The sequence below is a fragment of the Neofelis nebulosa genome, chromosome 15 (assembly GCF_028018385.1).
Source record: "Neofelis nebulosa isolate mNeoNeb1 chromosome 15, mNeoNeb1.pri, whole genome shotgun sequence".
Taxonomy (NCBI): Eukaryota; Metazoa; Chordata; class Mammalia; order Carnivora; family Felidae; genus Neofelis; species Neofelis nebulosa.
The window spans coordinates 43,003,186-43,579,901 of record NC_080796.1 but is presented as its reverse complement, the minus strand read 5'-3'; the positions used below and the strand labels follow the sequence as shown (position 1 = coordinate 43,579,901).

Sequence of the window (576,716 nt, the reverse complement as noted above, 5' to 3'; positions counted from 1 at the left end):
AGAGATGGAGGAAATAGGATGTGTAGCACACGGACTAACATACTCACAAACTCAAGCAAACAAGGAAACTGCTCTTCACTGGGTGCCATGGTGGCTGGGGAAGAGGTTTTAGAAAGGACAGGTGGCCAAGAGTTTTTAAAATATCTTTTGTTGGGGCACCTGGGTGGCTCAGTTGATGAAGTGTCCAATGCTTGATTTTGGCTCAGGTCATGATCTCACAGTTCTGTGAGTTCAAGCCCCTCATCGGGGTTTGTGCTGACAGCATGGAGCCTGCTTGGGATTCTCTCTCCCTCTCTCTCTGCCCCTCCTCTCTCTCTCTCTCTCTCTCTCTCTCTCTCTCTCTCTCTCTCTCTCAAAATAAGTAAAAATAAACTTAAAAAATAAAATATCTTTTGTTAAATTTCTGTCTCATATGTTATGTGCAAGGTTCCCAAATGTTCTCAGCTTAATGTGTCCTTAGCAACTCAGTAATTTTTTCATGGCAGTCATAGGACAAATGAAATACTTAACAGTTCTGTTTATTAAGTAATTGGTCCAAACCATTTAAGTAATCATGTCCTAAAAACTTAACTCTTTGAAAATAAAATACATGTAAATTGAACAAAAAGTAAGCTTTTATATTATTCTTTAATAATCTAACAGATTGCACACCACCACCCTTATTTCCTATCCCACTCTTTTTTTTTTCTTAAGTTTACTTATTTTGAGAGGAGGGGGCAGAGAGAGAGGGAGAGAGAGAATCTCAAGCAGATGTGGGGCTTGAACTCTCAAACTGTGAGATCATGACCTGAGCCGAGATCAAGAGCTGGATGCTTAACCAACTGAGCCACCCAGGCCACCCTGGATATTATCTATATCATGAGGAGCCACCAAAGAGATTTTAACAGGAGGTAACATAGTCTTAGAAATATCAGTGTGGGGAAGAGATGGGAGGAGAGTGAGAACAGAGGCAAGGAGACAAGAGCTGCTGACCACAGTTCAGGAAATAAACTAAAAGCTAAAGCAAAGTACTGGTGGTGACTATGGAGAGAAGAAGGGTGGTGGTGTGCAAGGGAAGAGCTATGGTGGTTTCATAACTTGGCCCCTCAACCCTTTGACAATCTGCCCTTCAGAAATTGTTGTGACCCCTCTACTTGAATCTGGGTCCTGTGATTTGAATAACAGAATATGGTAGAAGCGACAGTGTGCCAGCTTCTGGGCTCAGGTCTTAAGCTACTAACAGGTTCCACTTCTTGTTTGTGGGGTGCTTGTTTTCGGAACCCACCTCTTGTCTCCTGGGGGTTCATTCCTTATACTGTGAGGAAAACTAATGGGCAGAGAGGCACACATGGAGAAGAACCTAGGTGCTGGGCCAGAGCCCCAGGTGAGCTCAGCCACAGCCAGCACCAACTTGCCAACCATTTGAGTGAGCCATCTTGAAGACCTTCCAGTCTGACTCCAGCCACCTCAGCAGATGCTGCACAGGGCAGTGGTGAGCTGTCCTCTCCAAGCGCTAACTAATTTACAGCTTCATGAGCAAGTACATTCATGAGTTGGTTGTTTTAAGCTATGAAATTATGGGGTAGCTTGTTAAATACATCAGTAGATAACTGATACAAAAGCTAATATTTACTTAAGGCATTATATGCACCAGACACTGTTCACAGTACCTTACGTGAATGTTGCATTTAGTCTTCTAAACAAATATTACTGTTATCTCTGTTTTAGTTATGAGAACACTGAAGTCTAGAGCATTTCCCCAAGGTCATGCAGCTAGTTGGGGATGAATGAGGGGTAGGAAAGAGGAGGACCGAAGGTGGAAGGGCCAAGGATGGTGACCAACCTGTAAGTTCAAGATGTTGTTGCTGGACATGATGAATATACAAACATAAGCAAATACAGGAAACATAAGAAAAGGGTAAATCAGGTTGGAGGGGGGATATGGTACTTGTGATTTGGGACATTTAGGTAAGGATGCATCCTTGACAGCATTTGGGGGTCTGAATCTAGACTTCAAAAGAGGACTTATTACACCTAGAGAGAGAAACTTGGAAACTACTAGATATAATGATCATTAAAACCTTGACGGTTGGCGAAATCATCCAGGGAAGGAATGCAGATTTCGAGAATAAGAAGAGCCTGATACTCTGATTGTGATAAGATGTACGACTTGAGGAAAGGAGAAAAGAAAATGCAGAGGCACAGGAGGAAAACCAATCAAAAGTGAAATGAAGAAATTCAAGGCATAAGGTCACTTAAACCAAGGAGAGAATGGCCAATATTTTCAAATCCTACAGAAAGGATGAGCTACATAACACCTGGCCAAGAAGAGATTAACTTGGTGACAGAACTTTTAGTGGTGTGGTGAAACTAGAAAACAGTACAGTGGGCTGAAAAATGAACAAGGGCTGCCTGGGTGACTCAGTCGGTTAAGCCTCCCAGTCTTGATTTCCACCCAGGTCATGATCTCGTGAGTTTGAGCCCCACATCACTCTCTGTGCTGACAGTGTAAAGCCCGCTTGGGATTCTCTGTCTCCCTCCCTCTCTCTCTGCCCCTCTCCCGCTTGCGTTCTTTCCCTAAGTAAATAAACTTAAAAAATATGAACGAGAAACTGGAAACAGTGAGGAGCATCACATAAGACTCTTTTTTTGCTTGAAAATGTCAAGGAAAACACAAACGAAACGACTTATGCAAAAAAGCTATCTATTGGCTCATAGAACCAAAATATCCAAGACTGTTTTTGGCTTTAGTCACTGCGGGACTCAGCAGCACCGATGACGTCACCAGAATCCAGTTTCTCTCCTTTTCTCAGCTAGTCTTCCACGTTTGCTCCATTCTAGGCTGGGCTCTCTCCTCGCGTGGGCAGACAGTCTGTTGCAGCTCCAGCACTGTGTATTTCCGGGTGCTGAGCCCTCCGTAAAGAAGACGTACTTTCTCCAGGACTTGAACAAAATTACTGAAGTTGAGTCTAATTGGCCTGACTTGGGTCACACGTCCATCTCCGACTCAATCAGTGTTGCTCATGCCAATCAAGACATTGTTTCGGTCAGGTTCCCATCCCCAGGGGGCAGGAGGGACGGGTTCCTCTGAGGGAAATCAGATGAAGGAAGAAGGGATGCCAGCAACAAAAATAAGTCGTCGTAGTGATTATGTTCTTTCATTTTAGGGAGTTTGGCTGCAGAGGCAAGAAGAAAGGGAGAAGTATAGATACAGTGGGGGTGAAGGAGAATTGTAAGAGTAACAGCTGAAACAGAGGCTTGCGGTGTCAGGAGAGGGACTTGGATGAAACCACGGAGGAGGGTAGGGGTTGATTGCATCAACAGAACAGCTGGCCAAATTAACTTTGAGCTTGGAGGAGGGTTACCACTTCCTCTGAGACCAGACAGAAGGTGGAGGAACACCACGTTGAGGCACTTATGCCTCATGACCTCCATTTGATCTGTGATTTAGCAAGAAAGGACATGGGCGGAAATTGGGAAGGGAGAGTTAGCTGGGGAAGGAACACGATGGTCTCTGTGGCAAACGGGAGAGTTTGGACATGCAGACAGGTTGCTGGGGCATAACATTAAGTTTTAAAGGAACATTATCCCCAATTTAATTTGTTTGACATTAATGCCATTAGGAATCTCAGTGAATTAAACAGAACATAGACATCAGCTCATACAGTGGAAACCTGAGATAAAATTATGCTAAACTATGAAGATACTTTTACTCACTTATTGGCTAGCATGGGGATATTTTAGTGAGAAATCTTTGTTGGGAAATTAATACAGTCACTTGGGGATTCTGAGACCTCTGGTGTCTTCCATGAGGGTGGAGCTGATCTACTGAAGACAAGGACAGCAGTATTTTCTCTGTTTCTTAAGGAGAGGAAGAAAATGAGAGAGGGAAAAAAGAGCACGCAGAAGACAGCACACTAAGACTGTGTTGTCTGTTCTGTGATCTTCAGATCCTTAGTGAAATTTTTGAACTTTTCAAATGGTTGCTAAAAGTAACTTTTTGTTTTGTCTTACTGTATATTAGTGGAGCTGTGTTTCTAACCTGGTCGAGGCAAGCACAATCAAGGCAATGCTGTGGACGCGAAAACATGGAAGCTGGTGATATCTGGGACTGGCATCTCCAGGAGTGATACAGGTCTCTGGAATTGCTCTTCGGGTCATTTAAGTTTTCTTGGAGGGCATATTCACCAGTGACCATACACATTTTTCTGGTCATCCTCATACATTTATTAAAATGATAACAGAAATGAGAAGGCATATGGGTAAAATTAAATGTAAAACAGATTTTATGTACCATGACATATCACCACTCAATTCATATAAATTATTATTGGGACTCTATTGGCAAATGTCTTTATAATGTTCAGATTTTTGTTTTCTTCATTCAAATCTACTTGGCTTTTTCTTTCAGGGATTGGACGTATTCTACGCAACACGAGAATAATGGCTGCAATTATTACTGTATCGGGCACCCCTTCAGACGTACATTGCTTTTGTACATTGCTTTACAAACTACAAAGTAGTAAATTCTTTGGTGTGAGATAGATTACAATGATTCCGTAAGCAATTTGGTGCATTTGAGAAAAAAATAATGTATTCCACACATTCCAGCTTTGGATTTTGGAAGGTATCAGGTATTACCATCCAGATTTACTACCGTGTTACTTCACCCTCACAATAAACTGTGGGGAAGCAGGGAAGGGTGTTAGCCTTATTCTGATAGCTCCTGTGATCTGATCAAGGCCACATATCCAATAATCCATTCAGGGCTTCAACCCAGGTGTTCTGTAGTTAGGAGCATGATGAGATATACTGATCCCCACAGCCTTCAAGCAACAGGAAATGCTCACTAGACTGCCACCCCCCACTACACACACACACACACACACACACACACACACACACACACATACACACAGAGCAGTTTCCACTTTGTACCACAATTACCGTTTTGAACTGTGCTGTGACATAAAATTGTGATAGAAGAGCTGTGAGTCTGACTCCGAAGGTGGAATCAGTTCTACTTAACCCCACTGCGTCTTGAGGAACACCGTGGAATTATTTTCTTGGAAATTCATTTATCATGAAACGAGTAAGGTTTTACTCATATGTGTTTTCCTAATTCAATGCATTCAATATCTATTTAGCTCTACAATGGGCCAGCCACTTCCTAGGCCAGGTTGATACTTCATCAAATCTAGACAGTCACAAAGAATCAGTGGGTACTGGTAGAAAATACCAATGGATCTGTTTCTCAGTCTGTTATCATCTGTCTCGTCAAAAAAGATGTCCACTCATCATGCCTGATCTGAGTACCAAATCTTACAACTCACCTGTGGTAGATCGTTGCTGCACACTAAATGTTTATGTTCCCTCCAAAATTCATATGTTGCAAACCTAATGCCGAACGTGGTGGTAGGAGGTGGGGCCTTGGGAGATGATTAGGCTGTGAGAGCAGCACCGTCCTGAATGGGATCAGTGTCCTTATAAGAGAGGTCTGAGGAAGGTCCCTTTCTGCTTCCTCTAGATGAGGTTACAGCAAAAAGATGGCTGCCTAGGAAGCAGGTCCTCAACATACACCAGATCTGCCAGTGCCTTGATCTTGGGCTTCCCAGACTCCAGAGCTGTGAAAGATACATTTCCCTTCCTAAGCTCCCCACGCTGGTATTTTGTTATAGCACCATGAATTAGTGAGCACAAATTCCCCTCATCCCAGTATTCACACTCCACTGCCATGTGACTTTGTCACTTCTCTTATCCAGAGGTGGAATCTCTTTCTCCACCCCCTTGGATCCAGGCTCTATTCGTGACTTGCTATGACCAAGAGAACGTGGCAAAAGGGATGCTGCCAGATTCTGGAGCCTAGACCTCTGAAAGGCTTTACAGTTTCCACCTTGAGCCTCTTGGAGTGCTCCCCTAGGCTGCCATGGCATAGAGAGTTCCAGGATGTGAGACTACTTGGAAAAAGAGGCCTGGGCACCTGGGTGGCTCAGTCGGGTTAAGCCTCTGACTTCAGCTCAGGTCATGATCTCATGGTTCATGAGTTCGAGCTCCGTGTGGGGCTCTGTGCTGACAGCTCGGAGCCTGGAGCCTGCATCAGATTCTGTGTCTCCCTCGTCTCTGGCCCTCCCCCGCTCACGCTCTGTGTCTATCTGTCTCTCAAAAATAAGTAAACGTTAAAAAAACTAAAAAACAAAAGAAAGAAAGAAAAAGAAGACCAACTGTCCCACTTTAGAACAGAAAATGGACGGAGTAGAATGAGTGAACCCAGGAAAAATCAGCTAACCCACAGAATTGTGAGAAACCATTGTTACTCTTTTAAATCACTGTATTTGGAAGTGTTTATGTAGCACTAGATAACTGATAAAGAACTCTGGGGAGATGTCAGGATATCTGTAGAGCTTCCAATCATTTTGTATGTCTAACGGAATATTTCAGATACTTGATAGACCATAAATAAGCAATGACATTTTTAGATTCTTTCTACATATCACTGGGTCCATAGATTTATTGGCCTTTCTGAAAGCCATTTTCAAAGGTGCAATCAAATATTTTTGCATTTGGAAACATTTCAATTATGTACTTTTTTTTTCCAAATGGAAAAAATGTGTATGACTTAGGATTGTGCTTTTTGGCAATGAAAAGGCTTTTGGGAAATGCACATAATTTCTGAAGGGCCAAGGAATGAATTCAGCCAATCACTACGTATTCCATTTTTGTGTTACCTTCTTCCTCCTTCCAGAGGAAAGGATGCAAATCATCATAGATTCATTTCCTTTTACATAAATTTGAGCTCACTTAAGAATCATTTTACTTTATCTTTAATGCAGAACAATATTTAGAGAATCATTTTCAAGAATAGAATAAGAGAAAGGCAGTTTTTAGGGAAATCTTTTTTTCTAATAGTGCAGCAGAAGGCAGCCTTGCTCCTGGGCTTTGTTAAGTTACATAGATTTAATTGCCTGGAGCAGGTCTTCTAAAGTCAAGTTTACTAAAATGTGGGCCTTTGGGACCATACTTTCTGGAAACAAATGCTTTTCAAACATCTCATTTTATAATATAGTTATATCCGGACTCTGCAGAATGTGAATATTTTAAGAATTAGGCTGTTGATTTGAAAAGAAATCAATATCAAATATACAATTCCTGAAAGTCACTCAAATTAAGGTAATTTTTTGCACACATAAATGTTACTACCATTCCTAACTCACCCCACCCCCACCTCCTGAGCCTTTTAGCTCTTAAAACTGTCTGGAAACCAAACCGTACTTTAAAAATTATTTTTATGGAGGAAAAATGAAAACACATTTCACTTTTCTTTATGTGCGATGGTGCACCTTCCCATGACTCCTGTGTTTTGCCAGGGACCAGGATTGGACTTCATGACTTCTTACATACAGAAAGAGACAACAGTCAGAAAGCCTTCATTTGCTAATCCCAGGGCTTTTCTTCAAGATTATCAAAATGCCTGCTCTAATGGCAACTCCAACATAACTTTGCTTTAGTCAATGGCCCCTGCTGCTCCTTTTTTTTTTTTTTTAACCCCACATGAGCTTAAGTATCTTTATTTAACTCTTTCACAGCATGGCTAGACCTGTTTCTCTCATCAAGAATGGGGTGGGAGCAGGGGTGGCGGGTACTTGTCAGAATAAATTACAATTTTTGGCAAGCATCTGTGTCTCTTACCCACTTAGGAACTAGAATATTGCCTTGTAAAACAGTGCAGCCCTTCTATTATTACTTAATTATAAGGCCAAAATAAGGACACTGTTTTATAGGCTCTTTTAAGGTCTATACATAGGATTTTCATCTTGGAACATATCAAAAGAGATTAGATTTTTCCTAGTCACCAGTGGTCTGGTTGTGAGGACACCAGCTTCTTAGATTGGTCAAGAACGCCAACCTCATGGCCCAAGGGGAAGTTACGCTACACATTGTCTTTGTCTACTTTCTCCTTCCCATAAATGAAAGGTTAACCACCTCAAACCTCAAACCACCTCAAACTGTTCCCATTCTTAACAACAAAAGTTCCTCTGAGTCCCAAGAGAGGGGTTCACAACGATTACTCCATGATGTTGGAGGAACAAGTCTCCCCAGTTCCATGAGGCACTTCAGGTTGACGGCAAAGTGCTCGTCTCTCCTCCAAACCTTACTCAACATGACACACACGGGGAGCTCTGTCTCAGCTGGCACCAGTGTCATCTGGAATCCCTAACCTCTACCCTGCCTTCTTAACCAAACTGTGCAATATTATGCTGCAAGAAGGAGCAGATTTATAATGAAGAAGTATCATTTAGGAAAGAGCATGAGATGGTTTGATACATTTCTGTAGGTCAAGATTTGATTCTCTACTCCGCTCCATCTCCAATCTTTTCCCTTTTTTTTAACGTTTATTTATTTATTTTGAGAAAGAAAGAGAAAGCATGCATACACATGTGAGCTGGGGAGGAGCAGAGAGAGAGGGAGAAAGAGAATCACAAGCAGGCTCTGCACCGCCAGCTCAGAACCCTACCCAGGGCTTGATCCCACAAACTGTGAGATCACAACTTCAGCTGAAATCAAGAGACGGATGTTTAACTGACTGAGCCACACAGGTACCCCCATCTTCAATCTTTATAATTAATTTTCTTCAAGGATCATGAAACCCCTGGGAGAACTGGCTTTTACCACCAAAACTTAGGGTGAGACATGTAAATTGGAAAATATATTTGATATCTAAAAATAATAAATATTAATCGGCATGCTAATAGGTGTTGAGTACATTATTTTTTTACTTAAGGGTATTTATTGAGAAGACACACATTTCAGTGGCTTGGTATGAAAGTGGGGTTCCTATACCAGGGATGAATCCATGGAATAAACCTGCCCAGGTTTTTGTCTAAGCTGCCTTAACCAGTTTTAGGATTATACCAAGAACTAATTTATTTAATATACTAAGTATGAAAAGATGTACATATACTACAGATGCCAATTTTTTTTTCACTTATATTTGCACTGGATCTCAAGCTTTTTGAATTTTATGGGGTATTTCATGGTCTATATGCTGGAGTAACATAGTTAGTGGTTCTTGAATGTAAAGGGAACCATATGCCTGATTTTCCATGCCCAGATTTTCCATCCAGGTCTTTAGTTAAATTAGTGTATCCGTTGTATCAGTTGAGAGATAATGAACCAGATATTGATGAGAATATTAACAAATAATATTTATGTAAATGTTACTTTGTGCCAGGGACAGTGCTGAGCACTTTTCTGGCATTATCTTTCAACCATCATAAGTATCCTATCCAATGAAGTTCTACTGTCCATTTTACAGATGAAAGAACAGGGGCTCCAAGAGGAACAGTCATTTGTGCAAGGTCACAGATAGAGGGGGCTGGTCTTTGCAGGTGGATGGGTATCTATACATGTAGTCTGGCTGACTAAGATCCTCAGGGTTTGAATCATAGGTTCTATTTGGTGGGCTTTTGAGGATCAACTTTTGTGACATGGGCATGGAAAGAACAACTGTAACACAGCAGAAGAGATTTACTGTGACCTAGACTCACCAAGAGACACAGTCATTTCAATAATGCTAGCAAAAGATTCAGTGATGTGGCTGGTTCACTGGGGGGTTAAACATAAATGGCAGAAATGAAAGGACATGCAGGATGTATTAGTTTTCTTAATACCATAATTGTGGAGGCTGAAACCAATATACATTTATCTTATAGTTCTGGAGATCAACAATCAGAAAAGGATCTCACTGAACTAAAACAAGAAGTGTGCATTCCTTCTGGAAAGAATTTGTTTCCTAGCCTTCTCCAACTTCTAGAGGCTGCCCACATTTCTTAGCTCATGACCACTTTCCTCCCTCTTCAAAACCAACAATAGCCAATCCAGTCTTTCTCATTCTGCATTACTCTGACGCTAACATTTCTGCTTTCTTCTTCCACATTTAAGGGTTCTTGTGATTATACAGTTAACATGAACAACATAGCAGTTAAGGGCATTGACACTCACACACACACACACACTCACACACACACACACATACACACACACACACACACACAGCGGAAAATTTGAGTATAACTGTTGACTCCCCAAAACTTAACTACCGACAGTCTTCCTTTGACTGGAAGCCTTACCAATAATGTAAACAGTCAATCAACACTTATTTTGTGTGTTATATGTATTATATAGTGTATTCTTACAATAAAGTAAACTAGAGAAAATTGTTAAGACAATCATTAGGAAGAGAAAATTCATTTACAGAACTGAAATGTATTTATAGAAAAAAATCCACATACAAGTGGACTTGTGCAGTTCAAACACTCATAATGTCCAAGGAGCAACTGTATTGGGCTCATGTAAATAATCCAGAATAATCTTCCTAATTTAAGGTCAGTGATTGGCAACTTTAATTCCATCTGCAACCTTAATTTTACTTTGTCATGTAACTTAACATCACCGAGGGATCATTGTTCTACACAGGAATACTATAGCAACAAGTGGTCCAATGGTAGAGAACAAAAAGGTATTTTTCAAGAGGAAAAAGGGCTTCAGACTCCACTGGAATTTTATGGGCAGAGAATGAAAAACTGACAAACAGAAAGCAGGGCTTCAGGTTTAGAGACAAGCTTTGAAGAAAGGGTCTTAGGTTCCAAAGCATTTGACCCTGGAGCCACACCAACAGCAAGGCTGATGATGCTGAACTACCTAAGTGTTCAATACGAATGATGTAAAAATCTTCTAAAGACATTTTTGTTCCAGGACCTGAAGTAAAACTGAACTCACAAGTGCAGATCAAGTATTGGGTGTTTTGTTTACTCATTTGGGAATCATCAGCTATATGACAGAGGCACCATAACAGGAAGTAGAAGGTTTCAGAAGCTGACAGAAATAATTGGACGGTGGGTAAATTTCTTTATATATATATATATATATATATATATATATATATATATATATATATAACCTTGGTCTCTCTCTCCTTTCTTAATTTCTTCCTATGGCATTCAAATTGTATTTTGTATTGTCAGTTTGTTTTAAAATTGTAATGGGCTCCAAGGATTTAAAAAAAAAAGAAGCGTGGCTTGTTGAAACTAAAAACAGAGGAGTATTCTAATGGAAATGAACACCAAGCCTGTTTCAGATGGACTTGTGGGAAGCAGGTTGATTGCTGCTGGGGTCTTTTGTGCTTGTGTGTGTCACAGTCGCAGACTTGGAATGCCAAGCCAACCGGGTGACTGAACAAAAAGAGCTCTCAGAAGCCTCCACCCAATCACAGCCAATGATGATGATGGTCCCAGAATATCCAAGGAGAGACAAAGTCAAAAGAGCTACAATCTAAAAATAATTCCACTGCATTCCCATCTCTAATATCATCTCTATCTTTGAAAAGGAAGGACAGGAGAAAAGACAAAGGAGCTGAGAGTTCGAGGAGAGAAGAGAGGCAAAAAAATGCTGTGAGAAATGGGCACTTGGTGCATTATTTTCTTAGATTTATTTTCACTTGTTTTGATATTTTACAAAGAGGTAAAAAAAATCATAGTAAAGACTGTTTACTTACATAATAAACATGACTTTTGATACTATATAGACCAGCTGGTAGCTTTCCAAGTCATTAGTGGGACAGCTGTTTAAAATGAATTCATATCCTACATGGGCCTCTATCCTCACCCAAAGATAATAACACAAATAACAAACATTTGTGTGGTATTACACAGCCTACAGAGATCTATGCCCTTTCTTTTTTTTTTTTAATTTTTTTTCAACGTTTTTTATTTATTTTTGGGACAGAGAGAGACAGAGCATGAACGGGGGAGGGGCAGAGAGAGAGGGAGACACAGAATCGGAAACAGGCTCCAGGCTCCGAGCCATCAGCCCAGAGCCTGACGCGGGGCTCGAACTCACGGACCGCGAGATCGTGACCTGGCTGAAGTCGGAGCTTAACCGACTGCGCCACCCAGGTGCCCCTATGTCTCTCTCTGTCCCAAAAATAAATAAAAAACGTTGAAAAAAAAAATCTTTCTACACTGAGATAAAACCACAATTTAATGGTTTAGTTTCTGATTTGGTGATCTTTCTTTTTTTCATATTTCTCAACCATAAAATGGGAAGAATTCTAACACTGTATCTTTACATATTTGAAGACTACCATAAAAATATGTTGCCATGCTCTCTTTTGAGATTGCAAAATAAAATACTTTTTTTTTACATATCAAATGTAAAATGATATTTTCAATCTTTTCAAGGTTGTTTGTCTTTAATATTTCTACCTCTAAAGTTTTGGCTTTTTTCTTCTCATTATACAAAATGATAATAATTCCCCTGATCTTAATGAATAATTTTCAAATTCTAACAGAAGAACAAAAGAGTTATCATCACTATTATCCTTCAAACTTCTAAAGTCCAATTCATTTGCACACAATAATAAGAATATGAAATATCTTATAGTAGTTTTCATTGGAAGTACCCAATATTCCAGACAATGCAGTATGCTAGAGTAGAAGGCAGTATGATAGAGTGGAAAGAGACTTGATTTTGGAAATCAAACAGAAATGGTTTGAATTCGGCATTTTACTGCTGTGTTTTAATTTCTGCATCAGCACAATAGATAAAATGATTCTTAACTCCAAGAATTTGGGGGAAACTTAAGTAAGTTTATATATTTTTTGAATACCTGGAAAATTAATCGTTCTGTAAGTGTTAGATCTCCTGCTACTGTCCCTTTAAGTAGGCTCCACTGCTTGGGGTTGTCATAAGTGGGGATGTTTCCATAAGAATTTTACAGGATAAGATAGAGCACAATAATCAAAGTCTCTTGGAACCTCATGGCCAGAAACAAAGGCCAGATTATGTTAAAGAGCCCTGCCTATTCCTGATTTGAAACTCACTCAGAATGCATGAGACACTGGTTTTTTATGGTAGTTTAGCAAGATCGTATTTGATCCTCTACACCTTAACACCAGGCTTGAACTGTCACTGATTAGGAGGTGCCCACTGTTAGGTTCCTCAGTATCATGGCATCTGACTTAATTTGTCCAGGCTGCTTGAGTGGTAGCCTTGCGAGAAATGGCAGAGGCAAGACTCCAATGTAGGTCCTCTAACTTTAAGCTCTACGTTGCCTCTTCCATAGTTGCGTTTTTGTTAGAGTTTTTTTTTATATTTGCCCAGCATTTAAACCGTTCTTAGAAAACCAAGGTTAAGATTGCCTTCTGTCTTCTGAAAAATGTAATCCCAATTGTCCCAGTAATTTTCCATATTCACCTCTCATTATTTACAGACTTATGGTACTTTGGCAATAAATGGCATACCTAGAGGCTGTGCCTCCATATAGTTGATATAGCATAAGAATTAAAAAATGGCTCCAGGCTATAGCTAGAAAAGCAAGATTGTATCTAGTTTTGCTTCTGTCACCATCTCTCTGATTCTGGGCTGGCTGTTTGGATCTCTGTTTTGTAATCCTTGCACCGTGCAGGTGACTATCATCCAAAGATACAACTTACAGCTTACAAACCAACGCCAAACAAAGACTTTTGTTCGACAACTGTCATTGCATCAAAATACATAAACCAAAAACTCTTTGACTCTAGGGAAAATGGACAAAAAATGTAATTTTAATAGAAAAGCCACCCCTCATTGAGTGGGAGATGTCCAACGGAGGGGGTTGGCTTTAGGAGATCTCCAAGGTTCCTCTCCACCGAGGAGCCTTTATTCTAGTTATGAGGTCAGCGTTGATACAGTCGCCTTGCTGTGTCACCACATTGCAACCTCAGCCTCACTCTGCATGTCCAGTGGCACAGAATGTGTAAGGCAGAACTTCCAGGTCCAGTTTTGTTCAAGCTCTCCTTGTAGACAAAGCTACATCTTCAACTGAAGATTTTGGAACTATCTCACGGATTTGATTGCTGATGAGCAGAACTCACGGTTATGAAGCACTGAACCTATTTTTTTTATCTTTCCAGGGGAAATGTTTGTGTGTTTGATTTAGGTGAAATGCAGCATAGGCATTTTTTTTTGTTATCTTTCTTTTAATATCTATTTCTTTGCTACATTTAATGTTTTCAACTGCCCTCCTACTTCCTGGCTTAGGAGGAGATTCAAAGGTAGAGGAAAGTTAAAGAGTTTGAAAGTGTGGTTAAGAGTGTGCTGTGACTGCTTTCAGCTGAAGTGTTAAAATTGCCAGTAAATCAGAAAGAAAAGAGAAGACAGAGCATTTGCCCAAAGCCCAAAGCAGAATTTCACCAACATCAATAATTTTCAGGGCTTAGGAGGCTATTAAACATTTTCTCTACACATAGTTTTAAGCTCCTTTGAGATCTCTCACTGCATTCACAGATGTTTATAATATCTTGATGAGTCAAGCAATGTTCAACCTTGGAATCAAATTGTAAGTCCCCTCCAGCTCAAAAAATCTTTAATTTTATTATCTTTACTAACAAGTCTGGCATGCAGCTTTAAGACCATAATATGAAACTGGATCAGATGGTTGGTTGAACTAGTGGCTTATGACTTAAGTCTCAAAAATTTAGGAAAGTGCTACATCTAATTACACAAATAATACATTCACAACTTTTCATTTACGTTTTATTTCAACAAACAAAAACTGAGTCACTGTTCTCCACCAGTGCCTGAGCTAGGAGAGATTACAAATATGTCATCCCTGTACTCATGGGAGATCTTAAATAGGCCACATGTATACACTATTAGTTTACTTTATAGTTTTCATATCATAAAATTCCTTATTTCATCTTGCATGGCATCGTGCCAACTGTTCTTAAACTCTACAATCTTAGGTACAACCACCATACAATTCCTTTGGTATTACTTCAACGTAGTAACAAAACCCAAGGCTTTTCTGTGGTTCTTCCAAAGATGAATGAGGACCAATCTCTCCCCAAACACATCCAGGTGTACAAAGACCCCTAGATCCCTTTGTAATGCTGGGGGAACCACTAAATTTGAATGAGTCTAACATATTTGAAAAAGAAAAGAGAAGATTGTCACTTGCCTTGTGAAATTCTAGCCACGTGGGTAATTATCTCAGGAAAGATGCCATAAGAGGATCCCTGGGTGGCTCAGTCGGTTGAGTGTCTGACTCTTGATCTCAGCTTGGGACTTGATCTCAGGGTCTTGGTTCAAGCCCTGTATTGGCCTCCACACTGAGCAGGAAGCCTACTTTAAAAAAGAAAACAAAACAAAACAAAACAAAAAAACACAAAGTTTCTGTCAGTGTTTTACCACCAGAAAAGATATGATATAGAAAATAGAGACATGTCTTATAGTAACAAAATATCCTTGGTTACACTGACATGAGCTAGAATTAGTAAGTAAAGTGATTTCCAAATGGGTACTTTCAGGACCCTTTGGCTTCTTGAAGTTTTGCAGGGACCATTGGAGCAGTAGTTATACCTAGAACTCATTTGATTATTTTTTTAAACTATGTTTTGTTTTACTTTGTGTAAGCTCTTGCAGAGCTTAAAAAAAGAAGTGGGGCAGGAGAGTATGAAAAAATAATGTAACAGGAAGCTGGCAAGTGGTCTTGAAATGATGGCATTATATATTTATTTGAACTATGCTTAAGTTCTTTGGTATTCATGGATGAACAGATTGGGAAAATACGGTGCAAATAACCTTGGCTGGAAGGTGATCTGAAGTTCAATCAAATGCTGTGAGAAACCGAAAAAAAAAAAAAAAGCTTCTTATCAGATTCTGAACCCATTTCAACAGCCCTGGCTACATTTCTGAGATTACTCTTCATGCTATAGATATAGAGAAAATATGCCAGAATCTTCTAGCGTAATTACAACCAAATCTCCAGCCTCCATTGGTCCCTACCAGACTGCCACAGGGTTAAAGCTAAACACTTCCTGTCATAAAGAGTCACTGTCAATTTTGTAGTCAGAAAACAGAGAAAGATATGAAAACACTACAATCCATTCCTTCCTTTAACATTTTATGAACTAAATACAGGTCCATATAGCTTGTGCCCAAAATAATCAGGGCAGAAATAGTCAATGAGTCCAATTAGAATGGCTCTGCAGAATTAATATACAGTTTAAACATATTCTACATGTGTTTCCATTTTATTTTCCTAGTTCTATTAATTTTTTCAAATAAATCAGTGAAAAAAATCCTTGAGTATTTGTTTTTCTGAAGGGAGAAAACAGGTAAATTTGGGGAAGACATACAAATGCACTGAATTTCTGTGGAGAAAAATGCAGAATTTATGACATGAATAAAAAGGAGGTTCACTTACTATTGCATGTCAAATTTATTTGACCCACTAATAAACACGCTACTCAGCATATCTAAATTATCTACGTAATAGAAAATATCAAAGCTACTTTTTACCTTAAATGTTTGAAATGGAAATACTACCAATATACACTAACCTGGACTAAACCAGCTGTCTTTATTTCTGTTCCCAATTCTAAGCGGCTGGGAGTTACTGGATCTATTCCCATGATCTAGATGATCATGTCTCCATAATGGATAATCTTACTAAAGTGCACAGGACACTTTGATGAACCCTCAGTCTGTCTCCTCTATAAATCGCCAGGCCAACTATTTCAAACAATTTCCCTTGTTAAGCCCACAGGCTCACTCTTATAAGATACTACTTTGTAAACTAATTCATTAATGAAATGATAAACTTCTTTCCTCGAATTTCCCCTTTTCCTGTGGTCTTGGAGGATGAAATGTCCCTCTTGTCAAGGCAAAGTTTCCACCTGTGCTTTTGAACCAATTTATTATAATCCCATCAGGGGATTGAGCAATACCTATCTACAAATTTGTGCTTAGGTCTTAAATCTTAGGTACAGTTTTAGCCACATCTCTCTCATCTAAAGATACCCTCCATCTCTTTAAACTATTCTGACCAGGTATTTATACCTCCCACTCATTACCACTGACCGGTACAATGATAAACTCAAGAGTTTGTTTTCAGCACGCATCATACTTGACCTGTCAGCAGTATTTCACACAATCACCCTGTCTTAGTATGTTCAGGATGCTGTAACAAAATACTATAGACTGAATGGCTTAGAAACAACAGAAATGTATTCTTCATGGTTCTGGAAGATGAGAACTCCAAGATCAAGTCACCAACATGGTTGGATTTGGTGAGAACATACTTCTTGGTTCACAGATGGTCCTTGTTGCTGTGTCATCAAATGACAGAGAAAAGGAAGACGGGAGAAAGCTCTCCGGGGTCTCTTTCATAAGGACACTAATCTCATTCATGTGGGCCCCACTCCTATGATTTAATCATTTGCCAGTAGTCCCACTTCCAAATACTATCACAGTAAGGATCCGATTTCAACATATGAATTTCATGGAGACACACAACATTTAGTTTACAGCCATACTCCTTCTTCAATCATTTTCTCACTTAGATTTCAGACCACATTCTTCTGGCTTTCTTCCTTCCTTACTGAACACTCTTTCTCTGGGTTCAGTTCCACTTCTTGATCTTATGTGGTGCATGACCCAGAATTTGGTCCTAGAAGCCCTTCATTACCTCTCCCCTACTCCTCATGGGACCTCATCCAATCATTTGCTTTTAAGAACAACGTATATATTGAGGACCTAAAACATATGAGTGTGTGTGTGTGTGTGTGTGTGTGTGTGTGTATTTCTAAACTCTCTTCAAGCTTTAGATTTATTATATCTAACTGCTATTTAACATCTCCACTTAAGTGTATCATAGATATTTGAAGCAATATGTCTAAAATTGAATTATTGATTTCCTACCTAAAACCTAGTCCTCCACAAAAGCTACTTATCACTGATTCTTTCCCTTTTGCCCAGTAGCTCTTCCACCTCCTCACATGTCATGTCCTATTCATGCACTGTCTTTTGGCACCAAAATTGAAACTGTGTCCAGTCAGAACCCAAACTCACTCATTACTTCTATCATTATTACTCAGGTCTATGCCACTATTAATTCCTGCCAGGACTACAAAAGCCTTCTAACTGGTCCCATTGCTTTTTCTTTTTTTTGACACTTATTCATTTTTGAGAGACAGAGAGAGACAGTGTGAGTGGGAGAAGGTCAGAGAGTGAGGGAGACACAGAATCTGAAGCAGCATCCAGGCTCTGACTGTCAGCACAGAGCCCAACATGGGGCTCAAATTCACAAGCCGTGTGATCATGACCTGAGCTGAAGTCAGATGCTTAACCAACTGAGCCATCTAGGTGCTCCCACATTGTTTTTATCTTACCCCCTAGGGTCCAGTCTTCACAAAGGAGCCCAAGGTCCAATTACAACAATATATATACATAATAATAAATATTTTAAGTTAATATGTAGGATAAAATCCACAGTGTTCTCTATGGCCAAGACCCTACATGATCTGGTGCCCAGCCTACCTCTCCAAACATCTCCTACCATTTTCCCATTTGCTCACTGAATTCCAGACCCACAGACTTTCTTCCTTCTCCTCAAATACTCTAAACTTGTTTCTAGCTTGTCTCTTTCCCATCACATTTACTTTGTTGAAATATTCCTCTTGTAGATCATCAATGACCCAAGAGTCCAAATTCAATTAACCTATTGCCAGATCTCAAACTATTGACTTTTCCATTGTGTTTGAAACCATTAATGAATCTGTTCATTACTGAAATTCTATCCTCCTCTGGATTTCTTGATATTGAATTCTCTTGATTTATCCATTAATTCTCCAAATATTTTATTTGCATTCTCTTGGTGGAATCCCTTTCCTCTGTCCAAACTTCAAATGTAGACTTCCAAACAAATAAACAAAAAACTATATGTAGAAAAACAGCTTGAAATAAATCACCAAAATGTTTCCTCAGGGTGGTGAGAGAGTTATCTGTTTTCATTTTACTACTGTATATGTTCTATTTTTCTTTAATGAGAATAATTAACTTTTGTTTGTCAAATAGTGCATTCACATGCTTAACATTAGATAGAAATATTTATAATGAAAAGTGGTGTTTATCTTCTATCCAACCACCACCCCACACTCAATTCTACTTTTCAGAAAACAACTTGTAATCATTTCTTCTTTCTTCCTTTCTTTCCTTCTTTCTTTCTGTCTTTTATTTTTAAAGAGAGAAAAAGAGAGAGAGAGAGAGAGAGAGAGAGAGACTGAGGGAGTGGGGCAGAGAGAAAGAGAGAATTTTAAGCATGTTCCACGCTCAGAACCAAAATCAAGAACCAGATGTTCAACCAACTGAGCCACCCAGGCGTGCCTAACTTTTATCATTTCTATCTTGAGTCTTACATGCCTTTATGTCCCTAAACATTTATTTGCAGGAGTAGGATAGAGGCTGTTCTAATGTGGAACTGAAAAATACAGTGATATAAACTCTGGCCTCCTGGTGGAGGATGTGACTCTTTTCCACAGACTTCATTGACTTTCTGCTTTAGCTGCACTCTAGCCCAGGGAAGGTGAAGAGAAAGAAGAAGGCAAGGCATGCTTTATTTTAAGGACATGATCTAAAGATTGCACAATACTGCATCTCAGCCTACTGTTGGCTATACCTAGCTGCAAGGAAAATGCCATTTTTGGCTGGGTGGCCATGTACTCCGATTTATTTTTATTGTATAGAAAGGGAGGATGAACATTAAAGGATCAATTAGAGGCCACGTGTATACACCTCTTTTTGAATAACCAGCTTTGGATGTTATCTGTTGACTTCTGCAATGTGACATGAAGATCTAGTTCATCCATACCCCCCTTCCCTTCTTCCCCCCCCCTTTCTCAGTAGAGCTCTATCACTAATATCGGTCCCACTATTGGTTATCTTTATTCCCTGTTTGTAAATGGCCATGCGGCCACCTGCATCCTTCCCTCCATTTCTCCATGTGGCAACTAAATTTCACTTTTGTGTTGTCAAGGTTGATACCATTTACATTCTTTTATGGGCCCAAAAAAGTCTTTGGTGTTTGCCTGTAGGTTGATTCTATAAGCTGGAAAACCAGATACAACACTTGGTGGCATAAACATTGATCACTCTTGTGCCCAGTGGTGTGCTTCAACACATTCTCTTCTCCAAAGAGAAGAGTTCATGAACACTCTCAAAAGAGGATCTTCCCGGAATCAAGTTTAAGTTGAAGATTTCTTATATCTTCGCCATTTATTCAAAATCATGTGACATTTTAGTTTTCTCTACTTTCGAATGGTGAATTTACTACAGTGAGTTTATTACAAATGAGACCTACTGAGTAGAACCCTTAAGCCTCAACCTTTCAATTCAAATAATATAATTCCCATGGTCAGTAAAGAATCATTCATCTATTAATTCAAATACAAAAATGAGTTAGCATATTACCTACTCTTCTAATTATGCATTCTTCCAGAACTACCAGTAATTTTGATTTACTGACAGAGAGCATATGTTTTGTTTTCATGACATTTAGTAGGAACATGCCATTAATCAGCCTTTTATTTTTCCTAAATCTGAAAATTCATTCCAAAAGAGTTTCATAGAAACTCTTAATTACTGAAAGTCATAGTTCTGCTACTAAATAATGTTCTGAATAATAAATACTATACTTATGGGGATTCATTATTAAATCCAGCTAGGAAACATAGCTAGGAATCACCTTTCCTAAGGCAAATAATAATAATAATTGCATATAATAATGTCTAACTTCTATGATGGGTACTGAAAATGAGAGTGCATTAATGCTAATTCTGTATATCATAGTAAAATAATTCTAAGAACTTCTCCAAAAGTAACTATTGGTCAAGCTGATAAGCATGAAATATCTACTACCAGAAATCTGTATGTCCTTCCTGATTGATCTTTTAGGACACTGTGTCTCTTCCAATACTACCCACAGTGGGTGGATAAGGCCAGAACAGGACAAGGTAATATAGATAATAATATTGACTTTGTGCTAAGATGATGTTGACATTAAATTCTGGCTCCAAGTTCAACCACTCACTAGCTTTGTGATCTTGGGCCAGTTATTTACTCTCTGTGGACATTAGGAAGGCAATTAGAAGCCTCCCAGGAGGTAATCTTTTTTTCAGAGTCCTGAGTGATATAAAGGATTGACATTTCTAAGAAGTACACAAAACCTCAAACTCATAAAGGAAAAAAATTTATATTTTTTTCATACAATCTGAAAAACCCAATTTGCAAGGAAAACAAGAGACCTAGAGATGGTTACCACAACTAATAAAGAGCTCACATAAATCAATAAGAGAACAACCACATAAATTTAAAATGTGTCATAGGGCACCTGGGTGGCTCAGTCAGTTAGGCATCCAACTTCTGCTCAGGTCATGATCTCACAGTTGGTGAGTTCAAGCCCTGCATTGGGCTGACAGCTCAGAGGCTGGAGCCTGCTTTGGATTTTGTGTCCCCCTCTCTCTGTGCCCTTCCCCCACTCATGTTTTGTCTCTCTCTCTCTCTCAAAAATAAATAAACATTAAAATAATTAAAATCAAATGTGGTAAAAAAAAAGAATTTTAGAAAAAAAATACCTACAGTCATTGAGTATACGAAAAAATGTCTAACTTCTTTCATAATATCGAATATTATTGATCTAAAAACTAGGAGATAGGATTTTTCATGTAGCAGAAATTTTAAAAACTAACAAAAAACTGATGCCACCCAATTTTTGAGAAGATGTAGAGGAAAGGGCACTCTCGTTCAGGTTGTTACAACCTCATCAACACTAAAAACGACCGATTGTTTGATCCAGTAATTCCGTTTCTGGCAATTTGGCCTGTGGATTTACTGTCACCATTTTTCCAACATGTGCAAGGATATTTATCGCAAAAATGATTGGTGGTAGCAAAAAAAGGAACAAAGAAAGCAAAAATCAAAGGTATTATCAATAGGAATCTGAGGAAAGTGTCGTAGGGCACAGATGGTTTGACTTAAAAAACTTGTTTTAACATTACGGGGGTGCGAAAGTATTCTACTGTATTCAGCAGAATCTGTATGCTGAATTTTGAATGTTGATCTTTTCCTGGGCTAGTGATATGTGTGTGATACGCTCTCATGATGCTGGGCAGTGACAGTGACCCACAGCGCCCTGTCAGCCTCCTGATCACGTGCGTGAACCACCGGCACACTTACAGCCATTCTGTATTTATACAACGCTTCGTTTTTCACTTACGGCAGAGTATTCAATAATTACATGAAATATTCGACACTTTCTTATAAAACAGATTTTGTGTTAGATGATTTTGCCTAACTGCAGGCTAATGTAAGCGGTCTAAGCACATCTAAGGCATGCGAGGCTAAGCTGTGATAGTGGGCAAGTTAGGTGTACTAAATGCATTTTTAAACTTAGAAGGTTTTCAGTTTACGATGGATTTATTGGGCTGTAACCCCACTGCAAGTCAAGGAAGATCGACATATACATATGATATCATAATATACAGGAATTAAAAAGAATAATATAGATATTCTTTAAGTCATGTAAATACTTAAAATGGAGACTCCCTTGAATACATAATTTATTTAGGGGAATCTGATATTTTTACAAAATAGAATCTTCCTATTCAAAGCAAGGTGCTATTCTCTATTCACTTGAAATTTCTTTTATGTCCTTCTCTACTGTCGTGCATATTTTTTTTAATGTTTGTTTATTTTTGAGACAGAGAGAGATTATGAGGGGCGGAGGGGGAGGGGCGCAGAGAGAGAGGGAGACACAGAATCGAGAATAGGCCCCAGGCTCCAAGCCATCAGCACAGAGTCCAACCCAGGGCTTGAACTCGTGAACTGCAAGCCAAATCTGGACGCTTAACTGACTGAGCCACCCAGGGGCCCCTCAATGACTTTTCTTCATATATAGTAGAGGTCAGCAGGCTACCAACATGAGCTGAATCTGGTCTACTGCCTCTTTTTTGAATAAAATTTTATTGAAACGCAGCCATGCTCTTGTGTTTTCACCTTGTCCGTAGCTTCTTTTACACTGCAACAGCGGTGTTGAGTGATTGTGATAGAGTATATGACCACACGCCTAAAATATTTACTCTGTCCCTTTACAGAAAAAATATGCCAGGAAAGCTACTAAATTTTATGTATTAATTTATAAGCAACTTCCCTACTGAATTTTCTTACTGTCTGAATCATTTTTATTTCTCTTGGGTTTTCTAGATTTAAAAAATCATATCATGTGCAAGTAATGATGATACTGCTTCTTCTTGGGGTGCCTGGGTGGCTTAGTTGGTTGAGCGTCCGACTTCAGCTCAGGTCATGATCTCACACTCCGTGGATTCGAGCCCGGTGTCGGGCTCCATGCTGACACCTCGGAGCCTGGAACCTGCTTCCGATTCTGTGTCTCCCCCTCTCTCTGCTCGTGCTCTGTCTCCCTCTGTCTCAAAAATAAATAAAAACATTAAAAAAAATTTTTTTAAATACTGCTTCTTCTTCCCTTTTTTGAAAACGTTGACTCTGTCCTTGGTCTTACTGCATTGATGGAACTTCCAGAGAACTAGCGCATAATTCTGGCTTCCTACTTTTAACAGAAATTGTTCCTAATATTTAATTGTAAATTGTGACACTGGATTTTAGCTTGAAATGTGTGTTTTTATCATGCTAAGAAAACATCAATCAATTCTAATTTTACTAGAGTTTTATATTAATCAGACTGGACCTTCTAACCTTTACCAAAGAAATGTTCACTATTTATGATCGGTTTTTAAACAATATGAACCCAATACTATAGTGCATTGATAAATTTCCCAACATGGTATACCCAGAGATGCACCATCCGTACCTCCCTTACAGGCAGGATTTGCTTTCCAGTTGTAGGAAGTGTGGGGATAACATAGGTGCCCACTGTCAGGGTCCTCCAGGGTCTGCCTCAGCTGCAAAGAGTATTCTCCCCCATAGTCACACCCTTTATGGGCCATCATGCAGATCTGGTGACTGAACAGTGACAAGGCAGAAGCTCCTTGCTGGACTGAGATTTAGTAAGTTCTGCTTTGCAGTTCTCCCTCTGCCTCAATCCTTTCTCCTTCTTCCTTTCAGAGATGTTGATCCCTAATAAATATCTAATACCCCCAAACTCCATCTCAATACACACTGCCAGGGAACCCAACGTGCTGTGCCTAGGGAGTTACCAAAGGGCTGAATCTGAAGTCCTTGCTGTGGGAAACATCTAAAACCTATATTCAATTCTTGTGATAAAAAATTTTCTAATATCCTAAGACATTTTCATATGTCACAGTAATTCTTATACTTTTGGTAGTTCTACTATTTGTGGTTTATAACTTTTATTTTAAAATGTAATTATCTAATTGTAGCTAAAGATAGCTTTTGCTATCAATGCAAAAGATCCTTATTAAATACAGTGAAATATGGTTAAAATTTTATGAAGAGATACATTAGTTCCAGGATTATTTATTGACATAACTAAATATCGAACAAGAAGGAATTTGTAGAGTAAGTTGGGATATGTCCATGTGATGAAATATCTTGTAACCTTTAAAATTATATTTACAAAGACTTTTAATGATAAGAGAAAGGGATGCATAACTATGGAGTTTAAAAAATTTTGTGCTTAAAAGGAGAGTATGAAATGTGCTCCATTTGTAGAAAGCAATGAGTATGGAAACACCAAAGCATGTTCTCTGGGGGAAAGATATGATCAGAATGTAAAATTGTACATACAGAACGATTTCAACTTTTTAAAAAACGTTTTCATGGAAGAAGGGCTAGAAGAAAATAATTCCACATGTCTACAGTGGTTAATTACCACTTGGTGAAGAAATTACAGATGATTTAAAATTTCTTCATCATGTTCATTTTTATAATCAGAAAAAATACTCAAAGTATTTCCATTAGTTTTCTGGAAACATCCAATTCAGCCACACATAGTATAATATGACTCTTTTGAACTTTATATTAATGGAATTCACAAGGACTTAAGAAAGGATGCTTAGTAAGGCAATAGCCAAGTTGTTAAATATAAGTTGGCACTTGGGTAAGAAGTTTAGAATTTGATATTTGTAAACTGTACAGTTAGAAGCATTTATTGTCTACAGTATACTTGAAGTTATTTTTTAAAACAGCTTCATGACCAATGATATTTTATGCTTATATTAATTCTTAATTCTCTTAAATAAAAGTCTACTGTTTTATTCCAAGTGTCCTCTATAAAATAAAAAATATATATTACTAGATTAGGACTAAGAAGCTAAATAGGTTTGCATTAACTACATTCTAAGCTTAAAATTTTGTTTGATAAGAAGTAAAATAAGGCCACCTGGGTGGCTCAGTCATGATCCCAGCATTGTGGGATTGAGCCCCACATCAGGTTCCACACTGAGAATGAAGCCTGCTTGGGATTCTCTCTCTCTCTGTGTCTCTCTCTCTGTCTCTCTCTCTCTTTCTCTCTCTCTCTCTCTTTCTCTGTCTGTCTTTCTTTCTCTCTCCCTCTGCCCCCCTCCCCCACTCATGCATGTTCTCTCTAAAATTAAAAAAAAGGAAGTATAATTAAATATAATTCTAATCTCTATGGTTAGTTCCTCAGGTAATTAATTAGTTTATGGAATATTATCTTTGAGAAGCATTTCTCTCCCTAGCACTCCTTGGTTCTCTCCTTCTCTAGAATGGTCAAGATAGGCCACCCTCACTTCTTCAGAAGTGCTTATGATTCAAGATTACATAGGAAAATGTAATTAATGGAAAAATACATAATAGAAAAAAGTATATATAGAGAGAGAGAGACTGTCTATGGTCACTGAAAATTCCAGTGAGAAAACTCGGTGTTCATTAAATGTCCCTACTCTCTCAGATGGCTGCCATGAGAAGACACTCAATTCCCCTTTGGCTTGCCCCCTCTGAAGTCTCGGCCCCTTGTGATGCTTCCAGGACTTGATATAACACTGCCAGAAACTCAAACAAGGGAACTGAGTTCAAACCATTTGTTTAGTCACCTAGGCTGGCTTGGTGTCTGTATCACCTAAGGTTTATTCTTCATCCCATAGAACACACTTAGTCAAAAGCCACTAAAAGAAAAGAAAGAAAGAAAACTGCTCCAGTCCTGTTGAGACTACCAAGTTTTCTCAATGCCTTTTCCTACATTGTCATTTCTCCTGAGATGCCAAGGAAAGAACAAAATTTTTGTCTGTGAAAATTGGGGCAAGTTTCAAAACCTGGCTAGGTCTCCCCCTAGTGACAAAGTCAATTCATTTCTTCTAAGATACATTAGTTTTGCTTTTGTATTTATTTCACAAAATGTAAAAGGTACACTTTTTCCGAATATAAAACCTAGATGAAATTCTATTCACTTATTTATTTATTTATTTATTTATTTATTTATTTATTTATTATTTAAACAATTTAAATCCAAGTGAATTAACATATAATGTAATAATAATTTCAGGAATACAATTTAGTGATTCATCAGTTACACATAATACCCAGTGCCCATCCCAACAAGTGCCCATCCCAACAAATGTCCCTCACCCCTCCAGCATTTCCCCCCCACCCAACACTCCACCAGCAACCCTCAGTTTGTTCTCAGTATTTAAGAGTCTCTTACGGTTTGATTCCCTTTCTGTTTTTATATTATTTTTGCTTCCCTTCCCTTATGTTCATCTGTTTTGTATCTTAAATTCCCCATGAGTGAAATCATATGATATTTGTCTTTCTCTGACTGACTTATTTTGCTTAGCATGATACACTCTAGTTGCAAATGGCGAGATTTCATTCTTTTTGGTCACCAAGTAATATTCCATTGTGTGTATATGTAGCTTCTTTATCCATTCATCAGTTGGTTGACATTTAGGCTCTTTCCATACTTTGGCTATTGTTGATAGTGCTTCTATAAACATTGGGGTGTATGTGCGCTTTCGAATCAGCACTCCTGTATCCTTTGGATAAATACCTAGTAGTATGACGGCTGGGTCTCGGGGTAGGTCTAGTTTTAATTTTTTGAGTAACCTCAATACTGGTTTCCAGAGTGGCTGCACAAGTTTGCATTATAAAAATGCTATGGAATGCATATGAACAGTATTAATGTATTAATGAGAGTCCTGATTACATGGTAAATAAACATCGCAATTTGAACATTCAGGCATGATTCATAATAAACTCCAAAAACAACTCAAAGGCACTCTGAATTGTTACCGGTTAGCTAGTTATTGTGGATGAAGTCATAAATTCAATAATAGCAGAATTCCAAGATTAGTTTTCCCAATGCTAGGTAGATGTTAGTATCCATTACCTATTTTACTATGTAGTATTTATTCATGATTGTTAAAGAAACTGAGGCTCAAATAAGGTTGATGTATTGAAGATAATGTAGCTAGTAAAAGTTGAACCTGTGGTTTCAAGTTTTCCTGTCTGCTTTCCCAGTCTTTGAGCTCTGTCCTGCACTGTGCTAACACCCTGTGCCTCCCTATCATATGGCCTCACATTGTAACTGTACTGAGTCCGACTTGAAAATTTAGTACAACTTCATGCTTTTGTGCATTGCTCTGTTCTAACAATTCCTGTTTATCCTTTAAGCTCATCTCAGTCTTTGCTTCTTTGGGGCAGCTTCCTTTAGCCCCTAGGCTCCCATTTATACAGCATCATGTACTGTCCAGTACCTATCATAATTCTAATCAAATAAAAATGTTGTCTGCCTCCACCCCCACCTCCTATACCCCTCAATTTGAGTCCCATAAAGGGATGGGCCTTGCACAGTCTTATAGATGTTTGCTGAATGAATGAGTGAGGGAGTGAGGGAGTAAATAAATGAATGAGCAAACCTCACTCAAAAAATCTATGTGTCCAATGTCATTTTTTCTGGCACCTCTGTGTAGTTAAAATTCTGATTACCGTGTTTCTGACACTGATCTGATTATTTCATTGTGATTTCAATTTCTGGCTACATCCTTGCTCCAGGGTTCACACTTTTTGACTGGGTTGAATCTCAAGTATCATACATGTAGCTTTTTCACCTTAACTGGAAGAAAATAAGCCCTTTCCCATGTTATGGTCAGTGTCGTTAAACTAATGGGGGAAAAAAAAAGGAACAGAGGATGCCCTCTAGATACAACTCTCCTCAAAGAAAGTATAAGAAAATATATTTACTTTATAACCCACCACTTTTTGAGAAATTCATCTGTTCTGCTGATTAAGAGAAATGCAGTGAGAAGGAAGATACTTCACTTAAAATCTTCAAAGTGTAGCTCTCTTAATAGGTTAATATCTAGTAGGTTCATTGACCTTAGTGACAGACACAAAACCAGGTGTCTAAATTTTCTATTTAGAGTCAATATGCTACCAACTTCTCTGTGTGGAGAAAAAGGGCACATGGTGAATCCCATCTTCTCACCAATTTATTTTAAAACTATTTTATAAATATGTAAAAGCTATAAAAACAATATTATTTATTAAACACAATACAGAATGGTTACTTTTGATCCTGTTAGCACATGCATTATTTTAAAACAAAAGATTTTCAGTATTTGCACCTGACCGAAAATACCTTGCAGATCTGTGCTTACCTTATGCATTTTACTACCTTGTAACTATAGGGTGTGATTTGCAACAATCCTTAGAATAAGCTGTTTTATTAGTTCAGTGACCCAGTAAGAGTATATATGTACAAAGCATATACATCAGAGTATTTGTGATGCTGATTAATTACAGAGCACGGCACCTTAGAAGCATGTAAATGAAAAAGTGAATAACATATTCCATTATTAACATTCCTTTGTGAAGTGAGATGTACAGAGAAAATGGAACAATGGCGTGCAGAGAAGTTGGGTCAGACAAGTGATAAATCAGTTGTGGAGAAATAGGGAAGGAATTATCATAAGCGTTAAGCTATCATTCCTACACAACGAATGCAGCATGATAATAGTAATATGGTAGTATTTGTAATTATAATTATGTTCCTTATAAATTATAGATCAGTTCAGAAAATAGCACTTTGATATTTTTAAGTAAACGTAGACAATATATCCACAACAATAATGAAAGGGTGCTTAGTAAGCCGCCATGATATATTAAATCTGAAAATACAGTTCTCTATATTAACTCAAGGTAGGAATTATTAATTATTCCTATCTCCTCCATAAGACAAAGAGTTATTGCATTCAGTGTCCTCAATCTGCATTAAATATTTCACTTGCTCTTCATCTCTGAATGAATGCCAGCTAGGAAGCCCTTCCAATGACACCACACACAGATTAAAACAACCAAGACTTAGGAGAAGCACCATCAGTTTCTTGTGAATGGAACAGGTAGTGTGATGATTTTTCCCATAGACTTACCATTTTCAGGTTATCCTTTATCTCCCCTACCAAATTCTAACCTCCTTAAAAGCTGGATCTTGAATGAGATTTTGCCGTTTTGCAACATGGACAGACCTAGAGGGTATTATGCTAAATGAAGTAAGTCAGAGAAAGACAAATACCATAGGATTTTACTCATAAGTGGAATTTAAGAAACAAAACAAAGAACAAAATAAAAAAGAGACAAACCAAGAAACAGACTCGTCACTATAGAGAACAAACTGATGGTTACCGGGGGGGGGGGGGGGGGGGGGGGGTGAGGGGGTGGGTAAAATAGGTGAAGGCGATCAAGAGTACACTTACCATGATGAGCACTGAGTAACATATGGAACTGTTTAAGCACTATATTGTATACACCTGAAACATCCAAATACAGTAGTGTATGTTAACTATACTGGAACTAAAAATTTTAACAATTTTTAATTAAAAAAAATAATAAGAAATTACAAAAACCCCAACAAATAAACCAGAAACAGACCATCAATACAAAGAACACACTGGCGGTTGCCAGAATATTGGGTGACAGGATGGTGAGTAAAATGGGCAAAGGGGAGTGGACAGGGTTCCAGTCATGAAATGAATAAGTCGCAAGGATAAAAATACAGCATAGGGAACGTAATCGATGGCATTATACCAGCATTGTGTGGTGCCAAGATGGTAGCTACACTTGTGAACATAGCAAAATGTACAGAGTTGTCAAATCATTATGTTGTACACCTGAAACTAATGTAACAAAGCACGCGAACTGTATTTCAATTAAAAAAACATTGGATCTTATTTGCATTTCCAATAATGCTGTTGATGATGCCGCGTACATGGTAGATATCTGGTCATTTTTTTTTTTAAATGACCACTTTTAGAGACAAGCCTGTTCTGTAATCTAGAACAAAGGAGAGTGGGAAGAAATCAGAGTGGAAAAAGGAAAGGAAAATCCAGTAGCATGGATGGATATCAGAATACTTCTATAGTTTTAAAAATATACAGATTCCTGGACACAACATCAGACCTACTGATCTCACATCTTTGGAGTAAGGCCTAGGAATCCTTACCTTTAATGTGGACCCAAGGCGATTTCCATGTTTAGCTGAGAACAAGAACCACTGGTTAGGTACCTAACCTTTCTTTTCCTAGCTGGTGTGCTATAAATTAGTGAAAAAAAAATAACACCTTCTAGCTTTACATTTCTCAAAGTGCATACATATTATTTATATGTATATGAACACATATATTCACATATACATATTTTTTATGTGTCATCTAATTTGAGCAATGTTTATTCAACAAATGATTACGTTGGTAGAAAAGTGACCTGGGCAGATTCCTGCACAGTTAATCAGTTTGCGCCTAAGTGGGTCCCTCCCCCAACACGGGTCCTCTTGTGTATCGTTTTGTGAGCTCACACAAGTGAAAGACATCTAATAGTCACATGCATAGGGGCCAGTGTTTGAACTTTGGTCTCTGTGACACAATGAAGCAAAGAGCAGACTTTTCCTCTACTCAAACTCTCTCTAATCTGTTCACAAAAGGAAAACAAGAAAGAGCGTCCCTCAACACAGACAAAAAATTTCAAACTTTTTCAGGCTGGGATGATTAACATAAAACTGACCAGGTTATAGATTGTATATTCCCTAGTATTGCATAGACACAACTTCTAGTGCATAATACTGGCAAGAACTATATCTTTTCAGTCATACAAAAACATGCTACAATGAAGAGAGGATTGACAGATCAAAGGAGAGGTGAATTTCACTTCTGCTTCCATGTCAACTAAAACTTATTTAAAAACAATGTAAAACAAAACAAAATTTAAAAACTAAAAATTTCATTAAACGAAATGTATTTTCTGCCAACCCAGTTCCATAGACATAAAATTTGAACATTATTTAATACTAACATTTTGTTGACAATTATCTACCTCAAGTAAGAAATTTTAACTTTAAAAACTACATTACAAGTAGGAAGTTTGGGGGAACCTATTACACACAAAAACCATCCAAGTGGTCACAAGTAATCCCATATCCTACTTGACCATCTGTCTAAAAAGGTTTTGCATTTCATTTGTTAAAAAAACACTTTGGGGTTACAAAAAATGATAATTTGAAGAATAAGAAGGGTGAGATGGTGGGTGGGCAACATTTATTAAAGATTTTAGTAAATATAAAGAAATGGAAAGGCATATCCATACCAATAGTGCTAAGTATTCAAAAGTGGTATCTGATTTGAAAAATGTTATTAATAATGCTGCAGAAAGAGACAATGTAAAGTGAGGGAAAGTATATATTGTCATTGAACTCACACACAATTCCATTTTTGGCGAGATAATCATGGTGTTCACAGAATCATCCAAGAGATTTTATGAACCTAGTAATGGGAATTTTTTTTTCATTTGGCAGAAACCACAGCAATGACTAGTAATAATATAGCATAATAATTTATATATCATATTTATCATATATAATATACATGCTATTTAGGGAATGAAATACAAAACCAAATTGTTAAGATTATAACAGATGCAATGAATAAAATTATTTTGGATGATACAAAGCAATGTTAAATATTTCTCAATTATTATAGATCAAATTTTCATGTAAGCCATGCAGCATTTTTTAAAAAGTTATTATTGGGGGCACCTGGGTGGCTCAGTTGGTTGAGGGTCAGAGTCTTGATTTGGGCTCAGGTCATGATCCCGGAGTCCTGGAACTGAGCCTCGCATCAGGCTCTGCACTGAGTGTGGAGCCTGCTTGGGATTCTCTCTCTCTCCTGCCCCTCTTCCTGACTCATGCTCTCTCTCTTTCTCTCAAATGAAAATAAATAAACAAGTAAAGTTATTATCAGATTTTTCAGATTTCCAAAATGCAAATATTTAGTCCAATAGCACAAATGGCTCCAAAAGAATTACATACATGTTAGTGAACTGTTTAAACCACATCTAGATAAAGCTAATTTGAGAGACTAAGCATACAACAGTATCACAAGCGTGTATGGACTTCCAGCACCTAATGCTTGCAAGAATGTGGAGAAACTGGATCACTTATTTACTGCTGTAAAACAATTTGGCCATTTCTAATAAAACTAAACATGTAACTAGCATTTGCATTCAGCAATCACACTCTGGGTCATCTATTCTAGGGAAATCAAAACTGATGTTCCTACACAAACGTGTACACAAATGTTCATAGTAGCCTTAGTCATAATAGCCCCCAAATGGCAATAACCTAGACATTTGCTCTTCCATAGGTGAACAGCTAAACTGTGATACACTGACAACTATGAATACTACTTAGCAATAAAAAGAACGAACTAATCAATGTATACAACTTGGATGAATCTTGAGGGAATTGTACTGATTGAAAAAAGCCAATACCAAAATGTTGTTCACTGTATTATTCCATTTATGTAACATTCCAGAAATGAAAAAATTATAGAAGTGGCAAATGTTATTGGTTTGGGGATTAGGGATTGGGGAGAGGTGAAGCAAGCACGTTATGAAAAGGCATCGTTAGGCACTGTTGGAAGGGAAGAACACAGAAGAATAAAGTATAAATATAATGGTTTATAGGGTAATTTAAGGGGGGGAATATTACTTAAATAAAGGGATAATCTTTTAAGTTGGAAGAGGAAAAACCAACAAGTATGTATGGAAAACAGAATCGATTGCAAAAAAAATCCTCGGAAAAAGATTTAGGCATTGTATATTACGCATAGTGTACATTATGTAAATCTGATCATGAAAAATTCAGGTAAGTTCTTTCTTGATACCACTATATTTTAAATTATCCAAGATCAATACAACTATTTTTCAGTTACAATGAAATTTTGGAGTGTAGACACAACTTGAGATTTTTATTGACTAAGCTATGAAAAGTTTTTGCTACACTGATAAAGTCCTAAGAAACTTCTCACTCTTTTAAGGAGATACACCTGAATTTAGTAGATCCCACCAGCAATCACAGATGGATTATGGTGTGTGGACAGGGAATTGATGTCCTTACAGAACAGTTCCTAAATGTCTAATTTTTTCTGGGTGTGTCTTATTCCTCAGTGAAAGCCATTTAATATTCCATTGTTGTTTGGTCCCCTGGTTCCTTGTTCAGTAGCTCTGTAGAAGTTGTAACCTTGAACATGCACTATTGAATCTAGATTTTCAATTGTGCGAAAGGTACAAAATTGAGTAGGAAAGGGAAGTGATTCAAGTGTCCAGATCCAGTTTTGCCATCAATTTATGATATCTTATTTATGTCTCTTCCTTCCCTGTGCCTTTGGGTTTTGCTCATATTTAAAAAAGAATAATAATATGACTTAGCAAATATGTGTTAAGTGCTTCCTGTGTGCCCCATATAAAATGCGCAGCATACAAAACGTGCTTTCTCTGCTAGTCACTGGTGCTACAACCTCAGGTACATCATTTTCCTTCTTTGGGTCTCAGTGTGACCATATAGTATGGATTTAGGGTAGACAATCTCTAGGATTCTCTGATCATACCACAGTGTGTTATTGTAGGAGTCAAAAGAAACAGACAAGGGTTGTGAAGTTGTTTGAAAAGCATAAAGTCTTTCATAGCCCTGCTTCAGTGATGATACCAGAGGACTAGAGCAAAAGCAGAGGGCTGGCTTTTTCTTTTAAAAAGCATATTTTATTAAAAGCCCACTGATATCTAGACTTCATGGGCACTCTCTATTTGGAATTGAAACAAAGATGGAGTCACTTATAGTGGTCATGCTGAAATTGGATGTTCTAGGCAGGGATTGTGCCTCCCCCACCCTCACCTTTGAACTGCCTTATTACCATTTTCAAATTTGGTTCTTTAAAGAGTGGGTCTTCCATACGTCTGCTCTCTTTTTTTGTCTGTAAATCAATCTGAATTAGTTCAAACTAGCGGTTTATAATCAGGCCAATTTTTTTTCTCCTTTTCAAATTTAGAAGTTGGTTTGAAAACACTTTGAAAGGAAGAAAAAGGGTTATGGACACTGAAAATAAGATAACATAAAAAATAATTTTTACACATGTATGCATCCACAGAACCATGAAGGGAAATTATCATTCATTGAAAGCATCTTCTTGCTGACAGGTAATAATGATGGCTAATGAGACTGACATTTACACTGTTCAACAAAAAAAAAATATTTTTCTAAACATGATGTATAATTAACACAACTTGCACACAAATCATACACACGAAAAGCATCAAATTATCAAGACTTATGGGTGAATAATGTCCTCCAAAGGATTCCATTCAATCTTTTTGTGTTTTATGAGTAATTTTAAGACTGCTTTAGAAGTTCTTCTTCTCCCATTCTTTGAAGGGAAGGTAAACCAGTTTACACTGATGAAAACTATCAATACTTTCATCTTGGAAGGAAGAACAAAAGGAATGCAGGGAAAGGAAAAAAGGAAGAGGGAAAAAAGAAAGGGTAACACTAGATTTTGAAGAAATGCCACTAAAAAAATGTATGTTACCTTCTATAGAGTATACATAATGTCTCATTATGTTTGGATCCTTTTTGTTTTTCTTCATAAGTTGGATTTTCTGACATTAGAAATAGTGTTCCCTCTCGGGGTGCCTGGGTGACTCAGTCGGTAGAGTCTGACTTCGGCGCAGGTCAGGATCTCCTGGTTTGTGAGTTGGAGCCCCGCATCGGGCTCTGTGCTGACAGCTCAGAGCCTGAAGCCTGCTTTGGATTCTGTGTCTCCCTCTCTCTCTGCCCCTGCCCTGCTAATGCTCTGTCTCTGTCTCTTCTCTCTCTCTCAAAAACAAATAAACATTTAAAAAAGTTAAAAAAAGAAAAGAAAAAGAAATAGTGTTCCCTTTATTTCTATTAACAATTATTTATTTTTCAAATATGATATGCTTGGATCCTTTTTACATTAGCAGCTGAGAGAAATAATGCTAGAGTAATCACAGACTTTTATATATGATGAAGGATAAGCCTCTTACCAGTCTACGTGGAATTATAAACACCAAGTGTGACTATATAGGTAAATATAGTAAAACTGTTAAGTTAGGGGGTTTATTTTGAGAATATTGAACTTGATTATAACTTTAGAAAAGACTTTCAAACTGACGGATGCAGGGGAATAATAACATGCTGAGAAAATAAATACGAATCACGCTTTACATCAGTGAACAGGGCCAGGGAAGCTTCTAGTCATAACTGTGGCAGAGTTCTGTACGCTTTAATTCCGCCTCATGAATTTCCCAGAAGTCTCCACTGCTTAGGTTCTCACCCGAGTCAGGAGTCAACTTTTCCATCAGCACTGCCTTTCCTGCAGCTTATCAACCCCAGTTCATCAAAGTCTTTCTGCCGCTCATTTCCTCAGAACTCTACATTCCGATAAACAAACAGCATTTCAACTTAGCATACATCTGTTAGAATATAGCTTACAATGGGCATTAACACTTCTTTTTCTCCAAAATTTCTCCCTGTAGGTCTTTCTTGAACCTGACCAAATTTCAAACTAAAAATATCCCCTAAAAATTTCCTATAAGTGCTATTTCTGTTCAAAAACCTACACTCATTCAGATCAAGGGCTTCGTCAAGTGATTTTTTTTCTTTCTCAGGTCAGTGTCTCTTGGATAGTGATCTGTTGAATTCTGTCTAGTCAGGTCAGGCTTTTCAACTGTTCCTCACGTATGCTGTTCATGGCCACACTTGTGTTTATGTAATTCTTCTGTCCTGAAATGTCTTCCTCCCCAGTCACATCAATCTTTGTTTAACATGTAGTCAGCTACAGGGCACCTGGGTGGCTCAGCCCTGTTGGGCATCTGACTTCCGCTCAGGTCATGATCTCACAGCTCGTGAGTTCAAGCCCCACGTCAGGCTTTGTGCTGACAGCTCAGAGCCTGGAGCCTGCTTTGGATGCTGTGTCTCTCTCTTTCTCTGCCCTTCTGCTCATGCTCCGACTCTCTCTCTCAAAAATAAATAAACATTAAAAAAATTAAAGAAAATATAGTCAGCTAAACATCTGCATATAACTGCATGTATTTGCTAGAATATAACTCGATTTCCATCTCCCTAGTGAAGTCTCATTTCCATAGTGATCTAATTCTTATGTAATCTGCTTCACTGACTTGCAATGGTACCTGTTCTTTTTATTTTTTAATCATACCTTGGTATTATTAAAACATTTCACATGAACTTGCAACTGTTTGTTCCCTTAGCAACTTAGAAATCTTAAAACAATCTGACCCTTAGGGGTGCCTGGGTGGCTCAGTCAGTTAAGTATCTGACTCTCGGTTTTGGCTCAGCTCATGATCTCCCAGTTTCACGAGTTCAAGCCCCATGATGGGCTCTGTGCTAACAGTGTGGACCCTGCTTAGGATTCTCTCTCTCCCTCTCTGTCTGTCCCTCCCCACTTGCACTGTCTCTGTTTCTCCCAAAATAAATAAATAAACTTTAAAAAGTAAAATAAAATAAAATAAATAAAATAAAATAAAATAAAAATAAAAATAAAACAATCTCATCTTGATTGAGAAGCCTATAAGGAAGCATTCAAAATTTTTGAACTATGACAGGAGCTGCAATTTTTGAAGACTCCATCTTCTCTGTATAGCATGGATAAGAATTGGAATACTGTACCATTCCCAATGTTTAAAATCCTTTGGTAGTGTCCTATAACTTTCAGTTAAATAATGATCTAGCACTGACCTGCCTTTAGAATTTTTTCTACTACAAATTTGTGCTGCCCTTTCCCTTTGCTCTATGCCTTTCACTTCTGCCACATAGAACTGTGTCTAAATTTATGAACTCATCATGCTTCCAGGATAAAGGATAGATGAGCAGCAGAGAAGGAGAAGCCCAGAGTAGACAATTACTTCAGAACAAGACAAAATGCTTAGTCATAATCTGTATGTAAGTCATTTGCTCTAAAAGATGAGAAATAATTGTTCATGAACCTGAAAGCTATCAATAAGTCGTTGATGGAATGAACAATAAAAAGGACTTAGATGCATTTAATAGTTTAAGGAAGCAGGACTGGGTTAGATGAGAAAATCATGAAGAAATGTCCAGCTAATCGGATCAACTAAACATTTGGAAAATCTCCCACATGTATCAGCAACTGTATGTAGAGCATCATGATGTTTGCAAGTTTGTATTTCAGACGAAACTTAAAATACTGTTGTATTACTGCTCATCATATTCCTTTATTTAAATCTTTGTACATCTCTAAACTTCTCACATTTTTATCCTGGAAAGCTGAAACTTCTATCACTTCTGAGCTACCTGAAAGACACACTTGGACTCATTCTGGTGACAGTGACCAGTGTACAGACAACACATTATAAAAAAACAAAATGGCCTCCTTAGGAAACCGTCTGATATCTCCTGTGTAAGTGTGATCCGTGACTAAAGGGAAAAAATGGCCTGTGACACTTGCAACTATGCCTAATCCCCATCTCAATAAAACCAGAAGATTGAAGAACATCTAAAATGATCCTTTACTCCCTGGCAAAAGACCCCCAAAATGGCCAAGAGGTAGCTGAGAGAGGCCCCTCTCCACTTGCAGCCAGTCTAATCTTTTCTGAAGATAAATCTTGTATCTTTCTTTTGTGAAACATTTCCATGGCTTCCTACTGCTCTCAGGATAGGAACAAATTTGTGACATGAACCAGAAGACCCTGTATCATCTAGACATGAGATGTCCGATACAGTTACCACTAGTCATATGTGGGTATTATTTATAAATAGATTAAAATTAAATACAATTTTAAACTGTGTTCGTCAATTGTATTAGCCACATTTTAAGTGATCAATAGCCACGCATGTTTGGGATCCTGGCAGGATTCTGTTTCTTGATCTAATCACATAAATGTGTTCACTTCATACAAATTCACTGAGCTGAACATTTATATTTTTACACTGTCATATTTATATGCCCTACTTAAATTATTATAAAAACTTAAAAATGAATTTGCTTCTTTATCTTATTTAAATGTTCGCTTCTAAAATATTGGTAAGGGCTTTCATCTAGCTCAAGATGGCAGACTGAATATGTGCACTTACCTCTATCCTTTATGGAGGTCTTACTGAAAAGACACAAAGAGTATTTTTAAAGGAATGGAACCATAAGAGGGCAGGTAAACTGGAAGGAGGACTACCAAAGGACCAGAAAATTTCTGATTGATGGAAAAAACAAGTCAGGAAAATTTTATCCCAAAATACCAGAAGGAAGAATTGCCCTTTCCAAAAAAATGCTCAGTCAGTCACCACAAAGAGAAAGAATGAACTGTGAGGACAATTAAATAGATAGTTGCCTTGGGTACAACTGAATCTTTAGGAAGTTTTCCTCCTTTCCAGCCTCTTCATATACAAAGTATATAAAGCAGAGATTTTATCCCTCAAGAATAAGACTCAAATTTGTTCCCCTATATGGGAAAGAAGTCAATATATTGTTGGAACTTCCAAGAGAAGCAGAGCAAAACCATTAATGCTGAACCATCACATTGGTCACTAAGGAAATTAATAGAAAGAGAAGGCAGCTCCATCCAGTGGTGAAACATACTAAAACACTGCACCTTGGAGTAAAGCTCTCTTTACTTTATTAATGATAAAGGTTCCTACAGGCCTCAGAATTTGGAGAGTCTAAAAGTAACCTTCCCATTTAAGAATGTGGCATGTCAGAAAAACAAACCATACAACTATACAACTTCAGAAGAAACACACACCAAATTCCTACAATAATCAACTAAATATTTATTCAAAAATATGAACAAAAAACAAGGATTCCAGTCACATAAGTAAAACTAATAACAAAGAGGAAAAAAATGCCATCAGAGAAAACAGAGACAATTTAAGAAAAAAATAATAAATTTTAAAATACATACATAATTAGAATTTCTATTGGCAAATTGGTAGGCAGTGCAAATAAGGAGGTAAAATAACTAACAATGGTATAAATAAAAGAAGAACAAAAGAAATTAATACAAATTTGAACGTGGAGGCAAATTCCTAAGAAACAAAAACAAGACAATAAACAAAATGCTGTGGATCTAGGGGATTATCACATAAAGAAGTAAATTCAAACAACAAGGCACTTGGATTCTAATATCCATGCTGGAATAGAAGAAGAGATCTTTGGTGTATAAATGTGTAGTAATTGAAATTCAGAGGTTTATATAAAACCAGTCTGAAGAGAGACTAGAAAAATACTGTTCAACAGTTTATGTATGTGACAAGGAAATTTATCCTTGCCCAAAGCTTAGGATTAGCAAGAAAAAAAACCAGTATCAGAACCATATGGGAATTCAGAGTCAGAATTTAATCTATTTGAGGAAAGTATCTCCATGCCAAAAAATAATGTAAAATTGTCCCCAGTTTGGGGCGCCTGGGTGGCTCAGTCGGTTGGGCGGCCAACTACAGCTCAGGTCATGATGTCGCGGTCTGTGAATTCGAGCCCCGCATCAGACTCTGTGCTGACAGCTCAGAGCCTGGAGTCTGCTTATGATTCTGTGTCTCCCTCTCTCTCTGCCCCTTCCCTGCTTGTTCTCTGTCTCTCTCTCAAAAATAATAAACATTAAAAAAAAAATTGTCCCCAGTCTGGTTTCACTACATCTGATATCTGGCAGAAGCAAATCTAAAACTCTTATGTGTCAACCCTCCCACAAACAGGACCCAACAACTGTCACAGAGAAACCGTAATCCATTGAAGATAAACTCATGATTAAAAATTACAGAACACATGCAAAAATGATTGAGCATGAGTAAGAGTCAGAAAATACAACAAACAAAATGATTTGCATGTCAAGCACTTAAGAAAGTATGATGCTCATAAATAGATCACGAAATAATTATGTTTAAAATAATTTAAATGACAAAAGGAAGCAGAAACTACAACAGCTATAGAAAACACTACAAAAGGAATAAACATATTTGAAAATGAACTAGATATAGCAGGTAGAAATGGAAAATATAGTCACTAAATTATAAAACTAAATGGATGGACTAAACAACACACTAGATACTGTTGAAGAGATAATTAGCAAACTGGAAGATAGATTTGAGGAAAATATCCAATTATAGCACAAAGATATAAAGGGATTGAGAAGAGTAAAGAGAAGTTATAAGACATGGAAGGTAAAATATGAAGATCTAGTGCAAATCTAAGAGGAGTTTCAAGAAGAGAATTCAAATAAAAAGAGGAGAGGCAGTGTTCAAAGAGATCATGGCTAAGGATTTTTCAAAATTGATTAAGACATGAATCCTAAAATCAGAGAAAGTCTTCAAGAAAAATAGATAAAGGTAAACTCTCATCTTGTCCTATTGTTGATAAACTCAGAACATTAAAGGCAAAGAAAATCTTAAAATCAACCAAAAAGAAAAGACAAATTACCTCCAAAAATAGATGAACAGTAAGGAGAGACATTAATTGATTTCTTCAAAATGCTAAACTATTTTTCAAGAGAAAGAGAAAAATACACATTTTTAGAACTTCAAAGACTGAATTTAGCCAAATATTCTCAGTGAAAGAACTTCTCAACAACATAGTTTGAGAAGAAGGAAATTGGACTCAAAAGATACAAGTGTTTGTAAGAAGCAACAGGAAGCAAAGAAATTAGTAAGCATGTGAGTAATTAAAAAATTAATGGAAATAAAGTCAGATGAAAATAGGATTTAAGTTTAAAGTGGTTATTCAGAGTTTAATTGTTCTAAGGTTCTGATTCTCTTTGAACAAAAGATATAGTCACTGATTAACTTTAGGCTTTTATGTCAAATATGGATGTTAAAATTCCATGTTAATAATTAAGAGACTTGATATGGAATCTGTCACTTCACACCAATAGTGGGAAAAGAGGGGAATAAGATAACTCGATCTAATAAAAGTCAGGAAAAGAAAAAAAGAAGCAGTGTAATATATTTTGAAATTATTACAATTAGTAATTTTAAGGTAAATTATAGTCATCTAAACCAGAAATCACAATAAATTTAAACTAATTAAATATATCTATGCATATGTATGTGATCCACAGAGATTAAAGATCTCATAATGTTAAAAAAAAAGGAAGGTGCTACAAAAAAATAGCAATCTGAGAAACACTTGGGAATTTAAAAAGGTGATTGTTGAAATAAAAATTCAATGAATAATGTGATTAGAAAGAAAAGCTCTCAAGTCCAAACTAGTAACTATAACATGAAATCAAAAAATTTCCCATAATGCAGAATTATTTGTAAACCTACTATAGTTCACAGAATACATATTTAACTCCTACTATAAGGCACTATTCTAAGGACTTGACATTACCAAATAGTCTAATATGATATTATCACCCTCATTTTGTGGATGGGAAAACTGAAGCACAGAAAAATTAAATAATTTTCCAAAAAGACAAAGAAAATAGCAAAGTCCAGAAACACAGAGGATAGATCCCAAAGTTCAAATATATAGGAATAAGAGTTCCAGAAGCAAAAATCAGACAACAGAAGGTAGAAAATAAATAATAGACATTATTATTTTAACCAAAAAATTTCTGAGTTAAAAAAAATAGTTGCGTATTTTAATTAAAAGAGCCTACCACATACAAGCATATTAAATGGATAAAATGTCTATGCCTATAAATGGTCTAGATTTTGAAAACAAAAAGAGAAATCAAAAAAGTTTCCAGAGTGGAAAACCTGGTATCTTACAACAAAATGAAAATCACATTTCTCTTTAGCCTCAGTGAGTGCTAGAACACTGTGAAATAATTTCCTCTCACATTTTTGAAGAATATTAATAGAAACTATCAGTTATAAAGGAAGACATAAAGAGACAAAGATATAAAGATAGTTTGGGATATACAAAGCAAACGAAAAGAAAATTACCATCCATGCACTCATGTGAAAAAGTGTAAGTAGATTCCTTTCATGTTTTAAGTTTAAAGTGGTTATTCAGAGTTTAATTGTTGTAAGGTTCTGATTCTCTTTGGACAAGAAACATAAAAGGAATACCCACAAAGGATAACCGGGATACAAGAAAGAATGGTGGCAAGAAAAAGCGATCCAAAAAAAAAAAAAAAAAGAATTCCATTGGACTGTGAGATTAAATTACTCATCTTAAATATTAGAGGATTGGTTATATAAAATTGCTTTCTTTTTTTATGTGTCCATTTACATCAATTATTTCTCCAGTGTATAATATTTATATCATAATTTAATGCACTTCAAGTACATTTACAGTACTGGGGGAAAAAATCCACATCTAAGTGGACCTGTGTATATCAAACTCATGTTCAAGGATCAACCATACATATGAGAATATAACCACAGACAATATTCCTCATTAGCATAGATGCACAATGTCTAAACAGAATTTTACAAATCTTATTCAACAATTTATAAAGTGGATATAATACATCATGACCAGGTCTGATTTACCTCAGGAACACAATATCTATATTTCAGAAGAAGAAATAAATTTGCAAATAAATGGCAAAGTGAAATGAGCAGTGCTTTTAAAGGTTTTACATTTTCCTTTTTAAAAAATAAAAAAGTTTATGCACATAGTTGGAATTGAGTTCTTTGCACAATCCTGCAAATCCCTGAGCACTTTTGAAATAGAGGGAGAGAAATATCATAAGCATTAAAAGGTGTCACTGTGGCTAATGTAACATGAGTCTTGGCTCTGGAAGAGTTCACCTTGGGTTATTCTAGCTGAGCCAGTTAAGCACCTGGCAGTACGTACTGAGGGGACCAGGGCTCTCAACAAGCCACCCTGATGCTTGAGACACCTCCCATGCCACCGTGAGTTCTGCATGCTGGGGACCAGAGGAAGGAATATACACCATGATTAGAAAAAACAAAGATGAGGCAGGTATTAATTGGAAAGTTGAAAAGAGCTTTAACAGAAGTGCCAAAAATAATGTTTTTAATGCTTAATTTACTTTTATTTTCATAATTGTCCCTAGAACTGTAAATCATTCTCCTTTATATTTCATACAAAAGATTTCTTTTTTTTTTTTTTAACATTTATTTATTTTTGAGACAGAGAGAGAGCATGAACGGGGGAGGGTCACAGAGAGAAGGAGACACAGAATCTGAAACAGGCTCCAGGCTCTGAGCTGTCAGCACAGAGCCCGATGTGGGGCTCGAACCCACGGACCGTGAGATCATGACCTGAGCCGAAGTCGGACGCTTAACCGACTGAGCTACCCAGGCTCCCCACAAAAGATTTCTTAAAACTATCTTTGTGACACTCCTAGGTTAATGGACCCCCCATTTTACCTTGTATTGTGTTATATATTAAAGAAAATGTCATCTATTTTTACAGTTAATGAATATTAATTAATTCTAATTCTAGAATAAAATCATAAATGGTAAGTTAGTGTCTAAAGTAAAATCATACATTGCTTTTAAAATTTATTTCCACAAACAGCTTAAAATTCAAACTAAAATTATATTATACCTTTTGGTGAAAACTAGATGGTAGGATTAATTTTTATACAACTAAAAATTCAAATAATCCATATAATCAAAAATCACTCTTTTTTCTTTTAAAAAAATCTTTTAAAACTCAATTTCATAATCACCTTGAGCCTACTGCTCTCTCTGAAGGTCTTGCATAGCCTATAGGCAAATGCAAGAAAATTTTGAAGGGTGGAACAAAAGGAACCTTTCCTGCCAAAATCTAGAGGAAAAGAACAGTGGGTCCAAGCAACCCACTTTCCAGACAAATGTTATTGGTCTTTATATTGTAGTTCCTTTCTGCGAGCTTTTCAATTAGTTGCTTAGAGCACAGTATTAATAACGATGAAGTCATAGTGTGAGCCCTTATTGAGCAGGACAGAGGTGTAAAGAGAAAAGATCCATGACTATAAATTGCATCCAAACCCTATTCGGCTATCTTACAAACCAATATTGCTGATTATAAAGAGAACCACGCAGGAAGATACAAATGGCTCAGGGCAAACTATCATCATGATCAGAAAAAGAACTCAGAGAACCAATCCTACTGACTGCAAGCTTGCAGCATTGCTACGTTAGAAAGAATAGTCCCCTTATGATAAGCGGTATTATCCCCTTAATAGCTCATAATACCCTGTTGTACGCATTCCCCTTATGTTTTAATGCCAACATATCATCATAACAATTATTATTTTATTTTAAAAATATACCTGAAAAAAATCTATCTGCACTCTCTCTCTACTCTTTGGTCTCAGGGGAGAAAAAATGTTTTTCAAATACTCGTTGGCCTTGTTAATTTTTGGTCCTTCAAAAATATTATTTTATTTTAATTCCCTCTGCTGATCCTGACATTCAGTGTGCACTTGTAATGAGAAGCACAAGATATCTAATCGGTAGGTAACATTTGGTGTACTTTTCCATCATGTTGAGACCACAGGCAAGACTTAGGATCATGCACTTTATATGTTCAAATATAGACTTAACACTAAGGCTAGAATTTTATTTATTCTATTTATTTTAGTAAAAAGAAATTATATTTGGTTATACTTTGGTTATGGTTAATTCAGATTTTTCTACATTAATGTCCTAGGCTGGATCCTCTGAGAAGCAAGATAAAGACGAGATTAACAGTGTAAGAGTTCTTTTTTTTTTTTTTAATTTTTTTTTCAACGTTTTTTATTTATTTTTGGGACAGAGAGAGACAGAGCATGAACGGGGGAGGGGCAGAGAGAGAGGGAGACACAGAATCGGAAACAGGCTCCAGGCTCTGAGCCATCAGCCCAGAGCCTGACGCGGGGCTCGAACTCACAGACCGTGAGATCGTGACCTGGCTGAAGTCGGACGCTTAACCGACTGCGCCACCCAGGCGCCCCAACAGTGTAAGAGTTCTATCAGATAGAATGTCTGGTGAGAGAAAATGGAAGGAGCTAAAAGAACTGTCAGACCATGATGCAAATCGGACCCCAGGGGAGAAAATGCAGGAGAAAAGAAGGAGGAAAAGGTTGAATGAACAGAAACATTCCAGAATACCATGCAATCTAATAAAAGTTCAGTAATAAAGTTTGCAAGTCTTGAGCCAAAGGAGGCCATCAGAGGCGACCCCATGTTTTCAGTAACAGGCCTGTCTTAATATCCCTGTCACATTCAGTCACTGGCTGGAAGAGTGATGGTGATGGATCTCAGAGGGCAGCACCTGGGACCCTTGGCCTATCACAATCCCCGTAGTTGGAGATCAACAAAGCTCATTCTCAAGGCTGTCACAACTGTCTGCCATCAAACTTTTGGAAAGTATTTTTCCAAAGTTATGAGATAACTTAATCCAGACAAAATAGTACTACAACAGCCTTTCAAAGTGACATTTTTTGGTTAGGAAAAAAACATGTGGTTCCAGGTTTTTAAAAATCTCACAAAGATTCTAATAGAGACCATTGTTGTTAATCTATAAGTGTTACAGGAATCAATTATGATATCAAATACTACAATAACAACATATTTTACTTCAAATATTTTTCATGGTGATTTTAAAGAAAACTCTTGATTTAAAACAAAATGGTGGCGATATATGAATTTAAAATAGTTTTGAAGATGGTTTTATAAAAGTAGATAAAAAGATAAATGATACAATGGGATCAAAGTTATATATCCTTGTCTTTAAAATATAGTATTTTAGGGATACCTGGGTGGCTCAGTTGGTTGAGTGCTGGACTCTTGATTTCGGCTCAGGTCATGATCCCAGGGTCATGGAATCAAGCCCCTGTCAGGCTCTATGCTAAGGGTGGAGTCTGCTTAAGATTCTCTGTCTCTCTCTCCCCTGCTCTCTCTAAAATTAAAAAAATAAATAAATGAAATAAAACAATCCTCATTAAAAAAATAAAGTAAAATACAGCATTTTAATCAGTTGCCTTTCTTATTTCACTTGCTTTTCCAGAAAGCCCATGAATCTTGGTGTATCTAAAAGCAAGATATGAAAACTATAGAAAGCTTATGAAAGAAACTGAAGAAGACACCAAAAAAAAAAAAAAAAATGGAAAAATGTTCCATGCTCCTGGATAGGAAAAACAAATATTGTTAAATGTCAATACTACCCAAAGAATCTACATATTCAATGCAATCTCTATCAAAATAACACCAGCATTATTCACAGAGCTAGAACAAAAAATCCTAACATTTGTATAGAACCAGAAAAGACTCCAAATAGCCAAAACAATCTTGAAAAAGAAAACCAAAGCAGGAGACATCACAATCCCAGACTTTAAGCTGTATTACAAAGTTGTAATTATCAAGATAGCATGGAACTGGCACAAAAACAGACACATAGATTGATGGAGCAGAATAGAGAACCCAGAAATGGACCCACAAATGTATGGCCAACTAATTTTTGACAAAACAGGAAAGAATATCCAATGGAATAAGACAGTCTCTTCAGCAAGTGGTGCTGGGAAAACTGCACAGCGACATGCAGAAAAATGAACCTGGACCACTTTCTTATACCATACAAAAAAATAAACTCAAAATGGATGAAAGACCTAAACGTAAGACAGGAAGCCATCAAAATCCTCAAGGAGAAAGCAGGCAAAAACCTCTTTAATCTTGGCTACAGCAACTTCATACTCAACATGTCTCCAGAGGCAAGGGAAACAAAAACAAAAATGAACTATTGGGACCTCATTAAAATAAAAAGCTTCTGCACAGTGAAGGAAACAATCAGCAACACTAAAAGGCAACTGGCGGAATGGAAGAAGATATTTGCAAATGACATATTAGATAAAGGGTTAGTATCCAAAATCTATAAAGAACTTATCAAATTCAACACCCAGAACCAAATAATCCAGTGAAGAAATGGGCAAAAGACATGAATAGACACTTCTCCAAAGAAGACATCCAGATGGCCAACTGACACATGAAAAAATGCTCCACATCACTCATCATTAGGGAAATACAAATCAAAACCACAATGAGATGCCACCTCGCACCTGTCAGAATGGCTAACGTTAACAACTCAGGCAACAACAGGTATTGGTGAGGATGCAAAGAAAGAGGATCTCTTTTATACTGCTGGTGGGAATGCAAACTGGTGCAGCTACTCTGGAAAACAGTATGGAGGTTCCTCAAAAAATTAAAAATAGAGCTACCCTGTGACCCAGCAATCACACTAGTAGGTATTTATCCAAGGATACCAGTGTGTTGTTTCAAAGGGGCACATGCACCCCAATGTTTATAGCAGCACTATCAACAATAGTCACAGTATGGAAAGAGCCTAAATGTCAATCAACTGATGAATGGATAAAGAAGATATATATACACACAATGGAATATTACTTGGCGACCAAAAAGAATGAAATCTTGCCATTTGCAACAACATGGATGCAACTAGAGTGTATTATGCTAAGCAAAATAAGTCAGAGAAAGACAAATATCATAAGACTTCACTCAAATGAGGACCTTAAGACACGGAACAGATGAACACAAGGGAAGGGAAGCAAAAATCATATAAAAACAGGGAGGGGGACAAAACATAAGAGACTTAAATATGGAGAACAAACAGAAGGTTACTGGAGGGGTTGTGGGGGGGGTGGGGAATGGGCTAACTGTGTAAGGAGCATTAAGGAATCTACTCCTGAAATCATTGTTGCCCTATATGCTAACTTGGATGTAAATTAAAAAATTAAATTAAATATATATATATATATATATAAACATAAATGAATAAAAAATAAAAGCAAGACAAACTTCCTTAAATGACACAGAAATTTGTGACATCTCTAGAAAATTTCATTAAGAGGAAGGAAGTAACAGTATTAAAACATCTCACACAATGTCTTAAATGACTAATCTATGTTGAGAGTTTCCCAGTTTTAAGCAGCTAGAGAATAATAAAAAGACTTCCACATGTCTTCTATGTGTAACTAAAGTATGTGCCATACTTTCCCCGTGCATTTAATAATACACACGTATCGGGGCGCCTGGGTGGCGCAGTCGGTTAAGCGTCCGACTTCAGCCAGGTCACGATCTCGCGGTCCGTGAGTTCGAGCCCCGCGTCGGGCTCTGGGCTGATGGCTCGGAGCCTGGAGCCTGTTTCCGATTCTGTGTCTCCCTCTCTCTCTGCCCCTCCCCCGTTCATGCTCTGTCTCTCTCTGTCCCAAAAAAAAAAAAAAAAAAAAAACGTTGAAAAAAAATAATAATACACACGTATCGATTTATGTTCACCAATTTATTGTAACCATTATTGTTTTAGGTATTTTGCCTCTAAATATGTCCTTGGATTTATCAAAATTATAAATATCAAGAGATTTGTTGTATTCTTTAAAAACATATTGAACCAGAAGAGTGAAGGGAGAAGGCCAGGCCAGAAAGGGGAGCTCCAGCGCCTTCCAGAGTGTGAGACCCAGCACCCCTCTCCCTCCCCGGGAAGGAGTTGGTCCCCTCTACCACGGAGCTAATCCAGAAGAAGCTACAGGGAGACGTGGAGAAAGAGCTTGAGCTACAGCAGGATTTGAGTAAATCCATGTTAGGGAGGCAGAAGCTTGAGGCGCAACTAACAGAAAATGATATCGTGGCCCTGCTGGATGGGCCCAATGTGGTCTTTACACTTCTGGTTTCCTGCTGGTCAGGCAGGAGCTGGGAGAGGCTCCAGCCACAGTGGGGAAGAGGGTGGACTACATCACTGCGGATACTGAGCGCGGCGAAATCAGAAGGCAGTCGAGCAACAGAGGGACAGGCTGGCTCACGAGCAACAGAGGGACAGGCTGGCTCACGTGCAGCAGCCCCGGGCAGCCCTGGGCAGGGGCTTCTGGGAAGGTCTGGCTCCTAGTGGGGGGAAGGGCAGGGGAGGAAATGGGGCAGCTCTGGGGTCTCTACTGTAGCTAATAAAATGTGAAAACACCTGCCTGTGTTCTGAACAGCCAAAACAAAACAAAGTAGGGAGCCAAAGTTATTCAGTACACATACACAGGATATTTTAGGAGTCTGTTAACATTTTTTCTCAATTTGCTGTTGTAAAATATTTAATAGCACTTTAATTCTTACATATTTTAATGCATTTGCCCCAGATTTAACAATTCAAATGTCACTCAAAGGACTCTCATGTGCTATTTTTGTTTTAAAATATTTTATGAAAACACTTAAAACATACAAAAATTCACAAATTTTGTGCTTTAGTCCTACTTCTAGGTGTGCAATCCTAAGGAAATAATCCGAAATGTTAGAAAATAATGAGCTCTCAGATGTTCTTCACAGAACGTGTACAATATTGATATATTAAGGGAAATTACAATATTAGGGGAAATGTACAATTATATCTACTCAATAGAATATGAGGCAAACATTTAAAATTTTGTTTAAAAATTATAAAGAAATGTGGGGGTACCTGGGTGGGTCAGTCTGTTAAGTGTCTGACACTTGATTTTGGCTCAGGTCATGATATCACAGCTCTTGAGATCAAGCCCTGCCTCCGGCTCTGTGCTGTCACAATCTCTCTCTCTTTCTCTCTCTCTTTCTGGGATTCTCAATCTCTCTCTCTCTTTCAAAATGAATAAATAAACTTTCAAAAAAAATTATAAGGAAATGTGAATTCGGATTATGACATCGTATATTTAAAAGTATGTTATATGTTACACATAAGTAGTTCTGTTTTTTTAAAATCTTAAAAATACCATCTGAAACAAACAACATTAGGATTGTATTTATATTGTTGTGTTTTGCTTACTTAAAATCTACTTTCCCATACTTTGTAACATTACATTGCTTTTCAGAATTGAAAAATAATTTATATCTTCCAGAAAATGAAGGATGCAATACTTTCCAACTCATTCTATGAGGCCATCATTATTGTGATACCAAAACTTAACAAAGACATCACAAGAGAAAATTACTACAGACCAATATCCCTCATGAACATAGACATAAAATGTTTAAAAAGAATCTTACAAGTATAGTTCAACAATTTATAACATGAACAATACATCATGACCAAATGTGATTTATCCCAGGGATGCAAGGTTGGTCTAATATTAAATATCAACCAATGTAATTCAGTATAATAACAAGCTCTTAAAAAATGGAATGTGACTATCTTGGTAGACATAGCAAAAACACTTGAAAAAAAACCCACATCCATTCTTTATAAAAACTCTTACCAATCTAGGATTAGGAAAGAATTTCCTAAATCTGATACTAGGCCTCTACAAAACACCTACAACTAATATCATATTTAATGGTGAAAGGCTGAATGCTTTGGCCCCCAGAGTGAGGAAAAACAAAACAAAACAAAAGGGATGCCCACATAAGAGATCAGCTTCTTGAATTCTTCTCTTCCCATGCTCTTGCATTCCACTCTACCCTAGTCACTAAAGCCCACGGTCATACCTTAGGCCTAGTAACTACCAATGACTGCAACCCCTCCATCAGCTCGATTTCCAAGGATATACTTTCTAATGCCTACCATATATCTTCCTAACCCTTCCTTTTAATCAGTTAGCTACTGTTTTATAACAAACAATGCAACCTCAGAATTTGGTGGCTTGAGATAACAGCTTTTTTTCAAGTTTATTTATTTTGAGAGAGAGATAGCGGGGGCGGGGGGGGGGGGTGGGAGAGGGGCAGAGAGAGTGGAGAAGAGAGAATTCCAAGCAGGTTCCATGCTGTCAGCACAGAGCCTGAGGTGGGGCTCACACTCATGAACTGTGAGATCATGACCTGAGCTAAAATCAAGAGTCAGATGCTTACCCGACTGAGCCGCTCAGTCGGCGCTCTGAGATAACAGGCTTTTGTTATTATGAGTCTATGTGTTGATTGGACGGTTCTGCTGGCCCGGGCTGGGCTGATCTCAGGGAGTCTTGCTCGTTTGTGGTCAGCTGGCCGGTAGGCTGTGTGCTAGCTAGATTCGCTTCATTTGGGGTGACTCAACTCTGCTTCACGTGATCTCCCATGTCCCAGGCTGATTCTCATGACAGAGGCAGAGATCTAAGAAAATGAGCAGATATGCTTAAGGCCTTACACCCTAAGATGACATTGGGTCGCTTGAACCACATCCTATTAAGTGAAGGAAAGTCACAAAGCCAGCCTACATTCAAGAGGAGAGGCCTGGATGCATAGGGGATTGCATATCAGGGCCATTTTCTGCAATTAGTCTATCACATCCCCCCACAGCTCTGACTTGACATCTTTCCACAGAACTACCTACAATCCATCAAAATCACCCTTCTGGTGTCACCTCATCCACTTGTGTCCTCACTTCCCTCCTATCTGGTTTAAACTCAATCGCTGATCATTGTCATCATTTCCTCGCATTCACTTCAACTCCACGGCATTCTCTGAAGTGAGATACAGGCTGGGTGAAATCACGGCTCTTGTCAGTGCACCTTTCCGTCAGCTTCAGTCCCGCATTCCTGTTGCCCCAGCTGGCTGCAGAATAAATGCACAACGCTGACTTGTCTGACTTTAAATTCAAGACCATGAACTTCATGAACGTCTGTAATACTGCTGCCACTTCCCCGGTGCTTTCACTGTGCATCTCCCAGGGAATCGTTTCATACCTCCTCTCTCCTCCAACCTCCAACACTAGCTTCTTCTACGCTCACTGTCGGCTGGAAATGTGACACAGTGGGTGTCTCTGGACTTTTCATACTTCATCTGCCACCGATCAGCATCTCTGTTTCCTTGTACTACTGGAGATGTAGAGATGTTCTACGAAAGATACATACTCCCACCTGCCTGGGGAAGCCAACCCATCTATATTAGATTCCATTCCCACTTTTTCCTTTCCGCCATCATCCATTTTTCCCTCCTATAGTAGGTCACTCCTACCGTCAATAAAGATCTTTAGGGAAAAAAATTAAAAACATCAAAGAATCCTACTTCCCTCTCCAGAGACCTCACAGTCTCCTCTTCTCTTTATAGCAAATTCTCACAAGTTTTATCTGGTCTTTCCACGTCTCCAATTCTGCCCTGCCATTCTCTTTTACAATCACTCTCTTCGGGTTCCCATCTTACTTCACCTTCAAGAAACATTTGGCACAGTCATTACTTCTTTCTTGAAAGCTTCTGTTCACTTGTCTGTCTGTATACTGCTCTCTTTTTTAAAAAATACACTCATCTCCAGACCTTTGTGCTTGTTGTTCCCTCTGCCTAAAATTCCCTTCCATCAAATATCAGTATTTCTAGCCCTCCCCCCACCACCTCCTTCAAATCTTTGCTCAAATATAATCTCAGGGAGTCATTTCCTAACCTTATTTAAAACCCATATCACATACTCACACACATTCTGGGGCTCACCATTTTCTCTTAACTAAATCATATCATTATTTCCATTCACTCTATGTATTTATTTTCTTCTGTCTATCTCTATAAGATGTCAGGCCTCTGAGAACAGGGATATTTTTCCATTGTATTCACTCTGGGTAACCAGCACATAGAAGAGTGCCTGATACAGAGTAAGTGCTCAGCAAATATTCATTGAACGAACTTGACGAATTTCAATTATTTCACAACTGAGGACAAGAACAAGTGTTTCATGGTGGTTATCATCATGTTCTTAATTTGAAACCTCAATTGTCATCATTCTGACAACACATGCAAATCTTAAGTCACAAATATCTTGGTTTAAAAATACCATAAAGAAGTTCAGATAAAAATATAAGACCTAGTCAACATGGTACAGTCCAGAGAGTGGTTCCCACACTAGAACCCCGGGCTTCTCTTTACACTTGCTCGATCACAACCTTCAGGGGCGGTGCCAGAGAGTCAGAATTTTTATAGAAGAGTCCTAAGAAATGTTGATGACTAGCTGAATTTGGGAACTACTACCGTTTTTTTTTCTTTGCCCATATATTTTAAAACTTGGGGAAACACGTTATTATATTTTTACAATCAAATGAAAATATTTTCATCATTGTTTATGATACATTAATTATTTTTCCATTACCTAACACAATCACAGCTGTTGTTTTGCCATACATGTCGCTGAATAAGATCACTTTTTGTGCTGTCAGACCCTATGCTATCTGTCGAAATGTGTTGACATTTGACATCACCAAAGGAGAAGGTTGTATCTTACTGCATAGAAAACATGATACATGGGTGTATTATATTTAGGGCAAGCTCTATTTTCTTTGGTGAGGGTAATTTGCTCTAAATAGCGGTTGAGTTTTGTGATGTGTTTTCAACATTTTTAGAAGAGGAAAATAAACTCAAAATGAGCTAGGCTGTGTAAACTAATTGCCGGCACAACTCTTTTGCTTTAACCTCACCCTTCTAATCGATGGGGAGAGTTTAGCTCTGGGTCTTTCTTACGGTTTCCAAGTAGAGAATGGATGAAACCAACCCTGGGTGGAATGAAGAAAACTGGCTTTAGACTTGGGAAGGTGTGTTCACCTTGCCATGTGACCATGATGAACAGTCAGGCATCCAATCCCAGGGCCGAGATACAGACATATGCACACACATGTTCTTTAGATCTCAAAAGTAGAGCTGCATTCTCTTTAGAATTCAGCACTTATTAAAGGCAGAATCACCAACAAATTGACACACAGTGACTTTACCTTCATCTCCTTCCTTTTGGAACCTTTCTATCAGTGAAGCTTCTAGGAAATAATGGTCTCAGGGACAAAATCGATTTTAAAATACAATATAGAAATAACAAAAACAACTGGTGTTTATTGAGAGCTTACTATGTACTAAGCACAATAGTTAATGCTTTAAATACATTATCTCATTGAATCCTATAAGGTAGGTGCTATTTCATTATTGTCGGTGTCTCCATTTTCCTGTGCCAGATTAAATCGCTTGCCTGAGCTCATACAACCCATAAGTGACTGATCCAAGACTCTGCTTCAGACCTGTTTGGCTGCAAGGCTATCAATCACTTGGCTAAATTTCTTTGCTGTGATGTAAATTTAATCAAAGACTTTGTAGGTTTCAAAATATTTCTCTTAAAGAGATATTATCCTGAAAATTGAGAAGATGAGTAATTCTTCTTAACTCAGTTTGGGTCCACTTCAAGAGAAATGCCAAGTGTCTGGGACCACAGAGAGGAAAGGGGGCTTTAAAGAAAAAACAGACCACGGCTATAAAGAGTCAGATGGCCAACATCTGGACAGCTTGTGGTCGAGTTGAATTTGCTGCTGTGTGAATTACAAAGGTATGACAAATCTTATACTCTGTTCTAATTTGGCTCAGCCTGCTTGCCTTCAGTTTTTTTGGCACAGCTTCCCACATTTGAACTAAAATGCCCTTTCATGGAGCAGTGTATTGCTGAGGATTATCATGCAGACTTTCTGTTTTGTTTTCCACCTCACTTTGTTTATGTGCTGCAGGGGAGGGATCTCATAATGTTTGATGGCTCTTTCCATCATATTCTCTACACTGTGCATAGAATGCCTCTTTGCATAAACCTTTGCAGTTATATGGGGATTTGTTCTTTGACTCTGGTTCTCTGGGACACCTACAGGAGTCCCCTTTTGCTTACCTCTTTGGATATCATGGACTGAGGGGCTCTCTGTGAGATTTTTTATACATATTGCTTCTTCAGCAGTAGCACCCCTTACATTCAAATGAATTGGGACAGATTTCTGTTGGCAACTTGGGGTTTCAAAGCAGATTTTAAATCTTGATCAAGGCTTTCTATTATTATTATTACTATTATTATTGATTTTAATTCCTACACAGGAAATAACTCATATTGTGATGTGGCAGAAACATAGCTGCTAAAACAATAATATTGAATCGCATTGGAAGGGCCAGACAATGAAGTGAGCATTTTATATGGATTACAACATGCTGTTCGCACAACTATGAGTCAGTCCTAGAGATAAGGTAGCTCTTACCCTCTGTATCTTCCTGACATGGAAAGTGAGGTATAGAGAGCCAAATTAGTTCAGGGCACATAACTCTGGAGTGGCACAGACACAATTAAAACTCAAGTATGTCGGGGTGCCTGGGTGGCGCAGTTGGTTAAGCGTCTGACTTTAGCTCAGGTCACAATTTCGCAGTCCATGAGTTCGAGCCCCACGTCGGGCTCTGGGCTGATGGCTCAGAGCCTGGAGCCTGCTTCCGATTCTGTGTCTCCCTTTCTCTCTGCCCCTCCCCCATTCATGCCCTGTCTCTCTCTGTCTCAAAAATAAATAAACATTAAAAACAAATTAAAAAAAAAAACTCAAGTATGTCTTATTTTAAAGTCATTATTTTTAGCTATTTATATTACATAGTCACTAGAAGAGATCAATTTGCCCTATGCTGGATCAGCGCTGGGTTAACCCTTTGGGAATTTGAAGATATGTAATAAGGAAACACAGGGAATGAAGTCATAAATGGCCCATTTCTTCCTCTATGTATGAAAAATAACACTGAAGAAAGCAACATGCTTACAGGTTCTAACCCCAACACTATCGGACAAAGCTTCAACGCATGTGAATCAGGGAAATTGTTTCACTTCTCACAGGCCTGGGTCTCCTCAATCAATGGGTTTTAGTTATCCTCTCAATCTAAGATTATAATTGACTATTTAATTACTGTGATAGTATTCTGTTTATAGACATGTGACCCAAAATTCTTTTTATCCAAATGTTAAACGCTTCTCCAATATCCTCTTAAGATTCCTAACTTCCTAAAGTTATTTATAACATCATTTCCATGTTTGTACTGGAACTCTGTTCTGAATGGCACACTCTGAGTCACCATCACTGTTCCATTTTATGCTGGAAATTTTGTCTTATATGTACTTTGCTTTCAGAGCTAGTTTGCAACTTCTTTCCCAAGAGGATACTGCTTTTCCTCTCAGTGAAAGAAACTTTGGAGGAGAAAGAAAGGGCATATATGGTTTGGTCGTCTCTCACCATCTAAGTACCTTCTGCAACCGCATGTGATTATTCACCGATCGCCAGCCCTGAGTCAACCCGCTCAGGTTTGTAATGACCAGCCTGGGTTGCAGAGGTGGGCGGGTGAGCGTTTGGCAGCAGTCTTAACCTTGCTGTGGAATTCTAGAAGCCTCTCCAGGGACCTCCAAAATCCTCCTATTCCTAAATTATTTTTCAGCAAAGTACAAGAGCATTGGGGAAGCCAGCAGGGGGAGAGAGAATGAAAAAGCAAGCTGGAGGCTGATCAAGAAATCCTCAGAAAGGACAGCGATTTCCCCACGCTGAGAAGAAGTAAAAGATAAACCGCTTGAGGTGTTCAACTATTGAGGTATGGAGTTATGATAAAAGCAATGAAATCCTTCCTTACAGATAATAAAAAAAAGTTTAAAGAAGGTGAAGAATCAAGTAGAGGAACAATAAAATTACAGGCCGTTCTCATTTCCAAAGCCTTTTTAACATCCTGGCACAAAAATGGATGTGATTGCGCAAGCAATGTGGGGGGAAAAGCCCATCTCCGATATTTCAGGAGACTTTAATAAAAAAAAAAAAAAAACTGCAGTGAGAAAAATGTGTAAGTAAAATCAACTTATGAGGATTTTTATTAAAAACAACAAATGACCCTAAGTCTCTAATGCCCATTAAATCTTTCTAAAATCTAAATTTTGAATCTTTCTTGAATCTTTTTGAATCTTTCTTGAATCTTATGTTCTTAATGCAAACGTTCATCTTCATTTTGCCTGCACTAAAAAACTTCAAGTGCTCAGTAAATATCATTGTTTGTAATTATTTATGTCACAAAATGGACATCTGAACTTTGGTTAAAAATTTAATTCCCTATAATAACACAAAAAATTCAGGTCTGACCTCCATTATTTAGATTTAGATGCCAGTATCTAAAACCATGGTCCATTGTAACTCAAAAAAAGTGTCTATCAATAATTCCAAATAAAGGGGTGCCTGCCTGGCTGAGTCGGAAGAGTGTACAACTCTTGATCTTGGGGTTGTGAGTTCGAGCCCCACGTCAGGTATAGAGAGTATTAAACAACCACAACAAAAAACAAGAATAATAATAATAATTCAAGATGCATATGTATCAACTTTTAAAGTTGAAAATATTTTTAATATATGCATAAGTACACAAAAAATATTGTACAAGTATATTTCTATCATTCCATCTATATATACATCAAGCTATTGTAGGTTTTGTTCCTTTACGATGGTGGAATTCTTAGAAATTTATTTTCAGGGTGCTTGGATGGCTCAGTCGGTTAAGCGTCCGACTTCAGCTCAGGTCATGATCTCACGGCTCAGTGAGTTCGGCCGTGTCAGGCTCTGTGCTGACAGCTCGCAGCCTGGAGCCTGCTTCAGATTCTGTGTCTCCCTTTCTCTCTGACCTTCCCGCATTCATACTCTGTCTCTCTCGGTCTCAAAAATAAATAAACGTTAAAAAAATTTTTTAAATTTATTTTCTTCTCTCTGCTTTTGTACATTACACTAACTTTCCAAAATAGACAAATATTATTTTTGTAATGAGAAAATGGTTATTTTTGAAATATTTTAAAATTATGTTTCATTTTTCATCTTACTAAGCTCTCTTGATATTTGTTACCTAAATTATATTTTACTTATTGAAATACTATGTAAACTGGTGAAGGTGAATACATTTGCTGTCAGAATATCTAAATATCAGATACAGTTACTAAACAGAGAAAATAAAGATTAATAATATGAAACAATGCAAAGGAAGTGACATTTTTGTCATAGCTCTCTCTTGTTTTTTTAAGTTTATTTAGAGAGAGAGAGAGAGCGAGCAGAGGAGAGACAGAGAGAGAAAGGGGAGAGAGAATCCCAAGTAGGCTCCACGCTCCATACTGAGCCTGACCTGGGGCTCCAACTCATTACCATCTCACTACCGTGAGATCATGATCTAAGCCCAAATTAAGAGTGAGAGGCTTAGGGGCGCCTGGGTGGCGCAGTTGGTTAAGCGTCCGACTTCAGCCAGGTCACGATCTCGCGGTCCGTGAGTTCGAGCCCCGCGTCAGGCTCTGGGCTGATGGCTCGGAGCCTGGAGCCTGTTTCCGATTCTGTGTCTCCCTCTCTCTCTGCCCCTCCCCCGTTCATGCTCTGTCTCTCTCTGTCCCAAAAAATAAATAAAAAATGTTGAAAAAAAAAAAAATTAAAAAAAAAAAAAAAAAAGAGTGAGAGGCTTAGCTGACTGAGCCACCCAGGCACCCTTGTCCTAGCTCTCTTGATGGGGATTTACTATTAATAGCTAGGCTGACAAAGATATCTGTAAACAGTGAGGCTTAAGATAATAAATGGCAAAAAAAAGGTGTGCTAGAATTTTAAAATTATTCTTCCTGTAAAAATAGGGCTCAGATGACCTTTAAAGTCTTTTTCAACTTTAGTATTCTCAGTTTATGTGACCCTTGAACAATGTAGGTTTCAACTGCACGGGTCCACTTATAAGTGGATTTTTTCCAATAGATACAGTATAATACTGTAAATGTATTTTCTCTTCCCCATGATTTTCTTAATAACATATTCTTTTCTCTTTTCTACTTTATTTTAAGAACACAATGGATAATACATATAACAAACAAAATATATTCATCAACTATTTCTGTTATCAGAAGGCCTCGGGTTATCAGCAGTCTATTAGTAGTTACATTTTGGGAAAATCAAAAGTTATATGCAGATTCTCGACTATATTGGTGGGGAGGGTTGGTTTTTCTAAGCCTGCACATAGTCTAAGGGTCAACTGTACACGATTTTAGTTTCAAATCCAGTTTATTTTGTGGGCTGAATAGCCTAATAAGGAAGCAAGTTCTGAAAATATGCAATTGAATGCCATTAATTCATGTTTGCTGTTTACACTTCAACTTGTAAAATAAATGCAATTAGTGTTTTTAGTACTTAAGAAATCATCTGTCAAATAAAGATTTGTTAAAATGCATTTTGGGGGCAAAATAATTTTCTCTCTAGTTTTCTACATTTTTTAAAAGTTTATTTATTTTGAGAGAGAGAGAGAGAGAGCATGAGAGTGCGAGTGGAGAAGGGACAGAGAGAGGGAGAAAGAGAATCCCAAGCTAGCTCAGCACTGTCAGCCAGAGCGCAACATGGGGCTCAATCGCATGAACCGTGAGATCATGACCTGAGCCAAAATCCAGAGTTGGATGCCTAACCAACTGAGCCATCCAGGTGTCCCTCTACTCGTCTAGGTTCCTGGCTGAGACACCCTTGTAATAAAAAAGCAGATTCACAGGAAAACAAACAAACAAACAGGTTTAAAACAGGTATACCTCCTGTACAGACCCAGGAAAAATTCATTAATGCTCTGAAACAGCCAAGACCATTACCTTAAATACCACCCTCAGCTAAAGACAAAATAAAAGTGTTAGGGAGACCACTTATGGGAGGTTACCAGGAAAGAATGGTGAACAAGGGTGTACAGATATGTCAATGCCTTCTCCATTGGCAAATTTCTAGAGATTTGGTCATTCCCCTCTTCCTGGTACACAGAGGGAGACACCCTTACAAATGCAGATTTCCCTTATAAATGCAAGTGTCTCTTAACAAAAGACTAACTTCTGCTCAGTGTTCAGAATTTCACCTGCGTCTGTTGCTTCTTAAAAATAATTAGCCTAAAATAATCCTTTTGCCAGAGGCACATTTTGGGGTATAAATTCTGTTCTCCTTTATACTGAGAAGCCAAAATGAAGATATCACATTCTATAACTTCATTAAAAAAAAAAAAAAAAAGCATTGTGAGGGGCGCCCTGCTGGCTCAGTCAGAGGAGCATGTGACTCAATCTCAGGCCATAAGTTTGAGCCCCATGTTGGATGTAGACAGTACTAAAAAATAAATAAATAAACTTAAAAAAAAATCATTATGGCAATAGTCCAGGAAAGTAACTAAAATGACCCAGTGGAGTCAGTGGCTTCCTGTGAAGATTGGTTAAAAAGGCTGTGGTCCCTCATGCTGAGATAATTAACGCTGAAGCTCAAGACTGAATAAAGAAAAATAACAAATACTTGAAATTTGAACAATATATCAAGAAACGTAAAATAAGAGAAAATTCTATTTATCTGACAGAATAAAAATGCAGTTTGTTATTCAACAGACTGTATAAGTTGAAAATTTAAATATAGTTATGCCATGTTTATAAAAGCAATGTACATGAAAAAAAAATATTATAAATTAAATTTTGGTGAATGGCATCATGTTAAAAGTAGTACAGGGAGCTCACTATTTAAAGTTAAATTTGCCTTACTTTTTCAAAGACTCACTCTTTTTCAAAATTTCTAATTTTTCAACTGTTAAGTTTCTGTATATTAGTGTCTCACAGTGAGGCATTATTATAGATTTAGATTTCATGTCACAATTGGTCCTTAATAGGTTATAAAGAATAGTTACGGATAATTTTTTTAACTTTTGAATTTAGCTTTCTTAAGAGACTTTTGTGCTCTCCCAGAATATCCCCTGAGTTCTACATTATAAAAGAAACCACTGTCCTACACCAGGATGGCATTTACAATTCTTACCATCTAGTTTAATTCTCAGCTCTATTATTTCCATGAAAATGAAGAAGAAGAAGAAGAAAAAAAAAACAGCCAATGGAGATGCTTACAATAAGCAGATTATCTTCTCCTCAGTTGATTTTGTAACGTAGGATGTTTTCGCATCACCACAAATATAGAAATGAAAGAACAGGTGCTCGACCCCTTATCCCTTACCGTGCCAGTCCACCTGAAAGAGATTCGGCCAATTCACATCACTTCAAATGGAGGATTATTTTAGATACATACATTTATTACCTTTTCTAAAATGGCAGAACTGTAAATATCTCCAGAGATACCCTGTTCCAGACACCATGCAGTTTTTGCCGCTTCAAACTTCCTAAAAGCCCCCAGGAGATGAGTCGGTATTCCTTTCCCGGGATAGAAAACCAAGACTTAGGTCCACACTGCTGAAACATGACTGAAGCGGCTTTATCGGTCTTCCGAAGTCATGCTATTTTTTTAAAATGTCGTCTTTAAACCTTCTGGATAAAAACCTCCTGATTCGCCTTAAATATTTAAAATGCAGATTCCTGCTCTCCCCTCCCTTGCCCCTACACCCTAAATTCTTAGTCTGCCTGTCTTGAGGCTCAGGAATCTACAGTTTTATACTGCACTTTCTCCTTTGATCTCTTCATAAACTCATGTATTTGGATCACCCCTCTTTTCTTGCATCCTCTCCCCATTCTGCTCACATTGGCTTGTGTAAGTATATCTCCCTGCCTCCCAAACAGGCAGTGCAGGTGGGGGCACTCCTGTTTTTGAGCAGACATGAACATTGCTCCAGAGAAAAGTATGGCCACCCATCATCCTAGTATAAGCACCACCCTGGAATAGGTGACATTGACCCGGTTCCGGTATCTCAGTGAGAAAAAAATGAATTCATGTTTTGTAAGAATATGGAAAAGAAACTGCTTTTAATCCTTCTTTTGTTTTCCCATGGGCATCAAGCTTCCCTGCATTTGGCAGATTGCAGTGAGCATGACTCACACAAAGGTGAAAATCTCTTCAGCTGCTCTGTTGATCTCAGAGTGCTAAGACTGATTTTTCTTGCTTTTGTTTTTACCTCCTGGCTCTTGGTGCACTTAAAAGACTTTCTTATCCGGGAGTAGAAAATAGATAGAAGTGACACAACAACAACCAAATGTGAACCGATAATGTAGCAAATTGTCACTCTGATGCTGAGGAAGGCAAAGTAAGAAAAATCTTGGAGGCAGTAAGGTGAGCCTTGGATTGATGAATATGGCAGGCTTCTGCAGGTGGAAAGATGGCAGGGCCGTCTGAACAGGGGAAACCAGCATAAGCAAAGCCATGGGGTGGAAAGGGAGGCATGTGGTGTAGAGAGTGGATGTAAGGAAGTGAACTTGGCTGTAGAATAGCGATGTATGAGGTCAGATACATCAGCACACTTATGGAAGCGTCCATCTAGATAGCTGCTCGGAACAAGCTGTAGCTTGACCTCTTACGTGGAAAAGCTATTTGTCAAATCCTTCGGCATCTGAGATCACTGTAGGAATCCATCAAAAAGATGCTGGAAGAGTGTGGTGGAAGAGGCTACCATTCCAGAAACATTCTTTTCTCAGGCATGATTCCTCATAAATCAAAGGACCGGAGCCTGGGGAATGTGGATCCAATTGTTTTAAGGGCCTTTCAGTTGACCATGAATCATGATTTACTGGTTGATGACCACTCACCGAATGCTTATTCCTTAACAGTGTTACAGAGTGTGTCCTGATCTAAAAAAACGAATGCCTTTCTTGTACTGTCAATTTCCGGTACTATTGAAATGTCTAGTAGAAGCTCGTTAGTCAGTTTTTTCATCTATGCTTAATGAAACTTTGAAAGGTCTCTCTACCGTAAAATCCATATGATTCCCTTTGTATCTTTTCTCAGAGATGTTATCACCAACAAAGAATTTGATGCATCCGTGGTAAAATAGGGTAAACTTAACTTTTTAAAACCTATTTCCAGCCTTTATAAAAAATAAAAAAGTTACATCCAACTAGTAACATACTATTTTTTTTAAGTTTATTTATTTATTTTGAGAGAGCGAGAAAGAGCACAAGCAGGGGGAAGGGCAGGGACCCTGTCAGCACAGAGCCCAACGTGGGGCTCGAACTTATAAATGGTGCGATCAGGATCTGAGCTGAAATCAAGAATCAGACGCTTAAACCAACTGAGCCACGTTACGTCCTATTCTTTCTATGGAAATCCAATATTATTATTAGTCAATGGTTAGCTATATTGCTCAGCTAACGATGACCTTCTGCAGAACCCATTTAATTCAAGCCAATGTAGCATGGTCCCAAATCACTCATCATTCTTTTTACAGAGATGATAAATTCTTACCTCCCAGTTGTCCCAAGATTTAATTAGTACCGTGCTGATTATTGATGGTATAATTTATATACCCTTTGCTCGGGTCACAACCTTTGTCTTTCAGTGAAATAACTTATTCAGTACACAAATTTGGAAGTATCCTTTTCTCAATGCTAGTGAAAGTGCCTATGGATATGTTGGAAGCCATGGAACAGGGTCCTGGGAAGGACTGCAAGGTGAGAAGGGGTTTGGGCATTGAAGTACATGACCATGTATCATGGGATACATTAAAACAAGAATTAGCAAGCTTCCAAAACTGATTCTGTCTTATGCAAGCCAATTCTGTTGATTCTTGAAATCGTGGTGATACTGTCCTATTAGATAGAGTAGGATGAGCAGGTGAGGGTATGTATGATGGACTAGAGTGCTGGTGACCGTTTCCCCTGGGTTTCTTACATTTCTGCATGTCTTGCAAGCACAGGAACCAACTGCTTTTGTTTGAGACTACCATTTCAAGGATGTTTCATAGCAAACATCTTTGGAAGTTCTTTGGAAGGTAGAGATAATGCTTCCCTCCAGAGCAAGGGAAGACATATTTACTCCTCGGTATAAAAGATATAGTTTCCATAAGCTTAGGGCTCCTACTCCAACCCAATGAATGTGCAGGTGTCATCTGACCCTTTTCACATCTCCCTGTGGGAATGAGTGTTCGGGAGGTTCAGGGAAGGTGGAGCCAGAAAACGCTGATACTCTGGCTACTTCTAATGCTATGAGGAATAAAGTCCTTTGTCTCTGACCTACAAGTCTCATGTTTTCTACCAGCATCCATGTAAGTGGCAGGCTAACTTATTACCATGCAAGTAGGATAAAATCTTGGGGCCTTCCCAATTCTTAACGTAAAGTAGTCCTTTAACTCTCATAAGCAAAAGAAGCCCTTTGATGTGATTGTCATTTGCAAGAAAGAAAGGAGGTGTTTTGGTAGGTCGCTCAAGTGAAGACTAAATTCTGATATTTAGCAAGGGCTTTCTGTGTTTAATACCTACATGAGACTTAAAATTCAAGACCAATTCTATCTTTGATAAATAAGCCTCAGGGTGCCAAGTCTGTAACAAGAAGATCAGTTTTCATTCTAAGGCAGAATCTGGTTTCTGGCTGTTGTAGCAAGATATTGCAAACCCTTCTACTTTGCCACCTTCTCAATGGAGGATGAATACTAATTTCCTTGCTTTTCTCAAAACCAGGAGAAGTTCTGGCCAATAAGATAAAACTGTAAGTCTGCTGGAGACTTTAGAAAGTCATTTGCTTTTTTTATTCTTATTAACAGAAGCAAATATAACAATGGCTGCACTCTTTTCCTCCCTTGAACATAGACATCATGTCGGAAGCTGCTGGGGAAGCCATCTCTCGACATGGAGGAAAATCCGTGAGAATCTAAGAGATCATCAACTGACCCCTCAGCCAATAAGTCAACAGCAACATTGTAAGAACAACAGATTCTCATTTATTTAGGTCATCATAAGTTGGTTTTCTGGTACTTGCAGATGAGGGATTTCTAACTATTATTCTCGTCTCGTTCTTCTCGCCTGTAAAAGAGATAAAGGGCCTGCTTGCCATGCTCTTTGAGGTTTATGCTTTGTTTGGAAATCCAAAAGCTGATTCAGCAGGCATGTGCTGCAAATGAATTTCATTTGTTCCGACATTTGTTAATAAAAGCCAGAAAAAGACCAACGAGATAAAATTTATATTTCACTGCCACTAAAATATCCCATATGATGGATAAATATTCTTAATACTTAGAAGTAGAAAGAGTTGGTAAGAGATTTAAGAAAACAAAACAAATTTGAAAAAGGACCCGCAAATATTTACAATAAGAATTCTAAGTAAAGAGGAGGGAAATCAACAAAAGCAGGAAAAGAGATAGAAAGAGAGCAAATCTCAGTAGCTTTGAGAAGTATGGTAGGCCAAAAAATACCACCTCCACTCCCCAAAGATATTCATATTAAATCCCTGGAATCTATGAAAATTACCTTCTATTATAAATGCTAGTAGGTTAAGGATCATGAGGAATGTCCTTATAAAATAGAGGCAGGAGATTGGACACAGACCCACAGAGGAGAAGTGATGTGAAGACAGAGGCAGAGATTGGAGTGATTGTGGCCACAAGCCAAGGAGCACGAGGAGTGTTGGACAGCCACTAGAAGCTACAAGAGGCAAGGGATAGACTCCTTCTAGAACCTGCAAGAGAGCGCAGCCCTGCCAATACCTCAGTCACAGACTTTTGGCCTCCAGAACTGGGAGAGAATGAATGTTTGTTGTTTCAAGCTACCAAGTTTGTGGTAATGTATCATGGCAGCTCTGAGAACTAATACAACGAGTTAACTGAAGCGCCAGTGTATGATAAAGGAATCTCCTGACAACACATAGAATAAATACATGATTCCATTTGTTTTAGCAAATGTTTATTGAGAAATGACTATGTGATGCCCCAGGTTAGAGGTTTTAAGGTGAATAAAAAATTCTTGCCTTTGGGAGATCTCAATATAGTGAAAGAAGACAACATTTACATAGAGAATCGTAATATGAGGCAGATATGATAAATCCTTTATTAGTAGTACAAATGAAGTCTTCTAGGGATGTGAAACAGTTTCTGTCTTTTGGCGATCCAGGAAGACTTAGTGACCATATTAGAAGATGCTAGGGTTTGGAATGGACTTTGAAGAATACACACTGAAGAAGGACCCAAGGGCAAAAGACATATCTTGAGTGAGAAAAGAAAGAAAGAAAGAAAGAAAGAAAGAAAGAAAGAAAGAAAGAAAGAAAGAAAGAAAGAAAGAAAGAAAGAAAGAAAGAAAGAAAGAAAGAAAGAAAGAAAGAAAAAAAGAAAGAAAGAAGCCTGAAGAGAAGAGCTATACAACTCCTCTGGCTAGAACATAAAATTGTGGGGATCTCTGAACATCATGCAAGGAATTCAGACTTTCCTCTGTGTGCAGTAGGGAATCACGGCAAGTTTTTGAGCAGGAGCACAGTATGACCACTCAGTCCTCTGTTTACAGTGACAATCCTGGTGGCAGTGTATGGGACAGACTGGGCAGAGGATATGGAGAAATAGTAGGTAGGACAGTTGAGAACAGGGAGATCAGTTAAGAGACTATTGTAATTCTCTGGAAAAAGGGCCAAAATTCCTGAACAAAACAGTGACACTGGTAATAGAAAGGAGAAGATAAATTCAAGGAGCATAGTAGAAGTAGAGTTCTCGGAATAATTCTGAGTGAACATGGATGGGAAGAAAGGGGAGAGTGAAACAATTTCAACCTTGAGCATCTGGTATTCTATTGTCTGTTACTACATGACAAACCATCCCAAACCTCAATGGCTTAAAGCAAGAACCAACTAATTATGCTGTTTTGGAAAGACATTGCTACATAACAAGACACCCCAAATTCAATGTCACAAAACAATAACTATTATATTGTACTGATAGATTATGCGTACTACTAGATTATGTACTACTAGATAACTTTTCTTCATTTTTGCTCAGGGCTGTATTGAACCAAGGCCTGAACGGATAACTCATTAGAGCCTCCAAGCACAGCCCTCCACACATCCTGAGATTGGGAATCCAGGCGTGGCTCTGTCCTTGGCTTTGCTGTTTCCGTGACATTTTGTCTTGAAAATTTCCAAGCCTTACAGTGTAAAGGTTTTGTCTGTACAGACAGACACACATATATTCCTGCCATAGGCTGTCATGCTCACTGAAATGCTTCCACTCAGCAGTTTGTGTGTGCAGGGCATTAGGCATCCACGGCTATCCATCCATCTATCATCCATCCATTTGTCCATCTATCCATCCACAACAAGATGGCAGGATTTTAGACAGGGCACAGCGGGGATGGCTTGTCTCTGTTCTATAATGTCTGTAATGTAATGGGAAGTATCTAATGTCTAGGGGTGACTTGGACATCTAGACCCAGAGCTATTTGGAGGCTTATTTATTTATATGTCTGCCACCTGGGCTAGGATGACTCAAAGCTGGACTTAGCTGGAATGGTTGTCCATAGCACCTACATGTAGCCTCTCCATGTGGCCTGAGCTCCTCTAGCATGATGGCTGGACATTGAGAGGAAGAATCCCTGAAAGGAGCATCCAGAGAGCACAAGACCAAGGCAGAAGCCACATGGTGTTTTATAACCTAGTTTCAGAAGTCACAGAGCAGCATTTCTTCTGTACCCAGTTGATAAAGCACTTGAAAGCCTGTGCAGATTCAAGGGTAGGGGACTTATATCCCACCACTTTATAGGGGGAATGCCAGTGCAATAGAGCATCTAGAATGGGAAGTTTTGTTATAGTCATGTTTGGAAGACACAATCTGCAATACTCATGACCTGTGGGTCAAGAATTCAAATAGGGTATGGCAGGGATTACCTATCCTTACTCCACAATGTCTGGAGCTTCAGCCAAAAAGTGTTAAATGACGGGGATTGACTTGAAGCCTGGGAGCTAGAATTGTCTGGAAGTTTCTTTACTCTCAGGTCTGGCACCTAGTCTAGTGTGACTAATGGCTTGAGCTTATGGTGCCTCTCTCTGTCTCTGGCTTTCCTTGGAGACTATCCATGTGGCCTCTCCATGGTTGTCTCAGGAAAGTCAGACTTCTTACATTGCGCCTCAGGGCTCTAAGAGCAAGGGTTTCAATATAATAAGGAAGAAGTTCATGGCCTGCTATGAGCCTTGGAAGTCACACTCTGTCACTTTCACTGTACTCTATTGGTCAATGGAGATTAAGGCTACGCACGTTTACAGTGTAGGCACATAAACCCACCCCTCAATGGGAGGAGCATCACAGAATTTGAGTGTCTATTTTAAAATGGCCACACTGGAAAAATGGTGCTATCAAAGTCAAAGATATATAAGCTTAAGAGTTTAGATGATGAGATTTATTAATATAAATGTGTGATATCTAGTAGAATCTTGGCAATATGAATCTGAAGTTCAAGAGTCACTCCCAGAGAAATAATAAACTCATGAGTTAATTAAAACAATGAGAAAATTAACAGTGAGTAAATTCAAAATAAGTAAATTAAAATTCAGTGAGAAGGGGCCAAAGAACCCAGGTATAGTGGATTCTGTTGGTTATTCATCCAGTGTTCATCCCCCACTCTTTTCTTCTGACAGAATCTCCAATTTGCTCATGGGCCCCACCCTGGATCTAGGGTTATAGCCTAGCTTGTCTAAGCCAGCCCTGGGAGTCCTGTTCTCATTGTCATTGATTGGGTTTGTGACATCATTCTTGTCAGGAGACATGACATAAAGTTTGTTGGGGGTTTCTAGGAAGGACTTCCTCATCCTCTATAAAGAAGCAGGGAGGGGCGCCTGGGTGGTGCAGTCGGTTAAGCGTCCGACTTCAGCCAGGTCACGATCTCGCGGTCCGTGAGTTCGAGCCCCGCGTCAGGCTCTGGGCTGATGGCTCGGAGCCTGGAGCCTGTTTCCGATTCTGTGTCTCCCTCTCTCTCTGCCCCTCCCCCGTTCATGCTCTGTCTCTCTCTGTCCCAAAAATAAATTAAAAATGTTGAAAAAAAAAAATTTAAAAAAAAAGAAGCAGGGAGAGACTGTCCTTTTTTTTTTTTTTTCCCTTTGCATCTAATTATGTCTGAGGATCTGAGAGTAGGCAAAGAAAAAGCATGGCCAAGAAGATTCTGAATGATCATTTCAAAACTCCAGACTGCATGTTTTGTGATCTTGTTATTTAAGTCAGATTGAGTTGAGGTTTTCTGATACTTTGAACTAAAATAATCCAACCTAAATATGATCCCTGCTAATATCCCCAAACTACAAAATTTCCAGGATACACCTCAACTTTGTCTCTAAAATTGAGGAATTAATGGGTCACCTGGTGGCTCAATTGACTAAGCATCCGACTGCAGCTCAGGTCATAATCTCACGGTCTGTGGGTTCGAGCCCCACATCCAGCTCTGTGCTGATAGCTTAGAGCCTGGAGCCTGCTTCGGATTCTGTGTCTCCCACTCTCTCTATACCTCCCTCACTCTCATTCTGTCTCTCTCTCAAAAATAAATAAACATTTAAAAAAATGACAATAAAATAAAATAAAATTGAGGAGTCAAGATAATCCAATTAAAAAGAATTTTGAAAACATTTAGCATTATTTACTTAGTATTTTTTAATTAGAGATATTATACCAATACCCTCTATTATATAGTATTTGACACACATTTTAACACATAATTATGTCATTTGCTCCTTACATCTTTTGGAAATGGGCAATGTGGGCATCATTTCTTTCATTTCCAAATGAGGTAAATGAACATTCTGCCTAAATCTCTGTGAAAATTAGAAATGATTTAAATAATAAATCTTATTCTACTTGTCACATTTCACTTTGCTTTGTAGATAGTACCTGTTCACTGCATATTTGCATATCTTAAATTTATAGCAGCTGCTAAGATAATTTTGAAGGCAAAAATAATGATTATCTTTAAACACTGGCCAATATAAAATACTCTGGCAAGGTTTTACCCATAGACAGGCAAAGAATTGCAAGGTTTGTTTATATTAAATGCTCAGTCAGCTTGAAAAATGGTGGCAGATTTGTTTGGTGCTTAGTAACCCTTATGCTTTATGGGAAGAGGTCAAAGAAAGAGGAGGAAGTTCAAGACATTATTCTTTGAGTCTAGCATAGTACCAGGAGCACCGGTGAGCCTATCTTATTATTTCACTGACGATAAATTTAAGTGCTGGGCTATGTCCCATGAAATGAGCATTGAGGAGCATGCTATCCATTTTAAATCATCTGTTTATGATGGCTCTTTCCTTCGCTGTTACAGATATTAATTGTAAAGGTAAACATTAGTTTTAATGGCTAGCTCTTCCTTTACCATTTTTCTTAGTCAAACTCCATCAAATTTGACAAGCAAACTTTGACAAAAACATATTGTTTTATCACGTCTGCTAAATTAGCTTGTTGCTGTGTATTAACTTAAAAGATTACTTTAACTGTTACGCCAACAGTCAGAAACAGATGGGATTGCTGCAAGACGGTGCAGAGAGAGAAGCTCTTGGGACGTAGACTGGTTTTGTTGTCTTAATGAGACCTATTTGGGAATAGTTCTGTTTTCACATCCTCGCCACAAAGGAGAACGATTTTTTTCCTGTTTACAAAAAAAGTGGAAATTCTTAAACCAAAACAATATTCTCTGGTGGAAAGGTGTTATACAAAACCTTAAAAAAAATTAATTATTTAAAGTGCGTGTTCATACTACCAGAAGTCTATATGGATCTTGAAAGGAAAGTTGTTCTCCTTAAGCAATCCTTTTGCAAGCATTTGCAAATATTTTTTGTGTGGAAAAAAAAAAAGGAATAAGAAGTTTGAGAAGCAGTAAAGATTGCAAATGAGAGAAAAAACTGGAAAGAACAGGATACAAAAAGTATCAAGTTTCCTCCCAATGCTCGATGACTTTGGGTGTTCTGTGTCTTCATACTTTTAATAACTCGGTGTTAAGGCAATGCAGAGTTTGAGACTAGGCTCCTGACTCTGGAAATCATTTATTCATTCCTCAAATATTTATGAAGCACCAACTATATGCCAGGCATTGTAGTAGGTGAGCGTAAATGAACACTGCCCCAATCTCATTGAGCTCATATTCAAGAAACTAAACACGCAAAATGGCATGAGTCTACTGCGTCACATTTTGCTATAAAATTCCATGAAACTTTGGTTTTGGTTTTGGTTTTTCCTCTTTGAGCTATAATATCTACCATCTGGATTGTTTTTATAGATGTCCATTCTTTTCATTTTCCCCATTGCCCCTCATTTCTTATTTTCTACCCATAGTCAAATCTCGTAAATATATTGTTAGTATTTGTCTCATCAGGATATTCATTTTCTGCCTAGGTATCCATCTGAGAGTTTTTCCTCACTTGATCTTCCAACCAGTAGGCATTAGGGTAAAGATCATTCCCAAATAAAGCAGCTGAAAAACACCAGGGAATATTTCAACTTGGGATTCTGTGCCTTCCTGTTTTACAACTTTATCCCGCCCTTCATTTTATTTCAAATGTTTGAGAATAAAGGAGCAGCTATGGGTACCATCTGCTTAAATCCCTCTACCTTGTCCAGATCATTAATGAAGACAATAAAAACTAGTTCTCATGAGAAAATAAACCATTATTAAGAGGAAATCAGGATATATACACCATTTTCTACTTCCCATGAGCAACATATTTTGGATGTAATAAATATCTTATTTTCACTTAAAAATTGATATTTCATGCACACTAGACATTAAAGACTATATGTGGTGTTTCATAATAGATTCTGCTTTCAAGGACCATGGCTTTTAGTGTGGAAGTTAAGACATACACAAAACTATAACAACATGATGGAAAATGATGTGTGCATGGAGGGAAAGAGTTTTATATATTCATTTATGTGGTGCTTGTTGTGTGCCAGGCACTCTGCTAGGCACTTGGTATACAAAAGTGGATCAGACATGGTCTGTCAGAGGTCTGGGATGGCTGAAGTCTATGGGAGTTGAGTCACCTAAAGCTTATAGATGGCATTTGTCAATGCAACTCTAAACTTTTTTCTTTAATTATTTTAAATGGATCTTATTGTTATTTTGTTTAAGCATCAAGTATTTTTTTAATTTTTTTAAAATTTATTTTGAGAGAGAGAGAGAGTGAGTGACAAGCAGGGGAAGGGCTTAGGAGGGGGAGACGGAGAATCCCAAGCAGGCTCCATGCCACCAGTGCAGGGCCCAACAAGCGGCTCGATCGCATGAATCGTGAGATCATGACCTGAGCTGAAATCAAGAGTCAGACACTGAAACCAACTGAGCCACTGAGGTGCCCCTAAGCATGAAGCATTTTAAGTAGGAGATCCCATGTAATTTCCTGTGTGGTGTGTTCAAGCCTAGGAGGCTTTACTGGATGGTACCTATACCTCTCACTTATACCTCATTCAGAGGCAAACTTGTGGGGACAGGAGGAGGGCAGACATATTACAGATTGGGGGGGGGGGATTCTATTTTAATTCATTGTTTAAAAAGGTTTACTTTAATGTTGATAGGAAATGTTAATTGCAATATGATAGCACAAGCCCCTAGTATTTTCTCAATTTTAACAACTAGAAGTGCTTAACAAGTACCTGAACTCTAGCACATTCCACATCAAAAAGCCAGCTTTTCTGTTCACTTGCTAACCAGATGAAAGATGACAACTCTACAAACCTAACTAGCACTTCACACAAAACTGATGTTTTGTTAATGGGGGAGCTAATTACTATGCCACTTTCTTGGCTTCAATGTCTTGAATTCTTCTACTTGCTTATGCCTGGGGCACAAAGAATAACAAAACCCAACACAAGGTTTTCTGTGAGTTACATTAATGAAATAACCCAGCCATGTTTTAATGGAATAGTTTGTCATGAAATATACATGAAGGACCCGGTGCCCTACCTGACTAGACATGACAATTGAACTTGGTGTTTCCCATTGTGGCAACATGACCATAAACATATTAACAAGTCCCATAGTGTGATCAACAACAGATGTAGAATTAAAAGTGTTGACAAGTTTCATCAGGTATTTGGGCTTTATGTATTTTCCACCACGTTGAAATCCCATCGCTCCTAAAAACTGCCCAAGCAACTGTTCTCTCTGAAAAGCTGTTTGCCGTGAAAACATTCCCTTTTGTTTCATGCTTCGACTGGATAAGCAGGCATAGATTCCCTTGAACCGGCTCTGGCGGGGGGGGGGGGGGGTGGAATCTACTTTACAATGCCAGCTTCTTATCACAGAATGGATTCTAAACAATTCTCCAAAATTTGAAATAGGCACCCCTCAACGCATTTTTTTTTTTTACCATACACAGTTACTGAAATACTTTTTAAAACAAGCCTAATGAAATAAAATCAGCGATTTGATGAATATCTATCAAAGCAAAAAAAAAAAATCGTTTAAATAATATCAAGGGTGGGTTTTGAGCAAACATCTGATGCTTTGTGTCTTCTGACATCTTTCCCTTTTGGGAATTTTCCACCAACCACTAGTGGGGTTATCTGTACTCTGGCCTCAGGGCCTCAGAAACAAGGTTGAGCACATCCCCCCCGGTGGTTAATCAGAACCCTTCCCTCTCCAGGCCCAGAGATCCCATCCCATCAATGAGCTATAGTTCCAAGGCAGAGCCATCAGAATTTTCCTCTGGGCTTTTGCCAAAGTTCTTGGGAAATATATGCTGTCAGGGTTCACTTAACCATAAGAACAATATAAGTCTAGAGCTGCTAGTGGTATATTTGCTACCACTTGGGAAGAGCATTCCTGCCAACAAAACTAACCTAGAAAAAAAGCAGAGCTGAGGGATGGCAGGAAAGGAAAAGCGTGTAAGGGCAAGATTGAGAATAAGAATGACACAGAGAGAAAAATCTTGGGGACCTCGTTAGAGGTCCCTAGTCCTAGCCAGGCCTGAAAACATCCACCTCTGCAATTTTCGGTGATGTTAGCCATTTACTCCCCCAACCCCACCTTTTTTTTTTTTTTCTTAAGCTAATTTAGATGGTCTAGTACTGGGGTTGGCAAACTTTTTCTCAAAAGGGAGTAAATAGGTTTTACTTAAGTTCTGGATACCATATGATCTCTATTGCAACTACTCTGGCTGTGGCATGAAGGCAGCTGTAGACAACATATAAACAAATGAACATAAGTGGGTTCCAATGAAACTTTTATTGTGGACACCAAAATTTAAATTTTGTACAACTTTCTTGTGTCACAAAATGTAATTTTTTAAATTTTGTAAAAACCATTCAAAAACATAAAAACCAGGGTGCCTGGGTGACTCAGTCGGTTAAGCGTTCGACTTTGACTTCAGTTTAGGCCACAATCTCACGGTTCATGATTTCCAGACCCACATGGGCTCTGCTTGGGATTCTCTCTCTCCCTCTCTCTGTCTCTCCTGCCTCTCCCAACTCGTGCTTTTGTGTGCACTCTCTCTGTCTCAAAATAAATAAATAAATTTTTTAAAAATCTTAAAAAAAAAAAAAAAGACCCGTAAAAACCATTCTTAGCCCCCAAGGTATACTAAATAGTCAGTAGGTGACCTTTGGCCCACAGGCTATAGTCTGCCCTGTCTTGGTCTACTGTGGATTCTTCCCCCCTACCCCCGCCCCTGCCCTTTCCACCAAGACACTTAGATTTTTCTTTAGAGATATAACTCTTTCCCCATTCTATGCTATTCAGTTAGAGTAGGATTAACGATACGTTTAGCTCTAGGAATGGGTTTGATTGGTATAAGCCAATAAGAGAACACCATCTCCCTGGCCATAGGGTTAATTCAGGAGTGGATCAAGATGGAATTTAATCCAATGAGACCTGAGGAAACAGTTGCTAGGGCTCTGAAAAATAAGTTTCCTCTCTTCTCCCCCTACCCTCTCCATATTCCAAGCCATCTCTCAGAGATGTGCTTTCTTTTTTTAGTTGGTAATGCAAGGAAAGAGTATTTGAGAATCAAATTGCTACAGCCATTAAAAAACAAACAAATGGGGGCACCTGGGTGGCTCAATCAGTTGCATGTCCAACTTTGGCTCAGGTCATGATCACACGGTTCATGAGTTCGAGCCCCACATCGGGCTTGCTGCTGTCAGTGTGGAGCCTGCTTTGGATCCTCTGTCTCCCTCTCTCTTTGCCCCTCCCCTGCTTCTGCCCTTCCTCTCAAAAGTAGATAAACATTAAACAAACAAACAAAAAAACAAACAAAAACAAGCTGGGTTCTAGGAAGCAACCCCATGAAGCCTGGGGGTAGAGCTGACGCAGAGCTGAGAGATCACGTGAGTTGGTCTGAGCTAGATCATTTCTGAAGCCAAGCTACCCATGGGCTCTTCCTTTATAGAAGTTGATAAATCTCTTTCTTTGCTTAGCCTTGAGGGGAAAAAATTGGCACAAATATTCTGATAGGTTTCTATGTCTTAAGATAAAAATAATCCTGATGAATCCAAAGAAAAAATCGAAAAGCAACAACCTGCCTGATCCATGAAGGGGTCACCTGGCTGAGTTTAGGATCAGGCCTTCAGACTCAAGCACTTTATTTGTGTGTGTGTATCAAAAGTTGTCTGGACTCTGTAGGAATTAATTCACGTCAGACAAATACACAAAAGGCAGTATACCTATTTATAAACAGAAATTCCTGCCCACTGCACACTTAGGAAAAACTCCAAGCTCCTTACCTCTGCTACAAGGCCCTGAAAGGCTTCCCTCCTCTGCCTCCTCTCTAACCTCACCTCCTACCACTGTCCTCCCTGCTCACTCCACCCCCACCAGAATGGCATCCTTACCCTTTCTCAAACATGGTAAGTGAGAAGGATATTATAATTGCTTTTCCCTTCACCTGAAGTCCTGCTGATTCAAATCTTAATATGGCTCACACTCATTTTATTTCGATGTCTGATGGAAAATCACTCCCACAGAGGCCTTTTCCTGATGACTTTGTCTAAACTAACATGGTCTTCCTCCCCTACTTACACACCTCCAGCCCTTCTATGCCCTGATTCTACTTTAGTGTATTCATAGAAATTTCACCCAACTGAAATTATATTCCCATTGTTTTTAATAATCTGTTTTCCCCACTAAGATACAAGTTCCATAAGGACAAGAACCTTGTCAACCCTTGTTGACCCTTGTCAACAGTGTCAACACCACTGTATTCCCAGTGTAATGTCCCAAATACTCATAAATGGTTGCTGAATGAAACAAGATAGAAAGAGAGAGAGAGAGATGGGTTGGGGGGTGGGGGGTGGAGAGGGAAAGAGAGAGGGAGAGCAAGAGGGAGAGAGAAGGGAGGGAAGGAAGAAGGCAGGAAGGCAGGAAAGGAGGGAGGAAGGAAGGAAATCAGTCCATGCAGTCTTATTCCTCTAAGAAAATCCACAGAAGCAAACAACTGACTTGCAGAAAATATCTGGAAAATATAAGTCATACTGAAATTTTCTCACCTAAAGATCACAGATGGATAATTTCAAAACAGACCATTATCATGAATGTAAGTGTAAACCATCTCTAGGGTAAGATACTTGCCAAATAACATAATTTAACTGATTTACATGTATATAAGAATTTATAGCTTGCAAAGCATTTTCACCTAGATTTGCATTTAACTCTTATAAGACCTTCCTCAAGAAGATGTTGTTATATCTCTTGTATCAATGAAACTGAAGCCCAAAATTTAAATAAGGAATAGCTTATAATTAGCAGATAATAAATGGAAAAACAAAAACAGAACTTGAACTCTAAATCCTCCGGCTTTGTTCTACTCTAATATGCTACCTCCTTTTAGCAATGACAAATCCTACCTATAATGTGTTGATTTACTTGCTTCAATTTCCAAGGGTGACCTAAACTCGTCTCCATTTTCTCAGGATCTGTCCACAAAAACTCTAGTGGAATAGACCCCAGGAGGGCCTGAGAGTCTGTGTTAAGTTCCTTAGCTCTCTCCAAGATCTATTGTGCTCTAGTGTTTCTCAGACTCGACTGTGCATATAAGTCACCCTGGGAGTCTTGTTAAAATGCAGATTCTGATTCAGCTGTTCTTGAGTATGGCCTGAGTTACCCAATTTCTAACAAGCTTCCAAGCTATCCATCCACAGGATTATACTTAAAGGAGCATGTCTAGAGGATATTTATATGGATTTTCAAATTGCAATGTAAGTATCACAAACTGCGTATTTGTGTCCCTCCAAAATCCATATGTTGAAATCTCAGCCCCTGTGTGATAGTATTTGGAAATGGGGCCTTTACAGGTAATTAGTACCTTTATAAAAAGAGGCCAGGGAGCTAGCGCACTCTCTTTCTACCATGTAAGGATACAAGAAGTTAGCTGTCTGCAACCTGGAAGAGGGTCTTCACCAGAATCCTGCCTTGCTGGCCCCCTGATTGCAGACTTCTAGCCTCCAGAACAGAGAAATAAACATGTTGCATATGCCACCCAGTATATAGTAATTTGTTATAGCAGCCTGAATTAAGACAAGTAATTAGCATTGCAAATAAGATCAAATATTTATTTTAATGTAATGGATGTTTGCCATAACTTTCTCCCCTCCAACTACCACCACATCTCAGTTTCCCTGATTTTTTTGGTCCTATTCTCTTTGGGCAAGATACCTGGATGAGTCGAACTCATCATTTGTCACTCTGCCTCTACTGTTCCTGGTCTTCTACTTGTTCTAAGGCAAAATGTATGGGCCAAAGTAGAGCCTAAGTGATGCCAGGAACTATATTGAAAGTTACCATGTGCCATTTACCAAGATCATGAGTTGCTACCCAGCTTACAGGTGGCAGCTAGCAGGCTACTGTGTACAAATTCAAAACCAGTCATTGAAGGCCACCCAGTGACCTGTTGTAGCCAAAATATACCTATTTGATTGCCAAATAGTGTTGCAATATGTTGTTACCAAGAATATTTTTCTGCCATGTAGTGAAATCCTCAGTGTAGCAATCATTAGGTGGCTCAAAAGTAGAGTGTATCTTACTCATGAGATAACCTCCAAATGTTTACCATCTGTCCTCTAGCTCTCTTTCACATTCGATTTCTGTAAAGGTGTAATTACAGAAGCTGGTTTCCCCAGAAGGTTGCTGAGTATTTTTCAGTGGAGATAAGAACCTCCTTTTTCTAGGTGCAACATAAGAGGGAGTTTGGGGTTTCTGGTTATTTAACCTGTGTGGTAGTTTCCATCTAAAGAGTCATCCAGTGGTTGAATTCATTTACCCAGGACGCCGACTGATTACTGCAAGGAACTAGAGCCAAGGGAAACTAGGTGGCCTCCTATACTAGGTAGAACAGTGCCTCCCCCCACAAATTCTAGCCCATCGGGAACGTGTATGCATGAATTTATTTTGTAATAAGGCCTTTGAGGATGTAATCAAGTTAAGATGAAGTTATACTACACTAGAGTGGCCCCTAATCCAATGACTGGTGTCCTTACAAGGAGAAGGAGATTTGGACATGGGAAAATGCCATGTGGTGATAAAAGCAGTAATTGTTGGGATACAGCCTTGAGCCCATGGTCGCCACTAGGACAGAGAGAGAGGCAAGGGAAAAATTCTCCCTCACAGTCTTCAGAAGGAGCAGGCCAGCTGACACCTTGATATTGGACTTAGAGCCTCCAGAACTATGATACCAAAAAAAAAATGCTGTTGTTTTAAGCCGCCTGGTCTGTGGTCATGTGTTATGGCAGCCCTTGGAAACTAACACACCCCTAAATAAAAATGTGCACAAACCCAGCTGTCAGTTCACTAATGAAGCATGATACTGGGCTCTTATCAATGAGTGATTGAGGATGCAAGAAGCAGCATTAAGAATAGTGGCTTTATTCTTAATAAATCTTTATCTAATTCTTAGATAAAGGTAGCCCTAAACCAGCAAAAGAGGAAAACGGGTAGCTGGTTTACACCTAATTTACACCCACATTTATCCCAGTACCTATTTTCTGAGAAGCTGGATACAAGCATTCTATGATAGCCTCTTTCAACTTTTCCAGAGATTTAGTTAGGCTCTTAGGGAAGTCTATCTGCCTGGCTTCATGATCAATCAAGGCATTTCATTTTATTTTTTTTAGTCTCCAGGCTAGCTATAAGCACCTACTTTTGTAATAGCACGTATTTTTTGTTCAAGCACTTACTTTTGTAATAGATGTCTTAGGAAGTTTTATAAGGCTCTAAAGTTCTTTAGGTTGCTGAGCATTTTTAATTGGGATTCTTAATAAGATCAGGATCCCTTTTTGTTCCAAAGCATTCCAAAACCATGTACCACCCCCAAAAGGATATCTTATCTGTATATTTATTAATCTCTAGCTAATAACACACTCTGATGTGCACAATGAGCACTGCCATCTGGTCAGGTTTTACCACTGGCAAGAAGTCATATTCTAGAAGATCTGTTACAGCATATTCTACCTGATATTTTTCTGTTTCAGACGAAAGATATGACCCACGATAGAGAAGATTAAGTTTGTTTTCTCCTCAAGTATTTCTAACAAATATATTTTGACTATATCTAGCTCATAACTAAAAGTTTGGTGTTCGTGAATCTCCTCCTCTTTAAGTTATAGAAGAAGAATATAAGAATTCAAACTATTACAATGATAAGTGGAAATATGTGCACAGGAAAATAATAGGATTTCATAGGTCGTCAGGCTACTTGTTAGTAAATGTGTGTGTTTCAGCAACAAAGGCTCTGCATCACAAAAGACCATCAAATTTAAAGGAAAGTCTCAGATTAAATTGGTAGAAGCCTCCACTAGTTTAGCTGCTTAGACAAGGTGAGTAGACTTTGCCACTGCATGATCAAGAAAGAGATCATTGATCTCTGATAGTTACTATGAAATTGAATCAGAAGTCCAAAGGCTTATCCATATCTCTCATATACGAACAGAAGGTCTAATGATAGTCAAGGTCAAACCAGAGCAGGTGGTGATAGAAGGGCTAATTTTAAATCTGTTCATGTTTAGAATTCCAGAAATTACCAAGGATTTAGTTAAATCATTTGGGGGCATAACAATTTCAGAAAAGTTGCAGAATCATTGCCTAGAGTAGACAATGAGACTCAAGACATCCAGTTGATTGTTTCTTAGTTACTAGCTAGGAAGAGTGTGAACAAGCCAAGGGTCTGTCGGAAATAAGGGATTCACCACCCTGGGATACCACTCTTTGGGAACCTTATGTCCTTTCTGAGCTAAAACAATAAATACCTAGAGGGACCCAGAGTTGACCTTATCTTGAGAACACAACAAACGGTCATTCACATATTAGATAAAATAAATCACAATGAAATGTATGTCCTTGAAGTCTAGATTAGTATGTAAAGTAGAATGGTGCCTCAGCAAATTCTTAGAGCAAACAGCCCAAGTATATTGTTGACTTTCCCAGGAGAAGGGAAAAAAAACTATTGACTGTTTTGATTTAAGCTTCAGAATCTAAAGGAACATTAAAGAAATTTTCACAGAACAATAATCTACAACTGTAAAATATGTCACCTCAAGAGGCACCAGAGATGAAAAAATGTTTGGGTTTAGCCCAATAGGGAGGTAGAGAATTATTATTCTAATAATGTCCTGAGGTTGCATAGAAAGCTTTTAACCTCACCTATTGGGAATTTTAATGGGGACGATCAGAGTGTTACAAGGGCTGTGGAAGGTATGATGAATCCTTTAATTATTATTCTTTCAGCTATTAGTTTTGGTCTTTCTTTAGCTTTTAGTTTAAGAAGGTATGGTGCAAGTTGGGGTAGAGGTTAAAATGAATCAATCTGAACCTTGATATGTGCAGCCCCAATAATCCTGCCTATATCTGTGGGACTTTGTGTCCCCCTAAAAGGCTGCATCTCCTTGAGATCTTTAGTCTGGGCTTGATTTAGACATAAAGGTGTTGATAAATCAATATCCAAATTAGATCTGATTGCATTATGAATAGGGTGGTCTTCAGGGGCATTGAGGAAAACATCATCAGAAGTATATTTAATCTGGCAATAATATTTGAACAGTAAATTCTTCCCTGTCAAGTTAGCCGGTATGGTATCACAGAGGAGGAAAGAATATTTCTCAGTAAAGGTTCAAGGGTAACAGTTAATGGCTGGGACATGGAAAATGTCTGAAGATTCTTAGATATATCCATGATCTGAGAAGCTCGTTGACTTCAAGGGTGATGTGTAACAGTGGTAGGATTAAGATTGATAAATCTATCAGTATCAATAAAAAAATTTGCAAGTTTGTTTATATTTAGACAAAATTTTTTTCTCTTTGTGAATTCAAGGGCAAAATGAGAAATTAAGTGCTTGATTCTCCTTCCTTCAGAGCAGGGTCCAAGGTGCCTCAGATCAGTGTGCTGATTCTCAGGTGAGGGTCCTAGACTGCAGAGGTTAGTCTCTGATGGATCCCAGGGGCCCTACGATACTGTTGAATGCCTAATGTCCAAATATCACCAAACTTCGCACCCTCAGAATTCTGCTTGTTCCACTCCCTAAAACTGTTGGAGTTCTCTCCTCAGGATGATGCTTACCGTGAGTTGTTTTTCCATGTAAAATAACATCACAGCAATATCTTTAGACAGTGACTGATGGAAACATAATCTGGTTTTAGAGGGAGAGGGCCAGGATCTGAGTAACCTGATAATCACTTTCCAAATGAGTGAACGTCAATGGGCAATGTCATATCTCTGATTTTTTTTTCTCACCTGTGAAATGAAAATGCTAAAGTATAAGCTTACAGCATAGCAGAAGAAACTAAACAAAGTCGCACCAAACAAATTTGTTAACTATAGATTAATAAGAAAAATAATTAATGCAAAATTATTAAAAATGATAACTAGTGAAGTTAGTGGTAGAAATTTTAGCTTCTCTAAAACTGTAATGAGAAATAGTATTTTTGTCAATAGACTGCACCACTATCTAACACTTTATATTAATTTTTTATTAGCAGTACACAGATATTTTCAATTTCCAGTGAAGGCATAGGACCCGCCTGGTTCTAAAGTTGTCATTGGCTAATATTTTTGCATTCTTTGTACCATTTCCAGGGTTGTCATTGTTGCTTTCTCCTCTGATATGTGACGCCTTGGAAATTTAGCTATATTAGTCACCATCTTCATTAAAATGAAACTTTATAAATTATAATACTAGTCATTAATAGATATGAGATATTGACAAATTCAGAGGAAGTATAGAAAAGAATTAAGTATTTCCTTTTAAAACGGAATAATCTCAAAATAGCTACCTAGTATCATTGGGTAGTTTTTCCTTTCCCTTACCTAAAATCCTCTGTCCCTGCCTCCTGGGTCCATCCTTCCCTCTCTTGGCCTGTAAGGCATTAGAGACTGCTTTGAAGGCAACCTCTTGGGAAGCCATGGCCCTGATTTTCCTCCGGCGAATTAAGTATTCAGGTTACCTGAGTGCCCAGTTCCTGCTCATAGTTGCTGCTGCTTTCATTTTCACCTCTGCTCTGCACTTGAAGGCTCCTAAGTGCCTTCTAACAAGCATCTTCATTCACATCCTCACTTGCTACGTGACAGTCTATTTTCCACATCGCAGCCAGCTTATCTTTAAAACACAAATCTGACCGTATCCCTCCTTGCTTAAAGCTCTTCAGTGACTTCCTGATGCAATAAGGCAGTAAAGCCAAGTATCTCTTCCCAGATTACTAATTCTGACATGATCTGGATCCTGCCTGCTTCAGATCTCAACTCCCTATTACCTGTCTCCCTGCTCAGTCTGCTCCATCACGCCCCCTTTTGCTGACTCAAACACAGCAGGTGCAGTCCAATCTGTTTTACGTTTGCTTGCCTTCTCCTGAAATGTTCCCCCAGACAAGGGGGTCTTTATTAGAATTCAAATCTCTGTTCAAGCATCACCTCTTTAAAGGAGACTCCCTGCTACCTAATTGCTATCACACTAACTACCCTGTTTGCTGCCATCTTATTACTTCCCACTCTGGCTTTTTTAAGTTTACTGATTGGTTCATATGTTTACTTTCTATCTCCTCACAAGAATATAATCCCACCTGTCTGCTTCACCATTAAATCCTCAGCACCTAGAACAGTGCCTGGAACAGAGTAAGTGCTTGATAAGTATTTATTAAGAGAATAAATACAACCCATATAGATAAAAGTCTCAAATATTCTTGAGAGTCATAAATGCAAACTTGACTCTCTAGAGAGAGATACCATGTTTCCTCTCTAGAGGGCTTGATATTATAAAGATGTTGATTCTCCCCAAATTTAGCTATTAAATTAACACACTCATAGTTCCAATTCTAATCAATGAAAAGATTCTAAATTTTATCGGAAAATAATTGTTAGTGAAAAATAAATTTGCTAAGTAGTCAAAATATTTTTTAAAGCAAAGCAAAATATAAAACAAAGAAACACCAGGAAGGGGGACTTGCCCACCAGATAATAAAATATATAGATGCTTATCCTGAAAAAGAAAAACAAAACTGGAGGCATCATGAGTCCAGCTTTCAAGCTATATTACAAAGCTGTGGTTGTCAAAACAGTATGGTACTGACACAAAAACAGACAAATAGATCAATGGAACAGAGCAGAAAACCCAGAAATGGACCCACAACTATATGGTCAGCTCATCTTGGATGAAGCAGGAAAGAATATCCAATGGAAAAAAAGACAGTCTTTTCAACAATGGTGTTTGGAATACAGAAAAATGTAACTGGGCCACTTTTTTACACCATACACAAAAATAAATCCAAAATGGATGAAAGATCTAAATGTTAGATAGGAGAGTGATGAACCACTGAATTCTACTTCTGAAACCAATATTGCACTATATATTAATTAACTAAAATTTAAATTAAAAAAAAAATAAAATAAAAGCCAAAACAAAACAAAACAAAACCCAAAAGTATATATATAGATGCTTAAAGTACTAGGGATAGAAAAAACCAGAAATTCCAGACAGAGGCGTAAGAAATAACTATTGCCTCTATCCTGTTGAAAAAAAATCAGTAAAATTTCCCTCTTGTAGCTAATAACTTTTATATAACAACAACAACAACCCATAGAGTCAAAGTATGAAGTAGGATAACATTCACAAAATGCATTATACTTAAAAGATCACCTCCTTAATATGTCAAAAGCTTTTCAAATTATTAAGAAAAAAGATGAATGCTTTAGCAGAAAACAAGTCTAAAAATTCAAAGCAGCAACTCACTGGAGGAAAAATATAAATGTCGAAAAAATTATTCTCTCTAGCGATTTAACAAATGCACATAAGAACAAGATGAAATTTTTATTATCAGATTGACAAAGATTAAAAACAAACTACCTAGAGTTAGCGAGCATGTAGGGAAATCAGAATCCCTCATCCACAAGAAAGCATAGAAGAATGTTTTGGTATAGCTCTTAATGGAAGCCATTTTTTCCACTGTGATTCATAAACCTTTAAAATTGGCAACTTTGGACAATTCTCCTTTTAGCAACTTATCGAAAAATTTACCTGGACAAATCATAGATATGAGAACGTTTCTTGTTTAGTTGTTTAGAAGATCAAAAAATAAAAGACACTATAGGGACCCCTGGCTGGCCCAGTTGGTAGAATGTGCAGTTCTTGATTTCGGGATTATGAATTTGAGCCCCAGGTTGAGATTACTTAAAACTAAAATGTTTAAGAAAATTAGAGACGGTGTAAATGTGTATATCACGTGAGTCTAACTGTGGACTATTATATAGCAATAAAGAATGATTGAATTGCAGTGTGTTAATGTGAAAAGATATTCATAACATATTAAGCAAAAAAGCACATTTACAGTTTATAGAGTTTGCATTGTAAAATGAATATATTTATGTTATAAATTATACTATATTATTAGAAAAAAGTCTAAGCACTTACAGAAGGTTAACTATTGTTATCTCTAGTGATTTTTTTTCTTTGTGCCTACCTGTATTTTCTAATTGTTATGTAATGAATGTTATTTACATAGTAGAGAAAGCTTGGGAGCTTTTGTGGAGAAGGAGTTAATAACTGATATCTACTTGGCTGCAGATATTGTTTCCAAGCCTATATTTCATGAGCAAAATCTAGATTAAAAATCCAAGTATCTTTTGAGTTAGAAAAAAAAAAGTATGCGGCGACTGGGTGGCTCAGTCGGTTGAGCATCTGACTTCAGGTCAGGTCAAGATCGTCATGATCTGGCAGTTCGTGAGTTCAAGCCTCACACTGGGCTTGCTGTTCTCAGAGCATAGCCTGCTTCAGATCTTCTGTCCTCTCTCTCTCTGTCCCTCCCCTGCTTGTGTGCTCTCTCTCTCTCTCAAAAATAAATAAAACATTAAAACATTTTTAAAAAGAAAAAAAAAGGTATTACCCAACACATTATTTCAGTACTCCACCCACATAAGAAACTAGGTTTACAATTATAGCAACCCCTTTGTGTTTTCCATTACTACCAAGTAATGTAGCCAATAAAGAAGCTTTGAAAAGCAAAAATTAAGCAATAAAGTGTGACAGATAATGCGATTATTGTATGGTAATGAACTCCAGAGGCATCAAAAGTTTGATATATTGCTGAGTACAACTATTTCCCTCGGGTATAATTAAAATCTGAAAAGCTTGCACCAGAATCACTGATATAAATAGTCCTTCTTGTAGATAAATATGTTTCCAACTGTTGTATGGGTGCTTTAGTTGTATTCAATTATGCTGCACGATAAAAACATAACTAAAACTGATTCTGAACTAAGGTTTGGGAACAATCAAAGCAGCCCAAATGATTAAACCTAATTCTAATAGCATAACTACACCAGATCAGTAAAAACACCACCACAACAATTACTAACACAGCATAGCTCGGAGATACTTCAGGTTTGGGTCCAGACCACCACCATAAAGAGAATATCACAATAAAGTCAAATGAAATTTTCGGTTTTCTAGTGCACATAAAAGTTATATTTATGCTACGCTGTAGTTTGTTGAATGTGACATAACGTGGAGTCTAAAAAAAAAAAGTACATGCCTTAATTTAGAAATACTTTATTGTTAAAAATTGCTAACCATCATGTGAGCTTTCAGTGAGTCATAACCTCCGTGCTGGGATAGGGTCTTCCTTCCATGCTGATGGCTACTGATGATCAAGGTGACTGTGGCAATTTCTTAAACTAAGACAACAGTGACGTTTGCTCATTGAGCGACTCTTCCTTTCATAAACGATTTCTGTGTACCACGCGATGCTGTTTGATAACATTTTACCTGCAATAGAACTTCTTTCAAAATCAGAGTCGTCCCTCTAAATCCCTACTGCTGCTTTATCAACAAAATTTATTCTAAATATTCTATATCTTTGGCTATCATTTCAGCCACCTTCACAGCATCTTTTTTTTTTTTTAAATACTTTATGTACTAAAAGTGTTTATTTTTGAGAGAGAGCAAGCAAGCAAGGGAGAGGCAGAGAGAGAGAGGGAGACAGAGTATCTGAAGCAGGCTCTGCGCTGACAGCAGCAAGCCTGGTGCGGGGCTCCAACTCACGAACGATGAGATCATGACCTGAGCCAAAGCTGGACGCTTAGCCAAGGGGAGCCACCAGGCACCCCTTCACAGCATCTCCACCAGGAGGAGATGCCAAAAAACCGCTTTCTTTGCTCATCCATAAGAGGCAACTGCTCATCTATTAAAGTTTTATTATGAAATTGTAGCAAGTCAGCCCCATCTTTATCAGGCTCCTCCTCTAATTCTAGTTCTCTTACTATTTCCACCACATGTGCAGTTACTTCCTCCCCTGAAGTCCTGTACCCTTCAAAGTCATCCATGAAGATTGCAATCGACTTCTTCCAAACTCCAGTTCATGTTATTTGACCTCTTCTCATGAATCACGAATGTTCTTAATGGCATCTGGAATGGCGAATTCTTTCCGAGGTTTTCACTTTACTACTTTGCCCAGATCTTTCAGAGGAACCACTATCTATGACGGCTATAGCCTTACAAAATGTATTTCGTAAATAATAAGACTTTGAAGTCTCACGGGCTGCAGAATGGATGTTGTATTAGCGGGCATGAAAACAACATTAATCTGATCGTACATCCCCATCAGAGCTCTTGGGTGACTAGGCTCATTGTCAGTGAGCAGTAATATTTTGAAAGGCATCTTTTTTTCTGAGCAGTAGGTCTCAACACTCGGCTTAAAATATACAGTAAACCATGTTGTAAACAGATGTGCTATCATCCAGGCTTTGTTGTTTCATTGAGAGAGCACAGGCAGAGCAGGTTTAGTGAAATTCTTAAGGGCCCAAGGTTTTCAGAATGGCAAATGAGCATTGGCTTCAACTTGAAGTCACCAGCTGCGTTAGCCCTGAACAGGAGAGTCAGCCTATTCTTGGAAGCTTTAAAACAGGCACTGCCTTCTCTCTAGCTGGGAAAGTCCTAGATGGCATCTTCTTCCAATAGAAGGCTGCTTTTGTCTGCATGGAAAATGTGTTGTTTAATTATCTTAGGTGGTCGGGGTGCCTGGGTGGCCCAGTCGGTTAAGCATCCGACTTCAGCTCAGGTCATGATCTCTCAGTTCATGAGTTCGAGCCCCGTGTCGGGCTCCGTGCTGACAGCTCAGAGCCTGGAGCCTGTTTCCGATTCTGTGTCTCCCTCTCTCTCTGCCCCTCCCCTGTTCATGCTCTGTCTCTCTCTGTATCAAAAATAAATAAACGTTAAAAAAAATTAAAAAAACATTATCTTACGTAGACCTTCTGGATCGCTTGCTGCAACTTCTACATCAGCACTGGCTGCTTCACCTTACCCTTTTATGCTATGGAGACGGCTTCTTTCCTTAAACTTCAGAATTCAACCTCTGCTGGCTTCTGACTTTTCTTGTACAGCTTCCTCACCTCTCTCAGCCTGCATAGAATTGAAGAGAGGTAGTGCTTTGCTCCGGATTAGACTTTGGCTTAAGGGAATCTGTGGCTGGTTTGATCTTCTCTTCAGACCACTCAAACGTTCTCCATATCAGCAATAAATCTGTTTTACTTTCTTAGCATTTATGTATTCACAACTGGGCTGTTTCCTACAAAAGGCCTAGCTCTCAGCCTATCTTGGGTTTTGACATACCTTCCTCACTAAGGTTAATCGTTTCCAGCTTTTGATGTAACACGAGAGATGTGTGTCTCTTCCTTTTTCTTGAACACCTGGCGGCCACTGTAGGGTTATTCATTGGCCTAATTTCAATATTGTTATGTCTCAGGGAGTAGGGAGGCCCAAGGAGAGGGAGAGAGATGGGGGAGTGGCTGGTCAGTAACGCAGTCAGAAGACGCACAACATTTATCAACTAAGTTTGCCATCTGACATCGTTTGTAGTGCCCCCAAACAATCACACTACTGACATCAAAGATCACAGCTCACCATAACAAACATAATAATAATGAAAAAGTTTGAACTATTGTGAGAATTATCAAAATGTGACACAGAGACATGCACTGAGTAAATACTGTTGGAAAAATGGTGCTAGTAGACAGACTTGATCGACACAGAGTTGCCACAAACCTTCAATTTATAAACAACATAATTTCTAAGAAGCACAATAAGATGAGGTATGTCTATACAATTACAAATATCACAGTATCGATAACAGCAAAAGACTTCTAAATATCTGTCGGGACAGATAATCGCCTATGTCCTATAGACCTAGAAAATAAGCCCATTAGATATTGAACATTTTATTATTTCAAACAGAATGGATTCACCAAGCAGAAATTAAATCTGAAATTTCGAGCCTATTCAACCTTATGTGGATCCTAATTAGAATGCTCTGTTAAGAAACATCAAGACAGAATCAAGGAAAAGTAAAAACCAGGCATTTGATATTAGCTGATTTTTAACTTTTAAAGTTGGTAAGGGAACCATGGTTGCACTTTTTCGAGTCCTTATCCTTAAGAGATATATTTTAGGGGCACCTGGGTGGCTCAGTCGGTTGAGCGTCTGACTTCAGCTCAGGTCATGATCTCACAGTTCGTGAGTTCGAGCCCCGAGTAGGGCTCTGTGCTGACAGCTCGGAGCCTGGAACCTGCTTCGGATTCTGTGTCTCCTCCCTCTCTGTCCCTCCCCCTACTCATGCTCTGACTCTCTCTCTCTCTCAAAATTAAATAAACATTAAAAAAATTAAAACAAAAACATGTTTAAGAGATACATTCTGAAACATTCAGGATAAATGATATGTCGTCTGGGATTTGCTTCAAAATAATCCAGTCGGGGTGGGAGGTGACAGATGCAACAAGACTGTTGAAGCAGGTGTCAAACTTAAAAATAAAATAGTCAGTTATTTTACTTGGAAATAACAGAAATTGCAATTCGAGACAAGCAAACTATGACAAACCATAGGCAAGTCCGAAGAGACAAAAGGAAGGTCAGCTTTTTTTAGGTTAAGAAGAAATTAGGGAGGGTTGTTTTCAACAAAAGCTCATTGGAGAAGAACTACGGCTTGAGGCTGTGGCAGGTTCTCATTGGCTGCAAGGGGCAGCTGGTACATTATTGCCAGGCAGGGAGGGACCTTCCTTCTTTTTCTTAAGAGCAGAAAATAAATTCCTATATGAAAAATGGAGGTCCTTGGGTGGCTCAGTCAGTTAAGTATCCGACTCTTGATCTTGGCTCGGGGCATGATCTCACAGTTCGTGGGTTCAAGCCCCACATCTGTGCTGTTAGCACAGAGCCTGCTTGGGATTCTGTCTCTCCCTCTCTCTGCCCTTCCTCCACAGTCTCTCTCTGTCTCTCTCTCTCTCAAAATCAATAAACTTTTTTTTAAAACTCCTATATGAAAACTGTCCTCTCTTATTAAGATAATTTGTAGCTTCCTCCTTCCTCCTGATTATCCAGGATGCAGTGAGTGGTATATGGGTGAGAGGTCCCCCTTCAGGGCATCCCAACTCCAGGTTAAATGAGTTTTTTAAATTTATTTTCACAAGTGTGATGATCACATGTGGGTTCATTATACTATTCTTTTCATCTTTTGAATGTCTGAAATTTTTCATCAGAATTGTTTTTAAAAACATATTTGCTTCAAAAAAGAGTTCCTATACACTAACCATTCTGCTTTACTGTATATTGTGTACCATTTGATGAAAGAAGTCACTAGAAGGTAAAGTCATTTTTAAAAAATTAGCTTAGTTGGTGATGCATAAAATTTCATTTGGTTCAATAAGAGTTGTACATTTTTGAAAAGGGGGCAATAATGATCATCAAAATATAAAATCAAATGAGTGTAAACCATTGAGATGAAAGAAAATTAAAGTATAGTACTTTGAGTGTGAGTCAGATTTTAATATTCTGGAGTTGCGATCATCACCAAAATGGTGGATGGACAGTTGGGAAAAGCATCCTATTTGAACTGAATTGAGATAATTGCTGAAAGTAGTGATTTGTAAAAAATCAAATTTCTTGGGAAGGGCAAGTATTATGAAATAAAAGGAGTCTTAGCAGCTGTTTATCAATGAAGTGGAAATAATTCTATTGACCATATAAAATAAATAAAAGGGAAAGATGGAGAAATAAACAAATCAATTTGCTTTCAGATACAATTTGAAAGATTGCCAAACATCACACTTTCTCTCTTTAACTGGTAATTAGATTTTCTCAACATTCTGTTTCTCTTCTGATTTTCAGATGTCTTCTTAAGACCCCTAAATGAGTACAAACAAAATCAGTTTGTTCAATTGTCCACAGTAGGTCTATGTGTAGAGAAGGCCAAATGGAGTGTCACCTGATGACTGTTCAGCTCCAGATATTCACACCTTCATCTATGTATTCTTGCCTTTATTCTCTTAACTATTTATTGCTTTTCCTCTATGTGTATGAGCCTGTGCAAGTCACTAGGAATCTAATTGGGCAGAAAATACTAACATTTGGCGATAATATCGGAGGTCATGAGCCTCAGGTTCCACATAAAGTCACCAAAAGCCAGTTGACTAAAGTAATCACGCATGACCTTATTCATCAAATCTGGCAATTCACTGGTTTACTACACTTTAAAATATATATATTGTAAAGTTCACGGAAATTCACATTGGATGGCTTGGCACCCTCTTCCCTGCGCTAAAATCTCCTCTTCTCTCTAATTGTTCTTTATTCTCCACTGTCTTCTCTCTTTCACCTCCCTCTTTCTCTAAACATCTCCTCCTCTCTCTGACCTTCAGTCTCCTCTTCTCTCAGACACCCAGTTTCCCTGAATCTGCTCCTCAGTTCCTCTAGTTCCCAAGCAGGCAGCTCAGAGAGTTGTTTCTCAGCTCTTTGTCCACATTCTCCAACCTAAAGTCCCCACTGTGTCCCCAATCCTCCACATGGAGCAGAAGCTGAGCAAGAGACAGATCAAATATTTAAATGTAGTTATGAAAACCTATCAACTAGAACAGTTTTTAAGTTTATTTATTTATTTTGAGAGAGAGAGAGAGAGAGAGAGAGAGCACAAGCAGGGGAGGGTCAGAGAGGGAGAGACAGAATCCCAAGCAGGCTCAGCACCATCAGCTCAGAGAGTCCCATGCGGGGCTCAAATTCACAAACTGCGAGATTGTGACCTAAGTCGACATCAAGAGTTGGTCACCTAAGTAACTGTGCCACCCAGGTGGCCCTATCAACTAGAACATTTTAAAAAATTCTCAAAAGAAACTATCTGAAAGCAATTTTATTCTACAGAAATATCTCTAAAGTTTATGAATATGTTTCTTAAAGTACAAGAAACAAGTGTTTTGAAATCAGTAAATTTAGAAAATTGGTCCTAGGGTAAAATGATTCTTTGATGAATTGGCATTTGCAAATTTGGCTTTTGTTCAAATGTCATCAGGCAAATCACATTGCCTCCAAGTTTGAGAGAGACACTCAAGAGAGCCATGCAGGTGACATAAAATACATGTCCAGAACGAGAGTCACTTGGCTTTCCCCAAGGGCTCCAGGCCCACCTTAGGCTCTAGGACAAGGGTAAAATGAACCTGCTCATTCAGAGCTAAACTGACTGGCAAACCCTCTGTGTGGATATAATAACCAGGTTCCTGTATGGAACCTTCTTCCTTTTCTTTTTATTGAGGTAAAGTTGACATATAACATCACATTAATTTCAGGTATATAACATAACAATTCGGTATTTGTATTTATTGAGAAATAATCACCACAATAAGTCTAGTTAACACCTATCACCATACATAGCTACGCATTTTTTATGTGTATGTTGAGAATTTTTAAGATTTATTCTCTCACCAACTTTCAAATACTGCAATATGGTATTATTAACTACAGTCTGTACATTACACACCCATGATTTACTTATTTTATAACTAGAAGTTTGTACGAATTTGTTTATAGTAAAAGCAAGGCTCGTCTCTGGAGACTGAAAAGCTTTAATCAATCAATATAGAGCAACATTTCTCAAAACATGTTCTGCTAAATATTGTCTCTATTAGATGTTCTGCCAAAAAATCAGTTTAATCTTAAATAAGTTGGGGGGAATGTCAAACACAGTGTCCTTTATTGATGATGCATAATGCACATTAGTATATTAAATTCTTACAATACACTATGAAAAAAAATGAAATCCTGTCTTATTGTGATTTTTGTTGTTGTAGTGGTTATTTGATTCCTCTCTCTTTGATTTATTTAAATAACTCATTACTATTTAGAGGTCATTTAGGACATGCCCTGCCATTTTGACACTGTGGGGGTTAGTTTCATGCTGTTTTTTATTCTGAAGTTTCTTCAAGGAGGGCCTTTGCTTGGCAGGGTATGGGGAAGGGAGGCATGGAGGGAATTAGCCACACAAAGCTGTGGTGAATGAGTATATCATCGAAAATAATCAGAGCTGTACTACAAACTAACAAGCGAAATCCCCCAAGTGATGTGATCAAAAATGCTGAAATTAACAAATTATAATTGATGCTGTGATAGCTGTAGGCAGCTCAGGGTAAACCATCAGCATAATAAGGTGCTAATCCCGTATGAGGCCTGAAAACCCCGATATTGAGACTTGCATTGAATAAGTTAAGCAGAATTAAGGCCAAAAAGTCATAATAAAAAAATAATGTAAGTGAGATTGTCACTTTCTCCAGGGGCCGATGAAGACCCGGAGTAAAAGTAAGTTAGGTTTGATCTCCTTGCCCTGCTGTTTATACAACTCAACCCAGACAGAAATCCTGCTGACAGATTCAGGGCACACCTTCCAGCATTTATAAGTGGCAAGTACTCCACTAGCATTGTTCCCCGATTCATTCCAAATACTTATGACTTCCATGACCTCTCTCTGTCTACACCTTCCCAAAGAATTCCAAGACACCTATAGCAGAAAGGCAGTCCCAATCGCAGTTATTACTTCCCACTGCCTCCTGTATCTAATCAAAAGTATTCTGGATTTTCACCAAGTTTCCTTTATTACTTCCTGATTTTTTTTTTTTCTACCTCTACCCACTTTTTTCTGCCCTTCGGTTCTGAGAGATTTAATTCCTATGTTGTAGTAGGTTTTACCCAAATGACTCAGAGCGATGAATAAGTAAATATATAAACACAAATAAATAAAGGAATAACTAAATAACTAAATAACATTAAACATAATGTTTAACTCTTGGCACTTCTACTGAGTATACGTTTGTCACTTTTGACTTAGTAGTCCGATTTCTCGATCCCCTATTGTGTCCATTGTTTTCAACCGTAAAACCTGAAATGAGGAAATAAAAAAGAAGCAAATGCCTTACTCTCACCACAATTATTTCTATTGCTTTCTTAAATTCAGGCTCAAATCATATCAACATAGAGTATATCAACATTGAGCTCCACAGCATTTTATTCCCATATTCTTTATGTTTGGGGGTTCCCAATAACCTCATATAATACATAATCACCTTATTGTTTTGCATCATGAAAATGTTTTTTACGGGTATGAAATCCTCTTATTTATGAACCCAAAAAGGAAACCTAGAAGCTATAGATGTTCAACTGTGAGAGATGCAGTCCGAGTATGCCGAAATACCTAAAGAAATCTTTAAGTGGCTCATAAATAATTGAATAAACCAACCAGCTAGCTCAATTATACCAAAAAATGATTGCTTAGTACCCTATGTTATATCATTTGTGGTAAGAAGCATTTGAAGTTAAATATAAATTTAAACTCCCTTACCACTGCTTATGGTTTCCAAAAAGGCCTGTCTGGTAAGGTGAAACTTTCCATGCTTGGTCTCAGCCCAAAGGGGAAACACTGATGGGGAGTTGAAGAAAATGCTCGACAAAGACTAATGATTTATGAAAGGTAAAAAATGTTTTTTTTTTAATTTTACCACAAAGAAATTATTTTGAGAATACATAGTTAATCTAAAATATGTGTGTTAAAACCTCTACACGAATTTGTTACCTGGTAAGGAAAGTTATCAAATAATTTGAGGAAATTTATTTCACTCTAAGATAAAAAATTTACATTGGTGTATACTCAGAATAAGGATATCAACTACATTTAGAAATGTATACATTTACACACCTGACAAATTCTCAAAAGCTTATACATACACAAAACTTTGCTATCAAACAGTAAAATGTATTTTTGGTTTTGCCTAAATTTGCTTGGGTTTTATTTACCAATCTCCACCTTAAGTAGGTAGTAAGAAAGCACAACTACTTTGAGAGTGACTCTTGACATCTTATTTGTGACCCAGAGTTTGTTGTGACAATGTACCTTCAGATCTTCTAATTCCTAAGTGTATCTCACCTCCTTCATGAAGTCTTCCCAGATTAACTTCACCTGAGAGTGCATGCCATTCATCCTTAAATATTCTTTCATGAAGTAACCCTTAGCAATATGTTGTGTCCCTCCTTTCAGCTTTAGAACTCAAAAGCCCGGGATTTAGATCTATTATTAATTTTGTCTTCCCCAGACTCCTAGTCCAGGAGAGTGATCTTGACAGATACATGCTAAGTACATCCACTCCACCTTTCTCCTCACCGAGTTTAGAAAAAACTGCCATCCGACCACAGACAACAACCCCACATTATACCAGCAATACTATAACTGAACTAGGAAAATGAAACAGAAAGGGAAACAAGATTTAATGATTCTATTTAGAGTGTGATAGTAGTTATCTTCAAATACATGAAATCTACTTACAAAAAGATTCAAAATTATTTAGCGTGCTCCAAAAAGTTGCATTATTTCCACTTTAAAGAAGAATTTCTGAATGACTTGAGAAGTCAAGAAAAATGGAATGAGTTGCATTAAGAAAGAGTAAATTCTCTCGATACTGGAAGACTTCAAACTGAAACTGGATTCCCAATCAAGATATTGTGGAAGGAACCCAAGCCTTAGATAGAGAGTTGGACCACGTGTGTCACCTCTAAGGCAACTTCAGACACTGAGGTTCTCGGCAGGTTCACTAATTTTCTAGACATCTTTGCTAATTTATTTCAGGCTTCTGGTACTGAGGCAATTGCCAACACCTAAAATTCTTTTGAAGACAAAGCTAAATCGTCAACAGACCATTCTTATCTCTTCCTTAAAATGCTCTTTAAAAATGTTTTAAAAACCTTCATTGTAACGAGCCACTGAAAACCTTTTGGTGAAGAGCTTTTACTGGAAAGATAAGTACTCAGAAAGAAGATAATTGCACCAGGAAATCAGAATTTTTCCTCAGTAAGGTAACATTTTTTTAAAAATCAATCTAACATGGCCAATTAATGTGTCAGAGAATAATATGCCTTCAGAGAGATAAATACTTGAGCCTCCTTCCCCTTGAAATAAATGACATCCTAATGCTCACAGAAGATCCTTGGGAAATTTTTCTCTGACACTAAAACAAATATATGCAATTCATCATCAGAGAATTAGGAATGAGCACTCAGCTACTTGGTTTACTTCCACTGTGATGCAGCAGATTTTGGTACACCGCCCCCCCCCCCCCCCCCCCGCCCGTGGCAAGATTCTAAAACATGGAGGCTGTTCCTCTCCAGAGCCACACCCTCTATATACTCGGTTGGGAAAAGGGGAAAAGGTTCTTTCCTCTGCTCTCAGCCCCACCATCTTTTCTTCCCATCTCTCTCTTCTTTGGCTTTCTCAACTCAAAATAAATTAGTAGAATCAGCGAAGAGAATGTGATGGTACAAGAGGGGTATTTAGAAAAGGAATACCAGTTTGAAACAAGCCATTCAGCCATCATGTTTCACCTGCATTCTCGAGATCTTCAATGCAGTAAAATGTGTGCTCCTTTTAGACCACAGCTCATGACATTTTTTTTTTACCCAAAAACTATCCCTGATAAAGGTCACTTAATCTCCAACCTGCTAGCACTATTTTTAATACCTTTCCTTATTACTCCTCAGTGCATTCAAATAATCACATAAACATTCCATTTATCTGTGCCAGAGCTGGCTCACTTAACAGTTACAGACTAGATCTGCCAAATCTGATGCTGGTCTGGGGGCAGTGCTTTGTTAAGATATTTTTTGTGTTATTATTATTTCAATGTCTTCATTTTCACCAAACGTCCCACCAATCCCAGATGCCTTACATATGCTAACCTTCGCACCTTTAGATTACCTGTCTGGCCCCTGTAGGCATTTGAATTTGCATCTCTGAATTTTATGCAAAAGTACTTCCCTAATGACCTTTAGGTTTGTATGTCTATCATACGGCAAATTGAAGGTAGGATGTGTCTCATATCTACTGTACCTTTCCTAACATCTAAAACAGTGTAGGCATTGAGTATTGTACAGATTTGGCAAACACCTAATATTTGAGAAAAAAATGATTATCAGAAAGTCTGTTTCTTAGAATTTCTTATGCGTGTGTGCAGGACGGAGTCAAAATATGACTTTATTCTGCCTCCATACTAAATAAAACTCCTGTTCCTTATTATGGCCTAATAGGTGGAAACATTTTTTTATAAACAGGTTTAAAATTTTTATTTTATTTTTTACAGAGGGCAAGGATTGGTGGAAGAAAGAATATGACTTTGTTAAGCCTAAAAAAAGCCTTTTTTTTTTTTTTTCTCATCTAACTGGGTCCTGGGCTTGATTATAAACTCCCCGGAGGAGAATGCTGTGGCCATTTGACATTCTGGGCACACACAGGAAGAGATATTTTAATGAGGAGAGCTACTTTTTTTCTTTTCTCAGTGTCCAGAGAAATCTCATGGAAATAGAGTGTCTATTTAAATAAATATGATTTCAAATCTGTCATATGAATTTGGATATGCTACTCCCTGAGCAAGATCTAGCTTGAATTGAACCGTTTTTAAGTAAAATTTTGAAAATGGAAGGCTGAAGATTTAGAATAGGCCCAAGAGTCAAAACAGGGACAACATGGAAACACAAACAGGTCTGCCAAGTATATGAGGGTGGATTTCAGACAACAAAAAAAATATAATTGGAAATTTTCTTCACAAGTATAATTCCCTATTTTTGGCACATTTCCCCACTTCCTTTTTCTTCCTTTCCAGGTTTCCTGTCCCTGTTCTTTTCTATAGGCTCCTCCAACACCTCCTCACCATCCTATTGTGTCTGTGGCTCGCCTGGATGCTCCATTTTTCTAAATGACTCCACCATTCACGTCCCCGTTCTCACAAACACCCACACTGCTACCCTGCTGTCATGACTGCTTCCAGTTACAATGCACACATATCAGATACCAGTCCACAGAAACGATTTCAGGTACAGCATTCAGCCAGCACATTAAAAAAACAACAGAAACAAGCACATGGTTGGGAACTTTTACTGAAGGGTAAAACATTTGTGCAACTACGTCCCATAGAAATGAGTGGGGTTTAGAAGGCCATTTCTTCTCTCACAGAAACTCAGATGTTCTTAATTCTTTTCCTCTCAGCACATTGGATAGCATGCCTCTTTCATTTATGTACTCAACTCCCAGGCAAGAGGCTAAATCAGACTTTCAGGGCCAGGCTGTCTCCAAACTTGCTTTTCTTTTCTTTAGTCTTATCTTCCATTGGCACATGGGCATTTTTTTTAGTGTTTCTGGTAACACTGCTTTTATTTAGTTGCCGTGTATTTTGTAAGGTTACACACAATTCCTCTTGATAACTTCTGCAGTTTTCATTGTGCAAACTTAGCATCCACAGTCAATGACTAACTTTTTAGAGAAATGTATGGCCCATCTGTCATCACACAAAAGTGGAGTTGACCACATGTCCTTTGAGAGTTTTCAAACAACTCCCAGAGCAAGTGCCATGACCCTTTCTCTGCCTGATTGAATTCTATCAATAGCCTTTCTTGCGGCCAAGGAATGATATGGAACCTGATTAGAAATTATGAAAACAGTGTGTTTAACAATTCTTAAAACACCTTCAAAAGAGAAGCACTGTTTAATCCATTGTGTAGATAGCTGGAGACACAAAAAATCGAGTTACTCAAGTGACTGTCTTTCTTGACTTATGCTTTCCTACCATCTCATCAGTCAAATGTCTGAAGAGAGCTGATGTCATATTTTTAAGTGGCCTGAAATACCAAAATGATCATTTTTCAAAGGGCTGTTTCTTCATTTAGATACAATGTCCAGGAGTCTTTTCACGAAGGGCTCTCTCATTACTACTAGAGAGCACTCCTTTCCAAACCACTGTTAAGGAAAAGATTATTCATGAGAAACTTCTCATACTTTATTTAAAGTTTTCATGGGATTATGAATAACTTTATTTTTCTTTTTTAAAAATAGTCCCAGTATCTCTTATCATACTGCAGATTGAAGGTAGGAGGGACAGAGAAAGAGAATCCCAAGCAGGCTCCATGCTCCTTGCAGAGCCTGACACGTAGTGGAACTCACGAACCGTAAGATCATGACCTGAGCTGAAATCAAGGGTCGGTCACTTAACCAACTGAGCCACCCAGGCGCCCTGAGTTATGAATAACTTTAAAACAAGAATGCTTCAAAAGAACACATTCCTGTTTAACTCTAATGAACTAGGAAGAAACTGTACTGAAATATTTCTTGCTATTTCATCCATTTTGATGCGATGAAATTTGCTGACAAGTTTATGGGTTTAGGAGTTCAAACTCAGAATCCAGCTATCTACCATGCAATCTGGGACAATTTACTTAACTTCTACAGCCTGCTTTTCTTTGTCTGTAGGCTGGAGATAATAAAACCAACTTTATAGATTGGCTAAGAAGATTAAATAAGATAATACATGCAAAGCAGCAATCACAGTGCCTGATAGAGCATGCATTAACAGGTGGAATTAACATGACCGATTTAAATCAAAACATTGCTTAGTTATAATGATTTAGGTTGGACTTCCAAAACTGTGAGATACTTATGAGAGAATAATTTTAAGGACTCTAGATTAGGTCTATCAGTTTATTCATAGACTTCTTTATATCAATTTATTCATAGACTTCTATATATCACCATTATTATGACGTTCATGTAAAAAATGTGTAAAATAAAAACAAAACTACTTATGTAAACCTTAAATCAAATAGTTTGGTATTAGAAGGGACCATGCAGAAAAAATATATATTCAGTTATTCGAGTTAAATGTCATTGTCAAGCAGGTGCACCAGCAGCAGTCCCTGCCCTGAGACGAAGAATATGCGAGGGATTTATTAGGGAAGCACTCTCAGAAGGAACCAGTAACAGACAGGGGAGGCTGGATAGGAAGGAAAAGAAGTGAAGCAAGGAACCACCTCAGGCCAAATCCCAGTCTTCCTGAATCTTAGGGGAGTTCTCGAGTACAACTTGTGTACAGGGTTGGGTTTATCCTTGCTCAAGGCAAGAGAGCTGGGCTTGGCACCCTTTAGTCTTTGGCAATGGGCTGCAGACTGTGGGTTGGAAGAGTGGAGAATCTAAACTCCAAACACTTCAGACTCTGGGGCAAGTAGACCAAGCAGCTCCCGTAGGCCAAGGGCAGTGCTCCAGAGAGAGTGATAGGTGGGCTGTAAAAACCCCAACCACACAGAAGTGAGAGGGGCGTGGGGGGCTGGGGAAGGTAGGAGGAGGGAGCACACAGGAACAGTACAAGGGATAAGGGGATCTAAGAGAATCCGAGCGGAGCACTGACAGTGTCCCCTACTGTTACACATCTTACAATGCGCGAATAAACCCAACTTCGTAAGAGAACCTATTTGCAAATTCATGTGATTGTTTAGAAATCAAATAACAAAATAAACTAGCGTATGTTTCCTAGCTGCCTGCTTAGCAGTCTTTCAGGAGTGTCCTCACATAAAGAAAAGCCTGAGGGGCACCCGGGTGGCTCCGTTGGTTAAGCATCCAGCTCTTGATTTCAGCTCTCATCCTGATCTCAAGATTCCTGAGTTAGAGTCCCGTATCAGGCTCTATGCTGACAGTGCAGAGCCTGTTTGGGATTCTCTCTCTCTCCCTCTCTCTGCCCCTCCCCCATTTTCTCTCTCTCTCAAAATAAATAAAACTTAAAAAAAACAAAAAACAAAAAAAAGGCTGATCCGTTCCTCTGGATTCCACGTTCTCACTATCTTATTCCTTTATCCCCTTCTTCCCAGCCACAGTGATATTTGTTAGAGCAGCAAAATGCAACTCTGATCATTTCGTTTCTACACTTAAAATGTTAGAATTTTCAGTCACTCCCATCGTCTAATGTCCAGACACACACTGTTCTGTAAGGCCCTCATGGTTGAGCTTCTGTCTACACCTCCAGCTTCATCAGCACGGCTCCCTGTGTCCCATTTCCAGCTGTATACTACAGAAATTCCCCAAACATACCTCTTCTCACACTGCTCCTTCTTCTGATCATACTCTCTGCCTCCCCTCATTGACCTGAATTTTTGATTTTATGACTTACTTTAAGGTAATATCCTTAATGTATTTCTGTTATAAAGTGAATAGCAACTTTACACTTATTTCGTTTACATATCTGTGTCCTCTTTCCTCTCATCTCTCTAGTCTGTACTTTCTTCCAAGTTGGGGAATTAGTCATTTATTTTTGCATTCCACATGTCTAGCACAGTGTTGACATTTCATAGATGCTCAATAAATTTTTATTGAATTAATGAATTAGAACCAACTTAGAATGCTATATCTGTTACACAAACCATTTGATCAACATGAGACAGATGTTACCTCCATAGACCTAGCAACCTCTAGATTCCATCCTCTTAGTTTAGAAATATCCCTGTCCTTGCCAACAGACACATTAAAAGATGCTCAATATCATGCATCATCAGGGAAATGCAAATCAAAACTATAATGAGGTATCACTTCACACTTGTCAGAATGGCTACAATTAAAAACACAAGAAACAACAAGTGTCGGTGAGGATGTGGAGAAAAAGGAACCCTGTTGCGCTGTTGGGTGGGAATGCAAAGTGGTGCAGCCAGAGTGGAAAACAATATGGATGTTCTTTAAAAATTGAAAATAGAACTACTCTTATGATCCAGTAATCACACTACTGGGAATTTACAAATAAAACCTACGAAAACACTAATTCAAAGGGATACATGCACTCATATGTTTATCGCAGTGTTGTTTACAACAGCCAGACTATGGAAGCAGCCCAAGTGTCCATCCATAGATGAATGGATAAAGATAAGGTGGTGTATGTACAATGGAATATTATTCAGGCATAGAAAACAATGAAATCTTACCATTTGTAGCAACATGGATGGAGCTGGAAAGTATAATGCTAAGTGAAATAAGTCAGAAAAACACAAATACCATAGGATCTCTCTCACTCATATGTGGAATCTAAGAAACTAAATGAACAAAAGAGAAAAAGGAAAAAGAGACAAACCAAGAAACAGACTCTTAACTATAGAGAACAATCTAGTGATTACCAGAGGGGAGTTGGGTGGGGGATGGGGAAATAGGGAATGGGGATTAAAGAGTACATTTATGGATGATGACAAAATTAATCAATTAAATGATAAAAAAACAAATAGCCCTTTTTTTTTTTTTTTTTTGAGACGGAAAGAGAGGAATGCACACAGGGAAGGGGCAGAAAGAGGGGGAGAGAGAGAGATAATCCTCAAACTCAAGAACCTCACGAACCACGAGCTCATGTCCTGAGCTGAGGTTGGATGATTAACCAACTGAGCCACCCAGGCACCCCAATATCTCTGTCCTTTTAAGGGAGCATTTCCACGCAGAGTACTATGCTAAACATTTAATATAAATTTAGCTTTCATCTCTCAATGAATGAATTCTTTCTCCAAAAGTTTCCTCAGGGGTTTTAGATGACAATTCCTGATGAGAGAACTAAGCGATTTTTGATAAACATTTCTATAGCGTGAGGTAAACAACTCTACATAATCAATCCTTTTTTTAAAATTTTTTTTAAATTATTTATTTTTGAGAGAGAGAGAGAGAGCGTGCGCGTGAGCTGGGAAGGGGCAAAGAGAGAGGGGGACAGAGGATCCGAAATGGGTTCTGTGCTAACAATGGCAAGCCCGATGTGGGGCTCAAACCCACAAGCCATGAAATAATGACCCAAGCTGAAGTTGGATGCTCAACTCACTGAGCCACCCAGGAGCCCCTCTCATAATTAATTCTAAGCCACAGTTTCTTCTCAGCAAACAACAAATGCTAGAAATGCCACTTTAAAAAGAATGACATGGTTCTACATTCTTTTTCTGTTATGGACATTAGTAGCCTGATTCCTCAGACACTAAATACTTATTGTGATAAAATTTATGAAAGTAGATTTCTTTTTAAAAAATCCATATAATCCATCCACCTAGTTAAACACTAAGATGTGTCTACATGTGACTTAAAGTAACTCTCATTAAAGAGTTGGGTTCCCAGATGGTTAGATCTCTGTCTTGGCCATGTGTATCCCTGGTGCCCGGCACTGGGCTTTGACCCCAAATGCCCATTGGTTGAGTGGACAGATAAATTAATGAGAGCCATAAGAGAAAAGTCAAAAATACCAATCATAACATGTTTCTTCAATAATTTTCTTTGTTGAGAAATTAGAACAGATAGTATCTCTGTAATTCCTTTTAGTTAAGTGGTCCTAATTTTGCTGAAAATACTTGCATATTAGCAGCAGTACTCTAATGTAGTTGGGATAGAGTGGGGGGAATGAGAATCAATCTCACTCACATTATGATCCAGATCCAGGCCTGGTAATATGCTCATTTTCAAGGAAAGGAATTACTTTGTTTTAACTAAGTTTCCATTAGACCTTAACTCTTTTTTATTTCCCTCATGTTTTATTTTGAAAAGTTTCAAACCTACAAAGATGTTGAAATAGTATAATGAACACTCATATATGGTCCACCTAGAGTTACCAATTTTCAGCATATTGGTAGTTTTGCTTTATTTCTCTCTCAAATATCTGTGCAACATATATATATATACACACACACACACATACATATCTTATATATTTCAATTTTTTCTCAACCATTTGAAAACAAGTTACAAACATGATAATCTACCTTAAATACCTCAGTAATTTCCTCTCCTAAGAGCAAGGATATTCTCCTTCACAACCACAGTATGATTATCACACTAAATAAATGCAAGACTACACAATAATTTTTTTTAACATTTTTATTTATTTTTAAGAGAGAGAGACAGCATGAGTGGGGGAGGGGCAGGGAGAGAGAGGAAGACACAGAATCTGAAGCCGACTCCAGTCTCTGGGGCTGTCAGCACAGAGCCAGACGTGGGGCTCGAACTCATGAACCGTGGCATCATGACCTGAGCTGAAGTCAGACAACCAACTGAGCCACCCAGGCACCCCCACAATAATTCTAAAATACAAGTCCACATTCAAATTTCCCCAATTGTCATCAAAATCTTTATAGCTGTGCTGTGTGTATGTATGTACAGGCGTGTGTCAGTGGTATCCACAATCCAACCAAGGAATACACCTTACTTTTGGCTGCCAGGTCTCTTTATAGAGACTTCTTTAACCTAGGATACACCCCCCCCCCCCCGCCCCGTCTAGTATGGTCTTTCATGACATTGATATTTTTGAAGAATTCAACTGTCTTGCAGATGCTAAGCATTTTACAATCTGGATTTTTCTGATTCTTACCTCATGATTGTATTCAAGTCGCACATTTCTTGAAAAAGTACTACATGGGTGATGGTATCTACTTTCCATGGCATCACAGGAGACACATAAAGTGAGTTTGTCCCATCATTGGTGACTGTACATTTGATCTCTTCTTTAACATGATATCTGCCAGATTTATCCATGGTAAAGGTAACTTTTTCCTGTTTATATTTAATACATAATCTGTAGGTAATAACTCAAGACTACGTAACTACCTTGTTTGCTCACAAATGCTTACCTAACAAGTTTCATATCCATTGATAATCCTCGCCCGAGTTGGTTATACAGGGGGCTGTAGTCATTTCTTTTCAATTCTATTATTCCTTTTGCATTTATAAACCACTGCTGTTCTGTACAGAACTTTAAAAAATATCCTTATGTATTCACACATTCGTTGTTGTTGTTGTTGTTGTTTTTTAATATTTATTTATTTTTGAGACCTAGAGAGACTAAGCGCGAGTGGGGGAAAGGCAGTGAGAGAGGGAGACACAGAATCCGAAAGCAGGCTCCAGGCTCCAATCTGTCAGCACAGAGCCCAATACAGGGCTTGAACTCCTGAACCTTGAGATCATGACCCAAGCCAAAGTCAGATGCCCAACCAACTGAGCCGCTCAGGCACCCCTCACACATGGTTTTTTTCATTTAGGTTTATCGTACATTTCTCCCTTTTTTTTTTTTTGGAGGAGATTGCCCAGTTTGGTTTGTAGGATGTTTCTATGCAGCTCTTGTGTCCCTTTGACATACACCCATTATTCTTTGTGTATACTCTTGCTTTCTGAAACAACAGAATGTTTCAGGCTTACATTGTACTTTTCCTTGCCCCAGGCATGGAATCAGCATGGAATCTCAATGGAGCCTAATTCCTTTAAGGGTAGAATGGAATTTGGAAACCACCAAAGATTTGTTGGTGTGCTTTACTGCTACAATTTAAACTTCTTAAAAAAAAAAAGGTTTCTGGTTTATCTTGTGTCACCAGTGCCTAAGCTCACGATCCCACTCAGTGTCGGTGCTCAATAAACACGTGTCAAATGTTGACATTCTATGAAATGCATACACTTATAAAAATTATTATGTGTTTTTTAAGGGTAATAGAATTTGGAATATCTTTCATCCGCAGGGTCTCCAATCGCATTTTATTATGTCACATTGGCAATCACAGACTTGGACTTGGAGTGGAATCTTAAATGAACTTACTCTTTCCCTTTACGAACGTTGGTCGAGTCATAAGTGTGTTCTCATTTTTTAGAGTCCTTTTGATAATGATAACTATGTGTCTGGATATATATATATGTATATATATATGTATGCATATATATATATGTACGCATATATATATACATATATATGCGTACATATATATGTATATACACATATATATATATGTATATATATATATGTATATCCATATCCATACAGAGGACCAGATACGTATGCAGCAAAAATCACATAAAAGAAATTTGGGATTCAGTGTTAAAGATTTTTTCCCAAAATTTACAAATTGTACCATTTTGAGTATCCCCATTCCTTAGTTGTTTGCTGATTTTCAGTGTATCCAGATTCAAGTGGAAGAACGGTATCCATATTCCGTCACTCTAAGAGGAGCTGAGTTCTTTAAAATTATTCTATTTAAATGGCTACTGTGGATGCTGTGACTTCGACTCTATTTCTACCAAATGTTGAAAGAGTTTTGAACTAGGAATTAGGCATCTTTTTTGCTCACCCTACTTATTTTTTCCTTAACTTACATTAGTTCCAAGGGGGTGAATTAAATGGCTTACTGGGTTTTTTTTTCTTCTTTCAAAAGCTACAATTTTCCGAAATGGCAGGCTGCCATTGAAAGCAGAGTGGTAAGGCGCCTCTCTTGTGGATTTAAGCTGTGGCTGCTGGCTAAAAGCTGAAAGGGCCATTTTTCAAGCAGCACTTAGGTTTTAGGAGCCAAGAGAGTCCTAAAATCTAAAGTGTCTCTGCTTTTACTGGGGGAAAAAAAGTTAATTTTTTTTTGAAACCAGGAGAGAGTCGGTGTTTTCACTAGTTTTTCTCCTTCACAGTCATCATAATTAAGAAAACCGTTTACCCAAGAGCCTTGACTAGCATATAATTGGCATACAATATATTTTCCTGAAAGTGTCACTAGTCGAGAAGCCACCTTCAAGATTCCTATCTTAAACCTGGATAGGGATACTTCAAACGTGCATCTTTTATGATCTTGTTTATGTAAATAATATTTTATATCAATCTTCAATAAATAAATATAATGCATATTTAGTTATATGCTTAGAAGGGCCTTCATTTGTAAACCAACAAAATAGACATTGTTCATGTTATAAAAGCATTTTGCTTACATAAGGAAAGGGGCGGCACATTATGCTAAAGCAACATATTTTAAATAATGTTTTTGCTATAATTTATCACCCAAAAGACTGAAGGTGACACCTTAGGACTTCAGCACCTAATGAAAGGAGAAAAGGAGCTTCAACTTTTTCTAAAGAAAACACAGAGAGGACTATAATTCTAGGTCAAATACCCTGATGCCATGCTATATTGGCTGAATGATTTGAAGGAATCCTTGAACAAATATGTGATTTATAAATAACAAACTTCAATAAGTCTTTCTTGACAACTTAGCTCTTCCTGGCTCTGATTCCAGGCATTGCCTTGTCGGAGATGGTTCTTGGTTAGAAATCCCTCATTCTTTTAGTTGAGGAACTTCTCTCTGGGTTCAGCTTTCTGTTATCAGAAATGGCCCCTTCTAATAGAATAATAGGACTGCTTTTTCTTGACCTCCACTCTTCACATATGCTTAAAATAATTCAACAGCTAGTAGTCAGTACGAATTTATCGATTGCCATCAGGGTGCATATGCCCACACCAGGACACCAGGTTGCTTGTTACCTTGATGTCTTTTTTTTTTTTTTTTTTACTGCTGCCAGTGAAACTGGCCTCTGTCTTTGCTTCAGCCAAAGGCACTTTGCAACTGCTAGAGGTCACCCACCACTCACTCATTCGCCTAAGGAAAGTTTAGTTTGTGACTTCATTATAATCTACAGCAGCATTTGACTAAAGGTGGACTTTTTCATCATGATTTGCTAAAAGTGAGATAATGTTTATTAATTATATTCAGTCCGTTTAGACCCCTAAAAACAATCTAACACATGGCATGTTTAGATGATTTAAAGAAAATTATTTAATAAAAACATGGGTGGCTTATTTTCTATGAGGCATAGAAATGATAAGAAACAAATATTCTAGGGACTAAACAGGAACATCTAGGGATCACACCAATTGAACTGCTATCATTAATGCCCAAAGATATTTGATCAGTTATTCATTTGACATTCTTTGTGAGAAAAGAGAATTGTTAATAATTAATATGTCCATCCATTGATGGTCAGTTGCTAATTGATAAATCTATTGATAAGAGATTGATTAATAGTAATGCACTACTGCGCAGCCATGTAAAAGTTGCCCTCTATAAACTGACTCAAGAGATATTCTCAAGTGAAAAATGCAATTTGTTGAATAGTATGTATCACATGATCTCACTTCTGTTATTATCTATATGCATATACATATTTTAAATATGAAATCTAATCTACCATCAGCACACATATGTATGCATACTTCACGTACATAACACATATATGCACATATAATAAGTACGTATCATTTTTACATTCAGAGGGGAAAAAAAGCAATTAGGATTTTTTTTTTTTTTTGTAATTTTAGAGAGAGGGAGAGCATCAGCCAGGGAGGGAGGCAGAGGGAGGGAGAGAGGGAGAGGAAGAGAAAGGAAGAGGGAGAGGGAGAGGAAGAGAGAGAGAATGAATCTTAAGGGAGAGTGAATGCTCAGTGCTCCAAGCCCAATGTGGGGCTCAATCCTACGACCCTGGGATCGTGACCTGAGCCAAAATCAAGAGTCAAACGTTCAACCGACTAAGCCACCCAGGCTCTCCCAGCAATTAAGATTTCTTAAATAAAGAGGATTTGTTAATGATATGATAAAATACTGACAATATACACAACTTAGAGGAAAAAAGTCATAAAGCAGCTGTATGGTGTGATGCCAATATTTTAAAGAAGTGTGTGTGCAGACACATGCATTCAAGTAACCACATGCAGCTGCATAGGAAAAAAAAACTGAAATAGTCACAAAAATGTGCAAAGTGCCTATTTCTTGAAGGTAGACTTTGATTGTTTTCTTTTTCCTTGCTTGTCATTTTCCTCATTATCCTTTTCTTAATATTCCATGCTCTAGTAAACATCAACTATTTTGCAAACAGCTTTTAAAGAAAAAGACTGTACATAAGAGAATTTATTGAAGCATTGTTTATAATAGTCAAAATATAGAAAGATATACATCCGATAATTAACATTGCTCACCCTGAAAATGGGTGGGGATGGGGACGGAAAGATAGGAATGGAGAAAGGTGGAGAGATTATATAATGTGTGTGTATGTAGTGTGTATTTATGTATGTGTGTGTATATAATGCATACCTATACTATATATATGTACACACACATACACACACACACACACACACAGATACATACATATACATAACACACGATTCAGCCAACAGTCAGATATGGTAGGATGAACATGCTTCATCCCTTTTGCCCTGCAGCCCTGACTCTTCCCCTTCCCCAGCTCAGGAGGGGGATCACGCGAGGTGAACCGTCTCAGTCTGATTCTGGACCATCAGTCCATGAAAAGTTTTTCTGATTTTATTCACGGTGTCAACATCTCCAAGAAGCTTCCTTAACAACTCACTCCAGCCCATGTGCTATTTTTATTTCCATTTTCAGTGCTCCCATAATAACCTTTATCACTGCACTGGGAAAACTATATTTTAGGTACCAGTCTGTATTACCTTATTCTTCTTTGTACTTTGTACCTCTACTATCTACACAGTGCAGCACCTAGTAGGTGCTCATTGAAGATAGGTGTGTATTTGTTGTGAATGATCAGATTCATTCATGGAGATGTCTGCCAAAAGGTTGGACCCTGCCAGCCACTCAGGAGCTGCCCTATGGCAAATTCAAGTGCCAAAGTCAATCTCTGATATATTTCTAAGTCAAGACACCAATTCAGATGTTATACATGAAGACCTGAAATACTGTGTCCCCAAATGGGGAAATAATATCCCATGGGGACAAAAATCTATTCTTGGGTGTGTGTGAGAAAAATATCTAGATATTACAGTGGTTTCCAGTCTCCTAAAACTTAATTGCACCAGATAAAATCTTATTCCATAATATTTAATTTCTCCCAATAGAAAGAAATTAAATTTATTTATGTTTAACTTCTTTAAGTAAATTTAATTAATTAATTTAAAATAGATTCCCATTAAGAATCACTGATTTCAAACCACTGGCACTCTGCCTGGATGAGGACCAAAACTCTACGGTAAGAGATAAAAAGTAAATTGCCTAATTAATGAGCTCCCATGTATCTTATTTTAATTAGAGGAAATCCAAGGTATATATTTGGGTCTATAAAATACTCTTGTACTTTTTGCTAATGTCCTTATCACACCTGACATAATACATTAGCAGGATAAAGACACTGACATGGAAGAGAGAGGAGACTTGATAATGTGGAATCAGGACAAGAACACTGGCATGAGTCCATGAGAAAAGGAATAGAGCATGGGAAGAAGGAGGGTTGAGCTGTGTCTTTCCATTGAGAGATTTGTGAGCTGACAAAGTAACAGAAGACAGGTATGGCCTGCAGCCAGCCCCAGGCATTGTCTTAGATTATGCTCCAAAATATAATATTAGGAACCATGTTGTTGCCATTCTCTTGCTTCAAGGATCAACTCTGCCAGTTGTATTTCTATACCAATTACCTAGCTTGATCATTTCTCTTGGCCTTAATTCCTGCTGGTCTGGCCTCTTCCTTTTCTTCCTCTTCCTGTCACTGAGGTCTCAACAGTTCAAATCTTGGCACCAAGGGCCTTTCCAATATTGTTTATTAAGTGACAGTTTCATACCACATGGACTCTACCATCTTATAAATTATTGTGCGTTACCTATCCCACATATTTTTTAAACAAATAAGGATTACGTTAGTCTCTAATTCATCATTTTCCAAACTGTGTTCTACAGAATGCTAGTGTACTGAGATGTGAAAGGTGTTTCTTTAATATGAATGATGAATATGTCTACTATTTACTTAGCAGATAGTTGATATTTCTTCTCACACAGGAATGGAGGAAAGACACCTGTTCTGGGATCCAACCCTAGCTTTATTATAATTTTCCAGATGGTCATTGGCAGGTCCTTCTCTCTCCTCGGCCTCAGATTGTTCACTACAAAATAACAAGAGCCTCTCTGAGGTCACATCTAACTAGGAATCCACAAACATTCAAGTAATGCCCAGGATGAGAGTCTTTAAGTTATTTTCAGATGAAGAAGCTTTTTCAAAAAGCTAGTTCTCACAAAGATACCGCAAAGTGCACTAACCATCAAATAAGAACATCTGATATTTAAAGTTCTGGCAGCTAAGTAACCAAAAGAAATCTGAAAAAGGAGTAATCAAGGCAAAATTTTGTTTTCCTTGAGATATTTAAATTATTCTATGAACTTAGACATAATACATAATAGCTGCTTGATCAAACTCTTGAATTTTCTGAGAATTATGAAGTTTTAAGATAATATTTCTTTCTTAAGCTCACATATTAATACTATCTCCAATTCTGTATCCTAAAGACCAATTTAAAAACATCTATCCAGGGGCACCTGGGTGGCTCAGTTAATTAAGCATCCCACTTTGGCTCAGGTCATGATCTCACGATCTCATGGTTGCCGAGTTTGAGCCCCACATTGGGCTCTGTGCTGATGGGGCAGAGCCTGCTTGGATCCTCTGTCTCCCTCTCTCCCTGCCCCTCCCCTACTCTCTCTCTCTCTCTCTCTCTCTCTCTCTCTCTCTCAAAAATAAATAAATATTTTTAAAAAAAGATCTATCCAGATCTATTCACTCATTAATTTGTTTGTGATTTAGAAATGTGAAGGCATCAGAACTGAGTCTGAATGACAAGTTCTTATACTTGGGAAACCCCATTAAATCCTTTCCACTTTAATTTCTTTATTAGAAGGGCAACAATGTCAATATCTGGCACAAAGTAGCTGAGCAGTAATTGGCACTTAAAAAAAAAAAAGATGTTTCTTTAAAGAAATATGAAGAGATTCAAGGTGTACATAATTATGTAAAAGTCCCTATGAACTCTCAGAGGGCAGAATTTGTTGACCCAGCGATTTTCAAACTTATTAGTAATTACTTTTCTTTAGTGCACCACTTATTAATATCTTAAGGGACACAAATATTTATTGGATAGTCTAAATATTCCTTGAAATAAAACACCGTTATAATTTTATCACATAACTCTAATTTAATCCCTTTCAATGAGATTTTAGTCTCTTATTTTTTTTAGAGCCAATGTAGTACTGAGAATATATTAGATATTCAACAAATGCTTGTTAAATTAATCTTCAAAGAACTTGTAAGGAACATGGGCAGAGTAAGGTCTTAGCAGACATGGTTCTCAATGTGCTGGTGGCTAAACTGGCCTAAGAATATTTCCAAAGAACCGAGAAAACGTTTCTGGGGCTGCCCAAAGCTGCCAAGGGACCCAAATTGATTGAAACTTCCTGTGTTTGCTTTTTGGTCACTAGGACATGCTGCAGGACATGGTGACTTTCCACTCAGCAGGACCAACTACCTAATTTGTGGGGCCCGGAGCAAAATGAAAATGCAGACCCTTTGCTCAAAAATTAAGAATTTCAAGACAGTAACAGCAAGGCCCTTCTTAGCATGAAGTGCAGTGTGTCTGTACAGATTACATGCCCCTGAATGCTCAAATCTGAGAGGGAAGTCAAAAGCAACAGTGGAAACTGGAAAACCGTTAAGTGAGGAAATGATAGTGTATTCATTAGGAAGAATTTGGAGAGTCCTCTGTGTAGGAACATTTTCCTTCTGAATCCTTCCTTTGGACTATGAGGCAGAAATACATGAAGACCTCATGGAAAAGGGGGAAGAGAAGCTTGGTTCCATGATTGAATGTAGCATCCTACACTCTCCACTGACTCAAAGTGTTGCCGGATCTTTTACCTCAGTACCCGGGGTTTGTTGTCTTGCGGCTTCGAAGAAGGAAGAGGTGGGCACAAAATAAAATGAGCAGCAGGCAAAAGTTTATCAGAGAAGAAGATTAGAAAGTAAGAATACTAGGAAAGCTCTCCTTACAGAGAGGGGGCATTCAAAAGTGATTCGAAAGTGAATGCCTGAGGACTATAGGCAGGGTTTTTGTTTTCTAAAGTTCTGGTCAGCCCCCACTTCCCTTTCCCCTTATTCCTTCTCAGGTCCTACCCTTATGGGCTGGGTAACTCTAGGTTGTCCATTCCTGATTGTCCTACCCTTATCGGCTGGGTTGTCCATTCCTGATTGGCTCGTTTCCAACGTATGAGGGGTGGTCTATGGCCAAATCTTTCCTTGTGGGTCATAGGTTTTATGGTCTACTTATTTTTAGTCAGGTCTTTTGTAAAAATTCCTGAGGGAAACTTGAGGGGGAGTAGGTAGTGTCTATTACATTCTTAAGAGGGACCTTATGCCTGAAGGGGTTTGTAGTCAGACATTCCCAGCATTGTTACAAAATATGTGTCTTTCACTCATATGTGAATCTTGAGAAACAGAAGACCATGGGGGATGGGAAGGGGAAAAAAATAGTTACAGAGAGGGAGGGAGGCAAATCCCAAGAGACTCTTAAATACAGAGACAAACTGAAGGTGGATGGGAGGGTGGGGGAGAGGGGGAAATGGGTGATGGGAATCGAGGAGGGCACTTGTTGGGATGAGCACTGGGTGTTGTATGTAAGCTAATTTGATAATAAATTATATTCATAAAAATGAATAAATAAATATGTGTCTTCTCCCCCCCTCCCCCTGCCCCGCTGCCCCCAAGACTTCAGGTCCTAATCCTTTCCTTCTCTGCCTATTTTATCCTATTTTTCCCTATCATAAAAGTAGCACAGGAAGGCTAATTGACCTCATGGGTGACTGCTGCTAGCATAGGGAAGGGTAGTCAGTATAAAGAGGAAGGGAAGTGGTTTGAGATTCAAAAGGAAATTTTATATGTAGTAGCAACATACTGTGCTGTTATAGTGAAGCAGTTTCTTTTTATTATATATGGGAGCTTATAAACATATAAATGAAAGAAAAATGTTATTTTTTAAACAACACTATTATTGGAGAGGTAAGCTAACAAATGAAGATACAGTATTGTTTCTAAATAACCCAAAGGAATTGTGTTTTCACTTATTCTACAATAATGACAACTGTCTAGAAATGAGTTCCACTTTTAGCATGACAATCTCAGGACTTCCAAGGACCCACTCCCAGTAAAACTAGTGAAAATTACTTAAAAAAATTTTTTTTAAACCTTTATTTATTTTTGAGAGAGAGAGACAGAGTGCGAGTGGAGGAGGAACAGAGAGAGGGAGACACAGAATCCAAAGCAGGCTTCAGGCTCCGAGCTGTCAGCACAGAGCCCGATTCAGGGCTCGAACTCACAAACCATGAGATCATAACGTGAGCTGAAGTCAGGCGTTAACCAACTGAGGCACTCAGTGCCCCGAAAATTATTTTTTAAAAAACCAAATATTTAAAGTCCCTAGAAATAGTCTTAAGGGCATACAGCAAATGAAGAAATATTTATACAAGAAAACCTACAAAAGCTCAGTAAGAAAAATGAGAAGTGAGTGGTATTTGACCAAGACTTACTTCTTTCTTCCAGCTCAGTGACTGAAACTTTACTCCAGATTGATGCAGCCAAGAACAGAGTTTGCTCTCTCCTCAGTTCCTAGTCAAAGGCCTATCCTCTTAGGAAGGGGATGGGGCAGGGGAGAAGCAGGATATCAACATTTCTCATCCTGCCCCCAGCTACCAGTTGTTGAATCTAATATCCTGACAAGTACAACCAAAAGATAGAGGCTCCCTTCTTCCACCTGTACCCCACTCATAAGGTGGAAACTCTGTCTTGGGTTTGGCACCACTAAGAATTCTGGAGCATTAATTGCTCTTGCCCAGGATTGTAAAATGGAGGTTCTGCAAAGAGCACTCAGTTCCTAAAGTGAAGATGTAATTAAAAGAAAAGCATGCCATTGTCCCAACCCCCAGCTTCAGGGTCTTGGCTCAGAGATTGGGCGGGGCTATGGAAGGGAGGGAAAGCAAGTTGTAAGACAGAGAACTCCATATCTCTTTCCATAATAGGGAAGAGACTGGTAGATTCTTTGGAGATAGAGGCTACCCCGTAAAGTTTCTAGTTTCCTGAAGACATCTGGGGAATAAGACTGCGGGGTGGAGCCCTCCTGAGGTGAGAACAACTCTCAAACTCTGCTGGCAAGGATTATTCTGTCAAAGGAGCCTGCCTTTGATTGGATCCATCTGTGGAACAATTCGTGCCTGGAGGCATTGTTGAAAACAATGGAGAAGCAGCCTGCGGTGGAGTTCAACAGCTGGTGTGGTCAGGAAAAGAGTCAGAAAGAAGCTTGCCAAAACCACCATCATCCAAAGGTGACCGTGGGCATACCTAAGGCTGTACCCCTGAGGAGAAACCTCAGAAGCTTCACAATGTGGATGGAAACAGACTTCACTAAAATAATTCAGCCAGTCACTACAAATAAAAAAGTCAGTAACAAGCCCCTAGGTGAGGGGAAACCAGTACCCAGAGTTGCTATAATATATTAGCTAAAATCTCTAGTTTCCAACAAAAAAAAGATTTATTAGATGTACAAAGAATCAGGAAAGTATGGCCAATACATGGCGGGGGCGGGGGGGGGGGGGGGGAAGGTGGGCAGGAAGCAGGCAACAGATACTTATCAGAGTGATCAGATATCAGATTTAACAGATCAAGATCTCAAAGTAATCATTATAAATATGTTCAGTGAGGTAAATGAAACCACAATTAAAGAATTGAAGGAAAATGTAATGATACTATCAAACCAAATAGAAAATATCAGTAAAGAGAAATTACACAAAAGAACCAAACGGAAATTCTGGAGTTGTGTCTATGGCAACGGATTTTCTCCAAAGGTGCCAAGACCATTCAATAGAGAAATAATCATTTTTTCTCAAAAATGGTGCTGGAACAACTGGATAGGCACATGAAGAATGGGCACTTTGTACAAAAATGAACTCAAAATGGATGAGAGACCTATAAATAAGAGCTAAAGCTATAAAACTCTGAGAAGAATACCACGAGTAAATCTTCAAGATCTTGGATTTGGCAATTGATTCCTCGATAGGACACCCAATGTATGATCCACCAAAAAAAAAAAAGATATGTTGGAATGCATCCAAATTAAAAACCTGTTGTGCTTCAAATGACATTATTAAAGAAGTGAAAAGATAATTCAGGAAAGGGAGAAAATACCTGCAAATCACATATTTGATAAGGAACTGGTATAGATCTTTACAACTCAATAATAAAAAGACATATATAACCCAACTTAAAAATAGGCAAGGACAGGGGTGCCTGGGGTGGCTCAGTCGGTTGGGCATCTGACTTCGGCTCAGGTCATGATCTCGTGGTCCATGAGTTCGAGCCTCGTGTCGGGCTCTGTGCTGACAGCTCAGAGCCTGGAACCTGTTTCCGATTCTGTGTCTCCCTCTCTCTGACCTTCCCCCGCTCACACTCTGTCTCACTCTCTCTCTCACAAATAAATAAACATTAAAAAAAAATTTTTTTTAATTAAAATAGGCAAGGACATTTCTTCAAATGGATATATCAAATTGGATATACCAATATCCAATAAGTACATGAAACAATGCTTGATATCATTAGTCAACAGAAGAATGCAAACCAAAAACACAATAAAATAGCACTTCAAACCCACTAGATATTCAAAAAGTCAGATAAAAACAAGTGTTGGTGGGGCGCCTGGGTGGCGCAGTCAGTTGAGCGTCCGACTTCAGCCAGGTCACGATCTCGCGGTCCGTGAGTTCGAGCCCCGCGTCAGGCTCTGGGCTGATGGCTCGGAGCCTGGAGCCTGTTTCCGATTCTGTGTCTCCCTCTCTCTCTGCCCCTCCCCCGTTCATGCTCTGTCTCTCTCTGTCCCAGAAATAAATAAAAAACGTTGAAAAAAAAATTTTAAAAAAAACAAAAAAAAACAAGTGTTGGTGATGATGTGGGCATACTCCTATTTATAAGGATTCATCAAAGTAAGGATCCCCAAGTTCCTGGGAAGAGGAAAGTGGGTTGGCCATACAGCCTTCCCCTGGCCTGTCTCTGATCTTGCCAGGCTACCTGAATTTATGGCATATGTTAGCAGCCACCCAGCACAAGTCAAAAGCCTCTGTTCTAGCTTTCTGCTATTCATGGAATATGAAAGGACCCTTTCTAATATGTAAGCAATAGTCATCCAAATATAGTCTTTCCACCCTCAAATCCTGTGCCTGGGATCACAGGAAAGCACTATGATATCTTTTCAACAAGATGTCTTTATTCACTAAATGCTGCTTTGTTTGACTTCTGAATCAATACAGTCTGGTACAACTTTTGGGGAAAAAAAAATTACCTTAGATCGGTGTATCTGGAAATAGTTCAAAAGTCAGAAAAGAGAAGAATAAAGGAAATGCCTTTTTCTCATTGCTACAGAATTTTCCCTCTAGGTTCCCAAAGTCCACTTTTTGCTATAGGTTGATCCTAGTTTGAAGAACCAGGATTAACCAAATGACCATGTGAAAAATAAATTTCTGTAGGCAAATTCTTATGTAAGATTGAAAAGAAAACCCTCTGGATAAGAAAATGATTAGTCTGAAAAAGGAGGAATTAGTCATCTTCAAGTAGTTGGCAGGTTGTTATGATAGATGTCAGAGTCGTGTAGTCCAAAGAACATAGGAGGGACTTTGTACTTCAGGGAGTGGGATTTGAGTAGGTACTGGAGTATTCCTTCATGAACACAAGCTGACCAGAGAACCACTGAGGCTCCTGAACTGTGAACTCAGGAGCTCTACTGGGCAGCACGAAGGAGCTTCTCCTCCTTCTGCTTCCCTGTCCTCTCTTTGAATTCTTCTAGCTCTCAGCGCTGGTCCCCCTTCTCAGGTGGCCACAGCTCCCTCTTGTGCTGTATGACCTAGTCATCAAACCACACGGCCTGCCTTTGTATCACCTTGAGATCCAACAGCTGTTGTAGGTCAAGTATCCACCATGTATCTTGCACACAGTACATACTCAATAAAAATCTGATTAATGAATTACCTATCATCTTCTAGAAATATGAGCAAAACTGAAAGATTATGTTGGAGGAAAAAAATACCCAAAAACTAAGTCCATACAAACTAAAATTTATGCTAACAACTTAGGAATTTTCAAGAGACAATTGATGATGAAAATGATTATGTCAGGGGCGCCTGGGTGGCGCAGTCGGTTAAGCGTCCGACTTCAGCCAGGTCACGATCTCGCGGTCCGTGAGTTCGAGCCCCGCGTCAGGCTCTGGGCTGATGGCTCGGAGCCTGGAGCCTGTTTCCGATTCTGTTTCCCTCTCTCTCTGCCCCTCCCCCGTTCATGCTCTGTCTCTCTCTGTCCCAAAATAAATAAAAAACGTTGAAAAAAAATTTTTTTAAAAGAAAATGATTATGTCAAAAACAAAGTAACGACAAAAACACCATTGCCAAAATGCTTCTCATCTTAAGTGGTCAATATTGGTTACGAAAATCACCATTCATTTTCTTGTCCAGGCTGGAAATCCCAACGCTATCCTCAGCTCCTTGGCTCCATCTAACCAACCACCTGTTCCAGTAGATTCTACTTTAGTGATCTCCATGTCCATCATTGCTTTTCTAGGCTTGACACTCATCCTTTATTCTTCCAAATTATTGTAAAGCTGCTCTTATAAACCATAATATTTCTTCCACTCCACCTCCCATTTTCCACACACATCTAATCATGTCACACAATGCTTAACCCCCACCCCCAACCCCCTCCATGATATCCCAACTCCATGCATAAAAGGCTCTTCAAAATCTGGTCCCATTCTGACTTCCAGTCTTGTTTCCCTGTCACCCGCCAGAAGCACCCTCTTCTGGCTTGCTCCAGCAGCTTACTTCCATTTACTCTTCTATAACAAGCCCTGTGTTTTCCTGCCTCCAGGCCTCTTCCGCTGCCTAATATGGTATTTCTCTTTCTCAGTCCTTCTCCCCTGCCTGAGTCCTACTTCAACTTTAGGACTCACCTGACTCATCACTTCTCATTTCCTACCTACAGTGCCCTCTCATCCCCCTCCCTCAGGCTGAATTAATTTCCTCCTCATCTATATTCTCATGGCCTCATATACTTCCTTACTTATCACCTTGTATTATGGTTATGTCACTTACGTGTCAATAAAATTTTTAAAGGAAAGGACTTAGTGTTATATTTTGGCACCAGGCCTGGTATAGAGTAGATACAGTGTCTGTTGAATGAAACTTCCAGTAAAAACAATTCAGGCATTATGATCTTTGGACCTGAAGTTCTAAAATTTCTATTGACCAAAGAGGCAGGGCAGTAATAGGTAAGAGGTCAAACCTGCTTAGACAGCGTAGATTCAAGTCATGACTTGGGTCACCCTGAGGACTTATTTAACTTCTCTGTGACCCAGTCTCCTCAACTACACATTGTTGATGATAGTACTATCAACTTCAAAGAACTGTCCCTTGGAATAAATAAAATTACCCATGTCAAGCAGGTTCAATAATATCTAGTACGTATTAACTGCTAAATGAATGTTAGCTATATAAAACTTCTGTCATATTGATGAGAAGACTCTGCATTATATATTTTATTTTCAAAATATAAAACTTCTACTATAATCAGGACTTAAGGGCATTTAAAGTTAAGATTAGGGTTATTACAAAACTTAGATATTAGTTAACGCTTGATAGTAAAAGTAGGAAGAATCAATGTTAGAGGGAATAAGTTTTGAGTCAGCCAGAACTGCTTTCACATCCCAGCTCAGGCAAAGTCAAGCTATGCAACCCTCAGCAAGTCAATTAACCTGTTCTGGCTTCAGTCTCTTGACCTCTAAAATGGATGTTATAATACATAGCCTGTAACCCACAAGAGATAACATGAGCCTGGTGGTATGTAATAGGCTCAAAAAAATAATAAAATAAAAAAGACAGTGATTATTACCATGAGATCAGCCATCTGTGAAAGAAGTCCACCTTGAAATATGGTCTAAAATTAGATTGTTGAAGGAGTATCTGAGTGGCTCAGTCCACTGAGTGCCCAACTTCAGCTTAGGTCACGATCTCACATTTCATGGATCCGAGCCCCACATCAGGCTCACTGCTGTCAGCAGAAACCCCGCTTCAGATCCTCTGTCCCCCATTCTCTCTGCCCCTCCCCCACTCGTGCTTACTTGCTCTCTCTCAAAACATAGGACATAAAAAAATAAACAAATAAAATTAGACTGTTGAGAAACATTCAGAACCCGCAGGTCAGTCAACCTTACTGGGCACTTAGCTACAGGAAAATATGATTAACTGGGGAAAAAAAAAAAAAAAAACAGGAATGACTTATTAAAAGAATGTGTTAACAGAAGGGCTGCAATCTGCATAGAATGTAAATGCATGGAAACACAAGAGCCAAGATTTTGACAGTGTTTATCCAACTCTGAGTCAGAAAAGAGAAAAAGAGACACTGAGCATAGAAGATGAGTCACAACAGAAGTATATGCTGTGGAGCAGAGAACATTCACTAAAATTTACCATGGCATCATTAAAATATCATTCAAAGTAATTCAACTCGTGGGATGCCTGGGTGGCTCGGTCAGGGGACCAGGTCTTAATTTTGGCTCAGGTCATGATCTCACGGTTCATGGGATCAAGCCCCTCATCAGGCTCTGAGCTGACAGTGTGCCAGAACCTACTTAGGATTCTCTCTCTCTCTCTCTCTCTCTCTCTCTCTCTCTCCCCGCTCTGCCCCTCCCATGCTCGCTCTTTCTCTCTTAAAATAAATTAATAAGCTTAAAATTTAAAAAAGTTATCAAACTCCTTTTGCTTTGATTCCACAGATACCAAGTGATATTCCATCTATTTATATGGCCTGCCTTGTGACTTAATTCTAGGAACTGCCATTCCTGAGGGGCAGAAACAAACACCTGGATATTAGAAGGATATATTTTCTGGAAGTTAATAAATTTTTGCTTTTAATAAAATTAAATGTTCATTGCTGTTTTTGTTCAGATGGTTAACATGAGCCAGACTGGAAGAGGCTGGTGAAGTCTGAAGACACAGCGAAAATTTAGGATGCTTTGCTTTCAAACCAGAGGAAAAGTTCCCTGGGTCAGAAAACCCCACCACATGACTGTTTCCCTGAGAAAACCTGTCTAGCTGGCCAGCTCACTTACCTCCACGACGTCCCGACTCTGACAGTATGTCTTTAACACCAACCACTGATGTGTAGTATGAATTACTCAGTTTGATGATTTTCAGCCCTGAAAAGAACATCCATTAGATACTCTTGTCTTTCTCACACATAGAACAAGAAGAATCTTGAAATTATATTAGGTATCTTGCTAAAGTCCATACATCATGTGTTAACAGAGCAGGGATAAAAATCCTTAGTCCCATCCTAGACTCTGATATTATCTCAAACCTACTTTCATACTGATGGTCATTTTCTCTTACAAAATATTATTTACTGTTGCTAACAGGCCAAGAGTAGGAAAGATTATATTAATAATGCCTATAAAGGTATATTAATCTTGGTATACTACAATAATCTTCATACGTCATAAGGTAATTTACATACTCATCAAACTTGGTTTCCAGTCTGGTCCTCACTAAGATGTTTGTAACAACTCACCCACAAAAGATGTTTTAAGGTTTAAATGAAAATGGAATCTAGCATTCTATTTTCAAAATATAGTCATATCAACACCACCAAACACAAGCTAAATGTTTTCCAAGTATGTTAAATCTAAGGATTACAGAGCATTTCACAGTTTACTTCTTGGTTTAGGGTGGCATCTCAAAATATGGACCATTGGTTTTTAAAAGCTGCTCAGCAAGACATATATGTGAATCAAAAGGCGTGCAAAACTGGGAAAAGAAAAATGAGCCCTAATTTTTATTTCCAAAATCTATTACATGAAAGCATATATCCTCTTAAGAAAAGAGAGAGACACTCCCCTCCCCATTTTACTCTTAAAACGAAGGATGTGTGAAGTATTACAGCCCCCAGAGAGGAGTATTTGACTCACAACAGACTACGTGGTTTCACACCTTTGTTACTATACTAATCCAAACAGATGTAGAAATACACAGCCACTCATTCCATAAAGAGTTTCTAGGTTACTTATAAAATTTAGAAATCTTCCTTAAAGATGCAAATTTTCCTTCTGTTTATCATGTTCCTACCATGGGAATATGCTACTAAATGGGCCTGTGGTCAAATTTATTGAAAATCCTTTGAGCTGCATTTTCATCAAATATTTTTAAATGTAACAAAATAGATATATTTAATATTTACTAAATCGGTGTTAATGTGTTCAGAGATAAAAGAAAAAATGAGCTTCACCTTAGTGCCATCCATGGGTTCCAAGTCATTGCACTAAAGAGAGAGAAGGATCCAAAAGGCACCTAAACCCTTATTTAGTGGTGAATTCTACACATTGATACCATGTCACCTAAAAGGCTTGTGAATATGGCAGAACAGTGATGCACTGGAAAGGAGAGCCAGACTGAGCCATAGCAATTAACTATGATATATGGTATTCCCCAAATCTACTCCAGTCTCAGGGGAGAAATTGCTCAACCTGTCAACAGGAACACAGTTGTACAAAAACCCGAACCACTATGCAAACTATGTACCTATGCAAAGTCCCATTTAAATCAACCTAGTGATATACAGTCTTTTATATTCATCACTCCTGAGGTGTTGCCCCAGCCCACAGCCTTGTCAGAGAACTTCCATGGCCCACCCACGTCCAGGGAAAAATTTGGCCTTCTAGTTTGTACCATATGACCCCACCTCTCTGGCATGGCCCTGACTACATGGGACCTATCAGAATCTCTCTCCAGGAGTTTAGAATTATGAGAGGGGAAAATCGGTAGCCACTCTGATCTTTGATCTCAACATGTGCACACAGGAGCTGTGGTGCAGCCATGTTTGATCCCATGTTGAGTAGCAGAGCGGCAAATGCCCAACCAGAGAGAGGGGAGGAGGAGGAGAAAGAGAAGGCAGAGGAGGAAGAAGAGAAGGAGGAAGAGGAGGAAGAGGAGGAGGAGGAGGAGGATGGGGCCGACGCGTGTCTGAGTCAGTTGAGTGTGGACTCTTGATTTCAGCTCAGGTCATGATCTGACGGTTCATGGGTTCACACCCTGGGAGGGGCTCTGTGCCAACAGCTCGGAGACTACTTGGGATTCTCTGTCTTCCTCTCTCTCTATGCCCCTCCCCTGCTCACGTTCGTTCTCTCTCTCTCTCTCTCTCTCTCTCTCTCTCTCCCTCAAAATCAATAAACTTAAAAAAAGGAGGAGGATGGGTGCCTGGGTGGCTCAGTCAGTTAAAAGTTCAACTTCAGCTCAGGTCATGATCTCACGGTTCATGGGTTTGAGCCCCGCATCGGGCTCTGTGCTGACAGCTGAGAGCCTGGAGCCTGCGTCAGATTCTGTGTCTCCCTCTCTCTCTGCCCCTCCCCCACTCACGTTCTGTCTCCCTTTCTCTCAAAAATAAATAAACATCAAAAAATTTTTTGTAAAAAGAGGAGAAGGTGATAGAGGAGGAGGAGCAAAAACAGTAGAGAAAGCAGAGACAAAAAACCATGTGGAGATGTGGGGCGGAAGAGGGGAGGGTAGGGAAAAAGAGATACGACCTGATTCCCAGTATCATTCCACCTCCTATTTCCAGTCCCTCAGATTTGGCTGCGTTTATTTCCTCCAGTTCAATTTTCCCGGAGGCTGGATGGAGTGAGTTCTGCAACTTAGTCTATTATGGCTCTTCTTACCTTCCTCTTTGAGATGTCTAATCATGTCCCACCTTGAAACAGCATATTTCTTCTTCCCAACTGCTTCCTTCTCGTAATTTTCAGGCAGAATTCTCTGAAAAATATTTCTCTAGGCGTCTATTGCTGCAGCCAACGAGGCAAGTTTGAAATAATCGATCCTTGTTCTCACGTCTCTCTTGAATTTGGGACTTTTAGGCCCCTTTTTCTTAACGAGTATTCCCTTTTAAAAGCTACTTACGTTTAATCAGAACCAGAAACATACAAGCAACGGCCACCGCAACAATGCCTTTAAGAAGCAGCTGTTTTGCCTTCACTTTGATTTCCGGTTAGTCTGTCTGCCGGGCTTGTTTCCAGGCTTTACAAAGAAAGAAAAAAAGGAAGAGAAGACCTTCTATCTGGCTTTCCATATTTTTTAATGATTTAGCACACTGACCTGCCAAAAAGCCCAAGGCTCAGAAACCCTAATAAGGCCTTATAATAATAGAGTTTCTCCTCAGAGCAAACTTCTCCTCAAGAGCAACTGAGTCAGCTGGTTCACTGTGTAACAAGTCCCCTAACGAGCTGTGTGTCTACAGATCCCCGCAGAACCAGATAGGAGGACTGAGTTCCCGGGCAGCCAAGCGGGGGGATTCGGAGTCGGATTCCGGCCGATGCAAAGCCTCGGCGAAGACACGGCTCCAACCTCTGACACAATGTGGATTCTGGTCTTAAAATTGTGGGGCTCACGGTTTTTCTGGATGAGATGTCACGCTATTCTTGAGAGTTCAGATGCCGGTCGAGAAGGTCTTGTTTTGTTTTAACATGGGGGGGCGTGGGACAGTTTCATGTCAGGGCACTGTCATGAATTTGCTTACGGGCCTTTCGCCACCTCTGCTTCCCTGCCGGGTGAAAACCTTCTGCCTGGTGACACTGGGTAAACACCAAAGTCTAAGTGGAAGTTGCCTGCCTGTGTTTTAAGGGTTAATAAGCAGATGATCTGCACCTGTTCCTCCCCCCCCCCCCCCCCCCCCCCCCGCCCTGCGCTAAAGGGGAAAGAAGTTGAAGTCCACAGGCTTTCAATTCAGGACAAGCATGTCACAAAACTGTGCCCTGACAAAGAGTTCTAGGGCAGATAGATGACTGACTGATTCAGTCAGCGGTGGCCATTCTCCAACGTGTGTCGAACCTGTGGGAGAAGGTGAGGTAACCTGAGCTAGGGCCTCTTGAAGTTGCTCCCAGCCATACGGTTTTATTCTTCATAACTCCCAGGAATACACTGACGCTTTTATTTGCCTGCCCCCTGTTTGTGGAAATAGTCACAAATCGAAGTCATGGCCGCGGGGCACGCGCCACCTTTATTTAACACTCACATTAATTAATGAATTTTACCTGTTAGTCAAAGGCCTTTCTGTAAATTGAATTTTGAGGACTCGGGCTCTAAGACGCAATCCCCATTTCCAGGCTCTCCTGTCTCCTGACGTCTGGCCGCCTCCTCCTGTCAGGCCCGCTCATTTCCTCCGGTACCGTGACTCCAACAATGCTTGGCGGGTCCAGGGAACCTCAGTCTGTTGATCCTGCCACCTTTGCAAGGTCCTCGGCCCCCCTCATGTCATCGCTCGTCTCCTGGAGCGGCTCCTTTCCTTGTCCATCATGATAATTGCTCCCTCCGTTAGGCCTTCACTCCCAAGACCCTCTCTCACTTTGTCTTCCTTCCTTGGCAAAGCTCCAGGTCCTGCCTAATCCGCGCCTGCACCTGCTCAGCCGATTGGGGCTGCAGACAGGCTGGGCTCTGTTTAAATTCACCACCAGAACCTTAAAGGGGCCCTTCCGGCTGGCAGGCCACTCGGCCATCCGTTCCCAGTCCATTGTTTCGCATCCACTTTTCAGCAAACCTCCAGCGCCTCCTCACCTATTTTCTCGCTCAGCTGGTCACCTCGCTTCCTCTTCCACTGAGAAAATGGAAGTAATCAGTAAGGAACTCTAACCACCGCCCCCCCCGCCCCACCCTGTTTTCACCATCACATTTACCCACTCCTTGTATCTGTGCTACGAACTCTTTTTTCTCCTTATTTCAAATAAACTGCCTTGCCCCTTGGGGGCACTCAATCCCTCATTCACCTCCTCCAGAAAATTCACCCTGCAGACCTCCGCCTCTATCGACACTATCAGTTTCCTATCTCGGCCACATCTTTCCCGCCAGAAAACACACATCACGTCATTTATCCCATTTTAGCCAAATAATGTCAGTTAATTCCACAGTAACTGCTTACGGAGCATCTCCACTTGACTATCTAATTAGTACCTCAAACTTAACTTTTCTAAATCCAACCTCCTGATGTCCCCACCCCAGGCCTTTCCCCCTATAGCTTTCCCACCTCAGCCAATGGCATCTCCATTCTTCTGGTTGTTGAGTTGGAAGTTTTTTGAGTAGTTCTTAATTCCTTCTTTTCATGGCCCATATCCAAGCTGTCATTTTAATCTTTAAAATATATCCAAATCTGGGGGGCCTGGTGGTGCAGTTGGTTGAGCGACAGACTTTTGATTTCTGCTCAGGTCACCATCTCATGGTTGTGAGATAGAGCGCCCCCTTGGGGCTCCTCGTGGGTGTGGAGCCTGCTTAAGATTCTCTCTCTCCCCCTCCCTCCTCTACCCTGCTCCCAAGTGCATGTGCACTCTTTGTTTCTAAAAAAAAAAAAAAGAAACAAAGAAAGAAAGAAAAAAAATGGGTCATATGGATGGCTCAGTCGGTTAAGCGGCTAAGTATCCGACTTCAGCTCAGGTCACGGTCTCACAGTTCGTGAGTTCGAGCCCTGTGTTGGGTTCTGTGCTGATAGCTCAGAGCCTGGAGCCTGCTTCAGATTCTGTGCCTCCCTCTGTCTCTGCCCCTCCCCTGCTCATACTCTCTCTCTCTCTCTCTCTCTCTCTCAAAACAAATAGACATTAAAAAAGAAAAAAAGTCCAAATCTGATTGTTTCTTGCCACCCCCATTTCCTTATCCTGCTTAAACCCACCGTTTCTCAAAAGGTCTATCACAGTGGTCTCCTAACAAGCCTCTTAGCTCCCTTCAGGTTCTTTTCAACATAACAGCCCAAGTGATCTTCTTTAAACATTAGACATTTAGACATAGTGCATCACACCTCAGCTGCTAACCCTCCAGTGGCTTTTCCCACCTCACAGAGAATTCAAAGTAGAGTCCAGTGAACACCTGGCAAGACTCTAAAGATCCACATTGTCCCCCCGCAGTAAGGTTCTGAGCTTATCTCCTTTGGCTTTCCCACTCCTGCCACACTGGCCTCCTTTCTGTTCTTCCAGAACATTCAGGCCACTCGGGCCAGGAATTGCCTTTCCCCAGTTAGCCGCATGGCTCCCTCCTTCCTTTTTCCTGGTCTTTATTCAACCTCAGCTGGCTCCTCATTTGAAATTCTGACCCCAGCAAGCACTCCCCTACTCTCCTGCTTTGCTCTATTCTCCATAGCAATCCATCAGCATCCAACACCATTTCCATAGGGAACCATTTGTGGTTCTGCTCTCTTTCACCACCACGGACAATGAACTGAGAATGCAGCCTTCATGAAGGCAGGGGTTTTGTCTGCCTGCTGCTTTATTCCCAGCACCTGGGGCAGTGCCTGCCACATGCCTCAAAAACTGTTTCATGAATTAAGAATTTTGTAGTGACACGACCCTAGTTTGTAGTGCACCAGTGTTTGAGGTCATGCCCTTGTATTACCTGCAAAGCAAAAATTGTGAAAAGTCACTCTTGCCGTCTTACCTCTGGGCTGGCAAGGGGGGGAGGGTTGGGGGGGACTGTTTGTTGATACAAATTAGGAGCAAAGAGAGGAAAGCTACTGGGCAGCCATAACAAAATACCATACACTGAGTAGCTTAGCCAACAAAAATTTATCTTCTCAGTTCTGGTCATAATCAGGGTTCTGGCTGATTTTGTTTCATCGTTTCAGATGGCTGCCTTCTCTCTAGGTCCTCACAGGGCCTTTTCTCAGTAGGTATGCAGGGAGCTCTCTGGTATCTCTTCTTACGACACCAAACTTAGGGCATCAGGGCCCAACCCTTACAACCTCATTTAACCTTAATTTCTTCCTTAGAAGCCCCATCTCCAATGACTGCCACTCTGGGGGTTACAGTTTCAACATATGACTTTGGAGAGGACACAAATATTCAGTCCATAACCCGGTCCCATTGAATCATCTTGCCTCAGGCCTAGCACAGAGTAAACTATCTTCTATTTTTCTTTTTTAAGTTAATTTATTTTTTGAGAGAGAGAGTGAGCGAGCGTGAGTGGGAGAGGGGCAGAGAGAGAGGGAGAGAGAGAGAGAGAATCCCAGACAGGCTCCGATGTGGGCTCGAACCCACAAACCAGGAGATCATGATCGGAGCTGAGATCAAGAGCGGTGGCTTAACCCTCTGAGCCACCCAGGTGCCCCCTGCCTTGCTTTTCCTAATGAGTGATGGCATATATAGAATTCAATTCTTAGGATATTTTTTTGTTTGTCCTCACACACAATATCCTTTTGATGGCGATAACTATGCTTTTCCTTCCTGATATGATTATTATGGCTCTACTCACTGCTCAAATGTATTACGTCTCATTCACAAACACAAAATAAAAACACTACCTAGTATTGGAGTTTCAAGGTTCTACTCATGATCTGATTCCTTAGTAGTACACAAACGGTCCAAGATTTGCAAGTGGTTTTTCTTACTCCAGTCATACAGCTACTAACATTTGCTATGCTCAGGCACAAAGATACAGGCCACAAAGACCACAGAAGAAACATGTAACACTGTCCCTGGGTTTAAGAAGCTTGTGCTCTTAGAGAGGAGAAAAGATTTACGCAGAGCACAGCAGTACAATTAATACAAGACATGATAGAGTGAAGTGGCAAATAACGTGTCACAGACAGTATGTGCTGTAGAATGACAGAAGCTTTCTGTGCAATTTGAACCCAATGAAGCCTCTTGATGGCATTTCTATGTATGAAAGTACTGTTGTGGTATTTTTTTTATATAAATTTTTTTTCAAGTTTATTTATTATTGAGAGGCAGAGAGACACAGAGTATGAGCAGGGGAGGGGGCAGAGAGAGGGGGAGACACAGAATCTCAAACAGGCTCCAAGCTCCGAGCTGTCAGCACAGAGCCCGACGCAGGGCTCGAACTCACAAACTGCGAGATCATGACCTGAGCCAAAGTCGGTCGCCTAACCAACTGAGCCACCCAGGTGCCCCTATTGTGGTATTTCTTAACGTTTATTTATTTTTGAGAGAGAGACAGAGACAGAAAGAGCGTGCACATGCATGAGTCGGGAAGGGGGCAGTGGGACAGGGACAGAGGATCCCAAGGGGGCTCTGTTCCAATAGTGAGCCCACGCGGGGCTCAAACTCAGGAACCATGAGATCTCGGCCCGAGCCGAAGTTGGATGCTCAACCAGCTGAGCCACCAGTGTTGGTTTTTTTAATCTCAGTCAACTTTGCAAAAGTTGCAGTCAACTTTATAGCAACTAATATGCTATGTGAGGATGCAGGGAAAGGGGAACCCTCTTACACTGTTGGTGAGAGTGTAACTGGAGCAGCCACTTTGGAGGCTCCTCAGAAAGTTAAAAATAGAATTACCCTATGATCCAGCAATTGCACTATTAGGTATTTACCCAAAGGATACAGAAATATTGATTTGAAGCCACACATGCACCCCGATATTTACAGCAGCATTATCAACAATAGCCACGTAATGGAAAGAGCCCAGATGTCCAACAACTGACGGGTTGATAAAAAAAGATGTGGTGTGCCTGTACAATGGAACATTACTCAGCCATCAAAAAGAATAAAATCTCGCCATTTGCAACAACATGGATAGAGCCAGAGTGGATTATGCTAGGCGAAATAAGTCAGTCAGAGAAAGACAAATATCGTATGATTTCACTTATATGTGGAATTTAAGAAACAAAACAGATGAACACAGGGGAAAGAAAAAAAAAAAAAGAAAGAAAGGCAAACCATAAAACAGACTCTTAACTATAGAGAACAAACCGAGGGTTGCTGGGAAGGAGGTGGGCAGGCAGATGCGCTAAATAGGTGATAGACATTAAGGAGGGCACTTGTTGTGATGAGCACTGGGTATTATATGTAACTGATGAATCACTCAATTCTACTCCTGAAACTAATACTACACGACTTGTTGACTAACTAGAATTTAAATAAAAACTTCAAAACAAAACAAAACAAAACAAAAATAATATGCCACATGAATTTCAAAAACACACCAGTAGAAAACGATCCTGATCAGGAGAGCGGAAACATGCCACAACACGACTTCCTGGTCACCAGTAGGAACAGGTAACTCCTCTTTGGACACCGTAAGTCTTTAAGGAAGGGAAGATAGCTGGGTACTGGTCAGAATGATTCCCTTTGGTTGTATACTCACTGTTTTCTACATCAGGACAAAATTGTCAGTCACCAGAGGCAATTGACACATGCGGCAAACTGTTACCTTGTAAAGTAAATGTGTGAGAGGGCAGAATGTTTCTTAAATATTGCTTTCACACTTGTGAAACGGGTAGTAGAATTTTTGAGTTCTTTCGGGGAAAAAATTTTTTTCCTCCCTAATTTCTTAGAATGGATATGAATATAAAACATTTGGCAAACTTCGTAGCATAATGTTTACTGTGTAGCCTATATGAATATATGAAATGAAATGCTGAAATTTTCTGACCATGTAAAAAGAACCCGAGTCTTACTTAACTCGATTCCTTATCTATGGAGTGTTCATTGCATAAAGGAAAGAATCCAAAATTTTTGATATTTCATTATCCTGAAAAAATACCATGTGTATAAAGTGATGTATTCTGTATTCTAAAGCCAAGAGCTTCCCCTGCATATAAATCCAACAGCTGCGTTTCTAAAGATATTAATGACAACTAGTCTGTGTCAAGTTTGACACACTGTCACCTAATTGTGATTATGAGTGGAAGGCTGCCACTTTTCAAGGCACATGACTTCCTTATGACTTAAGTCCTTGTGTCCTGAGCAGGGCACATTCTACAGTAGCCCTGGGTGTTTTGCAATTTATCTCTGAAAATGGTTGGATACAACAATAGCTGTAAAATCTACTCAGACCATACTGATGTTTTTAGTACCCTTCATAAAAAAGTAGAATCTTAACGGGTTATGATAACTTCTACTAGGACGTGCTTTTATCACCTAAAAACCAAGCGTTGCAAAAATTTGGACGCTTTAGTTCCTACAATGTGTCTCTATCATCATACTAGAGATTGTAGTGATAGAATGGAGCACATAGTAGTTCGCGGTCTCCCCACCCCCCAGCTTATAGAAGAAGCCTTTGGTTTTCCCCGGGACCATTGTTCCCTTATCAATGAGGCAGGTAGTGAATGGAGAATGAGAAATCAATATAGATACGATTTGGCCCCCCCACACACAAATGTTATAGTCTCCCTTTTCTTCTATTAGGCTGTTCTCACTGCTCATAAGGCTTCTTCCCTTCTTTCCACTTCCTGCCTAATTTTACAGTCTTCCTTTACGGGGATCCTAGGGCCCAGGTAAATTAGCTGCTTCTCTACACCTCCACATGCAGTATTTGCCTCCTTTTCTTGGTACTATTGTTGTAACCACTCTTTGCTCATATATTTTTTCATCCTATTCCACCCTGAGAATTCACCTCCTCAACCCTTCTTAAATTCCTGTAAAGCTGATTGTAAAGCCCAAGAACTATTTCTATAATCATTTCAGTCTGAACTGATTTTTCTTTTTCATAAACACCCATAGCAATTATTGGCCACAATAACTCTGGCTCCCACCAATTTTTAAATGTTGTCGTTTTTGACTCAAATTTCTCTTATCTACTCTTTGCACCTGGGCAGAATTGTAAATCTCTTGAAGGCAGTAACCGTGTCACCATCATGTATTTAATTCCCTAAAGCAATGGTCCTCAAATTGTGGGCCCTGGGCCGGCAACATGAGCATTACCTTGGAACTTGTTAGAAATGTAAATTCTTATATGACACCCAAGACCTACTGAATCAGAAATTCTGGAGTTGAGGCCCAGCCATCTGTGCTTTAACAAGCCTTCAGGTTATTCTGATGCTAAAGTTTAAGAACAGGTGCCCTAGAGCATCTAAAACAGTGCCCTGAACATACTATTATATATTCAATCCACATTCACTCGATAAATATTTATGGAGTGCCTACTACATGCCAGGCATTTTGCTAGGGATATAGTGGAAAAACTGAAATGTCCCTGCCCTCATGAGTTTATAGGCTACTTAGGAAGGCAGACATAATTAAGTAATCTCACAAATAAATATAAAATGGCAGCTGTCATAAGTTGTATAAAGGAAAGGCACATGAGGCTATGAAACCTTATAGTGGAGAACTGATCTTGTCTAAGCTGTGCTTCTGAAAAAGTGTCACTCAAGCTAGAAATGAAGGATGAATATGTGTCTAACAGGTGCAGAGGGACTAATGCACATTCCAGACTGAGGGAACAGCATGTGCAAAGGCCTGGGTGGAGGGGGAATGTGGCCCGTGTGGCTGGAGCATAGAAAGTCAGGAGGACCATGATGAAAGATGGGCCTTCCATCCTAAGTTAAAAACTGGTCTTTTTTTTTTTTTTTTAAATGATGGGATGCAATTTAAGAAAGTATAAAAGCAGGAAGATGGGTGGGATTAGTGTGGTGATTAGACGTGTCTCGAACAGATCACATAGTATGGGACAGGGATTAAGGGCAGCAGGAGTGGCTGTGGCAGCAGGGATTAAAGGCAGCAGGGATTAAAGGCAGCAGGAGGAACCAGTTAAAAGCTTTTATTTTCATCCAAAAAAGGAAAGACACAAGGTTCGACCACAGAGGTGGCAAAGGTGGAGGCAGATTTCAAAAACATTTTGGAGTAAAAATTGACAGAAATTGATGATGGGTTGGATATTAGAGATGAAGAAAGTTAGGTGTCACAGATTGGTCCAGGGTTTCTGGCTTACATAATGGATAAATGATGGTGTCATTCCCTAAAATAAAAAAAATAAATAAAATTAAAAAAACAATCAGATCGGTTGACAAACAGGACAGAGTGGAATGAATTTCTGTGTATGGCTCCTGAAAACACTGGAGAATATGGACACACGGGGGAAGAACTGTATATAGGAGATGTAAACCTCCTGTACTGTGACAAGGGAGAAGAGATCTCCACCAAACTGTGGCCAGGTTGGTATGTGTTAGCAAGCATTGATACAGTCCTGTCTGATAGATGATATTTTCTAAGTCATCTGCATACGAACAGTGAGATGGTGTGGTGTCATGGAGGGATGATGTCAGAGGCTTGACAAGAGTGGAGCAGATCTGAATTGTTGCAGAGGGTAAGAGATTTGTTTATCAGAGGAATACTTGGACCACCAGGAAATCTTGAGGTAAACATTGGGAATTTATCACAAAATCCCTGTGACCTATTGTGCAAATCTCTCCAGCCATGCTCAGCTGTTTCACTGCGGTCATGGGAAAAAATGGTCAGGCTCATCCAAATCTGAATGTTTGTCAGTCAAATGTGGTGAAAGATGGAACGAGAGAGACTAGAGTATTAGCAAAAGTGTACAGGTGAGTGAATGAATGAATGAACGAATGAGTGAGTGATGAAAAAACTCTATTCCATAAATATTTTAAATTTAGTTCCTTGAACATGATGAAAATAATCACAGCCAGACCATAGTACATGCGATTGTCTATCATATAACCTTACACTACTTCTTCTAACCTTGCTTGAAGGCAGCCCACATCTAACTATTCCAACATTTGCTTAGGATTTTGGCTGTCACCTCCCCTCTTCATATGTTCCATCTGATGAGCCAAAATTGCAATGAGCTTGACTTTAACATCCGGGGCTGACCCTGGGGAACGGTTCCAGGATCTCATCACTGGTGACCTGATTGGGAATGAAAGGGCCGGAGTTATGCCTGTGGCATTGATAAAAGCCACCATGTCCCTTTTCATGCTGCCTGCATTCCAGCAGGGGTTGAAACCAGCCTCTATCTGCCTCGCCTATGTGATATGTATCTTCTCTGAGACAAAACAAGAATATGGCTCTGGAAAAGTTAGAAAGAAAAAAAGAACAACGGGAAGGAAGGAAGGAAGGAAGGAAGAGAGGAAGGAAGGAAGGAAGGAAGGAAGGAAGGAAGGAAGGAAGAAAGGAAGGAAGGGAGGGAGGGAGGAAGGAAGGAAGAGAGGAAGGAAGGAAGGAAGGAAGGAAGGAAGGAAGGAAGGAAGGAAGGAAGGAAGGAAGGAAAAGGAAGGAAGGAAAAGGAAGGAAGGAAGGAAGGAAGGAAGGAAGGAAGGGAGAGGGGAAAGGGAAGAAGGGAGGGAGGAAAGAAGGAAAGAAGGAAGGAAAGTGGGAAGGGGAGAGATCAGGAACTTAACAGGTCAGAAATCATATGAAAATTCATTAAGAATTTACATGAAAATACAAAAACTCAAGTTCTTTGTATACTCAGTTCTTCTAGGCTTTTCCTTTTTTTTTTTTTTTTTTTTTTTTGATTTCTGCATTGTGAATATCCAAGCAGAAGACTATTTTTAAGAGAGAGGGAGAGAAGAATAGCCCAAGTAATGAGGCATTTCCAAGTACATGCAGAGATTTGGAAGCATCCAGCACTTACCTTACGGCTTCCAGACTCTGCAACGGTCATGACAAACTGGGCCCTAATTTCACGACCATTGGGCACTGCTAATACATATCATGCAATGACCTGGGCACATCTTGGCTCCTTCTCGGGAGTAGAAACACCATAAAGTAGGGTTATCCAGACAAAAGTGTCATTCTCCTTTTCTGTGAGCACATCTCTGTCACAGTGACCATGACACCTGCTCTCCCTACATCCTCATTTGTGGAATACAAAAGGGTGGTGGGTATTAATTCCCTTCTCCAATCTTGGATCTCTGGTATTGTTTATCAGTCTCCAGTATTCTTCTTCATCCCTACTTTTCAGTTTTATTCCCTGGAGATCTAGTAACGATCCTAACACTTTGTTGTCAGGCAGATTTCCCAAAGAATGCCCTTAATTGAAACAAAATCCAGACAAAAATTTCCATGAGAAAGAATCATGCCAGAGCTTCAACAATCAACACTTAAGAACGGAAAGAGAACTAGCGGTATTACAGGATGATAACTTTTCAAATTCCTGGTGGACCCTAATGAAACCAAATAAGGACAGAAGAGCAGGAAGTTCAAGAGAGAAACAGCAGCATGCGACCGACTTGAGAATGAAATTTTGCTATTTTGATAACTTTTTAGAACATCTGTTCTCAAACTTTTGGCCTCACTCTTAGACTCTTGATATTCGTGGAGGACCCCAAACATCTCTTGCAGGTTATTTATATCAATATTTGCTGTATTAGAAATTAAAACAGATTCTCAGAGCTGCTTCTGCTTTCAATCTGTTACAATGTGTTGTTTTGGTTACAGTATATAAAGAAAATTTGGCCTCATTAGAATAGGTAATTGGAAAAGAGAGGACTATTTTAATTGCCTTTCAGATAATTGTGAATAGTCTGATGGCACCAAACCTTGGCAATGGTAGTTTCTTTTTTTTTTAATTTTTTTTTCAACATTTTTTATTTATTTTTGGGACAGAGAGAGACAGAGCATGAACGGGGGAGGGGCAGAGAGAGAGGGAGACACAGAATCGGAAACAGGCTCCAGGCTCCGAGCCATCGGCCCAGAGCCTGACGCGGGGCTCGAACTCACGGACCGCGAGATCGTGACCTGGCTGAAGTCGGACGCTTAACCGACTGCGCCACCCAGGCGCCCCTTTTTTTTTTTTTTAAATTTTTTTTTTTCAACATTTTTTATTTATTTTTGGGACAGAGAGAGACAGAGCATGAACGGGGGAGGGGCAGAGAGAGAGGGAGACACAGAATCGGAAACAGGCTCCAGGCTCCGAGCCATCGGCCCAGAGCCTGACGCGGACAATGGTAGTTTCTTAAAGGTTAGCAGCAATATAGGATCTGGAAATATGACCATGAACTTCTCATAGTCTCTACACTCATGAGAGAATAAGAGTGAAAATGGCAAATAACATCTTTGTGTTATTAGGCAAATAATGTTGACCCTGTGGAAGCCCTGAGACCCCCCCCCCCCCTTGGGACTCCCAGTGGCCCTGGTACCATACTTTGAGACAAGTTGGTTTAGAATCCCCACAAGGAGACTACATGACTCTGACACGGAGTGGATAGATTCAACTGTAGTGTAAAATACTGTGTATTATCACCTCTGTCTCTAAAAGACATGTTTTTCACTAACTAGAAACTATGATAGGATTGTGAAGCATTAAAGTTGAAAGAAACGTTGAGAGATCATCCCATTTGGTTCACTTGTTTTTAAGGTGAGGAAACTGTAAAAAAAAAAAAAAAAAATTAAAAAAAAAAAAAAAAGGGGGCGCCTGGGTGGCTCAGTCGGTTAAGCGTCCGACTTCAGCCAGGTCACGATCTCGCGGTCCGTGAGTTCGAGCCCCGCGTCGGGCTCTGGGCTGACGGCTCGGAGCCTGGAGCCTGCTTCGGATTCTGTGTCTCCCTCTCTCTCTGCCCCTCCCCCGTTCATGCTCTGTCTCTCTCTGTCTCAAAAATAAATAAATGTAAAAAAAAATTTTTTTTTAAGGTGAGGTAACTGTTAAAGAAGGCCAGGGCTAAGTTACATGGTAAAACTGTGGAGCCACTCTGCTAATTTGGGAGACACAGACACATAATCTATCCCCTTTGTGGGTTGTGGAAAGAATACTGGGAACCTTAACTGTGTAGAGTATTTTTACTGCCTCAGTTACTCTTCCCACACACCCCGATGAGGAAAACAACACACCCTGGTGTTACTATAATTCTTTAAATCCTAGAGGGGCAAAAATCCCTTTGTTTAAAAAAAAAATTTGTTTCATTTTCCAGCCATACCCATTGGTGTACATCTGATCTTAAAAGAAGCCATCTTAGAGTTCTGAATGGCAGTTAATCTAAAGGAAAACTGAGAAAAAGTTAAGCCGAACACCTTTTTGTTATATAGTCTGTGAAAATACCATCCTTGAACTTGCACAGTCCACAGCCTGCGCAGCCATATGTGGCATCCCTCTGCAAACTTCCAACAATGTTAAAATGTTTATGAAAAAGCAAGACGCAAAATTAAACCTTACAGATGATCCCAATGGTGTGAAAAACATAATGCTCCTGTATGGTTTGTCCGGTAGAGATTCATTCCCAGTCTTACCACTTTGAGTCTGTTCACGCACCATGCTCGAGGGATCAACAACCTCACACCACTGGCTCATAGTGAGTTCACCTCGAACTAAAACTGATTAAGTTTCTTTCACATTCCATGTTCAGTCCTCCTATCCCTTTCTCCCCACGCTTTCCCCACTACCCCAGAGTCCAAGAGTTTTCAAGCTATGTCTTGCCAAAACACAGAGGCCTTAAAGAAAGGTGGGGAGGAATTGGAAGGGGGTCCCCAAGTCTTCCACTCCCATCTCAACCGGAATAGGTTTTATCTTAGATATGAGAATTCGGGTAAGGTTTTATCTGATGGAAGTATTATATGGTAAAATAAATCTAAATCTCATCACCATAGCTTAAAACGGCAGGTTGATTTTAGGGCCTCCATGTAGCTTTACATTCTCTTTCTACTAAACTATCTCTTGGGTTCAAACCAGCCTTCCAACTTCTTGGTATCTTTTCAATTCTGATTTTTCCATCCGCGGTATTTTCTGTCCCTCCCAGCTTTGTGCCATATGCAAGTGTGATCAGCTTCACAGCTCTGTCTTCACACTAATCCAGTTAATATAAATGTTGAAAAGTACAGAGTCCTTGAAAAAGCCCCTAGATGCCCCCCTCAGGGTATATTAATTCACCAATTGGCACTCTCTGGGACTGGATTTGTGAAATCAGTTATCAATCTACGCAGCTAGACGTAGAGGCTCTCCCGCCTTGGGCCCAAATTGAGACTGAAACCTGTTGAATCGCGTCTGGCAAAAGGGGCAGGCCTAAGAATAGATTTGAAGGAGGTAGTTGACTGAGGACTTTTGTCTGGGGCTGAAGAAGGAAGGAGGGTTGTGTACAGATGCCTGGGAGTGAAGTGGGGGTGATTTTAAGATGGTATTTCTCTGGGGTCTCTGGCCGGCTCAGTGGGTCAAGCGTCTGACTCTTGATTTTGGCTCAGATCGTGATCTCATGGTTTGTGAGTTCGAGCTCTGCGTCAGGCTCTGCACTGACAGTGCAGGGTCTGCTTGGAATTTCCTCTCTCCCTCTCTCTCTCTGCCCCTCTCCCCCATGCTCTCCCTGTCTCTCAAAATGGATAAATAAACATTAAAAAAAATAATAAGATAAAATGGTGTTTCTCCCACACATAGTCCTGTGGACTGGTATCAAGGTCTGGGGATAAAAGAGGCCATAGGCAGAAACGGAGGGAAGGAGTGTGATAAGGGGGTTCCCGCAGCACTACTCAGGTCCCAAGTGATGAAGTGCACCAGTGAGTGGGGGAGAAGGCATGTTTCTTCTTTGGGAACATTGAGGAAATAGCACCTTTGGCACAAATGTTGCATTCTCACGGTTGGCATGGTCACATGGCTTTACAATCAGACGACACCCAGGGAAACCAGAACAGAAGGGAGGAACATGAGGGCTCCTATTATGTACCCAACGGATGGATACATTGGTAACTCTAAAACACCCCTCGGGGATTTGCAGACGTTTCCAGAAGGGGGTGTTAAGAGAATGGTGGAGGGGTCCCTGGGTGACTCAGTCAGTTTTAAGCATCCGACTTCAGCTCAAGTCGTGATCTCGCAGTTCATGGGTTCAAGCCCCGCATCAGGCTCTGTGCTGACAGTTCAGAACCTGGAGCCTGCTCCGGATTCTGTGTCTCCCTCTCTCTCTCTTCCCCTCCCCCCCTCTCAAAAATAAATAAAACATTTAAAAAAGAAGAATGGTAGGGATGTGTAAGTCCTTTAGAAGCAGAAGGTGGGTAAAAATTGAGATTTGGATGTTTGAGGTTAATGTGATACCTCCATAGTCCAGCTTGATGAGGTCTGGAGAGATGCTAAACTAGGCATTTTATTACTCCGTACACATTTCACCCCAAAGGACATTTATAGCTTATTGAACCCCAAATGCAGTCTTCCAATGTATACCCTAGTTTTTGCTACTTTCTAAAAGATGCCTGACAGCTGCTTGGGTGAGTTTTCTAAGAGGAAAACACCTTTTATATAATTGCCATTCCTTCCTCATGTTGAAGTTCCTGCCTTTCAGACTTTCTATACCCTTCCCAATCTGAAGAAATGTCCCCATCACAGAAGTTATGGAGGAAATAGAGGAACTGAGTGGAATCCCAACAACGGTTGGTGATGAATGTTATTGAAGAAAATATCTAAACTTGTGTTTTCTTCCCAAACTTACCTGATCGCTTGAGAATAATTGTGATATAACAGAGTTTAGTCCTCTTGCATGGAGTAAGGGTAAGGCAAGACCCCTCGCCCCAACTTTTTTTAGCACCTAAGGTCCAGGTAAACCTTAGGATCAGGTAAATGTTAGAAAGAGGGTAACCTCTCTTTTTTACAGATGTTGAAACTCACACCAGCTCTGTTCAAGTGATTCATTCAAGGTCATACCTTCACTTTCCATCTCCCTCCCTCTGGCTGCCACAGACAATCACTTTTGTTCCTCTCTGCACTTTTGTCAAAATCTGTAACAGGTCTCAGGACTAGATGCAAAATTGTGGTTTTCAAAGCGAACACCTAAAATCCCCCCGGGCCCCAAGATGAGGCCCGGGGTTGCTGTGTTCGAAGGGGTTGGAGACAGAAAGGTGGAGCCACAATTTTCCACACGCCTTTTTCTCTCCAGCAGAACAAGCCTGATTCTTACCTGTTTTTTATATTCGCTTTTGTGAAAACAGTTTGGCAAGTGAGCTTTTGTTGCTGAAAAGAATTTGAGAGAAGCTGATCTAAAATATTCCCGTCTGCAAACTTGATCATGCTTAAAGTTCACCTATCTCGAAAAAAAAAGAGCCTCTTATTTCAATGTTCATTAATCCTTGTTGCTAATAACACCTACATATATCTATCTAAAGGTCATACTTACTTTATTAATGGGAAGATGGCCATAGTATACTGATTACCATTTATCTCAAAAAGTTCATGCTTAATAAGGACTATTAACATAGATTTGGTGGAGGAAATTAATATGTTTTCTATTGTGAAGAATACCAAAACCAACAACCATCCTTGGAAAATAATAGGATCTATAAACACCAATGAGCTGTGGCCTCTTGGGAAGAAAACAGCATGCTGCCTTCTCTTAACATGGGCATTCTCGACTGAATGAGGCAGCCTGTGGAAGCGAGGCTGTGAATACCGCAAAGGTTTCATACCAAACTTTGATCTATGTGTAAAATTTGCTTTCGCTCTGCATTTATACCCTGATACGATAATGTTGTTGGTTAGGTGTTAGACACACTTGGTGCCAGCAAGAGGAGAAAATGGAGCTTAACACTAATCTGGCACCAAAAAAAAATATTTATGCTTATCGAAATGCGAAGTCTGCTTGGTGAATATACAAGAAAGTCTGGTCAGGGCAATACACAATCTCACGCAAATCAAGACTCAGAACAGAAAGACAGACAAGTGATGGGGGCAAGAAATAAATGCCTTTGTCTTCCTGTAAGACGTTATGATTCAGTAGTATGATTGTGTTTTTATCATTAGTGATGCTGCTCTTTGAGTTTTTAAATTCTTTTCAAGTGCACCTTCAAAAACTAAGAGTGGTAAGTTCTCTTAACAAAATGGATCTCTTACTATTTTGGAAACAAAATAGTAACATAACCAAAAGGCTTAGGGCAAGGAGATCCTGTGCTTCCCCGTCGAGGCACCAGGACTAGTCCCTGGAATGCTCTCCATATCAGAAATGGATAATGGTGATGGGTGTTATATGCTACATTATATGCCATGTTATATGCTTATCATTCTGGAGAGATTAACCCCAAGAAACATTTGTTGGTCTTAAAGATGGAAAGTAAGACTTGAACAAGTCCCGCTGGACCCATATCTGTAAACTTTCCCCTGACTTACATCATGAAGAATTATACGGGCCAGTAGAAATTCATAATGAAAGCTGCTCTTGAGTTCAAGTCAAACTGTCTTCTTCAGTCTATCCTATCCACTAATCTATGAAAAAGTTACTGCTTCACAATTCAATTTTTAAAAATGCTTACCAAGCAATTGCTGTTTTCCTAGCACTTTTAGAGAGACATTAGAAGTATAAGACATCATCCCTTTTCTCAAAACAGGTATAATATTTGAGGGAGACATAAGAAATAATTAGACTTGCAATGTATATATAATAAAGACCTAACATTACTCACATCAAGTGTATGGGACATACAGTGAGTTATGCCGGGGTCAGGAAGGACGACATTGATCATCACAAACGTTGGTGGGAATGCAGACTGGTACAGTCACTGTGAAAACCAGTATAGAACTTCCTCAACAAGTTAAAAATAGAATTACCCTACAATCCAGTAAAGCCACACTACTGGGTATTTACCCCCAAAATACAAAAACACTAATTTGAAGGGATATATGCACCCCTATGTTTATGACAACATTATTTACAATAACCAAATTATGGGAGCAGCCCAAGTATCCACTGAGAGATGAATGGATAAAGATGTGATAAATATGAATGGATAAAGATGTGATACACACACACACAAATACACACACACACACACACACACACACATATATGAGATATATGCACACAATGGAATATTATTCAACCATAAAAACTAATGAAATCTTGTCATTTGCAATGTCATGGATGGAGCTAACAACAAGTGAAGTAAGTCAATCAGAGAAAGACAAATACTGTATAACTTCACTCGTTTGTGGAATTTAAGAAACAAAACAAATGAGCAAAGGAAAAAAAGAAAGAGACAAACCAAGAAACAGACTCTTAACTATAGAGAATGAATGGATGGTTACCAGAGGGGAGGTGGGCAGGGCACAGGTTAAGTAGGTGATGGGGATTAAGGAAGACACTTGTGATGAACACTGGGTGCTGTATATAATTGTTGAATCACTATACTGCACATCTAAAACTAATATAACACTGTATGTTAACTATACTGGAATTAAATTTTTTTTAATAAATTAAAAAAACAAGTGCTAGTGAAGACAATTTTCATAAAGATACAATCAGAATAATTTAAAGAAATGATAGTTTTGAGATTCAAATCAACTACCATTTATTATTTCTCATGTCCCAGGTACCACACTATGAGCTTTATCAAAATTATTATAATTTCATAAAAAAATACCAGAACTGGAAAAGAGCATGGAAAAAAATACATAGATGCTATATGACAAGTCAAAGATATTAGGTGATTTTATTTCTTCTGAAATGTTGATATATTAGTATTATGCATGAAATAAGTAATAAAGAAAAAAATCTACGATTTAGGCAGGTAAGAAGCAATGAAAAAAATGTTATGAATAGAGAAGATGTGGTGTGCAAAATGGTGACAGTGAGAATAGCCTGTGATACTGACAAGGAAGGATTAGTGCCGGGAAGGAGTGAAAAATAAACTGAAAAGGTAAAACAGTCATACTATGAAGAACTTTAGCTTTCTCGGATAGTTTCTATTTAATCATACATACAGTGGGAATCCATTACAATTCCTGAAGAAGAAGGTGTAGCTGAAAGTCAGTATTTTGAAAGATTACCCTTGCTGCATACAGGAAGGCTTCTGAGTGGAGAGAAATGAGACATAAAGGGACCCACAAAGTTGTAGTTGCAGTATAAGGAATGCAGGCAAATCGGGGCTTCGACTAGAATCTCAGGGGAAGAGGTAGACTATGAACTCAGGTCTGTCTGTCCAAAGCCTATGATTCTTCTCCTTCTTCGGACACCTGTCACATATGGCTGGAGCCAGGAAGAATCTTGGAGACTTCCTATACTCCAATACTTCTCAAACTCCTCCACCTGGGTATTCCTAAGGAACTGGGGTCCACCTACATACCAAAATGTTCTTTGAACTAGAAGATTTTATGTTCCCAGTTTGAGCAACACTTACTTTCTCCGATTGTGTGTCCCATTTGTTTCAATACACAATCAATTATTTTAAAATTTTATCAAGTAAAATTAATGATAAGTATATTCTATTCCAGTTATACACAGACGGTGAAAGCTCTCCTCCACCTCCTCCAAATAAAAGGTAACAAGGCTCTTTCTATTTTTTTTTTATTTTTTTTCAACGTTTTTTATTTATTTTTGGGACAGAGAGAGACAGAGCATGAACGGGGGAAGGGCAGAGAGAGAGGGAGACACAGAATCGGAAACAGGCTCCAGGCTCCGAGCCATCAGCCCAGAGCCTGACGCGGGGCTCGAACTCACGGACCGCGAGATCGTGACCTGGCTGAAGTCGGACGCTTAACCGACTGCGCCACCCAGGCACCCCAACAAGGCTCTTTTTAAATCTCCACCATCTTTTAGGTCACATGATTCTACATTAGTAAGAAAGCTATGTCATATAATTCGTTTAAATATAATCCAAAATACATCTGAAATACCTTATGACCTCCTACACAGAATATCTTCCCACAAGCTAGGAAAACCTAGTTCCAGTGAGGATAGTGGTAGCGGGTATGGCAAAAAGAGATCAAGAGGGTTGACCTAAGATATACAAAAAAAAAAAAAAGATGATGGCCCCTGAGTGGCTCAGTCAGTTAAGCCTCCAGTCCCCGATGCCGGCACAGGTCATGATCTTACAGTTGGATCCCTGCATCAGGCTCCGTGGTGTTGGTGCAGAGCCTGCTTGTCATTCTCTCTCTTTCTTCCTGTCTCTTTCTGCCCTTCAGCACTCTCTCTCTCCAAAAATAAATCAATAAACTTAAAAAAAAAAAAAGGATAAGTAGGATTTGGTAGCAAAATGGTACAAAATAATTTTTAAAAGAAAAGTCAATGGGAAAATTGGTAACTCGATGACTCCCAGCCTGCGTGACCAGGAGAAGAGTAATCTCATTAGCAGAAATGGAAAAGTCCGGAAGGACAGTTGGCTGAAGAGAAAAAAAAAATGTGTTCAATTTCATTTATGCTGCCCTTCAACTAACAGAACAGGTAGGTGGGAATATCCCAAGAAATATATCTGGAGTCATCACTAAAAAGTTGAGCCTTTAAGAAAGAATGCAGTTTGGAGAGAAGCGAGTAGAGGGGAGAGGAGATGTGGTGCTGGACTGTGATGTGCTCGCTCTGAGTCAGCAGAGCCGGGAGGAGAAGCAGCAGGTGCACTGCCCGTGGCAAATGCCAGTCAGGGAGATCGTTTTAAAGACAAGCAAGTAATAAGGGGTGTAAAATCTGGCAGGAAAGCAAATGTGAATAAAGACAGGGAAAATGCCATGATTTTGGTAAGAAAAAGATCATTGCTAACTTAAGGGAAAATGTTTCAATAGTGCAATGGGAATAGAACTGAGATGAAAGAGAATTTTAGAGGAATGGGGGAGAGCAGCTGATGAGCTAAATAGAAACTGTGAACATTTATAGAAAATTCCATGAAGTAAAAGTCATCAACGTTTTGTAATAATTGTAAGGTTTCTTTTTTTTTTTCTTTAAGTTTATTTTACTTATGTTAAGAGAGAAAGAGAGAGAGATTCCCAAGCAGGCTCCATGCTGTCAGCGTAGAGCCCAAGGCAGGGCTCAATCCCACAAACCGTGAGATCATGACGTGAGCCGAAATCAAAAGTTGGATGCTTGGGGCGCCTGGGTGGCTCAGTCAGTTAAGTGTCCAACTTTAGCTCAGGTAATGATCTTGCGGTTCACGGGTTCACGCCTTGCATCGGGCTCTGTGCTGACAGCTCAGAACCTAGAGCCTCCTTGGGATTCTGTGTCCCCCTCTCTCTGCCCCTCCCCCACTCATACTCTGTCTCTGTCTCTGTCTCTCTCTCTCTCTCTCAAAAATAAACATTAAAATTTTTTTTTAAAAAAAGAGTTGGATGCTCAGCTGACTGAGCCACCCAGATGCCCCAGTTGTGATGTTTCTAAATGAAATATAAGTTGCACTAACAATTCAGTAGCTATAGATAGGAGGTATTAGTATATTGCTGCAATGATACTGCTTCAGCAATGGTTTGCTTTTTAAAAAAAAAAAAAAAAACAGATCCTCAGAGATTTAAACTGAAACTCTTGATATCCATACTTTTGTGAAGTTCACAAATGTCTGAACTAAGAACAATACATGTCTGTCTCAGTGCTTTGTTTCAACTGCAAATAATAATAATAAGAATTTGAACCAGACATTCTAATAAGGCTCTTTCTAGCACCAAGAGTGATTCCATGGGTTTATCTATATCTGAGTCAAAATTCAAACAAAAACAAAACCCATAGTGGTCATTTATATTTATAATACATTCCAGTACAAGGTACTCTAGAAAAATAGAATACCAGAATTGATACCATATGCTTCATAATCCAACACTTAAAAGTTAGGTGTTCAGGCTATTAAAGGTGCATAGATGGAGGGGCGCCTGGGTGGCGCAGTCGGTTAAGCGTCCGACTTCAGCCAGGTCACGATCTCGCGGTCCGTGAGTTCGAGCCCCGCGTCAGGCTCTGGGCCGATGGCTCGGAGCCTGGAGCCTGTTTCCGATTCTGTGTCTCCCTCTCTCTCTGCCCCCTCCCCCGTTCATGCTCTGTCTCTCTCTGTCCCAAAAATAAATAAAAAAACGTTGGGAAAAAAAAAAAGGTGCATAGATGGTGAAATGTCTCTTGGGAAGCCTCAGATTCTAGCTTGGTCTATTATATAACATGCATATTTAGCATACCATAATATTTGCTTTTGTGTACATATATATGGGTGGATGAACTGATTTATACTTCTTGTTCATTAATGAACTCATTGAGGTCCGGCCACCTTAACAGACTAATAATGCTCAATCTAAACCAAAATATGTCCTCTCTGAATTGTGAAAGAAACCTAGTGTGCCTCTTTTAATAGATGAAATAAATTAAACTATTCATTCCAATGAAATTTGTCCTCCTTTTTTTGTTGTTGTTATGGTTGTTTATGTTGATATATAAACATTAACCAAAACTTTGTTGAACAGAAAGTTCAAAAAAGCAACATAATTGTAGTAAAAAACAAAGTTGTGGCCAAGCTCTCTGAAGACAGTAGCCTACATAGAACCTAGAAAGATTCCTGATTTAGCAGGGACACTTCTGGAAACATAGCTCCATGTTAGGTTAACAAAGAGTAGGTCTATTACAATATCTCCAACTAAAGGAAAATTGCCACTATTTTTCTTTTTTGTTTTGCTTTTAGTTAAAAATTGGTTTACAAAGATGAGCCTTCTTTCTTTAAAAATATATATCTTTTCATGAGTGTTAGAAAGAAAGTCTACAACACACACACAGATACACACACACACACACACACGCTGCCTGGTGATGCTTCAGAAGGAAACTGAATAAAGAACTATATTAGAACCCTTGGAAATATAAAGATGTCATTTAAAAAGGCAGAAGGAGACCGCATATCTCTGCTGAAATAATAAAGTAACTATGTAAGTGTATTTATAAAATAAGCCGTCTCAATTTACATCATAGAAAAATACCATCATTTAATTATTTACATCATAACATTTTGGAGGTTTTTATAGCTCTTTAAAATTCCTGTGGAGCATCTAGGTCAATCTGGTAGGACGCTACAAATATTATATTTAAAATAATTCTCCACTCTATTTTTCTTCTGAAAAACCACTCTTGAATTCAAACAGATCCAGCTGCTTGAAATGGTGAAATACCTTTGTGCTTTTCAAAAATCACATCTCATAAAGGGCATTTATTCTATAGAATTAAAGTTTACTGAATAATAAATATAACTTTAAATGATGCAAGCTGTCAAAACCCTTGAATGTCAAAGTTAAAGCCGATAGCCCTGCGTGAGTTTTGCTACTTTGGAAAAGGAAAAGAAGCAGAATATGTAAAGGCAACTTCACCTTTGAATTTCTTCATCTTTGTATATTTGTCACAAATAACAATTTAAATATCCTTTGAGGTTAATATTTTCTGGTTGAGTGGGAAAGTACAGAAAAAAAATAATACATTCATGCATAATATGAGACAACAGAGACTGAAGCGTCTTATTTGTAGCAAATTTTATTTTCAAATAACCATAAAAGGTATTCAGTTACTCTTCAGATTAATTTGTAAGATCATGCAAGATGTAAACAAGAAGTTCCAAAGGAAAAAAATTGTTCCTGACAATTCTAATATGTGAAGAAAAAGTACACAGAAATGCACACCAGGAACTTTAGACATATGGCTAATACCTGGATCTTTATTCTCGCCCGCTTTTTGTCATTTCAGCACAAGATAAATGTAGTGCAAAGAAGCAAAAATTAGTAAAATCCAAGGAAAGAAAAACTTGCTAATGTGATGCATGATAAGGGAGCATTTACTATATTAATATTCACAAAGAAATGTTGGAAGTGGGAAGTGATGTTAGATTAAAAAAATATCTATTTTGCAGCACAGATGAAAAACAATTTTGTTATGGTGATTATATTGCTACTCACATCATATTCATAGACTTTTCCTTGAATCCCATGCACAGTTCTGATTTTTTTTTTTTTTTTTTTTTTTTTTTTTGGTTTGGAAACAGGTAAAATAAAATGAAAATCTTCCCAGAGGGCATTAAAAATAAGATATTAACTTAGAATTTATGTTGCAAGTAAGGTAAATGGTAATTTTATTCTGCTAAAATGTTGGAAGGGCAGAGTAAGTATTATAAAAATATTTCAGAATCAATGGCATATCACAAAGAAAATAACTTCCTGTTTTCACTTTGGCTGTAAAGCAAAGGACTGTGGCTTTACATTAGACGGTTTTTACTTATTTGAGTATTCAGAGTTGGTTCTCAATTGCTAAGAGTATGAAATATTTGAAAGGCCAATCCAGAGTTTATCTATGTATGGTTTCAAAGAAAGTACAATGTCATTTCACTAATTTGGACTAAGTGATAGTATCCTTATTTAATCCTTGTGTCTAGAGACCATAAAACATAAAAAGTATTGAATCACCTCGAGAGTACACAAACTCTCTACAAGTAAAGATAGCTTTGTTTAACACACAGTTGAAAATTAAAACTCCATACCAAGTTAGGGGTTTATATTTATCTTTTACAACAATGGTATCATCTTTAGTATTCTCCTGAAGAGCCTAGAATGACACGACTCCACATTTCCATTCCAGAACTTCCCACTTCCAACGCTTTTCTCCATGATGCCCTTTGCAAGCGCTCGAGCAACACAAAATGAGATGCTATGTAAATGTGGTTTATAAAATGCTTTGACTTCAAAGAAAGGTTACTGGAAAAGAGTGTGCTGTGGGTTCTACAGGGGTTTTGTTAAATAAAGCTATCTGTATTTTAGGTGATGAAAAATCACCTTAAAAGTCTTAAAAGTGTTTGCTTTGGGTCCTTTATTACAGAGTTTTATCCTTATTTGAGGTATGAAAAACCTACTCACTAAGTCAGCATTAAGATGGCTACTCACCCAAGGGGACAGATGCTAACTCTCTGTAAAGCTTTTTTTGCCCGAGATCAATTTGCCAGAAGTTAGGCTAACCCAGGCATCCGGGAGGTAGAAACTATGAAAATTTAGTACCTTGCTCCCTTCTGAGAAGTCTACATCCCTCTCTTCCATGCCCAAGAATGAGTGTGTGGTTTGCCCAGACTCAAAAACTGCCATGCATCATGGGAAGGCATGGCAGACCTTCTAACTCTACATCACATGCTTTTTTTTTTTTTCCCTCTTCCCACTCACATAATTAGTGCTCCTTTCTTTTACTTTTTCAAAATGTGCCTGTTTCAAATTTGTATTATTTTTTTCAGATGTCTAATTGCAGTTACGTTCTTTCCCTCTTTGGTCTCCTCCCGCATTTCACATACCAGACAAATATTTAAAGGTCTGTAAAACCAGGCGAGGTTCCAAGATATTTCTAACTGAAACTGCCATAGGTGACAGCACAGGGAAAGAAAGCAAAGTTGTAGGACAAGGATTTGAATAAACGGGGTGCAAACGTATTGGAAAATCTATTTAAGTTGCTATAGCCATGGATGAGGTTTCAATGAGGCATAAACATTTAAGTTCCTGACAAAACCAACATGTTTCATGATCAGTCAAAATAGTCTACTTGTCATGATGCATTGCATTTTTTTAAATTTTTTTAAAGAGTAAGTTGCTCTCTCTTTTAATTTTTTTTTCCTTTTTTAGTATTCAGGAAGTGAAAGCATTTAAGAAAACATTCAAAGTTCTGAGAATACATGTAAGTGAAATATTTAATGTCTGTCATTCATAAAAGTTACATCATTTACATAGGGTTCATTTGTATATAATAAAAATTTCATCATAATGAAAACTTTTCTGGAAAGTTATATGTTAATTTGTTTAACATATGCTTTGGATATACAGCTAAATAGGAATCGTTAAAAAATTCTTTCTTCAAATATTCCCTTTAACAATTAAAAAAACCTCATTCCTAAATATTTGTTTTTCTTTCCACTTGCTCCTTTGTTTGTAATATCATATGTAATTTGAACTATGCAAAGATTGGATCTTTCCATAGTTCAGAATATATTTGTATACTTCAATAAATTTGCTCATTGCATAGCAAACATGTAAACTTACACAGGATCTATAAATTTTACCCTAATAATCTAAAAACGTTGCTGAAATTTTACATGATAGTTTAGTCTAAGGTTTATTTTTTGTTGTAATTTGTGTTTTCTCTGTGGGGTTTTTTTTTTTTTTTTTTGGAATTTTTAATACATGGGCCAATTGAATACAACAAATAAATAGTCATGAAAAGTTAAAAACCAAGTAAGTCATTTTATCCTAGACTACCAGAATTTAACCTCATTATATTGTTTGGATTTTTTTTTTTTTTTTTACTAAGTATAACAAGTTGGAAATGTATTGTGCTGCCTCTTAAGACAGTGTTCAAAAGTAATTTCAACAGTGTGTATTTAACATAAAGTTAACTATGTTCGCATCAAATAAAATGTTTATTAATGAAAGCTATTTATCATACAAGAAACAGCAAAGATAAGTCATCATACAGAGATGTACACTAGGAGTGACAGATGTAAAAGTGCATGCAGAGATTTCTGTTTAAAAAGGAAGTAATAAACAATAATACTAAAATTACTGGGTTTTGATTCCTATACTCTCAAGTGAGTGATAGCTTTTCTTTGAATTTACAATTGGAAAATGCCATCAACAGATAGGACTAATACACATTAGCAAGCAGGTGAAATGAATGTTTTTGGACTTTATTTTACAACTACTGTGCTTGACAAATGTGTGGGATTTTTTAGCAATAATAATTTTCTTCAAATATGGGGTGGGCATATTACTGCCAGGTTGCTCTGGTTTATACACGGCTTAACTAATTTTGTTTTAAACCACATAACTTTAAGCCTCCATTTGTGTTAGACACCATAAAGAACAGAATTTTTGTTAACATTCAGTAAATGACATTTAAGTCTCTCTCTGTCTCTCTCTCTCTCTCTTTTTTTTTTTTTGGCTCAATAGATTTTAAAATGTATGATTATCATAACCTAATATTGTCTTTGTCTTCACTGCAGTGGATTTCCGATCAAACTTTTCCCCTTCTTTTAATACTTTAGGGAATTTTCAAACGTCGGGATGTTTGGCTGTAATGCCCCAAGATTTGTTCTCCCTGAAAAAAATCATAGTGACAATTTATTAACTACAGAGCAACTTGGCTTTTAGGGGTCTGCAATTTCTATTTTGATTTACAAATATCCATTTGTGCTCAATAGACCTAACATTAAATCTTAATCATAGTTAAGTTTCTTTTCATGCAATTACTTTGCTAATTATCTTTTATTTTTTAATTCTAAAAATTGGGCGGAGTCAAATCGGTGGGGCATTACTTTTATTATAAGAAAATATATTAAAGGTAATTCGAGGTTGAATTACATTGCATATGCAACGGTGTGTACATTTAAAATGAATCAGAAGTTTGGAAATCTGAAAACTATTTGTATGTTTGAATATTTAAAAATTGTTTGTATTCCCACTTTAATAGCTTTTACATATAGATATTGGAAACACACTAGTACAGTTAAACCTTAAATTGATGGGAAATAAAACTCCTTAGATTCAAAATGGTTTATTCACACAAATTTAATAGGATATATCACAATTGTTTGGTCCATAAATATTTAGGGGAAATAGTTTCTATACAATGCATTTATCAATAAACAAAGAAACATGGACAATTTTGCTAGACCACTTACTGTACTATAAACACGAAGCTCAATATATAAGATTATTGAATTTATCAACTATATTTGAAAGAGTGCACAACTGCTTTCTATGACATGTCTGTCCCCTCTAACAGGATACACCATAAAAAGAGTTTCGGAAATAAGAGGTAAAACAGTACAAAACTAGTGAGGTGTCAAAAGGGCTTAAAACAGTTAATTTAACAAACAACACATATATCCTGATTTTTCACAAACTTACTTCCAAGTTATATCATAAGGCACGTAGGAGAACTGAGTTATAATTAGTCTACTTAATAAAGTAGATCTATAGTACCATACATTGTTCTGTCAAAGAACAAAATTTATAAGTATCAATATTTTACCTGTAAAAGTGTATTAATAAGATCTCAGCCTTACCAAGGTTGTTTGGTCTGGTTAGTGGTAAATGCCCAAAATGTAATAGAAATATGAAAAGTCAAGATTTAAGCTCCATATAAGATGATAACCACACTTGCTAAATATATAATGGCAATCACACCTTTCTTCTGTTACAGTGTTAACTTATCTTCCATCATCTTTTTTTTAAAAAATAAGCTACTTTCTGTGCTAATTTTCTAAAGACCCTGAGCAAAAGTTACAATAATGCACTTTAATGTGGGCAGTGAACTGTCAATATGTAACCACACATTTATACAGCCAGAAGGACACCTTTAAAATCTATTAAATAGCCACTTCGACCACCAAAGGAGATTTAAGGGGTCCAAAAAGTGGAGAATATGTGCAAAGTTATTCTTAACAATCCACTAAAGCAAGACATATATCTTGACTTCTTTTTTATTTTTTTTAGGAAATCCACAATCTAATTGGTATTTAACTACAACAGAAGCGTATAGATGAACATTCACCACTGCCCAGACCATTAAGATTTTAGCTTAAATTAAAAGAAAAATAATGCTACTGTAAACTAGGAAATATATTCAGATCAGCATCCACGAGGCTTCTGAGTTTATCTAACTTTAATACTAATAACTTTAAATCTGTAATGCCAGAAAAGTTTTTTTTTTCTGACAAATATATCAACCTATGCCAAAGTAAAATAAAGCAAAACAAACCAAAGAATTCTCATTGTCAATATTAGTCTACTAAGGTTTTCTTTTTTAACATAATTCATATAGAATGCCAGATACAATATCATGGTACAGCTGAAGCCAATTAATAGAGCTATTAATTAAATTATACTGATTTTTTTTAACTTCTTAAAAAATTATATTTTGCTTATTTCCATTTTCCCTAGGAAAAAAAATTAATTTAGAAAGAATGGTTTTAGAACTATCATTTTTAGCTTTAGGTTAACAGTATAGAATTTCAAGCTCTATATGGAATTTTCATAGATACACAGGGAGTTTAAATATTTTTCAAATGTTGAAAAGCAAATAATTAACAAGTGTTCCTGGGATGTACACCCCTAAAGAGAAGGAAAAGTCACATTGCTAGAACAGATTTCTCACCTAATTAATCTTTAATATTTAGAGCTGCTATAGTTAATGCTTTTTGTTTAATCATATTCCTCATTTGTAAGATGAAAGAATAATCAAAACATTTTTTCACTTTTAAAATTAAAAAAAAAACAATGTGAAGTTTTCAAAATTCCATAAGTATACATACAATCGCAAGATTTAAAAAAATAACTTTAATTATCTGATTCTTTATTAACCTAATCATTTAATTGGGAATATGATTATTTGCCCATTATCATACCACTTTTTTTTTTCTTCGAGATTCTGGAAATAAGTAACATACAATTTTAAGAGGCACTTATTAGAATAATTCAAAAACTCTCCTTACCAACTGAAAGCTCTAATTAATTTTTTTTAAAAAATCCAAATACACATTGTAGACAAAAACAAAAAAAAACAAAACAAAACCAAAACGACAAAAAAAAAACCACTTTGTAAAGGAGACAATTCTGTAAACTCATTTGCCAAGTGGCTGCAGATGCTACACACCAAGCTGTTGCTTTTATTTCCCAAATATCTTGTGGGTTAGAAAAAAAAAAATCTTGTAAATAATAAAATAATAATAATTAGAATAATAATAAAAAGAAGAGGAAGAATGAAAAAACAAAAACAAAAACAAAAACCAATGTTAGAAAAGGTTCGTTAAGGTAGTTTGTGAGGGGCTTCCGGATTCGTGGCTGTCCATGTTAGAGGTCACGGATGTCACTACAGTGATAGTGGGATTGGTCAGGTCTGTTAAAGTGGTCGCTGTGCCGGGTGGAGTGAGAGCGCCGCTGTCTGCTGAGGGCGGGGCCGGAAGCGACGTGCCATCAGCTTTATCAACACCCCCATTCTCCTGCCGCAAAAGGTTCCTTCTGAATTTGGCTCGTGCGTTTTGGAACCAAACCTGCAAACCAATCCCAATTGATTTCTTTACCGATGTTTATTTTAGACTTCTTTTGTTTCTCTCTCTCTCTTTTTCTTTCCTTTTTTTTTTCTTTTTTTTTTTTCTTGCTTGCTTTCTTTTTTCTTTTTCTTTTTTTGAGAGTATGTTTTCTTTTTAAATATAATTGTTTTTATTTTTCTTGGGAGAGAAGGGCTGGGGTTTGTTTTGTTTTTGTTTTTGTTGTTTTTGGTTTTTGGCTTTTTTTTTTTTTTAAACAGAGTATTTCAAGTAATACTATGGGTACTCCCTCTCAACTGCATATATCCCCCCAGCACTAACAAGTGCCACTTGGGACAACTGATGCTTAAATGGAGATACCATAGACATGAAAGCACAGAGATACAAGGGGGAAACTATATCCTGATTCCTTAAGCGATTGTTATCTTTTGAGAATGAGGAAAGGCAGGGTCATTGAAAGTTTCACAAAGTAAGAAGGACTCCTATGAAATGAACATCACTGAAACAGATTTCAGGCTGTTCTTGAGTCTGACACGTGATAACTATTCTCCACATAGGAAAAACCCAGGGCCACAGACCCCAAGCAGCCAGAAACTGGTCGGTGGAATTTTAAATGCCTGCTCTTTGTCACTGAGAAGTAGAAGAAGATCACAGGTGACCCACAGCAACCCACTATAATTTCATGAGTTGTATACTCTTACCCTTACAAGTCTAGAAAAACAATTGGACAGCAGGTCTAACTCTCAGTATTTAGTTTTGCTCTACAGTTTGTTAAAATGGGAAAATTCTTGCTACACTTGGTTGCTGAGACACATTAACCATGGCTGTGGCTTTTCCGGAGTTGAAAAAATGAAAAAAAAAAAAAAAAAGAAAGAAAAGGGTCGATCTGAATTTGGAAGGTCATGGCATGTGAGTGAGGCTGCCAAGAGTTTGCTGAAGTAAAACAGCACCAGCAGGTCCCCCTCAAGTCTGTGCACTGAGCCTAACGTGAATGGAAATCTCTAGAGCCACAACGTGTACAAATAACATCACCCACATTAGCAGAGCAGTGAGGTGAGCTGTGCTGGCTTGGGTGGCCCCATCTCTCCATCGATAGGAAGGAAGAATGTGGCTGCATTTCAGAAGATCCTGGGTCTCTCTTTGGGCACCCTCCCGGAAGCCCCTGCAAAATTTCCACACACCCTCTGGGGAGATAACTAAGGTAAACTAATGAGAAGCAGTACAGGAAATATCTGTATTGCTCTAAACAGGGAAGAGAACTGTTTTTACTGGCAAGGGTAAGGGAGATTTACACACAGCCAATGATGGAGGTTTCTTACCTGCAAAACTCTTTTGGTGAGGCCTGTTTTCTGAGCAAGCTGCTTGAGGTCCTTGGCATCCGGGTTGTGGTTGATGGCAAAGTAGGATTTCATGGTCCGGAGCTGGTGGTGCTTGAAGGAGGTGCGCATGCGCTTGGTCTTCTGTGAGGGTGGGTAAGGCTGCTGATCCCGGTCCAAGTGGTCTGCCTCGTTCTCGTTACAACCTGTTGCGGGATCAGTGAACAAACAAACAACTGCTCAGTGGGAAGTCCCGCACTTGCTGCAACGGTAGCGGTAGCGGGCTGTGCGATGCTAGGATAATAAAGCAACGGTGGGAAAGGCTGTCGACCCAATTATAAGCTCTATCGAGACAAGACAGAGGTTAATTACCAAAGTCAGCCAAAGCAGCCTCTTCACGTGGCCACAACCAAAGTTTCTGTAATGGAAAAATGTTAGATAAATCCTCTCTTTTGTATAATGGTTGCTGGAAAGCTGGAGAAGATGAAGAAGTCGCAAGTGTGAAAGAAACATCCCAGGAGTAAAAAGGATCGACTCTAATACGTTTATGCACAACCGCACCCTGCCCTACAGCGCACCCAACAGTTTTTAGAGACTCCACACTTTGTCTGTGTTTGTGAAATGAGACATACTCCCTGAAGGCACTGCTCTTTGTCATGAGGGATATGCAAACCATTTCATCCCTCTCCAATCTGAGAGTTTCTGAGAACCCACCAACTAAGGAAGACTCTAAGTCAGTTCCAATTTTTAGCTTGTTCTGATATTCCTCGAGTCTTCTCAATCAGGAAAAAGGTGGAAAGTAGCTGGAGAAGGGGGAGAGTTTTACAAAATTAGAATTTGTAGATTTCTTATGTAATCCCAAGAATATTATTTTTGAGTGTTTTTAGCTATAGCTGCTTAATATAGGGCAATGCCAGGAAGAAAACAGTTTTCCCTTGGAGTTATTTTAATAAATATTTCTGAAAGAGAATGAGCCCAGACTTCTCTTCACTCAGTTCATGCCTGAAGCACTCCCCACAGCTCACAGTTCAGAGACACTGCTGGTGCCTATTTCTCAGCTCAGACCTTGGCCCTCTTTGCTGTGGATGTTTGTGAGCGGGATTTGAGCTGTGCCCCTGGCTGGTCTGGCAGAAAGAGGGTGACATCTCTCTCCCTGCAGAGCTCTGCTCAGCATTGAGGGTAAAACGACCCAGACTTTGAAACCAGCCGAAGAGTCATTATCCCCAGGATGTAAAGCTGCACATTTAGAAGGTCATTTCCAATAACCTCCTGGCTCTGTGTAGGAAATATGACTACAAAATGAAAAATGTTTTTTGCTAAATATTTACTGATTCAACCAACTTCTCAAAGGGCATGGCATTTTTTTTTCTTTAAACCCTTACTTCAGGTATTTATACATGTATTTTCAGATCTGATCATCCTACATTTTAGCACATTATAATAGAATATCTAAAATATTTACTGATTCAACCAACTTCTCAACTTAAAGGGCATGGCAATTTTTTTTCTTTAAACCCTTACTTCAGGTATTTATACGATGTATTTTCAGATCTGATCATCCTACATTTTAGCACATTATACTAGAATATCTAAAATTAACCTGATCATGTTACTTGGTGGCATACTACTTTACTGAAGAAAGTAAAACATTTCTTAATATTAGCTCTTCTGCTTGGTAAAATATTATTTGCCTGCTATGCTCTGGTTAGAATTATGTTCTGAAACTTTCTGGTAAACCAGCATAATCAGCAGAAACAGTAGTTTGGGCCATCAACCAAGAGGTCAGGCACATCACAAAATCCATTTAACAAGAAATTTGCTCTATTGTAAGAAGACATTACATTAGGCATGAATTAATGTTTCCTTTGTTTAAATTTCCATAAGATACACAAGGAGGAGGGCACATCTGGCAAAAGAGCAGATGAGTTCATTGAGAGAAAGATTATATACTATTCACCTTTGGGTCCCCTGAGTCAAGCACAGGGCCAGGACTCAAAAGCATTCCACCAAGATTTTGAATCTTTGTTCATCAATAAAGTCAAGTGACTATTAATGCAAAGCCAAGTCAACTTGAATGGAATCCAAGTTGGCCATATACATACAAATGTTGAACATATCCTTCTTTTAAACTGCCCAGAAAAGTAACATACCCTCAGAGATAAGAGAAAGAATATACGCTACATTTTATCCTATTTTAGCCCAGTGGGGGATATGTTGGGTTCAAATATTCTACAGAATTGCACTTTCATATCCTCAAATGGATGAAACAGCCTCTTAAGACCTACTATAAAACTATATTTATCTCTAGTAAACTGAGCTATATTTCACAACCAGATTATAAATGTACCCACCACAAAATGGTCAAAGAGGCACACCTGGCTTTGGGGCTTCTTCAAATAAGATTTCATTCTTACCGTATGTGAGTAACATTTAACTTTTCCTGAACAGCACATCAGATTGAATATTACACTTAGAGGACTTAACTAAGTGCTTAACTAATGCCCTTAGCCACTGCCCCAACTCAAGGTATTATTTCTTAGAGATGAATGTGATTCCTAACCTCACTATGTACTCATTAGTCTTTAAAATGAAGTTTATGAAAAATAATCATAGAACAGTGTGATTAAACTGCTTTTCTAAATATGCATTCTACATTCATTATTGCTGATTAAAAATTCAGCAGATAACGTTAGTTCATTAAACACAATTATGGGACTTGTTTCCACACGGTATATGGTTCGGTGTGTAAGAAGATGGTTAGCTCTTTATTAGACAGATATTACTGTATGCTTTTCCTGTGACGGTGTTATCATATTACTCAACTTAAAAGAGCAATCTACTTCTTCCACACAGTTAAAAGGTAACTCAGTGCATTACCCTAAATTGTTTGTGTTTAACTACAGATGCATTGTATAAACTTGCAAGTGATTGTGTTTCCCCAGGGTCTACTTCAGAAGTATACTTGTTTCCCCCCACCCTCTGAATTATGAGATGGAATGACAACTCTCTTAAAACTACTTTAAACGTCCACCTGTAAGTACACATCTGACACACTATAAAGTCAGTGAGAAGATCTAAATATTTTCTTTTCCAGTCACTGATGAAATAATGGTCACCTGTACTAAAGCCAGTTTCTGTTCCGAAGGTATGTAACCTCCTGAGAACTAACTGATCCCTGGGAGACCACTAGGGGTCAGTGCCAGGCTAATTTCACAACTATCAGGCGCTTTCGACTCCAAGAAAACCCAAGGAAAGCAGATTTTAAAAACTGGCAAAAATTTAGTCTCGCCACTATCTCTAAGTTACCCAAATAGGAGCTGCCTATCCTACACTAAATCTTCACTCCTGGAGGGCTGCCTTTCAATCTAGGATTCCAAATAAACTATGTCTCTTTCTAAAATATCTGCCTGGGATCTGCACAGGGAGGATGAACTAAATTAGTAATATTCTCACTAAAAGGCATATTTGCCAGATGTCAAACACTAACTGATCTTTGCCACCTTTCACATCTTCTCTGGACGTCTTTGAATCATAAACATATTTTATGTATATGATTTTTTTAAATATATCAATTCATAGATTGCATTTTAGTGTCAATGCTACTGTTTCTGAAACTAGTTTACAATTAAGCAGAGATGGCAATATAAGACCCAAAGAAAGCAAAAATAATGAGTTAAAACTGTGGGTCCATCTCATTTTCTACCTTTTAACATGTTTTCAATTTGCTGAAGCTTTTCTTTTGCGAGTTTTGTAACAAACTGGCATAGATGGTTAGATGCATAACCATTTTTTTTTTTAAACAGTGGGATTGATTTCTGGTCATGTATCTTTGATCCAGTTTCTCTAGATTATTTATTTCCATCTGATTTTAAAGAAGTATGTACTATTCGTTTGTATCTCTAGGAAAAGTCCAGAAAGGATGGGGTGGATACTAATTAAAAGACATCCAGTCTGAGGTCGCGTGATGTTCAAATTCCGGATAGTGAGGCCTCAGCAACCGTCTCCTCCTGCAGGAGCTAAACAGCATCACCTTTCTGGAGAAACCTTGCGGCATTAATATACAAACTAAAGGCCTAAGTGGAAGGAGATTTTCATTCTTTTTTTTTTTTTTGAAGATATAAATTTGTATTCTCTAGCTACCACTAAATTCTATTGTCCTTAAAGCTCCCAGCTCTTCCCACTAAAGGAAGATCCAAGGCGAAATCAAATTGAGCTAGTTAGATTAAATAAACAAGCGGAAAAAATACGATTGCTTCCCTGTGGCTAGAAATGTCCACCTTTTTGCACACTTTCTCAGGCGGAGGGATTCCCTCTCTCCCAAGGACTCTCCAGTTATGTGGGTCCCGGCCTCTCGGTCTCTGTCTCTGTGTCTCTCTAATTAGGGCATTAGGGCCTTGGTGAGTGGCTCGAGATTCCGATGTCATCTTCTATTAATAAAGAACAATTAGTGCCCTGCCTGTCCTGCTCCGGGGACCTCGCATCAAAGGAGATGAAATGAGCGCGCTGGGCAAAGTGGCCCCGAACCAAACCCCCGCGGAAGTGCAGCAGGGACGAGCGCCAGGCCACGACCCGCAGCCGGGGGTTGGCAAAACCCGGGGCTGCGCCCGCTGCCCCGCCACAAACCGATCCTGGTGGGGTCTGGAGCGAGCCGGCTGGCCTTTTCCCTTGCTCTAGCGACCCTGGCCTGAACCCCTAGGGACAAATGTCGCTGCGCTGAGCTCCCTGGTCGCTAATCTCCCTGGGACGCAGCGCGCCGCGCTGGCCGGGTCGGGATTCCTTCTCCTCAGTTACATCAGCCGAGAACCCCAGGAGGCAGCCCAGCAGAAGGCTGGGGGGAGCCGCCCTTCCTGAGAGGTTTCCCCAGGAAACTCTGGGCTCCGAGCAGGCCTATTAGTTCCAAATGGTTCACGCTGACTGTGTGACCGTGGGTAAATCACTTATCCTACTGGATAACTTTGAGCCACAATGGGTCAGACACCATACCAGGCACTGGGGACCGGAAGGCAAAAACCAGCAAGATCTGTGCTCTGGGACGTCCATGCTTTGGCTGGTACCTGGGTGCTCATGGTAACAGAGTAGGGTTGCCACAATGAGGGTCCCTCGGGTCCCTTCCAGTAGAATGGACTCCCTAGCCTGAGTCTACTGTCAGCTGAGATTCCCAGCCAGGGCTGGGCTGGGCATGGGAAGCCAGTCCTTGGTTTCCCAAGCATTAGCCTGGGGGCTTTCCAGACCCCCCTTTTTTTCCCAGTGTCTGGAACTCCTAAGAAGAGCTTCCTTCCTGCTTGGAGTTCGACGTGCTCGACAAGGTCCATCCCTATCCTCACCTGGGGGATGCAGAGCAGGGGCAAGCTACCAACCATGGGAAACGGATGATTGAGAGATATTGATAAGTGATACATGTCTTCCCAAAGCAAGGGAGAAAGTGTGCTCTCAGGCCTGTTGCCTGCATTTCGTTTTTAATTAAGACAGAAGGCTGGTGGAGGATAAAAGGGTGGCCTGTCACACCACCGCGCTACCTCAGTGGTCCTGACCTGGAGCGTCTTTCAGTTTTCCAGGGGCTCTGGAGGTCCTGGTGGCTTATCATACAGGGAATGAGCTGGCTGGACGACTGCCCTGACCTACGCAAGGGGCAGGCCAGCTCAGCTGCGGAGGGTGATTCCTACCCCTACAGCTGCTTTTTCACCAAGACCAGGGATTTGGTTTTCGACACTCCTGCCAACTGTGTTCCTGATTAACTCTGGGCTGGTGACCACAGCTTCTGCTCCCTCTAGACAGACTGGAGTTGGGCTCTGAAGGTTTTTTTTTTTTTCAGTATATAGGAAAACCTCCTCCAGGATCTATAATTTGGCTTCCACACAGGAATTGCCCTGGGGCTGTTTTGCTCCAACTGGGAGCCAGAAACTAATGGGCTCATTAACTAATGGGCAACAAGGATTTGGCTCTGCCTGTTTGGGGGAAGTCATTGCAGCCTCATGGTTATGAATGTGTTTTTTGCCACAACCTAAATAAAGGTCCCTCTCTCTCTTCCCTCTCCCCCTCTCCTCCTCTCCCCCTCTCCTTCTGTCTCTCCTCTGTTTCTCTCCTTCTTTCTCCTCCTTCTGAGCGAAAGGGAGGTGTGCTGAGGAAAGGGGAGTGTTCAGCAAAACACTCTTGCCACCAGATCTCGGACGGGAAAGGAGTTCTGCGGAATCTTCCGCTGGGCAGCCAGAGGCCAGGGCTGCTGGAGGGGTGAGGGGAAAGTAGCAGGGCTCACCTGAGTTGTAATTGACCATGTCCACTCCCAGCGCTGGGCTCTTCCGCTTCCGGGGCCGCCCTTTCTGCACAGTGCCAGTGCCGTTGAAGTAAGGCAGGGCCAAGCCGCCGCTCTTGGCCGCCAGCTCGGTGTAGCTCAGCTGCGGTGTGTACTCCCCTTGCAAGAGGGTCTCGAAGTGGGCGCGGCAGTACACCAGGCTGTCCTTCATGCCAAAATGGTCGCCCGTGGTCAGGGTCTTGTTGCAAGTGGAGCAGGTGAAACAGCTCAGGTGGTAGACTGAGTCTCGGGCGCGCATGACCATCTCGGAGGCGGAGATGCCAAGGTGGCAGCGGGCACATCTCTGCACAGAGAACCTTCTGGAAAAACAAACCCGTCAAGTCAGGGCGCTGCCCAGGGTTGAGGCAAAGACGGGGCCATCTCCCACCCGTGACACCTGGGGTTTGGTCAGCGGTGGCCCAAGACGGGCACGTAGGAGGGTTCCGGGAGAAGAGGACACGGGTCCGTTTGCATTTGGTCATTAATTTTGTTTACTTTTTGACCTGTTCTGGTGAACCAGGACAAAAAAACAAAAAACAAAAAACAAAAAAAAAACCTTACATTAAAATAAGAAGAATTGGGTAACATCCTCAGTTTCCTTTTCTGTAAAGATTAAAAGGAAAAAAACCACAACAAACAAAAAGCCAAACAAAACAAAACAAAACCAAAAACCTGCACTTAGCTAACTCGAACGCTATGGAAAGAATCTTAAATTTCAACGCCGAGGGAAAGCGTTTCATCCGTTACAAAATATCCTATGAAGGGTGGTATTATTATTATTATTGATATTTATGGATGTGTGAGTGTACGTGAAAGCATTCAGACAGACGCGTTCGCAGAGGAAAGCTTATTCTTTTTTAATCACCTCTCTCCTCTGATTGAGAGCAGAGCGAGGTCACTTGCACATAACTGTTCTCTTTCCCACCCCAGAAAAATAACTGGGACGCATCACAAAAAAAGATCCCCCGAGTTTACTCTCCAGGCTGACCAGCACGGTTCTAACTCGCCGTGAATGGAACTCAGAACTGAGTGGCTTAGGTTTGTTTCACCAACGGCGATTATTCCTTTTCATGGTCATTTACGCGGTTTCCCGCCACCCTTGTGAAAACATAACACCCGGATACGGCCGCCTGGACCACCAGTTCATTTCCAAGGTGCGGATCTCGCCCCGTTCGTAGTAAACGGAAAGAGAGAGAGAGAGAGAGAACACCCCGCTTCGGTGTTGGTCGACAGACACGCGTGCATTCAAGATTCCGAGCTTTCCCCAGATCCCCTCTACCGAGCTGTGCAGTGTCGGGAATGGGTGCTATTCACTGGCAGCTCCAGACGTTGGGGGTTCCTCCCACCCATCCTCACTGCCCTTGGTGAGGGTGGCTCAGCTCGAACCCGTCTGCAGTAGACTTCCCTGGTCTCGGGATTGGTAACAGTACCCCGAAGGGGCGAAAGGGGGCGAACCGAGGGGAGGCTCCCCGGCTCGGGCAGGTGGCCGCGCCAGGTGTACCAGGGCGTAAGAGATCGATAAGGGCGGGAATACCTGTAGTAATCCTCCTTGCAGTAAATGCTACCGTCCTTGGCGAAGCAGGTGAGCTCCGACTCGAGGGCCAGCTTACATTCACAGCACTTCAGGCACCTCAGGTGCCACTGTTTGTCCACAGCCAGCAGGTAGTACCTGTCCGAGATCTTGCCCCCGCAGCCGGCGCAGAGAGCGGGCTTCTCGGGGCTCAGCGGGGGCATGCCCTGCAAGGCAAGCACAACGCACCGCTGAGGAGGACGTGCGGTGGGGACGCACAGCTTCGAGACCCCTCTCCGAAGCTCAAGTCGTTTGGGGAGCACCTCCAGGGGCAGGGGCCACAGTGCAAAGGCAAACGTCGGGGAAAAGTTCCCCGCCGCGACTCACTCCATTTCTGTAGTGTCTGCCTGGACCCGGCGTGCGCATCCTCCTGGGACTATTAACCTAAAGACGCGTCGGCCACCTCGAGCCTCTTTAAAATGCTAGGACCGCACTGAGCAGAGGTTGGGCGGGTGCTCCCCAATTCGCATGTACAAGCTAAAAATTGTGGCTTTCAACGCACACAAAACTAAACAACGGAAATTTTTACTGGGGAGTGGAGAGGAGATTTGGAAGAACACAGACTTTTTTAAGACATTGTATTTCTCTAAATTCCTATGGGCAGAGTTAAGTTAAAAGGAAGGAAGCGATTATTATACCCGTGCTCACAATTTGGTCTACATTGTTTTGATCTGGATAGATCTGGCTGTTCTCTGTTTTTCAGAGATATCGGTCCCCTCCCCAGTAAGGGTATAAAGTGCCTGTTCCCAGGAAGAGTCTATTGTCTGGTCCCCTCTGCACAGTCCCTCTTTCCCGGGCATTAACATACCCAGGAGATCTGTGTCCTGAAAATCTGTTTAGTGGCCAGGTTAAGCTTCCCGCCCGCTGACCCACCGACAGGGCCGAGGATGAGGAAACCTCACCTTGACCAGCCCAGCCCCGCCACGCAATTAGAGTTTGGGTTGCTGCTTTTTGTTTTTAGACAAGATAGTCACAGCAAGGAAAAAGAAAAAGAAGGAGGTAACCGCTGGACATCTCCCTCAAGACTAGCAGGAATGGGTTGGACTTCCCCACAAAACTTTGGCGGGCCTGGAAAAGTAAAGTCCCGTCCTTTACTCAGACCAGCCCCCACCTCCTCCCCGGTACAGAATTCATGTTGCAAATGTGGAAACACCCACGAGCTCGGTTACTTGGTGGAACCCCAAACACCACTGACCCGCTCGGGGCAGAGTACCGGGTTAGTTTGCGCTACAATCCCCGGTGTGTTGCCAAAGGATGTGCACAGCTCTGTTTGGCTGAAATCATTTCCGGAGGCTTCTGCAGTTTTCCCCTGCCGGCTCGTAAGTGGGAAAGGGAAGCACATAGACTATTAATTGGTTTTCTTTATTAATCGGACATGACTTTCATTAATATGAATAGCGGTAACAGTGGTCGTTGATTACACCGCTCAAGGGCTCCGAAGCTCTCGGCTGGGGCTAGGTGCCCGGCTCCTCCGGATTTTTATTAGGTTTCCCCCTGCACGTTCCACCCGCCCGGCCCGGAAGTTGAACGCCGTCCCGCTTCGCTAGAGGGGCCGAGCCGGGCTGCCCGAGACCCCGAAAATCGCCGGCTTAGGCAGTGCGGAGCTCCGAGCGTCCCGAGAACTGAAGGTGGCCCAGTTGAGTCCGAGTCCTCTCCAAAGGTCCGGTCACCACACCCAGAGACTAGAGCCACCTGGGCTCCTGCTTGGCCCGGACGCCCCGGCTGCGCGCGCCGTCCGCGCGTTGCCCGCGCCCAGCTCGCCCTCCCGGCCGCCACCCTCGCCGGGGAGGCGCCCGCAGTCTGGGGGGAGCGGAGACCAGAGGTTGGGGGCTGCAGAAGAGGACATCCCCATCCTCTCACTCCCGGCCCTCCCTGCTCTGCCGGGAACAGCTGCGGCAGAGAGTTGCGAGCTCACGGTCTCGGTCGCGGAGACATTTCAAGCCAGAAAGGCGGCCGTTTCTTAGCCCGGCAGGCAGTGGGCGCGGAGAGAACCCACCCGACAGCCGGGAACGGACGTTCCCTGGGACCCTCCATCCTCAACTCGGCCGGCCAGCGATGGAAACCCGGCTTCGCCGAGCGCGCAGGGGCGCCTGCCTCCCGCCGCCGAGGGGGCCCTTCCTTACCGCGTCGCGGCCGTTGAGCTGAGCGCCTTTGGCCAGGCGGGCCTCGGTCTTAGATCTGCGCTCCATCTCCTCCATGATACCTTGGATGTGGCCTCCGGAGATCCCGTGGAAGAGCATGGCTGGGGGACGGAAAGGACACGAGTTGTCTTCTGCTCGGCACCCCACTATTTCCATATACACACGCCCGCGGCTCTCAGCTCATCCGAGTGAAGGAGCAGAAGGGACCGCAGAGAGCTGCGTGTTGGAGGAGCGCAGAGGCGCTCCGGGACAGAGGGCAAGAGGGAGAGAGGGAAGAAGAAAGAGGCAGACGGAGTGGAAATTGGTCTGCTCGGAAAAGAAAAAAAGAAGGGGGGGGAACCCCAGCGTCTCCCTGAAGGAGATGTGCAGAAAACAAACAAACAGGGACGGAGGGGAAAGGAGACGAAGAAGGCGAATCTTACTGCTCTGAGAGATCGAATTACTAATGGGAAACAACACTGCAGCGGGGGGAGGAAAACAAAATCTGGCGAAGAAAGAAAATAGTTTCGAACACAAAGAAAGAAAAAGAAGTGCTATTTTCAGCGGTCCCTGGCTGCTTGCAAGTTCCCAGTGCCTGTAGGTTGGGTTGGGGACTGCTCCTGCCGTAGCTGTGTCCAATTTGTTAAGAGACTAAAGCCAGCCCATTTTTGATAATTTAGTAGGAGGAGTTCTCTCCCTGGAGCTGCCACGGATTTTTATTCAGACAACAAAGACCTGTCACACTCCTCTCAACCCCCTGGTGATGGGCAAGCAGGGACAAACATTACAAAGGGGAGGGGGCTGGAGGGGGGGGAGTAGGAGGGGGCATTTACTTCCCCCCCAACACACACACACACACACACACACACACACACACACACACACACATCCTTCCAAGAGTTCCCAGTAATCATGTTTTAAAGGGGAAAAGGAGCCCATATTGTCCCCGCCCTTGTGCAGGAGGCAGAAAGCCCATCTATTTGGTCCAAGTTCAAGATCAGACCCCAGCTCAAGGCACACAGAATGTCAGCTCCAAACTTTGGGTTTCCTCTTTGTGGACTTTCACGGTCTCTAGGTTGCAGGGGCTCCCAAATAAGTAAATGTTAAACAGAGATTCCTCTCTTCCCGTCTTCTTCAACTCACTTTTTAAAAGCAGGTCTCCTCACCTCTCCTAGAGGCCCTCCACCCTACCAGAGCCTGGAGCACCACCCCCCCCAAAGTGAAAAACAGGCTAGGAGAACCTAAGATTCTGGCTATTGGTGGCAAAAAAGCTTTTCTTTGAAAAATGAATGTAGAGGACGAGGCATGGACTTGTAGTGGGGAGTACTCAACTGAACCATGATGTGGGGTGAGGTGTTCTCTTACCCAATTCAGGTTTGCAGGTAATCTGCTGGGGATCCCAGGGTCCCCCTTGAAACCTGTCGATGCGGGCAGCAAGTGGAGGACCCTGAAGGACTAGGTGCCTGCCCTGTTGCGTGCTGTTCCCACTGCCCTTGTCGGACGGGGACTTGTAAAACTGGATGTGCCGCAATTTTAGGAGGATGTGAAAGGGGCTCCTCGAGGTGGAGGAGGGGAAGGTGAGAGCTGACAAGCAGAATGGCAGACCTGCGCCTCACAAGAGGCAGGATTGTTCTGTCTCCCTCTATTCCTGTTAGCGGTGGCCCCTCCTTGGCCCTATTAAAAAGTGTCCACAATACTCCGATATTGTCGATTCATGCAAGCCACCAGAAGCCCCCTAGGGGCCCGAAGCGCACAGCAGCGGCAGGAACCAGCCCAGCTTTAACCAGGGAAAGTAGGAAGCTGGGGCTGCTCTCTGCTTCTTTCCTTCCTAGTGCCTGCCTGTTTCCCACCACCCCCATCGGCTTTCCCAGGAATGGCTCACGTCCCGACACATCCTGGATACCTCAGAGGGGTATGCTGGTGGCAGACTTGCTTCTCTCTAGGGAAACTGACTTGGAACAGCGGCCCAATTTGGAAAGATGAAGGGAGACAGGGAGGGAGAGAAAGAGGAGGGAAAGAAGAAAGAAAGAAAGAAAGAAAGAAAGAAAGAAAGAAAGAAAGAAAGAAAGAAAGAAAGAAAGAAAGAAAGAAAAAGAAAGAGATGGGAAGAAATGAGAGAATGAAAATGAGAGGGAGAGGAAGGAAGGAAGGAAAGAAAGAAGGAAGGAAGGAAAAAAAGGCAGGCAGGCAGACAAGAATGGAGGGAGGAAGGGAGCTACTCTCTGCAGCAGTCTGACTTCCTGTCCCAAAGCTTCGCCTTCTGAAGCTGCTGGAGTCACCTCTTCCATGAAACCCAAGACTCCACTGCTTCCCCCTGCTCTTTTCTCAGGGTCAAAAATAATGTTATTTGCAGACTGGACGCTGTTACAGTCCTCCGGGTGCCAGAATACAGCTCATAAAACACAATTTCACACAAAAATGAAGCCAATCAAGTGAACTAAGCTGGAGACCTACCCCCCCCCCCCACTTTGGCAGCCCTACTGGACAGCAGGGCTGCTATTTACTGTAAGTAATGTAATTAGCCCCTTTGGATGGAAATCAATGAGCTTTTCAAACCCACGTGCACAAATGAAGGGCCCCAAGGAGGGGCTGGGACCAGCAACCCTTTCAGAGACAGCAGGTCCTCTCACAAAGGGGCAGATTGCCTTCCCACAAGTCAACAGCTAAATGGACTCAGACCCCAAGGAGGAGGAGGAGAAGAAGAAAGAGGAGGGGTTTCTGAGAAGAAAGTTGGTTAGTTAACCCAAGGAAGCTCCAAGGAAAAAGTAAATTTGGGACCTCAATCCAGGGACTGACTTTGTCTAGTTTCTGATTTAAACTGCCGCTCTCCCCCCACCCCCCGCCCCATCACCACCTACCAAATGGGGGTGTTTGGAATTTGGCTTGGCTGTTATTCGATTTTGGTCCGGGTCAGCAAAAAACGAAGAACCCAAGAATACCACCCTATTCTTGCAAGAGATGAAACTTTAGAGACTCTTTGAAGGGAACGTTTAACCAACAACTGCAAGAAAAAGCCAGAGTTCGGTGAAGTCTCCAAGGAAGCCAATCACAGAAATGATGTAAACCATCCACACATCCACCCATCCATTCATTCTTCTTTTCCACAAGTATTTGTTAATCATCTATCAGGTACTGGCAGGGCAGACTCCCTTCTACAATAGTCTTTGGGGCTGGATCCCAGCTATGCCTGCTTTTTCTTATAAACTCAGGTTATAAGTTCCTACACCCGGTGGGAGTTGCTACTTCCCATAAAGAAGCCAACTGCCAGGAGTCTTCCTTCGCAGCCAATGTAGGAAGTTTTTAGAAAGCTAGGGGTGGGGCAGGGGGTGCTGCTGGGGTTTGGGAGGTCCTTTTTAATCCTGCAGAAATTACTCCCCATCCACCCAGCTCTGCCTCCTCTCACATTTCCTTGAAGAAGCCCACGGTGGGGGGGAGGGGGGAGGAAATGCTCCAAGAACTGGGTGTATCCTTTTTGTCTTGGAGCCCTTGAAAGATACCTAAGAGGGCCCCCCTTACTACCCCTTATTCACAAAGGACAGCATGCACTTTAAGGAGAGCATCTTTGTAGCTCAGACTTCTTTCACCTATGGTGAGGAGGGACTGGAGCCAGTCGTCCCTCAGAATAGCCCGAGAGTGCTCTATAAAAGTCGGAGTGTTCCCTGGTTCATTTCCTGGGGCTCCGCCTATCTAAATGGGACAGGTGCAGTGGGCTCCCCCCACCTGGGGCCCATAATAGGATGTCAACTCTCCTCTCTGAACTCAAAGCTGTATTTGGAGCAGTGGGGCAGAACCCTGGCCAGGTGCAGCCCTCCTCACAACTGGGCACACGCAGTTCACTCTTTTCAGTGCTCCAGGATCCATCCATCTGGCTACTGTTGCAGCTTTCAGAAGAGCGGGCGTTTGGTCTCTAGCAGGGCAGAGGAGTAGGGACGAAGGGTTCAGGGTCCTGGAATCTCCACGAAAGTGGCAACTTTGTCCCAGACACCTGCCTAGAAAAACTCCTCAGAGAGCAAGAGACAGGAAATAAAGGGAATGCATTGCTCTGCCCTGGGAGCAACCAGAGAGGGAAAACCCCAGCAGACCCATCTCTTGATAAGATAGGCAACTCAAGTTCTCTTTATATCTGAATCTTGGAGGCCAAGATCCTGTGCCCCGGGTTTGCCCTTAAAAAGGCAGAGGTCACCTTTCCTCCTGACCCAGTTGAACTGTTTGAGGAGCCCCCTTGGTCTGAAAGGTGCAGCTCTGGAAGCAGTGTCTGGCTTTTGGCACTGTTGAGAGCGTCCCAGGGCCTGGGGAAATCAACGTCATCTGGGGTTAGGCACCGCTCACTCAGTGCTGTCACCCTGGCTGCGCTGGGCGGAGGGCCAGCGGATGTCCCCGAGCCACCGGGCCTTTTCTAGTCGGTGCGCATAGGGAATCTCTACGTTCAAACAGGTCCAGACGGGCGCTGCAGCACGGGAGCATCTCTGACTCAGCCCTGCTAGGAGGGCCTCCCTCCAGACAGATGGGAGTGGGCTGAGCGGAGCTGGGCCGGGGGGAGTCCTCCTGCGCCGAGGGGAGACCCAGGGCCGCGCCCCAGCTACGCGCCATTAGAGCCCCACAGCCCTGCCCCTCTGCGCTCTCTGAACCACGCACCTCGTCGGCACCCTCAAAGCCACCTGCCCATCGTTCGCTCAGTTCAAATCTCCTTCCTCCGTGGCCCCTGGCTTCTTTTCCGGGGGGGTGGACGGATGCCACGTCCGAAATCTGAAGCCCTTTTACCTGACATTTGCCGCGCCGCTGGCCCTCAGCCGCCCGAGGAATAAAGGGAGATGTCCCGCACCACGGCCTCTGAGGTCGCGCGCCGGAACTGGTGCGCGGGTTTGCATTGAACAAAAAATGTCCGGGAAGCCAGTTTCCAGTTAAGCTTTACACAGGTGAGCAGCGGTGTCAGCCCTGCCCCCCCATCCTTTCCGGTGGGGAGACGCCCCCAGCAGCATCGGGGAGGGTCGAGGGCGCATCCCTCTCGCCGCCACGGATAACTCGCGGCTCAGCACCACCGTGACCTCCACGTCCCCCTCTCCATCCTCAAAAAAGTCAAAGACATTCAAAAAAAAAAAAAGGCAAAAGGAGGGAAACGCAGCTTTCAGGAATCTTGGCAGGAGACTGAACGAGACTACGTTTTAGAGTCTTCTAAACGTGGTTTAATTTCTAACACACACACACACACACACACACCTCTTTCTTCCACCCAGTGAAGGCGCTCACACGCGTGTGCGCGCACACAACACACACACTCACCGATGTGCACAGCAGCCCAAGAGAAAGGGCAGAGGACACGAGAAGGAAACTGGTGTATAACTCACCTGCCTCTAGAGTGGTGCCGTTCAGCATTCTTAGAGCCAAAGGAGTTGATCACGCTGTAATGGTGGCTGCATTGGCAGAGAAAAGCCGCGCGTCAGCCGGGCGGTGCGGCCCGGGGCCCCGGGCGCAGTCTACCACCCCGCTGGGATGGTGCGTGGGAACCGCTCCTCCCGCCGCGACCTCGGGCGTCGGGCGGCTACGAGTGAAGCCCGGCCTGCCTCCGCTAGTGCTCGGGACGCTCCTGGGGCGCCCGGCCGTCCGGGCGCACACCCAGGCCGGAGAACTGCTCCTAGGAGACAACTCCCGTGGGGATCTTACCTTGAGGTCCAGACGTTTCCCCCCAAGAACCTGATCCTCGGCGAGGGAGGGCGGTAGGCTGCGGCCAGAGGTGCGGGCTGGTCCCCAGGTCTTGGCAGAGGGTTCCTCTGCTAATCCAAATAAATAACCCGTTGGGTGGAAATCAAGCTCGCTCGCGCTCTCTGTCTGTCTGTCTCTCTCGGAATTGACCCGAATCCCTCACCTCTGACCCGCAGCTCCTTCCACCTGTCTTTTATTTTCAGTTTATGCTTCCAAATCGGGAGGAGGAGGAAGGGGTGGGCAGAGGGCAAAGACGCGGGCTGGTGCGCGGAGACGCGCTCTAAGGCTGCGTTCAGCCCTTCCAGCCTCTCAATAATCAGGGGAGGTGTTAATGGAGGACTCGGCTGTAACTGAACCTCATAAAGCCCAGAGCATCTTGAGGCTTGGGCGCAGCGGGGGTGCTGGGGTCCCGCGGCGCGCCCTGGGCTCCCGGCCCCCCAGCAGGCCTTTGCCTTCCTGGAGCTCGTACCTAAAAGATGCTGCCGCCAGCTGGTGCCTGCATAGACCGTGAATGGGCGGTAGCTCCTGCGGGAAGCCGGGCTAAGCCATTGATTGCTCCCCCGCCGCATCCCCGCCTTCCCCTCCCGGTCCTTCTTCACTCTCGGCGCTCCCGGGCTGGGCGCCGGGGACCCAGCACTTTGAGGTGCACTTGGCGCACTACAGCGGCATTCCCAGTCGGGTCAGCGCGGGGGCTGGAGGTGTCTCTCCCACCGGCCCCGGCTAGGAGGTGCGGATGGCGATTAACCGGGAGAAAACCGACTCAAACCTTGGGGGATGAGCATTCTCGGGGTCACAGACAGACTCCCAGACCCGGGACGGGGCGGGGGCCAGGTTACCTGGTGTCAGGTTCCCGAAGGGGCTGCGTCGCCCCAGCGGCCCCGGGCGCAGGCGGGCCTCGGGGAAGCAGAGCGAGAACCGGGAAGCCGGGCCTCTGGCCAATTATTTACTCACTCCCCCACCCAGTGCGCTCCTCGCAGTCGGCGACGGGGGGGCGGGGGGCTGCTGGGAGGCTCCTGCGCGGGTGCGGGAAGGGCGTGCGAGCAGCGAGATTGGCGGCTCGGGGCTGCGGGGTCCGGGTGCCCGAGCGGCCCTCCCTCCCCCGCCCCTCCCCGCGGTGCCACCGGCGCGGATCCTGCGCGTTGCGTGGGCTGAGGGCGCCGAGGGCCGGGGCGCCCGCGCTCGCATCAGCCGCCTGAGAAACTAGTGTGGGATGGGGGCGCCTGAGGCTGTGCGGGGCGGGAGGGGGGACCACCTCTTCACCAGACCCGCAAGCTCCGCCACACGGCTTAGGGGTGGTAAGGGATCCAGCCGGAGGCACGAATCCGAGCCCGCTGGCTTTCCCTTTCCGTCCCAAATCCCGGAATGTGGCGCAGAGCACCCAGGACAGAGACCCTGGTTCCACTCGAACACTTGGCTTCGGGGGCCAGTCCCACCGGCGACTAGTTCCACTACTTTACCTTTAAGTTCCCCTCGCCCGCGACGTTTCCCTTCCCATCTTGGTCCCCTTGGCTCTCTCTCTCTCTCTCCTCCAGACCCCCACCCCCACCCCCCGCCTTATTTCGGTCCGTTTTCTCAGCCAGGGAGGAGAGGAGCCTCTCAAGTTTAGCTTCTGTGCTCCCGGCGAAGCCAGCGAATGGATGGATGGTTGGCGATACCGACCAGAAACGCTTAGGTGCTTTCATTCATTCCTGTTCAAAGCAGAGGATTTTTATCCTCTTTGGGGTCACGAACCGTTTTAGATATTTGGGGGGGGGGGGAAGCATTCACTCTACACACACACACACACACACACACACCACTAGGTGCGTGCTCACTGAAGCGCACACCGGAGCTCACGCTTTGGTACAAATTTTGAGTGGGAAGATGTGGGTCATCATGAATCTCCCAATCCCTCGAGAGCCCATGTTTCCCAGGTTTACACTGTTTTACACCTTTAGTCTCAAAAAAGGGGGGTCGTGTGTCTGGAGATTTTGCGTCATGAACCCAATCTTGAAACCGTTTGTAGGGAGGAGGGTCAGTTCAGCGCTGGGGTGCCCACACACAGCAGGGCCCCCGGGGTCCCGGGTAGGCTGGGCGTCCAGGAACGACTTAACCCCTAAGTAAAGACAGCTGAGGGCTGCTCTCCAACCTTTTCTCAGAAACCAAGTTCTCCACAGAGGTGTGCAAGAGGGTGTTGACAATCCCCTCCCCACTACACGCACGCGCACACACACTTAAACATCTCCCTTTTTTTTTTTTTTTTTTGAGGGCAGAGTTTTGGCACCCGGAAGTACCTTTTAATTGTTGCAGGGTAGTGAAAGATAGCACCGACTTTTAAATCTTCCCCCGCAGAGCAGACGTCCAGAAACTCAAGCCTTTGGTGGAAGGTACATAGGATGAAACGGCAGGTGTTGGTATGGAGCGGAGAGGGAGGTTCCTTCCGGGCTGGCCGCACATTGTGAGGCCTCTAAGTGCTCAGAGGAAGGCAGCACACCAAATGCCATTCGCCTGGTAGTGAGCCGGCTTCCCTAGCTTTGTCTGGAGATTAATTTAAACCCGGCTGCTTTCTGGCAGTGGAAAAGCGCATGCAGGAACAGACTTTGCAAATGCCTTGGATAAAGGGCATTGCGGTGGAACAAAGATCGGCCCAGGGCCCAGCAGCATCTATCTCCCCTTCTGGTGGACCCTTCTTTTCCAAACACACCAGGTGTGGGAACCCCAAGTTTCATTTGAAAAAAAAGGGGGGGGCATTCTCTTCCTTGCCCTGCAAAATCAAATGGGCTAGCCAGACTTCTGAAGAGAGCGAAGTATGCATTGCAATTCACCTGCAGTGAAAACTACCAGGACAGGGCCCTAGAGAAAGGAGGTCCCCCTGCTTCAGGGAATTTATGCCCATCCTCCACCAAGGTAAACCCCACAAGAAGATTTCCCAGTTCCCCGGGTTCCAGCGGGTCTTTCTATGTTGGAAACAATCTAGAAATTAATTCCCCTTGACTTATGGTGACTTATGATAGGAGTCTCCAGAAACCATGAAAGTGGAGCAGTGCCAGGGTTGACTTAAACTGGGAAGTTTCTATTTCTCGGCATCCACATGTGTTTGTATACACACACCCAGTAAGAAACCTGAATTTTTACTTTACAATGTGTGAATACAATATAGCTTGGAGCTCTTGCAGTGAGGCCCATTTATGTGGCCATATTGTGTTTAATGTGGGAGCAGCGCCCGCCGCCACCCCTGACGTGTGGTTCACAAGCATCTCCTCAGAACCACAGTGGAGAACTTCAGACCTTGGCTACCCGGCCCCAGATGCTGGAGAGAGTAAGAGCGCCCCCCATCCCCCAACGGCTACTCCTTCCTGGTTGCCCACAGCTTGAAGTTCTGCCAGAAAGAGTCCCCCATGACAATCATCCCTGAGGGACATCGGAGTCCTTTTTCTTGGGCCAGTTTCCTACGGTAGGAAGAACACGGGGAGGAGGAAATAGCTGCCTCTAGGAAGGAGACATCCCATAAGTTATTTCCGTCTGTCAAGGGGCTTTCTCAAAACACTGCCTTACACGGTGCTTTTCAAAATGAACTTCCTTTCCTCTTTCTCTTGTTTCTTCAGAAAGATGACCTTTTCAGGCTCCATTTCTTTCTCTTCTCCCTCTGGGGACTGCTGAAGAAAGCACCATCCAGCTCCCACCCAGAAGGTGGACTTGGTAATCTTCAAATCTAGTGGAAAACATTGAGCTATCCGGTTGCTTCTTGACCTGAGAATAGAAAGGAAATTGGCTCCCAGGAGTCCATAAACCTGTCCGGAAAGCCTGACTGCCTCCACAATTGTAATGCTTACCTCCTTCTCCTATTCCCCTCCTCAAAATGATTTCTAGAGAGGACAACACCAGGCCACAGAGACTGACTTTTTACATCCCAAGAGGCTGCCAACACCTCACAAGGCCCACGGGCAGGGTTACTTAGGGCACCACAGTGGGGGCAATAGCAAAACTGGGGCACTAAAATGCCAACGTTTTGGGAAAACAGCTTAATATTTGATGTAAAAATAACAGCATAAATCACAATCAAGGGGGAAACCAGAACTTTACTGGGCTTCCTTTTCACTTATTTTACAGTTTGGAATGTCTTTTACTTTGACTCGAAGATGTGAGAAGGCACCAGAATCTCTTGGTTGCTCCAGATCTCTATAACTCGTATTCAGGCCATAGGCAGAGCCTAAGAAAGACCCCTGAGATGCCCAAGAGCCTTTTGGATTCTGTTGGGAGAAGAGGCTGAGGGCCAGCTCTGGGCAGAACCAGTCTTCCAATGCACAGCAGCCTCATTTTACTGAACAGCTTCCACTGGCAAGGAAAAGGCTTTCTGGGACCATTGTCCTCAGAGGGAAGCAGGGAAGAGAGTGTAGAAACAATAGTTCCTGCAAGCTCCTAACCCAGGTTGGGTCCTGATACCCCAAGCTGTCACTGCGGTGAATGGAATGGGCATAGAGCTAATACAATGTCCTAAGACAGATTTGCCTGGGAAGTGCCATGAGACATGGAGGAGGGAACTGTGGGGGGAGAGAAGAAAGAATGGTCTAATCAGAGGCATCTTAAGCAGCCCTGACCCTCAAGTCAGAATGATTTAGAGTTTTTATTGAGAGAACAGATGGAAGATGAGAGCATTTCCTGATGCAGAATGGCACTTCTTGGGCACTCATATGCTGCACAATATAGCATTATATCAATCTTCTCATAGCTCGAGATATAAATAAAATGAAGACGGTATTCAAACCCTTCTATTTGCCAGCAACCTCCCTTGGGTTGCTAACACTGAGGAGAAAACAGTAGGAGAACGGAGGCTATAAGAAAAATCGAGAGCTACTAAGGTGACCCGATTGCTACTATTTATTTAATGGAACAGTCATTATTTTCTTTCTTCAACATATGTGTCTGATAATGAAGCAAAAAGAAAGGAAAATAACTATCAATGTGCCACTTCAGAAACACACAAACATTTGCTAGCTTTTTCATTTTATTGATGTTCTTTTAATATATGTATTTATGATTAAACTAGTGCTCAAAGACTAACAGCACAGATAGCAATTCCGGATTAGAGTTGTTGTTGTTGTTGTTTTTTTCTTTTCTAAATACAGGCTCAATAAGATGGAGAACAGAGAAGAAATTGTTGTCAAACATAAAAATATGAATTGAATTTCTTCCTTTTCGATGGATCCTTAACATTGACTTGACCATATGGACACTGCAGAAGAAATAAAACAAACTATTATTGAATTATTTAACAAGCTTCTTGAAAAAGTGTAACACTTCTCATAGTGAAAAAAAGAGGCTGCTAATAATGTTATATAGATCATTTGATCTATTGGGTCCTGCCGACTAAGAGGAGAATAATGGCAACCTCTGGCAAATGGTCCTAATTAGGGTCCAAGAATCACTTCCTAAAGGCATCCTTCCAACTTTAAGAATTTTACTGTCAAAAACTCACTCTTAGAAAATTCTCAGGTCCTCAATTTATGCAAGGCTCTTATGCATTTGATTAGAAACAGCTAATGGCACAGGCAGAAACACACATAAATGGGAAGACTTAATTTTTCATTACAGGCTATAGTTAATACATGCATTTAATGTTTATTCCTTCATTGTAAAGTTGGTCAGTTAAAGGAAATAATACCTCCTTACCCCAAAACATACAGTCAAAATGGTCTGTAAATAGAGGTTGTTACCTGTTTATAATCTTAATGCTATAACAATTTACCTTACTAATGTGCTTTTTAAAAATTTTTAAAAATATTTCTTTCAAAGAGAGAGAGAGACAGAGACAGAGAGAGTGACAGTGGGGGAGGAGGCAGAGAGAAAGGGAGACAGAATCCGAAGCAGACTCCAGGCTCTGAGCTGTCAGCACAGTGCCCCAAGCGGGGCTCGAACTCACAAACTGTGAGATCATGGGCTCGAACTCACAAACTGTGAGATCATGACCTGAGCAGAAGTTGGACGCTTAACTGACTGAGCCACCCAGGTGCCCCAATTACTAATATGCTTTTTAAAAGTTATGGTGACACACACAATCCCATTTATTTTTTTGCTCAACATAAGGAAGGATTAGTTAGTTCACCTTAATCAGTGAGCACAGAGATATATTCACTGAAATATACGTCTTAGGAGATACAAAACACTAAGTTTGGGAGAGCTATCTTCATGGTTATGAAAATAGAGTAGAAAACAGCCACAGAAAGAATGGGAGAGGGAGAGAAGGAAATGAAGAAGAATAAAAGAAAGAAAGGGAAGGAGGGAAGGAAGAAAGGAAACCACCCTCATTGAAAGGAAACCCACTTCACAATGCTGATCAGATTTCTATTTATTCAGCTAATAATGAAGACAAAAATGTTGTCTGGGATCTAGTTTGTAATATTCTGGATTTCTTTTCCTGCCCTCCTTGCCCTTGCCTAGTGAATATGACTTATTTGAAACCTCATTAAAAGTTTCCTTGTAATAACGAACTCCCATGAATCTCAAATCACAGCATCTCAAGGAACTGATGCTCACAATGAAAAGTTACAAAATTCCATTAACTTTAAAGGTCCTATGTCGGTCCTAAGGATTTCCTTGTCCTTGGCTAAAGCTGCTTGTGAAAAGTGCCCTCCAGGTCTATTAGGCTTTTTTCACTTGACTTGTTTTTCAAATACTAGGTATTTACGAAGTTACAGAAGCACCGAAAACTGCTGGTGTAATGCGAGAATTTGCTACTCACGTGTCTGCAGGCAGACCCGCAGCATTTGCCTCTCTGCAAGTGGGCAAGCCCTGTAAGCACCAGATAGCCAGTGGCTGGATCCGTGTAGTTTAGCTGGCCAGCCTGAAGAATAATGCAATGAAACAATTCATTAATCTCAATATTCACCATATCTCCTCACCATAATTTCTACTCATAAAATACTGCAAGATTTTCTTTAAACAATATTAAACTTCTTCCCAGCAATTCTGGTGGCACTTGCAATTAAAGACTGAATGCATTCCAACATTACATACAATCCAACTTTATGTGACATAAGGAGAAAATATACAGTTTGAGAAAAATGAGAAGTTGATGGAAAAACAAGAACTCCTCTATACCCAATAACTATGTAGCCACTGCTCAGGTATTTTTCATTCAGTTTCTAGGTAACAAGTTTAATAACAGGTGATTTAGATGACTTTAAGAGCTTAAGAGGCTGAAAATGAACTTTCACTCAGAAGTTGCAGTTACAATTTTAGTACTTAAAATATGTGGATAATGATTTAAACTTACAGAAGAGGTGCTAATCAAAACCAACAGTCCTTACAGAAAAGTATTACCTTGCTATTATTGGACACTTTTCTTTACCTTCATGATGTGTTACTCCATTGCACATTTTATACTATTTTCTGTTTTTGGAGTGTTGTTAGTTCTGTTTTTAAGTGAAAAAGGTATTGTTTTAACATATTAACACGCACTGCTTTCACAAGGTTGATCAAAAGCAACTTTTACTACACCACTTCAGACGTCAAGGAAGCATACTCTACTGACATTTGAACTCAGTTTTTAAAAAGTGTCCCAAGGGGCGCCTGGGTGGCACAGTCGGTTAAGCGTCCGACTTCAGCCAGGTCACAATCTCGTGGTCCGTGAGTTCGAGCCCCGCGTCAGGCTCTGGGCTGATGGCTCGGAGCCTGGAGCCTGTTTCCGATTCTGTGTCTCCCTCTCTCTCTGCCCCTCCCCCGTTCATGCTCTGTCTCTCTCTGTCCCAAAAATAAATAAAAAACGTTGAAAAAAAATTAAAAAATAAATAAATAAATAAATAAAAAGTGTCCCAAGTACATGGTATGAAGGCAAAGGACATAATGTGGCCTATCCTGTGAATTTGGGCCATGGAGATGATATTATTTATCCTTGAGATTTTGTAGAGGAACCTTCTCTTGGGCTGTTTATAATAACCCATTTAACCACAAAGTAACACTGCATCATTCATGTATAGAACCTTTTCATTAAACTATGTATGACACCTGAATGTCTTCTAACATACTTTTGTATGTGCCACAAGTTACTTCTTCTGAGTGTCTTCCTTAATGACTAATCTGGCTGAGAATTTAACCAACTGTGCTTCAAAGACAAGGCATAGAGCAAGAAGACTTAGGGTTCAAGTCTAAGTCTACTCTAAGGCATTCCAGCAAAGCCAGACCAGGACCAAAGAAACCAGCAAGCAAGTCTCAAGGCCAGTCTACAGGGCCTCTCAGATCTCTTGGGACCACAGAGGCAGATTACACAAAACCAGGAGCAGTAACTACTTTAGAACGATCAATTGTCAAGACCTCACTTCTTTATGAAACCTGGGTTTGAAGACTTGGAAGAAAAGCCAAAAAACACCAGGAACTCTGTCAGCAGCCTTCTTTCCACTTCTCATAGTTTCTGGGAGTCTTCTGAGGGCAATCACCTAGCAACCCAGAAGCCTACCAGATTGCTTCTGCATTTGCGCCCACTCTCCTGATTTCCCTATTGATTGAGGAACTGTGAGCTTATTGGCTGCCCCCACAAACTTGATCTGTCCTCAGTAGATAAGCCTCAGGTAACGGTGGCAACAAGGATATGACAAGAATGCTGACAGTTTACAAGATGTTCCGTGATACAGATCAGCACAGGGAGAAAGAGACCCATCCGCCTTGAGGTGTGGGAAAAGGACCATGGTGGGGGGGGGGGGGGGTAGGGCTCTGATTTGTTGAAAAAGAAAAACAAACCTGTTATTGTATTTACTTCTGATCTCCTTGACATTCATTTCACTTGTGCTCCTGACACTGATGAAACAAATGTGGATTTCCTAATTTTTCCTTTCCCAGGCTGACTGAACCTGTCTTTACATGCCACTGCTGTTTGCTCTAAAAAAGATGGAACTTTTGCTTATATTTACCATATTTATATGGTGATGTATGGCAACAAATTACATATGTCATTTTCAATACAGTATAAACAAGAACACTCAAAAGCTGTCTGTCATTTCCTGATGAATCTTTATGCAGAAGTTTCAACACCTGAATGAGCCAAACAGTGGATTCCCAGGGCCTACTGTCAGCGGGGGGAGAAAAGTCAATTTTAGAAAATCTCCAAGGTTTTCTTCTCTACTTCTTCGGTACAAGCAACACCAGATATTAAGGACTGGTCACACAGTGTGTGTGACCTACTTAATAGGTTACTTTTACATCGCATTTGTATCTTCATGATAGAGTGCACGTGCTCTCTGAAGATAATAAAAACATAAATATGTTCCCTTTACACTTATGTGGTCTGAGGTGTTAGATACCGTGGGCGGAAATGGTAAATTGTGATATTGGTACTAATAAGGGATTGTCAAATCCCCAAACAGAGAAAAACATAGCTCAAGATTGTCTAGGAAGAATGTAAACGCCTGATTATAGTTTCTCTTACAATTGTGCTGTTAGGGTGCAGAGAAAAGACGAAAGGAGAGCAAAAATTAAATTAAAAATAAGTTTGGTTCACGTATGCATTACTAATATCATTGGATAGCGAAGTGTTTAACTGATGATGCAGATAAACACACAACCTATTTTTTCCTCTGACTTCTCAGCTCCTCTACCTCTGGCATCAATTCCTAACAACCCGCCCCCAACACACACACACACGCGCGCGCGCACAAAAGCATGGTGGGTTCCAAAATGCGACCAGAGTTTAGCTCGGACGCTGGTCAGAAAGGACCCACACTTAGCACAGATATACATTAACTCTGCTCGGAATAGCAAACTGCACAGTTTTCAAGCGAAAAGGTCGGAGCAGGAAGCGCGCGTACTCGTCAGACGCCAGAGGCTGGACTGCGCGGGCTTCCAGGAACCTCTCCCTCTGCTCGGGGCGCGCAGGCGCACCGATCCCGGGCTCCCGCGGGGCCTGGGTGCGGCGGGGCGGGGTGCGGCGGGGTGGGGCGGGGCGGGGTGCGGCGGGGTGGGGCGGGGCGGGGCGGGGTGGGGCGGGGCGGGGCGGGGCGGGCAGGAGGGGCCTCACCGCGCACGCGGCTGCGTGCAGGTCTGCGATCCGCCTCTCGGCCGCCGTTAACTCTTCACTCTCCCGACTGCTCGCCGCTCCCTCTAGTCCGCCTTGCGAGCAGCGCCCGGAGCGTCCGCGGTCTTCTTTAGAAGCGGAGCAGAGGGTTAAGCAGAGGTGCCGTCGGAACCCTCCCCCGACCCAGAGAAGTTTCGGAGGCAGAGCTGCTTGCGGTTGCGTCCTGAGCGCGGCGCGTGCCCACGCCGGGATCTGTCTGGCCGCCATGGCCGCCGTCGGCCTGGAAAGGCGGGGCGCCCCGCGCTGGGGCCCGGCGGGACGGCCACGCGGGTCCGGGCTGCGCGTTGGGAGGCCGGCCTCGGGCCTCGGGCGTCGGGCCCGCGCCGCGAGGACCCAGCTTTCGGCCTCCGCTGCTGGGTCCTGCTGCGGAAATAAAAATGGACTTTTTAGGCGGCCGATGAAGTTCCAGCACGATGCGGAGACGGGGAAGAATGGGCCATTTCTAATCGTGGGGCCTAAATTCTAAGCGGACATTTTTTTCTCATGTCACATTAGACTTGAGATCATTCAGCATAATCGCCACACCTGTTAAGATGCAAGAAAGGGATCAAAATACCCGAGGTTTGTTTATGATCAGCTAGGGTCTGTTCAGAAAAGGCTGGGCATTTACAGGTAACATGCACTATGAATAAAGCTGGCCTCGCCTAAAAAGAGGACCAAAAGTGAAATCGCACACTGAATAAGAAAAGGCAGTATTTTCATGTTGTTAAATACTTGCAAAATCCAGACAAAATTCTGTCCTTTCTGAAACGTAAAAGTTATCGAGATACCCCCACAAAATTGAATTTTGAGAACATTAGCACAAGCCCAGGAGGCAATTTCAGGTGTTAGAATTAAATTAACACCACTCCTACCCCTCTCCCTCCACCCCACCCCCTCAGCCTGCGTTTTTGCAAAGGAGGGTTGAAGAGTAGCCATTTTGTAAGTGTTCTTCAGTTTTCAAGAATTGAGGGCAGGAATCCATCCCCGAGGGCAAGATTGGATCGTTGAGTTGCGCAGAAGTTTGACCAAGCCACCATAGGCCATCACTACTTTTTTTTTTTTTTTTTTTTTTTTTGGTATCTGCATTTACCATGTCTGGAATTTACTTAGTAGGTGCTGATTGAACCGACCGTATTGGCCCATTAAAAATTTCATAGCGAATTAGTATTTTTGGCAACTCTGTTTCCTTTGTGTTGGAATCATCAATTAGTTATTAGTTTAAAACCAGGAAGGCTAAAGAGGGACCTAAAGAAAAAAGCAGTGCAAAGGTGGGACGAAACTTGAGAAGGGACTCCATCCACCACAAGTCAGGTGTGTTTGTGTGCTTTTTCCCTAACCAAATTCTGGAATAAGGAAATAAGTCTAGAAGTTCAGATTGATTGCGTTGTTTTTTTAAAATTGAGGATAAGGACCTATTAATAATTGGTCATGGCATTAATTCAAAGGGTGGGAACAACATTTTGCAGAGATGAAATAGTCTAGACCATGTTCAAATAGAAAATACTCTTACAACAGGGTTAAGTATTTTTACATGAAGCTTTTGTTCTGGTGGATGGGGGGGCGGGAAATCTTTGTGTTAATAAAATAGTTCTGTATTCTGATCATGATGGTCACACAAGTCTACACATGTGATAAGATATAGAACTCTATACACCTTGTTCCCATATAACATTCTTCGTTTTGGTATTGTACTATAAGTATGTAAGATGTAACCATTGGGGAAACCTGGGTAAAGGGAATCTATCTTTGCAACTTCTTGTGAAACCGTAATTATTTCCAAATCTAAGAACAATAGTTTTTTAAAAAAAGATGTAAAAATGGTTTCCAAATTACTTGTTAAGGTAGATCACTGAATTAGCCAGAACCTTTCTACATCTTCTCCATTCCCAGGTTTAAAAATCAGCCTTTTTGGTTAAGGCCCTTTGGGCGTTTAGGCTGAGAAAGCTGTTTTGTACTATTAACATGTTACTTGGGTGTGCATTCTTACAGATATTTATTTTTTAAATATAATAACAGCTAGAAATCTGTGTGATTAAGAGTTTAATAAAGTATATTATTACAAATAATTTCCAAACATTTGATAATTATCATTTAGACATTGAATAGATTATCTGCCTCCTTCAATTTTCATTTGATTTTCATACTTTAGAGTCAGTGTCATTTCACATCCAGTAAATTTCATTCATTGTGTCTCTTGTTTCAAAAAGCCTCCTCAGAGCTTGACCCTTACCTTATTTTAGCGTGTCTTCATTTCTTTTTCAATTCTCCACACTCACAGTGGACAAAACTGTATGAACGTGGGGGCACAGCGTCCTACCTTAGAATGGTAAAGTAAGTCCTCACTTTATTTGCAAAGCATTTACATCCAGATATGCTTTAGGAAGAGTTATTTTGTGTCACATATCTGCATGTAACATGAGATTGGATATATTTTATACTTCTTCCCATCATTTGAGATGCTTATGTTGATAATGAACATGATTGTTATTTTGGAGAGGTGGAGGAGAGGAGTTCAAAGAAATGCATTCCCCTAGGTTTCATCTATATTAATTTTTAAATAGATATGGTAGGCGTCTCTAGGTTTCAAGATACAGATCACACAACTTAATCTGGTTACAATAAAAGGAATTTGCTCATTTAACTATAAAGCATGACCTGATTCAGGGCTCAACAATATTATCAGGGCTCAGTCTTTCCATCTTCAGCCATGCCTCTTCACTGTTAATTCCCTTTTGAGTCAGGTTCTTTTCTCATTGGTGAAAGATGGCTGCAAATGGCTCCCAGGGCTTCATCCTTTCTCACCCTTGTCCATTTAAAATGAGAATCTTGTTATGAAGCTTCTAGACAAGAAGAAGCCTTTTTGCCCCCCAAAGTCCTAACAGTATCTCTCTTCACCGTGTGTCCATTCCTGGACCAATCTTTACAAGTACATGTTATCCATCAGCCAACCAGGCCCTATCTCTGCAACCGCCTATGTGCAACCGCATCTAAACCCCTGGCTGCGAAGGGCCTGTATTGATGCTGGGGGCACAGTTAACAAGTGTCCACTATAGTGTGACTTGCAAAGGCAAAACAAATTCTAGCAGCCCACCCAGTTCTTTTAGGATTTCGTATTTAATTGTGATTTAAAACATTCTGTCACGGTTCCTCTGGTTCTCCTCTAGATGTCCTTCTTTTGATCTCCCACAATTATCTACCTCATTTGAGCTTTCTATATGATTCTTTTTTGCATTGTTTTCCCAACAGATCATAAACAAGACAGTAATGTGTCATGTACATCTTTGTTTCTCCACAGCCCATCTTATAGTACTGTGACACTTAGTGAATAATAAATAATGAATTTTTGGATGGATAAATGAGTCAGTGGTTCTTCATTCTCAAATACATATTCCTGACTACTGGGCAAAATTTCCATATGAAATTTTAAAATTAACATTCTATACACTATTTGGAAATATTTACATTATTGGTTGTAAATAAATACTTTAAAAACTAGATGGTAAAGATACTAACATTTTGAAATCTTATTAAATTGTATTTATTAAAGAAGATAGGGTCACTTTACTGACAAACAGGACACATGCATACATTATCAAATCATCTAAGCCCCTGAAATGCTGTCTCTAAATGATTTTAAATGCTATCTTTTAATAAACTGCCCTATTAGTATTTAATAAATTGCCCTATTAATAAATTGCCCTATTAATAAATTGCCCTATTAATAAATTGCCCTATATGTATGCCCTGTTAGTGGACAAATTAGTGCTGGAGTCACAGAGCTACCCACAGATTTCTTGTCCATATACTGCCTGTTTCGCACAGTTCTTTTTGGACACTGATTTATGTATTTGATGTTTTTCAAACAGCTGAATGGTGTGTTATGACATGTCATGTTCCATGTATAGTGCATTTTCACTATCAATTCTTATGATTGAGAGCAAATGTTACATGCCCCTAAGGTTGCCTATAGGGAATCTTTGTTTCATTTAATGGGACATCCAATAGCACACTTTGTTTCACAGAGCTGGTCTTAGAAAATTCTTTGGGGAATTATAAACACTTTTGTTTGCAAGCCCAGTGAATCTCTGCTGACTCCACCACGGATGCTGCCCCACCAATGCTGCATGCCCAGAGCACTACTGCACTTGGCTCTTACGTTCCTATTTTGTTTTTGTTTTCTTCGATGAGCTGTAGAAGGGCTATACAACATGAAGTAATCTAGCCATTTACCTCTTCTTTCATCCTCTCTGTCATTCTTTAATGAATAGTAGTCTACCCCAATTGCCAACTTAGTGTCAAGGATAACTTGATGGTTAAATCCAGTGTACGTAGACAGTACTTACCTGACTAAAACTGCATGCTGCTTTCACAGCAGTCCATCATCTCCCCTTCTTCAGTAGTCTTCAGCCCTTCTCACTACGAAATAACTTCCTGAGGGGGGCACCTGGGTGGCTCAGTTGGTGGAGCATCCAACTCTTGGTTTTGGCTCAGATCATCGTGATCTCATGATTCATGAGACTGAGCCCCATGTCGGGCTCCGTGTTGACAGCATGGAGCCTGCTTGGGATTCTCTCTCTCCCTCTCCCTGACCCTCCCCCACTCATTTCACACACACTGTCTCAAAATAAATAAATAAGCATTAAAAAAAAAAAACCACTTCCCTGAGTTTATCCATGCTTATGTTTTTAATCTATTACATATTTGCTAATAGTCCAATCTCTGCTTCAGAATCAATGCTTATGAGAGCGACACCCCTATCTATCCATCCACCTGCTGGACACCAGCACTTAGAAAATACCCCAAACTCATCATATTCGAGATGAACTTAATCATCATTCCCTTTGAAATCATCCCTGTTTATTGTCTTTTTTTTCCCCAAATGTTTATTTATTTTGAGAGACAGAGAGAGAGAGCGCGTGCGCACATGAGTGGGGGAAGGGCAGAGAGAGAGAATCCCAAGCAGGCCCAGCGCTATCAATGCAGAGCCCAACATGGGGCTAGATCTCAGGAACCATGAGATCATGATGTGAGCCAAAATCAAAAGTTGGATGCTTAACTGACTGAGCCACCCAGGCACCCCTGTTGTCTATTTTAAAGGCACAGCCATCCAACAATTCGTCTAATTTAGAGATCTTGGAGTGATCCTTAACTCTTTCCACATCTTCCCATCCAATCACCCACAACCTACCTGTTTCAGGTTTGCTTATCTGCGTCTCAAACCGGTCCTCCTTTGCCCTCAATCATTGTTCTAGTTCAGGTCATTATCATTTCTTTCCCCATGACTACAGCTAGAGCAGAATGGTTCATTGATGTAAATAATAAATAATGAGGGCATATTCTGTATCAGGGCCTTCTGCTGAATGCTGGAGACTTATTGTTCATATGTTGTGTGTGCTATTTATTCTGATAAAAAAAAAATGACCCTTATCTTTTTGGAGTGGTGAAGTTACACCTGTCCTTAAAGCCTCAGCCCATATGTTGTCCCCTCCAGCAAACTTTCCCTGACCATTCACTTTTCTGTTACCCCAGCTCCTCTGCAGGCTGGGCTGGGCACACCACCTCAATGCTCCCAGTGTATCCAAACCCTACACTGTACTTTCTTGTTGTGTAGTTTTACGTTTATGAGGGCTTTTAATTGGCAGATTGTGAGACCTTTAAGGGTAAAGACTGTCTTATCTTTGTAATTATCTAGTAGCACAAGTACATAGGAAAGGCTAAAAAAGAAATGCTTGTTGAAATGTGTGGATGAATGAACAATGGGAGCAAAACCCCACATCTGAGTCACACAGCAAAGAAATGATACAAATGCCTTCCTGCTCATATTCACGGTTAAGAATCAGTATTGGGTTTTATCAACATATCAGTTGTTCTCAGGATATTGTTCTGAGACACAGTATACCAAGATAACAAGGTAACTATGATTTTATTTGGCAATCTACTTATTAAGTTCCCCCCAAACGGTCATTGAATTAATGGTAAGTGCAGTGTATGGGCTGCATTTCAAATGAAGTTAAGTTTATGTTGACAGTGAAGTCCAGCCTTGTTAACCCTGAACAATCATTCCAATTATAAACTACATGCACACAATCACTGTCACATAAAATATCAAGACTAATTACTTCTAGCCCTTTTGTTATGCAAGTATTAAAAATGAAACCTACTCTTAGGTATATTCAATATTAACAACGCAATCCCCACCAAGAATATTACTTTAAAAATCCAGCAAGAATTTAGTTCCATTTTTTACCTTATCACACACAAAAAATGGGTTAGTATCCTGCTTTTAAAATGATATGAGCAGCCACTGTTGTATAGGATTTCCCACATACCAACACAGTTGTAAAGAGATCTTGGTTAAGGCCATAAATGCAACATACAAATCAGAGCATTGTTCTCTGCACTCTTGTTGCTGCCTGAGGGAGCAAAGCATGTCCACTGTTCCATGACTGGAATGAAAGGCACACTGAGTTTCAGGTCAAATATCCATGACATTGACGTGTATGACTAGTCTACTGAGTATGATGCATGTTAATATCTTCCCAGTGGTGGTGTGAGTGATATGCCTCAGTGATCAACACAGCACGCACGACCCCTTTAGTCTCTCTACAGGTGTAAAATTGATGCATCTTTGAAATCGTGTGGAATGTGAATCTTTCATGTGCAGTTAAACTGTAATATTGCTGTGTGAATTGTCATATTTGTGTAATTCTGTAAGGATGGCATCAACACCAGTTGCTCTATCTGATGATATTTTTTGATGGCACATTCCGGATGGCATTGTTGTGAGCTAAACCTGTTTGTACCACATCATGGACCAGTAATAAAACAAAAATCAAAGCATCATGGCTGACTGAGCACAGTGACAGTGCTCTGGCCATACTGTGATTTTTTTTTGAAATGGTGGTACATTTGGAACACAACTGGGTAATTCATCCACCAGTCTAAATTCCATGATAGTAGTAACATATATATTCTGCCTGCCATTTTATTCTGCTAAGAACAACAGAATAAAACCTACTCTTATGTCTAATTCTGACCCATAATTCTGCGGATGAATAATCCTTGAATGGTAGCATGTGGAAATAGTGTTGTCTTTGAAGTCCTTGAGTTGAATCTTTATCTGTCTGCTTCCTAGTCCGGTGACATTGAGATTATTTGACTTCTCCAAGCCTGGGTTTCCTCCTCTGTAGAATGTGAAAATTATCTCAGAGCTGAATTACCATAAACACTAAACGAGATAGTGTACATAGAACATCTGACATGGTGTCAGGCTCACGAGTTCACTATTGCTACCATTGAACCAGGAAACTACTGTGTTTTCAGTCTTTCTGTATGTAGCTCCTAGGTGCTCAGTAGTTCCGTTGCTATTTTACTATCCATCCTTTATGGCATGAGATTTAGCTTCCTTGAACAATTAATTACTTTTTACTCATAAATGATAAATACTTGCTAGATGTTTGCATAACTAAACAGTTTTCAATTACTTAAAAGAAAAATCTACACCACACTAAAAATCTTCTGTACAGAAAAGGAAACAACAAAATGAAAAGGCAATCTACCGAATGGGAGAAAATATTTGCAAACCATATATTGATAAGGCATTAGTATCCAAAATATGTAAGAAACTCATATGACTCAATAGTAAAAAACCCAAAGACCCCATTATGAAATGGCAAAGGACCTAAATAGACATTTTTACAAATAAGACATGAAAATGGCCAACGGGTATATGAAAAGGTGCTCAACATCGCTAATCATCACAGAAATCACAATGAGATATTACCTCACACCTTTTAGGATGAATATTACCCAAAAACACAAAACAAAAAAGTAACAAGTGTTGGCGAGGGTGTGGAGGAAAGGGAACACTTGTACACCGTTAGTGGGAATGTAAATTGACACAGCCATTATAGAAAACAGTACTGAGGTTCCTCAAGTTCAATTAAAAATGGAACTAACATATGATCCACCAATCCCACTTCTTGGTATATATCCAAAGGAAATGAAATCACTATCGCGAAGATATGTCTGTGCTCCAATTTTCATTGCATGTTTATTTACCAAAGCCAACATATGGAAATAACCATTATCAGTTATGTATGTGTTAGTCTGGTTGCCTCTTTTTAAAAACAACAGCATTACAGAGATATTGAGGTATAACTGGTATACAATAAACTACACATATTTAATGGGCACAGTTTGATAAGATATACCCATTAAATCATCACAACAATCAAGATCATGAACATATTTATCATCTCATATTTTTCTTATGCCCTTTCATAATCCCTTCCTCCCAACCCTCCTTTTACCATATACTTGAAGAGCATGTGTATTCTGCTGTTAGGTGAAATGGTCTATAAATATCAATTAGGCCAAGCTATTAGTCAAGTCTTCTATGTCCTTGATAATTTTCTACTTATTTATCAATTCTTAAGAGCATTTAAATATCTGACATTAAGTTTGGATTTGTCTATTCCTGCAATTTTGTCAGCTTTTGCTTTATGTGTCTTGAAGCTCTGTTATTAGATGCATAAATGTACAGGATTATTTCCTCTTGATGAATTGAGTCCATTATCATTATATTATGCCCTTCTTCATTTATGCTATTTTTCTTTGTTCTGAAATCTGTTTTGTCTGACACTAATATAACCATTCCAGCTTTCTTTTGATAAGTGTTGGTATGGTGCATCTTTTCTTATCCTTTTACTTTTAACTTACTTTTTTTTTTTTTTTAACTTAAAGTGTGTTTCTTATAGGCATCATATACTTGGGTCTTTTTTAAAATTCAATTTCACAGTCCCTGCCTTTTAATTGATATTTAGACCAGTAGTGGCCAATGGTGGCTCTCCAAAATATATGTCCATGTTCCAATCCCTGGAATCTCTAAATGTTACCTTTTTTGAGAGACAAAGAAGGTATTTTTCAAATGTAATTAAGCCAAGGATTTTAAGATGAGGAGATCATCCTGGATTATCAGGGGTTTGGGGTTCGAGAAGAGTCTAAATCGAATGATAAATGTCTTTATAACAGACATTCAGAAGAAAAGACTACGTCAAGGTGGAGGCAGAGATTGTGGTGATGCAGGGATTGACGTGATGCAGCCATAAACTCAGGAACAGTGGGACAGCCATGAGAGGACGGAAGAGGCAAGGACTGTATTTTCCCTTAGAGCCCCCAGAGGGAGTTCAGTCCTCCTGGATTTTGAACTTCTAGTCTTCCAAACTGAGAGAGAGCAAATTGTTGTTTTAAGCCTGATAAAATATTTTTGTGTCATTCAAGATCCAATAGTCCCATTTCTCCCTTCAAAAGTTTTGCATATATATACACAATGTGATCTCTCAATCTTTGTGACGCCTTGTTTGTAAAATTGATCTCAATAATTCTCCTCATCCACATATTCATATTCCCTCACGTTGTGATTTTTGCATCTCCTCCCACTAAGGGGTGGGTTAATCTTTCCCACTTGAATTGGAACTTGGTTATACTACTGGCCAGTGTGACTTCAGCAAATGTGACACAAGCAGCTGCTTGAAAAGCACTTGTGCACTGAAGCTCCCCCTCTTTTAGTTGGAAGCATGAGATCATGATGCAAAAAAGCCCATGCTAGGCTTTTGCAGAGGTCTTGAGAAGAAAAATCGGAGCACCCTTGCTGACATCCAGCATCAATTGGCAGACATGTGAGTAAGGCCATCTTAGACAATCCAGCCCCAGGCAATCTGTCACATGAAGAGGGCCTCATGAGTGATTTCTAGAGAGGAGAGAAGGACTGCTCATCTGGACCTGCCCAAATTGCTGCCCACAGAGTCATGACCAATTTAAATGGCTCTTGGTTTCAGACGCTAAGTATTGAGGTAATTTGTATTACATCAATGGTTAACTGCAACACTCTCTTAAACTCCTTGTTCTAGTCAAAGGAGGCTAATTGCAATAACAGACAATACCAAGATCTAAGTGGATTTTACACAGTGAAAGTTTATTTCTTACATAAAACCCACTGAGGATGTTTCTGGTCAGTCAGCTCTCCTCATCAGCCCTCCTTCAAGCAGCGATCCAGGAATTATGTCTTCCTTAATCACTTGGTGTGCTATTATCTAACATAGCATCTCTCAGTTCACTGAAAGGACCATCTCAGCCTGGAAGTGACTTCATTCACTAGCCATATTGTCTTACCAAGATGTAAAGATGTAAAGTAGATAGGAAACGTATCCTGACTCTGTATTTGCCATCTCTGATTTATCCACATAGCCCTTTGTTATTCATACTTTCTTAGGACATGAACAAGTGTGTGTCCCTTCTTCCCACACGGAACTGTAACCTTAAAAATAGAGTCCTATCTACTAGTTTTTCTTGCAGTACCTAATCTAAATCCTTGTATATGGTAGAGATGCCCTAGTAAAGATTTATAGTTTTATATAATTTTCGATGTACATTAAGAAACTCTATTTTATTTAATTCTCAGCAAAATTTAAGATAGTAAATATATAATTATCTCCATTTTTACAAATAGCAGAGCTGATGATCAAGATGTGTAAGTAATTTGTCCAAAGTTACTACCTAGGAAATGGCAGACGTGGAACTGAAACCGAATAACCTGAACTCTAAGTCTTTATCACACTACCAGACACATTTATTTAAGTAAACTAAATCTTTGCCTTTTTTCCCCTAATTTATCCTATATCCAATTCAGTCACTGAATTCTGTTCATTCTTCTCTCATAACATATTTCCTTTCCTTTGAATTCTTATTGCAATTTTACCTGGTTTAGGTCATTGTCACTGTATGCCTAAGTTACTGCAAAAGCCTCCTAAATTGTACCTACTGCCTCTAGTCTCCTCCTTCTCTAATTAATTCTTAATGCTGTTGTCAAAATAACAGTACTCAACACACCATTTCAATAGTCATTTTCTGGTTCAAAAAGCCTCAATGTCACAACTCTACATGTAGGAAAAAATATGGACTCATTAGCTAGGCATTTATGGTACTCCCATACTTTGACCCCTGAAATACCTTTCTAGTCTTATGTCTTGTTACACTGTAGGTCTGTCCTAGTCAGACTAATCTACCCAATCTCCCCTAAATTATCCATGTTGTAGGCATGTTATTTTGTCTCCACATCAGTTATTTCTTCCCTATGCCCCCAATTTTTTTTCACTGTCCATTCCTCCCCCATGGGTCCCTGAGAATAATTCTGAGTCTAAGTCAATCTTGGAAATCCCATTCTTCCTGCAGTTATTGATTTATGCAAATTCCTGGCCAATGAGACGTGGGGGAATTTCCGCAGAGAGGCTTCTGGGAATGGTTTTCTTACCCTTATAAGACAAAAAGCACTTTGGTTTCCAGGTATATGGCATGGAAGATATGCTTAAAAACACCCCTACAAAAAGTTTAATTGCAAACATTTTTAAAATGTATTTTTATATTTAAATGTACAATGTATTGTACATATGTATAATTGTACATATTGTACAATGTAACATGTATTTTGTATTTAAAATGTATTTCTGTATTTATTTTTTTTTATTTATTTATTTATTTATTTTTTTTAATTTTTTTTTTTCAACGTTTTTTATTTATTTTTGGGACAGAGAGAGACAGAGCATGAACGGGGGAGGGGCAGAGAGAGAGGGAGACACAGAATCGGAAACAGGCTCCAGGCTCCGAGCCATCAGCCCAGAGCCTGACGCGGGGCTCGAACTCACGGACCGCGAGATCGTGACCTGGCTGAAGTCGGACGCTTAACCGACTGCGCCACCCAGGCGCCCCTAAAATGTATTTCTGTATTTAAATACAGTTAAACCTGAAAAAGTAGGGGAAAAGTCCAGGCAGCAAAACCCCAAAACTGAACTTAACATTAAAGTGGTAATTAATCTCTAACACTATTGTTGCCCTGGAGAACTTTGTTAGTCTTGGTAACTATGATGCTTGAGTTTTAGTGGATGAGTGAAGTCAGGAGATATGGCCTTGGCCTGCGCCAAATGAGTAGTTTCAGCCAAGATCCTGTTATACAGCTTAGGTATTCGAAAAGCTACACTCTTAGTCAGGGCCAGGACTGGGGTGAAGTCAGTAAGGCACTTAATTCACCCTATTCACAGCCCTGCCCTTAGTGAATGGGTAGACTGTAAAACAAATCTACCTCCCAGGAATTAGAGTAGGAAGGGAACTAGTCTGTCTCTGCCTGGACGCCCCTAAAAATTTGTAAAGAGAGGTCTGCCCACCCATGAGTTAGAGACGAAAAGTTTCATTTCCTACTGTATTAACCTGCTAGAGTTGCAATAACAAAATTCCCCAGATTAGATTGCTTAACCAGCAGAAATTTATTTTCTCACAGTCTGGAAGCTAGAAATCCAAGACTAAGATATCTTTAGGTGTGGTTTTTTCTGAGGCCTCTCTCCTTGGTTTGCAAATCACTGTTTTTTCCCCTCTGTCTTCACATGGTCTTCCTTTGTGCATATGCATCCCTGGTGTCTTTTCCTTTTCTTATAAGGACACTAGTTCTATTGGATTAGGGCCCCACCATTACGACCTCACTTAAACCTAATACTTCTTTAAAGGCCCTAACTACAAATAAATCATATTGGGGGTTAGGATTCGACATATGAATTTGGGAGAAGTACACAATTCAGTTCATTATACCTACTTGGTCCATTAAAATCCAGGTCAAGATAAGAACAAGAATTTGTCCTGGGGTGCCTGGGTGGCTCAGTCAGTTAAGCAGCAACTCTATTTTGGCTCAGCTCATGATCTCATAGTTCATGAGTTCGAGCCCCTATTTGGGCTCTGTGTTGACAGCATGGAGCCTGCTTGGGATTCTCTCTCTCCCTCTCTCTCTGCTTGCGCTCACACATTCTCTCTCTCTCAAAATAAATAAATAAACTTAAAAAAAAAAAAAAGAATTTGTCCTAAGTTAGTAGAACCCCTGGCTGCCTGATAAAGCAAAATGAGAGAATAAATTCTCTCTACAGAGATAAAACTTCAATCCTGGCCCCATAAGATTTCTACAGAGAAAGTCCTGCTGATAGGATTCCACAACACACAATTACAAAGGACATGAGGAATCAAGGTATCATGAACCAACAGCAAACATAAATAACAAACAGTATACTTTAACAACCAAAACGAATAATTAAATGATCAGTTATAGAATATGAAATAATGGTCTAAAATGTTTAAAGAAATAAACATTGGAATTGCAAACATGAGACAGAAACAACATAAAAGATTTTAAAAGCCAGATATATTGTAATGACAACGAACTGGAAATTCACAAATGAAAAACAGAATAATTAACGTTAAAAACTCAGTAGGGGGGAAGGTGCGAGATGGTAGCATAGGAAGATCCTAAACTCATGTCCTCCCATGGACACACCAAATCTACAACTACAGAGGCACCTGGCTGACTTGTTGGTAGAGCATACAACTTGTGATCATGGTGTTGTGAGTTCAAGCCCCACTTTAGGGGTAGAGATTACTTAAAAATAAAACCTTTAAAAATTAAAATAAAATCTTAACAAAAAAATCTACAGCTACATATTGATGATATCCCTCTGGGGAAAAAAATCTGAAAACAGAATGAACTGTTTTTCATAACAAAAGATAAAAGGACTACACTGACATGGGTAGGAGAGACAGAGACATTGTCTCACACAAAACCACCCACATGCACCAACACACAATTGAGAGACCTTATCAGACCGGTGCTCCTCCTGCAGGAGCAAGGGGTTGGTGCCCTACATTAGGCATCCTGGCCCCTGGGATCTACACCAGAATGATGAATTCCCAGAATGTCTGACTTGGAGAACCAATGGTGCTGACATGGAGTGGGGGGGCCCCAAAGTGATGTAAAAAATCTGAGATTCTCTTCTGGGATAGCTTTAGTATAGTCTCACCAGCTCCCAGACCCAGAGGAAAAATAGCAATTTGAAAAGTACTATGTGAGGGAGATTCATTTGCTGATCTGGGGGCATCGGTGGGAGGGGTGTGGTACAGTAGAGATGTTCCCAGGAGACAGAGGAACTGGAAGATGCTATTGTACTTTCCCCATAATCTGCTAGCCCAGACAGACAAACTCGGGGGAAGCACCATCCCATTACCTTGCTGGGATGAGTGGGGAGTAGGGAGAAGTCTTGGTACCTGCTGAGACCACAGAGCACAAGAGATTGCAACGGTCTCCAGCTACCTGGCTATGTTGGAGAAGCATAAGCATTGGAAGCATTTTCCTGCTTCCTAGCTAAAATCTGTGAGTATAGGCAGTTGAGACACTCTCCTGCCCCATGGCTGGGGCTGGTGAGCAGGAGTGGTAGCAACATTCTCCCTCTCACAGCCTAAAGCTGGTGTGCATGCTCTAGCAAGGCACTATCCCACTGACTTGCTAAAGCCAGTGGATGCAGGCAGTCAAGCCATTTTCCCACTGTTTATCTGAAGCCATTAAGTGTCCCCTGCTTCCTACACACTCCAGCTGCCTTGCTGAAGACAGTGGGCACATGTAATCCACATAGGGGATACCCCTTGATCACTTGGCCCTGGTGGCCAAAAGGGCTGGCATTCCAGAGCTTCATGGGGCTCCAAACACCAGAAAGAGCTTTTGCAGGCTGCCACTCCCAGGGCACAACAAATACAGCAGACTGAAACACAACCCTAGTCTTTCTGTGGACAGAGCCTATTCACTTAGCCTGAAGCTTCAGCCTGAGGGACAGGCTTCAGTTTCCTACACATTAGGAGACTAATGAGGTGCTCCCAGGGAATGTAAGCAGGGAGACATCGTCCTTGTGTTCCCCCTTGACATTGCTACAGCTTGACAAGACTTCCCAGAAAGGAGCTTATACACTTGTCTGGAGCCCAAATTTTTGCAACTATCATCCAGGGGACACCTGCATATCTCCTGGTCTGGAGGCCAGTAGCAATTACAATTGCAGCTTGATAGTCCATATATATCTGCATACTTTAAAAGCTGTTGCCTGAGTGTCTGGCTTCTAATCAGCCTGAAGTCGAATGCTAAATGAGACCCCTGCATCACTTACAGGTCTTGGTACAACCTCAACAATGGGGACATATCAATAATAAATCAGGCAGTTTAAACAATCACAAGGATTCCAGAGACAACCAGAGCTAGGGCAAGGTTAAATCAGAAGGGTCATCACCTACACAATACCACTCTTTCAAGACAGAGAGATAGCTGGTTTGCTTAATACATAGAAACAAATACAGAGAATCAAGCAAAATGAGGAAACAGAGAAAAATGTTCCAAATGAAAGAACAAGATAAAACTTTAGAAAAAAAAACTTTGATGATATGGAGATAAGTAACCTATATGATAAAAAATTCAAAGTAGTGGTCATAAAGATGCTCACTGAACTCAAAAAAAAAAAAAAGAATGGATGAATTCAGTGAAAAATTTAAAAAAGAGAAATAAAACATAAGAAAGTACCAAACACAAGCAATAGAGCTAAAGAACACAATAACTGAACTAAAAAGTACACTAGAGGGGTTCAATAGCAGACTGGATGAAACAGAAGAATGGATCAATGAACTGGAAGATAAATCAATAAAACTCACCCAGACACAGCAGCAAAAAGAAAAAAGAATTAAAAATAATAAAGATAACTTAAGGGACCTCTAGGACAGTATCAAGCATTACATTTGCATTACAGGGCTCCAAGAAGAGAAAAGAGAGAGAAGCAGAAATTATTTGAAGAAATAATGTCTAAAACATTTCCTAGTCTACCAAAGAAAACAGTTATTGAGGTTCAGGAATCCCGAAGACTTCCATATAAGATGAACCCAAAGAGAATCACACCAAGACACATAATAGTTAAACTGTCAAAAGTTAAAAAGTAAAGAGAGAATCTTAAAAGCAGCAGGAGAAAAACAAATTGTTACATGCAAGGGAAATACCATAAGGCTTTCAGCAGATTTCTCAGCAGAAACTTTATAACACAGAAGAAAGTGGCATGACATACTCAAAGTAATGAAAGGAAAAAAAAAAAAAAAACACCTTCCAATCAAGGATCCTGTAGCTGACAAGATTATCATTCAGTTTTAAAGCAGAGATAAAGAGTTTTCCAGACAAGCAAAGGCTAAAGGAGTTTATCACTACTACACTAACTTACAGTAAGAAATATTAGTGACTTCTTTAAGCAAAAATACCTGGCACTAATTAAAAACAAGAAAACATAAAAAGAAAATTCTCAACTGGAAAAGGTAAATATATAGTGAAGGTAGTGGATTAAGTTACTAAAAAGGTTGAAAGACAAAAGGAATACTATTACCTATAACTACAATAATTAGTTAAGGGATACATAACATTTTTAAAAAAGTGACATCAAAACATGAAACATGATGTGAGGAGTGAAAATATAGGTTTTTAGAATGTATCCAAATTTAAGTTGGTGTCAAATAAAAATAGACTATTATACACACAGGTTGAGATATTTGAACTTCATGGTAACCATGAGCAAAATTTTAAAGTAAGCACACAAGAAGAAAATGAGAAAGGAATCTAAACATAACACACACACACACACACACACACACACACATACACACACATCATCATCATCATCATCATCAACATCATCAACATCAAACCATAGGGGAAGAGAGAAAGAGAAGAAAAGGAACAGACAGAAACTATAAAAATAGCCAGAAAACTTTTAACAGAATGTCAACAACACATATCTATCAATAATTACTTAAAGTGCAAATGGACTGAATTCTTCAACCAAAAGACTGTGGCTGAATGAATAAAAAAAGAAAGACACATATATATACTGCCTATAAAAGACTCCCTTCAGAAGGACCCACACAGACTGAAAGTGAAGGGATGGAAACAGATATTCCATGCAGATGGAAACAAAAAGAAACCTGGTGTAGCTGTATTTATATCAGAGAAAAAAAAAAAAAAACTTTAAAACAAAGACTCATATTAGACAAAGAGGGGCACTACATAATGATAAAGGGGTCAATTCAGCAAGAAGATATAACATTTACTAATATATATGCACCCAACATAGGACGACAAAATACATAAAGCAAAAATTAGTAGACCCAAAGGAAGAAATTGATAGCAATAGATAACAGTAGGGAACTTTAACACCCCATATACATAACCCAGACAGAAAATCAATAAGGAAACATCAGCCTTTAATTACAAATTAGGCCAAATAGACTTAATAGATACATGTAGAACATTCCATCCAAAAGTAGTAGAATACACATTCTTTTAAAAGGCACATGGGGGGTGCCTGGGTGGCTCAGTCGGTTAAGCGTCCGACTTCGGCTCAGGTCATGATCTCGCGGTTCGTGAGTTCAAGCCCCGCATCGGGCTCTGTGCTGACAGCTCAGAGCCTGGAGCCTGTTTCAGATTCTGTGTCTCCCTCTCTCTCTCTGACCCTCCCCCGTTCATGCTCTGTCTCTCTCTGTCTCAAAAATAAATAAACGTTAAGAAAATTAAAAAAAAAATATCTTAAAAAAAAAAGGCATATGGAATATTCTCCAGGATAAATCACATGCTAGGTCACCAAAAAAAAAAAAAAAAAAAAAAGTCTCAACAGATTTAAGAAGATTGAAATTATATCAGGCATCTTTTATAAATATAATGGTATGAAACTAGGAATCAATTACAAGAAAAAAACTGGAAAAACGACAAATACGTGATAAACAAAAATGCTACTGAACAACTATTGAGTCATAGAAGAAATCAAAGGGTAAATAAATAAACAAATATCTAGGGACACATGAAAACAGAAATACAACATACAAAAATCTGTGGTATGCAGCAAAAGTGGCTCTAAGTGGGAAGTTCATCGCAATACAGGCCTATCTCAAAGAAACAAGAGAAATATCAAATAAACAATTTAACATTACCCCTAAAGGAACTAGAAAAAGAAGCCCAAAGTTAGCAGAAGGAAGAAAATAATGAATATTAGAGCAGAAATAAATGAAGCAGTGGGAAAGATCAATGAAACTAAGGGAAACAAACTGACAAGCCTTTAGCTGGACTCACAGGGGAAAAAAACCTGGGGTTCAAATTAAAAAATCAGAAATCAAAGAGAAGCTACAACTGATACCACATAAATACAAAAGATCATAAGAGACTACTATGAACAATCATACACCAACAAACTGAGCAAAAGAAATGGATAAATTCCTAGAAATTTACAATCTTCCAAGACTGAATTATGTAGAAATAGAAACCTGAAAAGATCTATTCCTGGTAAGAAGACTGAATCAGTATAAAAAATCTCCCCCAAAACAAAAGATGGATTCACAGGTGAATTCTGTTGAACATTCAAAGTAGATTTTATACTTATCCTTCTCAACTCTTCCAAAAAACTGGTAAGAGGGAAGGCTTCCCAACTTATTTTTACAAGGCCAGCACTATCCTGGTACCAAAACCAGACAAGGTCTCCACACAGGCAAATATCTGTGATGAACATGGAAACAAAAAATCCTCAAAAATATTAGCAAACCAAATTCAGCACTATATTCAAAGTTTGATACACCATGTTCAAGTGGGATTTACTCCTGTGATACAAAGATGGTTCAACATCTGCCAATCAATCAACATGATAGACCACATTAGCAAAATGAAAGGTAAAACTCATATTATCATCTCAATAAAGGTAGAAAAAGCATTTGACAAAATTCAACATCCATTTATGATAAAAAGTTTCAACAAAGTGGGTACAGAGGAAATGTACTTTAACATAATAAAAGCCCTATATGACAAACCCACAACTAATATTATATCCAACAGTGGAAAGCTGAAAGCTTTTCTTCCAAGATCAGGAACAATCGAGGATACCCAATATCCCCAGTTTTATTCAACATAGTATCGGAAGTTGTGGCCACGGTATTAGGCAAGAAAAAGAAATAAAAGGCATACAAATTGGAAAAGAAGAGGTAAAATATCTTATATTCAGATGACATGATTTCTATATAAAGAAATCCCTGAAGATTCCACCAAAAAGTTGTTACAACTGATAAATGAATTCAATAAAGTTGCAGGATGCAAAGTTAATATACAAAAATCTGTGAGTTTCTTTTTTTTTTTTTTTTTTTTTTTTTTTTTTTTAATTTTTTTTTCAACGTTTTTTATTTATTTTTGGGACAGAGAGAGACAGAGCATGAACGGGGGAGGGGCAGAGAGAGAGGGAGACACAGAATCAGAAGCAGGCTCCAGGCTCCGAGCCATCAGCCCAGAGCCTGAAAAATCTGTGAGTTTCTATACTAATAGCAAACTATCAGGGAAATCAAGAAAACAGTTCCATTTACAATTGCATGAAAAAGAATACAATGCCTAGGAATAAGTTTTACTAAGGAGGTGAAATACAGGTACACTAAAAACTATAAGACACTGATGAAAGAAATTGAAGAAGTTACAAATAAATGGAAAAATATTCCATGTTCATAGATTGGAAGAATTAATATTGTTAAAATATCCATACTAACCAAAGCAATTTCTAGATTCAATGCCATTCCTATCAAAATTCCAATGAAATTTTTCACAAAACTGAAATAAATTCTAAAATTTGGATAGAACCATAGAAGGCCTCCAATACCCAGACCAATCTTGAGAAAGAAGAACAAAGGCAGAAGTACCATGCTCCCTGATTTCAAACTATGCTATAAAGCTATAATAATCAAAACACTATGGTAGTGGCATATAAAACAGACATGTAGATCAATGGAACAGATTAGAGAGCTCAGAGATAAACCCACAAGTATATGGTCAACTAATCCATGACAAAATAGGCAAGAATAGACAATGAAGAAAGGACAGTCTCTTCAATAAATGGTGCTAGGAAAACTAGATAGCTATATGCAAAAGAATGACACTGGACCACTGTCTTACACCACATACAAATATTAACTCAAAATTGATTAAAGACATGATTGTAGGGGCGCCTGGGTGGCTCAGTCGGTTAAGTGTCCAACTTCGGCTCAGGTCACGATCTCACAGTATGTGAGTTCGAGCCCCGCGTCGGGCTCTGTGCTGACAGCTCAGAGCCTGGAGCCTGTTTCAGATTCTGTGTCTCCCTCTCTCTCTGACCCTCCCCCGTTCATGCTCTGTCTCTCTCTGTCTCAAAAATAAATAAACGTTAAAAAAAATTTTAAAAGACATGATTGTAATACCTGTAACCAACCATAAAACTCCTAGAAGAAAACATACACAATAAACTCCTTGACATTGGAGGCAAGGAAAATAAAACAAAAATAAAACAAATGTGACTACATCAAACTAAAAAGCTGCTGCACAGTGAAGGAGATCACCAACAAACAGAAATGCAACATACTGAATAGGAGAAGATATTTGAAAATCATGTATCTAATAAGGGGTTAATATCCAAAACATACAAAGTACTTCTACAACTCAGTAACAAAAAAACCCCAAAGGATCCGAACAGACATTTTTCCAGAGAAGGCATACAAATCCAACAGGTACGTGAAAATCTGCTTAACCTCACTAATCATCAGGGACATGCAAAAAACCACAATGAGATATCGCTTCATACTTGCCAGAATGGCTATTATCAAGAAATAACGAGTGTTAGTGAGTATGTAAAGAAAGGGAACCTTCTTACACTGTTAGTAGGAATGTAAATTGGTGCATCCACCATGGAAAACAGTTTAGAGGTTACCCAAAAAATTAAAAATAGAACTACAGCAATTCCGCTATTGGGTATCTATATAAAGAAAACGAAAACTCTCATTCTAAAGGTTGGTACACCCCTATGTTCATAGCAACGTTATTTATAATTGCCAAGATATGGTAACAACTTAAGTGTCCTTCAACAGATAAATGGATAATAAAGATATGACATACGATACTACTGAGTCATGAAAGAATAATAAAATCTTGCCATTTATGACAACATGTATAAACCTTGAGGGTATTATGTTAAGTGAAATAAGTCAGATAGAAAAACCACATGATTTTACTTACATGTGGAATCTAAAAATTAACAAACAAAACAAAACAAAGCCCAGACTCTCAGATACAGAGAACAGATTGGTGATTGCCAGAGGGGTGAGACTGGAGGGGAGAGGTAGTGAGATGTGTGAGGGGAATTAAGAAGTACAAACTTCCAATTATAAAATAAATAAATCATGAGGATGTGATATACAGCATAGGGAATAATCAATAATATGGAATTAACTTTGTACAGTGACAAATGGTAACTAGATATATTGTGGTGACCATTATACTATGTACATAAATGGCAAATTACTATATCGTACATCTGAAACTAATATAATATTATATGTCAATTATAATTCAATTAAAAAAAGAAATAACGTAAGCAAAATTCCTTAAAAAAATAAATACTGAGTGAATGAATTAAAGAGCCGATATAAGCACAACTGAGGTGAGACTTAGTTAATTGTCTAAATTGAAGTACAGAAAGACCAAGAAATAGGAGATTTGTAATAAGGGTAAAAAGACATAGAAGATAGAAGGAAGATAGAATTAGAACATCTAACATGTGCCTAACTGGAGTTCCAGAAGTCGATAATAGAAACAATGAAAAAGATTCTATAACTGATTGAAGATACAATCTGATTCTCAGATTCAGAAAGTACAATGAATACCAAGAGAATAAGTAAAAAAGCACTAACAAATATCATGGTTAATGTGCAGAACACTAAAACAAAGAAAATATTTTAAAAATAGCCAAAGAGAAAAAGGCAAGAATGTCTACTTGGGAATTACAATTAGACTTGAAGTCAGCAACGACGCAAACCAGCAGCCAGTAGCATAACAGCTTTAAAATGCTATGATAAAATCCCTGTCAACCTCGAATTGTATATCAAAGCAAGCTACTCTGTGAGAATAAGGGGAAAACAAATATGTTTTTAAACAAATATTTAAAATATTTACCATCAGTAGAAACCTAGTAAGGGAATTTCTTGATAATGTTCTGCAGAAAGAACAGACGTGAGAAGGTAAGATAAGCAATAAAAATGATAAAATGTGAGAAAAGCGAAACAAAGACTGATTATTTTAAATTACACTAATGTCTTGGTAACAAGATTTAAACAACACTATTAAATAAAGCTAAACTAATGGTGAAAGTAAGTTGTAAGCCAAGAGAGGAATAAACAGAATGAAGGAATACAATAATCTTGTATTGTTTGGGAGGAAGAAAAAACTACAGAATAAACCTTAGGTCTAGTTAAATGTGCTTACTAAATTTCAAAGACAACCACAAAGAGTAAAAAATAGAGCACATAATTTTGAAAACAAAAAAAAGTGGCATAAGGAAAAAAATCAAACCCAAATATGGCAGTAAGAGAGAGAAAAATAAAAAAAGGGGATGAGTAAGAATAAAATTATAAAAACAAACTCAACTATATCAGTCATCATAAATAATGAACTCACTTCCTTATTAAAAAATGAAAATTAATAGAAAGCATTTTATTTTATTTTTATTTTTTTCCCCAATATATGAAATTTATTGCCAAATTGGTTTCCATACAACACCCAGTGCTCATCCCAAAAGGTGCCCTCCTCAATACCCATCACCCACCCTGCCCTCCCTCCCACCCCCCATCAACCCTCAGTTTGTTCTCAGTTTTTAAGAGTCTCTTATGCTTTGGCTCTCTCCCACTCTAACCTCTTTTTTTTTTTTTTTCCCTTCCCCTCCTCCATGGGTTCCTGTTACGTTTCTCAGGATCCACATAAGAGTGAAACCATATGGTATCAGTCTTTCTCTGAATGGCTTATTTCACTTAGCATCACACTCTCCAGTTCCATCCACGTTGCTACAAAGGGCCGTATTTCATTCTTTCTCATTGCCACGTAGTACTCCATTGTCTATATAAACCACAATTTCTTTATCCATTCATCAGTTGATGGACATTTAGGCTCTTTCCATAATTTGGCTATTGTTGAGAGTGCTGCTATAAACATTGGGGTACAAGTGCCCCTATGCATCAGTACTCCTGTATCCCTTGGGTAAATTCCTAGCAGTGCTATTGCTGGGTCATAGGGTAGGTCTATTTTTAATTTTCTGAGGAACCTCCACACTGCTTTCCAGAGCGGCTGCACCAATTTGCATTCCCACCAACAGTGCAAGAGGGTTCCCGTTTCTCCACATCCTCGCCAGCATCTGTAGTCTCCTGATTTGTTCATTTTGGCCACTCTGACTGGCGTGAGGTGATATCTGAGTGTGGTTTTGATTTAATAGAAAGCATTTTAAAATATATATGCTCTTTAAAAGAAACACACCTACAATATGAGTACAAAAAAGTTGAAAAAGAAAAGGTGAAAAGGTATCTTGGCAAATTCTAACCAAGATAAAGCTGCCACAGTCTCATTAATATCAGACAAAATAAACCCTAAGGAAAAAAGATATATAATGCAAAGCCGCACTACGTAATGATAAAAAGTGTCTAAGGTAATATGCACTTGAGATTATAAAATAACCTCCTAAATGTGTTTACGTGTGGCTGTAGAAATCTACAGCAAGCATCCTAAATGATGAAACTTTCAAAGAATTTCCTTTAGAACATGACATAAGACGAAGATAACTATTATCACTTCTGTTCAACAACGTGCTGAAAGCCTTCCTGAGCATGAAGACAAGATGGAAAAGTAAAAATTGTAAACCTTAGAAAGACAAAAATAAAACATTAAAAAATTGTCACAGAGAAGCACAAAAAAGTTTAGTTATATTATTAGAACTAATAAGAGAACTTAACAGGGTTACTCTTTAAAAGGAGATCAGAATCAATGTTGAAAGATCAACTTGACCGTATGCATGTTACAAATCATTAGAAGATACAGTTTTAAGAGACAGACTTACAATGCATGAAAAAGATAAAGCTATTAACAAGAACTGTGCTAAGCCATACTGGAGAAAGTTTTAAAACATCATGGGAAGATATAAAAGATGACAAAGGCATTGAAGAAATACCAGGAATAGAGACTCCATATGATAGCAATATTGATACTTCAATTGATCCCTATAGTCAATGCATTTCCCATCATAAAAACCAACAGCGGTTTTCAATGAACATGAAAAGCGGATCTTAAGATGGAATCATTTTTTAAAAAGGAAGTATTTTTAGTGGAATTATTTTATATGGAAAAGAAACAGACTACACAGGAAATTTTAAAAAGGAATAACAAGAGATGGGAGAGCGACTGTCATATCATTTCCAGATCGTAAAAGTAATGCAATTAGAACAGTGTGGAGTTGGAAAAGTGATTGACTATAGTCATTGGGAGAGAGCAGACATAACATAAATGGATTTGCACATATAAAGAAACGATACAGTGCAGAGATAGCATGGAAGAGCAGTGGGGAATATGTGAAGGATTCAATAAATAGTCCTAGGACATTTAGGTAAGCACGGGATTTCTATCTCACACTATACGCAAAAGTCAGTTTCTGATAAATAAAATCCTTCAAAGTAAAAAGCAAAACTTTACAGTTTTCTAAATTTTTTAAATGTTCATTGATTATTTTTTGAGAGACAGAGTGAGAGGGGGAGTGGCAGAGAGAGAGGGGGACACAGAATCTGAAGCAGGCTCCAGGGTCTGAGCTGTCAGCACAAAGCCCGACATGGGGCTCCAACCCACAAACTGGGAGATCATGACGACCCGACACTCAACCAACTGAGCCACCCAGGTGCCCCAAAACTTTACAGTTTTCTAAGGCAATATGAGGGATTACTTGATGAACTTTGAATTAGGATAATTTCTTTTTTCTTTTTTTAAAGCAAGCTCTATGGAATTTATCCAAAGGATACAGGAGTGCTGATTCATAGGGGCACATGTACCCCAATATTTATAACAGCACTTTCAACAATAGCCAAATTATGGAAAGAGCCTAAATGCCCATCAACTGATGAACGGATAAAGAAGATGTGGTTGATATATACAATGGAATACTACTTGGCAATGAGAAAGAATGAAATCCTGCCATTTGCAGCAATGTGGATGGAACCGAAGGGTATTATGCTAAGTGAAACAAGTCAGTCAGAGAAAGACAGGTATCATATGTTTTCACTCATATGTGGAACTTGAGAAACTTAACAGAAGACCATGGGGAAAGGGAAGGGGAAAAAATAGTTACAAACAGAGAGGGAGGGAAGCAAACCATAAAAGACTCTTAAATACAGAGAACAATATGAGGGTTGATGGGGGAGGGGTGGAGGAGAGGGGGAAATGGGTCATGGGCATCGAGGAGAGAGCACTTGTTGGGATGAGCACTGGGTGTTGTATGTAAGCTCCGAATCCCGGGAATCTACCCCCAGACCAAGACCACACTGTATATATACACTGTATTTTAGCCAACTTGACAATAAATTATATTTAAAAAAAATAATAAACAAAATCATTGTCGATATGAAAAAGAATAATTAATTAAGCTGTATGCTCAAAATGGAGCTTCAATTCATCACCGTGAGATCAAGGGTCACATGCTCTACAGACTGAGCCTGCCAGGTGTAGTCTAGGAATATTTTCTTAAACATTATATAAAAAGCCCAAAATATGAAGAAATTGATGGATAAATTTGGCTACATTAAAACTAAACCTCTGTCCTTCAAAATCTACTACTGAAAGGAAAAAGACAAGTCAGAAACTGGAAGAAAATACCTGTGATATGGACAACTGATGAAAGGTTATTGTTCAGAAAATATAATAAACTTGTACGAATCAATAAAAAACAACAGAAAATAATAAAAATTTCAAAACACATGAATAGTTATTTCAAGAAGAGGAAGCAAATCGCTAACGGAAAAAAATAAGACGTTCAACCTAAATTCCTCAGAAGAATCCAAATTAATACCACAATTTACAATTTGGTACTATTTTATAACGAAACAGATTGTAATCAAAATGTTTAAATATGACAACATGAAGTATGTCTAGGAACTGGAACAAAGGAAATAGTTACATTCTGTGGGTGGGACTGTAAGTTGATACAACTGCTTTCAAAAACAATTTAGCACTCTGATAAACTTGGAGATATGCATGTCTCACAGCCAATAATTTCACTTTTGGCAGCATATCTGATATGTTTTTCTGTAGCCTTGCAAAAGAATGTACCTAATGTCAGTTTGCAATAGCAAAAACCTGGAAACTATGCAAATATCTGTTGTCAAGAGAAAAAAAATATATCGATATGGTCTAGCAATGGGATACTGTACAGCAGTTAGAACAAATGAACTGCAGCTATACAAAGCAACAGGGAAGGTTCTCACAAATGTAACATTGATGAAAAACAGTTGAATATATAGAGGTAAAGCTATTTTTTTTAATGTTTTATTTATTTTTGAGACAGAGAGAGACAGAGCACAAGGGGGGAGGGGCAGAGAGAGAGCGAGACACAGAATCTGAAGCAGGCTCCAGGCCCTGAGTTCTTCCCCTAGAGGTAAAGCTATTTAAATAAAGTTTAAAAACATGCAAACATCAACAATATATTATATGCAAACATCAACAACATATATTTCAAAAACTATAAAGAAAAACATACATTTATGGTGTGAGAATGTTTAGTTAAAATTCAGCATACCCCGGGGCACTTGGGTAACTCAGTTGGTTAAGTGGCCGACTTCAGCTCAGCTCATGATCTCATGGTTCATGAGTTCGAGCCTGGCGTCAGGCTCTGTGCTGACAGCTCAGAGCCTGGAGCCTGCTTCGGATTCTGTGTCTCCCTCTCTCTCTGCCCCTCCCCCACTCGTGCTCTGTGTCTCTTGAAAATAAATAAACGTTTTTAAAAAAATTCAGTATACCCCATTACTGGTGTTTAAAGAACTGGTAAGATGGGGCCCCTGGGTGGCTCAGTTGGTTATGCGTCTGACTTCGGCTCAGGTCATGATCTCTTGATTTGTGAGGTCGAGCCCCGACTGTGCTGACAGCTCTGAGCCCAGAGCCTGCTTCAGATTCTGTGTCTCCCTCTCTCTGTGCCCCTCTGCTGCTCATGCTCTGTCTCTCTCTATCTCTCAAAAATAAATAAATGTTAAAAAATATTTTTTTAGAGAACTGGTAAGATGCAACATGGAATGATTCTACAACTGTTCTTCATTTACGCATTTCTAAAGCCAGTGTCTCTAATTTTTAGGGTTTTTATTTTATTTATTTTAAAAAAATTTTTATGTATATTCGTTTTTGAAAGACAGAGACAGAGCACAAGCAGGGGTGGGGCAGAGAGAGAGGGGGACACAGAATCTGAAGCAGGCTCGAGGCTCTGAGCTGTCAGCACAGAGCCTGACGCGAGGCTTGAACTCACGAACCAAGAGATCATGACCTGAGCCGAAGTCGGTTGCTCAACCAACTGAGCCACCCAGGTGCCCCAAGATTTTTATATTTTAAAACTTCTCTGGTTTATTTTGACCAATTGTTCCAGTTTGCTGATTCTATTATGAAAATTAAGACAGAACCTAAGTTTATGACAACAGAGAATAAGATGGAATACCCTAACTGTCCAACAATTTCTGGATTACGGACATTTTGGCAGGTTTTAAAATGGTATATGTAGTCTGGCCCCATTTTTAAATAAAATAACACACACATGCGTATACACACATGAACATAAATACATAGAAAAAGATCTGAAGGGGTGCTTGGTGGCTCAGTGGGTTAAGCATCCGACTTCGGCTGAGGTCATGATCCCACGGTCCGTGGGTTCAAGCTCCACGTCGGCCTCTGTGCTGACAGCTTGGAGCCTGGAGCCTGCTTCAGATTCTGTGCCTCCCTCTCTCTCTGCCCCTCCCCTGCTCACATTCTCTCTCAAAAAATAAAAAAACATTAAAAAAAGAATGAAAAAGATCTGAAGGTATTAAATTTTTTCAGGGTGGATGGATTATATGAATTCATTATGTTGTTCTTCTGATAAACTTTTCTGATAATGCCTTTGTAATAATAAAAATGGTCAAAGAAATTAGAAGAGAAGATCATTGCTGAGCATTAAGTTGTTCCAGCTAAATAAGTATGCATTGCTAGCCCATAGCATTTAGCCATTATATTCCATTACTTAACTATTGATGAAAGGATTTTTCCAACCAATCCTTCTTTGGATATGTGAATTTATTTTCCTTTTCTGTTAGGGATACTTTGGTGGAATAATTTGAAAAGCACTGCCTTCTGACGTGCTTCAGATAGTTACATATTAGTACACATATTGCTAAATCTCATTTCTAGCTATGTTCACCCGCACTTGCATAAGTAAAAGATCTGATCATTTCACTGTCATTGATTTTTAAATTTTAACAGATGAAAACTCTTTTAAGTAACCTCATTAATTCTAGATTTTTTAAATTTCAAGTCTTCAATAAGATACACTTGACATATATGTCTTCAGAATATTTGGTCAGCAAATACTTAGCTCTCTCACTTAAACTGATGGTTAGAGATATACTCAAGTTCAGTTGCTTCAGATGCTTTGTATCTTCCTATCCAATCTCAATCTTGTTCCCCAAAGAAAAAGGGGATAATTAAGAGCAGTTCTTAGTTGGATAGACATTCATTAGTACTGTTTTTTACCTTTAAATTTTTCAAGTGCATCCTTTTTTTTCCCCAAAATGTTTATTCATTTATTTTGAGAGAGAGAGAGAAAGAGTAAATGCACGCAAGCAGGGGAAGGGCAGAGAGACGGGGAGACAGAGAATCCCAAGCAGGCTCCCTGCTGTCAGCACAGAGCCGGATGTGGGGCTTGATCTCACGGTTCATGAGATCATGACCTGATCTGAAATCAAAAGTGGGGCGCTTAACAGACTTAGCCATCCGGGCACCCCTCAAGTGCATCTTTAAGTGAAGTGTTATTTTTGAGTCTCTGAAAACTCTTATGCATTAGATATAATAGATGTTAAATAATTCTCATTTGATAGATCAGAGAACTGAATTATTATAGAGAACCTAAATCAAAGTGGTAATTTTTGTTATCAATATATTCTATTATATTTCTGTATATTTCTGTATATATCATATAACTCTCCCTGATTAATTAATGTAGGGGCCATAAAAATCTGCTGTTCAAATCTCCAGGGAGCACGAGTGACTGACAGACAGCTCCTGCCACTGCTCCTTCTTGATCCATATGGAAACCAAGGCAATGATTGAGCACCACAGGAATAGGTCCATTTTGGCAAGATGTAGAACTCTTATTGGTCCTGCCTAAACTCTTCTTAGAACTGCACCGTATGAAATTTTTCCTACCCAATCTTTTCCCCTTTCCTCTCTCCTTCCATAGGTATCAGAGCTGCAGTGGTCTTAAAGCTGTCCCTGCTTTCTCCTGCTGTCTCTTCCAATAAATATCTTGCCCATCTAATCCTGTCATGGCATTTACTTCTCAGAAGATCCAAACTAAATAGTGGTACGAACAGTGATCTGAGAAAACATATGATAAGGCGGGGATGTGTGACTGACTTGCTCACTCACTACCACAGAGCAAAGAGGTAGGTAGGTGGGTGGTGCACAGCTAGTCCTTGGCACAAGATGGTAGCCTAATTGCTAAATATTTCACCAGTAGTGACCCAGGAAAACATCCCGGCGAAGGAGAATGCCCTTGCAGGTGTAATGATTCAGGTACTTGAAAGATATTGGGGGAAATGCTTACAGACAGCAGAATCGGTTGGTTACAACTAAGCTGAATTGGTGCTCTGCAGAGGGAAAATGAGCAACTGAGAGCCATTAATAGTCAGTTAAAGAAGTGCAGACATAGGTGAGCAACAGATTGTAGGTCTAACAGGATCCATTTGTATGCTCAGCCTATACAGGTCTGGTATATTAATGTCATTACTCTGGCTGGGAAAATCCGGAACTTTGAAACATGGGGTGGAGATAATCTAAATGGGTGCCCCTGGTATTCTCTGCAGAGTGACTTGAAGCCTCAGACTCTCTAGTAAGAGCTGGCAATTCTCTTGTGCTGAAAGATGCCTTAGAAGCTTCTCTTCTACAAGGCCTTCCTCACAGCTGCCTGTGCTTCCTTTCTTGGCTGGCAGGTTAATATCTAGAGTTAAATTTTAGCATAACCCAACTAAGGACAGCCTGATAAGTGAGGAAATAGACTATCCATCAAGGACGTATAAGAATTGTTAATAATATGTGCCTGGAGGAGACAGTGAGCATCTCTGGGATTGCATTTTCATGGCCAAAAAGTAAGACAAAATAAATAAGAACATTTGACTTGAAGGATCACTCTTGGAACTTAACATCCTCTCAATGATCCGAGGATGTGGCCAATTCATTGCTGGGGTGGTTTTTAGAAGCCTGGAAAAAAAGTTAAGAGCAATGAATGAAGTAGAAATGCTCAATATGGCCTAGGAGAAGGAAGAAGGAATAAAAATGCTAAGGGAAGTGAATATGTTGGGAATGGACATATTTTGTGAGAAACTCTACAAGAAGAATATGTTCAATGGGATGACCCAGCAGAGATACTATTCACTGAGCCGACTGAGAATGCACTGGTGAGAGAGTTTACAAATAATCATTGATGTGTCTCCTCTATAAGCCAGGGAGATGGAAAGAATCATGGTACTGGGTTTGCCGAAACCCATGGACATGATGGAGCTTTGATGTAACAGAGAACAGGAGTGATGATATGTAAGTACCAGAAGCCAGAATTCAGAACTATCATAATGTCTGGCTAGGTTGGAGGAACAGCCAAGAGAATCTGAACTGCAGGAAGTTATGGAGATAGCATCCTGAGGAACAGGGAGCCAACAAAACTGCTTCTTAACATGTACAAACAACAAAAAATGGTAAGAGTGGAAAAACAATGCTCAGGATGGTCACCCCAATAAAATGTCCAATCAATTGCTCAGCTTCCGGATCTGATGTAATTTTTGGATCCAGAACCCGTTAATGAAGAGGTTGCCAGGTTCCTAGGAAGAAGAACCACGCAACACCATGATAAGTGCATAGTGTAATAAGTCTCTTGGTTCTTCCCTAATGGAACCATTTTCCTGAGTGAGAGTACATGGATAGAGGTGAATATTTAGACATTTTGAGGGTCTATTGGATGCAGAGTCTGAGCTGACTTTAAAACTTGAATTGAAGCACTATAGTAGCTGTCACTGGAGAGAATAAATGGCTGATGGACCCAGCTGCTGAGCCCTAAAATCTATCACCATATTTATGCTGAGACCATGCTTTCCCTGGGTTCTTCCAGCCAATGACTAGGCATGGCAGAAATACTAAGGCAGGACCATCCCTAGGAGATGCAGGACTCCCCTGACAGGCAACTTTTGCATTGAGGATCCCCAGACAGCCTTATAATCTTTGCTTAGAACTGCAATGTTGATACTTCACCCAACCTTCCTGCCCTCTCTCCTTCACTTGGGGTCAGAACTACATCTTGATCTGTTGGTTCCTCCAGCCTGTTTTGGCTCCCTTTCCATTTTTTCTCACTAGTTCTCCCCCTAAATACGTTTCTAGCTTACAGTGAGTCTGACCCACTGTGGACACAATGGATCTGTAGATCCATCCAGTAGTCATTTCCCCAAGCCCTGAATGTGTTATCAATACTGATCTACTTGGCAATCGGAGTAACCCCAACATAGAGTCCTAAGCCTATGGGGTAAAAGCTATCACAGTGATGAAGACCAAGTGGAAAACTGTGCAATAACCCCCCACCCACCAAAATAGTTAACCAAAACCATTATTGATTCCAGAGTTCATTGTAGAGGTTAATGCCACCATTAAAGGCCTAATGAATGCAGGGGTGACTTTCCATGTCATGTCATGTCATGTCATGTCATGTCATGTCATATTATGTCATGTCATGTCGTGCCATATCAGCAGTCTGGCTCCTATAGAAATGGAAGAATAACTACAGAATACTGTAAGCTTAACAGGCCTCAACTATGCCGCTACACCAGATGTGGTACCAAGGCTAGAATAGATTAATAAATCACAGGTAAATGATATGTGGCAATTGAAGTAGTGCACGCACTCTTTCCTATTCTGATTAGAAAAAAGGAGGCTGTGCATCAAATCTGGTCAGCTCTCTGCTTTATAAATAAAGTTTTACTGGAAAACAGTCATGTTTACTCGTTTATCTATTGTTTGACACTGTAACTGCAGAATTGAGTAGTTATAGCAGAGGGCAAATGGCCTGCAAAGCCTAAAATATTTACTATTTCTCTTTGTAGAAAATTTTGCTGACCCCTGGAAAAGAAGACCAGAATCAATTTAAATTGACATGGGATGAACAATAATTATAATTTGCAGTTTTGCATCAAGGCTATTTAGCCCCTTCACTTCCCATTATAATATAGTCCAAAGAGATTTAGACTCCCTGAACATCCTAGATATCATTCTAATCCATTACAGGGATTATTTCATGCTGATTGAACAAAACAAACAGGAGGCAGTTGAGAAATCTGGAGGCCTTGGTAAGACACATATACTCCAAGAAGTGGGACAGAAATCCTATGCAAATTCAGAGACTTGCCACTTCAGTGATGTTGCTAGAAGTCCAGTAATCAGGAAAATGTTGGGATACCCCCTCCGAAATAAATCAAATACAAATTGCCACGTTTTGCATCCCCTACCACAGAGCAGGGAGCACGACAGCTGATAGATCTCTTGGGTTTCTGGAGGCAATATATTCCACATCTAAGGACAGTCATCCAGGGATATGTTAGGTGACCTGGAAGACTACTTGATTTGAATGGGGCTCAGAGCATGAGTGGTCCATAGCAGATCCAGGCTACAGTGCAAGCAGCAGTTCTACCACTTGGGTCAGCAAAACTTATGGTATTGCAGGTGTCAGTGGTGGGAAAAAGCCATGTCGTGCTAATGACAAGCCCCGGGGGAGAATCACAACATAGGTGTCTGGGATTCTGGAACAAGGCAACATCTGCAGCAGAGCATGATATGCTTTCAAAAAATAGCTTCGTACATATTACTGGACTCTGATAGAGAAGTAATATTTGAACACAGGGCACTAAGTAGACTTGTCTACTAAGTAGACAAAATGATTTACCCAGTTAATGGAGTTGATATGATGGACAGATAAATGACATGTTGGCAGAGTCTCTCAGGGAGGCTATATACATAGGCCTAACAGGATAGACTCCTACTTACAAGACTAATCTAGCTATTGCTGCTTCTGAATGTCCATTCAGAAGAGACCAGTATGGAGTTCCTGATGTGGCGCTACACCTCAAAGAGACCAACCAGCCACTTGGTGGCCAGTCAACTCCACTAGGACCTTTCCATGCTGGAAGGTTCAGTGGCTTATCTTCACAGGGACACACACACACACACACACTCACACACACACACACACACACCTATTCTAGGTAGGAGCTTGCCTTCCTTCCCTCAGAGCCTGGGCCATGAGGCCCAGGGGTTTATAGAATGCCAGATCCATAGGCATGAAATCCCATACAATATAGCATCCAATCTAGGGATCCACTTCACAGTGAAGGAAGTATGGGAGTAGGACCATGACCAGAAGACCTACTAGAATGCACAGTACAAAGTGAACTGTGGGCTACCAGCTGTGGCCGATAGACCAGCCAACTACAACAGTGGCAGGTATAATTTGTCCCCCCTACCCTCCCTTAACTGAGTTTGCCCTCAGGAAAAGAAGCCTCCAGAAATGCTAGAATAGCTAGCTGTTTCCTAAACTTGCCTGGAGTGGTAGATGTTTGAAGCACAAAGGTGAATTGTTGCAGTCATGGAAATATGCTCCTGGGATCTCCCGCTACAAGGAGCAAAACTTGACTGATAGCCCAAGTTGATGTTCCACTGGGTCCAACCCTGTGTTTTCGTAGATGCTACATTGTCCCACAAGCCTCTCCTAACCAATGGCTAAGCACAATGAGGATACTAAAGCAGGTCCATTCCAGTGAGATGAGGAGCTCTTCCAACAGGTGACTTCAGGCAAGGACACTGCATCTGTCTGGCTGCACTTTTCCTGGAACTGAGCTGTATGTAGTCTGAGACTCTTCCCACCCAATCCCCTTCTTTCTCTCTCCTTCCACTCAGGTCAAACCAGCATCTGCCCCTTCCCCCAATAAATCTCTTGCATGTCTAATCCTGTCTTGGCAGCTGCTTCTAGGAGCAACCTGAACTATTATGCTTGCATGCTTACAAAATACCTTAAAGTTTATGTTATCACAATATAGATGTAGATGAAGACCTGAGTTTTAAACAGATTAGATGACTTGACTGGTATCAGTCAAGCTCCAATGTACCTCGGACCTCTTTCCAACATTCTTAGTTGACATTTAAAAGAGAGGCTGTGTTGTAATATGATGAAAATACTTCTTCCTTGGGTTGTTTCTGAAAAATGGGATTCTTCCACCCCGAATATGTCAGTAATTGGAAGCCTTTTGAAATAAGAACCATGGACTTGTTCCCTTCTGTGTCTTCCAGTTCCAAGAGCTTATGATTTTTCCCTGTAGATTAAGATTATTTATTTATTTATTTATTTATTTATTTATTTAATTTATTTAGCTATTTAGCTATTTGAAGAAATGGGTCTCAGTGCTACAGACTAAAACCCTAGAATGATCCAGAAAAAGGAAGGTTACATTTGCAATACGTTTACATGATCTGGGGATCTGAAACTTGCCAAGCTTTCCTATTCTTTTTCTTCTTTGCTTCTTTTTGGCTACACAGATTAGTTTTCTTGCTCTTCTGACTCAAGAGGCCCTTATTTTCCAAAGTGGTTATACCAATTTATATTCCCTCTCTCAATTTATTAGAGTACAAGGGGGAAAATAACTCATGAAAATGGCTAAGGCAAATATGAACTTTGTGTGTGTGGGGGGGGTGTGAGGAAGACAAGAGAAGAGGGGTGAGTGAAGGAGACAGTGGTAGTAATAGTGATAAGAGAGCCAGGCAGGCAGGATGGAGATCCTGAAGGGCTTTGTAGATCTGGGTAAGAGGACTGGGGTTCAATACTGAGATGGGAAGGCATTGAGGGGTTTTATATAAGAACATAATCTTCTTCACATTTTAAAATGAATGGAAAGCAGAAACAATCCAATTCAAAAATGGGTATAAGAGGATGATTCTGGGAAGGTGGTGGAGTAGGAAACACCAGAAATCTCTTCCCTACACAGACAAGAATTTGCACTGGCAGAATCTGTCTGATAGAACTATTTTGGAACTCTATAGTCTACCGAAGCTTGAAACTTCCAGAGGGGAGTCTTGAAGACTAAACTGCAGTTAATTTTGCTCCATTTCTGATCTTAGCACAGTAGCAGCTACCCATCTCCAGCTACCCATCTCCCACTCCTCAGCACTGTGGCAGGCAGCTGTGCATGTGTTTTGGGTGCTGATTGCAGGAGCCAGGGTGGGTGAAAGAACCTTGTCTTCCAAATATTGGGGATCTGTGCTCTGATTTCTGATGGCTGCTTCTGATCACAGAAAGGCAGGCAAAGAAGCAGTGGTCATTGTGGCACCTTCCCCACTTGCTGTGAGCCCCTCCCACTTTGGCTGAAGTGGTTTCCAGGGCATTTAAAGGGCTGATGTCCTTCTCCCTTACCTCGTTCATTTTTATTTTTCTCCTTTTGGGAGCTAGACGTTGAAGACTATATTATTCAAAAGCAACTGTGTACACAGGGGAATTTAGAAATTCCCATGCATGCCCAGGGGAAGATGTAGTCTCACATACATCCTTGGCACGATAAAACCAAAACCAAAAATGAAAACAAAACCCAGTAAACACTGGGGAAGGAAGAGAATCTAATATCTAGTTACCATATTATGAGATTCAAATGTCCAGTTTCCAACAACAACAACAACAAAATATCACAAGAGATACAAAGGAAATAAGAAAGCATGCCTCATTCAAGGAAAAACAAAATAAGCCAACAGAAGTTGTCCTTGAAAGACTTGATGGTAGATGTACTAGATGATGACTTTAAGATAACTTCCTTAAAGATGCTCAAAGAACTAAAGGAAAACATAGAGGAAGTTAAGACAAAGATGTATGAACAAACTAGAAATAGCAATAAAGACACAGAAAACCTACCAGGAAACAAAAAAGAAATTTTGGAGCTGAAAAGTTCAATAATTGAAATGAAAAAGTCACTAGAGGGATTCAAAGATTTGAACAGGCAGAAAAAAAGAATTCTCAAACTTAAAGATAGGACAATGGAAATTATTGAATATGAAGAACAGAAAGAAAAAAAGATTGAAGAAAAATATCTTAGGGATATATGTGGGATGCCATCAAACAGAACAACATATGCATTGTGGGAGTCTCAGATGGAGACAAAAGAATATTTAAAGAAATAATGGCAGAAAACTTTCCAAATGTGAAAAAAGACAGGACTATAAATGTCTGAGAAACTCAGTGAAATCCTAGTAGGATGAATTCAAAGACACCCATACTAAGACACATTATAATCAAACGTCAAAAGGGAAAGACAAAGAATTTTGAAAGCTGCAAGAGAGAAACAATTTATCACATACAAGGGGTCCTCGATAATTGTCAGAAGATTTGTCATCAGAAATTTTAGAGATCAGAAGGCCAATATACTCAAAGTACTAAAAGAACAAAATGTCACCCCCAAATCCTGTATCTGTAAAAACTATCCCTCAGAAGTGAGGGAGAAATTAAGACATTCCCAGATAAACCAAAGCTGAGGGTTGGCATTACCACTTGACTTGCCCTGCAAGATAGCAACGCGAAGCTATATGAAGAAATAAAGATTTCACGGAAGGTAAATACATGAGTAATTATAAAGTTAATATTATTGTAACAATGGTGTTTACCTCCACTTTTTGTTTACTACATGATTTAAAAGACTAATACATTTTTTTAATAAAAAAATTTTTTTAAGTTTATTTATTTATTTTGAGAGAGAGAGACACAGAGAGAACGAGACGGGGAAGGGCAGAGAGGGAAGAAGAGAGAGAATCCCAAGCAGGGGCTTGAACCCATGGACTGTGTATTCATGATCTGAGTTAAAACCAAGAGCCAGACACTGAACCGACTGAGCCACTCAGGCACCCCCAAGACTAATACATTTAAAAAAAAAACTATTGATCTAAAAGCTAATATTACTGTAATTTTGGTTTGTAACTGCCATTTTGTTGCTTGTTTGTTCTTACATAATTTAAGAGACTTATGCATTATAAATTATTAGTTTATGTTTTGGGACACACAGTGTATGAAGATGTAATTTGTGACATCAACAACTGAAAGAGGTGAGGACAGAAGTGTTCAAGGAGCATAGTTTTTGTACATTATTGAAGTTGAGCTAATATAAATTCAAAGTGCTACAATTTTAAGATGTTAAATTTTGTCCTCAGGTAACCACAAAAAAATAGCTAAAGAATACACACAAAAGAAAATGATAAAGGAATTCAAACAGTTCACTATGATGAATTTAAATACAAAAGAAGAAAGGAAATGAGGGACAAAAAAGCTATAAGACATATGAAAACTAAGTAGGAAAATTACAGAGGTGTCTTCTTACCAGTAATTACTTTAAATGTAAATGAATTAATCTCCAATCAAAATACAGGATGGCAGGATGGATAAAAAAATGATCCAACTGTATATTGTCTATAAGAGACTCATTTTACTTTTTTAATATTTATTTATTTATTTTGAGAGAGAGAGAGAGAGTGCACATGCACATGCGAGCAGGGGAGGGGCACAGAAGGAGGAAGAGAGAGAATCCCAGGCAGGTTCCACACTGTCAATGCAGAGCCCGACACAGGGCTTGAACCCATGAACCATGAGATCATTACCCTAGCCAAAATCAACAGTTGGATGCTTAACTGACTGAGCCACCCTAGCACCCCAAGAGACTCATTTTAGATCTAAAGATAGAAACAGGTTGAAAGTTAAAGTGTGGAAAAGGATATACTATGAAAATAGTAACCAAAGGAGAACAAGGATGGCTGTAGTAATATCAGACAAAACAGATTTTAATTCAAAAAAGCTTATAAGGGACAAAGAAGGACATTATACATTAATGATATATTAAGTATATAACAATAAAGTTTCAATACAGCAATAAGATATGGCAGTTATAAATATTTATGCACCTAATAACATTATAAAATATATGAAACCAAAATTGACAGAATTAAAGGAAGCAATAGAACTAATAATAGTTGGGGCGCCTGGGTGGCTCAGTCGGTTAAGCATCTGACTTTGGCTCAGGTCATGATCTCTCGGTCCGTGAGTTCGAGCCCCGCGTCGGGCTCTGTGCTGACAGCTCAGAGCCCGGAGCCTGTTTCAGATTCTGTGTCTCCCTCCCTCTCTGACCCTCCCCTGTTCATGCTGTCTCTCCCTGTCTCAAAAATAAAATAAACATTAAAAAAAAAATTACAAAAAAAAAAAAAAAAAAAAAAAAAGAACTAATAATAGTTGGAGACCTAGTACTTCACGCTCAATAATGGGCAGAACAACTAGATGAAAGATAAGTCAGGAAATCGAGGACTTAACACCATAAACCACTAGAACTAACATGTACAAAACACTCTATACTCAACAATAATAGAATATACATTTTCTTATGTGTATATGGGGAATTTTCCGAGACTAGACTAAATATGTTAGGCCACAAATTAAGTTTCACAACATATTAAAAGACAGATACCACATAAAGTCTCTTCTCTGGCCACAACGGGATGAAGTTAGAAATCAATACAGAGATGGGGCGCCTGGGTGGCGCAGTCGGTTAAGCGTCCGACTTCAGCCAGGTCACGATCTCACGGCCTGTGAGTTCGAGCCCCGCGTCAGGCCCTGGGCTGATGGCTCGGAGCCTGGAGCCTGTTTCCGATTCTGTGTCTCCCTCTCTCTCTGCCCCTCCCCCGTTCATGCTCTGTCTCTCTCTGTCCCAAAAAATAAAAATAAAAAAGCGTTGAAAAAAAAAAAAATTAAAAAAAAAAAAAAAAAAAGAAATCAATACAGAGAGAAAACTGGAGAATTCACAAATTTGTGAAAAATTACCAATATAGGGCAAAATATGATCCCATAATTCCACTTCTGGGTATTTATTTGAAGGACATGAAATCACTGTCTTGAAAAGATACCTGCATCCGCATGTTTATTGCAACACTATTTACAATAGTCAAGACATAAAAACAACCTTCAGTGTCCAGTGATGGATGAATGAATAAAAAAAATGTGTTGTGCATGTAGTATACATTTGTGTATATATATATATGTGTGTGTGTGTGTGTGCATGTGTGTGTGTGTGTATGTGTGTGTGTGTGTATATACATATATATGTAACAGAATATCATTATAAAAATGAAGGAAATCCTGCCATTTGTGACAACATGGGAGGACCTTGAGGGCACTATGCTAGAGGAATATGTCAGGCAGAGAAAGACAAATACTATATGACTTCACTCAAATGTGGAATCTAAAACAAACAGGCAAACACCAAATTCATAGCAACAGAAAATAGATTGACGGTTGCCTCAGGTGGGGGTTGGGGGATTGGTAAAATGGGTGAAGGTAGTCAAAAGGTACGAACTTACAGTCATAAGATAAATACGTACTGGAATGTAGTACACAGCATGGTGTAATTAGTAACACTGTATTGTATATTTTTAAAAAAAGTTTTTTTAAGTTTATTTATTTACTTTGAAAGAGAGTGTGTGCATGCGTGTGTGTATGACATGAGCGGGAGAGGGACAGAGAGAGAGAGAGAGAGAGAGAGAGAGAGAGAGAGAGAGAGAGAATCACAAGTAGACTCTGCCCTGTCAGCGTAGAGCCGAGGTGGGCTTGATCTCACAAACCATGAGCTCATGACCTGAGCTGAAATCAAGAGGCGGATACTCAACCAACTGAGCCACTCAGGCACCCCTCCTGTATTATATATTTGAAAGTAGCTAAGACAGTTGATCTTAAAAGTTCTCATCACAAGAAACAATTTGTACCGATATCTGGTGATGGATGTTAATTAAACTTATTGTGGTAATCATTTTGCAAAAATACATATATCAAATCATTATGTTGTATACATAGAACTAATGCAATGTTAGATGTCAATTATATATCAATTAAAGAAATGTCCAAAGCTAGCCAATCCCCTGTATATATTCTAGAGGAATATTTGATAGAAAAAATCAAATAACTAGGTGCCCTAAGGATTATATATTTATCTATAGCACGGTGGTTCAAAAGTTTAAAATTTGTTAACTAATTTTCATTAAAGTAAAATCCACATTTTATTTATTATTATTATTATTATTATTTTAATTCCAGTATAGTCAGCATACAATGTTATGTTAGTTTCAGGTGTATGATGTAGTGGTTCAACAATTCTATGCATTATTCAGTGCTTGTCAAGATAAGTGTATTCTCAATCTCCTTCACCTATTTCACCCATCCCCCACTCCCCTCCCCTCTGGTAACCATCAGTTTGTTCTTAAAGTCCACAATTTTATTTTATTTTTTTATTTTTTAATTTTTTTTTAAAGTCAACAATTTTAAAAAGCCCATCCTCCTCACTTAAATTTCGAAAACTGAATATTAAGTCTCCAAAGTATTAATAACTGGGGGAATTATCTTCAATCATTCAATTAATAATTAATGATCTAGTTCAAAGCTAACCAACAACAGGGATATTCAGATTGATTTAATAATAATCTTAACAGTTCATTACTTTAAAAAATGTAGAAAATACTTATATAAGATTCCTTACAATTTGCAAATAAGAAATGGAATAAGCAAAAACCCCATAAGCACCCAATGAAGCTACATTTTCTTTCTTTTTTTTTTTTTCAACGTTTTTTATTTATTTTTGGGACAGAGAGAGACAGAGCATGAACGAGGGAGGGGCAGAGAGAGAGGGAGACACAGAATCGGAAACAGGCTCCAGGCTCCGAGCCATCAGCCCAGAGCCTGACGCGGGGCTCGAACTCACGGACCGCGAGATCGTGACCTGGCTGAAGTCGGACGCTTAACCGACTGCGCCACCCAGGCGCCCCTACATTTTCTTTATTAAGTTTTATTTTTACTGTTTGGGTGGAGTGTTTAGTGTTGGGTTCTCCATTATTTCAATGCAAGATGACACTACAGAGGTTGGTATCTTGAGTTTAAAGAAGTGGTGATGAATGCAGTGGGAAATAATCAGGGAGACAATGTCGGGGAGTCATCAGCGATAAAGGTCCATGAGCTCTTGACCTCCCATGTGTGTGAATGACTTAGCAAAACAGAAGAGCTATAATGCTAATATGGCCTGGATTTCAAGAAAACAACTAATTCTATTGCCCTTTTGAAAGTGCAAAGGATAGAGAAAAAATGAGAAAAGATAATCTTCTGATACAAGAGATTATAAATGGAAATTACAAAGTAATTTACAAAGAATCATAGGTTTTCTAATCAATAAAAGGAATATAATTGAGGACCTTATATTAATACAGCCTTGTTTAACCTTTGATTGACATACCAGATATTTGTCATGGGCATATTTTACTTTTATGGTACCATCTGATTTTGTTTTCCATTTGAATTTTCTTAGTTTTTAGTTAACATATTTTAAACTATTTCCTAGAAAGTATTACAGTTGGCTTGATGTGAGGTCAATCAAATGCCATGGACACTACCATTTTCTCACTGCTGCCACTGGGTAAGTGCTGTGAGCTGATCTTAAGCTTCCATTAAACACACTCTGGTTTCTAGAACTAAAGATGAATAGAAAAAAGGGCCTCATGGCTACTTTCAGTTATCTGTAGTATTTTCATATGCAAAAGATTTTAGGAGGATTCAAGGAAATAAGAGGAGTAGAAGTAGGAGCTGTGAAACAAAAGTGCAAGAAGAAATCTTTAGGTCTGTAAAGGAAAAGGGTTGGCATTCACAGTTTTACAAGCCTGCCTCTGGGAGGCAGTAGGGTGCAGAGGTTGACTTCAAATCAACTACAATCGTTTCCTAGCTGTGTGATCTTGCCTTGGTTTAGTCTGTGAAATAGGTGTAATAGTAACGCCTCCCCATAGGGTTTTTGTAAGAATTAAATGAGATGCTTCCCGCCGAGCACTTTCAATTGTGTCCAGTACAGAGTAAGCGTTCAGTAAAAGTTAGCTTTCTTATTATGGAATAGGCTGTCTGCTTTTGTAGATTCCCTATCAGAGGAATTTAAGCAGAGATGGAATAATAAATTGGTAGGGGTCTTATAGATTAAGATTTAAGCATTGGGTGGCCCCTTCAACCCCTGAGATTTTCTGTTTCTATCATTTTGTTTCCAGTGAATACCAAGGTATCTTTCATATATGACAAAGGTAGGATTAACTTGTATGTCATGCTTTTTTCCTGGTAGTACAATTTGAATCATACAATCTCCTGTAGGTAATCTATGACCACAGAGGAGGGAAAAGAACGTCATCACTTCAGTCTGGTCTACATGCTGACTTCATGGAGCAAACCAACTATAGATGCCAGAAACCTAAGCAAATCTACTGAATTCAATTCAGGGAAAACACTAAGAAATGGCTCTTTGGATAATTTAGAATCTTGCTTATTTGATGGGAAAATTAAAAGGGGTCATGACATTTGTTGTTGATAAGACATAAATGGGAAAATGGACACAGTAATCTATTGTTAGTTGCCACTAACAATAGAAACATAATCATCATTTTTCAAGGTCACATCAAACATTGTAGCATTGGTTGTGATGCCAAAAAAAATGAATACATTCTTATTGTCTATCAACAGGGCAATAACTAAATATAGTACATTTTTACTATGGAATATTATAGAATTATTTCTATATCTATTAACTTGAGATGTCCATGATATATTGTTAAGTGAGTAAAGTGAGTTCCAGCACAGTATGTACAGCATTATCTAACATTTGGGACAGCAAACAAACAAGTAAAAAACTTCCAAATGCCTTTTGAATGTTATTGTATATAAGGGGAGAGGTAAGGATGGTCACAGGCCAGACAGATGACATTGGTTACCTTAGGACTAGGGCTAGGGGGAATCAGATGTTTTCTATATATGTTAATGCATTGTTACATAATACATATTGCTTTTGGAATAAAAAAAAACTTTTTAAAAAGTGTTTTAATTAAAGAAGAACTTCAGGGCGCCTGGGTGGCTCAGTTGGTTAAGCATCCAACTCTTGATTTTGGCTCAGGTCGCGATTTCACAGTTTCATGAGTTCAAGCCCCACATCAGGCTCTGTGCTGATAGCGCAGAGCCTACTTGAGATTCTCCCTCTCTCTCTCTGACCCTTCCCTGCTCACAATCTTTCTGTCTTCCTCAAAAATAAATAATAAACAAAAAACTTAAAAAAATAAAAATAATTTAAAAAGAACTTAATAATTACAAAAATATACCTACAATGCAAATTTCTGAGGAAAAATACTCCTACTCTCCCTTCCTATCCTTATTTTTTGTTCGTTTTTTTTCTTCTTTCCCCTGACCCCCCACTTTCTTTCTCATCCCTTTTCATCCTCCACTTCCGCTCAAAAAACAAAGATATTTTTGTGGAAATGGAAATATATTATAAGTCAAGTGTTTTACCAGACTGGAAGTATATATAAAGAGGCAGTTCATTTTTCCCCCTTTTCCTCTCAAGCACAAAGTATATATCACAAAACTTTTTAAGCAGAATAGAATCTCCCTTGCCCCCTTCCCCCTATAAGTGGAGTTCTGCCATCTACAGTGAAATGGAATTTCCTGAGATTATGCTGTGCAGAGAGAACACAAAAACAACATGCCTAAAAATATACCTATTTCAAAAATATATAAAAAGATGTATATCATAAACATATAATATATACAACGTGTAATATATATATGAAATGAAGCTTGTAGCATTTCCTCTTACGGTAAGAAATAGTGGCCAGTGCTCTAAAAGAAAAGTCAAATCTTTTGACCCTGACTTTATGTGAACAAGGGCAAAAAAGAATAAAATACATGAATTAGTCAAAATACAGGGACAAATAAAGCTAAGATTTCAAGGTCTTTCAAGGTCTACAATGTCTGGACCCGTATATTTTATGCCCACCTGAATAATAGGATGTCACTGGGTACGCCTAACACTGTGACCAGGAAGTCGAGTAACTCTCAGTTTATAACAATAATGGCAACATGTCACCTGATGTTCCAAAGCCGGACTTCCATTCTCCGTCAGGGATAGATCAAATCAAGAGCAATTCCTCAAAGAAGATTGTTATTGCTAAAAATATGTGGTTTGCTCCAAGACCTTAGAAGCCAACCTTTGAATTTTTTCCCCTGTGTTTGACAAAAGTATCATAACTGATCATAGGCTCTGGAGTACAATAAAAGCTTCAAAATAGTAAGGACCCTTGCATTACATTTTTGTGAAGTTTTCATTTGCTCTGTGACCTATTAAAAGTATTAAGTCTTTTGGTAAATCTGTTAAATGGATGGGAACAGTATGCTTAAATGTGATGTATGATCCTTCCAAAATCAAAAGATGTTTATTTAGTACTGTGTCTCCTTCTTTATGGTAGACAGTGAAAAAGTATAGGAACTTCCTTTTCCCTTTGGAGAGGGTATATAGACGTGCTCAGTTTCACTGGCTCCCCAGAAATTTTACTGAAGCAGCAAATCTCTGCATTTTACTGGAACTAATATCCTATCCCTTGGCATACATATATTTTATCAGGACATCTTGCACAATAGCCACTATATGCTCTCTAGACCCTATCAGCATGTTGTCATCAATGGAGGGGACCGTATAAACTCCTGTGGGATGATGAGACAATAAATATCTCTGTGGACTCAATGGTGGCCCAGAATGAGTAACTTGTCACCACTGTGGAGGAAGACAGTAAAGTGTCCTGCTCTCCTGCCAGGTGAATGTAAACTACTTCTATGCTTTCTGATTGTCAGCACAGAGCAAAAATATTTACCAGCTCAATAGCTTTGGCGTACCATGTGTTGGTGTTATCAATTTGTTCCAGGAAAAAGACACATCTCTAGCAGCTGCTATAATTGAAGGCACAAATGAATGAAAACAATGCTTTGTGTATTATATAAAACATTTCCATGTGATAGGAATTTTAGACAATTGGATACTTACATTTTTATTTCTTGACTAGTTTTTTTTTTCTCTGATGCATGTGTTAATTAATTTGAAAGTTTTAAGAGTAAATCACATTTGATACAAATTAATAGCAATGGACTTTAACATACAGAAGATAAATACAATCTAGGGCACTTTTATGTCCTCTGGTTCATATTCCTGTGTGACCCTACAAGGCCATTATGAATGCCTTTTTTCGATACCCATTTTGATACGATAACAACGTGTGTAAAGAAATGGGACAGCATATAAATTAAATGGTCGTTTTTTGCTTTTAGTTATTTTCTGATTTATTTTTTAAACATGAAATTCTAAACATGAAATTAAAATGTTTTAGTTATATCAAGGAGATAACAAACTTTATCAATTTTAAGAAATTAGGATAGGGGCGCCTGGGTGGCTCAGTCGGTTGAGCGTCCGACTTCGGCTCAGGTCATGATCTCACGGTCCGTGAGCTTGAGCCGTCGTCGGGCTCTGTGCTGACCGCTCAGAGCCTGGAGCCTGTTTCAGATTCTGTGTCTCCCTCTCTCTCTGACCCTCCCCCATTCATGCTCTGTCTCTCTCTGTCTCAAAAATGAATAAAACGTTAAATAAAATAATAAAAAAAAGAAATTAGGATAGAGGTCATTTGTTTGTGTTGAATGATAAAAAAATCTGGTTGTTCTTTCTCTAGACATTTAACATAAAGCAATTCCATACAGATTTCTCCCCATGAAAGGTGAATGCAGTCATTTACTTGTGCAGTTTTTTAATGAAAATATACTTTAATCTGGTAACATTTTGTTATCTGATGTTATGAATGCTTCTAGTTTATTAAGAGGGCTTCTAACTAGACACAGTTGGATTACTAAATAATAATAATCATCTCACATTTTCTCTGTTTCCAGTTCCTTTGTTTTCAATTACAACCTCAGGTCATAAAAATGCAAATTTAATATACAAATTATATTCACTTAAAAATATATTCACAGCAGCTTTAGGTGAAAACACAACTGCCTTTCACATAATTCAAAAATTAAAATCATGACATTTTCCTAAAACGAATATCTATAATGTTTTTTTAGAAGAAGTATATATTCACAAATGAGTAACTCTTTGCCTGGAGATTCTGATATCTGTGAACAAAAAGGGTTCTGGGTTGAAAATTTAGATGAATCACACTATAAAACTCGTGGCTTCAGTGCATCTTTGTACAGAAATGGTATTGAGCTATGCAAGGATTAAGCAATGGCTGAACAACATTATAAAATACCTAGAACACAAAACTCTTACAAAAATGCCAAATATGTAGGCTCTGAAGCATGTCAAAAATGTCAATCATGGCTATACTAATTTTTTTTATGGCTATGCTAATTTAACAAATATTTGTTGAATGCCTACTAGGTGCTGAGCTATGTTAGATACTGGGGATTCAAGGATGAAAAAGTCAAACAGCTTACTTATCTACTTAGCAAAGCATATAACAAACAGTTTGATTCCAACATGTGGCAATAGAGTGTTTAAATATTTATGGCCTTTAGAAAAGATAGACAGATTTGCATGAAGAAGTTGGAAAGGCTCCATAGAGGATGTGGATTTTGAGCATTAAGAGATATAAAAATACAGTAAATATACCACATGTTAGTATTCAGAAAGTTGTTTATTCAAGGTATTAGAGATGTACACACAAAGTGTACGCATTACCTATTGCTCTGTAACAAATTACCTAAAAGTCAGTGGCTTAAAACAAAAGTCATTTGTTATTATAGCTAATGTATCCATAAAGACCGGCTGAATTTCCACAGAAAGGCAATTACTTTATTTTCTATTCCATGTGAAAGCCTTACACCAGGGGCACCTGGGTGGCTCAGTCGGCTGAGTGTCCGACTTCGGCTCAGGTCACGATCTCACGGTCCGTGAGTTCGAGCCCCGCGTCGGGCTCTGTGCCGACAGCTCAGAGCCTGGAGCCTGCTTCGGATTCTGTGTCTCCCTCTCTCGCTGCCCATTCCCCGCTTATGCTCTCTCTCTCTCTGTCAAAAATAAGTAAACATTAAAAAAATTTTTTTTAAAAGAAAGCCTTACACCAGAGTTAGTTGTTTTTGTTTCTTTAGACAAGAGCTCAGCAAACGGATCCACAGGACAAATTTGGTCAGCTGCCTGTTTTTGTAAATAAAGGTTTATTAGAACACTGCCACGTCCATTTGGCTACTCATTGGCTACGGATGCTTTTACATGACAAGGGCAGACACTGTATGATACAAAGCCGAAAACCCCTACTGGAGACTAGATGATGGGAATGTGGCTATGGTGAACTTGAAATGTAGTGCTGTTCCTGAGCAACTGCATTTTAAATTTTCTTTAATTTTAATTAATTTAAATTTAAGTAGCTACATGTACCTAGTGGCTACAATTGGGACACCCCATTTTAAGTTAAGTTCCCTGAGGCCAGTGACAATTTTTGTTTACCTTTTTTACCCCAATATGTCCTATCATTCTTAGAATACTGCTCTATACTTAGCAGACTCAATAAATGTCTCAACAAATATTTATTGAAGTAAATATGTCATGGCTGTTTTCCCTTATTTTAGGCAAACTTTAAGCAAGACAAAAAGCTCAAATATTTTTCCCAGGATAATTATTGTTGAGCTCCCCTCAAATGCACAAAAGCTTCTCTAAAATATCTCCAAATGTTCTAGTCTACTGGAATTTTTCTTTTTGAAAGAGCAGCTATTTTTGAGGGTCTAGTCCTCAGCATGAAGAATCCAACCAAAACTCTGGCCACTATCTTAGATGTTGGGGCAAGGCCCTTTGTCTCCAGGTCATTCCTTCTTGGAGGTGTTGGATGCAAATTGTTCTTTTTTTTAATATATCGAAGGGAAGGGCAGCTTTACCAAACCAAACAAAGATTCTGTTATACTTTCCTCAAGGCAGGGGCCTTTTTACAGTACATTTGCATAACTAAATCACTCAAAAGACATAAGGGTAAAGTTAGTTCAAGGCAACTTTTTTTTTTTTTTTGCCTATATATTATAGATGCTTTAAGGAGTGAAACTTAACTGCTTTTTATACTCAAGAAAAGGGATAGACTGATAGAAAGGAGTAAAAAAAGAAGGAAAGAAAGAAGAAAGGAAAGGAAAAAAGAAAAAAAATTACAAATGCTTTGCTAGGCATGTTTATATATTTTTCCCACTTTGTGGATATACTCAATTGGTTTACTCAATTCTTAATTGATGGCCCTTGACTTCTAGCCCCAAACCCCATTTTCACGACTACAAATAACTACAATTCTACATATATCTTTGTGTACTTGATAGGGTTTTTCTGTAGGATACTGTCGAAAAGAAAATCACAGGTCCAAAATGGCATTACTTGGGCCAGTCCAAGTTACCAGACCAGGGCTTAATACCTAACCTAACTGCAGTTAACCGCCTCCAGAAATATGTCTCAACCTGTCAATCAGGAATTTTTTGATAAGCACTGAAGTAATCTGTGGTATGGGCCCTCTCCAACCTCCAAGGGAAGGTGAGGTAATCTGCCCAATAAGACTGCCCACCTCCTGTCCTTCCCCCTAACATACATAAGGTGATCCTGCTTGCAACAATCCTTTCTTTTCTTCTGTTTACAACTTTCTTGCCCCACCCTCCTATAAAAAACCTACCATTTTGTACAACATCTCAGAGCACCCATCTACTTGTTAGATGGGATGCTGCCTGATTTTGTGAATCATTTAATAAAGCCAATCAGACTTCAAATTTACTTGGTTGAAATTTTTTGTTTTGTTTTTTGTTTTGTTTTGTTTTGAGAGAGAGAGAGAGAGAGAGAGAGAGAGAGAGAGAGAGAGAGAGAGAGTCCCAAGCAGGCTCCACGATGTCAGTGCAGAGCCCAACACATGGCTCTATCTCATGGTTTGTGAGATCATGACCTGAGCTGAAATCTAGAGTTGGATGCTTAACCAAGTGAGCCACTCAGGTGCCCCTGAATTTTGTTTTTTAACAATACATTAAGAGTATAAATATTTTATAATGTGATAGAGTGCCAAATTGCCTTCCTATCGCCACATGAAAAAAAAATCTATATTTTGGTTTTCTCCTGGAAAATTGGAAGTCTGGACATTCTGGGCCTATGTTCCGACCACAGTTCAATGAACTGCAATTGGACAAAAGCTTCAGGCTTTAGACTGGAGTCTCTGTGGTCCAGTTCACCATGGTCCCCATGTCCCCATTGCCTATTTCTTTAATTTGAGATACCAACACAGCTTTTGAGACTGTGTTGAGATACCAACACAGCAGTTTGAGACTGCTGCCTTAGCACATAGGTAGGAAGTAAAGAGTTTAAAATAAAGAACTATATTCAGGATAAATAGAGAAAAAAAAGGGGGGTGGATATTCTACTCCTTTCCTGCCTGTACTGTAGTTTTAGAAGCTTGGAGAAATGTATAGAAGATTTTAAAAATACATCTTGATTTTGATTTTTTTATGTTTATTTATTTTTGAGAGAGAGACAGAGTATGAGCAGGGGAGGGGCAGAAAGAGAGGGAGACACAGAATCCAAAGCAGGCTCTAGGCTCTGAGCTGTCAGCACAGAGCCTGATGCAGGGCTTAAACCCATGAATTGTGAGATCATGACCTGAGCCAAAGTCAGACGCTTAACCGAGTTACCCAGAACCCTGAAAAATACATGTTGATTTTGAAAGCCAGACTATTAATCTGTAGTAGATTACGGGGACTATGATTTGGGCATTTTGAGATGATCTACTCTGCCACCAATTTACCACTGTGTAAATAGTGAAGTGAGGATCTCTTCTCTGATATGGTCTGAGGAATGGAGGGAACAGAGTAGGACTGACTCATTTGCTTTATGAAATAAAACACTTTAGTAATTAGTTCAAAGTTAGAGCTCTCCTTTTGTAAAAAAATTTTTTTTGAGTACAGTTGACACACAGTGTTATTAGTTTCAGGTGCACAACATGGTGACTCAACATCTCTATATGTTATGCGATGCTCACCACGAGTATAGCTGCTATCTGTCACCGTAAACACTATTACAAAACCACTAACTATATTCCTGATGCTGTACCTTCTATCCCCTTGACTTATTCTTTCTCTAACTGGTCAGGTGGATCTCCCACCCACCTTCACCCATTCTGCCCATTTCCCACCTCCCTCCCCTCTGGCAACCTTCAGTTTGTTCTCTGTATTTACAGGTCTGATGCTGCTTTCTGTTCGTTTATTCATTTGCTTTGTTTTTTAGATTCCACATATGAGAGAAATACATGGTATTTGTCCTTCTCAGGCTATTAGTTCAAAGTTGGAGCTCTTCTTTAAAAACTGGAAAGCTAATTCAATTTATGTGGAAATGTAATTATTTTGGCGATGATGCCAACAAATACATGTGAAAAAGAAATGAGATAGTGTGGGAAATAGAAAGTATTTTTCCTCCCTACTTTGCCAGCGTGCTGGTATACAATTGTCACATGTTAGTAGCTTGGACTACATCTTTACCAAAAGAACAATGTTAGACCATCTAGCAAAATACTTTTAACCCCTAAGTAGTTCATTGTGGTACTGCTTCTGATTCTTAAGAGCCTATCTGGCTTCAATTCTTCTCAACATGTTTAGGACTGAGAGAGCATGGGAATGGGAGGGGCTGGGAGAGCCCCATCGTGGGATCTCTCTAGCAGACAGATGGCAATATTTGCAGAAGTCTGAGAGGAGTGAAAACATTGAGGTGGGTCTGGAAAGGGGATGCAAGAAAGGGAGAGGTGTGGGATCAACACTGCAGTAGTGTGGGTAGGAGAACTGTAAGTTTTTTGTATGAGCAGTGGTCATACTCTGCTCATATCTGTCTTTGAGAAAACAGGCAATTCAGATAAAGGGAGTGCTGTTAACTGTCAGCCTCCAGTTATGGAGTCTTCAGGATATACCTCAGTGGTTGGGCTGGGGCCATGCTCTTCCTGGGGAGCATCTAGTTAGTAGCTGAGCACTAAGTGGGTGTAAGGCCTTCCCATGTCTACCCAACACGGGGCTCCTCTAACAAGCAAATATTTTCTCCAAGCTCTCCATTGGGCTGGCCAAGACTTTGTCACATCTGCCTGCTATTTTGAGGTTCTCCTTGCCAAATTTTCGTTCCTTTCCCCCCAACCATTCACAGGTATCAGATCAGCATCATATTCTGAAAGCTGTCCTTGCTCAATTCTGTGTCCTTCTCCTTTTATTTTTCACTAGTATTATTCCCCAGTAAACTCCTTGCTTTTTATCTCCATATCAGCATCTGCTTCCCGGAGGACCCAAGAGACATGGTAATTATCAGTTGTTTGTAAAATCAGTATTGTTAAGAAAATCAGTATTGTTAAGATATATATATATATATTTAAGCATTCACTAAGTAAATCTGATGCAAATGCTATGAGGTGTAAGAGAGTAAATTAACTGTATGCAAATGCTATGAGAATTTCTTTCAGAATTAATCATATACTTCTAATCTACATAACATTGCTTAATTTCTTTTAATGGAAAAAAAAATAAGTATGTATTTTCCAGCCTTTTTATTGTCATTTCAGAATAACCATTTACATAATGTTTTCTTCATATTATTTCTTAACAGAATACTCTTTATATGTTGATGATGATCTTAAATTGTGCAGGACATTTACATGCACCTGATCTTGCTTGAGATTGTAATATTTACTAAGATGAAGGTTGTATAGATTTTAGATTCATATTCTGCTATCCTTTAACATTCATAAACCCAACATCTCCATCCTTATCATTGGGTTTGAATTCTTAGGGCACTTGTTTAAAATTGTTTCCCCTCTTGTTATTATGAATTTTCTAGTTATTATTGAAAATCTTAGACATAGTCTATCACTGGCTCATTGATACACACGCACCTAAATAATTGATTTGATGAAACCACAATAAGATATCACCTCATATCTGTTAAAATGGCTTTAATCGAAAAGGTAACAAATATTGGTGAGGAGGTGGAGTAAAAGGAACTCTTGTTCACTGCTGGTGGGAATGTAAATTGGTGCAGTCACTATGAAAAACAGTATGGAAATTCCTCAAAAAAATTAAAAACAGAACTACCATATGATCTAGCAATTCTACTTCCGGATATTTATCTGAAGAAAATGAAATCTCTGTTTCAAAAAGACATCTGTACCCCCATATTCATTGCAGCGTTGTTTACAATAGCCAAGGCATGGAAACAACCTAACAACCTAAATGACATTGATGGATAAGGAAAATGTATACATGAAATGGTGCATGGTATATCATGGAATATTGGGAATACATGGAATGGTATAATGGTATATAAGGGAATATTATTCAGACATAGACAGACCTTGAGGCATTATACTAAATGAAATGTCAGACAAATACAAATACTGCACGATCTCACTTACATGTGGAGTCTAAAAACAAAACAAAACAAAAAACTTATATAGACAACAGATTGGTGTTTGCCAGAGGTAGGGGTTGAGGGCAGGTGGGTAAAATGGATGAAGGTAGTCAAAAGGTACAAATTCCCAGTTATAAGATAATGTATGTAATATATACATTACACGGGGAGGTATAATGTACAGCATGGTGATTATAGTTAACAATAGTGTATTATATATTTGAAAGCTGCTAAGAGAGTAGATCTCAGAAGTGTTCATCAGAAGATAAAAAAATTATGATTATTTGTGCTGATGGATGCTAGCTAAACTTATTGCAGTACTCATTTTGCAATATATACATGTATCAAACCCTTATGTTGTACACGTAAAACTGATAACAGTATTATTGGTCAATTATATCTCAATAAAAATATTTTTTTAAGGGGCACCTGGGTGGCTCAGGGGGTTGAGCATCTGACTCTTGATTTTGGCTCAGGTCATGATCCCAGGTTTGTGGGATTGAACCCTGTGTCAGGCTCCATGCTGAGCGTGGAACCCAAGATTCTCTCTCCCTACCTCTGCCCCTCTCCCCCACTCACACGTTCTCTCTCTAAAATGAAAAATAAAAAAATTAAAAAATAATAATAATAAAATAATTATCTTGGGGGAGACTGGGTGGCTCAGTTGGTTAAGCGTCCAACTCTTGATTTAGGCTCTGGTCATGATCTCACAATCATGAAATCAAGCCCCAGGATGGGCTCAGCAGGAGCGTGGAGGCTGTGAGGAGCACAGAGCCTGCTTGGGATTCTGTATCTCCCTCCTCCTCCCCTCCCCTGCTCATGCTTTCTCTCTCTCTCTCTCTCTCTCTCTCTCTCAAAATAAATAAATAAACTTAAAAAAATACTGTTTTTTAAAAAAGAATTATTTTGGGGTCCCTGGGTGGCTCAGTCGGTTAAGTGTTGACTTTCCCATTATCTCGCGTTTCGTGGGTTCGAGCCCTGCATTGGGCTCTGTGCTGACAGTTTGGAACCTGGAGCCTGCTTTAGATTCAGTGTCTCCCTCTCTCTGCCCCTCCCCCACTTGACTCTCTCTATCTCTCTCTCAAAAATAAACATTAAAAAAAATTAAAAAGAATTATTTTGATGCAAAACAGTGTACATGTAAAAGCAAGACTGAAAGCAAATCTCAGAAATAGATATTTTGTTTACTACATTTGTTTTCCACATTTATGCTCACTGCAATAGCCATATGCATATGTAAGTGAGGTATTAAGAAAACAAATGATTTATGTATTTATATTTAAAGAAGCTCTGGGTATAGCTTAGGTTCAGTGGGTACAGGAAGCAAATTATGGATCTAATGGGTCTATGATGCCTCTAAAGGACACAAAGTATATCTTATTTTTTTTCTTTTTGCCCCAAGGCAACAAAATGTCAACAATCTAGCAAATGATTGATTAAATGATTTAAGATAATGCTCAATACATAATTTGATACAATCTTCCCTCTTAGGGTCCAAGTTATTCTTTCAATGTTTATTTATGTTTTCATAATTTTTTAAAGTAAAGGTATGTAAAGCTTATGTTTTAAAAGGCATCCTTTACAGAAGTTGTAAATATATATATGTATATATATATTACATATATTTTATGTATGTAATATATATATTATATATATGTATGTGTGTGTGTATGTATATATATATATATATATATATATACATACACACACACAATGGAATCTTATTCAGCCATAAAAATTGAGGAAATCCTGCCATTTGCAACAACATGGATAAGCCTTGAAGGTATTATGCTAAGTGAAATAAACCAGACTGAAAAATACAAATACTGTATATCTCACATGTGAAATCTAAAGACAAAACAAAAAATTCAAACTCATAAAGAAAGAGACCAGTTTGTGGTTACCAGAGGTGGTGGAAGGGGGGGACTTAAAGGGACGTGGTCTAAAGGTATAAACCTCCAGTTATCAGGTAAATAAATACTAAGATGTAATGTACAACATGATGACTATAGCCAACACTGCTGTATGACATACAGGAAAGTTAGGAGAGTAAATCCTAAGAGTTCTTATTACTAGAGACATTATTTTTTCTTTCTTTGCTTTCTCTTTTCATTGTATCTATATGAGGTGATGGATCCTACGTAAACTTATTGTGGTCATCACTTCACAATACACATGAGTGAAACAATCATGTTGTACACCTTACACTTACAGAGTGATGTGTGCTAGTGATACCTCAAGAAAATGGGGAAAAAAGACACCCCCAAGTAGTTGAATACTTTCTTTCAGCAGGTTTTTTGGTCTCTAAAAAAAGTGTTGTGCCTCTGATTCCTCTCAGCATGTTTTACTTACTTGGTAAGTGGTGCGTGTTTAATACGTTAAATGCCAAATCATACTTTCTGTCATCTCTTTGCTCTTCCTGCACAATTTTATATTGGTGTGTGCATTTGTGCGTTTTAAACTATTTTGACTTCACTTCAAATGGAAACAGCTATAAACAATGTGCTAAAGAAGCATACTGTCTGCACAGAAATGATTCTGTTAAAATCATTGATCACTTATGGATGTGGTCCTTGAATGAACCCAAATGTGTATATTTGTTTCCTATGGAGGCTCAAACAAGGTGCCACAGACTGGATGGCTTAAAACCACAGAAACATATTTGTTCACAGTTCTGGAGGTTAGAAGTACAAAACCCAGATGTCAGCCAGGTTGGTTCCTTTTGAAGGTTCTGAGGGAGAGTCTGCTCCATGCTTATAGCCTGTCTTTGTGAAAACCTTGGCATTCCCTGGCTTATAGATGCATCACTCCAGTTTCAGCCTGTTGTCACAGGGCGTTTTCCTGTGTCCATCTCTGTGACTCTTCTCTTTTTATAAGGCCATTAGTCATATTGGACTTAGGATTCACCCTAATTCAGTTCAATGTCATTTAAAATTGATTACATAGGCAAAAATCCTATTTCCAAATAAGATCACATTCACAGGTATCCAGGGTGAGGACTTCTTTTTGGAAGATACGATTCAACCCCATAGCAATATGTAAAACTACATTTTTGTTATTCCTTTAAGTTTATAGATGGATTTAGCAGGTATTTTCTCATTTGATTTCAAGTTTGTTACCTCCTTCACAATGCATCTTCCTTCTCATGACTTGAAAGTAATTATTATGATTCATAATTGTTTCATGTTTAAGCCTGGAACAAGTAATACTTATTGTCAGCATATGAGATACCACTGCTTAACTCATTAAAACAATACAACGTGAACTAGTTTACTATCCTGTGCATTTACATCAAGATGTTAATCATCTGATACTCTGATCTAACCTTCCAAACTTCTCCAGTATCTGACTGAAATCTCTCAATATGGGAATCTGCAAATTATATCTTACCATTTTTCAATTTCCTTACTCTGAAATATCCCTAAGTTACAAAGGTTTTAGGTTAAATTTCATGTCCTACTATAAACACGGCTTTCTTATCAACACAGGAGGTTGGTATGTCTCAGCAGCACACGAAAGACGGGGCGTGTGGTGCAAAGAACACAGGCTTTGGACAAAATCCGATTGACCCCCTGTTCTGCTGCTATGAACTTTCTAAGGTTGAACACGTCATTTAACCTCATCTGCAAAATGGTGTTAATCGTTTGGAGGATTAAATGACAATGGCTAAATGACGAGTGTTAATAGCTCCAGGAGCACTTATTATAGGCCAAGCATGTTCTAGGTGCTTTACAGATATTAACTTATGTACGTTTTACACGACATACATATGAGGTAAGTACTATTATTACCCCTATTTTAAAGAAGGGAAACTGAGACACAAGAAGGTTTAGTAGCTTTCCCAAGGTCAAGTAGCTAGTAATGATACAGCTAGAATTTGAACACAAGCAATCTGGTTTTGAAGTCCACACTCAATTTTTTTTTTAATTTTTTTTTAACGTTTATTCATTTTAGAGACACAGAGAGACAGAGCATGAATGGGGGAAGGTCAGAGAGGGAGGGAGACACAGAATCTGAAGCAGGCTCCAGGCTCTGAGCTGTCAGCACAGAGCCCGATGCGGGGCTCAAACTCACGGACCGCGAGATCATGACCTGAGCCGAAGTCGGACGCTCAACCAACTGAGCCACCCAGGCGCTCCTTGAAGTCCACACTCTTAATAACACCATATTGCCTTTCTAGTAAGACATTTATTGGAGAGCCTGATCCAATGGTCTGTGCCTTTTGGCATTCATGTGGAAATGCATTCAGATATCTTTTTGTATCTGTGGATTGATGGAAATTCTGTTTTACTGGAAAACTAGAACTAAGAAGGCACTGAAGATTCTGAGGTCAGAAAAAAGATTTACATGTAGAAAATATATCAAGCATGTCTTTGAAAGAATGTGGGAACTGTTCTCTCCCTCTGACAGTATTGTTTTATTTTTTAATTAATTTAATTTTGAAGATGCCCAACTTCTCCCATGTTTGTGAGTCGCCACCAGGAGACTACCTTTACAGGCTTTAACTTCATGAATGTGTGTATGTGTGTGTGCGCGCATACGTGTGCATGCACGTGTGAGCAGTGGGGAGAACATACAATTTGTATGGACAGTATTTATACCATTCTCAAGATTTTGAAACTGTTCGGCAACACTTAAGTAGCCTGATAACATTATAAACAAAACAGGTCGTGAAAGTAGCCTCCTGACCTACATAAGAAAAAGGCATGTTGAACTCTAGAAATCAGACACTGTCTTTGATGAACTAATCTTGTAACTTCAACATTCACCAAGGAACAAAGTGCAAATAATTGGAAAGGAAATTTACCTAGATGTGACAGTCTAGACTCATACAGTGTGCAACAGTAGAACTCAGGCTTGTTTGCTTGAGTGGACATGAAGAGTTAATTTCTGGCTCATGGCACTAGATAGTGGTGGTCCACTATCTGAAGAGGGGCCGAGGGAATCTGGTAGGAGGGTAAATCAAAAGTGTCTGGCACGTAAAAGCAGCAGGCTGTGGGAAGCCCCAGTCTCACTGCTGATAACTTATCTCTCTCCTTCCATTGAAGCTGGATCGTGGTATTTAAAATACAGTCAGAGTATATTTTATGTTTGTGGTACTAAGGAGGTATTTATATGAATTCAAACCTTTTAAAAATTTAAACCATGTCATATTTTAAACCTACCAAAATATACAGAAAACAAAATGACACCCAGCTGAATGTTAAGCCACCCACTTAATAGGGTTTTTTTTTTTCGTTTGCTTCCGTTTTTTCCTTCCTTCTCCCCTTCTCTACTTACATAAAATTTCAAACACATAACAGAAATCTTGTTTGTTATACCTCTGCCCACTTCCTCCAGCTCCCCAGAGTATTTAGAAGCACATCCTAGCCATCGCATTACTTCATCCACACTTCTTCTTAGCATTAATATCTAAAACATACAGATTATTTAGATATATTCACAATAGGATTGTCTCACCTAAATAATAGTAATTCCTTATTACCCTCAAGTATTCATTTAGTATTCAATTTTTTTTTGTTTTTTCCATACTTTTTAATAGTTTATATGTTCTAAACAGAGCCAAAGCAAGCCTATACACATTGCAATTGATGGATAGATCTCTTAACTCTCTTTTAGTCTGTAGATTCTTCACATCTTTATTTTCTTCCTTGCAATTCATTTGTTGAAGAGACATACACTCCAGATTTTGTTGATTTCAGACCACTGGCTTGACTTAACATTTTTCTTTGCCCCTCGTTTTTCCACAAATTGGAAATTGGGTGTAGAAGTTTAAGCTGATATAAGTTCTCTTTTTTAGCAAGAATGTTTCATAGGTATATTGTGTATGTCTATCAGGGGCATATAATGTTGGAATGTCTCTCCTATGATTATTGCTCAGATTATCATTTTCTCTTTAAAGAAATAGAGTGTTAGAGATACACTTAAAGTTCCACCCCACACTCCTTTCCTTCCCCAGACGTAACTACTATCCTAAACTTTGTGTGCTTCATTTTCATAAATGCCTTTTTTATGCCTTAATTATATAGGCATATTTTTATAAACTAGATTTACAATGTGTTTGTATGCTTTAAAGTTTTACATAATTAGTATCACACTGCATGAAGGTACTCACAGCTTTTTTGGGGAATTGATCTATGTTGATACATGAGAATCTAATTCATTTTATTTAGTACTACATTTAGAATTGCATCATACTAGGGGCATTGGGGTGGCTCAGTTGGTTAAAGGTCTGGCTCTTGACTTCGACTCAGATCATGATCTCACGGTTCATGAGTTTGAGCCCTGCATCAGTCTCTCTTCAGATCCTCTGTCCCTCTCTCTCTGCCCCTCCCCTGCTTGCACTCTCTCTCTCAAAAATAAATTTAAAATGTTTTTTAAAAATTATAAAAAAACATTGCATCATAGCAAATCCCAGTTTATTATCAATTTATCTACTTGTGGACAGGTATGTCATTTTAATTTTTCCCTATCACAAACACAAGTGCAATAAATATTCTTATACCTACATCATTGAGCATATATACTCAAATTTCTCCAGGGAAGGAACCCAAAAGGGAAATTTCTAGTTTGTATTGGTAAAATGGAGCTGGTTTGTGCCAGCTCACGAGAGCCTGTTAGATTTCCAAAAGTTCCGTGAACTGGTTTTTAAACACAGACATTATTAAAAATTAAATGATATACACTTACAATTAAGCACATTATATCAAAACCAAAAGCAATAAGTCCGCCAAGTTCATCACTTACTAATTATTTTACCATAATTTACTACACTTTTATACATACTGCAATGATCTATGCTCTTGAGGGTATTTATACCTATTTTATGTGTATGGAGGAAACACTACCTAATAGTGTGACACTGGTTACCTCTTTCCAACTCTGCTCTGAGTGGCACCACATTGGTAGCGTGAAATCAGCCATGGTGGGAGTAGTCCCACCATAGAAATTGGTCATGACTACAAATCAGGGCATCATTTATTATTTTGTTGACAGTCTACTTAAGAAAGGAGATGGAAAAAGTTAACAAGGCAGATTAATCTTAATACACTGTGTAGACACAGTCCTTATGTTGTGCATAGCCCAAAGAATGGGGAAACACTCTGAAATATTTAAAAAATTATCCAGTAACACACCCAACGTCACATTAAATGGTAACATTAAAATTCTTAGAGAAGTGATGGACTATTCAGTGAATGATTAGAGCAATTTAGAGACCCAACTCACACTGTACTTGAAAATAAATTCCTCATAAATCGAAGATCTCTTTTTTTTTCAATATATGAAATTTATTGTCAAATTGGTCTCAAAACACAGCATCTTTCTTTTGAAAGAAAACACGAGAGAATCTCTTTGTGGCCAACAAGAAAAAGCACCACCCAGATCCATTTTCAAGAAAGGTCTCATTGACTAGCTACAAGCATGTGGATAAGTGTCAGCCTTTGGCCGTCAGCTTTGTCTGCATCTACCTCAGCTTTCAGGCCAAATTCATACTGTTGTTGAGGCGGCTGCTAGCAAATGACTGAGCAAAGTGGTTATTCAAGGTTCAAGCCATTTCCACCCAATGAAGAACTGCTTGGATGGGCAATCTTAGCTCTGGGGCTCCCATTGGGCTGGTGAAGACTGTCCAATATGCAATGTGGTTTGACAGTCCCTTGCCCAATCCTGCTTTCTCTCTTTTTTCTTTTTTTCTTTTTTATGTGTTGCCCCTAATAAGACTTTCACATGCTTGACTTCATCTTGAGGTCTGCTTCTTTTTAGGGAAGCCTGCAACACTCTTTATGACTTTGAATTAGAAAAGGATTTTTTCCTTTACTACCTGAAGTGTTCTACAATGTGAGTCCAACATATTTGTGTTTGGAATTACTGACTGTATTATGGTAAGGCTTGGATACAATTCCATGGAGTTTGGAATTCTTACACTGAATTCAGACTGGGTGCTGAAATGTTAAGAGTACTCTTTGTCTGCTGGGATTAAACAAACATTTACTGAGAAAAATACAAGTTGCCAGGCATTGTTATGAAACAGTAGAAGAGTCAAATACAAGTAAGGTTGTCCTTGTTCCCAAGGATCATAGAAACAAGAACAAGGCAGGAGACACTTTGTAGGGATGTTATGGCCAATGGATCATACACTATCTTAATTTGTTCTGGTCAAATTAACTTTGAGAAACTTTGGATGTTTCAGTTTCAGGTGGTAGCATCATTACATCTAGAAAACCACCCTAGATTTACTTAAAGGAAGAAATCATGCTTTTTTGGTGACAGAGTCTTTCTTATCTTATATCAAAAGGGCACTAGGATGTAACTATTGTGTAAGTGGAAAAATTTCTTACACTACTTAGCTAGTCAGCTGGCACCACCAAATGTACATCAGCCATGTCTCCATCAGATGGGGGAAGCTTATAAATGTTGTAACTATAAACAGAAAGGCTGTACAAACATGCAAGGAGTGTTCTCCTTCTACCACATATGGTCCTGTTCTGAGATCTCCGTCTTGATCTCTCATGAGTTGGCCCTTTCCTCCCAACAGTGGCCAGAAGATGAGCGCCATATGCTTAGAAATAGGAGTAGGAATGAACCCTGCAGCATCACTTGGCAATAAAATAATATACAATTTTTAAAAAGTTATTTAGACTGATATCGAGTGAAAAATGTGTACGAATGATAAGGAAACAGTTGTGTTCTAAGACTTTGAAAGAAGCAGGCCAACAATCCCTTATGACAGAGAGAAATATGTGTCTGATGAGGCCAGTGACACTAGACTAAACTGAGTGATAGTGATGATTTAGAATCTGGCATTGCAAAGTTTTTCGTTCTGTGTGTGTAAATTGTAACACCCCCACATCCACTGGACCTGAAATAGAAAAGATACTCTAACTCATCTCACTCAACCTTCAAAGCAAAGCTAATCAGAAGAGGAGCTGGGGGAGAGGAGAGAGGGTGAGTTTTATGTGTAACCTGTCAGGGAAGTAGTCTCTGAATTTAGTCTTTCCAAACAGAAGAGATTGCTTATTGTTTTCCTTGTAGACCTATCACACATTTGGCAATGTCCCAAAAACTCAATTTATTCTCTAGGGTCTTAGAACCAGAAAAAAAGACAAAGGAGAGATTTTTCTCATGGTCACTCAGAGGAAATGGAATGAAAATCTTGAGCAGCTGTAGTTAAAATGGAAAAGCCTTGAAGACCAAGAAAACTTCTATGCAAGTTCTGTGTTTAGGCTATTTTTAAAGTTAGAGTGAAGAGGCCTGAGAAAAGGCCATCATAAAAATATTTCATAGGCAATCTAGTTTAAGTGTAGCTGAATTTTGTTGAAATACTTATAGCTAGATATTTGAGGAAGATGGAGGAAAATAGGCAAAGTCACGAGTCACTAGTAGTCTTCTTTAGTGCTTATGGAAATTGAAATGATCTACTCTCACACACCCAGGCTTGAAGTCTAAGAATTCAACCCCTGAAACCCCCAGCAAGCCAATGGGGCTGCCTTTATATACTTCTTCACCCTGTCTCTGCCTCCCAGACCAGGGAGCCTCCATGGGAGATGAGCTATTTTGTGATCCCTCACTCAGCAAAACTAGTATTTTTCATCTATTTAATACACATTTTTCCCCACGTCTTTATTTGAAAATCAAATATGTTGTATCTTGATAGCCCATTATTATGTAATTGGCAGTATTTCTTTATTTCTTGGTGGTAAATAAAATAATGGCATGTTTTATTCTTTTAATTTTGTTTAATATGAAATTTATTGTCAAATTGGTTTCCATACAACACCAGTGCTCATCCCAGCATGTGCCCTCCTCAATGCCCATCACCCAATTCCCCTTCCCTCCCACCAGCCAATCAACCCTCAGTTTATTCTCAGTTTTTAAGAGTCTCTTAGGGTTTGCCTCCCTCCCTCTCTAACGTGTTTTTTCCCCTTCCCCTCCCCCATGGTCTACTGTTAAGTTTCTCAGGATCCACATAAGAGTGAAAACATATGGTATCTGTCTTTCTCTGTATGACTTATTTCATTTAGCATAACATTCTCCAGTTCCATCCACATTGCTACAAAAGGCCATATTTCATTCTTTCTCATTGCCAAGTAGTATTCCATTGTGTATATAAACCACAATTTCTTTATCCATTCATCAGTTGATGGACATTTAGGCTCTTTCCATAATTTGGCTATTGTTGAGAGTGCTGCTATAAACATTGGGGTACAAGTGCCCCTATGCATCAGCACTCCTGTATCCCTTGGGTGAATTCCTAGCAGTGCTATTGCTGGGTCATAGGGTAGATATATTTTTAATTTTTTGAGGAACCTCCACACTGTTTTCCAGAGTGGCTGCACCAGTTTGCATTCCCACCAACAGTGCGGAGGGTTCCCATTTTTCCACATCCTCGCCAGCATCTATAGTCTCCTGATTTGTTCATTTTAGCCACTCTGACTGGCGTCAGGTGATATCTCAAGTGTGGAAGTGTGGTTTTGATTTGTATTTCCCTGATGAGGAGTGACATTGACCATCTTTTCATGTGAATGATGGCCTGTTTTAAAATACATTAAGTGAAATGTAATAATGGTAATAATATCAGCTCCATTTTTTAAAGACCTTCTTTGTATTAGTCCCAGTGCTAAGTGAACTACAATTAGTATTTTATTTACTATAACCCTCACAAAAATGTAAGAGGATCAGTTTCATCTTATGTATTAAAAAACAGACTGGGAAATCTTACCTTGAAAGAAGGAAGACCGTCCAGAATGCAGGTCTATCTGAATCCAAACTCTATGCTCTTTCCACTATGCTACATTGCCTCTCAAGATAGCAACAGCTGCCTATTCTTACCCAGCTCCATGAATAACAACAGCATAATGGGGGAGCTTGGTTGACACAGTTGGCTGAGCATCCAACTCTTGATTTTGGCTCAGGTCATGATCCCAGGGTCGTGGGATCAAGCCTTGTGTCAGGCTCCACACTGACAGTGTGGATCCTGCTCGGGATTCTCTCTGCTCCTTCCCCTTTTCTCTCTCTCAAAATGAATAAAATTTAAAAATTTTTTTAAAAATTAGTTATAAGCAAAATATTTAATTAAAAAAAACATGCCAGCATAATGATACTAGCAGCAAACACTTATATGGCATTTATACACTGTGTGTGTGTATATATTCATTTAATACAACATAGCTATAAAGTAGGCACCATTTACCATTATTATCATCCTTATTTCATGGAATAGGAAACTGAACCACAGAGGCACTGCCCAAGGGCACACAACTAGTCTGTGGCAGAGCCAGTGTTGATCCAGGCAGTGTGTCTCCAGAGACTTAACTAACCCACCTTGCTCCCACACTAGGATTAGCAATCAACATTAGGGAGCTCTCCTCTCAGTGAGAGCTCACAGCTGAGTGTCCACAGGATTTGAACACAATTCATTCATCTGTTTTCACGGAGTACAGCCATTTATATTCTAGGTTCTTGTCTTTTTCCTTCAGGTCCTATATGCCTCGATAGAGAACAGGATTTTGCAAGTTGCAAAAGAAATGTATATTCCTTCAGGGGATTTTATTGAATTATAAGGGCTTAGCCACATGAACACATTGAAGTAAATTATAGGGCAAGAGAGAACGGAATAAACATATTTTATACTTAATATGAACTAAGTATTTTGCTTATGTGACACATATTATTCTCGTAACAATCTATTATTGTTCTCCTGTACAGATGAAGATGCTGAGCAAAGGTGAGACATGTGAGATAATGTGAACAAAGTCACATCAATAGTGAAGGGGGAACAGAACAGGGGGAACCTGGGTGGCTCAGTTGGTTAAGCTTCCAACTTTGGCTCAGGTCATGATCTCACAGTTCATGAGTTCAAGCCCTGTATTGTACTCTCTGCTGTCAGCACAGAGCCCACTTTGGATCCTCTGCTTCCCTCCCTCCCTGCCCCTCCCTTGCTCACTCTCTCTCTCTCTCTCTCTCTCAAAAAAAAAAAAAAAAAAAGATTAGTGACAGAACAGGTCTGTCTGTAGCCAAAATCAATACACAATTACTGGTCAAAATACAAGAAGTCCATAAAGAGAAGGACAGGAAGAGAGAAAAACATGATTTGGAACAAAATATGGGCCCTAGTGGTGGCATTTCCTTTGGTCTAGAGGGCAGAGAGGGCATTCTAGAAAGCTGTAGAAATTCCATGAGAAAAGCATGAGAGTAGGAGTAACCTGCCATGTTGAGGACAGTGGCCCTGAAAGGAGTGAAGATAATTTGCAAGAGAGGGAGGAAAGCTTAGCTAACATTTTACTTCATAATACTCAGCTTTAAAAGACCATATGGAAAGTCTGAACCTGATCAGGAGCCAATGGGAGGCCATTATAAGTCCCCAAGAAATGTCCAAAGGACAATATCATAATTAATTAAATGAAATGATTATTTAGTGAACATGAGAGAGCACATCCATTAAATTACAGCTGAGATTAATGGAAATTCTAAATTAAAATTAAAAATCTGGCAAATGATATAGAAAATTCAGCCAAGCTTTTACCACAAATCTGCTGCTATAAAAAAAAATAGCCCAAGATCTTCAAAATAATGCCCAGGCAATTGAAAAAGCCAGCATGTGATTTATAATATGCCACTGATTTTGAAGAGCATTGGAAGGAGGTTTACTTAAACCTCATGAAGACAATGATTTAGAGCATGGAATGGAGCCACTAGTGTGGGCAGAAGTGAAAAAGGTTATTGCAAAAACAGCCTGTCTTCTCTTGTGTAGAAAAAAACCAGAAGTGGGGAGGATCTGTAGTCAATCAGCATGTCTAACGACAATATCACCCTAAAAAATGCAGGTCAACACCAGGCTTTTCAAAATTAAGGTGGATTTCACCTCCCCCCCTCCTCCCTCCTCCACCCCCTCAATACCCCGCATCACCATCTTTTGTAATCACTACAGGATACAATCAGCAATGAGCTGGAACTGAGATTTGGAACAGAGCTCTGTCAAATCAATACACCAGCTGGAGCAGAAAGTCCAAGAAACATAAATTTCTTGGAAAATGACCCTGTATTTTGGCAATTATAACTGTGAATGAGAAAACTTCAGAATCTCAACCCTGAACAAAGTAGCAGGATCTTTTCCTTCCAACTCCTCTACAGTATGTTTTACTCATGTGTTTATTCCTGAGTCACAATTGTAGGAAAGCTTTCATAACGTTTATTCCTGAATGACTGAAGGATTCTGTGCTATAAAACAACACCAGATTTTATTGTACACTGTCTATTGAAATTGCCTGCTAAAAGTTTTTGTCTCACCATGACGATTTTTCTTTCAGAGAAAGAATACTGAAAACATATTTCTGTGGAATGCTTTAAAAATGAGAAATACAATAAACTTAGAATCTACTAATGTTTACAGTGTAAACCTTTCCATTTTTAAGTATAGAATCAGTATGCCAAGTCAGCCTGACTTGGAAGCTCCTGTAATCAGAATCCTACAGAGTGGAAAAGAGAGACAAATGATAAGTAAAATTCTTTTGAAATTGCTGAGTTTTTCCTTTAGGCAGTATACAGTAGGGAACCTGAATAATTTCACCTTATTCTATAGTAAATAGATTATGCAAGTGCTAGGGTGTTTCTCCTGCAGAAATTAGTGTTCCTCAGTAAAACTCTAGAAACGATTTGATTGGTGACCTGGAGTTTACGCAATCAGACAGAATCAAAGACCCATTTCACATTTTTTCAATGTAGGGATTTCATTTTTTGCCTCCGTGTATTCTCGTATTCTTTCATTTGAGCTCTGAAAAGAAATGGTGTATACAGGTCCAAACTTGAAAACAGAAACTCCTCTCGGAATTAGGACCTGACTTATTTAACAGTCTGGTCCTGGACAACCTTGACCTCTGAGCCTCAGGTGTTTGTTTTTTGTTAACTCACTTATTCAAGCTATATTTACTGTGTATCTGCTGTTGTGCTAGGCCCTGGGTTAGACACTGGGGTTACGCAAATGAACACTGTATTCCCAAACTCTGTCCTCATGAAGCTTACAGCTCATGGAAAGAAACAGATATTAAACAAGACAAAACAAAAATACACATTAACAATTAGTTGATTTTTACCACAAATCTGCTGTTGTTAAAAAAAATAGCCCAAGATCTTCAAAATAATGCCCAGGCAATTGAAAAAGCCTGTTAAAAAAAAGGAAAACACAGGACCAAAATGGCATCACTTAGGTTAAAGCCCCAAATCTTACTTATACCAAGACTTACTACCTAACCTGACTGCAGCTGAGATAGGGAAACTGAAGGGCTCCATACAAATCTGCTTTTTGCTCCTTTTCTTTTTTCCACTCTTGCTAGGACCTACACCCCCACCCCACTTTACACAGACCTCATAATGTAAATACTGTAAGTCCTTGTAGGACATGGAGTTAATGATTTCTTTAGAATAGAGGACATCTAAGAAGGACCAGGTGAGAAGGACTGGAGGAAGCAGAGCATATTCCAGAGCACAGGAACTAGACACCAAGGACCTGGGGCTTCAAGGAATAGTGCTTGGGGCCTATGCCTTGGTTCTGACTGGTCCCTGGCTGCCTGAGAAGACACATACACCCGACTACCAGCCTCAGTAAAAACCCCCAGACCCCAAACATAGATGGGGGTCCTTTCTGAGTCTCTCTGAACTCTGTACCTGCACTCTCTCTAAACCTTCGATAAACCTTGCTTTCATCTCCTCTGGCTCATGTTTGATTTATATCCTGAGTGCATCCAGGGACCCTCTTGGCTGGTCCTACAGGATCCCCTTAGGGTCCCTGGACCTGGACTGCCTGCTGGCATCCCAGTTTCAACCCCACAGAAATGTAAGCTTTAACCAGCAACATGGGAACTTCCTGGTCAGCACTAGGAAATTGACTGATAGACCCCTCCATTCCCCTTAGGAGGGTGACCTTGCCTACAACAATGGATCCTTTGCTAATTATTTTCCACTCCTTTTGTACCTTTAAAAACCTTTCTTTTTCTGTAGCCCTTTGGATATCCCCTCTACTTGCTAGACAGGATGCTGTCTAATATATGAATAAAAGCCAAGTAGATCATTAAAATGCACTCAGTTGCATTTTGGTTATTTAACAGATTTCCTAAGTGTTAAGAAAGTACAGTAAGTATAGATTGACACCTCATAATGGAGGTTCCTAATCTTACTTTTGTGGATCCTAAATAATAAATTGTCACTGACACATGAAAAGCTCAATAAATGGTAGCTGAATCTGAAAACATGTGCCGTTTGGCTAATGTAGACACTGGGGGAAAAGCAGGATCAAAGTTCTCTGATTCCTATTTTAGTTATGTTGCCTATCAGAAAACTGATAGCAGGGGCGCCTGGGTGACTCAGTCGATTGAGCATTTGGACTTTTGGTTTCGGCTTAGGTCATGATCTCGCAGTTCATGAGTTCCAGCCCCACATCGGGCTCTGTGCTGATAGCGTGGAACCTGCTTGGGATTCTCTCTCTCTCTCTCTCTCTCTCTCTCTCTCTCTCTGCCTCTCCCCTGCTTGCACTATCTCTCTTTCTCAAAAAAGAAACATTAAAAAAAAAAAAAGAAAAGAAAACTGATAGCAATCTTCTTACCGGGAGTCTGGCAGAGGGAAAAGAGAGAATTTCATGCAACAAATGCCTTAACTTGAGGAGAGAGAAAACATTTTAAGGAGTCAAATCTAGTATGTCTAAAGAGACATACCTTAAAGAACTCATTCATCTTTTTTCTTTTCCTTTTCTTTCTTCTTTTTTTTCATACTGCTTTGGTTTCTTTCTCAAAACTTAAATCCTTTAACAAGAGTTTTTGTTTGTTTGTTTGTTTGTTTGTTTGTTTTTAAGAAAAAAGCTTAAAACATGAAACAACAGTTCAAGTGCCGGTGGGTAAGGGATTTAACTGAAATGAATCTAATTCAATTTTGTGCAATTCACCACATTTTGATGCAGAAAAAAATAAAAGGAATCTGCCTTGCTAACTGAGTGGAGGCTTGTTCTGACCCCATTCATCACATTCAAGGACTATTCTGCTCCAAGCCAAAATAAAAATGTAATATTACACATCCCAGAGGCAGCTTAGGAAGCTTTGCAATGGCTTACCTGCCCAACTCGATGTATGAGGAAAAATATTGTTTTGTGTGTGATGATTCTGTTTTGCGTGTCATTACTTGAGATATTTAGGATATCTAGTGTTTCCTGTGGCCATCTTTAAGATCAAGAAACCAAGGCGAAGGAGGAAGTTACTTCCTCGGGGAAATGGTATTAGTCATGAGTAAAGCCAGAAATACTGTTGTCTGACTCACTCTGGTTGGATTCAGCTTCAGGGGACGGTGGTACAATGAAGGAAACTGGTAAAATGAACAGAGGGGGGAAGGGAAGAAAAAAAGAAGATATAAAAGAGGGGGGGGGGAAATTGAAAGAGAAGTTAAAGAAAATTGTTTTTTAATGTTTATTCAGTTTTGAGAGACAGAGACAGCGTGCAAGCAGGGGAGGGACAGAGGGAGAGGCAGACACAGAATCTGAAACAGGCTCCAGGCTCCGAGCTGTCAGCACAGAGCTGGATGTGGGGTTTGAACCCATGACGGGAGCCAAAGTCGGCAGCATTAATTAACTGACTAAGTCACCCAGGCGCCCCGAAAGAAAAGTTTTAAAAGGAGTGATTCTTCCATGTTAACTTAGAGTGGCTGACAATACCTCTGTAGAAATGTCAATGAAAAAAAAGAAGTCCATGCAACGTCTTAGGTTACAGGTTTAAATTTGGTTCCTCTGTCACTTTGTTCTCTTAAAATTACACTATATTCTAATCGCTCATTTACTTTGTTGTTGTGGCTCAGCCTACAAATTTAGTTCAATTCAACTAATGTTAAGTTAGCCCCTATCATTCACAAAGATCTGCCCAAAGACATTCAAGAGGAAAATGTGAATAAGACATATTTTCAGCTTTTAAGTGGCTTACATACATGAAGTGATCAATTATCCCACTTTGTGGTTGTTGGGTTTTTTTTTTTTAATTTTTATTTTAGTATGTTTTGGACTTATGGAAAAATTACAAAGATAGGACAAAGAGTTCCCAGGCACTTTATACCTAGTTTCCCCATCCCCATTATGAACATTTTAAACTAAGTGTGGTACATTTGTCACAACTGATGAACCACTATTGGTACGTTATTAACTTAAACGCATACTCTTCTCAAGCTTCCTAGACTTTTGCTGTTCTAGGATTCAATCGGGGATACCACATTATATTCAGTATTCATCTCTCCTTGGGCCCTTCTTGTCTGCAACAGTTTCTCAGAGTTTCTTTGTATTTGATGACTTTGAGAGTTATAAAGAGTGCAGGTCAGGGGCGCCTGGGTGGCTCAGTCTGTTAAGCATCTGACTTCAGCTCAGGTCATGATCTCATGGCTCATGAGTTCGAGCCCCAAGTGGGGCTCTGTGCTGACAGCTCAGAGCCTGGAGCCTGCTTTGGATTCTGTGTCTCCTTCTCTCTCTGCCCCTCCCTGCTCGCTCATGTGAAGATACTATCAATACGACTTACTACTATTGATACGGACTTTGATCACCTGGCTGAGGTAGTGTTTGTCAGGTCTCTCCACTATAGCTACTTTCCCCCTCCCCTTTCCATATTATTCTCTTTGGAAGGAAGTCACCACACACAAGCCACACTTAAGGAGCAGGGAGTTAAACTACACAAATTATTTGGAATTGAGTATTTTTACAAATTATTTGGAATTGAGTACACACATTATTTGAAATTCTTTTTTTAAAAAAAATATTTTATTTTTCAGTAATTTCTACACCCAATGTAGGGCTCAAACTTAAAACCCTGACATCAAGAGTCACATGCTCCATCGAATGAGCCAGCCAGGCACTCTTGAAATTCTATTTCAGGGAAATTTACCTATTCTTCCTCATTTATTTATTCAGTCATTTATTACATTGATTTGACTCATGAATATTTATTTTATTTTATTCTTCGGGTTGCAACTCAATACTACTTCATTTTGTTGCTTAAATTGCTCCAGCTATGGCCACTGGGAGCTCTTTCAGCTGGCTTTTGAATCCCTTTGACATGGCCCCATCCTGTGAGTGTGTGCGTGTGTGTGCGTGTGTGTGTGTGTTTTAAGGTATTTCCTTACTTTCTGAAACTAATATGCTCCAGGCTTATCTTGTATATTTTCTGATCCACTTCTAGAATCTGCCATTTCTCCGAAGAGTCCTGGTTCCTTTGGTTGAAGAATGGTATGAGAAACTAAGATGTGAGCGTAGGTGTTCTTGTTACTACTAGGGAGTTGTTGCTTCTCTGGCCCTTCTCAGCTGGTAGAGCAAGGAAATACATGTGTGCATGTGAACCTGTGTATATACTCAGTGACTATAAATATATCTATATGTAACCATCTGAATTTTAGGTTGAAGTTGAGTTCATGCTGTTATCTCCAACTCTACTCCGCTACCACATAGCTCATTCCAACCTTCATCTCTTCCTTATTTGTAAACTCCCACTTCAACAGTGAGGAACCTGGGTCCCGCGCACTTACTGAAGACTTCAATTGCAGTGCACGTTTGTATAGTGGTTTCAGAGTTGTTAGCTTGTGTCCCTGTGGGAAACAGCGTCATCAACTAGAATACAGCTAGTACTTCCTCTTGACTTTAATCCTGCAGACTCTACTCATTCACAGCCCTTTTAGTGAAGTTGTTTTATACATTTATTTTGCAGTTAGTTTTTTTCAGTCACCTGTGCATTCCCTCCTGGTTCTCCTGAACGCCTAAATGTTGTTTTTGTTGTTGTTGTTTTGTTTCTGTTTTTTAGAGAGAGAGAGGACAAGCTGGGGGGGGGGGGGAGAGGAAAGAGAGAGAGAGAGAGAGAGAGAGAGAGAGAGAGAGAGAGAGAATATCCCAAGCAAGCTCCATGCCCAGTACAGAGCCCAACATGGGGCTCAATCCCACGACCCTGGGATCATGACCTGAGCCAAAACCATGAGTCAGATGCTCAACCAAGTCATCCAGGTGACTCTTTTAAAAAAAACTTTAAATGCATTAAAGTTTGTTCTTTGTGCTGTAAAATTCTATCATTTTTGACAAATGCATAGAATCACGTATTCTACTACAGTATCATACATAATATTTTACCACCCTAAAAAAAATTCTCTTGTGTTTCACCTACTAAACTCCCTCCCACGACCCCCAACAACCACTGATCTATTTATTGTTGTGTCTTTTCCAGAATGTCATATAAATAGAATCAAACAGTATACAGCATTTTCAGCTGGCTTCTTTCACTTAGACATAGGCATTTAAGATTTAGGCCCATTATTTGGTGACTTGACAGAACTTGTCATCACTTCCTGGTTATCACTTGTGTGTTTACTTGGCGGGCTTACCCATGATACTATAACTTTTATGAGGATAAAGACTCATCTTTCTTGTTCTTCATTTTATCACCAGTGCCCAGCACAGTGCCTAGTAAATAAAAAAGATCAATAGCTATTTGCTGAATAAGTAAATCCAATCAAGTCCTTTTAGATATTGTTGTGTAAAAGCTCTTTGCTCTGTTCTATTGCACAAATATTAATATTATAATAGTTCTTTGTTTTGTTTTTTAAATATTTTTAAAAGTTTATTTCATTTTGAGAGAGAGAGAGAGAAAGAGAGAGAGAGGATGTGCACAAGCGGAGGAGAGGCAGAGAGAGAGAGGAGGACACAGAATCCAAAGCAGGCTCTGGGCTCTGAGTTATCAGCGCAGATCCTGGTGTGGGGCTTGAACCCATGAACCGTGAGATCATGACCTGAGCCGAAGTCAGACACTTAACTGACTGAGCCACCCAGGAGCCCCTGTAATTAATTGTTAATATCTGGATTAGAACAAGAGAATTTGCTGTCCAATTTTATTTGCTAATTACTAAAAAATTTTTAGAATTCCTACAAATTTCATTTTAACATAGTATTTCGGCTGTAACCTTATCTGTGACAAATATGAAACTGCAATAGATAACTGGTTTATTTCTCTTAGGATAACACATATAAATTGAACATATAAAATTAGCACTGAAAAGATCCCAAATACTAACTGTTGGCATTAATTTTTACAACCTGAGAGAAGTCTCTATTTTTACTTACTTATATTTTAACAAAAAAAGAGAATATTACTTTTTAAATTATATAAACTCTTAAATCAAAATGGAAAGCACATACAGAATAACGCATACATCAAAATGGTAGAGCGCAGTGGATTTTCCAGAGTGAACATATTCAGGTAATCTTCACCCAGATCAAGAAATAGGATGTTGCCAGAACCTCAAAAGTTCCTGTCATGTCCCCTTTTAGTCACTACCTCCTATTTAAGTTACTCACTCTTCTGACTAATTTTGTCTGTTTTTGAACTTTATATAACTGAGTCATACATTACATATTTTTTTTAATGTTTGGCTTCTTTTGTTCAACATTGTGCTTATGAGATTTATCCATTTTTTTTTTGTAGATTTAGATTTTTTTCATTGCTAGATAATCTTCCTTGTATGAATACACCACTACTTATTCATTCAATTTTTGGTGGGAATCTAGGTATTTTCTAGTTTGGGGTTATTATGAATAACGCTATTATAAACATTTAAGTATATGGTTTTGGTGAACATAACATGAATGTGTTGATTATATACCTAAAGGCGGAATGGTTGGATCATAGAGTATGTGTAATATTATGATATAGCCGATCTTTAAAACTATGTCAGGATTTTACTGATTGTCCTAGAAAGCTAAAGTTGAGTGTTTTTAAGTTCATAGTATTTAATAAAATCATAGCGTATTGTATTTCATTTGAGAATATGAATATAAATGTAGTGGGCAAAATCATGAGCCCCCTGCCCCATTCCCAAAGATTCAAATTCTAATCCCTGGGATCTGTTTAATACGTTACCTTACAGAGCAGAAGGAATTTTCAAGATATGGTTAAATTAAAGATCTTGTGATGGGGAGATTAGCCTGGATTATCCAGGTGGGGCTAATATAATCACAAGGATCTTTGAGAGAGGAAGTAGGAAGGTCTGAGTCAGGAAGGAGGTATGTTGGCAGGAAAGAAGAGATCAGAGACAGAGAGATTTAAATATGATGCACTGCTGGCTTTGAATGTGGAGGAAAAGGACCATGAGCCAAGGAATGCAGAGGACCTCTAGACAGGGAAAGGAAAGGGGACACATCCTCCACAGAAGAGTCATCAGCAAAGGAATGGGTTCTCCCTTTGAGCCTCCAGAAAGAACACAAACTTGTCAACAGTGATGTTAACTTAGATGACCCAATTCAGACTTCTGACCTGTAGAACTGTAATAGATTTGTTTTCCTTTAAGCCATTGAGTTTCTAATTTGTTACAGCAGCAGTAGGACTAATGTAATACTGAATGTGGTCTTTTATTTCTTTCTTTCTTAAAACAATTAAAACCTTTTCTGCAGGCTCTTGAGAAATATGAAAATTGGATTATATTTCTAACACCAAGAAAAATGATTTAAAATTCTTTTTTTTTTTTTTACTACCTGGGAATTTTATTATTTTTTCCTAAGCCTTTCATTTTAATTCCAGTACAGTTAATATACAGTGTTATATTATTTTCAAGTGTACAATACAGTGATTCAACCATTCTATACATTACTCAGTGCTCATCATGGTAAGTGTACTATTAATCCCCTTCATCTATTTCACCCATCCCCCCACCTGCCTCCCCTATAGTAATGATTAATTTGTTCTCTCTAGGTAAGAGTCTGTTTCTTGGTTTGTCTCTCTGTCCTTCTTTTTTCCTTTGGTCATTTGTTTTGTTTTTTGAATTCCACATATGGGTAAAATTATATGGTATTTGTCTTTCTTTGACTGACTTATTTTGCTTAGCATTATATATTATACTTTCTAGCTCCATCCTTTTTGTTGCCAGTGGCAAGATTTCATTCTTTTTTATGGTTGAGTAATATTCCATTGTATATATATACCACATCTTCTTTATTCATTCATCTATCAACGGACACTTGGGTTGCTTCCATAATTTAGGTATTGTAAATAATGTTGCAATAAACATAGGGGTGCATGTATCCCTTTGAATTAGTGTTTTTGTGATTTTTTGGGGGGGGGAATACCTAGTAGTGCATTTATTGGATCATAGGATAGTTCCATTTTCAACTTTTTAAAGAAACTCACGCTGTTTTCCACAGTGGCTGCATAAGTTTGCATTCCCTTGAATGTAGTCTTTTAAAAATGAGCTATTTTAGGGGCGCCTGGGTGGCGCAGTCGGTTAAGCGTCCGACTTCAGCCAGGTCACGATCTCGCGGTCCGTGAGTTCGAGCCCCGCGTCAGGCTCTGGGCTGATGGCTCGGAGCCTGGAGCCTGTTTCCGATTCTGTGTCTCCCTCTCTCTCTGCCCCTCCCCCGTTCATGCTCTGTCTCTCTCTGTCCCAAAAATAAATAAAAAACGTTGAAAAAAAAATTAAAAAAAAATGAGCTATTTTAAGTTCTACTTACATTTTTTAAATCAAATATCTCATTCTATTTTAGTACATAGTTTAATTTTAACAATAAAGATGACTCATATTTTGTATGTTAAAATCTACTGCATAAGAATTAATAAATGTAGGTTAATTTCAACTAAGTACTTATACAGGCTGCTTTTTAAAATACTGTATTTATTTTACTGATACCATATTTATCGTTTAGCTTGTCTTTCTTCCACAGTTTTATTTTTCCATTGGTTCCTTTTTATTTATTTTGTTTGGCCCCCATCATTTCTTAAGTTCTCTATAGAATTTCAGAGGGTAAAAATTGCTATTTCATTAGCTCCCTTGATCTCTATTTTAATTAAACCTGTTTTTGATCGAAATTTGGATAAGATTCATATAACCAACTGAATAGATGGAGGAAAAGTACAAGAATAAACAAGTGCAAGACCCATTAATGTTCTCTGGACTCCATCTTTCCCTGATTTCCCCAAATGTTCTGCGACCTTCCTTTTTCACTAGAACATAGCCCCTCTTTAACTCAGAAAAGAAACATTTACCACATGGATAAGGAACAGAAATAAAGAAAAACATGAGAATTAAATGAAAGTCCAGGAAAATTTTGATTGCCAACATATATTTCCCTAAATTAGACTATGGCCACAACCCTTGGCTAAATCCCAAACCCCAAAGCAGCAGCAGAGTAGCATCTGGGTGGGGATTATCTGATTTATCCAGGGGAAATCAAATCCACTTCAGGGACTCTGAGGCCATGTAGAAATTGTAACAAAGACTTAAATAGCAAAATTTTTAAAAATTGTAAATATGGCATTATTTTTGTACAGATTAGACAGGAAATATTTAAACTGTCTTAAAGTAGTAAGTGTACTAATACTTTGACCATTACAGTATTCCTAGTTCTAGATATACTGTGCCAGTTATACAGATGAGCCTGAAGTTGGGAAACACTACATACAAAAATTTTGTAAAGGAGTAAATTTGGGAATAATTATTTGTATGTATACGTGTGTGTGTGTGTGTGTGTGTATCTTTCATATATCTTTGTTTTGCAGAAGGATTAATAGAAAGTGACTGATACATTTAAATTGTTATTCTTGTCTAATTGGTGAACAGTATTTATAAATCCTCTTTGTTTTTCCCCCTCCTGGGTTTGCAGTCTTGTCTCTCATTACAGGCCGGTCAGGGGTGACTATGCAATCCTCTGTTGCAGGCTAGCTTGAAGGTCTAGCCCTGGGATCTAAGCCACTGCAAATTTCTTTCGTTCAACTGGTAGTCTTGGTCAGAAGGAGAAGTAACAGGAGAGGACAGTGTATTGGGATTAATTACTAGAAAGAGAATGTGTGATTTCAAAGGAATATAAATAGGTTACCAAGTTGGGGGAGAAACAGATAAAATCAGGAGGAGAAACTCTAGTATGTTTACTTTCTTTGAAGCACAGAGATAAGGTGAGCCAAATATCCAGGTAGGTCAAGTTTTCAGTGAAGGATGAATTGAAAATCCTCCATGCCCACTTGCCCTGACAGAGGCCCTTTCCCCATGTTAATGACATTAAAGTGGCAAAAGACACAACTGCAGCATTATTCAGAATAGCCAACATAGCGGGAACAATCTAAGTGTCTGTCAACAGATAAATGGATAAAGGCATGATATGTGTATCTAGATAGATAGATAGACAGACAGACAATACAAAGATATTCTTCAGTCATGAATAGGAAGGAAATCTTGTCATATGCCATAACATGGATGAACCTTGAAGGCATTAAGCTAAGTGAGATAAGTCAGAGAAAGACAAATACTGTATGATCTCATATGTGAAATCTAAAAAATCCAAACTTATAGAAATAGAGTAAAAATGTTGGCAAAGAAGGGCTGGGAATTGGTGGAAATGGGAGATGTTGGTCAAAGGGTGCAAACTTCCAGTTATAATACGAAAATGTTCTGGGGATGTAATGTATGGCATGGTGAGTGTATATAGTTCATAATGCTGTATCATGTACTTGAGAGTTGCTAAGAGTAGATCTTAAATGTTCTTCCTACAAAAAAAGAAATGTTAATTATGTAACACGATGAAGGTGTTAGCTAAGGCTATGGTGATAATCATTTTGCAATATATAAGGGTATCAAATCAACACACTGTACACCTTAATCTTATGCAATGTAAGATGGCAATTCTTTCTCAATAAAACTGGAAAAAAACAACAAGATACAGGCAAATGAGGGAAATAGTAATTAGAAGCAGAGCAATGCATAGTTTAGTTAGCTACATGTTGGGAGAAAGTCTTGGTAGAGGAGTCAGTCTGTGAGAGGGTGGTATTGCAGACAAAAGATGAAATCATGAAGGAAAGAATTCAAGTTATGGATCAAAAGTAAAATGAAGCCACATACTCAAGTGCCTCTGGGATATCGGAGACTTTGGCTAAGTGGTGTTGATAATAAATCTTTGGGTTCAGTATGCATACATCTTGCCTGGTCTGGTTATCTGTATTGTTGCTTGGAAGTAACCTTGGTCTGGAAAGTTATAGAAGCTCATTTTCTTGGAAACCTCAGCAACTTGGCTAAGGACTTCAGAAATAGTCTCAGCCTGGCTAGATTTGTTCTATCAGGCCAATGTGATTGCTGTAAGAATTGTAACAACCCAGCATGGGAATAGGAGGGGAGTCAATGCTCTTCACCATTCACTGCCCTCTCCTCCACAGGCTGGAGTGAGTTTAATCCTTAAGGTAAACAATTTCAAAAAAGATACCTCTTTGAACCATAACTGACTGCTCTGGAAATACTCTCTCATTGTCCCCCTATCTCCTACTTCATCCTTCTGTTTTGTATGAATTAAAGCTAGGCTTACAAATGGAAAACAAATTGTGTGTGTACTATGATTCAGCTTCTTATGAATGAAATCATACAGAATATATTCTTTTGTGTCTGCCTTCTTTTGCTTAACGTTATATCTATAAAAGTGATCCATGTTGCATGTAACAATGATTTATTCTTTATATTGCTGAGTAGTACTCTGTTATATGAATATACCAAAACTGATTTATATACGGTCGTATTGATTGACATTTGGATTACCAGGTTTTGGCTCTAATGGGTAAAGTTGCTATGAACATTCTTGTACATGTCTTTTGGTGGACATGTAAACTAATTTTTCCTAGGTATATACCTAAAAGTGGAATTTCTATGTCATGGGGTTATTTTGCATGTTATACTTTAGTAGGTACTTCCAAAGAGTTTTCCAAAGTGGTTTTAGCAAGTTACATTCCCATTAACAATGTATGAGAGGTCTAGTTGTTCCAAATCCTTTCCAACACTTGGTATTATCAATCTTTTTATAATTTTAGCCTTATGATAGTTATATTGCAAAATCTTTGTGGTACTAATTTTCATTTCCTTGAAAACTAATAGCATTGAACACTTTTTCATGTGCTTATTATCTGTTTGGATACCTTCTTTTAGTGAAGTGACTATTTAAGCCTTTTGCCCATTTTTTTTGGATTGTTTGCTTTTAAAAAAATCATTAATGGGTGATTTTAAAACATTTTCAGTATGTTTCAATTCTCAGATACAGATATACATATATATATGTCAGATATTGATTATACAACTGTCAGATATTGATGGTACATATGTCAGATATAAATGTGTATATCCCTTAGGTTGGCCTGTAAGGCAATGCACCAGAATGAGCTTGAAAGGACACACTGTAATCATTTTGCTTCATTTCTACAGTGTGTATAAGTTTTCTTAACACAGAAAACATTTCTGCTTTGTTTAATAAAATTAACATCACTATCATAGCTCTTCAGAAGGTACCTTTCTTTCCACCTAATGGCACATCTTAAGGATAATATTAAGAATAGCACCCCCCCAATTGCTTCCATTCAAATACAGGAAATGTCAAAATTATAGAACAAAAATGTCACCACTCCCACCACTCACTCTTTCATATATTTCAATTCATAATAACACAACATGGTCCCAAATACTCTGTCTTCACGTTAACAGAAATAAGTGGAGGAAAGGAAAACATACATCCAGAGCTGTATGAGGCCTTTGTCATAATGGAAAGTAAAACACTCTTTTAAGATTTTGGATAGATGAGGTGCAGCTCTTTTCTTTGAAAAGCGAGAGGCTCATTCTCAAGCTGAAAGCTTGAGAAATGGGTACAATTTCAGTAGAAACTGAAAACCTAGAATTGATGGTCTTATGATCATGGCTCCCTGTATACCCCTTGGAAAGCATTCACATTTGGAGACACATACCTCAGTTAGAGAAACTCTGTATTAAGACTTGTGTTAATCACTCACAATTGAAGCTGGTTAATAAGTTCTGTTACCAGAATTCTGAATTGCATTAGGGTGTACTGGACGCCTTCTGTTGGCCCCTTCATATCTCTCATCACCTTTCATCACCCTACTCTCTACTCTGGACAGCTGGGCTTTCATGGATTAACTCAACAAGTACCTCTTCCTTCTGGCTTCCAGTGGGGTTTGGACAATGGGAATTCCTGACAGGAGACCGGAGAATGAGACAGGGTGTTGTTAACCTTGACTCTTCCTCTGTGAAATTGCCTTGAGCCTACCGCATTCCTCTTCTGAAGGTCATTACTCTTTTGAGTCTCTCTCCCAGTTTCCATAACCCTTTGTCTTCATTCTTTTGGCCCTAGAGATGGAAGAGTTCTGCTGCTGGGAGCATGGTTTCCTGCACCACGCTTTGTAGCTTCCCAACACTGCCACGCCTCTGCAGTTAGTCCCTTTGTAAATAAACCCTTCTTAAACTTTATCCTAATTTGGAAGTGCCATCTGCTTCCTGTTCAGACCTTAACTGATACTCAATTTAGAGATTACTGGCTTTGCCCGAGTTCCCTTGGGAGAATAGCTCCAACTATGTTTGGAGCCAAAGGAGCTCAAGTTGGATATGGATAGGATATTCTGAGGTCTGAGAGGTGCAGACGCACAGAGCCATTCTATTGGTTTTTCTATTACATTGTTCCCTGCTATACCAGAATGAAGCAAGCATAAGAATGATCTAAACCTGGAAGACTTGGCTATTTTGGAGGCCTTGCTGGGTGGGTAGGCAGCAAAGTACCTCTGAAGGTCACAGCAGACTCTGCAGTGATGATAGAGATCCCAGAGGAATCCATCAGCCTACAAAAAGCCTCCTAACAATAAAATGGACATTTACTGAAGATGAGGGAAAATAAGAGTTATAATAGCATAGGAAGGAAAAAACTTTAAAACTATTCCTTAGAAATAACTGCTTCCATGTTCAAGGGACCAAATATTCAAACACCATTTCCCATGTTCAAATACCACGTTGATCAGCTTATCTAGAGTTTCCTTGAGGATGCTCAGAATTCCTAACTTAAGTGTTTTATGTCCCTGTCCCCTGCCATTTTATTTATTTTAAATTCCTATAACACCTCCACCTACCTTGTGAGAACCCCTAATCTTATACTTATCAGAGTTTATTATCCCAGGATCCACAATCTTTTGTCTTGTAGTTAATATCCCTAAACCTGGGTATTCAGTTTTAGAATAACCTCAGCAGGCCAGTCCAGGGTAGGCCCTCCAAATCTCACCAAAAAGCCGGAGTGGAGAGGAGCACTCACAATAGTGTCTAGCCTTCACCTGAATGAGTATGGAAGGGTGCCCCACAAAGGGAAACCATTAAAGCAAGGCAAATGTTGACTCTGAAAGAGGATAGCCTCCTAAGGCTTTCTCCTTAAGGAGAAAGGGAATTACTTTCCAAACTGCCTCTTCCTTTGCAAAGCTATCTGTGTTAGTCTTCCGCATCATTGTGCAGAATGCTTTAAATAACTCATTTTCCTCCTTTCCCAAACTCTACCCTTTCCACATTGTTACCTCTAGTCCTAATAGTATTAAGAACCATAATCTTTACAGAGTGAAAAACATCTTAATGTATACTTCCTTAGCCACACACACATAACACGCACACACACAATCAAAGACCTTAAAAACTTTTCACTTCTGGCACCTGGGTGGCTCAGTCAGTTAAGCGTCCAACTCTTGATTTCTGCTCAGGTCATGAGCTCACGGTTCATGGGACAGAGTCGTGAGTGGGGTTCTTCGCTGACAGTGCAGAGCCTGCCTGGAATTCTCTCTCTTCCTCTCTCTCTGCCCTCCCCCATGCTCTCTCTCTCTCTCTAAATATAAATAAACATTAAAAAAAAAGCTTTTCATTTCAGTGTCCTGTAGTACTTCTAGCCTTATAATGAAAAATAGCAGCACCTGCCCAGGACTCCCCACTCCCTGCTCCCATCCTTTTAAGCGCCTCTTTTTTTTTTTATCTTGTATATTTACCTATATCTAAAAATTATGCTTATTTGGAAATTCTGGGTTTTTCTTTTCTGATATTGCTGACTGTAAATACCATGATGAGCTGTTCCTTTAGGAAGGAAGCAGCTGTGATGGATACTGCTGGCACACAACCCTCAGCTGTCAGCTCTCTTCAGGGGTCCCTTCTGTGCCAACATGAGGGAAGCCCACATTGTGTGAGTCATATACACAGCATATAAATTGCCAGCCCCCTCAGGGTGCCTGGGGGGCTCAGTGGTTAAGTGTCCAACTCTTGGTTTTTCCCCGGGTCACGATCTCACGTTTTTGTGAGTTCAAGCCCTGCATCAGGCTCTGTGCGGGCAGCCAGGAGCCTGCTTAAGATTCTCTCTCTCCCTCTCTCTCTCTGCCCCTCCCTCACTCATACTCCCTCTCTCTCTCTCTCAAAAGAAATAAAATAAAACTTAAAAAAAATGTTTAAGAAAAATCACCAGCCCCCTCATCCTGACTTGGGTCAAACTTTGAAGAGCTATGTAGTGTCAGAGCTTCCTGGAGGGTTGGCTGAGGACTTCCTTGAGACTCCATTATAGCCCAGCCTCTGCTCACTCTTCCTTCTTTTCCTTCCCTTTTGAAGAATGTTCCCTAGTAAACTTCCAGCTGTCGAGCCTCCTCCCTCTCAGAGGAGGCTTCCGGGGAATCGCCTGGGGTATTACCACAGTGACCGCCTGCTACAGGACATGAGGCCTTTTCTATCCTGGACAGCACTCCACTACCCTTTGCCTTGTCACAGTTTCCTTTCATTTCAGTTTCTTTGTTGTTGCATTATCGTTTTTAGGTAAATTGAAACAGACATGCTAACAAACACTTGGCTTTTCTCCCCTAAGGAAACTCTGGTTAACCTGATTGATTTAATGAGCCTGTTTTGCAGAAGTTGACCAACTACTGATAAGACCAGCCGAGACTGGAGCAAACTGGAAATTGTTGCTGGTGTGAAGAAGGAACCAACAGTGAATGAGAGTAACCTCTGTAACAACACACACCCCTGGATCTGCCCCCCACTTGTCATGTTTATGCTGCCATTTGTAATGAACACCTGTCCCACGAAGACATGTGATTCTGGAATACGCATGCTCAGAAAGGAGGGCATCTCCCTTTTCCCTATACCCAAACAGCATTTTCCACCCAACCTGCATACCTGGTGACATCCTGGCCCCTTGTCCTTAAATACACCCAACCCCAATCCTCCAGGGAGGAGGCAGATTTGAGGCTCCCTCTCCTGTCTCCTCGTTTGGTTGCCTTTCTAACAAACCCTTTGTTTGCTGCATCCCAGATGTCTCAGTGGTTGGCTTTGCTGTGCATCTGGCATATGAACTTGGAATCAGTTACAAAGTCAGAATGTAGTATAATGGCAAGATAGGTATTATTCACAGCTGGGTCACATCCTTTATTCTGACTATATTTTATTTCATGGACTTTTTCTTTCTCTCTTGGCTCATATTTTTACTTCCTCAGTTTTTGTACCAATTATCTCCTCATTCCAATTTTAAAACAAATTCTCCTTGGAAGATGGTCACAAATATTAGCTATTCAATGAGTCTTATATTATTCTTAGAGACCTTGCTCTTGGAGGCCTCTATTCTGTTCTAATCTGGTTGTTCTCTATGCCTGATGAAGACTGTTGTCTTGGTATTTTTGTTCACCATCATTCTGCGAATCCCTTCCACTTATCTCCCGGTTGAATTCCTTGTTCCCTGGATCCCATTTCTTCCTCTTTCTTGGTTTACTGCCTCATTGCACTCAGGGCACATTCTCTAGTAGTTTTCTGGAAAGAGGTTTATGGCAGGTAAACTTTTAAGATCTTGCATTTCTGAAATTGCAATTCTGAAATCTTTATTTTCTCCTCACACTTAGCCAATAGTTTCACTGAGTATAAAATTTTAGATTAGGAAGCATTTTCTCAGAATCGTGAAGTCTTTGTCTTCTAACTTCCTCAGATGCTTGTGGGAGGATCCTGTCCTTTCTTTGTGATTTTTGTTTGCTGATTCCTGAAAGCTTTGACATCTTCACAGAAACCCTGGTGTTCTGAATCTTTATGACACTATGGCATATGTCTCTTTGTAGTCAATGATCTGGGAGTGAGCCCTTTCAGTTTTGAACCTCATGGTCTTTAGTTCTAGGAAAATCTCTTTCACTATTCCTTTGATAATATCTTCTCCCCATTTTTTGGTTCTCTCTTTCAGGTGTTGGACCTCCTGGCTTGATAGTCTAGTTTTCTCTCTCTCTCTCTCTCTCTTTTTTTTTTTTTTTGCTTTCTCTTTCCATTTGACTTTTTATGCTAATTAGGGAAAGTTTCTTAACTTTTTCTTCCAATCCTTCTGATGATTACCTTTCTACTTTATTTTTGCTAGTTTACTCCCAAAAGCAGGAGCTTTGTCCCTCCTCCTCCTCCTCCCCTTCCTCCTCCTCCTCCTTCTTCATTGGTATCTGCTTTTTACTTCAGAGACTCAATAACTTGTCTGATTATAGTAATTATAGGTTTTTTAAAAAGATTACCCCCTCATTTCTTTCCTCCTTTCTTTTATTTATATTTTCTCTGCCTTTTATATTAGAGGTTTTTGCAGATGACAGTGACACTCTGCTATCAAATTATTATTTTCATTTTAAGTGTCAGGCACTAAAAAGCTGATTAGAAGCTCTGTGTGCTCCGATGGAGCTTGTCTTCTGGTGGACTTTACCATTAGGTCATTGTGTGGGGCTCAAAAGAGTCAGTATCTGCAGTTCTTTTCTCTATTAAGCCTGAAGTCTCTCCTTCTATTCTCTTCCCCACCTCATCAGCTATGCCGATGTACTTGAGGCTTAGAGCCCTTCCGGTTCAACTGCTATAGACAGTAAATGCATCTTCTGTTTGAGAAGGCGTATTTGCTTTGTTGCATGGGTAGGGGAGACCAGGGTTAAAATCCTACTTTTTAAAAGATTTTTAAATAGGTCTCTTCGGCCTCACCCACAACCCTGTTTCCCAAGATACTTATGGCCTCTGATCCCTTCATCTTTCCACAAATCTGTCAGGAGAGTTGATTCACATCTTTTGGACTTAGATGCTTAGATTTTAGCTTTCTCTAAACTGCTAAGTCAGTTCTCTTTTCTGTCTCCAAGATTTCTTCTTTTGTATGAGGGCATATATTTTTCTAGTTGTGTGTGTGTGTGTGTGTGTGTGTGTGTGTGTGTGTGTGTGTGAGAGAGAGAGAGAGAGAGAGAGAGAGAGAGAGAGAGAGAGATTTTTCTCTTTGTGAACATTGCTGTGGGGTTCTGGAAGGGAGTGGAAATGTGTTTTTATTTTTTTCTTGTATGATGAAGGCAATCTCCCGTATGTCTCCCCTTTTGTTCCATGTTTAAATGACAGTCTGAGGGAGAGTGAGAGTCTTACTCTTTCAGCTACATTCACAAGAACATTATAGAGTATCATTTCATTGAAAAGATATGAGCACAGAGTTAGTGACCAGCCTGGTGCATAGTATACAATGCTGCTAATTGTTACCTAAGAAGGCCCAGAGGTGAGAAAATATAAGACAGATTGGAGGACAGCATGACATTTGACATTCTTTGGGTGATTCAAATTAAGTATGTGGGACATGAAGATACAGAAATAGGAAAGGCAAGTCTCACACTCACCAGTCTGAGGACTTGAAGAAACACAATATGAATGAGCATGTCAAGAAGACTTTTTACTTTTTATTTATTTTTTCCCTGAACATCAACCTTTATGCTGGGTGAAAAAGAAGATAAAGTTAAGTAAGACAATGTGTTGCTCCTACTTTGGTATACTTCAATGTAGAATTTAGGACTTACAACTTGTTTACTTCAAAAGGATAAGAGATGGTTTAATGTATCTATAAATACAGAATGGACTATGGGTTGAATATTTTCTGTCTGCCCTTCCAGATCACGTCTCCACCCGTCACTCTGCTATATGTCTTGGGAGGCTGACTTGGACAGGTTACATCAACTCAGCTCTTGTGTCATCTGCCTTTTTGTTGGATCCCACCAGAGGGAAGCTGCAACAGGAGATCTAGGGAAGGAAGGAGAATGAACTAAGGGTATTTCTTTCCCTGACACCTTCCTTGTATTATCTTTCTTCTCCAGCTTCCTCACCAAAGGTGACTACTCTAGTCAAGGCACCACCTCTATATGACTCTCTCCCTACTGTCTCCTCTTTTCTCATCATGCAGCTGATAACCCCTCTTACTCTGTAATTTTGGTGGTAAGTGCTGCTATAAGTATACTTGAGCTTCCAAATGATGCAAAATGTTGAACCTGAATACTTTTAAACAACTTGAGCTAAGTGCTCAACAGGGTGGTAAGGGGAGTGGGTTTCCCCCCTCCCCTACCCTCAGGCTTTTTGTTGCCTGAGGTACATGGGTACGTGACTGAAGGGTCTAAGTTGCCAATAAGTGAATTTGGCGAATATATTTTAATGACTTTTCTTTTATACCCTCATACTTACCAACTAAGCTAAATGGATATGCTTCTAGTTTGCTGGCTAAGTACTTACTATTTTGCAGAGTATTATAACTGATTGATGTGGCAGGACTAAGAGAAGAAAAACAGGTGTTTATTCTGAAAGATGTGTCATAGTCCAATAAGGAAATCTTTCCACCTATTTCTGTATTCGCCACTTTCTTAGAGGCTTAGAGGGGAGTTTGAATCAACATTGATCCACATGAACTATGTTGTACAGCCTGAGATTTTCACATGATGACAGCAAAACAAATACATCTGTGAAGTGGTCTTTAGGCAAAGGCTTGGTGTAAATGTGATATTAGAACAGAGGGTCATGGAAAGGTAAGGTACAAGGTAGCTTGAAATAGATCAAAGTTAAGATTTTTATGGACTCATAAATTATTTAAATCAATTTCCAAAGTTAGCCTGTGCCTTAAATACTACTTCATGTTCTCTTTCATCTAGAAAGACTATTGAATATCATAGCTGTTTTTAAAAAATGTTTAACATTTATCAATTTTTGAGAAACAGAGCGTGAGTTGGGGAGGGACAGAGAGAGAGGGAGACACAGAATTGAAAGCAGGCTCCAGGCTCTTAGCTCCCAGCTTTCAGCACAGAGCACCCTGCTGGGCTTGAACTCACGAACCACAAGATCATGACCTGAGCTGAGGTCAGCTGCTTTACCAACTAAGTCACCCAGATGCCCCATCATAGCTGGTTTTTAAAGAGTATTAATTTGTAAAAAATTTCCATGAAAATGTTTGATAATTATTAAATTCTAACAACAAACATCATTCAGGGGGAAAAAGAGTCTTAAAACTGGCAATTTTCAGGGGCTCCTGGCTGGCTCAGTCAGTAGAGTACGTGTGACTCTTAATCTCAGGGTTATGAGTTCAAGCCCCACGGTGGGCATGGGAGCCTAGAACAAAGAAAAAACTGATAATTCATTCTAAAAACATTGAATTTAAGCACTGATCGAAATATTGCCTTTTTAAGGGTGATGGTTAAAAGAAACACTGAAAGGAATACACCAGGAGCCCGTCGTATTGTTTTGCAAGATTAATTTCTATGCTAATAAGAGATTGTATTCATCTTGTCGATACGTGAATATAAAACTCCACGGACCAGTTACATAGAAGCTGTCCAAGGGTTTTGAATTCAGATACCAAGCACCATAGGTAACAGGTGTGTTGGAAATGTGTTAATCGACGGACCTGCTTGTGTAAATGCATGGTGAGAGATCATGATTACTGTACCCTTCATGTGCTGCAAAGGGAATAACAGCTTAAATGCACCTGCAAAGGGAGGGAAAGATCTTCTGTAGTAAAATGCTGGAGAAAGTAATCTTTTGGTCCACTAGTTAGCAAGAAAAGGATAGGCTTTTTTCTTCCTAAAGAGCAGAGCACTATCTATATCTATCTATGTGGTTGGTCATAGCGGCCAAACTTCTGTTGAGGAATGCATCATTCACCTGAAGTCCTAAATGTCAGAGCTTAGCTCGTCTCTCCATAAACTCATGATTATCCATGAGAAACCGTAAGGGAGAAGGCGCTGCGGGTTCAGAAGACCATGCGACGGGACACTAAATTTCATTAACAACACCCTGAGAGGAGCCAGTCAGCCGAAGGGAACAGCAGGGCGAATCCCCACCTCTTGACCCAGAAAATGCTCGCACCAGCTCCACCTCTACTTCTGCCACACCTGCTGCACAATAATTCATCAGGCGGAAAGCTGTAGGTGTGACTGAGGGCCAGTACCAAGGACGATCCACAATCGTCAGGGGCTTCCAATTTGTTCACTGATTTATGGAAATGCAGAAAACACGTTTTTCAAACTACATGCAATTGTTCTCAAAAACAGATGCTAAGTCTTGTCAATATTGTCTTTCAACGCCTGCAAGCTAGAAAAAGAAGTACTCAAAATATTGTTGAATAGATGAATGAATAAAATAGTAACTAGGTTTAGTAAAATGTGAGGGAGAGGAGAAGCAGGAGAGTCTGGGAGGTACCGAGTCTTGTATTAGATAAGGTCAGATTAAATCTGATACCTCTGAGGGAAAATCTATTACTTGCTGAGGGGAGCTCCTCTTTTTTCCTTCCCTCCTTCATATTATTAGAGTAGGAAAAGTATCAAGCACTTATAATCAAAGTCATTTAAACCTTTTACAGAAAGGGGCACCTGGGTGGCTCAGGCAGTTAAGTGTCCGACTTCAGCTCAGGTCATGATCTCAAGGTTCCTGAGTTTGAGCCCCACATAGGCTCACTGCTGTCAGTGAAGAGCTTCAAATCCTCTGTCCCCCTCTCTCTGCCCCTCCCCGCAGGCACACACACACACACTCTCTCTCTCTCAAAAATGAATGAACATTAAAAAAAAAGAATCAACTTTTTACAGAAGATTCTTATTCAGTTAATATTAATGTTAGATATAGTTTTTCATTTCCTCTTTTATCTTTTTTATTCTTTTAAGCATAATTTTATATATTGAGCCAATTGTCTTTTTGCACTCAAAATCTTAGGGAAACAATAAAGTTTTAGAGATGGATGCATCCTGAAAGTAGTAAAATCCAAAGTCTTAAGACTTCCAGAATAACAATAATATGCTATATATTATAACAATAATATTCTTTTCTTCTTTACATGGTGGTCACTCCATCATTGCATTAATCAATCAGTAAATACTTATTAAATACCAAATGGCCCCCAAATAATGTGGGATAGTACAGAGGGGATGCACACATACACACACACACACACAAACACACACAGCAGAAATCATAGTTTCTGCTTTAAAGTATTTATAATTGGAAGAACTTAAATTATGTATGTGTTTAAAGCAAAGAGCAGTCAAACATCAAACAGCTGGAAATTATCTAAAAGTGCCTTGGAAACACAAAGGGGAAATGTTATTATGAACCAAAACCAGCAAAAGGAGTTTTTATGAAGGAGGCAGGACCTGGACTAGACCTTGAGGGACAGTTAGCAGGGAGACAAAGTGTCTCCCAGATGGGATGGATACACTGGCATAAAAGCTGGAAGGAAAAGGAGGCTGACACTTCTTACACCCCACGTTAGAAGCCAAAGTAAGGTGTGACTCTCACAGCAAGTGACAGGCTGTAAGTACCAGGCTGATATTACGGGAGGAGAAATGTTGCTTTGGGACAGTGACAGATGGCACTATTGTTTGGGAATTAATTTGAGTCTCAATGTTTTGTGCCTGCAACAGGTGTGCTGTGGATACTTTTAAAGAAGCTAATGGGGAATAGCTGAGCTGCTGGGTGTTCTGTTTAAAACATGGTTATGAAATGTAGAGTGGTGATTAGTTGGTTTTTAATTTTCATTTGAGCATAATTGACACACAATGTTACGTTGGTTTCAGGTGTACAACATAGTGATTCAACCTCCCTATACCATATGCTACGCTCACCACAAGTATAGCTACCATCTGTCACCATACATCACTATTACAATATCTTTGACTATGCTGTTTGTGCCTTTTATTCCTACAACTTATTCATTCTGTTGCTGGAAGCCTGTAACTCCCACTTCCCTTCACCCATTTTGCCTGTCCCTGCACAGCCCCCCTCCTCCGTCAACCATCAGTTTCTTCTCTGTATTTATAAGTCTGATACTGCTTTTTGTTAATTGATTTCCACATATGATATTTGTCTTTCTCAGCCTGCCATATTTCACTTAGCATCATACCCTCTGGTTCCATCCATGTTGTTGAAAATGGCAAGATCTCATCCTTTTTATGGCTGAGTAATACTCCATTGTGTGTGTATGTGCGTGCGTGTGTGCGTGTGTGTGTGTGTACACATCTTCTTTATTCATTCATCTGTTGATGGACATTTGGGTTGCTTCCATATCTTGGCAATTATAAATGTTGTAATAAACATAGGGGTGCATATATCTTTTTGAATTAGTGTTTTCATTTTCTTTAGGTAAATATCCAGGAGTGGAATTACTGGATCATATAGTATTTCTATTTTTAACGTTATGAAGAACCTCTATACTGGTTTTCATAGTGTTTTTACCAATTTACATTCCCACTAACAGTTTATGAAGGCTCCTGTGTCTCCATATCCTCGCCAACACTTGTTATTTCTTGTCTTTTTGATTTTAGCTATTCTGACAGGTGTCGGGTAATATTTCATTGTGGTTTTGATTTGCATTTCCCTGATGATTAGTGATGGTGAGCACCTTTTCATGTGTCTGTGGGCCATCTGTAAGTCTTTGGAAAAATGTCTATTCAAGTCCTCTGCCCATTACTTAATCAGATTTTTTTTTTTTTTTAGTGTTGAGTTGTATAAGATTTTTATACATTTTGGATACTAACCCCTAATCAAATGTATCATTTGTAACAATTTTCTCTCAATTAATAGGTTGCTTTTTCGTTTTGTTGATGTTTTCCTTTGCTGTGCAAAAGCTTCTTATTTTGTTGTAGTCTCCATAGTTTATTTTTGCTTTTATTTCTCTTGCCTCAGAAGACCTATCTAGAAAATGTTTTCTACACTTAGAAAATGTTTCTATGTCTGGTGTTAGAGAAATTGCTGCCTGTGTTCTTTGCTAGAATTTTTATGGGTTCGGGTCTCACATTTAGGTCTCTTATCCATTTTGAGTTTATTTTTGAGTTATGGTGTTAGTGGTCCAGTTTCATTCTTTTGCATGTAGCTCTCCAGTTTTCCCAGCAGCATTTATTGAAGAAACTGTCATTTCTCCATTGTAAATTCTTGCTTCCTTTGTTGTAGATTAATTGACCGTATAAGTATGGGTTTATTTCTGGACTTTTTATTCTGTTCTATTGATCTATGTGTCTATTTTTGTGGCCGTACCATGCTGTTTTGATTACTACAGCTTTGTGGTATATCTTTGCTTTTTGTATATATATCATAGGTTTTGGGTTTGTGGTTACCATGACAGGAGGTTCATATATAATACATATATATAGCAGTCTATGTTAATTTGACAGTCATTTAAGTTGAAACATATTCTTTTAAAAAAAATCTTTCTTTTTTGTATTCCCTCTCCCACATTTCATGAATATTCTGTCATATTTTACATCTTTTTATTCATAATTTTCTTATGTCTAATTATGACTATTTCTATTGCACTTAAAGAAGTCCCATTAACATTTTTTGTAAGGTTGGTTTAGTGATGATAAACTGCTTTAATTTCTAATTGTCTGGGAAACTCTTTATTTCTCCTTTTTTAAAAAAAAATTTTTTTTAAATATTTATTTCTTTTTGAGAGAGATAGTGTGAGCAGGGGAGGGGCAGAGATAGAGAGGGACAGAGGATCCCAAGTGAGCTCTGTGCTGACAGCAGAGTCTGGTGAGAGGCTTGAACTCAGGAACCATGAGATCATGACCTCAGCCAAAGTCATCTATTCAACCAACTGAGCCACCCAGGTGCCCCTCCTTATCTCTCCTTTAAATCTGAATGATAATCTTGGTGGGTAGAGAATTCTTGGTTGTAGGGTTTTTCCTTTCAGAACTTTGAATATATCATACCACTGCCTTCTGGCCTGAAAAGTTTCTGCTGAAAAATGAACTGACAGCCTTATAGGGTTTCCCTTGTAGGTAACTTTTTGCTTCTCTCTTCCTGCTTTTAAAATTCTGTCTTTATCTTTAGCCTTTGACATTTTAATTATGTGTCATGGTGTAGACCTCCTTGGGTTTATCTTGTATGAAACTCTATGCTTCCTGAACCTGGATGTATATTTCCTTCCCTAAGTTAGGAAAGTTTTCAGCTATCATTTTTTCACAAAAGTTGCCTGCCCCTTTCTGTCTTTCTTCCTCTCCCTCTCCTTGTTGTTGTCATCTTCCTCTTCTCCTCCTCTCCTCTTCTTCTTGCCCTATAACATCAATGTTTGTTCACTTGATGTTGTCCAAGAGAGCCCTTAACCTATCCTCATTTAAAAAATTCTTTTCTTTTTGTTGTTCAGCTTGAGTGCTTTCCATTACCCTGTCTTCCAGATCACTGATCCATTCCTCTGCATTTGCTAATCTGTTGATTCCTTCTAGTGTATTTTTTATTTCAATTATTGTATTCTTCAATTCTGATTGGTTATTTTTTTCTACCTCTTTATCGAAGGTCTTACTGAGTTCTTCCACTTTTCTTTCTAGCCACGTGAGCATTACGGTCATTACTTTAAATTCTTTCTCAGCCATATTGGTTATCTTCATTTCCTTTAGTTCTTTTTCTGAACTTTTGTCTTTTCTTTCTTTTGGAACATATTCCTTTGTCTCCCCATTTTGCTTGACTTTCTGTGTTTGTTTCTATGAATTATGTGGAACAACTACTTCTAAACTTGAAGACATGGTCTTGCATATGATCATCTCTTATGTAGACTATATATAACTGGTGACTTTTGCTGGCTGTTTGGAGTTGTGGCTGTGTGGGCTAGGGGTCCTATGGCTCTCTACATAGCAGGCATCCTGGCAGGACAGCTCATAGAGAGCTGGTTAGTTTTGAGGAATGTAAGTAATTTGCTTCTTAATTTTTACTATGATCCGACTTGCTTATTTAGTCTAACTATGCTTCACCTAGTAACATCCTGTGCTTTGATGGCTGAATATCCAGGAGACTTGGGTTTGAAGCCTACTTATATAACTTTGGGAGAGTTATCTTTCTAAGTCTAATCTGTAAGAGAGGGAGAAACACTTGGCCTCCCTCAGTGATTGTGAGGATGAATTGAAAAATGTATTCAAATATGTAATAAATCTCTTGACACATATTTTCCTCTTTCCTTTTTTTTTCTTTCTCAGTTCTCAAACAATAGGCAACTATACTCAAGAAGACCACAAAACTTATCATATCATATAAAACTTGTGACAGTTTTTGGACTAAAAAGGAGCACTGCTGAAAATTATACTAGGGCACAGTAGTAAATTAAAACTGACCCTTACTATATTTCTTTATGAAAAGAGAAGAAAAAATAAATGAGAAAAAAAAATTAAACCCCTATAAACCGTTGAATAAAACACTTGTGTCACAAGAGATGTTCTTGTGTTTCTCTACAAGGATCTCAAAATCAAAATCAAAATCTTTTTGCAATGTGTTTGGCAGTTCTCACTAAAAGCAGCAATGAGCACAATATTAACTGTAAACTGCCACTCTTGTTCCCTCATGGCATCATATTCTTTCATATTCTTTCTTCTCAAACTTTCTGGCTGATACATTCTGGCTGATCTGGGAAATCAGGGACACCAGTAATTGGGGCCTAAAAAGACCTGATTTATATATATTTAGATTCCAGCATGATTAAGTTTGGGAGAGAAAATTGAATTTATATCATGGCCTTTCCTAAGAGAGATTTCAAGGAGGCACTGCAGCATAATGTGGAGGTGAGGTGTGTGGGAATAGTTTAACTTGTTATTAGAGACTTTTTGACATTTCACCATTTTATTTTTATGCTTTGAATTCCCTCACTAAAAGGTGGGAACAGAGATACTGACGTTGCCATTGAAATATTGCTGCCTTCTTTCATAGGTGACTTGAGTCTTATGTAACGTGCCTTAATATTTGGTAGCAATTAATACTGTGCGTATAAACTTACCATTTAAACTTGATTCTATGCTTGCCAAGCAAACTAAATAGAGAATCTTAGTCTAAGAAGCTTCAGTCCTAATACATTAGTTAGCACATGTGTGAGTCTAGGACATTATGAGTAAGTCAACGGAAACTGAGCTCTAATCTACTCTGGGTTTCTTGCAGGAATTGTTTGTAACCAGGTGCATCCATTACAGTGAGGGGACTTTTAACCATATGTTCACAGGACTTCAGGTTTGATTTCAGGACATGTTGGGGTGCTCTTAAAAGTCACTTCAGTGAATCTGTGGATCCTGTTCTGGCCTCATTAGGCTGCCAGGATCCTCCTTTGGGCCCCTGAATCAGTGTCACAGATTGTGAGGTAACCAGAGAGCATCTTAATACCTTCTTGGTGACAGCAAGCATCTGGCTCTCTTCTTTTCTTGGATGAATTTTTGCATGCTTTTTCTTACTACGTGTTTTAGACTTGTTGGTACATATTACCAAAATAATAGGACTCTATAAAAATGAGAGGAAAAACCTTTGCTTAGGGACTTCTGGGGCAATGCAGCATTAAAGCAAGCCCAGAGAAGACAATGCAGCTGATAACCTGAGTCAGAAAAGTTTAACCTATCACTGGGCTCCCAGCATGCCAGTAATCTCTATTTATAGGTGGGATGAAAACATACCCCCAGAAGTGGAGTGTCTTCCTGAATATTATGATGGTAATGGTGAAGGTTCACAGGATAGGAGTTTTTGGGCAAAGAAACGGAACCTCTCCAAAGAGTAGTAAGTACTAGTTTTTATAAATAGCTAGAGGATATGTATCAGGTACTCCAACTAAGTCAGTTTGGGAGTCAAGACACAGTTTTCTGGAAATGTGGGAAAAGTATAAGCTTGAAGCAAAAGGAAAGCATCTTTGGAGGCCTTATGCATTGAAAGGAAGAGGGCTAGATCCGGACAGGGCAATGGCAACTATACAGCAGAAGACAGCATCTCCTAGAGCCAGAGGAGGCACACAAAAGATGATAAGATTTAAACACTGGTTCAAGGGCAAGTGATTGAACCCATCATAAGGTAATTGCTAATTCAGATCTACCCAGGCAGCTGTTTCTAGCATCCATTTCTTATAACATTCAGCTTGATGATGTAGACAGTTTATGTTCATTGGTCTCTTTTTTTTTTCTAGGCCCCCATTTGCATAGAAAATTCCTACCACATATTTTTTCCCTAATATGTAATTTTAATGTAACAGGTTAAAAATTCTAAGTCGAATGGAGATTAACTTCGCAAATATGTGGCATAAGATAACAAGAATCATAAAATATCTATCTTTATGAATATTCATAGAGAATTATACTTTAGTTTGGCTTTTTCATCTTTGAGAACCAGAAAATCCGATTTCCAGACTGTCTTTCCCCAAAGATAGTTTGTCTATGGACTAATTATGTTAAAGTTTTTTTCAACTTTAGCTTTCATTATTTGTAAAATGAAGAACAATATTTTTCTAGTTTCTTTTAGTTTTATATAACAAACTGTTTTAGTTTGTTACATAAATGCTTTTATATATCCTACAACTTGTACAAAGGACTTTTCAAAAAAGATATGACTTCTAAAGCATTTAATACTGCTTGTAACTTGGGTAAAGATATCAATGAGGGAGATGCCACATGATAATACGTTTTAATTGAAATATAAACCTAGTTTTATTTTGCAAGTGAGTGAGAGCGAGAGAGAAAAGAGATAGACATGTGCTTTATGAAGAAAATGGCTTTTAAAAATGGCTCAGTAGTATTTTGCAGGCCAACTTTATTTCCTGGTGCCTCTGGCAAACAGGGGAAAGTGCATTCTTCCACACAGGCGTTCTTGGAATAAAATGTCTCTAGGGAGTTCACTTCCTGCTTCATCATGCATCATACCTGTTTTACCTACTAATCTATACCTCACAGGACTATTGAGAGCCCTAGCTAATAAAAAGCGATCATAAAGCACTTGGCAAAACCACAACAACTATAAAAGGATACATGCAAATGTGGTAAGGCTTGCCTTTCTGGTATGTACATGAAGTCCTTGCGCATGAAATAGTGCAGTGACTCAAATGTTAAGAAATTTTTTTCTCTTTCACAACCTGGAAGTAGTTTTGCCAGCTGGCTTGCTGGAGTGAATTGTTTTGAACTCAATAGTAGGCCACTTGATTGAAAACCTTCCTCCTGATTCTAATATTAGACCTCTCCTCATGAATTTGTGCATGTATTACTTAAGAATTCATACCTGCTTATTTAAAGGGGAAGAGCAACACGTTTGTGTTAGAAAAACGTACAGAAATAAATGGGTTGCATGGTAATCAATGGTCTCGTGTCATCACTGAATAGGAATTAGTAGCACTTACTTGGTAGTCTTCTAAAGCAACCAGTGTGAGAACACATTGTAATTACCATACATAGTGCACACACTAATGTTGTATGTTCCTGATCCACAATTCAACCTGGCAGGAAGTAAAGAGAAGACCCAGGGAGTGGCCGTATAGTAGATAGAAAGAGTGGTCAGTCCATCCTGATGTGAGGATTCCATTCAGTCACAAACAGACTCTCAGGCTGAGTCATGAGTCCAGATGCCGCCATCCCACTCCAGCCAAGTGCAGCTATCCTGACTGCCAGGAGAAGACTCCTGGAATTACACATAGTGAATGAAGAATGGCAGGTGAGACTGAGTCCTTGTTACAAAGGAAGCAAATCCCCAACAAACTAAGAAGACCTTTATCAGTTTCATTCTGCTGCTCCTTCTCTCTCAGAAATGATTACAAGCAGAGGTCTTCTTCAGAAATACTTGCCTATGTCTTGGGTGTGACATCAGAGACAATAGCAGAGAGAAAAGATGACATCCATACTTTTGAAGCCCAGGAGACTTCTCCGTCCCTGTTTATTTTTATTCTGGCTTTGCTTGAAACAATAAAAAAGGGGAGGTGGTCAAATATTTTGAAGTTTTGAATCTCTGTTTATCACTCTAAGGATCTTCTGCTGTGGAACCGTATGATTTTACCTGGTATTTGAGTTCAATGCTGGCATGTAGTGTTTTTCTTTTTCCCCCTAGAAGTGACCAGATTTAAGTGCATGTAATATTTACTTTGTTATTTTCTTATCTTTTATGAAAGTGGAACTTGGCATATAGGAATTTTTTTATTACAGGAATTTATTTTGATCATTTCTCTATTTATATCAGAATTAGAGTTGCTTATAGGGGTTATTAATTTTGTTGGACTATTAATGTCATATTAGATGCCCCTATATGTTTCCTTCCACGAAATTCTAATGCCGTGGCTCATTGGTGTGATTATGCATTCTCCTGAGAGTATTAAACGGGTGTGAGTGGAATAGCCATATGATAAAGATGTTTTTATTTATGTGGAGTGTCTGGTAGGTGGAGTTAGGAGATTCTTTCCCAGGCATTGCCACAGCGTTACACAAACATTGTTCTGTTTCTTGTAACCCAAATGAGGCTCCTCAAAGAGTCCACGAAAAAAATCTGTCTTCTCTGATTACAGTCTGGTGGTGATACTCTGCTGCAAATATTCCTTTTTCTTAACTCCAAAGACTGTTCTAAGTTTTCCAATGTCTGGCAGATGCCAAGATAAAGATAAGGATGAACTAGCAAGAGCTGGTCAGAGGTAAGAAAATTTGATTCTATAATTTTGGGCAAATCACCTGAAGTATGGAGGAAAGAGAGTATCTTTGCTGTGTTATTTTTGAGAATTTTATTATCTTTTTCACTAATAGTTTAGCAGCAAAAGAAACAAATATCATTCCCCACTTGCATTTTATAAATATTCGGATATGTTCAGATTTGGTAATAAAGATGTTAAGAATAATCTGAGCCTTTTTGTCTCCAAAACTGGAAAACAACATTTTTTTTCTCAGAGTCGGCTTTCAAATGAACACTGAACACTAACTTTACAGGCCATGAGTTGTGAAAGCAACAGGGGAAGCATACTTTCTGGAAATCTCAAATCTTCTCTTCTACTGTCTCTCTGTTTTAAAAGTAGTATATGTCATTTTGAAAGAGAACTTCACTTTCAGATTCAAATTCATGATGTTGCTAACTATAAAAAGAGTAATATACTTGGAGAATGTTCTTCTTAACATTATCTCAGTTGATATAAAAAAGCAGTTTCTGCTAAAATATTTTCAAGATGATTTTCTAAGGGCTTCAAGAAATTTGACTTTGTAAATATTTTTTTTTTAATTTTTTTTATTTAAAAAAAAATTTTTTTTCAACGTTTTTTATTTATTTTTGGGACAGAGAGAAACAGAGCATGAACGGGGGAGGGGCAGAGAGAGAGGGAGACACAGAATCGGAAACAGGCTCCAGGCTCCGAGCCATCAGCCCAGAGCCTGACGCGGGGCTCGAACTCACGGACCGCGAGATCGTGACCTGGCTGAAGTCGGACGCTTAACCGACTGCGCCACCCGGGTGCCCCAACTTTGTAAATATTTTATATAAAGGACTTGTATCCCATAATAAATGAAGATGGTGATACTATTAACAAATTTCACCTAAGAACAATAATAGGAGGCAACACAGAGTTAGAGTGTAGGGAGTGTCTGACTTGGATACATGCTTATTATAACTCATGAGAGGATTGTGTCTGAAAGTTCATTTCTAAGTTAATTGTTTGGAACTCAAAACCTTGATATAAATTGGTAAAGCTCACAGTCTGCATAAGTCTAGTTAAGTTATACTGAAGTTGAAGTTCTTTAACAGTATTGTATCAAAAATACCATTCTAGAGTTTACAATATTGTTTCTCTTTCCATACTCCAAAAGGTAAGGAGCTGTTAGGGTAGAATGCAATGATCAGATGCATTCAAGAATAGTCAAGGAAGTAAGGAATACTTGGTAGTGGTGGTGGGGGGGTGCAGGTTGGTAATATGTAAAAGTAGCCACCAGAGCCACTGTTCATCTTGAAGGTATTTGTTAAGCTAGATGAGCTTTGAGCACTTGTTATAGCCTCATGGAGCTTGAGCACCTTCCTAACGTGGGGAGTCCAATAGAATACCCCTCATAAACTGGCATTCCAAAGGAATTCAAGGGAAACTGATTGTCTCAAACACCGGAGCAGATGTGGAGGTAGGGTGGGGCAGAAATCCTCCTTAAAGATTCATAAATATAAGCCAGATCTCCCATGGTGGTCTGAAAAATTTCAAGTTGAGAATTTAGTATGAAAGGGTCCTGAATGGATAGTAACCCCCCAGACATATACCCAAAGATAAACAAATATTCTTTCCAGAGAACTCTTCTTTTCAGATCTCACTACATTTCCACATATAAAACTCCAAGGATCAGGTAGCATAAAAATAAATCATCACACATAGAAAAAAACAAGACACCATAAGTAACGGCTAGAAGAAAATCAGATAGTAGAATCAGACTCACAAGTGCTTCAGCAATTGGAATTATCAGAAATAGAATCTAAAATATGTATGCTAAATATATTTTAAGAAATTAAGCAAAGGCTTAAAATATGAATGAAGAGAAAGCAGATTTAAAATAATCAAGCAGAACTTTAGAAATGAAAATAAGATACACTAAAAACTAAATAGCTTAAACAGAAGATGAGAGAAAGCCAGAGAAAGAATTAATGAACAGTAGGATATTTGCAAAATTATCCAGAATTCGGCTTAGAAAGATAAGAAAAAAGAAACTATGAAAGAAATGTTAAGAGATATGGAGAGCAAATGAGAATGTGTATACAGAGTCCCAGAAGGAAAGGGGAGAAAGAATGGAGTTCAGAATTTTCCAGAACTGATGAAAGTCAGTTTTAAGGATCTTTTAAAGGTCCTTGTAGTATCTGGCAGAAGGTGGATGGATATAAACTCCGAATTTAATGAGTTAAAATTTACCTGTTAAAATTAGGATAACCACTAAGTGAACAGGAATAGAGTACATAACTTCCAAACTAGAATCTAGGAAGAGAAATAGAAGCATAAACAAAACCAAAAAACAATCAATAATCCCAAAGAAGGCAATGGTGAAAAAAGAATATAGATCAGAAAAAAATAAATGGGGAGTACATTAGATGGCAAAGGTAAATTTCAATATATCAGCAATTATAAAGCATGGAATGGTTTAAATGCTTGGTCTAAGATTCAGTCATTATTAGAGTAGACTAAAAGTCAAAATTAACACGAATTAGATAAATCTGAAACATAATGGCTTAGAAAGTTTTAATATAATGGGATGAAAAGAGTTATAATAATACTAGGCAAATACTAATCAGAAGAAAGCAATTTAGGGGTGTCTGGGTGGCTCAGTCAGTTCAGCATCGGACTCTTGGTTTCGGCTCAGGTTGTGATTTCACGGTTTGTAGGATCAAGCCCCGTGTCGGGTTCTGTACTGACAGCATGGAATCTGCCTGGGATTCTCTCTCTCCATCTCTCTCTCTCTGCCCTTCCCCTGCTCATGCATGTATGTGCACACTCACTCCCTCAATATAAAAACTAAAAAATAAATTTTTTTTAAAAAAAGAAAGCCATTTAAATGCTAAGGCAAAAGCATTACTAAAATTAAAGAAGGTCACAACGTAATGGTAAATTTACTAGGCAAATAAAATAATTATAAACCGGTTTGCATATTATAACACCCTCCCAACTATATAAAGCAAAAATTGACAGAATTATAAGCTGAGACAGACAAACCTAACAACATACTAGGAAATTTTAACTCATCTCTTCCATGAATGAATTATCGAGCAGATGCAAATATAGTAATAGAAGATACCAACAACACAATCATGGTAATAGAAGAGATCAATAATACGACCATAATACTTGATCGAGGTCTTTTGTTTGTTGGTTGGTTGGTGCTTTTTTGTTTTATTTTTTAGGAGCTGCAGGCTTCTAATTTAATTTTGAGAGAAACAAATAAGTTTGGGGAGATTGAAAATTCCCCACAATGGCTACTGAAGTTCCAAATTTCTTTCGGTTAAGTTGATCCATTTAGTCTAGAAATGCATATGAGGAAGGATCATAGTTTTTAAACATAAAACCACCAGAGTCCTAGTAGTGGGGGGAACCGCTACTGTCAAAGCATTTTGAGGACAGCGATCCCATTTCTTAGAGGTTTTTTTTTTTTTCCTAGAGCTAAGAGAAAAATTCCTAAACAGCACAGTTTCAACAGGAACGTCCTGGTTCCAGAAGGAATCAGACCAAAGGCCAGAACAGTTCCACTACCAACAGTCTGGTTCTGAAAAGGAATTGGATTGAAGGCCAACACACTTCCAACAGGCACAGTTCCACTAGAAACAACCTGCTTCTAAGAAGGAGTCAGACCAAAGAACAGACAAGTACTCCCAGGAAGGATAGGCCTTCAAAACAGAACCCGAGTAAAGTCGGGAGAGCACAAAGAGAGTAGAGCTCTAAATCCAGGAAAAAAACTTACCCTCAAACTCCAGGGTTGGCAACTAAGCGGCGAACTCCATTGGCTCTGTAGCATCTGTTTGCTCACCCGCCTGAGAGTTGCTGGGGGTCTTCTCCGGATCCCACTTCTGATCACAAAGTAATATTCACCTTAAAAATAAAACTGTCAGATTTTTACCAGCAAAAATAAGTTTATTTGGGAATAACAGATATTGCAATTTGGGATAGGCAAGCTATGGCAAAACCATAGGCGAGATCTGATCAAGGAGGCACATTTTTGAAATACCTTGCCCAAGAACTGCTGAATATATACTTCTTATAAACACAGGCAAACAATTTAAAATAAGCTTAAAATAGGGGCGCCTGGGTGGCTCAGTCGGTTGGGCGGCCGACTTCGGCTCAGGTCATGATCTCTCCGTCAGTGAGTTCAAGCCCTGTGCTGACCGCTCAGAGCCTGGAGCCTGTTTCGGATTCTATGTCTCCCTCTCTCTGACCCTCCCCCGTTCATGCTCTGTCTCTCTCTGTCTCAAAAATAAATAAATGTTAAAAAAAAATTTTTTTAAATAAGCTTAAAATATTAAAAAAGACTAATAGTTTATAGACTGTGTTCTCTGGCACCAATATAGACAATGTTCTTTGACAACTGTGGTCCTGAAAAATGTTAATATCAGTTGCTAAGTAGGAAATATTATCGCTGAAATATGATCTTGTGAGGATATATCACCTTGACTCTGTCATATCAGAAGTTCCATATGAAATGAGTATTACTAAAATTATACGACTGGCTTCAATAAACATATCACCAAAATAAGTGTATAAAACTTTTCCTTTTACTATAATTTTTAACAAATTGTGCAAATTGTGTCCATCTGTGTTTCTATCCTTTTACCTCAGTAATATCAGAATAGATAAATCGCCTCATCATGGTCAGCCTAAAAGCTGGTTTAAAAAGATTTGCTTTGTGTGTGCATATGCAGTGTCTTCCCTTCATAAACACTTAAGATAAATTGAAAAAAGATAGTAATTTTATATTATGCAGGGTTACGACTGTCACTTAAATCCCAGTAAATGGATAAGGAAAACAATTGTATTAATATTTCCTTACCACTAATTAAAAACTCCTGATGTAGGCATTCCAGGTAGGGTTTGTTTGTTTGTTTGTTTTTTTGGGAAAAGAATGAATTATAATGAAAGAAGAAGTTTGAGAAATTTGGTAACATTTGGAGCAGAAGTGGTTTTCAGTTTACAGAATTTTTTTTCAAGGCTTTGGACTATGGTAACTTTTTTAGGTAGAAAAAAGCTTCATTTGGGAAAAAAATATGTGGTATAGATAGATTGTCTAATTTTGAAACTGAAATCCACAGAATAATTTCTTAAAAGATCACACAAATGTGTAATGCTTTTTAACTTGAATATCACGTTGTTCATGTGATATACAAGTAATAACTCCCATTTTACAAATGTAGGAACCGAGAAACTGAAGTGTCTCACCCCAAGTCAAGCTACAATGGTACCTCATGTTTAAATCTATTTTTTTTTTTTTTGTTTCCCTTTTATGTCCTGACCTTATTTTTGACTATTAGGTCTGTGGCTATGAAATATATTTCACTTTGTTGACCAAGTAACACATATTTTGGCAAGAACATTTAAGATCTGAATAACTGTGCTTAATGTTAGGTTTTTGCTTCTGAATTAATTCCCAAAACTCATTGTATGACTTTTATGTCTCATGACTCACACCCTATTCATACCACACTTGATTTCCTCTCATCATCTTACCTTTTGCATGAATAAAGTCTGAAACAACCCCCATTTGGAAGAAAAACACTGTGGCCACGTGTAAGGTGGTAACGTTAATGGAAGAAGCCTTCTCCAGAAGATCTGTGTAGCAGTGCAATCCTGTACACTCTTTTAAGTGTGCATTAGAAAACTTTTTCTAGATCGCTTCCCAGTTGATTCTAGATATAAGGCAGAAGAACACGGAGAGCCAGTACATGGTAGCAGTAAATATCAGCATCAAGTAGACCTGTTCTGAAATCCAGCTTTGCCATTGCCCACTGGATTAGCTTGGCCTGTTTATCAACCTGCAAAATGCTGATGCAAGTTATCTATCACACAGAGTTCTGGCAAGTACTGTGGCGATGCATATAACCTGCTTAACAGGTACTTCGGTGCCCTGTAAATCTTAGTTTTTTATATATCAGCCCCTCTCACCCTCAGTTGGGCCCTCTCTGAGCTTCCTAGGCTGCAGTTCTGTGAGGCCTGCCGCTTGGAGAATGTGTCCAAAGTCAATCCTTGGTATGCTGCAGTCCTGTGGCATAAGAACGTCTGGCTTCCATATGTGCAGGCGAGTGGAGCACTACCATTTTGCTACTTGACAAGGCTATTTAGCAGGTGCACATGTCTGAACATTCCTGAATCAGGAGGGGGGCGGCTCTGGATTTCAGAGAGCAGTAACGGGACACAGCTGGAGTGAGGCAGGAGCCAGGAGCATCAACTCGAGCTCTGAATGTGCAGCCTGAAACGAAATGAAACGGCCTAAAACGACGAAGGTTCTAACAAACAATACCTATTAATTAGTGATCCAATTCCGTGTGCATGCGGTGTGGAAAATACTGCAAAATCGAGGTACTTTTTCGGTTACTTTGCTTTTGAGGTGGGTTGTAGCCCTGAAGCCTGGACTGGACCCAGAAAGGAAGTCGGCTGCTCCGGGGCTGAGGACACAAGGGACACCTTGCGTTTCTGGCTCGGTTACAGAGCGGTACGTGGGTCATCCGGGCAGACACTTGCGCTCCCCTCGACCCTCCGGCCCCTCGGGGCTCTGGGGGGACCCCGCCCCGTGTCTTCCTCAGGCTCCGGCCCGCGGGCCGCGCGGCCCAGGTGAGGCCGCCCCCGCGCGCGCCCCTTCCCCCTCCCGGCGACTTCCTGGTTTGCAGAAGGTGCTGGAGCCGCTGCGGGCGGCCCCGGTCGCAAGAACTGTGAGGCCCCAGCTTCGGAGGCGGCGGGGGCGGCGGCCGGCGGAGACGGGGGCGGCGGCCGCGCCACCGCTGCCGCTGCTGCTGTCACAAAAAGGCTCTGGGGGGTGGGGTGGGAGGCGGGGAAGCGCCGGGGGCGCCGCCGACATGGGCCCGCCGCCGCCGCCGCCGCCGCTGTGAGTTGCCTGCTTCCCCGCGGGGCGGCCGGCGTGGGCGGGGGCGGCGCGACCCTCCGAGCGCAGGGCAGGGGGCTTCCAGGCCGGCGCGGGGGCGGGACGGACAGCCCCACACCGACATGTAACCATGGACTGCAGGACCAAGTGAGTGGGGGTCGCGGGCGGGCGGGGGGCGCCCCGCGGCGGCCGGCCCCCCAGACGGCGACGTCGGCCCGGCCCCCGCGCGCGCGCGCGCGCGGCCGGCCGGCGGGACAGCGCTAGGCCGCAAAGCCTGTCCGGCCCCGCGCCCCCGGCCCGGCGGGGTCGGCGGGGCTCCTCCGTGAGCGGCCCGCAGCGCCGGGGCGACGCCCGCGTCTCTTGGTGCTGGAGGAGGCCTGGCGGCCCCTGCCGCCACCCGCTGTGGGTTTCTTGTTCCTCCCGGAGTGTGGCAGACGTGACTGTCGGTTGTCTGGTGTCCGGGAGGGCGTCAGCCTTGAGGTTAAGCGATTCATATTCAAAGCATTTTCCTAAGGCGAAGATAACCGTTTCATTTTTAAGTGCAGTTGTCAGTTGATCTGAGAGGTTTTCCTCCGGTTTTTCTTATTCAGTTGGCCTCTGATATTTGTTTACGTAGGCACTAGGTGTATGCAGGATACTTGCAAAATGGTATCCAATTAGATAGTATTTTTATGTGCATGCTAAAGTATACATCAGTGGATGTTTTTCATCTGGACACTGATTATGTAAAAAGCAATTTGAGTTAGTGTGGTGATTTGTTTTGGGTCTTAGAGGTATGAGTTTTAGGTTTTTTGTTTTTTGTTTTTCCTCCTAAAGTTACTTTGCAAAGATTTTCTTCCTCCTTTACTCCCTGTTCACACGCCTCCCCCCAATTTAAAATAATGAGTACTGTTTATATTTGTATTAGTGTGGAAGGCTTGTAAAATTTCACAGTATAATTGAATCAATATTTACTTTTTGCACCTAAGAGCGATTGTAAAAAATATTAAGAAAAGGGGAAAATTATGTGATTTAAAGTTATTTTCTTCAGTGTTTGATATGGGTGGGGGCAGCATAAGTGATTTAAAAGGTATACTTTCTGACATCAATTGCATTATGAGGGAGGAGGTCACCTAAGTCTGTATTATTTCCATTGAAACAAGTTAATAGTGGGGGGGGCTGAGGATATGTATATTTCCAAATTAATTTATATAGCTTGTCACTTCCTGTGATTTTAGATTCTTGTAATAAGTTTAGAAAAGTTCATGTTTATTTAGAAGCCAAAACTGGCATCACTTTATTGAATGACATGCATATTAAAAACAGCCCATGTGCAAAGACACGAAGGTCTCCTTAGCAGGAATAACAGATAGATTAACACTTCGGTCACGTGGACATTGTGGTCTCAGATTTTGCCTAATCTTTTATCTTCTAGCAGAAAGACATTAAAACAGAACTATGTTAGAAAATGTGTCTCAGTAGATGTAAACTTGCTTTTTGAAATTAAACTAATGAATAGGTTGAGTGTATGAAAAGTTAGTAAAGAAGTGGATAACTTCAGAATGAAGCAACCTTTTGTTCCTAGTGGGAGAATCTAATATTGAGGCAGGTGTGTGATTTCTCCAAAGATAATCGACATAAAGCAAGGTTTTTGTTGTTAGCCTTGCAGTTTACGTATGGTTTGCTACTTTAAACATGGTTGGCAGTAATTACATCTCAAGAGGAGCATATGCAAAGTGTCACATTTAAGGAGCATTATGACTGTTCTGTGGTGGTCTAGAATGTGGCAGGTGGAACCAGGTATTCATCATTTACATTTATATTGAAAGTCTTTTTAAAAAAGCCTGAGAACCTGCTGGCCAGCTTTGTTGGCAGGAAAAGGTAGAGAGATACTTAGGAGCGTACTGGCTTTCCAGTTTTGATTCAATGAGATAAAGTCAGTGCTTTACATTTATACAGCACTGAATACTTTATAAAGTACTTCCATATATATTAGTTGATATATAATCCTCACAATTATTCTTCGAAGTGAACAAGGCACTTTATAGGTGAGAAAACAGGCTGAGGTTAAATGTTTGCTGCAGGTCTCAGAACTCCTAAGCCTCTAACATTACTGAAGTGGGAAAAAACTTCGGTATTTTCTACATCGTGCTCATATAGTTTAATGGAACATATTGCAACAAGACCAAGATTAGTTTTTTGAGTTAAGAAAATATAAACTCTGCAGAGATGCTTAGTTATTTGTCATAGGAAATAAATACCACAAATTTCTTCTTCTTTTAGGGAAAATCCAGAGAGAACCTTTGACTTGGTATTGAAAGTGAAATGTCATGCCTCTGAAAATGAAGGTATGTGTGTTTTGTTAATTCTTAAAATAGTTGAGTCTATCAAAACAAGTGTTAGTGTGGTAGCCTACCAGAACGTAATAGTATCAGGATAATGGTGGCACTAACTGTATGTTCTGAATGTAGCATCTCAAACTGCTGTTAATAAAATAGATGGCTGGGTCTTTGCCATGAGATTGTAGGAATCGTGAATGTTATCTGTACAGCTTAATTTTCAGGTGTACCTTAAAGCTATAGAACTCAGCTTTACCATTTGTTGGTAGAATGATGGTTAGTTTTGGCAGGAAGGCACGCTTGTCGTTTTCTTTCATTTGTCTTTTAAAAGTTAGCCCCTATTGTAAACGTTAGTGGAAATTCTCCTACCAGAGCAATGGGAGCCACACCAGTTCCCTTCTAATGTTTCCAGAATGCAGAGTGCAGACTGAGTAGCCCCTTCTGTGGGATTTACCCCAGGAGCAAAGCACTTTCAAGGGAGGTAAATAATAGTGTGACATTACTTGGAATGGTTTCAGCTGTCACTTCTAAATAATTTTGTCAGTTTTTTCCCCCAATTTGTCATATGTAATATGGGTGCATCAGGGGGAGGTGTGGTACAAAAGAGGAAGGGCTCTCTCTTCCTTTTTGACGTGCCCTTGTGTGATATGTTTTCATGGATATCTCCAGTGTGTGATTTCACTTACAGTGTACTTAGGTTGTAGATAAATCATGATGATTAAGTGTGGGATCCTGTGGACTGCTTGCCCACTCTAAAGACTTGGTGGCAGGTCTGCTGACACTCTTAGCTCCAGAATCTGGCCAGCAATTATATGCTCTTAAGCAATTTGGAGCTGCACACCTTAAAATAGAGGAGCCCAACCCAGCTTGTGGTGAAATGGACCTGGCTAATTTTAGGTATGAAGTCACACATGTTCCTGACTCCACCAGCCCTGCCTGCTGTACTTCTGGCCTGTTTGAACTATAGCTGTGATCAGGTTTGTCCCCAGGCAAGGAGTGAGCCTACGTAGGTTGTAGGAAGCTTTTTCAAATAAAAAAGGTTATCTTTTGCTTTCCTATGTGTATTAAAGTTGGTCTATTTACGTTCTTTCCGGGCACAGCTAAGTTCCCTTTGAAGACTGAAATGGATGCATTATTTTTTCAGCTCCAATTTAAATCTATTCTTTAGTGTATTTATGGTATGAATAAGTCTTCAGAATACCTATACCATAACATTAGCTAAGGTAGGTGATGCTCACCTGATGTGTTTGTAAAACAGGCTGAATTCCTTTGTAAAACATGAGTACTCTATAATTTTAGATGCATGCTAAAGTGATTTTGTTACAAGGATCAATCTGCCTTATATAACATCCGATCTGTATCATGTGTCGGAGACATTGTGACCTTTCCATAAGGACTTCTGAGTGTCTTCTCCTTCCTTCCTCCCTTTGCCCTTTGCCGTTTTTTAGGAACTAGTTGTTCCAGTTTTTATCTTCTACTTCTGCCCTTCTTTTATTCCTTTCTTGCCTTTTTACTGTTGTTATTGTTTAAATCACTACTCATTAGAAACCTCTTCATTTGTATTTTAATAGTTTCTTCAGCCCAGTGAGGTTGGGGATATAACAAATAGCTAAAATGAACACTTTAGCCTCTCTGTAGGTTGCGATTAATCCATTCTACCTGTGTATGCCATTAAGATGACTCACGGGCAGCAAATTCTAAAGATTTTAAGAAAAATTTTTTTAACACTTTAAAAACGTTATTTAAGTACTATTTAAAAACAGAGAGAGCATGAGTGGGGAGGGGTAGAGAGACAGAGAGAAAGAGAGGAGACACAGAATCTGAAGCAGGCTCCAGGCTCTGAGCTGTCAGCACAGAGCCCTACACGGGGCTCCACCTCATGAACCGTGAGATCATGACCTGAGCTGAAGTCGGTATGCTTAACTGACTGAGCCACCCAGGTGCCCCTCTACAGATTTTTAATAAAGCTGAAGCCAACTATATTAAAGGTATAAGTAACTGTCTTTATTTTAATTGTGGCTTAAATAGTATGAATATGACTAATATTTTTGGTTCTAACAAGTTACACTTTTTGTGCTTTAAAAAGTAATGCTACTATATAACTAAAATTTTATGTCAGATTGATGTTTCTAAATGTTTTGATTAACTTTCTACTTTATTGGTAAATAGTAAAGGGAAAATGCCCAGAAATTATTAGAGAGAGTTATTGGAATATTCCTATGTAACTGTCAATAAAATCTATTTATTTTAATGAATCTGATAGGTGCATCAGTTTGTTTAAAATAGGGTAGTTTTTGTTGTTGTTTTGTTTTTTTGCTAGTCTTCTGGTGAACATGGATGACATTCTTACACAGTAAAAAGCCTGAAAAACAAAATGTGTAAATTAGGATGTTTTGGGGCACAAATATAAAACCAATTTAAGCAATGAGTGAACTTGATAGTTCATTTAAGAGGAAGTCTGGAAGTAGGTCATCAACGATCCAGGTTCTTTCTCCATCTCAGCTCTGCCTCTCATAGTAACTGGTATCATTGGAAGATTTAAATTCCTGGTTGTAGGGTGGCTGTCAAGAGAAGTTGGAACCCTCCTTTCTCTTTTATGACCTTGGGGGGTGACAGACACTGGCTTTTCATGGCACTCTGTTTAGAGCCAGAACATTTCTTTCCCAGAAACTTCCAAAACATTGGATCCCATTGGCCTAAGTTGGCATGGGCCCAACCATTCAGAAAATAATCATTGGTGGGGGTAGTGGTAGAGGGGTGAGTGGCAAGATTATCATGATTGATTATTACTAAACAACTGGCAAGGAGTAGATGTTGGGAAATCCATTAAAATGCTCTTTGCACTTCTCAGAATATTAGTTTATTTTTTGAAGATTATCTGTTGATCCAATAGAAAATACTATGCTCAGGGTAAACTTGTTTTATGCTGAGATTGGTAATATTACATATAGATAGTTGGCATGTTTCTCTTGTTCACTTTCTAATAGAGAGGTTTTAAATTCTCTCTTTTATTTACTTCACAAATATCTTCAGAGACAAATTACTATTTAAGTTTTAGTTGGTTACTCGAAATGGTACTAGTTGTTGAAATATAACTTAATATAGCTAGTTCTGATAAAAGGGTGATCTTCATCTGATCTATTGCTATTTGGACTTGTTTCAAAGACATGACATTGATTTTTTGACAACAACACGTTTAAAACACTGGAAAATAGTGTCATACGGAGGCCCCACCAATTAAAAAATTGTCACGAGAGTAGTTGGCGGTGTTTCTCTGTTGTGTCCCCTTGTGTTAGTAGAATTGGTTCTGATGGTATCTTGTGGACTGGTTGGCCCATATTTTCATGGATGTTTCCCTGGCGGGACAACTTCCCTAGTAACTTCTGTGGCAACTATCCAAGAGTGAAATGACAAAATTTAGATCTTAATACTCTTCCTGGTAGATTTCCTAGGGAATTGCTATTGTCACCCCTCTCTTTGCTGTCTTTCATGTTTCCCAGCAGCCAGCAAAGTACAGCCAGCAGTGATGGCCTCTCCTTAATTCTAATAGCAGAATTTGTTGTTACCACACTGCCCCTGAATTCCCCAAAGTGATTCAGGACTTCAGGGAACCGAAGAGTAACCCTTCCTCAATACAGAGTTGAAGATGCCTCCTCTTAGGGTTTTTCTTCCAGGCAATGGTCTTGGTAGTCTAGCTTTCTCTTTTACATTTTGTTGAGAGCTCCACCTCCAGTGGTAGCAGCAAGACTAGCTAACACTTACATAGCACTCTGTGCTGGGCTCAATTCTGACTGTTCTGCATGTGCTAACTGTTTAAATCTCATGAACATCCTATGGGAGGGAAATGCTTATCTTCATTTTGCACACGGGGAAACCGAAGCACAGAGAAATGAAGAAACTTGCCCAAAGTAGTCTGGCTCCAGAGTGTGTGTTTTAATCTGCTTTTTAATAGATTTAAGCTAATTAAAAAAATCTGCTCTATTGCCTCTCAAATCAGGTCGGGAGAGGCTTCATTGTTACTATTCAAAGAAATCTTAGGGTATAATCTATATATGGTGCAGACATATATATATTTGAAACAGGAATACAGTGTCCTCCCTGAAATTAATGAATCCAGGGTAATTCCACGTAAAAAAAAATACCGAGCTCTTCCTTTGTGGTTATTGATGCTGGCTCAGGATATCCCCCTCCCCTAGAGATTTATGTCTCTGTGTTTAGTGAATTTTTTTTTTTTTTTTTAACGTTTATTTAATTTTGAGACAGAGAGAGACAGAGCATGAACGGGGGAGGGGCAGAGAGAGAGGGAGACACAGAGTCGGAAACAGGCTCCAGGCTCTGAGCCATCAACCCAGAGCCTGACGCGGGGCTCGAACTCACGGACCGCGAGATCGTGACCTGAGCCGAAGTCGGACGCTTAACCGACTGAGCCACCCAGGCGCCCCTTTAGTGAATTTTTTTTAACGTTTATTTTACTTTTGAGAAACAGAAAGAGACAGAGCATGAGTGGGGGAGGGGCAGAGAGCCAGGGAGATTCAGAATCCAAAAGAGGCTCCAGGGTCTGAGCTATCAGCATAGAGCCAGACGTAGGGCTCGAAACCTCAGACTGTGAGATCATGGCCTGAGCCAAAGTGGGATGCTTAACCGACTGAGCCACCCAGCCGCCCCAGTGAATCTTTGATGTAACAGCTGTAGCTATTTATTAGTAGTTTTCACACATTTCTTTAACAAATCTTGTTTTCTTTATTCCTTTCTCCTTTGCTACAGTAATTTCTGTTAGGAACAAATCTCTCTTTGCTACTGACTTTCTATTTATAGACCCATCCAACCCAGTATCAAGTTTTCCACCTTTCTGATCTCTAGCTGTGTTAACAGCTTAACTGCCTCCTACTCTGTTCTTAAATGAGAACCTTAGGCCAGAGAATCCTAACTTCCTAACCCCCATGCCCTGCACAAGAAAGGGTATTTCTAAACTTGCTTTTGCATTTGATAAATTTTGTCTGTAGGGATGCTGTTTCCACAGAATCCATAGCATTTTGCTTCTGCCTGTATTTTAGCACTTACTGTTCTTAAGATATGTCTGATATAGTAGTATATAGACATACAGCTGGGTCTGAGTGTCTGTTTGCTCAGCTTAAAATAAGTTGTTTAAGAACCGGGCCATCACTTATTAATTTGTATCCTTAGAGAAAAGCCTAGCGTGGTATCTGGCATGTTAAGTGAATATTTGCAGAATGAATAGAAGAAATTGGACCTAGCATGGTACCTGGCCATTGGTCAAATAAATGTGGATCAGATTAATTCACCAAGAGCTGCTTGTTGTAGAAGTGATCTTAAGTGTGTGCTGGTATGACAGAAGCAGGGACAATAGGAACATATGACCATGTGTATCTTGGACCAGTGGGCTTATTTTGGGATACTCTGCTTAAGCTCTTTCCATTCAGGACCCACATCTGCTTGCTCTCTTCTCCCATCACAAGATTTACTGGGACAGTTGCTATATATGTGTGCTTTGGAGTCTACCTTAAAGCCCATTTATTCCCCATCCCACCTACCAATGGGGATCCCCACACCTAGCATGGGGATCATTTAGAGTCATTGTGACTCGAAGTATTATTACCTTTACGTCGTAGATTGTTGAAGAAAAACTATTTTCTCATAGTTACTAACCAGGGACAAAATTTAATGTGGTTCTTTAGAACTATATCTTTAAGGTATGCCATTTTTGTTTTATTATAGAAAATTTAAGAATAGCTGTGCTTTTATACTTGGCTTTGGAGCGTTGCATGCTTCCTGACATAGCCGCCTGCAAGTGTAAATAGCACATCAGCTTTCTGTGTTCAGTATTTGTTGCTTGATACCTTGATGGGGTGCTGCAGAGTTTGATTTTAATGGTTTGATTGTGACATATCTCATTAGGTACTTTGATATGTTCACATATTCTTTAGTTTGGCTGCTTCAATCCAAGGTCACTTCTTGGTTTTTAATGTTGACTTCGCACTGTTCTCTGTGGGGGATGGTGGCCCTCTCCTTCACAGGGGTGTGCCGTGGGACTGTTGCTTGGGCACTGCTCTGTTGCCACAGCCCCACAGGTTTGTTCAGGGTTTTTTCCTTGGAAGAGTCTTGTTTCCTTGACCTGATATGTTCCTCATATTCTCTTGATACTCTCTCATTTGGAGGGTTTTCTTATGCTCAAATAGTATCCCCTTTTCTTTGCCACCAAATCTTTATGTTTGATTTGCAAGGTATTGCAAGGCAATAATTTACCTTTTAAAATATACGTTTAGCAGTAGGCATTTTTGGGGTACTTTAAGCAGACAGCCAGAGTATTATTTTAAATAACAATGAAAATCAAAGGCGTTGAGTGTAAAGTATGTTCTCAATCAGTTCCAAAAGAATGTTTCTTCCTTGGAAATACTTCTTAATATTTAACATTCAGAATTTTTTCCCCCCATTTTAAAGCTCTCAGGGTTATGCTCAAGTAATATTAGAGAAACTAGGAGAGATTCTTTTTAAAGATATTTTTACTTGAGCCAGAAAGCATTAAAGATAGCTTTGAGAAACCACTGAAACACTCTGGTGTTCCTGTATTGTTAAGTTGAATGGTTTTCTTTTTGTATTTATTTTGGGTGTAGTTAGACTCTTAGTTTATATAAATCAAGGATAAGTTGATTTATTCCAGGTAGTGATTTAATTTTATCTGTAGAAAAGGGTGTCTTGTTTCACGGTTCTGTGGTGGTTCAGTCATTTTTGCTTTGTGGGAATTTGCCACAGGTGCTTGTCAATTGATTTTTGTTTTGTTTTGTTTTTTTAGAAGTATTTAGGAAGTTGGTGCTACTTGGGGTCTTAGGGCATATTGCAGAAGAGAACAGTGGAATACTAACACTGGAAGTTTCCTTAAAGAGCACCTCATACCACCTAGTAGAGGAGAGTTGGCTTTGATGGTCCTTAAAATTCCTCTGCTGTCATCTTGCGGGTGCCATTGTCATCATGCTGTCCGGTGACTGCATAAAGATGCTCGCTATGAGCATTAAACAGGCCTACTCCATGCCAAGCACACTAGTTTTAAAGCTACCCCTCTTCTCACTACTCTTCAAATAACAATTTCTTTAAGTAGCTGGTGTTACTTTATGTATTTATCTGATTAAAGTAATTCACAGTGAGGTGTGAACAACTGATAGACAGCCCTCAAGGGAGCATTTTAATTTTAAAGAAAGCCTTATAAAGTCGAATTAATTAAAAAGATGCAGTTTGCTTATGGTGGAAAGATCTCTGAACTAAAGATCGAATGTACTTCTGTCGGTTTCTAGTTAGGTTTTAACGTCTCTTCCCCCGTCTATGTTGACACTCCATTTGTAATTTGTGATTAACAGCTTTGATAAGTGTGTAAGTAGATTTACGTCTTTGTTCAGTGAATTCCATTAAGATATTTTTTTGTTTATAAATTTTCAGGTAATAAAATAAAGCTGTATGTAGCATATGATTATAAAGCCTTATTTATTGATTTATTTTTTCTGATTAGGCTTCCATTTAAATGTTTCATAGAAATAGTAATAAAAATTACAATTTAGTGTTTATGTCAGTAAATGTGCTTAGAGCCTACATTTCTAGCTTATCTTCATGGTGACCATATGAAGTAGGGACTGTAAACCTTTTCATAAAGATGAGGAAATGGAAGGTGAGATAGCTTGCCAAGGTCACACAGCTCTAAGAGGTGGGGTTAGTATTTGAACCTGGTTTTTTTTAATTCTAGAACAATGATATTGCACTGCCTTTCAAATACAATAGCCATCTTTTTATTTTTTTTTTATTTTTTTATTTTTTATAAAATTTTTTTTTTCAACGTTTTTTATTTATTTTTGGGACAGAGAGAGACAGAGCATGAACGGGGGAGGGGCAGAGAGAGAGGGAGACACAGAATCGGAAACAGGCTCCAGGCTCCGAGCCGTCAGCCCAGAGCCTGACGCGGGGCTCGAACTCACGGACCGTGAGATCGTGACCTGGCTGAAGTCGGACGCTTAACCGACTGCGCCACCCAGGCGCCCCAATAGCCATCTTTTTAAAATAGCATCGAAATTTTCCTCAGCAATTTTGAAAAGCCACCCTTTTAGGAAATCCCCAACTAATTCTGGCTTGACCAGAGTTGCTGAGATATTAATTTTTAATAGACATCAAAAGATGACGATGAGAAGAAGAGCATAAACACCATATTAGTATTAGACATTCAGCCCTCTTTTGTTCATTCATTGAATGTTTCTGAGCGTCCAGCACAGATGAAGAGCAGTTAAAAAGATGACATTCGCGAAGTTTCAAATCATTGATTGTAATAGCGTAGGAAGGCCTGTTTGAGAGGTTGCACGGTGTAGAGGAGTGAGCCTGAAGAGGGCACCCAACTCAGCTCTGTGTGGGGTGTGTGGGGGGACAGTGGGATAGAGGAGACAGGGGTGAGTCAAGGATAGTCCTGAGGTGATGGAGGGAGAGACAGTTAGAATCTATCTTGTCAGCTCTCAGTTGGGTACCAGACTTTTTCTGAAGTTGGTTGTAGTTTTACTTCGTATGTGAAATCTGAAGTGCATAACTAAGAGTAAGGAATATATTGCTTTTGGTATAAACATTTATATCTAATGAACATGACCAAGAAGCACTCTCTGTTAAGCGTAATCTGCCTTGGCAGGGGGTCATTCGGGTTTAGTTTTGTTAACTCAGCCTAAAACAGCTCTGACCCAAGGCGTGCGTTCCGCGAATATTTGTTGAATTGTTGAAGCACTGTTTTCAAGGTACTGAAATGGCTTTTAAAGAAAAGGAATGGAAATTGTAAAAGGTATGGGGAATTTAATAATTATTGTTAAATTCATTTCTTCTCTAAAAGTATAACAATTTTGAACTGACGAAATGTGTAAAAGTGAAGCTTCAGAAGTAAAAGATATAAAAAGAAGTTGCTGAGTAATAATCCCTTTGATACCGGTCTTGTGGCAGTTATATTGTCTTGAACTTGATCTTTATCACCCTGCCTTATGCCAACCACTGGATTTTAGGTTTTTGAACATAAAGACCTCTTTGGATCTCTTGTGAATTTGCAGAAAAAGTGTCTTCTGCGTGGATGATATCCAATAATTGTGAAGTTATACTCTGCTGTTAACATGAAATTAGTAAATGGTGGTGCTGTATTTTCAATACCTATTTTAGATTTCTTAAACCTTAAAAAAAACTTTAACGTAAAAGAACTTTGAAAGACTGTAGATTTTTACATCACAAGCCATATATGCTGTATTTAAAAGTTGGGGTTTTTTTTGATAGAACTGTGTTGATAAACCACAAACTCTGTAGGCAGAACTGGTGAACATCAGATAGAGCCTTTTCCTCTTTCAGTTCCTTCTTATTTATCATTTGAATCTGAAAATAAAATGTAGAGCTATCAGTTTAGTGCATCTGATGGTCTTCTGCAAATGTGTAAGTGTCCATAAATTAGTCATTCCAAAAATAACATGTGTTGGTTTGGTAGCAGAAATGCACCAAGCATAAGGCTGTGTGTAGTATCCAAATTTATCATTCATTAAAATTAAGCTGTCCTTCAAAATTTTGTCAGCTGGGAGATTGTAAAATCTAGCCTTCTTACTAATTTGATCCGAGATTATTTGAAATCATTTAGGAATGTGTGTAGGAAACATTGGTTGAAGTGAAATCCAAATGAGTCCAGGTGTGTTTGAATACACTGGCACATGGTATGTCCTCAGGGTCTGTGCGGTCAAAGTACAGTTGCTATGAGATAAACTTGTGTGGAAGCCGTTCAGAAAGGATTCTGAAATGGTTTTTTGTTTTGAGATTCCAGTGTATTTTGGATATGATGTTTTGGAAGAGGAAGTTGTACATGTGGGTTTTTTTTTTTTTTTTTTTTTTGAAGAGGAAGTTGTTTAATATTTGGGGAATTTTTTTTCAAGGTCTTGGTCACTGTTACTCTTTTATAGAAATTAAAATAGTATTTTCTGTTTAATACTTATAAGTGATTAATGAGGTTAATTATTTGATTTTCAGAGAATAATGTGTTACCTCTTTTTATTTTGTTTCTTATTACTACAGGGAATGTGAGAACTCAATTTTGAAATGGTAGCTTTGCTACAAAAAGTGTGATTTTCGTAATGAGTATCTACAGAATAATTATTGACGATAAGGGCATTATAGTTGCATCAAGATTATGTGTTGTGTTCACTGTGTATAGGTTTAAATGTGTTATTGAAGCAATAGTAAGCTGAGAATTTTTATGTACAAAAATACTAGTTTCCAAGTTCTTGGTGGTTACTATTGTGTTTGTGACAGTGTTTAGTCTAAAAAGTGGAAATATTAAAATTGAACACTAGTTGAAACTCAGAATCGTAATTTGTAAATATTTACTTCATTTTTAGCTTAATAGTTGAAAACAAATGAATCTTCAATACTTTACATGTGTTATGGTCCTAAATTTGGCCTTTGAGGCTGATGTACCTATCCAAAATTTTTCTTTTTTTTTTTTAACTGTTTATTTATTCATTTTTTGTGTGTGGGGGGGGGTGAAGGGGCAGAGAGAGAGAGAATCCCAACCAAGCTCTGCTGCCAGTCCTAAATTCTTTATAAAGCTGTTATGAAATCCATTTACTTATAGTTTACTTGATTTGGGAATTTATAAGATCTTTTGGCAATTTTTTTGACTCATTTCCCTCCGGTATTATCTAGGCAACAGTCTTTTTTTTTTAATAGATAGATATGGAAAGAAGAGGGATGGTCCTCATATCAAATTTTCTACTTTAAAGCTTATATACTACTACTTTCTTACTTGTAAAATGGTGTTCAAAGTATTGAAAATGAAATTATTGAACACTTCTGAATTGCCTTCTAAATCGTTACAGTAAGACTAAATTCTATTTAGCATGATTTATAGTTTATATTTTTATGGTATTTTCATTCTTTGAAAATATAGGATTTCTATTATGTTTAATATGTATGGCAGATTTAACATACACAATTTATATTTACTTTAAAACATAATTTGGGGCGCCTGGGTGGCTCAGTCGATTAAGCGTTCGACTTCAGCTCAGGTCATGATCTCACAGTCTGTGAGTTTAAGCCCCGCGTCGGGCTCTGTGCTGACAGCTCAGAGCCTGGAGCCTGCTTCGGATTCTGTGTCTCCCTCTCTCTCTCTGCCCCTCCCCTGCTCACGCTCTGTCTGTCTCTGTCTCAAAAATAAATAAAAACATTAAAAAAAACCCATACTTTTAAATATGACTAGAATTTACCTTTTTAGATATGGCTGAATTTCATTTTATCAGAACACAAAAAATATTTATATATTGTTAATAAGGGACTTGATAATACTTATTCTGAGTTAAAACTCTACACTTAAGGGGCGCCTGGGTGGCTCAGTCGGTTGAGCGTCCGACTTCGGCTCAGGTCATGATCTCACGGTCCGTGAGTTCGAGCCCCGCGTCGGGCTCTGTGCTGACAGCTCAGAGCCTGGAGCCTGTTTCAGATTCTGTGTCTCCCTCTCTCTGACCCTCCCCCGTTCATGCTCTCTCTCTGTCTCAAAAATAAATAAACGTTAAAAAAAAAAAAAAAAAAAAATTAAAAAAAAAAAAAAACAAAAAAAAAAAAACTCTACACTTAAAAGCTAGGGGTGAAGAGCATAGGTGATGGGTGGCTTTTGCTTGATTTACAGGTTGGAAGGGATGACTAAACAAGAGCTCAGTGTCTTGAAGAGGTACCTTCCTCCCACACAGATATTTTTAACCCAGAAGGACGAGAGTGTTGCATCTTCCGCAACTAAGGGAATGACTGAAGACTCCGTTTTCTACTTCTGGCATCTGTAATCCACAAATTGGGGGAATGGAGGCCTGCTGTCTGTATGCAGCACCTCATGCCGTCTGCATGGAGGTGTTAAATTTTGGAATTCGCATTTTTTGCCTGTTTCACTTTTACTTTTTGGTGTATTTGGTGTTTACTCTTCTTTCATTAGACGTTTAATGTTTTTATATTTTTGTAACTGTTTTAGCTTATTCTTTTACTTTTAACCATACTTTGCTTTTTTTCTTATTATTTTTACATTATTTTGTTTGGTTTTAAAAAATCTTTATTGTTTAAAAATGTTTAAGGAAATATTTCTTTGGAAAAAGTTATTATTCTGATATAGAGTGTCCTTGGAACTTTTTTTCATGTTCTTCCAAGATTTCATTTAAATTCAAGTTAGTTAACATACAGTGTAGTATTGGTTTCAGGAGTAGAATTTAGTAATTCATCACTTAACATACAACACCCAGTGCTCATCACAACAAATGCCCTCCTTAATGCCCATCACCCATTTAGCCCATCCTCCCATCCACCTCCCGGAACCTTTTTTGTTTTTCTAATGAAGAGGGAAGGCAAGCTAGAAGAGGAGGGTGAATACAGGCGTACCTCAGAGATAATGTGGGTTCTGGTTACACCACCATAAAAAAGCAGCCATCACAATAAAGTAAGTCAGATGAAATTTTTGGCTTCCCAGTGGATGCAAAAGTTATGTTTACCCTGGGCTGTATTCTGATATGTGTGAAATAGCATTATGTCTAAAACACCAATGTGTATGGCTTAAGTAAAAAATGTTGTTAAAGCTTGCTAACCACCATTTGAGGTTGGTTTCAGGAGTCATGCTCTTTTTGCTGGTGGACAGTCTTCCTTAGATGGCTGCTGACTGATCAGAGTGGTGGTTGCTGAAGGTTGGGGTGGCTGTGGCAGTTTCTTAAAATAAAGTGACTGACATTTGCTGCACTGATTCACTCTTCCTTTCACCAGCAATTTCTCCGTAGCACGTGATGCTGTTTGATAGCACTTTACCTACAGTAGAACTTCTTTCAAAATTGGAGTGAATCCTCTTGTCACTGCTTTATCAACTAAGTTACATAATATCCTTTGTTGTCCTGATAACCTAATGTCCTAATATCCTAAATCCTTTGTTGTGATTTCCACAATCTTCACAGCGTCTTTACCAGGAGTAGTTTCTACATCTCAAGAAGTCACTTTCTTTGCCTATCCGTAACAAGCAGCTCCTCGCCCATTAAAGTTTGATCATGAGATCGCAGCAGTTCAGTCCCATCTTTAATTCCAGTTCTCTTGCCGTTTCCACCACATCTGCAGTTACTTCCTCCACTGAAGTCTTGAACTCCTCAGTGTCATCCATGAGAGTTAGAATCACCTTCTTCCAGACTCCGGCTAACGTTGATATTTTGATCTCTTTTCGTGAATCATGCATGTCCTTAATGGCAACTGGAATGGTGAATCTGTTCCAGATGATTTCCACTTTGCCCAGGTCAGAGGAATCCCTGTATGTGACATCTATAAGCCTTGTGAAATATATTTCTTAAATAATAAAACTTGAAAGTCAAAATTACTTTTTTGATCCATGGGCTGCAGAATGGATGGTGTGTTTGCAGGCATGAAAACAACACTAATCTTGTTGTACATCTTTGTCAGAGCTCTTGGGTGGCCAGGTGCATTGTCAGAGAACAGTAGTATTTTGGAAGGAATCTTTTTTTTTTTTTTTTTTTCCGAGCAGTGGGGCTCAACAGTGGCTTAAAGTATTCAGCAAGCTGTGTTATAAACAGATGTGCTGTCATCCAGGCTTTGTTGTTCCATTTCTAGAGCACAGGCAGAGTAGATTTAGAATTGTTCCTAAGGGCCATAGGATTTTTGGAATGGTGAATTCTGTTGGCTTCAACTTAAAGTCACCAGCTGTATTAGCCCCTAATAAGAGAGTCAGTCTGTCTTGTGAAGTTTTGAAGGTAGACATTGATGTCTCTTCTCCAGCTATTCAAGGCATCTTTTTTCAGTAGATGGTGGTTTTGTCCACATAGAAAATCTGTTGTTTAATGTAGCCACCCTCATTAATTACCTTAGCTAGATCTTCTGGATCACTTGCTGCAGCTTCTACATCAGCACTGGCTGCTTCGCCTTGAGCTCTTATGTTGTGGAGATGGCTCCTTAAGCCTTATGAACCAGCCTCTGCTAGCTTCAGACTTTTCTTCTATAGCTTCTCACCTCTCTCAGCCTTCATAGAATTAAAGCAAGTTAGGGCCTTGCTCTGGATTAGGCTTTTGCTTCTGGGAATGTTATGGCCGGTTTGATCTAAAATTTTCTCTCTGTCAGCAATAAGGCTGTATTGCTTTATCATTTGTGTGTTCACTGGAGTAGCATCTTTAATTTCCTTTAAGAACTTTTCTTTTGCAAAAAAAAAAACCAAAAAAAAAAAACAAAAAAAAAACCCTTCTCTTTTGCATTCACTACTTGCTGTTTGTCTCAAGAGGCCTAGCTTTCAGCCTCTCTTGGCTTTAGACATGCCTCTTCACTCAGTTTAATCATTTCTAGCTTTTGATTTAAAGTGAGAGACGTGTGACCCTCCCTTTCATTAAAAAAAAAAAACACTTAGAGGCCACTCTGGGGTTATTGATTGACCTGATTTCAATATTGTGTCTTAGGGAATTGGGAGGCCTAAGGATAAGGAGAGAAATGGGGGAACAGCTGGTTGGCAGATCAGTCAGAACATACTCAGCATTTCTCGGTTGAGTTTGCTGTCTTATATGGCTGAGGTTTGTGGAGCCCCAACATGACGACTATGGTAACATCAAAGATCACTGATCACAGATTGCCATAACAAATATAACAGGAATGGAAAAGTTTGAAATACTATGAGAATTTCCAAAATGTGACACAAAGATATAAAGTTGTTGGAAAAAGGGCACAAATACACTTGTTTGGCACAGGGTTGCCACAGACCTTCAGTTTGTAAAAACTCAGTATCTGTGAGTGCAGTAAAGCGAAACACGATAAAACAAGGTATGCCTGTTATTACGAAAGGTAATTGTGGGGACTCTCAAAACAGACAAATGCTTACTGTTTGATTGAATGTGAATAGGTAACTCTCTCTTTCCAAGTGAACAGAAATAAATGGGTTTGATGACATGATTTTCTCAAAGCCTAAACTCTGGAATCACCTTATGGATAAAACAGTATCTACCTTCTAAACCTCCTGGTGGAATGGAAAGATACCGGACTAAGAATTGAAACATGGCTTTCGGTCCTGGCTTTGCTGCTTATTACTTGTGTTAACTTGGTCAAGTCATTTAACTTCTATTAATTTTACTTTTCACAGTTGTAAAAAGTTTGCAATGCATAGCTCAAGAATTGTTATTAGAGTCAGATACAAAATGACACGAAATGTTTTATAAATTTTACCATAAAACACTATATAAACTTCTATTTGGTTTCTATATGGTGGTGGCGTTTAAAAAACACCCAATCACTTCAACAGAAATTAAGTGTTAGTAATGAAATTTCCTTCCGTTCTACTGTATGTGATCAATCTGGAAGAAGTGAATGCTAAAGGAAGGATACATAGTAACTTCCAAGTCCCCCATTCAATGTTGCAGAAGAAACAAGGAGAAACAAGGAGGATGGAAGAGGCCAATGCATTTTGGGCTGATGAGTTACGTTAGTTTCACTTTGAAAAGGATGTGTAGCAGAGAATAAGAATTTGTAGCACTAAATCTGATGGTACTCAGTTAAAGGTTTGGTGGCATCTGGAGGGACTAAGCAGGGTTTGCAAATTGCAATGGGACTTTTCTTTGCACTGATTTCTTCCAAATTGTTCACACGCAAAAACTTCAGCTGGGAAGTAGGAATTCCATATATGTGTGAAATTTTAAACTTTTAAGAGTTCATATTGACAAGCTAGAAGGTAATTAAAATGGAAATAAACTAAGGGTTCACATGTCTGGCAGGGTGTTGGTGAGATGAGATTAAGGGTAATGTTACATAAGTGAAGGGTTCTCAATGGAAATGTTACCAGTTGTGAAGTATGTTGCAATTGGTTATGAGTTCTGTATAAACTAATAGTAAGTATTGTAATGTGTGAATGATTAAACATTATAACAATTTAAGGCCATCTCGTAGTGACATCACTCTTACTCGTTTGTATTCCTGTCTCTCTTAAGTGAGTGCTAAGGGAATAGTGTAGCTGTAGCTAGCACTAGAAATTGTATGCAGACCTTGGGCTATCTTTCACTGCTACAGAACAGAATAAGCCACTGATAGGATAAGTAACTGATGATTAAAAGTTACTCCAGTGTTAATTACTTGAAAAATTTATTTAGGTTTTGACAAACTCTGGATTAAGTGCATTGTAAATATGAATGCTATCTTTTATATGACTGGTAATTGATAAAACTTGAGAACCACTGCACCATACTCTGAATTGCAATCAGTGGTTAACCTTGAAGCAATGCAAGATTCTGCTATATCATCGATGTAACCTTTTTTTAGTAGATAATTTTATAGTTTATGAACTTCATGTTTTCTTTAAGTTTATTTGTTTTGAGAGAGAGAGAGAGAGAGAGAGAATATGTGCGCACCATGAGCAGAGGAGCGGCAGAAAGAGAGGGAGAGAGAGAAGATATTCTCAAGCAGGAGGCTGATGCGGGGTCCTATCTCACAAACCACAAGATCATGATCTGAGCCAAAATCAAGAGTCAGACGCTTAACTGACTGAGCCACCCAGGTACCCCTGAAGTTTACATTAAAAAAATTATTTAAGACCATCCTATGTATTCCTGAGTTCTCAGTGGCAGTGTTTCTCAACTTTATTTGTGTCATAACACAGAGAAATTGACAGTGTATGGACATCTGGGCAAATGGACTTCATGCAATGATAAGTGGGTAACTGGCCTGGGGGCTCCTAGGCTTGAGGGGATTCTTATATTCTCACCCTTCTTAACTATTAAAGGGACACAGACTAGGTTGTTCTCTTTATGATTTCTTTGGTAAGAAGAAAATTGCTTTTTTATTCACTGTTTTTCTTCACTGCTGTTTGATGCTAACTAGGATGGCAGAACTCTAACGTTAGGCTGAATTTAGAAGAGTTTGGTTGGAGTTCTAGCTTTATGTTTTTGTGTTTTTTAAATTTTCTAATGTTTATTTTTGACGGGGGTGGAGGGGCAGAGAGAGAGGGAAACACAGAATCTGAAGCAGGCTCCAGGCTCTAAGTTGTCAGCACAGAGCCTGACGTAGGGCTCAAACTCATGAAACGCGAGATCGTAACCTGAACTGAAGCTGGATGCTTAACTGACTGAGCCACCTAGGAGCCCCAATGTTTTGTTTTGTTTTTTTAAAGTTTATTTATTTATTTTGAGGGAGGCAGAGATAGTGCTAGTGGGAGAGGGGCAGAGAGAGGGAGAGAGAGCTAGCTTTATGTTTTGAGTCTAACCTCTTTGAGCCTCAGTTTGTCTTTAAAATGAGAACATTAGCAACCTTTCTCTTTCTACCATAAAACTGTGATGATCTATGGAGAGAATAAAATATATGCATATGCTTTTAAACAATGTTTATTATAATTTAAGCAAACTGTAAGTACCTCCCTTTCACAACTCACAGAGGAAGTAATTGGTTGCTTTTGATACGTATGTAGTGTGTGTGTGTGTATGCATATATATATATATATATATATATCCTATAATGATATAGAGTTTGTCAGTGAGGGCTTTTGACTCCAAAGCTAGGAGAATAAATTGCAGGATTTAATGCTTCTAATAATTGTGTATTAATGAGGGATATATTACATTTATCTAAGTACTTCTTTGCATTTCAGGCTAATGCCTAGCCTGTTCTTTTCATAATTAGTTCTAATTGTGGGTTCTGATAAATATTATGAAAAACTGTCATATTCTTCTATTCTAATGATTTTTTTAAATAAGAAAGATAATGAATAAGATTCAGTATTAGTAATTCACACTTACTGAAAGTCTAGATATTCATAACATTTTTTTCCTGAATCATAGTCACCACTAAATTTCTAATGGCAGCATATTCTAATTGCTGGGAAAACACATAGGAATAAATAGCTTCTGGTGTTGCAGACTAAAACCACAAGAATAGTGGATGAGTAAGTTAATTCTGTGCATCACAAATGACTAAGCAAAATATTATTCTCAATCTTGTTAGACTCTATGATTAGGATCATTCTGGGCACATTTTTTTTTAAAGTTTATGTAACTTCTTTCTTTTTACATTTTTTAGAAGTTTATTCATTTTGAGAGAGAGAGAGAGAGAGAGCATGAGCAGGGGAGACGCAGAGAGAGGGAGAGAGAGAATCCCAAGCAGGCTCCACATTGTCAGTGCAAAGCCCGATGTGAGGCTCAAACTCACTAACAGTGAGATCGTGACCTGAGCAAAAACCAAGAGTCAGACATTAACTGACTGAGCCACTCAGGCACCCCCATTTTTGGCACTTTTATTGAAGAACTAGGCTGATACCATGGATGAAAATGAGGTTTTCGGTTTTTACCATACGTCTGTAATGTCCTTTATGGAACCTTAACAGAGCCTCACACTATTGCTAGAGTGGGGCTGGCCATTCTGATCGTGTGACCAGCGTATGTGGCAGTCTGGGCCTTGCCAAGGAGCTTTCAATCTGTTGTTAACTGCAGTTTTTCTCAAACTTGGGCCTCTGAAACACATTCTTATGTTTGAGAGACTCTGATTTCCAGAATAAGGTCTACATTTCGGTCTAACTCTTTAGGCCATCCATGGCCTGGGCTCACATGACCGTTTGAGACTTGATTTTATTGGTCCACGTCACTCGTGCTCAAACAAATCTTACGTGATCTTATATTGTTTGCTTTATGTCTAGAGTGCCATTACCTTACATTTCTACGTGGTCTACCTGTACTCAGAGTTAAAGCTTGGCTTACACATGAATCTGCCTTCATGATCATTATATCAGTCACCTCTAAATGCATGTCGGTGTATTAAACCTACTATAACCAGGTTATACATTTGTTATAATCCAAGTTCTTTAAAATTTGTGTTTGTCTTAATGGCAGTTATTTAAAACACCTTTCGGTAACGGTCTTTTAAATCAGAAAATAATAAACACAAATGATAAAATTTCTACTATCATTATGCAAAGGGGAATACAAAAAAAAGTAAGTCTGCCCCCATGTCAAATTTAAAGTCTCTTAGCACCCCTTCCTATAGAGTACATCGTTAACCATTTCTTCTACATCTTTTTCGGAAAATGTCAGTGCATTTGCCAGCATATTTATATAAATGTTCCCTTGGATGCATTCCATGCAAACTGTTTTCTCTTTTGCTTCATTTAATTTAGTTTGCAGATTCTTCTAATTGAGCACACAGAGCCTTAGCTCACTGCAGTATCATATGTTCTCTTGGTGACTATACTGTGGGCTGGTTTAGCTTTCTAATTTCTTTCCTGAGGTTTTCTGTGTATTGCTTTTCCAACTTTAAGCTAATTTAGATATAAGTCATCTTGAAGCCTTTTATTTTTACTTTTTCTCATTTGTTATTAATGCTTTCAGTTCTATAAAGTGGAAATAATTAGCTTGCTTTGAGAAATAGAAAATTTCACTTGCCTATCTGTTGTATAAAGGATATCTTTTCACCTTGGAATATGTACATACCGTAAAGACCTTTTTCCCCTAAAATTACAATTTGAAAATATTCTTTCATTGATGGGTTTAGTTTATTATAACATTTGGAAAATCTGGTATTAAAATCCATTTGTATTGTCTACTGTATATGATTTTGGGCAAATAGCTTATCTTGTTTTATGTCTCTCTTTTCTCATCTGTAATATGGTTTAATAAAAATCCATTTCATATTATGGGAGAATGTATATGTGAAAAAATGACAAATTGCAAAATGCTATACAAATTTTATAAGAAATTAAAATCAATTTACAGCTATATAAGCTTTTTCTCAACCTCTAACTGAAACAAGTAAAAAATATTTATCATCAAATGTTTTCTTTTTCTTTTCAAATTGTGTACAATTAATTATTTTTTACCTTCATGGCTAACATAGCTCTTAATGTTTCTCTCTCTTTTGCGATGTGTCTTAGAATTCAGTTGATAAGGTTGTTTGTACTATACTGTGTTTAACTTTTTAATAATGTCAGTTCTCTTTTGCATTTGTGAACACACCATTCTATTTTTATTGAGAGAACCATTATTAAATCCCTAAGGTAAGATTTTTAAAAAAGCTTGTCTTCTGCCCTGAAGAGGCACAAGACCACCAATTCTGTTTAGGTTTCTCAGTATTGCTCTATTTGCTTTTAATGTCTCTTGTTTTCTCTTTGTCTGTTTCCTCCATTAATTTGCTTTTCTTTTGTTAGCTTTTCCACCTGGCCTTTGTATTATTTCCCAGTGCTCTTTTTCTTCCTGCTTTTTTGCTGCAGAGGCTATGTTGTAGTGCTCCCCGCTTCCTTGTCCCTTCTAGTCACCTTCACATTCTGTGTCATTTCTACATTCTCAGTCTGTCTTTAATAACCAGTTAGTTTCACAAACATTCGAAGTATTCTGCTCAAGCTTTAATCTCTGTGGCACACGTCTTTTGTTCCATGGCTTCTTTGTCCACCTGTCCATTTATCCATCCAAATGTATAGAAAGTCAGTCTTGATGCTTAAAGGAATGTAGAGTTGATACTAGTCCCAGCCATTAAGGAATTCATAAGCTGGTAAGAGAAAGATATATTTAGGATTGATTAAATTTGTTAAATTTTGGGCTCTTTCCAAGCCCCATCTGTAACTGCTACTCTCAGTAAAACACTGAGTGCTTGAGAGTCCACTAATTATAGCCAGATCTAATAAAGTTTTACTTTGGTCTTTGGTTTTACTAAGCTTTTTTTCATTTTTATTATTGATTGATTGATTGATTGATTGATTGGATTGACCGACTGACTGACTTCCTATTTTGGGAAAGCTTTCCAGGTCATTAAAAGATTACTCCTCCTCGGGGCGCCTGGGTGGCGCAGTCGGTTAAGCGTCCGACTTCAGCCAGGTCATGATCTCGCGGTCCGTGAGTTCGAGCCCCGTGTCAGGCTCTGGGCTGATGGCTCGGAGCCTGGAGCCTGTTTCCGATTCTGTGTCTCCCTCTCTCTCTGCCCCTCCCCCGTTCATGCTCTGTCTCTCTCTGTCCCAAAAATAAATAAAAAACGTTGAAAAAAAAAATTAAAAAAAAAAAAAGATTACTCCTCCTTCTTCTTCTTCTTCTTCTTCTTCTTCTTCTTCTTCTTCTTCTTCTTCTTCTTCTTCTCCTCCTCCTCCTCCTCCTCCTCCTCCTCCTCCTCCTCCTCCTCCTCCTCCTTCTTCTCCTTCTCCTCCTTCTCCTTCTTCTTCTTTTTAATAAATTAATGCATGGGTGAACTCAGTGTCAAGCTGATAGAGACAGCCATTATTTCCTGCTGGTTTCCTCTTCCTGTCAGCTTTGGCAGCATTTCAGTAGGAATCCAGCTTTGACCAGGTGGTGTACTGAATGACAACTTATTTCATGTTTAATGTATTATTACCAGTGAAGTAATGCCTGTAAGTAATTCCAGTTGCCTGGCCCAATCATGCCCAGAACAGGAGGGACTCCGCTCCATTGCTGTGTCGCATCAAGTTCTTGCTGCTGATGCAGCTTAGATACAGGTGTGGTCACTCAGCATCTCTTTTATTCCTGGGTTGTAATTCCATTCTTCTACCCTTTGGCCTGTGTGTCCCAGTTCTTATAATTGAGTTTATGTTTGTGTTGGTACTGCAGATCCTTCCTCAAATAAATGGTAAGTTTTTCAAAAGCAAGGAATAATATCGCATATGCCTTTGAATTTCATATGCCTAGCATAGTGCTCTGTGGTTAGTAGGCATTTAAATGAATGTATACTAATAAATGATGATAATGTTTGCTTATATTTTATAAAGTAGCAGTAAGCTCCTTTGATGGCCGGGGCCAAGTAGTCATTAAAAGTGTAAAAGATATGTTTTTAGGGGCACCTGGGTGGCTCAGTCTGTTGAGTGTCTGACTTCGGCTCAGGTCACGATCTCGCGGTCTGTGAGTTTGAGCCCTGCGTCAGGCTCTGTGCTGACAGCTTGGAGCCTGGAGCCTGCTTGGGATTCTGTGTCTGTCTCTCTCTGCCCCTCCCCAACTCACCCTCTGTCTCTCTCTCTCTCTCTCTCTCTCTGTCAAAAATAAGCAAACATTAAAAAATTTTTTTTTTTAAAAAGATATGTTTTTAGGGAACTTATATTTCAAATGCTTTAGGTATCAACATGTGAATTATCAAAGTTTTTCTATATTTGGCCAAGTTATTATTTTTTACACTTATTATTATTTTTGCTTACTATTTTTCTTTGAGGCAGTCTAGTCAATGCTAGACTAGTCTAGTCATTTTTCAAAAATGGAAATTCTTATTAGTTTAAGCTCATTTTATTTCTTCAGTATCTATGTATATTTATTTATATATTTCCCTTTTACTAATTTTCTTGCCATTTTTAAAGCTCTGATTTTTTTTCTCTCTTTTGATTGTTTTGCTGCCCTGTACCATTATATGTATTTTTGTTTTACAATATACTACAGCTGCCAATATTCATTATTTGTTAAGTATTTTAGAATACTTGAGTTATCTGTTTGACCCTCTTACCAATCCAGTGTCCAGTCATTGGGTGGATACTAATATTGTCATTGTACCTTTGAGGAAACCAAAGCACAGAAAAGTGAAGTGGCCAGGTTCAGATAATTGGTAGACTTGAACCAAGATTTCAACTCTAAAACCCACTCTGTCCAGTACAGTTTGATTTTGTATCAGGTAAGTAGAGTAAATTGAGGAACTTGCCCCAAATCACAGAATCAAGTGAATAGTTTCTTTAGGTAGAATGAACTTTGTCCTTGCTAGAATAAATTGGAAGTTACCAATACTACAGAGTAGCCAAATACTGTCAGTGTGTTGTGTCTATGTATGTTTGTGAGTATAAATAAATACCTTTATGTTTTAGGAAAAGAGATCCAGACCTGTTGTGAAAAGCTCAAGTAAAAGAAGAAAATCATATAAAGAGACTAAAAAACTTGAAATCTCATCACCCAGAGAATATCACGATCAATTTTGTGTTGAACAGCCTATTATATATCTCTGTCTGAATACGTGTGTGTTAATATTCAGTACATATTCCTAAACTGGCTCATCTGTCCATAATATCCTATAATCTGACCTTTACCAATTGACAGTTTTTCATGAACATCTTGTGTGTAAAAATAGCAGTCTACTTCATTGGATTTAGTAGCTTACCTAGAATTCCACTGTATGGGCCTATTGTGCATACATCTCATTACACTTCTATTTTTATCTACTTTGGATAAATTCTTAGAGTGTCATTGTTGGACTTTTGATATGTATTGGCATATTGTCATACCAAAAGGTATGTATTCTAATCACTAACCATTTGTGGACCACAGTTTTCAGCAAAACCGGGTATTCTCTTTTTAAAACATACTAACAATATATTGTATTTAACTCCACACATCCCAAACGTCATCATTACAGTATGGAGTCACTATTAGAACATTATTAAAATAATTCCCATTTTTTCCAAGTTAGTCAGTCTTTGAGTCTTATATGTATTTTTTTAAAAATAGACTGCTTTTTAGAGCAGTTTTAGTTTCATAGCAAAATTGAGTGGAAACTACAGAGTTCCCATATCCCCCCACTTCCGCTTTCAGCCTCCCTCACTGTCACATTACTCCCAGTGTGGTACATTAGAATCGATGAGCTTATATTGACATATCACTGCCATCCAGAGTCTATGGTTTACATTAGGGTTCTCTTCTAGGCTTGAAAATTCCATGGGTTTTGACAAATGTACAATGACATATATCTACTATTATAGCATTGTAAAGAATGCTTTCAAAATCCTAAAAATCCTTCGTGCTTGTTCATTCCGTCTTCCCTCCAACGGATCTTTTTATTGTTTCTACAGTTTTGCTTTTTCCAGAGAATCTCTTCTCCTAAATTTTCGAGAACGTTTTTGCTTATCATTCTTAAATTTATATTTCTTTTGATTGATTAGGAAAATTGGCCATTATTTCACGTTGGTATTATTATTTCTTTCAGGCAGTTCCTATTTTTGTCTTTTGTACATTTGATAAAGACTTTCATTTTATCCATATCAACCAATTATTAAAATCTTGACATTTTTCAATTTAACATTTACTTTTTAATTTGTTTATGCTGTTCTTCATTCATAACTTTAACATTTTTCCTAGTCAGATTAGTCTTTTTTTAATGGTTCTGTTTTGGGTATTTTTGCCAAAGATCTGAATCCAAGAAAGAAATTAGGAGGTAGTGTCTTAACATATTTCTGGTATAGGTCAGCTTTATTACAATTACATTCTTACTAGTATACAGAGAAAATCAAGTTAATTGAATTACACTGATATTATTCTCTTAAATGTTTGATAAGAATTCACTGGTGAAGTCACTTGGGACTGGAATTTTCTTTTTTTTTTTTTTTTTTTAATTTTTTTTTTCAACGTTTTTTATTTATTTTTGGGACAGAGAGAGACAGAGCATGAACGGGGGAGGGGCAGAGAGAGAGGGAGACACAGAATCGGAAGCAGGCTCCAGGCTCTGAGCCATTGGCCCAGAGCCTGACGCGGGGCTCGAACTCACGGACCGCGAGATCGTGACCTGGCTGAAGTCGGACGCTTAACCGACTGCGCCACCCAGGCGCCCCTTTTTTTAATTTTTTTAACCTTTATTTATTTTTGAGAGAGAGAGAGACAGAGCATGAACGGGGGAGGGTCAGAGAAAGGGAGACACAGAATCTGAAACAGGCTCCAGGCTCCGAGCTGTCAGCACAGAGCCCGACACGGGGCTCGAACTCACGGACTGTGAGATCATGACCTGAGCCGAAGTCAGCCACTTAACCGACTGAGCCACCCAGGCGCCCCGGGCCTGGAATTTTCTATGTGGGAAAAATTTTAATTGTGAATTCAATTTCTTTAGCAGGTAAATGGCTAGTGAAGGGTTTTTGTTTTGTTTTGTTTTTCTGGTGTTAGTCTTGGTAATTTTCATCTTTAAGGAATTTTCCTGTTCCATCTAATTGTAAAATATATTTGCACAAAACTGTTCATGATATTTTTCATCATCTTTTAAATTTCTATAAGATCTGTGGTAATAAGCCCCTGTTTCATCTAGTGTTGGTAATTTGTCTATTCTCTCTTGTTTTTCTGCATCATTCTAGTTAGGGGGTTACTAGTTTTATTGACATTTTCAGAGAACCAATTTGAGATTTTGTTGGTTTCTCCATTATTTGTTCATTATCTTGTATCATTATACTGATTTCTGCTATTTGTTATTTTCTTCCTTCTGCTTATGTTGGATTTAATTTTTTCTAGCTTCTTAATGTGGAAAGTTAGAACACTGATTTTTACACCTTTCTTTTCTTCCTAATCATAGATGTATAAATTTACCTTTAAGCATTGTTTTAGTTGTGTCTCACAAATTTGGATATATCATGTTTTCATTATTAGGTAGTGGACAATATTTTCTAATTTTCTTCTGATGTCTTTCTTGGTCCACAGTTTATTTTATATTTTTGTTTTCTAAATTTTTTTTTAAATTTATTTTTGAGACAGAGAGAGAGTGAGAGTGGGGGAGGGGCAGAGAGAGAGAGAGGGAGACACAGAATCCAAAGCAGGCTCCAGGCTGTGAGCTGTCAGCACAGAGCCGAACGTGGGGCTTGAACCCATGAACCACGAGATCATGACCTGAGCCGAAGTCGGATGCTTAACCAACTGAGCCACCCAGGCGCCCAGGTCCACAGTTTATTTAGAGATGTGGTGCTTAATTTCTATAGATTTGAGATTCTTTCTGATACATTGTTATTGATTTTCTTAAAGTAGCACCTTTAATGATCATTGTTTTTGTTCTCAGTTATATTGAGAATTCATTTAGAGCAGGGACTTTAAACGTCGTTTTGCCATTCCTCTCTGTGTTAGTTTTGAATGATTTTAAACTAAATCCCAGTCCCATCCTTGGCTAACACTCCGAAACAACCTTGTTCACTTCTAATTCTGTGCCTCTCAAATACCTTATAATGCAGCTGTGTTGTAGCCAGTGGCCCTTGGACTTGGGACTCAGAAATTTTGACATCTAGACTGAATTCTGTAACTTCAGTCTGGACTCTTATAAAATGAGAAAAATCCTATCATTCTCTCAGGTTTGTGGTGAAGCCAAATGAGATACCAGTAAAAGAACGTATCACAATCCCTGGCACATTGTGCACTCTCAGTAAAGGCCAGTTATGTTGAGTTCAAACAGCACTTGAACATGAAGTATGAGCAGGGGATTCCTTCCTCTAGGACTAGTATTATTTGTGGTTATAATCAGTTTTAGACCCAACAGATGCTACCCAGCTCACTTCCCTTCTAGTGTTGCTTCCAGTTCTGAATGCAGTTACACAGCTGCTGCCTTGTTGAAGCCTAGATGCTGACTGAGCACTGTACTGCACCCAGCTCCTAAAAGTGCAAACTCTACCGATTTTTAATTTATTTTAATTTAGGTCAGAGAACATAGTCTGTATGACTTTGGTATTTGAAAATACAAGGTATTTAAAAAAATTTTTTTAAGTTTCTTGATTTATTTGGGGGGGGTAGAGAGAGAGAGAGAGAGAGAGAGAGAGAGAGAGAGAGAGAGAACAGCAGGGAAGAGGCAGAGAGAGAGGGAGAGAGAGAATCCCAAGTAGGCTCACACTGTCAGTGCAGAGCCAGACGTGGGGCTCAATCTCCTGAACTGTGAGATCATGACCTGAGCTGAAATCAAGAGTCGGACGCTTGAGATCTGACTGAGTCCAACTGAGCCACCCAGGTGCCCCATAGGTTTTTTTTTTAATGGCCCATAATATGGTCTATATTTGGTGAATATTCAGTGTGTGCTTGAACAGAGTATATATTCTGCACTTATTGGATCTATTGTATAAATGCCAGTTAGACAAAGTTGACTGATAATGCTTTTCACATCTTTCTTATCCTTATTGAATTTTTTGAGTCTATTTCTTTTAGTTCCTAGGGGAAGAATTTTAACATCTCCAACTATAATTATGGATTTGTTGATTTCCCCCTTTAGTTTGGCTAGTTTTAGCTTTATGAATTTTGAAGCTCTGTTGTGAGATGCATGCATGTTTTTGATTATGTCTTCTTTATTAACCTAACGTATAGAATTTCTTTCTTTGTCTCTGGTAATGCCGTATAAGGTTACTTTGTCTAAGACATAGAACTGCTGTAATTTTCCTATGATTAGTGTTTGCATGAAATTTTTTTTTCATTCTTTTTTCTAAACTATCTGTGTCTAATATATATATATATTTGGATATTCCTTTTCTATCCAGTCTGACAATTGCTGTCTTTCTTAGAGTGTTTAGTACCTTTACATTGAATGTAATTATTGGTATGTTTCAGTTTAAATCTGTCATCTTGCTATTTGTTTTCTAGTTATAAGGATTTAAATTTTTTTCTTTTTCTTTTCTATATTTTTCTGTATTAATGAGTTTCTAAAAAGTATTTTTATACCTTCCTCTTCTATTGGCTTTGTTTTTAGTGGCTCTACATTAGACATTCAATGATTGGTCTACCATAAATTGAAAGTATACCATGTAAGAACCTTCCAACAGTAAATTATATTTATTCCCTCCCATCTTTTATGCTATTACTGTCATACATTTGATTTCTACATAGGTTATAATCCCCACAATAAATTGTTATTATTGTTGTTTAACAATTACTTTTTAAAGAAATTAGAAAATATAAAAAGTAGCCTTTTGTATTTACTTACATATTGATTATCTCTGGCACTCTACCTTTGTATAGATCTGAATGTGTATCTCCTATTTCTTTTAGTCTGAAAAACTTATTTGAATAATCATCGTTGGTCAGGTCTGCTAGTGAAATGTTTTCTGAGCTTTTGTTTATCTCAAAATGTCATTATTATTTTGAAGGATACTTTTTTTTGGAAATAGACTTCCAGTTTGATAATTTTTTTTTTTAGCATTTAAAAAATGTTGTTCTGTTGTCTTCTGGCTTGCAAAGTTTTTGCTGTAATCTCAGCAGAATTTTTAATCATTATCCCTCTGTATGGTAATGCATTTTTTTCCCTCTAGCTTCTTTTGAGATTTTTTTCTTTTTCTTTTGGTTTTCAGAAAAATAATTATTATGTGCTTAGATTTAGTTTTCTTTACATTTACCCTCCTGGGGGCTTTGTTGAGCTCCTTGGATGTGTGTGTGTGTGTGTGTGTGTGTGTGTGTGTGTGCGTGTGCGTGTGTGTGTGTGCATGTGTATTCAGATTCAGAAATTATTGTCCATTATGTTTTTCAAACTTTTTCTGATCACCCTCCCCTCCACTCTTTTCCCCTTAGTATTACAATTTATGTATGTTAGATTGCTTCACTAATCACAGAAACTTGCTTTTAGTTTCTCAGTGTATTCTCTCTCTGTGCTTAGTTTGTATAAGTTTAATTATTCTGTAATAGCCAATCTGTTAAGCCCATATAGTGAAATTTTTGTTTCAAATAATATATTTTTTGGTTCTAGATTGTCTATTTGGTTCTTTTTTAGTAGTTTCTATTTTTCCACTGAGATTTTTCCTTCTGGTCACTCATTCTGTTTTTTTCCTTTGAGTCCTTACGCCTATTTTTAATAACTTGTAATAGTTTCTTTTTGCTGCTGTATCAAATTAACCACAAACATAGTGGCTTGAAACCTCACAAATTTATTCTCTTACAGTTTCTGAAATTCAGAAGTCTGAAATGGGTCTCACTGAGCTACAATCAAGATCTCAGCAGGGCTGTTTCCTTCTGGAGGCCCTAGCAGATAATGTTTTCTTGCTTTTTTTGTAGAGGCTACCTGCATTCCTTGGTTCATGGCCCCCTTTCATCTTCAATGCTGGCAATGACCAGTGAGTCTTTCTCACATTTATCTCTCTGAGGCTGACACTTAGGCTTCTCTCTTTCGCATTTAAAAATCCTTGTGATTACACTGGAACAACCTGGATAATCCAGGATCCTCTCCCTATGTTAAGGTCAACTGATTAGCACACTGAATTCCATCTGCACCATTATTTCGCCTTTGCCATATTACCTAGCAGATTGACAAATTCTGGGGATTAGTACATGAATATCTCTGAAGAGTCATCTGCCTCCTGTATAACTCTTTTAAAATTATTATCTTCTAATTCTAACACCTGGTTCATTTTGGCATTTATTTCTACACACTACCTTCTCCCCACATGATTATGGGCTACATTTTATTGCATCTGCACATATCTCATAGCTTTTGATTATATGGTAAATATTGTGGATATCATATCATTGGCAGTTTGAAATTTATTACTTTTAGTAAATGTTTTTTGTTTATCTGGGCAGCTTTTTTTTAGTGGACCAGCTTGATCCTTTTAAGATTTGTTTTTAATCTTTGGGTGGTTTAGGATCTCTTACTTCCAAGGTATATGTTCAGAACTGTACAGGATCTGAGATTTTACCACATTTAAGTAATAATTAGTTAGCTTATTAGTTTCATGGATGCTGTCAGATGACATGAGTTTCCTGGAACGGAAAGAATTTTATTGTGCATGGCACATCCAGCAACATGAATGTCAGCTGACTTGCCTCAATTTTCCTTGCCCCTAAATTACATGGAGGTGGTGTGGATGGGCCTAGATGGATACCTGCAAATGCAGTTGGTCACATTATAGGAGAGGAACTCTGAGCTTAGGACATCCAAATAGTATGTAGTGTGCATCCAAATAGTATGCAATAGTAAGCATGTATGCACTTTGCTCCTGGAGGGGGATCCTCTATCTTCCAAGGCTGTAAATTAATGTGCACTTTGCTCTAGTTGGAGACAGCCTCTGTCTTCCAAGGCTTTTGCGTCACTTTATTTCATGTTAATAGTTTAAAACTTTTAAATTAAAACAAATTCTTTTTTTTTTTTTTAACATTTATTCACTTTTTGAGAGACAGAGACAGAGTATGAGCAGGGGAGGGGCAGAGAGAGAAGGAGACACAGAATCCAAAGCAGGCTCCAGGCTCTGAGCTGTTGGCACAGAGGCCGGATGTGGGGCTCAAACTCACAAATCATGAGATCATGATCTGAGCCGGTCAGCCGCTTAACTGATTGAGCCACTCAGGTGCCCCCCCCCATTAAAAATAAACATTTTTTAATGTTTATTTATTTTTGAAGGATAGAAAGAGCATGAATGGGGGAGGGACAGAGAAAGAAGGAAACACAGAATCCAAAGCAGGCTGACAGCTCAGAGCCCGATGCAGGACTTGAATCCATGAGCCATGAGATCATGACCTGAGGCGAAGTTGGCCACCTAACCAGTTGAGTCACTCAGGTGCCCCAGTAGTTTAAAGCTTTTAATGATTATATGCCTTATTAATCAAACATCCTGGAAAAGAGTCTAGTACAAAACCTGTTCAATGCCTCTGCTCTCAAAAAGTTGAGGGACCCATAGCATTATCTCCCATAAGTGTGAGCTTTTTGGGGTAGTCTCAATTGAATTTCCTGGGTGTTCAGTGTGGTTTTATCTATGTGCTATGTTTCTCAGTATTACATGACCTCCAGAATCTCCATTCTGCTATTCATGGCCAGGTTTTGTAGATTGTCCCTCTGGGCACATATAACCTAGTGCTTGGCAAGAGACTTAATATGACCCTCATGTATATTTCTGAAGCTTTTTGCATTTGGTATTCTATCCCCCAAATTCTACCGCATCCCCCAACTTCATTCTTTCTTCTCTGCTGAGCAAAACTGCTGTTCTTTGCTTGGGTGCTATAGTCTTGAAAATGCCTCCAGACAGAAAGACAGGGAGAAGTTCATGTAGTGTTCATTTCATACAGTTTTTTCCTTAGGGATCATAATCCTGTTTTGCCTGTTGCCCAACATCTAAAACCATTTGTTTCAAATATTTTTTATAGTTTTATTTTACATCGTTTATGGTGGGCTTGCTAGTTTTTTCCTGTTACTGCCTCATGGCCAAAAGTGGAAGTCTCCATATCACTTTAACTGAAATATTCATATGTGTGTGTGTGTGTGTGTGTATACATATATATATATGTATATATGTATGTATGTATATATGTATATATATAATTATGGTATCCAGACTGGTAAGTCATGGATCTTCTTTTTTCTTTTTTTTATTCTTCAGACTGTTATATAAGTAGGTACTCAATATGTCATGTTCCACAAAACATATAGTAGAAATATGAGACTGAAGTACAAAGTTTATTCTGAAGCACAAAAATGCTGTCCCTTGATGTTGTTATGAGAATGAGGATGTTACATGACAGACTGGTTTATAGCTGTGTACCTCTGTGTAAGCATATGCCTAACGTTGGTAACATTAAACTTTTTATGAACTGTTGCTGAGTTTTTTGAAAGGAAAAGAAATCACTAGGGAAATTAGTAAAAGTTAGACTGCTGTGTTTGTACTTTTTACTGAGACTTGAAATAGTGCCATTGTATTATATTTAATATTTCTCTATATAATTTTAATTTTTTTTAAAGTTTATTCCTGAGAGAGGGAGAGAGACAGAGTGTGAGCAGGGGAGGGGCAGACAGAGAGGGAGACAAAGAATTCAAAGCAGGCTGACAGCACAGACCCTGACCTGGGGCTCGAACTCACAAACTGTGAGTTCATGACCTGAGCCAAAGTCAGACACTTAAACTGACTGAGCCACCCAGGTGCTTCTCTATGTAATATAAATTTATATAGTAATTTACAGGTCAAAAAGGAATTTTACACACATTACCTTAGTTACTTTTGAATTTCTCACCAACTGTCTATGTTAGGTTCAATAGCTGTCTGCATTTTACTGATGAGGAAGTGAAAGCTCATTGAAATGTTCATACTAAAGGTTCCAAAGCTGTGAAGTCACAGACCTGGCACTGAAAATTGGGTGTCTGAATAAAGCTTAGTGCTCTTTCTGCACGCCATATCTGTGGGTCTCTAATTTCAATTTATTTCTTTATTTTGTGAGTGTGTGCAGTTTATGTGCATTTGATGTACTTTGATTTATTTCTACATGAGATCATGGAACTGAAAATTTAAATTCTTAATCTGGTGAGATTGTGTCAGCACTAAAGTTGTAAACTTTTTCTGTGTAACGGCTAAGTATTCGAAACTACTCTAAGAGGTTTTTGTTAATAGTAAGCTCTTTAGTAAAGGCATAAAGAGTATTTTTTAGTGTGTGTATTATTTCAGTCCATAGTTATTTATTTTAAATTGCCAATTTGATAATTAGGTTTAAGCTATTGTGTAAAAATTTGTCAAGGATTGTATACTGATACATTCTCATATTGGACTTGTTCTACTGTAGATATTAGTATTCTAACATTAGAATCTACTTTAAATCATGTTAACAGTGTAAAGCTTCTTTAGTGATTATTTACTTTATTAATACCTGTAAATAAGGATGGCACCATTGTAATCAACTTACATACTTACTTGGATAATATGTTCTTAGTTGTAATGCATTGGAAATGTTGACTATTTGGAATATATTCTTGAGTTACATTGGTTACTCTATCTCAGAGTATTTCAGAAGTACTACTACTTTAGTGAGAGGGCTTTTTGGCACGACATGTTATTTTCCACCAGCCAGTGAAATTTGTACTTGATTTGAGAAGAGGCTGGCTCTATCAACACATAGGATAATGATTTACTCGCCTTATTCTTTTTCTTTGTAGCCTTGAGAAATTCCAGGAAACAAAGTCTCTTTGTTAGAGGGAAAATACAGTCTTTATATGAAAAGCTTTGAATGCTTTTTTTTTTTTTTTGATCAGAATACAGAAAGCTCTTTATCTTTTGATCCGTTGGATTTACTTATCAACATAGGTATCAGCTTTGCTCTTCACTCCTTCCCTCAGTATTGTAGGGCAAATCTTTCAGGCAGGCTGAGGAGCTGGTTTCTTTGGAAATTGTAACAGCAAGTGGATGTGACAAATGTTTATCTGGTTTACAAAAATGCTTTAGAAGTGTAGTCTTCAGCTCATCCTTCATACCATTGCTTTGCTTGACTTCGAGTCTGAGGGAACTTATTTTTAGTTCTACTTGAACCAATGACAATACAACCTTGCATAAATCATTTCCACTTTCTTGGCTCAAATTCCTTTGGTTAAACAAAAGCTATAGACTAACTATCCTAAAGCTCCTTGCAATTTAAACATTCTATTATTTTAAGTGTATTTGTAGTAATCTAGATTATCAACTCACCAAAGACAAGGATTTTATCTTACTTTTGGGAGTTTTCACAATATATAGCATGACACATCATTTGTAGTAATAGAAATTTGCTCACAGCCTCAATTTCTAAACCTCAGCTTTTCAAGAATCAGTTTTCCCTTTGCGGTGTCCTGCTTATTGTTCTCTTTTTTCCATCCCTGACTTTTCAAATCATTCAAATAAAAATGAAAAACTTTCCAGGGATCTGCCATAGCCCTATCTAATCTGGTTCAAATCCCCTCTTTTTATGTTTGTAACATCCTCTACCATTCATTGCTCTTGCTCCCTCAGCTATAGCCACACTGGCCTTTTCTGTACCAGGAACACATCAAAAATGCTCTTTAAGCCTTTGCACTGCACTTTTTGTTTACTCTGCCTCTACTGCTCTTCCCTAAGATACCTGCCTGACTAATTACTTCCTTCAACTTTTTGCTCATTCTTGGTGAGACCCACCTTGGCCAACTTCATGAAAATTACACACTTTTTTCTCCAGCACTCATGATTAAGTTATGTGTCCAGCCCTGAATCAAACACAAATTCAACTGAATGGAACTATCTACCAATACCTTAGCACTTTACACATTGTAATTTAGAAGTAAAAGTGTGATTTCCTAGAAATTGGTAGAAGCATTTGTAGACTCATTTATGTTCTATTGGAATGGGAACTCCATTCCTGGAATTGGGAGTGATGTTAATTTCCTTGGGCCCACATAGTTCTCCAGTGGAGATCAGAATCTTTGGAAAAAATAGAGAGTCTGATGAAAGGACTGTATATGTCCTCATATATCCACATATATATGATGGTTAAGGTATGCTCTTTCAGTTATGAAGTTGGATTAAATTTGAGATGCTGTTTACCTGATAATGCTATGTGTGTGTGTGTGTGTGTCCATGTACGTACATGTATACTTATATAAATATTCCTTGAGTTCATATAAAATGAAATTCGATAGTGCAGATTCCTTCGGGTAATTTAATGGAATTATTAACATTATCATAGCACATTACACATTCTCATTTTCACATAAAAGTATGATATCTTAGAAATTAGTGGAAGCATTTTGTAGACTCAGTTACGTTCTGTTAGAATAAATTTATGTGCTTCTTCTCCATCTGTTTATCTTCTTTGGTGAAAGTTCTTTTCAGATCTTTTGCTTATGGAGTTTTTTTTATATAACATGCACACACACACACACATACAGGATATGGCTACTTTGTTGGATTTGCAAGTTTTTTTTTTCCCAATTGTGTCTTGTCTTTTCCGTTTCTGAATTTAGTAGTTTCTTTTTACAGAGAAGGGTTCTTTGTTTTTTCCCATTTATTTTTTGTAGTTTCAGGTTTTTATTTAAATTCCAGTTAGTTAACCTATAGTGTAATATTAGTTTCAGGAGTAGAATTCAGTGATTCATCACTTACATATAACACCCAGTGCTCATCAAAGCAAGTATGCTTCTTAATACCCACCACCCATTGAGTTCTTAGTTTTGATCAAGTTCAGTTTATCAGTTTTCATATTTATTTAGTTCAATTTGTATCTAGCTTGCCTTTTGATTTCTTCTTTGACCCATCAGTTATTTAGAAAAGTATTATTTCAGTTCCAGATATTTGGGGGATTTTCTAGGGATCTTTCTATTATATTTGATAATATAACTCCAGAGATTATACAGTGTATGATTTGGATCCTTTAAAATCTATTGAGACTTGCCTTATGACCCAGAATATGGTCACTCCTCTTAAATATTATGAATGCATTTTTATGTCCTGCTTCTTTTGGGTGATCCTTTCTCCAGCCTCATGCAGTTTCCTTATATGTATCTACCGATCCACAGTCCGCTGAAGACTTGGGCAGGATAGAGAGGTTGGAGAGCGGGTGGCCTGCTGCAGATGTCTAGAGCTCTGTTCTGTGCAGTTTTCTCTTCTCCAGTACTCTTTTCTGTGCATTCTAGCTACCTTGGCCTCTCAATTTCCAAAATTCATCTCCTCATCTCAGGGAGATCACTAGGTTCTGACTGGGTTTTCTCTTCTTGTGCTGCATGCTGGAAACTGTCCCAGACAGTAAGCTGGGAGCAATTGCAAGGCTTACTTACTTGTTTTCTCTCTGTCAGGGGTCACTGTCCTGCCCCGACTGATGTCTGAGAATTGTTTCATACTTTTTTTTTTTCCAGATTCTCATTTATTAAAGATGGAGAGTCAATACAGCCCTTGTTACTTTCTCTTGGCTAGAAGCAGATGTCCTGTTTATAGATTGTAAAAGTACTGTGTTAAATATTCCATAGCTTTGGTTAGAGGAAAAGACATGGTGACTTACATATGTGGGACAAATAATTTTTGGAAATATATTTAGCACAGTAGTTCTGAAGATCTTGTGCCCTCTCTCTGCCAAAAAAGGGATTCTGCATCAGCATTTCCCATTTTGTGTGCTTTGTGACTTCTCGCACTAAATTCATCTATGAAAGAGAGCCTGGCCCAGATTAGGTCATGTGTTGGCTCATTCAGTTCTGGCCTGGGGTCACATCTGCCACGTATGGATGTGACTACTGGGTCCTCACTCTGGGTATGGGTTGCTGCTGCCAGTAAAGAGGGAACTGTTGTGACCTGGGTTGTCACTCCCTTTGTAGATTCAATGTTGTTGTTTTCAGTTTTGAAAGGAAAAGGTTATTATTAAGTCCAAATGAGAAAACACACCTTAAACTCAGAATTCAACATTGTTTCAAAATAATTTGTCATGAAATCTGCTTCTCCAATTGTAACTATATGAGATACTCCTCTTTTTCCTGTCACAAAACAGTGGGTACTCATGCTTGCTAATTCATACTAGATCAGAGAAAAGAGAAATGTAATAAACAGGCATCAGAGAAGTTAGTATAAGAGCAGTTGAAGGGCAATGTAGAGAAAATAAATTATAGGGAAATCATCAGATCCTGCTGGAAGAGAGTGGGCTGGATTTCTTTCCCTTCTAATGGTATTTCAGCAGAATACTGGGACTTTTGCCATTAGAGCTAAGTAATGCTTTATTTCTTCAAAGACTAGGTAATTGGAAAACTCAACTGTACCTAGACTAAAGGGAGATGTGTAACAGAAGGAAGCAAGACCTTTTTTTAAAGCTGAGTTTTAAATCCTTATTTTGAAATTTACTAATTTTTATATAATTGGAATCTTGAGGCTTTGCAACCTTTAGTAAACTAGATTCTTACTACCTCTGTGAATGTCTTTGTTGTCTAGCTCAGGAAAGGTCTCCAAACCCATAAGGATCATGGCTGTACTCTCATTGTAGTAACTAAGTAGAATATCCTATAATACTTGATAGTAGGTAGAGGCAAACATATCTAACAGTAGAATGCAAACATCTCCATTTTGAGGAGATTCTGGAGTTCTGTCATGCTTCCCAGGTGGAATGTTGCTACATGGAAATCCACAAAAGTTTTAAAGTTTATTTACTTATTTTGAGAGAGACAGAGACACTGTGAGTGAGGGAGGGGCAGAGAGAATCCCCATCAGACTCCGCACAGCCCATGCAGAGCCTGTCCTGGGGCTGAACTCATGAAACCACGAGACCATGACCCAAGCTGAAACTAAGAGTCAGATACTTAACTGACTGAGCCATCCAGGAGCCCCAAGTCCACAAATTTTTAAGAGCTGCTATTCCATGTTTGTCTGTATGTTTTTTGGAGCTACTGAATGGTTGATTGAGAAATCAGGTTCCTGGAGCACACTTTAGATAATTTTTATGGGAAGAGGGAGGTAGGAGTGGAATCTCCAGTTTTCAAAAAAAAAAAAAAAAAAAGCTTCCCAAGTTATTGTTATGTACCTGAAAGTATGAAGTAATTGTCATAAGGAGTAGGGCTACGGTGGTGCAGAGATCCAGCTACTTGAACACGGGGAAGTTGACTGAGTCTGAATCCCACTATTTTATGGGAGAGGTTGTGGATATATTCATATGCTGCCTGATAGATGTTTGCAGGAGAGTGGTAGTGTCTCTTATTAGGCCCCTATTGCAACAACTGGAACATGATTGGGTTGGGCAAAGGCTGAGAGTATGTAATAGTATCATACAACAAAAAAGACTAAGGATGATTTGGACTGATAATAGGCCTTTCAATGTGTAAATAGACAGTCTTGGTTGGTTATCAAGAGAGGTGGCAACAGATTTTTGATGTCTCGCATGAATGCTAGTATTGACAAATCTCATTTATGAAATAAATATCAAAGAGACAGTGAAAGGAATAGGGGCTTGGGTGTATACTGAATGGTTACAAAAAAAGAGGAAGCTGTTTTCAGAATGAGTGGTACAACAAAAATATGGAAAACAGTCAGAAAAGTGTACAAAATCAGTAGAGTATTGAAGCTAATGAATAGCCATCCCAGTGCGACAGGCATGGAGTCTGGGCTTTTGTAGAGAAGGCTTACACTATCAAATTTGTCATCAGTCATCTTAGGGATAATTTCTATGACATATATAGAATTTATCACTTCAGCTTAAAATACAAGAATTGGGCAAGCCATTTAATCTCCTTGAGTCTTAAAATGAGTGGATTAGATTACATAATACCTTTGGTTCCCTCTAACTCAAAATTTTCACTGTTTACATTCAATAAAAGTACTAATCTGTAGCTGTGAACTCTAGAAGAGGGTTGTTTTACAGTTATTCCAATCTATATTTTCTAATCATATTTTTGGTAATCAAAGTCTAAATACTCATTGTACATTGATAATGAGAATAAATACACTTCTTTTGTTAAACTTGTTGGTCATGACTTCTTGAAATTATCAGGCTAATAATCATCCTCATAGGTTTCAAGAAACTCACATTTGTATTTCTCCTAAAATTTGGGAAATCAGTTGATATTGCTGTATGGGCTATTTAACAAAAATGATTTATTCCTTAGTTTTTTTATACGGTGTTTACACACCTGTCTCACATTAGTTGCTATCCATTAGTATTCTGCAGTTTCTTCTGTTTTTTAAATTATTAATGTAGTGTGTTATGGGAAATTTTGAAAAAAATAAAAAGATTACTTTTTCATACCATTAACATAAAAACATCTATTTTTGTGCATTCCCTTTTCAGATTTCAATATGAGCTTACTTAATGGGGTTTTAATCATATATAATATAGTCTGAATAATTTTTAGTATTGGTTGCTGTCATGGATGTGAGTTATAAGATTATGTATATTTTAAAAACTGCAATCCTCTCCACAGCCATCGTAAATATTCATGAACTCACCCATAACTTAACGTGCTTGAGAGAATTTTTCTTTTATTGCTATGATATGATAAAATATAAATTTGTCTGATGTACTTTATATTTACAGGTTTAAAAATATCCACAAATAGTTTTTATAAATATGGTCTGGTTCATGTACCATTGTACTTCCATTTTTAAGTTTTAATCAAATACATACTTTGTGTTTTACTTTGTCCTTTCAACATTTAAAAGTTGCACAATAGATAAATATTATGAAATATGAAAAAATATGAGTTTCTTTCAACTTCTGCATTTTGATCAGTTCCTTCAGTGATAAATACAGTAGTAAAATTTCTAATGAGAACTAGTGAGCATAAAAATAGTAAAATAAAAACAATAAAAAGATAAAAAATAATCTATTGTAATATTTTGAATGTATCTTTTAGTTAGGCAGATTTTTAAATACAGAAGATTAGAATGTCATAAATAAGCCTGTGTATTATTTTAAGAGAGCGTATAGAGGAAGGGGTTGTATGTTAGTAAATACATTTACTGACCCATGTGTGAATTAGTGACCAAGATTGTTAAGGCATTGAGTTCCAAAAGTTTTTCTCTTATCTTTATGTTAAACAATGGAAAGTTTTACCGTATGGTCAAATAACATCTTCATCAGGTTCTCAACAGGATACCTTAGTGAATTTTCAGCTGAGTGCCTGACAGGATTTTCTCTTCAGCTAGCTGGTTGGATGAGAGTCTAGACGCTGAGAGGCCAGGCTTTCGTGGGCCTCACAATATTGTTATTGTGCATGGGGAGTAGGAGCAGCTTCCTCTGATGTAGGGGCTCCGTGCCCACACCACGAAGACAAAGACATAGCTTTTGTTCCGGAGGAGAGGGGCTAATCCGACTGCTGCACACGGTGAAAAACCTTTTATGAGAGAGGGAAAAAAAACTTTCCTGGAAGGTGAAGGGTTAGCAGTTTAACCTCTGACCATAAAATAAAAAGCCAGTAAGGAGGAGAAAGTGTTGGGAGGGGGATAAGGTAGAAGAAGAAGAGAAGAAACAATCATCGAGGTCTGTATGTAGTGTTTATAAAAACAGGTTAAGCAGAGGTCTGTCAGAGATGGATGCTTGAGTTCTAGTAGTACGTGCCTGTTTCCAAATACATCTTTGATCGTATATTCCTAAACATAGGTGTTTAACTTTATTCGAAGTTTGAATCATGCAGACCACAGTATAAATCAGGAAACAATAGAAGTGTAATATTTTTCTTTTGCTTTTCCTCCCTAAATCAAGAAGCTCCATTACAAACTTCTGCCCAGTTCAGAATATTCATTTTCTTTCTATATGAGTGTAAGAGCCTGTTCATTCTTTTTCCTTGTTTTCCCCTAGTTTCCTTATTTAATATGAGCGTCTATCTTTACAGACAATAGAGAAGGATAGTGCACATCTCTGGTAAATAGTAAGACTCCCTTTCATTTGAGCTGTGGCATTTTGGCACCTCTTGTGCTAATACACATGTCTTTGGGGGGTCAGTGTTATTATACACCTCCAGGGAGGAGCTAGTTGCAATCCTGATGTAAAAAGAATCTGGAGACTTCTGTCTCCCAGTATTATCAATATGGGGAATTTAGTTATAATCCAATTAGAATTGATGGAAGTTAACTTGTTAATCATTGAGTCATCTGCCCTCTTAGATCAACCAGTCTGGCTATTTGCTTCCTCTTCTCTTATCAATCCAGTATCAGTCTTCGGTAATAATTAAGGTCTTAAGCATCTGGGCTCACTGCTTGGCTGTACTAATGTATGTAACTTATTCTTGAAAGTAACCATGTGTAAATGTGGGTAAACAGCAGCTTAGATTCTGTTATGTGACACATAATCTAAAGCTGAGTCTGTCATGGTGTCATCTTTTAACTAACTTAGTATGGCTTCTGTTATTTGGATTTTCTTTGGTAACAAAAGATATGTCTTCATAGAATTACCCAGTTTCACTTTTACCCTGACAGAAAAAGAGAAAAGAGCTAGGGTGAGAAAAAGGGGAGGGGAAGAGAGTGTGTGTTGGCTAGACAGTGATGATGAGGCAAGGGAGAAGAGAGAGGGATAGAAAGTAGAAGTTGAGAGTTGAGGGAAGGGGGATGGAGGTGAAACATAGAAAGTGGATAAGTTAGGTAGGAATAGGTGTCAAACTATAGTACAGTGCTACAAGTTTTCAACTAATACACAGTCGAAGCTCATAAATATGGAAATTTGATAGGAATTACCCTTTAAGACTAAAGTATGGAAGGAAGTAGGTAATATTATAAAACAAGTAACCAGACTTGGAAAGGTCCTGAATGAGGAGAGGTAGATTTATATGAAAGGAAAGAAATAGCTAAAAATAACATGTGGTTTGGGCTAATGCATCATCTGCATTCTCCAAAGCTACATTTCTACATCCCATATGTCCATGTTTGTCCCTCTTGACTTAAAATAATGAGTACTAATGATATCTGGTATTGATCTAAGGCCTCCATTGTGTTAAACACTGTTGAAAGCAGCGTGCGTATGTATGCATGCATGCATATAATCCCCACTTACTGTAACAGCATGCCACAAGGTGCGTACTATTATTGCCACTGCTTTCCAAGGAGACTGAGGCGCATTATGTTAAGTATTTTGAGAAAGGTCACTCGTAACTAGTGAGTGGCAGTGCATGGCATGTCTGTGTGCAGTCTAACTCCAGAGCTTAAACACCTAGCCTCTTTTTTTTTTTTAATGTTTATTTATTTATTTTTGAGAGAGAGCATAAGCGGGGGAGGGAGGGAGGGAGGGAGAGAGAGAGAGAGAGACAGACAGACAGACAGACAGACACACACACACACACACAGAATCTGAAGCAGCTCCAGGCTCTGAGCTGTCAGTGTAGAGCCCAATGCAGGGATTGAACCCATGAGCCATGAGATCATGACCTGACCTGAAGTCAGATGCTTAGCTGACTGAACCACCTGGGTGCTCCAAACACCTAGGCTCTTAACTACTATGCTGTGCTTCTCTAAAAATTCACTGAAGGTATAATTATATACTACCTAAAGTTTTAATATTCGGACAACGGTCCCCCAACTCTTTTATTGTTTTACTTTCTTAGTACTTCTTGTACAATAACCTAAACAGGAATCAATTGCTTACTTTCTGAGAGGAGAACGTGGTGTTAAAGTACACAAATATAAGGATATTTTTTATCTGTATCTCATGGATTTCAGGCTCATTTTTTTTTTCTTCTTGTCTTTCCTTCCTAATACAGTTTCTTATTTTTCTAAGTGTAATTCTGTTTGTTCTTCCAGTGACATACTTCTTCTCTTTCTGATTCCTCTATTAGTCTGTTTTCATCCATTGGCTGTCTGCTTTTGTCATTAGTTCTTCCAAGTTATGACATGAATACTCTCGAGAAGTTACCAGGATAAAGTAGCATCTGCTATTCTTCAAAACTCTGCAATGGCTCACATCCGTTGAGATTTCGACTGTCCTTTACGTTGCATTATGGGGTTGTCATGTGATAATCTCAACATTTGTGAGCTTTAGTGAGCTACTTTTTAGAGTGGTAGACTCTATTCTGAGACTGTGTTTTCTTTGATAGTATGCTATAAAATTCAGACATCCCGAAAATGTTGAAATTTCTATAATGTATGTTTATACCAATTATGATTAAACAACCTATATCTGGCTTGTTTAAAAAAAGAAAAAAAAGTGTGGTTCTTAAGTTCAAGGCAACTGGTTTGTTAATACTATCCATTTTCATTTATTTTAAAAAGTTACCTTAGATTCATCAGAATTAGAAGGGGATTCTGCTGCATGTAAGTGACACACTTAATGAACTTAGCTAAACAAGAACATCTTGATCCTAAAAGCCACCAGAACAGATAACAAAATTTCCACAAAATTGTTACTTTAAACATATGATCAACGTTCAAGAACTTTTTCCTTTTCTAATTTGTACTTCCTATAATAATACAGAGGTTAAAAAGTAATGGCTCCCTGACATACATTTGGCTCATATGGTATTTATGAAATGTTCAATTATTTATCCCAATTTAAAAATGAGATAATTTTTCAGGCACCTGAGTGGCTCAGTCATTTAAGTGTCTGACTTTGGCTCAGGTCATGATCTGACAGTTCATGAGTTCGAGCCCCGCATCAGGCTCTGTACTGACAGCTGAGAGCCTGCAGCCTCCTTTGGATTCTGTGTCTCCCTCTCTCTCTGCCCCTGCCCTGCTCTCTCTCTTTCTCTCTCTCTCTCTCAAAAATAATAAAATAATTTTAAAGATTAATTTTTCTTCATGAAAAATCTGACTTTTCTTGACAAAAATAAGAATATCTGTCAACCCTGAGTCTACATTCCACATGGCTGGAGCTAAATGACAGCTGCCTTCTGGAGAAGGAACATGGGGTCTGTCTTTTAGTACACACCCCTCCATTTTCTAAATCTCCTGTAGGCTCACTCCACTCATTTGCTTTACCTGCATATCTCTTGGAGGCATTTAACCTTGAAATACCGTTTTTCTCTCTGTAAAGAGGGAATATATTTGTGTAATGAATACATAACCATACTTTGACTTTCTTCAGATTTTAAGGAAAATTTTAGGTTTTTTTGGCTTTATGCTACATTGTTTGGCACAGATATTTGATTCATTCTATTATTACCTTTTGGTGGAATTAATCAGACTTATGTTGTATTTTGGCTCTCGTCAAAATAAGCAAATTCATGAAATTTACTCTAGGAATTGATATGAGAGCCAATAATCATATGTGCATTATATGTGTTCATTGAATGGAGAGAATGAAAAATTCAGTAAAAAGCTGAAAAAGCTACTTTTATACACTACACATTAAGAATAGAACATATGATTTTTGCCTTCAGGAGCTTTATTTAAAGGAAGAGATGCCTGAGAACAAACAGGGTTGATGGGGAGTGGGAGGGAGGGGAGGGTGGATGATGGATATTGAGGAGGGCAGCTGTTGGGGTGAGCACTGGGTGTTGTATGGAAACCAATTTGACAATAAATTTCATATTTTAAAAAAAATTAAAAAAAGGAAGAGACGCAAATAAGATAGTTAAGTAGTAGTATAAAGCAGTGTATTTCAGAATAACTGGTTCAAATGAGATGTGTTGCGTGGAAGATGGGATGTCTGTGTGGTTGCAGTGTTTTGGGAAGGCCTCAGAGCCTGGGTCTAGGCTAATACCTAGAATTTGGAAAGATGGAGAAAAGAGAACATAGGATTTCAAGAAACGGATATAGTGTAAATGAGTAAATGTTTGGATTTGGAAATTAAGTTTATATGAAAGACAGGAGGTCCAGAATGAGTAGAAAATTTGTATTTGAGTATGGTGCAAAATTCCCTAGGTTAGGTAGGATGTAATTGGGTATGAAGTGCAGAATTTTGCTACACTGACTAGTCTTAATATATGGACTTATTTATTGTGTTAAAGTTGGGATATTTTACTTGGGGACTAAAATACATAGTGTAAAGTCTTGAGTTTTAGTGTAAGCAGTGGGGAGTCACTGAACATTTTTCTGTGAAGAGAGACATAATAAAGCACTCTTTTAAGAAGATGAATTTAGTGGCCACATGTTGAGAAGGGCGGAATGGCAGGAAGACTGATTAGGTGTTAAGAGTGGATATGGAAGAAGAGGATGGGGGAAAGCTACGTTTGAAAGCAAGAACTAACATGATAGGAAGTTGATTAGCTAAAGAGAATGAAGAAGGCACATTAGGCTGGTTCTGAGATTTTGAAAAAGCTTCAGTGCCTGTATTCTGTTAATAGAACAAGAGGGATAGCATGCAGTTTCAGGAGTTCGTGTAATTAAGTCATTGGAAAAATTGGGCATGAGATACAGAATTTTACTTTATTGATGCTTCTGAGCACCAATGTTTTATATATGGCATTATACAAATATGTTCTAAGTCCAGTGTTTGAAACAGTATTTGAAACTTGAAAAAGTCTGAAAGTTTTTAAGAAGTTTTGGGAAAAAAATAATTTCTTGACAGAAAGCTTGGGGCAGTGATTCTCAGCCCCTGCCGTACATTAGAATCACCTGAGGAATTTTAAAAACTTGCAGACATCCAGGATAGTCTGGGATGTGGCCAAAGGGGTCATTTTTTTTAAGGGGGAGTTGATATCCCTTAGGTATTGAGCAGAAAGGATTAAGAATCACTCTATATTTATATAGAGGAAATAATTTGTGATGAATGGAAAATAGTTTCAGTAACAATTTTTGAAGTTTTGTTTTCAATTATGAATGGGAATGATCAACTTTCCCCCCAACTTTTCAACAAGAGAGAAAAGATTTAAGTTCTCTTATGAGAGATTTAGTTGGATATTAGGAAGAACTTTGAAACATTAGGTTTATTGGACCCTTCGGGAGGGGAACTAGGAGATTTGGAGTAGTTCCTGTGTATGTGCAGAATACATATAGATAGATAACTGTTTTAGTGAACGTAGAGGGGCCTGACATTCAGAGACAGGAGTCGGGGCCTCTTGAGACCACAGTAGCCTACTCTATAATATGTGGTATTTTTCATCTGTCATAAATAGCTGCATCTTCTGTATACATTTATCTGTAATCTCATGTGACAATTACCCTTGTGAAATTGCTTGCTCCTATAGTCCATTTAGAAACCAACTCGGGGTGCCTGGGTGGCTCAGTTGGTTGGGTGACCGACTTCAGCTCCGGTCATGATCTTGCAGTTTGTGGTTTCGAGCCCCGCGTCGGGGTCTGTGCTGACAGCTTAGAGCCTGCAGCCTGCTTCGGATTCTACCTCTCTCTACCCCTCCCCTGCTCACACTCTGTGTCTCTCTGTCTCTCAATAATAAATAAACATTAAAAAAAAAAAAAAAAAAGAAACCAACCCAATAGGCTCCCAAACTAGGTTACTGTTTTCTATTCAAAATACATAACAAAATCTTTTTAATTGTATGTTTTAAGAAAAATGGGTGAAAATTACTCTAGGACTTAATTATTTGCAAGCAAGTTCTGGCTAATAGCTTTCTTCCCCTTCCAGGAAATGTCTCTTGTTGCCAGCGTCAGTGTTACATTTACCGATCATAATACTGACTTCAGAGGTTAATGATATATACCCATTATTAAGGAAATTCAAGAAAATTCTGGATGCCATCAGAGAAGACTTTAGAAATAAAATACCATCATTCAGTTACAAACAGGAAGAAATGTCTATTCATATCTCTACTTTCATTTGTTCTTTTATGTATAGCAACATAGACCTAAAATTTATCTCTTGTAATTGAGAACTGAAATGCAGTATCTAGGTTATGCCCATTTTGTTCGTCATTATGGTTTTTGTTAACAATTTTGTTAATTTTTACTGTGGGTATTTTATTTTTATTAAAATTTTTTTTTAATGTTTATTCATTTTTGAAAGACAGAGAGCACAAGCAGGGGTGGGGTGGAGAGAGAGGGGGAAACAGAATCTGAAGCACGCTCCAGGCTTTGAGCTGTCAACACAGAGCCTGACGCGGGGCTCAAACTCACAGACCGCGAGATCATGACCTGAGCCGAAGTTGGACACTCAACCGACTGAGCCACCCAGGCACCGTTTACTGTGGACATTTTAAAGGTGTTACCTGGAAGTTCTTAGATCCTTAGGCTTCTTTAGCTTCAGGGTACAGATGGCATCATATTAATATTTAGACTCAAATGTTGATTGCTTGATAACCCTTAACTAGAGTACCTTCTAGATCTCTGTCCCATTTTAATATTTCTGTAGATCCCCCAGAATTGTGTCATAGGTATTGAGGAATTGCTCGCCTACCTCACATGCTATGCTTCATGCCTTTGCTCTTAATGCCCCACTGTAGTGATGCAGGAATTTCTCTAGACCTTCTTTTAGTGCTCCACCTGGGATGATGCACGTGACACTGATGGATGCTGACTGTCTCAGCCTGGCCTGCACATTTCATTATTGTTGCTTTTGGCCTCAGGACTGCCATTCATGATGATGCAGCCAGTCATAGCTCTTTAGACTTTAAATGTCACTTGATTCATCACAGTGTGGATTGCAGGTCTGCAAGGTGGGTAAGGAGGTGGCTCCTCATCATCTATGTTAAAGGAAATCTGCAAAACTAGAGCACATTCAGTTTTTACAAAATACTGTTTTTTCCTTCCCAGAATGCCCACATGACATCAAGGTCACTGAATCATGTCAGTTGGGATCTTTTGGGAGACTTTCCCTTTGACTCTTAGGCCCTATTACCAGGAATGGGGGATCATTTTGTAAGTTTAATTTTATCTGCTTCCTTCCCTTCTATTTTCAAATTGTCCATGTATGTCTGAATCCAATCCCAATATTATGTATGATCTCTGAGTTCTTTTACCAGGAGGTTCATTTTATATTTTATCTGTGTTCTTGCAATAGCCTTATAACTAGCTTCATTACTTTGTCATCTTTCAGTTTATACTCAGCACAGCAGCCAGGTGATCCTGATAAAATACATCAGGGCATTTTACTTCTTCAGTCAAACTCTTGTGTGGTTGGTTCTCTTTCCTAGAATAAAAGCCAAGTTCCTTTTTATGACTTACAGAGGCCTTGTGTTCTGCCAGCTACCCCTGTCTTTCTGACCTCTTCTTGTGTACTTGTTTTTATTTAGCACCGTGTTTCAGAGATTAAAAAAAAATTTTTAACGTTTATTCATTTTTGAGAGAGCAAGAAAGAGAGAGCGTGTGCGTGTGAGTGGGGGAGGAACAGAGAGAGAGGGGGACACAGAATCTGAAGCAGGCTCCAGGCTCTGAGCTGTCAGCACAGAGCCCAGTGCAGGGCATGAACCCATGAACCGCAAGATCATGACCTGAGCCGAAGTTGGACACTTAACCCACTGAACCACCTAGGTGACCCGAGATTTTCTTTTTCCTCCTTTTTTTTTTTTTGTATGAACAAATAACAGTTTTTTCTCAAGGCTTTATTAGTGTTTTTCAAGGCTGTATAGTATTTCATAGAATAATTATGATATAACCATTTCCATACTAATGAGCATATATGTTATTTCCAAGAATTTGTTAGTTGCACAAAGTGCTTCAGTAAATATTGTTGTATGTATAGATATGTCAGGGTACATGAAACATCATATCTTGCATTGTATATATATATTTTTTGAGAATAATCCTTTCTTCCCAATACTATAGTCTTTAGATGTTCCTTTAGCAAGACTATGTTTGATAAATCTGTTTTGTATTTCTAAAGATATCTTTATTTTCACAATTCCTATGTATACAGTTCTTAGAAGACTACTTTTTCAAAAGTTTCAAATATATTATTCCACTGTCTTCTGGATTCCATTGCTGCTAATGAGAAGTCTGCTGTCAGTATAATTTTTGATAGATTGATTTTTGGAGTTATCTCTTTTTCTCTAGGATTCTTTTATAGATATTTATATCATTTTGTATTCTGTAACTTCATTATAATGCCTCTAGATGTTTCTTTCTTGAGATCTTAAGTTTGTTGCAGTTTCTAATTCTGAAGATTTATGTCTTTCACTGCTTTAGGAAAATTTAGTGATTATTTCTTCTGATACTGTGTCCATCCTTGCCTTGTTTTGTACACCTCTGTTTCTTAGGTCTGGTTTTTTAGAACTCTGAGTAGACTTCTCATTCTAGTCTTCAATTTTCTGTATCTCTTTTAGATTTCTCATTTTGGTCTCTCTGTGCCTCATTCTGTTTAATGTCTTTTGTGTTCGATTAAGTTCACTATATCTCTTTTCATTTGTATATAATCTGTTTATCTATTGAGCTTTTATTTAAATCGATTACTTATTTTATTTCTTAAAGTTCTAGTTGTTTTCAAAATTTGCCTTTTTAAAAAAGTTTTTTATTTATTTTGAGAGATAGATAGAGAGTAAGTGGGGAAGGGGCAGAGAGAGAGGGAGACAGAATCCCAAGCAGGCTTTACAGAGCCCAAGCAGAGCCCGATGTGGGGCTCAGACTCACAAACTGCGAGACCATGACCTGAGCTGAAATCAAGAGTCAAATGCTTAACCGACTGAGCCACCCAGCCACCCCAAAATTTGCATTTTTTTGAAAAAAAAAAAAAAAGATGTTTCATTGCTTGCTCACGTATTAAATATTTATTCTATAATCCTTTTAAACATTCTTATTATATATGCTGTTTCAGATAATTTTAATATCTTAAGTCTTTGAGGGAGACAGGGGACTTAATTCTGTTGTTTGCTCCTGATGGTTTATAGATTTTCTATAGTACTGAATTGCAAACTCATCTTTGGCAAGACCTGGGTTCACTTTCTCTTCTTGAGGGAAGATCTGCTTGCCTGAGTATCTCTCTGGTATCATAGAATTCATTTTTAGGCTCTGGAGATACAAAGATAAACATGATAAGGAGTTATAGTAAACCCCATAGTGAATTTATTTGTTTGAGTCTTAAACTTCTTCTCTAGTTTGATCCTAACTTGAAAATTATTTTGTAAAAACAGTAGATGACATGGTTTAACGTGGTTCTTTGATATTGTTTTGTAAATTTTATTTTTCATTTTCAAATTATTTAAAAAATGTTTTTAGTAGTTATTCTTAATATAGCTCACAGCGATTTTCATTTTAGCAAGTTTTGAGTCATTTTTATAGCTAGTGTAGTCATTATCTTTGGCTTTTTTCCAAAGGATTCAAATTGTGTCTGTTATATCCATGAGTGCCAGGAATCGACTATCTATCAAACAAGAGAAGCTTTGACCCGGTTTGCACTTCTGTTTATAATTATTTTTTGGTGTAATATACAAATTATTTTAAATGTGATAAATACAGTGAAACTGCTTTATGAAGGTCAATTAATTTTACACTTCTGAGGTTTCATGTAAATGCTATATTTCTTGAAAATCTATTTTAGTTTGAAGAGTTAAATACGAGTACTGGAAACAGTCTTAAATGCTCGTCTGAGAGCTAACAAAATATGGTCTCTTGTCTGCTTTCCTCTTTAAGGGAATCATAATGAAAGCTATTGCTTTGGGATATGATTAACATCTCAGCTGTCTATAAGGTATTTGAGATTTTGTATGAAAGATTATCTTTCTATAATCAACCTATTAACTCTCCTCCTACCCCATGTTCTTATAAAAACTTTCGTGTTGGCTTTAAATGATCGGTATCTGAAAAACGTCAAAACATTGATTCTCAGTTTTAAGTTCCTTGTCATAGATTAATCAAGATTGAACATCTGTGGTACAGCATTTCTTTCCCTTTTTGTTGTTGATTTTTTTTTTTTAACTCTCATGAAGGGCCCTTGGGACAGATGGCCCCTCACTGTTGATGGTTCGATTACTATGATCACCCACAGCTTCAGAGGAGTGCGAAGAAAAGAAATTGCTTTCTTTGTCAAGGTGTTTTCAATTCAATTCTCACCCATTAGCCCTGTTTGGTTAAGTTTGGAATTACTCTATCAGGTGATTGATGAGGGTTTTCATTTTATTATAATAGATCTTATTTAAAAGAAATGGAAGTAGCAAAATGATATATCTAACCTGCCATGGATTATATTTTCTTAAGGTTCTTTAAAGCTCCATTTTCATTATTTTAGCTAGAATTTGCTTATGTATGTATAATTAGAGCTTCATTGTTTGCAGTTGTGATGCTAATTTTAGATCATTCTGGGAAGAAACATTTGGAAAGGCTATAATTGTCAATTAAATGGCTTCTATGAGTTTCAAAAGCACCGAAATAATTTTACAGGAGGAATTGCTTGATTATCCAGATAATTCTTCAGAGTGATGATAAACACAGTGGGATCATTAGATTAGATGTTTTTTTGCACCACTGCTTATATAAATTTTTAAGAGGGTGCACATACAAATTTCCTAAACTGGGTACTTTTAAATGTGTACATTATGTAAGGCCACGGAAAGAAGTGTGATCTATGCTATTTTTATAACTGGTTATAAAATAAAACATATTCAAATAATTTCACTTCCTTGGTTTTTTTATATATGTAAATCAAACTCAAATGATTTCAGTGAAGAATGATTTTCGTTCTAGAATGAGAGTGTATCGATTTGGATCTATTAGTAATGTCCTTTTCTAAGTTTCTTCACACACATTTCTAAGTATTGTTCAGAGGAAATCAGTAAGGTTTAGGACATTACTTTACAAAAAAAGTATTTAGTTTGCTGATAATATCTTCCTATAGATAGTAAGAAAATTTTCTTTCTTTTTAAAAAATTTTTAATGTTTATTTTTGCGAGACAGCAAGCATGCATGAGAGGGGGAGGGGTAGAAAGAGAGGGAGATACAGAATCCAAAGCGGGCTCCAGGCTCTGAGCAGTTAGTACGGATCCCGACGTGGGGCTGGAACCCAAGAACCCACGAACCATGAGATCACAACCTGAGCTGAAGTCAGATGCTTAACCGACTGAGCCACCCAGGTGCCCCAGTAAGGACATTTTCTAAACTTGTGAATATGCCTTAAACTGATGTCCATTCAATGAACAATCAAATTAAAGATCAACAAAGTAGAAAAAATTCGGCTTATTTATAGTGTGCTTTTATATGCAGCAGCATATTTTAGAAAGGATGTCATATTAGAAACAAGGATATCTGGATTCTAGTCTTGGCTTCAATATACTAGCTTCAGACATGGGATACAATAGAACTTCCTGAGTATAGAGTGATAAAAAAGAATCTTTAGGGTCCTCTCCCATTCAGAAAACTCTATCATTCTATTCATACACAATGAACCTTTTTTTTTTTTGGAAACTCCAAAAGGGGAGGAAAAAGCAAAACAGAGACCTTAAATTAGTTTTTGCATTCACAGATACTGGCATTCATTCTTTCTGTTATTCAAGTTGGAACTAATTGCTTAAATTCTATGAAAGAAAGTATTGTAAGAAAGCACAACAAAAAGTGTTTTCTCACAGATATCTTAGATAATAAGGTACAAAAAGACATATATCTTATTTAGATATGGACTACCAGTGTTTATGTGTATGGCATGTAGTGATAAAAGGAATAATGGACAATACATCTTCATGTGAATATAACCATAGCTCCCCATCATTGTTCTGTAAATCATATGGTTCCAATGCCATAAAGCACTTAACTTTGAAATGAAATGATTTTCATTGTTCTATAGAAGTGGAATTATAGTATTAGTAATTATCAGCACAGGAATGGTTTTTTAGACAAAATTGTTTTTTTAAGATTTAGTAACACTTTTCTTGCAAATATTACCTCTTGCTATAACTGTTATGGTTGATATTTCTTCCTAGCCCTCTGAAGATATACCTTTTGCCAAACAAAATATATATGTAATAAAGGAAATTCTGAATTATTCATTGCCATATTTTAAAGAATATTTCCAGTCAAGAAATATTAAATTCTTTTTAAAAAAATTTTAATGCATATTTATTTTTATTTTTTATTTTTAAAAAAAATTTTTTTTTTAACGTTTATTTATTTTTGAGACAGAGAGAGAGACAGAGCATGAACGGGGGAGGGGCAGAGAGAGAGGGAGACACAGAATGGGAAGCAGGCTCCAGGCTCTGAGCCATCAGCCCAGAGCCCGACGTGGGGCTCGAACTCACGGACCGCGAGATCGTGACCTGAGCTGAAGTCGGACGCTTAACCGACTGAGCCACCCAGGCGCCCTGCATATTTATTTTTAGAGAGGTAGGGTACACTCATATGAGTGGGGGCAGGACAGAGAGAGAGGGAGAGAGGGAATCCCAAGCAGGCTCCATGCTGTCAGCACAGAGCCCAATGTGGGGCTTGCTCTCATGAACCATGAGATCCTGACCTGAGCCAGTATCAGGAGTCACTGATGTCAAAAGTCAAGAGTTGGATGCTTAACCAGCTGAGCCAACAGGCATCACTCCCTATATTCTTTAACATATGATACATAATGCTATACATGGTCTATGCTATTAGTTCTTTTTTTTTTCAATATATGAAATTTATTGTCAAATTGGTTTCCATACAACACCCAGTGCTCATCCCAAAAGGTGCCCTCCTCAATACCCATCACCCACCCTCCCTCCCTCACACCCCCCATCAACCCTGTTTGTTCTCAGTTTTTAAGAATCTCTTATGCTTTGGCTCTCTCCCACTCTAACCTCTTTTTTCTTTTCCTTCCCCTCCCCCCATGGGTTTCTGTTAAGTTCCTCAGGATCCACATAAGAGTGAAAACATATGGTATCTGTCTTTCTCTGTATGGCTTATTTCACTTAGCATAACACTCTCCAGTTCCATCCATGTTGCTACAAAGGGCCATATTTCATTCTTTCTCATTGCCACGTAGTACTCCATTGTGTATATAAACCACAATTTCTTTATCCATTCATCAGTTGATGAACATTTAGGCTCTTTCCATAATTTGGCTATTGTTGAGAGTGCTGCTATAAACATCGGGGTACAGGTGCCCCTATGCATCAGTACTCCTGTATCCCTTGGGATTTCCTGGCAGTGCTATTGCTGGGTCATAGGGTAGATCTATTTTTAATTTTTTGAGGAACCTCCACACTGTTTTCCAGAGTGGCTGCACCAATTTTATGCTATTAGTTCTTAAGGTCAGTAGCATTGGTATCACTAGGGAACTTGTGAGAAATGCATTTTCTCAGACACAACTTTGACTATTGACTTAGCAGTTCTGGAAATGGGACCCAGAGAGCTATGTCTTAACAAGCTGTCTACACATTTTGTGTTGCATGCTAACGTTTGAGAACTACTGAAGTAGACCTTTAAGAAGTTGCTAAAATTCTGTTAATCATCTGTATGTTAACTTTAAAATAATTTGTAAAAATACCTTACTATGTATATTTTATTAAGATTAAATGTAGCCTGAATTTGGCATTTTTCAGCAATGAATTTGTTTTTACATTTTTAAAAAAAAAATTTTTAACATTTATTTATTTTTGAGACAGAGACAGAGCATGAACGGGGGAGGGTCAGAGAGAGAGGGAGACACAGAATAAGAAACAGGCCCCAGGCTCTGAGCTGTCAGCACAGAGCCCGACATGGGGCTCGAACTCATGGACCATGAGATCATGACCTGAGCCAAAGTTGGACGCTTAACCGACTGAGCCACCCAGGCGCCCCTGTTTTTACTTTTACTGTTGCTAGTAGTCTTAAAGTTTATAAAGTTATGCAATCTATGATTACTGTTTTTTTTCGTTTTTTTTTTTTGTGGTCGATCAGTAGAGGTGATAAGATATCTAAGAAAGTGAGATCTTTACACTGGAGTGTGTGCCAAGGAAAAAATGGCAGGATATTGGTTTGGATCTATGGCTTGGATCTATGGCTTTACCAAGGTCATCCGTGGCCCTCAATGAGACAATGAGTTGCTTTTTAAAATACTTTTATTATGGTCAGACTAGATATAACATTACAGTAATTGAATTTGCAAACTCTTTTGGTAGAGGTAGTGAAAATTAAATTTTTAGGGGTGCGACATCAGCACAAGATGGCACAATCAGGGACCCCAGCCTCCATTCCCCAATAATGATTAACAATTAGATAGCTGTCACAAAACAAAAACAGTTCTCTGAGAGACCTGGAGTCCACTTAAGAAATTAGCAACACAGTGTAACAGAAAACTTGAGAATAGCTACACTGGAGACAGAAAAACAGCTTTATTATGCCTGCATCACCTCATTCCCAAGCTGACATTGCTCAGTGCCAAGAGGGAACTTTCCATCTAGAAAGAGTTTCCATTCCAAGGAGGGGATAGTGGGTGAATTTCCCCACTTTTGGGGCACCACATTAAGGTCCTGGTTCAGTTTTATTCCATGCAAAGACTAGCAAAGCTGGTATATATAGTGATGGCTAGGAATGAGAAAGAAAAGCATGCTATCAATAGTAGTCACACAGTGGGAATAACTGTGTTTCCCAGTTGACCTGCTCTGTGAATTTTATTGGTTTTCACCCCACAGATATTTGTGTTCACTGATGCTAGCTGCCTGAGTTATTTCTGCTCCTCCCACCCACCCAGCCTGTTTTGAGCCTGGGAACTACACTGGCAGCAGCCCAGGCCTCTACAGTTATATGGATGCAAGACACCATCCTAGACACCTCCATGGGTGACCCCCACAACTGTGCAAACACTCAGGGTTAGGTTTTCCAGCTGTGTACTTGCATAGTACCAGTCTGACACCTATCACCAGTCTCTACTGCTATGTGCATGCCTGGGGGAGGACTGTGTGGCCACAGGAGAGCCAGGGCCCCACAGATGCTTGTAGGCTTGGATTATGTCACTGGCCTGCACCATTGTGCTCAACTGGAGCTAGCCCTTCCAGCTCTGCCCCTGGCTGGATCCCCATCGTTAGCCTCCACTGCCATGCACTCATGGTGAGACACATGAGCAGCCACTAGTGGTTCAAGATAATACATGCTGAGAGCACATCTCTAGCACTGGCTATTACTGCTGTTTGTTCTAGTCCCTAGCCAGTGGGCCTGGAGGCACTGTTGAGGACCCTCACGGTCCTTGTAGTCTCAGTGGATGCCCTGCAGCATTTGCCAGGGATTGTATGGTTGGAAATGCTGTGGACCTCAATGGCCTGAGCCGAATGGGCCACCACATACCCCCAGACTTGATGCCACTACACATCTGTGCACTTGGTGCCTGACACCACTAGCTATGGAGTCACAGCACACTCCATTATGCCCCAACTTGCAGGTGAAAGTCAAATGTGTAGACACCTATGTAAGGCTACAGGGATCATGAAGAATCAGTGAAATATGACTCCATCAAAGGAGTACAGTGAATCTTCAGTAACTAGCCCCAAAGAAATGGAAATCTGGGTATTTCTTGATAAAGAATTGATAATAATTGTTTTAATGATGCTTAAGTGCTATAAGATAACACAGATAAACAATTTAAATATATCAGGAAAACAGTATAAGAACAAATGTGAAGTGCAACAAATATATAAAACCTTAAAAAAAATTTTAATGTTTATTTTTGAGAGAGAGAGAGTTGAGCAGGGGAGGGGCAGAGAGAGAGGGAGACACAAAATCTGAAGCAGGCTCGAGGCTCTGAGCTGTCAGCACAGAGCCTGACGCGGGGCTCGAACTCACAAACTGTGAGATAATGACCTGAGCTGAAGTCGGATGCCTAACCGACTGAGCCACCCAGCCTCCCTGAAAACCTTAAAAAGAGCCAAATAGAAATTTTGGAACTGAAGAGGGGCGCCTGGGTGGCGCAGTCGGTTAAGCGTCCGACTTCAGCCAGGTCACGATCTCGCGGTCCGTGAGTTCGAGCCCCGCGTCAGGCTCTGGGCTGATGGCTTGGAGCCTAGAGCCTGTTTCCGATTCTGTGTCTCCCTCTCTCTCTGCCCCTCCCCCGTTCATGCTCTGTCTCTCTCTGTCCCAAAAAAAAAAAAAAAAAAAAAAAAACATTGAAAAAAAAAGAAATTTTGGAACTGAAGAATGTAGTGACTGAATCAAGGAACTCAATGGAGAGCTTCAGCTGCAAGCTAGACCAAGCAGAAGAAAGAATCCATAAGCTTGAAGACAATATGAAATTAACCACTCAGAGGAGCAAAAAATAAAAAAGAAAAAGAATGAAAGCCTTATAAGACACAATTAAGACAAACAGTCTACATACAATTGGAGTTTCAGAAGGAGAAGAGAGGCAGAAATGAGTAGAAAATTTATTTAAAGAAATACCAGCTAAGAGCTTTTCAAACCTGAGGATAGATTTGGACATCCAGCTTATGAAGTTGATAAGTCATTCCCAAATTTCAATCAAAATGGTCTCTTCTAGTAATACATTTTAGAATACAACTGTCCATATGAAAGATAAAGAGAGAATTTTAAGAAGCAGCAAGAGAAAAATATTTCTCATGAAGGGTAGGAGCAGATTTTTCAACAGAGAACTTGCAGGCCAGGAGAGAGTAGAATGGTCTATTCAGAATGCTGAAAGAAAAAGACTGCCCACCAATAATACTTTATCCAGCAAAGTTGTCCTTCAGAAGTGAAGGTTGGAATAAAGACTTTTTGAAAGAAATACAAGCTGAGGTAGTTCATCAACACTATAGCTGCCTTACAAAAAATGTTGAAAGAGCTTATTCAAGTTGAAATGAAAGGACATGAACTGTGAAAACATATGAAAAAAAATGACCCACTGGTAAAGGCAATTATGTTGCCAACTTCAGAATGCTTTAATACTATAATAGGTGGTATGTTAACCAGTTTACTCCAGTATCAGGGTTGGAGGACAGGGGCACCTGGGTGGCTCTGTTGGTTAAATGTCCAACTTTGGCTCAGTCCACGCATGATCTCACGGTTCATAAATTCAAGCCCTGCATTGGGCTCTCTGCTGCCCGTTCTGGATCCTCTGTCTCCCTCTTTCCACCCCTCCCCCACTCACATGCATGTACATACGCTCTCTCTCTTTCAAAAGTAACAGTTTAAAAAAAAGGTTGAAGGACATAAGTATTACAAATAGCTATAGCCATGATAATTTGTTAATGGATGTGCAATATGAAAAAGATGTCAAGTGTGACATCAAAAACATAAAATGTGTTTATGTCGGGAACTAAAGGGAAGAGTTTTTGTGTGTGATTGTAAAATTTTCCAAGTAGGCCTCAGTGAGCAGAAAACAAAATCTATAGTAGATACAAGATAAAGAGAGGAAAGGTACCACTATGGAAAATCACAAAGACAGAAGAAAGGAAGAAAGGAACTACCAAACAGCCAGAAAACAATTAACAAGATGATAATAGTATGTCCTTACCTATAAATAATTTCTTTAAATATAAGTGGACTAAATTGTTCAATCAAAGGCATACAGTGGCTGAGGAGTAAGAAAACAACACCCAGCTATATGCTTTAAGAGACTAACTTAAGGCTCAAAGAGAAGTGATGGAAAAAAGTGAGCAGAGATAACTATTTGCATTACACAAAATAGACTAAGTCAAAAGTTGTAACAAGAGACAAAGTGCTGATATGATGATAAAGGGGTCAGTTTGTGAAGATTGTACAATTGTAAATACATATGCATCCTACATCAGAATACCTAAAGATATCAAGGAAATACCAAGAGATCTGAAGGGAGTAATAGATATCAGTGTGATAGTAGAGGACTTTAATACCCTGCTTTCAACAATGGATAAATCATCCAGGCAGAAAATCAATAAGGAAACATTGACTTGAACCATACTTTAGATCAAATGGCTTTAGCAGACCTATACAGAAGTCTCTGTCCAATAACAGGAGAACACACATTCTTCTCAAGAACACAGGGAAACTGTCTCTAGGATAGACTATATATTAGTTCACAAAATAAGTCTCAGTGAATTTATTTATTTATTCAATATATGAAATTTATTGTCAAATTGGTTTCCACACAACACCCAAAAGGTGCCCTCCTCAATGCCCATCACCCACCCTCCCCTCCCTCCCACCCCCCATCAACCCTCAGTTTGTTCTCAGTTTTTAAGAATCTCTTATGCTTTGGCTCTCTCCCACTCTAACCTCTTTTTTCTTTTCCTTCCCCTCCCCCCATGGGTTTCTGTTAAGTTTCTCAGGATCCACATAAGAGCGAAAACATATGGTATCTGTCTTTCTCTGTATGACTTACTTCACTTAGCATAACACTCTCCAGTTCCATCCATGTTGCTACAAAGGGCCATATTTCATTCTTTCTCATTGCCACGTAGTACTCCATTGTGTATATAGACCACAATTTCTTTATCCATTCATCAGTTGATGGACATTTAGGCACTTTCCATAATTTGGCTATTGTTGAGAGTGCTGCTGTAAACATTGGGGTACAAGTGCCCCTATGCATCAGTACTCCTGTATCCCTTGGGTAAATTCCTAGCAGTGCTACTGCTGGGTCATAGGGTAGGTCTATTTTTAATTTTTTGAGGAACCTCCACACTGCTTTCCAGAACAGCTGCACCAGTTTGCATTCCCACCAAAAGTGCAAGGGGGTTCCCGTTTTTCCACAACCTTGCCAGCATCTATAGTTTCCTGATTTGTTCATTTTAGCCACTCTGACTGGCTAAAATGAGGTGGTATCTGAGTGTGGTTTTGATGTATATTTCCTTGATGAGGAGCGATGTTGAGCCTCTTTTCATGTGACTGTTGGCCATCTGGATGTCTTCTTTAGAGAAGTTTCTATTCATGTTTCCTGCCCATTTCTTCACTGGATTATTTGTTTTTCGGGTGTGGAGTTTGGTGAGCTCTTTATAGATTTTGGATACTAGCCTTTTGTTCGATATGTCATTTGCAAATATCTTTTCCCATTCCGTTGGCTGCCTTTTAGTTTTGTTGTTTCCTTTGCTGTGCAAGTCTCAGTGAATTTAAAAGGATTGAATTATTTTTTTCCAAACATAATGGTATCAAACTAGAAATAAATAACAAGAGGAAAAGTGGAAAATTAAAAAAATATGTGGAAAGTATTAACATACTGCTGAGCAATTGATGCATTAAAGATTACATCAAAAGAGATGTAAAAATATACTAAAATAAAAATGGAAGCATAACATAACAAAACTCATGGCATGGAGTAAAAGCAGTACAAAGGGGAAGTTTATAGCAATAAATGCCTACATTAGAGAAAAAGAAATAAACAACTTTACACCTCAAAGAACTAGAAAAAGAACAAATGAAGCTAAAAATTAGCAGAAGGTAGGAGACAAAGATTAGAGCAGATATAAATGGAGAATAGAGAAGTAATAGAAAAGATCTTCAAAACTAAGAGTTGTATTTTTTTAATAACCTTTTTAAATATTTATTTTTGACAGAGAGAGAGCAAGGGAGGGGCAGAGACAGAGAGGGAGACACAGAATCTGAAACGGGCTCTAGGCTCTGAGTTGTTAGCATAGAGCCTGATGCAGGGCTCTAACTCACAAACCCTGAGATCATGACTGAGCCGCCCAGGCATCTCTAAGAATTGTTTTTTTTAAAGTTAAATAAAATTCACAAAACTTTAGTTGGATTTACCAAGTAAAAAAGGAAGGACTCAAATAAATAAAATTATAAATGAAAAAGGAGATATTACAAGTGATACCATAGAAATACAAAGTATCATAAAAATAAAAGACTGCCATGAACAACTGTATGTCAACAATTAGACAACCTAGAAAAATGGATACATTCAGCCATTGAAACACATGACCTACCATGTCTGAATCAGGAAGAAATAGAAAATCTGAACAGACCAATGATAAATAAGGAGATTTAATCATTAGTTAAAAACTTCCCATTAAAGAAAAGCCTAAGACCAGATGGCTTTGTGGGTGAATTTGCCAAACATTTAAGAAGAATAAATGCCAGTTCTTATTATTCTCTTCCAAAAAATTGAAAAGGAGAGAACATTCCCAAACTCATTTTATAAGGCCAGTATTATGCTGACACCAAAAGCAAGATAAGGATAATAAAAGAAAAGAAAATTATAGGCCAATATTCCTGATGAATATAGATGCAAAAACTTTCAATGAAATGGTAGCAAACCCAAATCAGTGGCACATTAAAAGGATCATTTACCAGGGACTTCCCCTCTACTTGCTAGATGGTGTGCTGCCTAATTTATGAATCACTTAATAAAGCCAGTTAGATCTTGAAACAAACAAACAAAAAGATAAAAAACCACGAGCAAATGAGATTTATTTCTGGGATTCAAAGATGGTTCAACATGTGAAAATCCATAAATGTCATAAACCACATTAATAGAAGGAAAGATAAAAGTCGTATCATCTCAACAGATCAGGAAAAGTGTTTGATAAGTTTGATCTTTCATGATGAAAACTCTCAACAAATTAGGGGCACCTGGGTGGCTCAGTCGGTTGAACATCTGACTTTTGGTTTCGGCTCGGGTCATGATCTCACGGTTTGTGGGTTTGAATCCCACATCGGGCTCCGTGCTGACACTATGGGGCCTGCTTGGGATTCTCTCTCTCCCTCTTTCTCTGCCCCTCCCCCACTCACTCTCTCTGTCTCTCTCAAAAATAAACTTAAACAATTTTTTAAAAATTAAAAAAGCAAACCTCTCAACAAATTAGATATAGAAAGAACATACCTCAACATAATAAAGTACACTGGTGACAGCCCTACAGCTAACATTATACTTAGTGGTAAAAGGCGGAAACTTACCCTCTGAGATCACGAACAAGACAAGGAGGCCCACTCTTACCACTCTTACTTAACATAGTACTAGAAGTCTTAGCTAGAGCAGTTAGACAAGAAAAGAAATACAAGGCATCCAAATGGGAAAGAAAGAAGCAAATTTTTTGCTGATGACATGATCTTGATATAGGAAATCCTAAAGACTCCACCAAAAAATTTTTAGAACTCATAAACAAATTTAGAAACATTTCAGGATGCAGGATCAGCATACAAAGATAAGTTGCATTCCTCTACACTAACAGTGAACTATCTGAAAAAAGAAATAACACAGTCCATTTATACGAGTATCAAAGACAGTAAAATGCTTAGAAATGAGTGTAATCAAGTGAAAGATAAAAACACTGAAAACTATATGACACTGAAGAAGGAAATTGAAGACACAAATAAATGGAAAGATATTTCATGATCATAGATTGTAAGAATTAATATTGTTAGCATTTTGTTCATATTAACCAAATCCATCTATAGAGTCATAGATGATTTTTATTTTGTATGTAAATACAATATTTATCAGAATCCTGATGGAATTTTTTTCATAGAACTTGAAGAACAATCCTAAAATTTATAGGGAACCACAAAAGACCCCAAATATCAAAAAACCAAAAACAAAAACAAAATATATTGAGAAAGAACAAAACTAGAGGCATCACACTTCCAAATTTCAAATTGTGTTACAAACTATAATAATAAAAACAGTATGGTACTGGCATAAAAACAGACATGTGGGCCAGTGGAACAGAATACAGAGCCCTGAAATAAATCCACATGTACATGGTCAACAAATACTTCACAAGGGAGCCAAGAGTACTCAATGTGGAAAGGATAGTCTCTTTAAATAAATGGTGTTGGGAAAACTGGATATCCACATGCAAATGGATGAAGTTGGATCTCTGTTTTACATCAGTCACAAAAACTTGAATGGATTTTGAGGACTTAAACATGAGATCTGAACCCATTAATCTCCTAGAAGAGGGGTGCCTAAGTGGCTCAGTTCATTAAGCATCTACCTCTTGGTTTCAGCTCAGGTCCTGAACTTAGTTTCATGAGGTTGAGCCCCACATTGGGCTCTGCACTGACAGTACAGAGACTGCTTGGGATTCTCTCTGTCTCTTTCTCTGCCCCTTCCCTGTTTGCATGTGCTGTTTCTCAAAATAAATAAACATTAAAAAAATCTCCTAGGAGAAAATATAGATGATAAGTTCATTGACATCAATCTTATCAATGATATTTTGGATATGACACCAGAAGCACAAGTAACAAAAGCAGAAATCATTAAATGAGACTACATCAAACTAAAAAGCTTCTGTATATCAAAAGAAACAATCAAGAAAATGAAAAGGCAACCTACAGAATGGGAGAAAATTATTTGCAAACTATATATATATGTGTGTTTAGATTCCACATATGAGTGAGATCATACAGTTTTTGGCTTATATATCTGGTAAGGGGTTAATATCCAAAATATAAATGAAACTCAGAACTCGTACAATAACAAAACCCAAATAATTTCATTTAAAAAATAGGCAGAGGAGGGGCACCTGGGTGGCTCAGTCGGTTGAGTGTCTGACTCTTGATTTCAGCTCAGGTCATGATCTCCCAGTTGTGGGATCAAGCCCTGCTTAAGATTCTCTCTCCCCTCTCTCTCTCTCTTCCTCTGCTCCTCTTCTCAGCTCATGTTCTCTCTCTCTCTCAAAAAAATTTATGTATACACACACATACATACATACATACATACATACATACATACATACACACACACACACCCCACTTCTGGGTATATATCTGAAGAAGATGAAATCACTATCTTGAAGAGATACTTGTACTCCCATGTTCATTGCAACATTATTCCCAACAGTCAAGATATGAAAACAACCTAAATGTCCATCAATGGATGGATGGTTAAAGGAAATGTGTTGTATATGTGTGTGTATGTGTGAGGTGAAATATTATATATATCTGCATGTATATAATGAAATATATTCAGCCCTAAATAAAAAGAACATCTTGCCATTTGCAGCAACATAGATTGATCTTGAGGGTGTTATTCTAAGTGAAATAAGTCAGAGAAAGACATATACTCTATGATCTCACTCATATGGGACTCTAAAAACATGGAACTCAAAGAAAGAGAGAGTAGAATGGTGGTTGCCAGGAGCTGAGGGAGAGATGTTGGTCAAAGGGTACAAACTTACAATAACTTACAATAATATGAATAAGTTCCAGGGATCTAATGTATAGCCTAAGGACTACAGTTAACAATACCATATTGTATTATTGAAAATTGCTCTGAGGGTAGAACTTTAATGTTCTCACTATAACAACAACAAAAACAATAAATTAGTAATTATTCAAGCATGTGTGTTATGTTAATTAGCCTTATAAAACATTTCACATAAGTGTTTATTGAATCAAATTGCACACCTTAATGTTATATGTCAATTATCAATAAAGCTGGAGAAAGTAGTTTTCACTGTCTTTACCTAATTCCATGCCTTTCAGTCTTTTTTTTACCCAATAGCATATGTAGAAAATGATACTTACATGATAAACTTGGGAGGGAAGGAGTAGGAGATAGGGAGGAGAGGAGGGAAGTTGATTTTCTCTTTTTCAATACCTGCCTCTGATCAGAGACCGAAAGCATTTTTATTCATTAGTGTAAGACCAGAAGTTCAGCCACCTGATTTCATAATTACAAATGCCCCACGTATTGATTTTACCTTATTTTTCAGTCCAATTTTCCTCAGATATATGTAGCAGATTTTTTTTTTTACTGTAAGTATACTGTTTTAAAATGCATTAGCATGACTTGGTATAACATTTAGTAATAATGGACTTTACAGAAAAAAGAAAACCTCACTTCCCTTTTTATTGGCTTTAAATCAGCAATTCATACCTATAACTACTCTTCTGTTTAAATTTTCTTTCCATCACTCATGACTGACAGAAACCTCAACCCTGACTGAATCTACCAATTATCTCCTCTGCCTAAACTGTTGGATGATGATGGGGAAATAGCACATTGTTGCCATTAAACACTAGGTTGGATGCCTACCAAATTGAGTGCTCAACTATGCCTGAAACAGTTATTTCACACTTCCTCCTTAAACCGCCAACAACTTCTCTCTTAAGCAGAGAGCTTTGCTCCTACTTTACAGAAAATAATTGGCAATTTTTACACAAAACTTTTGCTTTTGCACCACAGATTCTAAAATCTTGTGTTCATATCTTCTCTTTTCTTATAATAATGGAAAACATTTCCAGCTTCCCTCCAAGACTCATCTCACTATCATGATCAGGATCCCGTTCTTCCTGCCTTCTCAGAGATATCATCTCTTTTCTTTTTGGCTCTCTGCTGGCTCGTTAATTCCTATTATCATTTAAACATGTTCAAGTCTGCACCATACTAAAAGAAAACAACAAGACAAATCTATCTAGCTTCATCTCGCTCTCTCTCCTCCTACTTACTTTCATCTTCCTTGTACAGTCTTTGTTAAATAAGTTGTCTCCATACACTGTCTTCCTTATTCATACTCACTGCATAATCTTCCTGAATCTGCTTTCTCCTTCCTATCCTTCCATTGAATCTCATTTATTATGGCTTTATGCTTTACATATAGTTACCATTTTTTAGTTGTCACCTTGCTTACTGTTTTGCCACATTTGTTTGAGAATTTCTTAGATATAACTTCTTCCCTTGATTTTCATAACAGCACACACTCTTGCTGTATTCTTTATTTATGTCTAGTTGCTACTTCTGATTTTGGTTTATGTCATCATCTGCTTTAATGGCTTTCCACAATACCCAGCATACATTGTAAACTCTGTAGTCTCGCCCTAACCTCTCCAGCTTCATCCCTTGACATTCTCTTCCTTCCACTCTGCATTCTAGATAGTTTACTTGTTTTTTGTTCCAGTTTCTAGAGTGCATTGTTCTTTCTCTTAACTTCCAAGACTTCCTGCATATTGTTTCTCCAGTCTGAAATGTTGTCCCCTGCCCACTTTAGAACCCAAATCATCCTTTGCTTGCTTGACATTGATTTACATGTACTTTCCTTCCTAAGTAGCTTAGTGACTCTAAATTAGATTAGATTTCCATATGTTGTCCTGTAGTATCCTGTCCTTTTAGTATAATACTCATTACATTTTATTGCATTATATATATTAGATGCTTTATTTTCTTTTTTTTTTTTTTTTTAATTTTTTTTTCAACGTTTTTTATTTATTTTTGGGACAGAGAGAAACAGAGCATGAACGGGGGAGGGGCAGAGAGAGAGGGAGACACAGAATCGGAAACAGGCTCCAGGCTCCGAGCCATCAGCCCAGAGCCTGACGCGGGGCTCGAACTCACGGACCGCGAGATCGTGACCTGGCTGAAGTCGGACGCTTAACCGACTGCGCCACCCAGGCACCCCAGATGCTTTATTTTCTATAAGTTGTAGAGACCTGATTTTGTTTAGTTCACCATTATATCTTTATCAGTGGAAGAATAAAATTACATATTTTCTTTAATGAGTCTTGCTCATTTACATTCAAAAGACATCACCATTTCTTCATTAAGAATTTTTTTTTTCAATTATTAAGCCAGTGAATTTTCAAGTTCAGTCCAAATGTTTCTACAGGATACCTTGTTTAAAACAATAGTTTGCACAAAAACTGGAGAGTTCCAGGTGTGCTATAGGACTTTGGAGGGCAGGGACTTTTCCTCTTTCTTTAGCACTGCATAGATTTTTGAATGGAATAAATTGAACTTAAACGGGACAGAGAAATGTGTTGATTCTAGAAATTACTTAAAATCGCTGCTCTTTACGTCTCAACTAAGAAGGTTCTAGTCTCTCACATTGACTAGCCTTATAACTAAGACTCCTTGTTTTGGCCTCAGTTTCCTCATTCATAAAATTCTGATTCTGCAAGGTAGGTTAGTCAAACACTGAAAGCTATACTCCATCAAGTTACTTACTAATATTATATATTCTACCTTTCAAAAGTATTTGGTCTCTGAACTGTGATTTTATAAATACATATATTTAAAGATACTCATCTATGAATGTCACAAAATTATGTAAATGCTATTCATTTATGCAAATTAAAGCGTTTTCTTTGCAGGTTTTAATTTCATAGTTTTATTACCCTGGTATTTTAAATTATTTTAGTTATTGTTTTCAGTTAGGGGCCAGAAAATGTGAAAGACCTGATTAAAAAGGAAAAAAAAATTTGCTGAATTTATCTCACCCTTACATTAAAAAACCAAAATTGTTTGTAGTGTTTTTTTTTTTTTTTTTTTTTTTTATTTATTTATTTTTGGGACAGAGAGAGACAGAGCATGAACGGGGGAGGGGCAGAGAGAGAGGGAGACACAGAATCGGAAACAGGCTCCAGGCTCCGAGCCATCAGCCCAGAGCCTGACGCGGGGCTCGAACTCACGGACCGCGAGATCGTGACCTGGCTGAAGTCGGACGCTTAACCGACTGCGCCACCCAGGCGCCCCAATAATATAGAAATTTGGACTATATTTTTATAAAAGCAACATGAAATAGTGGAAAAATGGAATAGAACTATAATTTTTTACTTTGAGAGCATAAAGTGATATCTTTGGTCTACTGAGTCTTTTTGCTTGGAGTGAAGTTCAAATCCTGTTGTGTCAGTGGTACTTGTTATTTACATTGTCTTGAGCTTTCAAAGGCTTTTTCAGAAGTAATATTATCCATTGTACACTATCCTTGGAAAGCACATCTATAGGTATTCAGAAGTTTTTTTTTTTGACAGAATTAAAAAGCACATGACCAAAATGTTTATTAGTGCTAATTAAAAGGGCTTATTTTTAATATACTAAGTAGAAAAGAAACATTGAGAGAAACAATGAAAATGAAAAGCCAGTGGGAATATTTATCAGATAACATTGGTTTTTATATATGAATAAGTATATAAAATATATTGGAAAAACTTCTCTAAAAGCCCTGCGGATATCAATTATATTTTAAGTAAGCTTGATGCTTTATACCTACCAATTTATATTATTTTAAAAAAGACTTTATAGAGTTGCAAATATGGAATCTTAAAAGTGAATTTTGATATAAAGCATGCATTAATAGGTGTTCTTAAATATTTAGGATTTTAAATGGAAATTTAAGGTGATATATCTTGGTCTAATTTCTAAGAACTATAATATATTTGATTACATATTTAACACATTTATTTTTCTTTTCAAATTGAAGGTAATGTGTTCAGTGTAGTTAAATCTGAAAATTCATATTTCAGAATCTTAAAACTAAAGTATATAAATAAAAAAGTGAGTTATGGAAATGGTTTTTAATAATCTAACTAAGTTACCAATTTTATTTGTTCCTGTTCCTAAAGGTCATTTAAAGATCAAAATACTTTATTTTTCACCTAATCAACTGTAATATTTAAAGAAAAGTTAAAAAATTCATTTTAAAAGTAGCTTTGACAACTTTAAGATAGTTTTATAAGAATGTTGGTGTAAATATGTTCTCTGGCCTCTGTTTAATGATGTGTGTCAATTATTTACAGATCCGGTGGTATTGTGGAAATTCCCAGAGGACTTTGGCGACCAGGTTGGAACCACATAATTGTTTAAAACCGTTTAAAATTGGAGTACTATGATTATTACTACTGTTAATGCAACAACTACTCTAGCATATGAATTACTATACGTATTTTCTCTTGACCAACTGTAAGAAAAAGAAGCCATGTGTTCAGAATGTATATGGAAAATCTTTTTTTTTTAATGAAATTTATTGTCAAATTGGTTTGGGAAATCTTTTAAAGTTACCAAGTAGATGGGTGATGAAGAAGCCCTTGTATTAAAACTAATAAGAACTGAATGTTTATAATTTCAACATATTTTTACACTCTTTTGATTTCTCTATGGAATATATTTGGAAACATTTAAAATTTTTTTCCGTTAAAAAAACCTGACAATACCATACTTTGTTGAATACCCTTCTATTATTTCTGTCTACTTGAAGTAAGTAGTAACGGCTATAAATCTGTGATTTAGTTCTCTGCTTGTTACAGTAATGTCTGAATCATTTACGTATGTAAGTTAAATTCTTATTTTTTATTTTTACATAGTTTTTATCTTTCTTAATAAAAATGACTCTTAAAAGAAAATGAGAGAATTCAGAATGAATTTAATTCATTTGTACTTAAAATTTTTTTTTAATGTTTATTTTTGAGAGAGAGAGAGAGAGAAAGAGAGAGCGAGCGAGCATGAGTCGGGGGAGGGACAGAGAGAGAAGAAAACACAGAATCTGAAGCAGGCTCCAGGCTCTGAGCTGTCCACACAGAGCCTGACATGGGGCTGGAACTCACGAACTGTGAGATCATGACTTGAGCTGAAGTTGGACACTTAACCAACTGAGCCACTCAGGTGCCCCTATTCCATTTTTATTTTAAATTACAGTCTTTTATAGTTCCTTAAGTATTTAGTCTGACCAAAATTATGCGTTATTTTGACATGATCTATGTAAATAGAAATTTTTTAAAATTTATATTATAGATTTATCATTTTGAAATGAATTATATAATACATGGTTAAATACCAATTTTTTTTAAATTTTTTTTAACGTTTATTTATTTTTGAGACAGAGAGAGACAGAGCATGAACAGGGGAGGGTCAGAGAGAGAGGGAGACACAGAATCCGAAACAGGCTCCGGGCTCTGAGCTGTCAGCACAGAGCCCGATGCGGGGTTCGAACTCACAGACCGCGAGATCATGACCTGAGCCGAAGTCAGACGCTTAACCGACTGAGCCACCCAGGCACCTCCCAATTTTAATTTTTATAGAAATCGGCACTTTCCTGGAACTCTGCTAAGCAGATTCATTTATTTATTTTTTTTGTCTGCAGAACAGTGGGATAAAACAATCTCATCACTGTTAAAATTATAAAATGATATTAGTATGAGCTAACTCCTAAGTTCACAGATATGATTCTTACAGTTCTCATAATTTATAAAAATGAAAGCTGATAAAAATATTGTTTAAAGCAATTCATCCAGAAATAAGTATACAGAAAAATATTTGTTTAGAGAAGTTTATTCAGAAATAAGTATATAGAAAGATGATTTTGATATGTGGAAGGATAGCTTTCTGCATGTGAAATCTTTGGGTAAGACTAGGAAATTACACTGAAAAAAATCAGTAAATGGGCATGTTAATATTAATTCAATAATGCAGCTCTTGACTATTTTCCACATAAAAAGAGGGGTATGCTCTCTTAATTTGATTTAGCTCTTTAGAGAAAGAATAGATTTATAAATATCTTAAGTATGCAGAAGTCCCAATAGTGAAGACATGATCTGGACATATGACATATAATTGGGTTTGTTCCCAAGTAAGGTATAGTTAGATTAGAGCCTTCCTGACTCAGTTTAGCATTTTGAAATACTGTTCTTTTGGTCTTCTCGATTCTTTCTTGTCCACTGACCCAAGAACAGACCTCCTGTTCAGGTCACGTCTTGTTTTGTTTTTTATTTTCCCCCTCTTAAACTGCCCCTGAGAATTCCTAGGAGACCTGAAGACTCCTCACCTTGGGTTCACATGAAGGCAATCATGTATTTGTCGAGTTCAGCTGCAGTAAGTTGTTCAGTGAGAGCAACTGTTGCTGTCCTTCTTTGTGACTGGCTGGTGGTTAGGAATATTTTACTTGGGGTTGAAATGTTGCTTTGTTCCCCAAGTTTGTGAGGTTAGTGGAACATTAGTAAGCCCTTGCACACTTCAAAAGCAGTTCACCAGGTAATGGTGATGAACATCCAGAATTCCAATTCACAGCAGTTACACACTTTTTTGAAGGTTAGAGCTGAAAGGAGCTTTCGATACCATTTTGTTTAACCACTTTATATCCAAAGGAACCAAACTTTACGTAGGAATCTAGCCAAGGACCTTGAAGAGTGGTTTTGTTACATGCTTTTTGGTGAATATTCTGAATACTACAGATGGTTGAGGTACTCTGTATATTTCTCATTCTTACTGCTTACTATTGTCATATACTGTCTGCTTCTTGCTAAATAGCCTTTTCACTGGATCTGAGATATGCTTCAGTAATAATAATAATTAAAAAGCTCTTTATTTAGCTCTTAATATGTATTGGGCAGTATACAGTGTGCCTTAGGTACATAATTCATTTTATCTTCAAATTCACCTAGTACTGCTAGGAGATAGTAATCATCCTCCAAATTGAGGCTTAAGAAACTTGCTTGAGATCACACTGTTTATCAGAGGCAGAGCTAAGATTTGAAGGCAAGTTTGTCTGATTCAAAATCATGTGCTGTTAGCAATTAAACTATATTCTTTCTGTTTGGAATGCTGACCCAAATCCTACCCACCTATTTTATTTTAACTCTTTTGAAAATACTTGCGGCACAGTCGGTTAAGCCTCCGACTCTTAATCTCGGCTCAGGTCATGATCTCATGGTTCACGAGTTAAAACCCCACATCTGGCTCTGCACTGATGGTGCGGAGCCTGCTTGGGATTGATTCTGCTTTTCTCTGCTCCTACCCGACTTGTGCTCTCTCTCTCTTTCTCTCTCTCTCTCTCAAAATAAACTTAAAAAATAATTTATCGTAACAGTTTCCCCCCCCTCAGTATCATTATAATTTGAAATCAGGGTGTGATTGAATCTAAAGAAATAATATCAATTCATTATCCTTTGGTTCTTCTGCATAGAGTTGTTGGTTCGTCAATAAACCAAAGTTGGTTTATTACCTGCTCCTCGGGTGTATTTTCCTTCTTTAGTTGGTGGAGGAGCCAGTGGGACCTCAAAATTACATTTCAGGAGTTTTGATTTTTTTGTGGTGGGAGGTACAGTGCAGAATTTTGTAGAGGGAAGTAGGAGATGAAACTGTAAATGTGAATGGGGCTGGGTTTTGGTAACATTAATGGCCTTGTTAAAGAGTTGGTCCTTGAAAGGAACTTGAGGAGAGTGTAACATAACAAAATAAGTAGGTTAGGAAGATTAGTCTGGAAGAGGTTTCTGAATGGATTGGTTGTGGGAGAAACCAGAAACAGGGAAATTAGTTTAGCTATTGTAGTAGTTCAGCTGAGGGCATCTGAGGGATCTGAAAGAGTTGGTTACATTAGGCGTGGACATGAAGATGAGTGTAAGGGGGGAGAGGGAGGCTTCAGGCAGGGGTGTTCTGGGGGGCATGGGGTAGAGAGGAACAGTGATGAGAGGACGAAACTTGACTTTTGACACTCCAGGAAATGTTGAATTACCTCTAGTCTGAGTGATGGAAGGGGACTTTGGGGATTGGAGAAGAATGGAGAAGTGTTTACAGCCAGGGGAAGTACGAAGCTGTGACCAATTTGAGGATTGCTAAACGGATTGAACTGATGTCCAGTTTGTGTTTTGCAAATACATTGAGGGCTCTGGCTGAGAAGGTTAATGCAGGAGACGCCCATCCATGCCACTGGTACTTGCAGTGTCTCTTCATACATCTGGGAGAGGTTCAGGCTTCTGTATAAAAGGAGTAATTTTGTTTCTTTTTGCTGCTATCAAGATACTCTCTCCTTTGCCCTTAGTTATCTGTTGTTCACTTTTATGCTTAATGGCTTGAGGCTGTTTTGCAGAATACTTAATCCCCCCTACTCTCTGCTTGTCATTTTCAGGGTTCACATTTCTATAGCTCATACCATGCCCTCTTTGGCCCATTGTTAGTCTATGTTTCTTGTAGGAGAGGAGTCAGTCTTTGTGAGAAAAATATACTTTTAGGGGAGAGTCAGAAATAAAATCTTATAAATGCTGAAATCAAACAGGTTTGTGTTTAAATAGTGGCTCTATAGATTGTGAGAAGTGTTGCTTTGGGCAGGGACTTAATCTCTCTTAATTGCTCATTTGCCAGATGGGACTGATTTTATTGATCTGACAGAATTATGATAAGAATGAAATGATCTGAAGTCTGTAAAGGACTCAGCATCATGCCTGGCATGTAGAAAACATTCCGTAAGTGTGAACTAATAGTTTGTTAAAATACTGCAAAGCCACAAATGTTTATTAATTTATGATGAGGCATAGATAAACCTGCTTTATGTAGACTGTCACTTAAATTTTTTTTAACATTTATTTATTTTTAAGAGACAGAGACAGAGCACAAGCCGGGGAGGGGCAGAGAGAGAGAGAGAGGGAGACACAGAATCCAAAGCAGGCTCCAGGCTCTGCGCTGTCGGCACAGAGTCCTAAGTGGGGCTTGAACTCCCGAGCTGTGAGATCATGACCCGAGCTGAAGCGGAATGCTTAACTGACTGAGCCACCCAGGCGCTCCTGTAGACTGTGATTTTTATAGGTGAATAACAAGTTTGAAAATTTCCCTGCTTTATAGACCTTCAGGAAGATTTATAGTTTAATAGCATAAAAGATACTAATATTTAAAAATTCTTCTCTGATGTGTGCTTTCTGACTTTCTGAAATTTCTGTGCCATTAGTTGATGACCACAGTGGGTATTTGCTGTTTAACTGGCAAAAGTTTGTTACCCTTTAGTTAGCTATTTTTATGAAAATCTTAAACTCTGTTTAAGATTTCCTTTTTTTCTCAGGGTGGCTATCAGCAGAAGTCATGGGACCACGGAGCCATGATCTTTTAGTAATGGCCAAGGCATCAGAAATCATTAAGACCTTTTGCTCAGTTTTTAGATAGGAAAGAAGATTAGGAAGAGTTGACCCTAGGGTCATACTTCTTTTTACCTTCAGTCTTTGCAGTACTTTTCCTATTTTCACACAAACTGCAGGTCATTATGCTCCTGGGCCATTTCACATGCCTCAGATGACCTTTCCCTGTTTCTCTGATATACCTTCTCCATAATGCAACTGAAGTGTATTATCTTCTGTGATATTTTGTGGCATTCCTCTTTTTGAGTTCTTGACTCAGTTTTGTATTACTGTGCCTGCTGTGTTACCTGTAATGTGAGTTACCTGGAGTACTTGTTTTTGTAGGTCTTATTTCAGTGAATGCTCTCACTTAAGCTGCTTTCCCAGGCCAGAGACTTTATGTATTTATTTTTTACTTCTCTTTCCCTCACCCAACTGCTGTTGCCAATCTGTCATCAAATCCTATTGTTTGTGGCTCGTTTATGTCTCCTAAATCTCTCCACTTGTCTTTATTTCTGGAGTCCTGTCCGTAATTCACATATTCCCAACTCTTCTTTCTGTTTCTGTCCCTATTTAATTTATTCTCCACAGTGAAGCTAGAATGATCTAAAAGACAGTGGAATGATCTCTCTAAAAAACAAATACTCTACTCCTATCGCTAACTGTCATTGGTTTCTTACAATGTGCCAGGCAGTTTCTAGGTACTTGGCCTGTATTTGCTCATTTAATCTGAATAATGCCCCTGTGAAGTGAAGGGACTACTATAATTCCCATTTTACCGATGAAGCAACAGAACTACAAAATACTTAATTTACCCAGTGAAAGCCACACAACTCTTAAGTAGTAGAGCCATTATTTCAAGCCAGACACTGATGCCAGAGCCGACTCCCCTTTGACATCTTCAAGATAAGGTTCAGCTTCTTAACACCCTCAAGTTTTCTTGTTTCGAGTCCTTTGTTTACATCTTTAGCCTCCTATATTTCTGTCTCCCTTTCCATTATCTATTTAAAAAGTGGTCTGTATTTTATATTGGACATTAGTTTCCCTTCTGTACCATTTATTTGTATTCTTTGAACATGTGAGTCTTTCTGTCTGAAATGCTAATCTCCTGCTTGTACTCTCTTTTGCCCGTCTTTCTGGTCTTGGCTTAGAGGTCGTTTCCTTCAAAGGCTTTTCTTTATGTCACAGGTCTGGATTGAATGTACCTCCTGGGACTTCCCTTGGCATTTTATGCTTTCCATATTATAGCACTTATTATATCTGTCATCTTCCTTACTTTCTACTTACCCATTAGACTAAATGTATTTGAGACTACTATTAAAGAGTAATTTTTAAAAGAAAATATAATCATGACTCTAATACAGATTTAACATTTTATTTTGAAGTTTTTTAAAACTCATTAATTGATTGAAGGTATGAACAAAATGCTGTATATTATTCAGTAGGATATAGACAAATTAGGAATGCTGTAATAAATGTACAAATAGACATAAAAGTGGCTTTATCCACATGGGGAAAGGTGAGGGAGGAGGGAAATCAGTTGTCCTTCTGTAAGACATGTCTGTGGATAAATATTTTTCTATGAGACATGTCTGTGGATAAATATTATTTGTATTGCTATCATTTATTTACAATTTAGGGTTGTAAAATAGCTTCAAGACAATGAAAGGCCCAGAGCCCCTAGAAGAGTGTGTCAGGCAATGGCTTGTTTCCCATTGAAAGCAACCAGTAATCTTTTGGTCCATTTCAATTTTTCACAAATTTTTCCTATAGTCTTCCTCTTCCTCTTGCAAGCATAATAATTTCAAAGAAAGATTATTCTAGATAACAAAATAAATCATGTCCCTAAAGGTTTGGCCTGATTATTTGCATGGGTGCAGCAAGAGTGTTAATTTAGGCTACAGGCCTCTGTGAACTTACATACTCCAAACTGTGCAGTGTAGAACAATTGCTGAGTCTACAAAGTTAACCTTTTTCCTAAAGTTTTCATACAAGATTTCAGATCAGACTTTTAAAAGCCCCTGTTACTTGCTATCCCAAAGCTAGGGAAACTAAGTCCAAGCAAATATCTTTCCCAGATTTTACATGTACTCCCTAAAAATTTGGTAAATTCTTCTCTTCTCAAGATTCGCAAAATTTGTTAAGGTTCCTGGTGTATGAGGAAGGGACTTTCTTTAACACCTGTCAATTTGGATCCGGTAGCCAGGCATTAGGACACTTTTTCTGGGAGGACTTGGTAGGCTCCATAAGTACAGGTAATCTTTGTTCCTTCAGAGTGCCTTTGCATGGCTGATTAAACAAGCATCTTTCTCAAAAATGACACTTTTAAGGTCTTGGTAGTGCAATCAATGTTCCAGTAATATACTGGTAGAAAGAAAGATTTGTTGAATTTATGAAAGAAAACAACATTGCTGTGGAAAAATGAAGGAACTTAGTAAGAAATTCTGAACTTGGGGAGGGAGAGAATCAGTGAGAATAAGATGTAACTTAAACATAATTCAGTTTGTAGTAGCAGAGTTTACTAAATTTTTCTAGGTTATAGACTGTAGGAAGAGGAGGAAGGGCTTCCTTAAGTGTCCAGAAAATAGATCATTAAACGGCATTCTTAATATTTTAAACAATAAAATTGCCCTTGTTATTATTCAGTACAATTCAATTAATTATTGTTTTGCTGGATTTTGCCTAAACAGTCTCATGGAAGTTTCTGCTTCTTGACCAAAGCAAGTCTTGGAAGTCCTGCTCCAGTCCACTGGAATAGCCTGAAAGTTACCTAATGATGTCAGCTCAAAGACCTGTATATCAGAGACTGTTCTTTGAAGTGTCAGTAGTTTGAAATACCTGATACAACCTTTTTCCAAGGCTCTGAGACTGACCTATTTGTTAAAAACACAAACTCTGGCCTGTAGCTTATAGCAGAGCCTTAAGGCAAGCATCAGAAATAAAACTAAACTATCTGTAAATGATAGAGGGTTAATCATAATGTATTACTGATAATTTTCAAATGTAAAAGGTTGGGGGTGATGGGCATAAGATAGACAAGATAAAAAGTACAGCATAGGGGATATAGTTCATGATATTGTCATAACGTTGTATGGTGACACCTGCTAATTGCACTGATCATGGTGAGCAGTGCATAATATATCGAACTGTTAATTCACTGTGTTGTATACCTGAAACTAATATAACATTGTATGTCAACTCTACTTTGATTTAAAAAAAAAAACCCAAAACAAATGTGAAAGGTCTGGTGAGATTTCATAATAAAAATAAAATATGGAAAAGAAAATTTGGTTGTTTCTATTATATGAAAATTGAAGATAATAAAGCCAATCAAAAAGGTTTTAGAGAAAATGAAAGAAGAAATTAGCCTGTTTTCAAAGGAGTTAAAGTTATATCTGATGTATAAAGGTAGCTGAACAAAATTTTTGTAGAGAAAAAATCTTGAGATACAGCATACAATAATCCTGAGACATAATATAGCAAGAATGTACCAGGAATATCAAGTAAAGAGATTTAGGATGTCTGAAGTAGGGCCTAGAAAAATGTATTTTTGTAAAACTTCATGGGTAAGTCTGATGTGCATACCTAGTTGAGGACTACTGGCCTAGAAGATGCCAGTATATAGAATAAAGAAGTAAAAGTTATGGCCAAGTAAGTGTTTAAAATAATAACTGAACTTATAACTGGCAATATTATATTATTGTCTAATATAATTGAGCAAAGTATTGCCAGAACTCTAATAAGTATAGGAAAGCCTAACAGAGCTATTTCATAAGAGATTTGATTGTTTTTCTGGAGAGCAAAACACATTATGGATAGCAAGGACATTGGTGTATCTCTAGGGACTTCCCATAAAGCATATGATTTCTCAGTTACTCATATTCATAAAATTTACATATGCAAGTTCAACATAGTGCAGGCTAAGCATCTCTTCTGATTTTCCAGTGTTTTTTTGTGCAACCCTTATTGTAACCAAATTATTTCTAGCATCTCATTTTATAATATAAAAGAAAAGATCTCTGTGGTTTTCAAAGAACCTCTAGGAAGTCTCCAAATAGTTTTAGTTATAAAAACATATCCTGGAAATTTTTAAATTTTTTTCATATTCAGAGTCTGAGTTTGGGAAGGCAAAATTTAAAAAGCTGTTAGAAGATTTGAATGTTTGAATAAGATGGGATCCAAGAAGCTACACTTGGTTATTTGTTAAATCAAAGTGACAGTAAAATATTTAAAATAAATATGGTCAGGAATACTATTGAATAGCTATTTCATAAATGAACTTTTGTACTTTTTCTCCCCTTAACTAATAAAAGACATAGTAAACTCAGTATTAAGTGCAGAAAGTATTCTGTTACAACACAGAATTTTGGCTATCTTGGAGGCACAAAGAGGTGAGAATAACCTTTTACATTGTAGGCAAAGACATTAGTAATCCAAGGAAGCAAACCCATCAAGGTTGAGTGGATTTTAATGATTACCATAACTTCTTTTCAGAGTCAGGTGTTCTCAAACAAGACAGACAAAAGTCACATTTTGAGTTTGATGTAATTGTGGCCTCTCATGTTTCAGAACAACTGACACTTTAAGACATATCTCAGAGATCTGCAAGGCCAAACTAATTTCATCATCATCATGACCATTATTTTTATGTTGTTTTAACATGTAGCACATCTCAGATTGCTGTCCTCAAATCAATTCCTATATCTGTTAAAAATTTATCCGCTTTAGTTTCTAATGTGGTTTCAGTATTTAATATTCAGTAATATATTATTATATAATAATATATAATTATATAGAGTAGCTCTTTACCATCCTCAATAAGTTCCAAGAATATAGGAGGTAAAAAAGCCCAAGAAGTGCTGTTTCAGGACAAAACTATTTTTGAAAACAAAAGCATATACACAGTTGTATTTATCGGACACTGTTGTTTCTAGTGTAGTCTCTTTTTTTGTTGTTAATGTTTATTTTTGAGAGAGAGAGAGAGACAGAACATGAGTGGGGGAGGGGCAGAGAGAGAGAGGGAGACACAGAATCCAAAGCAGACTCCAGGCTCTGAGCTGTCAGCATAGAACCTGACTTGGGGCTCGAACCCACGAACAGCGAGGTCCTGACATGAGCTGAAATGGGACACTCAACTGACTGAGCCACCCAGGCACTCCTCTCGTGTAGTCTTAAATACTCATTAATGATAACTTTTAACCTAAGTAATTTCTATTTCACAGAAAAAGAAAAACTCTGAGGGGTGGATAACTGAGAACTTTATGGCATACACAAACATGTTAGCAGACTACCAGACCTCATGAATACCCATAATACAACTTTCTGAAACCACACGCATTCCATGTACATCTTTGTAAAGTGGGGAAAATGAGCACATTTGTTAACATGCCCAAAGCATAACTATTTTATAGCATACAAAAATGAGAAAATTATAGACTTAAATTATGCTTAGTAATCCAATATTTTTATACTCTTTCTTAGGAATTATCTGGGCATCCAATAATTATACATTAATTAGCTCAATAGCAGTTTAATATTTTGGTAACCTAAAGATTTTGGAAATTCTGTTTAAGCAGATATATAACAAAATATAATTACTGTTGAAATAAGTTTACCAAAATAATGATTCAATGTAGTTGAATAGAAATTTGCATTTTTTATAATAGAAATTTGCATGTCTATAACCTTAAACATTATATCATGTTAGCTTATTTGTTCAGTACACCTGCATGAGTTTAGGGAAGAAAAGCCCAGGGAGAATAAATGTATGCTTGTATTATATTTAACATTGATAAATAAAAGACAGCTATATATATTAAACCAAATGATAAACCTAGATAAGTGTGCTAAAGATTGACCTTACTCATGTGAATTTGAATTAAGAATTTTTTTTGACAGCTAGCCCACTTGAAGTTTTAGAAGTTCAGTTTTCTTATTTTATAGGACTTTTGGGGATATTCACTTTATGTACATATCTCTATAAACCATTCAGAACAGAGATCCTTTATTAAAAACTTTTTTAAAAGACTTTATTTTTGAGAGGAGATTATGATTCACAACAAAATTGAGAGGAAGATACAGCAATTTCCCATATGCCTCCTGCTCCCCCACATGTATAGCCTCTTCCATTATCAGCATCACTCACCAGATTGATGCCTTCTATGCCATACCAAGGATGGACATACATAGAATTATCATAATGACCCAAAGTCTGTAGTTTTCCTTAGGGTCCACTCTTGGTGTTGTACATTCTGTGGGTTTGAACAAATGTCTAATGACATGTATTCATCATTATAATATCATACAGCTATTGTCACTACCCTAAAAATTCTCTGTGCTCTGACTGTTCATCTCTTCCTGCCATCCCCACCCCTAGCAACCACTCATCTTTTTATTTTTTCCATAGTTTTGCATTTCCCAGAATGTTATATAGTTGGAATCATAAAATATGTAACCTTTTCAGATTGGCTTCTTTCACTTAGTAATTTGCATTTAAACTTCCTCCATGTCTTTTTATTGCTTGATAGCTCATTTCTTTCAAGTGTTGAATAATTTTCCATTGTCTGTATGTACCACAGTTTTCCATTCACCTACTGCAGGACATCTTGGTTGTTTCCAAGTTTTGACAATGATGAATAAAACTGCAACAAACATCTGTGCAGGAGTTTCTTTAATTTATGAGACTTTGTAATCTAGTTTATTGAAACTCCCTAGAGATAAGGATATGATTCAGTAACTTAGTAAGAGGAAAAGCCTTTCTGAATTATAGGCATAATAGATTCACAAACACCAAAAATTTGGTTTGTTTTTTTTTTAGGTATACTATATATAGTGAACAGATAATAGAGATATGTAGGAAGTTGAAGGTGAAAGTAATGCTATATTTTGCAAGGCCTTTTTAGTTGTTTTTGGATCTACTCTTAAAAGAAATGAAAAATTTTGCCAAATACTGAATAAATGAACGTAACCTAGGCGATTAACACGTAGCAAAAGCTGTCTTGAAGTTATCTATGTAATACATTTTTGTTTGTTTTGCAAGGTACTGGTCTGGCAGCATAAGGTTGTAAACAAAAGATGTATAGTCCTTACCTTCCAGGAAGCTTTCCTTCCAGGGAAAGGAAGATCAGGCTAAGAGTCAAAAGTGAACTATCATTCTGTCTTCTACTAGACAGTAGAAGACTGACTTGAATGTATGACTTGAAGGAAATAATTCTTTCTCTCTGAATTTCAGTTTTTCCCTGCATACATGGGGATGCAGGAGCAAATCGTTGTTTGTTGTTTTTACAGTATTCACTTCTACATATAATTGAAACAGAAGGCTAGGTGTAATAAATGCCCTGAAAATTACTAACAATGTAATGTAGAAAGTCTGTGAAGGAAGACGTTGCACACTTAAAGAAGCCAAGAGTTTAGTGGTTAGTAAGGAAGAGGAGATAGTAAGTTTAGACTAATTCTCCCAGTGGTGGCAATATGTAGTATACTTTTTGTAGCTTTTGATTAAAAGGCTTGAGGAGCGAAGACCATGTTTACATAAAATAGCAAGAAGCCATTTTAAAAGGAAAGATTAAAGATAGAAGCTAGGAGTTGATTGTTTTTATAGCAAGAATTAGCAGAGATGGCAAGATGACAGGTACTACTTGCGTATACACTATGCTTTATTTTTTTCTAATACTAGACGAATAAGGATAACTATAAGAAGTTCCCAGCTCCGGGGGCGCCTGGGTGGCGCAGTCGGTTAAGCGTCCGACTTCAGCCAGGTCACGATCTCACGGTCTGTGAGTTCGAGCCCCGCGTCAGGCTCTGGGCTGATGGCTCAGAGCCTGGAGCCTGTTTCCGATTCTGTGTCTCCCTCTCTCTCTGTCCCTCCCCCGTTCATGCTCTGACTCTCTCTGTCCCAAAAAATAAAATAAACGTTGAAAAAAAAAAAATTAAAAAAAAAAAAAGAAGTTCCCAGCTCCGAAAGACCTCACAGTCCAGTAGGGGAGACAAAATTAAATTGATCATGAAACACACTGTATGTGCTAGGATACTAATACACAGGCTATAAGTATGAGAATGCATCACAACTCCAAGTGGAAAGTTTAGCTTTGGGCAGTGGTGATAAAGTGTGCTTTCCTCTTTAAAAAAGGTGGAAAAAATGAAGGACAGATGGCAGGGGCTGGTTTGGAAGAATACAGTATTCTAGGAATACTCAGTGTCAGGAATGTTGAAAGCACCTTTGTTTCTTATATCTTCTTTACTGTCGTTCCTACACTGACATGACTTGAGGAAAAGGGAGTAATGGGATGCAAGAAAGGGAAGTTTATCCTGTATATTTTGCGTAGGTCCTGTCTACAATATTGCCTTTTGCTTTACCAAGATTTATTGTTAGCTGGAACATATAGAACAGTGACAGTTAAACTGGTATGCTGGAAGAGTGTGAATTTTCATTGATTATTTTTGGGATTGAAGGTTGTCAGAGACCAGCTTTTAGGGTACCACTGAAGAGAAGGCAGTTTACAGGTCTCTAAGCTGGCAGTAGAAGGATGTTTAGGAAGAGAATATAGTTGTGGCATCAGTTTCATGTTCTGATTGAACTTTCAAACTGCACAGGTCCATTTATGTGCATTTATATGAGATTCCTTTCGAGATGCTGATAGTTAGGAGGAGTGCATGGTGGGTGATCTTTAAGCCTTATTCCTTGACCACTGAGTATTTTCCTTAATGTGGTCATCTTTTAAAGAATGACTGGAAGACACTACTATATACATATATATGTGTGTGTGTATGTGTGTGTGCGTGTATATATACATGTGTGTGTATGTATATATGTATAGTTAGGGTAACTGAGTATGGCACCCTAGTATATTGGAAGACACAATAATGAATGTCATGATTTGATATTGGAGTAGAGTGATAGCATGAGACTTTAGAATTTTATTTCTTGCGTTAAATTAGAAGACTTGTATATACATTTTATGGTATAGATTGGAGTTTGAATTTTGCCAGTTCTATGCCTTGTTCCATGAAACAAGTATCCTCTGCAATGAATGACATGATAGTTACTTCACAGGATTCAGTGCAGGGTTTAAGGTCTGTACGAAGCCCTTGGGTGGGCATTCAGCAAATGAGAGGACATGATCAAATTTTCTTCATACCATGTCCCTGGCTTTTCCCAGGTCCCATTTCTTATTTTTGCGTGTGGCAGTTCTGTTTTTACTGCCCATTTCCATTCTTTTTTTTCTTTCATTGTGTCCAATTTTACTTACTCTTAAATCTTAGCTTGAAAATTAATTCTTCTTTGAAGGCTCTCCTGACCTCCAAAGCAGCCTGTCCGCACATCCATAGCTTCTTGGGTATACCTCTATATTCTACAGTTATATTTCCTTTTTGAATGTGTCTATCTCCGTGTGTGTGTGTGTGTGTGTGTGTGTGTGTGTGTGTGTATTTTAAGTTTCAAGGGGCAGAATCTTCTCATTTTTCAATTCTAACATCTAGCACAGTGGCTAGTACATAATATGAATGAATGGCTTTTGAATGACTAGATAAATGAGTGATAGACCAAGGGAAGTTGAATAATCTCATGATAGGTTATCTTAACCTTAGAAAAATAGGAACAAGATAATCTAAGAGAAATGGATTTAAGAATAGTATAGAATATTAAATTTAGGCAGATTTCACACTGATGTTATATAACAGAGATTCATCAAAATATGAATGAAAAGATGCGGCTTAGCAGAGGGGTTAGTCATGAAAATTTAGCAGCTCCATGACTATTTGTTCATGATGAATACCTGACATGTGTGCTCCTTCTCTCTTTTTTAACCTTTCTAGAGAAGGTTAAAAAAAATTAAAATTCAAAAAAAAATTTGAAATTCAGCATATGTTGACAACATAGTATGTGCTCCCATGCTAGGTGATAAAAATGCATTTAGAAATGCTTTGAGAAAAGTGCACATATTACATGATAATTCTAAATTACAACAGTAATAAAAATTCCATAAAGCAAATCTTGGGAGGAATTGTCTGGAAACAGTTTGAATGACAGTTCTAAGAGTGAAGAGTAGTGAGAAACTATATATTATACAATAACAGAAAAACATATTAAATTATAACCCTTCAGCTGTATTTTCATAGGTCTTTTACAACTGCAGATAGCCAGCCAGTTAGCAGGTCCCAAAACAAATATACTCAGCACCATATACAATTTTCTTTTCATGTTCAGTGATGTCTCATTTTTAGTCTGCATGGTTTAGGAAGAATGCCTGTTCTTTATTAAAAATTTTTTTTACACATCTATCAAAGAAGAAACACAGCTGACCCTTGAACAACATGGGTTTGAACTGCACAGGTCCATTTATATGCAGATTATTTTCAGTAAGGTTCAGCACTGTAAAAGTATTTTCTCTTTCTTCTGTTTTTTATAACATTTTCTTTTCTCTAGCTTATGTTATTGTAATATACAGTATGTACATCATAAGTAATATATAGTAATGTACATCATACACTATAAGTATAGTATATACACGTATATATTACAAGTAATATAAAGTATATAATGCATATGACATGCAAAATATGTGTTAACTGACTGTTTATGTTGTCAGTAAGTCTTCCAGTCAGTAATAGGTTATTAGTAATTAAGTTTTGGGGGAGTAAAAAGTTATATGTGGATTTTCTACTACATGGGAGTTCAGTGCCCCTAACCCCTGCATTGTTCAAGGGTCAACTGTATTTCTTCTTTTAATGATTTTAAAAGGATTTGGTCAGAACAAATAAAGTCTTTTATGATTTGAAATTGAAGTAGATTGGTAGCTGGACATTCTATAATTTTGTTTCTTGCATCAGTTATAAAGAAGATGTAAATTATTTGAAAATAATCTATTAGATCTGAATATATTCACAATAAATGTTTAAATGCAGATATTTAAAAATTAGAAATTTTTTTTTGCTTGTTTGGACTTGATTATGTCATTTTTAACTATTCAGTTGATCACATCAGACACACAAGAAATAATTGCATTCTATACCAACTATTGTTTTTCTAAATGGGAAGGATGAAATGTCTTATACCAATTTTTGATGTGTGATGGCTAATTTTTAACTGCCCTTATAAGCGTATGTATTATATATGGACACATATTTCTAAGGTAAATTGATTCCTTAATTTTTAATTAAGTAAAATTTTGGAAAGAGATATGATTGATATAAGAGAATTATATAATGCTTGCATACTTTGTTTCATAGTTCAGTATTTTATCAGTGATCTAACTAACCCTGAAGTATCAATTGCTTCTTATTTAATTTGTGTTTTAGATACAGCATTAGCTTTTTTGTACATTCTTTTGTCTAAAGAAGAAGCAGAATAAAACATTATAAATAACTGGCAAGCATGGAGGAAGTACCTAAAATTAAATTTAAGAAAATCACCATAATTATGTCTTTCTCTCTATCCATCTTTCTTTATATACACATGATTGTTTCTTTTGTAGATGCAGTGTTAGAATGCTTGAGGCCAAATGAGATCACATTCTTACTTTACCTGAATGTTGTCTTCTATTTTCCACTGTTAAAGTTTTAAAATTTTATTGCAAACAGAGAAACTAATTTGGAAAAATGCAAGCGATATTTTAGAAATTTGCTTAATAGCTGAAGTATTTATTAGCAAGCGGCAAGCTAGCAAGCTTGCAAAGCTAGCAAACTTCTATTGAAAAGAGTATTTCTGCATACATTTTAGATAATAACATTTGAGCCCCTGAAAAAATGATTTTATTTTTCTGCTTAAAGGTGCTTAAGTTTTATTTTAAAGAGCTCTTTAGAGGTGAGGTTTTTAGATTTATTTTTATGGCAGTGTTAATTATTATATTCTAATTATGCAAATGATTCAGACCCATTTTGGCACATCAGGCATTACTGGGCAGGCTACAGAAATGAAAAAATAATAGATGATGCAGATTGAAAAAGGTAAATGTGGTTTCACAGAAAATTACTTTTTATTGTGGCAAAAGTAAATCTGGAATTAGTTCTATAAGGGGTCTTGAATCTTTGAGAGAACAGTTGAGAAATAATTTTTTCAAAGTAACATAACATAGGCCGAGGAATCAGAAGTAATTCTTCCAAAGTCAGGAGAGGAAAACAATATTTAAATATCAGATAATATTTAAATATAAAATAATTTTATTTATTATAGAAATAAATATGATAAAATAAATCATATAGAAATATAATAATATTTAAATATAAGATATAAGAAACATGAAAGTCTGCCAGTTCAAAATGTTAACATTTCAAATTTTCTTAACTTTTAATTGAAAAAGAAGTTAAGATTAGTTAACTGTGAAACAAAAGATGGAAACAAAAGTAACATAGTTTCAGATGTTACTTGAGGGAAAAATTAAAATTTTTCAAAATTGACAAAGTCAATATTAATTCACATGGAATATGTTACTTTGAAATAATCTTGCTTTTTATAACTGTATACTGCTTTAAAAAATAGCTTTGGGGAAATTTCTTTTTTAGGAATTGGCGTAAGTTGAGTGAGGCTTGTAGGTTACAAGAATCTGTAACAAACCATAAGTTGCCACCTTACCTTTTTGTTCGGTTATTTCCATTTTCCCTCCCCATTTCAGTACATTATTAACAGATGATAAGCTCTTTTAAAGTAGTATTCCCAGGTTGTTTACTACTGTTTAAAATTTAAGCCTAAAATACGATTATAAGTAGATATAAAAAGCATTTTACTACTAAAATTTTGAAGTTTAAGACATTCTCTACTAGCTGAAAGTGTTGAACTTGATCAACATATGGTACTGGCTAGCCTCATCCCCACCCGTTCTTTTGTTATCTTGTTATTGTTGTAAGGCTTAATGACAGTTGTAAGCCATAGTTGTGGATGTGGGGGTTAGTCCACCCTGGGGAGAAGAGGAGGAAACAGCAGTGTGGATTATGGAAATATGGATTGATCTAAAAAGAGACCTCTTGTAAAAGAATGGGCTCAAAGAAAAGCTAGGAAAAACTGATGAAAAGATGATGGAATATGATGTGAAAATGATCATTTGAAATCTTTCCTTTCATTCCCAGCTGCTATGTTTGGGAGAAAAGGAATGCATTTGTATGTTAAGGGAGAGCTAAAAGAGGCCAGATGAATAGTATTATTTATTAGATATATTTTCATTTTGGGTAAGATAAATTATGTGCATTTTAATAGACTTTGCATATGTTAGGCTTTTTAAATCTTAAAGACATAATGTTAGGTATAATATTTCATAGAAATGTTTCAAGTAGTACACAACACTTGGCTAATGTTTGGTTTTTTAAATAGATCTAATTTCAAAAATTAACTTGATGGTTGTTAAAAATTGAATATTTTAACCAATTGTGATATCCTATTTAAATATTCTATTTAAAATATTAACTATTTTTTACTATTATAAATTATTCAAATATATAGTTACATGTTAATTCATGTACATTTTGTCTAGATAAGTGATAACATTGCAACTTATCTTATAGTAAGCTAGTACTAAGTGATAACACATATTGTTACCCTTAGCCTATTTGACCAGAAAAGACAACAATGCAGTCTAGTGGTCATTTTGGTGAATGCAGACACGAGGTCCGTGTGGTTTTAACTAGCTTCTGATGTGCTTGTGTATAGCGAATGAAAACTTGTTGCCTGATTCTAAAGTTTGGAAAAAGTTAGATTGAGAAAAAGCCTGAAAGCATAGAAATAAGGCATTAGGAGGAGGAGGAGCATGTTTTGAAGGAAGGATGGGGTTTTCAATTTTGGATATGTCCCGTATTCTGGTAGCGATGTCTTCTAAGTAGTAGGAAACCTCTGACTGGAGTTTAGGAAAGGATGATGACATGGTTCTACATAGCTGTTAAGTAGATGACCTGGGTTTTGAACCTCTCACTCTGGCTAGAGAGCCCAGACTTTCATCCACTGTGTTTAGCAGTAAGGTTAGATTCCCTGTCGAGACGTGAAGCCTAAAGACAGAAGAACTCTGGAGACCACTGATGGAGAAGGCTTATGGAGAAGGAGTCATGAAGCAGCTCTAAAAGAAATGGTACTCATGGGAGGAGATCTAGATAAAGTGGAAAAAAGACATCTCAGGAAGAGACTTGTAAGCAAGAGTGGTTGTGGAGAAACCTGGGCTTCCTTAGGTCAAGGGGGAGATCACTTTCATTTTATAATCCCAAGTGTTTTTTTGCTTGGTAGATACTGAGTAAATGCATGTTACATGAATAAATGAAATGTGACACATTGCAGAAAAGTCAAATTTGATAAATACTGGGAAAAAGGTTATTAGATGAAGAAATTAGAGATCGCTGGTGGCAGCAGCTGAGAAGAATCAACGATAAGAAGTGATGGAGGGGCGTCTGGGTGGCTCAGTCGGTTAAGCGTCTGACTTCAGCTCCGGTCATGATCTCACAGTTCGTGGGTTTGAGCCCCGCGTGGGGCTCTGTGCTGGAAGCTCAGAGCCTGGAGCCTGCTTTGGATTCTGTGTCTCCCTCCCTCTCTGCCCCTCCCCTGCTCATGCTCTATATCTGTCTCTTAAAAAATGAATAAGTGTAAAATAATTTTTAAAATGATTAAAAAAGTGATGGAGACTTGCTGAAAAGACATCACACTTTTAAAAAAATTTTCAGGGAAAGAGAGAATTATTCTAGGTGTACTTTTGAGCTGACCAAATGTTGAATCTAACTTCACAGAATTTATTTTAGTCTGGCTTACAAATAAGCCACTCCTGTTTTGTTTTTTTTTTTAATTTTTTTTTTCAACGTTTTTTATTTATTTTTGGGACAGAGAGAGACAGAGCATGAACGGGGGAGGGTCAGAGAGAGAGGGAGACACAGAATCGGAAACAGGCTCCAGGCTCCGAGCCATCAGCCCAGAGCCTGACGCGGGGCTCGAACTCACGGACCGCGAGATCGTGACCTGGCTGAAGTCGGACGCTTAACTGACTGCGCCACCCAGGCGCCCCAAGCCACTCCTGTTTTTATAATTACTCTTGGTTTCCATATATTCCAATACAATAACACGTTGTAAGGAATATATAGAAGGTATGAGATAATTTATTCAAGAGAATTATTTCTTCTTAACTGAGAAAGTTTATCAAATGACTATATGTAGTGTCTGGTTTATTGAGGCAAATCCTTTACAAGAGATTCAGGAAATTGTGTTTTCTCTTTAAGGTCATTTATGCCAAAGTGGGCTAGACTAAGAGTGATCAAAACTCATTGCTATTTGGTGAGGCCTGTTTGGTGGCTTTCTGTGTGTGAAAAGAACCAGTGTTCACAGTTCAATTTCTCATAGAAAGAATTTTCTGCATTACAAGAACTAAAACCAAAATTGGCACCTTTACTTATAATCTCAGCAAGAGGCCAAAGATTACGTCAGCAGGGAGTGTGAACTACATTTTTATTCCAAGAGGTGGATGTTCTGTAATGGGTGGGGTGGAATAAGTTTGCAGAATAATAATAGCTCATAATATTTTTGTTTAGAATTTCAAGAAATATTCATTCAAAAAAAACTCCACCATGACTTCAAGTTTAATTGTAGTTTGACATATTAAAGATTATGGGCATGTACATTTTTTATAAAAGAAAAATCTTGGGTAATTTAAGATAACCTAAAATATATGGTCAGAGCTCCAGGGGTCTTGATTTATAGTCCTGCCTATTGACTATATCTGAATAAAGTTTTATTTTAATTATTAAGTACTTAGTTCTTGCTTTAGATTGAAACGGATAAAAATGTCTAGCAAACTTTATTGAACAGAATTCTTAAAGATACAACCGAATCCAGGGTGTTTACTCTCTGAGCTACAGGTTTCCTTGTCCATCTGACCATATACAGACAGCTTTGACCTATCCACCCATTTTCATACTTGAGCCCAAGATAAATACTGTCTCAACACTGACTCCCTCTGTTACAATTAACTTTGTTTAACTTCATGCTGCTCTTGTTACTCTAGTATTATTTATTTATTCTGGTATGACCCTTGTTCTGATATTTGACAGTGATTTTGTTTCAGATTTTAAATAATAGGATTCAAATTTAATTATTTTGTATTTTACTCCTCTGGAAGGAAAAAAAAATCAACTTAAGCCCTTATTTATAAGTCTTTTATTTGAAAAGAGTTAGATGTATGCTTTTACTGTAAATCTGGTATTCTCAGTAGTAATAAACAAGCGTAGGTAGAAACAGCATTTTCTTTTCTCTCTTTTTTTTCTTTTTTTCTCTTTTATTCTCTTTTTTGCCTCAGAACTTAATTTCAAGGGACTAGAACAACGTAGGGCAGGAAAGACTCACATTTGTAATTACATATTATCTCATTTTCATTTCTCCCCATGATTCCTTCATGTCCTGGCTTGGCCCCCTTTATTTTTCCATACACCAGGTTGAACTTTGTTTCTGAAATATTAAGTGTATAATCTTAATTCTTTATAAATATGGGAAATATCCACCATACAGAGACCAAGTGGGCATCACATTTAGGCATCTGCCGATTATATGTTGGAACCTCCATGAAAACAAAGTGGAAAAAAAATACATATGATGGAGAATACTGGTTAGAAGCTTTAGCCTGTGAGATCAAGTCCTGACTCTAGCATTCGCTAGCCATGTGAGTTTGGACAAGTTACTCCGTCTCTTGGACTTCTTTTTTTGTTTTTTGTTTTTCCCCCACATATAAAAGGAAACAAAACAGAAGTTGTTGTAGGGATGAAATGAGGTAATATATGTAAGGTGCTTAGGTCAGAACCTGGCACAGAGTAAGCAATTATTTTATTATATTTTAATTTAGAAAAAGAATCAAATAAGAAAACACGCAGACTCTTAACTCACATTTCCTTGAACTGTCTGCCAAGGCAAATTTATTCTGATGACGCTAAAACAGTGTTACTTAACAGGAGTTCAACAAGTTTTTTTTTGTCAGATCATGAGTGGTGTGCCAGGCTCTGACTAGGCATGAGAGGAGCTCCAAGGTTGAATAAGCCCCCAAAGATTGTAGAGATTCTTTTATTTCCATTGATCATGGTAACTGTAACTACTAGAACTTTCTGGTTTGCTACTGTCTTCATTTATGTCTGGTTACTGATGAGTGACATGTGGTGATTATAATATTAGAAGTCGTTAAACACTCTATAACCTATATCTTGAAATAAATCTTTAGGAAAATAAAGACATGATGTGTTTTCATCATTGTCTGAGAAAATTTACCTAGTTGATGGCCTGGGGATATTATATTAGAGTATTTGTTGAGAGGAGCATAAAAATATGAAGAATCATGTTGATCCTTCATAATGTTGGAAAAGAGAACAGTCACTCCTATCTCTTATCCATATGTTTTAACCAGCGCCATTTCCTTTCTTGGTCTTTATGTAGGCTAGATGCTATTTCTAAAGCACCAGACAGTTTATCCAGTTCCCTCTTGATGTCTCCATCTTTACTCCCGTATGTATCTTAATTTTGTGCCCTTGTCTGCATTGCTGCTATAACTGTCTTATTTCGGGCTGCCACCACTCACCTTGATTATTGCAGAAGTCTTCTGATTTCCTAGTCTTCAGTTTTATCCTTTTTAAATTTATTCTACACAGTGTAGCCAGTGATCTCTCTAAAATTCAAGCCCAGTTGTGTCTCTCCCTTATTTTAAACCCTTCAAAGCTTCCCTATTTTTCTTAGGGAGAGTGAACCATGATTTACTGTCCAAACTGAGATACTTATTTATTAGGTGTTTTTGACCAATGATTTTTATATGGCATGATGCAGATCTTAAGTGTACAATGAAATGAGTTTTGGCAGATGCATACACCTGTGTAACCCACATTCCTTTAAAGATATAGACTTCTTAGCACTCTAGGAAGTTCCTTGCCACTTTCTGGTTACTCATTGTATCCCCTACCCCACCCTACCCCATAGCCCCAGGCTACCACTTTTCTGATTTCTATTAAAATAAATTATAAAATGGATACCTTTGAGAGTAAAAGGGGATGCTATTGATAATTTTCTGAGAAGATATATGTGAAGTTGTTCTGAGCAAACCAGGAGGAATGGTTTCCCTACTCTTTGCCTTAAGTCCATACTTCTTAGTTTGCCTAAAAGCATTATAAATTCAGTCCCCTGCTTATTTCTCAAGCTACATTCCCTTACTATTTGTCTAAACTTTGTCCTTGCTGTTTCTAATTTTTATTTTATTTATTTATTTATTTATTTATTTATTTATTTATTTATTTTAACGTTTATTTATTTTTGAGACAGAGAGAGACAGAGCCTGAACGGGGGAGGGTCAGAAAGAAGGAGACACAGAATCTGAAACAGGCTCCAGGCTCTGAGCTGTCAGCACGGAGCCCGACACGGGGCTCGAACTCACGGACCGCGAGATCGTGACCTGAGCCGAAGTCGGATGCTTAACCGACTGAGCCACCCAGGCGCCCCATAATTTTTAGACTTTTGTTTTGTAATATTCTTTCCTATGAGGGAAGACCATTTTTACCTCTTTTCTGCCTCCCTCTTCTCATTCTATAGCCTGGCCAGTTTCTCCTTCTTCCGTCGTTTCTCTACTTAGATAGGATTTTTTCCCTTGGGACTTTAACCACACTTCTCCAGAAGCACCACTCTCAGTTCGGTTCATATGTCTGTCTTCTAGACTTCCTGGTATTTTTCACTTTTCCTGCCAATGCTCTTATTACTTTATAATGTGATTGTCTGTGATTCCCATTCACACATTAAGTATTTGGTAAATGAACATATATAAACATGTTGGTAATTCATATAAATAAATTCACATGGAGTTTGCCAGTATGTGAGTACTGCTTAGACTATACCCTTTTAAGTAAATGGTCTTCACAGAACAGTTTATATTTTATAATTGTGTAACGATAATTTAATTATTCCAAACAAAGCCTCCAAATAGCTAAATAGACAATTAATTATGATTTTTCCAAATTTTTAAAATATACCATGATTCACATTTCTGCTAGGTGATTTTACAGACTCTATGGACTTTCAAGGGAAAAAAAAATAATAAATATACCATTGCTCCCAAGATATAATACCCATGTAGAGGTATATTTTTTCAAACATCTCAAAGTGTACAGTCCCTGATATAAGCTTTAAACTAAAGATTCTACTCTTTCTTAAAGAATCAGACAAATGACAAGATTCCCATCTGGTGTGTCACAAGATTCACTGTCTAGGGAAAATTAGCAGTTCAGGCATAATTCTGAACTAGGTTTAAGGCAGGACCAGGAAAAAAAGGTAATTAAAATTTACTGCTCTGGAATATATCCTTTTTCTGGTTGTCCTCTGTAATATAGAAATCAGTTCTCTAATGTGTGACCCTCACAGTGAATAGAGAAGATGTCATGAACATCATGACAGGAGGATTATCTGCACACGGCCTAGGTATGAAGAACCACAGAAATAATATGAATCGAGAGTCTTGCCAGACTGAAGAAAAATATACAATCAAGATTAACGAAGAACAAAGAGAGATAGCACTGGGGCGCCTGGGTGGCGCAGTCGGTTAAGCGTCCGGCTTCAGCCAGGTCACGATCTCGCGGTCCGTGAGTTCGAGCCCCGCGTCAGGCTCTGGGCTGACGGCTCGGAGCCTGGAGCCTGTTTCCGATTCTGTGTCTCCCTCTCTCTCTGCCCCTCCCCCGTTCATGCTCTGTCTCTCTCTGTCCCAAAAAAAAAAAAACAAAAAAACCCCAAAAAACGTTGAAAGAGAGATAGCACTATTAAAGGGAGGTGACGGAAAGAGAGGATATATTTTGTGAGGGTACCCTTAACAAAATCTTTGCCAGAAACAAACAAACAAAAACACAACACGGTGTCTTTGCCAGGGAAAGGCCTAATCTGAGGTTGTAGAAGAAAGCCGGAGCTCGTTTTATTCCTCAAGTTGGTCAGTTCCTTACCTAGAATTGTTAATTAATCTGTATTATGTGGATTGATAAATAAGTACATGAAACAGGAATTTTATTAGTAAATCCTCCTTAAATGAAAAATGTCTGTTGGCATGATTCTCTGAAGATAGTTTCAATTCAAAACAAGTACCGATGTGGCAGCCCAAAGTAGGCTCCTGTAACATGGTAAAATCATCAGATGTGCACATGTGCACTCTGCAGGGTTAACAGAGTCTGCTTTTATTGTGGCTGGTTGTATAGAAATAGTAGAATGTATTGAAATCTATATCTACATATATATACCTATCCACATGAACCCATGTTAAATACATTAAAATTTTTCAAAGGAGGCAGATCAATTATTCAGTATAATATTTGCCATCATTTTAGGTCTCAGTATGCTAACGTTTTGGCGCAGGTCATTGAACACAGGACCTTAATGTTGCAGTTACTCAGTAAATATTTGTTGGAATTCATATGATGTGTAAGAGTTCTTAAAACAAGTCACTAATTAATAAAAGAGCTAAGAGTTGTTAGGAAGTTTTTATATGTCTGTCATTGTCTAATCATTTATGTGGATTTCTGTTTAATTCTCCTATAAATCCCCAAATAAATCCTCAGTCCTACAAGATAGATAACTTCTGCCCATTTTCCAGATGAGGTAAATGGAGCACATAGCCAATATCTTGTGGAGCCAGACTTTGAATATTAACTGCTTGACTCTACAGGATGGCGCCCTTGACCGTGATTTTCCATCTAACGTGCGTGCCTGCGTGCCTATGTGTGCCTGTTTTGTAATGATCTAATCTTAAGTCTCCCTAGTTCTGAAATTCAGGAATCCTATTTCCTTTACCCTACACAACATCTAGCTGTGGATTGAAGTCATGGTAGCTTATAGGTTGACTGACATAAAACTTGTTTCTTCCTAAAGATTGAAGTCCTTTCCTGCTCCTCTTAATTCTACTTATCTTGATTTAAATGACTGCTTGATATTCACTTTTAAAGGCTTTAGTATCTGTAAATGCAGATAAATATTACAGGCAATGTTCTATTTTATGTATTTCCTTTGGTCTAGAAAATGTTACTAGTTAAAATAGGGGTGAATGAACAAAGAGGTATTTATCGGAAAGGGGTGAGACATTATATGGCTATTAGAAAAGAAAGGGAGTCTTCCTAAATGTTTTATTCTTAGCGGTGTATAATTGTTATTCAAGTCCTTGATTAAAAGGTAGAGTTAACCTAAGGATAAAAATTTGAAGGCGATTTTTAGTAGTATTTTTGACAAAGAAACTTTGGAAACCCATTTTCATATATCTAAATGTACGGTTTTCTTTCACAGCTTTTAAATGCTTCTCTTAAATTAATGAGAGAAATATATTATACTTTTTATTTGCCAGGAAAACTACCCTTCTCATTGTAAATATACATATTTTTATAACATCTCTCTGTCCTGCTTCGAATCTCGGCTTTTTCATTGGCATTGGGTTAAAACTAACATGATTGCAGACTACAGAAGTCTCTTCATCCTTCAAACACTGATTGTGTTTCCACGGCACAGTTATGTTTATAGCAAAATGTATTTCCTCCTTGGCAGTTACTTAAATCTTCCAACAATAAAAATTCATTTTTAATTTTTGAAAGTGAAAAATAACTTGACCTGAGTTCCCAGCCTACATAATTTTAGTGTCAGAATTCACAGACATACTGTGCTTTCCCTAATTTAAGGAGGAATGATGAAAGAGAAATTTATTTCTGATTGAAATACTACATAAAAGTAAATACCAAGAGAAAAATTCCACAGTGGGTTCATTTATTCTGATGGTTATTCCTTGGCTTAAAGTTTAAAATACATTCTCTAAATTTAAACAAACTTCTTTAAAAACACGAGAAGATGGTGTCTAAAGAGGCTATATGTATAACTTAACCATGTTAATATAATTTTGCCTTGTAATAAAACACAATCTGGCTTGACCACCTTGTTAGTATAGCTGTATTTCCCTTGAAAATGTAAGGCATCTTGTGGTGCCCCCATGAGTTTGCGGTGGGGCCCTGAGACATCTCTGCGCACAGTGTGGGAATCTCTGTTCTGCTCTATGCAGCCTGCTTGTGACTGAACAGCTTAGTGCATGCTTCTTTTGAGAAAAAAAGCTGATTTCCCCCCATGTAAAGCACAGATTGAATTCATAGTATTAATTAATTTTCACTTATTTGGGGAAATAATATTCAAAATTAAGTAATCACCTTTTTAGAATTCTATGGCCTTGGTGAAAAATTAGAATTGACAAATAGCCCCCTTGTTGCTACAGAATGATTTTGAAAGTGTTACTGAAATGAATAAAATTATGGATATTTGAAAACTGTTCTTATATAATATTGTGTTATATTTTTCCTGAGAGCTTTGTTATAAATTTAATTACTTGATTAAAATTTTTGTAAGGAGTCTTAAGAAAGAAAATATGATACTCCAGCTTCTTTATATTAAATGACATGCCTCGTGGTTAGCAGAAAATGAGTAAGTCTGAATTTTGATTTTTTCTAACTACTCCAAGGCTAAGCTAAGCATAGACCACCATTTCCCTTGCCAGTGATTAGTTTAGGAGCGGCTCTGACCTTCTGGCTAATTAAATATAATGGGAAAGTCAGCCTGTGGGGCTTCTGGGAAAGGTTTCCTCTGATAAGAAGAGAAAACAGAAAGAAATGCTTCTTTCCCTGGACACTGCTGTGTCTTCATGTGGTGTGCTGAACTCTGGCAGCTTATTTCGTGACCATGAGTAGAGGTAGCTGAGGACAAAACCAACAAACTCAGGACAACAAAGCAGGACAGCAGATTCCTGGGTCCTCAAAGAGGATGTTGAATTAACCTGTCCTGAACAAATCGACCTTGTCATTTTTGCAGTGAAAGAATAACTATTCCTTATATATTAAGCACCCTACATTGATACAGTTAGTCTTATTTCTTAATTATGGATGGTATTCAAACTAAGTTAAAGAGTCAAGACCCTTATGGCCCTAGAGTGTGGGTGATCAAATGTATTTTGAAGGACCTTCCCGTTTGATTCTTAACACCTTATCTTCTAATTCTTACTGCCCTCCCATTGAGGACCTCTGGAAGAAGATAGTTATGAAATTCAATTAAGAGGACTTGAAGAATGACTGATTTTATTTGGGAATCGGGAAAGGGAAGGGGTCTAGACAACCACCATGTTTTGGTTTGGGTAACTGGGTAGGTATTGCTGCTGTTCTAGGTGATAAGGACTACAACTAAAAGAATTACTTCAGTTTTGCCTATTCTGAATTTGAGGTGTCAGAAATTGGTACTACAGAGTAGTTAAATATATAATCCCTGAGTCAGAAATATCTAAACTGCAAGACGATGAGATTTGGTAGTTGTACTGGAACCTTGGGTGAAAATGAAATTGCCTTGGCAGATACACCTTATTGATGTGGAAGAGAGGAGGTGTAGAACCTTGGAGGCAGGGGAAGAAGTAGTGGAGAAGGAAGAAAAACAATTAGTGATGTCAACAATGACATGACTCATTTCATCTTAGATTCTTCTCTGAGAAATTCCAAGACATTTGTAATTATTGAACTTTCATCAGGAGGTAGACTCTACATATTTTAGTTTTTTCAAAAAGTAGATTCTTAAATGCTTTTCCCCCTTTTATTTGATTAATTTGTAATGTTGAACAGTAGCGTTGTGGGATAAAGAGTTAATAAACCCCTCTAACGCTAGCAGTTTACTCTCTTCTCCTTTATTTGACTGTACAGCTTATTAATACAAATGTGGGATACAGTACCAAAAACACCCACCCCACTGTATACATTTTCATCAGTCCTTATTTCCAGTCATTTATAGGACAGCAGATGTGTTGTTTTTAGGGCATATGCATATATATGTGTTGTGCCCTTTGTATTTTGCTATTCATAATTGTATATTCTACTTCATTCTTTTTGTTATTACTATTTTTAACACTTAACATTTTAGTCAATGTGTTCTTTTTATATAAAAATAAAATATATTTGAGAGATTTAAGATGATCCGGAAAACTCAAATAATTTTTCTTGGCCAAGGAAATCAGGTATTGCCTGAAAACAAAGCCTGTAGAGAACAGAGAAACAAAACTTTTGAAGAGTATGATCTTAAATCTTTTACATGATCTATGGATCCCAATTCAGAACTGTGCGTGTGTGTTTGATACCAAAATCACCTTATGATGGAAATATCAGACTTTATGAACACTTCCAATGCATATGAAAGTATAATTTCCAATTAACATTATTGCTGAAAGGATCCCCCCCAAAAAAACCCATTTGCGTGTATCTTATTCCTCCCTTCAACTCTCTCTCACTCTCTCTGTCTCTCTGTCTTTTCTTTTTTAACTTCAGTTTGAATAGCACCTGTAATTAAGGAAGAAAACCGAGCCCTGGGAGCTAGGTAGGACTTTCAGCTATTGATCTGTGTAAACCCAGCTTATACTGTCAGGGGAGAAACAGTCAACTGCTGAGTTGCTTTGTCACTGACATAAGCTGAGAGAGGATTTTTTTGTCTATACTGTTTATACACTAGTCTATAGACCTGCTGGCTGGTTGAATTTTAAAGAGTGCGGAGGTTTAAAGACTTGTCCCCTGAGGGATGCTTCTGCCAGTTGGGAAGCGAGCTGAGGCTGTTTTGCAGAAGTGTGTGCCTGTGTGTTGCGTGTAGAAGGAGGGAGGGGGAGGGTGTGAAAGATTGAGCAACTAACCGGGAAACATTCTTCTTAATTTGAGTCTTAAAAAATTGATGGGAAATATATTACTACTTTGGGTGTATTTAGAAGTAGACAGTGAGTTTGAAATATCTATATTGTTACAGAAATTATATGAACTTTGTAGGGGGGATATCAAAATAGTGTTCATAGGCGTAGTGAATACGATAAATGGCTTCACTTTTTGTAGCAAGACAAGGATTAGCAATGGTCAAGTGAACTGTTTTCGGTTTTAGTAATTTAAATTATTTCAAGTTTAGCAGCTCTTTTAATTACATGTAACAGAATGCTTTCAATAGTAAAACAGCTTTTTCTAAATATGGGGTCTGTGCTCATATTTTTAAAGGTATGTATGTGTTCATAAGCAAACCAGGGTACCCTTCCCTAAAGGTAGAAGGTTGCTTTTTTACATGATGCTTTTCTTTCTGCTTTAGCGTCATAAGGCTCTTGAAGCTTTCATAGGTATTGCCATTGGAATTTTGCAATGTGATGTTATTAATTAATACCTCATTGTAGTCTACAGGTTAAAAGAACTTAATAGATTCTACTTTAAAACACTCAGTATTATGTTTCTGCAGAGGATTTAAATATTCAGATATTAATATTTTCTCTGGACGCAAATTTTATTGGTAAAGAGGTGGTAGTTTTGATGGGGGTGACTACTGCCTGAAGATATTTGCTCTTTTTTTCTTTTTGATAGGAAACATTCTCCTCAATCTCTGCTTTGTCTTGTAAGGTTACCTGGCTTTGAACTTATATGATGTGATCTTCAATTCTAAAGTTTAAGTTTAGAATCAGAGTTAATTTTTAGTTGTTTTTCATATATGACAAAATAGATCTTTCTCAGTTTTTTGCCGAGCGTCCATTATTTGTATTTTATTATGATTGTTAACGAGTATGACTTCCAAAAGCTTTTAAAATGATTTTATAATGACTATGAAATCACTGCAGGTTTCAAAATCAATAGGTTATTTTCTGTGCTCAGTTAAAACATTGATTTTCATATGAGACAATTCATAAACAAAAATACATAGAATAGAAGGTATGTTGTTTTAAATGTAAAGGCTTATTTTTATATACGCATTTTTTTAAAGAATGTTATTTGAGATAAACTTGATGTTACTCTTGTTGAATTTACTGAGAGAAACATATACATGTGTTTCTTTAGCCATAGAATGTCTTTTTTTTTTTTTTTAACCATTTTACTATGGGACATGTAGCGTTGTTTTACCTCTCAGTGATTCATTCTGCTGCCAACTTCATTCCCTTTTCTCTGCCTGCATTTTAATTGAAACAACATTTATATTTTTGAGCCAGGATCTGTCAGAAGTCCCTGTGGCTAGTCTGTGGTACAAATAGCAGCAGACGTAGCTTACCCATATGGTGCGGTGCTTCTTGTAAAATCCATATGGCCTTGTTGAAGGGAATCCCAGCGGGGATGTGAAGGGTGTTAATACCCTTCAGGCCAGGCCTTTCCCTCCTGGGGCTTCCGTGGCATTGTCAGTGCAATCTGCCAAAGCACCAACTTAATTCCTTTTTAATAATCAATTATTTTAGTCTAGGAACCTGTGCTATTTTTCCTAAGGAAAAAAAAAAACCAAACTTTTTTCCTCCCTAGAAAATGTCTCAAGAAAAGTTTTAACTGCATCTTTTAAAATATTCTAAAGCTTTTTTTTTTTTTTTAATTTGCATTTGCAGGAAGTACTACAGAGTGTGCCCAAGTTCTGTTTCCCCTTTGACATTGAAAGGTACGGTATAAGGGTATATAAGCCATCATTCAAAGTAACTTCAACTCATCTTAGTGAGCACTTTAAAATGATGACATGTGTTTTTTAGTAAAAAGAAATGTCTTTCTCTTCACCGCTTCTAACAACAACACAAAAATTAAATAATATTTGGAGAGAAGTAGCCTTTTTACATCACTATCTTTTGTTTTCTCCACTGTGGCCAGTTAGAAGTCTTAAGGATCCATTTCTTCCTTTTGTTCTTCAGGTACATATTGTAAGCACCTGCAGAAAAAAAATATCACTATGTCCTTAATCAGAGCCTTAGAATTGTGTCTTTTAAAATGAGATGTATATATCCTGGTTTCTATGTCACTTCACCCTAATTGAAAAGACCATCTGTGTGATATTGTAAAACCCATGACTAGTTGTCTCCCAAGAATAGCTGTATAGAAAGAGTGCAATATTATGGAAGGCTGCAGGGAAACCCTCCCAGCAGTTTTGAAAATCTCATTATGTTTGTATTTTACTGAACAAATACTGAATGAATAGAGTATTACCTGTGTGTAGTTGGAATTTCACAGAATATATGGGCCTTTGAGCGTAAAAACAGGTCACTTGTTTCTCACGTGATTTTCACACCCTATTATCAGTTTTTTTAACAGTATGATATGGGGGGTTTTAAAAGAAAATTTATTTTCAGAAAATATTTTGCTAAAGTAAAGATGAGTAAAAATCTGAAATTTACAATATTTAAGATCATGCCTTGTGAATGATGGGCTAATTGATACTAATAAGTATTGATACCCCTTGTTTTACCTCCTTTCTGGAGAGTAAATTGTGCTTGTTAAACTTGCAATTTTCAAACTAATAGCAAAGATAAAATAAACGAAGAAAAGCTCTCGAAAGTATATTGTGAACATTGAGCACTAGAGGGCACAGCAGGCACTAGAGGCTGTTTTTGAAGTTTGTGAAATTGTTTTCAAAACCGTCCACTTCAAAGTGTGTTTGGTAAATGTGCAGCACTTGAAATACAGGATTTCCTGACAATTGAAAGCAATTTGTAGTATTGGCAGGCTATAGTAGTAAAGTAACTTACTTCTTTTTACCTAATTCCTGTGGCTGTTTCAAAACCAAAACTTTGGGTGCGATGGAGATCTTACCTTGGGACAAGGAAGCAGATGTTCAGTTATGGTTGTCTAAGGGCAAGATTATAGCCAGTAACAGGAAATGTATTTCTATAGTTCAAATGCTGATAAAGATTCAGTGTAATAATTTACATTGCACCTTACACTGCAGTGTGACACAGAGTATGTGTGATAGCCTGATACTCAGGTCACGGTTCACTTAAATTCTTCATAGTAAGCTTTTTCTGTAGAAATTGCACTCTTGTTTTGCGCTTGGAAATCTACTCAGTGTATGGGTAGCTCTAGAAGAGAATGCTAAAAAAAATGCCAATAGTAATTTTTATGGTACTTCACTGGGTGAGAATGTCAGCAGAAGAAGCAATTAAACAGAGTTGGTAGGGGCTGCCATTGGATTCTAAAGCAACCTGATTTGCTGTCTAAGCAATTTTAAAATAAAATCATGAAAATAGAGGCAGGAGTTGAGCAGAATCAGTCATCGTGTCTTGGTTCTCACTTCCATGGTCTCAGTAAGAGTATTTTCAGATTTATGAAATATTTTGTAAGTACTTTCAGGCATGTGCCAGCTTACGGTGAAATACCTTATTACGGTGAAATACCTTATGATTCCCTACTAAGGGGTGAGTCTGTATGTGTTTAATTGCTCAGCCTGTAAGATGTTACAACTTACTGTGATATTCAGCTCATGATTTCGTTTACACATTTCACACTCATTTTAGTTTTAGAACCTAGTTCTAGATTTGAGAACCAACTGATTGGGAAGGTGAAACCAGTGCCTCATGTAAATATATTCTTGTTTTGTTTTTCTTTAAGAAAATTCTCACGCAAAAGACACATTAAAGTTTTATAATATTGCTGTGTTTTAGAGTATCCCAGAATCAAGTTGGACAGCACTTTACCTTTGTACTGACAGACATTGAAAGTAAACAGAGATTTGGATTCTGCAGACTCACATCAGGAGGCAAAATTTGCTTGTGCATTCTTAGGTGAGTATTTGTAGTAAAACCAAAACAAACCAAAACTGGATGTATTAATCATTAACTGTGCCTTTCTTTGGTACTTTGTTGTGCTTAGGATGCTTAAAAATAATGTGTATAATATTTTTTTGCTTATATGTTTTCTCTACATCTAAGTAAGTTGAAAAATAATTGTATTTTCTATATATAGTATCAATTAGGCTTAAAGATTTACCAGTAACAGTAAAATTTTTTTGGAAGAATTCACTCTTTTGCGATTAGTTTTTGTGGGTTTGTGTTTTGGAAAATTAAATATTTAGATGTGAGTTCAAATAATATATATGTCATCTGTGAAATAAGATGCAAAAAAAGTCAATGACAGTAATGCATGCTCTTTTCTACCACTGATCCAGAACTTGTATTTTTGAAAGTTAAGTTACTGCTTTAGGGCAACGGTTATAAACTGGTGATTCTGGGTCAGAAATGTTCAGAGATGTTTTATTGGTCCTTTGATGTTTTAAACATTTTGAAGGTGTTTCTAACTTTATACATTGTAGTAAAATTTTGCCGAAAATTCAAGTTTCTGATTTCTTTTGCCAAATGGGAATGACTGCTAATTCTGGTCTTGCACTTCCCAGCAGCAGCAATAAGCTGGAACTAAGCAGCAGGTTTGTAGTTGTGCCATGAGTTTGCTAGTTTGTCACCAGTCCTGCCTGTCCTGCTTCAGTCGCTTACATCATCTGCTTGCCTCAATATGTAGTTAAGAATGTGTCTCCTTTTGGTAGACCTAGGGTTTTGAGATGCTGGCTGTTGACAAGGAAGGAACCTAAAAATTAGCTTCCCTTTAGTATGTCTTGATGAATCTGAAATCCAGATGTATTCCACAAAAATAAGATTCTATACTGTGGTTATAATATGGATTTTGGTCAAGCTAGATTCTATAGAAATGCTTGTAGGAAAAGAAATAACATTTAATAGTAAAATATTGCAAAGAAAGCTCTGGTGTAAATTTGATGTTCGTTTGCTGTTTAGCTACATTCATAGCATTCTTTGTGCTTTAGGTTCTAAATTTACTCAGAACATTTGTTAGAGTTGGAGAATTTTCTTCAATCTTTATTTGAAAGTAAATGCTTAACTGTTTTACAAGTAATTATGTTTTATCTGGACGAGTATTATGCTTCAAACTAGAGGTTGCGATTCTTACAATTTAAAGCTGGTTGGTTGTGCATTGAGAGTGGGGGTGACAGTGTGGAAAATGGGTTGGGAAAGCTCCTTTTATCATTGTGTTTCATGCTGAAGTTTCAAAAGAGGGGTATAACCGTATCTACTCTGTCCAAGACAGATTTGTCCTCAGAGAAAGACCAAAAGCTGTATGTCCTTCTAATTTTTCTCTGTCAATCTTAAGATTTTTCGTTAAAATGTCAAATTTACAGAAGAGTTTCAAGAATACTACAGTGAACTCTTGTATATACATCAACCAGATTCACAACTGTTAACATGCTTCTCTCTCTCCTTCCTCTACGTCCCTGTCAGTACACATACACCCACAAGCAAATTCTTTTTCTCTCTCTTTCTCTTAGGGTTGTTTTTGCTGACCCACTTGAGAGTAAATTACAGACATCATTTTTCTGTAATATTTGAACCTGCATTTTTATAACTTACCGCATTGCCTCTGAAATGAGTTCCTGATATGGATAATTAAAGATTATGAACCTTTGTCTTCGTGTTGAACTGTTAAAATATTTTGAATACACTGAACCTATTCATAATTAGCAAACCGTTCTTAGTTATTCAGAATAGTCCCTACAAATGTGCTTATAGAATAAACATTCTTGGAAATTTCTGCTTAAGTTTAGGAAAGCCAATATTACTTCAGAATATTTACACAAAAAAGGACTATAGCTATTTGTTAAATTCGTGAATGACTGGTATAGTGTTCATGTCTCCAAACCAGGGGTCACTAATTTGGAGAAAGCAGATTCTAAAAAAGTTACAGTAATCGAGTTATTGTTGTCAAACTTGTATATGTAGAAGAACATCTGAGTGTTGTAGTACTTTTTGGATTAGGAATAGTTTGACCCGCAGAAAAGAAAGTTATATTACGTACATTTAATGAAAGAGTAAAATCATACATGCCAATAAAGAAAACCTTTCACAATCTGCATTACTGGGTTATTTTATGTTTAAAAAATATTCCTTTTTCATCTGTATCTGTTCATTTATTTTTGTCATGTGACAGTGCTTTCTGGTAGATAAGAAATAGGTATCAAGGCTTTATGAAAAAAAAAATAGGGGAGAGTCTTTAATTGACAAGTTTCTATTCTCCAGCTTAGTTTTTCCTAGGCAATTTAAAAAAGACTGCCATCTCAAGATTTTAATGGCATAACAGAATCTTTGTCCTGAAAGGCAATGTGCTCTGTTGAGAATAGCCAGATTAGAGAATAGCCAGTAAATTAGAGAGCTATTTACTTTTAATAGTGAAAGAGAATTAAAACTTAGTGGAATTCAGCAGTGTATTCAGAAAGTTGTTGGGGCGCCTGGGTGGCTCAGTTGGTTGAGTGTCCAACTTTAGCTCAGGGTCATGATCTCATGGCTCATGGGTTCCAGCCCTGCGTCGGGCTCTGTGCTGACAGCTCAGAGCCTGGAGCTACTTCAGATTCTCTGTCTCCTTCTCTCTTGACCCCTTCCCCACTTGTGCTCTGTCTCTGTCTCTCTTTCTCTCTCAAAAATAAATAAACATTAAAAATTGTTATAGGTAAATACCTATTTTAAGCTATTAAAATAGCTTAATAGTAATTAATGTATGTCTGTGAAAATAATTTTAACTAATCTCTTAAATGCTATAGTAAGGAGAATAATGGTGTTCTGGGTCCTGGTTTGCCTATGAATTAGACCAGGTCTCCCTCCAGTTTAGATTTAACTTTATAATTATTGAAAGGAAGGATAAAACTTTAAATGTACTAGAAGAAAATATTGTTGGTTTTTAAAAATTACTGTAGTTATGAGTGCTTTTATATCCATCCCTACTATTGAATCTTGAGGCCAAAAAGTTTGGCATCTTTGTATGATGATGGAAGCTTTTGTTAGATGACAACAACTGGGTGGCTCAGTTGTTTAAGCATCTGACTCTTGATCTCAGCTCAGGTCTTGATTTCAGGGTCATGAGTTCAAGCCCTGCTTTGGGCTCTGCACTGAGCGTGAAGCCTACTTAAAAAAAAAAAAAAAAACCCAAACCAAAAAACAATAATGAAGTGATAAGAATATGTTTACAATCACTGTAACAGAGTTAATAGCCATGATACATAATAAATACCTACAAGTTAATGACATAGAGCCCAATAGAAGAATAAGTAAATCCTCAAAAAACTAGAAATAGAACTACCCTACGACCCAGCAATTGCCACTACTAGGCATTTATCCAAGGGATACAGATGTGCTGTTCGAAGGGACACATGCACCCTCATGTTTATAGCAGCACTATCAACAAGAGCCAAAGTATGGAAAGAGCCCAAATGTTCATTGATTGATGAATGGATAAAGATGTGGTATATATGTATATGTGTATATATACACATATAATACATACAATGGAGTATTACTTGGCGATCAAAAAGAATGAAATCTTGTCATTTGCAACTACATGGATGGAACTGGAGGGCATTATGCTAAGTGAAATTAGTCAGAGAAAGACAAAAATCATATGACTTCACTCATATGATGACTTTAAGAGACAAAACAGATGAACATAAGGGAAGGGAAACAAAAATAATATAAAAACAGGGAGGGGGACAAGACAGAAGAGACTCATAAATATGGAGAACAAACTGAGGGTTGCTTGAGGGGTTGTGGGAGGGGGGATGGGCTAAATGGGTAAGGGGCCCTAAGGAATCTACTCCTGAAATCATTGTTTCACTACATGCTAACTAGGGATGTAAATTTTAAAAAAAATTAAAAAAAATTAAAGAAAAACCTTATATGACTTTAACACCCCCCCCCAAAAAAAAGAATAAGTAAAGTATCAGAATAACATATTCACACAGGAAATTTAAATAGCATATACACCTATGAATGATGCTCGGCCTTGCTGAAGGTGAAAGAACTGAGCACATTAAGATTGACAGAAGTGGAATAAAAAAAACAACATGAGGGGAAACAGACATGTCATGTACTGTTTATGGGACTATAAAATGACATAACCTCAATTTAATAATACCTATCAGATTTGTAAAATCTCATGCTCCTTAACTTAATTATAGGTCCACAATTTTCAATCTCAGGAATATTGCCCGTAGTCATCAGTAAAGTGTGAGCAAAGTTACTACAGCATGGTTTATAAGCAAAAAAATGGGACATAAATGTCCCTCAGTAGGAGTCGATTAAGTATGTTATGGTACATTCCCCAGTCTCCCCTGGTGACCAACCCCCCCTTACCTGCTAGAATGTTCTCTGTGTTTTTCACTGATGTGTTACTCTCCCAGTGCCTACAATAGTGCCTGGCACATAGTGAATTCTTAATAGTTATTTGTTGAATAATTAAATTAATGTATAAATGACAGGATGGAATATTATTTATCTATTAGGGAAAATTATATATACATGCAGATTCTGACTCAGAGAAATGTTTATGATATATTGTGAAATGAAAAGTTTCTTTCATGGTATGTTCTTATATTATTAAAGAACAATTTATATGTGTATATAAATTCATGTATTTTAAGAAGTAGTTAACAATGAGAAAGAGCATATATTAACATACCATTGTATATATTTATAAAAAAGACTTAGAAGGATAGATCTCTAATTTTGTTTTACTTTCCACATTTCAGCATTTATCCATTTTTTTGTGTGATGAATGAGGCATTTTAACCAGCTTTTCCTTGTTCTAAAATCTAGATATTAGAACTATAAATAGCATATGAAAATCAGTAGGAATTTAACCAGATCATCTTTTGTCAGTTAAAATATGTAGTCTCTTTGCAAGATAAGAGATTATTTTACTAGTGTGTTTTATTAAAGGCCCTTCAAAGGGAGTCACTTGATCATTGTGGTATAGGACAATTAAGAATGGAAAGGGTCGTTTCATTCTGTGCCCTTGCCTTTGAAATTTGGAGTCACAGTGTGTGAAAGAATGACCTTTGGAAGAGAAAAAAATATGGCTTGTGAAATGACTTTCCCATCCCCATCACGGAACCTGAGATTAGTGTTTTTCTATAATTTCAATTACGAGGTGGTTGGAGAAATGCTGCTATGTCTATAATTTATTTCCTATTTGTTTCCCTTCCAACACTGCTCATTTAATTTCGTTGTATCCTTAAGATGTAGAAGAACGTTTGTTTGTTTCAATATGAAACCAAGACTTAGAATTTAGTAATTTTCTGAGGTGAGTGGAGAAGGAAGGTAGAATTATCTAATAAACTATTCACAGGATTAGTTAGGGCGATCAGGCCTATTCATCTGAAGACCAGGTTTTTTTGTATGTGTGGGTTTTTTTTTTGTTGTTGTTGTTGTTTTTGTTTTGTTTTAAATTATGGAACGTGGTGCTTGCAGGGTTGTATGAGAGAATCACCTATGCTGGTATTCTGAGTTTTAACTTGGGAGTAATGTTTGATTCTGTTTTGTGGGAGTGTCCTAGTTTTCTTAGAATCCCACCTTAGTTCTAAGGCTTCTTAGAGTTTAGCCTTTAATAGGGCTAAAATTTTAGAAATATGACAAAATACTTGCATAAGCAAGAGACAGACATATATGTCTTTAACCATGTTTTTCTGATAACAAAAATAATATATTTTACTAGGGAAAATGAGGAAGATCCAGAGAAGTGTAAAAAAGAAAATAAAGGCACTTGTATGTGCAACACTTACTTAAATTTTTGTTATTTCATTCTTGCCTCATTTCTGTAAGACTTGTTAAAATACATTTACAAATCTTCCTGTCAGATAGCAAACTAAATAATGAACTTAGTCTTTAGTCAAAATTTTTAAAATGAATGCATGCAAGTACAGCAGTTTCTAAATTGGGAAAGTTGCAGTGGCTTTCACAGTATCCCCTGTAAGTGCTAAGAGGTTTGCACATGCTCAATCGACAGTTTTTTCTTTCCTTAAAAGTTGAGATTTAACACAAAGATGATTTCCTTTCTGATTATAGTTATTTAAATTTTTAGTTACATGTATCTTTACCTGGAATATATTATGACTTTCAAATATGAAAACTTTTCATACCTTGTCCGTGAACCTGTTGTGCAAAATCAGCCATTTATATTAAAACATACACCATTCTTAGGTATTCCTCTGTGAGATAATACTGGTTTTATTATTTAGGGGTTATTCTCAATATTAAATGATTTAATACCCTTAGATAGAAATTAATATTTTTCCTGTTGTCTTTGTAATATTCTGCTAAACACTTTAAATTTTCTCTATTGTGATTAAATATATATTCACAAAAAAATCTTTTCATTTGTATTGCCTTCTAGTGGTTGTATTTTAACGATCTAAATTTTAAAAGAAAAATATAAATGTCTCTTGAGTTTGTTGATATTTAACAGTTTAAAATATTTTAGGTCCTTAAAGATGGTCATAATGAGGATGAAGTACATTTAAAGGTGGTTAAGATTTTTAATATGAAGTAAAATCAAGTATAAAAGTTGATGTTTACTTTTGAATTTTCAGCCATGGTTGTATACTTTAGCTCTTTCTATGGCATATCTATCCTAGCTTAACAAGATTTCCAAAATGTTCTGAGATATTACTAATTTAAATATTGCCGTTGTTTGTATTTAGAATTGCTTTCACATGCTAACAAAAATGCAAGAAATAACTTTTTCTCCCCCTAATTTGATTAACATAATTTTAGAACGATAAAAGTGTTGCCAAGGGTTCAAAATGAAATGCCCTAATAAGGAAGACAGATTGATGTTTAGTGTTTAGGGCCTTTGTAGTCCCCTCCTGTGCCTCCCCCTGCACTTTAACTCATACCAAACTTGAAGCTTTCACACTCTTCCTCTGGGCAAATCCCTGAGAAGCAGAATGTTTCAATTTTACACATTTTGTGTCAATTTTCCAGACAGAAAAACAGCCTCTAGACATGAGACGTTTTTCTACGGAAAGGCAGTTTCCTTAGTTTTATTTGATTACTCTAAGTTAGGTTCCTGCTGATCACTTAGACTGTTAGTGGTTACCTGACTATTTGACAAAAAACATTTCCTTTCCTTTATTTAACCTTTGACTTTTGGATGTAAAAGTTTTATCAGCTCTATAGTGGAAGCACAAGTGTGGGGGAAGTCTTCTTACTGCCACAAAATGGATTCATGACTTTATACTTACTGTGTTTTGCCTTATGTCTTCACAAAAATAAATAAATAAGAAAATCTCATGACTACACTTGAAGAATCTCTTGCCTTTTAAGCAAATAATTGGTCTAAATGTATTTATTTTACATTTATATATGTTTGCAAGACTATGAGAGTCACAGTTATTGTTTGTTAGAGAAATTACATTTTTGGTTTAGAAGACTCAAGTAAAATACTGTCGTTATAGTATGTTGAGTACATTTTTTTAGCTTTCTAGGATTTTTGTGGTTGGTTGTAAGAAAGCAGATTTTGACTGTCTTTGGGACTATAACATTTAGTGAAAAAATATTTTAACTTACAATTCATCAGTTTAAGGGCTTGTATATTAGTTAGAAATGGCTTTCAACATGTATTGTTTGAAAATTATCTTAAAAGCCACAAAAGTAAAAAACATGAGAATAACATTTCTTACCCAGCATCTTAAGCTTATATAATTTACAATGTTTTATAAGTTTGTGTTATTTTTACTATACACATTTTGTCTGTAAAGTTTGCAATGGAATCCTGTTAAAATATTTGAATTACTGATGACTTTGTGTACTCCAGAGCATTTTCTTTGTCATATGAAAGAATGAGCAGGACTTCCTGTTGAGTAGTTGCTTCATAACAAGGATTGTGAATTCAGTTACCTACAGGGACCAGGAACGGGATTCAAATGAGATACACAGGTTAAGTGTCTGACAATTAGAAGTCGGGATTAGTGTGGTGATCCAAATAGCACACACCACATCCAAAGACTGGAGTCATTACACAGCTCTAGGTACTTGTTACAGAGTGAAAAATGCGTGCCTGGTATTGCCAGTTCTTTTGATTTCTAAGAGGAGCAAGAAGTCCAGATTTTTAAGTGAATTATCTCAGGTTTAGAAGGTGGCAACTTATTTAAACAACAAGGGTGAGTTGATCACACGAAATATGCCCGTTGGGCTGGAGATGGTTAGTCTGCAGGTCGCCAGTCTGTATCCTCTACTCTAGATGCTATTGTTTATTAGCAACAGAAAATGCCCAGGCTTCCCTGATGTTTCTAGGAGCATGACTGGTTGTAGAATAGCTCCACTTTGATGTGTGATGTTTTTATTAAAATGTGAATGATATTTAGTCTTTAAAAAGGAGCTATTATCACCAAGAATCAGTACAGTTCACAAGTGCATGTTATGTGTAACTAATCACCGTGCTTTATGGCGACACTGGTGTATCAGGAAGTGCTGTAGAAATTCAAGTCTGTTTCTCTATCTCCTGTGAACAAATTATATACAGAAAAAGATATTGACTACACAATAGAGATTGAAGTTATAAGTCCTCCTATTGGTTAAAACATCGTACTTAGACTGTTGGTAAGTAGACTTACATTACTTTGAGAGGGATGTTGTTCCATGTTGTAGGCCATGTCCTTTCAAAATTTTCAAAATTTTTAAAATTTATAATTGGAAGGATTTGCCAATATGCTAGATGAAAGAATTAAACAGATCTTTATCTGCTGAGATATTTGTCTATATGAACAAAATGTAATTTAAAAGGCTCTGGACAGTAGTTAGATAAACAAATTTTGGGAGATAGAATTTGCTTAAGCAGATAGAAATTATTAATAGACTGATTTAGGTTTAAACTGAAATATATTTTGTCATGGTTTATTTAGCTACCTGAAAATGTCTGGTCATTGGACTTGTTTATTCAAAGGTTGGATATATTATCAAACTCCATGCCTGCATGGGGTGATGGGCTATCTACCGTGGACCCCTGAGCAAGTATTGCTGTCAGATTGATCAGTGTTCTAATCCTGGTCTTGCCATTTGGTAACTTTGTGACCCTGGATAATTTGCTTTAATTTAGTTTCGTCAATTATACACTATGGCATTATTTTAATAATTAAAGGAGATAACACATACAAAGTATGTAGCATGTTTACATACATGTAGTTAGTGCTTAAGAAGTTTTACTCCCTGTTCTTCCAATTATTTTGACATAGAGAGTCTCATTCTTATATTCTTCTCTGTATTCTCTAGATGGGCATAGAACTAATAAGTCATGTTACCCAAACAGAGAAACAGAGCATGATGGACCCTTACACATGACTATGAGAATATCCCAAATGTAAACTTTGCTGCAGTGTTTTTTTAAAAAATAGCGTTAGCCTGATTTACAGATGAAATCATATTAGAGGTAGTTATAAAACATCACTGTGTCTAGCAGTGCTGTAAACATAATTAAGTTGAGTGTTGAATTTGATAATTAAGACACTGAACGTGAGAACAAAATCCAGCGTGTCATGTATCAAGAACAAACATAGCTTGGTACCAGGATGAAATTCAGTAAGAGTTAGTATTCTTGGAGATCATAAAAAATAGCAGTAATTATATAGATACCAAAATACCTAACACAAATAAAACTGATAAATCTTGAGAAGTAACCTAAATGTTAATCAGTTATTTAATTCAATTTGTTTTATTTTCAAAAACAGTCAAATAATCTTACAGATAAATTATATAAATTAGCTTCTAATGAAAAGTAGGGTTTTAGTTCATCTCCACAATTTGAAAGAAAATTGAAAGAGGAAGATAGCCAATGAAAACTAATAATGTAAAGATGAGAAATCCAGAACACTGAAAAGCATATTTGCACTGTTGGTGGGAAAACAGTATGGGGATTCCTCAAAAAGTTAAAAATAAAACTACCTTATGATCCAGCAATTGCACTACTGGGTATTTACCCAAAGAATACAAGAACACTACTAATTCACAGGGATATATGAACCCCTGTGTTTATAGCAGCATTACTTACAATAGCCAAGATATGGAAGCAGTTCAAGTGTCCATTAATTGACTAACAAATAAAGAAGATGTAATATAAATATGTGTATAATGGAATGTTATTCAGCCATAAAGAGGGATGAAATCTTGCCATTTACAATGACATGGAAGGAGCTAGAGAGTATATAATGCTAAGTGAAATGAGTCAGTCAGAGAAAGACTAATACCACATGATTTCACTTATATGTGGAATTTAAGAAACCAAACAAGGGAAAAATAGAGACAGAGACAAAGCAAATTATGGAGAACAATCTGATATTATGAGAGGGGAGGGTGGGGTGGTGATGGGTTGAATAAGTGATGGGGATTAAGGAGTGCACTTGTGATGAGCACAGGGTGATGTATGGAACTGATGACTTAACTATATCGTATACCTGAAACTAATAGAATGCTCTATGTTAACTAACTGGAATTAAAATAAAAACTTAAAAAAAAAGAAAAGCATGCAAGATGAAAAGAGCGTTAATGTATTTTGTCTAGAAAAAGATTATCTTATTTTGTAATAACTTATGATATATTTATTATAATTTTTATTTTTATAATGGACCAAGAAAGAAGAATTCGGGTTAAAATGGTTTCACATTATTTAAGTAAGGTGGAAATGACAATATAAGGATTAACAGGTAGGCATGCAACCATCTAAAATCAATAAATTTTGCTTTATCTAAAAATTCTTGAGAGCAAGATAGAAACAGAACAGCATGCTCCTTGAATAGATTAGGTCTCATCTTATGTGAACATACAGATCTGAACTACATGACATATTGAAATTTTCCTGAGGTGACACTTTCTTCAGGCCATTAAAAGTTGAAATATGAATATGAAATGCTTGCAAATGAAAGAAATGGCACTTGTATCCAAGGAGCTGTGGAAGGACATTCTCCATGAAAATTATTTCATTTGAGTTATAAAGAGTGTAGAAAACATGATGTGGGGGGCGCCTGGATGGCGCAGTCGGTTAAGTGTCCGACTTCAGCCAGGTCACGATCTCGCGGTCCGTGAGTTCGAGCCCCGCGTCAGGCTCTGGGCTGATGGCTCGGAGCCTGGAGCCTGTTTCCGATTCTGTGTCTCCCTCTCTCTCTGCCCCTCCCCCGTTCATGCTCTGTCTCTCTCTGTCCCCAAAATAAATAAAATAAAAAAAAAAAAAAAAAAAAAAAGAAAACATGATGTGGTAATTTGCATGGTATTGAGTTGATAATTGCATGGTATTGAGTTACTAATCTTTTTCTTTCTTTCTTCTTTTGTGAGAGATACAGTAGAATAGCCATCTGAGCACTAGAGTTAAAGAGTTGAATAATTTAAATAAGAAAGTTGAGAATACCTATACTAACTTCTGATTTTCGGGTTTCCCAAAGGCTGTAGACTGGTTGTTCTTTAGGCCTTTGTAGTTTATTCTTCTATTTAACTGTTCTTAGTGGGATTAGATTTTTTGTCTCCTATATCCTGGTGTTCCTCCTTTTTGCTTCACTGTCTCAGTTTGTTAAAGCCATCCTTTGGTAGTCTCCCAAAAATAGTGCAAAGGAGGTAAATTTCTGAGTCTGAGCATGACTGAAAATGTTATCAGTCTAGCCCCACCTGTGATTGGTAGTTTCTCTGGGCAGAGAACTATAGTCAGGGAGATAGACACGCCCCCCCCCCCCCTCCAGGTGGCACAGACCCTGGGCCTTGCCACCTGCTCCCTCCTCATTGGCTCTCTGAACTGTGTCAAAGTAAATTCCAGATCCTAGGAGAGAAAGTCCCTGGGAATGCAAGCACATGGGGTGGGATGGGGAGGACTCCATGATGTCCCCGCCATTTCTGAAGAAAGTTGCCTTGCATTTTGAAGGCATTACCTTCTTACTTTCTGGAATTGCCTGTTTGAGAGGTTCAGTGGCATTTTGAATTTAATTCCTTTGTATGTTACGTGTTTTGTCTTTTTGGAAATTCTTAGGTGCTTTCTGTCCCCTGTTGTGGAATTTTTCACTGTGATATTCTAGTTTGGCTCATTGATTTTACAGTTCGCTCAGTGGCTCTCTGATTCTGAACACTCATATCTAGGAGTTTTTCCAGTTAACTTTTAAAAAAGAAATGTTTATTGCTGTTTTCCCTTTTTTCTTTCTTTTTGGAACTACTGTTAGTCAACTACATGATTGAGTCAGGTACATGATTGGTGCCCTGATATTTTAATGTTTACTCTCCTATTATCTCTTCATTCTAGTTGTTAAGAGATATTCTTGATTTACTTTCTAACCTTTCTATTGATTTTAAGTATTTCAGATTTCATATTTTGAACACCTAAGAGTTTTTTCTGCTTTTTAAAAAATTTTCTTCACTTCTTTTTTAGATTTCATTCTAATAGCATTCTGTTCTTTATTCAGCTCCTAAGAATATTAGTGATAACTTTTTAGAGTTCTCATCTGTTGTTTATATTGTCTGTGTTTACTTGGAATTCCTTTTAGGTTTGTATTGATGTCTGTATTTCCTCAAATGTCTGGTGGTCGGACTGTTAATTAATATTTAAGATAGAGGCACTAAACTGCATTAGAAAACTTTGTCCATGCAGTGGTGGGTTTCATTCCAAGAAAATAGGACCTCTGAGGTTTTTTTTGTTTTTGTTTTTGTTTTTTTTTTTTGAAAGATTCCTGGATCAGTGTTTCAGGATCCTGGGATGGGGGGAAGTGTGCAAATATACTAGCTACTGGTCATTTTCCCTTCTGTTGGCACCTAGATTTTGGTGTTCTTTCTTTTGCTAAGTCAGTTATCATTCTTCATTTCCTTTTTGTCTTCACAAAACCATTCACCTGTGTTGCTGTTACTTTTTTCCTCCATTTCTCTTGTCCTCATTAATTTATACCCTTTTTACTCATTTACTCATCATTTTAGTGCCATTTCCAAAGGGCACAGAGATAAATGTATGTATTCAATGTGCTACATTTAACTATAAGTTGGTAGATATTTTAAAATATAGGCACATTTTATATTATTAGTTAGTATTTACAATCATTATTTTAAAGAACTCTAACAATTCTGCTGAATAAAGATACTATTTTAACTGTTCTTCTGTTATGACTTTAGGTTACTCTTGAATGAAAAAGCATCTTTCATAGCCATTAATGAATCAGACATTATATGAAAAATACAGATAGAAAGTTGTTTTTCTAAGCCTTGTCCATTGATTTTTAAATTTTAAATTTGTTTTATATATATGTGTGTGTGTGTGTGTGTGTGTGAATGTATACACACACACACACACACACACACAACTCTTGTCAGGATACAATTATGTAGTAAGAGCATCACACTGTTTCTCTTAGAAAGTAGTCTATTGTAGTAATTCTTTGAAAAAAAAGAATATTTGTTAATTGATACTTAACTGTACTGGTGTTTTGTGGTTTACTATTCTTCTATGTGAAAAGCATACATTTTAATAAATAGAGCTTTGAATAGATTTTATATCTACTAGTGTCTTAATTTGTTAATAAGTGCAGATTTTTTGTGCACAACTGAATTTTGGACTTAGTATATTTTGCTTTCATAAAAATTAATTATAGTTGTATCTAGTAAAATGAATTAAAATGAATTTTCGATTATATGTGTTTTTGGTATCTAAAAGCTTTTTTTTAAGTTAAATTTTGTTTTTTATTTTTTTATTTATTTTAATATATGAAATTTATTGTCAAATTGGTTTCCATACAACACCCAGTGCTCATCCCAAAAGATGACCTCTTCAATACCCATCACCTCCCCTCCCCTCCCTCCCACCCCCCATCAACCCTCAGTTTGTTCTCAGTTTTTAACAGTCTCTTATGCTTTGGCTCTCTCCCACTCTAACCTCTTTTTTTTTTTCCTTCCCCTCCCCCATGGGTTTCTGTTAAGTTTCTCAGGATCCACATAAGAGTGAAAACATATGGTATCTGTCTTTCTCTGTATGGCTTATTTCACTTAGCATCACACTCTCCAGTTCCATCCATGTTGCTACAAAGGGCCATATTTCATTCTTTCTCATTGCCACGTAGTACTCCATTGTGTATATAAACCACAATTTCTTTATTCATTCATCAGTTGATGGACATTTAGGCTCTTTCCATAATTTGGCGATTGTTGAGAGTGCTGCTATAAACATTGGGGTACAGGTGCCCCTATGCATCAGTACTCCTGTATCCCTTGGGTAAATGCCTATCAGTGCTACTGCTGGGTCATAGGGTAGGTCTATTTTTAATTTTTTGAGGAACCTCCACACTGTTTTCCAGAGTGGCTGCACCAGTTTGCATTCCCACCAACAGTGCAAGAGGGTTCCTGTTTCTCCACATCCTCTCCAGCATCTATAGTCTCCTGATTTGTTCATTTTGGCCACTCTGACTGGCGTGAGGTGATATCTGAGTGTGGTTTTGATTCGTATTTCCCTGATGAGGAGCGATGTTGAGCATCTTTTCATGTGCCTGTTGGCCATCCGGATGTCTTCTTTAGAGAAGTGTCTATTCATATTTTCTGCCCATTTCTTCACTGGATTATTTGTTTTTTGGGTATGGAGTTTGATGAGCTCTTTATACATTTTGGATACTAGCCCTTTGTCCGATATGTCATTTGCAAATATCTTTTCCCATTCCGTTGGTTGCCTTTTAGTTTTGTTGATTGTTTCCTTTGCTGTGAGGAAGTTTTTATCTTCATGAGATCCCAATAGTTCATTTTTGCTTTTAATTCCCTTGCCTTTGGGGATGTGTCAAATAAGAAATTGCTGCGGCTTAGGTCAGAGAGGTCTTTTCCTGCTTTCTCCTCTAGGGTTTTGATGGTTTCCTGTGTCAGATTCAGGTCCTTTATCCATTTTGAATTTATTTTTGTGAATGGTGTAAGAAAGTAGTCTAGTTTCATTCTTCTGCATGGTGCTGTCCAGTTCTCACAGCACCATTTGTTAAAGAGACTGTCTTTTTTCCATTGGATATTCTTTCCTGCTTTGTCAAAGATTAGTTGGCCATACTTTTGTGGGTCTAGTACTGGGGTTTCTATTCTATTCCATTGGTCTGTGTGTTTGTTTTTGTGCCAATACCATGCTGTCTTGATGATGACAGCTTTGTAGTAGAGGCTCAAGTCTGGGATTGTGATGCCTCCTGCTTTGGTCTTCTTCTTCAAAAGTACTTTGGCTATTCGGGGCCTTTTGTGGTTCCATATGAATTTTAGGATTGCTTGTTCTAGTTTCGAGAAGAATGCTGGTGCAATTTTGATTGGGATTGCATTGAATGTGTAGATAGCTTTGGGTAGTATTGACCTTTTAACAATATTTATTCTTCCAATCCATGAGCACGGAATGTTTTTCCATTTCTTTATATCTTCTTCAATTTCCTTCATAAGCTTTCTATAGTTTTCAGCATACAGATCTTGCACATCTTTGGTTAGATTTATTCCTAGGTATTTTATGCTTCTTGGTGCAGTTGTGAATGGGATCAGTTTCTTTATTTGTCTTTCTGTTGCTTCATTATTAGTGTTTAAGAATGCAACTGATTTCTGTACATTGATTTTGTATCCTGCGACTTTGCTGAATTCATGTATCAGTTCTAGCAGACTTTTGGTGGAGTCTGTCAGATTTTCCATGTATAATATCATGTCATCTGCAAAAAGTGAAAGCTTGACTTCATCTTTGCCAGTTTTGATGCCTTTGATTTCCTTTTGTTGTCTGATTGCTGATGCTAGCACTTCAACACTATGTTAAGCAACAGCGGTGAGAGTGGACATCCCTGTCGTGTTCCTGATCTCAGGGGGAAAGCTCTCAGTTTTTCCCCATTGAGGATGATATTAGCTGTGGGCTTTTCATAAATGGCTTTTATGATCTTTAAGTATGTTCCTTCTATCCCGACTTTCTCGAGGGTTTTTATTAAGAAAGGATGTTGAATTTTGTCAAATGCTTTTTCTGCATCGATTGACAGGATCATATGGTTCTTATCTTTTCTTTTATTAATGTGATGTATCACGTTGATTGATTTGCGAATGTTGAACCAGCCCTGCATCCCAGGAATGAATCCCACTTGATCATGGTGAATAATTCTTTTTATAAGCTGTTTAATTTGATTTGCTAGTATCTTATTGAGAATTTTTGCATCCATATACATCAGGGATATTGGCCTGTAGTTTTGTTTTTTTCTGGGTCTCTGTCTGGTTTAGGAATCAAAGTAATACTGGCTTCATAGAATGAGTCTGGAAATTTTCCTTCCCTTTCTATTTTTTGGAATAGCTTGAGAAGGATAGGTATTATCTCTGCTTTAAATGTCTGGTAGAATTCCCCAGGGAAGCCATCTGGTCCTGGACTCCTATTTGTTGGGAGATTTTTGATAACTGATTCAATTTCTTCGCTGGTTATGGGTCTGTTCAAGCTTTCTATTTCCTCCTGTTTGAGTTTTGGAAGTATGTGGGTGTTTAGGAATTTGTCCATTTCTTCCAGGTTGTCCAGTTTGTTGGCATATAATTTTTCATAGTATTCCCTGATAATTGCTTGCATTCTGAGGGATTGGTTGTAATAACTAAAAGCTTTTTTACAATTTTTAAAATAGGCTCCCTGTTATTTGTATTGCTGTTATTTTGAAATTTACCATCCTAATTGAACGTCAGTTTCAAAGTAATTGATTAATTAAGTGCATAATCCTATTGTATTATGTATTCGCTTCAGTAATCATTAAGAGATGACTGTATGTTTTGAAGGCTTTTGAAAATTAGTTTATTTTGCATTATGTTTTATTACAGTGGTTAAGTTTCATCCTATGAGTACTTTTGACACGCTCATACCATGCATACCATGCTATAGGATTAAATAATTTTACTGCAGAGTTAAAATCGAAGTGTGGAATGAATAACTTTTATAATAGTACTTTGGGTTATTATTATTTTATACAGACTAGTAATAGATAACAGGTAGAATTTTACTGCTACCAGTAAGGAGAACATACGTATAGTTTTTTTTCTGCCCACCAGGACTAAGCTGTTTGAAATAATGCAGATTTAATGTTTGTCATCTCTCTTTTCTTGATTCTAGATGATACATCCATATACATTTTTAAAGTTTTTTTTTTTTTTATTACAGTTACCTGCCATGGTTTGAAGTATATTACAAGCTTCTAAATACTCTGGCAGATTACTTGGCTAAGGAACTGGTAAGCTATGTTTTTTCCTTACTTTTTTTTAATGTGGTTAAATATACATAACATAAAGTTTACTATTTTAGCCATCTTTAAGTGTACAGTTCTGTGTCATTAAGCACATTCACATTATTCTGTGCAGCCATCAGCATCATCATCTCTAGAACTTTTCTGTCTTCCCAAACTGAAACTCTGCCCCATTGAACAATAACTTTCCTTTCTCTGCCCCTGAGTCCCTGGCAGCAATCATTGTATTTTCTGTCTGCATGAATTTGACTGTGTACCTCCTGCAAGTAGAAGCCTACATTATTTTTTCTTCTGTGACTGGCTTACTGGACTCAGCATGTTTTCTAGGTTCATCCATATTGTAGCGTGTGTCAGAATTTCTTGCCTTTTTGTGGCTGAATAATATTTCATTATATGTACACACCACATTTTGTTGATCTGTTCATCTGGAGATGAACACTTGGGTTGCTTCCACCTTCTGGCTCTTGTGAACAGTGCTCTTAGGAACATGAGTGTACAAATATCTGTGTGAGTTGCTGTATTCAGTTCTTTTGAATATATACCCAGAATTAGAATGGCTGAATAATATGGTTATCCTATGTTTAATTTTTGAAGGACCGTCAAAACACTTTTCACATAGTGTCACCATTTTACATTCCCACCAGCAATGAACAAGGTTCTAATTTTCCTACATTCTCCCAACACTTGCTATTTTCTGTTTTGTTTTTGTTTTATTGGAATATCATTTACACACAACCTTTTATTTCAGGTGTACATAATGAGTTTACGTTTATGTACATTGTGAAATAGCATCATAATAACTCTAAGTACCATCTGTTACTATACCGAGTTATAGATGTGTGTGTGTGTGTGTGTGTGTGTGTGTGTGTGTGTGTGCGCACGCGCGATGGGAACTTTAAGATTTACTTTATTAGCATCTTTCAGATTTGCAGTACAATATTAGTGATTATGATTACCATGCTATACATTATATGCCCTTGACTTATTTATTTTGTAAGTGGGAGTTTGTATCTGTTATTCTCTTCACCCATTTCACCCATCCCACCAACACTTTCCCCTCTAGCAACCATCAATTGAATTTGTTCTCTGTATCTATGAGTTTTATTTTTTTGTCTCTTTGCTTTGTTTCTTAGATTCTGAATATGTCAAATCATATGGTATCTGTCTTTCACTGTCAGATTAATTTCACTTAGCATAAGTGCCCTCAAGGTCCATTTATGTTGTCAGAAATGGAGAGATTTTGTTCTTTTTCATGGCTGAATAGTATTCCATTGTGTGAGAGTGTGCGTGTGTGTGTGTGTGTGTGCGCGTGCCTCTTTATCCATTTATCCACTGATAGACACTTAAGTTGTTTCCATATCTTGGCTATTGTAAATAATACTGCAATGAACATAGGAGGCATATATCTTTTCAAATTAGTGTTCTTGTGTTCTTCAGATAAATACCCAGAGTTGGAGTTGCTGGATCACAGTTCTATTTTTAATTTTTTGAGGAACCTCCAAACTGTTTTCCATGGTGGTTGCACCAGTTTACATTTCTATCAGTAGTGCACGAGGGTTCCCTTTTCTCCACATCCTTATCTATGCTTGTTATTTCTTGTCCTTTTTGCAATAACTGTTATGACAGGTGTGAGATGATAACTCATTGTGCTTTTTATTTGCATTTCCCTGATGATTAGTGATGTTGAGCATCTTTTCATGTACCTGTTGGCCATGTGTATGTATTCTTTGGAAAAATGTCTATTCAGATCTTCTGCCCATTTTTAAAATCATTGCTTATTTTTTTGTTATTGAGTTGTATGAGTTCTTTATATATTCTGGATATAAATCTTTATTGGATGCATGATTTGCAAATATCTTCTATTCAGTATATTGCCTTTTTATTTTGTTGACGGTTTCCTTCACTGTGCTTCTAAGTTTGATGTAGTCTCATTTATTTCCTTCCTTCCTTCCTTCCTTCCTTCCTTCCTTCCTTCCTTCCTTCCTTCCTTCCTTCCTTCTTTCATTGCCACTGACTTTGGAGTCAGATCTGAAAAAATATCGTCAAAACCAATGTCAAAGAGCTCACCGTGTTTGTTTTCTTCTAGGAGTTTTATAGTTTCTGCTCTTACATTCAAGTCTTTAACCAATTGTGAATTAATTTTTGTGTATGGTGTAAGATAGTGGTCTAGTTTCATTCTTTTGCATATGACTGTCCACTTTTGCCAACACCATCTATTGAAGAGATTGTCCTTTATCATATTCTTGCCTTCTTTGTCATAAATTAGTTGACTATTTATGTGTGGGCTCTCTGTTGTGTTCCCCTGATTTTTGTGTCTAGTTTTTGGCCAGTAGCATACTGTTTTGATTACTATATCTTGGTAATATAGTTTGAAATCTGGGGGCATGATGCCTTTAGCTGTGTTGTTTTTTCTCAAGATTCCTTTGGCTATTTGGGATCTTTGTGTTCCATACAAATTTTAGGATTGTCTAATTCTGTGAAAAATGCCATTAGAATTTTGATAGAGATTATATTGACTCTTTAGATTGCTTGGGGGTAAAATGGACATTTTAATAGTGTTCTTTCAATCCACAAGACCAGACTATTCATTTGTGTCCTTTTCAGTTTCTTTCATCAGTGCCTTATAGTTTTTAATGTATAGATCTTACACCTCCTTGATTAAATTTATTCCTAGGTATTTTATTCTTTTGATGCAATTGTATATGGGATTGTTTCCTGATTTCTCTTTCTGATAGTTAATTGTTAGTATAGAAACACAACAGATTTTTGTATATTGATTTTGTATCCTGCAACTTTACTGAACTTGTTTATCACTTCTAAGAGCTTTTGTGGTGGCATCTTTAGTGTTTTTTATGTATGTATGTATATATCAAATCATGTCACCTATAAGTAGTGACAGTTTTACTTTTTCCAGATTAAATGTCTTTTATTTCTTTTTTCTGCCTTGTTGCTCTAGCTAGGACTTTGAATACTTAGTTGAATAAAACTGGTGAAAGTGGGCATTCCTGTTTGTTGCTGATCTTGAAGGAAAAGCTTTCAGCTTTTCATTGTTGAGTATGATGTTACTTGTGGGTTTGTCATATATGGCCTCCATTATATTGCGGTACATTGTGTCTATACCCCTTTTGTTGAAAGTTTTTGTCACAAATGAGTGTTGAATTTTGTCAAATGGCTTTTGTCTATCTGTTGAGATGATCACATGATTTTTATCCTTCATTTTGTTAATGTGGTCTGTCACATTGCTTGATTTGCAGATGTTAAATCATCCTTGCATCCATAGAATAAATCCCACTTGATTATGGTGGATAGTCCCTTTAATGTACTGTTGAATTTTACTTGCTTATGTTTCGTTGAAGATTTTTGCATCTCTGTTTATCAAGGATGTTGCCTTGTAATTTTCTTTTTTGTGTTGTTTTTGACTGGTTTTAGCATCAGGGTAATGTTGATCTCATAAAACAAGTTTGGGAGTATTCCCTCCTTTTCAGTTACTTGGAAGAGTTTGAGGAGGATTGATATTAAATCCTCTTTGAATGTTTGGTGGAATTCACAAGTGCAACCATTTGGTCTTGGACTTATGTTCGTTGAGAATTTTTTGATTACTGATTCAGTCTGCTTACTAGTAATCAGTCTATTTAGATTTTCTATTTCTTCATGATTCAGTCTTGGAAGATTGTAACTTTCTAGGAATTTATCCATCTCTTCTAAGTTGTAAAATTTGTTGGCATATAATTATTTATAGTAGTCTCTTGTAATCATTTGTGTATTTCTTTGTTATCAGTTTTATCTTCTTTGATATCTGATTTTACTTATTTGAGAACTCTCTTTTTTTTCCTTGTGAGTCTAGCTAAAGGTTTGTCAAATTTGTTTCTATTTTTAAAGAATCAATTCTTTGATCTTTTCCTTTGCCATTTTAGTACCTATTTCATTTATTTGTGCTCTGATCTTTATTATTTCCTTCCTTTTACTAAACTGGGTCTTCATTTGTTCTAGTTTTTTTTTTAAGTTTTTTTTTTTTTTAGATTTTGTACTTGATGTTTTTCATGTTTCTTGAGGTAGGCCTACATCACTATAAATTTTAGAACTATTTTGCTGTATCCTATAAATTTTGGTGTGTTGTATTTTCATTTGTCTTAAGGTATTTTTTTATTCTTTTTTTGATATCTTTGTTGAGCCATTGGTTGTTCAGTAGCATGTTGTTCAATCTCCACATATTTGTGATTTTTCCAGTTTTCTACTTATAATTGATATCTAGCTTCTTACAATTGTGGTTGGAAAATATGTTCGATACGATTTCCATTTTCTTGAATTTATTGAGACTTGTTTTATAGCTTAACATACGATGTATCCTGGAGGTTGTTTCATGTACATTTGAAAAGAATGTATATTCTGCTGTGTTGGGATGGAATGTTCTTTATATATACATATATAGTCCATCTTCCTGCTTGGATGATCTATTCTTTGATGTAACTGGAGTATTAACATCTCCTGCTACTATTGTATTGCTATCAATTTCTCCCTTTACAAATGTTATATCTTCTTGCTGGATTGACCCCTTTGTCACTGCATAATGCCCATCTTTATCTTTTGTTAGATTCTTTGTTTAAGAGTCTATTTTGTTTGACATAAGTATAACTACCACACTTTCTCTTGGTTTCCTTTTGCATGACATATCTTTTTCTATTCCTTCACTTCTAGTCCAGTCTGTGTATGTTCTTACATATGATCTGAGTCTCTTGTAGGAATCACATAGATGGACTAGTTTGTTTTTTAAATTATTTAGCCACTTTATATCTCTTGAGTGGATAATTTAGTCCATTTACATTTAATTATATATGCTTATGAACTTGTTGCCATTTTATTTAATTATTTTATGGCTTTCTTATGGTTCTTTTCTTTTTCTATCTTCTCTTGCTTTCTTCCTTTTTGGTTTGATGGATTTATATAGCTGCATGCTTTGATTCCTTTCTCATTTTCTTTTGTGAATCTACTATAGGGTTTTGTTTTGCAGTTACCATGAAGCTTACATATAACAGCTTATATACATAATAGTCTAAGTTGACAGCAACTTAAGTTTGAATGCATTTTTACCCTCTCCCCATAAAAATATGTTTTATATTTTTCATATCAAGTTTAAATCTTTTTATTTTGTATATCCCATAACTAATTATTGCAGTTATAGTTATTTCTACTACTTTTGCCTTTTAACCTTCATACTAGCTTTAGAAGTATTTAACTACTACTTTTACTGTGTATTTAATTGACCAACCGGATTTTTATTCATATTTTTTCTTATTAATTATTACCCTTTCTATTCAACTTAAAGAAATCTCTTCAACATTTCTTATAGGGCCGTTGAGTGCTGATGAATTCCTTTAGCTTTTGTTTGTGTGGAAAGCTCTTTATCTCTCCTTCAATTTTGAATGATAAACTTGCAAGGTAAAGTATTTTTGGTTGCAAGTTTTTGTTTTTGTTTTTGCTTTTCCCCAGCACTTTGAATGTATCATGCCATCCCCTTTGGCCTGCAGAGTTTCTGCTGAGAAATCTGCTAATAGCGTTGTGGGGGTTCCTTTGCAACAAGTTGTTTTTCTCTTGCTGCTTTTAAGAATCTCTAACTGTTGATGTTTTAACTATGTTTGTATCTCTTTAGGTTCATCTTGTTTGGAAGTCTCTGGGCTTCCTGGATCTGGATATCTGTTTTCTTTTGCAGGTTAGGGACATTTTCAGCTATATTTTTTCAAATAAGTTTTCTGCCCCCTTTTGTCTTTCTGGAACTCCTATAATGTGGATGTTATTCTGCTTGATATTGTCCACAGGTCTTGTAAGTCCTGGTCTTGTAGTGCACAGCTATCTTTACTTTTTAAAATTAGTTTTCTTTTTGCTGATTTGTTTAGGTGAGTTCTACTGCCCTGTCTTCTAGATCACTGATTTCATCTGCTGTTGAACCCCACCAGGGCATTTTTCAGTTCAGTTATTGTATCTGTGATTTCTATTTGGCACTTTCTTGTTTCCATCTTGTTAAAAGTTCTTGCTGTGTTCATCCATTCTTCTCCCAATTTCAGTGAGCGTCTTTATGACCATTACTTTGAAGTCTTTATCAGGTAAATTACTCATTGCCATTTCTTGTCAGCTTCTTTCTGATGTTTTATCTTGTTCTTTCATTTGGAGTATATTCTTTTCTCCTCATTTTGTTCAGCTTTCTATGTTAGTTTCTTTCATATAGCATTAGGTTTAACAGCTATCTCTCTCATGCTAGAAAGAGTGACCTTGTGTAGATGAACCTTATCATTTAACCTTGCCCTAGCTCTTGGTTGTCTCTAGAACCTTTGTGATTGTCTAAGCAGCCTGATGTAGTATTGATAGGTCCTAGTTGTTGAGATAGTGCCACATTCTCTGAATATTCAAGAGGGGGAGATCTAATAGCTCCTAGTTTCAGGCTGATTGGAAGCTAGACCCTCAGGCAGCAGCTTTAAAGGTATGTAAATATATAATTTTGAGGGACAACAGTCAGAAAGCCTGCTTGTCTCCAGGGCCGTCAATCTGGTGGTGTACCCTTGGCGACAAGTGGCAAAAAGTGTTTCACACAAGTGTGTGGACTCCTTTCTGTGCGGTATCAGTGAGCTGCAGCAAGTCCAAGGGAGATTGCAAAGATGATGTCCCCTGGTCTATGTTCACTGAGAGTCCCATAGCCTGTAGATGTGTGGTAATCCTGAAGTGTGCCCTCAGTTGAAGTGCCGGGATAAGTAGATTGGAAGACTGGGAGTGTGTTTCCTTCTGCTGTCTATACAGTGCCCTGGGGGTGGTAGCCTGCCAAGAACCATCTCTTCTATAGTTTCAGACCTGTGGTGCCCAGAAACACAATTCTTCCTGGCCAGGTGCTCAAGGGGCATCCTCTATGTAGGCTGTGCTTTCCCACTGGCTCTGGTGGGGCTGCAAGGATGGGGAGGGGCAGGAGGTGCCCACCAGTACGAGAAAGATAAGAGGGAGAATGCAAAAATGACACCCACCAGCACCTCCATCCCAGCAGAGAGTTTGAATACGCTTCTCCTCCTCTGGCAGATGCTTTAAGATTAGCAAATGAATCTCCTTCATGTATGTCTAGGTGCTCTTTATACTGCTACTTTTATGCTTGGTCCTGAGTCAGATGAATCTGTGTACAAGTTCTTTAAGAGTAGAATCTCCATGGACACCTGGGTGGCTCAAGTCTCTGACTCTTGATTTCAGTTCAGGTCATGATCTCACCTTCAGTGAGTTTGAGCCCCTTATAGGGGCTCAGAGTCTCTTGGGATTCTCAATCCCAGCCCCCCCCCCCCCCCCCCCACACACACACTCACTCACTCACTCACTCTTTCTCAAAATAAATAAATAAACATAAAAAGAGAGTAGAATCTCCATTCTCTACAACTTTTTTTTAGTATCATTTATTCAAGTTGGCTAACATACAGTGTACATGATTTGCTCTTGGTTTGGGGGGTAGATTCCCATGATTCATTGCTCCTACAACTTTTTTTTTTAACATTTATTTATTTTTGAGAGAGAGAGAATGTGTGAATGGAGAGGGGAAGAGAGAGAAGGAGACACAGAATCCAAAGCGGGCTCCAGGCTCCAAGCTGTCAGCACAGAGCCCGATGTGGGGCTCGAACCCCAAAACTGTGACATCATGACCTGAGCCAAAGTCGGACGCTTAACCAACTGAATAATTTACTTTTAGAAACTCTTACTGTTAAATTGATACTTATGTACCTATAATATGTCCTTCTTTATGAGACTGTTGGTAATACTGGAATATATAAAAGAAAATATTGTGAGCAAATTCATATAATTTTAGTGTTCTGAGAAGAGGGAAAAAGAGAGACTGTATCTGTATTCCTTAATAGAGGAAAATACATTGTAGGTTCACAGAAGTAAAGTAGAAGTAAATCTATAACTGTTATATTTTTTCTTTTTCTTTTTAACCCAGTGCCACAGGCTTTGTAGGTTGATATTTAGATTTTATAATTGAAGTTACCCTTACCTGATCAACATCAGGCAAATTTAAAGTAATTTTGAAAGCTAGACTTTAAAAAAACTTCATTAGCCATAGGAATTTTGTTTAGACAGGGATTAATATTATCCAGAATATTTTGTGGATATATTTCATTGTTTAAATGGTCAAGAGATAAATTCTATAGTCTCTTCTCTTAAAGTCATTCTAAAGAGAATTCTAATAGGCAGTTTTGTATGCACACTTTACAAACACAGAAGTCAGAATTATTAAGTTTTGGTAGTTATATGATAAATTGTGTGAAGTTATGTGTCTCATATCCAAATTCCTTAAAATTAATTATTACCTATTTTGAATAATTGGCATTTCCTTTGGTATATTGCCCCCATGTACACATTTTAAGAGAGAATAAAAAACATGTATATAAAAACTACCTTCATATATGTATTCCTGGGTTTATATGTATAATGCAGAAAAAGCGAATGTGCATATCAAAGTGCATTGTTATTGTATACATCCTATAGGGTGGATGTGTCATATATATATATTTTTAATCCCATTTATTGTGAGTCAAGTAGTGACTGACTGATAGCTGTTTAGGAAAGACCTATTTAGAGTAACCTGTACATTGTAGCTTAGTACAGTGATCATGCTAAATTGTATCTATTCCTTAAAAATTAGGTTTAAGATTTTAAAATTAAAATGGAAAATGGAAGCATTCAGTAATCTGATAAAAAGTTATATTGCCATTTTTATTCAATCCCATTTTGCTTGGATTTAATGATTTAAATGATTTCCTCTATAGATAGCATCAGTATATTTTATAATAATGAAGTTTTGCCAAATACAGATTTATACTAATTAGAGATATTGCTAGTATTCTTTATGGATAAATATATTTGGTTATCTTTTCCATATTTATTAAATTTAAATATTTAAATTTCAGGTATTTGAAGCATTCTTGTGGAAAGCAGTTGTGTAAAACATGTCTAATGTGAGAAGGCACAGTGCATGATTTTTTCCAGTAGTTTTAATTATATTTGCTTAGTATGTATTTCACTTATAAATTGTACTTTTTAATTTTACTCTAGGAGAATGATTTGAATGAAACTCTCAAATCACTCTATAACCACCCAGTACCAAAGGCAAACACTCCTGTCAATTTGAGTGTGGTAAGTATTCAGCTATTAATTGATTTTTTTGAGTCCTAGCAGGTTCATTTAGGAACACATGTGCCTTTAAGAAACTCTGCTACCTGGGAACTTTAATTGTAGTAATGACATTACTATAGTGATATTGGGACTTTTCGATATGTTCCAGCTATCATAACATATGTTGGATGTGTATTTTTTAGTTGTTAAATCACAGATTTTTAAAAATTATACACTAAAAGTAATCTGTGAGGAACATCGATTTTTGGGTGAAATCTATCCATAATAGGAAATACACACACACATACACACACACACACACACACACACACACACACACACACATTCACACATTCACAATACCCCGCATAAAATGAAAACGGTATATAAATGAGTATTGCCACTATGCTCTGTAACTAACCCTATGATAAAAATACTGGGTGAAGAGTTTCTTCTTATTTCCCTACACTGCAACCCATCTTCTAGTATAATCAGCAAACACTGAAAATGTGATTGAAGTTTGTCAAACAGGAAGCCAGTGGTGGTATAGAGTATTTATTACTGAAACTTTTAATGATCACACTAGTATTTGGGGAGATTTTGTAAACGGTCAAAGTTAATTATCACAAATGTGGATATTTTCATTAATATTTGGGATCCAAATAAAGTGTTAAAATTAATTTATATTCCTTTTAGTTCTTCCAATATGATAAACAGTGTGATTTTTAAGGAAGAAAAAAATACATAATGATGCAAGAAAAATTGAAAGAAAAAGTAAATTGAAGTATGTATAAACAAATTCATAGGTCATGTGCTTTTTTGCACAATAAAGAAACTGCTATTTTCATTATATTCCTTGCTTGGTAATAACTTTCTTCTTGACTAAATTTTTCCTGTAATTTTGTTTAATAGTAGTATTCTCTGACATTATTCTGTTCTATTTTTACTGTCACCACTATAGTTCAGATGCTTAGTACTTTAAATACTTCTTAGTCTAGAGTCTCTCTTTCTAGTCCTTTGTACAAAAGTCTGTCAGATTAAACTTCCTTCAGCTATATAAAGTTTCCTGCTGAAAACCTAAAAGCTTCCCATTTTCTATAGAATTTGTCCAAACTTCCGCCAGGTTGTCAGGACCACCCACTTCTTGGCCTCAGTCTACCTTTTCATTTTTGTCTTACTTTTTGTTTTTTTGTTTTTTTTGTTTTTTTTTTTTTTTTCTAAATCGATTTTCTACTCTGGTCACATTGTTCTGTTCGTCTTCTCAAATGAACCTCGTGATTTCTCACTTGTACACCTTCCTTTTTTACTAAAGCCTCTTTGTAGATTATCCATCTTTAGTCTAGAACTAGCCACTTCCCACCTTTGTGAAACTTTCCTTTGCTGTTAACAGCTGAAAGTATTCTTTTTCCCCTGTGATCTCCACACCTTTATGTCTGCACCCTCTTTCCTCGCTCACCGCCAAAGTGGAATTGTTTAGTAGTCATTTGGAGATTGGGGGCTGGAAAGCTAAGGATAACCTGGAATTTTTAACCCAGATATGAGAGTCAAGTGCAGGGATAGTTGTAGAAATGCTTGGGCTATTCAAAGGATGGACTATAGAGAGAATAGAGCACAGGCTAAGGTCTAATTGCCCAAATAGACTGTATGGAAGAAGAAAGCAGATTGAGTGAAAGAACGAGAGAAAGCTAAGGAGAAACTCAGATTTGTAGGTCACTGAAGCCAAAGGAATACAAGATGTATGGCTAGTGGGAATGAAGTAGAAAGGCCAAAGAAAAATACCAAGAAAAAAGAAAAGCTCCGAATTATCAAAAATAAGTGTCATTATTTGAAGGAGTTATATTTATAAAATGATTCTAACACTTTGTTAAGGGGTTAAGGAAATGTAGGTTCTAAGATAATAGAGGCAGCTATTTTAGAGCATTAATGAGAGATTTTAAAAATGAACTCTTTAAATTTGAGTATCATTTGTTTAGGAGTAAATATCATATGAAAATACATTTCAAAAATACTGGATATCGAAACACTTCACCTTTATTGGTAAGAATCGTAAATCCAAAAACTACTAGGCCTCTGAAACCTAAGAATAGAAGATACTGGTTTAAGTCCTGGTTACTAAATGTATGATGTTAAGCAAAAAAGTTGAAACTTTTTGAGGATTCTTTTTCTTCATTTGAGAAATCAAATGAGTCCATTTTTGAGAAAGTTGTTTGGGGATTTACATGAAATGACATATCTAGATACCATGAAAAGCTATACAAATATTAGTTATTAGTGAATTGAAGTTTTATTTCATATGGAGAAGATATTTTGTATTGTAGCTGAAATGATCTTTTTAGGGAACTTGAGTGTGTCCTATTCTATGTATGACAGTTATTTCTGTAATTTAAGCCTTCTTGTAAGCTTTTGAATCAGTAGTCTAGGGTAGCTTTAAAATCTTGTATACCTTTTCTCAATACAATATCTAAAGAACTGCAAAATCAGCTGGTTGATAGAATATTGCCTCAAATTCGGGTAAAGTCCATTTAGTAATTTCATTTGATTTCAACAACAGATTACTGAAGTACCAGGTCCAGTGAGTGCTATGCTCTTAATCAGTGGCAAAATTGGGGTTAAAAACACTGGTCTTCAGCTACTAGTAGAGGTTTTTGTTTTATGATGCCCGATTAAAATTGATCATCCTGAGAATTTTTGTTCCACCACAAAGTAGAAAGAAAATTTTGTTTGTTTGTACAAATTCTGATAGAAAAATGTGAAAAGTCTTGGGAAACTGCTATACTTTCTTATAATTTCATGTTTCGTGAATGCTCCAGCACATGAATTTTTCAAGACTTGACACTGTAACCCTTAGAAAATCACTGAGATTGAATGAAAACTTAATACTTAATGTAAATTTTTATTTTTATGTTTCAAAATAACTAAATATCTAAAGGATTTTCTACTCTCAGTTGAGAATGAAAATACTTCTTTAAGATTTTTCTAGTATAAAATGAGCAAAGCAGCATTTAAAATAACATTTATAATTAGTGTTACTTTCAGTGGATAGTGTGGCTACATGGGTTTGTCTCAAATACACAGCAAATTGTGTAAACTTCCCCCCATGAAAGTAAAATATTCATTTTTTCTCTCATATATTATAAGAACCAAGAGATATTTATTGCCAGTGAGCAAGTTCTGAAAGATCAGCCCTTCCTAGTACCGGTGAGTTAAAAGGACAATGGGTTCTAAAAATCACTATTAAATTGAGACAATAATGACTTCTTTCACTGTGTTTTTAAGATGCACTCCAGTCCTTTGAGAAATGGTTAATTTGACTCATTTAAGAAAATTAATCATTTGGAGCATATTTTCTGTTTATACTGTCTTTTAAAGCATAGTTTTATGAAATGCAGAATTATTAACAAGCCCTCTAAATAAAAGTAGTTTATAATAAACACCAAATGTATGCATATTCTCCATTGTCAGTAGTAGTAATGTTACAGTGCATTCACAGCATGAGATTTCTGTCACATTTTTGTCACAAGGTCTCAGGAGACCTTGTGATTTATCTCATATTGTTCTTCTACCCTGGAAAATTATACATTATGACTATGCTAACTAGCCTGTTCTGACTAGTTCAACTGTGCCCAGTATTGGCCAGAATGTTTCTTTTCCAATCTTTAATTATAAAATGGCATTAAATATGTCCTTATATGATTAAGATAGTAAAACAGTTTTGGAGATTAATATGAACAGAAAATAAAACAACTTTGGTGATTCAGTTGTGCTGATTTTGGGTGGTAAAATTTGGGAACATTCTGGGGAACATGAAGAAATATACAATATGTTTTTCATATAAGTCGATCTATGAACTGTTGTATTGCTTTATTACAGAAGCTAATTACTGTTTGTTTAGTAGGTGTATGAGGCTCATATTTTGAGATAATCACATTAAAATTTTTTAATGTTTAAAAATTATGTTCTATTACTGCTTTCTAAATAAGATAGTATTTCTAAATAATATAGTAGCTGTAATATACTAGCTGATCTGTACGAGAGAAATTTGTTGTGATTTATCATAGATACTCAGCAATCTTAATAGATTTTGATTTATTCTTGTGTAAGCAAACCTCATTATTTTCCAGTCTCTCTAAATGTGTGTGTGTGTGTGTGTGTGTGTGTGTATACATTTTTGTCCTGATAAATTTTTTCCAGGATTATTTCAATTTTGAAATTAAATAATTTTAATGAACACTTAATTCTTTGTATGAGAAAGTTACTGCTCAGTCTCATAGACCTGCTGTCTTATTTAAGAATCTCTCAAATTCAGAAAATCCTGAATGTTAATCCTCGATGTTTATTAATTTAGTTGATATTTTTTGTTATTTTTTCTTAAATTATATGTAATGCTACCGAATTTTAATTCTGCTTTTCTTATGTGATTTATTTCTGTTTATTAGCATTCCTACTTCATTGCCCCAGATGTAACTGGACTCCCAACAATTCCTGAGAGTGTAAGTTTTCTGTTTTCTATGTTTTTTATGCTACTCATATTATGAATTTTATTTTGGCCCCGCCGTTTAAGAATTTCTGTATAGAGAAAATAATATGTTGTAACTCTCCATTTTTTATTAGAAATAATGAAGGAATAAGGAATAATGGTGTTATCTCTGTTTTGTCTTTATTGTGTCTGCTACTTTACTTCCTAAATATTTGGTTGTAGGTAAGGAAATTTTTATCAGAAAAACTGTTTATACCATTGAGATAGTTTGGTAGGATCATATGTAATCAGTGAGGTCCTGAGACACCCCCCCCCCCCGATCATGTAGAAGAAATATGTCAGATGACCTTACTTGGGTGAAGGGGGATGAATACTGGCAATGGGAAATATTTTCACACACATGGTTTCTTTAGTGACCTGACTGTAGCATTTTAGATTACTTGTATGATTCTATGAAAATCTTATTGTCCTGGGCTTGGTTTCTTGATTTTAATTTAAGTGATACATATTTTGTAGGTCTTGAGGGGTACTACAAGAAATTATTGCTAAATTTTACATTTTAATTAGAGCCCTAATTGTAGCCATGTTAGAAATACTTCCAGTGTTTTAGTAGTTATTACAAATTAATATTCTGTAGAAAGATTTACATGGCAGGTAGAAGTGACAAAGAGGCTTTTCGTTGCTGTGTGAAAAGGAAATTTTCTCTTATGTAATTTTTTTCAACTTCCCTTGGAAAGATACAGTGAATCAGTGGAAATAATTCTATGAACAGTAAAAGATACATCAAAAACAGGAAAAAACATTCCAGAAATACTTACTATTTTTTTTAGAACTCTATTGTTCTTCCCAAAATGTTTTCAGACCTACTAAGTGTTTGGTTTCCAAAAGTACATGGGTTATGAGTGAGTGGAATCTAGGAAGACAGTTGTGAATTTTCCAGTATCAAACCAAGACTGTCAGTGGTATTTTTAGTACAGATGCGTCCAGATAAGTCCTGTGAAAAGATTAGATGAAGCTGTTTGGAATGTGGGCCTGAAATAGATTATCAACACAGCATTCTGTGTTGAGAAATATTTTTCCATCTAGAAATTACATTCTTTGATATTATAGGAAAAATACTAATGTTAAATGCCATAAAAGTAATTTTGTATATGAAGAGTTGAATTGGAAGGTAAGGTAGTTTTCAAATACACAACACAAGAAATGAATTTCTCCCCACTAAATTCAGCATCACTCACTGATATTATAGTTTTTGTTAGGTACCCTGCCATTACTAGTTGGTCCTGGTAGAATTTCTGCCTTTTGGAAATTGAAGAAAATTAGATTTCTTGTTTCCTTGCCCAACTAAAAAATTTTAGGCCTTCTAAGTCATAGTCTACCTGGTACTATGGTTTCAGTTGATTATCATATCTTATTCAGTCTTCTTCATTACTTTATAACTTTCTGATATGCTTAAGTTTGAGTACAGAAAGTTAAAAATCAGAAAGAGTGGATCTGAATGTCAAAGTTAATGTAGATTAGCCCAATTTTGTTTGTATGTGGGGGAAATAATATGAAGTGTTATATCAAGGAATCAAATTAGGCTAACCCCCAAATTAATTTGGTTATGGTGGAATAGAGCAGGTCTGACATGGGATATAAAGGGATTTTCCTTAATAAAGGACCAAAGATCTGCTTTATGAATCCATCTCATCCTCTGGGTTCCTTGTACGTAGTACATAGTATCAGGCAATGATGCCGTCTGCTGAGTGATTGGCAAACATAAAAAGACTCAAATGTATTTTCTGGAACAGCAGTTCTCAAAGTTCAGCGTATATAAGAATTATCAGGAATACCTTTTTAAAAAACAGATTCTTGGAGCCATACTCTGAAGATTAAAATTCAGCAGGTTTACAATTGGAGCCCAGGAAATGGGCTTCTTTTATAAGTACTTGGGGAGGGAGAGTGGAAAATGTGTGATCCTCTGATTGCCCTCTGAGAAACATTTTCCTGGGGTAGGATTATGTTTCAAATAATAATAGAATGTTACGTGCTTCGTGTGGCAGCAGGATAGTATCACATTTAATTATTTTAATGAATACCATTTTTAATAACAACCTCCTTTGAACCTTAAGACTTGTTGGTAAATGTATAAAATATTTTCCTTCATAATCACCATGAGCTATAACTTACACAATCACTCTTCACTTGTACAGAGAAATCTTACAGAATATTTTGTTGCCGTGGATGTGAATAATATGCTGCAACTCTACGCCAGCATGTTACATGAGAGGCGCGTCATTATTACCTCTAGCAAATTAAGCACTGTAAGTACTTCACACTTCTCCTTTTAAGTGGAACGTGTTGAGCATTTCACAAAAAGACCTACGAACCTCTGCAGACTTAGAAATGTTCTATGTGTATTAACAAGACAATATCTACATACTTTTTTGATATATGGTTTTAATTTGGCTCTTGAAGTACAAAAGTCTGATTTATAGAAGGCCTTCTCAGATGCATTAAGTCAGGTTAATTATTTTTTCTTATCAGGAGATGAGAGTTTTTTTTTTCTTTTTAACTCTCCAGAGTTCATTTTAGTGCCTTCTACCGTATAAAGAATTCTTAAGAGCTATTATGAGATCTTTATTATTCACTTGTGGCTTTTTCCATTGGAACTACTTGAAAGAAATCAAGGGGCCATGATAATAGCTGCTATCCTAACCTGGTAATAGGTAGATTCATCTTTGTTGCCAAGTAGTGGTTTGGGAGTAGATTCTATAATAGTTCTGATTTGGAGGAGCTCTTCAGGCTGATAATAACTTAAAAGTCAGAGTACCATTCTGTTTTTTTTTAATCACAGGTTTTATGCTACTCACTGAAATGTTCTTTTGGAAGGTCTTCACTATTGTGGTAAAGGCAGTGAGAATAAGAGTTTTCTTGGGTCAGAGAAGAATATTCAAAAGTATTTTGCTAGGTGTCCTAACTTTTTTCTACAAAGTATTAAAATTGTAATATTTTTACTAAAAAATTTTAATGTAAATACAATTTTGAGTAATGAACAAGATATTTATTAAAAACATTTAGTGTTGCATGACTTTGCTTCCTTACAAATTTGGTTAATTGATAAGAATAAGATAATGTTTTTATGTTTTGCTCTCCCAGAGTAAAAATAAAAAAAACTTCATGCTGTAAAGTTTTAGTACGTTGGAAGCAGTTTTAGGAGTTCTCTAAGATATCTATGTAGTATTCAACAATGAAAAGATGTATGTTTAGAGAGACTAAATGGTCATCTGAAGGCCAAATAGCTAATTAGAGACACGTAAAGTGAAGCTGAGTGTCCTGGTCTGGTTTATTTCCATTACTCTTTATTTGAAAAAATACAATTTTGAGATTTTGAATTACAATGTTGATATACCCACTTTTCCAAAAAAAATGAAAATACATTATTTTACATATTGAAAAACACATTGTGTACATTTAAAGGAGTAAGTATGGAGACATGATGTAGTACAGTCAGAGAACAAGCACAAGTCCTGACAGGTCATTTGCATTTTCTTAAAATGATATTGAGAAATGTAATCTGAATCATTTGGGACTTTTTATATATTTGCTTTTCTATTTTTAATTTACCATTGAGGTAAAACCATTCTTCCTTCTCCCTGTTCTCTTCCTCTTTATTTTTTAAACATGATTGTTTCAAGGTTATAAATAATATTTCTACATGGATATTGTCCTGAAGATTACAAATATTGTACAAACTATCTCAGAGGCCTAGGAACTAATTCTTATCATGAAACCTACTATATGGTAGACACTTTGTAGGCACTAAGGATTCAGTAGTAAGCAAAGTCCAAACTCTCTTGGAACGTATATTGAACAGATGAAACAGAATTGAATGAAAATAGCTGTTGTATCTTATTATGGTGAATACCAAGGGATAAATGATAAGGAGAGTGTGTGTACAGGTTGAAAGGTGAGGGGCAGGCCTCAGTTTTATATAGGAAAGCTTCTTAAATGAGGTAATATTGAGCAGAGATCTAAATGAAGTGCAGGAGTGAGCTATGCGAATGAACATATACGCTTCCCTATTTACAAAAACATTTGAAATAAATCTGAGTATATGATTACTATAAAATAGTGGTGTTATTCTTTATTGCAATTTATAAACACATCTTAATAACTGGATAACTTATCTGTGACTCTATTTCTTCACATGTAAACTGGGAGAATGGTAGTAATAGTTATAATCTCATAGGGTTGTTGTAAAGATTGAGATATTTCTATCTCTGTATAGCTATATAAACACATATGTATATATACACACGTGTGTGTGTATATATGTATATGTATATATGTATATATATACATATATACATGTGTATATATACATATATGTGTAATGCTGAGAATTGTATTTGCATAACATTCAAAGTTGATTCAATGATTATTAGCTATAATTTTATAACGGACTAGTTCTGCAGTTTAGAGTAAAAATTAACATGCCTACCCTTTCACTTTATTTGAATTAAATAATAAAATTATTTTAATAAAGACTTGGTATTATTCAGGGAGTTGTTTCTTATGTCTGAGGTAAACTTTTACCAATTGTTTATGACAATTCATGAAAACTCGATGGTGATGTCACTTCTAAGTTACCAGCTTCGTTTTAATTCATTCTCTGGGGCAGTAGTACTGATAAAAGAAACATAATTCATGCTTGGTTTCATGACCCCCTTACCCTTCTTGTGTGGGGGAAGCTGTTTTACTTAAATCTATCTTGAAAAATTCATGTATCTATATCTATATCTTCTGTAAATTCCATGCATAGTAACATTTAAGGTCAAAGACTGGTACTATAACATAAATTAGAAATAAACTATATTTTAGGAAGAATTTAGTGAAATCTCTGAAACACCCAAGGAAGGAATAGTTAAGCATCAATGAATTGACTGACTTTTAAGCTTTTTACATTCTCATTCTATATGCCTTGAAGACTACACTGTATTTAGTATTAATGCAACAAATTGTGTTTTACTCATTTTTCATTTTTTAAGTCTACAGCCAAAATTTTAACTATTGGAAGAACACACATAACTTAAGGCATCTTTGGATCTATAATTTTATGTATAGTTTTAGGAATTTTGTTTGTTTGGGTTTACTCTTTAATAAAACTTCTATTTTATTAGAACCATATTTGTCAACCTTATAGTTGCTGGGTGTTTTAGTGAAGATACACTGGGAGAGAATCAATCAGCTTACTTAAAGGTCTTTTCTTAGGTGCTGTTTGTAGTTAAAATTATAATTTGTAATTTATAGGCATTAACTTTAAAATAAAAAAGGTTAATTTTGAAATATGTTAGCAAAAGTATCAAGAGTCGTATGTTTTCACACTTTTAATGAGTCCCTCTCCCCCATTAAAGTGTTGTATTTTTTGTTTGTTTTGTTTTTTCAAGTTTTTATATAAATTCCACTTAGTTAACATACTGTGTAATATTAACTTCAGGTGTAGACTTTAATGATTCACCACTGAAATACAACGCCCAGTGCTCATCACAAGTGCCCTCCCTAATCCCCATCATCCATGGATCCCATCTCCCTGCCCACTAAAGTGTGGTACTTTGTCAGGACCCATTATTACATTTTTCTGTGTTGAAGTTTTATGAATTGGGACATAAACAATTTAGTCTTTATTCCATTGGTATATACATTATCAACTATACACAGAAGTGTTCCTGGTAATCCTGAACAAGAACATTGATTTTATACATGCTGTAGGCAGGCCCTAGATGTTTAAGCCCCAAGAGAATCTCGAGTAGACTAGCAGAACATCATACCAAAGTGTCATGTATTCAAAGCAAAGGAATAAATCATGATATTACAAGAGTATATCAGTTGACTTATTGCTGTTTTGTGACCAGAGGTAGAGAATATTGCTGTTTAAAGTCATGTCATTGGTTCTCAAATCAGTCAGGCATGAAGTCTTGTCATATGCCTCTATAATTGTACCTCACCAGACTTTCTTTAACTAGTCAGCTGGGGCTGTGTATTTTGTCTCAAACACCCGGCTGGCCGGCGTCTGACAGGAGCTTTCTCATCATGCTGTCAGTAATATGTTAACTAGAGTGTATCTTTGTGGCCTGTAGAAGCAGGTGGAAGAAATGCTTCTCTTTAAAGTAGATGTCTAAATGTTAGCTACTATTTTGACCAATATTTAGCTGGTAAATATCACCCTCTTAAAGGCTATAAGCACATTAGTTACAGAGATTGGATTGTATAATGCATGTTCTTTCTGGAATATTGAGAGCAAGCAATATGCTGTGAGTATTGGAATTGTGTTAATAAACTGTAATATCTTCCTTTGTTCTATCTAGTTGCCCCCAGGCATTTAAGCATATGCTTTTCTCTCTTTCTCTCATTAATTCCATCAAGGGCATATGCAAAAATAAATCTTGTGGTCTCTGGGAAATCAACTATTAAAATAGATTTTAAAATTGTAGATTTTATAGGGTTAGACTGAAGGGGAATCCGGGGGATTTTAACCTCTCCATCTAGAGTTTACATATTGATTTGTCTCTTAATGGTACCACCTGTATCAGCATTTAATCTGAAATGTGAAGTTCAGAGAATCTTTCTGGAGATTAAGAATTGAACAGTTGATGGGAGAACAAAGATCATCCAGGTCTAGTTCCTAGTTAAGACTGTTGAAGTGTATTTTTTCACCCCCTGTGTTTTTAAAGCTGCAGCAGAATGGTACTTTGTTATCAAGACCTTTCAGGGAGAGATATTCTAGGAACAATTTTTAGATTTTTAATTCTTCCCAAAGCCCTTAGCAACCAATTATGTCAGCTGAAACCGTAGGTTAAGAATTCTACTTACCAGTGTATTGTTTGATGTGTATACCGCTCCTCTGAACATCGTATTTTCACTCAGTGCTAAGTAAATGTGACCTGAGTATGGAAATAGGACCATTGTGGTAGCCCTGTAACACTCTGTTGGAAGATATGTGTGGAGGTAAGTCAGAGGAAACTTCTAAGACAGGAAAACTGGAGGTATTTGTATTGTGCAACTCTTGTGGCGATAGTTCTGTTCTTCACGGAAATGCGCACATATCTGTTTTCTGGTTTAGTCAATTTGTTCCCTTTAAAAGTTAACAGTTGACTTTTAATGTAAAAATCAATTGTTTTAAATAACAGTTGTGTCACTAGCTAAGGGGCATATTGTCAATCGCTCGGTTCTGTCAGTTTTGTTCCTACCACTACTCCCATCTCCCCACAAGCAACCTCAGAAGATTTCAGTTTACTGTAGTATTTTCAATCTGGAATGACTGAATTTTGTGCTGTTCATGATTCTCAATCTTAAATATAAGAAAAATTATATATGTATTGTTCGTTTCCTTAGTAAAACTGCTATCGAGATCAATTGGGTTATTTTTAAATGTACCTTTTATATTTATATAAGTGTAACTCACTGTGGCTACCTCACTCAGTATTTCCTGGATGGACTGCATCCCATAATCTTCTTATCCTGCTAAGGGGCTGAGGGAGGGGATCCGCCCCCCTGTCTCATCTTCCTCCCCCACCTAAGTTCTGTAGATCCTTCCTCCTCAATCCTTTCTTCTGGGACCCCTGTGCTCCATTCCAACTGCCCATTGTCTTAATTCAGGCAGTTGTCATTTCCCACAAACATTGTTTTCAGATGTCTGTACTGCATGTTAGCATTCTCTGCATTTACATAAAATGATGGTGATGATTAGAGGAGTAGTTCTAGCCAGGAATTACATATGAACTGCTTGCTCTTTAACTTCATCGTCACTTCCTATAAACTCGAGGCAGGGACCTTCCTCCGTCCAGGCACTACAGTAACTACCAGTCACTACCTACCTCTTAGGGCAGTGCTGATACATAGTAGGTTTATAGCAGTAATTTTTTGAGTCAGTGCTTTAAACTGCACTTTTATGGGTCTTCTTCAAATGTGTTTTGAATGCTTCTGTCTTCATCCCTCTGAATGTTTTCCAAAATCTGGTTTGCTCTTCAGAGGCAGAGTTTCTGTCAGTAACCACCATTATATTCTTTCCGTCTGAACTACCGTAGTACTTACCATACACTTTCTCTCAAGTTAGAATTACTAGTGAGTTTGTGGAAGTCTTGTATTAGATATTTATCTCTTTGCAGGTTAGAACCATGGTGTGTGTGTGTATGTGTGTGCGTGTATTTAAAACTAATTTTTTAAATTGTGGATATCAGAGAAAAGTTTTTAAAATAAAATTTTTATTAATTGTATTATGAATTAGGGAGTGTCCATTTGATACTGAAAATGCCAGAGTAGAAATCTGTCTTTTTGACAAGTAAAAATGTGTCTGTTTGATTGTCCCTTTGACACTTGCCTCTTTAAATAATAGTAGTAATAATAATAATAACAGTACAGATTTCACAACTTCTGAAGTTTATAAAGAATTTAAAGCTAAGACAAGGGACTGGAGTAACAAGGGATGGGCTAGCAAGCAGTGAAGAGAATGCTAAAGAATATAGGCATAGCATATATAAAGCAGCTACTAACCTTAGAATTAGGACTGAGATAGACTACCCAAGGAAGGAGCCCCACCTGGGTCTGAGATCTAGACCCTGTTGAAGAGGCCAGAGCCGTGGCCCATTAGATGGCTTATTAGAAGTTGTTGTGGGGCGACACTGGCAGAATTTGTTGGAAACCTGCCCTTGGGATGACAGACATCATCCTTTCAAACTTGCTAGAAAAAGCCACCTTAGGAGTGCTGAGGAATCTCTTCGCAGAGAGATACCTCACTGGCAACACACTACTGTGAGCCCACCTGAGGGGAAGCTATTTATCAGGGTTGTCTCACTGGAGACACTCGCCCGAAATAGCATTGGAGTGGAGGTTGTTGCCAAGAGAAGCTGCTGGCTGCTCAGTACTGCTGACAATTGCACCCTGCAGTAAGCAGAAGCTTCCTGCATTATAGCAGCTAAGATCTGGAAAGGCTGCAAGCGTTGCAGGAGCCAGAGGCACTACTGCTACAAAACTGCCCACGGTGGGGAGTGCTGGGAGAAACCTCTGGCCACTATCATTTATAGGGGTCAGGTGCTACAGGAGCTGCCTATTACATGGGGGCCTGGTAGCCACCTGAGCTACAGGACCTGGGCCCTGAGGAAGCCAGGCCCTTGACAAGCTGTAAGCTCTGCGGGAGCCTGCTGAATGAGTATCCTGGAACCAGGAAACAAAACCCTTTCTTCCTGAAATGTCTCTTCAGTGACCTTTCCTGACAAAGCTTAATATCATGCCAGCAGTTAAAAGGAATAAATGCCAAGGGGCACAGATCCATTTTCATAGATCAGACAGTAAGGAGGTAAATTAGGCAGTAAATTGGTAACAGGTACAGTCCACCCCTTTAGATACTCATCTTCCATTTACACCCTTTTGTACACATTTGTCCTTCCTATGCAACAACAAATCAAATCTATATATCTTCCTTTAAGATATAGCTATCCTTTTTACCAATGTAGACATTTCCCTAAATCAGGAAAAGCACAGTCCTAAGAGCCGTTGTAATTATTCAGTTGCGATCACATTTAAATTTCTGTTAATCACCAACAACCTATATGTAAAATGAAAATGACAAGTAGAAGAAAAAAATGGTAAGCAGATAAAAATGAACACGTGCATGTGAAAGGCGCATAAAAAACATGCGAAGTGACTATATCCCTTATTTGTGTAACTGATCATGAGACAGTATTGATATTTATGGCCTCCTTATTTCATTACCCATTCTGTATTTCCCTCACCCTTAGCCAGAACCTCAGATGGTTGGGTTCTTTAGCTGGTGTAGTGATATGAACTTTCACTCCCAAAAGGTCTGAATCCACAACTGTTCTGCTTTTTTTTAATGTTTATTTAAAATAATTTTTTTAACATTTGTTTATTTTTGAGAGACAGAGAGAGGCAGAGCATGAGCAGGGGAGGGGGAGAGAGAGAGAGATATAGAATCTGAAGCAGGCTCCAGGCTCTGAGCTGTTTGTTAGCACAGAGCCCAATGCGGGGCTTGAACTCACGAATTGCAAAACCATGACCTGAGCTGTAGTCAGACGCTCAACTGACTGAGCCACCCAGGCACCCCAATGTTTATTTACTTTTGAGGGAGAAAGCATGAGTGGGGGAGGGGCAGACAGAGGGGGACAGAGGATCCATGGTGCACACTGCGCTGACAGCAGCAAGCCTGATGTGGGACTCAAACTCATGAACCAAACTGTGAGATCATGACCTGACCTGAAGCCAGACGCTCAACTGACTGAGCCACCCAGGGGTCCCCCTGCATTTTTTTTTTGTGATTGCTGTAGTTTTCCATTAACCTTTATTATTAGGCATAGAAATACTAAGAGGTACTCCAGAGAATCTCCTGGTTCCACACATGGTCTTTTTTGCCTCTTTTGTGCAGAAACAAGTCAATTTCCTTTGGTTATTGAAATCAATCACTCCAGCTGGTAGGTTAACCCCGATTTTTAGCCTGTTGGTTCCGTGATATCAGGGGCCCCAAATGGTGAGGTGGCAATCTCATCTTCCAATGCACAGGGAAGCCTTTATCTATTGGGAGGTAAGATCTCCAGACCAGAAGAGCTCTTTATAAACTGCTAGGACCAGAGCTAGAACTTACACACATGGGTTATTAAGTGTAATAATGAGACAGTCATTCTCACTTCCACCCTTTGATTCCTACTCCCATGTATTCTGGCTGTTGGAGAAACAGCACCATAAAATGCTTTCTCATTTAAAGCATATCCTGCATCATGTCAAATAGAATCCTACACTTTCAGGATATCATTTCCCAACTGGCATCATGACTGAGTCTTCAGGAAGCCGTTCTACTATTCAATTAGGCCAGTTGGTTCTAGGTTATAAGTATTGGTAAGACTGGTTAACTTAATAGGCATGCGCCCATAGCTTTACTTTGCTATTAAATGAATACCTTGATGAGACTCAGTGCTGTGCAGAATGCCATGCTGATGGACATGTTATTCTATGCATCTAATGATTTTGGTTACTGGCAGAGACATTATAGTCAGAGAAGACCTTATCCAGATTATTTATTCCAATGAGGATGGACTTCTGCCTCTTCCATGATGAAAGAGTTTCAATGTAATTAACCTGCCACCAGATAACTAGCTGATTGCCATGGGGAGATATCTCACCAGAAGCATTCTGCTACAAAACCTTCTGAAGAAGCTACCAGGTATTACTGGTGGGCATTACTGACTACGGTGTACTGCCAGGGCCAAGCCCTGGAGAAGCACAGGCCATGTAGGATCCTGCCTGGAGAGCACACTGGAACAGGAAGCAAAAATACTTTCCTCCTACAGTGTATCTCCAGTGCCCTGTACTGACAAAGTTCTACTTCATCTTCTACTGACTTTAGGCTATCTGGAAAAGAAGAAGTCATCAAGGGCACAGATCCATTACCACGCAGGTAAAAAAGAGTGAATTTGGAGTTAATGGGCAATATTTTAAAGGCACAGCTTCCATGAATCAGATATTTTTTGTGATTTCCTACAATGATAAAAATAGTGTTATGAAAAGCGTAAATAATAGTTAACGATCTGAGAAGAAAAGAAAGACCTTTATTGTGAAGGAAATATTTAACATTGGTAAAGTTTTCCAAAGATCAATTAAAACAGTATTGATTTATTCATTTGTACATTGATGCATATTTTTATTTGCCAGGTATTACATATTGGAAATTTTAAAGTTATTAATTAGAATCATAAATGTAAATAAATACAAATTAAAAAATAATCCTATGGTGTCAAGTGAACCAAGGCCAGCCAACGTGATAAGAACTCTAATATGCGAAATGTAAAAGGGAGAGTAGTATATTAAAGAGTGGACTTCAGTATGACACTGGTTCTTGAAAGGAATTTATGTCTTCTTGTGTAGGAAATATTTACTTGTTAGTGTGTGTGTGTGTGTGTGTGTGTGTGTGTGTGTAGAGAGAGAGAGAGAAAGAGAGAGAGAGAGAGAGAGAGAGAAATGTCACACTATATAATGTAGTTGGAGAGATAAACAGTAGCCAGATTGTGAAGAAACATGTTTGCTAAATTAAGGGGCTTATATTTTATCCCACAGATTGTAGGGAGGCAGATGAGGTATATAGTATGATCGGTTTTATTTGGGGGAAGAGGACACTGGTGGCATTATAGAAGAAAAAAAAATGGGGTAGAGAAATTCCTACTAACAGGAGTCTAGTTTTAAAAAAGCAAGGAATGACTAGCTCCTGAACTAGAACAGTGACCATAGAGGAAGATGAAATTGAGTTCATCTCATGAGTTTTAGGAACACTGTTAAGAAGGGGCTCCTGAGTGGCTCAGGTCATGATCTCGCAGTTCATGGGTTCAAGCCCCATGTCGGGCTCTGTGCTGACAGCTCAGAGCCTGGAGCCTGCTTCAGATTCTGTGTCTCCTCTCTTCCTACCCCTCCCCTGCTCGCACTCTTATCTCTCTCCCTCTCAAAAATAAGTAAACATTAAAAACTTTTAAAAAAAGAAACACTTTTAAGGAAACGTTTGTTACATATAGAGGCCTGTTTGAAAGTAGGTAAGGAAGAGGAAGTATAGAATGACCCACAAAGGACAAATCTCTTTACCAGGTATTTATTTATTTACTTGCTATATAATGGCCGTGGGCTTAATGTCATTTAGTTACCAGTACATTGTAACTTAATAAGTGTGTGTGTGCCTATAAATATTCACATGCCTGTAGATGTTTATACATTAGTTCATATATAGATACATATATTTGCATATATTTGATTTGCATGCTAAATATACGTATATGTATGTTAAGTATATATGGGAATATTATATACATTTTTAATGTTAGAATATACAATATATGTATAATTATTCATCCTCATTTAATTGTATATGATTTACAAGTTAAGAGTTATTAATCTGACTTACAAAGATTTAGAACTTCGTGATTGCTTTGCAATGGCAATTTTCTCTTTAATAATTGTTGATGGCTTGCAACCAGTTTTATTTTGTTCCTGGTAACATATCTTGAATTATGATTTTCAAAGATGCCTAATAGTTAAAAAAATAGCATCAACCAGTTGGATTTATTTATTGGTTATTTAAAACATTATCCCCAGATACGGTTGCCATGCAGTTATATTAGTGACATCTTCTAAATTAGAGATTTGTGCATTAGCCCTGACTACTTAAACAAAAAATTAGATTACTTTATATAAGCCATTTAACTTTTATCCTGAAGTTTCTTGTCTAAAAGCTGAGAGAATTGAACAAGAACAATCTCTAAGGTTCTTTCTAACTGTTAAATGCAGTGATTCTTTAATTGTACTGTTTATTTCCTAAATAATTGCCTAAATTATGTAGTTTTATATAATTCACATGAACATCTTAACCCATAGTCCTTTAGAATCCAGTGTCTACAAGTTTTTGAGAAGAGAAGATAGATAGACTTGAGCCATGTTGTGGTATTAGACTTAAATTTTGGTGGGAAGGTAGATGGGCCTTCTCCAGGAAAAGCAAAACTGGTGTTGAATTGACTCTGAGAGTGAGAAGTAGAAAGCAGGGAATTTGGGAATAGGAAAAGATCATGTAGGGAAGGAAATTTGTTTGAAGCCACTGACATTAATGTTTATGTGACAGTTACAGAGAATGAGAGTTGAGGAGAGGTTAGTATGACAGTAATGGTGATTTACACAGGGTAACTACAAGGCAGACTCCTTAAAGGCAGGAATTTTTTTTGTCTCTTTTGTTCATTACTATATAACCCCAGTGCCAAAAATAATGCCTGGCACATGTTTGGTGTCCCACTTAGTAGTTGTGTGATCTTGAGCAATTGGTTTAACTTTGCTTCAGTTTCCCTATCTGTAAAATCATTAAAAGAATGCATACATAAAAGAACCAAGGAAGCAAGAAGAATTTAGAATTGTTTGGCTAGGAAAAGCTAATAAACCAGTGATCATTGATGAGATGATTAGAACTTTCCAAAGGACTTGGGTGTGATGGAAAGAAGTTAGTCTAGATTGATTTTCTTAGTAATTAAGTAGCAGAATTTGCCATCCTATTAGGATGAAGAAAGAGAATGAAATATAAAATAATATTTTAGTATAAAAAAGCGTGAAAAGTGTATAAATGCTCTTTTTTATTATAAAAATTGCTATTTTTCCAAATGTTTTCTTAAAACTATCACTTGATCTGAATTTTAGAATTTTGCTTAAGTAAGAATATTTTATAGTTGGGATAACTTCATAGTTTTCAGATACCTGCTGCTACTCTTTTTGGTCTAAACTCTTAAATGGGAATGTAAATTAAACGTGTTTAAACAGATGGTTTCTTTATGCTTTCCACTGTTTTGTTTTTTTTCATTCCGTGAGGAATTTATCACGTTCCCATCTGCAGCAATTTATTCTGTATACCTATAGTTATTTATAGTGCATAAATTTCTGAATTAAATATTGATTCAGTTAAAAATCAAATGAAGTCTCTAATCTATATTTCTTGATTTTTGTGCATAAATACATTCTTAGGGGATATAAATCTGCCCCTCAATAATTCATATAGAACTTCAGCTGAAGCGAATAGGACTTATCCATAAGGATGAGGCACAATCTAAGAGATGTGTGAGTGGTGTTGTGTCCATATGAGATCTTTATTTACAAAGTGTGTTGAATTAAAATTATGCTGTTTTCATTGTGGTCACACACTAGATGACTTGTTTACCTGTGGTCTCCTTGCAAATCTGATAATGTGGCTTTCTCCTTAAAATATGTGTCTATTTAATTGCTTCACACATGGCTTAGTTTCAAAAGGGAAAGAACTTTAGTTTGGCTGCCAACTAAATGTTCTTGCAGATGCAAAATGAGATGATAACTGGTAGAATTTTTATCAATTGTCTTTTTAACATCTGAGAGAATCTGTTGCATTGGTTTCCTGCTGAAGTTGCCCACTGTGATGCCTGAGGAAAGTTTTGTAAATTGGGTCTCTGTCACAGACCCCAAGTTTTTCTTATAAAGGTTAGCTGTTCTTGATTGTTTAGTGCAGAGACTCATTCTCCACTGCGTAATTAAGATAGAATATTTTCAACCGGTAGATGTTATTCAAAGCCCCATAGTGTTGGGAATCCTAAATGCTTGTATGTCAAAAGGTAGTTTAAAATAATGGCTGTTGCCCTCAGGAGCCTACTTGGGTTGGTATCGTGGCTTTTATACATTCTAGGTATGTGATCTTGGGCAGTTGGCATAACTTTGCTGCAGTGTCCTGACCAGTAAAATGGGGATAATGAAGACAGAACCCATTTCATAAGGTTGTTTTGAGGATTAAATCTGAGTACGTCAAGTACTCAGAACAGTGCGTGGCACATGGTAAGCATTATGTTAACACCTGCTATTATTATTGTCAATGACAGTATCTACATTAGACCTGGTAGCCTGGGGCTGCAAGTTCCAAGTGCCTTTATTCTCTAAGTTCACTGTTATCCACTTTTATTGTCAAGTTTCTCCCCTTGATTGTATAGGCCTTATCAGTTCTTTTCTGTTCATATGGTTTCCATGTATGCTTATTTTATAATTGTAGTGTATGGGAGATACATGTTCCTAATGATTTTATTGTGTATTAGTCAGTACTGTGGGACAGTATCCAGTCAATATATTGAGTATGCTTTGTGAAATGATATGTGCATTTAAATATTCCTATGCCACTTAACAAAGATTATAAGGATTTTTAAAATTTTTTTTAATGTTTTTATTTATTTTTGAGACAGGGAGAGACAGAGCATGAGCAGGGGAGGGGCAGAGAGAGAGGGAGACACAGAATCCAAAGCAGGCTCCAGGCTCTGAGCTGTCAGCACAGAGCCCGATGTGGAGCTCGAACTCACAGACCGTGAGATCATGACCTGAGCGAAGTTGGACGCTTAACCGACTGAGCCACCCGGGCACCCCAAGAATTTTTTTTCTTAAATCTTTATTTGGCAAATTTGTTTTTCTTTGAAAGTTATAGCCTAATATATATTATTCCTTATCTATTATTTCTTTAGTTTCTAGAGCATAATGGCTGGGATATGTTCTAACTCAAACAACTGAAACTTCTTTTCCCACCCTCTTTGCTTTCATGAAGAACAACTGGGGTATTAAAGAAACAGCTGACAGAATATTAGAAAAGCAGTGTCAAGTTCTAGTTCTATCACGAACCAGATGTAGATAGGGTCTTAGGTAATTCTAGTCCAAGGAACTATGATTGTCATTTTCCTGTGTGCTTAAAGAATCAGTATATTTATGATAATTAATAACTTAACAAGTAAAAAGATTCTTTTTAGTTGGCTTATAAATTGATCTCATTTCTTTATAGTACTTTATTCTGCAAACCAGATTTCTGAAATACATAGTTTATTTTCCTTAATTTGCATGGGTGTCAGAATTTTCTAGGTAAATAACTGGTTGTGACAGTTCACTCTCTCTTCAGAGGTATGGTCCCAGAAGGCCATCCAGTTCTGACCCTGCTTGCCTCTCTGACCTCGCCTCCTGCCGTTCTCCCACTTAGTTCAATCTAATCATGTGGACCTCCCTACTCCTCTGCAAAGATGCCTAGTCTGTTCCCACCTCAGGACTTTTGAATGCATTGTTTCATCTGCCTGGAATGTGCTTCTCCCCTGAGCTGTAACAGTTGGCTCCCTTGTATCAGTCAGGTCTCAGTTCAGATGTCACCACATGAGAGTATGTCCCTAACCCTCCTGTCTAAAACAGCCCCTCTGCCACTCTCAACCCTCTTACCCTTGCTGTAGGTTTCCTCATAGAACTTACCTCTGACATAATATATACTTCGTTTTATTGTTTGCTTTCCCTACTAATATGTTAAGTTCCATATTCAGTACTGTTCAGTACTGTGTCCCTACGGCCTGATAGAGATTTATGATAGCACATAGCAGGCACTCAAAAAGTTTTTTGAATTAAGCAAGTAACTTATTATGGTATTTCCAATTGCTCAGTTACTTCATGTACTTCAAAGGTTGTAGAGATGATCTTTGGATGTATTTTGAAGGTGGGTCTGATGTATAGTCTGGTTGTATTAACCACCTATATGGAAAAAAATTGTTAATTATTACAAAGAATATGTCATGTTAGAATTGATCTGATCTAAGAATAAATACATCTCTCAGAGATAATGTTTACAGATCACCTAGCATATACTTCTTATTTTAAAGATTAGGAAACAGCTCTGCTTATAATTGCAGATATGCCAGATGTTACACAAACTTCTTAGTGGCAGAACCCTAATTTTGTCTATGATATACTTCATTCTTATTGTTTTGTACAGCTTACATATATATATATAATCTGTGTTTCATTTCCTAGTAAATTTATTTCTTCTTCGTTGTGTTTTTTCACCTACTACTTTATTATCTCTTCCACAAAGTATGTGTTGCAATAGTGTTTTCTCACATAGCTATTACATGCTGCTAGGGGAGTATGGGGGGTCTTTGGCATGCCTCTGCCTCCTTTGGAAATCTCCACTTGGATATCTCACAGTTAACAGAATCAATATTTGCAAAAACAAATGCCTTATAGTTCCACCTGAACCTAACACTTTTGTTGTATTACTTGAAATAATTCATCCTAGTTGCTTAGGATAGAAACCGTGGTTATGGAGAGGTAGTATTTTTACCTCTCCCTGTCACCTATCCCCTATATCCAAAAAGTTGCCAAACCCTGTAGAACTTCCTTCTTTCCTGGAGGACCTTGGTTAGCAGAGATGACCCTTTGCCACATGCTGGCCATTGCAGGTGTTTGGCAACTCTGTTGTCACATAAAGGAATCACCCTCTATGAGGCCAAATTCATCAGATGATATTGTTGTGCATTACTAATGAATAGTTCATAACTTCATTTAAGATGAGCATTAAGGACATAGGGAAAGTGTCTGGATAGCATTGAATAGAGTGCTTTGGACTCTGGGTGTACTCAGTAAAATAAGTTACCCTTAGTCCTCATTTTGAGAATGTACTTTTCTTCTTATTACACTGTTATTTTCTTAACAATAAAAAAGGAACGTTTTTCCTTTTAACTTTTAAATGAGCTGTTTTAAAAGTCATCTGTGTACAAATGGAGAAATTGAGTAAAGTAGCTGCCTTTCAAAGCTGTGTAAGTGCTTTTGGCCCATTGGGTTACACTGAAGGGATGGAAAGAGTTGGTACAGCCTTAAAGATGCCTAATTTACAAGGAGGGAGTACCTGAGAGAATTTGACTAAGTTACATCAACCCCATTTCATCTCCCTCTATGAGGGTTCAAATAAGACAAACCCATGATCTGTCATTGTTAAGTGAAAGTATTTGAATGCCTCCTAGTGGCATATTCTGTGCTCTAATTAAGGAATTTTTAAAAATAATAGGTATTGAAGGAATACTGTAGATAAAGTATTAAAACTTGTAGGTGCAAAGTACTAATACAATCCTTTAATGATAGCATAGTAAATAAAAACAAAAAAATCGTTTGCCATATAAAATTAATTAAACATCTAACTGGAAAAATACATATGATGAAGAGGGATATATTTTAGTCAAAATTTTTATGTTTTTGGTTCAGATTAGATTTCTTTAATTTTTTTTTAAGTGGGACAATTTTGCACTTAAATATAGACACATGTCTCTATTAAGATTGAATTGTTTTAATACATTTATCCTTCTAAATTAATTTGATTACTGCATATAAATTTTAATTTATTTGTATAATAAAACAGGAATAATGGTTAGAGAAAGTCTTTGGTTCATTTTCAGACGGTAGTATTTTTAAATTCCGATTTTCAAGTTGAACCAAATGATTTAATTAGTAAGCTTGAAATGCTGACTTGAGCAAAACTTTAAAATGAAGAATGCTGACTTAATTATTGCTTTAAACATTAAAAAAGGATCAGCACTTACAGAAATGTAATTTAAAATGGAAAACAAAAAGTCCCATGGAAAGAATTCTGATGAGGGTCAGTAGGAGGGAGGGAAGATAAAGTGATATCCTTTTGTTAGGAATTTAAAAATATTTAATTAACTGCTTGCCCAAACAAAACAATTAGAATGGCAATTACCTTTAAAATAGCATCGATGTATTTGCAGCTGTTGTGATATAAGGCTAGGAAACAAAATGTTAATCTGAAATGAACAGTTTAAATATGGAATTATGATATACTTGGCTTCCTGTAGCACAGCTGTCAAGCTCGGGCAGCTCACTGGTCAATAGTGACATTCTGTGTGTCAGTGAACAGCGTCTCTTGATACCATAACCCGCAGTTCACACATTACTGAAGCTCCAACTGTCGAGCATTCAGGTCCCCTGGTATTAGCGCAGCTTCCAGACTCTCCTGACTGGCTCATGTTTCATTCTTTGGCAATTTGCCCTAATGATATCCCTCAGGAGCTTTCAGCCTCCCTTCCTTTCCATATTTAATCGTGGTATATTAATCCGAGCGAGGCGTGAAGAGTGCTGCACACGTTGTAATTTCCTACAATTTCTCCTAAGCTGCTCACCCAGTTTTTCAGTCTTACTTTTATTTATGTCCTAAGCTTTGACCCCAAATGCTATCTTTTCAGGTAGTTATCACTGTCTCCGTAAGATGCCCAGGAAGCTGCTTTTGCTGAAAGTATTCTTCAGAGGGGCTTTGGCAACATCAGATTGGTTTTTGTTCTGGCAGATTTGGTACAGACAATGTGATTTAGGTCACTAAATAAATTGTTTTATGTTTGTCATTCATCTTGGATGACTTGAGCATGTCTTTTTGTTTGGAGGATCGGCGTCTACTTACCGTTGTTATTATCCTTTTGCAAATTTTAGTTAACTGCCTGTCTCCATGGATCAGTTGCCCTGCTATACCCAATGTACTGGCAGCACATATACATCCCAGTGCTTCCGCCGCACCTGCTGGACTACTGCTGGTAAGATGACTTTTGCCAGACTCATTTAAATCCAGGCTGTATGATTAGAAAAAAATCCGTTTATTTGTAGATTAGTGAAGGTTGGCGTATGTATAGACAAACGAAATCCCTGAAACTTGGGCTCGAGATTAGTAACCAATATTAAAAGCTGCTTTTATGAGGGCAGAGTAGTTCTGTTCAAAGCTGGCCAAAAAAAAAAAAATGTGTGTTTGGCAAACATAAAGTTCTTTAGATTTTGTGAGTTACTTCCGCAGTCGTGTAGATAATTGACTGCATAAAAAGAAGCGAATACAGCCTTAGTTGTGGTTAAGAAAACCTTACAGAAGTTATAGTATCAGTCCAAGAACTCCATATCCCAGGTGTCAGAATTTGTCTGCAGAGCCTGTCAGAAACCACATTGCCTCTGTCGGGGCACACTTTCATTACCTTTACCTTAGGACACACTTTGCTTCACCCCTCTTCCCTCAGTAGCACACTGAATACCAAATACCAGCAAAGGGGTTGCCTCTAATTCAGGGATTCCCTGAGTTTCTGGTTTAAATCAAAGTCTCGGCCCTAAGCCACCATGGAAAAAAGCAATGTTGAAAAGTGTTGGGACTAATTTTGAAATGCTTCCTGGCATTAGAAATAACTCCCGATGATCTCACCCAATGTGAATTCAACAACACCCCTGGAACTCTTCTGTTCTCTTCCTCTGGAAGAGTGTGTATATTCTCAGGCTGGACAAGGGTTAGACTCTGAAACAGCAGCCTTGGGATCTTCTTCTGGACCGTAGGATAAAATGTTCTCTTCGTGCATAATCATCTTCTGCAGGCATAGCTTACTTCTAAAGAATTCAGTTTTGTTTCCTCTAAACCATGCATGTGCACATACACACATAGAGAGAAGGAAATAATTTTGACTATAATAAATTTGTTTATATTATTAAAAAGAAAGCTCTTTCAGAAGCAAAGTAATTTAACTTTTTTGTTTCATGGAAAGCAGTTCACCTAAAGTATTTAAGGATTAGAGAGAGACATTTAAATTCATACCTAGAGGTTTTCTGTTCAATTTTTATGACTAGCTCTCTTCAGATCAAGTGATTGTAATGATACCACATATATTTGGCCCCATATTGGCGATACTAACATATTGTGTGTTTCCATAGCATGGTAATAGTATTGATAATGCTTTGAAGTAAGTTCCCAATGATCTACCACGCCATTCAGTCCTTTGAGTACTGGAAAGGAGAAAGTTTGGCGGGAGACTGTAGCTTAATTATATTGTGGAGTGTCACACACACAAGTCTGAGAGTTAAACTAGATCTATAAATAGGTTTTTAGGTATTCATTTTAGAGTGTTTTTCTGTGATCAACATAACTAGTATATATTAGCAGCCTTGAAGGCAGAAATGGCACTTGATTCACATTGACAATGCCATAGGTCTTGGCACATGGTGTTCAGTAATTGAAATTTATTCGTTTCATATAATTTTTACAAAAGTATTGGGAAACATATTGATTTTTATTTATTATTATTGTTATTGTTATTATTATTTTAAAGTTTATTTATCTTGAGGGAAGGTGAGAGAACACGCGTGTGTACCCATGAGCAGGGGGAAGAGCAGAGAGAGAGAGGGAGGCAGTGAATCCCAAGCAGACTCAGTGCTGTCAGCACACAGCCCACGTGGGGCTCTATCTCATGAACTGTGAGATCGTGACCTGAGCCAAAACCAAGAGTTGGACACTTAGCCAACTGAGCCACCCAAATGCCCCAATACATGATTTTTAAAAATACATGTCAAGTTAGTGGTTCAAGAACTAGCATTTCTAACGATGAAGCTTAGAATTATATTTTATCATATATAATGTTAAGCTATTTTCATTTTTCTATTAAAGTGTTCTGACCTCTGGGGTGCCTGATGGCTCAGTTGGTTGAGTGTCTGACTTTGGCTCAGGTCATGATCTCATGGTTTCTGTGTTTGTGCCCCATGTTGAGCTGTGTGCTGACAACTCAGAGCCTGGAGCCTGCTTTGGATTCTGTGTTTCCCTCTTTCTCTGCCCCTTCCCTGCTCGCACTCTGTCTCTCTCTCTCTCTCAAAAACAAAAATTTTTTAAAAATTTAAAAAAATGTTCTGACCTCTTAGGAGGTAACTTCCCTTTAAGTTCAGTTGTCTGTAATGACTATACATTTAAGACTTTCTAAAATACTGCTATTTAGAAGCTGTTCTGTGGTGTAGTTAGTTCTGTGCTATTCTTCCCAGAGATGTCTTCCCGATACTTTCTAACCCTGCATGAAGGTCTTCTGCTGCTTCCACTATGATGAAGGAAGCTTGGTCCCTGGAATTTTCTTACTAGTTTCTAACCTTGAAATAGCCTTTAGGATAAGTTCTAACAGCCTCCATGCCAGACAGTTCCCTGTTCCAGAGAGTACAGCAGTGATTGATAATCAAGGAGTTATCTGAAACTTCCTAAACGTTAAGGTCACAATGATAGGCTCAGCTTCTATCATAGAAACTGGGTGTTGTGATTTCTTTTTCTTCTCTTTTATTTTGTCTTTTCTTTTCTTTCTTTCTTTCTTTCTTTCTTTCTTTCTTTCTTTCTTTCTTTCTTTCTTTCTTTCTTTCTTTCTTTCAAATAGCTGCCTAAGACTCTAGCTCTCTTCTGTCAAAACATTTTATGGACTAAACTATTTCTTGGGGAATATGGTTTTCTTCCCCTTGCATCTTTGCAAATGATCTAGAATCATGCTGATTTGTATGCAAAAAGGGAGAAAAATATTAGAGATTATCCCTCCAATCTCATGGTTTTTGAATAAAGACTTTTTTATATTTCACTTCAAAAATAGCAACAGGAAGATTTGATGGAATAGATGTATATTTGCCACTTCTTTAAGGTGATTGGAACTTTCTGAATCCTGAGATAACCCTTTCTCCTGGAAGTCTTTTTGTTTTCCCACCTGGTATCTCTGGTGTTGACAGACTGTGGAGAGCCATAATGCCATCTTGTGACCATGCAGGTTTATAGCATGTTGGCCAACTGATGGAGCCTTGCTAACCTGTTTGTTCATTCCTTCATTTATCCATCCATTTGTACATCAAATATATAGAGAACACCTGTTTGCCTAGCAGTGCGTATAGTAAGGTAATGAGTAAAACTTCATTTCTGCCCTTGCAGTATCCACACATAGGAAAAACTTCACCCAGATGTGCATGGAGCACATACACACATGCACATGCACACACAAGAGGAACACAGAGTAATACTGTAGTACTGTAAGGCTTACATCAGAGGCATGTAAAAGAAACAGGGTTGGGGGCACCTGAGTAACTCAGTTGGTTAAGCATCCGACTCTTGATTTCAGCTCAGGTCATGGTCTCACAATTTGTGGGTTTGAGCCTCGCATTGGGCTCTGTGCTGGTAGTGCAGAGCCTACTTGGGATTTTCTCTCTCTTCCTCTCTCTCTGCTCCTCCCCCGCTTGCACACACTCTCTCTTTCTCTCAAAGTAAATAAATAAAATGAAAAAAGAAACATAGATGAGGAGACACCTAGGAAGAAATGGCCCACACTGCTTGGTGGGGTAGGGAAGGAGACTGGGAGGAAATGACACCATCTACGTTTTTTCTGTTAATCTGTCAGTATAAGGGGAAAATGGAGTTTCTATTGAACAGGTATAAGATTTCACTTATACAAGATGGTTAAGTTGTAGAGATCTGCTGCACAACATTGTGCTTAGAGTTAACAATGCTGTATTACAGAATTAAAAATTTCTTAAGGGTGCAGATCTCATGGTACGTATTCTTACTATGTGAGATAGAGACAGAACTTTAATGTGGCAAGTTCATGATGTTGCCACACACTCTTAACCGTTCTGAGTCCTTAAACACCTAGGAGGTAGTATGACCCTAGTATCAGTAAAATTATAATCATTCATTATTTTTTCAAGAGTGGCTGAGTCACCTTTTTATTTTGGGAACCTATCTGACTCTTCTTTCCATGAAAGAGAATTGTTTCTTAAAAAATAAATGGAAAATCATGGTGTTTGGACTACCTAAGTCAATAGGCGGCTATTACAGTCTACCCATGGGTGGTCTCTGTAAGAAAACCAAAAAAGAAACAAAAAACTGTTAGAGGGTGATTACTTTTGACTAAAGATTAATTGCTACCCAACAGAAGAAGCATTCCTAATAGAGCCTTCTGTATGCTATCTTTGCAAAATGACTTCGTTGACAGAAAGATGTAGGACAGTTTTGCATGTGGATGATAAAACATCAGTGTCGCCAAGGATCTCTTCCTGAGTTATTAACACCCAAATCTAATTAGGAGATTTCAGCTAAGGGTTGCAGAATTACTTTTCATGAGATTTGGCTGATTAAATCTTAGGATGCACACAATCCAGTTTTCGTGAGAAAGAAACTATTCAGTAGAATGTGTATGTTATAAAACATAAAATCTGTCTATAAAATATGTTCTATAAAATCTATATGCAAAACATCATAATCATTTTAATAAATTATGCTCTAGATTAATAATTTTTACAGTTTTGACATCTCTATGTTTTTGATTTTGTTAGGTATTAGTGAGATAAAAACACCTAGAGGTACCCAGTAATCTCATAGAAAAAGCTAGAAGTTACTTTATTACTAAGTTCTACATAGGAACCCTTTATTGAATTTTTATTCCAGCTTAATAATTGCTAAACATTTATTTTTTATATTTTAAGAAATAACTAACTTTCAAGAAATTTAAAAAATGTTACCTTAGATGTATTTCATAGGACTTCAATAGGTTAGCTGCTAAACAAGATAAAAATCTTGTTTATTTATTTATTTATTTTTGAGACAGAGAGAGGCAGAGCATGAACAGGGGAGGGGCAGAGAGAGAGGGAGACACAGAATCTGAAACAGGCTCCAGGCTCTGAGCTGTCAGCACAGTGGGCTCTGATTTTTTGAAATCTGTTCCACTCAAGTGTTCCCCTAACAACTAAAATGGAAATAATAATTGTTAATTTTAGGAGGCTTACATATTTTTTGATTAACACTCATTATATTATTATTATTTTTCCTCCCAAGAGAGAGCATGTGCTCATGTGTGTGCATAAGAGGGAGGGGCAGAGGGAGTGGAAGAGAGAGAATCCCAAGCAGGCTCCAAGCCCAACATGGAGCCCGACTCGTCCTTGGTCTCAGGACCGTGAGATCATGACTTGAGCTGAAATCAAGAGTCAGATGCTTAACTGACTGAGCCACCCAGGTGCCCCAACACTCATTATATTAAAATGTACTTAGAAATTTGAGATACCACAGACTTACTATGTTGTAAATTTTGTGGGTAGGATAACCTAACCTGGGGTAAATTGGAAGTTTGCACAGTAACTTGAATAATTTTCTACTATTTTGGATGTGGGGACAGCTTGACATATTTAAGATCTTGGGATTTGCCTATCCTGTTTTGTGAAAATGTTCTGAACCCAGTGTGGGAGCCCAGAACAGTTAGTGACATATATTTTATGTCTTCTGTGGAGTCCCAGAAGGGATTCCAGAGATGAGAACTTGAGCTAGGGAAGTAATCAGCCTTCCTTTATTTAAGCAAAAGTGGAACAGTCCACATTTTTCCTCCTGTTTCCTTTTGAAGGCAGAAAATCTGTTAGGTCTTAAGGATATCAAGGCCTGTAAATAGTTCTTAACTTTCAGTCAAATGATCCAAAATATCAGATCAATTCCAGATGGTCTGTTATATTTAATATGTATATATGTGTGTGTGTATATATATATATATATATATATATATATATATATATATGAAGGAACAAAGCTACAAAAGAAAATTAGAATCTAGTACAATAAGAAGTAATGAACAGGATAATGAGGAGTCAAATAAAAACTTTAACCATCCTTATTTTTTTGTGAGTTCTGGATATATGTTAGTGGTTAGCCAGCTTCAAATAAATCTGGAGCTGTTTGAGGTTCGTTTGAAAAACTGGGTCTGTCGAGGTGCCTGTTAGCTTTATCTATTACTGGTCTTCAGTAGCAAAGTGGATACACAGGAGTTTGGACTGATAGTGAAAGTGATGTTTGGAAAATTATGAAAATTCTTTTAAAAAGGCTGTTTTCATTAACATAGAAAATGTTTGCCTTAAATATAACACAAAGATGTCTATAAAAAGCAATGTCAAAGATTGTTTTAGCTATTTATTTGCATATCTTCTATCACCTTTGTAGACATCTGTCCATTCTCACGTTTTCTTGTTAAATAATATTTTGATTTTGAAATGTCAGGTTGGATAATTCCCTTCGTGTATTTCATGAGAAATGTTTTTGAAGTTACTAAGTAAGCCCGATTTTATGTCACAAAGATTATTTAATGTCTGTATGCTCTGCTGGAGTATAAGATCTGCAAAGGAATCTATTCTATTTATATCACTTATTATTGTACCTAGACCCTAGCCCAGGTCCTGCTGCCTGGTATGCTCCAGATTTTATCTGTAGAATTAATTAATTCAGTATCATGCTTAAACATATTTGAATATTTTTTAATTCATTAAAATTACTTTCTTAATAAAAGCAAAAGTGAGATAAATAGGAATGTACAACATTTAAATGAAAGACAAGGTACATGAGCAGAAAGATAGTATGGAAAGAGAATGATAACAGTACAGGAAGAACTTCTAGTTTCCAAACAGTGCTTGGCACATAGTAGGTCTTAATAAATATTTGGTAACTGATTCAAAAAATTTTGGTGGTGTAGTAGGTATGAAGCAATGATGATTTTTTAAGAGAATCGTAGAAATAAGAATCTAATTGAATATAAAAGGTATACAAAAGAAATGTGAAAAAATTTGCTAATTATTTAGGATATGTTTTATATGAAATATATGGAAGATTTAACTCAGGACTATGACTTAGGCTCTAATATTCTTCCTAACTAAAAAAGCTTTTTTAGGTGTTACTACTCTTTATTTAATTGTAAATGCTTTTGTGAGTTTTATGGCAAGCAACCTTAATTTGAATATATTAATGACCTCTCAGATTAAATTTGACTTTTATATATTGAATAATTTTAATTATCTGTAGTGGGCTCTATTAGAACTGCACATTTAATTAATTTAATTTTTTAAACCTTCTGAATTACTTATATTGTTTCTGTGTTAATGAACTTCATGAATATATACATTATATATTTCCAATTTAGTGCTCCGATGCCATACCTGATTGGAATACACTCCAGCCTCATAGAGGTAAGTGTCTTTCAGACATGAGATACATGTGTGATAAATTAATGAATAAAATAATAGTTCAAACAGTTGTATTTTGAAAGAGAATCAATTGAATAGTACAAAGTAATGATAAGTTTCATATTTAGGGTATACTTACATGATCATTTTCAGAAATACTGTATTGGAATAATTTCATTTTAGTTAGTATACTGAATGACCATTTTCAATGGCATGAAACCCATGAAAATATGGTAAATTTGCTCAAGATCATATGGTAAATTTTAAGTACTAAAAACTTAGTCTTTGATGAACCACTTTCTATATGGCACTTGGGATCTTTTATATGTTTCTTTTTCACACCTTATTTTGAAGGTCAAAATTTATGTAGTTATGATTCATAAAGGGAAAATGTTTTTATTTTTCAAACTCCATTTTGATGCATTTTGTCAGTGTGCTTTTTCAAAATGTGGTTGGAATACACTAATCATGAAGTTTTAAATTAAAATATAGACTTAAAATATTTTTTAGTTTTCAGTCCTGTTGGGGATTTAGAATGCAGTAAGTTTTTTGCAATGTTATCACTTCATTCCAAAATGACTTTTGTGACTTATCATCACTACAGTGAAAAATGTTGAACTTTAAAGACCTTGAACTTGGAATCAGTGAGATTTCAAGAGAAGACTTCTTAGAAAATTAGAAAAAAATAAACAAAAGATTTGGATCTGAACAAAAGACTTGGGTCAATTGCATGGCATTATTATGCTGATTTTCAGTTTATATATATATATATATATATATATATACACACAAAATTTATATGTATATATATATATATATATATACACACACACACACACACACACACACATATGTATATATATATGTGTGTGTGTGTGTGTGTGTGTGTGTATATATATATATATGTATTGTGTGTGTGTGTTTGTGCATATTGTACTTTAAGCCAGTTTCTAATCAACAATCTAAATAAGTTAGATTTGGTTTTCTTATTAGTTGTTGTCACTGTATACACCATCAATCCTCACTCTGCTGATCAAGGAAGATCCTGCCGATTATATTATTATTATATAGGAGTGGTGAGGATCATGTCTGGAGAAATCATGTTCGGATAGTAGTCATGAATTATAGAATTCTGCATGTACTCTCGTTCTGGTCGCTTTCTCCTTTTGCAAAATGCAAGGGTAACATTTTTATTTGTTTAATCATTAATAATATTGGATATATTTTAATGAACTTCTTTAGTAGACTTGTTTTAAGTTTGAAGTCTAAGTTGAATAACATGAGCCTTTATGTTTGTTAATTTTTAGACAACTTGTTTTACATGCCAAGGTACTTTCAGTGAAAGGTCACATTGTGTATGAATAAGTATTTAATCTGTTATCTGATTGTAGAATATATAACTGGTATTTTCTTCATCAGTATTTTGACTGTACAAAATCTAACCGCAGTTGGTTGGTATGGTTTCAAAGTCATCATATCTGATTTTGATATTAATGCACATGTCTCTTCTTATTTAATGTATCTAATAGAATACATAATTTTTATAGTATGTTTACTTGTACAGATGAAAACTATTTAAAGTTGTTTATTGTACCTGGTGATGTTCTGTATTTTTTTACATAATGGTTCTATACCAACTTTTAAAACTAATGATTCAGCTTTTCCAAAATATTATATAAATGGGTACATGTTTTAAAAATTCAGTCATATTTAATTGCATATTTATTAGACACGTATAGAGAAAATCATTATTTTTTTAAAGGAGCAAATTTAAGAATTTTTTACTTCTTACAGTATTGTCTTGGAGAAACAGTCCATTCTAATTTTAAATTGAGTCAGCACTAAATGAGAAGGTTTACAGCCATGATTAGATTGGTTAACATCTCTGTATCTTTTATACTCTGGACTTACTGAACTGTCTTTTTAGTCAATTGTATTTAGTTTATTGGGTTTAATAGTCAATGAGAAGGGGTAATAGGAACTTCAAGAATGTCTTTAAACCAGTTGGGTACCATTTAGTAACTTTCTCCTTAATCTATTACAAGATACACATCCTGCCATTCCATTCTTATTATGTCATTATCAGGCAGATATTTTTAAGCAAAATTTGATCTTTCTTATTTTATATTAATGGCATTATAGTTCAAATGTGGATATATCTATTTACAAATTTTATGTGAGACTGAACTAAGTAATTTTTTACATTTTGTTTGGTTGCAATTACAATGAATTTTTTTTTTTTTTAGGAAGAATCAACATATTCCCTATTCTCTCTCTTTGTCAAGACAGTTTTGACATACGTTTTAGAAAGACTTCTAAACATAATTGTTCAAGGATGTGAAACTAACATCCTTTAAATCTTTCTTTTAATTATTTTTATGTAGTCATGACTGTAAGATGGCTGGAAATCTCTTTTTTAAAATGTAAATTTGCTTCCAAAATAAAGGATAAGGACATTTTGTTCTCCCTGAAAATTAGACTTTAGGGTTGAACTCAAAGGTCTGTAAATGATGGAGGAGCAAGTCAGTAGAGGCTCCAAGTGTGAGCATTGCATTACGTGTTTTAATATACACAAAAGATTCTAAATAAAATGTTGGCTCCATTTTGCAGGAACATGTGATTGCTGACCCTGGGTCATTTCCTTGCATTATCATACATGATACGATAGTCACATTTGTAGTCACATTGCATGGAAGGCTTATATAGAGAGGATGTGAGAGAAAGACTTAACCAACCTTAGTACCTTACTCTTGTCCTTAATAACACTTTCAGTCTCTGTCCTAATATTATTTTCTTATTTTTGAAGAAAAAGTCAAATTTTCCTTTTTCTCTTTCCCGAGCCAAGCAAGCTTACGAACATTATGAGATATAATAATCTGAGACAGAGAAAATGTTATCATTTTATATGCTGTATGAATTTTTATTCCTATTTAGAAAATAGTTAAAGCCTGACTTGGAAGGAAACAAAGATAAAAAAGTGACATTAATCCAAATAAAAAAATTTTAATTACATACTGTTTTTCCCTCTTTGCTAATGTAGAATTGTTCTCATTTTAGTGCATCTCAGTGTATTGATTTATTGAAATTAATACATTTTCCATTCTTATTGAATGGTCCCTTGGACAGAAGTTAATATTCAGCTATTATCAGACATTTTTAAACGAAGGGCAAGTTGGAAAAAAGTATACATTTCATGTTAATACTAATTTTCTTTATTCAGAATTTAGCATTAGTGTCATAGCAAAACACTTAGGTGTCACATAACCATTATTCCAGGCTATTTAGAGAAACTCATTTCATCCTTTAACAAATGCACTAGGTTTCTGGATTAACTTTATAGTTTCTGTTAAAGGAAACAACTTAGAATTGAAGGTGAAAATCAAAATTATGACATATTTTTCCACTCGAACACCATTGATATAAATGTATTGTTGCTTATAAAATAGGCTATTTTTGTAGTTATGCTGTAGTTAATTTATAAATAACTACATATTTATGTATATGAGCCTTTTTTACATTTATGTATACATATGGAAAGGAAAAGAAATGAGTTTATTTATAAATGTTTTGGTGAGAGTGTCACTATTGTAGGTGGTTCTCTGTTAATTTCCAAGAAACAGCCATCCTCTGACTCTTATTTTGGAATAATTACAATGTCTTTTACAAGATAGATTTTTGCTATCATATATCCCCCTGAGAATCCATATTCTACACAGACATTATTGCTTTCTTAACACATACAAATTCCCTACTCTAGACTACCATTTCCCTAGCAAATTTAACATTCTGCCTACTATGCAGAGGTTTGAAGTTCTAAATGGATCAGAGAAATTTCATTCTTGAATAACTTAAAACAAAAAAAAATTGGGTTGGCCAATTTAAAATGTAAGGTATTTAATAATTCTCAAAAATAGCTCTTATTCTATAATGTCATTTAAAAAATACTACACTGAAATTAATTGACTTATCTCTAGTTGACCTATACAATTATGGAATTCTGAGGTGATATATTTCATTAATGAACACCTAATTTTTTTGCATCAAAAAATAATGCTATATTTGCTATCATTTAAATAAGGCGAATAGAATTATATGATTTGTTTAGGTATACATAGTAGTCTAAATAGGGAAAATAAACCTTTGTATTTCCTTTCTTTAAGGATGAAAAATTTCATGAAATTCTAATTTACTGTCATTAGTCCACATATTGAGATAATTTGACCATTTGACTAAGCTGTCAAACAGATAAGACAAGTCAAATAATCTGATAGGCTATTAAATTTCATCTTTTATATTAAATTCATGTATAAATAGTGCAACAATTCCTTATTACCGCTTTCTTTATCATTTTTCTTATTCAACTTACAGTCCTCATAAACAGCTTATACTGAATTGGTATGGAAGTACAGAGAAAATGTTTATTAGTTTAAAATTTAGTTTATAGTAGTCATGATTTTTGGCTTATGTTAGCCCTATAATGTGATTTTTGCTAAAAATAGGTGTAGAACTGGCCACAAGTTCCTGTATCATTGGACAGAAATTCAGTTGATAAGTTTTTAAAGGATGTAAGTTTTTCTGGTTTAACATAGCCATTCCGATTTTGTGAGTTTTTGTCACAATATCTCTTTGGTAGTTAAATTACATTTAATATCTCCAAACTAAATCAATGTGTTTAGATGACCAAACATTCTGTTCTAAGGATTTTTTTATCCAATCTTTTTGAACGGTTGTAGACAAACTTTCTTTCTTATAAGGCAAAGTTTTTTATATGTTCTTATAATATAGGATTTTTCTTTTTTATCCCCCAAGGCTAATTGTCATCAAGATAATTTTCTCTACATTTCTAAGTTCATTATAGTTTTGGAAGGAAAATATACTAAGATGTTTATTTGTACTTGTGTTTTTTAAACAGAGAGTGAAAAATAAATCATTGGAGGATGTGGTTATGTTAAATGTTGACACAAACACTTTAGAATCACCATTTAATGACTTGAACAACCTACCAAGTGATGTGGTAAGTCTGAAGGTTATTTTGTGGTGAACACATTATCTGTCTATCTATCTATCTATCTATCTATCTATCTATCTATCTATCTATCTATTTTCTCCAGGACCCTTGAATTACAAAGAGTTATTTTTCCCAGGTTTTTTTTTTTATCTGAAATAAAAGGACTGAGTATGTGCATGGGTGTGAGAGGAATCAGTGTAGATTCTATATTTAATATTTTTACCTTTTGGCAGTTGAGGAGATGTTGAATGGAACATCATATTCCTATTGTAAAAGTAGGATCATAATTAAAAAGCTAGATGCATTCATTAGGCAGAGTTTCTTTAAACGTAAGTCTCTTCATCTCATCTTAATCATTATATTACAAAGTAGGCATTTCTGTCTGCCTAGTGGCATGTCTTGCAAAAGAATGAGAGAGTTTTTGAAGGCAAGAAGAAGAAGGGGGCCAATTATCGGCTTTTGCTTCCCTGCCACCTGCCAGTGCTTTTCCTTTTAATTAATGATCTGATGGCACTGGTCAATATAATAAGAAATGCTTGTACAGTTGGGGTCAGAAAATTCTGGCTTTGATCTCCCTCAACTTTCTGAAACATTTATTTGTTTTCTCTAAATTATTTCAGTTTTATTTTAATCTTTTCTATCCTGCTGAGGGCCGCAAGAATGAAAACCTACACTGTTTGTCATTTGCTTTGGCAGAGCAAAGACTGCTTACTTAGAATTCTATTTGTAAATTAAACTGCAAACCCAGTTTGTCATAAAAGACATCTGATCCTTTTGAAATGACGAAAACTGTCTTTTGTCTGTAAAGGCTGATAAATTAAGTGCCAGTTCTCTTCTGCTCTTTGATCTTGCAGAGGGTTTGTGTGTGTGTGCATGTGTGTGTCTGCAGCTTATAATAGGATATACTCTGTATTTCATGTTAAATAGTCTCCAAAAGTGCATTTTTGGCCTGCATATTCCTTAGAACAGGGCAAAATGCAGGCTAGTGCTGTTTCTGTATATATTTTAATGGCTATTTAAAAATATCTTTATAACATAGTTCTAAGTTAAAAATAACTCTCCTTTTTAAAAAAATCCAGTTTTTTCAGGAATATTAAAATCCATAAATAAAAAAACCTTCATCATATATTTTTCTGCAGTATTGCAAGTACTTTGAAATCATTATTAGGGAGTTTGAAAAAGTGAATTTAAAAATTTCAAACTCAAAAAATACAGTAATACTAGCTTTGATTGTTTTTATGGCTAGTGATAGGAAAAATGTGATTTTAAAGTTAAAATCAGATTATCTATGCCCATAAATAACCTAAAATACTTGCTGACCTTGAAGCAAATTAAATTGAACTACTTTATCTTACTGTAGTAAAATTTATGCTATGTATGAACAAATCCAAACCCAGGCCAGTAAAGAATTATATATCTTTTTAGCTCATTATAATTAGATTGCCTCATTATAAAAATTTTGCAGAAGCTGCTAGAAATGATTAGAGTTATTCATTTAGAAATCCATCAAAGAATTCTTCATTGGATAGAAAACTAATTATGATATAAAGCCCCAACTTTTATAAATATTTTCTTTATGTGCAATGCATTTCCACTGTTAATGCCCTAAGTAGAAAGGATTGTTTATAAAAAAAAAAAAAAAAACGAAGAAAAAGAAAAATGAGAAAGAAATCAGCTTTTTTTGTGTCATAAAAATTTTTATAGTCAGTTTCAGTGGTAGCTAATTTCATCTCTTTGAGAAAAGCAATTTTTAATAGTAATTTTTTTTGGTGGGTGGTTCCTTTTTAATTGAGAAGTACTACTTTCCCAGTAGAATTAGTTTGATACCAAGACATTTATTTTAAAATATGACGAAGTTTAACAGTTCCACAAAATATAAAAGCCTAAATATGTGAAATGACAGGAGGGACCATCTCATTGCTCGTTTATAAGGAACAGTTAACTGTACGTAACTGAAGTAAAAAGAATCTTAAAAAGGAACTCTGCAAAGTGATGTAGATATAACTATACGTATACTTGAGATTAAGGGCCCGAGACTTACAAACAGATTTGAACAACGAATAAGTGGATACAGCTCTGGGGTGGAACCAGGGCCATCTACTGAAAGTATGAGTTATTTTAAAGTTATAGTCATTTTCTACAAATACTTTAGGTGGTTGTTTGTTTAACCCCTCTCTAATAAATTTAGCTCTTTCCATCCATTTTCCAAAAGCTGTCTCTCGTAGTTTTACAGGAAATATGATAAAGTATCACATCATACTTTCTATAATTGTCAGTGTTTTAAATGAGATGTGTTAGAGTCACAAATGATCTTACTGAATTTTTTGTGTTGTGATCTGAATTAAGAGAAAATATTCTTGAATCCTGAAAAATACCCTGAAAAAATCCTGGTACCGTTTGATTATTTAATAAATTAACTCATATTTAAAAGGGGACCTTTTAAAATCATTCACCAAAGCATTTAAATTATACTTACAGGCTAGAGGACTTTCTATGCATGTGCACTCTATTACTGTGTCAGCCTGACCAGTGGTCTTGGCTGTTCAAAGGTCAGTGGTCACAGTTGTCCTGAATTACTAGTTCTTTTTTCCTGTGGACCCTCTGCTGTGTTGCATGCTGTAATCTTCTTAATGGCTTCATTCCAATATTCACACATAATATTTTAGATTTATTGACTGTTAGAAATACTACCATGCCAGTAGCAGTTCCGCTACTCTTAAGGTATTTAAAATTGGAAAAATAAATCAGGGCAAAGCTTTCAGGAATCCTTTGTTTTCCTTAAGGGAAGGGAAAAAACTCTCTTCCTGTCTTCTGACAAGAACACTTGTTTTTCGATTTCATCATTTCACTATAGATTTGGATCATTAAAAGAAAAAAAAACACAAACTTTATTGAGAGTGATTTTAACGATATTGATTATTACATGGAATATCTTAAAAGCAGTAGACCCATTAAAATATACTTTTGTAGTTTTCTGTCTGAATACATTGTGATTTTACTTTTAGTGGCTATGTCAACTGTAGATACCTTCAAACGTGTAGGTTGAGTGTCTTGAAATAAAAAATAAATTTGAGGGCTGTGTAATAATATCAATTGAATTTAGTGTTATCATGCTATGTTTTTAACTGTGGGGAAAATGAAACAGTTGAATTAAATACAACATTTGAAATTTCAAGTGATGAATTCTTTTTAATTTTAGAAAATTTACCATTGAGACTCCTTCATTCCAAATATATACACAAATTTTGTTTCAATCACGTAATAGTTTGAAATGCTGTATTCTAAGGTATTAGTGCTCATTTTAATTTTTATCATCATTAATATTTTTAAAAGTAATTTGGGGAATTCTTAACTATTTCAAAAATAAATAGGACAACTCACTTCTTAGAAAATTAAGCTAATTAGAATTATAATGAGATTTAGGAGATCTCTTTGTGAAAAAATTAAATTAAAACAATTACAAACTCTTACAGATGAAAGCAGGTTAGAACTGACATCTGAAAAAGTTACATGCACTAAAATACCCATTACTAGGAAGTGAATTTTTATCTTTGTTGCTTTATTGTCTTTAAATAATTTTAACTGATTAGGTTTTAAATACTATACTCTCAGGTCAATATACTTATCCCTATTTTAGATAAGAAAATGAAGACACAGAAAGTATACTGTTAACAGTATTTCTACAGCATTAGTTCATATTATAGGTTCATCCTTTCACACTTAGACCATGGTCCCTTTCGTATAAACATTCATCCTCTCAAATACTAGACCGTGGTCCTTTCGTATAAACATGATATACAACGTAATCAGTAACTGTTCTGGAATTTACTGTAGAATCTTATTCTCTGTTCTAATCTTGCTTATGAAGTATCAGTGTGACCTATTTGATTTAAATTAGGGTTGTTAACACTTTAAAAAACTTATTTTCATCTTATATGGAACACTACTGGAAAATTATTTTTTTATTTTCTATTATGAGAGTATATAGGAAATATACACTTCAGCATTATTGTACAATTCACCATAGACCCTGGTATGTTACAGGATAGCTACATTTAGTATAAAGCGTAATTACTAAAATTTTAAAAATACTTTATTATAAAATGGAGTCATCTAAAATACTGTGCATCTTATAGTGACGCTTTCAAGTATCATGTGAAGGAATAGGTTAATGGTTTTATTGGGCAATGAAAAGACACAAATTGCTCTGAATCGCCAAAAATCATTAAAAGCCTAAACTTAAGAAAATACCCCAAAACTCTAACTTTAAGAAAACATTTAAGATATCTACATTTGAGCGAGTTAATTTAGGAAAAATTTGGAAAAGAATTGGCTATTTCAGAGAATTTTTAAAATCAGCCTTTTTTAAAAAAAATGAAAGTATAGAAACCAATTTAACTCTTGCAACTGTGTGAATAGCTAATAGATATGTTTAATTTGTTGGATCTTTCCTCTAACCTAACATGAAGGTTTAATATGTTAAATTGTCATAATATATGTTAAAAAGAAAAGACCCCAGAGAATATTATATTAGTTCCAGGTTTGCCACAGCTCTGCTGTAATTCTTATCATGTTTAACAGTAAATAAATTCCCCAGCAAAATTCTAGAGTGGCAAGGTTAGAAAGATAACCCGATTTCATTCAGGTTCTAGAGTAACTTAGACAACGTTTTTGTTATGGTTGTTGTTGTTGTTTTGTTTTGTTTTTGGTTTTGTTTCTTTTTTTTAGTTTACTAGAGTAGACTTCCAGAGACAAATACTGCTTTCAGTTTCCCCCTGGAGAAATGCAGTCATACTCCCCTCAGTCTTCAGCTGTTAGAATTCAGGCACTTAGATGTGCATTGCTCCCACCACACAGCTTAGTGCAGAGCTTTGTAAATAGTAGGCATTCAGTAAATGATGGGTGAAGGGAACCATAATTGCATTTCTTTTATCTTTTGTTATAAAAGTTGCTTTTAAAATCCCTGTTTAGAGTTACGCAGAACATTTTACAAGGATATTTTCATCTGACTTTCATAGTAATGAGAAGAAACGTGGGTGTATGTTTAATATACACTTTTGTGGCTATGAGCGTGAGTCAGTTTGGCTCCCGGGAAGGGGGGACCGTGTGGTGATGGCGGTCACTGTACCTGACTTTGGGTGTCGGTGGAAACTTACTATTCCTTTAAATAATTATTTTCAGAGACGTGATTTTTTTATACCAAGTTTTTTGTTGCTGTTATTTGTAAGTAAACTACAGATTTTGCGATTTTTCCTACTGTTTTCTTGGTGTATATTTTTTTTAAATCTAAAATGTAAATATGAAAGCAAAACAAAATGAAAAATAAAACTCAAAGCCTTAATTAACCACGCTTCTAAACTTGTAAAAGGCCTTTGTTATTTTCTCCCAGCTGAGTAAGAGCATCTGTCCCTCCCACTGAAGTGATCCAGGCTTTAGCAGCTCCCTCCTTATGTCTCTGTACTTTTGCCATTTTAAAGTTGATTTATAGTTTGTTACTCTTAGTGATTTTAAGTGCTCATGAAGTTCCTTGGCTTTCTCATGGGTTTTCATTTCCATCTAAATTACCTAGCTTTTCTCCAAATGTCTTTTTTTTTTCCTGTATCATCTTAATAGCATGCTTCTCTCTCTTCCTACTGCTAATGCGTAAATACATACATCATACATATACATATATCATATATATGTATATACACATATGTATGTATTTAAATGTAAAGGCCTTGATTTTGGCTTTAAAAATAATTTCCAATTTGTTTCTAGTTCTTTAAGTTCTTGACTTTTCCGTATACAAGACTTTTCATGTATATGATATTGTGAGTACTGTTACAAAAGCGATTCCGAAATCTTGCTGATATCATAATGACTTGGTGAACTTTTAAATGAATCATGTTCCTGGAGCCCATCACAGATCTTCTGATCCTGTTAACTAGAGATACTAATGTATAAGTGTGACAGGTGGCTAATGTATTTATTCATTCATTCAGTTAGTCATTTATTCAGATATTTATCGAGCACCTACCGTATGCCTGTATTATGCTAGGAGCTGAGTGAACAGGAAGACATAATACACGGCTCTCATGGAACTTGCATTCCATTCATCAGAACCCAACCATGTGGCCACACAAAGTCAGGAGGGATGTTGGAAAGTAGCTGGGTCAACGTAGCTAGGTTGAGCTAGCTAGCACCAGTCGAAATTTAGGATTTCTCTTACCAAAGAAAGAGACAGTGGCTGTTGGTGGACTGACCATCATCTCCACCATAAGTACACTGAACAAACTGATTTTAGCCTGAGACTTCATTCTTACCAGTCTAAACACTCAGATCAGCTGTTTGTGGTGCAGTCAAGCTCAACATGCCAAAACATCAGTTTCCAGAATTGGCCTCAATGAAGAGTATGAGTAAGCCATGCAAAGTAGGAGGAGGAAGAATAGCATGTACAAAGGCTCTGCTGTGAGGACGAGGTTGGCAAACCCAAGAAATGGAAAGAAGTCTTGTGTAGCTGTAATGAGATGAGCAAAAAAGAGAATGAATGAGGCAGGGTGAGGTTGCGGAGATAGGAAGTGTGATCCTAAAAGATCTGTAGTTCTTGTTAAGGACACTTGGACATTATTAGAAATTCATTGGAGATCTTTAGCAGAGGAATAGTGTGATCTGCTTCGACTTCTGAAGATATCATCTTGGGTTCTGGGGTCCTGAAGATTAATGAAACAGGAAGATCAGTTGAGGGGCCTTTTGCAGTAGTCTAGGTAGAGATGCTAGTTTCTTGAACTTGACAGTGGCAGGGATTTAGAGAAAAGTGGACGGATTTGAAGTCTCCATCAGTGGCCTAACAGGGCTTGGTGATGCATTGCATGTGGGAGATGAGAAAGGGTGAAGTGTTGAGGACGTGCAGGATTCCTTTTTGGGTAACTAGATGAGTGGAAATGGCATTGATATTAGAGACACTGGCGTGACATTGGGCTTGACGGGGGGATAAGAGCAGTTTGTCTTACTATTGTCTTACTATTGTCTTACGATTGTCTTACTTACTTACATTGTCTTACTATTATAATGGCCTCTGAAAGGAAAATAGTTCTAGCTGCCCCTTTATTAACTAAGTTTTGAGAGGTAATTTCAGCATACACAGAGACAATGTAATGATACACTCTGCAAGTGTATCCTATGCTTTTCATTTGATCAATGTTAAAAGTGACCATTTTAATCCTCGAGTAGAAGCTTGCTAGAAAATTATATTAAGAAGGTAGGTTTCGTTTTGTTTCCAAAAAAAAAAACAAACCTGCACATTAGAAAGATGAAGGAAGTGTGGGGATTTAATACCTGATTCATATGATAACCATAACATGCTTTAAGGGAGAATAAAACATTTTATCTTTGTAGCTTTTTTCTAAAGCAGGTAACTACTGGAAGCTCTAACTTTTCTAAATGTGTGTGGATTCTCGAGTGCAGCGTAGTTACATAAAAGGAGGTATTTAAAAACATCAGAGGCACATTTCAGACCTGTGGAGGTTATCTAAATATTATTTCCAGACATTTGTATTTACCTTCTGTTGTTCTTTACCCTGATGTTTATCTTTGTGATCCTAAAAAGCAAAATTAAAATTTCTAGGTGTAGGGGTTAATTTCTGTTTCCTGAAAGGACACATCTAAAAGTCAAGAGAAAAATCTGTCACTTCTCTGAAAACTCAGCTCCTTTAATATGCTCTCCCTTCCTAACTCCCGGTTGGCATAATTACTTCATTACTCAGACTGTGTGCACGTGTCCTGCACTCTTTTAATTTATACCTGTTTGTTATGTTTACTCATGTAATTCCTTCCTTTTATTCACAGTCACTTTAGTGTTAAGAGGGTAAAAGTAGAGAATTGGTGGTAATATTATTCATGTGGCAGTGAACTCCCACTGTGCCAAACCCCGGTTATAATTCCTCCCGTGGATGGCTGCTTAGAAGTCTGAATTCTCACTGTATGAAAGGAATCTAAACATTTGATAAGAGCAATGAGATGCTGTTTATTCCTGAAGCTCTTTTCACTGCTTAACTTTTTTTTTTTTTTGGTCTAATATAATACCTAATTAGACTTAACAAAGATAATTTATTTACAGATTGAAGAATGTCATAAGAAAATCAGATGTCAGTTTTGAAGTAGTCTTTAGCCTTTGGAGGCTTGCTTACTCTCTTAAGAATATAAAGGGAAAATAATTGATACTTTTTCCATGTCACATAATGGGATTGTGTGATACTAGCCATGTGACTAAAGTTCTAAATGCTGTCCTGAGGTCAGAGTTCTATATGAGTATAAACTTTAGGATTTTAGGGGGAAAATGTACATTTATTTCCCAACTAAACTTAGAAGCTTGGAAGTTAAAGCAGAAAACGTTGTTTCCCAGACCAAATATTGAAAAAGTACAGAAGAGACATCACCGTTTTTATAGATAAAAACCACTAAAAGCTACTTAGCACTGCAGAGGGCACTGGTAACTGGTGATAATTTACTCCAGTGATCTAAAGGACAGAGAAACAGCAAGGTTGGCACAGTCATCTCATATTAGAGTCATATCTTTCTGTCTAAAACTGATTTGAAAAAGTATTTCATTTTTACAGGCTATTTTTGAGCATTTATTTGTGCATCCAGAAACCCTTAACTCACCTGCCCTCTTGGTCTCTGAAAAACAGGAACAACCTCAGATCTACTTACTGATAGACCCCTCTGAGAGCAGGTCAAGAAAAACCTCCTTATGCAGTTTGTAAAGGTTGAAATAGTGTAGAAATAGGCAAAGGAACAATGTAGTCATATTTCTGGCCAGGTAACTAGTCTCATGTGTCTATGAAATTAGATAGTATGCCCAGGTAGAATAGCACTTTTCAGTAGAAATGTGAGCCACATGCACAATTTTAACTTTTCTGGTAGGCATGTTAAAAAGTAAAAAAAAAAAAAAAAAAAAGAAAAGAAAAAGTGAAATTAATTTTAATATATTTTATTTAGTCAAATATTCAAAATATTGTTTCATTCTGTAGTCAATATGAAAATTATTAATGGGGTATTTTACATTTGGGGGGATAATAAATCTTCAAAGTTAAGTTTATATTTTACACTCATAGCAAATCCCAATTTGGACTAGTCACATTTCAAGTGCTTATGTGTCTAAAAGGCTGCTATATTGGACAGAGCATTTCTAGAACAAGTGTTTCTTTTTTGTTTCCTATTTTCTACAGAGCTCCTGAGGGGGCTGAGAAAGTACACTGACTGATTTTGGAGGTGAAGACCGCATAATTATGGTTTGGTTAGGAAGGGCTTGTGGCAATGTGACAGATATTCTAACCAGCTTAAGCAGTACTGAAACAGTCAAGGACTTGGGGTCATGAAGGCTAAGTTATGGTTTGACTTGCCTCCGTTCTCTGTAAGCATACATTATGATTGTCCTAAGAATACTGAATTTGTGGAGAACTGAAATGTCAATTTCATGTTTTGTAGAAAAATACACTCTGAGGAATTTTTTTTGCAAAGATATAAGTAAGGCATGACATGTTAAAATGTTTTTTTTTTTATTTTTGAAAGCAGAATTTTATTTTTTTAAGTATTTATTTATTTATTTATTTTGCGAGAGAGAAAGAGGGTATGCACAGGGGAGGGGCAGAGAGAGAAAGAGAGAGAATCCCAAGCAGGCTCCATACTGTCAGTGTGGAGCCCAGTGCGTGGCTCGGACCCATGAACAATGAGATCATGACCTGAGATGAAATCAAGAGTTGGACACTTAACCAACTGAGCCACCCAGGCGCCCCTTGAAAGCAAAATTTAAAAACAACCCAACCATTTACTTTTTATAAAACATGGAAAGACATATTCCTTCCATCATAAGCCTTTGGGGGGGGCAATTATTAAATACATGTATTTGCTAGTCATTCTCATTGGTTTTCTTTAAGGCATTTGAAGCTTAAAAAACTTACTACAAACTTTAGACAAAAGATATTAAGTCATAAGATTTGTTTTTGCATTGTTTAGCTATATTTATTGTTTGACTATGTGGGTTACCTAAAAGTGTGCATTTACTGAGTTTGGATTTTAATAATAAAAACTTCCTGATTTATGCACTTTGTGGGCTAAATGAATTAGGCTCCAAACTTTTATCTGAATCTATGGAGCTTGGATGTAAATTGAGAAGATCACAGCTATGGGGAGAAGACCTATCCAGCAAAGGCCTTTCTGCATAGATTATGAACATCATAACTCAATAATTTTTTCAAAACTGTGGTTATAATTGGACCCAATGGGGGTCTCTTTCTTTGATCAGATCACAGTAACTGTGACTTTACACTGGAAAATGTCACTACTGTGAAGGTTTATCACCTGTAGAGCTGGTCTTTCCTCTGATGCTGTGTTCATTTCTCATTAGCATTATTCAAAGTTTAGTTGTTAATTAGGTTGACACTTCAATTACAGTCATCATCTACAGGAGTAGTCAGGGCTGCTTGCATAAAGAAAGAAAAAATACCCTTCCTTGCATGTGTATGTAAAGGGGAAATGACATTATTTTGTTGTCTGTTAGTTTCATAAGGGTAAGAATATGCTCTGTTAAGGGAACAATCCAACCACAATGTGTCCCATCAGTTGTTTTCTTAAGAAAACAAGAGTTTTCACATGATTTCATATTCCCATGTAAGGCATCGATGAGGAATATATGGGCACCAATATTGTTTATGTGTAGAGAGTATAGTTTTCTTGGATGTGTGAAAGGAATTGGTTGAGTCAGATGCACAGGAACATCAAATCACTTCCCCTTAAAAAAATAAGAGTGTACATGAGGATTATGATTACACTTCTAAAATATTCATCTAAGTAAGGGCCGTTCGTAAATAGTATGTATTCTGTAAAATACACAGAACCTGAAATTAAAAGATGCAAATGTATGAACAATCATAACAAATTTAAGTGCCTTGAAAACTTAGCAGACTCCCACGTAATAAATTTTCCTTTGACTTAAAAACATTATTTTAATCCAATTACTGGTTCATAAGGCAATGACATTGGACTCAAAGCCAGCATGTTCTGGTGGGAAAAACTGGACAGAACTGGGTTGAAGGCTCAGTTTTGCCATGTATTAGCCACGTATTAACTGTCTAGTGAGGGCAAACTGATTCCCATCTCTGAGTCCCTGTTTCTACTATTCACAAATGATAGTACATGTGCCTTTCTTAGAATAACTGGGAGGATTAGATGAGATGGCAAATAACATTTGCAGAACCTAATTCTCTACTCATGGAGGTTCTCAATAACTTCAATTTCTCTCCCCTCTTTTTGTCTAATAATGGTGGAAACTATTCAACAAATGAGTAGGAAATTACATATGAAAATGAGGCTTCCAAAAATAAAATTAAATGGTAGGTGATCCTGGAGGACCTGTAACAAATAACCTTACATGGCAGAAATGAACGATACCCAACCGGCTTCATCTCAAAACAAGTAGACACATGTTGTAATTGCTAAAAATCTGCAGAAAAGTGGCTCACGAGCAGTTTACTGTAAAATAATTAAAGCTTATTTATGTCAAGAGGCCTTGGGAAAAAAAGAGAGCATAAACCAATTTGCATTAGCACGTTACTATCGGCCCCTGCTTTCGTTTCAATTAACAGACCAGCAGGTGCTCTCTGCAGTTAAAAAGATAAGCTATCAGGGAGGAGGATGAGTTTTTGGCTGACCTGCAGACACTGTGGTTTGCCTGCTGATTGGGTTCGTACCTCGCTGTACCAATTTCTGAGGTGTTAATTTAACTGTTCCTCTCTGTCATGCAGGTCTCGGCCCTGAAAAATAAACTGAAGAAGCAGTCTACAGCTACAGGGGATGGAGTAGCTAGGGCCTTTCTTAGGGCACAGGCTGCTTTGTTTGGATCCTACAGAGATGCACTGAGATACAAACCTGTAAGCGTTTTATTTCATCACTATTTTCATTTGCTTTTTTTATGTTTCTTTGGAGTGGGGCAGGAAAAAGAAACATTTTAATATCACACATGAAAAACGCATCATAAAGGTCTTTTAAAATCCAGAATGATGTGCTTTAAGACATTATGTTCTGTCTCCAATTCCTTGACTTTTTGGTTTTAGTTCTTTTAGTAACCTTTAGTTACTATTTCCCACGTTTTGCATATTATCTTATGTATTGTTTTAAAATTGGAATACTTGGCCTCTTAATGAGTTGTGTTAATGCGTTTTAATGGAACTACCTGATGTGAGGATTAAGAAATTAACCAGGCAGTTGGGTTTTATAGATCAATGCATGTAGAGGTGACAGTACAACGCGCAAGTTTAAAAATATTAGAACTTGCAAATTTTGCACTATTCGGAAATGTATTGTCTTCCTATTCCATAACACTTTTCTAAGTGGGCTTATCTGTTTAGGATGTGCTAGCTCATTCTGCCATTTCTTTTCTCATTTTAATACCCTAAAAATGATTACTATGTAGAATTGTAGCCAGCCAAAGTTTCAGATGGTCCAAATAAATCAAAATATATTTGTTTCTCTTTCTGAATTACTGGTTAAATATGTGAGTCTGATTTTATGAAAATAATTACACTGCCCTTCCACGACCAGATAAATAAGTTGTAATGGATAAAAAACGTTGAGTTAGTAATAAGTAGTGGACTTGCTATCTAATAGGAATTCGACCGTTAATTAAGTTGTGTAACCTTGACCCATTTCCTTGGTCTCTATAGACTTTGATCTTCTTATTTGGAAAATGAGAATTCTTGTACTCTCCCTGCCTACTTTTCAGAATTGGTGTGCAAACCCTGTTGTAAACTGTGAAACTAGACACATGTGAATGAGTTATATCCCTTCTAAACTGACTTCCCTATTCCCACCCAATGGTTCTTATATCTCCAAGGAGTTATTGGGTTATTAGGAGTCCTTAAATGGACAGGCAGGTCAACGGCTGTCTCTAGAGAAGTACATATATCTAATTTGCATGCTAATATTTTGGAAATATGTGTATAGTTTTTAAAGCATTGTTTAAGTCCTAGCACTGAATACGGTATACATGCGGGGGAATCACATGAGGGAGACTTTAAAAATTATTGACAGTTACATGGTCTCATTCTTTAAAAGATTGTACACCAATCATCTGTACTAATAAAAGTTTAAAATAATCTGGTTGTCAAATTTTTTAAAACAGGTTGATTTCGAGTTTACAGTACCAACAGGGATATTTAAGTATTACTTTGCTTAAATTTTGCCACATTTAAATAATTATTAATCTTTGTATGTTACATTTTTCTTTTCCTTTTTAAGTTCGTGAAGGACTTCAGATTTGAGGAAAGCAAATTGAAGAGAAAATTTTCTTAAATGATTTAAATTATCAATTGAGCAGACAGGGGTACAAGATTTCAATAATGACTTTTCTTTTTTAAATCTTTAAAGCCAGATTCCCAGTATCTGTGGGAAAATATATAATTTCATCATAGAACATCTTTCCTGTTTATTGGTCATATCTAATTATAAATTTGTTAAATTATCTACCTTTTTCCTTTTTATATTTGATGTTTTCTTTCTTTTTTAGTGCTAATTCTTTCTGGGAGTCAAAGGACAGTATTTTCCTTCTGTGTGTTTTTATATTTCTTTTGACTCCATCTTGAATGAAAGCATAATTTTTAAAGTATACTGAATATATTTAGATAGTTTTTTTAATTTTCAATAGAAATAGTTATTAAGGAAAATGACTTCTTCTTTGTTGTGTATAAAATATTTTTGTTGCTTTTTAGGCATTGTCTTTACAAATGCCCTATATTCTAATTTATTAAACGTACATTTACTTTTTATTTTGTGAACTCTTTTGGACATTTATATAATAGGTGTATGTCTTTTATATATTTTCTGATATATGTAAAAAAAAAAAAAGGGCCAAGTTCAGAAGTTACAATTATTTCATGGTTTTGTCTCTATTCAGAAGTATAGTTCAGTACTACCCTCTAGCTAGTAGAGCACAACTGGAAAAATTTACTAAGTAACCTTAAATGGATATGAATTCTTTAACCAGGTACTACTTTTTAAAATGTCATGATTTTTTATACACATATAAAAGCAAACCATTATTATTGTTATTCCCCTTACGTTGACAAAATTAAACCTATAGATTAGACCTAGGAGTGTCATTCAGGGCCTTCACAATGGGCAAGTAGTCTGTGTCTGTCTTTACTTTTTTCCTAAACTTCGACCTCAATTCAGAGAATTCTGCCTGTGGCTCCAACTGTCCCAAGCTTCTCTGGCTTCCAAACTGTTATTTCTAATGTTCTTTTTTCCTGGTAGTGCTTTTATCCTTCTTGCTTTTAATGGCCATCTAGTTCCTTCCTGATCCCTTGAAGCTATAGTTTCTACTGCCCTTTTTTCTGTGAATTGATTACACTTATTTTCTTTAATACATTTCTTCTCCCTCTTTTATATGTTACTTATTATAATTCTTTTGTTATTTTTACTGAGATTCATAATTTATTAGTTGGTGTTAAAATGATAATTGACCTTTAAGTACCCGTTGGGTACCAGGCATTAATAGACCTTTTAGATAGGCTATTTATTTAATCTTGATAAGCCTTCAAATATTACCCTTTTCATTTAAAAATTTTTTTAACATTCACTTCTGAGAAAGACAGAGTGTGAGTCAGGGAGGGGCAGAGAGAGAAGGAGACACAGAATCTGAAGCAGGCTCCAAGCTCTGAGCTGTCAGCACAGAACCCAGTGGAGGGCTCCAACCCACGAACCATGAGATCGTGACCTAAGCTAAAGTTGGCAGCTTAACCAACTGAGCCACCCAGGCGCCCCGTAACCTTTTCATTTTAAAGATGAGGAAAATGATATTCATGGAGTGTAAATAACCTCACTAAGGCTCTCCACCTAGTAAATAGTGGGGCCTACATTTGAATCTATTCTTTTCACAGTCCTGCTCTTGCTTCAGTGTGACAGGTTTCTGCTCTCTGGCCTCCATTCTTGTATCATACTCTCCTTGAGATCAATTTCCTGAACTTAACCTTTCTTCTAAATGCAAGTACATTGAAGGCATTCAGTACATACTTAAAGAGAGACAGAACAAACGATACAGTCTTAGGACTTTCCTGAAAAGGAGCACATGCCCATAGGCATACCATGGTGTGTATATAAATTGGGGAATAATTTGTTATTTGTGCTACATATTCCCATTTGTGATTTTATCAACCTAGAGTAACTGCCCCTTCCTCCTCCCTCCAGTCTTCTGCAGCCTGGCTGGGGAACCAGTTAGGGGAAGTCCCCAGGATGATTTAAATGTCCATTTTCAAATGCAAATACCTGAATACATTCGCTAAATGCCGCCAAAGAGGAGCTCATATTTATAAATTACACTTAGAATGTCTGAGTGACAGTTCTAAATATGTTGTTACTTTTCTCATAGTTCCTTCTTATTTATACCTTCTAAATGACACCCTAGCACAATTGACAAATAAATTGTGCCGGCTCTTATTACAGAGAGAAATATGCAACTCTGTAAAGTTGTTGGAAAGTGATTTAAATAAACAATGGCTATTTTGCTTTCTTTGGATTTTAACCAGCAAGTTAGCTACTTTTTAAGATTTAGAAAACAGGAGATCAAAGTAATGTGCTAAATAAGTTGAAGAAAAGTGATAACACAGACTCCAGAACCAGGCTACCTGGGTTCAGAGCCTCCTTCTGGGAGTTACCAGTTGTATGAGTTTGGGCAAAGTAACTTCTTAGCGCTTTAGTTTCCTCATGTGTTTTAAAAAAAACAAAAAAAACAAAAAAAACAAAAAAAAAACTAATAATTCTTCTTGGGTTGTTTAGAGGATAAAATGAGTTCATAAGTGTAGGTTACCTAGAACAGTGTCTAACATAAAATCAGTGCTATTATTACTAAAAATGACATTTTAGAAGTAGTAAATTTGGGGAGGAAAATCCCTTTAACAAAACTAAAATAAAGTACCCTCCTCTGATTCCCCAAAAGAAAAACACTGTTAACAAACATCAGAATGCTTTTAAGAGATTGAATTAAATAACTAATAAAGGGTCATCAGTTGTACCTGTTTTATTTGTGTCACAGGCTATTAAAAATAAAAGGTTAAGTTTTGACCAACAGCTAATGCTAAGGAAATGTTTGCCTGAGTTAAAATATTGCTTAATACGTTCAAAGGCATATACTTGATTATCCTGTCCAAGAGCATAGAAGTAACACTCAGATCTAGTCCTTTGAATAGTTAGGGTGCTGTCCTTTGTTCCAATCACTCAAGCTTTTCTGGACGGCTGTGAACCTTGCTAATGGATAAAAAGTAAATTCCTTTTAAAATAAAGATTGGTTAGTAATCTGGCCCTCTGGCAAGTTGAAAGATTTGTCCTTCAGACATTTTTTGGATTATATTCCTTTAAACATTATCAGCAAATAATGTTATATTTTGTGATTAAACTTTAACAATTTAAGCACAGGATTGGCATCCATAATTTAAGTGGCCTTTCACTAAATCTTTGCCTTCCAGTTTCCATTTAACACATTTGTAACTGTCAACTTGTTAGAGATTTAAAAATCTGAGTTGAAAAGTACACTTGCTCACCCCCCTTGGTTTTATGGTTACTAAAACATTTTAGACCTCCATTTGTCTCATTACCCAAGTTTGAGTCTGGACCTTTGGCTTTAAAGATGGTTGCAACCAAATAAATATTTGTTGTATATTTGGCTTTCTGATAGAATATGGTTGCTTTTATGATACTTTCTGTTCTATTATTATTATTGTTGTTGTTATTGTTATTAACAGAGAAGGTGTTTTGCTTATCTGCTTTAGCAAAACTATAAAAATTCTGTACCACCACTATGGGATAGGTAGAGCTAGGGACTCTGATAGTAAGCGTTCATTTTTATATCCCTGATAATGTGTTTCATGAGAATAGAGAGTGTTTTTCTTTAAATAGTGGGAAAGAAAATACATATTGTTCATAGCATGTATAAAATTAATATGTAGCTCTATTAATCTTTTTTAGTGTTCAAATTTAACTAGAGTGCTAGAAACAACTGTATCTGATTTAGAAAAATGAATTTCTTTTCCCATCTTAACTTGCTGAATCAAAGGCAAATGGAACACTGATAGCTATTTTTATTCTAGACAGACCTAATAACTTTAGGGTAAGCTCATATGTACTCATATGTACAGAAAGAAGCTTTAGCTGTAAATAATGATTAAAGTTTATGATTTAAATATAAGGGTTTTTTTTCATCAATAATTTTCAGTAATAGAAAAATTATTGTTTTCCTGGTTAAAAAACTCTGAGAGTAGACTGTGGTCCCTTACATAATAACAACAACATTGGGACACTTGGAAGAAGAATGTTGTATCACCTGAAAAATCTTTTAAAATTATTTTCTGTCAGAACCTGAATATATTTGACTATTACCTTGGAAAACTGGTAACAGAGTGTTTAAGAGATTTAAAATTTTAAATAAACTATCGTTATGCAGACATTTTTGCTTGTTTATATTTGTTATATAACAGTGACTTTACATATTAAGCCCAAGTGTATTAGGGAACTGAATAAGCATTATGTGGATGCTTTGATTATATTTCATATCTTTACACAGTATCATTCTTTCTGACACCTTTATTCCTTTCAATATGAATTGTTACTAAGTTATATATATATATATATATATATATATATATATATATATATATCCGCAAAACATAAACAGAGATCTAGTCTATGTTTTAAGTATTTTCTTGTTCTTGCCAAGTTTCCTACTCCAGAAGACAACATAGAACTGGAAAGATGCCCATCCTAAAAAACACACTAAGCAAAAATATTGTATTAATTCAGTGATGATAATCACTTTGAAACTGAACATACAGTAGGGTAGGAAAAACAGCCCCATCTCTTCCATATCTTATCTGTGCCTTAATATCCTGTAAAAATACTTCAAATATTAGCTAGTGGATATTTACTGAACACTCAAAGTGCAAAGTACTATGTTGAGTATTATAATAGGGAATGTAGAAATGTATAAGGATATAGTCCCAGACCTCAAAAATACACAAATAAAATGTATAAAAATAACCTTTAATTCAACTTAGAAAATCAGTGCTAAAAGAAAGATACATATTTTTAAGGCTCTGGGTTTCAGAGGAGGGAGAATTTACTTCTTTATGTTGAAGATGGAATCTAAGACTTGGCAAGGTAAATCGTGTGTTCCATAAGGGCCAGATTTATGGCACTGGAGGGCATTTCTTCCGCCATTTCTTAATCCATTCTTCTGCCACAACTAATTGATGGGTCTTATTTAAATACCATCAGGTACAAACAACATGTAGTTTCAACGTTTTTTGTTTTTTGTTTTTTGTTTTTTGTTGTTTTTTTTTTTTTATTTATTTTTGGGACAGAGAGAGACAGAGCATGAACGGGGGAGGGGCAGAGAGAGAGGGAGACACAGAATCAGAAACAGGCTCCAGGCTCCGAGCCATCAGCCCAGAGCCCGATGCGGGGCTCGAACTCACGGACCGCGAGATCGTGACCTGGCTGAAGTCGGACGCTTAACCGACTGCGCCACCCAGGCGCCCCCAACATGTAGTTTCTAGCACACTGGTTTTAATGGTACCTCTTCCCTTCCCATTATACAAGGGACTGAATGTGACATTTGTTATTTTGTGGACAATTTGAACTTGAATCTGCTCTGATTTATATGTTTTAACAGGTAAATCAAGTATGAACTTTGGTATTTTTACTATTTATTAATAACAAACTATCTAGCAAACCTCATCATAGAATGCTGAGTATGTTGTTGATTCATTCTTAGTCTATATTTGTTGACTGACATAATACTTTAATGGTAAGTAATGTTGGTGGTTCCTTTCTGGAAAGTCTGGTTCTCCTCTCTGTAATAAGAACTTCACTGCCAGCCTAGTATTGAATGGTAGTTTTTCTTTACCTCTTTTCATGCTCCTTTGTGTGACATTTTATCGAAATGATTTCAATTTTGGTTCCTTTCTGTTGCCTCATCACTGTTCCATGAAGCAAAAGATTCAATTGCTTTACCATCACATCAGATTTTTACGATGGATAGTTTTTCATTTCCCCATTTATATGTTTCTACACAATTAATTCTGTGTCTCCACAGAGCTATATACTTCCTTACTTGGTTTTTCTGTCAATGAACAATATAATGTTTAAAAAATAAATTGGATTATAGGTAGGTATTTTTCAGTTATATCAATCTTTTTCCCTAAGTAGAGTGATCAGCTTAATTTCAATGCTTACTTCTGTGCAGATAATTCCTAAATATACATTAAACAACAAGTTTTCCAAACCTGAGTCTCTAGCTATGTGCTACCCTACGTCCATGCATCTTCAGAAACCTTACTTACCTTTACCATGCCTTAATGGACTTTACTGGTGCCCTGACCAGATCCCTTCTACTGGCTGGCACCCTTTTCAGAGAAAAATTGCCCATGGCTAAGTAGGAAGTGCCTCCCTAGGCACCTCCACTCTCCGCCCCCCCCCCCGCCCCCCCCCCTGCAGGGAAGGCCTCATTGGTCTGACTGGCTGATAAAGGGTTTATACTGCCCTTGCTTCAAGATGGGAATAACTCTGCCAGTACATTTAGTGTTTTCCATAGGTTTAGGCTGAGGCTGATTTTCAACTGAAAACACATTGTTGCTTGGCTTTTTTCTTCTGCCCTATTTTGTTTCCCATATTTCCTAGTTTCTGAGAGTTCTCCATCAACAAATCATTTAAACAAGAATCCTTGTCTCAGGCTCAGCTTGGAATCTGACCAAAAACATGTGCAAGAATTGATTTTATCACCTTCTTAAATCTGGTTGTTGTTTTTTTTTTTCTGTATTTCTCTTCTTTAGTAAATGGTATCATCTTTTGATCCTCAAGCTTGAAATCTGGAAGTCATCTTTGACCCCTCCTTGTCCTGTTTCTGTATATTAGTGGTTCTTAAACCCTTTGTTGCTGAATGTCTTCATATTCTAAAATAATTATCAAGAGCTTTAAAGAACTTTTGTTTCTGTGGGGTATATCTTTTACTATTTATCATATTAGAAATTAAAACTGAAAATATTTTAAATATTATTTACTAATAATACAATACTATACATAAACATAAACCATATTTTTATGAGAAATAATTGTTTCTAAACAAAAAAAAACAATAGAAGAATGCCTTGTTGTACAGTTTTTCGAAAGTATGGGGCTTAAGGGAAGTTAGCTGGATTCTCATATTTGGTTCTGCTTTTGCTCTGTTGCAATATCACCAGTCGTGTAACCTCTGATCAACTCCATTGGATCCCATGAGAAAATAAAAGTGGAAGGGGCAAATAATGTTTCAGCATTGTTACAAGAATAGTTTTGATGTTGCAGACCCTGTGAAAAGGTCTAAATCCCTGGACCATTCTTTGAGAACCACCGCTGTACATCTGTTGATATACAGCCCAGTTGATTTTGCGATGAAATTGTACTTTTACAGATTGCATGATATGGAATAAATAAAGCATTCCACATAGTCTTGAATGCCCATAACTGGGATAATTTGAAAGCATAGACTGAGTCTGAATCCAGCTCCTACCACTTACATGCTGTGTGATCTTGAGCAGGTTGCTTAACTGTTCCCCATATTTTAGTTTACTCATATATGAAGTAAGACAATAGTCAATTTGAGGTTTATGTGAGTTACTATGTATGAAGTGCTTACAACAGTACTTGGCCCATAATAAGCATTATGCAAACATTAGTTATTATTATTACTCTCAGTAATAGTAAATAAGTCTCCTATAAGTGTTAGCTAATGGTTGTCATCACTTTTCCTTTCTGCTGCCTCGTTCATCTTTTCTTGGCTGATTTATATCACACTGTTAATTGGTCTGCCTGTTTCCATTATTTCCTCTTGCCTATTTATTTTCTAAAACATACAGTCTTGTCACTTTATTGAGTAGATACTGTTGTGAGCTTCTTGATGTCTTTAAGAAAATAACTTCCGAATATGTCATAGACCTTTTTCAGTATGGCTTAATCTACCTTTTGTTTCTGTCTGGTACTTTGTGTAGTTCATATCCATTAGCCACTATGCCTCAACCAGTCATTTATTATCATCATCTGGTACTGTCTCTAATTCACACCCATCCCAAACACACTACCCACTTTTTGTCTGCCTCTCTCAAGACTATATTTTGCATCTTTGTTTCATAAAGCGTCCATTAGTTTTCCAAACCAGCTCAGATTTCCTCTGGGAAGCCACAGGAACTTCTAAATTAAATCTCTTATACTTCAGTAAACTGGGAATTAACTGGGAAAATCCAGACATAGTCACTCTACTTAGAACAAGAAAGGTTTAAAACACTCAATCCTAATCCTGATTTTTAATCAGATAAAAAATAAATCAGAAGATCCTAAGCAGAGTTCCTTATCATGCCACCACTCAACCTGACCTGGATTTAAAAGAACTCCTACTGGGGAGTTATTTATAATCTGTTTGATAGCATACATCCCAGTAGGACAATAATTGAGACTCCTGTGTATTAATATTGCAAAAATTTAGAGCATTGTTAATCAAGACTTATTTTTCTTTCTCCTGAGAGAAAATTCTAATATGCATCAGGGCTTTTCTTCTTTGTTGTTATCAGAGATTCTTAGTGAACAGGCTGTGTTCATCATTTGAAGGTTAAGTTCAAAGCTTTTACCATGATTGGTGTTATCAAAAATGGATGGACAGCACATCTGAACTTTCTCTTGAAAGATTGAAAGCAGTTGCTAGAAGATTAATAAGGACAGGGTTCTTCCCGAATAATTCACATTGGCTAAAGACCATGTTATGCCCAATTCTTGAGAAAGCTCAGGTAGACTTTGCTCACATCCATTTTCCCTTACCTTGAGATTCTCCATCCCCCTGCCCTCCATTCTTTCCAATCAAAAGAAATGCTTGATTGTAACATCGGAAGTCTAAACTGTTCAGTTAGAGATAGAATTTTATTTTTAAATTGACAAGTATTTCAATTGAAGATAGACCTTTGTATTTGAATTGAAGGCTGTTCTGCAGTGTTAATGACAACTTTTGGACACATTGTAGATACTAATAAAATATAGCTCACATGTTTGGGGGGAAATCTGTGCAATAAAAACTAACGTTGTCAATAGTACTGATCACTTTGTAATAATAGTGTTGTAGTTGGCATTGCCATTAAGAAATGATTTGATTTTTTGTAATTTGTATTTACTTTTGAAAAGAAAATAAGTCCTATGGAGCAAAGTTTAGCTCACTTGCTATTTTGTTTATTGACTTATAGAAACATTTATTTGTCTCCCAGTGTAACTAGATTATGATGCTGATACCAGGGAAGCAAAAACAATAGACCTTTATCTTTAACAGGATTGCCTGTTTGTTGTTTTCCCCCCCTCTGTTAGATTCTAAGTGGTGAGTTCTGTGATAGTGGCAAATACAGTGATTTTTGATTATCCAAAGTATATTTATATAAGTTAATCAAGTTTTTAAAATATATCATTTAAAATCTTCCCATAGCACTTAAGGCTGGCAGTAGTCAGTATCAAAATGCATAATTGCAGTTTTATTATGAGGTGTTGGCTGGCAGCTGATGGTAGATGACAACAATTAATAGATTATTAAATTGTCTTCTTTAATAATTTGTTTGAATTTTATATATTGTCTTCTGTAGCAGTGCTGTGTCAGAAGACTTGTTGTGATCGGTGTTCTGTATTTGTGCTACCTAAGAGGATCCACAGAACACTTGTGACAGTTGAACATTTCAGATGTGGCCAGTGTGAATGAGGAACTGAATTTTTAGTTTTGTTTAATTTTAGTAATTTAAATTTAAATAGCTACATGTGACTAGTGGCTAGTGTATTGAACAGTGCCAATCTATAGTGTCATTAGTTTCCATCAGACAGTGGTAACAGTTGAATTACTGTTAGATTATTAGTTTCATTATTTTGTTCATACAGGAGCCAATTTTCAGAATTTTACTTACAGATACCTATAATCAAGGCATTGAGTTGTCCTTAAAGTTAAATTATAATTAATCTTTTTTCTAAGGTCTGTTAGAAGGTGAACAGGCTCACTTTTTTTTTTTTTTTTTTTTTATTGCAACATAGAGATTGCTACAGGATTCATTATAATGAGTGGATCATTGTATTAACATTGATAATGGATTATCTCTGTTTTCATTTGGGTCATATAATTTAGCCACTTATCTTCACACGTATTGAACTGGCAAGAAGACCATTCAGGCTACTGAGGAAGTAGCAGGTGGTAGGGATCAGCCAGTAAGTGACAGTTTTCGAGGTCATGCATGGGAATAGATGGAATGAGTGGAATCTGTATTGAGAATTTAAGTTCTTGATAATTTGGAGGAGGAGCAGCTAAGGGAGCATAAGCTACCACAAGACACTTGCAAAGTTACGATTACTTAAAAAAAATAGGGTAAATTGAGGCAGGTACAAAGTGAGACTTATTCTAGAAAGTATTCAATCAGAATTGTGTTTGCAATCACGAAGAGAATGTTACTGTAAGAACTTGTAATTAATTTAAAAAGAAATTAATGATCAAATATAAATGGCAAAAATCATGCAGTAATTTTTATAGCAAGAGTGTTTTCTTTTTCTCTTTTTTTCCGTGTTTATTTATTTTAGAGACAGAGTGAGAGAGAGAGAGAGAGAGAGAGACCATGAGTTGGGGAGGGGCAGAGAGAGAGAGGGAGACACAGAATCTGAAACAGACTCCAGGCTCTGAGCTGTCAGCACACAGCCTCATGCGGGGCTCAAACTCAAGAACTGTGAGATCATGACCTGAGCCAAAATTGGACGCTTAACTGACTGAGCCACCCAGGCCCCCCGAAGGTGTTTTCTAATAAGGATAAAATTACAATTGCATACTCTTTTCAGCTATGCATGCTATTTTTAATACTCATAATTCAATCTAATAATATTAAACCTTTGTTTTTAGGTGATTCATTCTTACTCTGAGGAAGTGAAACTGAGCAATTTTAAGACCCCAGGGATCCTTGATTAGGAAGCTCTCGTAGAAGCTTATCAGTAGAGGAATATTTTTATGAGGCTGAAATTCAGCTATTATGTCTAAGGGTCTGTTTGACTCCCTTTAGACTTTCAGCACCTTGAGGTTGATTCTGTGTCTTACATTTCCTCTGTGACTCTCCATCTACCTCTTTAGAGAGACTGGTTCTCTCTGCTGACTTTCTTTTGAAACCAAAAAATCTTTATTTCTTTGTAGGGGGAGCCCATCACTTTCTGTGAGGAGAGTTTTGTAAAGCATCGTTCAAGTCTGATGAAACAGTTCTTGGAAACTGCAGTTAACCTCCAACTTTTCAAGCAGGTAAGAGTGGGCCTCCATATTTCCTTCTGTAACAGAAGATGACAGAAATGTAACAAATGCGTGGCACGTTTTTATCACTTTTATCAAAAGTTTGTCAAAACTCTGAATAATACTGTTCTAGAATTACAAGAAATTGTTCTTTCTTTTGTTAACTCTACAGTTACCTATGGCATGGCACTCTAGAAAGTTAAGTAATAGTAACTTTGTTATTAAAAAAAAAGTCTCCTCCAGGGTACTAATCTGACGGTCTGTGAAAGAGATTCATTCACAGTTACAAAACCAGCCCGACTAGTTTCATGTGAGCAATTAGGAGTTGGTTTGGTATGGTAGATTGATGAGGGTAAGCAAACTATTTTTGTAGGACAGTCCTAATGTAACTCAGCTTAGAAAAACAGACTTCATAATTATAAATTCAAAAATTCAGAAAAAAAGGTCATCATCATACTGTGTATCCCAATTTTTAGCTCAGAAAATCTAGTCACAATTTCAAAAAGCAGTAGCTTAACATCAGAATTGAGAACGTTTATATGTACTCATTCTTTCATTCCTGTGTGTGATCATAGCAAGTCTCTCAGTTGAGGCTCCTCTCAATTTCTGTTTACATAATTTAAATTAAGCTCTAAACACTTTATTTTCTTATTCCACATGATAATTTAAATGTCAAGTTACCTGTGTGAATTCATCGTTTAATGAAGACCAATAAAGTGCCATAAACTGCTCAGGACCAGGATACAAGCATGAGTAAAAATTCAATAGCTGAAACTGAAAATCTAATAGAATCCTTTGGACTGTTAAGAGAAAAGATCCCATGTAATTTGAGATAAGCTTCAAATTAAGTAAGCAATTTAATTTGATGGTGACAAAACCAATACTATTATCCATATTCTGAGGAAGTTTTAAACAATAATTAGAAAATACTCTGGGGGGGGGGGCGGGGGCTATAACTATCTTCTCATATGTGAAGGTTTAGGTTTACCTTAAAGAAAGGGTTACGTTTACCCAATACCTAAAAGAGGCAGAAGCAGCTTTGATAGCTTTTAGGATCAAAGATGTCTTACGAATTTCTGAAGATGGAGTGGGTTACTTTTGGTGCTCTGTCACTAGAGGGCTCCAATATAGATTGAATTACTTCCCAAGGTTGTAGAAGGATCAAGTGATGGTCTTTCTAAACGCTGAAGCGTACAGCACAATGCTGTCCTAAACCAGTCATCCAGTGCGTGTTTGTGGAGTTAAATAGTGATACCCTTTTTGTAGTTTCATCTGTCAAGGAGAGATAGTACTACTTCCCATTGTCAACTCTGAATTGTGAAGATCAATTCATATGGGGGTCAAGAATTGAACGGGTAGATAGAATATCTAACTTATGACGTAACCTTTGGCCATAAGACTGTAACCAAAATCTTTTCATTAGTTATAATTCACGTAGGGGCGCCTGGGTGGCGCAGTCGGTTGGGCGTCCGACTTCAGCCAGGTCACGATCTCGCACTCCGTGAGTTCGAGCCCCGCGTCAGGCTCTGGGCTGATGGCTCAGAGCCTGGAGCCTGTTTCCGATTCTGTGTCTCCCTCTCTCTCTGCCCCTCCCCCGTTCATGCTCTGTCTCTCTCTGTCCCAAAAATAAATAAATGTTGAAAAAAAAAAAAAAAATTTAAAAAAAAAAAAAAAATAATTCACATAGAGTAATTTTTGTATACTTACAATAAGCTCATATTTTTAGGAATCAGGTAGAGTTGGGTTAAATCTTGGCTTTCTCATGTAATAGCTGTTTGCTCATAAGTATCTGTCTCTTTTTCTTTAAAATAGAAATACCCCGTATCTCACAGGGTTGTGGTAAAGTTTATGTGAACTGATACATGTATACTCCCAGCAAAGTGCACAACACTTTGTAGAAGCTTATTAAATCTTAGTGTCTGCCTCATTTTAGAGCCATTACATTAATAAAGTATAAATCTATGCAGGATTATTTTTAAATATAACTTGGTCAAAAAGGCTAAATGTAGAATACTAAAGTGGTCAATTAAAATAGAACCCATTATATACACAACTTAGATAGTTTACATGCACCAATTGACCATGTTCTCAAACTTGATACCCTTTTATGACCCTTGAGAAAATGATACTTGAAGTTTGGGGATTTAAAAGATTCCTATTGACAGTTTCACAAACTTCTAAAGATGAATAAGTTCCAGAGATTCACTGTACAACATAGTGCCTAATTCTAGTCTATTAAAAGTCTATCTCATGGTAGTGTTCTTACACACACACACACACACACACACACACACACCCCAAAGGAACGCAAGGAAACTTTCGGAACTGTTGGATATTTTTATTACCTTGATTGTGGTGATTGTAGCAAAGTGTATACATATGTCCAAACTTAACACATTTTCTCCATTAGTTATGTTCAGTTTTTTGATTACCAATTACACTTTACTAAAACTTGGGGGGAAAGAAAAGAAACAAAAATAGAAATCAATTGGTAAAAAATTACCAACATAGATGAAGCCACAAAGAGACTATTGCTCTTTTTGAAAGAATATAAAAATATTCATTAGGTATAAATGATTGCTATTCATTATTATGAATTTGTGATCCATCATAGGTCAAGGACTCCTCCGGCTCTCTATTTAGCAGTGCTTATGCATCAAAATTGAGAGAACATGGGTCCAGGAGAGCAGCATATAATTTTAAGTTAAGAGTTAAAGTAGACTATTATTTCAGATAATACGGCCGGGAAGGATTCGGAGGTAACTTACGTACTGAAACAATTTTAAATGCAGTATTTAAAAAACTGTTTTGTGGTGTGGAACAGGAGACAAAGCCTAGTGCTTACTTCCCAAGTTGAAAAGTGTAACAGGAGACCCTACTCCCACAAATCTGGGATGACTGAGTGTAAAAGTAAACAAGAAATCAAACTGCTCCTTCCCTTTATTCATTTCCTGGTGATTGTACCTCCAAAGCACTGGTACTGAGTGGAGGGGAGGAAAAGGTGCTGCTGAAAAGTAAACACACCAGCCTGTACAGAAATTTGAAGTCTGAATTAATAATTTCTGATTTGGTCTGATACAACTCAAGCCAAGTTTACAGTGATCCTAAATTGTTAGCACTGTCAGGCCCTAGGCAGAAGCAAACACACATCTTCTCTTGAGGAACCCAGGTATCAAGGAATTCTCCCAGCTAAAATTCCAAAGATAAATTTCACCGTTAGAAATTATAAACATACAAGGAAAAAAAATCATGAGCAAGAACTAGCAGAAACAGAGGCCCAAAATTGACTTACAAAGATTTTAAATATTGGAATTATCAAAATTAGAATGTAAAATAACTATGCTTAAAATGTTCAAAGGAATTAGGGGTGCCTTGGTGGGTCAGTTGGTTAAGTGTCTGATTTTGGCTCAGGTTATGATCTTGTGGTACATGAGTTTGAGCCCCACATTGGGCTCTGTGCTGACAGCTCAGAGCCTGGAGTCTGCTTTGGATTCTCTGTCCCTCCCCCACTCATGCTCTTTCTCTCAAAATAAGTAAGTAAGTAAATAAATAAATAAATAAACAAACAAACAAACATTAAAAAGTAAAAAAAAAAAATAAGATGTTCAGAGGAATAGAAGACAAGCTTAGAAATGTTCAGTATATAGGGGCTCCTGGGTGATTCAATTAAGCGACCAACTTTGGCTTAGGTCATGATCTCATGGTTCATGAGTTCAAGCCCCATGTCAGGCTCTATGCTGACAGCTCAGAGCCTCGAGCCTGCTTTGGATTCTGTGTTTCTGTTTCTCTCTGCCCCTCCAGCACTCATGCTCTGTCTTTCTCTCTCTCAAAAATAAACAAACACTAAAAAAATGTTCAGGATATAAAAATATTAATGTGAAGCCAGTTTTTAAGACTGTAGCTTATAGGGGAGCCTGGGTGGCTCAGTTGGTTAAGCATCCGACTTCAGCTCAGGTCAGTATCTCACAATCTGTGAGTTTGAGCTCTGCATTGGGCTCTGTGCTGACAGCTCAGATCCTGGAGCCTGCTTTGTATTCTGTATCTCCCTCTCTCTGTGCCCCTCCCCTGCTCATGCTCTGTCTCTCTCTGTCCCTCAAAAATAAAATGAAAACATGAAAAAGACTGTAGCTAATAAAATTCTGGTAGGAAGTATGTAACTGAAATTGATGGAAATTGATGGGTTGAACAGCAGATCAGATCTAACTGAAGAGAGATTTACTAACCTGGAAGATATATCTGAAAAAGAAATTATCCAGAAGATAATGCAGAAGAATGAAGAAATAGAAAATATGAGAGGTTAATAGGCATGAAGGGTAGAATGAAAGTGTCAAAAGCCATTGGAATAAACTATAAAAGGAGAGGACAGAAAATGGAGGAGAGCGAGTAGTTCAAAGGACAATGCCCATACCAATAAAATATACCGTTGTATAAATTTAAGAAGTCCAGCATATCCAAACTGAATAAATAAAAAGAAATCTATAACTACACCATATATTCAGCTCTAAAACATTAAGTAAAAATGGAAAATTTTTAAAATAACAAGATGGGCAAGATAGATTACCTTCAGGGAGCAACATAGTGACAGCTGAGTTCACATTAGTAATCCAGAAGATACTACTGTATCTTCAGCATGTGGAGAAAAAATACCTAGAATCCTATGCTGACTAAAATACATTTTGGGGCACCTGGGTGGCTCAGTCAGTTAAGCGTCTGACTTCGGCCCAGGTCAGATCTCATGATTCATGGGTTTGAGCCCAGCATCAGGCTCTGTGCTGATAGCTCAGGGCCTGGAGCCTGCTTCTGATTCTGTGTCTCCCTGTCTCTCTCTTCCCGTCCCCTGCTCACACTGTCTCTCTCTGTCTCTCAAAAATAAATAAATGTAAAAAAAATTAAAAAAATATATCTTAATTATAGGAGTGATATAAAAACATTCCCCACCCCACCTGACCCTGCCCCTCCCCCCAAAAAACCTGAGTTTGCTCCTTGTGTTGACTTTATTGATGTGTCTTCTTTGTTCCGCCAAAATCCCCACTTACTTAATCAAGTGCAAATGCCAATCTTGGTGCTGCCGTGAAGGTATATATATATATATATACATATATATATATATATATATGTATATATATATATATATATGTGTGTGTATATATATATATATATATATATACACACACACACACATATATATATATATACATATATATGTATATATATATACACACACACATATATAAATATGTATATATATGTATATAATTAAAACTCCTTATCATTTGACTTTAAATAAGGAAGATTATTCTAGATAATTTAGGTAGGTCTGTCTGAATCAATTGGAAGACCTTAAACTCAGAACTGAGGTTTCCCTGGGACAGAGAAGAAATCCTATCCGTGGATGAGAGCTTTGGCTTCTATGGGTTTAGCCTGCTCATGATTTTTCCTTCCTGATGCTTGTCTTATGAATTTCAGACTTGCTTAGCTAGCCCCTATTATCATGTAAACCAATTCCCGGTAATAAATCTCACCTGTGTATGTGTATTTGTGTTTGTCTATTTATCATTATATCTCCTGTGTATCTCCTACTGGTTCTGCTTCTCTGATTGAACTCTGACTGCTATACCAGACAGCAGAAAGAAATCTTAAGGGAATACTTTAAGAAAGTACTTCAGGGAGAAAGAAAGTTTTCTCAGATCCAAGATGGAAGGTCTGAGATGCAAGAAGAAAGGAAGAACAAAATAAATGGTAAATAATGTGGATTAAATTAAAACGATGTTAACTGTATAACACAGGCAAATTCTTCCACATGTTCAAGAATCAAATGGTTTCGATTCAGATTCCAAAAATTTCCCATTTTGATTATGGAAAAAGGGAGATTCTCTTCAATTTATTTTGTGTGGCTAAGATCATCCTGATTCCAGATCCTAAAACAGCATGAGAAAAGAACCTTATAGGTGAGCCTCACTCACAATCACAAATGGAAACATTTAAGCAAAATATTTGCAGCCAATTCTAGCAATGTATTAAAAGGATACTACTTTATGAGCAGCTTTCATTTATTCCAGAAATTAAACGGCCATTGCATATTAGGAAATCTATGAATGTAATTTCCTACATTAGCCTATTATTAGAAAAATCATTAGATCATCTCAACAGATGCAGAAATTTTTCATAAAATTCCTGATAAAAACTAAAAAAGAGGCATGATTGAAAGCAATTTCAACAAACTTCATACTTAATATTAAATACTACCTCTGAAAAAGGTGTTAGCTATTACCTTTGGAATCCCTAGCATATATAATTTAGCCAAAAAAAAAAAAAAAAGATTTAGAAGACACTAAACTGACATTACTTTTATTTCTTTGAAGAGAGAGACAGGTTTCTTAAGACATGAAGGAATAGCTTAATAAGTTTGACTTTATCAAAATGAAAAACTTTGATTACCAAAAGACACCATATTTGTAATAAATACAAACCACACAAGGACATAGAATCTAGAATTCAAGAGAAAACAAAATAAGCAGGAACAGACATATTCATCCAATAGAGTTGTACAGAAGACTTGAGTTAGCACATGCAAATGGAGACACCTGAATGGCCGATAAAAGTGTGCAAGGTATCCAGCCTCATTTGGGGTCAGAGAACATCACATAAGAAAACACAATGAAATTTCACCATATACTCACCAGATTGGCCAAATTTAACAAAAACAAAAAACAAAAACAGAATCTCAAAATTTGGCAAAGGCACAGAGCAAGGGACCAAGTTTTAACTGTTCATGGGGGTATAAATTTGCACAAATAATTTAGAAAACACTGTGGCACTACCATTTAAAGTTAAATGTGCAAATTTCTTAGAAATTTCACTCTAAGTCTTGCACCAGAAATCATTTACTGACATTGCTTGTAAAAAGCAAAATACTGGCAGTAATCTCAGATGTTCATCAGTGTTAAAATGAACAAATCGTACAAACATTGTACAGTAGGAAAATTAAGCTGCAGCAAAACTGAAAATGAGTTAAATGAAAAAAATCACTAAAGAATTACTATGATGAGTCTTTTAATGTAATATTTAACAGGAAGAAAAATTACATAGTATATTATTTAGGGAGACATTTGTGTGGTAAAACTATAAAGGCAGACAAGGAGAGGACAACCTGAAGCAATTGTGGTCTTTTCTGTGGAGAGAGAGGGGCACTCAAGGAAGGACCTTCTAAGGAAGGGAATGTTCTGGTGGTTTGCTTTATTATTTAAACTTAATTATTTAAGGCACTATTATTTGAATTATCTAAGTACTGTATAAAAACATTTATATATATATATATATACACACATATATACGTGTGTGTATATATATATATATACGTATATATGTATATATACATATATATGTGTGTGTGTGTGTGTGTGTGTATATATATATATTTGTTTCCAGATCAGCTTGTTTCTATTGGACTGTTTTCACTGACAGTTGACTTCTTAACCTTTTGAGACCTCAGTTTCTGCATCTGTAAGATGAGTTAGAGTAAAAGGTCACTAAGTTTGAGATACCTTTCGACTCTAACATTCCTTGATATCATGAAATAAACATAGCTTAGACGGATGATAGTAGGTTCCATTTGGATAAATTCCTCTTTAGATAATGGATTTGGAAGGAATCCCAGAAACAGCTTCTTAAATCCACCATTCTGACATCACCATGTTTCTGTAGCTAACAGCTTTTACCGAGATTTAAGCCATTATTTTTAGGACTCTTACCTTTATCTCATATTATACTAACACAGTAAAGGAAATTATTTTCTTGTGTATATTGTTCGTTATAAAGGTCACTGGAACTAAAGTTTTTTCTGCTCATTTTATTATACACTTTTCCTGGCTAAAGACCATGACTGAATTTGGTGTGTTGACCCAAGAGCCTAGTATACAGCCACAGACTTATGGGATCTCCATGATATAGGCCCTTTTTTAGATGGCAACCTATATTTCTGTTAAGAAATGTATATAATAAGTAAGGAGCTCAAGCATAGATATATTTTTTTTCCTAAAATAATCTTGCTTGCTCATATTCTACCTTTATCAGAGAGGAAAATGATAGGAAAGATTCAAATTGGAAAAGGCTCTTTTGGTGTTCTTCCAAAACCCTTTCCTGCCTTTCATAGGACAATACAAATGTGTCTTTTTTAAACTTTTCCATCCAACAAAGTGCCCCTTGCGGTAGAAGAGAACACATGTTTTTGAAAAGAATAGGAATGTGACTATCAGAGACCATTGAAAAAGCACATTTAATAAAGCCATTTTGTATTTTTCAGAGACGTTTATATACATTGTGCATTCTATACCACAGTATAGCTGTGTTTATTTTAAAGTGAAAATGTTTTAAATAAATTACTGGTTAAAGTACCCTTCTCCTCCCTTCATCTTCAATTAAACTCAAGTTTTCAGGTAAATACATTGCATTCATTCTTTGGCTCTGAGTTCCTGGTCTCACCACCATGTGTAATGACATGCCTACCCCATTGTTAATAGCATTGACTCTGGAATGCTCTGGAATGCAGTAGATCTGGGTTTGTACCCTGGTGTGCCACTTTCTCAGAGTATCACACATGGTAAGGTGCTTGGTCTCTCTCTAAGCTTTAAATCCTTCCCCAGTTTCTTATACTAATGGACTCTCCAAATACCTTGAATATCCCTTCAAATACACCTTTCACGGAGTAAGGTTTTGTATATGCTGTACCATACAGCCAGTATTAATCCATTGTCATTCTTCCATAGTCTTCTCAAACATCAGCCCTTATCCAAATCAACATTTACCCTTACATCCGTTCTGTTCCCTTAGAGCTTTTGTTCATACCAGAGTTACAGCATTTAGTCTATGTTACTGTAATTTCCCTCTTACTGTGTTTTCCTTCACCTCTTTAAAGCTTTCCCTGATTTTCCTCCAGCTCACTAGGTCTGCACTCCTTTCTCTGTGCCTGTATTACTTTGAAAACATTTTGTTTGTTTATTCACTTTAACAGTTAAGTCTGAGCATCGTTTGTTGTTGTTGTTGTTGTTCTTGTTGTTGTTCTTGTTGGGTCCTGCTCCTCCAAGCACTTGAGATTCAGAGCTGTGTAACCCGCTTTCATGGAGTTGTGATTTCTAGTGAAGGGAATGGGTTAACATACAACAAATAAAAAGGAAAAATGTCAGCAAGTGGTAAGTTTAGAGGGTATGAGATATTGATTGGGTGCCTAATTTTAGACCAGAGGTTCAGAAAAGGCTTTACTGAAAAGGCGATACTTAAGAGAAATCTGAAGAAGGGAATTAGTTTTGAGAATATCAAAAGAGGAACATCATTTCGGGTAGAGGAAATTGCTATTGCAAAGACCCCAAGGAGGGAAAAGAACTCGGCATTTCCTAGGATCATAATTAAATCAACTGTGGGCAAGAAAGAAAGTTGCATCAGCTTAGGTTAGAAGAGCAGAAAGGGGACACAGATCTTGTAGGACTTTAAAGGCATGAGTTACAGTAGATTCTTTTTAAAAAACATTTTTAAATGTTTATTCTTTTTTGAGAGAAACATAGCCTGAGTGGGGGAGGAGCAGAGAGAGAGAGAGAGAGAGAGAGAATCCGAAGCAGGCTCCAGGCTCTGAGCTGTCAGCACAGAGCCTGACAGGGGGTTCAAACCCACAAATGGTGAGATCATAACCTAAGCTGAAGTCAGAACATCCAACTGACTAAGCCACCTAGGCATCCCTTGTTACATTATATTCTAAACAAAGCAATATGCTGTTGGAAAGCTTTAGCTGGGGTGTGACTGGATCTGATTTGTATTTTATAAAGATTGCCCAGATTGTGCTGTAATGGATTAGAGGAGAGAGAGGTGGGTCTCTACATGGGTCTGTTGCAATTGTTCAGGAGAGAAGTGATGGTGGATTGGATGAGGAAGGTAGTAGAAAAGACAAAGCAAAACAGAGCAGGGTTTGGTTATGTTTGGGAGGTGGAATTGCCAGTTCTTGCTGATGGGCTGACAAGAGTAGAGGGAAATGCAAAATCAAAGATGATACTTGTAGGTATATTTTTATATTGGCATTTCTAATAATTCTCTTTTTAGTTTACATATCAATTTTCTGTATAGATTGTGAGCTACTCCAGTACTAGGACCCATATGTGACTCAATTCTGTATGTGTAGTTGCTTGCATAGGATCTTGTTAATGCTGGTGCTAAATAAATATTAATAAAATTTCTCTGTACAGTGTTTCAAAGTTACTACTTATAAAAAGTGATTTTGAAGACTAAGATATTTACATACTACAGTGATTAACAGCCATACATTATATATAAGGACTCTAAGATTAGGGAGATGGATTTCTGCTTCATGAAAGTAAACTTTTCCTTATGACCGAAGAATACAATAACAAGTGTATATTTAATATATAAATAATAACATTAGTGTAAAAATCCTCAAGATCAATCCATTTCTGATGAGATCACTATTTCATGTCATTTGTAACCTATTTCGTGTTACTGGTAAACATGTCAACCAATTCCATCAAATTTTCCTTATATAAGGAACATACTTTTGTGGGTATAAGTAGAAAATTCTCATACCAGTTCATTAAGAGAATACTTATCAGAAAACTAAATTAAAATTCATTTAAAAAGTTTTTGATGGACCTTGAACAACTGTAGGGTCTAACACATCTATCGCTGTGAGGGAAAACCTGAAAATTTATGATTTGATAAAAATATATCCTTTGTAGTTGGGATGGGGGAGGGGGTTCGTGCTCAGCTAATCTTGAGAAGTACTCTGAAGATGTACTACCATGATACATAAGGAAAATTCAGTACCTATTATATAGCTTGATATTTATTTTTCTAAAAGCATTTGACAAAGTGCTACTTCAAAGATTGATAAGTAGATTACAGTGTTGGAATATGAGGTAAAATAAGATGATGTTTAAAGAGCTGATTTGGGCCCATAAAAATAACTTTCTGTATACTCAGTACTTAATTTCAGATACTAATTTATAACACGTATTTCAAAATTCATTGTGTAATAATTCTAAAAATTTAAATTAGAAATTTATCATGTAATGGCAAAACACTGGATGGTTATGTAGTTATTTATTTATTCGACCAACATTTATTTGGTAAGTACTATTTGAAAGTCCACTTGCCATGTGATGGTTAGTTTTTTCATATTTGTTATAGATTTTAAAACAATTGACACATTTCCCTAAGGTATTATTGTACACAGAAAAATTGTAACTTTATGGTGGAGAAGCCCAGCAGACCCCACCTTAACCAGATGATCAAGGTTAATGTCACCAGCAGTAGTAACATAAATTGACATTATGAACTCCCTGATGAGAGTCACTGTGGATACAATCACCCCTATGGTATTCTTGCCAAAATATATAACCTCCATCTAATAATAAGTGTACATCAGACAAGCCCACATTGAGGAGCATTCTACAGTATGATTGGGCAGTACTCTCCAAAAGTATCTAGATCCAAAGAAAGACTGATGAACCACAACTGGAAAAGACTGGATTAGATCCTGGAATAAAAAGAAGACTGTTGTAGAAAAACCACTGTAACCTAAGTATAGTCTGTAGATTATTTAGTAGTATTATAACTACTGTAACTATGTCAATTTCTTGCTTTTGATAAATGTGCCATGGTTATGTAAGATGTTATCATTAGGGGAAGTTAAGTGAAGTTTATGTGGGAACTCTCCATTCTGTTTTTGCATTCCTGTAAACCTAAAACTATTTCAAAATAAAAATTTTAAACAGATTCTTAAAAAAAAATGCCAATAGGACACTCACATTAAGGTATCTTAATATTTTCTTAACAGAGTCTCTTTCATGTCACTATTATTATCCTTTGTGTTATGGTTTCTCCTGAAAGGATAGCTTTTGTTACAGGTATAATGAAAAGAATCCTTGCTCTATTCCTCTTTAATGTACCTTTCTTGTATACGTATTTTTGTATTTGTGATATACTTTCTATTTTTTCCCTCCTTTTTTTCTAGGCTATTTCTTCAGTGTCCTTTAGAGTCACAGTTATCTCCCACCTCTCCCCTAATGTTATAGTCCCCTCTTTATCCTTAGACGTCTCAGATATCTCCCTGGGGGTTCTTATGTAAGACCACACTGCATTAATTACCTTTATGTGATAAGTCCCCAGCACATCTTTATCACAGAGTCACTGTGTGTAGTCACATAAATGTAAATACATGTGTGTGTTTGCCTAGTATATATCTTCATGATTATGTGTATATACATATACATACTCACACCCATACATACACATACCTCACCCATATACATACATACATCTGTACATGTACATACATACATGTCCCTCCTGCATCCTTTCTTTTGGGAACTAGTGCTACCGTGTTGCCTAAACCAGATAATGAGGAGTGTTCTTTTCCCATGTGTTCACTGCTGACCTTTCTTGCATCCAGTTTCCAGTTGTTTACTATGTTCCATTGATTGATCTTTCTAAATATTGCTTAGATTGTTTTATTCTCTCATTTCAATGTCAATGACTTATGTTGGATAACTGATAACTGTTTTTAGCCACCGTAAGCTATCCTCCATTCTATATTAACAATTGTTCTTTCTGAAAAGCAAATCTTGTCTTTTTCCTACTATATTTAGGATAAAGTTCAAACCCCTAGCCTGGCACACAAAATCCTTCTTCCCCTTTTGTCTGGAATACCTGTCCAGATGCCTTTGCTACAGCCATTCTAAGTTATTTACTATTAGGTCTCTGAAAACGATTTCATGTCTTCATGAACAGCCCACATTGAGGGGCATTCTACAATACGATTGAGCACTACTCTCCAGAAGTGTATAGATCACCAGCGGCAAGGAAAGACTGATGAGTTACAAATGGAAAAGATAAGATTAGAGCCTGGGAATAAAACAAGACATTAGTAGAAAAACCAGTGTAACCTGAATACAGTCTGTGGATTATTTAATAGCACTATATCTATGTTAATTTCTTACTTCTGAAAAAAAAAATAACTTGGATTGTAATAGATGCTTAACAAAGAGCGGGAGAGTAAAGGACAGTAATTATGAAGAAATGAAAATAACATTTGTTGAACCTGATCTATGAACTTAGATTGTAATCCAGGTTAATTTGTTTGGCTTTCTCGAGTTGTAAGCTCTGTAAAGACAAGGATCATTGTTTTTATCCTAATATTTAATACATGATAGACATTAATATTGTCAAATAAATAAAAACTGTTGAGTGACTCCTTGTTATAAGGAATAGATATGAAAATGTCTTGACAGTTTTGATGGAAGAGCTTATAAAATTGATTGTAATGACGCTAATTTAGGGATAATACAAAACTTGTAGGAGTCAAGTGTTACTGTCAAATAACTGTCAAGTTACTGTCAAGTGTTACCGAATGGTGTCTGTAACTTAAACGTGGAGTCACATAACGGTGTAGGGTGTAGAAATGAAAATTCAGTGACATCCAGTGTACTCTGTATACTTTGTGTTATGGCCCACTTTCTCTGACTTACAAGATGTTGAATAAAAGGAGTGAGTCAAAGGGTGAGCACCCAGTGCTCAGTGGGTTAAGCGTCTGACTTTGGCTCAGGTCATGATCTCATGGTTTGTGAGTTCGAGCCCCATGTCAGGCTCTGTGCTGACAGCTCAGAGCCTGGAGCCTGCTTCAGATTGTGTGTCTCCCTCTCTCTCTCTGCCTCTCCCCCACTCACATTCTGTCTCTCACTCTCTCAAAAATAAATAAACTTTACAAAATTTTTAAAAAGGAGTGAGTCAAAAGCCATGTCTTCCTTTTATGTCAGCTAGCGATTTTGGAAGATTTTAGAAAGCTTTTAACGTAAGTAATAGAATCCTATGAATTTCTACATCCTTAAAGGAAGCATGAAGGTACTTATGTATGGTATGTAATCTATAGCTAAGATCAACATATGCATTACTACTAAAGATTCAATAGGTTTGGAGTATTTGGAAACATTTGATATGTGAATTGTTGGGAGATGGTAATTGTATGATGCACTTATTTCATAACATGAAAAAATAATAAAACAATGTGGCATAGGAAAGATATGGAGACTTACTATCAGGAGGAAGAAATACACGAGGGGAGATAGCTTATCAGGACAAGGTATATATATATATATATATATATATATATATATATATATATATGGCATCCTTTGCTAACTTATTTCAATTAGTATTTTAAAAAGTGTTTCTCTAAATGGGGTCTCAAATGATCAGCATCAGTTTACCAATACAAATGGATATTCTTGAGTCTTATCTTCAAAATGTCTGGTTCAAGATGCCTGGATTAAAACCCAGGACTCTACATTATTAATGAGGTGCCATAACAATATATACACTAAAGTTTTGGAAACAGTCATCTAATTATTCTGTATTCTCTCAAGTCAGCAGTATAACTTGAGTGTCTACTATATTTGAGGTAGTGTTCTGGGTGTTAAGATATATTGGAGAACAAGGAAAAATAGAATTATCTGACTTTGTGAATCTTTTATTTTTAGTAGGTAGAGGACAAACAATAGATAAATTATGTGGAGTGTTCAAAGATGATTAAGTACTATGGAAAAGTAAATAGAACAGGAAGGGGGGTCCTATTGGGGGTTAGGGTGGAATTTAAAATAGTGTAGATTTTCATGGAATATGTGGCATTTGAACAACTACCTGAAAGGTGGTCAAAGATAGAAGCCGAGAGGAAGATTTGGAAAGCTGTTGCTGTAATCTTGGTGAGAAGTGATGGCATTTAAGAACTGGCTCAGGAAAGAGGATAACAGCTGAAGTCAGATTATGGATCCACTTTGAAGATAAAATCAGTGGATATTCTGAAAGATTTAATATGAAATGCGAGAAAGAAGACTCCCAGGTGTTTCCATGATTTCTTGTCTAAGAAACTGGTAGAATAGCTGTCATTCTACTGAAATGGGGAAGATTATGGGCAGGAAATATTTTGGTTAGAAGAATGAGTTCAGTTTGGGCCATATTAAGCTTGAGATGTCTATTAGACATCCAACTAGGATATTGGTTAGCAAATGGATAAGTAAGGCAGAGGAGAAAATTATACTAGAGATAGAAATTTGGGCGTCATCAGCATGGAGAGAACTTAAAGTCATTAGACTGGAGACCAAGTGAAATTATCAAAAGAGTGGCTATAAAGAGAAATGGCAAGAGGCCCATGGACTGGAAAATAGCAGAAGGCAATGGTGAAGGAGGCCAAGGGAGAGTGAGTGATCAGTGATGTAGGAGAGAATTCAGAGCAGTAGAGAAAGAATACCAAAGAAGAAGGGATCAACATTGTCAAAGTCTTGTGACAAGTGAATAAAAATAAGGATCTGGAATTGACCAGCGAATTCAGTAATGTGGAGACCTGATGACCTCAGCAAGCGCAAGTTTGCTGAAATGGTGAGGCAGAAATTGTGGCTGAAGCATGGGAGAAGAAGTGAAGATAAAAATACTCACAGCTCTTTTGAGATTTACTGTAAAGCGCAATGCAGAAATGGGCATGGCTAGAGAAGTAAATGGGGTCAAGGGGAGAAATAACGTGTGTGGAGCCTGGTGGGATGATCTGGTAGATACAGAAAGCTATATTCGGGAAAGCGGAAAAATTGTTAGTGGAGTTGGTCGTTGTGAGGAGCAGTTACTTCATGCACAGCGGGACAGAAGGCACAGACAGGGAGAAGACGAGGCGAAGGGGCTGGACACATGCGCTGCTTGGAGCTTGCACAATTTCTCTCTTAATGGCTTCAGTTTGTTTGTTTGTTTGTTTGTTTGTTTTTCTTACAGGTAATTAGGAAGCACGATCAGCTGAGAGGGAATGGGAGAAGTGGTTGGGTATTTAAGGAGGGAGAAACTACGAAGTCAGAGAGTGAATGGACTCGAGAAAAAACAGAATTGTCTGGCATCATTCAGAGCACGTTGGAAATGGCAGGTTGTGACTTTAAAATGAGAGTGGTCATCATGGTTGTCTGGATTTTCTCTCAATACCCAGAGCTTCCTACAGACCTACTGATTACATGCGTGCTCCTGCACCAGGGCGTTATTTATGCCGGTGGCTCCCTTTTCCTGGGATCGTCTTCTCCCATAAACTATGTGGCCTACTTCCTCACTGCTTTCAAGTCTTGACTCAGATGTCACCTTCATCATAATATCTGCCCTGACCACACTGTTTAAAATTGGAAGTTCCTTGCCCCAAACTCCCCAACCTTCCTTATGCAATTCTATCTTACTGTCCAACATTCATCACCTTCTAACACGCTACGTAATGTATTACCTTTTTTTATTTCATGCTTTCACTCCCCTTCTCCCCCACTAAATATTTAAGCATCACAAAAGATTTTTTTGTTATTGAATTATAATTGACATACAATATTAGTTGCAGATGTGCAAGATAGAGATTCAGTATTTTTATATATTATGAAATGATAATGATAGGTCTAGTCCCCATCTGTCCCCATACAGAGTCATTACAATACTAATGACTATATTCTCTATGCTGTTCTTTACATCCTTGTGACTTATTTATTTGATTACTGGAAGTTTGTACTGAATCCCTTTACCTGTCTCACCCATGCTCCCACCCCCTTTTCCTCTGGCAGCAAGCAGTTTGTTCTCTGTATATGTGAATCTGTGTCTGTTTTGTTTTGTTTTGTTCATCTGTTTTGCTTTTTTAGATTCCGCATATAAGTGAAATCATACAGCACTTGTCTTTCTCTTATTTCACCTAGCACAATACCCTCTAGGTCTATCCATATTGCAACAAATAGCCATATTTCATACATTTTATGGCTGAGTAATATTCTGTTGTATATATACACACCACATCTTCTTTATCCGTTCATCCATCGATGGACACCTAGGTCACTTTCATATCTTGGTTGTTGTCATAATGAATATAGGGGTACATACATCTTTTTGAATTAGTGTTTTCATTTTCTTTGAATAAATACCCAAAAATATTTCTTTCAGTAAATATCCAGAATTGCTGGACAGTGTGGTAGTTCTGTTGTTAATTTTTTTGAGGAACCTCCATACTGTTAGCGGCTGTACCAATTTATATTCCCATGCACAGAGCACAAGGGTTTCCTTTCATCCACATCCTCACCGACACTTCTTGTTTCTTGGGGTTTTTTTTTTTTTTTGATAATAGACATTTTGACAGTTTTGAAATATCTTGTTTTGATGTTCATTTCCCTGATGATTCATAATACTGAGCATCTTTTCAAATACCTATTGTCCATCTGCGTTTCTTCTTTGTAAAAATGTCTATTGCGGTCCTCTGCCCATTTTAAAAAACATTTTTTTTTTGTTATTGAGTTGTATGAGATCTTTATATAATTTGGGTATCAGTCTTTTATCTGTTAATATCATATGCTAATATCTTCTTCCATTCCATAGGTTGTCTTTCAATTTGTTGATGGTTTCCTTCATTGTGCAAAAGATTCTTGGTTTGACATAGTCCTGTTTGTTGATTTTTGCTTTTATTGCCCTTGCCTGAGGAGACATACAGGCCTATCTCAAGAAACCAGAAAGTCTCAAATTAAACAATCTAAGTGTAAAGGAACTAGAAAAAAGAACAAAGTCCAAAGTTAGTAGAGGGAAGGAAATAGTAAAGATCAGAGAGGAAATAAATGAAAATAAAGACTTTAAAAAAAACATTAGAAAAGATCAATGAAACTAATACCTGGTTCTTTGAAAGGATAAATGAAATACTAACCGTCAGTAGACTCATCAAGAAAAAAAGAAAGCTCACGAGGGCTTGAATTTTTGTGTTTTTTTTTTTATTTCTGTATTTCAGGCATCTAGAAAAGTACCTGGCCTGTAGTAAACATTGAATTATATTGAATTAATGATTGAATTAATTAATGGTATTGAATGATATTGAATTAATTATATTGAATTGAATGATTAAATTAATTCTATGGTCTGGTGGTCATGAAGTTTAACTGACTTCATTTTGTTGCAAATTATTTAAAGCCTATCTGTTGATATATCCTGGAGGATACTGTTGTTCCATTAATGTTGTTTTAAATTATCAGTTCTAATAATAAATTGCACTGAATGGGTTTTTTATACCCTTCAAAGTGTTTTCCTGTTCATTATACCATGGTAGTGTAATTTAGTATTTTTACAGTTTTATTTACCTAATATTTGAAATGGAATAAAAATAACAGTTTATTTCTGTTTCCTCATGTGCTTAATTCTCTAGGTTTAGCTCTAAACTGACCCACCTTATTCCCATTTGTTGTCGCAGTTTGTGTTTATATATAGCTACTAACCGAATGCCTTGCATCTAGCAGGTGTCTATAGATATCTGTTGACTTAATTTATTGTAACACTTTAGTGTAGTTTTCACTAACCTGTCAAGGTTTACTGAGCATTTATAAGAAGAAATATTTAAATTAGACTACTTATTCTTTTTTAGCCCTAGAGCATTATATAGAAGAGAGATTTTAAAGATCCGCTAGAAATGAATGTATTTGAGGCATAATTTTTTACTGTATGTAAATGTTTTCTCTAAATTGCTAAAGATTTCTGACTCATTAAAAATGTATTTTTCTCTAGCTCTCAAGCCTTTATTATACTGGTTATCTTACATTTGTGCCCAAGAAGAGTTTCTAAATATGAGATAAATTTTGAAATATGTTAATTTTTCCTCCAGGCTGAAAAAGGAATTGGGGAGTATAGATTTGTTTACTGGGATGCTCCAGTGCCTCTGCTGCTTTGCTTCAGTAACAAGACTGTCACGTTAGCACAAAAAACAGCACTTCATTCCCACTTCCCCAGCTTGGTAAAGAATTGCACCACCGACCCTCTCTCCCCAGAACAGTGGTTTTTTTGAGCTCCTTTAAAGTCAAAATCTTTAAAAATCATATAAGAATATTAAAATTTAATTATTGTCATCCTCAGAGTGTTGATGGATTGATGGCAATTAAATATTTATGTAACATATGTCTAGACCACTAAAGGCATTTAGAACACTGACCGATTAATAGCATAACTTGTTTTGGATTTTTAGATTAAATGCCAGAAATGCACGGACTGGTGAAGAATTAAAGACCTGTGAAAAGCATACAATTTGTCTCATAGAGGAAAGATACATTGTCTACTGGCCATATATTTAAGTTTACTCTGTGAATCTGATCAGAACATATTCTTTATATATACATCAGATTCACAGACTATATATATAGTTATATATATTTGTATATACAAACATATATATATATATATATATATATATATATATATATATATATAGTTATATATATTTGTAAAGAAGCTTACCACTAAGTCTACTCTTTATATTTTGTTGCATTTTTTTAACATTTATTTATTTTTGAGACAGAGACAGAGCATGAACGGGAGAGGGCAGAGAGAGAGGGAGACACAGAATCGGAAGCAGTCTCCAGGCTCTGAGCCATCAGCCCAGAGCCTGACGCGGGGCTCGAACTCACGGACCACGAGATCGTGACCTGAACTGAAGTCGGCCGCTTAACCGACTGACCACCCAGGCGCCCCTATTTTGTTGCATTTTTAAAACCTTTATTTTATATTGAATTGTATTTTAAAAATCAATGTGGTGAATGTCCATTTTCATTTAACAATATTATTCACTGAAGCCCACTTAAGACAATAGATAATTTCTTTAAATGGACTTGATTTCATATTAAGATGGTTATTTGAAGGTCAGAACACTTTGAAAAAGCTTAGCAATTACAGTATCACAAAGAGTAGCAGGAAGTAGTTTTGCTACTTAAAACATTTATCTTATAACCTGTCACACTACTTTAAGATTGGGTCGTAAGGGGACACCCGGGTGGTTCAGTTAAGTGTCGGACTCTTGATTCGGCTCAGGTCATGATCTGAGTTAAGCCCCGCATTGGGCTCTCTGCTGTCAGCATGGAACCTGCTTCGGATCCTTTCTGTCTCTCACTCTGCCCTTTCCCTGATCTCTCTCTCTCTCCCTCTCTCTCTCTCTCTCAAAAATAAACATTAAAAAAAAAAGATTGTGTCCTAAGGACTAATAAAATTCTTGCAATTATTGATGATTTGGAGGGAATATTATTACTGATCTTGATAATTATGTATATCCTTATTTTAATAAATTTTATCTACTTATAATTTATAAGAAAATTGTGGAATCTGTGCTATGGAATTATGTCTATGATATTTTTGAGATTTCCAATTATGTTATTTATGATTTGGTGTGATTATTTAGCATGTTTAGTTTCAGGTTTTAATTTTCACTTCTGGAATGAAAAGCAAAATATTAAGATTTATGTAAAAAGCATCATCTTAATGCAAACTCTTAAATTCCTTTAAAAATCTACTTGCAACCTAATGTTATGTTTTATCTGCGGCACTTTCATTGTTATTAACAGTGTTACTTGTCATTACTTGCAATTCCAAACCAATTCTTCCAAAACTAACAGTTACAAAGATACATGTTTACTATTATATGGGTAACTACTAGCCAAGTGACAGTTTACAGCACATTATAGAGTCATAACTTTCCAACAGATAATATTTTTTAGTTCAAAATTACTTCTCTGCAAAGTAGCTAAAAATGCTCTTACCGTTTTTTACTTACTATGAAATCCTCCAGAGTTACTAGAACGGAGTTACCATGGACCCACTCCACTTGAGAAAAAAGAAAAAAGGTGTTATTGGTTATTGAATTAAAAATAGAAAAAGGAATTTAGAGAACTGTTGCCTTCAGCATTTTTCTCCATTAATACCACTTCTCAGCTTACTCCTCGGTGTCTGTATTTGGGTGTACATATATAGAATATATACGTACAAAATCCATCTATTTTAAAAACAAACATTTTCATGAAAGATAAGTGTCTGTCACTAACAGGATTGTTTGCAGAGTCAGTGATAACACGTGGCATTTTACCAAGTGATTAATTTTTATTGGCTCGATTCACGAGTTCAGTAACACGAAGTAGTTACTCATGCTCGAAAATGCATGATCAGTAAATAGTTTGGGGATTTATCTCTTTTTAGACGTTGAACTGTTCCACTCAAACTAAAATGGATGGATTATTTCTAGTAAACATAAAAATGAAAACCTTTTAAAAAGTCTTGTAGTCTTAATCTTTTAAAGCAAATTAAGTCCCTTAAAAGGATGTCTTACTTTGTGCCATTCGTCAGTAATGTATTACTTAAAATTTATCATTTTGCTTCACCTTATTTTTTTCACAACGATACTTAGTCCATCAAATTAGACCACTATAGTTTGATTTATAATGTTATGTTGAAAATCTGTGAAAGTCAAATTTTGCAAGCATTTTAAACCACTTTATTTTCAAATTAACCATTTATTATATGTAGCCGTACATTGTTACCACCTTTTATCTCAAGATAGAATGAAATGCATGATTCTATATGTTGTAATTAGTTACCTTTAAAATCGTGTAAATATAGGACTGTTCACAATGTTTCGGTATACTTCAGTCTTTCAGCAGACATTCATTTCAAACTATATGTTAAGCATTTGGCAGATATTAAAGATACACACATGAAACAGACAGTGATCCTGTACTCAGGAAACTCAGAAATTAATAGTGATTGAAAGGTGATGGTGGTCGTGGGAAAAATGGATTTTAGTATTTAACATTTATTCTGTGCCTGCAGTCTGGGCACTTCGTATCGTTTCATTTAACCCTTACAAAACACTAGAAGATATTTATTATTATTCCCATTTTATAGAGGGGAAACAGAGACTCAGAGACAAGTTTCCCAAGATCATAAAGCTAGTAAGTGGCAGAGATGTGATGTAAGCTTTTCATTCTCCAAACTCCATGTTCATATTTGTTTATACTATCGGAAATTTTTTGAACGCCAAGCATAACGAGGCAAAAATGGGTAATCTGTGGTACCTAGCTCTCAAAATTTTCTAATTTTTATGAAAGCAATTTATACTAAAAAAAAAAAAAGCTATGACTATATATCCTTTTAGGCTATGTCTATTTAAACTCATCTTGCCACCTCTTGGGTCAAAATTAATCTGTAATAATATAAAAGTAGTTAAACTACATTTTGAACTGGAAACTGTTGATTCATTTGTGTCTTAATTTTGGTCTGTAAGAGATTTCTGTTCCAAAGTCTTTTAACTGGTGTAACTTCTATTAAATAGTTAAACCATTAAATGTTAAATTGCTGCCTGAGGAAAACTGTATTGCTCTATAGAACTCCATTAGTTTTGTTCATTTAAATAGAAAACTGTATTTTTTTTTAAACTAGAACAGAGTATGAGAATTTTTTAAAAGTCAAGGTACTTTATTTTAATTTGACTAAATTTAAAATTTTCAGGATAAAAAAAAAAATTGTAGGGGCGCCTGGGTGGCGCAGTCGGTTAAGCGTCCGACTTCAGCCAGGTCACGATCTCACGGTCCGTGAGTTCGAGCCCCGCGTCAGGCTCTGGGCTGATGGCTCGGAGCCTGGAGCCTGTTTCCGATTCTGTGTCTCCCTCTCTCTCTGCCCCTCCCCCGTTCATGCTCTGTCTCTCTCTGTCCCAAAAATAAAAATAAAAAATGTTGAAAAAAAAAAAAAAAAAAAATTGTAGCCAGGATTAATTCCAGCATGAAAACGAACATTTTATATTAGTCTCCAAATCTTCAAGTCTGCGCTTCAGACATCATTTAAATCTTTCTTATGGTTACCCTTTGTCTCTTATGCAAGGGAGGCTTAAAGATACTTTACCTTCATTATGAATGGAGAAACCTCAAAACATTTGTAATATTTTTTTATAATCCAAGAAAGAGAAATTTCAGATGCCATAGATCAACAAAATAGAAAGTAACCAAATGCCAGTAAATAGTACATTCTTTTTCTTATTAATGAAGTAAGAGTCTGTACTGTACATTTTTTATTTAATAAATTAGCTGTTATTTATTGAGTGCCTGCTATTTCAGTGTTTGAGAGTTTTCTTGTCACCTACATGTAGATGTGTATACATGTACATATATGTGCATATTTTATATTTATGAGTGATATGAATCTTTTGATATAAGTAAAAATTTAATCCTATGAAGAAAGTGAAAATTAACATATTTGACACTTTTTAATTTCAGTTTATTGATGGTCGACTGGCAAAATTAAATGCAGGACGGGGTTTCTCTGATGTATTTGAAGAGGAAATCACTTCAGGTGGCTTTTGTGGAGGTAAAGACTAGTTTCAGTATGATTATCCATTTTCTGAGTAGCGATTGCCTTGATTTTTGCTCCTGTATCTGATACAATCTACTTCCTAAACAGTTGTATTTTCTTAAACATATAATGTTTTAGATACATTTTTTTCATCTTATAAGAGCTGTGGTATTAACTTATTTCATTATTCAAGGTGTTAAGATGGTCTCATGAATTGGTAGTTGTTTTCTTGGATAATCTCTTAATAGTAGTAGAACGAAATGTCACTGAAATGCAATTAGTTTATATCTTCCTTTAGTATTCTCCGCTAAAAAAAACCCACAGTGCTGGCTAATACTAAGTAAGAATTAAAGACCTGAGATCATAGTTGAAATATTAGATTGTAATATAATAGAAAACAAAAGATTTGAATACCACAGCTGCTTTTACATTTTAAGTGAGTGTGTTGTTATAGAAGCCTTTACCTTTTTTTTGCTTTGCAGAACACTGCAGCATGAGGAAAAGACTTTTCAGTTTACCATCCCATGTGCTTACACTTGTCACTGTAAAAAGTGCTCACTAACAAATGGAAGGCGTCGTATTATTTTGTATGTGTGAAACATAAGTTAGGTGATATTGCATTTTTATTTAATATAATGAAACTTAATATAATTAGTTACACTATTTGATATGTAAGTATTCAAACAACGTTGTAATTTCTAGGCAGTTAATGACTTACGAACTGGTACTTTGTACGTGATTGCTCCAGTATATAGTCCTGACTCTGGCAGAGAATTTTGCTGGAGTCCTTGAAATGTCATATGCATTCATTCAGCCAGTATTTGTGCTAAGTATTTACTATGTGCTAGGCACTGTTCTAGATAACAGGGTGAACCAAACAAACAACAATCTCTGGTGTGTTCATTTTCAGCTGGCATAATAGTAATTTTTTCTATTTATTTGTAGGTTTAATTTGGGAAAAAAATGTCTTTATGTGTGAATAAATAGTTGCTAGAATTGAGAAATAAAACATGAAAAGACGTAGTAATAAGTACTCATCTACACATTTGCCAAAATGTGATTTTATTCTCAAATAAGATTTATTTTGCTCCATAAAAATACACAAAACATTGAGATAACTTGTTCGTGAAGAGAGGTCCAAATGAACTAAGCATATGGATCCTCCTCTGGTGTAAGTACAGCATTTCATTGAAAGCATTTAGCTTTGGGAAAAACTTAGTTTACTTGACTCAGCAAGTCAACCAAGTGTGGAATCATTCAGCTCCTTGCTTTCCTCAGCTCATGGGTAAAAATTTAGCTTCAATGGAACTTTTGTGTTAAAATAAGGCTTTTTTACTTTTCAACTCAGACAAGCAAAATATTGTCAGCTCATGGACAAATTGCTTGAGGCATCTATTCAGTATTTATATAACTGCTATCTCATTATTTTTATGACCCGTGGGGCTATTATCTTCTATGGAATTGAAGATGACATCTTGTGACAGTAATGGGTAGAACTATGATTGTTTTGTATAGTTAAATTCTGTAGTCTTAACCATTGGTCCAGATTCCTCTGTAATAGAATAGAATAGAAGGTAGATGGGTTTTCTGGTGTGAGAGGGGTTACTAACATTGTTCAATAAAGGTCTTATGGTTTAAAAAGAATGGAACATTGATCGCCAGCTGGCATCTGACTTAGAGACTGCTATATTTTCAGTACAATTTCATGCCAACCACTTTATTGTCCCTCCTTAAAATTAAAAAGGTTTTGAACACTTACTTTAGTTTGGTGGGAGGGTGGGCAATACTGATTCAAAAGGAAAGCGTAGTTCAACAAATATTAATTTCAATGTGTACAGCAAGAAAGTATATTAAAAATTGTGCCTAGCTATTAAGTATTATTTTTAATTATTATATTTTAGGTTATTATTTTAGAGATACAGAGAGCTTATTTTTAGTATAAAATAAAGCACAATTTATTAGGACTTGAAATAAAAATGTGAATAATCTAATAAAAATTAGTAATGTTCTTATAAACAATGATATATATATGAAAGAACATTAGACATTTGTCATGTAGACTGCATTTGTAAGAAATAAGATGTCTTTATCATGATATTGAACTATTTTTCAAAGAAGTAAATGGTTATAACTGCCGCTTCTCTCATAGTAATAATTATAATTGTTCCTACTTATTGAATATTAATATGTGACAGAATCACTTACAAGAGCTCTACAAACTTGATCTCATTTAATCCTCACAGCACCTACGAAATAGTTTGATTACCTATCCCTGTTTTTATGAGGGCACTTATCTCAGTAATTTGCTCAAGGTCACACAGCTAGTAGTGCTAGGATCTGAACTCAACATGTATCTGTCTGGCTTCCAAGCTCTTGCTTTAATAACTATAATATATTGCTTTCTTACGATAGGAGATCTTCTTAATTAGAAGACACTCAGTAAACAAGAGTAGTAGTCAAGCCTTCTCTACTGTGATTGGATAAAAGTAAAATTCCTGTCTCTTGATTATCTGTTGAAGATTTTTGAAACATAAAGCCCTAAGAAAGATCACCGTGAGAGAAATCGACATTCATTAAAGCTGAAGAAAAAATTATGTTCCTTTAAGCAAAAATAGGGAATTTCAGAGAAGCATCTAATTTCTCCCCTTTCTGTGTCATTGCAACGGCTAGTTGCATGCTAGTATATGTGGTTGTGATAAAGTTAATATGAGCGTGGTGGAACCGTGTAATTATTGAATTACACATTCAGTCTAGATTCACATTGAATCTAGAACTGTGGTTAAAGACTGGAATGCACACAGATTTCCAAAATCTGTTTGCTATCCTGTGAGTCCCTGTGGTCAGGACTGTGAAGAAATCCCTGTTACTCCCAATTGTTTTTCATGAGACCTTCGTAGAACATTCAACCTTAAGAGGAAAGTAATGTAAATATCAGGAAGTATGTAAAGGGAAGAGTATCCATGGAGGCTAAAAGGTAATAAAAGGGGACATAAGTAGAGCAGAGGATGCAGTAAACACAGATATTGGTCTATGAAAAAGTAGCTAAGGAATACTGAGTAGTTAAGAACATGGAGGTGGTTTTTTGTATTTTTTTTTCATTTAAAATAAGGCTAGTTTTGGGGCGCCTGGGTGGCTCAGTCGGTTGAGCGTCGGACTTCGGCTCAGGTCACGATCTCGCGGTCCGTGAGTTCGAGCCCCGCGTCGGGCTCTGGGCTGATGGCTCGGAGCCTGGAGCCTGCTTCTGATTCTGTGTCTCCCTCTCTCTCTGCCCCTCCCCCGTTCATGCTCTGTCTCTCTCTGTCCCAAAAATAAATAAACGTTGAAAAAAAAAATTTTTTTTTAAATAAAATAAGGCTAGTTTTTAAATCCCCTTCCAATTATTTAAACTTAAAAAAATAGAAATATTTTCAGATTGATTTTATATAGAAGCATGTAGTTATTCTTCATTAGTAGCATTTGTCTCTTAATTACTTTCTGATATATTTCTGATCAGTCTTTTATTTGTATAGTAGTATTTCTTTTTCTTTTCTTTTCTTTTTCTTTTTTTTTTTTTTTTTACTGACTAAGGCATCAGAGGAATTTGAAGAGATGGTAGGCGATCTTCAGTTTTAGTGACATTTTCCAGGCTTCACTGAACAATTTAGGTCAATTTATATACTTTTTGAACAGTAACTACAAATTACTGGAATTCAAACAAATACATTTGAAGATGAAGTCTTTGCACAAGGGGGAAACAAAGATATTTTGTCCTTAGTGTGAGAAAATCACTTGTATGATGAATGAGAACAATGTTAAGAATTTCCTCAATAACACTTATTATTTCCATAATCCATTTACTTTAATGGAAAGACTCAGAGAGTTTTCTGGCATTCACATTAATTTTTTTGAGAAGAAAAACAGCCTCAAAAACATTTTTAAAGAATAATGTGTCTGTCTCATAAATTTTGTAGAAATAGAAGCTTTCAATCTGAAAGGCACTAAATTTAAAGAAACAAATATCATAATTTTTTTTAATGTTTTATTTATTTATTTTTGGGAGAGAGGGCAACAGACACGCAACAAGGGGAGGAGTAGAGAGAGAATCCAAAGCAGCCTCCAGGTTCTGAGAAGAGCCCAACATCAGGCTTGAACTCATAAACCATGAGATCGTGACGTGAGCCGAAGTCAGACACTTAAGTGACTGAGCCACCCAGGCGCCCCTCTTTTTAAAAATTTTAAATAGGAGTACCTAAATTGTACCACATGTTTCCCTACCATTTTAAGTAGTTTATTTGGGGACTTCCTGTTTTCCCCATGCATATAATTCTGGATTATTATTGGTGATTCTGTCAACTGTTTCTTTTCAAAGTATCAGCTTTGAGCAGCCCCTTTTCCTTTCTAGTGTAATTACTTTGAACTGATACAGAAGAAATCTCATATATCTTAAGTTTTATCATATTTTATTTAGCAGTCTAAGAGGTAGAATTTCTGGGCTGAAGGACTATTTAACCAGGAATTCAAATACCCGGATTCTTATTATTCCTCAGTTGCTATCTTTGTGACCTAGGGCCACCTCAGAACCTTCAATTTCCTCATTTGGCGAGTTATTGCAATAAAACTTGTATGTATGGTGTGTCTGTGATATGCTAGGTACTATACTAAGTAACATTGTAGCAACCAGGTTAAGGACTGGTCCCAAATAGCATAGTTTACAAAGATACAGTGGACTTGAGCCCCCTGATCTATTGGACTCCTCATTGAACTGTGCTTGGAATGTGCTGCTTAAGACACTACCTGCTTTGCCTATTTTAGAGTACAAAAACACAGCTCAAGTAAGGTAATGTACGTAAAAACATTTAGTGGCCTGTGAAGAGCTGAATATGAGCTATTTTTATTCCTCAACTCTAAATAAGATACTCTTATCTAACTGCGCTGAAGTTTTCTGCTAGCTATTTTCTTTGTAGTTTGGAGCCTTTAAAAAATTGTTTTCTGGATGACAAGTATTCCAAAATGCTAAATAGTTATCACATAGAAGTTAGTGTTTTCTTTCCACTTTCTTAAATTCATTTTGGGAAGAGAATGAAAATAAAACTCTTCCCAGAATACTATAAGTGATAACCAGCCCTTAAATGTGTGATTTCTACCCAACCATTTATAGTAGAGAAGTTAAAAATATGTGAACTGATGAGAACTTGGAATAGGTAAGTGTATATGAACAATCTGGATATAGTTATATTGTTTACTTTTTTTGTTAATAAAATCTCCTTAGAAATAAATATAATACAAATACAATAACTTGAATTTTTGTCATTTTGCAAGTGAAATATGATTTCAGAAAAATTGTTCAGGCCAAATACCACCTGGAACTCATAGGTTTTGAACAGTGCACATTTCACTTACACAGGCTATTTTAAGTAGACACTTTTTGCTATAATCATTTCACAAAATTAGAAAAAAATATTATTTTGCCATATATTTTCTTCCAGTTAAGTGCCGTGCTGAGTCGTAAGCGATGTTTTTAGCAATGGGGGTTGTTTCTTGATTTTTTTTTTAAAGTAGAGAAAGATTTTTAATTACAGGAGTAATTTTAGAGCTGAACACATTTTGCCTGATGTTGGTTAGGAATGCAAAGAGAACAGCTGGAAATAAATTCTTGGGCTGGAATCATTCTGCCTCTGTTTTATGACAGCAAGGTAATGAATTTTTTAAAAGGACACAACTATACACAAGTGGAGAACATGTATGGTGACAGATTTAACTAGATTGATTGTGGTGATCATTTCCCAATGTATCGAATCATTATGCTCTATATCTGAAGCTGATATAATGTTATATCTAAGTTATACCTCCATTAAAAAAAGAAGAGACCTTAATCTGTTTTAGGGATTCTTTGTACCAGATAGTCTTTGAATAGCCATGTTTTTTAAGCATTTAAATGAAGAAGGTACATGAAATCTAAGTCAGTTGATATATATAAACATTACTTGAGATTGTGTTCTTTTTTTTGCCTTCTAATACCATTTTATTGATTAAATTACTGTACTTGGAACCAAATATATGATTACTAGGTTTTTAGAACTGGTTTTAAGGAGTCCACCTGTGATGAGCACCAAGTGTTGTACGGAAGTGTTGAATCACTATATTGTACACCTGAAACTACTATTACACTGTATGTTAACTGGAATTTGAATAAAAATTTTTAAAAAAAGAATTGGTCAGCATTTGAACTTTCTAATAACCACAATGCCCTGTAGACTAAAACCTTCGTTTGTTTTATATTTCCTTGGGTACTATATTTTCAACCTTGGATTTACAACTAGAGAGTATCTACAGAACTATGACTGTAGTTTAATTGCATTAAAGTAAAATTTGCTATCAATTAATGTTGATATTTAAAAACTATAGAATATTTTGTCTTCAAGGTTCTTTGCATTTTTTAAAACAATGTTTATTTATTTATTCTGAGAGACAAAGAGAGGGAGAAAGATTAAGAATCCCAAGCAGGCTCTGTGCTGTCAGCACAGAGCTCAACGTGGGGCTTGAACTCCTGAACCATGAGATCATGACGTGAGCTGAAACCAAGAGTTGGATGCTCAACCAACTGAGCCACCCAGTCGCCCCTGGTTTTATGCATTTTTTAATTCCTTTTTAGTTTTTTCTTTCTCTGTGCACTTGCAATATTATTTTTAAGTGAACCTAATTGCATAAAAGAGGCAAACTTTTTAAAGACAACATAGACATAACACACAAAATATGGTATAAAAGACATAGGAACCTTGGATTTTAAAAGAGACAGCATATTTTTCCTCTCTGAATACAGCATTAAAACGAAAGAAGATAGAGTGTTTTGACATATTACCTTCATATGTGACTAAAGAAAACTGGGTCTATTCTTGGAAATGCTAATTACCATGTTTCTAAGAATTAGAGCAGTTTATTCTACAATACTATTGCCTTTTTCACAACATTGCAGATAAACAAAATTTGTTAAAATCCTGGAAGTATTAGTTCTTGATGAATTTTAGTCGATGGATATATTTTAGATCGAATAGTCCTGACATCTTATTTTTATATATTCCAGGGAACCCGAGGTCATATCAACAGTGGGTGCATACAGTGAAGGTAATGATAACCCTCCACCACTTCTTCTTCCTTCACTCAAAATATATGGAGAAATGTTCACTAAAAGGATGCTGCTTATACTTATGCTATTTATTAGCAATATTTAAAATGTTTGTATATTTTGTCACATTTTAAATATTTTTATTTTATGCTATTATACTTTGATATTCATAATTTTAAAATGGAAAGCTTTTGTTCAGAGATAAATGGCTTGTTTTGAAAATCAAGATGTTTTTGTCACTTTGTATTATATCCTAGAACAAAGGAATTAGAAGGAGAAATAGGATTTGAGAGGAGTTTTATCATTTCTGGTAATGTGTTTTGTTAATACGATTTTATTAAATGTAAAACTCACCTCCAGAGATTTAGACTGTATTGCCCAACCTTAAAACAGTTGATAAACAGTTTGAGTGTATTTCTTTTTTTTTTTAATGTTTATTTATTCTTGATGGAGAGAGACAGATAGACAGACAGACAGAATCTGAATCGGGCTCCAGGCTCTGAGCTGTCAGCACAGAGCCTGATGCGCTCGAACTCATGAACCGCGAGATCATGACCTGAACCAAAGTCGGATGCTTAACAGACTGAGCCACCCCGGTGCCCAGATTATATTTCTTTCTTATCAAGTTTTAACTACATACCTATGATGGGTCCTATTGCTCTAGTCTGCCTAAACTGCAAAGATGAAATGATTTTTAAATCATGTATTATACCAACTAAAGGAATGGAGTAGAGGGTTTACATTTTATCTGAAATGACCATATATGGTATATGAAAGCTTGAAAAGACTAAATCTGTGAAGTAACTTCTATAGGTCTTTGTTTAATTTGTAAGTAAACCTCTTTTTCTGTGCTACTAATAATGCTTTGTTTTCAGGTTAATCTGGTTTTAAAAATTTTGGAAATATGTCTTTTTGTTTTGTTTGTTTGTTTGTTTGTTTGCAGAGAGGAGGTGCACTGTTTAACACAGCAATGACCAAAGCAACTCCAGCTGTACGGACAGCATATAAATTTGTAAGTTTTCTTATTGATAAAATTTTACATTTTCCTAGCTAACAGACATGTAAATCTAGAATACCTCCCATTTTTTTTCTTTCTTTAAAAAAAAATGTTTTTTTTAATGTTTATTTGATTTTGAGAGAGAGAGAGAGAGAGACAGAGCATGAGTGGGGGCGGGGGTGGGGGGCAGAGACATTGGGAGACACAGAATCCGAAGCAGGTTCCAGGCTCTGAGCAGTCAGACCAGAGCCTGATGCAGGGCTCAAACCCACAAACTGTGAAATCGTGACCTGAGCCGAAGTCGGACACTTAACCAACTGAGCCACTGAGGGACCCCCCATTTTTTCTCTAAAAAAAACTTTTTAAAAAATTTGTGGAGTTAATATTGATCAAAGTGAATTCAGTTATTGAAATTATTGTGTAGAAAGGATATTCCCTTCATGTAATTTAAAACCAATTCTTCATTTTATTTCAAAGCAATCAGGAAAATTGTGCACTCAAATTGCAACAGTCCCTAATGAAGTGCCATTTTTAGAGATTTGCCTTTTTAATTTATTGACATTTTAAATTCTCATTGTATACTGAGGTTCAAATAGAAAAAAAAAAAACAGAAAATTAGGGTAAGTTCTTTTCCCTCAAAGATGCTTGACTCTCCATAATTAAAATTCTTCAGTGATTCTCCATGGCTTATAATAAAATAAAAACAGCTGTATCAATAGCAATAGCAATAAACAATAATAAAATTAAAATCTCTTTAATATGTTAACTAAGACCCTCAAGACCTAACCCCTTTTGTGTCCTGTTTCAATTCACCCCAGTTCCCCGAGCTTACCCTCTCTCTCCAGATCCTGAGTGCTCCTCATTTCATGAATGCCAAGATTTTCTCTTCTGCCTCTGTTCTTACACAATCCATTTCCACTACTTGGGACATTTATTTCTGGGTTTTGTCCACCGAGGAAACACTACTTCATCCTATAAGACTTAGTTTAGGCATTAGTTGTTTCCCTGAGAAAGCATTTTCCAACCCCACATTCACAGGGTTTATATACCTCCCAGGTCCTCATAAGACCTTCAGACATACCTCTGTTTCAGCACAGGTTTTCCTGTGGGCATCTTCATCTCTAATATTAGACTAGAGCTACTTGAGGTGGGAGCTAGTAGATTCATATTCAATGAAGTAATTTTTTAAATGCCACAGGTCATGTATATTTCATATTTCTAAAAAATATTCAGGGCAGTAGTTTTGATTTTATAAGAATTTACCTTCAACTGCTTTCTCAGTAAAGGAAATGATATGATTGAATTAGTAATGGGATGATGTATTTTAATAAGCGTAGAACTCATATTCTTGCTGTGATGTACAATTATGACAAATATGCGTAGCCACCATTATTGTTGAAAAAAAGTCAATTTCAAAGATTACATTTTATAGTAGCACAGCTAATCTACAGAGTTGATTCAAAAATATGGTGCCAAGATTCTGAACTCTTTGAAGCCTTATCATAAAAATAAAAGTAGGAAGGTTTCATCATTTTGCCTTGGAAACATCAGCCTCTGCCTTTTGGTTGATTGTTTCATGGCTTTTCTGGAAAACCTCTCTGTGTATATCACTCTATTTCACTATAATACTGGTGGTTTGATTTATATACAGTTTTGAAGAGATTTTAATTTTTTACAGTGAAGTAGCACTTGGCTGCCATGTGAAACATCAGACTAGCCTTGTTTTTCACATTCATTTAAGATTCTAAAAAAGGTTTCCCAGTCAAGTGCCCTTCATTTAATTCCTTGAGCAAACACTTGAAGTTTTTCCTCAGGCTCAGAGAAAATGTATTGTATTATTTTGCTAAGTATGTGTTTCTCTCCTTAATTTCACTCATATTTTCCCACAAAAACCCAGAAATAAAGCAAACATATTTAAAACTTCATTCATTATTCATATTTCTATCTTTCTAATCAGTATTTTATTTTTTTGCTGAGAACGCTCTTCTGCAGAAGAGTCAAATGTTTCCAGATTAAAAATGGTGCTCTCTGAAAGATTATTCCCTAAATTGATTTCAGGCAATTTAAGGTCTTCAGAATATACCTAACCACTTTCCTTTATTTATCTTATGATCTTGTGATCATGTTGTACATGAATCAAGAAGTCAAAGAGATTTGGGACAAGAAAGCCAATTTGTGACTTTCATAGTTGTATCTAAAACTCATCTTTCCAGGCTGCTCATATTCTGAAATATGAACTCTTGAAATTCCTCCTTTGACCACAAATTACTATGAACAAAACTCCCAATCTCTCTTGTATGGGTTTAACATAATTTATTTACTTGTGTTTCTATAGATAGTAAAGTTTTAAAAAAGGAACCGTGTTTTAAACTTTCATTCATTCAGTAAATTGTTTGAGTACCTCCCATGAAGAAGGCCTTATACTGGTTATTTGAGTTAGAGCAGTGAGTGTGGCAGGTACTAGGAGGGGGAGAGGTACTGTTCCTGCTAATTTCATGTTTGTATCACTGTTACTTTGCTCTGTACTTTGCATGTACTACAAAGGAGCTGAATATATTTTGTTGAAGGAGATAATGACTTTGTCCTATACTTAGAACAGTTTTTCTGTACTTGAAACATTTTTTTCTGTGTGTTTTATACTTTTATTTTTCTGTGCTTAGAGGGGCCATAAAGAAAACTAGAATTAACAGATACACTTTCTTAGAAATCTAAAAAATAACAGTAAAGTGAATACATAATTGATTTGGCTAAAAGCGTTTCTGAGTCAACTTTCTTGTTAGGTTTTTGTATCTTAAATTATTAGCCAAAGCCATTTGCTGGGTGCTTCTCTGTAAAGAATACTTGTTTATTGGTAAGTTTCAACTTGGTAGATTGAAAAGGATAGAGCCTGTACCCCATCTTCCAGATCATCTGAAAGAGGTCAGTGGAGGAGGGTAGGACAAGAGATGCGTAAGGGAATCAGTCCATGAATTACAGAACCATGACTGACACTAGATTCAACTCTGAAAAGATTAGTGTGAATCAAGTGGATTTTGAAAGGTTAGAGAATATTTAGGTAAATTAGAATATGACAAAATGTGAGCAAATATGGATAAAAATTCTAGAAGATAGAGACAGGCACATTTTCTTGGTAATTTTTCATTTTTACCTAATGAGAATGTAGGGATTAATACAGGACCCTTTAAATAGATTCAGAGGCTTTAACAATAAAACAATGTGAAAATGCTTTATTAATTCCAAAGAACCATGGGAATATAATTTAGTGTTATTTGGTGTTTTAGGTTATCTTTTGCTATGTGTAGCATGTTTTGATTTTGCCTCATATACAATGAAGAAATAATTGTTTAGTTGAGTTCAAGACATTTCTTGAGCAGTTACTATATGCCAAATATTATATTAGGTACTACAGATATTATCCAGAAAGAAATGAGAGCCTTCCCCTAAATGAACTTGGGAAGACATGTATTCACTCTTCCTAGAAGTAATTCAGGAAGCAGGACGGTTTGGTAGGAGCAAGAATATTGGAATTGGAAAGTCTTCGGTCTGTATGACCTCAGTTTCCATGTCTGTAGAATGAGACTTGTAATGCCTTTTCTTGCGTGAGGCTTAGGTTCAGTAGATACATTTTAAAAACTTTACTTCTTCCTTCTCCTTTCTGATGGGGAGAAGTTGGACTCAGGAATTAAATAGACCCAGATCTGGAATGAGGCTATGCAGACCGATCTCCTCTGAGTCACTTTCCTTATCTGTAAAAATGTCATAATGATTGTCCTAACTTCATAGATTTGTAATGATTAAATGAGCTGATACATGTTAGGTACCCAGCACATGATCAAATACTGAGGAAACACAACATAAATGTGAATTTCCTTTCTTTTCGTCCGTGGCCACTCTGAGTGGGAATTTCCAATGGAACAAAGGCCAAGGCCAGTTGTCTTTAGTTAAGTTATATCCCACAGGAATCACATCAGGACCTGAGACGCTCAAATACTGGAGCCAGATTCCCTATGGAACATGAAGATAGCATCTTTTGTTAAGTGGCTTTTAATTTATGCCGGAAAAACTGCACATGAAATAGCCATAGCTTTAAAATATCTCTGCTAATAAAAACGTGTGTCTGCCTGTAAAAGCACTTCAGTAAAGCTTTGTGAAGTTGCCGGTTTCTTTAAAGTCCAAACATTTGCCCAAATAACCTGCTGCTGTGCTTTCTCCTTTCACCACCAGTTAATCACAATTGCAAATTAAGACTGGGCTGTGTTTTCTATAGCTTAGGAGGCAAAATAGGCTAAATGTTAGCCTTTGTATGGTACTAGCATGCAAATGGAGACTAATCGCGTTTTCACTAATTTAGATATAATAGTAAGTGGTGTGGTTTCCCTGAAGAATTAAGAGTTTTAGATTATAATTTGTTCTTTTTCTACATAATATGAAGTTAGCAAGTTTCATGGAGTGTGATCTCATCTACTAACTCTTTAAGTGGTAATAGAACCATGCTGAGCCAGACACTTGCGTTACCTTTTTCTAGGCAAAAAATCATGCAAAGCAGGGAATAAAGGAAGTGAAGAGTAAGCTAAAACATAAGGTACGTCATATTCTTTTCATCCTTCCTTGATTCTTGCATTAGTTTGAAGCTCATACTTTACAAATCACATGAGATTTATGTTTTTAATGATGTTTGAAATATGCTTAGCCCTTTGTTCAAGAATGTATTTTTCATAACAAGCCCTCTGGCAACTATCTGCCATTCTGTATGCATCCACTGAATAATCTCTTTATTGTTTGCATATTTTATCACAGAACAACGGAGATCTTCAAAGATGCTTTAACAGGATGTATGTTTTCATAAAGTTGATTGCCTTGATATCACAATTGAAATTCTTGCTTCAAGCTGAGAATTTCTTTAAAAAGATGATCTTTGGTGCAGAATCAAGCCAGGAATGCCATCATTTGGCTTTATAGGAACTTTCTAACTGTAGCTACTTTAATTTGAAGCATGTTCTTAATTTATAAAAGATTGTGTTTGAAGATATGTATTTGAATCTATGAACATTGCATGTATATGAATATGTGTATGTATATGTGTTTTCAATTTGATTACATATTATATCTTTACAGATTTTGTCAGTTGTTTTGAATATCTACCTTTGAAGAACAAATACTACTTGAAACTTCCATTTTTGTGATGGAGAGTAAATAATAGCTTTTATTCATGTTATTCAAAAGAGATTAATTTAGAAATCATTAATGCATAATATATAGAAGTGCATTTTCTTCTGAAATAGAGTTTTTAAACTTACATTTGAAGCATTATTTTGCTATTTGCATCTGTATCGGATAGTTTGTCTAAAAGTAATAAAAGGAGTATTTTAAAATAATTCCTTGTATATTTCTTCATGTGTAGGAAAATGAAGAAGATTATGGGACCTGTTCTGGTTCTGTACAATATACACCAGTTTACACATTACACAGTGAAAAGGGAGGAAATCTAGAAAAGCGTAAGCTTGCCCAGGTAAGGTTATTTACCCTTATGTCTCCAAATTCTAAAAGTATGTAATTCTGATTCATTCTTTAAGAACGATTTTGGACCCGTTAATTTTTTTTTTATCATATGATATGAAAACCTGCATTTACAGTCAAGATGAGTAGGTGGCATCTGGGCAGGCTGCAAGAGTATTAGGAATCAGTTGTTCCAGATACCAGTCTCTACCTACTTTATTATGTTCTCATAGAGCTCTCCAGTACGGGGACAGAGGCAAGCATGTGATTGTCTTAGAGTGTGAACAGTTTGATGAGGAGGAGGAAATCACAGATTTCTACTATAGAAGTAAAATGAAACTCATACATGGGGATTTTACCATTAAAATAATCTATATAAATTAGAATATAAAGTAATGTGTCTGGTTTTTCTAAAGTCAGATAATTTGTTTGCTATAAATATTTAAAGCTTCTGCTTATATGCTGATATTATGTAAAGTACCGTCCTGAAGAGGGAAAGTGTTCAGAATTAAAGCTATGCATGTCTCTGATTTTGCCTCATAAGTGTGTTTCTGAAGGTTTAAATGATACAAAATTTGTATACACCAAATCATATTTTAAGTGGCCTTAGAAAACTAGCTTTTAAAAAGAATCCTCAACTGGATTATAGTTCATTTATTCCGGTCACTGACGTTTACAGACAAGAGAGCTGATAGCCAGAATGGTCATGTCACTTACCCTAAGACTCATAACAAGGTAGTGGCAGAGTGCGATGAGAACCCAACTCCAGTAGTCACTTAGCTTTCCTGGATCTGCGGACGCTGCAGGAGTAGAGATGGCCTTCAAGTGCTTCTACGTGTCATTAGGGATGGAGAAACAGTCAGTGAAGCTGTGTGGAAACTTTCGCCTTTGTAAAGAAAACTTATCCGTGTGATCATTCAGCACCTACTGTGTACCAGTCACTATTCTAGGTGTTCTAGGAGAAACAAAGCACATCTCTGCCTTTGTGGGTCCTTTTTTATACCATTCTAAGTGCCTTCTCTATGCTGTATCCATTTATAAGCTTATATTTTTATATATCAGTATTGCTTAATTGCAGCGTATTGATAGTAAATGCTGATCGTATGACTTAAAATAAGCCCTTCAATGAAGTAATAATTCCACAAGCATGGAGACCTTCTCTGGCTACTACTGTTAAGTGGAAGACATGTATTGACCTGTAAACTAATGATAGATTTGCAATCAGTAGCTCTATTTTTCTTCCATCACTAGTATGTTCAATCCCTATTGGTTCTCAAGCTTCAGCATCTTAAAAACTTCTGCAAAATGTTTATTGCCTTAACATTGGAGCATTTAGGTTATATTTACTATGGTGGATAGATTTTTGTGTGAAAACCAGTGGGATCTTTGTTACTTATAAGATGCTTTACGATAGAAAGAAAACACTTGAATCAGAGAAACGTCTGTCCTAAATGTTAGTTTTAAGTTAGGAAAACTATCTGTAGCTCCTCATTAAAAATTTTAAATCTTCCTTTCTTTAACATGGCAGCATATTTCTATGATAATTAAATTATAAAATATATTACATATGTATGGTTTTCTGTGTTTTCTGTTAATTCCTAGACAGACAATTTCTGATAGAGAAAACTGTATTAAGGAAGCCTTACAGGATAATAGGTTACATTCATCGCATACTTATCCTGAATTGTCATGGCCATCATTTATTATAAAATCATTAACTCAACTATCTGTATTCATCAATAAGCATTTTGTGGTTTTCAGGCGAATATGCTAAATGATGACTCTAACAGGAATTAAGAGAAGTAGGGCTTATTGTTTTAAGAATTATAATATACTTTTCTTACTTGGTTAACAGAAATTTGTTAAACCAAAATGTTTAGATGGATTATGCAGGTGCTGCTAATGTCTGAATAACAATCTTTACTTTTCAAGTGGTCTGAGTTTTAGTCAGTGTGTATTCTCCATATATATACGTGTGTTCCATTATATAAATAGGTGTATATATCCGTGTATATATATTTTAGCAGCCGAATTTATTAAGAGTCCATACTCCCAATCATTTGTACCCAGTAATACTTATCATAATTTAATGTTTTGTCTTTGCTTGTATCCAGGTATAGGAATGTATGTAGCCCTCTGGTAGGACTGGAGCTAGAAAATGGAAAAATCAAGGAAGAATATCAGCCCTCCCTACCCTTTACCTCCTAACCTGCTTGTCTCTATCTCTCCCTGGCTTGTTCTTCTCTCTGCATAGCTGTTCTTTGTGCATTCTGTAGATTGTCTTTCTCAGCTCCTCCATGAGCCTGACATTGAGCTTGCAAGGCCCTTGGTTCAAACAGCTGCTAGGAATGGGCCACAATGCCCACAGCCAATTCCTTTTGGAAGACTGTCAACAGCCCTCTTGGATCCAGCATTAATCCTTGGTTCAGTAACCTTTCGTCGGAAAAGCAAGGAAAATACCATGTTACCAAGGACAGTGGCTAGTAGTAGGGGCAAACAGGAAAAGCAGTTCTCTGAGAAGGGTTTTAAGGACTGTGACAAAATCTCAGAAGAGTTTTGCTATCTCTAGTTGCCGTGTCATCATTTGCCCAAGAGTCCTCTTTGCGAAAAAAGAAATAAAATCTATACTTTTAAGTACCTAGAGGCTGGATCTTTGTATCATAAACCTGCAGCTTAGTAAGTTTAAGGTCAGCCTATGCTAGTGGGTTGCTGTTGCCTCAGCTCTCACATGAGAGTCGAGCCACTTACACAAATGAAAAGACTACAGAGAAAATGAGCTTAGAATACATTGTTTGCATTTGGGGCAAGGAAGTCAGTAGGGACCAGGCATAGTCTACCGCCTTTTCTTTGCGGTCTGATACCACAGAAGGTTCCTTGGTTTACTTTTCAGTAGTAATCCAGTCTCATTGATTTAATAGAAGATATGATCTAGTATATTGTGCAAGAGATAGAAGCTGATACTACAACCATGAAGATACTGTTTTATGATGATTTCCAAATCAGTAAGTAGTCTTAACTCCTGTCTCTCCAAGCACAATAATATTAGGATCTGAGCACATTGAGATTTTCAATTAAATACGTAAGCATTTCTAAGAATAGGCAAATATGGTTAAAGGCAGAATCTAGGTATCAATCAATATGTCAGAGACATTATGTTTATTTATGTATGTTCTACTTATTTCCAAAAATAAATGGATATTTTACCAAGAATCCTAGAACAAAAGATTAAAATTGTTTAATTTATTTTAAATTTTTTTTAATGTTTATTTATTTTTGAGAGAGAGACTGATTGAGAGTGGGGAAGGGACAGAGAGAGAGAGGGAGACACAGAATCTGAAGCAGGCTCCAGGCTCCCAGCTGTCAGCACAAAGCCCAATGTGGGGCTCGAACTCACACACCAGACCATGAGATCATGACCTGAGACAAAGTCGGATGCTGGACCGACTGAGCCACCCAGGTGCCCCTAAAATATATTTAATTTAGGTAAGACTCGAGGCAGAGAGAAAGTGCAGTAAGAAGCTAAGTCCCATTCCTTTGCTTAGCAGCCAAAATGAAGAGACAAACACACCTACCATGATTCATAATGTACAAGGATTAAAAAAAAATTGTTCAGGAGGTATGCAGCCGTTCCAGGAAATGGGACTAGATACTGCAGGTCCACAGATGAAGTCAGTGTCCCGAGAGCTCGCCTCCAGTGGACGTACCCAGGAGAGGTATGTAGGGACAGAAATCTAGTTTTCTTTCTTTGTTCTCTTCTGTGCAGTGTCTATCATTTGGAATACTCAGGCTTAGTAATACCTCTCTCAAAGACAGCTTGGTTTCCTAAGAAAATATTTTTAAAAATAAAGGCTACGAGTAGAAATAAACTTAGAATGCACTTTTTTTTTTCTTTCTCTCAGGCTCACTGAGCTAGAAGAGTAGCGTCCCTTTCTCACATTGGAAATGGCCTCTCACTGAGGAACCCGTGTCTCTGGGCCCCATCTTACCTTTGATTATTCAAATTACCATCCGCTCTTAAAAGACTTGCCATGTGGTGAATCCAGTTACCTACAGAAATGTGATTCAGTGGGACTTCTGGGGTTTGGTGATCTAGATAGCTCTGAGGTCCTTCCCACTGTTTTCCAAACTTTGGTTTTTAGAGTTGAGTAACACCAAAGCACACTAGACTAGACTTGGAAAACATGAGGAAGAGACAGATCCTTGATGAACAGTGAGGCCATCTGCATGTTTGTGTGAATGATGTGATTACTTTAAAACTCCCAACAATCCAAGCACACTGGGAACTGTTAACCCCATTTTTCAGATTTAGTAACAGCAAAGGGATGAAGACATGTGGCCAAAGTTCTACCAGGTAATAAAGAGCAGAGTAGGGATTGAAAAGCAGACAGACTGATTCTGGAATTTAAGTACCTAACCACTACAGGCCTGCCTTTGTGTTGGGTGGAATGTTTGTGGAGGAGGGGCCCTTAGAGACAAAGGTATGGTGTTGAGAGCCAGAGAGACTTGACTTTGAAACAACTACTAGCATTTAGCTTTGAGCAAAACACAGTGTCCCTAAGCCTTACTTTCTACATTTGTGCAATAGTAATAACGATACATGTCATTTTGCTAGAATGCTATAGGCATTATTATAGATAATATATATAAAATACCTGCCACATGACAGGCACTTAATAATTGGCCTCTACCCATTCCTGCATATACATATATCTTGAACATCAGGTCTCTTATCGCAATGGCACTGACTTTCTTCTCTCTTGGTAGTAACTGTCCAAAGTCACTAACAATCCTCTAGTTCACTAAAGTAGTGGGGACCCTAAATTTGTCCGTCTTCATTCTAAGTAGGGATAACTTCAGATCCTGGTTTATGCTTTGAGAAGAAATATACAGCTTATTTTATTGATAAATCTCTTGATTTCTAAGTTTATAAGACCTCAAGTATCTCATTTTCTTGTCAGTAAAATTATCAAAATAAAGAATGTGAGCTTTATTTACCCTATTCCTTATCTTTTTGAGAAGTTGATCTCAGCTATGTAAAGAACTTAACATTTCCAGTTTCCAGCTGGACATGTATAAATGACACACTTTATTTTCATCTGTTTTTCAAAAGATGAAAATGAGATTATGGTCATTTAAATTCAAGAATGTATTTAAATAAGTGAAAAAATAACATTTCATAATTTGGGTACTATAGAAAAGAACAAAATCAAAATGTATGTTGTTTTAAGCCTATATGCCATTACTTAGCTTATGTTGGGAATAGATTATGAATCTGCATCTACACCCCAACAAATAGTAATTTGTGTGCTGGTCTGCTAATTAGTATGGTTACTTCCTGTTTTGTTGATGAGGCTTAAATAAATGTCAAGGGTACAGCCATGAAGATCTCCCAATTAGGCTTCACATTTGTAAAACCCAACCCTTTTCCCTTTTGTGTGAACATGACAGTTCCAACAGCAGCCCCAGCCTAACAGGACTCCAGGGAAAGGATCCTCCTCGGGTTTTATTGAAAACAGGGCCAGTTGGGTCCATGGAGAATACTGCCACCGGTCATGGTGCAGAACAGTTTTCATCTTGACTGCACACTTACCTTCTTTCATCAATTCTATTTTAGAACAAATACTGTACTCTTAGTGAACAACATTTAGACTAATTCTGTCACTGAAAATTATGTTTTAAAACACTTATTTGTAAAAATGTACTGGAATTTTCTAAGAATGAGAAATTCCTTTAATGTGCAAAATTTATATGAATCTAAGATACTGCTCCATTTTTAATAATATTAGCCATTCTTAACTTACTCTGACAATTGTAATGTGTACGTATCTGAGTGTCTATATAGGACACACACATGCGCGCCCGTGCGTGAGCACACACACACACACATGCACGCACACACACCCCAACTAGACTAGTGTACTGCAAGCAGGAGCTTAGCTATATTACAAGTCAACATTAACAGATGGATGGCCCTAAGCAAGCAAAACCACGGCAACAAAATCTAGTGAAAGTGGAGGATTGAAGCTTTTTGTTGTTAAGCCCTATTAAAACCCTGGCACACATACCACTCTTAACTATTTCAGGTCTGAGACAAATAGCAATGCACTCAGATCTATTTTCAACCTGTCCAGTTAACTGTGTAAAAGCAGCGTGAGGAAATATGAATGGAAAATTATTTTTTTCAGTTGTAATATAATGTAAAGTAGTGTGCCTGTTGGTAAATACAACGTGGAACATAGTCAACACTTGAACCTAAATATAGTGATTAGAAATAGAGTTATGTTTAATAGTCATAACTTCTAATAAGACCAAGTACTATTAAACTAGTGATCATTTATTCTGTTTTTAAGATATATTCACATACAGACCAATAGTTTATGGTATGAAGAGCTACCTTTGGAATGCATAAATAAGGAAGATATTTACACCGTAAAATGCTCTATGTGATTTTCCATTTTACCCATTATAGAAGGTGATAATGCACACTTCAAAAGAAACTATGAGATCATTTTGAGTCCTTAGGTATTTAATGGTTTATCAATCATCCTAATGGATTTATGGAATATAGCATGACTGCCATGTGTTCATTTTATAATTACAAGTAATACACATTTATATTTAAGGAATGTACATAGAAATTGTATATACCTTTTTGGCAAGTGGAGACTTGCAAGTAAGATATTTCAAAACCACATTTTGGTTGAATGGGGACTTAAAAGAAATTCTAGTATATAAGCATGTTTTAAAATATGAGCAATCAGGTGGTTTACACTTTACATATAATTCCATATTTTAAAATGTTGCAGATGAAATTACAGTTGCTGTGAAATTTATAAGATTAAAAACTCAGATTCTCTAAATTTAGTTCCTAAGCATAATAAATGATGGGATCGTCACACCTAGTAGGATGTGGTATATAGTATTGTGTTTCTGACACTCTTTAATTCATTGGAATTCAGTGGACTCTGGGAATAAAATGAATGTAATTAAAGATAGCATTTGTTGCTCAGGTGACATAACAGATTGCAGAAAATGGCACACTTGTTGGGATCTTTGGAAAAATACAGTCCATTCAGTAGCTTTGCTTTATTGGTCAAGAAAGAAATGGCATAGTCATTGTTTGCAGAGGAAAGACACCACTTGCTTCTTCTGACCAAGAAAAAGGTGATTGCAAATCACAGTGAGAAAGATAATTGTGACCTGGGGGGACAGGGAAGAAATGGGTATATGAAGGAGGAGGCCCAGATAATTGGAAAGAATATTTAATGTAAATTTTAAAAAATAATAAAAGTAAGCTTAACCAAATTGTGATAAGCAGAAACCCCTTATTTTTTTTTTTAGCATTTTCTGTGATTTAGCTCAGGATTGAGCATATTATGATGATCAAACTAAATTGTTGAATTAAAGTGATTAGGGAAATCTATTAGAAAGTTCCAAATGACAAAAATATTTTGAAATAAGTAAATGTGTTTCTATTAAAATATGCCCACCAAAAATACTGCCTAAATGAAAACACATTCTCGTAGTCTGTCCCAAAGTCACTCTGACATAGCATGTATTTAGTCTAAGCTATACTAATATCACTAATTTATAAAATTAATCTTTTAAGTCAAGTTGGAAAAATAAGGGTACTATATCTTTAATTTTAAATAAAGTTATTTTTTCCTCTGTTGTTTTCTGTTGAAATAATGTTAATTTCCAACATATCCAGTTTGATTATAGTTTAAAATCTGTACCCCACCTCCACCCCCCGCCCCATTCAGTTATGGATTACAAGAATGCCCTCTAGTGGGCATTATATAATACTTTGATATGTATAATGATAGTTGTAGACAAAAAATTTATAAAATTTGCCTTTCAGAATACTCTCTTTTAGAAACACAATAGAATACACATTGAAACATTTGTATTGTCATAAAATTGTTTGAGAACATCACTTTTTCAAAGAAATAATCCAAAGCCAGTTCCTTTCAGTAACTGGCTAGGACTTCATTTTTTAAACATTTAGCACTGCTGAATAATATCAAGTATATTAAAAAGAAGTAGTGGAAGATAATTTCACTTATGTGAATATGTTCAGTATATATTATGAGGTAATCCTAGATTGAAATGTACCTTTTTAATATTATAATTTTACTCTTCAAATTTATTGCCACAATTGACTATGTCATTTATTAGAAAGTCTTGAAATAAAAACAAAGCTACTTGGTTTTCCCTTTAGTAAATATAATGAATATTACCATTTTAGACTTTACATCAACAATCATGTCACTAATATTTTTCCTCCCTATTTTCTGTTCTATTTAACTTACAGTTCCCCCCCCCCCATTACTTCTTTAATTGTTTTACGGGCTTTTGGTAAAAATAACAATAGCTCTCTATTCCAAAAGTACCCCATTTTTAATGGACTAATTCTTATGTTCTCCCAGACACCCTGGGATAAAGAAATGATGATGTTCTTCCTGTTTTCTATCTAGAACTGCTTTTAAGGTTGGTCAGAGATCAATGTTAGTGTTGATGAAAAGGGAAGCCAGTCTTTTCTTTGTAGGGGTTACTGCTGCTGCCTATTAATGTCCCTCAAGAGAGAAAAATTTCCGGGAATGTCAGTAGATTATAACTACCAGAGTATAATAGACTCTTATTATAATTTGAACTGGATTTGTGTCTACTACACATTATTATATTTCCTGATACAGAACACAAAATATTAGAGCAATACATAAATATCTTAACAAGTTAGCCTGTGCCCTCATGCCAGTTTCAAAATAAGACTACTGTGTTGGACCCTTCTCTGGAAGTTCTTTATGGTGTTTCTAATGTTTGAGAATAAGACTGCCATTTCACAGAAGCCTGTTCCCTCTTTGTGTTTATTGATGTCTTTGATATTTGTAAGATAATGCTTTTGAAACCGAAATACATATAGACTAATTACAATTTCTGTTAAGATTCTTGCTTCTTGCTGCATTCACACAGAAATGTTGTTTCTGTGTTAAGCCTCTCTCCATACATTTGCATATTTATGCTTATGACATAGTGATATGATAATCTGAAAAATAAAATCAGCTGTAATTATTTTACAATAAAATATTTTAATCTTGGTTACGTACTTTTTACAAACATAGTTTATTGAAGTAGTTGGAAATAATATTATTTTGTTAGTCATTACTGACTTTTTAATTGTTTATGCCAGCTAGAAAAATCATCTGCACATCATTTAGCGAAAATAACCAAATTCTGTTTTACCGAAAATACAGTGGACTTGTCGTGCATTAAGAAACCTTTTTAAATGTTGAAATATTGAAACCCTGTCAGCAAAAGTGAAATTACAAATAGTTTGCCATATATCAAAAATTTATTTATCTGTTTTGCTTTGGGAATAATTTTTAATAGCTGTATACAACTTGTATTTATGCCGATCAACAGTTTCTCAGTACTGAAAAGTTACTGCAAGAGCTTTGTTAAATTTTGCATTTGCAAATATTAAAGAACAGGAAAAATAATAAAACAACATTTTAAATATTTACAGTTAACATAATTACTTTGCATATGTACTGTCCTAAAAAATTGGCTTAAAAGTATTAACAATTCACAATCGTATTGCTTGTAACCACAGATGAGTAATGAGTACTGGTCTTCTCTCCTTCTTTCCATTCATTAACATACTTCAATGAGAGAGAGAGCCTTTTAGAATAGCTGGTACAATGCTGCCATTGGGTAGGTTGTATATAATCTCTAACAATTGAGAAATGATTTCTAAAGTACTGTGTTCCTAGGATGATTTTGATCCAGCGTTTTGCCAAACTGAACTAAAAGAAGTCAAAACTTCCTGAAACTCCCTAACGTCAGTAAAACGAGTCTGTAAAGGATCAGTTCTGATTTCAAATATTCTATCTCTAAAATCTAATATGGAGATTTCTAGTTGAATTCTAGAATAGTCCCCAACTTAATATTAATTCAAATAAGCTTCCACTAATGTAATTAATGGTGCAATATGAACCCAATGGACAATACCATAATGGAGAGACAATCTACCTCAATTCAACAAAAACTACCTAAATATCTGCTGTGTGCTAGTTTACAGTTTTCAAGGTCATGTACCTCCTCTGAACATTACTAGGTGCAAGGACTACTTTCAAGATCATTTACCTTGTCTTACTGAATTTACAAACTCAGACTTTCCTTCATTGACCTTTGTATCTATTCTTCCTTTTCACTTCTTAACATCACATTCATGACTAGGTAGCAAGACCCCATGTGGAAGGAAAGATCTTGGGCTTTGGAGTTTAACAAACCTGGACCAGAATACCAGCTCTGCTACTTGCTTGGTATTGGAACTTGAGCAACTTGCCTAACCTCTCTAATCCTCTTAAGCTTCAAATCTATAAAATGATGATAACTATGTCCACTCCCATAGAGTTACTGTGGAGATTGGAGTTAGTGATAGAATTTGTTTTTCCAACACTCACTAGAAGTTTAATAAATATTAGGTAATATTGTTTCTATTCTGTCTACAACAAGAACTTTCACAAAAATTTAATGAACACCTACTATGTGTTGGGAACAGAAAGAATTAGACCCATGGATAGTATTCCTTAGCTCTTGGATGCCCTATTCTGGTTTTTCTTGTGGTTGTTGTTGCTGCCGCCACTGTTGTCGTTTTTCTTGTTCTCTTTTCTCTTTGTGTTTCAGTTTGGATACTTATTTTAAGTTTGGTAAATGTATAGTGAAATATTTAGCACAGTAAAATTAGTTAACATTTTTCATCTTACAGAATTACCATTTACTTGTTTTTCTCTAGCAACTTTCAAGTATTCACTACAATGTTGTTAACTATAAACAACTATAAACTATAAACTGTTAAACTATAAAGGCAGTTTGTACCTTTTTGACCAACATGTCATTTCTCCCACTTCCAGCCTTTGGCAACTACCCCATCCACTTTCTGTTTCTATGAGCTTGGCTTTTTGAGGTTACACAGATAAGTGGCAGAGTATTTATCTTTCTTTGTCTGTCTTATTTCACTTAGCTTAATGTTCTCAAGGTTTATCAGTGTCACAAATAGCAGGTTTTCCTTTTTACTTATCACTCAATAATATCCTATTGTACACATACCACATTTTCTTTATGCATTTATCCATCGATAGACATTTAGGTTGTTTCCATGTCTTGGCTATTGTGATTAATGCTTCAGTGACCATTGAGGCCAGATATCTGAATGAGACAGTGATTTCATTTCCTCCTGATAAATAACCAGAAATGGGATTGCTAAACATGGTAGTTTTATTTTTAATTTCTTGAGGGATCTTCATACGGTTTTCCATAGTGATTACGTCGATTTACAGTCTCACCAACAGTGCACAATATTCTCCACATCCTTGCCAACATTTATTATCTCTTGTCTTTTTCATAATAGCCATTCTAACAGGTGTGAGGTGGTATTTCATTGTGGTTTTGATTTGTATTTCCCTGATGATTAGTGATATTGAGCACATGTTCATGTACTTGATGGCTATCTTTATGTCTTCTTTGTAAAAATGTCTATTCAAGTTTCTGCTCATTTTAATTGGATTATTTGTGGTGTTTCTTTGACTACTGTAGGAATTGCATGAGTTCCTTATGTATTATGCATATTAACCCCTTATCAGATAATGATTTGCAAATGTTTTCTCACATTCCATGAGAATGGAAGAAATTTTCATTTTGTTGATTGTTCTCATTTTGTTGATTGTTTCTTTTGCTGTGCAGAAGCTTTTTAGTTTGATGTAGCTCCACTCGATTTTTGTTTTTGTTGCACATTTTCTGTGCTTTTGATGTCATATCTAAAAAGTCATTACCAAGACTAATGTTACGGAGCTTTTTCTTGTAGGAGTTTTATGATTTCAAGTCTTATATTTAAGTCCTTAATTCATTTTGAGTTAATTTTTGTTTAAGATGAAATTTTTGCCGTTTTGTTATTTTGCCTGTGAATATCCGATTTTCCCAGCACCCATTATTCAAGAGACCATCCTTCCACCATTCAGTGTTCTTACCATCCTTATCAAAAATAGTTGACTATATATGTATGGGTTTATTTCTGGACTCTTGATTCTGTTTCATTAGCCTTTATGTCTGCTTTTATACCAGTGCCATACTGGGTTTTTTTAGAGAGTTCACTGTTAGCATATAGAAATGCCAGATTGGTCAATAGAATTGACCTGTTTTAAAGTTCATTCATTTTATTTTCTTCAGTCTGCTGATGAGCTGATCAAAAGAATTTCTCTCTTATGGTTTTTTTTTTTTTCTGTCATTTCAATTTGACTCTTTTATATGGATTTCATCTTGCTACTGTCATCTCATCCATTTATGCATCCATCTTTTTTTCCTCTTACTTTTTATGTCTGGTAGTTCTTGAGTACTGGACCCCATGTGTGCATCACAAATTGAACTGCCTTGGATTTTGTTGTTGATATCATTACCTGCAGTTGGCTGCTATTATCTTGCGCTTAGAGTGGACTACTACCAGTGAAGTTTCTGGCAGGTTTTTCTTGGTGTTTCTCCATCACCCTTAGCTATATTAGAGCCACATGGGGGATCTCTCTCAATGTTTTTGCCCCTCCTCCAGCAATTAACTTCTGTTGCTGGTTACTTAGTCCTAGCCTTATGGGTTTTATGTGCTCTGGTCCAGCTTTAGCCTTAGCAGGTCTTGTGCCACTGTGCCTCAGATTTGGGGCTTTCTCAACATCCCTCCACTTCCTTTCATGGCAGATAAACTTTCTTATTTCTGCGACTGGTCTTGGGCAGTTTGAGGGCGCCTGCCCCTCCCCACTGGTGATAGATTTCCACTTGTTAACAGAGTAGAGTCCTGTGCCTCAGAGTGTTTCTTGCTCTTCCCTAAAGGAGTTTCTGTTTTTTTCCTTCCCCCAGAATTTTGGGATTGAGTTTGCTGACTGTATGCCATGACTGTATGACTTTTCTTATACATAAATGAGTGTTCTTATAAAGTAAGTAGGGCTTCATACATACCTCCCTGCAGCAGCTTATCACCTCCTGCTTGCCTGTACCCCCAAGGGGAGCTCTTTTCAGTCTCCTGTCTTGCCCCTAGCCTTTCCCTGTAGCACCAGGTAATAGGGTTGCCTGATTTAGCAAACACACGATTTTATCTGTGGAAGAGGGCTTGCGAGTACAATCTCCCCTTGCCTTTGAGACTCCTAACTATTCCAAACTGACATCTTAGCTCATACTTGGTCTTTAAGGCTATTATCTTAGCAGATTTCTTCTCCCCTGCTTATATGCCAGCTACCTCTCTCCTCGTGCTTTGCCTGGAGGAAATAGGTCTTGTGTCTCATCTCTCCTCAGAAGGGCTTGTAACCCTTTGGAATTTGGTTTGCTTGGTTGCCTTACAATTCAGCTCTCTGATAGGTCCAAGAAGAATTAGGATTTGTGGGACTTTTTTTTTTTAAATAACCCAGCTTTTTCTCATTGTTAAGATGGGAGTTGACATTCTTTTGCTATTCTTTACATTCTAAATGGAAGTGGAATTAGAGGCAAAATGAATTAAAGGGTATGATTCTTGGTTTCAAGGATTTAGCAAGACAGGAATGTACTTGAAATGAAATATTACTTTTATAAGAGATCATCTGTCAGGTGATACCTGAATCATAGAGAATTAAGTGAATAAAGCTAACCAATAAGACCAGATCGTGGCGAACTGGAAGAACTGGTAAAGGGCTCTTGGATGTGTCTGGACCACTTTAAAAAAAATTTTTTTTAGTGCTTCTATTTGTTTTTGAGAGAGAGAGAGAGAGAGAGAGAGAGAGACTGAGCACAAGCAGGGGAGGGACAGAGAGAGAGAGGGAGACACAGAACCCTAAGCAGGCTCCGGGCTCTGAGCTGTCAGCACAGAGCCCGATGCGGGGCTGGAACTCATAAACCACGAGGTCATGACCTGAGCCGAAGTTGGATGCTTAACCAACTGAGCCACCCAGGGGCCCCATGGACCACTTCAAAGTCATCCTCCTCAACTAGTCTCACATAGCACTCAACTGCTCAGAAGTGTAATTTTAATGCTTCTATAAAATCTTATTTCCTTAGTCTAATAACAGCCCTCATCAGCTGAATTCATCAGACTTCACCAAATACATATCTTGTTAATCCTTCCAATGTACTCTTTTGCCCTGACAGGAATGTGTCTTCAGTGTCTTTGGAAAAGTGTATTAATCTTTTGTCTCTTCACTGTGCCATTTCACCTACCAAGAATATTAAGACTCATGGTCATTCTGTAACTGTCCGCTTTAAAAATGAGGTTAAAACTTGCCATTTTAAGAAAGTCTTTCTCGGGTTAATTCTCAGACAGTTATTTCTTCTGAGTCTCTGAGAACTTATGTATCTAATGTAATTTTAACAAAAGGAGTTCTGTTCAGGGAACTGGAACACCTGGGTTGGAATCTTAGGTTTGTCACTAGTCTAATCTTTCCCCAAGACGCTTCACTTTGTTAAGCTTTTGGTTCCCTAATTTGTAAAAAAAGAAAAAAAATAGGGAAAATGTTGACCAAAATTTGTGATAAATTAGGTATTTAATGAAAAACAGTACAGTATGTAAAATATCAAACACACTGAAGCAAATCAGTCATAGATAAGTCAATTCACTCTGCTTTAGCCACTACCAATAAATTGCAACATGTGCTTTAAAACCCTTCCGTAAAATGCCATGAATTCTTAAGGTATTGCCATTATAATTACATATGGTAGAGTTTCATTTTTTTCATATTATTTCATGCGTGTATACTTAATTTTTATTTATTTTGTCTTAAGCTTGGGGGTTTGCTATGGACTTTGGGTAAGCAAGGTAACACTTCTGGACCTCAGTTACTTCAACCCTAAAATGGGGACAGTAGCACAGAGAGTACCAATTTTTAAAAAATTCATATATTAAAAGCATCTTAATTTTATGAAGTCTAAAAAAATGTGTTTTCCCATTCATTTACATATATCCCTTACTTTTCCCCCTTCTCCCAACCCCCCCCCCCCACCCCGTAAATTTAGACTTACTCAACATTTTGCCTTATTAGGATCTGTCTGCCATCTAGTGACAAAAATGGTAACTGCAAGATCACCTGGTCATTGTGCACCAGGGGAATGTTTCTCACCATTCAAACTGTCAGAAGTGCTATCCGGAAACCATTGTGGTGAAAAGAAAGGAAACATTGATCTTGCTTATTGTAGCTGAACCAAACTTATTTCTTGAAATCTCTTTCAAAGTTAAGTTTGATGGTTTCATGACTTGGACCCTCTGCCTCTGTCACTTTCTGCGTACATTTGCTTGTGGTTTTTCCTTCATAAGAAATGCTTTTCCTCCTTGTTTTTACCAGTCCATTTTTTTTTGTTTTGTTTTATTCAATGTCTAGCTAGAGATTGAACTTCTCTAGTAAGATATCTTCTTGAATAAATTTTATACCATGCTGAAAACTTTCCTTTTGCTTTAGTGTAGTATTTTCTCACATGCTTAATAAGCATCCCTTGCTATACAAGTGTTTACTTCCAAAATTTTATGAATCTTTATGCTAGATGTGAATTTTACACTTCACATCTCCATGTGAGCAAATTTTTCTTTTCCAATTGTATGTGGGTAGAACCTAGTCAGAGTCTGATGGAGGACCTATGATATCCAGTGCCCCATCTTATTTTTAATTCCTCGTACTAGAATGATGTCAAATTCTCCAAAACTCTATTTTGTTTCTTCTGATGTCTTTTTGCATTCAAAAGATGTACCTTCTTCTCATGTAGTACTGGTTCCCACAAAAGCTGCAAATGCTAAGTTACTTGCTAATTTGTACAGCCTGTGAGTGCAGTTGTGAAACAGTGAAATGACCATTGCATTGAGAAATGACCATACAGCAACTTTGAAACCTCTTTATTTGATCCCAGAATTTGCCATTATTTATAGTATGTAATTACAGTCCTATATTGTTACTGTTGTTAGTATGTTGACTGAACCTACTTATTGTAAATACTATAATTTGACATCAATCATGACTGGTATTAATGGTCATTTAAATAAGTTTTCATCTATGATCAAAACTTTGTGTTCAGTTATATTCCTACAATGAAGGATAGTTCGTATTTATAACTACTGTATTATATTCAATAATTTTGCATTTTTACCACATATTTATTGAAAATCTTGAAAGGAGGGATATCTTTTTATTTGTATGCCTCACAGCATGGAAGACAGTAGTGTGGGTAACAGGTGTTTAATGGATCTTTGTGGAAGGAAGAAATGCTAAGAATTTTTGAAAACTGAGATGTGGTTACTACCTTATTTTAAGGAATGCACACTAGCAGCTTTCAGTAGGTTCTCAAATATTTGTTGAAAGAAAATAAAACAATAACTGGCTTTCTGTTACTCTCCATTATCAGATCTTGCAAGTTTGGGGTGTGTCGTTTGCCTGTGCCCCCACCCCAACCAATTTTTCATCTCCCACTTTTTCTTGCTAGATTTTCTGATCTCCCCCACTTCCTTAAAACCCTCCATAAATTTAAATTTAGTCAGCTTTTTGCCACCTTAGTATATCTCTGCCATCTAGTGATCAAAAAGCTAATTGCAAAATAATGCACCCTTAAAGAACCCTGTGCACAGGCACAGGTTATAGCCCCCTCTGATAGAGGTCTTTCATTCCATTATATATTCTATGATCATCCCACCACAGGACCTTTGCACATTTTGTTCTGTCTTGTCATCATCTACTTAATACCTACTGACCTTTCAAGGCTCGATCCAAACATTATTTATATTTTATATTTATTTTATGATTATTCAACTTATGTCCAACTTATTAGAATTTAATTTACATGAGGGCAGGGAGCCTTGTTCTCAGTCATCATTGTACCCTAACCTAGCCCATTGAAGGCATTTCTGTGATCTTTGTTGAGTGAACAAATGAATATAGTGCTTTTCTGTACCTCCTGGACACTGAAAATACTTATGTCACATAAGCAATTAAGATAGCATTTACTTCTTTATGTCACATAGTTTATCAGTTTTTTAATTCATTTAAATACTCAACAGAAACGACCTATTGTGTATGGAGGTATTCATTTATTCAGGAAACATTAAATGCCTACTTTAAGGAATAATTTTATACAACTCCATTGTTTTATTTTTTTCATTAACTAATGAGGGAAATAGTAAAATGTTACAGTAACAGTAAAATGTTACTGATACAACAGATAATCCAAAGAACAAATACTTAAGACAGGAATACTGAAGCATATATGTTAACAGATACCAAAACCACCAAAATCCACACCATAATAATTACATCTATGCTGGACACAATTCATCTCTATGAACACAAAACTTTCGTATTGCCACCAGACCTCCATAGGTTAACTTCTGTCCCTGTAGGGTTACAAATAGTCAGAGACTATGAATGGTACGGATCTCTATAGTATCAGATAATCCTGGAAAGAAATGCTAGACAATTCCCAACAGTCCTTTGACAGGACACAAGTAGTTGTTTGCCCATTTCAAAATCTTTTATTACAGTTTTTCCTGTAATAATAATCTCAAGGCTTATTTGTGATCAAAAAAAAAGAAGAAGAAGAAGGCTATATTCTCATTAGGTTTGTCCTGATTATTTATATTGGAACAGCAAGAATGATAATTAACTAACCATATAAGTCTTCTTGACTTTTCTTGATAAATCTTGAGCCATGCAGTATTGACCAGCACAAGGCCACAGAATTTACTTCTTTCTGAAAGTTTTCATAAGAAATCTTGGTTTGGGGGCGCCTGGGTGGCTCAGTTGGTTAAGTGTCCGACTTCAGCCAGGTCACGATCTCGCGGTCTGTGAGTTCGAGCCCCGCATCAGGCTCTGGGCTGATGCCTCGGAGCCTGGAGCCTGTTTCCGATTCTGCGTCTCCCTCTCTCTCTGCCCCTCTCCTGTTCATGCTCTGTCTCTCTCTGTCCCAAAAATAAATAAAAAACGTTGAAAAAAAAAATTAAAAAAAAAAAAAAAAAGAAATCTTGGTTTGGGCTTATAAAAGTCTGTTCTTTCCTATCTTGAGGCTAGGAAACTAAGCCAAGACATCTTCTAAGTTCTATCTAAAATACCTATAAACTAGGGTGAATTTGTGTTGAAAAGTTCTCCCAATTTGCTGGTCCCTGTCCTGATGGAAGGGTACCTGTAAGGTTAGACTCTGTCAAGCAGGCACCAGGCAGGTTTTCCTGGGAAGGCATTGTTGCCATTGGCTCCACAAGTATCGCCAGCCTTTGTTCCATAATAACTACTACTTGGTTGTTGGATTTGTGTCCAGTTGTGTCCTTACAAGGCAGATAAGGGCAATGAAAGATGCAGAGTACAGTAGAATCAGATAACCCCACAAAGGCTTCTAAACACCATCCAGAATTCCACTGATAGGACACTCCATACTCTTGTTCCTTTCAAAGACTTTTACAGTTTTTCTGATACGAATATGTATCACACAGGTGCTTGGTTCTGAGGGTATGAGAGGTAAATTAGCAAGATTCCTGCCATCAAGAATCTACCGCTGTACAGTGGGAGAGAGAGAATTTAACCATGACCACAGTACAGCGGGATGGACAAGTCCCATGAGAAATACGTGTACAGGTATTCTAGGAACACACAAGATGACTGAGAAAGTATTTCCTGAAAGGGGAACTCGTGAGCCAGGGCAAAAGATAATTAGAAAAAGAAGGGAAACACCACGGAGAGGGACGTTCTGGTACACACATCAACACATGTGTCGGACAGAGGCAGAAAACACGGGAAACCTACAAGCAAGGAAGAGGGTGTAGTGGTAATGGAACAGACATCCGTATGGCAAGTGAAAGCTTCAGAGGCTAATTGAGCCAGATCCCTCTAGGCAAAGGTAAGAGGTACAATATTTATTCTGAAAACTGTAAGGAACCACTGGAGGATTTACTTAAAGAGGAGTGTAGCATTGTTAAGTTTAAAAAGATCTCTCTGTTAGCAGGTTAGAGGCCGTAGCATTCTACAGGGCGGAGACTTAGATTTTCAAATGAGAATCGATGGGTACAGACAGAGATAGTGGGGATGGGAAGGGGAATAAATGTAAGAGAAGAGCTGTTCAGGGAGAGGCATCAGCGGATGCAAAGGTCCTGTAGTGGAATAAGTCAAGGCAACCATAAGGGACTGAAAGAAGGCCGTGGTGATGCCTTGTGGGTTAGAACAAAGTGACTAAAGTGGGCAGGGCAGGCAGAGCCTGGTCTTGCGAGACCTGACAGATGAAGAGCAACACAAAGGCATTTATCTTTTCTGTTTGTTTCCTTCAACAAATATTTACTGAAAACCAACTAAAAACTGCTTCTCTGCACTCCTTAAAAATAGGCAGCAGCTGCATTTCATTTTCCTCTGACTTGTTGGCATCCCTTTATCCCACTGACATCCAGGAAGCACCTATTATATACGTACTAGTGTTTTCCGTGCTGAGAAGGCATACAAAAGAGCTCAGAGGTCACAAAGAACATGAGGTGGATCACACTTCTCGAGAGCTCAGAGTACAGCCACGCAGGCGGCCACACAAACAAGTAACGCGGTGCAATTGATACATTGGCCAGACGTTTGGCCAGTACATGGCTACACACAGGGCAGGTGAAGAGAAGGCTTTGTAGCATAAGTAGGAGTTTTTCCAGTAAAGAAGAAGAGAGGGTTTTTTTTCCTTTCCTTCATTTTTTTTTTTTGTACCATGTCATCTCTTAATCACTTTATAATCATTCTTAAAAAAAAAAATCCGTTCCCAGCTATAGGCCATATTATGAGTGTCTTGGTGCTTATTTCAGGAACTTGTAGATAATAATTTATAATGAAAGTGTTTATTGACCCTTGGAAACTTTCCTGTTATGCACTTCTTACTGTGAGATTTCTATCCAGGTCGGAAATAGATTTTTTTCTCTGAATCCACATAATACACAAAATTCATTCCACCAGCATTTGCATCTGCTTATTATCATTCTAGTTGGAAAAATAAACATGCATACCTCTTCCCAAAAGTCAGTTGTATTAAGAAAAAGAGCATATATTTTACATTATAAACATATTTAGATTTTATTTTTATTTTGTGTATTGAGATTATTTTTCTCTTTCTTAGCCATTTATATTTCAGTTTCTGTCTAGTTTCATAGGCAGGTTTTCAATAATGATATGTCTGTGATTGATGAATCCAGGTAAAGGTGTGCTGTTATTGGCTATGTATTAGATCCTAACGAATACGTAATATATTTTCTGCAGTCGAAGCTTATTTGCTACCTATTATCCATAAAAGCTTTCTATTTACAAAATTGTGACCGGGTCTTTTTGCCCAGTGTTGTATGTTCTGGGCATAGTGGAAAAAATCCTTTATTTCCCCCGAAAGTACAATCCCTGAGTCCCAGTCTACCAGAAACAGTAACATAGGGATAAACTGGGTTCATAAAAGCTCAGAAACTGATGATGCTTTTGCTAAATAAGCTGCCATTTTTCTCTATCTTGCATATGAATCAAATTGGAGCTTTTTTCTCCTTTTGTTTTTCTTTTGTGGGTGTGTGACCTTAACGAATTACGTAATTTGATGTCATCAAGCAGTTGACATATTCACTATGTGTCTCTGGACGTTGTCACTTCATATGCAGAGGCTGCAGTCCCTACTGCTTGATACATAGTCAGCAACTGCTAATTAGAAGCTTATTTAAGACAGACAAACTGGCGCCTGGGTGGCTCAGTCGGTTGAGCGTCCGACTTCGGCTCAGGTCATGATCTCACAGTTCGTGGGTTTGAGCCCCGCGTCGGGCTCTGTGCTGACAGCTCAGAGCCTGGAGCCTGGTTTGGATTCTGTGTCTCCCTCTCTCTCTGCCCCTCCCCTGTTCACGCTCTGTCTCTGCCTCAAGAATAAACATTAGAAAAAAATAATTAAAAGAAAAAAAGACAATTTGTAAGAAAGCGTACTCAGAATATGCGCAGTACAAAGCTTAACACTCACAGGAAAGAAAACATTAATCAGTTGTAATTCTAATTTTAACTAACTCTGTTGTGAAAATTCATCACAAGATACACCATTTAACGGCATCCCTATGTAGAAATTGATAGAACTGTCACCTAGCTAGGACATATAAAACCAAATTCAAACGTATGAGTTTCACAAATAGGTGAAGTAGCTTCATAAAAAAAAAAAAAGTTGTCATTAACAAAACAAACAAACAAAAACCGAGAATCTAGGCAGACGTAGATAGAACATAAAAGTAACTTGTGGGAGAAAATGAACAAGGGATTGACAACACAGGAGAGAAAGACCTATTCTGTTCTCAATAAGTGGTATGAGCTTGGGCAAATTATGGAGCTTCTGTGGCATACTTCTGAATTTATCATGGGTTTTATTAGACTCTGAGCTACTCAATGACAGAGACTCAGCCTAACTCAGCTCTGTATTCCCAGAACCTAGCCCCACTGTGTGTGTATATGAGAGTGCTTTGCAATGTACTCTACGAACGTAAATATTAAGCTATGTATTTATTATCTTATTTTGTATTAGTTCTTTCTCTTAGTTTTTTTTTTTTTTAGTTTACTTTTTGAGAGAGCGAGAGTGAGCAGAGGAGAGGCAGAGAGGGCGGGGAGGCGGGGGGAGAGAATCCCAAACAGGCTCCACACTGTCAAAGCAGAGTCCGAAGCGGGGCTCAGACTCACAAACTGTGAGATCATGACCTCAGCCAAAATCAAGAATTGGACACTTAACCGACTGAGCCACCCAGGTGCCCCATTTTGTATTAGTTCTTAAATAGTCAATATTTTTTTATTTTTTAAATAGCAGCATGAAGTCTCAGCTCCCTCATAGTTTTGTTTGGTTTTAGTTCTGATTTGTTTTGTTTTTCAGAAAGAATTGAATGCAAGGCCCCTAGCTGGCATAATGTTAAGCCTATACGGAGGTCAGTGTTATAATGATGACTGATTTTTAGAAACAAAGAATTACATTTTGTGAGTTTTGGAGGGAGGGGAAAGAAATGTATTTTTCCTACAGAAATAATATTGTAAGTGGTAGTTGTGTTCCTAGGCCATTCCTCAAATTACTTTTCCTCATATACTTTAAACTTGTAGTCATAAAATGATATTATAGTTACAGGCCCCAAATACATAGCTAGTAACCAAACTTGTGGAGAAGCTCACTACACATTCTGAGCAGGGGCTACAAAAACATATTTCTCTATACATTCTTTCCTTTCTACTACTCTCAGCACTGGCATAGAGGAGGGAGACGAGTAGGGATCCACTCCTGAATTATGAATTCCAGAAATTTGCTTACTCTTTATGTCTGCAACAGAAGAAAACAGCTATCATGGGTGCCTGGGTGGCTTAGTCAGTTGAGCATCTGACTCTTGATTTTGGCTCAGTTTGTGATCCCAGGGTTATGGGATCGAGCCCCACATCCCACTCTGCGCTGAGCATGGAGCCACTTGAGATTTTCTCTCTCTCTTGCTCTCCCTCTGCCTCTCTCCCCTGCTTGTGCTGTGTCTGTCTCTCTCTCTCAAAATTAAAAAGAAGAACGAGGAGGAGGAGGAGGAAGAGGAGAAGGAAAAGAAGAAAACAATTATCTAGATTGGGAGATCAGAATTGGAAGACAGAAACTTCTCTGGTGATGTCATGGTTAAAGTCTACGAATTTCAGTTTTGCTTCCATCCGTTCAAAAGGATGCTTTGCAGCCATGGACACCTATAGCACTCAGACTCTGGCCATTTCCTGGGGTGCCTGCATGGCTCAGTCAGTTTAGCGTCCAACTTTGGCTCAGGTCATGATTTCATGGTTCATGAGTTCGAGCTCCACGTCGGGCTCTGCTGACAGCTCAGAGCCTGGAGCCTGCTTCAGATTCTCTGTCTCCCTCTCTCTCTGCTTCTCCCCTCCTTATTCTCTCTCTCCCTCTCTCAAAATTAAACATTAAAAAAAACTTCTTTAAAAAAAATTAAATAAATAAAGATATGCCATTTCCTACTTACAGAAACCAAAACTCTTACAGGAAGTGACTGATTCCAGGTCTGATGCAGAAAATGTATAAGTTGAAATGAGACATTATGTTGGGCCAAAAGCAAGAAGCTTACTAAAGAACCTCTGAGGTCACTTGTGTTTAAAGGACACAAGAGCCAACCTGAGTGGACTAACACTGGATCAAAGATAGGACCATTTAAAAAAAACTTAAATTATTTCATTGTGGAAAGAACACTTAACATAATTCAAACATGTTAAAGTAAAGAAAAGCTTATAAGAATTCGTGGATACCTTTCATACAGCTTCAACAATTATCAACGTGTGGTCAATCTTATTTCAGTGCCAGCGCCACCCATGATCCCTCTCCACCACTGGATTATTGTGAAGTAAATACCCAATAGCACATCACACATCATTTAACCTGCAAGTATTCAAGCTATATCTCTAAACGTTAAGAGCCATTTTTAAAATGTAATCATGGTATAGTTTAATAATGGGACATCAAACATCAAGAAGAATCTACTGTGATAGGCTGAGCCATATGAGATATGTACAAATGATGATGCCTTTTTAAAAACCCTCACAGCTCACTTTTAGAGATCATTAGGTATAAACTCATTACTCTGGAAATTGTTAAGCAAAAGAAAGAAGGATTTATCCTACCTCTCCTGTACACATTGAATTTCAAAATAGTTAATAGGACAAAATTCTTGGTAGAATGCCAACAAGTAAAGATAGAAGAAATGCTTTTGAAAAGCATAATTTTGAAGCCCCTAATGCATAATTAACTTACCCAGGGATTATCACGGGATGCTAAAACCATCAAGTGAACAAAAATTCATAGTGGATGGTATCAGCCAACCTGAATCCTGGAGCCATTAATCAATCTTAGTGCCACCGAAAGTGAGACAACTTAACATTATGTGCCTCCTGGTCTGAATGATCTGGTGCAGTAAAAAACACATCAACACCTATAACATGTTCTTGCCAAAAACAGAAAAACAAAAACCCAGCAAGTGAGTCTATCCAAGCTTCCAGATGTAACTGCCAGTTTACAGGAAGAGGATCAAATCACATGTCTAGGGACACAAATGGCATAAAGGGTGGAGAAAGTGGAACTGATAGTCTCTGAAGGAGACTTGACTGACACATCAACCAAATACAGTGTTAACCTTGTTGAGATTCTGGTCCAGATAAACAAACTAAAATATTTTGGGGGTAATAAGGGAATATGAAAATGGCCTGAGAATAGAGGATGTTAAAGAATAATTGTTAATTTGTATGGTATGATAATGATATTTTGGTTGTGTCTAAAGAGCACTTATCTGTTAAAGATACACAATGAAGTGTTTCCAGGTGAAATGATGGGTTGCCCAGCTTTGGTTCAAAGCCTTGCTATTCAGCAAATAACGTGCAGATCAAGCAGCACTAACTTCATCGGAGAGCATATTAGAAATGCAGAAACTCCGGCCTCATCCTTAGAACCACTGTAGAGTCAGAATCTACGTTTTCACCATGATCTCCAAGAGATTTATATGCATACTCAGTTTGGAGGAGCACGGCTTTACAATAATTGGAGAGATGGGATAAAAGAAAGAAGATTGGCAAATATTGAAGCTTATTGAAACTGAGGGATAAGTACATGGGGATATGATTGATTATAAGTCAAGTAGTTTTAAACCAGGGACTGACAGACCGGATCAGTGTGTGTGTGTGTGTGTGTGTGTGTGTGTGTGTCCAATCCAGTGATTTGTTCTTGTTTACTAGTTTGAGCTGTAAATGTTGACATAAATATTGCCTGATTCCCTCCCGTTATAACTGAACAGCTTGTCAAGTTGTTGGGTAATATTCAAAAACCTTTAATGCATATTTCTTTTGAAAGTGTTCTTGTCATGGGGCACCTGGATGCCTCAGTCAGTTAAGCGGCGGACTTCGGCTCAGGTCATGATCTTACATCTCATGGGTTTGAGCCCTGCACCAGGCTCTGTGTTGACAGCTCAGAGCCTGGAGCTTGCTTTGGATTCTGTGTCTCCCTCTCTCTGTGCCTCCCCCGCTTGCACTCTCTCTCTTTCTCTCTCAAAAAAATAAATAAACATTAAAAATAAAATTTAAAAAAAGTCATACAATAAAAGTGTTCCTTGCCAAATAAAATTCTTCCTTTAAAATTTATGAAAAAGACTTATTTAAACTACTAATGCCACTTTATTGTCAATTCCCCTCTCTAGGGACGCTTGAAAAGACCTCTTAAGAGCCTTGATAGTGCTCTGTATGATGACGACCATGACGAGAGAGCAAGCAAGTAAGTCGTGATGGATATTAGAATCCTACTAAGTGTTGTGGCCGAAAGGCAGGAGTTCTAGGATTTCAAAAGATAGTTGAAAGAATGTACAGTCCTAGAGATCAGATTTTGCTGCCTTACGGTGTTCTTCAGCAAAAAGAGCCAGTGCTCAGTGGAGTCTCATGGGGGATGAATCTTGAGATAGGAAGAAAGATAGACTTGAAATATCTTATTCTTGGAAAACAATGATGCCTACAGAAATATCTGGAATAGTGTTAAAGGAGAGATAGAAGCCCACCCAAGTTAGGCTCCTACCCACCTAGTAAAGAGGGGCAGGTTAAATGGCAGGAACAGTGATAATAGTCAATTAAAATAAATTGAGTCACGGGGATAGGAGGGGTTTAAGTCCATGGTGATATCAGAAGGTGAAACTCTAATACAAAATGTTAAAAATAATTTTACTATAAATAAGGAAAATGATAATAGTAGGTGTTTAATTTTTTTAAACAAGTTTGACATTGGGAATGACTCTTTTTTCTCTGTTAAGTGTATCTTTGTCTATATAAAGGAATATGCATTCTTCTCTAAAATAAATGAATAAATAAAGAGAAAACCACATACCAATATTGAGAGTTAACTTGGCTATAGTGAATCCTCCAAGTGTTCCGTCTACTATTTCTAAGGCTAATGTCCCAAATCCCACAGAATTAGACTGTGTGAAAAGCCCTGCTTCTGCTTCCAGATTAAGGACCCATAGCTATTTGTTTGTTTTTTCTTTGTGCATATACTCAAAATTTCCCATATTTGAATTGGTATATACACATCTCTATGAAGAATTTGACCATGAACCAGTTAGCCATTTCGCTGTTGTTCCACTGAAAAGCACTTTGGTTTTAAGACTCTCTCACTGCTTGAATGTAACCGGGGGAAGGTTCTCATATGCCTTGTGCGTGACTGTAACTACTAGGATGTGCTTCATTTTCCTCCAGGTTATCCTCTGAAGATGGAGAAGAAGCTTCTGCTGATTTTTATGAAAGCGATGACTCCGTTGAAGCAAGAGTAAAGACTCCTTACTCAGGTGAAATGGACCTACTAGGAGAGATCTTAGATACACTGAGCACACACAGCTCTGACCAAGGAAAGCTGGCAGCAGCAAAGAGCTTGGATTTCTTCAGATCAATGGATGATATCGATTACAAACCTACGGTTAGTTGATTTTTCAGCCTTAAAAGTAAATGAAAACATACTTACCCTTTGCTACGAATTGCTTCATGTTATATATAGTCCTAGTTGGTCAAAGCGTTTAACCTCAAACAGGTAAGTAGTCAAATCTTCAAAAATATAAAATTTAACCACGAAAAATTCCAGTATTTTCCAATTTTGTGTCCGATTCTAGTGGTTATTGTCATTAATTGAAAAAAAAAATTATTTTGGGGTTCCTGGTGGCTTAGTAGGTTAAGTGTCAAACTTTGGCTCAGGTCATGATCTCACAGTTTGTGAGTTCAAGCCCCACATCAGGCTGTGTGCTGACAGCTCAGAGCTTGGAGCCTGCTTCGGATTCTGTGTCTCCCTCTCTCTCTGCCCCTCCTCTGCTCACACTCTGTCTGTCTGTCTCTTTCTCTCTCAAAAATAAATAGACATCAAAGAATTTAAAAAGAAAAATCAAAAAAAGAAAAAATGTTCTTTTATCAAGCATAATAGTCTCTTACGATCTGATTTTATAGTTGTCTTTTTTGGGCACTTTTTTAGATCTGAAATGTTTCTACTTTTTTTTCTATATTTCCTGGATCTTCAAAAAAGTGTTTAATAAATGTATCAATTCAAGTAATTTTTTTATTATATTACTTTAAAAATGAGCAGTGTTTTAAACAAATTGAACTGAATGTTTTAAAAAACAAGAGATGGAAGTATGAGTGATGGCAACCATGTTGTGACTGTAAGTAATTCCAGAACTTGGCATTGACTATACGAGGTAGCTGGTCTGTTTGGGTTCTTGGGGGGTAGGGGACTTGGAAAGTTCTTTTTATTTAATTTTTCATCTTTATTGACATATATTTATATGTTTTCTTGTTAATAGAGCCATTTGCAGGTGTTCAGAATTCACTATTGATGCTATATTTCTTCCACGAGGAACTTCAAGTTCCCAGCCATGAAAGATACTAATATTTATTTCAAACTGGAAAATAATTTGCTGAAGTAATACTATAGACTCATTAAAATTTTTCTGAATTTGTGGTTTCTGCTTTCAGAATAAATCCAATGCACCTAGTGAGAATAATCTGACCCTACTTTGCAGTGGTTCTGGTGACCAAGTAGAGTGGCATCTCGGGCAAGATGATAGTGCCCTTCATGGCAAACACCTTCCTCCATCTCCCCGGAAGCGAGTTCCCTCTAGTGGTTGGACAGATTCTCTGTTTATCCTGAAAGAGGAAAACAATGAAAAACACCTCAGTGTTGACAATGTGAGGGGGCCCGCGGTCACAGAAAAGGCAGCTTCTGCTTCAGAACTGGATTTCCAGTTAGCTTCGCCTGAAGTTTCCGAAGATGAAAAGTGTAAAACAGAAAGGAAGGAAACACTAAGCCGGATTTCAGATGATCTCCTTATACCCAGCCTTGGGCGACATTCATCTACTTTTGTCCCTTGGGAGAAAGAAGGGAAAGAAGCCAAAGAGACTTCAGAAGATAGTGGACTGCTTCATGAAGTGGTGTCGTTATGTCACATAACATCTGCCTTCCAGCAAGACTTAAACATTTCAGAGGAAAACACAAGTGGAAACCAAACTTAAATCAACAGTTAAGAGTCACTCACGTGCATCTAAGCTTCTATGGAGACATTTTAGGATTCCATGTAATCTCTATAGTAAACAGAATTATATGTAGGAATGACAGTTGTTGGACTGTCTAAAAAATTATTGTTCATTTGGAGCATACATTTTTCCCACTCATTCATCTCGTGAGTGTGATTATATATTGATTGATTTTTTTAAATGTAAAGCTAATTCTCCTACTGTGCTCTTAAATCAGGTACTAGTTTGTATGTATGTTGGAAGTATATGTTGAACATATGATTTCCCAGTATTTGGTGCTTAATGCCATTCATTTATTTAAACTAAGTATGCATATATAACCCTTGCACATAACCAGTAGCTACTATTCTAATCTGGTTGAGCATGAACTGATCAGGATATCAAAACTTCTCAAAACTAGCCTGAAACTACTGAAACTGTTGACCCACTAACTGCCTTAATCTTAAGCCTATATTTAGCATACTTTAATAATTTATGGAATTACCTGTAAATTTTGAAGGATAAGTTATAAGTGTTCTGCAGAGCAATAATGCCTTTTTCTATTCATTGAATCAAGGACAAAATTAATTTTTCAAAGTTAAAAAGCTCTCTTGTGGACACTGCAGCCATGTTTTCCAAAACGTATAAAGGTACACATTTACCTTTCACTCAGTGAAATATATGAAGTGCTGAATTACAATGTGAAATTGATGACTTCTGTTTACAAATGAGACACTTTAAATTTTTTTCCCAGTCTCTCTGTATGCCTTTGCTATCTAGGAATCCAGTCCCAGAAAGCCAAACATAACATGAACTATCCTGATAAAGAAATATTCCTATCTTTTTTTTTCTTAACTAATAATTCTACATTAAATATTTTTATCATCTCAAATTTACTTTTTAAAATAATTGACTTTATAGCTTAGAAGTTTTTGATTTATAGACAAATTATGAAGAAAGTACAGAGAGTTCCCATATAACCCTATACACAATTTCCCCTATTATTAATATCTTACATTGGTATGGTACATTTGCCACAATCAGTGAACCAGTATCGATAGTCCATGCTTTATTCAGATTTCCTTAGTTTTTCCCTAATGTCTTTTTTGTGTTGTAGAATCCCATCCAAGATACCACATTACATTTGGTTGTCATGTGTCTTTAGATGCCTCTTGGCTGTGACATTTTCTCCGACTTTCCTTGTTGCTGATGACCTTGACAGTTTTGAAGAGTACTGATCTGGTCCGATAAATTGTAAAATGTCCCTCTAATAGAATTTGTCTGCTATTTTCCTCATGACTACACTGTGATTATGGGTTTGGGGGAGGAAGATTCCAGAAGTGAAGTGTCACTTTCATTACATCATATCCAAGGTACATAATGTCAGCATGATTTATCGTGAATGTTCATGTTGACTTTGATAGCCTCGCTTAGGTGATGTGTGTTAGATTTCTCCACTACACTTTCTCCCCTCCCTTCCTATACGGTAGTGTTTGTTTGGAAGGAAGTCACTGTGTACAGCCCACTCTTAAGGAGTAGAGCTTATGCTTCCTCTCCCAGAGGGTGGAGTAGCTACATAAATTATTTAGAATTCTTCTGCATAGGAGATTCGTCTCTTCTCCCTCAAATTCACTGTTAAATGTTGAAATTCGTCTCACAAGGAATCATGCATTGACTGCTTCATGATAAGCTAGTTTGTCAGGAAAAAAAATCAGGAAACAAAACCAGTGATGTTACGGTTAATTTGGTATTTGTGTATTCAGTATACACTCTGTACATCCCCAATCATGATTAGTTTTAAAAAATTGTCACTTTAGAAAAGATGTTTGAGAAACCATTCAAGAACCTCATCAGGACTGTACCCTAGAACATTTGCTGAAAGAATTTACTTGCGAGTTAAAAAAGGAATCTTGGAAGGGGTGTTGTTAAAAACATTGCTTAAAAATATTTATTCAGGTCAGTCTTTAAATAATTTAAAGAAATGACAAAGTTTTTTTCTTTTTACAGCCACATCCCAAAATCTTAAGTGGATATGTTTTACTGAGGACAATTATTCATTCATGTTTATAAAGGAAGACAAGTCTTATTTTCCTTATAAGGATGGACTCAGTATACATTAAGAAAAAAAGTGTTTAATCCTTATTAAGACAAAAGTAAGACTCAAGGTTCTTGTCAAATTTTGCCTTTATATACTCATTACAAAATTCCGTTTTACTTTGTTGAAGCGTATAGTAAAAGAAGTCAACTTATCAGAAGAGCTATTTTAAATGAGAAGGAGAAAAAGGTCATTCTGGTTGTGAATCTGCTTGGCAAATATTTCTTCATAATTTTTGAAAAGAAAAGCCTTTTTTAGCACGACTGTTCGAATGAGGCATGGGAATGGGAATATTGTGAGTGTAGCATAGGTAAAGCTGGGGTTTTAGTCCATTTGCTTAATAGACATCATGGCTTCAGAAATGTAAGTTCTTCTGTCGTCCAGTCCCCTCATGAGATGGTTGACTACAAAACTGTGTTGTGAGGGTATTTAGCCACTCACAAGCAAGTTTGCATGAAGGTATTTTAAACTGGATTTGTGCCTTATTTTAACATGCAAAGTCAGCTTTTATATTCTGTGTTAAAAAAAAAAAAAAACAACAGCAAAAACAAAATCTGTACATGTTGTTCTTGGAAAGAATCCAAAAGACTAGTATCCAAGAGACTACTAATCTGAAAGTATTAGTATTTCAAATCACTAATATTTTGAGTATTCAAAGTCTTCTCTTAAACTAGACTTCCCAGTGCTGTGGTGGATGTAGGGAGAGTGAAGTGAAGTGAAGATGAATTCTGAAATAAACAAAAGTATTATCTTATTTTCTGCTATGCTTATATTTTCTATTATAACTAAATGAAATATTTGTGAACTCCCCTGCTATTTGAATTTTTTTTTTCCAAGAAGCTACATCTGTTCCACAACAGAGTTGTATAAATGAATAGGACGTTTGGCTTTGGTAAATAGTCTTTCATATGGCCTCTAAACCATCATAATTCTCCCTGAATCCCACCATGGCTTTTATCCTCTTTGCCCTTAAATATTGCATTTGTGGTGTTTCAGGAGGGGATGGAAGAGTAGTGTGTGAATTTAGAAGCTGTCATTTTGTTAAGTCAGTATGTTGTTAAGTGGCAGATTTTGATGGTTACCCACTTTTAGAAAGGCACCAAAATATAGCAGGATTATTTTCCTGATTAAAAATGGATAACTCATCACTTAGGAAGTATTTATTGACTTTTATCAGTCGTATGCAAGGTACAGTATCTGAGGATTTTAGGAAATAAAATAATTAACCCAGTCTCTGCTCTGAAGGAACCAATTAAAACATTTGAATTTAAAAGGAAAAGAAATTATAAATCTCATTAATAATAATAATAATAATAATAATAATAATATATTTTGCTTAGAAGTTATTACCCCAAGATTCTAACATCAAAAAAAGTCTTTTAAGGCTGCTTAATCAGAAAATGCTCTAAGTACAGAACCACAATACTATTTCCAATTTCATTAACTTTATTATTATAATGAAGTATAATAATGCTGCTATTTTAAGATATCTATTTCTAAAGGACAGACTTAGAGGCTCTTAGAAACTAAATGTCCTTGTTTATCTGATTGTCTGTCACCACTATGCTCAATCCTTTCACCAGGCAGCACAGGGCTCTATAATGGAATGATGCTTCTTTGCAATACTGAGGGCCACTTTACTTACCTTAGGGCTAACTGAGGGTGTGGGTGCATGTTGATGGAAACTAATTTTTACTGTCTTTATCTTGATAATAGCATTCTCTAGAAACGGTCTCTGCTGTCCCTGCCTCTTAAATTAAAACTGTGTCAGTGCTGTTGTTAGGATTCTGTGCTAAGATCCTGATGGTAGAATTCAGGTATGTTCATGAATTAGTTGTTTCTTAAATAGCATGAAGTAGACTCATGATCGAGAGGAGAAAACTGTGAATGTTCTCATAATCAGCACTAGATGTCCCTTCTCATGCAGAAAATCTGGATTTTCAGGAAAAGATTATTTTCATGAATAAATTTTCTGATGCAAATTCCATTTTGTTTAGCGGAACAGACCCTGATTCTGGGTAGATATTTGTAAATGAGAATGTAAGTTTCAGAAAGTAAAACAAATACCCAAATCTCATCCCCCAAAGCACTTCTTATAAGGAAATAGCTTTCACAGAGTCTCTGTCAGTACTCACATCTTTCCTGTGTCGCGCCCAGTACTCTGTTCATGTCTGTTTCTTAAAGCTTACTTAAGAGGCAGAATTGTTTTTGAGCAAACCGCTTCGCATTTTCATTTGGTCATGATAGGGAATTATGTGTATTTAGAAAGATGCACATTTTATTTTGAAAATAATAGGATTTTGTGCAATATTTTTCCTGCATAATTTAGTTCATATAAATATGCACATCTGCTTTTCTAGCAGATGCCTTAAGGTCATGTTTTTCAGTATTTGTGTAAAATTGTATGTAGCAATGTTCTATGTGATTTTAGAAAAAAAATCCTTTATATTGTTGGCAGGAGAAATGTTTTTGTTTATTTAAAGTAATTATGGATATTGCATTATTGTATCATAACTAACTGCCTCAGCAACAATAAATATGCAATAAGGAAATCCTGAACCTTAGGTTAGTATTGACAATACTATTACTTTAAAAGAAATGTATATAGTGCAAAATGCTGATTTTACATGTGTACATGTAACAGATATTCAGTTCCACCACATAAATCTAAATGGCATTTGTATGGTGATGACCACATATGTAGATTGTAATATCCTTTGTGATGAATCTTTGGTAAGATTTATAAAGGGCATTGCCAATACTCCTTGACTGTCTATAAATTAAGTTAATTTTTGTATGGTGTACAGTTTGTTTAACCTTAGAGCTTCTATAGATTTCTACTTTTATTATACTTGAACGAGGCAGAAAAGCACTGTGGAATATCTGTAGCTCTGGATGCGATCTGCAAACATACCAAAAAATTAAACAAGGTACTGAACAGCAATATTAGCTGGATGCTTTCTATCCAGAAAGCTGTGTTTTTCTTCAAACCATCCTTTAATTAAGTAATTTAAAACATGCAATCTTTTATCTTAAAAGATGGCAAAGTCACAAATGATTACCTCTTTGATACGATAAATGTCCAGGTCTCTTTTGTCTCTGTGTTATTTCACTTCTCAGATGAGAGCCTTAATGAGGTACCTTAACAAATCCACCCTCTGGTTGGTTATGTGATGTTTAGGAAAGGACAGAATTAGAACCCTGTGCATGCTAAATGCACCACAGGCATCAAGTATAACTTCCATGTGGTAATTTTGAGAACCATCTAATGATCATATACCAAAAACAAGACTTCTTGACTCTGTTACAATTTAGTACTTACAGCAATGCCTAAAACAGCAAGCAAGTATGAACTGCATGAAGTCCACAACTTAATATGCATAAAGGTTTTTTTTTCTATAAAAGGTACATGAGGGGTTCAAAATGGAACTTTTCCAAAGGTTATTTCTTTTGCTTTAAATGACTGTTTAAAAGTACTGAACATCTTGAGCTTTTTTGCTAGACATGGTGACAGATATCTGTAAACACCTACCCAGCATTGAGATTTGTTTCAGTGTTCTTGCATCCTTGAGGCTACAGTATAAATCATCTCTAAAGTTGACTACTATTGGGAGGACATTGTGCATAAAAGTGTTGTTTGGGGATTTTTAAAAAAATATGCAAACGCAAATATTGGATGAACTACATACTACCATAAAGTGCCCAACAATGCAGTTATGAAATAAAATTGGTCATAATTAAACTTTTGCATGGTGGTGACTCTTCTTTTATAATTAGCCAGTTATTCCCTCGGTGTTCTAGGTGACCTGCTGTTGGACCCAACTGTCTTCATCCCTGAGCTTTGTAACTGTTGCAGTGTAACTTCAAGCCTGAATCTTTCTGACAGGTCTGTTCGAGAGGTATCCATTCCTTCATGTATGGTCAACTAATTATATTCGGTTCTAAAATCATAGAATAGGTAAGTAGAATGTCACCAAATGTACCAGAGCAGGACCATCCAAGCCAAACGACTGTATTTATTGACTTTCGTTTACAAGTCGAGGACAGAGGTGAAATACAGTAAAGTATATGAAGAATGCTCTAGAGACTGGAAGGGTGAATGTCTCATCCAAGAGCTATGATAGTTGCACCTAGGGCAAAAGTCAAATTCCTACTGAAATGAACATGAAATTTCCCTTCAGTTGCAGAATTTTGGGGGGTAATATGCTGAGATTGTCTTGTTTCCACAGAAGCAGCTATGGTCTGACAACAAGAAAAGAGATATTATCCCTGTACACGTAAAGTTTAGCTAACTTTTATTGATTTAAAAAAAGTTAACTTTTTAAAAATCAAAGTATAGTTGACATGCAATGTTATATTAGTTTCAGGTGTATATTGATTTGGATTTTTTACATTTTGCCTACCACGTTCACAAGGGTTAGTTTCAATACCTCTCAGTGTCTGTGTATGAGAGATGGTCATATCTTTATTAATGCAGAAACAAAAAACACAATTGGATTTCCTTATGTATAAGTGAAAGAAAATATCCTCTTTGGAGTATTATTATGTAGTGAGTCTGAGAATTTTCTTGCCTAGAAGTAACAGAATGAGTTACAGCACACATAAAAAATTTGCACATACATGAAAAATATAGTATGAATAGCATAAAAATAAAATAGTGTACTTGTGGATGTTTCCAGGTGAATTAAAACCTTCCCCCAAGTTCTGCCATTGATTTGAGTCTGTTACTTAATTTCCCTGAAGCTTTCCATCTCTTTATTTAAAATAGAAGTTATCTGTTCTTAGAATGAATTATTACTGAGAAACTGTTTTGTAGATTTTTGAACTCATGGTATTTTGGAGTATGAAACTGTAACATAAAGCTATATGAATCTTATATTTATCTAATCCGGTAGCTCTCAAACCTAGCTTTTTTTATTAGAACTAGCTGCACAACTTTAAAAAGAAGAAAAAAAGAAAGCACCTAGACCGTGCCCTTAAGAGTTGCTGGAGTAGATACTGTAATTACTCCCATGTAGACCTGAAGAAACTGAGGAATAAAATAGATTGGTAATATACTTAATGCCCCATACCAACAAATGGCCAAGCTGGGGTATGAACCTGACAGTTTGGTTTCAGCCTCCATTCTGTTAGGCAGAAATGCAGGACAGAAATTAAATGGCATGCCCAACGTGGATTCCCCATATGATTTTCTTTTCTATCGACTTTCCCCTTTATTGGACAAGACTTTTTTTTTTTTTTCACAAAATGTACTATGCAAGATTTTAATTTTTTGAGTACAGAACTTCCTGGTAACATTTGGTAAGATTGTGTTAATGTACAGATTCTTCATTTCTCTCTTTTTTTCCCCCATACTCTCCAGCTCAGTTAATTCAATCCCACCTAACCTTTGTATTATATATACATGTTCTCTGTAGTATCTCTTCCCTTTCTTTCATTCCTTTTAATTTTAGGTGCAGTCGTTGGATAGCAGGTCAGGGAGCCCCATTTTGACTATGCATGGTAACTGTAAGAGAATGCTTGGTGAGACCAATTTTGAGAAAAAGGAAAGGTATAACTTAAGAATTTTTTAATGTGGAGCCACTGTTACACAAAGCTGTTCAGAGCATCTGAACACCCTTTCAACATCTTCACAGATGTTATCTACAACGTTTTTATTTTTCTCCTGTTCAAGAAGCAGCATTGGTGACAAACGTCTTACTCTTCAGTTTGGTTTTGTTACTTTAGAATCACACTTATTCTTTTTTAATGTTTATTACTTTTGAGAGAGAGAGAGACAGCATGAGTGGGGGATGGGCAGAGAGAGAGGGAGACACAGAATTCGAAGCAGGCTCCTGGCTCTGAGCTGATAGCCCCCAACACGAGGCTCGAACCCATGAACTGCAAGATCATGACCTGAGCTGAAGTTGGACACTTAACCTACTGAGCCACCCAAATGTCCCTGAATCAAACTTACTTCAAATATGGAGACTGTTTCTTGTTGATGGTGTTTTCTAGTAACTGGCTTTAATTTTAAAGAATGTATTGAAAATGCACAAATTCCTTTTTATAACTCCAGTTTCTAATTTGAGGTCTCACTTTGAGATACCGACATAAACTGATGGTATTCGTTTAGAATTTAACTCAATTTTCTCCCAAATGTAAACTTAAAAAGGCATATTGAAGCAATAGCTAAGTTTTCAGAGATTTGATAAATGTCCGAATTAGATACAACCCATTAGGCAAAAATCCCAACTTGTGAGACAGACGTGAGGAGGAAATGCTCTGTTTTATACTATTGGCTCCTTATGTATGGGACATGCTTATTGACAGACTGTTAGAAAACCTCTTGAGTTTCTAAACAAATGACAGTTGAGAGGCACTTGAAATTAGTCTTTTCAAAACTTCCTGCTAGAAAAATGTAAGCAGTGATTTCTCATCAAAACTATATTTAAAAACCGGGTGATCACATTATAGCAAAGTAACATTCTGTACAACTACCAAGGAATACTATTGGGGGGGATTGTTGCAGAGTTTTTGTACTGATATGTATTTGATATTGATATATTGATATGTATTGATATTGACATTGATATGTATTGATACAACCTGCCGTTGTAAGGTGAACTAAAAGTCTCTGGAGATTTTGATTTCAAGATTTTAAAAGGATTTTCAGGTGGCTTTGCTAACACTAGTTTATTACAAGGTGTAGGTTAGTCTGGGCTAACGGTGTTAACAGTAGAGACCATTATGTATTTTTTAACGTTTAAAGTGAATAATGTATACAACAAGCAACTGACATTCAGTTTGTTCCAGTGATTTCTCTACACGTTTGTTTAATGATTTTGAAAATGTTAACATAGCAGGGAAGAATTTAGAGGTCATTTAAGACTTATTTGTATTTAAATTATTTGATAGAATCTGCATCACATTTGACCCTTGGCACATTGTAAGGCAGGTCATGATCTCCTTTTGACATCACGGGTATTTTGAATGACATACTCAGCAATGTGGAAATTTCAGCCTAATTAGCTGCCTCTTATTCTGTGATTTGTCTTGGGTATCCTTGCTTATGGGTTGAACTTTTTTTTTTTAACCTTTCTCATCCTATTACATTTTAAATGTCACCAGACCAGTGTTTATATAGTTGGCTTCTCCCTTCCCTCTCTTTTCTATCCTTTACTACCTCTTCCGCATAGGAGCATTTCTTTCGGAGCTCTGCTACTTTATCTGCCCTGGACAGCAAAACAACCTCCTTTCAGGATAATTGACTCCTTTCAGAAATTTCTTGGCCATTTTGTGCAATCTTTTCTACCACCACTGTTTCTCATCCCAGGTAAGATTTCAGAAAGTATGTTTGATTTCAATTAATTATGTTGTACTTGGCACCAAATGCAAGACATTTGGTGATTTTTTTTTTTCATGATGTGAATGAACTGGATCATTTCTCTATCAAATGTGAGAGAAGTATTAATACATGTACTGGTTTTAAAATCAGATTTGTATGTTCCAGATATGTTTGAATAATTCAAAACATGCATTCTGATAACCTCACGTGGGCTGGGAAGTTCTGGAAGCCCTAGAGGTCTGGGCATCTGTGAAACTGTCAGCAAAAGAATGAGTTGGGGAGTTGAGGCAGGAGGAGGGGACCCTCAGATCCCTGGGCTCTGAGAGAGCTCAGATCCCTGGATTTAATTAACTTCAGTGTTCGGACACCCAGAAGGTGAGAGTTGCAAAAATGTAGGGAGATGCCTAGGAGTAACCAGCTAGCTCAGTTTGCTCCCTTGTCTTAGATGGAAGAGGTAGCAGAAATTGATTAAGGGGTAGACTTTAAATCAGAATAGAATAATCTGTGCTGAAAAGTAAATAGTATTCAACAAAGTTAGATTTCCTTCCATGGGTCATAAAGGGCGATTATGCTGATACACAAGAAAGTTTAGTGGGTCACAACACTGATGGGGGAAAAATAGCTAAATCTATTTTACACTCACATGGCAGTTTGTTGCTATAATTATTAGATTGTCCTCACTTCTCTTCAGTTTGAGACACTTAAGTCTTATTACTACAGATTCAATATTTGTACTACATTAGTACTTGGCCAGAGAGGGATGTTGGATTGAAATCCATGTACTATTCTGATCATCAGTCAAGAGGACCTCCTGGCTTCCCTTCTGTCTATCAGAAAATGAAATACCAATGCGTTAGAGAAGTAACAAAGACTTTTAGGAGAATTTGATCCTGGGTTCCTGTGAAGATGTCTGTATTCTGGACCTCAGGGACCTAGTAATTTTAAGATCTCCATAACAGAAAAACCTTAAGAGTAAGGCTTAACCGAATTTTCTGTACAACAAAATGTTATCAAATTAAACCTACTCTTGGTGGTTAGTGTTTAGTTGTTTATCCTTTTGCAAAATTAAGCATTCCCAAATTGTTCAAATGGAGAGCAATGAGCTGGTAAAGTAAGTTTTCTGAATTACCTCTGTTATGGGGAAGGTAACCCAGAAGTTACCTTGTGGATAACTGCCCCAAGCAGAAAAAGGTTTTTGGATGCTGAGCAGGCTACTGAACGAATTGACCTATGAATTGACATATTCAAACCCATGACAGAAAGGGCTGAGTCACAAAAGGGTTCTCGAGCACCTATACTCTGGGGACTTTTAACAACATACACTTGTTTCCATTCAGGGTTTGCTTTGTTTCAGCCCCGAATGAGCTCTGATTTTGAGGCCTCAGCCTGCAAACCATGAGTACCTCCAAGAGGTGCTCCACTTAGAGCTGGACGATGGATTTGGGAGCAGTTTTCAAGGGGATGTTGTCACCTTGTCACCCACCATATCAGAAGGCTCTGGGACTGGTTCTTAAAGCAGCTTTCCTTAGGCCAGTGCTGCCAAATATATTTGACGGATGTTGTTCCCAGGTTTCTGGAACCATGTAAAGTGAAGCCTGGGGACCAAATCACAGAAGAATGGGCCTAAATTGGAAACATGAATTTTTTCAGCGCTATTCGATGCAATGCACAGTAGTAAAGTTGCACTTTTGCTGGAAGCAGATTGAAATGTGAAAGGTCATATTCACTCCAGAATTAAGGAAAGTTTCAAGGTTTGAATCATAACCCCATAGAGCATAAAACCAGGTGAAGCTGGCTAGCTAATCATCATTAAAAGGATGATTTACATCAAAATACATGGGTCAATCTTTCTTGCTCTTGATGTTCTAGATGATTGTGATTTCTTAACAAAAGAGGCTTAAGAAGTAATCCCTCAAAGCCTGGGGGGAAGAATCATGTCTGTTAAAGGAAAACTTTTTTAAAAAAATTATTCTTATCGTCAGTTGTTTGGGGGACTGAGAAACCTGAGACCTTTTGATTTATTTTCTGACATTTTATTGAGAGCCTATAAGTAGTATGTACAATTCATGTCAGTCTTTTTTTTTTTCAACGTTTTTTTTTTTTATTTTTATTTTTTTGATTTATTTTTGGGACAGAGAGAGACAGAGCATGAACGGGGGAGGGTCAGAGAGAGAGGGAGACACAGAATCGGAAACAGGCTCCAGGCTCCGAGCCATCAGCCCAGAGCCTGACGCGGGGCTCGAACCACGGACCGCGAGATCGTGACCTGGCTGAAGTCGGACGCTTAACCGACTGCGCCACCCAGGCGCCCCTCATGTCAGTCTTAACAGACGAAGTGATTTCTTTGGGAGAGCCATCACGGGGCAATTGTGACTTACGGGAATGATGTGAAAAAATAATCTCTCTCTGCACAAAACCTGCTTATTTTACAAATACATCACAGGGTGATGTTAAGGAGGGGAAGAAGAGTGGTTACTCGCATGGTTTGCTTAGCAGATAGAGTGGAAGGTGGAAGAAACTGTTACCTGTGCTAGCCACTAGCCCTCCTGACATCTTATCTGAATGCTAATAATGAATGCTACACACTGTGTGCTTACAGCTAAGTGTTCGACACTAATAAGCATCATAATATGCCTAGGAGAGACGGAAGTGTTTTGTTCCCATTTTCCGGGCAGGTCGCATCACTTGGATGGGGCAGGTCAGAAACTCAAACCTTAGTCTCTAGAGGCTCTTAAAAGGAGGACGAAGGTTTCTCTTTCAAAGAGCTGTCGTAAGGTTTTCAATGAGACGCGCTGCGTGTAGTGCAGCAAGGGAAATACAGCCTGGGCCCTTAGCTGGAGCTCCCTCTAGGATCCCTCATTATCATTCTAATAATCAAAATTATCATGACAATGATGTCTTCTAGTTCTACGTCTACAATTACTGCCACTAATACTAATGGGTAATGGTAATAATCATGGCTACCCGGGGCGAGAGGACCTGTGAGGCGGTGATTATTTTAGGAAGTAGAATAGGGGCAGGTTTGACAGTTGATTTAAGTTACAATCATTTGTCGCTTCCTGCTTCTCTTTGCACTCACTGTGACTACACGAGCCCTGTGAGAGGCCGCTTGAAGGAGCCTTCCCATCACTCCTCGTAAACACACACCAGATGTGCTTTATCCATTGGCTGCCTTCCGCCAGCGTTCACCCAGGGCGGGAAGTAGGACGACTGTGTCCACTCTCCACCCCTGTCCCAAGCCTGTGAGCAGCTGCCCTGGAAGGACCGTGACCCTTAGCGCCACCCAGAGCTGTGCTTGCATTTAATGGATCCTCACCTAACTTTCCACTCTGAGAGAAATCAGGCATACATTTGTCATATTTTATTAGTAATGTACTAATTATTATGCAGATGGATACTGCATAGTCTACTCGTTCGTTCCTAGGGCAACAGTTTTGGAACGAAAGATGAGAATCAGAGAAGTACAGCCTATTGCCATATTCCTTAGTTGACCTTCTTGGTGTGAATAATTGTATCTCTGGAACCAGTTGCTGTATAACAAACCGCCCTAAACCCTTGTGGCTTCAAACGATGACTTATTATTTCTCCTTGTGGATTGATTGGGGTTTGTGTTTCTTTGTGGGTTTTTTTTTGTTTTTTTTTTTTCTGGTCTCACGTGGGTCACTATGTGGCTGCATCCAGCAGGCACGGTGGCTGCAAGCGGGCTCTGCCGGGAAGGCTGGCACAGCTGGGCCTCTCTCTCCACGTGGTTTTTTCATTCTATCCAGGAGTGGAGGAAAAAAAGCTGCAAACCTTTTGCACCTGGCACCATTTCCATGACATTCTCTTGGTCATTCCAGCCCTGACGCAGGCGGAAGTCAAACAGACTCCACCTCCTGATGGGAGGGCTGGCAATGTCGCAGTGCGAATGAGCCTGAGTGCTAGAGAAATGGTTTGGGCCATCTTTGAAAACAAGTTAACACAAACTGCAAAAATATGTATCAAGCGAAAGTTGCACCAACCCTGGTGATGCTGGATTTTTCTACTAAAGGTGAGGTTTATCTTGTTAAAGATACTTCAGAATAAATACTCCTTGGGGCTAATTTTGAAGCATTCCTGCATAAGCTTGTTCAAAGATGTAGAGATTTGGCCTGCAGGGCCAGCCTGTAAATTACCTCCTGTGTTTGGAGCATCCACATGGAACAATTCACTTATTCATGCCCGCATGCATTCATTCATGCATATATTTGAATGTGTTTTCCTGCCCAAATCCCTAAACTGGACACGGTAAGAGGGTGAATAGCCAGATTAACTAAACATCTTTTTTAAACTTAAAATATTACCATTGACTGTGATCTTTTTCTTCTTACCTGTGTTAATCCCAATAGGACCAACTTCTACTCTGATTTTTTTTTTTTTAGTTGGTAGTTTTTTAAACTCAACTACTTTTTTTTCCTTTAAGCAAGAACTCTTTTTATCCTTCCCATGTAAACCTCTATTAAGAAGTTGTTCAATTGTCTTTAATGTTTATTTATTTTCGAGAGAGACAGAGACAGAATGTGAGTGGGTTAGGGACAGAGAGAGAGGGAGACACAGAATCCGAAGCAGATTCCAGGCTCCGAGCTGTCAGAGCCTGACGCGGGCTTGAACTCATGAGCTGTGAGATCATGACCTGAGCCAAAGTCAGATGCTCAACCGACTGAGCCACTCTGGGATTTTCTGGTACCAGGTACAAATTTGTACACCATTCATTATTTGTTCATTTATGCATAAAATATTTATGGTGTTCTAGGCCTGTTCTAGGTAGAGTATACTGCAGTGAAATTAAAAAAAAAAACAAAAAACAAAACTTGTTGTCATCATGTAATTTAAATTCTAGTCAGGGGAAATAGCAAAAAAATATGTGATTTGTTGTGATAAAGCAGAGGTCAGGGAGATGAGGGGAAATGATCAAAAGAGACAGAGAGGGGTGCCTGGGTGGCTCCGTCGGTTAAGTGCCTGACTTTTGATTTTAGCTCAGATCATGATCTCACGGTCATGAGATCGAGTCCTGCATCAAGCCCCATATCAGGCTCTGCACTGGATGTCAAACCTGCCTAAGATTCTCTCTCTCCCTCTCCCTCTTCCCCTTCCCTGCTTGAGAGCAGGCACATGCTCTCTCTCTCTCAGAAAGAAAGAAAGAAAGAAAGAAAAGAAAAAAGACAGAGAAAAGCTGGACAGTGAGGTAAGAGGCAAATCAAGAAGAAATGGTGTCTTGTTGGGTGAAAAGTACTTGAAGACAATGACAATTGTTTCAAAGGCTGCTGAGAGCTCAGGTGAGCGAGGACTAAGGAGGGGCCACCGTATTTGGCGACATGGCTGTCATCAGCGGCCCTCCTGACGTGAACTATTTCATGGAGGGGGGTGCAGGCAAAAGCCAAATTAGTCTGAGTTCAAGAGAGAATGAGGCGAAAGGAAGGAGAGGCAGAGAGTATAGAAAACTCTTTTGGGGATATTTTGCTAAAAGAAATGGGGAGGAATAGGATGGTAACTGAAGTGGGCTGCAGGAGAGAATTTTATATAATAGGAAATATGACAGCATGTTTGGTGCTACAGGAATGATCCAGCTCAGTGGAAAAACATGACGTGGAAGAGAGAGGGGCAATTTCTGGAATGATGTCCTTCAGTGGTTGAGAAGGATGGATTGCTCTAGAGCAGATTTTAAAGTATTCATGTTATTAAATTTTTTGAGCATATACCATACCCCAGATAAATATATATATATATGGAAATAAACATGTTTACTATAACTTTTATTTATATGCTATTTTACTACATACAAACTGTTATCTATATGCTACTTTAATGTTTTAATTTCAAAACATACATAAAATTCTAACCAAATCGTCGGGGAAAAATATATAGAGAAATAAAAGGCCTAGTATTTTCCCTCCATACCCCACAGATAGTCTTATACACGTACCCCTTAAAGTGCATACACCTCACTTTCGGGTTCTTTCTTACCTGTAGACAATGTCACTCTTTGACGCTGACTCTGACTTATCAAAGGACAGTTGGAAGGAAAAAGCTTGATCTTTTAGGTTTGAGAATTCGTGTTTTCCTCTTGTTTTCTGTCTAGGGAAGTGTGTTGACCTTCAGCTATCCCTTATAGAGAGCCATGACTTCAAAAGTAATGCTTGATATGATCTAGTTAAAAGATCTAATTCACAAGAGGATTCTTCAAATGCACCTTGAGGCTACTTTGTGTCACATGTATATCACAAAATGCAAAAAAAAAAAAAAAAAACAACCCAAAAAACAAACAAACAAACAACTCAGAAAGGAGATTAGCCACATTTCCATTTTTATTAGCTGATGTTGGGTCACTTTTTAAACATAGGTTATTCCCATGGCTTTCTTGAACCCATGATTAAAGGGGAAAAGTATACATCTCATCGTAGGTATACATACAACTAAAATCTTTCACCATAGGATAGGAAGATTGAGAAATGTATTTTGTAGTTTTCGTGTTAAAAAAAATGCGGTTTCCAGCTAATGAGCAAACTAAGGAAGGTGTCCCCAGGATGTAAGGGGTAAAAAGTTTAAGTGATAGGCACTTAACTATCCAGACACTAAGTGACTGGAGCTTTTTCCCAGAAGACACTGCTCTGGAAGATACTTTTGCTAATTATGAGACTGAGATCACTGGCACGAAAACATTGCTCTGTCACTGGCTAATATAATAAAACAATGAGGTCAGGTTGAGCCACCATGAAAGGCTTTAAGGAGGCCAGAGGAATCTTCCCCACTGTTTCAATGAGACCCCAGTTGTAAATTGATATGTTCAGGTATGTCGGAAAGACGCTCAGATACAGTCATCACGTTCACGAGTGTGTAGATCTCTTTCTCGAGGAGACAGATGCTCCTAAATCAGCCTCTCCACTGCAGGGGGTGGCATCATGCTCCACATTTCCACTCGAGAGCCTTCCTTTTCCTGACGGCTGGGGCTGTAGGTTCCCTGAGTTGCCCTTTTGTTGGAGGCAATAACGGAAGCAACCACCGCCAGAAAGAGGATCAACAACAAGGCTGACATCACTGAGCCGACGGCGGTGAAAATGTCCGAGACCAGGTCATCTGCCAACTGGAAGGATTGAAATAATTGTGATGTGAATGATAGAGAAGAGGTAAGTGTTCAGAGTGATGGAACCACCCTGGAATGAAAACCAACCAGAATGCTGGTGCCACTCAGTTCTGTAAAAAGACCAAGGTACTAAAGGGAAGTCAGATTTTCTTATTCCCAGGTCCTGTGAAAATGACTATATATGTAACACCTAAGGTCTAGAGTCAGAAAGTGTGGCATGAAATACCTCCTCTATTTATTCTGCTTTTTTTTTTTTTTAAATTTTTTTTTCAACGTTTTTTTTTTTGTTGTTGTTTTTTATTTTTGGGACAGAGAGAGACAGAGCATGAACGGGGGAGGGGCAGAGAGAGAGGGAGACACAGAATCGGAAACAGGCTCCAGGCTCCGAGCCATCAGCCCAGAGCCTGACGCGGGGCTGGAACTCACGGACCGTGAGATCGTGACCTGGCTGAAGTCGGACGCTTAACCGACTGCGCCACCCAGGCGCCCCTATTCTGCTTCTTAATGTCTGTGACTGAGATCATTCGTAGGACATCAAAGGCAAAAGATACCCACACGTATATTTGTAGTCATTCTATAGCTATACAAACATTCATAGTATCTTCCCTCCCTTGCCAGAAGCTCTGGTTTTGGATCGAAGGAATAGTTGTTTCACAGCCTTTTTGGGGAAAAGAAGCAAATTAAATCAGTTGGGTCTCATGGGAAAGACCCCGAGACAGAGGAGGAACTGCAACGTGCTAGTCTTGCAGGCAGTTACCAGTCGTCACTTTGATTTGGATTCGATGTGACAATTGAATGGTTGTAAAAACACATGAGCTCGATGTGGAACCAAACACCTAGAAACAGAAAACTGCGCGTAGAGCCCTGTCAGGAGGAGCTGGGTCCAGGGCTCTCGGGGGTGTTACTTGTACACAGGGGTGTGTTTAATGTTCATTCCACTGTGTTTGCCAAACACTTTTTAGCAGTCGGTAACCCGAGGCTGTGATTTAGTTGCAGAGCAATATGACGGGTAGGAAGCAGTCACTAGATGAATTTTTTAACTGATTTTCAAAGAAATATGCCTGTCAGTAAAAGCAGCGTTACACAAGTTTAGCTTTTCATTTAGCTTTCTCTGTGACCCACCGCCCCCCACCCCCCACCCCGTTACCAGACCAAGCTACTGTTATATATGGAGCCTTTGTTTATTTGAACCTCCTAGGGAATTTTAAATATCTTCAGTCTTCTTAGCCTTTTTTGGTTCACTGTGCCTGAGTTTCAACTATCATACAACTAATATAATATTGTACATCTTCACAGTGTTGTCTTAGCTGTACTGAATGTCGTTCCTGCTCAAATGGGGTTCACTAGCTCGTTTGTTCATTCAACAATATTTATGGACCATCTACTGTGAACCTTTTATTGAGCTAGGAAATAAAAATACAAAGAGAATTCGAAGTTTGGGATCTGGAGCTCAGGTTCTGGTGATGGGAGAAGGCAAGGGGACACACACACACACACACACACACACACATATGCACAAATGCTCAACAAATGCTCATAATACAATATAAATACAGATTATGATAGTGTCATAAATGAACTCTATTGGGGTGTAGTAGGAGGAATATTGGAATGAAGCATGTGATTATGCTTTGAAAGGTGAGAAGGCATTCAAATATTTGAAGCAGGAAATTCTGCTTGGACAAAACAATTTGAAATAAGAAGGGTAAAGGGACATAAAAGTCCTTAGAGTTTGGGGCAAGGGTAAGAAATCCCATGTGACCAAAGATATTGTCCAAGAATGTGTGTTTGAATTGGGAAAAGATTTTAAAGTTGGTAAGAGATAGAACTATAAAGTAGGTTAATCTTACAAGAAACTTAAGTTTCTTGTCAGTGGGGGGTGGGGGGGCACCGAAGGAGTTTAAGCAGTAGAATGATGTGATCCGATCCGTGTTTTATTAATCTGGTTCTGGTTACAGGGTGATGGATGGTCATGGTGACGGTGGGGGAGAAGATGGAGATAGACAAAATAGGAGTGTATCTTATAAGTCATGACAAGCCATGACCTAGGTCTAAATTTACCAACAGAATGAGAATTGAAGGAGAAGAATGGTTGAGGGAGACTTTCGAGGTAGAGTGGCTCCCTCTTAGATTGTGCAAGGCTGGGCAGCAGCAGAGGAGTGATAAGGATGGCTGAGGATTCCACATTAGATGGTTGCGTGGATGGGAGATCCTCAACTGTGACAGGGTACACAGGAGGAGAGAACAGTTTTGTGCAGGAAGACTATGAGTTCAGTTTGAAAAAGCTAGTTTTGGTGCCTGGCAAACATTCAGGCATGTGGTGCTAACAGATACAAATAATCCCTCTCCTTTTTCCACTTTTCACATTGCTCCAGAAAAAACTCTGGGTTATAAGAGCTTAGGAGTAAAGTCTATAGAGAATTCAAAACCACAGACGTCTAGTTTTGTTATGGTTGTTTTTAAATTTTTTTTAACATTTATTTATTTTTGAGAGACAGAGTGTGAGCGGGGGAGGGGCAGAGAGAGACAGAGACACAGAATCCGAAGCAGGCTCCAGGCTCCAGGCTCTGAGTTGTCAGCACAGAGCCCGCATGGGGCATAGAACCCACAAACTGGGAGATCACGACCTGAGCCGATGTGATGCTTAACTGACGGAGCCACCCAAGCACCCCCAGAAGCCTAGTTTTTGAGCAAAATAGTTTACCTCCACTACAGGGCAAGTTCTCCTGCCATACTGTGTGGCCATCTTTTTGTGAGTCCTTACAGCTTGTGTCTGCAAAGATAACCATGTGCTGGGAAACATGACTAGAGCCATAGACTTGGCCTTGAAAGGTCAAAAGTCTGAGAAAGACAGAACCCAACCAGCAAAAACCCTTGGTATTATGTAGGGAACTTGAGATAATGTCCACTCTTGTTCCTAGATGTTGGCTTAATCTTAATCTGTCTGGTAAATTGTGTCATCTTCAGGAGGAAATGACTGCGCTCCTGCACAAGTGAGTTGGGAGTGTCTACACCCAAGCAGAGAAGAGACAAGGCTTTTGGTTTGCTTCTCTTGTATGAACTTTTCTGGGCCCTTCTCATTCACCCCAAGTCTGATTACACTGGGGAAGCGAAAGCAACCGAGATCCTCTCATCTGCTGCCTTGCGGGGAAAGAGGGGGAGGGAATTATGGGGCGTAGCCTGAGGCCTTGTGAGAACCACAGTTCTGGCTGAACCAGAGGGCTGATCTACCTCACATACCTTGTGACCCACAAGGAAGCAAAGACCCTTGTCCACAGTGGCTTCACTGTTCTCAGAAATGTAAGAACGCAAGCACAAATTCAAGGCTTGAGATGCCTGTCACCACCTGCTATGGGACGCATGGTTAAGGCTCCAGCTTAGAAAGGCATGTCCCTTGCTTAAGGCTCAGTGTGTGTGAACACTCGCCAGTCACTTCACCTCTCAGAGACTCATCTGCACCACCTATAAAATTGGAGATTATATGTCAAAGGGTGGGAATAAGGAAAGAAACTGAATGCAAAAGACACAAAGCATGGCCTATGGTAAGTTCTCAACACATAAAAATAAGAGTGGCCTTTCCTATGTCATTTATCAACCTCGCCGGTTCCATGTACTTGTCAAAGGTAAACCAGCACTCCGCAGTACCTTGCAGTATGGCCAAGGGAGCCAACCTACAAACCTAATATTGCAATTCCAAGCTCCGGATAAAGGTTTTGATGAAACAGTTCGCCTAACTATATCAAATAGAGCATGTCATTAAGCTTTGGAATAAAGCTGAATGAGTAGGGTTTTGAAATTGCCTCTTGAGGGCCCTTTGCTTTTGAATTCCCATGGTTGAAAGGCCCTTTTTTGCCCAGCTATTCTTCAACTGTGCTTAAAATATACAGCCCTGCAATGGATCTTTTGATAACTGAGGCTGCTGTGACTGACACACGAGCTGACGGGGACCTCCAGGTGCCGGACTGTCCTGAAAAGCAGCACGGATGTCAGGCCAGACCTGCCCCGATGGGCCGTGCTCTCACACTGCACCTGTGAAAAACCTTGTTCTGAAAAGACCTACCCCTAATTAATTACACATTTCATGGAAGGTTCTTTGGTTAATGACATGATGCAATCTGTATTCAGTGATCATATTAATATCCTTTTTAAATGTATATTTTATATGTGATAATTTAAACTGGAATTACTTTATATTCTGTATTTGCAGAATAAAATAAAGAAGTGTTCTTTTTTTTTTTTTTTTCTTTTTCTTCCCCCAAAGAGGATTCATTCTGAAACACTGACTGGTTGTGGCCTACATATGACCCAAGGCAAGGTGACACTCTGGAATTCTAAGGTGAAACTGCCAAACTTTATTTTGATTCTTCCCACTGGAGAGTATGCTGGAATATGCTGGAACCATACGTTTTTGGCTTTTGTGTGTGTGTTTTTTTTAATTCTTGAAAAGGAATTTAATACTGTGTTTCTTCTGAAGTAAGACCAGACACAACAGGAACTTGCTAACAAACCAAAATGGGTTTAAATGCAGTGTGGCCACTGGTGTGGCATACATCTATATGCTAAGTGTCCCCACCTGTAGAGTGGGGACAGGAATTACCAGGTCTCCAAATTGTTTTGTACTGTAGCATTCAGGCACGCAGAGGGCGGCTCACAGGGCGTGGACACAGAAGGAGAACTCATTCTTTGTGGGGAATCTTATTTATTATTACCCAGAGTGACCCTTCCCAGGCTGGTTTTCCTGGTCCTGCTCGGGTTTTAGGACTCCTCCCGTCCACAAACCGTTGTGAAATGTCAGCACCCAGGCCGAGCTCCGGGGTGCTGATGGGGAGCCGGCAGAAGGCTGTGCGATCTGGCCCATCGGGATCCACTGGGCCCTCACTGATTGACTGCTGAACAGCTCACCTAATTTTGAAAACACAAAATGAGCTGGCCTGCCTGGAAAGAGTAAGAAATGAGACCATTTCTGTCCTCAGCCTCAGGATCTGCCTGTCACAATATTTAGGGCTGGTGAGAGCATTTGGAAGAATGTGAGAACAATACACACATTGGAAGGAGCCTGGGAAAAAGATGAAGCATTCTAGAATTTCCCAGAGAAACTCAACCTCACATTTCCAAGCGAAAACATTAAAGCTTTGACTTCAAGTGAGGACAGTCAAGGACCGATGTGACAGTTACCACCTGTTCGAACTTCTTTCTCGCAGTCCTGGGTTCCATAAAAATCAGCAAAAGTAGGTTGTGGTTAAACAGTGGTGATGCTTGCGGCTTAAAACTGGCTCCTGGAAAACACTATAGGGGTGCGAACTGCTTCAAATCCTTCCTGGAACTCGATTATATAGATTATGTAAACATACATGGAGACAATTTAAGATGGGAAATTAAAATGTTTGAACGTGCCTGTTGGATCATGGGTTACATTCCAGCTTCAATATGTGAGTTTTTGAAACTGGTTTGTGGTGTGTGTTACATGAGTAGCCAAGTAAGACCATTATGTAGTATTATGAGAATCTGTGATTAATGTAAAAATTACTTTAAAGATGTGTTTTTTTTTAAAGCCAGTTATAATAGTTATCTCCTATCTATATAGCCAAAGCAAAGTGAAGACATGTCTTTAACTCTCATCCCACAAATTCACACACACACAAAAGAGAGAGAGAGAGAGAGAGAGAGAGAGAGAGAGAGAGAAAGAAGAACATTCCATATGTAAGACTGAGGAGAGCAGTTCCTATTAAATATTATTGCAACAAGTAGGTCTTCAATTTGGTGGATGTGAGAAACCTCCCACACAGACTTGAGTCCTTGAACTTTATCACTTATCAGGGAAATGCTAGAAACAGTCATTTCCATAGTAATATTGAATATATGCCAGAACTCTGTTTTTAAAATTAAACTCGCTACAGCAGCCAATTTTCAACCATAAATACACGCACTGTCCACTTTACAGTTGTAAGGGGGGAAACAGGGTCCTGGAAAAGCCAAGAGAGGACTTAGAAAGTGTCCTGGAACAATGAGGGGGTGATTCAGTCAGACGCTCCTTTCCCTGAATAAAAGGCTTAGTGATTGAAGAAAGTGTAGACATCACAGAGTGACTGGCCTTTCCCTCAAAGTGGCAAGCAGGCAGGTGGCAGGGCACCGAGGAGGGGCAGAGTGTCCAAACTGCAAGCCGAGTAGCATTTTTCCCCCTTGGCATTGCCCTGTCTCCTCTGCTCTGCTGCTCCCAGAAACACTCATGTTCTCCCTGGGATTGCTGGGGACAGAACAATGGTGAGCCCCAGCTCCCTTCAAGGACTGTGGAAGATTGCCCTTGGCGTGTGAAGCCCCTCACTAGAGAAAGGAATCCTGTATAAGGTCTTTCTCATTAATTCTCAGCAAGTAATCACACTCCTTTTGGACCATACTGATCGGAGGTGTCACCAGAGTCTGGGGATGGAAAAACCAGGCTGAGAGGAGAGTTCAGCCAACCACAGCACTGGAAGGTGCTATCCTGGGAACCTTCCCAAGTGATTTCCATACCCAGTCCATTGAAAAGTCTGGAGTAGCTACTGTGGAAATTCGGTGTGGATACATGGGAGATAAATGAGAAGCCGGAACTGGACCCAGCATAAGGCTGCACGTTCGATGTTCTAGCTCTACCTGAAACCATCAACGTCTTTTATGCCTTAGCCCAAGCACGGCACGGGTCCTCCTGTGGACCTTTGGAGAAAGAGCTCAATTTTTCTGAGCTGTGAAATGCGCTGTGACATTGATCACACAAGGACACATTTGTTCCTGCATTCAACAAATAATTATCAAGCACGTACTCTGTACAAACACCATGCTAGTGAGAAATACACAGGGGGATGAAACTCTGGCCTTGCTGGTTGAGGCACGGGGTCTGTAATTCTTGCTCCGATGTCTCAAACCTCTTTCTTGCTTAAGACGTCAGATTTTAGGCAGGGGCAGAGAGGCAGTTGTAAGTTTGGAGACATTGCTTTCATATTTTTCTCTCCTTAGGCGGGTGGTATAAGTAATAGAATTGTTTTTCTAGGAACACAGGCTTTAAGAATAACACTTCTCTCTCTCTCTCTCTCTCTCTCTCTCTCTCTGTCTCATACAAGAACTAAATCCCAACAGCCCAAAGTCAAGGTTTTATTGTGTTTTTTTGTAAGTTTATTGTTTACAGATAACAGCTACCATTTCTGCCGGCCCTGGGTCAGGGGTTTCCCAGATGTGCACACAGAAACCATTTTAATTCTCTTAACAGCCCGACTTGTGTGTGTGTGGGTGGGGGGAGATGATCATTTCCCGTCACTTTCTCAGGGAGGCCTTCCCCATCACCCTCTATTTGCAATCGGCTTTATTTCTCTCCATCACATAATGCCTTGTGACATCTAGGTAGTTCATGTGTGTCTCCCTCACTAGAGTGGAAGCTCCATCAAGGTGCCCGTGCTTGTCTTCTTTGCTCCCATCTGTCTCCCTAGTGCCTGGAACAGAGTGTGTCCCACAGAGACACTGCAATGAGTGCCATTTGACAGAAGGGAGTTAAAAGCTGAAGAGCTTGTCCAGCTGCACGCAGTGAGCTGGAGATTTCGTCTGCACAGAACTTCTCCCTCTTGGGGTTCTTACCAAATGCAAACCTTAGCATGTGTCTGACTGAGGAACTGAAGGGGCCCGCTCTCACACTCCCGCTAGAAGGTAGGTACCATTCCTGGGGTGCTACTGGCCAACACTGGTGGGGCAGATAAGGAACGACAGAACCCAGGAGCCAGGTGGGCATGAAGCCAGATATTGGACACCATTCCTTTTTGTGAAATTAGCCACAAATAATCTGTTTTTACCTTTTCCTGCCTCTTAGAGCCAGGATGAAATTATCATCCGGGGGCACAAGCAGGGGCCGTTACAGAGGATTTAAAATAAAAATCCAACCAGCAGCCAGTTATCCTTTTGGACACATGAAACGTTCTTTTTGTCTCTGTCACGTGAACCACTGGACTTTATCCTGGCCTATTTTTGGTCTCAGTCAAACTGAGTGGACAGTCACATTCGCCTTCCCTTTTTCTTCTCTTTCTTCATTCCAGAAAGCAGTGGCTGTTAACTACGGACTCAGCATGTAAATCACACAGTGTCATGAGCTGCTAACATTTACAGTTTTTCAGTCCCGATGCACTTGAGTGCTGCGTCAGTCCACACCCAGACCTGCTCAGAACCAAGTCTCCTACTGCTCTATTTCTCTTTTCTGCATCCCCAGTCACAGCTTGGTTAATACCCTAATTTTCTTTTACCTGGGCAATTAAACTGTCCTCTAGCCATGGCGTTCCCCCCCCCCCACCTACAATCTACATCATCCAGCCAGCCCTATAAACAATAAATAATCAATCAATCAATCAATCAATCACCTTGCTTAGCTGCCTTGGAAACCGATGGAAGTTTACTGCAGCAAACCTAGCCAGTGTCAAACCTAAGTGGCTAAGTTTTAAGTCAAAGTCCTTTATTAACTTCCCCTGTCTCCTCGTGAAGGACATCATCAGTTACAGCCTAACTAGCACCCTGCATTCTGCCCAGCAACGCTCTCTACCCCTTCGCAACTAGGAATCATCTGCTCCTGCCAATGCCACATCTTCATGTTGAGACGTGCCATCTATCCAATCCCACTTCTCCTCTTTTTATTTTATTCACTTATTTTCAAAGTTTACTTACTTATTTTGAGAAAGAGAGAGTGAGAGAGCGAGCAGGTGCACGAGCGGGGGAGGGGCAGAGAGAGGGGGAGAATTCCAAACGGGCTCCATGCTGTCAGCGAGGAGCCCGAGGCTGGGCTCGGTCTCAAGAACCACACAGTGAGATCATGACCTGAGCCACAATCAAGAGTCGGATGCTCAACTGACTGAGCCACCCCGGTGCCCCCTACTTCTCTTTTTAGAACACCACTGGAACTTTCTCTGCGAGTTGCAAAGCCTCCCGAGGAAGCCCATGTGTCTCTACTCCCAGAGTCTCTTACATAGCAACACCCAGGCTCACCATGCATGTGAGGAGAGCTGTACCTGGGCCCACACGGCATGTAGCATGCACTTGAATGTGCTATCGCTCGTGGTGGGTTAGGCCACATTCCACACCTCCCCTTAGGACTGTAAGGAATGAGTATCTATTTCCTCTGCAACTTTTCAATAATACAAAGTACAATGCTTTGCACAAAGGGGCTGATCAATTGTTACTGACTCCCACACTTGTAATGCTTATTGCTCTGTTCAACGCATTATTAAATTCTTTTCAGTCAGTCATAGGAAGAGTTCTATATAACAGCCCAGAAAGTTTACTGGTAGTGAAATTCATTCCCTCATCTTTTCATGCATTCATTCACTCACTCAAATAAGTTTTACTGAATGCTTTCAAAGTTTCAGGACCTTAGGTCCTGGACATAAGGGATTCAAAGGCATAGTTATTGTCTTTAAAAACCCACTATTTAGTGGTAGTGCCTGGGGCTTGGGGTAGCTATATAAGCAACCACAGTTCCGTAAGAGAGGTGTTATGTTACAGGTGAGTACAGGGAAAAGAAAACGGGGAAGGAAGTAGACTCCACGATGTCCCTCAAGTTTCTCAAAGGAAGTCAACGGGAGAATAAGGTAAAGAAAGTGTTTAAGGCAGAAGGAAACGCCATGATCCAGTGGTAGGGAGAACAAGAAGCATGGCTGGGGAGCTAGGACATTTCCTGCTTCCCTGGGGAGATTTAGGGAGGGCTAAGTGCTTATGCAGAGCCACACATGGGAGCAAAATAGAATGAGGAGTAGCAGCTCATTTGTCAGGAAAGTCTTTACCCAACCTGGGCATGGAACCCCCCTACACACCATTCCACGAAACTGTATTTCCTCTCCCTCTGTGGAGTTAGGAGCCAGAATCACATTAGCAGCGTCATGTATTTTCTCTGCTGGTTCTTCCCTAGCACATATGACTTGTACCCCCTTATTAAAAATGTATCAGCTTCGGGGCACCTGGGTGGCTCAGTTGGTTAAGTGACCAACTTCGGCTCAAGGCATGATCTCATGGTTGGTGAGTTCGAAACCCACAATCAGGCTCGCTGCTGTCTGCCTGTCAGTGCAAAGCCCACTTCCGATCCTCTGTCCCCCTCTCTCTGCCCCTCCCCCACTTGCGCTCTCCCAAAAATACATACATATTTTTAAAAACTATCAGCTTCAAATGTCTAATTCTCTATTTTTATGCCAAGAGACCTTTACCAACCTGGGGTTTGTAAGGCAGAAAAATATTTCAGTTTCTTTATACCCCATCTCTGCCATCGTGCAGTTTTTATTTATTTATTTTTAATTTTTTAACATTTATTTATTATTGAGAGACAGAGAGAGACAGAGCAGATCGTGCATAGTTTTTAGAAGGTGATCGATAAATATGCTAATTGATTTTATACGTCATTTCAAAAGCAAGAGAATAGCAAATGAGTTAAATGGCAGATGGACTTTTGAGGCTCAAAGATACTAAAAAGACATGACAACTAGGAACTAAAGGCAATTGTTTGCGTCCTGAATTAAAAAAAAAAAAAGTCTATAGAAGACTTTATTGAGACAATTGGAGAAACCTGAACATGGGATGATAACTTTCTTGGATGTGATACCAGGATTGTGGTTGTAGAAGGAAGTCTTTTTCTTTGGAGATAGTTGCCGAAATATTTAGTGATAGTGTATTACAACCTATCTTTCTAAAGTCTGCAACCTACTTTCTAAATAGACAAAAAAAAAAAATGTGTGTGTATACACAGAGAGGTAAACAAAGATAGCCAAATGTTAAAAAAAAAAAAAAAAACTGGTGAAGCTGGGTGAAGGGTATACATATGCTCATTATACTATTTTTTTTCTGATTTTCTTTAGGTTTCAATTTCTCCTACCCGCCCCCCCCCAAAAAAAAACCCTCTTGGAACAAGAATATTTTAAAGTCATTCCTCCAAACCCCAAATTTGTAGATCTTGCTTCTTCCACTGTCCCTTCCTCTCCTGTTCCAGATCTTGTTGATCTCTCTCTTCTCTATGCACTTATTACCCAGTAAATCTTGCTCCCAGTGATGGTCTTATCTCCCCTACTAGACACTAAGATATTCATGGATTACATCAAATGTTAGTTTCCTCATACATCTGGCCCTAGCCCTGCTTCCAGTACCTCGCACAGTGCCAGGCACACGGTGGGTGTTCATGGACCTCCCCACGATCCCCTGGCATCCTCATTCCTGACCTAAAAGCTGTATTTTGGCTCTTCTCTCTATCAGAGTTCTTCCTTCTTTCCAACTGTCTTCAGTTGGTCAGAAAGCTGCTATTAATTCACTCACATTCACATCATGCAGGAAAAAGAGTGCCGAATCCCTGACATCCTTCTGGCTTATCACATCCCCTGTTGGCAAAGGTAATCGAGTCCGTGTCATCGTATTTATAGTCCCCAAATCAAAACCAGTTGCCAAAGTAATGAAGGCCTATTGGTTTGTGTTGACTTAATCCATGTCATAGGAGCTGTAGGAGCATATAAGGATAATTTGACCAGCAAAAGGAAAGCCATAAAAATGATCAAAAAGCCAACAGATATGCTGAGAACACCAAGCTTATTCTACTGAGGATTTATGGCCAACTTATCAGAAAATTATTTGGCCCAAGTCTACATTCAAGTAAGTCCCTCAGTAATTCAGCAAAGATTCCAGCCTCAGGAAAAAAAAATCGCCTCCGATAATGAGATGCCCCAGTCACCCCTAACTGGCAGCACATGTAGTTTAATTTTCAACAGTTGTGAGACTGCAGTAAATCCAGCTTTGGAATACCTAGTTCCACTTACACCTCGGACCTGCACCGAATTAGCAGAGCAGGAAGGCCCGGCTGCACCATCCCTCCTGACATACCTGCACGAGTGTTTGTTAGTCAAATAGAACCGAAATGTCCGACATCCCCCAGATGGGCAGCCGGGCCAGCTCCTGCTGTGTCCCGGCAGAAGTGGATGCCAAATCACCAGGCTCTGCCACACTGTCAGCTGTGTCCCAGGCCCGACTCTGGAGGTTGTATTTTATTGACCAAACTAAAATTGGCTTCCCCTCGTGTAGGTGATAAAGTGTGGCTTGAAGTCACCCATGGAAAATATATTACTTTAACTTGGACAGCTTGTCATTGAGGTCCTTGTTTATATAATCTATTGTGCCATTTACTCTATTCTTATTTTAAAAAGCAAACGCAGAAATAAAAACCCTTTCTTCCAGTGTTTCATTGATGGATGTCTACACCCTGCACCTTCTCTTAAATAATCTCAGAAGTAGCAATTTCGATTGTCATTGTCTGTTTACATCAAATTATTGGACTTTCAGTTTCAAAGTCTGTCTTGTGTAAGATGAAAAACACAGAGCATGCTTTAATGGGAGTCCTTTCACTGCACGGCCTTCTCTGTCCAAAATAGTTTGAGACTTGGTATGTCTAAATAGAGACAGATCCTGCAAAACCGAGATTGGTCAGATCCCAAGTGAACATTACTAAAATTTATGAGCTGGTGGCAACTTAAAACACCAAGGTATCTTACAACCAGCAAAGATAGGAATCTTCACAGTGTGAAGATGTATGTTAAAACAGTTATTTAGTTTCAGAAATAAAGAATCCTTTCAGGAGTCAGGCTTTCAAATTCCAAATAAGCCATTTGGTAAAAGTCTATAGGTTTTTAAATTGGCAAGATTAAAACACACACACACACACACACACACACACACACACACACAGAAAAACCTTATGTTTCACTTTGTTAACAGTTCACCTAAATGTCCAAGAACACAACTGGGGAAAAGGATATGTTTACATTAGTATGAGGAATATAAAGCAATCTTTTTTGGAGGGACAGAAATAAGGTCTAACGCCATTTTCCTATTAGTTTAAAAATATCGCCAAACTAAAATTACCCTATCTCCAGGTGTAAATTTAGCACAGAATTTAACAGCTTATTATAAAATTAGATCAGACAATGTAGCTGAGATGGTTATATTATGTCTTTGGATCTCTAAGTATATACATAATTATAATATTAATAATGTCTGCATTATCTTTTGAAATAATAGTTTAGGAGATCCTTGCCGAGAAAAGACAGGACTTAGAAGTATTCTGTTCCTTTCCTACAAAAGGTTCAAACGACAAATCACATGAAGATTCTTCTCCTTTTGCCACTGACTGATTTTTAGTGATTTTTTTTAGTATTTTAGTAAAAAAAGATCAGATTTTCTGTGTCCTACCCAGTTCATAGGCCTCTTTAAGAAGAAATGACATAACCATAACCCAGTTAAAGCGTTTGATTATATTTTACTTCCATAATTTGCTATTAATATTCTAAAACTGTAAAGGTTTTTTTTTCCAGGATAATCTTTGCAGATTACTGCACTTTTCTCATATTCTGTGACATATGGACACTGGAATTACATACATTTTTTTCCCTGGGTTTTGAAGTAATTGCTAAAAGAATATTCCTCTTATTAACTCAAATAATCTGAATCAAAGGGAAATTTTGTTTGCTAAACTCCCAAAGAGATTTAGAACTGAGAATTCAAACTATAAATGAAGCTTCTTCAACCTTGTGATGCAGTACATCTCTTTCTTCTTTTTCCCATACCCCAGAATAGCACTTCTCTCCCCCTTTACAAAAAAAAAAAAAAATATTTCCCTTGGGTCTGTAACTTTTCTATTCAATCTACCATTTAGATTAGTTGTCCTCAGGGATGTGACTGTGTGAAGAGCCTCAGGAAGAAAACCGTGATTAGTCACTAGGCTTGAAGAACCCTCCCCAATTCTGTTTACAAGGACGGATGCCAATTCTCCAAACGTGCTCAGTACTCATGTTCTTTTCTGGGTCATTCTGCTTGCACAGCACAGATTAAACACACAGCCTCGGTATTTTCAGTGTTGTAAGGAGACGCATTTACATTCCACTGACAGCACCCGGTGTAAAAGGAAGCCATCTGCTGCGATTTAACAACACGAGGAGGAGCAGCCACAAGTTGGGGAAGAGAAAAGGAGTCACAACATAGCTCCACTCAGCAAGCACTCCTCCTCGTGTGGGAGACCCGAAGACAAGCCACCTCCATGTTAGAAGGTGTCTTTATTCTTAAGTGGGTCATAGAAGTCGGTCCTCTATCAAATGGTTTCATTGTATCTTTTACTGACATTTGTTTGCTACTATTTTTTAGGGCTCTTTTCCTAGTTCCAGGAACCTAGAATAAATACATAATTCTACCGCGTGGATAGCAACCAGGTCTTGGATTATTTGTGCGTTCCACCCGAGCAATCGATCTTCTCGATACCTAGTTCATTTTCCACAATGGGATTACCTATAAAATACTTGGGATCTAGAATGTGGTACATGGAGGGGTGGGGGGAGGGTGAGGGGGAAGGAAAAGTAATTAAAATCAGAGGATTTAATATGTTCCTGGCATTTTACATGCATCTCATCTTAAATCTTCACAGAAATCTAACAATGCCGAGATGATTTCCCTTATTTAAATTTTTTAATGTTTATTTCTGAGAGAGAGAGACAACGCATGAGCAGGGGAGGGGCAGAGAGAGAGGGAGATGCAGAATCTGAAGCAGGCTCCAGGCTCTGAGCTGTCAGCACAGAGCCCGACGTGGGGCTCAAACTCAGGAACCATGGGATCATGACCTGAACCGAAGCCGGACACTCAACCGACTGAGCCACCCAGGTGCCCCGATGATTTCCCTCATTCAAAAGATGATTTAAGCAATTTGTCCAAAGTCACACAGCTAGCAAGCAGCGGACCTGGCATCCAAACTGTCAGACCTTGTTCAGGGATGCACAGATGCATCCTAGGTCGAGTGCTGTACAGATGCAACCTCCAATCTACCCTCAATTTCCACTGTGGTACCTTTAGTTGGCATATTTACACACAGAGAGTAGAATAATAATGGTTATTTTATCTTCCAGGTCTCTTACTGTGTATAATGTATATATAACCAGCCATGCACCCCTGCTTTTCAAAGTTTAATTTTGTTTTTCTTTGAAGACTTTGCATGTGAAAATAAGCCTCAACAGGTGGAGGACTTTGTTTGTGAGCTCTAGGAAGGGGCCTAGCACACAGTAGGTGTCTGGGAGGTAAGCTGTATCTATAAACAGTGCCTGCACAGACCCTGAAAAAATCAGCAGGAGAACAAAGAAAAGGACCCATAATTCACAACTCTCAGTCCTATGCTTTTAACACCCCAGCATGTCCATGAAGAAGTAAACTAACGAAACAATACAGAAAATCTCCCAGGGTTGCGGCTTGTATAAAACAGCCATGTGCTACCCTCCGGTTCCAACACAATGTTATCAGGCGATGATTAAGAAGGTAGCTGTTTCAGTGCTTCACAGGGTCAGGAATCAAGGTATCAAGCCAACAACTCCCTTTTAGGGGCAGCACTTAGATTGCAGCCATGTATTGCTTCCAACTGTAAATATTAACGGTTGGGAAAAGAAAAAGATCTTCATTGGCTCTGGGCTGCCTGAGCTCAGCATATTACACGGCATTATCTGCTGAGATGTAGATAATTGTACTTCTTGTTAACAAGTTTCCATGTATTTTCAACTCCATCACCAGGTTCTTGAATCAATGCCTAGATTAGGTTTGACTAACATCAGCACAATTTGACTTTGATAGAAAGTTTGAAATTTATGCATAATTAAAAATTATACATCCATTTGCTAACTTCCAAGTAAAAGCAGCTAATCCTTCTGGATGCCACAACATTTATACTTGGTTCTCAAAACACGTTGGTCCCCTTGCCTCTGACTGAATGAAGGAGTCCATAATGTTTTTAAGACGCTGCGGAACATTTAGCAGCAGAGTAAGGGAACCTTTCACATTTCACCCATTGCCTAAGGATTTAAGGTTCCCACAAGCATGGGAGAACTGGAGAGTTGTTTTTACACTGCTTCTGAGACACTAAGTTTCAAAACTATTTTATGGGAGTTCTTATTTTTTGTAGATATAAAAATGGCCTCAACATTATTTATATGAAAACATGCCCACATACTTCACTATATATAAAGCATTATTTATAGTCCCTGAATTCAATAAATGCCAGTCGACAAAGATGGTGAAACACTAGTCCCTGAAATGCACTTAAGCTGTCTCATTGCAATGGCAACATTACCACCCATATAAAAAGTCTGATGCAAAAAGGTTATCCAACACCATCACTAGAAAATCAAGGAAGGCAGAGTTGTATATGTACAAAATGTTACAAAATCTAACTACTTTTATTTGTAAGAACACACTTTTATTTTGGATAGAAAAATTCTAATTGGCATATTCTCTGCCATGGATGTCTACAATTCATGGCATACTATACTTCTGCTCTAATGTATAATTTCAAGATCAATACCGTTCTATATTTGGAAAAGTATATGCAAACAGAATATATTGTCTTTCTCTCCTCTGTCAACTTCAAGGGTCATGACATATCATACGTGCTCAAATTTTTTTGAGCCAACCCGATAAATTAAATGGTATAAAATAAATAAATGTGACACGAATGCAAAACAAATGCAAAAACAGACCCCTCAACACAAACGATGAGCGGCTCGTGATCTATCCAGGTGATAATCGGTATATGCGCCAGGCAGAGAGGAAAGCTCTATCTAGATCCATGCATTAAGCCCAATCTGGCTCACGCTTGGAACTAAAACGGTAGTAGCAACTTGTGATTCTGATTCCAATCTGTGTTCCCGGGAATGAATAAATCAGTGAACAAATCCTTAAAAGAGAATTGAACCAAGGCTGGTGTCCTTGGGATGTCCTGCTCTGGTCAACTGTGTTCTGTAAGTCAGTATGCAACACACAGCCTACGCTTCTCTCACAGAGTATTTTCTCCTAACAGGTAGCCACTTAGACGTTTTGCCCTCATGTATATGCACCTTCATGGTTCTCATAATGCATCCGGGTTCTTCACATGGCAGAATGCCTCTTTACAAAGGTGTACATTTTCTCGCTCCAAGGAGCAGTGGCCTGTAGTCCCCAGCCATGTCAGGGATTCTGTGAAATACACCACCATTTCTGTCTCAAGGCAGAAGACAAATTAGATACAGTTCTACAGAACCTGTACCTCTTCAGCTCACCCCACCAGGTTGAATGTGAAGCTCTCTGCTATTACTTAAAGTTTGCAAATAAATATTTAATTCAAGGTGCTTATGTTGGTTTCTGTAATTCAAGAGCATTTATAATGGTGATTAAGTGGCAATGGAGCTATATCGGCCCAAATGCACACAACCTTTCACCTCAAGAAGCAGCAAATTAGTATAATTTACATACTGCCAGCTGTTAATATCTTTAGCATCCACAGGACTTAATGGCAAAAATAAATAGATACCGGATCCTACTGGGGGCACAGAGCAGATTTATAGTCTCTTTCCTCATTTGCTCCCCAAGAACTATTCTTCAAAAGATTCCACAGAGTTCCCTGGGTATAACTGGTTTCATGAAAAACTTGTGTGTTTGTAAATCATTTGTAATGGTCCTTATTTTAACACTCATTTTATGATTAAGAAATATTAACATTTCTAAAATTTTCAGGTAGGGCAGTCTGCTCGAAAACAGTCTCTTAAGTGTTTAGATTTTATAGATTAGGAAAGGAAATAAGATTGTGTATTAGAGAGAAAGATGAGGCTTTGGGTTTAGGAAACTGCATGACTCCTCTTTAGTTAATGATTCATTAATTTGCTTAGGCCTTAGTTTTTGTATCTGTGAATTGGAAATTACACCACTACCAGTGGTTAGGATTCAATGAGGCATCGCGCGCTGGGTACTTTTGGTCACTCTGAGAGAAGGCACAACAGTAGCAGAAGAATCCTGGTCGCCTGAGGCCTGAGCAGGGGGGTTTCCTGTGCACTCGGCGGCTGACTCCCCGTGGGCAGTGAATGGGTCACTTTCAGTCTTCCGGCTTCCTTAGCTTTAAAAATGAATTGCCTTAGTCGCAAAAATGTTCAGTCCACCTACTGCTAGGTATAGCGTGCATCTTCTGTGGATCTGCTCAGTGAGGCAGTGCTTTAGGTGAGTAAATGTATTTCTTGATTTTATATACTTAAAGACAATGAAAAAAATAACAGCATCAATATATTGCCCCAAAGACTCCTTTTCAGTGCTGTTGGACTAGGGAATCGGCTCCATTTTCAGTGAAAATGGAATCAGACTTAATCTGATTATACTTGAACCTCCTCAGACCAAAACATCACAGGCCTGAAAATCCTCAATTAATGAATAAGAACTTTAGAAAGATTCAAATGAAGTTGGGGGGAAAAAAAGGCGCTTTAAAGCAAGACTTAGGAACAAAACTATGCCTACAGAAAACTTTTAATAAGCAGAAACACAAAATTGGGCTAAAGCAGATCTGTCTTTTTATAAACTAGTTTAAAAAAACAACCTCCACCACTGCCCCCCAAAATCTGCTCAAGGAAAACTCCCTGTCTGTACAGCATTATAAAGAAAAAAGAATTTCTAGAACAAGGAATAATTCGTATCCAATAGGGAAGAGTAAGTCTAAGAGAGCTTTCTTAGGGGAAAGCTTTCATTAATTAAGTAAAACCATCACTGAAGAAAGCTGCTTTTTTTTATGGTGCAAGGTCCCTTCTGGTGAGAAGGTGAGTGCCGACTCACATGCAATCCCAAATGATAGGAAATAGCTCAGAGGAAACCATGGTGCAGGCCGAACTCACAGGATTATGGGATGACTCTTCCTTTTCTGGCTGGATTTTAGCAGACACCTGGGCGATTTAATCTACAATCTAGCCCTACCCTTCATTCATCCAGTTTTATATCCCATTATTTCCCAGCACTGTCTCCCTGTTCTAGGCAGGCCTCTCTACTCTCTGTACTTCATGTAATCCAAGCTTTTCCCCACTAGCACATCTTTACTCATGACCTTTGTCTCTCTTGAATGCTCTCCCATTTTCTGTCCTCCAAATAATCTGTCCCATATTTCATGGGCTCTCTTCATTCCCATATGTTCCAGGAAAACTTCTCCTCTTATAACAGCTCATAGTCACCAAAATTATGTGAATTCATACTGTGCTTTTCACTCAGGAACGACATTAGGGATTAGTGGTCTCCAGTATGTCTTTTTTTTCCCTCTGAAACTAGATTGTAGTTTCCTTGAAATGATTACAGTTGGGATTATATATTACATTGACCTGATTCCCTGCTCTGGCCCTCTCTCCCTGTGCCCTACCCATTGTCAGACATGTTGTTGAAACGAATGTGTGGGCGGAGTGGTTACTTTGGGAAGATATTCTCCTTCTTACAGTTGCAGGGGATGGGTGGAAGGCGTTGACTCAGGCAGCTCTAGGCACCACCATGGGACTTGTGAAGACCGAACACTGCATTTCCTGTGGAGAGGCCCAGAACGTGGGCTCATCCCACAGGACAGTTAGTGCAGGGAAGGTGGCTTAGCAGGAGGATGAATTGGCAAGGAGGAGGTGGGAGTGGACAGCACAAATCCTTCAGGCTCGGTTGAATTTCGAAAAGGGAGAACATTTGGAGATGTCTTTGTAAGGCTTTTCTTTTTTTTTTTGTTTTTAATTTTTTTTTTTAACGTTTATTTATTTTTGAGACAGAGAGAGACAGATGCATGAACGGGGGAGGGTCAGAGAGAGAGGGAGACACAGAATGTGAAACAGGTTCCAGGCTCTGAGCAGTCAGCACAGAGCCCGACGCGGGGCTTGAACTCACAGACCTGGAGATCGTGACCTGAGCCGAAGTCGGCCGCTCAACCGACTGAGCCACCCAGGAGCCCCTGTAAGGCTTTTCTGACAAGTGGTTTTATAAAAAAAAAAAAAAAAAGGTACGTTTTGGTCTCATTGATGGTGCTCTTGGGGAAATACCATTTAATTCTGTCTACCTCCCTATACACCTGTGGCTGCCGCAGGGCTCTTTCTACTTATAAATTCTTCTAGCTCTTTCCTGGATCCTCCTTTTTCTCCTGGCACCACCTATTTTTCCTAAGCATATTTTCGTCTCTCATTGCTTAGGGCCTCTTCAACAATCTGGGTGATGTTGATTATCTTTTTGGGGCCAGTGCCATCAATTTCCTCCCATCTCTCCTATCTCCAAGCCTTGCTCACTGGTCCGTATGGAAGTGTATGTCCTGACAGTGATTTTCCAGGTTTCCTTTTCAAATATAAAAACTCAGTTGTGTAAAGAACGAATAATCAACCAAAGCAGTGGACAATTATATACGTACTGTGATATTTATAGTAGGAATAAGAACCTGGGCATTCAGAGCTCTCTTTGCTAACAGGCACACAACTTTATCTGTGACTTAATTTCTTCAGTGAAAATCAATATAATTAACAATTTGGTAACAAACAAACAAAACAAAACACAACAAAAACACATCAAGGGAAAATGTGTGTTTTGTTTTGCCAAGAAAATTGCTGCTTATTCTTTAAGACTTGGATCATGTATACTTTTTTAATGTTTATTTATTTATTTTGGGGGGGGAACGAACAGGAAAGGGGCAGAGGGAGAGAGAGAGGGAGAGAGAGAATCCCAAGCAAGCTCCACGCTGAGCCTGGCTCAGGGCTGGATCTCACTAGAGCAAGATCACATCCTGTGACGATATCAAGAGTTGGAGGCTTAACTGACTGAGCTACCCAGGAGCCCCTGAGGATCATATATCTTCTGTGTGAAACTTCTTTTCTCCCCACCTCTGGCAACACCAGAGTTTCTCTGTGCACACTACATACCGTTCATCCATCCATTTACTCCTTCAGTAAATACTGAAGCATCTGCTCTATCAGGCACTGAAATTACAAAGTTAAACGAGACATTCTGTCCACCTTTCTGTAGCTCCCAGGATGGAGGACGAGGTGACAAGTAAATAAAGACTTTTGCCGTATTGCTTACTGGTCAGAGGTACACATACCCCACCAATGTGAATTCATGTCCTTCAACTTCTGAACTGGATATTCTTGGGAAACGTGCTTGACCGCTCCCTGACTCTGTGCTCTCATCAGTAACATGGAAAATACGATTTCCTGTCTTGGGACTTTTGTGAATGATAAAGAAGACAATGTGTGTAATGACTTTAGCATAATGCCTGGCTCAGTGTGAGCCCTCCACAAATATGAAGCGTTATGATAGAGGTGTACTTAGCATGGTGTAGAAACATGAAGACACTCCCAGCACTGACTGGGTAGGGGAGAGAAGCAAGGAATGCTTCCCTGGCGAGTTTTCAGAACATACACATTTGACCAGGCAAAGAGGAATGAAATAAGGATTTAAGGCTCCAAAAGAAATGAGCAACATATCCTTTAAAATGTCTTTTTTTTGGGGCTTCTGAATGGCTCAGTCGGTGAAGCATGTGACTCTGGATTTCAGCTCAGGTCACGATCTCATGGGTATGTGAGTTTGAGCCCCGCATCAGGCTCATGTTGACAGTGCTGAGCCTGCTTACTTAGGATTCTCTCTCTCTTCCTCTCTCCTTGCGTCCCCCTCCTCTTCTTCTCTCTCTTAAACTTAAGGAAAATAAATAAAATGTCATTTTTTCAAAATTGCAACAGTGGTGGGCTCTTACTTGCTTTAGAGAAGATGAATTAACAGGACATGATTTTAATAATTCAACCATATCCATCTTTGAAGAGAAATGACGCTTCTCTTCTCAGTCGCTTAGATCTTGAGGGGCTCTGTCCATCTGATAGAATGTAATGCTTTTCTAAATGCAAAAAGGAAGTCAAATTAAATATATCCCTGCGGGCTGCTCTGAGAGCGTCCTTGGGAGTCCAGATGATTATGTTACAGGTGTGAGCCCGTGTCTTTATGGATCTAAACTTCCTCGGGGCGCCTGGGTGGCTCAGTCGGTTGAGCGGCCGACTTCAGCTCAGGTCATGATCTCGCGGTCTGTGAGTTCGAGTCCCGCGTCAGGCTCTGTGCTGGCAGCTCAGCACACTGTTTCGGATTCTGTGTCTCCCTCTCTCTGACCCTCCCCCATACATGCTCTGTCTCTCTCTGTCTCAAAAATAAATAAACGTTAAAAAAAAATTAAAAAAAAAAAAAAAACTTCCTCTGGGATTGGCTCAGGATAGGGGCGATCTGTATCAAATTCCACTTCAGCATAAATAATAGGGCTTCTGTGCATTTGATTCTTGGATGGAAATGTTCCCCTAATGGAGAGTGTGGCTCACTTATCCTTAAGACAATCTCATTACCAAAGTTCTTACTAATGACCAAGACTTGCCTTTTTCATTTTGCAAAATTGGTTGGAAAAAATGGGCCAACTTTCTGTATGTACCATGTACTATCACTTTCATTAATTTCAATAACTATGGGACAGGTTGAATATATACCCACACACACAATTCTCTAAGTGAGAAATTGCCACTTTGAACTTACCTCAAAAGCACTTTGCTCATTATATCGGTAAGTTAGTGAATATTTATTTAGTATCTATTATATACATAACATGGTGCTGGCTGTTAAAAAATTCAAAGAAACATTTTAGTTTTAAAACATAACTTTTGGGACACTTGGGTGGCTCAGTTGGTTAAGCATCTGACTTTGTCTCAGGTCATGATTTCCCAGTTCATGGGTTTGGGCCCCACATCGGGGTCTGTGCTGACAGCTCAGAGCCTGGAGCCTGCTTTGA

The 576,716-nt window shown here is 37.8% G+C and overlaps 4 protein-coding genes and 1 long non-coding RNA gene across 15 annotated transcripts in view; 2 read left to right on the top strand and 3 right to left on the bottom strand.

Moving 5' to 3' along the window:
• Positions 1-4,523, top strand: part of LOC131495340 (uncharacterized) — a 6,420-nt gene extending 1,897 nt beyond the window's left edge. The window contains exons 1-3 of one of the 2 annotated variants that reach the window (XR_009253904.1): positions 2,960-3,025; positions 4,004-4,114; positions 4,391-4,523. This is a non-coding gene — a long non-coding RNA (uncharacterized LOC131495340). Of the gene's footprint in view, positions 1-2,959; positions 3,026-4,003; positions 4,115-4,390 lie in introns of those variants that run through there. The other variant, XR_009253903.1, reaches the window with a different exon arrangement.
• Positions 4,524-147,566: 143,043 nt separating this feature from the next.
• LHX9 (LIM homeobox 9) lies at positions 147,567-169,162 on the bottom strand. Of its 4 annotated transcripts, XM_058700657.1 has the most exons (7): positions 168,897-169,162; positions 168,581-168,646; positions 163,239-163,357; positions 161,080-161,282; positions 159,510-159,865; positions 153,260-153,462; positions 149,440-151,943 (listed from the first exon to the last, which is right to left on the bottom strand). In XM_058700657.1, exons 2-7 carry the CDS (start codon positions 168,606-168,608, stop codon positions 151,686-151,688), a joined length of 1,167 nt encoding a protein of 388 aa, XP_058556640.1. In that variant the 5' UTR covers positions 168,609-168,646; positions 168,897-169,162; the 3' UTR covers positions 149,440-151,685. The 4 variants fall into 4 exon arrangements, with proteins under 4 accessions (XP_058556642.1, XP_058556640.1, XP_058556641.1 ...); XM_058700658.1 differs by lacking the exons at positions 168,581-168,646; positions 168,897-169,162 and adding an exon at positions 163,679-163,962; XM_058700659.1 differs by lacking the exons at positions 149,440-151,943; positions 168,581-168,646; positions 168,897-169,162 and adding an exon at positions 147,567-148,987 and having other exon boundaries at positions 163,239-163,960.
• A 4,739-nt stretch (positions 169,163-173,901) lies between these two features.
• Positions 173,902-282,351, bottom strand: C15H1orf53 (chromosome 15 C1orf53 homolog). Of its 3 annotated transcripts, XM_058700924.1 has the most exons (6): positions 282,069-282,351; positions 281,279-281,457; positions 279,522-279,649; positions 178,921-179,340; positions 175,654-175,755; positions 173,902-174,147 (listed from the first exon to the last, which is right to left on the bottom strand). In XM_058700924.1, exons 2-6 carry the CDS (start codon positions 281,310-281,312, stop codon positions 174,076-174,078), a joined length of 756 nt encoding a protein of 251 aa, XP_058556907.1. In that variant the 5' UTR covers positions 281,313-281,457; positions 282,069-282,351; the 3' UTR covers positions 173,902-174,075. The 3 variants fall into 3 exon arrangements, with proteins under 3 accessions (XP_058556907.1, XP_058556906.1, XP_058556908.1); XM_058700923.1 differs by having other exon boundaries at positions 281,279-282,351; XM_058700925.1 differs by having other exon boundaries at positions 178,921-179,337; positions 281,279-282,351.
• On the top strand, positions 275,653-543,423 carry DENND1B (DENN domain containing 1B). 2 transcript variants are annotated; one of them, XM_058700920.1, is made up of 23 exons: positions 282,658-282,794; positions 284,910-284,974; positions 351,891-351,934; positions 383,300-383,349; positions 385,337-385,456; positions 402,621-402,690; positions 411,775-411,855; positions 414,973-415,032; positions 416,271-416,324; positions 418,507-418,617; positions 436,127-436,227; positions 443,395-443,440; positions 448,350-448,451; positions 460,229-460,354; positions 472,690-472,791; positions 495,885-495,975; positions 503,021-503,061; positions 504,006-504,074; positions 508,585-508,641; positions 509,461-509,568; positions 534,748-534,821; positions 535,790-536,006; positions 537,050-543,423. In XM_058700920.1, exons 1-23 carry the CDS (start codon positions 282,778-282,780, stop codon positions 537,584-537,586), a joined length of 2,343 nt encoding a protein of 780 aa, XP_058556903.1. In that variant the 5' UTR covers positions 282,658-282,777; the 3' UTR covers positions 537,587-543,423. The 2 variants fall into 2 exon arrangements, with proteins under 2 accessions (XP_058556904.1, XP_058556903.1); XM_058700921.1 differs by lacking the exons at positions 282,658-282,794; positions 414,973-415,032 and adding an exon at positions 275,653-275,752.
• A 9,886-nt stretch (positions 543,424-553,309) lies between these two features.
• CRB1 (crumbs cell polarity complex component 1) overlaps positions 553,310-576,716 on the bottom strand; it is a 208,654-nt gene continuing 185,247 nt past the window's right edge. For 3 of the 4 annotated variants that reach the window (XM_058700132.1, XM_058700133.1, XM_058700135.1), the window contains one exon: positions 553,310-554,107. In XM_058700132.1, the coding sequence (XP_058556115.1) occupies positions 553,892-554,107 (216 nt within the window). In that variant the 3' untranslated portion in view covers positions 553,310-553,891. The remainder of the gene's footprint in view (positions 554,108-576,716) is intronic. The other variant, XM_058700134.1, reaches the window with a different exon arrangement.

What these genes read in the sequence shown, in the direction of transcription:
- C15H1orf53 (XM_058700923.1), bottom strand. Translation starts at nt 281,312, where the DNA reads ATGGGGGTTGTTTCAGACTTTATTCATGCAAAAG. An exon ending in AGACTTTATTCATGCAAAAG is followed by an intron (nt 279,650 to 281,278) that starts GTAAGATGATGA and finishes TTTATTTTTAAG; the next exon opens with GTGAATATTACTTTGTGATC. An exon ending in GCGGGTCTGCCTGCAGACAC is followed by an intron (nt 174,148 to 175,653) that starts GTGAGTAGCAAA and finishes TTTCTTCTGCAG; the next exon opens with TGTCCATATGGTCAAGTCAA.
- DENND1B (XM_058700920.1), top strand. An exon ending in TCATGCCTCTGAAAATGAAG is followed by an intron (nt 284,975 to 351,890) that starts GTATGTGTGTTT and finishes AATTATTTACAG; the next exon opens with ATCCGGTGGTATTGTGGAAA. An exon ending in ATTACTTGGCTAAGGAACTG is followed by an intron (nt 402,691 to 411,774) that starts GTAAGCTATGTT and finishes ATTTTACTCTAG; the next exon opens with GAGAATGATTTGAATGAAAC.
- LHX9 (XM_058700656.1), bottom strand. Translation starts at nt 163,412, where the DNA reads ATGGAAATAGTGGGGTGCCGAGCAGAAGACAACTCGTGTCCTTTCCGT. An exon ending in AGCTCAACGGCCGCGACGCG is followed by an intron (nt 161,283 to 163,238) that starts GTAAGGAAGGGC and finishes CTTGCCTTGCAG; the next exon opens with GGCATGCCCCCGCTGAGCCC. An exon ending in TGCAAGGAGGATTACTACAG is followed by an intron (nt 159,866 to 161,079) that starts GTATTCCCGCCC and finishes TTGTTTTTCCAG; the next exon opens with AAGGTTCTCTGTGCAGAGAT.